Consider the following 576,716-nt stretch of genomic DNA (forward strand, 5'->3'; position numbering starts at 1 on the left):
GGATTTGTCAAAGGGTTACATCACATTTATTTATTTATAGCCATGGGAAAGACAGTGAGTTCTTTCCCATGAAGACATGTGCCACAAATGTTCATGGGAGAATTTTTCAAAATAACCTCCAAATGAAAATAACTTTTAAATATCCAATAACTGATGAATGAATAAACAGAGTGATTACTATTCAGTCATAAAAAGAAACAAAGTACTGATGATACATTCTACAATATGGAAGAACTCTGAAAACATAATCCTAAGTGAAAGAAGCCAGATATAAAAGTCTACATATTGTATGATGACATTTATATGAAATGCTCAGACTAAGCAAATCCATAGAGGCAGAAAGTAGAAGTAATTGTCTACAGCCCAGGAGAGAGGGATGGGGAGAGACTGCTAAAGGATGTGGGGGATCTTTCTGGGGTGATAAAAATATTCTAAAATTAATAGTATGGGCATACAACTGTAAATATACTAAAGCCCACTAAGTTATGCACTTTATTAACTATACAGAGTATGAAATATATCTCAATAAAAATTTTTAAAAGGTTCTATGAAACTGACCAATATGAGGTTTTTATTTATTGATTTTTTTCCTGGTTAAATTAATATTTGAAGAATTTTTTGATTTGTTGGAATATTTGTTGGTAAACTAGATGTATAAATACTTTGCCTATTAATATTTTGGACTAGTGGGTGGGGTCTTTTTCTGATGAGTTTGTTTGAATTTTCTACATAATAAAAATATTAAAGTTTTCCTGGGGTTGTGGCTCAGTGGTAGAGCCCTTGCCTAGCATATGTGGGACACAGGGTTCTATTCTCAGCACCATACATAAATTAATGAATAAATAAAGGTCCATCAACAACTAAAAAAATTTTTTAAAAAAAGTTTTCCTAGCTGGGTGTGATGGAACATCCTATAATCCCAGTAGCTCAGGAGTCTGAGACAGGAGGATTCCAAGTTCAAGGCCAGCAGTTTAGTGAGGCCCTAGGCAATTTAGGAAGACCCTATCTCAAAATAAAAAGTTAGAAGGGCTGATGATGTGACTTGGTGGTTAGGCTTCTCTGGGTTCAATACCTAGTACAAAAAAAAAAAAAGTTTTCCCATTTAAATTTGAGAATAGAATACAGTCTGTTTCTCTTTTTATTTATGTGCATTTATCTTGGATAGGCAAAGCTGTAAAGAATAGCTGGGCTCATTGGACCATTCCTATAACCCCAGAGATTTAGGGGGCTAAGGCAGGAGGGTCACAAGTTTGAAGACAGCTTCAGCAACTTAGAATGAGGGTCCTGTCTCAAAATAAAATAAAAAAAAAAAAGCCCTGGGGTATGGCTCAGTGGTAAAGCTTCCCTGGGTTCAATCCCTAGCACCACAATAAAAGGATTTTGTATGGATAAAAGGATTTTATATGGAAACAATTTTAATTTTATATGGATAAATTAATAAATTTCCCTTTGTAATCTCTTTTATTGTTTTCTGAAGGAAATAATACAAAAATAAAGGAGTCAGATTCACAAGATTGAATTGATAAATAAATAAATAGGAGGGTTGATTTTTTGAAATATTAAAATAATATCTTGATATAATTAAGAATTTTAAGAGCCCTGGCGGAGCGTGGTGCTGCACACCTGTAATCCCAGCCACTGGGGCGGCTGAGACAGGAGAATCTCAAGTTCAGAGACACCCTCAGCAATGGCGAGGCGCTAAGCAACTCAGTGAGACCCTGTCTCTAAATAAAATACAAATAGGGCTGGGGATGTGGCTCCGTGGCTCAGTGCCCCTGAGTTCAATCCCCAGTATCAAAAAAAGAAGAAAAAAAAGCATTATATGATTTCCGGTTCTAGTATAGCAAGTCTGTAATTCCCGAAGAAGCAGAAAAATTTTCTGGGAAAATATAAATTTCCAAAATTGACCCATGAAGAAATAGTGTATCAGTATTGGGATATGGAAACAGATATGAAGAAGAAACTGAACATGTGATTTTAAAAAATTAGGTCAGAGAAAAATCTGAATTCAGAGAATCTTCCAGTCTTTACTGATAGCCTATAAGTGAAGGAGAAATCTCATCTTTCTGAAAAAAGGATTATGCTTTGAAAGAGTTCATGCCCTTTGACCTCAAGGTAAATCCAATTCTAGAATTCATTCTAATAAAGAAACTAGGGATTTATGAATAAGAATATTCAAGATACATATTTACTAATAAAAAGTTGGACACAATATAAATGTTAAGCTATTTGAGAATGGATGATAAATCATGTATATTTACACAATAAAATGTGACAGATACTAATTTGTATTCAAATAATATTTAATGATATAGAAACAGTAAAAAATCTAAATATAAAACTAATTTTAGCTGGGCTCAGTGGCGCATGCCTGTAATCTCAATGGCTCGGGAACCTGAGGCAGGAGGATCAGGAGTTCAAAGCCAGCCTCAGCAAAAAAGGGAGGCGCTAGACAACCAAGTTAGAGCCTGTCTAAATAAAAAACAAAAACAAAAAAGGGCGGAGGCTCAGTGGTTGAGTGCCCCAGGGTTCCATCCTCTGTATCAAAACAACATCAACAACAAAAAATCCAAAGTAACAACAAGCTGATTTTATAAAATAATCCTAACATTAAAAATTGGCTGGGCGCAGTGGTTTACATTTGTAATCCCAGCAGCTCTGGAGGCTGAGGTGGAAAAGCAAATTCAAAGCCAACCTCAGCAAAGGTGAGGCGCAAAGCAACTCAGTGAGACCCTGTTTCTAAATAAAATACAAAATAGGGCTGGGGATGTGCCTCAGTGGTTGAGTGACCCTGAGCTCAATCCCTAGTACCCCCCCCAAAAAAAAATTGGTTAGAAATCATATATTAATAGTGATTGCATCTGAATATTTTAAATTTTCTTCTTGGGTATTTTTCTGATTTTCCAAATTTCCTATATTGAACTTGTATTACTTTTATAATCAGAAAAAAATTAACTAAAAATATCTAAGTTTACATAGCATAAGGAAAAAAGGAAATATACCAAAATAATAAGAAAGGTTATCTTTGGTGGTAGATAATAAGATATTTTTATTTTCTCCTTTAGAGTGTTCACCATTTTCCAAATTTTATAATAAGCTATTATTACTCTTACAATAAACATTTAACAACATTGATCTCCATTGGCTAGGTGACACTTTATATTCGTTTTGCTATTATTTCAAAATGAATGTTTAGTACATAAACTATCACATCATGCATATTATTTTGTAATTTATTTTCTTTTAATGTTATGAACATTTTATGTTGTTAAACATTCACCCAAATATCATTTTAATGACCATATAATATTTCTTATAGTTTTTGTCATATTCAGATGATTTTATTTTTATTTTTCAAATTCATACTCTGCTTCAGTGAACATTCTTGCTCACAAATCATTTTCAGAGAGTCCTCCAATTTTTGAGTTCTCTACAATTCCTGAGTAAGTATAAGCAGTCTTGGGTTTCTCTCCAGAACAATAGGGCATTTATCCTCTCCCCAGGCAGGCTGTCTGGCCAGTGCCCCTCCAACTTGAATATGCATGTCGTCACGTAGACATCGTTTTAAACTGCAGGTTCTGGTTGGGTAGGTCTGAGCTGGGACCTGTGGTCTAGCACTGTTCTGATGGACTTCCCCTGAAATTCATGCTGCAGTTCTACACCACACTTTGAAGAGCAGGTTCATAGCTAGCCTGTCCTCTGCGGATTCAAAACTCAAAAAACCTTTCTCATGTCTGAAAGTCTGTCTCAACATAATTCCAACCCCAACCTTACTGCATTGGTCCTGGGTCCTTCCTGCAGAACCACATGGAACAAGTTTAATTCTGTTAAACTCGACAGTTTATCAGGACTTTTAAGGCAGCTGTTAGGATCCCCTGAATCTCTTTCTTAGCTTCTTCAAACATTCCCACAGGACATGATTTGAAGTCCCTTAGTATTTGGGGGCAGGGTGGGGTGGTACTGAACTCAGGGGCACTTGACCACTGAGCCACATCCCCAGCCTATTTTGTATTTTATTTAGAGACAGGGTCTCACTGAGTTGCTTAGCACTTCGCTTTTGCTGAGGCTGACTTTGAACTCTTGATCCTCTTGTCTCAGCCTCCCAAGCTGCTGGGATTACAGGCGTGTGCCCAGCCCCTTAGCATTTTGATTCCTCTCTCACTATCCCTTGGACAGTTTAGTAGCTAGGACTTTAACTGTTGCTTGCAGTGTGGACTGATGGGCTGTGATTAGAGGGGGACCATGCTGCCTCTCATCCTCAGTGGAATTCTGCTGTAATTCACCCAAAAGCCCATGTTACTAGAATGACTCAGACTGAGCCCATTGTCAACTAAAAGCCTGAAGTCATTTCCACAGCAGCTGTTGTTGACTAACATCTCCCTCAACTTCTACTTGAACAGTTGACTCTTTGGACCTAAGACACCCAAGGGACCCTGTTAAACTCCAGTTTTCTCACAGACTCGAGAGAGGTACTATGACCACAGGGAGGGGGCGGTGTTGATTTAGGAAATCCCTTCACTATTTGGAGGTGTCCCTGATACTTGCAAATTGCACCTTTATCTGTTTCATGTAGGAATCCTGTTATTGACAGACATTTCTTTCTTTTTGTTTTAATTATAATATATTTTTATAGACCTTTATTTTATTTATTTATTTTTATGTGGTGCTGAAGATTGAACCCAGGGCCTCATGTGTGCTAGGCTTGTGCTCTACCATTAAGCCACAATCCCGGCCCTATTGACAGACATTTCTGAAGAAAGAATTCTATAGAATCTAGAGTTGATGATAATGAAGGTTTTATTTTTAGCTTCTTGAAGCGGGCTTTCTCCTGTGTAACCATTCCTCTTCCTCTGTCCATTAATCCCATATGGGGTGAAATAGGAATTAGTAATATGTAACATTACTAATATATGCAATATGACTCTAATATACCCTCTTAGTAGAAAATGGAGAACACATCAAAGTTGAAGAAAACGAGAATCCTGTAGGATGCTATCACCTGGTGGCTGCCACTGTTGACATTTGATATCTATTTTTTCTTTCTTATTTGCATATTTTACTTGCTAAAACTTAATTTTGTTTTCAGTACTTGAAATTGAACCTAGGGGCCCTTTACCTCTGGGCTACATCCCTAGACCTTTTTTGTTTTATATTTTGAGACAGGGTCTCACTAATTTGCCCTGGCTCCCTAGTAGCTGGGATTCAAGGCATGTGTCTCCATGCTTGGCAAAACTCAGTATTTTAACTGTTTTATTACATGAACAGTAAGTGTTCATTATAACTGGGTGTGGTGGCCCGCACCTATAATACCAGCTACTCAAGAAGCTGAGGCAAGAAGATCACAGTTCAAGTCTAGCCTGGGCAACTTAGCAAGATCCTGTCTCAAAACAGAAATTTAAAGGGCCAGGGATATAGCTCAGTAGTAGAAAGCGCTCGCCTAGCATGCATGTGGCTCTGGGTTCATTTCCTAGTACAAAACCAAGATGTTTATTACAGAAAAAGTATAAAATGCAACATATAAAAGAAGAAATAGAAATCCCTATAGTCCCATTATCTAGAAACTATCTCTAGTTACATTTTGATGTTTCCTGTAAGATATTTAAATCTGCATATAGATTATATTTTTTGTTAAGAAATTGATTTATATGACTAATAAAAGCATAAAATAATAGAGATGTATTTATACAGTAGGAAGATATCATAAAGGGTTTTTTACTTGACATGTTAGAAGGATTTTTCCCATGTCAAGAAATATAAATATATATTCTATATATTTAAATATGTGAATATATTCTGTAAATTTAATACATATATTTCTACAATATTATTTTAATGGTTACATATATTCTATAGTATGAGTGTATCATAATCTATTTAACTGATCTCCTATAATTAGATATAAAGATAGCTTAAAATATTTTGCTATTTATTTCAAACAGAATCATTCCACTCAGTCATGAATTATTTTTTGAGCAGGCACTGAGGGTCAAACTCAGGGCCTTGTGAATGTGGGACAAGTACTATACCACCAAGCTACATCTACATCCACAATCACATGTTCTTAACTTCATTGTAAATATGTGCTGCTCAATGAAGCCTAATCCTTAAACTTAACTTCATTACAAATATACATTTCAATATATGGATATAGTTTACCTGCTTGGTATTTTTAGTGGCCCTATGACATTCTATAAAATTGAATATCTTGGAGCTGGGCATGGTGGTGCACTCCAACGACTGGGGGAGGATGGGTGTTGAGGCAGGAGGATAACAAATTTGAGGCCAGCCTCAGCAATTTAGAGAGGCCCTAAGTGACTTAGTGAGCTCCTGTAAAGAAAAGTGGTGGGGATGTGGCTCACTGGTAAAGCATCTCTGGGTTTGATCCCCAGTACCATAAATAAATAAATAAATAGTAGGGCTGGCATGTAGTTCAGTGATAAAGTGCTTACTTCTCATGAGCCAACCCCTGGAATCCATCCTTAGCACCTAAAGAAAAGAAAAAAGGACTATACTGTATATTACTTAGCTATAATGTAATTAAAAATGGTGGATTAGAAATTGCTATTTCCAAAAAGGAAATTTCACTAAATAACCCAGCAGATAGCTTGCTTTTTTTTGTTGTTTAATGTTTTAATGTTTTAATGTTTAATGTTTTTCTTTGTAGATGGACACAATGCCTTTTTTGTTTGTTTATTTATACATGATACTGAGGATGGAACCCAGTGCCTCACACATGCTAGGCAAACGCCCCTCCACTGAGCTACACCCCCAGCCTGATGGTTTGTTTTTATTCTCTGTATTTCTGTATTCTATGTATTTTCTGTATTCATACTCATGCAGATTTCTATAGTCATGTTTCTTCCCAAGAACACACTAGATAATGGAGCCAGCAGAACACCTTATTTCGGGCCACTTGGCTCTTGTGGTGGGCCCACTCACCTGGGTGTACTGGGAGTGACAGGTCTCTGCACCGTTCGGCAGGAGAGGAATTCCCTCTTCTTTCTTGACTGGCTGAATTGCTTTTCATGGCTTCAGTTCTATGGAAAACTATTTTTGAGAGTGTTGAGTGAACTGACTCTGTATGTTTTCCCATTGTGAGGATTTACTCTGGAAGAATATTATTTCACCTGTATTTAGAGAAACTTGCTTGTTTTGGCAAATGCTCTCCTGGTATGAGGATTCACGTGAGCCGAATTTCATGTTCCGAAATGCTGCAGGCCAGGCTCCATGCTGGGTCAGTTCCTACCTCAAGACTGTACATTTATGAATGGGCTCATAACTCACTGCTTTTCTTTAGACATTAACTCTAGAATGTTGTACATGCCTACATACAGTCACAGATTTAAATTCTGAATGATAGCTGTGAATGAGTTCAGATGAATTCAGAACAAAGACCTATGGGTCTTTTCAGATGAATTAGTCCACAACGTTTTAATAATTTTGTGAATAAAAGATTCTAATATGGAGGGGAAACTCCCTTGGGCCCTATAAAGATATCATAAGTCATTTGAAGGGTATTTTTAAAGACAGCTACTTGACAATTAAGAAAGAATTCTATTCATTTCAAGCTTACGAGGTTTGGTGCAATAAATATTTGTTGAATGAATGTGTAGCTTATATTTATTTTGCCAGGTTAGTAGAAACTCTGCGTCTGGATGATTGCCATATAGAGTATGTTTTGAAGCAGGACACAAATAGTCTGGGTGGAATTTTGTCTTTGGGTTTAAATATTTGGTTTTCAGGTGCTCTCCTCATGGGGTCTGGTCTTATCCTAGCCTTGTCTGTTGACCATAGTGCTGTTTTTTTTTTTTTTTTAAACTCTGCCTCCATGTCCTGCTTCTTGTCCTTACTTGTTAACTCTGGCTAAGAGTTTTTGTCTTTGAGAAAACCTAGGTGATGTGGGATATGAAATAAGCCAACCTTCTGAACACCCCCTGAATTCAACTGTGGGAATGGGGCCTTAGAATATCAATCTTTCATGGAAGGAAAAAAGAAAACCTTTTTTTTAAGCTCAGTTCTTGTTCAACTCTTCCTAGATCCTAGCTAGGTCTCAAGAGGCCTTATGGATTTCTTCCCTCCCTTTCAGAACCCTGCCTGGACTCTGTGTGAACAAGCCCAGGTTGGAGGGATGGAGGGAAAGGGACCATGAGGAGCAAAGGCAAGCCACCCCAGCCGAGGCCATCTTAGACCAGGCAGTCCTCAGATGACTTGCCAGCTGATCAAAGAGCCATGAGTGAGTCCAGATGAAATCAGAAGCCCAGCCCAAATTTCTGACCCATATAATTGTGAGCTAAATAAATCGCTGGGGGTTTACTCATTGAATTTTGAGGTTGTTTGTTGTATTGCAAAAGTTTACTTGATGAGACAAATTGTGGAGCTGTCTTGTTCTTCTCTAACAACCTCAGCTTTCCTACCACAGCACTTAACTGTAGTGGTCAAGGTCTTGGACATGTAATCACAGACCTGGACCTGTATCCAGTCTCTTCCCTCATTGGCTTTGTGACCTTGGAAAAGTCCCTTTCCTCTCTCTACTTTTATGTTCTCATCTGTAAAACATGGAAACTAATATTGTCTCACAATATCACTTGTGGTTACTTATCCACTCCTGTTCCCCATACTTCCTTCTTGACAGATCTCTGATTTTACTCAGGTATTAATTCATGGTCAAGACGGGGAGGTCGTTCCTGGTTAATCTCAACTAATCTTGAAAATTCCATTTCTTTTTCTTGATTTTCCTCTGTCTTCTTTGGTTTTAAGTCCATTCTCTTTTCTAATGCTTAGTTTAAGAGTTAGCATTTTTAAAAATTCTGACGAAAGGAAACATGCTGCTGTGGATGCTTCTGGCAAAAATTTCTTTACTCCTGTGAAGAAGACCAAGGAAGAGATGCTGTTTCTTAAGATTTTTTGGTCTGGGTGTAAGTCTTAGAATGGGAGCCGCCATATTGTATTCATAGAGAGAGTTAGTTGGGGTCGAAGCCAAGCCGTGAAGAAGGCAGAGGCATGAGACAGAAAGAACCTGGGACCCTAAAAAAATTATTAAACTACTGAAACTCCAACCATGTAATCTACCCTATCTCAAAACTACTTGTTAGCAAAGGTGATTAATCTTTATTGTTGAAGCCTGAGTCAGGTTATTTAGTCCTAATTAACCTAAGTACCCTAGATGGTCTTCCTTAATGTAATATCTAGCACATAGAAACTCTGTGGATGAAGCTCTTATTATGGTTATATTGGTTTTTTAGTGTGTGGATGTGGTACTGGAGATTGAACCCAGGGCCTTGTACATGCTAGGCAAGTGCTCTACCACTGAGCTACATCTCTAGCCTGATTGCTTTGGATTCTTTCCTTCAACTTCTAAGTGGTTTCTGATTTCACAGCTTTTGGGAAAAATGACTTAGTGACTCCTCTTCATTCTCTCAGATTTAATACTTTCCTTTCTACTTATGCCTTTAGGTCTGGAGCAGGGGTTGACACTATGGCCAGTGAGCCAAAAACTAGCCCCACTGCATGCTTTAGTAAATAACATTGCATTAGAACACAGCCATACCCATTCATGTATGGCTGCTTCTGCATTAAAACTTGAGTAGTAGGGGCTGGGGTTATGGCTCAGCAGTAGAGTGCTCACCTAGTATGTGCAAGGCCCTGGGTTCAATCCTCAGCACCACATAAAAATAAATAAATAAAACAAAGGTATTAAAATAAATAAATAAATAAATAATTTTAAAAACTTAAAAAAAAAAAAAACTTGAGTAGTAGCAATGGATATTCTACGGCCCTCAAAGCCTAAAATATTTTTCATCTGACCCTTTACAAAAGTTTGTCAATCTTGCCTGTTCTGGAGCCAGTGCTTTGCTTCCTCAGTGAAGATTCATGTGGGACCTAGTTAACTGCAACTTCCACCAGATAGATTTTGCTTCACTGAATGATTAGTTAAGATACTTGTGGCAAGTTACTGAAAACCTGACCCAAGGTGGTGGTTAAGGAATGGCTGGATACAGGGCCTCACATAGGATAATCAAGATCAGAATTCTCTCTGTGTCTCTTGGTCTCTCTTCCTCTATGTTGAATCTTAGCTGAAAGAGTGTCTACCATTGTGGGCCACAATAGGGCCCAGAAGTATCTGTCCTTGGTTCATGTTCAGTGGAAAAGAGGTGACATCTTTTTTTGAACATGTTCAGTAAAACTGGAGAATCACTGGGATTCACTATCTCAGTACTGAAAAGTCATGCTATGAAGCAATGGATAGTTTTTCTTATCCTTTGTATAGCACATACAAAACACGTCCTTGTTGGTTATCTGTCCTCCTCCACTAGATTACACACTCTAGGAGCAGTGCTCAGCCACCTGGTATATTCTTAGCATATATTATTTCAAACAAATGAACCCAGAAATATATTTTATTTAACAATTGGGATTAGGGTTATTCCTCAGACATATTTTTTTGTTTTTTTTTCTTTTAAAATTCATACATATTTATATTATAAACATTCCTTTATGTCACTAAGTAAATGAAGTATGAAAACCTGTACAGAAAGCATGCATGACAAATTCAGATGGTTATTTCCTCTAGGGAGAAAGGGAGGGAGGGAGGGAGGAGAATTTTCATGTTTTTTAAATATAAAAACATCTGAAGAAAAAAAAATAAAGTCTTTGGGAACACGATTTTCCATGGTTACATAATGGTTTATCATATGACTATACCAATTATTTTAAAAACCAATCTCCTTTTGTACATTTAAATTGCTTTCAATTTGTTGTTCTTGTAAATAGTATTGAGATGAATAACCTTGCATATGTCTTTATGCATACCTCTGATTATTTCCTTAGAATAGATTCCTAGGAATGGAATTATAGGGTGTAACGTGTGTTTTGATATTTATTTGTAAATTCCTTTTCAGTATGGTTAAAATCAATTCAGTGGGTAAGATTTTAAACCCACAATAACAAGTTATAAAAAAGGAATGACCACTGAAGGTCTAACCAAAAACAATTATAGAGAAATTCTAGTTCCAGTATATACCTATTTTTTATTTTCCTGAAATGGGGTCTTGCCTGGTTGCCCAGGCTGGTCTTGAACATTTGAGTTCAAGCTTTCCTCCCATCTCAGCCTCCCAAGTTAAGTGGCACTACAAATATGTGCCACCCTGCCAAGCAAGTTCTAGTGTCTGTCTTTATGCATCTCTGTAGGTAAGGGACTCTTCTTGCTCCATAAATATCTCCACAGTTACAATATCAGCTTTCCCAGGAAATGGATACATTTAAACATTTCTTCTATCATCATTTGGGAATTAGAAAATGACATCGCTTTAGAGGGATTTTGAAAAATTCATTGAGTCTACTCTGAATGAACAGCAGGGGACTTTGTTTCTGACTCGAACCTTGATGTTTCCTTCCCTATAGAAGAGGATAAATTAATGTGAAGCTCCTGACTTCTCCATCTTTTAAAAATTCATTCAGGACTTTGGAAGGGTAAACCAACTCCCCACTGTGAAGTTTAGAGATTCTCTTAGAATTCAGTTACCTGAGCTGGGCCGGTGGTGCATGCCGGTAATCTCAGCTGCTTAGGAGGCTGAGGCAGGAGGATTGCAAGTTCAAAGCCAGCTTCAGTCTGAAGGGGAGCAGAGAAACTGACCATGATGGGAACATGAAAGATGACAGCCTTGAGTCCTTTGGCACAGGTTGAGCAGAGAAGGAGGAAATGAAGCTGAAGAGGCAAGCAGGGCCCTGGCAGCACCAGGAATGCCATTCAAAGCCATTTGGACTGCATCCTCAAGGGAACGAGCAACCATTGAGGGATTGTAAGCAACAGTTTGACATTGACCCATGGGCTTAGGAGTCACATTGATCTCATTCTGGCCCATATTCTCTGCATTACCCATCAAGACTACATCATACAAATATTTCCACATCTCCTCCCATCCCACCCTTAGAGAATTGCATTGTAGCTACTACAGTTTTGTATTTTGAAGATGATTGGAGATGACTTTTTTTTGAGTCTGCTCATGTTGCTCAGTTGTCCAAAGTAGTTGCAGTGGAGTGATCCCCCCGCTCCCTTTCCCTGGGGGCTGAGGCTGCTACCTCATCCTGAAAAGATGTGTTGCTTCATGATATCAGCTTACAGCAAAACATGCACAGATAACTTTTCAAACATTTTGTTGTAATACTTCCATGCTTAAATCACCAAATTGGCTTTGGAAAATATGCAATCTCTTCAAATTACATTCTCTTTCAACTCAGAATTCATAGTGTAACAGGCTAGTTTGTATACTTAAGACATTTGAAAATGGGTTCACACAAGTGACCTAATGTTACATGATTTTCTGTTTATAAAATAGCACAGTATTGTAAATGCGACAAATAATGAAAATCAGCTGGGAAATGGACTTTGCCACCTGCATTGTATATGACAAGGTATGTATGGAACTTAGAGGTTGGATCAGTTTCCTAGGCTCCCCATGACAAAGTACAAGTTGAGTGGCTTAAAACAACAGAAATTTATCCTCCCACCCTTCTGAGGGCTTGAAGTTCAAAGTCAAGGTGTTCCCTCTGAGACTCTGGGTAGACTCTTTCCTTGCCCCTTCCTAGCTTCTGGTGGGGGCCAGCATCCCTGGTGATCTTTGGCTCCCAGTTGTCTCTCTCCAATCTCTGTCTCTGCCACCACTCGGTACTGTTTCTGTGTACCCCTGTCTTTACATGGCATTTTCCTCTTATAAAAACACCACTCATGTTGAAGTAGGACCCATTCTATGGCTTCATTGTAACTTGATTACATCTGCAAAGACCCTATTTCCAGATAAAGTCATGTTCACAGGTACCCAGGGGTTAGGCCATCAACACATCTTTTGTGGGAGGAGGGCAATTCAACACATAACAGAGGTTGTCTATCTCACTATCTACTGGAAACATGAATTTGTGATATAAGATCTGTCCAATTCTGATACTTAGGCACAGGACATGATGGTCAACTTCAGCCAAAACCAGGTAAGTGTGGGAGGATTGGAAGAGGGTCCTGTGGCATCAGATCTTTCCACTCTTATGAAGGTCAGATGGACTGTTGAGATGACCACTGTAGAAACTGGTTGGAGAACTGGTTGGGTAAAGAAAGGTCTAAAGGGTAATGCACGCAAAATCTGATACTGGGAAAACCACAAAGACCACTGGTGGGGAATCCAGTGTGTAATGAACATTCTGGAGATGTATGGGTGGATGGTCCTCCCCTCTAGATCAGCACCATGCAAAAGACATAGAAAGCAAATCATATTTGTAATTTTGAATTAACTAGTAGACATATTGCAAAAAGTAAAAATAGGTGAATTTAACTTGAATGCTAAAGTTTATTTAACTCAATATTTCTTATGATACATGCCTATAATCCCAATGACTCTGGAGGCTGAAGCAGGAGGATCACAAGTTCAAGGCCCTAAATCAACTTAGTGAGACCTGACTCAAAAAATTAGAAGGCCTGGGGGTGCAGCTCAGTGGTAAAGTGCCTCTGAGTTCAATCCCTGTACCAAAAAAAAAAAAAAAAAAAATCCTAAATATTATTTCAACTTGTTATCAATTTAAAAATATTAATAAGATATTTTTCTTTTTTTCCACACCAAGTCTTTAAATCCAATGTGTACTTTACACTTGCAACAGCACATCTCGCTATTTCAAGTGCATAATAGCATGTGTATTAAATTGACGAGGATTCTAGTAGTGCTGCCTTTTGGTGATAAGGTCTAAACCACAGGCTGGTTGCCGGTGAGATTCCAGTTCTGGGGAAGAACAGGCAAGCCTGAAGAGGGAAGGGGTTCCAAATGGAGATAAAGTGAATGCAAAGAACAGGTCACACTAAAATTTGGAATCCCTTGGAGATGAAGTTTAATAAGTACACCTGGCCAGGAGTGCTGGCAGGGAATTTGTTCATCCCTTTGTATCTCCTTCAGGGTGAGGAAGCTTGTTTTCAGCTTCTCTCAGTCTGCTTTATCAGTCTCTTTGGAGAGAACCATTTCCTCTTTCATTGATCTATTTGAAAGGCCTTAAAAAGACTTCCTCGGTTGCTAACTCTATGCCCTCTAAACTCAGGTCCCACGGCTCAGTTTTCCAGGGGGACCCATCACACATTCCAAGGAGAGAAAAATCTGGTGTCAGGCATGATGGTGCAAGCCTGTAATCCCAGCTACTCAGGAGGCTAAAGCAGAAGGGTAGCAAATTTAAGGTCAGCCTGGGCAGCTGTAGCAAGACCATGTCTCAAAATAGAAAATTAAAAAGGGATGGGGATGTAGCTCAATGGGAGACTATCCCTGAGTTCAATTCCCAGTACTGAAATTAGAGAAAAAGGAAAAAGGATCATCATCATGGTCACCACCATCATCATCTGTTTGACTTCTTGGTTAGTTATCCACCCTTAGCTCCATTGAGGTCAAGCTTGCTTATGGCTACCCAGACTTGTCCCTGGTGGAAGGCAGTTGTTCTCAAAGTGGATTATCTGCACCAGCAGTATTAGAAAGCAAATTCATGGGCCTCGTCCCAACCAAGTAAATGGGAACTTCTGGGGTTGGAACCCAGGTTGTTATTTCAGAGTCATAGGTGAGGGCAGGTTTCCTTAGAAGGGGATGTGTGTAGGGACTGCCAGTTCAGAATGCCAAGATAGAGGGCAAGGAGATATGTAGTGATGGAGCCCAGTTCTGCTGGGAGGTGGGGATCATCGAAGTGGCCCTAGAGAACAGCTCAGAATGTGACTTAATCCTAAACCCTGTCAGAACGGGACTGTTGTCCATGACGGTTTTTATGAACCCAAATTTGAGTTCATAAAAACTGGGACAGGCAGAGGCAGAGGATAAAATGAGTATAAAGGTGGGCAGGAAGGTTAGGTTGATGGCAGTAACTACTGGGGGTGCTGTTTTATCAGTTTCAAGCTCAATTGCAAGAAACTAGACCTAAGGTTAAATTAAGTTAAATCCATGATATTTTAAAAATGAAAAAAAAAATGTTGACTTTTACACAGTGGTATAAACTGCTGAGTGCCCAAGGCTTGCTTTTTCCATAGTGCATACACTGTATTAAATTTGAAATTTACACTATAAAAATAGCTTCACAAGAGTACCACTATTAACATAACCTTACCTCAGACAGACTTTTTATTGCCGGAGACAACTCTTCCATGTAAAAAAACATATTAATGGCTGGAGCAGAAGAAATACCAACTACAGATGGTAAGCATTTTCTTGCAAAGTCATATCAAATTTAACATTGGCTCTAGAAAACAGGAACATGTTTAAAACAAAAGATTTTAAGTAGTTGCATAACTGTGTAGATTTTCACCTATGGTCCAGGAGACCATCATAAAGAGTACCATTTTAAGTGATTAGTAAAATACATTAATGAAAAAGTACAAAGCTGGGCTGGGGATGTGGCTCAAGCGGTAGTGCGCTTGCCTGGCATGCGATCCTTAGCACCAAATACAAACAAAGATGTTGTGTCCGCCGAAAACTAAAAAATAAATATTAAAATTCTCTCTCTCTTTAAAAAAAATAATAAAAAAATAAATATTAAAATTCTCTCTTTAAAAAAAAGTACAAAGCTTTTGCTCAAAAATTATATTTAATCATTGCTATTTTTAGCGTTTTTGTTGGAAGTTTCTACTAAGTGGTATTTATGGAAAAAAATTGATTTTATTGCTATGAAATAGGTGATGTTAGTATACTTGAGACAGATGCCTGAAATAATGATTGATAAAAAGTATACAATTCTACCCCAGAGCAAATTAAGAGCCATAAGGGAGAGTTGGGGTTGTGGCTCAGTGGTAGAGTGCCCTTCTAGCATGCAGGAGGCACTGGGTTCAATCCTCAGCACCATATAAATGTAAAATAAAGATATTGTGTCCACCTAAAACTTAAGAATAAATATTTTTTTAAAAAAGCCATAAGGGAATAAGATGCCTTTGAAAAGATTTTCTGCATTTCCCCACCCATTAAGGGTATGTACAGCCACAATTTATGTTCGAAGTGGATTTCTATTTTAGGGAGAAAGCGAAGGCTGAATTTCATAAGAATTCTAATTCCTCCTTTTCTAAAAAACACATCTAAACGTGTTGCTATGTTGAACTGAGGTAGTACATTGAATGCTGAAATTTAATCTGATGAAGGTTGAGCTTTTCTTAATAGTGTAACTCAGGATACTGCATTGACCCTGAGGAGCAGCATCACCTGAGAACTTGTTAGAAATGTAAATACCAGTGTTCAATTCTAGTCGGACCCCATCATGCCTTCTGCAGTGGGATGCACCAATCTGTGTTTAGCAAGCTCCTCAGGTGATTCTGATGCATGCTGAAGTTTGAGAACCACTGGAGTTAGTAGTCCCTAAACTTGGTTGTGGGTCACAGTCCCCTGTGAAGTTTTATAAGCACTCCTGAAACCAACTTCAAGAAATTCTGATTCAGAAGACCTGGGATGGGCTTAGGAACCTGTATTTTCAACACCAAATAATCTAAGGAGCTACTAAGCTTTTTAACCAAAAGCACTATTAGTTAAATTAAGTCTATGTCAATACAAGTTCTCCATCTCTCCCTTGTTCCCTACTTTTACTCCTTTCCTTCTTTTCCTTCCCCAAATTCTCTTCTACTAGTCTGAGCTTTAATTATTATTTTTTTCCATTACAGTATCTTTCAAGGCCTAGTATAGTGTTGTGGTACATAGAAAGAACTCAAAAAGTATTTAATGAGGGTTGGGGTTTGTAGCTCAGTGGTATAGTGCTTGCCTAGCATGAGTGAGGCCCTGGGTTTGATTCTCAGCACCATATAAAATCAAATAAACAAAGGTTAAATTCTTATTAAAAAAAAAAAAAAGCCTTGGATGAGCTGGCTTGGTGGTACACATACATCTGTAATCCCAGCAGCTCTGGAAGCTGAAGCAGGAGTTCAAAGCCAGCCTCAGCAACTTAGTGAGGCCCTAAGCAACTCAGTGAGTTCCTGTTTCTAAATAAAATACAACAACAACAACAAAAAGGGCTGGGAATGTGGCTCAGTAGTTAAGTGCCCCTGGGTTCAATCCTTGGTACCAAAAAAAAAAAAAAAAGGTGAATGAATGAATCTCATAAAATTTATTGTAGAATGGCCCTATCTTCATGTTCAATGCTATTTTCCTTTTCTGAAATATTTTTCTGCTTGAATGAATATAAGCAATATTATGTAAGATTCTCAACTCCCAGTTAATTTTCTTCTTTGTCCTTCTGAAGTTCCAGGTATCAATTGATAGTTTCCTGCATATTTTCATTATAATGTACACTTTCAAAATATCTCAAAGGAGGGGGGGACATATATATATGTGTTTTTTTCTTTTTTTTATTAGACATCTTTATTTTTTTTGTTGTTCTTTTTGGTTATACATGAATGTTTTTTGATATATTATACATATATGGAGTATAACTTCCTGTTCTTGTGGTTGTATGTGATGTGGAGTTACACTGGTCATGTATTCATTTTAGGAAAGTTATGTCTGATGGATTCTACTCTCACCCTGCATAAAACTCAACTTAAAGTGGATCAAAGACCTAGGCATTAGACCAGAGACTGCACCTACCAGAAGAAAAAGTAGGCCCCAATCTCCATCATGTTGGCTTAGGAACTGAGCTCCTCAACAAGACTTCTAAAGCGCAAGAAGTAAAATCAAGACTCAATAAATGGGATGGTATAAAATTAAAAATCTTCTTCACAACAAAGGGAACAATCAAGAACGTGAAGAGAGCACCTACAGAATGGGAGAAAAATCTTTGCCAACTGTACCTCAGAGCATTAATCTCCAGGACATATAAATATATATAAATTCATATAAATTTATGAATACATATGAATATGTGTGTGTGTGTGTGTGTGTGTTAGTTGGTTAGTTTAAAGGCTTCTGGCCCAAGCATTTCTGTAGTCTGGGCCTGTACTAGTTGAGGCCATTAAATTCATTGAATTAAGAGATGCATTCAAACTGACTTTCCTATTAGTACTATTCCACTTTGTCATTTGTCTTACTTTATTATAAACCTCTGATTACTTATTTTCCATTAAATATTTTTAAAAAATATTTACTTTTTAGTTGTAGTTGGACACAATACCTTTATTTTACTTATTCATTTTTATGTGGTGCTGAGGATCCAACCCAGGGTCCCACAGATGTGAGGCGAGCGGTCTACCGCTGAGCCACAACCCCAGCCCTCCATTAAATATTTAAAGTCTGTCAAATAACATTTAACATGGTAAGAATAACAACAATAATAAAATGAACATCTTTTAAAAAGATTATTCCTGATATATTGAATGATTTTAAAGTATTATTCTTATCTGAATTTTTGTTTTAAACTATAGGTTTAAACTTACAAGCAAGTCTAAACAGAGTTCCTCCTTTGCATATTATGCCTGGATCCATTTCCCTGCACTGTCATTTATACATTTGAATGTACTACTTTAAATTTCACAACAAGCAGTCTTCTCCCAGGCTCCCTATCACCTGAATACTAACTTATATTACGTAATACAAAGCTACAAATTATGTCAGTGTGTGTTTGGAACAAAGTGTGTGCCATAAGGCAAATGTGTATGTATTCATCAGTTTGCTAAGTTCATTGTCACTGTTTAGCCTCTTGCATAGTGAGAGTACCTATTGTTTAAATTGATTCTTGTATCATCAGATCTTCTGTAGTACAAGGAAGCATTTCTAAAGAACTGTGTTCACTGCTTTGCACATACTAGGTACTTAGCATTTATTGAATGAATTTCTAGCACTGTCCCTTGTATTTTTAGTCTGACTTCCGGAACATTATATAATTTGAGGATCCCTTTAGTTGTAGGGGTGTCTCCAGACCGATGAAATGCTCTTGGAGGTAACTTCATCTGGAGAATGAAGTGACTTCCCTGATGAATTAAATGCAACAAATTACATTGATTAGAATTAAAATATATTAGACTTTATTAAACATTTTTCATTTCAGTAGGTATAACTGCCTTAAGCAAAGCTAACAAAGCACACATACACAAATTTCTCACGCTGTAGTTTTCATTGTAGTACTTTGGCACTACATACAACTTTTATTCTGCGTTTAAAATGCATTGTACATAAATTCTTCCATGTTACATGATCGTCCTAATTGCCATTTAAATGACTATAAAAAATCTATGCAGTTGATGTAACTCACCTTTAGGCTCATTTCCCAACCCCTTTTTGTTATTAGCCAAACTTTGCAAAGAACATTTTCTGTATTATTTGTCAAGAATAAATTCCTAGCAGTGCAATTACAGGGTCAAAGGGTAAGTCATATTTATTTTTATTTCATTTTCGACTTTTTCCTCCCAAGAAAACGAAACAAACAGTACTGTACAAAAAGCTTTTCCCAAGTCTCTCCAAGGCTTATCTTATTAACAATCGTTTATGGTATTAGTATCATCTCCCTATCCTTGTGCTGCAGCTGGAAAAAGAGCCTGGGCAGGTGAGTAACCTGATCTCGTCCACCAGGTGAGTCCAGGGTGGAGGCGGCAACTACAATACCAGGAGCAAAGCACTCCAGGGGATTTGCTGTAACACTGAGTATGGAATATAGTCCCTTCGCTCGCCTGAGAGACGATAAATTGGGAGTGGGGGGTGGGGGTGGGCAACGGAGTCGGTTCTAACTTTGCTCGCCTTGGCCTCTTAGAGCACCCTGCACGCAAGTGGGCGTATAATAAATGCGGTCTTTTCTGCGCGGACACAAGCGCTCCCTTAAACGGGCTGCACACAGTACCTCTAGGTGCCGCCAAGCCGTCGCAGCTTTGCGGCTTTGCGGGATCCTGCGCTAAGCCCCGAGACAGACCCAGGACAGCAGCGCACTCGTTCCCCGCGGGCCCGCGCCCCGGGCACCCGGCGCGCGCCCGCGCCCCGCCCAGGCCCCGCCCCGCCCCGCCAGCTCCGCCTCCTGTCTCCTCCCCGCCCCCCGAGCCGACGAGAGGTGGCGGCGGCGGCCCCAGGACCCGGTTCCCTCAGACAAGAGGGCGGGTGGAGGAGGAAGCGGCCGAGCCCCGGGTCCTGCTCCGGCGCGCCGAGCACCGCCTGCCTCAGCCGACTAGCCTCGTCGGCTCTGGGGTTCGCCGAGCCGGGTGGAGGGGAAAGGCCGCTGCGGCCGCGAGGCGGCGGCGGGGGCGCGGGCGGTGGCGGCGCGGCCGCGGCTGCCGCTTTGTTGTGCGGCCGGGGCCGGGGAAGGAGAAGTGGGAGGAGGGGGGAGCTCAGCGTCCCGCTCCCCCAGCGGCTCATGGCGACGACGCTCGGCACATCCGGGACCCTCCGGCCGAGGCGGCCGCGGCGCCGGCTGCTCGGGCCCCAGCCCCGGCCGCTGTGGTGACTCCCCCGCGCCTCGCCGTCGCCCCCGCCCCGCCTGCCGGCCCGGAGCGCCGCCGCCCCCGCCGCCCCCGCCGCCGGGGACATGTCTAACCCCGGAGGCCGGAGGAACGGGCCAGTCAAGCTGCGCCTGACAGGTGAGGGGGGTGGCGGGCGGCCGGGCAGCGGCGGGGTGGACCAGCCGGCGGGGGGTGCCTGTGGCCTTGGGCAGGGCCAGGGTCGCGATCAATGGTGCTTCGGGGGTCGCGGCGTGGGAAGGCCTAGTTCAGGGAGAGTCGTGGGAGGACCACTCGCGCGGGTTTGGAAATTCTTGAAAAAGCCAGGAGGTCTTTTTTGGAGGGGAGGGGTACGCCGGGCCGAATCTCTGGCGGATCTGAGGTCGGGACGTCTGGGCGGAGGAGCTCGCCTCTCTCCCCCACCGCGACCGCGAGCAGCCCCTGGGCTGCTGCCCAGGTGGGGTCGTGAAGGGGATTATTGAATCCGGTTGCTGACTGCGCGCAGTAAACACTCCTTAAAGATGGAGTGCTTAACGGGAGGGTGTGTGTGTGTGTTCCCGGGTTGTTAACTTGGACACCCACTTATGCCCGCGTGCAAAACCTTGACTCTCTGCTGCCGGCCAGTGTGGCCAGTGCCACACACCTTAAACTCACGTCTGAGGAGAGGGAAGGAGACTGAGGTTGACTTTTCCGGTGTGTCTGCCTGATCCCACAACTCGGGCTTATTGTACACTCTGTGTTTTGGAAGTGTTTGATTGTAGGGTAGCATGTTTTGTGTTGTTCCTTGTAGGCCGCAGAATGTGGCTCACAGTCTGACTTTAGATCTGCTGTAGAAACCCTTTTTTGGGGGGCGGGGGGGTAACATTTCTAAGTATGTGCTCATACAAACTTTCAAGCAAACTTTCTCTCATTCTCTCCCCTCTCCCCCTTCCCTTTTCTAAATGGAAAAGAATGTCCAGAGGGGTTTGCTAGATAGAAGACTATTCTTACAAAGTGTTTAGGATTCCATGTGCATGAAATCTTTAACGTTACAAGTATGTTTTGTTTACGTTGCCGTTTTTTGGTATTATATGAACTTGTCAGCTTCATTTTAAGGAAAAAATTTATTTGGTTTTAAAGTGTAATTGAAATCAGTGTAGTTATAGTAGTTTCATTATTTACCATTGATACGTTGTCCCCGTTTATGTTCGGATGTGTGTTGAGTAAATTTTCCTTAGAGGATTTGTGTGGATGTGCCCGAGTGTAAGAATAAACTGTAATTATGTTTGCCCACAGTAGACTTTGAGATTTATATGGACTAATTTTCTAGTCGAATACTCATGGCATATCCCGGTCCACTAGCTGAACTTTCTAGATAAAAACTTGCATTGAGTTTGGTATTTGAGAATTCAGCTTGAATGTATGTTGCCTGAAATTAAAAAAAATTTTACTTTCTTTACAGTTTTGCTTTCTCTAGGGAAAATTGCAAAGAATCATTAACTAAGTGGTTCTTAATAGAAACCCTAGGTTGGGGGATGCTTGTCCTTACCTCCCTTTCAATTTCCTTATTTTGGGGAAGTCAGTGGAAACCTTTATAAGGGATCTTTGTTGCTTTAGTTTATCTGTTGTTCTTATCAGGAGTCAGTTCTGTGCTAGCAGTCCTGGAAGGACTGTGAATCCTAGGTGTGCAAAAACTATTGAAACAGAATGATGTCATTTATTTCCCTCTAGGCTATATACATACAGAGAAAATAAGGGAGAAAACAGGGATTTTGATTTTCTGCAGGTAATATGAGTTTTGAGGCTTTTAGTGTGATTCACTAGATCTTGAAGTATTTTTCTGTGCTTCTTTACTGCATATGATTCATTATAAAAAATTCATAAGCAGAGTTTGTTAGGAAAGATTACACTTAGTTTTGGGGGTAGGGAAAGGAAACATTGAACTAAATAGAATGATTTTGTATATTTAGATTTTCCTGAAGAATTTTAAATACAATTGTAAAACAGCCCACATACTCTTACAGTTTCTTAAAGCCATTGGGAATTTGCCTCTGAATAGTTTTAAAGTTTGACAAATATTAACAACACCCCCTCCCCCACCATGTCTTTTGGTTACATATGATGGAATTTCTCCTGTTTTGCCAGAAAAGTTATCTTATATTTTTTCAGTTTTGTTCATCATTTACAAATTAGATAGTATAGATTTTAACAAATAGATCTCAAGAACTGGATTCAGTTAGCAGCTTTTTAGGACATAAACATTAAAGAGTTAGATGGAAAAGATTGTTTTGACTGACTGGATAAATGACAGGGCTGTGTTTGATGTTCATCCAGGAATTGGTCTGGAGCTGGTGCCCAACTTCTCAGTCCATCTTGAGGAGCCAAATAAAATATTTAACCTAGGCCTCATTTTATTTTATTTTTTTTTAAAGTTGATTCTTTGTTAAGACCTTAAGAAATGTTTGGCATACCTTTAGACGAAGCGTTTAACAGTTCATTTAGATCTGGGTTTCCTAATGGAGGGAAAAAAATTACCAAAAAAAAAAAAAAAAAAAAAACCAACCAAAAACAAAACAAAACCTTCAGAAAACAGCACATCCCACAGTGAATTTTGTTTGCTTTACAGTACATTAGGGTTGTAAGATGTTTTGAAATTATTGTTCTGTGCTTTTAGTTCATATCATACTAATATTTAAATTTGTAGTGTGCTTTTGATTCCAAGGTGCTTTATGAACTGTAGCTACTCAATTATATCCTTAACGTAGAATTGCTCATTTACTGAAAGGTGGTAACAATTCTTTTTTTTTTGAGATGCTAACATATCTTGCAGGAACACACACACACTCTCTGAAGGATAAGTATTTAAGTCACGATATCTCTGTCCACAATAGATAATAAGAGTTTTCCACATATTGTTCCTAAAACCACAGTTAATTAATGAACTTTTTTTTTGGTGCTAAGAAAGCGGGGCTAATCCCAAATTTTTTTTTGGTGCTAAGAAAGCGGGGCTAATCCCAAATTTGAGCTTCCTTAGAACATTGATGGTTAAAATCTGATTTGGTCCATCAAATTACTTTTTTCTTTTTTTTTAAAGGGAGAGAGAGAATTTCAATATTTATTTTTCAGTTTTCGGCGGACACAACATCTTTGTTTGTATGTGGTGCTGAGGATCGAACCCGGGCCGCACGCATGCCAGGCGAGCGAGCTACCGCTTGAGCCACATCCCCAGCCCTCAAATTACTTCTTTATGACACATTAACACTTGATCATTAAAATGGTCTGTGTGGCAATACTATCAATTTTTGACTAGTATTTCTAGTGCAAATTGATTCTACAAAGTGTAATTGGTATACTATGCTTATCTGATACAGGGTTTTCTTACAACAGTAAGAAATAGTTTGTATAGAAAGTACTCTTTATGTTTGCTTATAGTAAAAACAAAAAGGAGAGCATATATATATATTTTTAAATACCATATTGTTTTTAAAAAACAAAGGCTGGAAAAAGCAGTTCAGTGTAATTTCTATTATTTTAAATTCTTAGATATGGAGAAATAGTAGGTTATTTCTCTAGAACATTTATTTGAGACTTTTTGTAAGTTTGATGTTTTTGTATGCTATTTCTCATCTTATTATCTTATAAAAATCTTGGTAGTAAGGTTAACTGGATCTATAAATTAAAGAAAATTAATTTTAAAATCCTACTTTATTCTGGTTAATGTTATTTAATTGTGTATTTTATTGATAACAAACCTTTAAAAATTACAACTTGATTGCACCTTGCAGGTTTCTGTACACCATAATGACTTCTTTTAGGGACATTAGTGATTGATTTGAAAGTCCCCAGTTCATATTATTTTCTTGGTTTCTGAGGAGGAAGCCAGTGTGGCTTTGCTCTTTCCTTTTCTCTTAAGTTCTCTCTTGTTGTCTAACCTCCTTCAGACAGGGAGCAGAACATGCCTAGGTGCTTCACACAGTTTGGGTTTCTTGGTGAGTGAAGTGTGTGTGTGTGTGTGTGTGTGTGTGTGTTTGTTTTAATCATGGCTTCTACTTTTTTCTGTTGGTTGACTATTATCGTCACAACATTTATTTAGCACATAATTCAATTTTCAAGGTAAATGAAAGGTCACACTTAAGGAACACAAATATTTTATTTTAGTCATTTTTGGTGAAAGCCTTTTAAAGATATAGTATTCCTACTTTTTAAAAGTAGGCCATACTTAACAGACTATAATGTTGTCCTTGTGATTCATTATTATGAATATAAATTGTTGTATAATTACAATAGGGCAGAGTGAGAATATCATCATGGTCTGTAGGCAGTACTATTTGACCCTGGCTAAATATGATATGTTGTTTAACTTTGTGTTCTTACTGATTTTTCTCTCTTGACTTTTTTTTTTTTTTTTTTTTTTTTGGTGTTACTTTCATGTTTAGGACCTGGATCCTTGTAATACACTATTGTAATCAGCATTATTACATATTTATGACACAAATGTATTAAGTGCAAGACATTGTCATGTTCACATCTATTATCACTTTTTAATTCTCACAATAGCTCTGTGAAATAAGAGATTAAGTACATGTTAGAACCCAAATTATCTGTCTCTATAGAAAGGCTGTTTCAAATGAATTAAGAGTTGTGTGGAAAAATAAAATAAATACATTACATTCATTTGGAATTACCTTCACCCCTTGCAGTTCTTTCTTACCTTTTAAGGTTCAACTCAAGGATTATCATTATCCCTAGAACTTTTCCTGACCTGTATTGACCCCTATGACTCTTAAGAAATTCTTTCTCCATTATCAAACCTAACTCCTGGTAGGCATTTATTGTAAATATGTACGCTGTAAACTCCATGAAGGCAAGGTCCTTGTGTCAGCATGGATTAGGAGCTTTTTAGTTTTTTATTGAATGAATGCAGAGATACAAGTAGTTCTGTATATAGTTGTACATGTAGTTTGTTATGGCTAATGCACTGGATGTGAGTGATGAGATGAGGCTATTGACAAATTAGCTTACTTAGGATATTACTATAGTTTTCCAAGAAGTTAAAAATAAAACTTATTTTAAGATGGTGGGAACCATTAAAGTATTTGAAGCTTTGGTATATTTTCTAATTAAAAACAGTCTGGGGGGCTGGGACTGTAGCTCAGTGGCAGAGTGCTTGCCTAGCATGTGTGAGGCACTGGGTTTGATCCTAAGCACCACATAAAAATAAGCAAATAAAGGCATTCTGTTAATCTACAACTAAAATAAATAAATAAATAAATAAAAGGTTTATTTAAAAAAAAACAGTCTGGGAATGACGTGGAGGATAGGATTCCAATAGGATCTGTGAAGACTGGCTTTAAGATAATCAGTTAAGGGGGTTTGATAGTGACCATTATTCAGATTTTTTTTTGTTCTAACACTTCCAAATTTTGTTATTACAAATAATTTCTGTAAACATCTTGGTGTAGATAATAATTTTTTAAAAAGTACTATGTTTTAGGATATTTCCAAAGAAAGTGTGTTACTGGGTTTAGGTGTATTGATATTTTTTACGTTCTTGACTAAATTTTCTTTAGGCTGATTTCTAAAAGAGTTGTGCCTATTAGAGCAGTAATGAATGAATAGTGTCTTTAAAAACAAAACAAAAAACTATCCCATCATAATAATTGGCTTTTATTTTAAAAAGTCTTTGTTAGTTTATGTTATTTATATTTTATGTTAGTTTTATTATTTAAACGTTTACTTATGAAGTTGAATATTTTCTTCTGCTTACTAATTATATTTTTCATTGTTGAGTTGTTTGGCCTTGTTCTAGTTTTCTAGTCCCTAAGACTTAGTGTTTTTCTTATTGATCTGCCTGAGACTTTAAAATATATTAATTTGTTGTCATATTTGATAATAACATCTCTATGGTACTCTTTGTCTTTTAATTTTGACTGTTTTTGGACATGCAGAAATTTGTTATTTTAGGAGTCAAATTTGTTCGACTTTTGTGAAGTTTTTTTTTTTGTTATTTTATTTGTTGTAATTGTTATTTTTATACTTAGGAAGGCCCATTTCTTTGAGAAACTTGGTATTTAAATTCATTTTATTTTAGTGTCTTTAAAAAATGGTGTAAGAAGCTAGGAGTGGTGATGCATGCCTAAAATCCCACTGACTCAGGAGGCTGAGGCAGGAGGATCGAAAGTTTAAGGCCAGACTCAGTATTTTAGTGAGACCCTGTTTAAAAATAAAGAATAAAAAAAGGACTGGACATGTAGCTTGGTGGCAAAGCATCCCTTAGTGTTCAATCCCCAGTAACTCCCCCCAAGAGGTTTAAGAAACCATTTACCCTCAAATTGCCATTTTAGCCTGCTCATCAATATTTATTAACCAATTCTTCCTTTCCACAGTGTTTGTGATATTTATTTCAGTTTAATTACTGAGAGTCAAATCTGTCTCTTGATAATGCTGTAGTTTTTTTTTTATTATTATAGCATTATAATTTAATTTAATATTCTCACTGTGGCATAGGAGTGTAGGTCAGTGGTAGAGTGCATGTTTAGCATTCTGAGACCCTGGGTTTAAATTGCCAGCCCTCCAAACCCTCCCACAAAAAAATCCCATTAGGCCAAAATATTTTTTTTTTCACTAATTTGCTCTGTGTGTGTGTGTGTGTGTGTATGCACACACACACGGGATACATGTGTTTTACCAGGAATAGAATCAGGAGCTCTACCACTGTCACATCCCCCTAAGTTGCCCCAGGCTGGCCTTGAATTTGAGCTCCTCCTGCCCCAGCTTCCCGAGTCTGGGATTATAGGTCTGTGGCACTGTGCCTGGCTCACTCATTTGCTCTTTGGTATAAATATGGAACTCTAAAGAGAAATTTTATTTGTATTATTGTGAGAATTGCACTTTGTGAAAATGAGGTATTTAAGTATACTTAGTTTTCTCACCCAGGAGACTGCTTTTTTAAATTTTATTTTATTTTTTTACATTTCTTCAAGATTTGATCCATTTTGATTAGGATAGTTTTATAATTTTCTTCTTGTATATTAACTTAATTTCAGCTAACTTATATTTCTGGTACTTATTGTTATTTTCTAATCTTAGCTATAACTTGTATTTAGGAATGCAGTTACATGTTTTTTTGCTTTATTAGAGCAATTTTCCCAGGTAGACATTGAGCTTATTAATATTTCACTTGATGCTAGTTTTTCTAGTGATCAGTTTTTGGCATTTTATTTTTTAAATAATTTTCAGTTGTGGATGGACACAATACCTTTATTTATTTTTTTATGTGGTGCTGCTGGTTGAACCCAGTGCTTCACACATTCTAGGCAAGTGCTCTGTCACTGAGCTACAGCCCCAGCCAAGTTTTGGGTACATTTTACAATTGACCATAAATATCAAAAAATTTTTTTGCTGGCCACAGTAGTGCATGCCTCGAACTTGCAATCTTCTAGCCTCAGCCCCCTGAGTAGCTGGGATTATAGGTTTGAGCCACATGCCCAGCTGATAATTTTTATTACAGTGCCATGAATGGAGAAATAGTGTATGTGAAAAATATAAGAAATCAGAATAAGCCTAGTTTGGGCCTTACATTTTTCTTTTTAAAATTTTTATTGCGTACCTCAAAATTTTAAATTAGTTTTCATTTCTTACTGATAAATGTGGATTGCCGCAAGCTTGACTTTAATAAAGTTTACCTGTCTGCCAGCCATCAGCCCCTTCAAATCAGTTTTGGAAAAGGTGGGATATAAAGAAAAACATATCTATCATTACACATTATACACATGTATTGAAACATCCCACTATACCCCATAAATATGTACAATTATTATGTGTCAATTAAAAAAGAGTAAATATCTAAAATGTGACCACAGAAAGGGTTGTTCTGTTAAATGTGGGTTGGATTATGAGTACTTACTGCTTTTGCTTATTTTTTTCTACAAGACAAAAGAAAGAAAATTATATTAAAATCTAACTAGACTATTTTGACGACTGCATTCCTGAGAACTGCCACAAAGCAGAAACCCATAATGGAGATTATATTTTTCTTTCTTCCTTCCTTCCTGCCTTTCTTTCTTTCTTCTAATTTGTTGTACATGATAGCAGAATGCATTTCAGTTCGTAGTATACAAATGGAGCACAGTTTTCCATTTCTTTGCTTGTACACAAAGTAGAGTCCACCATTCTTGTCTTTATACATGTACCTAGGATTGTATTTTCTCTGTAAGATATACTTGGTAATTTTATGGAAGGCAGTCAGAATATTGTGGAAAGAGTATAGAATCTGGAGACAGAAAATTTGGGTTCACTTCCTGATTATGCCACTTACAAGTTTTGTGCCCTGAAGCAAATCACGCATTTTCTCTGTGCCTGTGCCTTTAGTTTTAAATGCATGTTTAAAATGACAGTGTTATTTTAAAAGTCTGCAAGAAAAGAAATAGTGTATGTGAAAAATACTGTTTAATCTGTAAAATTTTATATAAATATATTTTGTTATTTTTGACCAAGATTGTGTTAAAATAAATTAGAGCCAATTTTCTATTTTATATGAGCAGATGCAGATAACAGTGACTAATACAGATATTGATTTAAATGATATGCATTGCTGGTGGGACTGCAAATTGGTGCAACCACTCTGGAAAGCAGTAGGAGATTCTTTAGAAATTTTGGAATGGAATCACCATTGACCAAGTTATTCCACTCCCTGGCATATATCCTAAAGACTTAAAATCAGCATAGTGTAGTGATATGGCCATATCCGTGTTTATAGCAGCTCAATTCACAATACCTATGCTATGGAACCAACCTAGGTGCCCTTCAGCAGATGAATGGATAAAGAAACTGGTATATATACACATTGGAATATTACTCAGTCATAAAGAAGAATGAAATTATGGCATTTGCTGGTAAGTGGAGACTATTATGCTGAGTGAAATAAGCTAATCCCCAAAACCCAAAGATCAAATATGTTCTCTCTGGTATGCAGATGCTGACTCACAATTGGAGGGCTATGGAGCCGGAGGTTCATGGATTGGATGGGGGAATGGGGAACATGGCGATGGAAAAGACAGAATGAATTGGACATAACTTTCCCATGTTCATATATGGATACATGACCAGTGTAACTCCACATCATGTACAACCACAAGAATGGGAAGTTATACTCCATGTATGTATAACATGTCAACATACATTCTACTGACATGTGTAACTAAAAAAGAATAAATAAAAAAATTGAAAAAAAAATGATCTGTCTATTAAGATAGGCATAAAATATCTTGTACCTTGGAGAACCAGTGTATCGTAAGGTGTTTAAATTACTGTATTTTGGGCTGGGGATGTGGCTCAAGTGGTAGCGCGCTTGCCTGGCATGCGTGCGGCCCGGGTTCGATCCTCAGCACCACATAAAACAAAGATGTTGTGTCCGCCGAAAACGAAAAATAAATAAATAAATAAATAAATATTAAAAAAAAATTACTGTATTTGTGCTATTGTATGCAACCATTGTGTGAAATATTAAAAAAATGCTGGTGTTACTTAAAAATCATTTATGTATAAACTTTTTGGAATAAGAGTAGGATGCATGAAATACTTGAGAATACACGTTAATGCAGTGGTGATGATTATGTGCTGAAATAGTTATCTTTTTTTTTTTTTTATTAGAGATTTCACCCAGGTGCGCTTTACCCCTGGGATACATTCCGAGTTCTTTTTTTTTTTTTTTTTTTAATTTTGAGACAGTGTTTCACTAAATTGCTGAGGCTGGCCTGGAACTTGTGATCTTCCTGCCTTAGCCTCCTGAGTCCCTGGGATTTCAGGCATGTGTCACCACACCCAGCTAAATACTGTATCTTAAAGTACTCTAGCAGACAAACAATTGTACTTCTCTCTTCCTTCCCTCCCCAAATTTTTGTTAATAAGCAGACCTTTGGAGGATAGTTTTTAGATAATTTAGGATTGGGGATGGAGGCTGTAGATGGGGCCTCTGTTTGGAGCAAGTATTTATGATTTGATTTATTTCCATGTAGTGGGGCTGGCACTTTCAAAAATAGCCTGTAGTTTCACCTCTTGCCAGTAGATGGAGATATTTCTGTGCAGGTACGTAGATGTCAAGCTTGAGGAAGGCTTGTGAAACTGAAACCCAAGGTCTATATCAGTGTATTTGGGTTAAATTTAATTGAAGGATTAGAAACTGAAACATGACCCAAACTTCTAATGAAAATCCATACTTCAGTATAGTTTTCTCACATAAATTCTTTAAATACTACATGCTGTAGAAGGAGAAACAAAAATTATTTCATCCTATCAGGATTACAAACTAATTAATTCTACTTTTATTTTTGTATGATCCTTCATTATTGGGTTTTGAATATAACTTTCTTCTTCCAGTGAGGAATAAAACATGTTGGTTGGATTGGGAATTTTGTAAAGGAAGGATGGAAAAATCCTTAAAATTTAAGATAAGTAATGTGACATTAGATATATTCAAAATACTATCTCTAACATAGTATTTGATACATAATGTATCCTCAGTAAATGTGAATTAAAGAGTGATGAAATTCAAAGAGGCTTTCATTGTTGTTAGGACCTCACTTAAAACAAATAATAAGATTTTTTTTTGTGATATCATTGAATTAACTGACATCTATATCTTAGTAATTTTGATGACATTAAGATATAATGATAGAGGATTGCCAGGAGCAATGATGCATGCCTGTGATTTCAGGGGCTCTGGAGGTTGAGGCAGGAGGATCAAGAGTTCAAAGCCAGTCTCAGCAATGGCTAGGGGCTCAGCAACTCAAGTGAGACCGTCTCTAAATAAAATACAAAATAGGGCTGGGGATGTGGAGCAGTAGTTCAGATTCCCTGAGTTCAATCCCTGGTACCTCGCACCCACAAAAGAAGACTGAGGAGTTCTTTTGTTAATATTTGATTTGATTAACAAAACTCCTTTACTGTGCTCTACAAATTTAGCTTCTTAACAAAATAAAGACCAGACTAATATCCACTAGATATACACCTGTAGAGTATCACCTAAAAAATTTCACTTGCATGAGTAGTCTGTCAATATTAGGAAGATGATTTAGTAATTTGATAATTATTTCAGAGCTCTGTGGGGTTTTTTGTTTTTGTTTGTGATACTGAGGCTTGAATCTAGGACCTAGTGCATGCTAGGCAAATACTGTGCCACTGAGCTACATCCCCTGTACTTTTAAAAATTTTATTTTGAAGCAGGGTCTTTCTAAATTGCCCAGGCTGGCCTTGAACTTGTGATCCTTCGGCTTCAGCCTTCCCAGTGTGCACCATCATTCTTGGCTAAGAACTCTGATTTTAAAGTGTTTGCTTTTTTGGGGCTGGGGTTGTAGCTCAGTGGAAGTGTGCTTGCCTAGCATGTGTGAGGCACTGGGTTCGATCCTCTGCACCATATAAATAAAGGTACACTGACAAGTAAAAAAAATATTTAAAAAATTTTTAATTTTTAATTTTTTGCTTTTTAAATTTCTCATTTCCTTACTATTCAGATCTTGTCTTTGTAGGTATTCTGAACTGGAAAAAGTGAAATGGAGGGCTGGGGATGTGGCTCAAGCGGTAGCGCGCTTGCCTGACATGCATGCGGCTTGGGTTTGATCCTCAGCACCACATACAAAGATGTTGTGTCCCCCGAAAACTAAGAAATAAATATTAAAATTCTCTCTCTCTCTCTCTCTGTCTCTGTCTCCCCCTCTCCCCCTCCCCCTCCCTCCCTCCCTCTCTCCTCTCCCCTCTCTCCCCTCTCTCTCTATTAAAAAAAAAAAAGTGAAATGGACACCTTTAATTTGATGAAAATGGTTTTAAAAACTCTTATGAAGGAATTAATAATAGATTCTCAAGGGAATAGTTGGTACCGATTTTTAAAATTTAGGATAGGTACATCAAAAGTTCTTTGTAATAAAATTTGAATTCTTGTATAATTTAGTTTCTTATTTTCTAGTTGTTTTACACTTTTCTTATTTTTAGCTTATGTAGGAAACTGACATTTTTATTACTTTAAAATGAGGGTTGGTGATGATAGTTTAATTTCCTCTGATTTCTAGTTAGTTGGCTCTTAACTATCCATGAAGAAGACTTGGATTAGGGTGAAATTTGTTCATGTTTTCCTATTCATTCAGTAAACATTTTCTAAGAGTCTTACATGTATCTAACACTGAGGTTTAGGCCTGAGATTGGAAGAAGAGGTTAGGACAGTGATCTTGCTGTCAGAGAACTTGCAGTGAAAACAGACTGATGAGAGGACTTGATGGATGAAATAACTAAATAGTGTTACAGTTAGAAATATGCAGTGGGGTGAAATAAAAGAATGAAAGCTCATGGATATTTTTAGGGAGACTTTGTTTCTAATTTCTAAAAATTGAACAGTCTATCATATTTTCTACCCTCCTTTTTATAAAAGAAAGGTACATTGCTCAGCTATCCCAAATGGGACATTGTCCTGTGGTAAGAGGGCCTTCCAGGCCACCAGAGACAAATCCAAATATTAGTGAAGTAGGTTGAGAAGGCATGGCTCCAATGACTGGGTAACTTTTTTTTTTTTGGGGGGGGGGTGGTACTGGGGAATGCACTTAGGGCCTCATGCTTGCTAGACAAGTACTCTACCACTGATCTGCACCCCCAAACATGGGTAATAGCTTTTCACAAGACATTGGTAATTTCCATTCTTTAATTTTCAACAGAATGGAAGAACTTAAGTTATTAGGGAAATCAAATGCCTTTATTTTCCAGAAAATTTTTAATAATTACAGATTTTTGTTATTTCTTGACATATGTAACTCAATTAAATTTTTTTTTTTTTTTTAACCAAGGATTGGACTCAGGGACACTTGACCACTGAGCCACATCCCTAGCCCTGTTTTGTATTTAGAGACAGGGTCTCACTGAGTTGCTTAGTGCTAAATTACTGAGGCTGGCCTTGAACTTGCAGTCCTCCTACCTCAGCCTTCTGAGATTCTGGGATTGCATGTGCTACCATGCCCAGCTTTATTAGTCTTTTTTAAAAAATAAACTTTAGGGCTGGAGTTGTAGCTCAGTGGTTAGAGTGCTTTCTTGCATGTGTGAGGCACTGGGTTCTATCCTTAGTACCACATAAATATAAAAAATAAAGGTATTATATCCATCTATAACTAAATATTTTAAAAAATAAACTTTAAGTTTTAGAATTAAGATTTACAGAATGATTATGAAGTTACCACGGAAAATTCATATATTTCCCATACTCAGTTTCTCCTCTTATTAATCTTACATTAGTATTGTACATTTGTCACAGTTAATGAACCAGTAAGGGTACACTGTTATTAACTGAAATCCATACATTAGTCAGATTATTTTTTCCCTATTTCTCATTGTTTTTATTCCTAATAGATTGGAACTTCTTGCAGGGCAGAAGTGAGTGTGTGTGTGTGTGTGTGTGTGTGTGTATGTGTGTGTTGCATTTACCTGGTATATGAACACTTACTTCTTCCTCACTTGGTGAGAAAATTATTTAGGGAGGTCACATATGAATTTTCCGAGTCCCATAGCAAGTTCATTTTGAATTGGTACTGGAGTCATATTTTGTCATATCCAGTTTGCTAAGTACAAAGGTGGATTTATTGTGAAAAATAATGGATATTAATTTTTAGGACCCAATCTGAGGGACTGGGAAGTACTCTAGCAATCTGTTTACATGGTCCTTTTTAAAATAATGTTTTCTTGGTGTAGAGTACATGCATAGAAAAAGTACAAAAATTTTAAGCATATGTAGTTTAGCATTTTTCAGAACTGAACACATTTATATAACCAGCATATAGATCAAGAAACAGAATATTGCCAATATATGATTACAGATTTTTGAAGTTTGCAAACTTATTTTAATCAGCTAAGATTGCTGTCTTTTTACTCCAACTTCCCCTCTGTTACACTTATCGTGTTGGGTGGCAGTGGAATGAATGGCTGTGGGCATTTTGGGATCTGACTGTGAGGAAAGTGATTTGGGAATACATTTGGTTGGGTTTTAGCAGGTTATATTTCTGTGGTTCACAGTCTGTCTATGTGTAATCAGGGCATTGCTAGCCATCCCATATAGGAATGGTTTCTAAAAATACTTCCTGTTTTGCTAACCCATTTGGTATTGTGGCATAAACCTCTGCGGAGCTAGAGGTAATACAGTGGTATGAATGTGTCTTATGTCATCTGGCACATGAAGTATGATGAGTACAGGGAAAATAAGGTTTGGTACTAAAAATTAGTTGGTGGAAAATTATTCCAGTTCTTATAGCTTTATTTGAAAAACACTTAAGAGTTTTCCCAAGTTTGACAATCCTAAAGTTTACAAAGCAGTACAGAAAATGACCCTTTGCTTAAAGAAACGTCTAAGCCATCAATTAACAACAAAAATGTGTTCAATTAGCCCAACACGGTATTGCACACTTGTAATCCCAGTGGCTTGGGAGGCTGAGGCAGGAGGATCAAGAGTTCAAAGCCAGCCTCAGCAATTTATTGAAGCACTGAGACCCTGTCTCTAAATAAAATACAAAATAGGGCTGGGGATGTGATCAGTGGTCAAGTGCCTCTGAGTTCAAGTGCCCCTTGTGCCCCACCCCCCCAACAAAAAAATTTTAACTATGCCAGATGAAAGATTGAATTATTTTTCTGTTCTCCCAATAGAAAATGACATAAAACTCATGAAAAATTATGGTACTGATATAAAGATTGACATATAAATCAGTAGAGTAGAACTGAGTACAGAAAGCAATTTGTACATCTGTGGTTGTTATGGTTTGAATTTTAAATGTCCTCCAGAAGCTGATGTGTTGAAGACTGGGTCCTAACTTTGGCAGCAGTGTTGAGAGGTGGGGCTTTTGGGAAGTGGTTGGATCATGAGGGGTATGACCTCATTAATGGATTAATTCAATGATAGGTTCCTAACTTAATGGGTTGGTAGCAGGTAGTGGTAGAAACTCCAGAGTTGGAATCCTAATTGGAGGAAGTAGGATATTTGGGGATGTGCCCTTGAAGGGTATAACTTGTCCCCAGCCTCTTCTGTCTCTCTCAGCCACCATGAGGTAAGGATCTCTGCCATGTGCTATCTGCCATGATGTTCTCCTTTACCACAGGTCTGTAGTGGGACCAGGTGCCATGGACTGAAACTTCTCAAACCATGAGCCAAAAACCTTGTTTATCTCAGGTATTTTGTCACAGTGATAGAAAGCTGGCTAACATGGTAGCTAGTTGATTTTTGATGAGGGTGCCCAGATTCAATGAAGAAAGATGACTTTTATCAATAGTGTTAGAATAACTAGATATTCCCTTATGCAAGAAAAATTGAATTCCTCCCTCATACCATATACAAAATTAACTCAAAATGGATTAAAGATAAAACATAAAAACTAGGGGCTGGGGATGTGGCTTAAGCGGTAGTGCACTCGCCTGGCACTCGTGCGTCCCAGGTTTGATCCTCAGCACCACATACAAACAAAGATGTTGTGTCTGCCAAAAACTAAAAAATAAATATTAAAAATTCTCTCTCTTAAAAAAAAATATAAAAACTAAATCCATAAAACTCTTAGATGGGAATACAAGACATTGGATAGGCAGTGATTTCTAAAAATTGACACTAAAAGCGCAAGCAACCAAAGAACAAAATAGGTAATTGTGTTTCATCAAAATTAAAGATCTTATTCCTCAAAGGACACCATCAAGAAAGTGAAAAAACAATTTACAGAATGGGAGAAAATATTTGCAAATCATATATTTGATAAGTATCTATTATATAGAATATATAAAGAACTTTTACAGCTTAACAATGAAAGGAAAACCGACCCAATTAAAAAATGGCAAAGGATTTGAAATAATAGATGTTTCTCCAAAGAAGATATTTCAGTGACCAATAAATGTGAAAAGATGCTGAAATATTATAAACCTTAGCCAGGCTTGGTGGTTCATGCCGGAAATCCCAGCGGCTCAGGAGGCTAAGGCAAGAGATCCTGAGTTAAAAGTCAGCTTCAGCAACTTAGTGAGGCCCTAAGCAACTCAGTGAGACCCCATCTCTAAATAAAATACAAAAAAAGGGAGGTGGTGCTGGGGGTGTGGCTCAGGGGTTAAGTGCCCCTGTGTTCAATCCCTGGTAGCAAAACCAAAACAACAACAACAACAACAACAAAAACCCAAAAAGTATATATCCCCCCACATACCTCTTAGGGAAATGCAAATCACAATTACAAATCAGATAACTAGTTTATACTCACCAAAGTCTATAATAAAACTAGAGGCCATTATGTTAAGCAAAATAAATCAAACTCTGGTCAAGGAACAACTGTTTTCTCTCATATGCAAAAATCTGTAGAGGAAAAAGAAAGGTGGGGGCAGATCTCATGATAATCAAAGGGAGATCAACAAAGGAAAGGAACCTAGGGGTGGGAGGTGGGGCAGTTCTGGGGAGTGAAACTGGCTAAATTATATTATTATATTTGTGCATATATGAATATGTAGCAATAAATCCCATCATTATGTACAACAAAATGCACTAATAAAAATGTGAAAAAAAGGGGTTGGGGTTATAGCTCAGCCGTAGAGCGCTTGCCTTGCACATGTGAGGCACTGGGTTCAATCCTCAGCACCACATATAAATAAATAAATAAAGATGTTGTGTCCATCTTAAAATCTTTAAAAAATGTGAAAAAAGTCTACAATAAAAAAAAAAAACAGGAAAATAAGTATTCTAACAGATGTGGAGAAATTGGAACCTTATGCATTATTAGTGGGAATGTAAAATGGTTCAACTACTGTAGTAAACAGTTTGGCAATTCCTCAGAAAGTTAAACACAGATTACCATCTGACTCATCAATTCCATTCCTAGGTATACATAGAGAATTGAAGATGCATTCTCATAAAACTTGTGCATTGTAGCTTTATTCATAAAAGCCAAAATAGTTGGGTGGAAACAACCCATATATACAGTAACTGATGAATGGATTAAAAAAAGATGGCATATTTATGCAGTGGAATATTACTTAGCTGTAAACAAGGATATAGTATCAATATGTGCTAAGCATGGATGGACCTGTTTGAAAGACGTCAGACACATGGGGTTCCACTTGGCAAATCCATAGAAACAGAAAGTAGATTTCTGGTTACCAGAGGATGGGGAGGGAGAGTGATTTATAATAGGTAGTATAGTTTCTTCTTGGGATAATAGAAATGTTCTGGAATTAGGTAATGGTGATGATGGTTCAGCATTGTGAATATATTAAAAGCTATTGAATTGTATAGTTTAAAATGGTGGATTTCATGTTTATATAACTTTTATCTCAAAACAAATTTCAAAAAGCCTGTAACAAAAATATTGTTATTTTCTGGTTTTTATAATGTTTGTGATATTTGTCAGCTTATTAAAATTTGTGAGTTATTGTCTTACTCTTAAGTTGAATATCTACTCTCATGCCTAATTCTGTATTATTAATAAAGTAGGGTCCTCATACTGTATAAATTCTAGTCTTCACATGTACCCCAGGATGTATATTAGGATCATATAAAATTGTTGAAGAACTCTTATTTTTAAGCATGGGGGATTAAAACACCATGTTTGTTTGTGCTCTAACCCCAAACCCCATTTAACGAGATAAAGGGATTAGTATGAAGATACAGGAGCAGGCCAGATACTTGGGAGGCTTTGGTGGGAGAATCACTTGAGTCCATAAGTTCAAGACCAGCTTGGTCAACATAGCAAGACCCTTTCTCAATAACAAGAAAAACAAAACTGGGCTGGGTGAGTGGCTCACACCTGTAATCCCAGCAGCTTATGAGGCTGAAGCAGGAGGATCATGAGTTCAAAGCCAGCCTCAGCAACTTAGTTAGACCCTGTCTCAAAATAAAATACAAAAGAGACCTGGGGTTGTGGCTCAGTGGTATAGCACTTGCCTGGCACACGTGAGGCACTGGGTTCAGTCCTCAGCACCACATTAAAAAAGAAAAATAGAAAAAGAACAGGAGACAGTAAATAAGTAATGTCAAAAAATTTCAAGAAATAATTACAGAAGGTTATTTAGCTGAGAAAATGGAATATAAAATATCCGTAAAGTAAGATATAAAGTCAGAATTCCAGCTAGTTCATATCACAAATCTCTAGAAAGACTGAAGAATTGGAGGCAGCAGTGTCTCTGAGGGTGTAGGTGAGCTATGTGACTGAAAGCTAGAAGTGATTTAAAGTCTGTGAAAGGTTCTGTATATACCTCATCCAGCTCAGGCCAGTGACTGTTCTTCTCCCACCCTCAAAAAGCTCAAGACTTATTTTGTGGAGAAAGATAACCAAATGGGTTCCAGACCCTAGAGATACTTGGCACTGTAGAAGTGGGAGGAAAAATGCTCACCTGAAAATGAGGAGACTGGCTACATCTTACATGGTGAAACTCTCAGCCACCTTGCTCTCCAAGCCAAGTGTGTTTTTTAACCTTTATGAACATTTTTTTTCTGTTAAAAAAAAATTGGATAGCCTCAGAAGAAACACTTCTGAAATTTGGAGTTTCCCACAGAAATAGCCAGATCATCTTGCCATACACTCTGTAATGGAAGCCATCAGTTGCCAAGTGGGGAAGGAGAGGTCTTACCACCCAGACATTAGACTTTTCACTTTCACATTAGAAATGGCATCAGCTTCTCAACAGCAATACCAGAGGGAGGAAGATGATGGAGCAATGTCTTCAAATTTCTGAGGGAAGATAATTTCTAGCCCAGAACCTAACCACATGTTTAGTCAAGGGTGAAGGCAGAAATAAAGGCATTTTGGAACATGTCACATTTCAAGAAATTATTGCCAACTGTCCCTTCTTAGGAAGCTGTTGAAGGGGATTGCTCACCAAAAAGAGGGGCCATACTGTGGAAAAGGAATATAAGGATGATTGGATTCTTGTATACAAAGGGAAAGATGGAGGCAAAGGAAAGCTTAGGGATAATAAACCTAAAGAACAAACCAATTGGTCTGGGGATGTAGCTCAAGCGGTAGTGCGCTTGCCTGGCATGCGTGCGGCCCGGGTTCAATCCTCAGCACCACATACAAACAAAGATGTTGTGTCCGCCGAAAACTGAAAAATAAATATTAAAATTCTTAAAAAAAAAAAAAAGAACAAACTAATCCAGGTTAGGAGACTGGAAATCTATGCAAAGTCTTGTGTTTTTTCTTGGGAGGGAGTCTGCGTTAGGATTCTTGTTTACAAATGGCTAAAACCCACTGTGTTGCCAGCAATGAACATTATCCATATTTTAGATAAGAGAAATTCATAGATAAGAGAAACAGTATATTTAAATTTTTTTTGAAGTTGATTTGTTTTCTGATGCTAGGAATAGAACCCAGGTCTTTGTGCATCTAGGCAAGAGCTATACTACTGAGCTATTGCTCCCCTCCACCATTTTTGAATTTGGAAGTCTTTTATTATTAGTGAACCTGATCACTTTTATTTACTGTTGGGAATTTTTCTTTCTTTTTATTGCTAAAATACTCTCTTATGGAACATTGAAACTTTAAGCTGGCTGAGATCCAGGAAATTACCTGAATCTGTGCTTTGTAAGTCTTCAAGAAACTTGTGGATTGGCTCCAGGTGGTTTTTGTGAATCCCTTGGATTATGTGTAAAATTGTTTATGTGGATAGTTTCCCCCCCTCGGGCATGGGGTTCAACTTTTTCATATTACAGAAAAAGAAGCTCAGAGAAGTTAAGAGACTTACTCAAAAGTGGTCTCTTTAATCATGTTTTGATCGCATGCCACTCTTAGATCATGCCATCTTCATTCCTGAATTGGTGTGGTTTTGGTTACATGATCAACTTAAAATTTCTTGAACAATGTGTATTAATAACTAGGATCTAAGAACTAATAAGAGTTTCTTTATTTTGCTCTGGCGATAACTGGGAATTGAAGCCAGGGGTGCTCTTCACAAGCTACATCTCTAGTCCTTTTTATTTTATTTTTTTATTTTTTAATATTTTATTTTTTTGGTTATAGTTGGACACAATACTTTTATTTTAAATATCTATTTTTATGTGGTGCTGAGGATCGAACCCAGGGCCTTGCATGTGCTAGGTGAGCGCTCTACCACTGAGCAACAACCCTAGCCCACCCTTTTTATTTTTTAAGATGGGATATCACTAAGTTGCTGAAGCCAGCCTTGAACTTCAGTCCTCCTGCCTTAGCCTCCTGATTAGCTGAGATTACAGGTGTATGCCACATTTCCCAGCAAGAGTTTCTCTTGAGTAATATACTATGTTAAAAAATCTTTTGAAAAAATCACTAAAAATAGTCCTGAGCATTTTAGAGAATAAGATTTTTATTCTCTGTGAGGAAAAAATTGTGGAAAAAGTTATAGAAAAAATTTTACTTTAAAAATATTTTTTTCATTGTAGATGGACACAATACCTTTATTTTATTTATTTTTATGTGGTGCTGAAGATTGAGCCCAGTGCCTTACACATGCTAGGCAAATGCTCTTACTGAGCATACAACTGCAGCCCCTTGAAAAATTCTTTGTCTTTTTTTTCTTCTTTTTTGGTCAGTTATGGGAATTGAATTCAGGACCTTGTGCACACCAGGCAAGTGTTCTACCGCAGAGCTATACCTTAGCCCTAGAAAAATTCTTTAAGTCTGCATCTCTGCTTATCTCTCTTCCTCCTTCCCGAGTACAAATTTTACATTAATTTTTGGAATTGTCAAAGAATGAGTGCCAGAGACAACTTTAGCATTGTTTAATCTATAAGGATGATTTTTTTTTCCCCTTGAAATGTAAATCTTGTGTCCTAGTTAGTCATATCTATTGACACTTTCAGGATCTCACAGTCTTAGAGTTTGTCCTTGAATACATTTTAGCATTGAAGTCTTAAATAATGTAGTTTGGATATACATTACAAACTCTCAAGCTTTTAGTTAATTTTGGAGATGAAATTTAAGGACTACTAAATACCTTTTTGTAACTTGTCCCTTGAACTGTTACTATGCATAGTGCTATGTTTTGTCTCTTCTATTGTAGAGACTGGAAACCTACTTGGGGTAGGGATTTAGTTTAAGGAATTTGTATCAAGCATATAAGGGAATTCTTCTTTTTTTTTTTTTTTTTTTTTGGTACTGGGGATCTAATCCAGGAGTGCTTTACCACTGATTCTCATCCCCAGGACCCTGCCACCTTTTCTTTTTCTGTTTTTTTTTTTTTGTTGTTGTTGTTTGTTTTTTGTTTTGAGACAGAGTCTCAGTAAGTTGCTGAGGCTGGCCTTGAATTTGTAATCCTCCTGCCTCAGACTCCTGAGTTGCTGGGATTATAGGATGTGCTACTGTGCCCAGCACATAAGGGGAATTCTAAGGTTTTTATTAAATAATTAAAGTTATTAGGATGTAGAGTTGTTTCTTACTACCTGTGGGGGATTGAGTCCAGGACTCTACGCAGATACCATAATCCATGGATGCTCAAGTTCCTCATGGACAATGATGTACTATTTATGTGTAACCCTCACACATCCTCCCATCTATTGTAATCATCTATAGATTACTTGTAATAACTAATACAGTGTGAATGCTGTGTAAATAGTTTATTGTTTAGGGAATAATGGCAAGAAAAATTTATACATGTTCAATACAAATGCAGAGTTTTCTTCCTGAATGTTTTTATTTGTGGTTGGTTGAATCCTTAGAAGCAGAACCTGCTGAGATGGAAGGCTGATTGTATTTTAAAGATTGAAAGTTGTTTTTGTGAAGTTTTTTAAAAACCTGATTACAACATAGTATACATACAGTTTAGAAATTTTGAAAGTCACCATAAAGTGCTAGAAAAATAAATGACTACTGAAAGATAACCTTACATTTTGGAATACATTGAAACACTTTCTTTTTTTTTTTTTTTTTTTTTAATATTTATTTTTTAGTTTTCGGCAGACAAAACATCTTTGTTTGTATGTGGTGCTGAGGATCGAACCCGGGCCGCACGCATGTCAGGCAGAAACACTTTCTTTTTGAATAGGCCCTGGCTCAAAAATATACCTTAATAGGGAATTTTTTAAAAAATATTTTTTAGTTGTCAATGGATCTTTTTAATTAATTAATTAATTAATTTATATGTGGTGCTGAGGATCGGACTCATGCATATCAGATAAGCACTCTACCACTGAGCCACAACTCCAGCCTGGGAAATTTACTTTCTCTAAGTTTATAAGTGATTTATATTGATATGAAGTCAAGGAAAGTTTTGTTTTGTTTTGTTTCCTATTTAAAATTTTTTAAATTTTGAGGGGAAAGATCAGAGTTGCCCTGAGGTAGTGTTATTTGGCTTGAACTATGAAGAACAAGACTTGTGATTTATTCTGATAGTGTGATTGATTTGAAATGGCTTGAAGAAATCAGGTGTTACTCAGTTTTTATGTCTTTGGTACATAATTTTAAGTTTTTAAAGCTAAATATGTGTGACTAATTTAGCTTGTACCAAGGACTGTACAATGAAAAAAAATTAATTTCTCTCCTTTTTTTTTCTTTTAATGGACACAGTACCTTTATTTTATTTTTATGTGGTGCTAAGGATCGAACCCAGTGCCTCACACATGCTAGGCAAGTGCTATACCACTGAGCCACAACCTCAGCCCTCTCTCCTTTCTTAAATGTGGCCCCAGATGTAGTCAGTTACCAGTGCCTTCCCCTACCTTGTAAACTACCAAATACTTAAGTAGACGATGCTTTCTGGTTTTTATCTGCCTATCCATTCATTCCCTCTTCTTCTGGTAACTTTTGTCCTACTTTTCCTTTTGGAAATCTTTCCTGTCCTACTATTAGCACAAATTACCTTCATGGTCTCAGCTTACTTCTTAGAGCCAAGCTGTTCTAATCTCCAGGTGGAGAGAGAAGTGTAATCAACATTAAAAAGTAGAAAGTGCAAGGTTATGTATGGTTATGTATGATAGGCTAAGGAGTCTGGATTTTAATCAGAAGGTAGGATTAGTGTAATGTGTCCAAGCAAGGGGTTTATAATTGCTCCACCTTTCATCCACTGAGCCCTGTTTCCAGGCCCCATCCCTATTATTTGTCTTTGAAATTTCTCTTGACCCATCCCTTTGTTTCCAGTCTTAACTCATTTTACTACTGTAATTCAGTCCTTTTGACTTCAGACTGAGATTGTTGCTGTAATTAACAAACGGGTGTTTTCTCTGGGCTACAGGAGAAAGGACTTATATATAGCATTCTGGACACCCCAGATCATTCTCATCATGTCCTCTCAGAAATTTTTAGTAGTTCCCTGTTGTTGAGAGGATCAGATTCAGGTTCCTTAACCTATCATTCAAACAGGCCATTCCAAAAATTAACCCCATTCTATCTTTTAAGTCTTTTTTTTTCCCTTTATTTAATAGGTCTAGCAAACTTGAAATGTTTCTTTTCACCCTCTCATATAATCCTACCCTTTTTGTTTTTAAATTTTGTGTTTCTTTTTTCTGGGTTGTCCTTTCTCTGCTTCTTCCTCATTCTTTGAGTTCAGTTAAAATTATACCTCCTTTGTGCAGGCTCTTCAAATAATTTAGAAGCTAACTTGAGCTCTTGCCTCTGAAACCTCAGAAAAACCTCTTGTACTTAATAAGATACTTGTCATATAATGCTTTCTGCTGTTTGTCTTAACCGATAGATGATACAACTTTTTTTTTTTGAGAGAGAGAGAGAGAGAATTTTAATATTTATTTTTTAGTTTTCAGTGGACATAACATCTCTGTTTCTTTGTGGTGCTGAGGATCGAACCTGGGCCGCACGCATACCAGGCGAGCGCGCTACCGCTTGAGCCACATCCCCAGCCCCGCTAGATGATACAACTTAATAGTGTTTATTTTCCATACACAGTGCTTTCATATGATTGTGTGCTTGATAAATATTTTTTGTCCTGTTAATTGAACTTTCCTATTTTGAACTACGTTTTGTACTGACTCTAAATGTTTTGGGAATTCAATTTAGTACTGCATGTTTAACATTAATTTATTTGTAGCTATTTTGTTTCTAGTCCGTGGCATTTCAGCTAAACTACAGAATTTTTCAAAAGGCAGGAAATACATCAAATATATAGTTCCAGAATTCCTCCAGAGTGTTTATATTATGTTTTTTTTTAGTATTTATATTTTAGTTGTAGTTGGACACAATACCTTTATTTTTTTATGTGGTGCTGGGGATCAAACCCAGGGCCTTACACATGCTATGCATGCGCTGTGCCGCTGAGCCACAGCACTAGCCCCTGTTTTTTTTTTTCCCTAAGTGATTTAGTGACAAGCCACTTTATTTACTTATTTTATTTTTTAATTTTTTGTGGTGCTGGGGATTGACCCCATGGCCTTATGCATGCGAGGCAAGCACTCTACTAACTGAGCTATATCCCCAGCCCCTACATTATGTTTTTAGTTTTTAAAATAGTGCTGAGGGCTGGGGCTGTGGCTCAGTGATAGAGCACTTGCCTCACATGTCTGAGGTACTGGGTTTGATTCTCAGCACCACATGTAAACTAATAAAATAAGGTCCATCAACAACTTAAAAATTTAAAAATAGTGCTGAGATGTTCCTGTCTAGCATTAAGTATTTTAGCTTTTTTTTTTTGTATACACACTCATACATAATGACATTCCCTTCACCTTGAGATAGGGCTGTTCCAAATACATGGGATCATGTGATCCTACTTCCCCAACCTTTTGAACAGCTGGGACTACAGGTGCATGCTACTGTTAATTGTAGGGACTAGAATTTTACTGCTACCTATAATTCCTATAATTAATTGAAATTGTGAGATCATTCATGTTATGGGAACAAAATAGACCAATGTAGGTAGTGATTCTGGAATTTAAACTTGCAACAAAGCAGATTACTCATTTAATGGTTCTTCTTGTGTTACATGCTAAATATATACTAAATGGTTTTTATAAACAACCATACTTATTGTTATTACTCAGCTAATACATTTCACCTCCAATGGAATGATAGATACTAGGATAGGTTATGGAGGGGTTAGTGAGAAGAAAGTCTCCTTTCTCTGCTTCTGTTTGTATACTTTGTCTTTTCTTTGAAGTTGTATTTCCTCTGTTTCAAGGGACCCTGATCAACTTTCATATCAACTCTTTTTTTTTTTAGAGAGAGAGAGAGAGAATTTTTTTAATATTTATTTTTTAGTATTCGGCGGACACAACATCTTTGTTTGTATGTGGTGCTGAGGATCGAACCCGGGCCGCACGCATGCCAGGCGAGTGTGCTACCACTTGAGCCACATCTCCAGCCCTCATATCAACTCTTAATACCTGGGTATAGAGAAATCAGTTACTATCACTAGGGATTCCATCTTCTATTCTAATAATAAATTATACATCAATTTCGGTAGCTCCCTGTTGTTGCTGGAGATTAAACCCAGGGCCTCTTGTGTGCTAAGCAAGTGCTTTTCCACTGAACTACATCCCTATTCCCCTGTGTGTATTAATTGCCATATTTTGGGAAATTGTATACCTAAGTCATCTCACTTAATCTTCAAAGCAATGTGAAGTAGGTGGGTATGCATATGACATATCACAAGAAAATACTGATCTCAAAAAGAGGTTGAATAATTTGTTCAAGGGCTCACAGTGAGTTAGGTGTTGGGGGAGATGGAATTTGAACCCAACTGTGTTTTACTTCTGTCTCTAAGCTCTGTATTATAGTGTAGTCCTAAATTGTGTAGCTCTTTTTTAAAAGAATATTTATTTTTTTAGTTCTATTTAGACACAGTACCTTTATTTTTATTTATTTATCTCTATGTGGTGCTTAGGATCGAACCCAGGGCCCACTGCTGAGCCACAACCCCAGCCCCTGTTTAGCTCTTTTGACAGAAGTTTGGAGGCCTTTGAACACTTGGTTTTTATTTGTTTTTCCCCCTAAGCAGTTACTGTTTGTCTAATCCCCCCGCCACCCCCTTTTTAAGGGCAGATGAAGTGTTTCTGACCTTTTTTAGAACCAGGTTTTAGGTCAGATAGTCTGTGATTTGAATTAAGAGAGTTTTTTGTTTGTTTTTTCCTTTTCCCCTGTGTCTCTTTTTCACAGCTGCTTGTCAATTGGAGATTCATTTGATTTAATCTGCACATATCTGTGGGAGGGTTGAGGCTAAGAGTATGTTGGGGCATGCATGGTCAGTTATTAACCTTGTGTGGATTTCACCGGACACTTAAGCCAGTCTAACTTCAGACCTCTGAGCTGATGGAGAAATTTGTGATTAATGTTCCAGCAATAGAAACTTCTGGAGATTAAGAGCTTTGCCTTTTTTCCCTTTTATATATAGAGAGGCTTAGAATAATAGGATGGAATGGTTAATTGATGATGAGAGGCAGTGTATGATACTAAAGTGCTGATCCTCTCTAATCTTTAATTTCCTTCTGTAGAGTGAGAATATATTAATCCAGAGAAATTAATGTGCTAACCCATATAAAGTACCTGAGAAATAGAAAACACTCAATGAATGTTAGTTATTATTGTGCAGATACTTCTCATGTCCAGTAAAGAGTGTGTGATCATAAGGGCAGGAGTTGAATTTAGGGTGTTTTAGAGTTTCTCTCTTTTTTGTTTATTTTGTTTCACATTTTTTGTTTTTGGGGAGGGAAGTGATTAAGTACATTTTGTGTTCTGAATGTATATCATAGGAGTCAGGCTGATTTTCAGATATCAGTTAAGACGCATTCCTTATCTGTCCAGGTTTGATAAGGTTAATTCTAGAGCTGTTATCTGGTCCTATCAAGTACGCTTTTCCACTTCTTTTAGAATTTAAATATCCATGTGTCTCTCATCTTTAAAATTCCTGCCTTAGTAGATTTCCTTTAATTTCCACCATTCTTCTTTTTCAGGTTGGACTTCTAGAAAAGAATAGCCTTGCTTTCCTTTCTGTGTTTTCACTTCTCATTTAAGCAGCTACTCAGATTTTGTCCATTACTCTTGTAATACTGTTCTTGGTGAGGATGCCGTTCTTAAGTGATTTAACAGACTTTTCTGATTTACTTGCCTGTATCTCAGTTGCTTTTTTGGGGACACCCAAGACCTAATTGAGTGCTGGTGAAAGTAGGGCCTCTGGGTGCATGTTGTAAGTTCTCCCAACTCATACAGAGAAAGCCCTTAACTGGGACCTTTAAGAAGCCTGTAAAAGCAACTGTTCTCATCATCAGTTAAACTATTGAGAGGCAGACTCTGAGTAGCTCTTATAATTTTCTAACAACAGTTTAAAAAAAAAATTGTGCTAATAAACTTGTTTCAACTCTGAATGAACCATCATTTGTGACCCATTTCCCCTGCCATAGTTGTTCTAGTGGCTTTAAATATAAATTTTTAGGTTTGATAATATTAACAGATAGTTCTCTTGTTTTACTGCTCATATCTAACCTGTTGCACCAGTTTGGGTGTGGTGGTAGGAACTAATTTCTTGTGTTTTGGCCAGTAAGCGCTCTGTATAGACTTACAGAGTAACTGGCTTTTCTTCTTTTGTGGATTTAATTCGAACAGGATCATATATTTTTAGAAACTCCCAAAAGGCTGATAATCTCTCAAATGATTTTCTACTTCATGTAGGCAAGAAGACTTTGGAAGCAGCTTGTAAATAAACAAAACAACTTCTAGAATTTTTGTTAACTGCTTCATCTGCTTTAACTTTATACTTCGTCTCCTTGGGGCACAAGCAGGTGCTTTTTTCTTCCATTCACCCCAGGTGACCAGCCTGTCATTTTATTGTCCTTTTGTAAATCTACTCCATTTACTGAGGTCAGATTTATAACTAGTCTTCATATTGAGAGAGTTTCTGTATGTATGTAATTGAAACATAGGTAGTTTCATGTATCTTAGCATGTGACTTGTTTAATACAGCTCCTTCTGGGTACTTTTTTCATTTGTTTTTTGAGATTCCCAAATTATTCTAAACCTAACTAACACTTAGGGTTGTTGTCTTTGTTAAGTTTTCTCTATATCTTCCTCAGGGTTTAAGATTACTTTCACTTTATTTATTTTTTTATGTGGTGCTGAGGATTGAACCCAATGGCTCACACATGTGACGCAGGCACTGTGTCACTGAGCTATGGCCCCAGCCCCCAAATTCATTTTTTTAATAGACTTCAAGTCAAAACTACTCTCAATGCAACTCTTTCTATAGTTCTGAATAGGCTTTCCTTTGTTGTGGAAAGTTTGTTTACCTTTTTATTACTATGATTGATTCTCCTAGCTTTTGTTTTTCTTAGTTCTGTTTTTTGATTTGCTTTTTGTCTCCTTTTGCTGTATTATTCTTAAAATTTTATTAACATAGTGTTCATTTTAGCCTCTTTTTTTTTAAGTATTGGTTTACCTGGTAGATTTTTCTTTCTACTGCAGTATTATTAAAAAGTCATCTTTGCTGGGCATGGTAATGCATACCTGTAATCCCAGCAGTTTGGGAGGCTGATGCAGGAGGATCTCAGGTTCAAAGCCAGCCTCTGCAAAAGCGAGATATTAAGGAACTCAGTGAGACCCTGTCTCTAAATAAAATACAGAAGAGGCTGGGGATGTGGCTCAGTGGTTGAATGTCCTTGAGTTCAATCTCCAGTATCCCTGCCAATGTTATCTTAAAGATTTTCCCCTGGGACATAAATCTTCATCTCTAAGATAGCTTCTCAGGATATCATTTGGTTCCCCTGGAAATTTTATCTCTTTGGAAACTTAGGGTTTATCCTGGACTGGTTATCCCTTTAATTCCAATGCAGTGATAATTGCTTTAACTTGCCTAAGAGTTCTTGTATAATCTTTACAATTTATAATCAGGTTTTGGCGAGAGGTGAAGTTGCCATAGCAGATGAGGGGAGCTCTGTTCTCTCTAGATTTTACTGATAAGTAAATAGCAAAATGTAGTGAAAAGAGTTAATTCTGTTATATATTTTATATATTTCAAAATTTTATAGTTTATTATTATTTCTTGGTGGTACTCGGGTTTGAACCCAGATGACATCTCCCACTGAGTCACACTCCATCCCTTTTTTAAAGTAATTTTATTTTGAGACAGGGCCTTATTAAGTTGCCCAGGCTGGCCTTGAACTTGCAATCTCCTGCTTTAGCCTCAGGAGTCGCTGGAATCACTGACATATGTCACTATGTTCGGATTCAAAAAATCACACATTTTAAATGTGTGAAATGTGTTGTCAAGTACACCTAAAAATCATTTCAAAATTGTAGTGGAAATAGTATGAATTTTGAAATAAGAAATTTGTATTTTAATCCTTTTTCTACTTGGTAGTTTTGAAGTTCTTAGTCTCAGTTTTCTTATAAGGAAAGTTATATCCAACTCATTCAATTGATGTGCTATTAAAAGTCCAGTTTAGGAGAGATCCAACATGGCGGCGGGCAGAGAGGCAGCGTTTTCAATACCCCCCCAGTGATGGGGTCATAAAGACGCATAGATAACGCTTAGATTCTACCAACGGAGAATTTCCTAGCAAAATTCCACTGAAGAGAGACCGCCTGGGAGCTACTAGGATTTTTTGAAGCGACAGATTGCCCCAGACGAGCGAATCCCTGCCAGGAGACGCAATTCCAGACCCGCCGCCACAGTCCGTGCGCCGCGGCGGGGCTGTCCGCCAGCAGCAAACGTGACTGGGTCCCGCTAGCCTCCGAGATGCAGCTTGGCAGGAAGAAGTCTTTAGCCAAGCCTTCATGAAATAGCGAGCTGGGAGCTGAAGCCAACTGGGGACGGACCAGTCCCACCCCTCCCTTCGGACACTCCAGCAAGGAGCCTGGGGCCCACCATAGCAGAGAGGTGACGTCATCGGAGTACGGCCGACGGAATTCCTTCCCAGCAGAATCCACTTTAGCAGGTGTGTGACTCCCTCCCCATCCAGATACAAGCAGCCAGGAAACTTCATGGACCTCTCAGGGGTCGTGTCAGTAGGGAAGCAGAGGGGATCCCCGACCCCCAACCCCCCATATCACCAGTGGTGACTCCCAAGGTCTTAGCCGCCAGTTTACCACAGCACTGGGGCTTAAATGGGACACGAGGTGGGGCTGCAAGTGTAACTAGATCTCTGGGGAACCGCTTCTGGTGAACAGGACCTGGCTGGCTGGCTGACAGGAGGAAGGGGGGTAAGGGCCGGAGTAGTGAAACAGCTCTGGACTGACAAGTCTGAGAGACTCCCAGCAGACGCCTTACAGGGATTGCTATGGGCAGGTAGAGAGCAGAAGCTCCGCTCGGAGGGCACAGCTCCGCCTACTGGAAGAGAAGAAAATGGATCTCTTCAATATATTTTTTTTTCCTTCTTCTCTCTCTGTTCCTTTCTCCCCTTTTCCTTCTCTCTTTCTTTCCCGTTTCAAGTTTTATTGTTCTTTTCATTCTCCTCTAATCTATCTCTCTCTCCTTCTTTCTTTTTAAGAGCACCTTCATTCCCCTACCCCCCAACTTTACGTCTTCCATTACGTGTAATTGTCTAAATGCAAATAGGTGAATGTCTCGAGGCTGTCTATAGGGCTCCTAAATACCTAGCTACTACCAACACCCTGATCCAATTGCCTGTTAGTATCCACCTTCAGTAGAGCAATCTTCTAAAGTAGCCAAGACATACTAACCCTCGCACCATCATGGCACCTAACCTAAACATTTAGTCCTAAGAACAAACAACAAATCACTATATGCATACAGAACCTGGAAGCCTTTTATGAATTGAATGAATCAGCTTTAAAGTACAATAAAGCCCAACATTTCTAGACATAATCTCCCACCACAAAGGAGAGACAACAGAGATATACAAAGCCAAAACAAATGTATAGGAGAAAGCAGTTACAAAGCAGTCGAACAGAGCTGGAAAGTAATGTGAGCAACATGAAAAAACAAGGGAAAAAAGGACTACAAACAATGCAGGACAACTTAAGTCTACAGGAGGACCTAGAAGCATCAGAAACATGGACAGGGAAAGAAATCAAGGCATACCTAACTCAGATGGAACGGAATATTAGAGAAGACATGAGACAGCAAGTCCAAGCATTGAAAGTATATTTTGAAAACGAACTAAACAAACAAATTCAAACTGCAAAGAATGAGCTTTACCAGGAGATAGAGATTTTTTAAAAAAAAACAAACAGTAATCCTAGAAATGTAAGAAACCATAAACCAGATTAAAAACTCTAACGAGAATATTACAAATAGACTAGATCAAGTAGAAGTCAGAACATCAGATAATGAAGACAAAGTGTATCAACTTGAAAAGAATATAGTCAACACAGAAAAGATGCTTAAATCTCACGAGCAATCTATCCAAGAGATATGGGATCTCATAAAAAAAAACAAATTTGAGAGTCATTGGGATAGAAGAAGGCACAGAGGATCAAACCAAAGGAATGGACAATTTATTAAATGAAATAATCCTAGAAAACTTCCCAGAGATGAAAGATGGAATGGATTGCCAAATCCTGGAAGCCTACAGGACCCCAAACATCCAAAACCGTAATAGACCAACTCCAAGACATATAATTATGAAGATAGCTAACATACAGAACAAGGAGAGAATATTAAAAGCTACGAGAGAAAGGAGGCAGATTACATTCAGGGGTAAACCAATTAGGTTAACGACTGATTTTTCATCACAAACTTTGAAAGCGAGAAGATCCTGGAACAACGTATTTCAAACGCTGAAAAATAATGGATTCCAACCAAGAATACTGTATCCAGCAAAATTAGGCTTCAGATTTGACAATGAAATTAAAATATTTCACGATAAACAAAAGCTAAAAGAATTCGCAGCCAGAAAACCAGCACTGCAAAGCATTTTGCGCAAAATACTACAAGAAGAGGAATTGAAAAATAGTGCCCAAAACTAACAGTGGGAGGTATCTCAGTAAAGGGGGAGAAAAATAACCAAAGAGGAAAAACTAGCCAAACTAAAATAAATAAATAAATAAACATGACTGGAAGGGTACAAACCATATTTCAATTGTAACTTGGCTTAAATTCACCAATCAAGAGACATAGGCTAGTAACCTGGATTAAAAAAACAAATCCAACAATATGCTGCCTTCAGGAGACTCATATGATAGGAAAAGACATACACCGGCTGAAGGTGAAAGGTTGGGAAAAATCATACCACTCACATGGCCCTCGGAAGCAAGCAGGAGTGGCCATACTCACATCGAATAAAATCAACTTCAAACCTAAGTTAATCAAAAGGGATAAAGAAGGACACTATATACTGTTAAAAGGAACCATCCACCATCAAGACATAACAATTATCAATTTGTATGCACCAAACAATGGTGCTGCAACGTTCATAAAACAAACTCTCCTCAAGTTCAAGAGTCAAATAGACCACAACACAATAATTATGGGGGACTTCAACACACCGCTCTCGCCATTGGATAGATCCTCTAGACAAAAGCTGAACAAAGAAACTATAAAACTCAATAACGCAATCAATAACCTAGACTTAACCGACATATATAGAATATATCAACCATCATCAAGTGGATACACGTTCTTCTCAGCAGCACATGGATCCTACTCAAAGATAGACCATATATTATGCCATAGATAGACCATATATTATGCCATAGGGCGACTCTCAGTAAATATAAAGGTATGGAGATAATACCATGCACCATATCTGATCATAATGGAATGAAACTGGAAATCAATGATAAAAGAAGGAAGGAAAAATCCTACATCACATGGAAAATGAACAATATGTTACTGAATGATCAATGGGTTACAGAAGACATAAAGGAGGAGATAAAAAAATTCTTAGAGACAAATGACAATACAGACGCAACATACCGGAATCTATGGGACACAATGAAAGCAGTTTTAAGAGGGAAATTCATTTCTTGGAGTTCTTTCCTCAAAAAAAGAAAAAACCAACAAATAAATGAACTCACACTACACCTCAAAAACCTAGAAAAGGAAGAGCAAAACAACAGCAAATGTAGTAGAAGACAAGAAATAATTAAAATTAGAGCAGAAATCAACGAAATTGAAACAAAAAAAACCATTGAAAAAACTAAAAGTTGGTTCTTTGAAAAAATAAATAAGATTGACAGGCCCTTAGCCATGCTAACGAAGAGAAGAAGTGAGAGAACTCAAATTACTAACATACAGGATGAAAAAGGCAGTATCACAACAGACACTACAGAAATACAGAAGATAATTAGAAAGTATTTTGAAACCCTATATTCCAATAAAATAGAAGATAATGAAGATATCGATAAATTTCTTAAGTCATACGATCTACCCAGATTGAGTCAGGAAGACACACACAATTTAAACAGACCAATAACAAAAGAAGAAATAGAAGAAGCCATCAAAAGACTACCAACCAAAAAAAGCCCTGGACCGGATGGGTATACAGCGGAGTTCTACAAAACCTTCAAAGAAGAATTAATACCAATACTTTTCAAGCTATTTCAAGAAATAGAAAAAGAAGGAGTTCTTCCAAATTCATTCTATGAGGCCAACATCACCCTGATCCCGAAACCAGACAAAGACACTTCAAAGAAAGAAAACTACAGACCAATATCTCTAATGAACTTGGATGCAGAAATTCTCAATAAAATCCTGGCGAATCGAATACAAAAGCATATCAAAAAAATTGTGCATCATGATCAAATAGGATTCATCCCTGGGATGCAAGGCTGGTTCAATATACGGAAATCAATAAATGTAATCCACCACATCAATAGACTTAAAGACAAGAACCATATGATCATCTCAATAGATGCAGAAAAAGCATTTGACAAAGTACAGCATCCCTTCATGTTCAAAACACTAGAAAAACTAGGGATAACAGGAACTTACCTCAACATGGTAAAAGCTATATATGCTAAACCTCAGGCTAGCATCATCCTAAATGGAGAAAAACTGAAGGCATGCCCTCTAAAATCTGGAACAAGACAGGGATGCCCTCTATCACCACTTCTATTCAATTTAGTTCTTGAAATACTAGCCAGAGCAATTAGACAGACAAAAGAAATTAAAGGCATAAAAATAGGAAAAGAAGAACTTAAATTATCGCTATTTGTGGATGACATGATAATATATTTAACAGACCCAAAAGGGTCTACAAAGAAACTGCTAGAGTTAATAAATGAATTCAGCAAAGTGGCAGGATATAAAATCAACACGCATAAATCAAAGGCATTCCTGTATATCAGCAATAAAACTTCTGAAATGGAAATGAGGAAAACCACTCCATTCACAATATCCTCAAAGAAAATAAGATACTTGGGAATCAACCTAACAAAAGAGGTGAAAGATTTATACAATGAAAACTACAGAACCCTAAAGAGAGAGAGAGAAGAAGATCTTAGAAGATGGAAAAATGTACCCTGTTCATGGATAGGCAGAACTAACATCAAAATGGCGATATTACCCAAAGTTCTCTACAGGTTTAATGCGATGCCAATCAAAATCCCAACGGCATTTCTTATAGAAATAGATAAAGCAATTATGAAATTCATATGGAAAAACAAAAGACCCAGAGTAGCAAAAGCAATTCTAAGCAGGAAGTGTGAATCTGGAGGTATAGCGATACCAGAGTTCAAACTGTACTACAAAGCAATAGTAACAAAAACAGCATGGTACTGGTACCAAAACAGACAGGTGGACCAATGGTACAGAATAGAGGACACAGAAACCAATCCACAAAAGTACAACTTTCTTATATTTGATAAAGGGGCTAAAAACATACAATGGAGGAAGGATAGCATCTTCAACAAATGGTGCTGGGAAAATTGGAAATCCATATGCAACAAAATGAAACTGAATCCCTTTCTCTTGCCATGCACAAAAGTTAACTCAAAATGGATCAAGGACCTAGATATCAAATCAGAGACACTGCATCTGATAGAAGAAAAAGTTGGCTATGATCTACATACTGTGGGGTCGGGCTCCAAATTCCTTAATAGGATGCCCGTAGCCCAAGAGTTAATAACAAGAATAAACAAATGGGACTTACTTAAACTAGAAAGTTTTTTCTCAGCAAGAGAAACAATAAGAGAGGTAAATAGAGAGCCTACATCCTGGGAACAATTTTTTACCCCTCACACTTCAGATAGAGCCCTAATATCCAGAATATACAAAGAACTCAAAAAATTAAACAATAAGATAACAAATAACCCAATCAACAAATGGGCCAAGGACCTGAACAGACACTTCACAGAGGAAGACATACAATCAATCAACAAGTACATGAAAAAATGCTCACCATCTCTAGCAGTCAGAGAAATGCAAATCAAAACCACCCTAAGATACCATCTCACTCCAGTAAGATTGGCAGCCATTATGAAGTCAAACAACAACAAGTGTTGAAGAGGATGTGGGGAAAAGGGTACACTTGTACACTGCTGGTGGGACTGCAAATTGGTGAGGCCAATTTGGAAAGCAATATGGAGATTCCTGGGAAAGCTGGGAATGGATCCACCATTTGACCCAGCTATCGCCCTTCTCGGACTATTCCTTGAGGATCTTAAAAGAGCGTACTATAGGGATACTGCCACATCCATGATCATAGCGGCACAATTCACAATAGCAAAGACTGTGGAACCAACCTAGATGCCCTTCAATAGATGAATGGATAAAAAAAATGTGGCATCTATACACAATGGAGTATTACGCAGCACTAAAAAATGACAAAATCATAGAATTTGCAGGGAAATGGATGGCATTAGAACAGATTATGCTAAGCGAAGCTAGCCAATCCTTAAAAAACAAATGCCAAATGTCTTCTTTGATATAAAGAGAGCAACTAAGAACATAACAGGGAGGAAGAGCATGAGGAAAAGATTAACATTAAACAGAGACGAGTGGGGGGAGAGAGAAGGGGAAGCATATGGAAATGGTAGGAGACCCTCAGTGTTACACAAAATTACATATAAGAGGTTGTGAGGGGAAAGGGGGGGGGAAAACAAGGGAGAGAATTAAACAATAGCAGATGAGGTAGAGAGGGAAGATGAGAGGGGAGGGGAGGGGGGATAGTAGGGAATAGGAAAGGCAGCAGAATACAACAATCACTAATATGGCATTATGTAAAAATTGTGAATGTGTAACTGATGTGATTCTCCAATTTGTATTTGGGGTAAAAATGGGAGTTCACAACTCACTTGAATCAAATGTATGAAAGATGATATGTCATGAGCTTTGTAATGTTTTGAACAACCAATAAAAAAAAAAAAAGAAAGTCCAGTTTATGTGAAAGATGGTACCTAGAAGATAGTGAGCATCTTATTTACTCACTAAAGTTTTTGTTTCATCCTTAAGAAACAGACCTCAGACCATTAGAGTAGTGACATTCCAACATGCTGAGAACATAATTCATTTGGGTAAGAGATATTGAGTACTTGATATGTGTCAGGGACTGTGGTAGAGGAGATGTTAAGGCATTATTTATAAGGTAGCTTACAATATGGTATTTCACTATACTTTAGAGATAAACACAATATCCTGAGAAGACTAGGAAAGGAAAATCTAATTTGACTAGGTTAGTAGAGATCTGAGTTAAGATCACTTTCTGAGTAGAGGTTAAACGATGATTGTGCTCAGTTTTTAAGGATTAATAGGATTTATTCAGGTATATAAGCTGAGGAATAATGAAGGAGGCATTTTGCATTGAAGGAAAATGATAAGTGAAAGGTACTTGTGGAGGATATAGTGTGAGATTGTATTGGACATCAGGGACCATATCATAAAGTTCCATGTGTGGTTAGGTGTGTTGGAAAGCCTTGAGGGTATTTACGCAAGCAGGTAAAACAGTCTTGAGTTCTGTGTTAGAAAACTTACTGTAAAGGTACGTGGATGAAGAATAAAGATTAACTTTCAGGTTTTCTTGATGACTGTGTGGATTGATGATGCTGTTAAATTTGAGGGGAAGAAGGAAAGATGAGTTAATATTTAATAATGGGGAGAATCTTAGAAATAGTTATTGAAGGGAAAAAGACTTATTAGAGAACAAAAATTGAGTACCCAATAAAGTAGTTTTACTGCCCAGCAGGGAAACTGATCTGACAGAATAGTTTCTGGGAGAGAAAAATGGAGTAGGTCTTTTAAAACTAAACAACCACAAAATGTCCCTGTTCCCTTTTTGGAAAGCAAAATCTCTGCATGTTTTGATAGGCGGGTGATACATATATATTTGTTGACCAGATAAGCAGTGGCTTGTGTATGTGTCTTAATTGAATGTGCCCATGACAAAATTATAGGGTGTAGCTAGTTGCCAGTGCATAGACTAACCACACATTAAATAAATTAAGCTCAGTACCTCTGTGCTAAGAGAAAACAGTGGTTACTTCTTATTTGAATTAACTCACCAGCATAATACTGTAACAATCTTTTTAAAAAAGGAACAGATGATTCTGTTTTCTGATAGGTTGTATAGAAGCTGTCTTTATCTGTCCTTAACTTGATCTGGGGTTATGGGGCAAGTTCTGTGTTTCTTGGGGTCATTTACTTTTGAAGGCCTTTTAAGACTCAGTAAGAAGATCCTTTAAGGGCATAGAAATCCACTGTTCCAGACTGGTAGCTTGCTTTAACATAAACCCATGTATGGGCCTCTTGAAGCTTGCCTGTTGTAGCCACTGAGAGGGGGACCTGAAATGAGCCTCTTAAGTGCAGTCCTTTCCAGTGAGGAAAGTTAGCTACTTGGGGGCCATAATACTGAGTATATCAGGTTTGGAATGATGGTATAGCCATTAATGTTACTGACAAAATTTAGGCTAGGAAAACTAGGGTACTCTGAAACTTCAGAGATAATATCAACAGTAGGGTGTCTGTTTTAAGAGGATGTTATACAAAGTTTCTGTTTAACTCTTCCAGTGAAATAAATTCTCCAATGATTTAACAGAAAAATAGGGACTCCCCATGTGTGTTAAGCAATGAACCTACTTCAGTGCCTGCATGTGCAGTAGTTACACTATGTCTTGTATGAGGAATGTCTCTGTCATTTTTAAGATTAAATCATATTCAACAACAATATTAAACCAGAGTTGACAAAAGGGGAAATTTTGGTGGGGTGGGGGGAGGGAGGAAAAGAGAGAGAGAGAGAGAGAGCTGACTCTCAGTTTCTTCATCCTTTATTGGGGAAAACAAAAAATTCTGGGGAAAATCCCACCCAATGAAGATTGAGGGGGGCAGCATCTCAAGGTCAGGGGTGACAATTGGGTCTTCGGGGTAGTGGCCAGACAGACCTTTGCACAGACAAGCCCTCAGACCTGGAGAAGGGCGGGGAAAGCACTGACACTGCTGTGCCTAAGCGCCTCTCGCACAGCCAGGGTTATCTCAAATCACGTGGGAGGATGGCCTCCCACAATTCTCCTCTTCACCATGCAAGGAAACAGCAAGAGTTCTTTTTTTGTTGAGTTCCTTGACTTGACTTTTAGTAGTGACTTGTCTGCAATCCAGGAAGAAGGCTCTCTCCAGACGTTTAATCTTACTGGCACCTGATCTTGGATTTTCCATCTTCTAGAACTTATTTCCAGATAAATAAGTGTTTGTTGTTTAAGTTAATAGACTGTACTATTTGTTTTGGCAGCCCAAGCTAAGATAAACTTCTTGCCAAACTTAGACTCCTTTATTTCTTTCTTAAGGTACTTGCAGCCTGAATGAATTTCTTTAGAAATTTTAGAGTAGGAAGAATGACAGTTATATTTATTGAGTATTATGTAGTAGGTGCAAAATGTTTTATGTGTTTCAGTTTGTTTAATCTTTAAAACAACACTGTGAGGTGACACTTAGTGTCCTCATTTTATCCTCATTTTCAGATGAGGGTCTCTGAAGCAAAGTGACATTAAGTAGTTTTCAGGGCATTCTGATCCTCAGTGTTTATGGTGCTTATAGTATAAGTCATACTGTCTCAAAAAAAAAAAAAAAAAAAGAGATAAAGAAAAAGGAGGAAAACTTGGGAGTGGCCCAGAAAGTGATATAGATCTTTCCCTACATATAAACTAAGTATTTAGGCTTCATGGAAAGGGCTAAATACTTGAATCTTAAAATACAATCTTCCTTCCCTTGGTATGTGGCTTCTTTTACTGTTTGGCTTAAGTTAGGTATTCTCTTTCAACTTCTTGGACAACCATCAGTTAGGAGTGGCTCCGTTTGATTTATTGTTTTCTTTTCTCTTTCTTTTTTCTTTTCTGAGACACAGGCTGGCCTCCAAACTTGCTATTGTCCTGCCTTAGCCTTTGGAGTCTGGAATTACAGGCTGGGCTGAGTGGGTCTTTTTGAATGAAGGTGTCCCTTAAAGGAGGTGGTGAATGAGTCTCAATTAGGATAATGTTTGGTCTGCAAACAGCATAGGAGATGCCTAAAACATTGTGAATTTGTAAATGGAAGATGGTACCTTTATGAAAATATTCATTCACAAACTGGAGAAAATAATTCACAGAACTACGGATTTAAGATATATAGCTAAAATACTTTCAGATAGGTTTTCAAAATATAGCTTCTGTAATGCGTTTCTATGTGCAAGGTATCAATAGAGTACATGCTACGTATTTATCTCATGTTGAATGTGCTGTTTGGCTTAAGTTTAACCTGTGAATCAGATCTTTATTATTTTGCCAGTTGAAAGACATGTTAAAATTCTGATATTGTAAGGAAACATCGTTACTATGGCTAGAACAAATAATATCTGCATTTATTATGCCAAAGTAGATTATTATTTTTTTATTGAAAAAGTTCAACTTGCACTTAATTAAAAAAAATCATTTGTATACCCTTGTCTTGTTTTATTCATTTAAAAAAAAAATTGTGCTAAGCATGGTGGTGCATGCCTGTAATCCTTGCTATTTGGGAGGCTGAGTCAGGAGGATGGCAAGTTTGAGGCCAGCCTGGGCAACTTAGTGAGACTCTGTCTTAAAATAAAAAAAATAAAAACAAAACAAAAGAAGGACTGGAGTATAGTTAGAGGACAAGTATTTCTAGGTTCAGCGTCCAGCACCCCCACACTCCACACAATTTTTTTTTTTTGGACTGGAGATTTAACCCAGAGGCAGTTTACCACTGAACTACATTTCCAGCCCTTTTTATTTTTTAGTGTGAGACAGCTAAATTGCTTAGGGCCTAAGTTGCTGAGACTGGCCTTGAACTTGTGATCCTCCTGTCTCAGCCTCCCAAAACACTGGGATTATAGGCATGTGCTTCTGTGCCTGGCATCCCCACCTCGCCTCTCCCAATTAAAAAAAATTAAATTAAAAATAAAAACCAAACTTGTTTGGGAAGGTTTTTTTTTTTTTTTTTTTTTTTTTTTTAAATCCCATATCTCCATGTTTATTGAAATTTAAAAAAATTAAAAAGTTGATATGAGTGGTTTAAAAAGGTCATTTTAAATTTAAATCAGAACCAATTTTGCCTTTGGTGAAATGTTTAAATGGTGATATTACTTGTTTATTTTTGTCAGGTTTAACCTCATTATGAAAGAACTTGTTTTTAATATGTCATTTAACATACCAATTATATTAAATATCTGCCAGGTACTAAGTTAAACTTAGGAGGCCTAGTTTATTCTGCAACATGCATGAAATAAATTGCTAAAATTCCTTGATTAAATGTAGTGGTTACAAAAAATGTAGCTGTAACATGACATTTAGCTAAATAAAGCATGGCTATTGGGATTATAGAGGTAAACTGCTATATGTATTGAAAGAGTAGAATTACTGATTTTTTGGAGAAGGTCCTTCTGTAACCTAGGTTTCGATAAAAGATTTTATGAACCTTTGTCACTAATAATTGCTTTAACCTAAGTAGGATCCTGTAAGAAGGAAGATCAGACTTGGGAGAGTATGCTTCATTCATATGATGATTAAGACTTTGGGTTTTATTAGACAACTTGAGTTGGAATTTCAACTGTGTCACTTATAGTATAATGTTTTAATAAATCTGTGCCTGACTCTCAGTTTCTTCATCCTAAGAAATATAGATACTAACTTCACAAATGATACACACTTGCACATAGTAACTATTTGATAAATATTATCCAGTGTCTTTATATTCCCTGTTAAAATTGTATTTTATTAAATGTACTATTTAAATAGACATTTTCTAAAAGCATATAAGAAAATATTTTTCGTGAAAATTTTTTTTTGGAATTGGAGATTGAACCCAGGGATACTTTACCACTGAGCTACAGCCCCAGTCCTTTTTATTTTTTATTTACTTTTTAAAATTTATTTGTTTATTTTGATTAGGTATATATGACAGCAGAATGCATTTTGATTGATTGTACACAGTTGCAGCACAATTTTTCATTTCTCTGATTGTATACGATATAGCCACTTAACCATATGTGCAGTCATATGGTAATAATGTCCATCACATTCCACCATCTTTCCTTCCCCCATAGCCTACTCCCCTCCACTCCCTCCCCCTTGCCCAATCAGTGTTTCTCTATTTTCCTGAAAGCCCCCATCCCCAGTATCCACTTTTCAGAGAGAACATTTGGTCTTTGGTTTTTGGTGAATGGCTTACTTTGCTTAGCATGATAATCTCTAGCTTCATCTATTTACCTGCAAATGCCATAATTTTATTCTCTTTTAATGTGGAGTAATATTCCATTGTGTATGTGTACCACAGTTTCTTTATCCATTCATCTGTTGAAGGGCATCTAGTTTGCTTCCACAGTTTAGCTATTGTGAATTGAGCTGCTATAAACATTGATGTGGCTGCGTTACTATAGTATGCTGATTTTAAGTCCTTTGTGTGTAGATCAAAGAGTGGGATAGCTGGGACAAATGGTGTTTCCATTCAAGTTTTCTAAGGAATCTCCATATTGCTTTCCAGAATAATTGCACCAATTTGCAGTCCCACTAGCAATGTATGAATGTCCCTTTTCCCCTATGTCCTTACCAACACTTATTGTTGCTTGTATTCTTGATAGCTGCCATTCTGACTGGAGTGAAATAAAATCTTAGAGTAGTTTTGATATTCATTTCTGTAATTACTACAGATGTTGAAAATTTGTTCATGTATTTGTTGATCGATTGTATATCTTCTTCCGAAAAGTGTCTGTTTAGTACCTTAGCCCATTTATTGATTGGGTTATTTGTTTTTTGGTGTTAAGTGTTTTTTTTTTTTTAATATTTTAGTTGTAGTTGGACATAATATCTTTATTTCACTTATTTATTTTTATGTGGTGCTGAGGATCGAACCCAGGGTCTTGCACGTGCCAGGCGAGTGCTCTACCGCTGAGCCACAACCCCAGCCCTGGTGTTAGGTTTTCTGAGTTCGGTATATATCCTGGACATTAGTGCCTTACCTGACGTGCATGTGGCAAAAATTTGCTCCCAAAATGTAGGCTCTCTCTTCACCTCATTGATTGTTTTCTTTTGCTGAGAAGAAGCTTTTTAGTTTGTGAATCCATCCCATTTATTAATTCTTGATTTTATTTCTTATACTTTAGGAGTCTTGTTAAGGAAGTTGGGGCCTAATCTGACGTGATAAAGATTTGGGCCTACTATTTATTTAAAAATTTTTTTTTTTTTAGTTGTAGATGGACATATACCTTTATTTATTTTTATGTGGTGCTGAGGATCGAACCTAGTGCCCACACGTGCTAGGCAAGCGCTTTACCACTGAGCCACAACTCCAGCCCCTTATTTTTTATTTTGAAAGAGAGTCTTGCCAAGTTGTGGAGGGTCTCATTAAGTTATTGAGTCTGGCCTAGAGTAAAATTCTCTTGCCTCAGCCTTCCAAGTTGCTAGGTTTAGCGGTATGTGCCACTGCACTCAGCTACTTGTGAATATTTTTACATAATTTCTAATGGCTGTCTAATAGTATTTCAACATGCCATGATTTACTTAATGGCTTCATTATTGTTAGGCTCATAGGGTTGTATCTGATACTTAGCTCACTGCAACATTTTATAATAATTCTTTTATTTGTGAATCTTGTAAAACATGTAAAAATTATATTGTCTCTAAGTTTTCTGTAGAACTTAAATTTCATTTTTATTTCATGGTGGGGTTGAAGTAGAGGTTGTTTCTTGGAAAAGAAAGATCTAACCTGTTGTATGGATGATGAGAAATGGTGCATCTTAGTATATATTTGTAAATCACTGGGGTAACTTGCTGAAATTCATATTGAAATGTTATTCTGGATTTCAGTTTTATTTTTTCAATGATAATATAAGTTCAAAGAACATCCAGAGAAATATGGAGAAGTTTACTCTATTAAAAAATAGTCTATACAACTTTTGAGTTGCAGAAACAGTGTTATACAATCTCTTTTTGTGGGGCAAAGGAAAATGGGATGTCTGAGCTGCCCCTCTTTCTTTTTTCCTTTCTCTCAGGCAGTCTCATTCCAATCAGCAATGTAATTGGAATGCAGCTCCATTCTGGAGGAGGAAGGGAAATTTTTGGCAAGGAGATGCTGTGCAGTTGAGAGCTTTATTCACATTAAGCATAGACAGTCATTCATTATGAATCTAGCTCAATAAAAAAACAGCATAGAATTTTATTCCTACAGCTGGAATTTACTCTGATCTTATTACCTGGTGTTTTGCATGTAGATATTTCCTCCCCCCCAAAAAAAAGAAAGAAAGAAAGAAATTGTTGACTTAATTTAAATGATAATATTTATTGTTAACTGTACTTCTGCAAATGGTTTTATTGCTGCCTCAAATAAAATACACAAAAGAGATTTTACAAAATTATTAAACATTTCTTGAGGAAAACAAAACAACCAAAGGTACTCATGACAAAATATTTGAATTGTAGCTGACCTGTGAGTTCTAAGGGCAAAGGATCATGTCTTATTTATCTTTGTAGCTAAGGAATCTATTCTAGTACATGGCACAAAGCGAATGTTCAGGAAATATTGAAGGAAAAAAATGTAGGAAGCACTCTACCACTGAGTCATAACCTCAGCCCTCTGTTTTATGTTTCTTTAAGAAGACAAGTAAAAATAAAGTTAAGAAATGTAGGAAGTATCCCCTTCTCATTAAGCATCTCAAGATGATTATTGCTGTATTCATGTGAAATAAACATTATCGGTATACTTTAGCATAGCTTATCTTAATTTATTTGGAGTATCTCCTAATCATTTCAAATCATTTATCTGAAGAATGGGCAAGTGGACTAAATACAACAAGATAGGTTTTGGGGATGTAGACTTAAGAGTGAGAAATACTTTGAAGGAAGATAATAACATGATCAAAGTAGTATTATAAATTTAATCTTCTGTGCATCTACAGATAGTTTGAGACATTGTCCCAAGTGAATTCTGTAGCTGGTGAGGCATTGTGTTCGATCCTCAGCACCACATAAAATGAATAAATGAAATAAAGATATTGTCTCCATCTACAACTAAAAAATATTTTAAAAAATGAAAGAAACATAAAAAAGAAATAAAACCTCCTCCAGACTGCCACTCCTCCTGAGCCTCAGAACTCCCCAACTTATTACTTTTCATTATTAAAAAAAGAGTCTATGTATATTCCTCAGAATAATCTCATACACATTCTTAATTGAAAATTCATTATTGTGAAGTAATCAGGAGTTGTCATATTGAAATTTATGAGCATTTCACTAAACTCCTATAATTGGTACTTACATGGATGAAAGGCCACAGAGCTGTTGGTCTAGTCTCTGAGATAAATTCCCAGGAAACCAGAACAGTTCAGTAAAATCTGGGTGAAAATAATTTATTTATACAAATAAATAAAATTACCAGTTCTCAGATCATGTTTGGTAATCTTCCTTTTAAAAATTACAAATAAGAGTGTTTGCTTCCAGGTCATAAAATAATTATGCAAAACTGGCTGGAGCTGATGAGAATCCAGCATTAAGGATAGCAGTTTGATAATTTTGATAATTTAATATTTTAAACTAAGTCTTGTTTCTTCTAGGACCCTGATGTTATCTTTCCTAGTCTCTTAATTAATAAAATATAATTTCTCTTCATAAACTTTCAAACTTGTTTTAATGTTCATTTTAATTTTTTAGTTGCCCTTAATAGCATCTGATTTGTGATTTTCAAAAGAAAGTATTAAACATGACCTGAAAGTGTGTTTAAAATAGATTTCATAAGTCAAAATCATGATTATATCAGAATTGGTAATTTTTCTGCTATATAGTTTAAAAAATATCCTGTTTAATGAAACTATTTTTGAGTTATTTTGGAGTCAGTTTCATTCATTCTATAGATACTAAGTGCTCATCAGATGCCAGATAAAAAGAGATAAGGGAGACATGATTTGTGCCATATGGAGTTTGCTACCGCCATAGTTATAAAGAAAAATTTAAACTTAAAAAGTTATAATGAAATGTGAAAAGTGCTTGTCATAAGTATGGGGAAAATACAAGTCTGTCAAGGGTTAAGAGAAACATGCTGTAAAAGATTTCCTTCCCTTTTTGAGACTTAAAAGATGAGCAGGTGAAGAAGCCTGGCGGAATGTTTTTGAGACAGTGGAAATGGCATCTCAGGGCTGTGGTCGTGTGAGAAATGGGAGTGCCTCTGAGAAAGTGAAAGTTTAGTATGGCTGGATTTTATAGGTGGGGATTTAATGGGGAGTTTTGATGAAAAAAAAAATGAGGACAAAGAGGTAATAGAAGCCAGAGCTTTTTTTTTTTTCCTTATATTTATTTATTTTTATGTGGTGCTAAGGATCGAGCCCAGGGCCCTGAACGTGTGAGGCCAGCTCCACGAAGCCAGAGCTTTTGAAGGGCATTGAAGCCAATATAATTTTGGGTCAGAAGACCGTTCTTTAAGGATGAGAGGAAGGGAAATGGGTGAGAGCACATTTTTAGAAAGATCACTTTGGGTCAAGTATATATAACTGGTGGGGGTGAGCCTTGAGGCAGGAGACTTAATTAGGAGGCTATGGCAATTTTCTAGACACTAGTTGATAGTGACCTTGAACTAAGGTGCTGTGGTACTCGTTCTAGAGAGAAGTGGACAGATGAGGGATATATCAGAGAGGGAATTGATTAGAATTGGTAATTGCCAAGAGATGGGGAGAGAGAGGAATAATGAAGGTTGCTGTGTCAGTTTCTGACTTGGGCAAAAGAGAGGAAAGCAAGGCTGTTTATTGAATGAAACTGGAGGGAGGAGCAGTTTTGGGGGCAAAGGAGGATGGTGATTTCATTTGTGAACATATTTAGTTTTGTGGACTTGAAGTTCAGGATATAGCTAAGATTTTGGTTTTGAGATTGAGGTATCATTAAAACCATAGAGTAAAGGAGTAAAGACTCAGGAGAATATATGGAAAAGTGACTCTTCAAAATTATATTTCTTTTTTAAAAATATTTATTTATGTATGTATCTTTTTAGTTTTAGGTGAATACATTAGTTTGTTTTTATGTAGTACCGAGGATCAAACCCAGTGCCTCATGCATGCTAGGCGAGCACTCTACCACTGAGCCACCACCCCAGCCCTTCAAAATTATATTTATAGAAGGAGGAAGAGTGTTATCAATTTGTGAATTCTCTTCCAGGAAAGTTAGGAGTTTCTTTTCCTAGAAAAATACACATACTGATAGCAATTTACATGTAATTCCAAAGTTTACCAAAAAATGGGCATCTGTAATCCTCAGGTAATGGAGTAAAAAGAGAGGACCTAGGACAAAACCCTAAAGAACCTCAACTTTTATGGATGGAGTATAAGAAGATCTGGCAAGGAAGACTTAGAATGAGTTTTATGCACTATATGAATGTGCTTTTAAACAGAAGCAAAAAGAGAGAGAGCTTCCAGAAGAGAGTGTAGTCAATAATGGTAAATGCCTCTGAGGGTCCGGCGTGATAAGGAATGGAAATATCCTTTAAATGGATTTAATAATTAGGCCCCTAAGCCTTTGGAGAAAAGCATTTTGAGATGAGGGAATAAGACAAATTAAGTGGGTTGAGGTGTTGGAATGAGGTAAAGAAGTGGAATCAAAGTATAGACAGTTCTTTTGAAGAAGTATCATAAGAAAGGGAACAGGTTGCTAGAGGGAAACTTTTTTTTTTTTTTTTAAAGAGAGAGAGAGAGAGAGAGAGAGAGAGAGAGAGAGAGAATTTTAATATTTATTTCTTAGTTGTTTTTTTTTTGGCGGACACAACATCTTTCTTTGTATGTGGTGCTGAGGATCGAACCCGGGCCGCACCCATGCCAGGCAAGCGCGCCACCACTTGAGCCACATCCCCAGCCCGCTAGAGGGAAACTTGCTTAAGACTTGAGTAAATTTAAATGCTGACAAAGTGGAGACAAGGTAGATGTGCGAGGTGGCACTCGAGGTCCCTGAGAACATGGTAGAGTATATATGAGATCTAGAGACCGGAGAGTGGGCATTGTAAATGAAAGGGGGGGAAAAGTATGAAAAGAGTAAGTTTGTGACAAGAAGTTAGAGAAATTTTCATTTTCTAAAAATTTCTTTAAAATACGAATTGAAATGGTTTCACTTAGTGAATTATGGGATGGGTCATGACTTAAAAAATCATTACCTCATTAATATCAAGGATTATAATTTTGGATTTGAATGTATGTTTATATGATGATAAAAATTTGGGGAGAGATTCTTTTGAATCCAGTTTGTAATTTGGTATTTCTTAGGTACAGCTCTGGTTTCCATGATTTTTTATGTTTTTAAAAACTTTTTAAAAACATGGTCTGAGATTCTGACAAGTAAAAGTAAATCATTGTGCTTACTTGCTATTTCATTTATTTACTGATAACATCTGTTTTCAAAATAATATTTATTTATATTTCTAAAGTGATTGCTTAAATTTAGACTTTTCCCCAAGTTTATTTTGTCAAATGAGTTTTATACTCTAAACTTCCAGTAATTATAATTAATGAAACAGATCACTAAAACTGCAAATAGAAGTGGATACAGATTAGCCCTACTTTACATATATATTGTATAGATTTAATTAAGAATATATGAAAATGGACCTTTTTCTCTAATGAAGTTGATTTAAAGACATGTAAGTTTATGGCTCTATATAACTAGCAATTTTTAATTTGAAATATAATTTATATACTGTAAAATTTATCCTTGTGAAGTGTTCAATTCAATGACTTTAAATATATTCACGTACTTCTATTTAAGTAATACTTTAATGCAAGAAAATTCAGATTTGTGATCTCTAGCTTTAATATACTAATTTTAAATTTTAAAAGATTAGGCCCATCATGTCATTGAACTGATGATTTAGGGGATGGTAATTTATTTCTCCTGCAAAGTTTCTGTGGCATTTTGATAGTAACAAAATGTTATTTTTAAAATGTCTCATTTTTTGTCTTGTGTATGATCCTCTTAAATGTAAAATTAGTTTATCCTTAAAATAGACATGACAACCTGAATTTATATATCTTTCCCTTAGAATTATTTTTCTCATTGCCATTGGATTTTTCTAATAGGTCTTGATGAAGATAGGAATTGGGTCTTGATTAAGAATATCAGATTTATACATTTCTTGCCCTCAGCTGTTACTGATGATCATTGCTAAAGTTGCAACCATTGCTGTTCAGCTGTCTTTTGTTTGTTAGTCTTTAATGAAAGTTTGTGATCATATTTCATACAAGCACTGCAGTAAGGGTTTAATTATCCACTGTTGTTTTCAGTGTTTTAAAATGAAACAGTGCAATCTTACCATTTTATTTTAATTTTTCCCATGTATTTTTTTGTTTCCTTTACAGTACTCTGTGCAAAAAACTTGGTGAAAAAGGATTTTTTCCGTAAGTAAATTAACTTTAAATATAAATCTTGCATATCTTTTGTAAATTTTTTTAGATAATATTTTCAGAATTGCCTAGTTTAGGAATTTCTCTATTCAGAGATATACTCAGTGTTTTTTTTTAGATTAAATTATTTATTTATTCTAATTTGTTATATATGACGGCAGAATGCAGTTCATTTCATATTATGCATATAGAGTCAATTTTTCAAGTCTCTGGTTGTACACAAAGTATTTTCACACCATTTGTGTCTTCACTCAAGTACTTAGGATAATGATGTCTAACTAATTCCATGTCTTTCCTACCCCCATGTCTCCTCCCTTCCCCTCCCTCCCCTTTGCCCTATCTAAAGTTCCTCCATTCTTCCCATGCTCCCCCCCAACCCATTACCATTATAAGTCAGCATCCTCATATCAAATAAAATATTTGGCCTTTGGTTTTTTGGGATTGCTTACTTCTCTTAGTATTATATTCTCCAACTCCATCAATTTACCTGAAAATGCCATGATTTTATTCTCCTTTAATGCTGAGTAATATTCCATTGAGTATATTCACCAGAGTTTCCCTATCCATAGATCTACTGAAGGGTATCTGGGTTGGTTCCACAATTTAGCTATTGTGAATTGTGCTGCTATAAACGCTGATGTGGCAGTATCCCTGTAGTATGCTGTTTTAAGTCCTTTGGATGTAAACTGAGGAGTGGGATAGCTGGATCAAATGGTGGTTCCATTCCCAGTTTTTCAAGGGATCTCCATACTGCTTTCCAGATTGGCTGCACCAATTTGCAGTCCCACCAGCAATGTATGAGTGTGCCTTTTCTCCCCATATCCTCACCAACACTTATTGTTGTTTTATACTCAGTGTTATTTTATGAATGCTTTGGTTCAAAGCCATTAAGCATCACATTTTTCTAGGGGATTTTGTGCTTTTTACCCTTAATCCCTTTCCTTTTATTTACCCTTATAGATATTTATATGAATGTGTGTATATGCAGATGTATGTAATACATGTGAAAGTTGTGCATATTACTAGGTTTTTAGAAAATTTTTAAGAAAATATTTTTTGAATACTTTTTTCTTTTTTCACATTTTGTAGGAAATTTTACCAATAAATTTTAGAATTTAATGGGAGGTTAAAAAAAAGTTATTGAGCCTTCTTAGAATTTACAGAGTTGTAGGAATGAAGTCTGTCACATTTGATTGTAGATTGTAGATGTGCTTATGTGTAGTGAATTGACTATGAGTATGGCAAACAAGTGGTTGTAAAATTTTTTGTGGCTTTATTTAGGGTTAAGTTTTGTGAGAGAGGATTGGGAAGTACCTTTTGTGTGTGAAAAATCTTACCCTTGTAATTTCATGCTTTACAATAGTTATTATTGAGTAAAAATGACACAATTTTTAGTAAAAAGGTCTTACTCAACAGAATTTTATATGTAAAATATTTGAAATTAGAAACAGAAGCAATTCATTAGATTTTAAAATTTAAGGCCTGTCACTCAGGAAAAACACGCTGTGTGTACAGATTTGGTATGGTATAATTTTCAGGTGTTTGAGTGTTTTTTTTTTTTTAAAGGCTCTATGTTTTTTTTTTTGTTTTTTGGTTTTTTTTTGGTACCAGGGATTGAAAACTGGGGTACTTAACCATTGAGTGACGTCCCTGGCCATCTTTTTTATGTTTTTTATTTTGAGACAGGATCTCACTAAATTGCTGAGGCTGACTGAACTTGGGATCCTTCTTCCTCAGCCTCCTGAGCTGCTGGGATTACAGGCATGCACCACTGTGTTTTAAAATTATACTTACTTTATTCCACATGGAATAAAATTCCTAGAGTAGAACCTGAATTAGGGTTTTAAAAATAACAATCTATAAAGTTACATCTTTTCATGTGCCTTTGTGTTTACACGGGAAAGCCATTTAATAGAATAATTTGAAACATAGGAAGAAAATTGCAAGCAGTCTTTAATTCATATACCATGAGCTCTTGATCACACAAGATGTCACAGCAAGGGGAGAGCTCAGTGGCCATAGAACTCCCCGTCTCTCCTTGCTGCCACCAGTTTATAATTTATCATGCTGCAATCAATGACCCACTTCCTCCTTGATACTAATAACCTAATAACCAAGGTGAGCTTTTTTCCTTAACTTTCCTTAAGATTGATCTGAGATAGGATTTATCCTAGTAAAACTGCAGAGCAGCAGATAGGATTAGATAGGCTGGTGATAAGGAGAAAAGGGATGAAGTGAGGGAGCACTCTTACAGCTACTTCTGTACCTTCTAGGACATCTGCTATGGCTTGAAGATAAAACCTTCAATGTTGTCTCTGAACCTTCCTTTTTAGATTCATTTACTTCCCCCATAGTCCCAAGGCATGGCTTCTTCAATAAAATGTCCAGATAGTTTTCCTTGAAAATCTAGAGGAATCTTACTTCAATTCTTTGTAAGCCTCTGAGAATTGAGTGTAATCCTTTATGGGACCTTCCTTAAGTTGTAGTTGAAAGAAAGAAGGCTGTCTTCCTTATTCATTAGTGTAGGCAGTAAAAATGATAATTTTAAAAGTATGAACCTGGGTCTGGGGTTGTAGCATGTGTGAGGCACTAGATTTAATCCTCAGCACCACATAAAAATAAATAAATAAATAAAACAAAGGTATTGTGTCCATTTATAGCTAAAAAAAATAATAATTTAAGAAAAAAGAGTGAGATTTGCTATAGGGATAATAAGATCAGGGAAAACTGTGATTATTTTTAAAACTCAGAATGGGAGATACCTAATGGCCTGGGAAGGGAAACAGGAGAGCTTATCTTAGGCCTTCAGGAGTCAGCCAGGAGAGGAAATATCTTGCAGATTCACACTGACCATGGTTCTAGATCTCTGCTGTGATAGATTCACACCTGTACTTTGGGATATTTTTGACCTCTTTATAAGTTGAGACTTGTCCACATTAATTTCAGAGAAAATTGAGTTTGTAAATTTTTAAATTTGAGTATATGATTGATCAGAATGCAGTTATTATTTTTTTTAAATTTTTCTTAGTTGTAGTTGGACACAATATCTTTATTTATTTTTATGTCGTGCTGAGGATCGAACCCAGTGCCTCACATGTGCGAGGCGGCGCTCTACCATTGAGCTTCAGCCCCAGCCCAGAATGCAGTTATTATTAATAGTAAAACATAGGTAAGTTTTGCTTGTGATTTAGTTTAAATTGTGTTCAATGAGAAAAGTAAATTTTACTATGGAAAATAACTATGGAGTGAGGAAATAGATAAATATTTTTTTACTATGTTGAAAAAAATTCTGCCATGTATTGTCTTTTTTTTTTTTTTTTTTATACTTATTTATTTTTTAGTTTTCGGTGGACACAACATCTTTATTTCATTTGTATGTGGTGCTGAGGATCGAACCCAGCGCCTTGCGCATGTCAATCGAGCGAGCTACCGCTTGAGCCACACCCCCAGCCCCCATGTATTGTCTTTTGTAAAGTAATTTGCACGTGAGATACCAATTGTTCCAAGGCATAATAACTGTTAATTACCTTGCTAGCAAAGTTTTGTTAAGTCATATTTTGAAACTGTTTTCAAGATCATTGTCTCTTAAAAAAAAATACTTCCCCCTTCCCCCAGAATTTCAGCAGGAAAATTTTCAACCATGAGGAAACATGTAAATTCTACTACTGTTAGTTTTATCATGTATCTACCGATATGTCCATTATCTATTTTCTTTAGAGATATTGTCTTTGTGTTTCTCTCTCTCTCTCTCTCTCTCTCTCTCTCTCTCTCTCTCTCCCTCCCCTATCCTCCTGCCTCAGCCTCTCAAGCTGCTGGGATTACAGGCGTGCATCACTGTGCCTGGCTATTTTTTTCTCTCTTTAATGCAACATTCAAAAATATTTTTGTGTAAGATGCTGTATTAAAATATTTTATAGAAGCCAAATCAAAGTCATTCAGAAGCAAGATGTGTTCATTAAATGTTTTCTTTTTGTCTTTATTCTATCAAAAATAAAGTTTTGTTTCTTTTGGAAAGAAATCCAATTTTAAGTTAAAATACTTATTTCAGGGCTGGAGGTGTACTCAGAGGTAGATTGCTTGCCTAGAATGTATGAGGCATTGGATTTGACCCTCAGCACCATATAAAAATAAAAACAAATAGTCTTGCTTCTCTAGAACAACTGCATATATATATTTCATTATTCTTTCCATTCACTGAGTACATTTTTGTAGTAAGGAGGTTCTTGAAATTATGGGGAGAACTGAGAAATTTTTAAAATACAGAAAACACTTAGCCACTTTATATTTACCACTAGAGGTCTCACTAGTGTCAGAAAACTTGATCACTTTTGACCACATTAGAGTAAATTTACTCTCAAATTTTTGTAGAATAACAATCAGGTTGAAACCCAGGTTTTTTTTTTTTTTTTTTTTTGTGTGTGTGTGTCTAGAGCTTATATTTTGGTTTGTTGTGTCATTTAACAAAAGAAAAACAAAGGCACCCAGGACTCAGACTTTTCTATTTCATTAAGGATCTGGATGCCACACCTGGAGGTTTGTGTGGAAATAGTTATTTCTCTTAATTCTTAATTCTCTAACTAATTAAATAACACCCAAAGGAAAAGCCAGAAATGTGATTTTTGTTTGCTTTTGTTTCCATACGTGCATACATTTATATGTTTACTTAGTAGAATCAAGAGAACAAGTTAGAGTGGACTCTTCCCAGAAAATACTTAACTGTTATTGAAGGAAGAGGTAAAAATATTCTTCCATTAAACACTTTTACAAATGGTTAGGTATTACTGAAATAATATGAATATGAATAGGACTAAACTTTAAAAGTAATATAATTAAATAGATTTAATATCCTAACTTAAGTTTCTTTAAAACTTAATGCTTAAAGTTTGGTTTTTCCCTTGTTTATTTGAAGGTAATAGATCATAGAATTGGAGAACTGGATAAAGTGATTTCTTTCTTTTTGGGGGGCAGGGGTGGGGTACTGAGATGAAACCCAGGAGTACTTAACCATTGAGCAACATCCCCAGCCCTTTTTAATATTTTATTTAGAGACAGGATCTTGCTGAGTTGCTAAATGCCTCTCTAAGTTGCTGAAGCTGGCTTTGAACTCACGATCGTCTTGCCTCAGCCTCTTGAGCTTCTGGGATCACAGGTGTGAGCCACTGTGCCCAGCTTTGGATAACTGATTTCTGTCTGTCTATGAATCTTGAAAAATTAGATCTTGACTTAAAAAATTACTGTAGATCTTGAGATGCAAAATTTTTCCAGTTATCAACACCTACTAGCATTTTGTTCTAGTGTTTTTAGCCTTTTTCATGAAGAAGTCTGCTCTCACTATATCTAATATCTAAATTGTCATTTTTGTTTCTTAAATGCTTTTAGTTCCTCCTCTGATTTTCTTCTTTTTGTTGAAAGCACCACTGACTGTTTTTGCGGTGACATCTTTAACACTAGTTTCTTATTAATAGAGTAGGTCTTTTAACTGTCATTTCCTTTCCCTTTTCACGTGATTTCCCTAATTCCAGGCTTCTCATCCTGCTGTAGGATTATATAACAACTTCACAGAAATCTCTGGGCCTATGATCTTTCCTTTCCCTAGTTACCCTGAATACTACTAACAGAAAAATATGACTGTATTTACAGCCATGTTCAAGAATTTGTAGCCTTGCTGATAAGCTAAATTATTCCAAACCTATTTTCTGACTTTTAAGCTTCTCTTACTAGTTCAGTCTTATCTCTCCAAATAATACTTACTTTTAGCACAGATACCTTGTTTAGATTCCTCTAAGCCCTTTAAATATTATTATACCCTCCTTGGCATTCTTTATTTACTATTTAAATAATAAAGCCCCATCACCCTTTTATACTATTTGAAGTTGAACTGTCCTCCTGGTTTCCTGAGCTCTTACTTGTTGTACTTATTGTTTAAACATGTGATAAATGGGAAGTATAGTGGTTGAGAGCAAGTATTCGAAAGCCAGCCTGCATATGTATGGGTTTAGAATCTAAACTTCAGACTCTGAAGTTTAGCCCACTTATTACTGTGGGCTAGTTAATGAATCCTTTGGTGCTTCAGTTTCTTTATCAGTAAAATAGGGATAATAACAGTATCTACCTCATAGGGTTATTATGAGGATTAAGGATATATATATATATATATATAAAGCATTTAGAATATTACCTGATATAGTATTATAAGTATTTGCTATTTTAATCAGTACAGCCAAACACTTGTTTTTGTTATGTTTTATATCTCCATTATGACAGTAAGCTCCTTTATGGAAGATTTTACCCTTCTTGTTTAGTCTGTAATTGCTCATGGTTAATTATCCAGTAAAATTTGTTGGTTAATTTGATTATCTGTAGCCCATGTTCTTGTGTGAAAACCTATATTTAAAGAGCTCTTTAAATGAGCTACCAAGGGAGCCATTTGGAAAGGGTGAGCCATGAACCTTCCTGAGGTCAAAGGGCTGGTAATAGTCCTTGGAAACTTCCACATTATGAGGTAAACTCTATACTTTGGTACTTTAATTGAGAATGTTTTGAGGCAGGAACAAGAAAAAATATACTTTTGGTATTTGATGTGGAAGTGACTTTAAGTGGCTTAAAGTAGGCCACTTTCATTTGTAGCTGTATGTTAAACTTTTGAAAAAGAATGGAATAATCTTTTGTTTTGTAGCAAATGGTAATTTTTATGTAATTAATCCTTTATCTTACATGGTAAAATATTCTTTAAAACACTAATCTTCCTCTTTCTTCACAGGCCTTCCTGATCCATTTGCTAAAGTGGTGGTTGATGGATCTGGGCAATGCCATTCTACAGATACTGTGAAGAATACACTCGATCCAAAGTGGAATCAGCATTATGACCTGTAGGTTTAAATGATAAATTTGAAATAAAATACAGAATTAATATTATTTGATATAGTATATGAAAAGATTCATAGAAAATTGTCTGAGTTAGAAAAGGTATAATTTGGTGTTCACAGGAAAGGTACAAAACCCAGTTCCTGGAAAGGTGCTTTGGCCTATTAATACCTGGTTTTGAAAGATGCAGTACCCCTAAAAAGCCTGTGAAGAATAAAATGGCCAGGCATAGTGGCCTATAATATTAGCTACTAGGGATACTGAGGCAGGAACATTGCAAGTTTGAGGTCAGCCTCAGTAATTTAGTGAGATGTTCAGCAACACAATGAGATCCTGTGTCAGAGTTTAAAAAAATAAATAAAAAGAATGGGGATATAGCTCACTGGTAAAGCATGCCTGGATTCAATCCCCAGTACCAACAAAAAAAAAGGAAAACTGGCTCATAATATAGAACCTCCCCCATTTTCAATGAAATAAAAGTATTAATTCACTCTATGCCAATTAAAAATATAGAACTAGGAATCAGAATTGCTTCTCTGGGTGTCTACTTTCTTTAAATTATATTTTAATCATAGTATATTCACTTTTTTAAAAAGGCACATGGTACTGTACGGTTTTTAGTGGAAAACAGTATTCTTGGTCCCATTCTCATTCTCAAACTAACTGCTTTAATGAGTTTGGATATTTATTCTGATATTTTCTTCTATTTCAAAATATTTTATAGCATCTCCATTATTTTTTTTGTTTCTGGTTTTAGATTTTTTTTTTTTTAAAGAGAGAGACAGAATTTTTTTTTTAATGTTTATTTTTCAGTTTTCGGTGGACACACATCTTTATTTTTTTTATTTTATGTGGTGCTGAGGATCGAACCCAGCGCCCCCCACATGCCAGGCGAGCGCATTACCGCTTGAGCCACATCCCCAGCCCTGGTTTTAGATGTTTTAAGATTTCCTACCTGAGAAGATGATTAAGCTTTTAAAACTAATACCACTCATCCCCACTCCCATAATGATACTCACTTGCCCCTTCCTTTCTCTTAGCTCTGTAGTATAGTTATATGAACCTTTGTAGTTAAATCATTGTTCTGTGATTACATGAATATGATTTTGTAAATATTCAGAGCTGTATCACATGGTGTACAATAATTATTTTTTCTGTCTTGACCACTTTTGTTTCTGAAGTTAATAGTCATCTCTGTCATTTGTCTTGTTTTCTGTCTCATTAATTAATTCCCAAATTCTACTACGGAAGTAAACATCCTCACCATACATTCAATCCTATTAGATATTCCATTGGATTTTTCTTCTTGGAGACATCCTTCCAGGGCCCTCTGTCCTTTTACTCTAATCTGGTTTGGTAGTTCTCTAAGAATTGCCTTGCAGTTGTCCTGGGATTTGCCTTTATTATTATGTCAGGATTAATTGCCTTTGTTTCTTCTAGCTCCAGTGACTTCCTGTGGTTTGCTTACTCCCCTGTTGTGGTGAAGTCTATCTTCCACTGTCATTTTGAGAGTGCAAAAATAGAAAAAATTTTTTGAGATATGATCTAATAATATATTTCGCCTTTTTACCTGATAGTTTGGGTATAGACTGTAAGGTCAGATATAACTTTTTTTTTTTTTTTTTTTTTTTTAAAGAGCCAGAGAGAGAGAGAGAGAGAGAGAGAGAGAGAGAATTTTTTAAAAATTTTTAGTTTTCTGCAGACACAACATCTTTGTTTGTATATGGTGCTGAGGATCGAACCCGGGCCGCACGCATGCCAGGCGAGCGCGCTACCACTTGAGCCACATCCCCAGCCCCAGATATAACTTTTGTTCCAAATTTCAAATACATTACTCCATTATCTTTAAGGTCTAGATTAGCATCAATAGAAATATGTGAGCCACAAGTGGGATTTCATTTGTAATTTTAAATTTTCCAGTAGCCATATTGAAAAACAAAAGCAGAAGAAATTAAGCATAATGTATTTTATTTAATTTCAGTGTCTAAAATATTGACATTTTGACATACACTCAATATAAAATATTGAGCTATTATATCATATATTGTCTTTGAAATCAGAGGTTTATTTTCTTTCTACTTAACATCCCACTTCAGTTTGGTCTAACCACATTTGAAATATTCACTAATCCCATGTGGCTGGAACAGCATGGGTTTTGGATTAGTACAAGTTTAGATTATTGCTAATGGTGTCCTAATTTTGGTCTTTTGTGATTATTGTTTTTTTTTTAACATTTAGTTTTTAGTTAGACACAATATCATCTTTATTTTGTTTATTTATTTTTATGTGGTGCTGAGAATTGAACGAAGGGCCTCGCACATGCTAGGCGAGCGCTCTACTGCTGAGCCACAACCCAGCCCTGATTATTGTTTTTCATATGAAAAATTTCAGGGCATTTTCTCTATTCCTGTGTTGCTAATGCTTATTATTTTTCTTAAAAAATTATAGTAAAAAAAAAAAAATAAATAAAATAAAAAAATAGTAAAAAAAAAAAAAATTATAGTGATCTTAGTGGGTACGAATTGATAACTTCATTGTGGGTTTTAACTAACAATGTTGAACTTTTTTTTTTTTTTTGGTATTGGCAATTGAACCCAGGGATACTTTACCACTGAGCTACATTCTTACATCACCAGCCTTTTTTATTTTTCATTTTGAGACAGGGTCTTGATGAGTTACATAGGGCCTTACTAAGTTGTGGAGGCTAGAGTTGAACTTGGGATCCTCCTGCCTCAGCTTCCTAAATTGCTGGGATTACAGGTGTGTAGCCACTGTGCCCAACTGCAATACTGAGCAACTTTTCATGTACTTCTTAGATTCCTTTCTGTGTGTGTGTGCATGCGTGTGTGTGCTGGGGATTGAACCCAAGGCCTTGCACATATCAGGTAAGCACCTCACCAGTGAGCCACATCCCCAGCCCTAGATTTCATCTTGCTTGTTTCCAAGATACACCTTGAAAGGAAAAAGATCAGGGAAATGCTTAGAATCATTTTGCAAAATCTTTACCTTAAATTGGCTAAGTTTACAAATTCTGATAATTATATTTTAGCCAAAAATCTTTAATGTATACATCATATTTTGGTCTATATGATAATGTCCTGAGGCTTATTTATAAATCATATATTTTTTGAAGAAGTTTTAGTAGAACCTAATAGAAGCCTCTGTTTAACTTTCAGTTATAAAATGATTGACTTTTATGTGCTATATGTTATATTGAATGAAGTTTCCTTAAATTGAGAACAGATACTTCACTAGGTGTAAAAAATTATTATAGTTCTGATTCATTTCTGGCTCAGGATATTTGGACAGAATGTTTGTGACATGTACACTTAAGCAATACAGTATAATTAATAATTTTTAGTAATTCATAGTTTGACTATTTTCCAGAAGGTCTGTAATTACCAAATGTGTATTACAGCTTAATGTAGAGATTTCCAATCTTTTCACATCATAGTGTACATAAAACGTGTGGTGGTATGCATGCAGAAAAACCTAAATAGAATTTCTCAAAAGAAGAAACACAAATGGCCAACAAGTAGGTGAAAAAATGTTCAGCATCTTTAGCAATCAGGATAATGCAAATCAAGACTACACAAAAATTTCATCTTACTCCAATCAGAATGGCAATTATCAAGAACACATATAATAATAAATGCTTGTGAAGATGTGTTGAAAAAGATACACTGATACATTATTGTTGAGACTCAAATTAGTACAGCTACTCTGGAAAACAGTATGGAAATTCCTTAAAAACTAGAAATGGAACCACCATATGACCCAGCTATCCTCCTCCTTTGTATTTGTCCAAAAGAACCATAGTCAGCATACTGCAGTGATACAGCCACTTCAATGTTTATAGCAGCACTATTCACTATAGCCAAATTATGGAATCAGCCCAGATGCCTGTCAATAGATGAATGGATCAATAAAATGTGGTATATATACATAATGGAGTTTTACTCAGCCATAAAGAAGAATGAAATGATGGCATTTGCTGGTAAATGAATAGAAATGGAGAACATCATGCTAAGTGAATTAAGCCTGACTCAGAAAATCAGGGAATGTATTCTCTTATATGTAGAAGCTAGAGCAAAATATGGGAAAGAAGGTTGGCCAGGGGAATTAGATATCATAAATGTATAGGGAAGATCAGTGGAGTAGAAGGTAGAGAATGAGGAGGGAGGAAGAGAAAGGGAAGGAAATATGGAATGAATTTAACAAAATCATGTTACATGCATATATAAAGGTAACAAAGGGCATTTTGCTTTTATGCATATTTAGAAAGTACCAATCAAAATTAAATAAGCAGCTAAAGGAAGACCAGTAGAGTAGAGGAAGGAGAATAGGGGGAGGGAGGAGAGGATCAGCCAGGGTGAGAGAAATGGGGATTGAAATCAAATTCCTTGCATGTATGATTTTTGTCAAAATGAACTCAACTACTATGTATAATGCTTTAATTTTTAAAAACTCCAAAACTTAAAAGAAATTTTTTTTTAAATTTCTGATACCTTTAAAATCCGTATTTCAGCATATGTACAGTTCAGGCCAGCTAGTTGGGAAACTGATTTAACATGCCTTTTTTTTTTTTTTTTTAATGTTTGGTTTGAGGTGATTTATTTGTTTAATGCTTGATCCTGGTTCTGGAATTTTGACATAGCATGCAGTAAATACATACCAAGATATATGTGACAGATGTGTTGGAAAATTGGTGTTTGTGTCTTGATTGATATTTTAGTTCATATCTTTTCATTTGTAAGCATTGGAAGCCAAATTCAAATTGGCTTCATTTTTAGAAAAGAAATGATTGGTTTGTATAATTAAGAACCCTGGGTGGACATTCTTTAGGTATAGCTGGATCCAGGGACTCAAGTATGCCTTCCATGTTCTTATTTAAAAGTTTTAGCCCTCATTTAAGTAGTTCATACTTTTTTATATAGTAAGTAATTTTTTTTAAACTGAATGACACTTTTATGATCAAGGTTGCTGGACCAAAAATTTGACATCTTAGAGTCTTGAAATGAAGTTGGTTTCTACTGATATAATTATGTTATATGTTTTTGCATGGGTTGATTCCATGTTAACAATTGGCTGTGGTGGAGCTTTTATGTAATTGCAGACATATGCATAGACAAGAACAGTAACGCTTTTCCCTGCTCTGCTTGTCTGCAGGCAGTAAAGTGAAATCTACAAGAGTCCTGCTCGCTCAAGGCCTGCATACAGGGAAGAAGCAGGGGAAAAGCGTTACAAACAGCTTTTGTTCTACACCATTTAAAAATATAACAGGTAGGTCAGATTTTTGGTCTGTCAGCCTTGACAATGTCCCTTGAAAGTGAAGTAAGTCTCTGAGATAGTAGGTCATGTGATTGAACTATATTTTAAGAGTAACCAATAGAAGTACTTTTTAGGATTTTTGTTCTTAGAAAGAAATAATTGTTATAAACTCCCTTGTTATAGACACTAGCTGCTAGAGCTTTTATTTTTTATTTTATTTTTTTAAATTAACAAGCATTGTTGCCCATGCTGAGAGTAGCAGGTATGACAAGGATATATTAAAAATTATTTCTATATATTTTAAGATTTTTAAAAATTTAAATTCAGACCTGGAGATTGATTGAAATCAAAACATATTTTGCATGACCTGGCTAGCCATACTTTGAAATATTTTTGTAACTTCGGAATATAAAAAGGACAAAGGAAAAATTTTATACCACTTGTAACTACCAAGTTACCTATGTAGCCATCTTATTTTTTAGGTATATTGGAAAGTCTGATTCAGTTACAATCAGTGTATGGAATCACAAGAAGATCCATAAAAAACAAGGTGCTGGATTTCTTGGTTGTGTTCGTCTTCTTTCCAATGCTATCAACCGCCTCAAAGACACTGGTTGTGAGTAGATACTAGTGATTTTTGAATTAAAAAATATGTTATTATTTTATTATTATGTTATTTTAATTGTTACAATGATTTTAATTATGTTATAGGGGTTCAGAAATCTAACTTCTGTATGTCTGAAACATTGGTGAAATCCTGGTCTGTATTTATTTTGTGAACTTCAGAAGGATGAAAAGAAAGGTGTTAAAAGTACATATGCCTTTTTAATTGTCTTAGCATCTTTTTCTGGTTTTGGTGGATCTGTGAGATGAAATTGAGTTTTTATTTAGGTGATTGGAGTGTTTAAGGTGGCAGTTAAGGGAGAATTTTTAGTGGATAAGATTGTTATATAAAACTGCTGAACAAAATTAAAAGTTAAAGAAAGATAAGACATTATTTTGAGTGCAACGTAGTTGTATTAACTACTTAACTATAAATTAGGTTCAGTTTATCATCAGCCTGGCCTTTAGGAGATATACCAAAATCAAGATGTTAGAAGTTATATCCATAACAGATGGACAGATTGATTTTTAACAAGTGTAATTCATGTAATTGACAAAGCTGAGAGTGGCATGTATGATAAAGATATATTAAAAATTATTTCTATATTTTTTTAATGTCTTCCCATTGGGACATAGATGGAAATATGTTTTTATTTCTTTTTTTTAATATTTATTTTTTGGTGTAGATGTACACAACACAATGCCTTTATTTTTATGTGGTGCTGAGGATCGAACCCAGGTCCCGCCCGTGCTAGGCGAGTGCTCCACCGCTGAGCCACAATCCCAGCCTGTAAATATCTTTTTCAACAGATTTTTTTGTTGTTGTTTCTACAAAATTCTTTTTTATACAATATAAAAAATATTGTTATTATCATGAAATTTTGGCCCAGATGCCTGTACTAATAAACTCATAAAATTTAACTAAGGAACTTAAATTTAAAAAACAGTAAATATAGCATTGAATATATATTAAGAGATGAACTCTTTTAATGGACTGCAATACCACAGCCCAGATTTACAAATGTTCACCTGTTAAGAAAAAGGGAGAAAATAGAGCTAGAAATTCTGAATCACAAGAATTTAAAGGAATCTGAGAAATCCTTAAATTTCTGGGTTAAGAGGGTGATGACCAACAGGAAAGAGAGGTTGGGTTTGGAAAAGGTCTACATGTAAAAACAAACATTTATTTCCCAATCCAGCAGGCAAACTTAAAACTTATAGATCAAATGTCTGGCATTATCCCTTGTTCAGGTTACACAATGTTTATTGAACCTTGGTGATACAAAGATGAAAAAGGCATGGATCTTGTTGACTGAGAAGTAAAAGCAAAAGCCTCTGACAAAGGGTGTATGCCACATTGGAAGAACTGAATAGGAGAAGAGGGAACATGCTCTGCAGACATCCACTGTATAGCCAACCCAGTAGCACCATTTATTTTGCAGAGGGAAAAAACATTTGTGTTTTTGTCTGGATAGCCAGCAGTTGTAGTTCAGTGTACAGAATTTTCTTTGTGCTGCTTGTAAATGTTTTATAGCATTAATTTATTTGAGCTTTTTGATATGTAGTAATAGTATCAACTATTTTTTTTTTTTTAAAACCAGGATTGAACTCTGGGGCACTGACCACTGATCCACACCACTGGCCTTGTTTTCCATTTTATTAGAGACAGGGCCTCACTGAGTTGCTTAGTGCCTTGCTAAATTGCAGAGATTGGTTTTGAACTCCTGATCCTCCTGCCTCCGCCTCGTAAGCTGCTGGGATTACAGGCGTATGCCATGGGCTAGTATCAGCCATTTTTAAGCACCTGATGTAGTGTTCTTCCAGATTGAATTGGAGGATACAAAGACTAAGATATGGTCTCCTCCTTTTACCAATTCATGATTATTTAAGAAGCAAGTTTCAAAATAACTTAGCTATATGTGTTATAATCAAAGTAAGACCAGCATGCTAATGGGTGACATTGTTCCTTAGAGGGCCAGGTCAAAGTTGTATTTGTTTTACAATTGAGGCACTGAAGAGAATAAATTTGTTGCCCCTAAATGATTAGTGGCAGAATAAATCAAACCCAGATCTTAAGTTTTCCTTTGGCTTCTTATTAATATTTATTGTGTGTATGTGTCATTTGGAATGGTTGCATAAAAATAATAATAATGTCAACTAACATTTATTGAACACTTACATGCCAGATACTGTACTGAGATTTGTAATTATCTCACTTAATCCTTAAAAAATCTAAGGTAAGGGGCTGGGGTTATGGTTCAGAGGTAGAGCGCTCGCCTCTCACATGCAAGGCCCTGGGTTCCATCCTCAGCACCACATAAAAATAAATAAATAAATAAAGTTATAAAAAAAATCTAAGGCAAGTTTTATCATATATGAGAAAACCAAGGCTTAGGTTGTTTAAGACCAACAGCTGTTAAGATGTAAGCCACAACTAAAACTGAAGTAGTCTGAAAGCTTTGGAAAGAAAAAACTGCCTATTGACAATGTAATACACCACTGTTGTTGTGATTTTTGAAGTCCTAATTACCAACACTTGTTGAGATATTTATACTAATATATATACAGCTAAGAGTATTTTAAACATTTGTTTTATAATTAAAACATGATTAATTCCTTAAGTGATCTGATTTCTAATGGATTATGTAAATTGTCACTTAATAGATGTTAGAATTTCTAATACCAGCTAATTAAAATTTTTTCTTGTTGTTGTTGATTTGAAATAGATCAGAGGTTGGATCTATGCAAACTTGGGCCAAATGACAATGATACAGTTAGAGGACAGATAGTAGGTAAGTGTACAATTTAAATTTATGTGAATTTTGACCTCATTTAGAATATAATAATTCAAGTGTATAATTCAAAATATAATAAATTCTAATTCAAAATATAATAAATACAGCTTCACTGTATTGGCATTAATTAAAGATTAGTCATGAAAAATGCTACAGTATATACAGAATCCAGGTTAACTTAATTTTTAAAAATCTTAATATAAAAAAATTTGTAGTTTCTAGTGTTGTTATTTTGTTTCTTTAAGCCAGGAATTCTTTCAAAGTACTCAAATATGGTAGAGCACTGAGGTAAACTTGGGAGATGGTTATTAATGTTTTCTGAAAATTCTTGAACTAGTTTTTGAGTAAGAGTAAGAATAGAATATTGAACTTTTTAAATTTAATGCTTTGTTTAATGTTGAATGCTTTACAGTTTTGAAAATGGTGCTAAAAAAAAATAAAATGAACAATAGCAGTGTAACACTAAATGGAAATAAGGATGAAATTCCACCTGAGTCATAAGGCATTCAGTTAGAAATGGGCTAATAGACTGTCTTAAATTGACCTAGAGAAAAAGGCTTCATACAATATTTCTGGAGCCTTTTCTTAAGAATTTGTATACTGAACGCCTGTTGCGGAGCTGCCTCCTTGGCCTCCCTGGAGAAGGCACAAGCACACAAAGCACCAGAAGACAAGACCCAAGCACTGATGTGCAGGAAGCCCTATGTGCAGGAAGTACTGGAGGAGTTTCAGTGGGCATGGGGCTAATCCTTGATGCAATCACACGGAAACCATATGAAATAGAAGGAGGCTACTTAATATGAAGTTGTAAACCTGCAGAGTTTAATAAATTGACTGCAAGTTAAAGAAACAACAACAACAAAAAGAATTGGTGTACTGAGATTTGATGAAGATGCACGGTGTAGTAGGACACTGAGGAAGGCACTTTTGAAGCTTCTTTAATTAAAAGAAGAAAATGCAATTGGAATCTTATACTTCTTGATAGAGCAGAATTTAGACTAAACTGATTTTTATTATGAGTCTGCCAGAAAGGTTTTAGTTCCTGAGTATTTGGAAGACTTCATTTTACAAGGCAATGCATTAGTTTCATAGTTGGGGAACTGCCACAGTAGCCACATAACAAAGCTCTTTTGGGGTTTATCCCAGGGAAGTATTTGCATTACAGAATTATTGACAATGCCTGTCATTCTTAATTGAGAAAGGTGTAAAAAACGTCAAAAATAAATCCTGGGGGCTGGGGTAACGCGCTCACCTGGCATGCGTGGGGCGCTTGGTTCCATCCTCAGCACCACATACAAATAAAGAGATGTTGTGTCCGCCGAAAACTGAAAAAAAAAATTAAAAATTCTCTCTCTCGCTCTCTAAAAAAAAAGGAATCCTGGCATACAGTCCTTTTACATGCAATAGCTTCTACTGTATTTGATTTGATGTTAGGTAATGCTTGCCAACTAATATCTAGGAGTAACAAAATCATTTTACTGGGTATAAATTTACATTTATAAAAATAGGATACTTTGTTTTACATTAGAAATACTGGAGTATACTACATAGAAAACAAATGTTTTAATCCCCCACTCCACCCCCCAGTACTGGGGATTGAACCCAGGAGTCCTCTACCTCTTGGCTACATCCTCATCTTTTTGAGACTGGGTCTCATTAAGTTGCCCTAGCAGATCTTGAATTTGAAATTCTCCTGCTTCAGTCTCCCCAGTAGCTGAGATTATGTGAAAATAAACTACAGATTTTACTAAGGTATTAAAAAAAGCTAAGCCAGATGCCTTCTAAAGATAGATATTTTAGATTGTAATAGTTCTTTCAATGAATCTTAGTAATGTTTCTGTTGTTTACAATAGTAAGTCTTCAGTCCAGAGACCGAATAGGCACAGGAGGACAAGTTGTGGACTGCAGTCGTTTGTTTGATAATGATTTACCAGATGGGTAAGCTAATATCACTAAAATCATTAGAGAAATATATAAGGATTATCTGTAAAATAATAAAAAAGTTGATATTTACTATATGCTTTAGAAGTTTGCTTGATCAATTTCATAATGAAGGTTTTCTTTCTAATTGGAAAATTAGAAGGATCTTGTCATAACAAATTTATAAAATAAGCTATGAGTTTGGTCTGTTAAATTTGATTTTTTTTATAAAAAAAGTTTTGACAAAGAAGAAGGTGAAAATATTTTGCTAAATATAACTCTTCTACACATATTATCTATTAAAAGAAAAACTTTTTTTGCTTGATTAAATTATTCCAAAGAGACCATTCAGGTACTAAATTTGAAACATTGCTCTATTTAGAGGGTTGGAAAAGATAATTTGGGTAATAGTAATTATGACAAAATAGCATTTATTGAACATGTATGGATCAAATACTGTTATAAGCACTTTATAAATATTACATCATTTAATTCTTAAAACATCTTGGAAGGTAGTGTAGAACATACAATTCTGGTGTTTGATCACTTGGGTTCCAGTCCTTACTCTTCTGTTTATTGGCTTTATGACCTTAATTGATTTATTTAACTTCTATAAGCTTCAGTTTATATTTATTTATTTATTAAGAAGGATGATTGATAATAGGTCATACCCTATAAATTGTTGAGAAAATTAAATCATTTACTTAAAGCACTTTAGTATCTTGCATATAGTGTTTAATTTTAGCTACTATTGTTTCTGTTATTACCATTATTGCCACTCTTTCATTTTACATTTAAAAAAACTGAGGCTCGAGAAGTGAAGTAACTTGTCTAAGCTCACATAGTAAGTGGCAGAGCTGGAGCACAAACCTAAGTTTTAATTCCTAAGCTCTTGATCTTTATCACTACTCTTTATCTTTTTTTAAAAAATATTTTTAGTTGTAGATGCACACAACACCTTTATTTTATATATTCATTTTTTATGTTGTGCTGAGGATCGAACCCAGTGCCTCACAGGTGCTAGGCGAGCACTCTGCCACTGAGCCCCAGCCCTAGCTCCAGCCCCAGCCCTATCACTACTCTTTATCCTTGATACTAATTTGTCTTTAATTTTTTTAACTTTCAAAGTATTTTTAGTTAACTTTAAAGAAGTGTAATTTACATACAATCAATTGGATCCATTTGAAGTATATAATTGGTTTTGTTTCAATTCAAATTATTTTTGATGGATTTTTTTTTTTTTTCCTACCTGGGATTAAACTCGAGGACATTCAGCCACTGAGCTACTTTGTTGTTCCCCAGCCCTTTGTTATATTTTATTTAGAGATAGGGTCTTGCTGAGTTGCTTAGTGCCTCACTGAGTTGCTGAGGCTGGCTTTACACTTGCTATACTCCTGCCTCAGCCTCCCCAGCTGCTGGGATTACAGGCGTATTCCATCTCATCCAGCTTTTGACAGAAATGTTTACATCTAAGCTGTGGTATTTGCCCAATTTATTTAAACTATTAAAAATTGCTATAATTAATTCTGTTTATAGACCACTTCAGCTTTTTGATATGTCTGTTAAGTCTTTCCTGGATGTGAGGTAGAATATGATACTTTTGAAGAGGAGGTTTAGATTGAATAATTAATTAATATTGAGAGGTTATAGCAATATGGACTATAAAGTTCATTAGTCTAACTTGCCCATGACTATTGTACTATGGGGGGGGAGGAACCCCTAGCATCTTTTTCATTTTCTGCTAAAAAGTTTAATCTCCCCAAAACTCTGCTAATATTTTGGTGAAAATATTACATATCTGTAGTCCTTTGCCTTTTTCATTATATGATTTGCAATAAAAAGTTGAGGGATAAGTGGCATTCTTGATTTTTTAAAAATTAGTTTGGTAGAGTGCTTGACTCACATGCACAAGTCCCTAGGTTCAATCCCCAGCACCATCAAAAAAAAAAAAAAAATTAGTTTGGATAGACAGATTGCTTTGAAAGCTTTTTAAATATATGCTTTTTGAAATTTGACTTTAAAAAATTGAGAGTGATTTTTCTTTTTAGGCCACCTGGATTCCAATGCTTAGTTTTGTGCTTACTAGCTACATTAATTTATGGTTAAACATATTTTTAATAGTGCCATTTTTCATGAAATTAGTATAATTTGAGTGTTACATCATTGAAAATTCTCACTGTAGCTGATGGAAAGATATTTGTCACATCTCAGTGTAAATATTCTAGAAGCTCAGCATTTCATAAAATATATCATGTAGTTCTAAAGTAAATTGAAAAAAAAATCTATATTCTGTGATTTGATCCTTCCATTTGGTCTGATTTGTGATAGTAGATAACCTTTGTGATCACAGTGAAAATCTTCGGTGTCCTAGTTTCCTATTAAATCTTATTAATGCCTTATCTTTCAATATTTTTATTTAAGCTGGGAAGAAAGGCGAACTGCCTCTGGAAGAATTCAGTATCTTAACCACATAACAAGAACTACACAATGGGAACGCCCAACACGGTAAGAACATATAGGTATTTCTGATAGTTTTTGCTAGTTACTTTCTTGAATTTCCTTTCTTTTTATCTCTCATCTTTACTAGATTGTTTTCATAGATTTTACAGCAGATATTTGCGATCATTTTTAAAAAGTAATCATCGGGGCTGGGGTTGTGGCTCAGTGGTGGCGTGCTTGCCTTGCATGCATGGGGCACTAGGTTCAATCCTCAGTACCACATAAATTGATAAAGTGAAGGTATTCTGTCCATCTACAATTAAAAAAAAAAAAAAAAAGTAATCATCAACAGCTAGGTGCAGTGGTGCACGCCTATAATCCCAGCGGCTTGTGAGGCCGAGGCAGGAGGATCTTGAGTTCAAAGCCAGCCTCAGCGTTGCGGCCCTAAGCAACTCATGGAGACAGTCTATAATATAAAAAAAAAATGAGCTGGGTTCTGGATCTGTGGGTAAGCACCCCTGGGTTCAATCCCTGGTACCCACCCCCAAATAGTAATAATCATCAAGAAAGATTGTTTGACAGGTCATCCTGGTATTGGAGCACCAGGGTCTATGGTATTACTTAATAAACATTAATTGATCCGGGCATGGTGGTCTATGCCTATAATCCCAGCAATTCAGGAGGCTGGGGCAGGAGGATTACAGGTTTGAGGCCAGCCTCAGCAAATAAGCAAGGCTCTAAACAACTTAGTGAGACCCTGACTCAAAAAATAAAAAGGACTAGGGATGTGGCTCAGTGGTAAAGTATCTCTGGGTTCAATTCCCCAGTACCAATATATATCTTTATTAATTGAATCACTTGAATAAATTGAATAATCATTTTATTTCTGGGTATCTGTGGGTTTTTTTTTGAGCTTGTAGTTACATCTGTTATTGAATGGTCATTATAAAATATTTGTACAGTGTCTCTATTCTTTCAGTCACATAAAGAGATCATATTATATCAAGTCCAAGTAAGGTCTGTGATCAAGATAAGAACACTATGGAGGGGCACCTACCTTAGAGTGGGTGATGAGGAGCTGGTTGAAGTTGCAAAGGAAAACTGTGAAGGAGGTGACTCTGAATTAAACCTTGAAGAATGGTAGACATATAGTCCCTTTTTTATGGAGCTTAATTTAGAAAGACATCAGGGTGCAAGCTCATTTTTGAGAACTATAAAGACATGCTTTTAAAGTAACTGAAAATGAATAGAGTGACTTAGTTCTCCTTGCCCACTTTAAAAAATATATTTTTAGTTGTAGGTGGACATAATATCTTTATTTATTTATTTTTATGTGGTGCTAAGGATTGACCCCAGTGCCTCACATGTGCAAGGCAAGCACTCTACCACTGAGCCACAACACTAGCCCGCCTTTTCCTCTTTTTTAAAAAAATTTATTTCTTACATAAATGACAATAGTGGAGTGCATTACATTCATAATTATCCATTCGACTTTTCCTCTTTTAAAAAGCAAAATCAAAGCTTATTTGTCATCTCTGTTCAGTGTTTTGTTTGCTTTTTTTCTTCTACTGGGCAGGACTGGCACCAGGAATAGATTATCGAATGCTTCTCATTAGCTTTACCTCCTTTACTTATTGGGAATTAATTGATTAGCTCATTGGAATCATAAAATTTCTCTATTACATTGTAATTGTCAAGTAAAAGCTTAGTTTATGTTGCCTTTTTTAAAGATGTTACATTTGTAGCATAAACTGTCAAGGATTTTATTGAAATTGAAAAACATATTTATTATAAGTGAGCATAAGTGAATGGGTATGTGTGTGTCAGTGTTTAAATGAAGCCTATTTCCTTCTAATTCATTTAGTTGATAGAATTAATTTCCACATGTATAAACTGTTGGTTCTTATAAATGTTATCGTAAAAATGAATTCTTGAATATTTTGTTTTGGAAGACTTCCAATAAGTCTGAAAGCTCCTCGATAGAGACAAATAGCTTCAATAGGTATTTATTGAGCTACTTGTACTAACACAACAAGCACTAGGTGATAGTAGGGAATAAAATCAGCAGACTACCCACCCCCCTTTTCAATAAATATTCTAGTGGGGGAATATGAACAAAAACAAGATTTGTAAAAAATGAAAAATAGCAGAGATAACTGCTGTGTTGAGGAACTAAGGCAAGGTATGGATGTTCCTCAACTTGATTGGATAATATTTGATAAACCCATTCATTGTAAGTTAAAAATACCTTAAGTCAGAAATTCATTGAATATACTTAACATACCACACGCAACATAGTATATTGTAGACTATCTGTCATTTACTTTTGTGATCATATGCCTGACTGGCAGCTGCAGTTCCCTGCCAATTGTCTAGCATTTTGAGAGTATGCTATGTGTATTACTTGCTAGCCCAGGAAAAGATAAAAATTTGAAGTACTGTTGCTATAAACATTGGTTGCTTTTGCACTGTTGTAAAGTCAAAAAAATAGGTTGGGTTCTGTCTGGATTATCAAATGACTGGTTGACTTCTTTAGTTTAGAAGATTGGAAAGACCTCTTAAGGAGGCATCAAGTGTAAATTATGATTTGAATGATAAAAAAGAACCAAGCCCAGGGATAGTAGGAGTAATGAGTATTTTAGGTGGAATGAAAAGGTACTGTTTTTGAAGACTAAAGGTAAAATGACTTTTGAGAAGTTCAAGGAACAGAAAGAGTATCAGTGTGGCAGAAGCTAAGTTGGGAGGGAGAATGGTGGGAAATCAGGTCTGAGAGGTCGGTTGTATTACGTCAAGTTATGCTTTGTAATCTGGTATTCAAATCTATAAATATCTGGACTTTATATAAAAAGCAATTAAAACCAATATTTAAATATATAATTGACATTCATTTCTCTGGCACCTAAAGCTTTCAGGCTTGCTTTGGCCAGAGTTCTTAAATCATTAAGTTTGTATCAGTCATTCCATTTTCTTATGTGGTAAGTGATTGTTACTGTAGAGAACTCTACTTTTGATATCTAAATTGATAACTTTGTTTCCTTGTTACTTTTCAATAGACCGGCATCTGAATATTCTAGTCCTGGCAGACCTCTTAGCTGCTTTGTTGATGAGAATACTCCAATTAGTGGAACAAATGGTGCAACATGTGGACAGTCTTCAGATCCCAGGCTGGCAGAGAGGAGAGTCAGGTCTCAACGACATAGAAATTATATGAGCAGGACACATTTACACACTCCTCCAGACCTACCAGAAGGCTATGGTATGACTACTAGCAAAGGAAAAATAAAATGTGGCTTACTAATTTTAGTTTCTAAGAACAAAAATTAACTTAAAAATTTATTAACCTGAGCTTAGGGATTCTGCATGAAAATAAAAGCAAATATAAAACCTCCCAACTTTGAAAAGTCTTTGAAGTGTTAGAAGACTACCTAACCAATGTTTGACTAATTACTTTAGCTTTTATGCTCTTTTAAAATTAAATGTGACTGATACCTATCACAAGGTATTGTGAGAAACCTGAATCATAGTGAGACAACTCTGCAAGTAGGCACTGCATAAAGGTATGGTAGCATTATTATTGATAAAGGTCATCTGAAGTTAGACATACAGTGTGGTTTTTGGTTTTGGATAAACATATTTAGGAATAATTTCAAAGGTGTATTTCTTATGGTGTTTATTGTTCTTTGTTATCTATAATTTTTGATTATCCGAGTGACGGGATTATCATAAATGATTTAGTCACTTTTTTGTATAAGATGATTTTACTCTTAGGTAATTTCCTGGAATTATAGAATTTCATGTGGAAGATAATGTGAATCTTCTAATTGAATACAGACTTTCTAAATCACTCCTTGCAAACACTAGCATTTTATGAACTTGACTGGCATCGCTTACTTGCTAAAAAGCTAACTAAATTTTTGCCCTGTTAGCACTGACTGTAGATAAATTATTTTGGGCTGATAGTGACACCTAATGACCAACATTGGGAATTGCCTGATCTAAGTTTTCTTATTTTTAGTTGAGTTATTTAAAAAACTATTCTGCAAATTCATGATTCTAATTTTATTTTAAAACATATTTTACAGGAGGCAGCAACTTGGGAAGTGAGGCAGGAGGATTGCAAGTGCAAAGCCAGCTTCAACAACTTGCAACTTAGTGAGACTCTGTCTCAAAATAAAAAATAAAAAAGGGCTGGGGATTTGGCTTAGTAGTATAAAGTGCCCTGTGTTCAATCCCTGGTACCAAAAAAACAACAACAAATAACATATTTTAGCTCTTTTTTTTTTTTTGCTTTTGGCACTGGGCATTGAAGCCAGGTATTCGTTACCACTGAGTCACATCCATAGCCCTTTTTATTTTTATTTTGAGACAGGGTCTCACTAAGTTACATAAGGCCTCATTAGGTTTCTAAGATTGGCCTTGAACTTGCAATCCTCCACCTCAGCCTCCCAAGTCACTGGGATTATAAGCATACACCATTGTGCAGGGCCATTTTTAGCTCTATAATTTGGAAAAGAAAAAAAAACTGTCCACTAACTGTGCTGTGCCTCAGAGATTACTTTAGAGTATGTGAAACAGACAAACCTCAGTTCACATCCCAGCTTTGCCATGTTACACTGAGCATAGTATTTAGCCTCTGTGAACATATGGGGAATGTAATAGTACCAATAGTGTAGGTTTATTGCATGAATAAATGATATTTTATGTGAAGTATCTGAAAGAGTGGTATAGAAAGTGCTCAATAAAATTTAGCTGTTATTGTCAATGTATAGATCTTAAAATAAAGTATCTTTTGCCATTTATCTTTGAGATTATAAGGCAAGCTATTTGGAATAGGAGTAGTTATACTTTTATAATATCGTGTGATCTAGATTTAAAAAAATTTTGTACAACTAAAACAGAAATAAGGTAGATACCAAGGCTGAAATTATTACAGCTGTCATCTGTAACTGAATTTAAACATTTTTATGTTTAAAATTTTTTAAAGTTTGCAATTTAAGTTTATTGATTTAATTAGAAGCTTATAAATAAATTTCTGCTAATAAATATTAACAATGGTTTTGTTGTCTTGTATACTGAATTTTTAAAAACTTTTAAAAAATATTTATTTTTTTAGTCGTAGTTAGACACAATACATTTATTTTATTTATTTATTTTTTAATGTGGTGCTGAGGATCGAACCCAGGGCCTCGCATTTGCTAGGCAAGCGCTCTACCACTGAGCCACAATCCCAGCCCTTTACCTGTTTGTGATTTTATAATGTGTTCCTTGTAGCTCATCTTTTTTGTGTGTCTGTTTAGCTTAAACATAGTTGAAAGAATACATTTCTGGCCCAGCATGGTGGTGTATGTCTTTAATCTCAGCAACTCAGAGGCTGAGGAAGAGGGTCATAAGTTTGAGGCTAGTCTTAGCAACATAGGCCCTAAGCAACTTAGTGAGACTCTGTCACAAAATAAAACATAAAAAGGGCTGGGGATTGGCTCAGTGGTTAAGTGCTCCTGAGTACAGTCTCTAGTTCCAAAAAAAGAGATCGCTTCTTTACCTTTTGTCTTGTTTACTTATTGGTGTTGTGACAGTCTTATTTTCTATTTTCCATTGCGATTGCACTACATTATAAGTTTAGTTAGGTTTTAGATATCTGGTCTATAACTTTCATATAATTGTTTCTAGGAAACAGAAAAAGTGATTTGTGAAGCTGGTTTTCATAATGAAATAGACTGGTAATTTGGAAATTTTTCCCTATTAGTATGTCATCCCAGAGTATGTAAAAGTATTTGATTTGGACATTCTGAATTTTGTTCTTCTTATTAGTTTTCTTTATTTTACAGAACAGAGGACAACGCAACAAGGTCAGGTATATTTCTTACACACTCAAACTGGTGTGAGCACATGGCATGATCCAAGAGTACCTAGGTAAGAATATATTTTAAGTACTCTTCATACAATGAATATATATCTTACTTTGGGTTTCTTGCAGTTTTTAAAAAAGATATTTAACTTTTAAAAATAGTTTATATATATGTTTGGCTCTGACAGTCATTTGAGTTTGACATTCAGTAGAAAGTCTTACCTGTTTCTCTGAAGTCTCACCAGTTCCCCCCACCAGTGTCCAGTCCCCTTTTCTGATCCCTTTAAAAAAAAGTGAGACAGCTGAGCATTGTGGCATATGCAATCACACCTACACCCTTTTTCTGGTACCAGGGATTGAACTCAGGGGCACTTGGCCACTGAGCCACATCCCCAGCCCTATTTTGTATTTTATTTAGAGACAGGATCTCACTAAGTTGTTTAGCGCTTCACTTTTGCTGAGGCTGGATTTGAACTTTTGATCCTCCTGCCTCAACTTCCCGAGCTGCTGGGATTACAGGCGTGCACCACTGCCCCCAGTTTGCAATCTCATTTTAAATGAGGTAGGAGGATCAAGTTCAAGTCCAGTCTCAACAATTTAACAAGGCCCTGTTTTTGGGGAAAAGGAAACAAAAAGAGGGGGGGTGGGGCTGGGGATGTAGCTCAGTGGTAAAACACCACTGTGTTCAATCCCAAGTATCAAAAAAAAGGCAAGCCAAAATATGGGCTAAAACATTGCGTTTAAAATAGGTAGAGATTAAAGATGGTGGAATGAGATGGACATCATTACCCTAAGTACATGTGTGAAGACATGAATGGTGTGACTCTACTTTGTGTACAACCAGAGACGTGAAAAATTGTGCTCTTTATGTGTACTATGAATTGAAATGCATTCTCCTGTCATGTATAACAAATTAGAATAAATAAATTAATTTTTAAAAAGACGGGAAAAATAGGTAGGAGGTGATAAGTTTTATTTTATTTCTGGTCAGGCTTTTTTTTTAAGTTAAAAAATTTTAATCTTATACAAATTATTCAGTGATCTTCTGTGTGTTCCTTAGTAGTTTCATTTTGATGCAGAAAAGAAAACAAGTGGCTGAGCATGGTGGCACACACTTATAATCCCAATTCTGAAGACTGAGACAGGGTCATGGCAAGTTCAAGGCCAGCCTCTGCAATTTAGTGAGACCTTGTCTTGATATAAAAAATAAAGGGTTGGGGATATAACTCAGTGGTAGAACACTTGCCGAGCATGCACAAGGCCCTGAGTTCGACCTCCAGTACTGCAAATAAACAAACTAAAAAGAGCTGAGGATCTAGTTTAGTTGTAGAGCTCCCCTGGCTTCAATCCCCAGTACCAGAAAAAGAATAAAGAAAACAGCTTAGGTTAATTCCAATTCCATTTTATTTAAAAATTAAAACTTATACATTTGAACTGTAGGCATTGCATTTGTTAACCAAAATATTAGTTGTATTCTGGCTTCAAGAAGATGGAATGACACACAAATCAATTTAATAATTAGTGTAATTTTAAATACATTCTGGTACTAAATATTGAGTTTTTCAAACATTTTTTTTTTCTTTTCCTCCTTTTTTTGAAACTGGGGATTGAACCCAGAGGCACTTTACCACTGAGATAAGTCCCTAGCCCTTTTTATATTTTATTTTGAGACATGGTTCCCCTGAGTTGCCCAGGCTGTCCTTGAATTTGCAATTCTTCTTCCTCAGCTTTCCCAGTAGACCTGGGATTATAGGCATGTTTCACTGCTAGCTTGAGTTATTTTCTTTTATTTTTCTTTCTTTTTAAAAAAATATTTATTTTTTTTTAGTTATAGGTGGACACAATGTCTTTATTTTATATTTATGTGGTGCTGAGGATCAAACCTGGTGCCTCACGCATGCTAGGCGAGTGCTCTACCTCTGAGCCACAATCCCAGCCCAGCTTGAGTTATTTTCTAATGAGCATGTGCAAAGTACCAAGTAGTGCAGCCTGATTTGCCAAAAAGCTTTGAATTCAAAATTAAGTTCTAAATCAACTTTCTGTGGTACATGTGTACCTTTGTAAAGTGAGGATGTTTTGATAGAAAGGTAGCAGAATACAACAGTTACTAATATGGCATTATGTAAAAATGTGGATGTGTAACCGATGTGATTCTGCAGTCTGTATTTGGGGTAAAAATGGGAGTTCATAACCCACTTGAATCTAATATATGAAATATGATAAGTCAAGAGCTTTGTAATGTTTTGAACAACCAATTAGAAAAGAGAGAGAGAGAAAAACAAAAACAACAACAACAAAAAAACCCTCAACATAAAAAAAACCCAGGGAGTGTCAAGAGAACGTTCCTTCCTAAAGCTGACCCAGACTTCTGTCTGTAACTGAATCAAAAAACAGATGTGACTAGCTGATGTTGGGTTGCCCTGATACTTGCTATTTATTTATAAATAAAACTATTATAATGAAAATATTTGATTATATAATTTAATTAGAATCTTTTGAGGGTGGCAGCCAGCAAAATATGCTATCACTAATTACTGTATCAAGTTGCAATTTCTTGGTGGTATAAATGTTAAATTTTAACTAGTAGTAGAGAAAGAATTTTGTATCTTTTAAGTTAAGCTTGGGAAAAAAATTTAAGGTCCTAACTTTTAGAAATCAGAATTTGTTAAATTATGAAAGGAAGTGTTTTGGATTCTGTTTATCAAATTGAATATAAATAATGAGCTTTTCTTTAAAATTATTTAAAGTCATTGGTAAGACGTATATAGAAGAAAAATGATTTTGCGGTATTGAGAAAGATAAACTTGAATTATCATTTAAAGATATCCATACACTTAAATTTGTCTGAGAAGTCCCATTTTATTATGCTTTGCATTTCTGTTTAAAGTAATGATTAAGGCCTAATTATTCATTTTATTGCATATTGGCTATAGTCTTGAAGTTCAGATTCATTTATTGATTGTATCAAGGATTAACCCAGGGGTGTTCTACCAGTGATCCACATCCTTTTTATTTTTTATTTTGAGACAGGGTATCACTAAGTTGCTTAGGGCTTTGCTAAATCATTGAGTCTAGCTTTGAACGTGTGATTCTCCTGCCTCAGCCTCCTGAGTTGTTGAGATTACAGGCATGCACCACTGTGCCTGGCTCAGATTTGTATTTTTATGGCTGCATAACATTCCATTTTTCTGTAATCAGTTCCCAGTTGGACATAAAAAATATTTCCAGTTTTTTACGTTTTTAGTTAGTCCTCTCCCATGTATGAGTGTAGATCAATAAAATTCTAAATAAAATAATATAAATTTAGTTTCTACATTATATTAATAGAATTCTCATTCTTTGATTTCTATCATTGTTTTTTACTTCTAAAAGTTCCATTTAAGAAAATATCACCATTTATTTTTATTTTTTTAAATTTTTTTCTTTTTAGTTGTAAATGGACCTTTATTTTATGTATTTATATATAGTGCTGAGGATCGAACCCAATGCCTCACACATGCTAGGCAGGTGCTCCACCACTAAGCCACAATCCAGCCCCTACATTTATTTTTTAATAATGTTTCATTGATAGTTCATTTTGTAATGGTACCTTTTAATTTTTTAAAAAATTGCATATCATCGCTGTTCTCTTTTTGGTTTCTGACAGTGCTTGGGGATCTGATTCTGGCTTATTATTTCTCCTGACTTTAACAGTGTTGTTCTTTTCTGAAGTGTTTGGTGATTTTAGATTGTGAATTTATTATTTGATCTTGATTAGTTGGGGTTTCGAGACCTGAAGTAGAATTTTAGGTAGTTTTCCTGGAATTACCTCATTATTTTGAGATCTCAGTTTTTGGGGGAAGTTATTAGTTTCCTTTCCCAACCTTGCTGATGGCCTTTCTCTCTCCACACTGGCCACTCAGGTACTAGCTCCACCTTCATTTTCCTCCCTCCCTTCCCTCTTTTTCTCCCTCCCTACCTACCTCTTTTAGTAGGATTCTTGGAGCTTTCCCTTGCTTCTTTTGTGACTAGCTATGTCTACAAATATTATGTTTCCCTTTAAACTTTAGTTGTTTTGTAGTAGGAGGATCTCTCTCTCTCTCTCTCTCTCTCTCTCTCTTTTTGGTATTGGGGATTGAACCCATGGTGCTCAACTACTGATCCACATCCCCAGCCCTTTTTATATTTTATTTAGAGACAGGGTCTCACTAAGTTGCTTAAGGCCTTGCTGATTTGCTGAGGCTGTCTCTGAACTCACCATCCTGCTCCCTCAGCATCCTGAGCCCTGGAGGAGGTCAGGAGAATCCTCTTGGAGCACCTCTAAACAAAAGTCAAAGTCATCATTTCAACAAATCTATGAGGGCCCATATGTGCCCATCATCATGTTTCACCCAGAACAAGCTGTTACTTGAGGAGGGCCGGGGGCGGAAATCTTTGTCTAGTTTAACTTTTAAAACGTGATTTTGAAGAATCTTATCAGCACAATTATGTTCTAGTTTAAATTTACATTAGACATGCTGCTTTTATCTTTTCAAGCCCTCTTCCCCCAAGCCCCTAAAGACCACAAAAGGCAAACAGTTTTAGTGTCTAGATGCTTGAGCTTTCTTGGTCACTTTGAAAGAATGGCAGTTCCTTAGCATTTACGGGTAATTCCAGTAGCCTGAAGTGGTTCACTTGGGCTTGAAATGACCTGAGCATATTACTCATTGTTACATGAGGCTTTAGTGGGGTCATGGAAGACAGTGACTTCATTGTCCCAGTAGATGACAGTAACTTTGGGATCTGCACTCTGAAAGATTTTTGTTCTAACAGTGTAGAGGATAGGATTTTATAGTCCTTATTGCTGGTTTCATTATGAATAACCAAAGGGAAGCAATGCCTAGTGTCAGGTATAGGACATGCCTACTCTGAGCGTATTAACTTCCTAGCACCTTAATGTGTTTAATAACTTGAGGCTCCTTATCTTATTCTTTAAGGTCCTATAAATCCTTGTTTATATGTAATAGTATTTTAAGTGTGTGCAATATAATAACAGTGGCCTTTGGTTCATTAAAATGCATTAACTGGGCTGGGGTTGTGGCTCAGTGGTAGAGTGCTTGTCTAGCATGTGCAAGGCACTGGGTTCGATTCTCAGAACCACATAAAAGCATAAATAAAGATATTGTATCCATATACAGCTTAAAAAAAAAAAGTCTATTAACTGCCTGTAATCCCAGCGGCTTGGGAGGCTAAGGCAGGAGCATTGAGAGTTGAAAGCCAGAGTCAACAAAAGTGAGGTGCTAAGCAACTCAGTGAGACCCTGTCTCTAAATACAAAATAGGGCTGGGGATGTGGCTTGGGAATGCCCCTGAGTTCAATCCCTGGTATCCCCACCCCCTCCCCCCCAAAAGTTTATTAGCTTTTTTTCATTGCAGCAGTAAGTAGTAAGCCTTAGTGTGTTGGTCTTTTGGTGTATCAAACAGGTTCTTTATTCACAAGTTCATAGACTTCAAAAGTCAAAATGAACTAGTTATCCTTTAAAAAAAATGCTGTGATTATTTTCAAGATCATAATTTCTTCTTCTTCTTCTTCTTTTTTTTTGTATTTGGGATTTAACTTAGAGGTGCTTTACCACTGAGCCTTTTTATTTTGAGACAGGGTTTCATTAAGTTGTGTAGGGCCTTGATAAGTTGCTGAGGCTAGCCTTGAACTTGTGATAGGATCATAATTTCAAAAACATTTCCAGTTTTGCTTTGTTGGAGAGCTTAAAATTACTCATGGAATAGACATTATTTACACATATTTTTGATGTAGTAAAGAAAGAAATAGTTGAGGGAAATTTTAGAAAACATTTAATTCCTCTTATCACTGATACTTGTAACACAGTATTTTCTGTCAAACAAATATTGAAGTATAGTTTATGTTGGCAAATGTTGTGATTGCTTTTATATTAATTTAAAATCTGTGTTACATTAAAGTCGAGAAACTAACCTACTAAAAATGTAGGCTTTGTGATAAGTTCTTCTGAGCTGTTTATGGATTGGGTTTTGAACATGCAAGTTTGTTAAACCACTGGGAATTAAAGATTCCAGCTCAACATCTCAAGTTTCTGAAACAATACATTTTCTCAGACTTCATGGAATTGTTGTATGTCATTTACACTTGCTTGGCTCAGCAGGCACAGCAATGAGGTATTTTTTACTTTATATTTGTTTTTGCAGGGATCTTAGCAACATCAATTGTGAAGAGCTTGGTCCTTTGCCTCCTGGATGGGAGATCCGTAATACTGCAACAGGCAGAGTTTATTTCGTTGACCATAACAACAGAACAACACAATTTACAGATCCTCGACTCTCTGCCAACTTGCATTTAGTTTTAAAGTAAGTTTTTTGAAACAATACATATAAAAATACCTGCTGGAACAAGAGGAAATTGATGGATACTTTCTATAATAAATGTGAAAGAATGTCTGCTCTCTTCAATTTATGAGTTATTTTTACTGATCAAATTTTATGTAAGAGTGTGACAGAGTTTACTCAGACATATGAGTATTTTAATTCTACTATGCTTAAGTAGGAACTGATCTTGAAATGTTAGGTAAAGGTATGTATTGAAAGTACTCAAGTGAGGGGCTAGGGATGTGGCTCAAGTGGTAGTGCACTTGCCTAGCATGCGTGAGGCACTGGGTTCGATTCTTAGCACCACATAAAAACAAAATAAAGATATTGTGACCACCTAAAACTTAAAAAAAAAAAAAAAGAAAGTACTCAAGTGAGAGGGTGTTTTTTCCGATAGGCAGTAGCTTGACAGAAGTTGAGGCTGAACAATGTATTTTTGTGTTGCTGTTGCAACACAACTAATGTTAGTGGCTTTTCAATAGCTTTTATTATTTGTGAAGTGTTATTCTTTTACTTTATATATATTAGCAATTTTTTCCCTGACAAATTCCTTGAGGTAGTTACTGCCATTTATATGTATAAGGAAACTGAAATCTAGAGGTTGACTTTCTGTAGGTCGCCAGGCAGTAAGTGGCCATGTCCGGATTCATACCGAACATCCTGGCTTTAGTTGGCTGTTAACTATGTTATTGAGCATTGTTTGTAGGTGTTATTTGTATCTTTGCTTTTCTTTTTTCTTCAGCTATCTAGTTTTTTCCTAACTTTGTTAGTTCCTACATTGCCTTCTGAGGAAGGGGAGGGGTAAATAAAGAGAGAAAAGGAAACTTCATTACTAAGCAAAGCACCAAAGTATCTTTTTCAACAATTTTGATGAAACTGTTGTGTGTGTGTATGAGTGGGGAAAGGGAGAGAGAGAGAGAGAGACCGACACCACGTCTGAGCTACATCCCCAGCCCCGGCAAAAACACTTTGACAATAGTATATCAACAAGGTTCTTGGCCTTAGACTTTGAAGAACAAGGTTCTCTCTGACTCCAGAATAACTTACTCTATCATGTCTAAAAAATATTACATGGTCTGTCTTCCTCATTCCTAACATACATCATAAGTACTCAAAAGTCAAATACTTATGAAGAATGTTAAAATTTTAAAACAAACTGTACATGTTGGCACACTCTTGTAACCACTGCTTGGGAGGCTGAGGCAAAAGTATTGAAAGTTTGAAACCAGCCTAGGCAGCATAGCAAGCCCCTATCTCATAACAAAAGTGTTTTGAAAGGTTGGGGATGTAGTTTTGTGGTAAAGCATTTGCCTAGCAAGTATGAGACCCTGGGTTTTATACCCAGTAACCAGTCCACCCCTCTTCCCACCCCCAAGTAGTTAAAGCTTAAATAACTCAGAATGGAAAATATCTTTGATTCATTAATTTTTTTGGAGCTAGGTTTCATAAAACAAAACATTTAAATGAGAGGTATCTAGCAGTTGTTTACGAGAACAGAATGAAGCATTTAAAATATCTATCTATGGTTCCTCCTTTTAAATGTATATAGTTATCTTAGCAGTCTCATTATGTCAATAGATCTTACTTTATTGTGGATAGAAGATTCTAAAATTTTGGTTACAAATTCACAAGTATTTGGCAGGTTTACAGTTTGTAAGCACTTGAAGAAATACTGAGAAGTATGGGCTTTTTCTGTGCATTAGGATCTGCTGTCTACCCTTTGAATAACACTGCTCTGGGGCACTTGCCTAGTGGTTGAATTACAATATCATAGAGTATTTTTTTCTTCCATTCTAATATAGAAGCACAGTTTTTCTAGAGTCTTTTACCAGCATTTTATGAGTTCCTGTTGCTTGAGAACCTTACTACTATTTGGTATTTGCTTACTAATGCTTTGTAATTATAATTTGCCAGCATTTTCCTAATTTTTAACGAGGTTGAACACCTTCTTATAGGTTTATTGGCTGCTTGGATTTCTTTTCTTTTTTTTTTTGGTAGAGTCCTCTTCACATCTTTTGACCATGGACTATTCAGATCGAACAGTTTTTTGTTGTCCTGTTGATCAGTTGTATGACATTTCATATAAATAGTTTATATCCTTTGCTTACTTTTCTAATATGCCCTTTAAATTTTAAAATTTGAAGTGTAGATGAATTTTTGATGCATTTATAGTTTTTTTCTTTACTAGGCAAGTCTTTAATCTATTGGGACTTTTTCCTTTGTGTGTGGATTTAAGTGGCATATGGTAGTAACTAACTGGGATTTGGGGAGATGATAAGGTATACATGAGATGTTGACATTCTCTATAGAGAACTTTGTTTTGTTTTAGTATTATCATTATTTGTTACCTTCCTGCTTCCCCTACCCCACTGGACCCTGAATTACTTAAGAAGAGTGCCCATATTCTATTCTTTAGTATGTAGCATACCCAAGTTTTTGGTAGATGTGTATTTATTGAAGATTCAGAATTCTGGCTCTTTTGGAGGCCCAGAAAAGCCTCAGGAGGTACTCTATTTTATCTTCTGTCCTCAGAATCACCTCTTTAGGCAGTAGGAATTTGGAGTTTGACTTGATGTTGCCAGTGAACATTTCAGTAGAATAGTTATAGGTATTCTGTCTTTTGAGTAGTTAGTTGTATCAAATAACTGAATAAAATTAGTGTTCTGAAGAAAGGACTAGATGGGATGATAAGAAATGTCGGTTGCCTTTTCTGTTTGAGTAAATTATAGGAGGTAATTTGAAGAACAATTGACTGCTTTTCTGATGATTATTATTTTTACAATTCTGTTTAGAAAGTAGCATTAATATCATCAACATTTGCCTTTGTCTTATCTCCAAGTTTTATGGTCATTCCCAGTAGATAGTTCTTAAGTGAATTTTTTTTCTTTGCACTGGGGTGGAACTGAGAGACAGTTGGTCATTGAGCTACATGCCTAGTTAAATTGCTGAGGCTGGACTTAAACTTCTAATTTTCTGCCTGAGCCTCCTGAATCACTGAGATTCCAGCCGGCACCATTTTGCCTGTCCTGAAAATGTTTTTTTTTTTTTTTTGGGTGTGTGTGTGTGTGTGTTTGTGTGTGTATGGTGTGTGTATCAAAGTATTGCTCCTCCCTTTAATATCTTTGACTTATTATGCTGTGAAAAAGCTTAAACATTTGTGTATCTGTTTTTTTGTTTGTTTCATTTTGTTTTTTAAGAAGGACAGAATTTCAGAACTACAATTGACAGAGTGTCATCTATAAAGTCTCCAACCTGATAAATCTTCTCTGAGGTTTATAGTCATGTTATATTAGAATAAATATATAAAAATTATTCACAGCATTTAAATTTCTATCAGAAGTTAACTTAGAAGTGATAAAGGAGTTAGTTTTTATTCAGATATAAAATGTAAAACAAAATTTTTATGTACAAGTGAATTTATCATGATGAGGTAAAGGAAACAATTTTAACCTAGATTATAGTTTTAAAAAGGATATTCAGCTGGGAGCAGTTGCGCATGTCTATAATACTAGTGGCTTGGGAGGCTGAGGCAGGAGGATCATGAATTCAAATGTCAGCCACAGTGACTTAGCCAGGCCATAAGCAACTCAATGAGACCCTGTTTCTAAATAAAATACAAAAAAGGGCTGGGGATGTGGTTCAGTGGTTAAGTACCCTTGAGTTCAATCCCTAGTACACCCTCCCCCCACATCATAAGGCATCAGTTTTAAAATTTAACTGTTGTTACATTAATCCTTGTATATCTTAGGATATATTGGATAGAAGACTCCTTTTTTACGTTGATGCTTTATTTCTATTTTAAAAGACTTTGGGGATGTGTTTTAAATGTGTGTTAAAGATAAGTACCCTTTCTATGATTGTATTGCTATCAGTTCTCACTTCCTAAATGCTGAAACAGGCACACACACACAAACAAAACCTAATTAAAAATCAAAATCATCTAAAAATATTTATGAAAGTTATATAACAATAAAATATGTACTAGAAATATGTACTAGGCCTAGGTGCAGTGGCACATGCCTGTAATCCCAGCAACTTGGGAGGCTGAGGCAGGAGGAATCACAAGTTCAAAGCTAGCCTCAGCCTTTTAACTAAGCTGTAAGCAATTTAGTGAGACCCTGTCTCAAAATTAAAAAAAAAAAAAAGGCCTAGGGATGTGCCTCAGCGATTAAGTACCACTGGGTTTAATCCCTGGTATTAAAAAAAAAAAAAGTCTGGGTTAAAGGAATTTTGAATCTAAATCTTTGATCTGTCAAATATATTGTTCTCTTACTTCGTAGTCTTATTGTTTTCTGTCTGAAATTTTTTCTTTTTTCCAAAAAATCTTATTGGAGTATTGCTATTGCTATTAGGCTAATTATGAATTGGTGAAAGTAGTTTAACCTTTAGTCTGAATTGTAGGAGAAGCTATGATATATGGATTTTATTGTGATATAACTTTCATAAATATTTTTAGATGATTTTGATTTTTAATTAGGTTTTGTTTGTGTGTGTGTGCCTATTTCAACATTTAGGAAGTGAGAACTGATTGCAGTCAATCATAGAAAGGGTACTTATCTGAGCTAGAAAATAATGTAGTGGAGCAAGTTATGTTTTAGAGAGGACTCTCCTATTCAAACTAAGAAGAACTAATAATTAAATTTTTGAAAGGAAGTGATAAGAAAAGTTACCTCTTAGAAATATGTACTAGGCCTATTATATATAAAATGTTTATGAGAATATTATTTAAGTCCTTTTTTATATAGTACTTTAATCTCTCCTCCTTAACTCTCAAGCCCCTCCTGAAATACTATTGGTGTTATTTTTTTTTTATATTATGAAGATTATGCAGTACCTGTGAGGCCTCAGCACATACTCTGTCAGTGATGGTACAGTGTTGATAAACTATTGCAAAATGTTGTCATTGGGATTCAGTAAATAACTTGGCTAAGGACATATTCTTCTAAGAAATAATTTAAAATCTGTTTTTTTTTTTAATAATTTTCCTGCTTTAAGCAAACTTTATAGATTTTTTTAACCCAGTAACTATATCGTTACAGTTCTGATGATTAACATTCACTCTCCATAGTGTGCTCTGAGCACTGTGTCATCCTTATTGTAACTCTATGTTGTCTCCCTCTCACCAATGAGAAAAATGGAGTCTCAGTTACATAAGTTGTCTAGAGATATATAAAAAGCGTGAGAGCTGGGATTTGAATTCAACCAGTTTGACTGTAGAGAGGTATTTTTTTCTCTTCCTGTTTTTATTTTTTTTTAATAGTTGTAGATGGATACAATACCTTTATTTTATTTATTTATCTTTATGTGGTGCTGAGGATCGAATCCAGGGCCTCACATGTGCTAGGCAAGTGCTCTACCACTGAGCTACAACCCCAGCCCCCCTGTTTTTATTCTTTTAACAGTAATTATTTCCTTTCCTTTGATTGGCATTGCAGGAAGTTATTACTATAAAGGAAGCTTTTCACTTTTTCTTTTTAAAGATCACTATGGGCAAGGACTTTACAATTTGAGTCTTCTTTGCATGTCAGGTTCACTTATTTTAAGAAAATTGTTTGATTTCCTAATTAAGTCACTAGGCATTGTTAGACATCTTGAAGGATAGAGGATTGACACCTGCAGTGTTTCTTTCCTAGCACATACATTAGTCTTTACATAACTGCCTTTTGCATCCTAGTACAGTTGAAGAGACAGACTGCTTTATTGGGTAGTTGTATTTTTCTTTTCCCTGTGTGTATGAGAAATAATAGCTTCTGATGGCTGAATCTGAGATTATTTACTGTTTCAGTTTTAAGCCTTTTCTATTTGCAGGTCTTCAGACAGTCTTTCACACAAGGCTTTGTGAATGAGCTTGCTGTCTCTGGAAGCTGGGCGCGGTGGTGCATGCCTGTAATCCCAGCGGCTCGGGAGGCTGAGGCAGGAGGATCAAGAGTTCAAAGCCAGCCTCAGCAATAGCGAGGCACTAAGCAACTCAGTGAGACCCTGTCTCTAAATACAAAATAAGGCTGGAGATGTGGCTCAGTTGTTGAGTGCCCCTGAGTTCAATCCCCAGTACCAAAAAAAAAAAAAAGACCCCAGTTTAACATATTTAACATGTTATATACCCAAGAAACTATCATCACATGAAACTGAACATATCCATCCTTGAAAAGTTTCCTCATGCCCATTTGTAATTTCTTTTCCTCTCCCTCCCTATGCTGCTTTCACCTTGTATTAGTTTCCCAGGGTTACTGCAACAAAACACCGCAAATTGGGTGAACAAAGAAATTCATTCCCTCACAGTTCTGGAGGGAAGTCCAGACTGGGGGAGTCAGCTGGGTTGGTTCCTTCTGGAAGATCTGAGGGAATCTGTTCCATGCCCCCTTCTAGCTTCTGGTGGTTTCTGGAAACATTGGTGTTCCTTGGCTTGTAGACATTTCACTGATGTTTGCCTTCAGTCATCTTATAGGTTTCTTTTCTTTGTATCTACATCCAAATTTCCCCTCTCTTATAAGGATGCTAGTTGGATTTAGGACCAACCCAATGCTTTGTTATCTTGTCTTAACTTGATTATATCTGCAAAACCCCTATTTCCAAATAAGGTCACAAATAAGGTCTGAAGAGTTGAGACTTCAGCATGTTTTGAGAGGGGACAACCCACAACACTACCTTTTGGATATTAGATAAATCGAATCTTAACAGTATATTTGTTTGATTTCTTTTCTTTTACCCAAAATAATTTTGGGCTTCATCTCTCTTACATATATAGTTCATTTCTTTTTAGTGTTACAATGGAATATTATCTGCATTGTTTCCAGTGTTTGGCTATAAAAGATAAAGGTCTTTATGTACCTGTTTTTGTATGAATATATGCTTTCATTTCTCTTGGGTAGAAAAGTACCTACGAGTAGAAAGGCTAAATCATATGGTAGATTTATGTATAATTTTCAAAGAAAGTGCCTGATCGCTTTTCAAAGTATTGTTCCATTTTACATTCCCACCAGCAATGCATGAGGTGTTGCTCTGTATCCTTACTAACTCTTGGTATGATTATGTTTTAGACATTCTAATTGGTATGTAGTGGTATCTCATTCTGGTTTTAGTGTGCATCTCTGTAATGACAAATGATGTTGAGCATCTTTCAAGTGTTTCTTTGCCATCCATGTATCTCCTTTGGGGAAATCTTTGTCTTCTACTCCCTCATTTGAGCTGTTTAGTTTATTTTTTTTAAGATATTTTTAGTTGTAGACGGACACAATACCTTTATTTTGTTTATTTTACCTCTAAGCTTCAGAAGTTCCCCGTACGGGCCACCACACAGCTTGTAGATTCAAACAGCAACTCTTTATTCCCGAACTCACACCAGCCATCTACAATCACGTTCTGGGGAAATCCACGTTCTCTGCCCAAATCCACCTCCACTGGGCTTCTGTCTCCCAAAAAATACTGTCTGAATCCCGTGAGAACTCAAGGGGAACTCAGGCAGCAGGATACGCCCTATTCCCAGCAGGAATAATCTTAAACCTGGAACGCCCTAAACTGGGAATGCCCTAAACCCGATTATCCTAAACCGGGAACACCCTAATCCGCCCTGGTCCTTGAGCAAGGTCACCTACATGCAATGTCACTGCAACATGGGGTACGCTGGCAAGGAAATTGTCATACCTACTTGGCTAATGGCTCCCAGCAATTTTAGTTTTATGTGGTACTGGGGATCAAACCCAGGGCCTCATACATGCTAGGCAAGTATTCTACCACTGAGCTTACAACCCTAGCCCCCTTGAGCTGTTTAGTTTTTATTATTGAATTTTTGAGAGTTCTTAGATATTTACACGTCATATATATGCTTTCCAAAGATTTTCTTCTCGTCTATGATTCGTCTTTTCATTTTCTTGTTGGTGCATTTTTAAAAGCAGAAATTTTCTTTAAAATTTTTTAGTTTAATTTATTCACTTGTTCTTGTGTTATCTAAGAAATCATAGCCTAACACAGGTTATAAATATATTTTCCTCTGTTTACAAGTTTTAAGGTTTTAGATTTTACACTGAGGTCGATGATCCATTTTGAGTTAGTTTTTGTATCTAGTATGAAATATACCCAAGTTTTCCCCAACCCATCCTGTAGTACTGGGACTTAAACCCAGGGCCTCACATACACCAAACAGTTCTTTACCACTGGGCCATGTCCCTAGTTCCCCAAGTTAATTTTTTAAAAATAGGGTTATATAATTTTTATGGAATACTTTAAAAAATATTTTGTTTTAGTCGTAGTTGGACACAATACCTATATTTTATTTTATGTGGTGCTGAGAATCAAACCCAGCGCCCCCGCACAAGCTAGATAAGCGCTCTACTGCTGAGCCACAACTCCAGCCCGAGGGAATACTTTTTATAACATTGAGTGTGTGTGTGTATGTGTGTGTGTGTGTATGTGTAATAACACCTTTATTATTATGTTTAGAAGAACAGTTAATACTGATATTTTCAAAAATGCTGTTTGTATGGTTATGTTTTAGACATGAAATTTGGCCTGGTGTGAGAATCACTATATGTAAAGTAAATTAGGATGACCTGCTAACAAATTGAGTTATTTTCATGTATTTTATCATCACTACCATTACTCTTTCCTTTAGGTTAAGAGAGATTATTTTCTTATCTATTGCATGTAAAATTAATTTTAAACTCCATCTTTGTCACTCGGTGTCTGCATAAATATCAGTAATAAATTATAACTTTATTTTCTGACAAACTTTTGGAATTAACTACTTCATTATATTATAGAGTTCTTTTTTAAAAATCTCAAGTGCAACTTAGAATATTTTATGTCAGGAGAATAAAAACATATGTAGGTAAAGTGTCTCTTAAAATTATTATTATTATTATTATGTACTTGGAACATTATTTCCATGTTGTGGTATTATATGTGTAGTTAGACGTCACTTCAGCCCAACAGTGAATTTTCTTAGTGTCTCTGAAATTTATTTATATTTATTTTACCACATATACATACAGAGAAATAGTCATTTTTATAAAGTACTTAGACTTGTTTGTAAAGTGCTTATTTCTCTGTGGCAATAACTTAAACATGATCTCCCAAATTGTTGTAGTATAGATTATAACAGATAAAGGAAGAAGAGTTTCTCCCACGCTGCCAATTTAAACTTTTGTTTGGGTCTTCCAGAAAGACAGACTCATAAGACATAAAGACAGACAGATAGCAAGCAGTGGTGGCATCTGCCTGAATTTTAAAATGGATGATGGAAAAATGTAGAGGAAAATGGAAATGGTATTTGAAAAATTTGTTCCCAGCAGCAGTATAAAGCTTTGTGGATAAAACTTCATTATCTAATTCTATCAGTTCATGTGGATGATAAGAAACAAACTTTGGAACTGGTTTATTGTTGCCCGCCTCCCCCCCAAAAAAAATTAGGCTGACCATATGTCCTAATAAGGCTTGGCAAATGATACAGCTAGACTTGATTTACAGTCTGATGGTATTTGATATTTTAAATGTATAATAGCATTCTTTTTAATTTAAAATACTTTCATAATAACATTTCTGTTACTTCCAGTCGGCAGAACCAGTTGAAAGACCAACAGCAACAGCAAGTGGTTTCATTATGCCCTGATGAGACAGAGTGTCTGACAGTGCCAAGGTACAAGCGAGACCTGGTTCAGAAACTGAAAGTCTTGCGGCAAGAACTTTCCCAACAACAGCCTCAGGCTGGCCACTGCCGCATTGAGGTTTCCAGGGAAGAGATTTTTGAGGTAAACTTGGAAATCTTTTTTTCTTTTTTTTTTTTTGACAAGTCTTATTTTAAAACAGAGGAAAATTAAATTTAGTGTTTTATTCTCCCTTTTTGAAGAATACTTTTTTGGGATTCATATCCCTCTCAAATGGAAGCATTCTCATTTATATTTTTTAATTGTGGGAAGTAAAGGCAGTAATATTGGAGATACTCAGTATGTGATATAGGCATTAAATGGAATGAAGAGTGCCACATATTCCCCTTGGTTCAATTTGGTCTCTGCATTGCAAATTCTTATTTATTAGTGAATTCTATTTTTCTTAATTAATTCAATTTTTTTTTTTTTTTTGGAACTGAGAATTGAACCCAGGAACACTTATACACTGAGTCCCATCTTCAGACCCTTTTTGTATTTTATTAGATACAGGTTCTCACTAAGTTGCTGAGGCTGGCTTTGAACTCGTGATCCTCCTGCTTCAGCTTCCTGAGCAGCTGGGATTACAGGCATGCACCACCACACCTGACCTGTTAGTGAATTTTATTTATTTATTTTTAATTTTTTTTGTAGTTGTAGATGGACAGAATGCCTTTATTTTGTTTCTTTATTTTTATGTGGTGCTGAAGATTGAACCGAGTGCCTCATGCATGCTAGGCAAGTGCTCTCCCACTGAGCTACAGCCCCAGCCCATGTTAGTATAGATTATAACAGATAAAGGCCCCAAGTATTATCTATCCCTTGCTTTCTGATTCTTCTGAAAGTGAAGGGACTCTAATTAAAAAATAATTATTTTGTCTGATTACTGTTGGACTACTTCTTTAATTTATTGAAAATCTTTCTGTTATATACTTTTATCCTTGGATTATGGTCCTAATGCCAGCTTCAAAATTCTTGTCATAATACGTGGTAGAGGCCAAAGGTAGGGGTTTTCCATAGAGGATTCTTGTACAAAAGACATTTGGAATCTGTTAACCCTTTTCCTAAATTAGGATGCACTTTTTACTTTCAGAGCAGTTCTGACCTTGTTTGTAGTCTACTATTCATATTTTAAAATGATATAAGGCTGTCTATGTAATGAAGACCACTTTATGATTGCTTATTTTCTTTTGGAACTTTGTTTTTCTTACACTTACTTTACTGGTGCCTGTAATCTAAGATTAGTTCAACCAACTTTTAAAAAAATCTGCTCTTCTACCAAATTCTCTTTTGATTGTGAGTGGAAACATTACTAGTACCTAGTAGGGTTTTCATACAATATTTATCCATTTTGTTTTTCAAAATGCTGTGCGTTTTAAAATATTTGGAATTTATTCATTGATTTAATGGACAAATTTCACTTTATTTAAATTGTGTTTTGTGAGTGAGATGGGAGGGAGAGTTTAATAGGTTAAAAACACCTAATAATAATATATATATATATTTTTTCAGGAGTCATATCGACAGGTCATGAAAATGAGACCAAAAGATCTCTGGAAGAGATTAATGATAAAATTTCGTGGAGAAGAAGGCCTTGATTATGGAGGGGTTGCCAGGTAAAGACTTTCTTGTCAGTTAATGATATGTAGATCTTTATACTTACAAATTTAAGACACTTCCTGTGATATAGCTTTGTCATGGAGATTTATTTTCTAGTATTATATTCCCTAATGTTTGCAAAACAGGGAAAATTCTGTAGATACATTCATGAGGATAGGACAGTGAGACTTTTTCTGAAAATAGCTGCAACCCTTCATGGACTGTTGGTAGGACTAGCTGGCCCTGTGTTTTCATCATTTCTCTTTCTTAGCATTTATTATTTCCTCTGCTTTTCATTGTCAGGAATAATCTTGAGACTTTAATGATGTATTACCTAAATTACTGTTTCCTTTTTCTTCCATTGCCAGTTTTTTTTTACCTTGCTAAATAATTGTGTGTATGGCAGGTCTAATGATGGTCCTTGGAATGTTTCAGTACAGAAGTTATAATGTTTCTGTTGCATTCATAATTACACATTTAATTACCATTTGATTTATTTCTGATGGCATATATATACTATTAGAATTTTTTTCCACATGTGAAAATTCACTTTATGTATATGTAGGAGAAACAATATATCTCTGAATAGAAATGTTGAAAGGACTATCGAAATAATTCTGTTTCCTTATTCTAAAGCCAACTTACATTTAATAGTGCTTCCACTAAGTCCTATAGCTGTTATTTAATATCACTTGTGTTCATTTGTAGACTTATCTTCATTCTGTCACCTATGGCAAATGGTTAATTTCTTTTAATATTTTTAAAAAATGTTCTCTTGCACATCATATTTAGGACTTAGTAGTTCTTGTGGAATTACGATTTACTCATAAATAGAATTCATATGTTTGTAGGAAAACAATATATGCTAATGGTATCTATGTGTATAGAAATAGTAGTCTTTTATAAAAATCCTTTCTTAACCTTATATACTGTCAAGATTTTGGCAAAATAAATGGGATTAGCAGTGAATGGCTTTTTCTGAACTTTATTCTGTAGTAGAACACCCAAATAGTTAAGTTCTTCTCTTATACATATTCTAAAAACTTGGGCAAAAAAACAAAAATTGGGATTTTCTTTGACAAAAACACACAGATTCACATGCAAGGTATATCAGTGAGTATTGTGTTGTTGGGATGCTGCATATGTGGAGACTTCACTTCTTTTTTATCTATGGTAATTTTTCAAGTGTTATATCATGATAGTAATTTGATTTAGACTATCACATTATTGAATTTTGAAATTTTTTCCTTTAATTGGGAATTCTACCCCATTTGCTAAAAATGTATCATTTTAAGCTACTTAATCCATAATGTCAAAACACACCATTTTAAATAATTTTCTGTAACTCAGGAATAAGAATTGGGATTAGAACTGTCTCTCTGAAGTTCTAGACTAGTGATTTTATTTCATTTCTACCAAGATGAGTGACACAATACGTATTCATTTATTCTTTGAAAACTATCAAGGATTTATTAAGTTTGGGACAGTAGTACTATTTATTGTGAAGTTTTTGAAAACGTTGATGTAGTACACTGGAAATGAAGAAGTAGTGTGAATCATAACCAGAGAATGCAGACTGGTCCTTGTATTCACACCTATGCCAAGTGCCTTAGAATTTCTGATTTCTTATATTCTTATCATGGTATGCTTTAGGCTGCATTCAATAAAATATAATGAAATCGATGATGAATTTTTCTTACTAAAACAATATCATCAACAAAACACCCCACTGTCCAAAAGTAAAAGTAAATGAATGTTGTATATCCATATAAACTTGTATAAACCTGCCACAATGGGAGTGAATTAGGATAGTCTACATGACATGGATGCTTTGAAATAAAGCCATGTTTTCCCCTTCATTTTGTATTTATCATGGATTACAAATTTACTTAGCATTTAAAGTAGCAGACTATGGGGCTGTAGCATTTCATGAGTAGCTGAACTGCTAGGTAATGTGTTTATATTCTCTGATGCTAAAATGTATTAAAATTGCCCAAAATTACCTGTGTAACTCTACATCATGTACAACCAGACAAATGAGAAGTTATACTTCATTTATGTATGATGTGTCAAAATCCATTCTACTGTCATGTATAACTAATTAGAACAAATTTTAAAAATGTAAAAAAAAATTAATTTAAAAAAATTGCCCCAAATTGAGTGAGCAGAGACTTAAGTATAACTACAGTTAGTACTTTGTTTTCTTTTTTTCTGGGTACGGGGATTGAACTCAGGAGCACTCAACCACTGAGCCACTTCCCCAGCCCTATTTTGTATTTTATTTAGAGACAGGGTCTCACTGAGTAGCTTAGTGCCTTGCTTTTTCTGGGGCTGGCTTTGAACTCAGGATCCTCCTGCCTTAAGCTGTGTTTACACTCTCTGATGTAATAAAATGTAATAAAATTGCCCAAAATTACCTGTGTAACTCTACATCATATACAACCAGACAAATGAGAAACATTTATGTATGAGGTTTACAGGCGTGTGCCACTACACCTGGCTGTTTTCCTTTCTTAATTAAAGAAAAATATTTGCTAAAATGTTGAATGGTATATCAATAAACATTATCGATTAACAAAAAATTTTTGTCATATCTTGTTTTCTAGGGAATGGTTGTATCTCCTGTCACATGAAATGTTGAATCCATACTATGGCCTCTTCCAGTACTCAAGAGATGACATCTATACATTGCAGATCAACCCTGATTCTGCAGTGAATCCGGTATGATTTATAGTTGTAATGATGTGAATTGGGACCTATAGTGCTTGTTTATCTCTAAATATCAAGTGAAGTTTATTACATTGATTGATTGATTGTGGTACTAGGGATTGAACCCAAGTGTACTCTACCACTGAGCTACCTCCTCATTCCTTTTTATTCTTTTTAATTTTTAACAGCATCTCACTGAATTTCTGAGATTGGCCCAGAATTTAGGATCCTTCTGTCTCAGCCTCATGAGTAGTTGGGATTAAAGGCATAAGTTTCCATGCCTGACTCAATATAGTTTATTATAATAGAAATTACTTGTTCACGTCCTAGTCATGCTCTTTGACTCAGTAATTCTTCTAGAAAATTTTCTCAGGTGAATGATTATGGATATATGCAACAATTTAAGCACAGGGCTGTTTATTCTTTATAATAGCCCTAGTTGAAAACAATAGTTATCCATAAGATTGGTGAAGATGTGGGGAAAAAGGTATACTCAATACATTGCTGGTGGGACTGCAAATTGGTGCAGCCACTATGGAAAGCAGTGTGAAGATTCCTTCAAAAACTTGGAATGGAACCACCATTTGATTGTTTTCCCACTCCTTGGTATATACCCAAAGGACTTAAAATCAGCTACAGTGATGCAGATACATCATTGTTTACAGCAGCTGTATTCACAATAGCTAAGCTATGGAACCAACCTAGGTACCCTTCAGAAGATGAATGGATATAGAAAGTGTGGTGTATATATACACAATGGAATATTACTCAACCATAAAAAAATGACTTTATGACTTTTGCTGGTAAATGGTTGGATCTGAAGACTATCATGCTAAGTGAAATAAGCCAGTTCCCAAAAACCAAATGTTGAATATTTTGTCTGATATAAGGATGCTAACACACAGTGGGGGTGGGGGGAGAATAGAAGTTCATTGGATTAGACAAAGGGGATTGAAGAGAAGGGAGGGTAGATAGGAATAGGAAAGACAATAGAATGGATCGGACATAACTTTCCTATGTCCGTATATGAGTACATGACCAGTGAAACTCCATATCATGTACAGTCACAAGAATGGGATCCTAATTAGAATAAGTTATACTCCATGTATGTATAATGTGTCAAAATACAGTCTACTGTCATGTATATCTAAGAAGAACAAAAAAAGAAAAACAAAACAGTTATCCATAAGAAGGAAGATTGGTTAAATTATGACATAAAGCAGAATAATAGAAATGGTTAAGAACACAGATTCTGGGATTGGAAGACATGGAATCATATCCTACTCTCATCATTTACTTAGTTGTGATATGGGTGAGCTCATTAACTTAAGCCTCAATTTTTTAATTACTAAAAATAATAAGTATGGTTCATGTCTCAGAGAAGAGTGTGAGAGTTAAGTGGGACCTTGTACATTGCGAACTTAGTATAGAGCTACACTTTTTTTTAATATACTTTTTAGTTGTTGATGGACTTTATTTATGGTGCTGAGAATCTAACCCAGTGCCTCACACATGTTAGTGCCTCACACAAGTGCTCTACCACTGAGCCATAACCCCAGCTAGTGCTATACTTTTTAAACCCTATTATACATTATTATGAACTTAGGAAGAGAACCTATCTACAAGCAATTAAGTAAAGCTGCAGTGGGACTATAATTTGGACTGATTTCTAAAAGAGAAATTTTACAAAGTACCTTTACCGTCTGAGAGAGGCATCAACTGTAACACGTTATTTTATAGTGATGTATAAAAGCTTGAATGTGCCCTACAGAAACATTCCTGAGTTTTATTGAGCTTTGATGTGACAATCTGTTCCATTTAAATAGTCACGGAGTACAAATTTGATATTTATCAAAAAATCTTAATGCCTACTTAAATATTTACTTTTTATTTAAAAACTTCTTTGATAGTTTCTAGCTTGAGTATTTATATAAACTTTTTTTCAATTTCAGGAACATTTATCATATTTCCACTTCGTTGGACGAATAATGGGAATGGCTGTGTTTCATGGACATTATATTGATGGTGGTTTTACATTGCCTTTTTATAAACAGTTGCTTGGAAAGTCAATTACTTTGGATGACATGGAGTTAGTTGATCCAGATCTTCATAACAGTTTGGTGTGGATACTGTAGGTGGAATCTTATATCTGTTTATTATAGCTAGAATATGAGCTTTAAAAAAGAATCATTTCAAAACTATTTATTTTAAAACTTAAAAAAATATGTGCTGAAAACATATTAAATGTAGTTACATGAGTAATAGGCCCACATAAGACTTTCCCCCTTTCTGCTGCTTTCCTATACATTTCAAATTCCTTAAAGTTAGCAGGTGTTATTACTTTAAAAGGGAAGAAATTCTAGTACAGATTGAGTATCCTTTATCCAGAATGTTTGGAACTGGCATTGCTTTCAGATTTTGGATTTGTTTTAGATTTTGAAATATTTGTCTATACTTAAGATATTTTTGTGGTGGTGGGGGGAACCTAAGTCTGAATACAAAATTCATTTATGTTTTTGGTATACCTTATCTACATTGCCTACAAGTAATTTTATACTTATTTTTTAGTGTGCCTATGTTTTTACTTTGACCCCTCCCATGAGGTCAGGTGTGGAATTTTACACTTGGGGCATCATGTTGGCACTGAAAATGTTTTGGATTTTGGAACTTATGGGATTTAGGATTTTTAAATTAGGGATACTCAATTTATATATTCTGTACTATTTACGTATACAGTACTATGTGTAATGATTTCCTCAATGTGGTAAAGTTCTGTTCCTGTTTTGCATGTGGTAGAATAGCGAATTTCTGAATCCATTGCTTTTTAATGAAGTGCTGATTGTTGGAATCATAAATAAGAATCATAAATAAGAACTAATTCTATTTAGGTTAATAAATAATTTAGGAAGATATGCTGGTAGTACTTACTTTTATGAAATGTACAGATTACTTTCTCTGGATTACTCAGGTCAGTGAAGGAGGTTCCCAGATTCCCTAAGGCCTTTTATCTGAATGTCAAAATATAACTGAACTTTTCTTACATTGTGGTCCTAGCAAAGTTCAGCTTTGATCGAGGTTATTTCTCATTACTAAGGAAGTGAAATGTTACTTGTATTTATATTAAAGCTTTTTTACTTTTTGCCCAAGAAAAGTATGTGGTAGTATAAAAAGTAGAAGATGAATCTGACCTTATGTTTATCATGTCATAAAACTATCTTAGTTTTATCTGTCTCACCAGTTAATAAACCTATAGGATTGATGTTTTAGGTTTCCCAGTTATGTATCTTTTTCTGTTTCCTGTCCAGTGAAAATGATATTACAGGTGTTTTGGACCATACTTTCTGTGTTGAACATAACGCATATGGTGAAATTATTCAGCATGAACTCAAACCAAATGGCAAGAGTATCCCTGTTAATGAAGAAAATAAAAAAGAATATGTCAGGTAAACATTTATCTGTTCTCAAGATTGAGAATTTTTGTAATGTTCTAGAATGTCAGTATGGACAAACATTAAGTAGTTTTATTCCTATAAAATATGCTTTCATAGAATTTAGTGACTTAGAAACAGTCACTGTTGTTTTTCACAATTCCAGGGGTTAGTAATTTGGGCGAAGAATAATAGGGATGGCACATTGCTGTTCCACAAATAGTCAGCTGGACTAAAGTGCCAAGGTGGCCTCTTCATTCTTACAAGTGAGAACTCAGCTAGGATGGCTCAAATGGCTGTGGGCTGGCAGGAACAACTCTCATCTGAGGGCATTGTCTGGGGCCTCATTGCCACTAGGCTCCTTGGTACTCCCTTTATAGCATCAAAGATCTCTCTCTCTCTTCCAGCAAAACAGTCAGATTTCTTGGGGGTGGCTGGCTTTCCAGAGCACAAAAGCAGAAGCTTCCAGATCTTTTTAAAAACTAGCATGGCACTGTCAACATGACGTCTGCTGTATTGTTTTGGTTGAAGTGAGTCACAGGCCAGCCCAGGTTCATTGGGGAGGAGGGGCTGCACATAGGTGGGAATGCCAGAGACTGGGAGCATCAAAGCAATGTGTAGTATAGCTATTTCAGGGAACTTTGTGTTGTATTCCTAGCACTTTGCCTATTTATAAATGAGTACCTAGTGAGTTTGAGGGAGAAATATAAGAAAATGTTCTTTATGTTTTATAAAATACAAATTGAGGAATTTTGAAATTGGTTTAATACTTACTATGGTAACTAAAGTCTTCTAAATATAAAACTGGATCAGATTTAGGAGTTTGAGCTTCATATGTACACAGAAACATGAATACTATTGCTATTTTGTATATATTATTATCCCCAAATCATTTTTTTTTGGACACAATACCTTTATATGTGGTGCTGAGGATTGAACCCAGGGCCTTGCATGTGCTAGGTGAGCGCGCTACCACTGAGCCACAACCCCAGCCCCTATCCCCAAATCTTATTAGCTAAAATATTCCTTCTTTCAAAATGAGACCTCTCAGTTTCATACACTGTTGGTGGGATTTTGGGAAAGCAGTTTGATACAGCTACCAAAGGAAACTTGCATATGCCCTTTCACTGGAAGTTCTGTTTTTGGGACTCTTCTACAGAAACACACATCTAATTAACAAAATATGAATAAGGATATTCAGTTAAAGAATGCTTATAGAAAAATTAACTACCAAAATGTTTTTAGAGTAAAATGATTATACATTCAGTACAATATTATGTGGATGTTTAAGAAGAGAGATTGTATAAGCTATAAGATTTAAGAAGCAAGTTCTAGAAGAATTACCTAGGGACAAAATTGTTTTGTTGTTTTTTTTAATTATATGGCTGTATAATTATTTGGTTCTATACCAAATATAGTATTTGCTAGAGGGAGGGAGCAGAGGTGGGGGCCTGAAAATAGGGAGGGTAAAGAGGGCAGAAGAATGGACTTTCAGGTTTCACTTGGTCTCCATGGTTAATGTTTGATTTTTCTTTATATTGGTGATTGCTCTGTTACATTTCTGATAAAAACTGTAAGAATGGCTGGGAATTTCTCTCATCCTGCTGCATTGTCAGTCTAGGATCCAGTGTGTCCTCAGTTTTTAGATTTACTGTCTCCAGGGCTTATGTGTTTATCAACACAATAATAAATCCTATGCAACTGTAGGAGTGAGATAAACAAGGACAAGAGTTACATGGTTTTGCTGCCCCTTTAAACCAACAAACAGATCCTCCAGACAATATAATATTAAGTAATTATTTATTAATTAGAGAAATAGTCATCCAAGTTTTGAAAAGGAAATGTTGATAACAAATTTGACAGAAAAGTAGTCCTGATGTGTTAGATTGAGAGGTTTCCTGGGTAGACAGGTAAATGAAAGCAATTTATTTTTAAATGACAAACTCCAGTCAGAGCACAAGTTATACAGTTGATGTATAGTTTAGTGCTTTGGGGGGGGGGGAGGGGGTAAAGTGACATCTTCCAGAGTTTTTACAGCTTCCAGTGAACAATGAATATTTATTCAGAAAGTGCTGTTGGCTTTAGTTTCTTCTCATTTTGGATATGAAGATTCCCTACCTCCTTTTCCCCAATAGTCCTGCCCTAGATATAAACAGAAGACCCAGCAACACATTCTGATAACATTTTCAAATACAGCCAGAAAAAATGGTCATCTTTTGAGTCAGTGGGCTATTTTTTTCTGGTTTGTTGGAATGTGTGGTATAAGAAAGAAATTTTATCAAGTTTGTTTGTGTATGCTTGCTGGAGATTGAACTCAGGGCCACGTGCATGTTAAGAAGCACGTGCTGTACCACAGGTCTATACCCTCAGCCAATAGGAGTTGAACCTCAGACTATCTGAGCTCTAGTAGACTTCTAGTTTACTAGTAGTTTCTCTGATTTGAAGAATTGCTTCATTGATATTGCTTTTATTTGTGGAAGTTTACATTTTATCAAGATTGAACTGCCTCACAGCTTGGGATCCATTTATCCCCATTAGTTTGAGGTTTTTTAAAAAAAAACTTTAGAAAAAATTCTTTTTTTAAAAAATTATTTTCTAACTGTTGATGGATCTTTTTATTTATTTGTATGTGGTGCTGAGAATCGAACCCAGTGTCTCACACGCTAGGCAAGCGCTCTGCCACTGAACCACAACCTCAGCCCTAGAATAAATTCTTGATGCTAGATGTTTATAAAGTACAGTGTTGCTGAAGAAGTGATTCACATTAATTACCAAATCTAAATATATCTGATCATACAAAACCCCTGCCTGATGTTTATAGGCTCTATGTGAACTGGAGATTTTTACGAGGCATTGAGGCTCAGTTCCTGGCTCTGCAGAAAGGGTTTAATGAAGTGATTCCCCAGCACCTGCTGAAGACATTTGATGAGAAAGAGTTAGAGGTCAGTACATCCATGTTATGACATCATCTAGCGTGATAAGATTAGCAGTTATTTTGTTTCTTAGTTTTTAGAGGTAAGTTGTGTTTCTAATGCTTTGAAAGTGTATTTTTTATTTTTTTAATTTTTTTTATTAGTTACACATGACAGTACAATGATCTTGACAGTTCATACATTTGAATCAAATGGGGTATAATTTCTCATTTTTCTGATTGTACAGGTTGTAGAATCACATTGTCAATACAGTCACCTATATACATATAACAATAATAATGTCTGTTTTATTCTGCTGCCCTTCCTATCCCCCCTTCCCCTCCCCTCCCTCCCATCACTTCTCTCTACCCAATCTAATGTGATACACTTCCCCCGCCCACAACATCATACATGTATTCTGTATAACGATGAGGGTCTCCTTCCATCTTCCGTGCAATTCCCCTTCTCCCTTCTTTTCCCTCCCACCTCTCTTCCCTATTTAGTGGTAATCTTCTTCTCATGCTCTTCCTCCCTGCTTTGAAAGTTTTATGGTTCAGTGCTTTGAGAATTCTTATTCACCGGAAGTCTTTTATGCTTGGAATATCTTTGAGTAAGCTTACATTATGAACATTTTTTTCTTTTTCTCCTGTTTTGGTATTGGGAATTGAACCCAGAGGTACTTTACCACTGAGCCACAATCCCTATCACTTATTCTTTTTTTTTTTTTTAATATTTATTTTTCAGTTTTAAGTGGACACAATATCTTTATTTTATATTTATGTGGTGCTAAGGATCGAACTTAGCTTGCTAGGCGAGCACTCTACCCCTCAGCCACAACCCCAGCCTTCCCAGCACTTCTTATTTTTTATTTTGACACAGGGTCTTACAAATTTCCTTAAGGCATTGCTAAATTGCTGAGACTAGCCTTGAATTTGAGATTTTCCTGCCTCAACCTCCTGGGATTATAGGCATGCACCATTATGCCTGGCACAATGTGAACATTCTTAATTTCCTTTTGTCCTTTCTTCTCTTAAACAGACTTCATGTCTTATGTGTATATTCTTCCAATTTTTTTTTCCGTTCCATGATTTAGTGGTTATCGATTTAACTAAATAAAGCCTTGTCAATTATCATATTGAACTTTATTTGGATAAAGGTCTAAGCTCAGTTGGATTTGTACTAAACTTTGCTAGAAAACATTTAGTAGACAGATCATTAGAGGAAATAAATAAAACACTTAGGAAAACTGTACAGTATCTAATCACCTTTAGACCTTTAGAAACATTCATATACCAACAGTAGCTATACTCAACAGTTAAAAGTTTGTTTCTGATTAAAGCTAGTCTTTTTAGCACCTCAGATCTGGTTAAAGATGGTTAACATCTTTTAATAGTCACCTTTAATGATTAACATCTTTAATAGGTTAAAGTTTAACAATCTGGTTAAAGTTATAATAAACATCTTTAACAAACACATCTGAAGTTTCTTCTGAACTACTTTGAAAAATTAATGAGGTTTTATTCTGCCAAAAATTCCAAATTTATTTAGTGATTAGGGATAGCATAAATATTTGAAGTCTACAACTATCTTAAAACATGTATTCATTAATATCAGTGTCCTAACTAAATGTGCTGTTTGCAAATAAATCTAAAAAGGTTCGTTTGTCTTAGTGCTATCTCCATTCCTTCTGCAACTTATTATTCATAGTAATATGGCCAGAAGGAGGTAATCAGGAAGGGGAGAGACACATAGCAGCAGAAGGGGCACTAAAGTTGAGATACAGGACCTTTTCATCTGTTTATGAAACAAATGAGTTTTCTTTAGAGGAATGGAAATTAGAAAGCAAAGAATTTAGAAGGTGTCTTTTGTGTTCTGAATGCATCCATAATCCTTTTAGGGTAACCTTTTCCCAGTGACTTAGATTCAGTAATCTTTTAGAAGCCTATACAAACTTCGTTGGAGATCTTGTTCAGTAGGGGTGGGATTTACTTATAGTTTCAACTACTAATGAAATTGTTTAAACTTTTTAGAGTTACACTGGATTAATAGGATTAATTATAATCTAGGATACACAAGTTACATTGTGTTTTATATTATATACTTTCATAATTCACCATTATAAACATGTTAGATTAATAAGATGAGTTAGTCTTGGACCCTAAAGAGATGTATTAGTAGTGCTCAAATGATTTTGATATAGTTCATCTCTACTAACCCTGCATTAGGATGCTAAGCAGAGTTTTATATCAATGTGTTCATATATTTCATATTTTAATATAATTTTAAGATTATTAAGCAAGTTGTGTCAATCACTTATTCAAGACAACATTTCATGAGTTGCTGTGTACTGTGAGTCACTTTCATGGAATGTGGTGGTGTAGATGTAACTGTCATTTTACAGCAGAGGAAACTGTTGGCTGATGGAATTGAAATGCCCCAAATCACAAAGCTAATAGTGTTGAAACTAATAGAATGTGATGTGGGTCTGTGGAAGGCACAAATAAACTTTATGTGTCTCAATTTCTGTCCTTTTTTAAAAAAATGCAATTCTGTTATAAAACTGTGGAATTTTCACAATTCTTTTGTCTTGTTGAGTCCATCACAGTGGTGATTTTCAGATCCTGGGGAGGGAATCTACAGTGAGTAGATACCTCTGTTTGTTTTTAAAATATAGATCCTGTCACCCAGATGCAAAGAATTAGAACCTCTGAGCATAGGACTTGGTGTATATATTTTGGAATGTTTTATCATGTGCACCTTTGATTAAGAGGCACCAAATGAGAACTAACACCACAAATCTTTAAGTTTTATTTTGAAGAATTTTTGATGTGGCTTTGGTTTCTAGTGGCTCATCTACTTCTGCAATATTTTAACAGCTCATTATTTGTGGACTTGGAAAAATAGATGTCAATGACTGGAAGGTAAACACCCGGTTAAAACACTGTACACCAGACAGCAATGTCGTTAAGTGGTTCTGGAAAGCTGTGGAGTTTTTTGATGAAGAGCGACGAGCACGATTGCTTCAGTTTGTGACAGGATCATCTAGAGTGCCTCTGCAGGGCTTCAAAGCACTACAAGGTAAAAAGAGGGAGAGACTGGCACAGCTTCTCTAAGCTTCTTGTAAGCTTGTGGAGGTGGGGATGGCAATATTTAGTTTGTACAGATATTTTACAAACCATGTGCTTATAAACAGATTCTCTTTTCACTCTGTTTCTTATCTGTAATACATACCATGAAATCTTCTTCTCCTTCCTTCTTTTGTTGCCCTCCTAAGAGCCTTTTCTGCCGGGTTCTCTGTGATTGTAGTGAGTGCTGCATGCTAGACTGGACTATTCATGGTGATGCTCTGTCTTTTGTTTTCTGGTTGCTTGCTTATACTTCTGTTGCACATTCCTGTAGTGGAAGTTGTTCATTTCATGTTCACATTTCAACCTTGCAAAATATTTACCTCCCTGCATGCCTCTCCCCTCTACTCTTTCTTTTAATAGAAACAGGCAGTTTGGGTCATGGAAGACATCTGTTTGGTCAGAGCACTTCAATTATTGCATGGCCTCAGACCATTGATGTATAACAATATTCCAGTTTTTTAAGAAATTTTTTCTGAGGAATAAGCTGTTTAATTTTGGATGAGTTGGTAATATTGCTAATGACTGTGGTACTTCACTGTGCTTTCCTTACCTCTTAAGCTCTTCATTTTAAAAGCTGCTGCTACTGGTGATGAGGGAGGATATACAAAGCAAGACTGGTACATAATGTCAGTGCCATGCACAGTGCATACCTTGAAATTCCACAGGCAAAGTTGTGTCCTTTGAGTTGTGTTCATTTTCCCTGTTTGGAGAACTCAAAATTGTATTCCTTCTCCATATATTTATATGGGGCATCTGTGTTAAAATTGTATATGATAAACTACTAATCTGCTCTTAGCCCATTTTGAGTCATGAAATCTAAATTTGCATTAGGTTGTCATTTTTAAAAAAAAATTGTGCATATGTATTTTATCTTGAATTTACCCAGTTACTTTTTTTCTCTCATTCTTTAGAATATTGATCTATAAAAGAAGTTTGACAAAAGGATTCAATTCAGCACTTTTTCCAAAAATGAAATGCTAGCATATTAAGGTGAACAGCCTTACCCAAACCAACTTTAAAAACCCACATTCTTTTTCTGCTGCCCCCGAGGTAGCATGTGTGGATTTATAGCATTCTCCTATCCCTACATCCTGTGGCTTATGTACCAGTTTTAATCTAAGATTTTAGAGATGGAGACATATACCCATGGTGATTTGACCCATTTTTTTCCTTTGCAGGTGCCGCAGGCCCACGCCTCTTTACCATCCACCAGATCGATGCCTGTACTAACAACCTGCCAAAAGCCCATACCTGGTATATTATTTTTGTAACTTTCCTCCCTGTCCCGTGTAGGTGTGTGTTTGTTCCTAACAGATTTGATTTTTCATTTATTGTTTTTACCAGTAAATTGACACTTAAACGGAATGATAAATAACTCAAATTAAGTAATTTAAAAGAATATTATTCAGAAGTTGGTAATCTTTAAAGTATAGATTACTAATCCCAAATTAGTAATCTATACTTTAAAGAAATACAGCCTTTTAACATTCTGTATGACATAAAGATTGACATGGTTGTATTAGTAGTACACATTTAGTATATAGATCGTTTAAATGAACTCTATAATATCTGATTTACTTATTCACAGCTTCAATCGAATAGACATTCCGCCCTATGAAAGCTATGAAAAGCTCTATGAAAAGCTGCTAACAGCCATTGAAGAAACATGTGGATTTGCTGTGGAATGATGAACTTCAAGGACTTACCCAGACTCTATTTATACCCCTGACTGACAGCCTCCCTTCAGCAGAGTTTAAAGAATGCTGAAATACAGGAAAACGCCCTACCCCCCTTTTAAATTTTAGGACACTGTGAGGGGAAAGGACAATTTTGAAATTCCTTTTCAAGGAAAAAAAAAGTCTTTATGCTTTGCCATGAGGACACATTCAGCTGCTATTAAAATTAATATCTTGAACCTTACAGAATGCTGACTTTTCCTGCATTTCCAGAGTTAGGCAGTATTCTACACTTAAAGACTACTACTATTTTTATAAAAGGTAATCTATTCAGAACGCTTCACAGATTTCATGTTTTTCATACATCAAGACAACTTCAGCAGTCGGTACAAGTCACATTTCATTTTGATTGAATACATGATTTTGAACAGCTCGTGTACTTGCTCTTTGTAAAAATAAATAAATAAAGTTATTTTGAATTATTCTACCTTTGTAAACAATTGGCTAAAAAAATCATTATCTTTGAGAAATTAAGCCATTTACATGTTTAATCATGTTTTTCTATAGAGCATTATATTTTGCATTATGTGGTTCAACCTAGCCTATGTGGGTTGTTTTTATATTTTTCAAGCATGGATTTCCTGGAAATACAGCTGTATAATTTTGGTTATCAAATTCATAATACAACCATTTAGTCTAAACTTAGTAGTTTATTTCTTATCTAAGATATGTTCAAGAGTTCCTGTTTTTAAGAAGACTTTTTTAAAAAAAAAAAAAAAACTGATGTTTTTATCTTGAATCAATATGATCAGGAGTTTTTGGAATTACTTTTCACCTTAAATTGAAATAGTGCATTTTTATAGTTTCTCAGAGCATGTGGAAGGGATAGAATTTTCATTCTTTTGCTGGGTCAGCTTGTCTTTAGTATATATACTACTCTTATAAACCAAAGCCTCTAATAAGAGCACCTAATTTATATTTTAATTACAGTGTAAGTGTCTATCAAGTAAACCATGCTGGAGCTTTGTTTAGCTGCTCATAACTTCAACTAAAATTATCAAGAATGAAAATTTTCTTCTAAATATTATTTAGCAAGCTTTACTCTGTGGTACAAATCACTTTAAAATGGAAGAATTAATTTTGGAAGTAAAGGAATCCCAGTTCCCTAAGTGTTGAAAATTTGCATCTGACTTTCAAGGTGCGTGGCATGTCATTCAATCCAGAAGACAATCAAAACTCCGGGGTGAGAGATTGGAAAAATCTGAAATCACAGGTGGATTTTTAAATTCAGCCAACAAAAAATATATACCTTCTGTTTTTAAAAACATTGATGTGATATTTTGGACAACTTTTGGATTTTGCAGTTTAAATATCAAGTGAAAAGAACATTTATGTTCTGGTTCATGTGATATAGTAGGTTCCAGTCTGTGTTTTTGAAGCCAAAGGGTTCCTCAGAGGTGCCTGATGAGTGATGGTTTAGAAAGGGAGGGAAAGCCTAGCCTATCCTCATCCCTTCCCCCTTCACCCAAAGCAGCTTCTATTTTTTCTTTTATATATTGGAATTCTAAGTAAGCTTTCCTGGGGTGTGTTGGTATGGGGGGCGGGTAGGGAAATGAGTAGGATAAAACAAGTGGAGACTTTGCTGCTTTAAAAACAATTTTCTGAGTATTTTAATGTATTTTATTTGGCCAAATTTGACTGCTACAAAAGCTAGTCATAATAACTGTGCAGCAGTAATGTGCAGCTATGCCAACCTTTCTTCCCACTGTTTTTCCTACTGCATTCTTAGTACTGAAGAAAATCTTGAAATGTACAGAAATGCTATTTGATTATCAGTAATTTTTAGCTTTTGTGAAAGTACATTAGTTACAGGTCCATCTCTCTTTTCTATAAAGCACGAGTGCAGTTTGTAGTTGTGCCTACTCTTATAATATTTCAGTAAAAAGTAAATACACGATGAATACTTTCTAGAATTCATAACTGACAGGGATGCCGTAATAATAAAATTATATTAACAGTTTTCATGTACAGTATAAAGAAGGCAGATCTGGGCGCGTGGTGCTCACTTGTAATTCCAGTTACTTGGGAGGCTGAGGCAGGAAGATCACAAATTTGAGGTCAGCCTCAGCAAATTACTGAGACCCCCATATCAAAAATCAAAAGGGGATAGGGATCTAGCTTAGTAGTAGAGTACCCCTGGGCTCAATCCCCAGTACCACACATATACACAAATAAATAAATATGAATAAGTAAAAATTAAACAGGCAAATGTCATCTCTTTTTGAGTGCCTTTTAACTTTATAATAATGACTTAATAGAACTTAAAGAGAAAGAAATTATCCTACATAATATGTCTATGGTACCACCAACATAATAAATGAAAACATGATTTCGATTTCAATTTCAAAATTACATTAACTGATTACTTCCAAATGGGTGCTAATCAAACAAAAACACGCAGTGTGTCATTGAAACTTGGATTTGCACCTCATGTTTAATGTGAATATTTATTTCCACACATCCCTTTAACTGTTTTTCTTCCCTGTCCTTTCTCTAGCTATTATTTCGGATAATGTTAAGTGTCACCTTTCCATACTTTTGCCAGTTCCATCATGAATTCATTATTTTGAACAGTGATTACTTTGTAGAGCTTATATGTAGTACAGCGATGCATTTTGATTCAGAGGGCTTGTTTCTTGATGTAAAGAGTTTTTAAATAGTGCTGTGTATAGTGTACATTGTTTTGCACATAGTTTGTTGCCCTGAATGGGTTTATTTTTTTTATCAAGTCCTTTTTTCTTTCTTGTATTTACAATCCAGAGCACAAGTTTCTCCTCTTTTAAATACAATGTAATTTGCTTTATTTTACAACACTAAATCTGCTTTAAACTTCGGGTGCATTGGACTGATTGCACTGGCGGGAGTTAGAGATGGTTCCAGCCACCTCTGTGGTCTGGTAGAGCAGGTTCCTCTGCTTCTGTGTTTAAGCTGCAGCGTAGTCAACGGGTGCCATTTGTGGTATTTAACATTCTTACATTAGGATGATGATTGTACCAAATGCTGAGTTGTTTTATTTCTAGATGTAATTAGTTCACTTTATGTAATTTTCTTCCTTCTCTTGAACTGACTTTAAAAACAAAGTTTTATCATTTTCATTGTATTTGTATTTATTACAGAGTGTTTTAGCTTTGATATTCTTTGTATTTTCACTCAGTTACATGAGCTTTATCAATAACATCTACATAAATGGTTTTTTAAAATTAACTATGTATGTGCCCATGCCGAAGTTGAGCAATAAAATGAATGCTGTTTGCACTATCACAGCATCAAAGTTTTTAAAGAATATTGTGTGTAATGAATTGTCTTGAAAAAATCTGATTGGCTCTACAAAAGGTGATAATCATGAGTGATAAAATGAGAAGTTAATGCATGCCTTAGTTGTTCCTTTATCACATTAAGGAGCTTTATCATTACAGATCCTTTATCACATTGGAGAGTTCAGGACCCCTTCTCTTTCTCCAGTAGAGCAGGAAGGTGCATGTTTTCTCCTGCCATGGCAATTTGATGAATTGCCTGTGCCTGCTGAGGGCTGTGAGGTCTGTCTGGATTTAGCAGGGAAAAAGTGATATGGTCCTGAAACCAGTCTGTACCCAGGACTGTTGGGTCTGGAGGGCAGAGCTGTGGTAGGGACCTCAACATTTGCCAGTCCTGCCTTGGTGTTGCAATAAAATCCTCAAAATGAGCTGGGGATGTGGCTCAAGCGGTAGCTAAAATCCTCAAAATGAAAAGGAAAAGTCAGTTCTACTCTCCTTAAACGCCAAGAATTTTAAGGTATGTGATTTACAACTCCGTAAATGCTAGTGAATGAAAATCCAGCTAAAATACATAATGGGAAAAGAAATGCATGTGGTATATTTTTTTCATCTAGAAAACATAGTCTATTTGAGTCTATACAGCACAGGCTACAACAGAATGGACCACCTGGGGGACCTGTAAGTAGCAGCATGTATTAAGAGTTTTAAGAGTGGGAATGCTGTGCTTTTTTTTTTTTTTTTAGTTGTAGATGGACACAATATCTGCTTATTTTTATGTGATGTTGGGGATCAAACCCAGTGCCTCACATGTGCAAGGCAAGCGCTCTACCATTGAGCTACCGCCCCAGCCCCATGCTGTGCTTTTAAATATTCATTTGAAATTTATTATTTTCCTTTGTCTCATTGCCACATTAACTGCTTTTAGCTAAAATTTATAAGGTTTTAGTAAAGATTTTTGATAATTTAATAGTCTACAAATTAGCTGAAAGTTTGATTTAATGTTTGTTGGAAGTTTTTCTGCTGTGTGGTAACCGGAGAAGTTTCTCCCTTTGCTAATTATAATCAAGGTTAACTTTATTTCCCACTACATTTATTTGTACTTTCTATCCCAGATGTCTACAAGGACAAATGTAACTGGACGGGAGCCTAGCACCAGGATAGATGAGGCATTTATACAAAAGGGTTACCTCCCTGTGTTAGCAATCTTGGCAAACAAAAAATAGGTTAAACTTTATATGGGAGGTGTTGTTTGCAGTAGATGCGACTTCTTCATTCAGCAGATATTTACTGCTTTCCTCCTGTATATGAGGCTGTGTGTCATAGCTGTGGGTGGCTATTAGAAAACTCAATTTCCAGACCAATGCTTCAGCCTATGTCTCAGTGAAGGCCAAATTCAAACTGGCTCAAAAGTCAGTTCTCAGTCTGCATCCAGCAAAGGAATCAGTTCAGATGGGAGGAGCACATGATTAAGCCTTTTTTCAGGAAATTTGTTGAGATGTGGCTGAGAAAGCAATTGGTTTTGCTCCAGGAGCAAAAATGTCTCTGTCTGGTAGCTCAACTTTCTATCAGCTGCCATTCCAAGAGGGCAGCACTTGAGACCACAGTATTTGATCCAATCACTTACTTTACCCCAGGACAGTCAGATCTTACCCCTTCTTTGCCTCCTTGGGCATTGCTTCACTCACAAGCTCCTCCCCATGCCTTCCACGGGAACCTCTCTCCTCCCTGCATCCCTGCTGTGGTACCCTCTGCCCGCCACTTGCTTTGATTAGCAAGGCCCCCATATCCATAATTGCCCTGAAGCTTTCTACTCCTGGCCTTCTCTAAAGCCTCCTTGCTATGGAGGACACCATCCCTGCATGGGTTCTCTTGCCCCACATGCCCAAACCAGAGATTGGGTTGGTGTGCTCTTGTCCACTTTGAGTCCATGTGCAAACTGTCTGGCTTTATACCCTTTGCTGCTTCTCACTGCTGTCTTCTCCCACCCAATAGAAGCCATGATGCGGGGCTGGGGATGTGGCTCAAGCGGTAGTACGATCGCCTGGCATGCGTGTGGCCCGGGTTCGATCCTCAGCACCACATACGAACAAAGATGTTGTGTCTGCGGAGAACTAATAAATAAATAAATAAATAAATATTTAAAAAAAAAAAAAAAAAAGAAGCCATGATGCTTCTTTTATCTTCCAGTGTGTTGCAAGAATCCTGCACATACACTATAAAGGCTCAACTAGAAGGTCTACCTCTGACGACCAGCCTATATTCTAGCTTTTATCCAATTTGGGGGAGATGGGGGGAATCCTCTTGAGTGTGTGTGTTTATTGTTAGCGGCTGCTAAGTTTAGCACAAATCTGACTTATGAAGAATATGTACCTTCACTTCCCTTTTCTAGGTTGAAGTCAAATTCAAAAGCAAGCTGGGTGTGATAGTACATGCTTGTAATCCCAGAGACTCTGGAGGCTGAGGCAGGAGGATGCCAGGTTTGAAGCCAGCTCTAAGCAACTTAGTGACTTATTTGAGACCCTGTCTTCAAATAAAATAAAAAGGGCTGGGGATGCTCCTCGGGTGGTAAAGTGCCTCTAGGTTCAATCCTCAATATCCAAAAAGAATTAAAAAAAAAAAAGAAAAACCAGTAAGCTTTAAGAAAACATTTTTATTTAAAAAAATTATGAGTATTGGAATGAATACACAGATAAGGCATTTAAAAAAATTCTTCTGTTTCAGACTGTTTACTGGCTCAGTTCTAGCTCTGTCCTGGTAAAGGCCTCCAGAAACCTCACCTATGAAATCTGGCCTCATGAGAAGGGATTCCGACCATACTGAAGAGAAGCCAGCTGCAGCCGAGCTCTGAAGCGCTCAGCTTCCAGTTCCCGGAAGAAAGCATCATCGTCATTCTGCGTTATCATGTTCTGTAGTTGCTGAATTTCCTTCTCCATCTTAGATCTCAGCTCCCTCTTTACCTTATGTAATGTCTAAAAGAGAATTCATGTCATCCTTTTACTCCAAACATTTATCCAGCCCTTGTCTATTTTGAGTCTTTGCTCTACCTTCCAGTTCATCAAGCTCCTCCAATAAATTTATAATTTAGCAGCAGCTCTTACAGAGACCTGAATGAGTGAATTTAAACTCACAGGACAAATATCTTGGATGGTAAATGGATTATCTTATTAGTATTCTCTCCATTCCCTAAAAGGTACAATACTGTTTTCTAATTTCTAGAAAATTTCTATCCTGTTAATTATTACCTGAGCCTGGAATTTCTCTCGGGCTTTGAGTTCCTGACGTTCCTGTGATATGGCTTCTGCCAGCAATGAAAACTGTTTATAGGGAAGAAAAAGAAATATTAATGTTTTCAGTCCAAATGTAAAAATTCTTACACTAATGTTCACAAGCTTAAAATCTTTTCTTAGAAATGAAAAAAGCAATACAATATACTACAACCAAGCACTAGCTTATTTTATCTTAAATTTGTCTTGGAAATAAGAGTCATTGTAATCTATACAGTCCTGCAAAGTTCTGAGTTAACAAACAGAGGTTTATTGTCTGTATACTAAGCCAATTTTGACACAGGTGGTCAAGATCCAACACATTCTAATAAGCCCACCTGGTCCTTATAGTAGTTCTCCATCGAGTCCAGTTCATTCTGATGCTGTCTCTTTTCTTCGTCTCTTTTTTCTTTGGCATAGTTTCTCAGGTCTTGTAATCTTTGTTTCTGAATTTGTAAACCTTCCTCAAACAGCTTCTTAAATATCTGTCATTTAATGACAAAGATAAATTTAAGCTGAACTTCATGATCGTTTTGCCCAATACCAATAGTATTTTTTTTTTACAGATTCTTAAAAACGGCAGGCTTTATTAGTATATTATTCATGTATCATAAACTAACCTTCTTAAAAATGTATACTTCGGTAGCTTTGAATAATTCAGAATTGTGCCATCGTTACCACTAATTTCAGAACATTTTTGCTCCAAAAAGAAACCCCATGTCTGTTGGCAGTCACTCCCTATATCCCCCTCCTTTTAGCTAGCACCATTAATCTACTTTCTATATATGGATTTGCCTGTTCTGGACACTTCTTTCACTTAGCATGTTTCCAAGTTTTATCTACATTACAGTATATATCAGTACTTCATTCCTTTTTATTGTTAAATATTCTACGTGAATTTATATTTTAATTTTATTTACATTTAATTATTATTTTGTTCATCCATACTAGTTGTTTCCCCCTTTTGACATTGGAAATAATGCTGCTATGAATATGTGTGTACATCCATACCTAAGGATAAAATTACTGGGTAACATTAACTCTTTATGGTCCTCTGGAGGAACTGCTAAGTTGTTTTCCCAAGCAGTACACCACTTTACAACCTCATTATCCCTGCTTGGGAGTTCCAGCTTCTCATCCTTAACTGACTTTTGTCTTTTGTATTCCCATTCTTGTGCATGTCAGTGATATATTGTAGTTTTCATGTGTATTTGATTAATAATGTTCAGCATTTTCTTACTTATCACAGAGATCCTTTACTGCTCGCTTCCAGAAACGAATTCTCAAGCAGCCATGTGTATAAGGCAGGAACTCCAGAGCAAAACATGCTGCACTTCTGTGCAACACTTACATGAGGTGGTTGGCATTTGGGGAGCCATGGAAAAGAAATCTGTTCAGCAGGTTTGATACGCTACTTATTCTTTTTTTTTTTTTCTTTTGGTACTAGGATTGAACCAGGGACATTTCACCACTGAGCTATATCCCCAGCCCTTTTTATTTTTCATTTTGAGACAGGGTCTTGCTAAAGTTGGCTTTGAACTTGTGATCTTCCTGCCTCTGCCTCCTGAGTCACTGGAATTATAGGCATGTGCCACTTGGCTCGGATTTCAGATTTAAACTGAGGCAAGACTTATGACAAAGAAAGTAGTCCTAAAATGTAAGACATAATTTACCTTCTTAACAGGGCTGGGCAGAAAGAACACACTTACCATTTCTTCCCGGGTTCTCATTCTCATCATTTTTGCGCGCAACTGAACTCTATAATCATCATAATATTTTCGGGCACGAATAATTTGCTGACGATTTTCTTTTATTTTTGATTGGGTCAACCTCTGTCTATAAATGCAGTCCTTGAAGTCTTGCTAGGAAAGGAGAAGAGGATGTAAGGATAAGAGGAAGGCATATACAAGCATCACATCTCCCCCACAGTCCCTGTTCAAGTACAAGATCTTCCCCTTTCTGGTTTATAAGATGTCTTTGAACAGAAAGGCAGCCATGCAGGGACAGTGGCCCTGCATCCTGCACAGAGTGTGAAAGACCATCAGTTCCCAGAAACCCTCATCCTTTGCAGCTTCATCACCTTGATCTGAAGAGCAGCACTGGCAAGTCCCGACAGTGCAGAGAGCAGCCAGGACCTGAGCACCTCCCAAATTTGAGGGTTTCATCTCCCCATTCTACTAGAGATCACTAAGTCACAGCCAATGCCTACTTAATAAGAACAAGAAAATGGCACTCTGAACTTTTAAGCTTGAGTTGTCAAGAATATTTAATTAGGACAATATCAAAACAATGAGGATGAAATGAGGTCCTGTATCCAAAGCCTCCAACTCAAATATTCAGATATTGTTTTCACCCATTCAGTGGTAGAGTGCCCCTGGGTTCAATTCCCAGCACTCGGGGGGTGGGAATTGTGTTTAGCATTTCTATAGCATTTGCCCCTAATCAATTTTGGATAAAGCCCTTGTTGCTTCTGCAGGCAAGTGTTAGAAGAATCTGTACTGCTCAGCTATACAGATAGAAACTAAGTTATACTTATTTCCTTTTAAGTTCAAAATTAGAATGCCCAACTTGTTCTTGACATACCAGTCTCTTGTTATGTTCATATTCTTTCTTGACAAGGGAAGTGAGGATTTCATGCCTTCTCAGGGCTTCTTCTATCTTTAAGGGAAATAACAAGGCAAGTTAACAATGATGTTCAAGTACAAAATCTTCCCCTTTCTGGTTTATATTCCTACACTTCAAACTGTTGGTAACTTACTTCATCCTGGAGTTTCTTCTTTGATCGACTGTCCCTGTGTGCCTCTTTATTGAGCTGTTCAACATGTGCAATTTGTTGTTTCCACATTTTGCTTAGTGTTGGGCCAGAAACATAGAGAAATGGAAACTGCTCCAGCATAAGGGGCAAGAGACTGTGTTCATTTACTTTCACTGTAAGGACAAATAAGATGCTCTTAATTTGGGAAACTTGCCAATAAGAACTCTTACCCCATCTTCCTGGTATGCCAAATCTTATCTAATTGATGTGGTGATGATCCTGAAAAAAGCCATTCTAAATGTACTCATCACTTTTGCATTCCTTCTTTGATCCGAGTAAGCCAGCTACCTGTTAGGGATGAAGATAAGCTCAACATTCTTACTGATGATATGCTAGGCCTGAAAGTGCATACTAACTGCTCGGCTGCCTCAGCACCTGTAGGTGGATGCTTCCTATGTGTTAAAAGATTCGTCAGCCCTCCTGGTAGGCATGTGCTTAGAAGAAAAACTGTTTAATGGCATGTAGCTGGAAGGCCAGCCATCTTTGGGGAATAGTTGAAAACAGAGGCTGGACAGGCCATCTGTTTGCCTTCGAGCATCCCTTGCATTCTACCAACTTCCCAGAAACAAAAACAAAAAAAGGCAACCAGAGTGAGGCTCAAGCTAGAGCTGTAAGTGGTAGCCCCAGCTTTCTCTTGGTGCAAATATATAGGCTTCCCTAAGGCAATTCTTTGGAGTTTTTAGCTCTCTTTACAGAAAACCAGCCATATGGCAGTGATAAAGAAGGAACTTTCTGCTGCTAACTGGTGGATGTTAGTTTGCAAAGCTATCCTTGGAATGCAGTGCATACTTTCAAAGTTGGCCAGTTTTTCATAAAGTACAATTCTGTGGTTCTTACTTGGAGCTGCTTTATTTGGCCTGTGGAAGCCACCTCTTGAACTCTGAGTTGTGGATTTTCTGGAGTAAATCTTCCAGGGCTGACTATGTTTGGGAGTTCTTGTATGAATGACTTCTCTGTATATTTTTCCCTTCAAAGCAGATATGGAACAGAATGGAAGTAAGTAAAACTCTTTCATACATCATCTTAAACATTTTATACTGACAAAATAGCTAACCAATCCCTTGACAAATCACCTTTCTTCTAAATCTCTAAAAATCTAACTAATGTTCATTTATTCTAAGGTAAAGACATCTTTTGGCCATTGGTGTCCCTTGGAATTTTTCAAGTTTTCAGTCACCTTGTCCCACACTCTAAATACACCTAGTATTAATGCTGTGATATGCTTGTTTCTTTCAGAACTTTTCCCACATAGATTAAAAAAATTCCCAAGCAACTATGCATTAGGTTTAGTTGTGACCACATTGTACTTCATAACCCATTTTGTTCAGTAACATTTAATAAAAGCATTTCCCCATGCTTTTATTTAGTTTCTATAGTCAAGCTTTTGAAAAGCATTAAACATGCTTTGGGTTTCTCATACTCAATATACCAACTTGGCTTCTGTCTTCTCTTATTCCCCGTTAACTTGATCAGCTTATGCAATTTTTTAACCCCCTGGTGAACTGGAAAGTAGAAACTCATAAAAACTGATACAAGTTTTAGGCAGAAGGGAAAACACTAGCTTTCTCTGGTATCATGTCTTGCTGTATCTTAGCAACCTGACTATAAGTAAGGAAAAAAATCCTACATTATGAAATTATGAAATGAAATCCTGTCTTTTCCTAAATAGCTATTGATTAAGGCCCTGTTGGGTCTTTTTTTTTTTTTTCCTTAAAAAAAAAAAAAAACAAACTCTGTACTTCCCACTGATCTGACCAAATGCATTTATTATAGTGGAGACTTTTACCCACTGTTTCCTCCTCCTCCTCCTCATTTATCCTTTGAGATCCAATACTGTCTTGAATTTTATTTCTTCTTAGCTCCCTTTCAAATGCTTCAGTTAATGCCTAAATGGGGAAAGGTTATATAATATTATAGTTGTTAAAAAACATACATGTGAGTGCTGGGGCTGTAGCTCAGTTGGTAGAGTGCTTGCCTCGAATGCACAAAGCCCTGAGTTCAATCCCCAGCACCACAAAAACAAACAAAACAAAACAAAACAAAAAAACTCACATATATATGTAGGGGAAAAATTCATCTAGGAACCTTTCAAGCCAAAAATATCAAGCTCATTCTCTTCCACCTTTTTATAAACAGTTCCTTTCAGGATCTATACACGTTGTTTTAAAAGATATGTAATTGGGACATAAAATGAAATTTTACATAATGCATTTTTTTCTCACAGGTTTTATAATTATTTTGATACTCCCCTAAATGGAAGTTACATGATGAATTACATACTGATTATAACTACTGTAAGAATTAATTTTAGTTTTCACTATTATAAATACTACAGCTGGGCACTGAGGCAAATGCCTGTATACCCAGCTACTCAGGAGGCTGAGGTAGAAGGAACCCAAGTTCAAGACCAGTCTAGGCAACTTATTGAGCCCCTCTCTCAAAACAAAAAATAAAAAGGGCTGGGAATGTGGTTCAGGGGTAGAGGGCTACTGGGTTCAGTCCCCAGTACCACAAAAAGAAAAGTTATTTAAGCTGGTTGTTGTGGTATATGCCTGTAATTCCAGCTACTCAGGAGGTTGAGACCAGGAGGACTGGGCAACTTAGTGAGACCCTGTCTCAAAATAAAATTAAAAAGGGCTCAGCAGTACAGCATTTCCCTCATTTATGTGAGGTCCTGGGTTTAATCACTAGTACTGCCAAAAAAAGAAAAGGGGGTGGGGAGATTATGAAACCTACTAAAGCAAACAACTAAGTGTCCTACATTTATGCAACATTTCAAAATCCCTTTACCACAGCAGAAAGTCCTCCTCAGCAATCATCATCATACCAGTCTCCTTGTTGGAGGCCAACCATCTCCTCCAATGGATACTCAATGGCCCATCATGTAATTCAAATGATCTATCGTGTGTAATCCACCTCAAATTCCCCTTATATCTTAAGTTCTCTCTGAAAATACCAACTCATACTGATCTCTTCCTTAATCCACTGGAACAATGAGCTAACATTCTTGAGAATTTCATGATTTATGCTCCTTAAGAGGGACATAGACCATATCACATAATTCTCTATCATCCACTCAACTCAAAACATATTAAGTACATTTTAAACCTTTAATCAACAGCATGCTAATTTAATCCATGATAGCAAGGATAAATGGCATTGTCTCCTACCCAACAACAGTCAAGGAATGGAGAAGTACCTTTGCTTGGAAATGGCGGATATCTGTTTCTTTTGGCTTACGCTGCCGCCTTCTCTCTATCTGGAACTGTTTGTGTTTGTTAACTGGAGATGGAGAAAGCGAATGGGATCTGTAAGGTGGCTTTTTGTGCTTGGGAAATCCTGCAACACAGAAAGGCCATTTACCATTAGTTCCTGACAGCCAGAATGTTAAGCTGGAAACCAATTAGTTGGTTCTCACCAAATCCAAAGAGAAGGAGAAGTAAGTGTGCTAAATGTATTATAACTAATTCATATTTGTATACTTAGTCATACCAAGTAAACAAATGAATACAAATGTGAACCGTCTCAAGCATTTACTTATATATTCAATTTTGGATTGAATTCAATATTGGATTCAATATGAATTTATATGCATAAAGTTCCTTGGCTGGCAATGGGGGGAGAATCTAGATAGAGAAAAGATAAATTATCTGGGCCATGTTCTGCATTCTAGATCCTAAGGAGGAGATGAAAATATATACACATAGCTTATAAATACTTACAAAGTAGAATACTTATAAGCAAAAGTTAACATGGTTAAGTACTGTCTAAGCAGTCCAGATTCTTCCCTAATGAATAAATAGTGACATATATGCTCATACCAATGGGATACATCTGCGAATCTGGTCATACCGCAGCTAAAATGAATTAACTGGACCTTTAAGTATCAAAATAGATTTCCAAAACAATGTTAATACACAAAAAAAGCAGACTGAAGAATGATATATATAGTATCTATGTAAATTTTTTTAATTTTTGGGTTTTTTGGGGAGTGATGAGGATCAAACCCAGGGCCTCAGGCATGTTAGGCAAGAGCTCTACACTGAGCTGTATTTCCAGCCCTATGTAAAATTTTAAAAGGACATAAAACAATAGTATGTTTAGATAAGTAATATATAAACAGTCAAAAGTATGAAAATAGTCATAAACCCAGCCTAGTGGCACACCCCTGCAATCCCCAAGCTAAGGCAGGAGGAATGCAAGTTCAAGGCCAGCCTTGGCAACTTAGTGAGACCGTGTCTCAAAATAAAAAAGAAGGTTTGGCATGTAGCTCAATGATACAGTGTCCCTGGGTTCAATCCCTAGTACCCCCCCAAAAAAAAAAGTGCTATTATTTTTTTTATCCTTTTGCATATTTCTGAAATTTTTCAAATGAGAAAGTCATTAAAAACACACAGAACGACCTAAGTAGTTCACATGGACACCACCATTCTAGGTCCCTCTGGGTTTGTACCTGGCCTTAGCTTCTTTGGCTCATATTCCATGATGCTGTCACTATGTTGAGAAAGTGTCTCCTCATTTCCATTCTCCATCTCTTTGTTTATAATATCTTCTTCATAGACAGTCTTTTCTTTAATTTGATCACCCAGAGCACTTTTTAACATCTATTGAGAAAATTATTTTCAACATCTTTCATTGATTTCAACAGAATATAAATTAGTAGAAGTAGACAGCAGACTTTTAAAGTTTCCTCTGATAGTTACTAATAATAAGTTTTCAGATGCTTATGCATCTTTAGCTTTTAAAGGCTGGATATTGATGCTACCAGCTACTCAGTTTCAATAAGCTTAACAGTAAATCAAGTAGGGATTTAATTAATTCAATGTTGTCTCACTGCATTTTGTGGCAATCAGTGATCCATCCAATTTTATATCAGATCCATCTTTAATAACAAAGGGAAACTAAAGATAAATGGTTTAACATTAACTTGTTTATTAAATGATTTAGTTTTCATCAGAAGTCAATATAATTTGGACAAATCTGTGTCATACTTGGTTATATCAAGAAAGGTTAAGAGATCATTATTCATGTCTTACCTGTTTGACTTCTAGAACATTTTCACAGTAACTAAGACTCAACTTATTTTCCAATACCTAAGCTTAGTTTTCAACTTCAACTGGGAGACACTGAAATGCTCACTACCCATAGTAATTATACATTAAAAAACAAAACTTGCCCAATCTAGCTCACAGAGCCGTTGAGAGAGTTTCTCTGACACTGCATGTAGTTCTTGTTCTGTTAACCTCTTTCTTGACCTCTGCGGGGAAGGTGAATCCCATGATGAGACTGCAGCTCTGTTTTCACTTCTGTAACGAAAGTGACCATGTGACATATAAGTAGCCACGTATACTTTATTTGGTTCAAAATAACCATGTATTATATACTTTAATACATATTTCATACTGGTTTCCACAGCTAAATTTGTAGAGTGTACCCTTCACTTTTCACACTTATAAACATGTAAGCCTGGAGTAGTATTACCTTTTTCCTTTGGGAATCTTCCTTGTTCTGGGGCTGGGGACCCGAGTTGGATAGGCTTCCTGTTCACTATCGTCAGGCAACTTGGAAGTTAAGATAACTCTATCATCTGGTTCCTATTAACACAGAACAAAGTTAATTTGAAAAAGCTACAAAGATGACAGGCAAAATCCTTTTGATGGTGGGATGCATTAAACCTGTGGCACCAAAGCTAGATTCTTCAATTTCCTTTATTTTTAAATGCATTTGTCAAAACACCATATTGATACTCAATGTTAAAGGACTGGAGCATGTCTATCATTTCTACTCAGAGAAAAAGTGTGGCTTAGAATGCCATTCTAATATAAAGCCAGGTGAGGCGTTCTCAAACATGACATTTCAGGGATAATGCCTACAACTAGACAATTACAAATGATCAAATCACAAATTTTTATCTCTTCTATTGAAAAATCAATCAACTAAAACTGTCTAAAATTGAAACACTTAAACAAACCTGAAACTTCCCAAAATATAAAGATAGACCCAACACTTTCAATAATATTTTCTTAACCTTAGAGAGAATCTTTTGCTTCTATGTTTGGTGCTACAGATTGAACCCAGGGCCCTTGAGCACACTAAGCATACGTACTCTACCACTGAACCACACACCCATCTCCTAGAGGGAATCTTAGAAAATTTCTTGTGATAAACATTATTTAGTATTTAATGATATCCTCAATTTCACTTCAGAATCCTTTTCTTCTATTAAATTTAGTACAGTTTAGTAAATAGCAATAATTAATCAAATTTTAAAAACTTTTAAAATGAAATTTAAATGTCCAGCTTAGTGAATTATTTCAAAATGAATACTCCCAATTCACTGCCACCCAAGTGAAGAAACAGAATCACCAATAACGGCATTATACCATCTCAGCAAGACTTCCCCAAAGATAACCATTATCCTATGACCCCTTTCTTTCTCTCTCTCTCTTTAATGTATCCACCCTCCTATCTGAACAGACACAGAGAATATTTAAAATGATGGTTACCTAATGCTAATGATGTTTATTTCATCTTTGTACCTTTTCTGCACTGTTTGAACTTTTTAATAATGAGAATTGAATGTATCATTGCTTATAAATTTACCCTGGCACATATTTGCCTGTTCTTTCTAGGAAGATATGGGCAGAATATACATATATATATATTTTTAAAGGGACCGGGTTTCTCCATTCCTTCCCTAAGAAAAAAATAAAGGCCAACAGGCCAAGATAATAACAGGGGTTCATGCTGACAATGGAAATATGGATGAATAGATCCCCCCCCCCCTTTAAAGCAGTAGTTGGGATTGCTCTACCATTGAGAACGTTTCAGGCCTTTTTATTTTGAGATAGAGTCTCACTAAATCACACAGGCTGGCTTCAAACTTGCCAAGCTCAGCTTCCTGAAGAGCTGGGGTTATAGGCATGCACCACTGTGCCCAGTGGCAATTTGCTTTGTCACATTTTCCAATATTTCAAACATTTTTAAGCATTTAATTGGGGATATACAACATGTGTTCTGAAGTCAGAATGCTTGAGTTTAAATCCTGCCTCTAATAATTGTTGTGTAAACTCAGACAAGATATGGACCTCTCTACATCAGTTTCCATAGAAAATATAGTGATTTCTTCAGAAATGTTTGGAAGAATAAATTATCCAACACCTGTAAAGTACCCAAAACTGTGCCTGGGAAAAAACATTCCATATATGTTGTTTCTTATTTCCCTTTTTATACACTTATTTTATCCCAACCTTCCTATAACAAGAACATGCAGGGGTATGTAGAAGCAAATTTTAAGAAGTACAATGCTTTGGTCAGTGCAATATGACTCTAACAAGAGACGTCTAAATAGATAGGCTTCTGGTGTTGGAGATGGAGCTCAGTGGTAGAAGAGCACTTGCCTAGCAAAAGAAAGGCCCTTGGTTTCATACCCAGTACAATAAGTAAATGAATTTTTAAAAATATGGGCTTTCTAACCAAATGCAAGCAAATTTTTCCACTTACAGAAAATGCTGTGTGCTCTCCAGATGAATTCCCAGCAGGGGAGAAGTGACTTGCACGCAGGTATTCTTTTCCTATAGGGCAGGGTGCTCGAGGTTCTGAAGGGTGGTAGGGTGGATGTAAAGGAATAGCTGCTCGGATGGGCTCCCCTAGCTTTCTAGCGCTTGGAACCATACTCACAGAAGGGGTTTCCACTAGTAGGACAAATTAAAGTGGATCTACGATGAAATTCTAAGACATAAATCATTTTACATACACCTACACCTATATAAAATACATTCACATACACTAATCTTTTTAACTTGATTAAAAATAAAAAATACAAAACATAATTAAAGCAGTGATACATCCTTAGCCAACAAGTAGAAATCTAATTAAATCAGAATGAATGTAACCTTAATATTATATAGTATAAAAATGGACCCTGAAAGTTATTTAAAAATAATGAGCTGGGCAAAGTGATACACACATGTAATTCCAGCGACTTGGGAGGTTGAGGCAAGAGGTTCACAAGTTTGAGGCCAGCCTCAGCAACTTAGTGAGACCCTGTCTCAAAAAATAAAGGGTGGGGATATAGCTCAGTGGTAAAGTGCTCCTGGGTTCAATCCCCAAAGAAATAAAAATAATGAAAACTGGAAGCAACCAATGTTTAACGAATGGCTATGTAAACTTATGGTTCATTCACATGTTAGAAAACCAGCTGGCCATTAACAATGATTTTATGTAATACTACCATATAAAAATTCTGTAATAGGAATATTTTTCAAGTACTATATTTTGTTATTCAGTTATAAGTTGAAGACCATCAACTGTATGTATATATACATATACAAATGTATCAGACTGTATTATCCTTAAAAGAAAAACAAAAAAAACCCAAATATTTTGAGAGAAGATGACTTAGATAATAAAACAGTGGAAGAAAAAATATGTGGTGGGGCTGGGGTTGTAGCTCAGAGGTAGAGTGTGCTTGCCTCGCATGCCTGAGGCCCTGGGTTCAATCTTCAGCACCACATTAAAGAAATAAATAAAAATAAAGATACTAAAAATAAAAAAGCACCTTTGCCTTAAAAAAAAAAAAAAGAAAAAAATGTGTGGCCAAAGACCATATTAAGCAGAAATTAGAGCTCAGAATTAAGAAAAAACAATTACAAATAAGATCATGTAAAACCAAAAAGATTCTTATATAGTGCAACTAAGTAAAAAGACCATTAGCAAATGTCCTGGGCAATGACTGTGTCAACCCAGGAATAGACTAAAGAACGAACAACACATTACGACTCACTATCTTCAACAAAGGATGTCCTATCCTTAAACAGAAAACTAGACGAGGGAGGGTTTAACATATCTTCATGTAGTTTTGCAATTGGTGAGGGTGACATTTTTTTAGACTGCTTGTGGACAGGACTTTGAGCACCTAGGAAAGAAAAATAAAGGTAAATTTTTTATCTATCAAAATGTTTGCTAAAAATTATACTAAATGCCAAGAGGAATGTTGAAAGATACCGATTATTTTTAATAACTAACATATTAAAAGGCAGTTCTATAGTCCAGAATCACTTTTACGACTTGAAAACAAGGTTTTACTCAATGTTTCATTACTCTGCTTCAGAAAAATAGGTGCTAGAGTTGTAGAAATGCTGATTGTTATATGGGCATTTCTAGATATAAAGATGTTAAATGAATTAGGGTTTGTGGCTAGTACCATAATCAAAGAGTTACAGTTCAGAAATTAAAATCTAAATTAGATGCCTGTGAATGTGACAGTTGTCTGACATCTTAATTTAATGATAAAAGGAAGCTGCCATAAGCCCTTTCATCAAATCAATCCCAAATACCTTTGCTAGCTTCCTTCTCGACCTTTCCTCCTTTGCCTTAAAAACGTTAAATCAAATTCCACTCTCTACAATTTGAAAACAAGTATAGATTGAGTATCCTTTATCCAAAATGCTTGGCATCAGAAGTGTTTTGGATTTCGGAATATTTGCACATACAGAATAAGATCTTAGGGATGGGCCCCAACTCATTTATGTTTCATGTACACAGCCCAAGGTAATTTTATACACTATTTCTAGTGTTTCCTGAATTTTGACTATGATCTGTTATATGAGGTCATGTGTAGAATTTTCCACTGGTGATATCAAGTCAGTGGCTCACAGAGTTTAAGATTTTGCAGTCTTTCAGAGTTCTGGATTAGAGATGCTTGAATAGTAAATCATCTTTTACTGTTGTACTTAGTTTACATGGCACTTAATATCAGAGGACCCATTTCTAAAATCACCATCCCCTCCACTGTGAATCTATCTGACTTCCTTCAAGTAACGTTCTTGAAATAACTATACTTTACACTTTGCCTGTGATTTCAGACAACTATTCATATTTAGTGCATAATGCTGCTAAAAGTCCTTTACTTTGCCTCTCTCAATGACAACCTCATGTCTTTGGTCTACTGTGATGTTCAGACTTGGGTTTTTGAACATAATTTCTTAGGAGTGCAGCATCCATTCCTTGGAATTAAGAGTATTAGTGCTATAGGGACTTTAATGTTGGTTTAGTCCAATTCTCTTATTTCAAATTTGAAGAAATGGGGCTCAGAAAAGATAAGAACCTTGTCCAAAGTCACACAGCCAGTAGCAGAGTCTGGATGAGAAAGCAGACCACCTGATTCCCAATTCAAAGTACTAATTATGGGGTAGCATTCTTGTCTTTCTATTCAAAAAATACTTATTTGGGATGGGTGTTTTCCTAAGTTTTGAAAAATTATGATGAACAAGAATAATCTTACTGTATATTTTTATGTATCAGCAGTTTTCACATGTAGAATTTAAGTTCCATGAAGGCAGGGATTTGTGCCTGTTTTGTTCCCAACTCTCTCACCACTGCGTGGTATAGGAAAAGCACCAAATAAGTATTTGCTGAATGACTATGATGTGGCCACTTTCCCAGGAATTCACAGTTTACACAACAAGCTATAAGTTACCAAGCAATGTGGGAATGGTGTTATAGAAAGGAAGAGAGAACGCAGAGTTGACAGCCTGAGGCAGGTAGGGGAGGCTGGGCTATGGAGAGTGAGTTTGTCAGGAATAGGAAGAAAGAGCACCCCAGTGGATGAACAATATATGTCAAAGATGAACATGGCATGCAAGGTGGGTAGGATCGTCACAGGGCCTGAAACTGGGAATGAGAGATATTACACAGAGTTCTACTGTGTGTAAGCAGATTACTGGAAATATGGCCTAAAGCCTGGGAGGAAATTTGCTATTGGGAGTATGAACTTATTAGTTGAAATGATGAAAACTGTCCAATTTGGGAAACTATAATTGAAAGGTACTCCAGAATTTTGACAAGACTGTAAAGATACATCCACAATTCTCTTCTCGGGATATCAGGTCCCACAAAGTACATGACAACCTTGCACCCATAGATTTGCCTTGATCTTATGTGCCTCTGTGCTTTTACTTGCCTATGATTTCAGACTACTATTCATATTTAGTGCATAATGGTGCTATTCTGGAATTTCAATGCTGAGGTTCAATTAGGACTCTATTCTTCTAATATTAAAGAGCATACTCTTCGTATTGTTATAACAACATACTGAATAATAACTGATATTAACTACTCACCATTACTTCTTAGAGAAAAGGTGTGTGCTGTGTCTCCGAGTCTAATTATTTCACCAGTGGATTCTGCTTCATCTTCATCCCAAGAGGGTCCCAAAGCCTCAGGTGAGGAGGAGCTCCTAGAAAGAAATTCTCACTCACTCAGGGCCCAGCCTGACCATAGAGGACCCTTCCTGCTTCCAACATCCAGCCTGCAGGTATTCAGATTGCTCATTTGCTAGGTGCAAAAAAATTGAAAAAAACCAGAGCCGGGGAAGTAACTCAGCAGTAAGGTACTTGCTGCATGCCTGCAGCCTGAGATGTACAAAACAAATGATAGTGCATGATCTTCCTCTTAATGCTTATCAATCCTTGCTGCTAGTTTTGTATTGATAGATATATAATGAAAAAAACTGTGTATAAAGTGTCAAGGATGAAATGGACAGAATACATACAGAGAACAGCTAACACTGGTGAATCTAAGGGTGCAGGAATGGAGGGGAGTCTGGTAGGGCATTAATTTTGCACTAAATATCTTTGAATTGTCTCACTTTTGCAATTGTTTTATTTTAAAAAATATAATAATAAATAAAGTCAAGAATTTCACCTTATGATGGGTCTCCTTTGAGACATTTTTCACAATGTACTTTACCTAAAAAAAAGGTATTTGCCAGCCAGGTGTGGTGGTACACACCTAAGATCCCAGTGTCTGGGGAGGTTGAGGCAGGAGAATCGTGAGTTCAAAACCAACCTCAGCAAAAGCAAGATACTAAGCAGCTCAGTGAGATCCTGTCTCTAAATAAAATACAAAACAGGGCTGCGAATGTGGCTCAGTGGTTCAGTGCCCCTAAGTTCAATCCCTGGTACCCCTCCAAAAAAAGGTATTGCCTGTGTTTTTCAAACCATGACATACTCCATTAAAAAATCAAAATTTAGATATTTAAAAGAAAATCACAGGGGCTGAGGCTGTGGTTCAGCAGTAGAACGCTTGCCTAACATGTGCAAGGCCCTGGGTTCAATCCTCAGCACCACAAAAATAAATAAATAAAGGGAAAAAAATATAAAAGAAAATCACAATATTATGTTCAAGTTTTAGTTAGCAAGGAGTACAATCAAATCTGTAACAACAATATATTTTGTCTATGAAAGTAGCATAAATTTTAAAACTGATATTGGTCAATGAAAATGGCTCATGAAGTACCTGCTCTTTCATGCTTCTGGTGGATGTAAATTAGTCATGGCCTCCTTGAAAAACTTGGCAACTTTTATTAATAGCCTTAAAACATTCATACTCTTTTACCCTGAATTTAGCCTAAAGACATGAGAGAAAGGGAGAATAAAAAAAGGCTCCCCTCCCAGGGTCACTCTACCCCTAAACTCTGTCACCAGCCCTTTTTATTTTGAGATAGAGTCTTGCGAAGTTGCCCAGGCTGGCCTCAAATTTACAATCTTCTTGCCTGGCTTGCTTTTTAAGAATTTTGTCGTCACTGTCGTCGTCATCATCATCATCACCACCATCACAAACCTCCACATTATAAGATCAGGGTACTAAATTATGTTATAACTACATGAATGATGATACATAGTCATTATAATCCCAGGTATTCAAGAGCCTGAAGCAGGAAGATAACAAATTCAGGGCTATCCTAGGCAACTTAGCAAGAACCTATCCCAAAATAAGAAAAAGCAAAAGCTAGTGATGTAGCTCAGTGGTAAAACACTTGCTCAGCATGCATGAAGCCCTGGGCTCAAGGGTTCGTGCTAAATAAAGTAAAATAAAATTAAAACTTACTGCAGGGCAGAGGGTGTATGTAGCTTAGTAGTGGTATGCTGGTCTAGCATGCACTATTGTCCTGGGTTCAATACTAAAAACTAGAAAAAAAATATTATAGATAGTTTGACAACTTGGGAAAAGACTGGATGTGTTAAATAAAGATAATGCCTGCATACAGTATGACTTCATCCAAAAAAAAAGTATAAAGGACTAAAATATAACAAAATGTTAACAGCAATATTTAGTTTTACATGACAAATTTCATCTTTTTTCTTGCTGTTAAAGAATTTCTCTAGGGCTGGGGTTGTGGCTCAGTGGTGGAGCACTTGCCTAGCACGTGCAAGGCCCTGGGTTTGATCCTCAGCACCACATAAAAATAAATAAAGATATTGTGTTCAGCTACAACTAAACACACACACACACACACACACACACAAACACACATATATATAAAAGAATTTCTCTGTACTTTGCAAGTTTACTCAAAGGAGGATGGAACAAGGAAAAAATGATGATCCTTTCATGATCAAGGGACAAATGAAAAATGAGTAGGTAATTAAGATGGAGAATTAGTATTACATGTAGCTCATGTTCATAAAACTCCCTCAAAAAGGTATAAAATAGAAGAAGTTAGTAAAAATGTTCACATTAGCTTTTTTGGGTACCATTCTGGTATACTGTGTGCAATTTTAATTCTTAGTAGATGAGAAAGCACAATTTGTTTTGATAAAATTCACAGGCATTGTGGGCTACCTCCCAAAAGAAACTCTTTTCCATGATGATTTGGACTCCTTAGTGCTTTCTAGCTCTTCCAAAGGTTCTCCTTCATGGGATTCTTTAAAATACTGTTCAGTTTCACCTGTTTAAAACAGATTAAAAACAACAATACCAAAAAAAAAAAAAAAAAAAAAAAACCAAGTTAATACCATTTTTTTTTTCTATAAAAGAGGCCAGAAGAGGTAAGTGAGACAACCCCCAACCTATAATGGTAATCTACGCTCCCATGACAGTGAAATTAGAAAGAATCAAATCATTACCTGCAATGAGTTACTCAAGTAACAAAGAAACAAGAAGCTCGTTGCTTTCAAATCAAGGCCTACCATGTATATTATGATATTTTCTTTTTTAAACAATGTGATAGGTTCACTTATCATTCTTTATACTTCTCCATCTGTAAGGGATGTCTGAGGTAATCAATTAAGATGGCAGGAATAATATGATTCTATTAACCTTTTTCAAGTTCCAAGACAACCATGCCTCATGCAAGAGTCAGAACATATCATGGTTTAGATGAAATTTTTCTTAAGACCACTGACCTTTTTCTCCAACCTAAAATACCCAAGGAATACACGCTTTCACCAACAGCATTAATTCACTAGGGCTATGATTTTAGGCGTTATGAGGATAAAATCTGATTCAGATTTACCTCTCTGGATATTCCAATGCGTAATTCTAGACATTTCCTGTTCAAACATCCACCTCATTATTTTCTATTTCTGTATTCACCAAGCAACATTTTAATATCATTTGTCAACACTGATGGTGCATATAGTCTGAGCTAGGCTCTGTGCTAAACGTATCTCCTTACTTAATCTTTACAACAAGCTTCATATGAAAAAACAAGTCTAGAGAGTTTCTCAGACAGTGAGGGTTTGCCTTCAAATCCCTCATTCTTCAATGGTAAATGATAATGCTAGCTCAGGTTTCAGAGAGAAGCTGCCCTGCACTGCTGGCATGACTAATGCTAACAAAGACTTCCTTTCCATTTTGTCAACTGGCATTTAAAAAAAATTTTTTTTTTAGTTGTAGATGGACATAATAGCCTATTTTTTTATTTTTTTATATGGTGCTGAGGATCAAACCCAGAGCCTCGTGCTTGCAAGGAAAGTGCTCTACCACTGAGACAACCCCAGCCCTGTCAATTGTCATTTTGAAGAATCTGATCAGCTCCAGATAATAATGCCAATTAAGTATATTTTGGACCTGCATAAATGAGACTCAAACCTTAGATAACACTGTTCAACTGTCATCCAGGGAGGCGATGTTGAGAGCCGGAGGCGATGTTGAGAGCCACAGCCGAAGGGGCCCCAGCAAACTTCCAGCTGCCAGCTGATGATTGGCTCACAGCGGCCCCAGCAACATCTAGCTGATTGGCTCCTCGGCCCCAGCAACATCTAGCTGATTGGCTCCTCTGCGGTGATGCTCATTGGGCTGTTTCCCTGCCCTTTCAGACCACGGAGCTGCTCATTGGGGGACTTTTTTGGCTCCGCCCACGTGACCCAGCCAATCGGCCTCAAGAGCAGGAGGATTGTGGGAGGTGGGGAGAAGCTTGTGGGGGAGAGAGAGGCTTGTGGAAAGCCGGTGGTGGCAGTTGAGGCTCTGAGGGTTTTTCCTGAGAGGCTGTTTTGTTTGGCGTGTGTGGTTCTAAAAATAAAGTTAGTTTCTTTTGACAAGTGGCTCCTGATTGTGCCCAGCCAGACTGCGGCATTTTAAAAGAGGTAGAAGTATAACCAGGGGCATTATCTGTTTTTAACTGTTTTGGAACACCCACAGTGGCAAAATTTTGTAAGCAATGAGCTATAACATCTTTAGTTTTTTCTCCGGCATGAAGGGAGCCCATCAAAAATCCAGAAGAAGTATCAACTGTAACATGCAAATATTTTAATTTTCCAAATTCTGGCAAGTGTGTGACGTCCATCTGCCAAATATGGTTAGGTATCAATCCTCTAGGATTGACTCCAAGATTAACTTGTGGTAAAAAGGTCACACAATTTTGACATTGTTTTATTATTTGTCTAGCTTGTTCCTTAGTTATTTTAAAACGCTTTTGTAAAGTATTAGCATTGACATGGAACTTTTTATGAAAATTTATAGCTTCTTCTAGTGTAGAGAAAATATGTATGTCATGTGTAGTTTTATCTGCTAAATCATTGCCCAAACTAAGGGCTCCAGGCAATCCTGTATGTGCCCTGATATGTCCTATAAAGAATGGATCTTTTCTGTCCCAGATTAGACTTTGTATAGTGGAAAGCAAAGAGAAAACAGTAGAAGAAGGGGAAATCCTACCAGCATCTTCAAAAGATACTATAGCATTAACTACATACTGACTATCAGAAAATAAATTAAATACAGAATCTTTAAACATCACAAAAGCTTGTAAAACTGCATTAAGCTCTACCTTTTGAGCTGATTGTTTGGGTACTAAAAATGTAAAAGTTTGATCAGGGGTAACTACTGCTGCTGTACCATTATTTGACCCATCAGTGAATATATTTGGAGCATTCATGATAGGTGTTTTTCTTGTCATTTTTGGAAAAATTACAGGATGCAATGACCAAAAAGACAATAAAGGATTAGATGGTAAGTGGTTATCAAATGAAACATTAGATTTGCACATGATTATTGCCCAAGTATTTAACTCATTAGCTAACTCATCAATTTGATTCATAGTATATGGAGTAATAATTTTATTGGGAGAAATTCCAAACACTCCCTTTGCTGCTTTTATTCCTTTGAGTATTAATTGTCCTACAGCCTCAGGATACCTAGTAAGAATAGTGTTAGGAGAATAAGATAAATGTATCCATAATAATGGACCTTCTTGCCAAAATACTCCTGTAGGAATATTTTTTGTTGGTAGTACAATAAATAATAAATAAACTCAGCAACTCCCACCTATCACAGCTCAGCTCACCACATACTACCAACCTTTCTGGGAGGTAGTATCCTTCAGCCTTTCATTACCACTAGACTCACATGAGAGCACTGTCTTCATCCCTCCATCCCCACTGCTCTATCATCGATGAGGCACTATCTTCCCACTGTTGCTGACTTTATAACAGTTCAAATTAATCTTATTTACTTACAGATAGTTTTCTGTCTCTTAATTTTGCTGCTAAAAAGACAAAATGATACAGAGCATCGAAATACCTATTGGTAACCTTGCATTAGGTGAGTTCCACAGGTTAATCACTTTCAATACTTGCCCCCAACTTCCTTCTTTCGTGTCTATTGTATGTATTTAAGGCTGTCTCCCTGACTTAAGTACAAGTTTTTGGTTTTTTTTAAGTCTTTGTTTTTGTTTTGAGAAAAATCAATGACATGCAGCTTTGAATCCTTCCAAAGTACCCAGATTAGCATTTAACACATAACTACACCCAAAAGTTTAGAATTTTAAGAAAAAGAAATTTCCAATGTATACCTTTCAATCTTCCCTTCTGGCTTTTAAATCATTTTAGCAGAAATTGATTAAAGATAGGGAAGTATCTCTAACTAAAAACTTTAAGATTCATTTCAAGTATTAGAATCACAGCACAGGTCTATCCATGATGGCAGAAATTAGAAAAGGTGAGGCAACCCAAATTTTTTATTGTAACTTATATTAGAATTTGTTATTTACTGTGCTGATAATTTTTTGGATAAATTTGTAATATAAGAACGGATAATATATTATTCCATTCATGATCAACAGTATTATTTATTAAAGATGATACAGTCCTTAAGTACTACTGATTAAGTTTAAATAACCATAACACTTTTAGATAAAAATAAGGCAATATTGATATTCATAAAACATGGGCTGGGGATGTGGCTCAAGCGGTAGCGCGCTCGCCTGGCATGCGTGCGGCCCGGGTTCGATCCTCAGCACCACATACAAACAAAGATGTTGTGTCCACCGATATTCATAAAACAAAAACATCACACAATAAATTTTTATAATTTGGGGAACTGGGTTAAAGAGTAAAATAAAAAATATTCAGCCGGGTATGGTGGTGCATGCCTATAATCCCAGCAGCTCAGGAGGTTGAGGAAGGAGGGTCACATGCTCAAAGCCAGACTCAGAGGGGAAAAAAAAAAAAAAAGAGCTGAGGATGTGACGTAGTGCTCCTGGGTTCTATCCTTGGTACCAAAAAGAAAAAAAAAGTATATTCAGGCTGGTAGTCAGGTGCAGTGATGCATGACTGTAATCCCAGCTACTCAGGAGGCTGAGGCAGGAGGATCACAAATTAGAAGCCAGCCTGGCAACTTAGCAAGAATCTGTCTCAAAAAAAGCAAAGAAAAAAGGAAGGAGAAGAAAAAAAAAGCTGGCCATCATGAAATAACAGTGTTGGTAGAAATGCCCCAGTTCTTCCTGCTAATGCCTTAGTAATATCCAAATTTGTAATATAAAATGGTGATTCTGATGTAGGAAATTTTGGAATAAGAAATTTTATGCACTAATAGAACAATAAATAATTCAGGCAGAAATTTAGGTTCCCATTTTAGATTAACTTTAAAGTTATTTATAAGTAACAATCCAAATTAACAAAGGATTTGATGATACAGTTTCCAATCACCTGAAACAGAAACAATTAGAAATATACAATTAAATTTATCAAGCATATTGTATTGGTGATTCTGCTTCCTAAGAAAAATAACCAAAGAGATAAAAGGCAAAAGGGTATGTAATCCTTCTTGGGATTTCTTTTGCTGGGGTTCAAACCCAAGGCCTCATCCACACTAAGTATGCACTCTACCACCGAGCTCTGACCCCAGCCTCTTCATTCTTTTTTTTTTTTTCAATATTTTTTTTTTAGTTTACATGGATACAGTATTTTTATTTATTTATTTTTATGTGGTGCTGAGGATGAATCCAGTGCCCTACACATTCAAGGAAAGCACTCTACCACTGAGCTATAGCCTCAGCCCAGCCCCTCTATTCTTAAACTTACTTTTCTCATGAGATGTTTCACTGATGTGTTCTGTAAGATACTCCAGCAATCCATCAAATATTTCTAGGAGATTCCTGATAGATTCTTTGTCTCCTTTCACAATATTTTCTCCTGAACACAGAACATAAAGCTATTAAAAATGTTAATAAAAACAATTGAGAGCCTCATAATTGGTTTTAGGTTTTTATTTTGGTACTAGGAATTGAGCCCAAGGGCACTTTACCACTGAGCTACATCCCCAGCCCTTAAAATGTTAAAAAAAAAAAAAAAAAAAATTTTTTTTTTTTTTTTTTTAGTTGTAGATGGACATGATACTTTACTTATTTTTATTTGGTGCTGAGGATCAAACCCAGTGTTTCACACATGCAAGGCAAGCGCTATACCATTAAGCTACAATCCCAACCTCTCCCTTCTGATTTTTTTAGGTTCTTGCTAAATTATCCAGGCTGTCCTCAATCTTGCTATCCTTCTGCCTCAGCCTCCCAGCACTGGGATGGAGAACCATACCTGCCTTGAAAGTCTCATAATCTTGAAATGGATATAACATTGTGAAAGAATATATGGATTATAAACTCAGAAGAAATAAAATTATAAATATTAAAAACATTGATTTTGTACTATTTAATTATATCCAAAAAAATAAATAAATAAAAACAATAGGCTTGGATATAATGTTTAATAATTCAATGGCATATTTCTTCTTTTTTTTCAAGAAGCAAAATAACTGGATTTAAGAAAACATTTTCTGCCAGGTACAGTGATGCATGCTTGTAATCCCAGCCATCCAAGAGGCTGAGGCAGGAGGATCACAAGTCCAAAGCCATCCTCAGCAACTTAGCAAGGTCCTAAGCAACTCAACAAGGTCCTGTCTCTAAATAAAATATATAAAAAGGGGTTGGGGATGTGGCTCAGTGGTTAATTGCCCCTGGGTTCAATCCCTGGTACCCCCCCCCCAAAAAAAAAACCAAACTTCTAATAAGAGTCATACCATAACATAAAGCAGCAAAGCAGAACTTTATTAGGCTGGTGGGAAAAAAATGACAGAATAAAATACTTTCAGATTGTGGGATACTATTTATTTGGGTTGGTTTGTTCTAAAGGTAATTGCAGTAGAATAATACCAAAACAAATAAACAAAAAATCAATACTTTTTCATTAGGAATTCATGGTTGTTTTCCCCTGTTTACTTCTATTCATATTGTATAGATCAAACCGTATTTCTGATTAAAACTGCATCCATGAGGTCTGATCCCCAGCACTGCAAAAAAAGAAAAAACACCCAAAATCTCATCCAGGCTCCCTTTCTAAATCTAAATCTAAAAATCCTCTCCCCTTTTTTGGGGTACTGAGGCTTTAAACCGGGAGTGCTTTACCACTGTGCTACATTCCCAGTACTTTTATTTTTTATTTATTTATTTTTGTGGTGCTGGGGATTGAACCCAGTGCATTGTGTTTGAAAGGCAGGCACTCTATCTACTGAGTTATATCCCCAGCCCCTAGTACTTTTTTTTTTTTTTTTTTAATTTTTGAAACAGGGTCTTGCTAATTTGCTGAAGCTGGCCTCAAACTTTAGATTCCCCCTTCCTCTTGACTCAGACTCCTGAGTTACAATCACCATGCTTGGCTAAATCCCTTTTTAATCTCGCCTCATCCTCAACTCTCTAGTCTCATCTCCTACCACATTCATATAATATCCAGAAGTCAATCTTGAAACAATTCCTAGCACAGTACTTGGCCCCTAATAGATTATTAACAAATGCTAAGTTGAAATATTGAATAAAAATGGATTGGCAAAGCGTGGATACTTGACATGTTTAATGTCACTTAAAATGGACTCCAGTCAACATCAGGTATGGATGGAATTTGGCCGTTGTGATGCTCTGGTGATCCCTTTGGGATATCATGCCTAGCATTCTCAAGAATTCAAACCAGAATGGGAGAGGCAGAGTAGAAGTTTGACATCTGAGAAAAGCTGGCCACTCTTAACTTATGATACAAAACAAAACTATACCAGAGTTGGAATACTATATTCTGTTTGAAATAATGAGTGTGAAATCCTGTTTTTAAGCCCTGTGTTTTTCTGGCTTAAAATACATATGCATACCCATGGGCATACTCAAGACTTCTCAGTTTCCAGGATGGGGAGCATACTCTGCCAACCCAGCAATTAAGACTGTTGGCCAGAATGCATTGCTTTGTGGTGGAAGAGAAACTACTTTGCACACAACACAAGGAGTCAAAAGCTGCTCTGCAATCTACTGGAGGAGGTAAGCAGTTTGCAATAACTCATGGGTGAGTGCAGTTTGTGAGAGGCAACTTCACAATAAAAAGTTCTATAAACATATGTATGTTTACAATCTTGCTATAGTATATTTCCAAATTACAAATATCAGAAAATGTCCAACATATTCAGGTGATTTAGTAATTTCAAACTGCAAAGGAACAGGGAAATTCTGGGATCATTTCTTAAAATAATTTATCTCCAAATTGATTTATCCCATTTACTCCCCTAGAATTGAACTTAAATACTAATGACTGTATCTCTGCAAAAATTTGTTCTTGTCAATATTAAGTTGAGAAATGTCAATTTCCTACCCTTATTACCATTTATCTTCTTTAACCAATGTTAAAAAGTACATCAATAGTATACGCCTTCTTTTTGGACTGAAATATAGCTTCAAGTCCCTAAGATTCTCTCTGTTCCTTAGCTTGAAATAATTTACTGGAATAATTCTTATTCACTACTTTTAACAAACATAAGGATTTATAAATATATTTGGTATGCTTATTTTTGGAACACAGCAAAGTATCCTTCATTTTATTTTAGAAAAAGTCTTTAAAAAGCAGCTTATATTTTTAAAAGCTTTTGAATATATAATATGGTTCGAAATTCAAAAAATATGAGATATATTGTGAAAATCTGGGTTCCCTTTCTTGTAACCCTGAAGTTCCCCTTGTTGGAAGCAATCATTATTAAAGTTTTTTAAATCTTTTTTTCAAGAGTCTTTCTGACTGCAATCAACAGGATATATCTGCGTATATATTTTCCCCACCTGTTTTAACAAACTGTAGCATACTCTATACAATATAACTACACTGTGTTTTTCTCACAACATACACTGGAGATTGCTTCTCTAAAATGGAATACTTTGTATGCAAAGATCATTATCAATCATCTTTTAAACCTATTGCGCAGTTCACTCTCCAGAGCTATTATTATTTATCTAAACAGTCCCTATTAATTGGCATTTAAGTGTTTCTAACTTTTAGCTACTAAAAACATGCAGCATGGGTATGCTTTAATATAACAAAACAAAAAATATACATGAAATACATTTCAAATCCAGATCCATCACAAACTCAGTGTTCAATTCTCCTGAAAAGATTTAATGTATGATTGCCCTAAGTATATCAGTTGTCTTGGTTCAGTCTTAGTTTGTCGGTTCTATAAGGTCCCTCATTTGGTTAATTAAACAATATCTAAGGTTCTACCTAATGTTATTTTACTAAGATGCATAATTATCTAATTAAATATACTAACCTGTTATGTGAGACAAGCTAACTTGCAGATAATCCAAGGCCAATGAATCAATCACTGCTTGTACATTGTGGGCATCATCCTCTTGACTCTTGGGAATAGCTATGAGGTCTGTGGAGCAAAAGTCACATTATTTTGCATCTATGAGGATCCAAGTTTTTATCTATTTGTCTTTGACTAGGCTTTTGAGTAAACCCAAATGCAACAAAACTAAGCTGTGCATTAGCTGGACAGATGGTAGTACAGATAAAATCATAAAGCCTGAATTCTACAAAGTAGTATCTTTTTAGTTGAATATTTATTTTTCAATATTATTTAATTGTTTGATACTATACCCAACATATAAACATGTTCTACATAAGTACCATGTAAAAGAATATGCAGATGAACAGGGAAACTCTGGGATCATTTCTTAAAATGAAGTATCTCCAAATTCAAAGGGATGTGAATAGTTGATAAGGAAGGCAAACATAAGCAGAGACTTGACAAAGAAATGAAAGCAGTAAAGGAATCTATGGATAAGAATTCTGAGCTATTTAACCAAGGTCACAGCAAAATGTGCAAATCACAACTTAAAATATAAATTTACTATCTTCTTAGCGAATTAGGGTCAAAATAAACATCAATTCTTATTTGTAATACTGGTTAAGTAGCAGAATCCAACAAATTTCCAAGTTCTGCTCAATTTTTAAAACTTTGAAGATTTATTTACAGAATCAGTGTGACTTTTACAAGGCATTAATATGATTAGTTTAAATGGGGCTGGCCTTCGAACTGATTTGATCAAGGCTATTATTATGAGAGGGTCCCCTAAAATATTCATTAGCATAAAAATACTACATTTGGATAGAAATAAGATGCAGACAGAGAAAATAAAATTTTATAAATATCAAGGGATTTAACTAAAAGAACTAGAAACTTCTGGCCCAAAATACAGACACAATTAGTACCATTTTTTCAGTGAACTTACCCGGTACTTTTTCTCCCAAAATGGATTGATAAAGAGCAATAAAAACATTAGAATCACAATCTTCAAGTGTGTGTATCCTCAGATGTATGTGACATTTAAAAAGAAGGTTATTGGCAATGGTTACCCACTCTGTTGGGGAAAAAGGAGAAAATAAATCTTTACTAGCACTAGGAAAAGTCAAGCACAAAATATCAACAATCTCCACAAAACAGATATTAAACTCTACAAAATAAGAAATTTGTTAAAAAATTTCAAAGACCCTCCTAGTTAAGATTTTTGAAAAGATGTATTGGGATGATTTCCAGAGTTTATAATTTCAGTTTTTATTGTTGCAACCCCAAATCTTCACTTATTTACTATTAGTTTTTATTTTATAAAAGCCTTAAATAGGTGTTTTTACTTAAAAGGTATAAGTAAACGGATTATCATGTTATTTTAAAAAGTTTGCAAATGACAATCTCAAGTTACTAGAAACTAGTTGATGGAGGATGTTTAAAATTCCCAATAGTATTAGTTATGTTTTTACCCAATTATCTTGTGCAAGTCAAGGTCTCTCCGGTGCCCAAAAGGGTGGTGATTAATTTAGGCTGTTAAGAACTGGAATAATGATAATACTAATGCATCTGTTAGGTTTTATTACATTTGATATACATTAAAGAAAATACATGAAATACATTTTTAAAAAATCCCTAAATTCAGAACTAGCATCTTAAAAATACTGTTGAAGTTCTTTGTGGGCTATACCACATCCGGCCCTCCCCCAGTGTTGGGATTATCAAGGTTAAAGATTTCTCGACTAAAGATAATGTAGAAAGCTTGAAACATTTGTTCACTGAAATTATTGGTGATTAAAGGGAAAGTACTTTAGCATTAGATGCATCTCCGGTAAGTAATGGACGCACGTTTTGGAAGCAAATAAGTCTGTGTATCTTGCATACACCAATTTCCCTCCTCATGCCCATTTCTCACAGCTGACCAAACCATGACAACCATTTGGTACTGGAGAAAAGGACGAAGCGTCCTAGACAACCAAATCAATTCGCTTTTCAAAAGCGATGCCAAACAAACCCTTAACTCCAGAGGGCACCAAAACAACAACAAAAAATCCCGCTATTTTGCTTTGGCAAAGGCATCGACATATCTTAAAAAATATCACGTCTTTCAAGAACAATATAAATGTAGGTTCGGCCTCAGCGCCCACAATGCAAGAGCGGAGAACACACTGACAGTGGCTGGACATTCCAGAGAAATACAAGTCCGAGAAGATCTTTCTGACTGCTGTATAGCAGCCAGGATGCGGATGTCCTACCAGCTTCACCACAAGACCCCTCTTTCACAGCGCACGTCGCTGTCCGACTGCCTTGAAGCACAGAAGTAGTAAGGCTGAGACCCTTATCCGGAGAACCCGCGACTGCGACCTTGTGCCATACGGTCACGAGCTTCAGGGGCAGCCCAGACCCAGTACTGGACCGCCAGAAAGTTGGACAGCTTAAGTCCACACACCAGGGATCCAGGCCGAGACTCACCAGCCTCTGAGCCAGACATGTCGCGGAGACGGGTCGCCGCCGGACTCCAAGGCGGGCTCGCGGGTGACGGCGTCCGGTTAGGGCCACACTGCGCAGACCCGGAGCGAACAGAAGGGGGAACGGACCACATTGCGGGGAAGGAGGGGTGAAGAAGGGAGGGACGTTAAAACGGCTCCTCGCCGCTGATTGGTCATTACAGGAACACTTCCTTTCGCAGCACGCGACTAGGCAGCAGTTTGCGGGCTCTAAGAAACCATTCCCCGCGGGCAAGATCCCGCGAAAGTGTTCTCAGGGAGCCGGGCTGGGCAGGCCAGGTCATCCAGCAGCCCTGGCCCGTCTCCCGGGGGCAATAGAACTGCACTTCCGGTGAGCTCAGTTAGTTTGTGTTCCTCCGCCAACCGAGGAAGTAGTGCGGTCCGCTCACCCCATGGGGCAGTCACGTGACAATATCAGGCTCCGCCTTCTCACCTCAATTTGGTTATGGGCGTGGGGGCTCTTGCGGAGACGTAAACATCACCAAGTGGGGCGAGTGGGTTGGATTGTGCTGGCCTTTTTATAGCCTGGCTAGGCTTAAAAAAGGGCAGACTAGCTCGCTTGAGGTGTGGAAAGGCAAGAAAAAGGTGAAGTTAAGAGACTGCAAGATGAGGCAACCCAATGATAGATGGGCTCAGACGTGAAAGGGGCGAAAACCGGGCAACTGTGAGGGAGCGACCGCGGGGGGAGGGGTGAGAACATGGCGGATTCCGGAACGCCGGCGGGAGTTGCGGCCTTTGCGCGGGGGGCGGGGTGATTAGGTCATAGAGCGGCTCCCAGCATTCTTTGCGGTGGAGGAGGCGGTCCAGACTATAAAACCGGCTGCCGGGACTCGGCCGGCACCTCATTCATTTCCACCGGTCTCTGGTCGTTTAGCTCCAGTTGTTGTCATCGCGGTTCCTCCGCCGCTGCCGCCCCCTCAAGGCTTCGTCGTAGCCGAAGCCACTAACAGCGACTCGTCGCTCCCGATTCTCTTCATTTCGTTCCCCGCCAACCGCAACCATTGACGCCATGTCGGGTTATTCGAGTGACCGAGACCGCGGCCGGGATCGAGGGTGAGTGTGGGAACTAACCTGTCAGGCCGGGTGGGTGGGGGATGGGAGGGCGGGTGAGGGGGGCGGCGCGCGGAGGACTCGGCCTTTTCGGCCCATCTAGGGCCTCAATGGAAGGCTTGTGCCATTTTGATATTCAGGTAAAAGCCGTTGGAAGAGATTTGCCAGTTAATTGTCCTCAAGATGGCTTTTTGCTGGGGGGTGGGCAGGGAGCCCCCGGAGCCTCGGATTTAGCAACTGTGGGGGGAATCTGGACATTCGTTCTGCGTGGGGAGGAAAGCGCGACGCTTCGAGGCCACGGCGCCGCCGATAGGTGCAGCCTTTCGGGAGGGGTTTTGGGGGCGCCGGGTAATGTGTGGGCGTTGGGGGGCCGCTTGCGAGGCCATCGGTGCGCGGGAGGGTGTCCGGCGCTGGGGAATCGGCCTCGTGTCCGAGCGGCGAACACAAAATGCCGGCCTTGGACATGGCGGCGGCGCCTTTGTTACCCCGCCCGGCGGAGGAGCTCAAAATGGCAGCGTCGAGAAAATGTGGCGCAGAGAGAAATGCGAGACAAAGGGGGAAGCGCCGCCCCAGCGGGAACGCCGCCCGGCCGGCTCCGCCCGGGCCGGGACTCCTCCCCCGGTAGTCGCCGGCTCCTCCTTCTCTTTTTCCTCGCGTTATATAATTTTGCTACCTTGGTCGGGAGCTCTTCCGCGGGGTTCCCCCACTTCAGTTCTCCTGCGTGATTGTACCCGAGAACACCCTCCTCGTTTGGCTGCTTTCACTACTAGGGCTGTCCCGTTATCTATCAACACCAAAGCTGCTTTGCTTGAAAACAGCCGCAAAAACAACATCGTTGTTAAGCTGCTTCCTTCTTGTCTTTCTCCTACGTAATTCTTAAACTCGCGGGAAAGACTAATAGTAGATGCAAGCTGTTTACGCTTGTAATCTGAACTTATGCCTTTTGGGCAGCCAGTTTCCCACCTATGAATCCTAGGCTGTTTGGCCCCAATAGTGTGTACTGGGACCAGGGGAAGTGAGACATGCGACGCCAATTGTGGCTGTCAAGAGAATGACTGTTTCTAAGGATAAGTGATGGGCCTATCCTTAAGGAAGGACTCAGGTTGTATATCTGCATAAGGATACATTAGCCAATGTCAAGGGATAATAAGTGAATGTGTATTCGAATCTGTGGATTTTGGAAATGTAAATAACTTTTTTCCCTAATTTCAGGTTTGGTGCACCTCGATTTGGAGGGAGTAGGGCAGGGCCCCTATCTGGAAAGAAGTTTGGAAATCCTGGGGAGAAACTAGTTAAAAAGAAGTGGAACCTTGATGAGTTGCCCAAATTTGAGAAGAATTTTTATCAGGAACACCCTGATTTGGCTAGACGCACAGCAGTGAGTAATTTCTTATGGTTTCTAGTAAGTCAGAATTTGATAGGTATCTTGAAAATAGCTCCAGTTTTGGGAGAGTTAATTCTTTGACTTGGGGAAGAGGTATGACTTGCAAACAGGTGGCTTTGAATTTTCCATGTAAGATAGGTGGGGTGTAATAGGACAGGTGGTTTAATATTTCTGTATGTGAATGTAGTTAAAGTTCACTTGGGTCCGTTATAAGATTTTTTTGTTGGTGGTGATCTAGTTAGAGTCTAACTAATCTGCCCTAATTTGTTTTGTAGCAAGAAGTAGAGACATACAGAAGAAGCAAGGAAATTACAGTTAGAGGTCACAACTGTCCAAAGCCAGTACTGAATTTCTATGAAGCAAACTTCCCTGGTAAGTGCTAGTTCTCAGTTTCCATCCCCTTTCATGTTCCATCCTTTTTCTTGGTATTAAAATTTTTTACTGAAATTATTTTATTGATGACAGCAAACGTCATGGACGTGATTGCAAGGCAAAACTTCACGGAACCCACTGCAATTCAAGCTCAGGGATGGCCAGTTGCTCTAAGTGGATTGGATATGGTTGGAGTAGCACAGACTGGATCTGGAAAGACATTGTCTGTAAGTTACAGTTTAGTCACATTGTAACTTTTGGGTTAACTGGATGGTAAATACCAAGGAAGATGGAGGTAAAGGAAAAATAGCATTCTGATGTGTTCTTTCATGGTCCTTCTTTTCCAATAGTATTTGTTGCCTGCCATCGTCCACATCAATCATCAGCCATTCCTAGAGAGAGGTGATGGGCCTATTGTGAGTATATTTTTTAGATATTTGGCCAGCAGGATATTGTGGAGATGGGTAGGCTGTGTAGCAAACAATTTCCTAATTTGTTGTGCTTTTATATGTAGAGGTGTTAGTATTTTCGTCCAATTTAGCTTGAGCTACCTTAAGTATTATAAAGCATAAATAATCTGCCAGTACAAATTTAGCATTTTAAAGCAAGTATACACCTGGTTCAATTCCTAGTACCCCTCTCCCACCCAGAGAAAAAACTTCACAGACAGACCTAGTATCGAAGCCTGCTTAAAAACTTATTTCTTTTCCTTAGTGTTTGGTGCTGGCACCAACTCGGGAACTGGCCCAGCAGGTGCAGCAAGTAGCTGCTGAATACTGCAGAGCTTGTCGATTGAAGTCTACTTGCATCTATGGTGGTGCTCCCAAGGGACCACAGATCCGTGATTTGGAGAGAGGTATGCAATTTAAAAGGTTTTCCTCATCCTTAGCAGTGACATAAGTTCTAGGTATTAGTTGTATTTATCCATTTATTGAAGGTGTGGAAATCTGTATTGCAACACCTGGAAGACTGATTGACTTTTTAGAATGTGGGAAAACCAATCTGAGAAGAACAACCTACCTTGTCCTTGATGAAGCAGATAGGATGCTTGATATGGGCTTTGAACCCCAAATAAGGAAGATTGTGGATCAGATAAGAGTAAGCACCCTTGTATATGTTGCCTTTCAGACTCAATTCTGAGTGTTTTAGAGTACAATTTCATCTCCTCTCCCCCATTTTTCAGCCTGATAGGCAAACCCTAATGTGGAGTGCGACTTGGCCTAAAGAAGTAAGGCAACTTGCTGAAGATTTCCTGAAAGACTATATTCATATAAACATTGGTGCACTAGAACTAAGTGCAAACCATAACATTCTTCAGATTGTGGATGTATGTCACGACGTAGAAAAGGATGAAAAGTTAGTATTTTATTTTTGATTCTTATAAAAATCTTACGCAGTGAACGAATCATCGTGTCATGGGTCCTCTTAAAAATGACTTTAAGGGGCTGGGTTGTAGTTCAGAGGTACATGCATGAGACATTGGTCTAGGTTTGTCCCCAGCACCACATAAAAATAAGAAAAAGATACTGTGTCCACTTATAACTAAAAAAAAAAAAATTGGTTTTTGTAAAAAGTGACTTTAACTTGATAATATGAATGTATTTATTTAAAATTATTCTGCCAATCCTATCACCATTGATCTGCTTTTAAAATGCATGATTTTTCGTTTATCTCCAGACTTATTCGCCTGATGGAAGAGATCATGAGTGAGAAGGAGAATAAAACCATTGTTTTTGTTGAAACCAAAAGAAGATGTGATGAGCTTACTAGAAAAATGAGGAGAGATGGGTAAGTGGGCTTCCTCAGTTGAAATAATTTTAGGAAAATGCAAGTGATGAATCTTGGGTTTCATTTATGGGGATCATATGATAAGAAAAATTGTCTTATTTCTGGTGAAATGAAAGAGGTCTGCTACCTGAAATGCTAGAATCTGCCTCAGGTTTTAAATGTTAGTCTGCTAATGTAGCTTTTTAATCTAGGTGGCCTGCCATGGGTATCCATGGTGACAAGAGTCAACAGGAACGTGACTGGGTTCTAAATGGTAAGTATTTAAAAATATAGAAAATTTCTTATTAATTTGGATTTTTTTGCTCAGATTAATGGTTTTATATATATATATATATGCCTTCCTTTGTAGAATTCAAACACGGAAAAGCTCCTATTCTGATTGCTACAGATGTGGCCTCCAGAGGGCTAGGTTAGTACAAACTCGCATTCATGGCTTGGTTTCCCAGAAGATCTCCATGTAGTTTTTTTAAAGAAAGTTTATTGCTTTCTTTAACCTCTGCATTTTTTCCAAGTTTTTTTCACATAAAGGTGCAGTCTTTGTGGCAAGGCCTAGGCATGACAATCGGAGGACTCGAGGGGGATGGAGGACTAGTGATCGGCTGGCTGCTTCCAGTCGATTAGAGAGGTGAAAAGCTGAAAGTGTGCCAGTAATCTTCAAAGGGCAGAACATACCATCTCTGCCCCATAAACTGTTCTCTCCGGGGGAAAAAAATGGAAGTTATCCTCACAGTTCACTGCCGTGGTATTTCTTCTGTCCCATGCTTTGCATGATTGCCATGGTACAGCATTGTTTCCAAATGTTTACTGTGATCTGTGGGTCTTTGAGTTTCAGTGAGTTTGCTGAAATGTCGAAGAAATATTTCCAAACTTCAATGTTCAATGAAATTTTTGTTCAAGTTTGAAATGGAGAGAGCAGCTTTAAAAGGTACTAAGCCTTTTACAAATTGGTGAGTACTGGCACATGAGACCTAGAGCAGGAGCAACTTCTCACACTTAGTCAGTGGGAAAAGAAAGCAGTGCTTTGAAAGTTCCTCCCTCACCTACACAGTAGTCGTCATGTCGAGACCTGCCAGAGAGAGACACATTCTCAAGTGAATCCTGGCTTCTTGGAAGCGCTTGCCTAGACGAGACACAGTGCATAAAAACAACTTTTGGGGGACAGGTATGTTTTTCTTGCAGCTGCGGTTGTAAGGTCTTGGCAAGACAAGCAGTGTGGCCCGAATTTTGAACTTCTGATGAGTGTGTAATGCAAAGGACCTTGTACGTTTTTGTTCAAAGGTCCTCAAAATGAGCACATGAAGAGGTTGCTGTGAAACTATAAGTGGCCCTACTGCGCAGAAGCATTCAGATGTCACTTGATGATCTGTAAGGGGACTTGGCCGATTTGGGAATGTGCTAGGGAGAATACATATTGCTTTCGACAGGTGCTATCACTGGGTGGGCAATGACCTGTACAGATGCCATGTGCTTTTTTTTTTTTTTTTCTTTTTTTTTTTTTTCAACCTCAATGGTATTCCTACAGAGAATGGATAACCATTTTAACTGTATTTTTTGCAGCCCGTACCTTCTTGGGAATACAATTGTCTAACTTTTTATTTTTGGTCTGGCTGTTGTGGTGTGCAAAACTCCGTACATTGCTATTTTGCCACACTGCAACACCTTACAGATGTGGAAGATGTGAAATTTGTCATCAATTATGACTACCCTAACTCCTCAGAGGATTATATTCATCGAATTGGAAGAACTGCTCGCAGTACCAAAACAGGCACAGCATACACTTTCTTTACACCTAATAACATAAAGCAAGTGAGCGACCTTATCTCTGTGCTTCGTGAAGCTAATCAAGCAATTAATCCCAAGTTGCTTCAGTTGGTCGAAGACAGAGGTTCAGGTAAGGCTACTTCAATAAGATATATGGGTAGTTTTGGGATCACATTGCTATCTACAAATCCACTTAAATGGAACCTGGAGGGTGAGTAAAATTTTGAAATTTCTGTTGTGAAACTGTAAAACCCACTTCAAACCTAGCATGAATAGAGCTACCCAATTCTTTCTGTGTTCGCAATAATTTGTGCCATAGACCTAATTGATCAATTTGCAATTATTTTCTTAACAGGTCGTTCCAGGGGTAGAGGAGGCATGAAGGATGACCGTCGGGACAGATACTCTGCGGGCAAAAGGGGTGGATTTAATACCTTTAGAGACAGGGAAAATTATGACAGAGGTTACTCTAGTCTGCTTAAGAGAGATTTTGGGGCAAAAACTCAGAATGGTGTTTACAGTGCTGCAAATTATACCAATGGGAGCTTTGGAAGTAATTTTGTGTCTGCTGGTATACAGACCAGTTTTAGGACTGGTAATCCAACAGGGACTTACCAGAATGGTTATGATAGCACTCAGCAATATGGAAGTAATGTTCCAAATATGCACAATGGTATGAACCAACAGGCATATGCATATCCTGCTACTGCAGCTGCACCTATGATTGGCTATCCAATGCCAACAGGATATTCTCAATAAGACTTTAGAAGTATATGTAAATGTCTGTTTTTCATAATTGCTCTTTATATTGTGTGTTATCAGACAATAGTTATTTAAGAAACATGGGAAATGCAGAAATGACTGCAGTGCAGCAGTAATTATGGTGCACTTTTTCGCTATTTAAGTTGGATATTTCTCTACATTCCTGAAACAATTTTTAGGTTTTTTTTGTACTAGAAAATGCAGGCAGTGTTTTCACAAAAGTAACTGTACAGTGATTTGAAATACAATAAATGAAGGCGATGCATGGCCTTCCAATAAAAGATATTTGAAGACTGAATTAAGTGGAAATTGTACTTTATTTTACACATTGTCATGTAAAACTTGGCTTAGATGGTATGGGTTTTTGGTTTTGCTTTTTAAAAAAAAAAAAAAACTAAAGTGACTGATTTTTCCATTGGGAAATGGGAATCAAGAGGCCCCTTTAAAATGGGATGATTAAGGTAAATTTACGATTTTTTGACTAAATTGTATAAAAGCTTTGTCAGTAAGCTTCCAACATCAGGGAGTCATTTTTAATAGCCTGTTTTCCTTATTTGTTAGGATGAAAAAACAGTAGTAAGATAATAGAATCACCTGTATGGAATTGGAACAAACATGTATGACTGTTCTTTTGCAAAGTCTATAAAGAGCTTCAAATAACTTGCTTTTTCAAGAAGATTGTATCAGCAGCTGGGTATATAGCTCAGCTCAGTTGGTAGAGTGCTTTCCTCACATGCAAAAGGCCCTGGGTTCAATCCCCAGTACAATGAAAAAAGAAAAAAATTCATGCTCTTGACTGTATTGTGAACAACAAACATTTAAGCCTGAGAGCTGAGTCTTTACTGATTGAATATGCATAATGTCCTTAGTGCAGATTACTTGTAGATTCTAGTCTTTAAAGACTTTTCAGGTCTCTTGGTCATACTGAGAGTCATGAATGTCCTCATAATTCAGGGAGTTCTAGAGGTCTTCAAACTGTAAGGTCTATTCATACTCTTAACGGGGAAAACCTCATCAAAATGTTTAATCTGAGGCAACATAACCAAAAGCACAGTGAATTATACAGGTCAGGTCTTCATGTTAGATTCTACATGAGTTTATTGCTTTAAAAGAAAAAAAATCCAGGGGATAGTATTAGAGTTAACTTTGGTTCACCCACCTTTCTAATTTTACCAATGACTACTTCCCTATAAGGTCTGTTATATGTTTACCTTAGGATGTGGAAAGTCTAAAGGAGTCTTCATTTAAATTCTGAGGATTAAGTTGAGGCTTTGATGTTTAATGCCTTACCTCTAAAATGTAAAATGAGAATATGCTTAGGGTGGGGGCTGGGATAGGGAGTGGTATTTCTGGAACTAATAAACATTGAAAACTGAATTCAGCCTCTAGTACCCTGCCTGAATAGTTTTCAGTGGCATGGGTTAGTCTTGTGATTTTTAACTTAGAAAAAGCTTTTGGGATAGGTTGGAGCACTTATTACATATTTATTGTTTAATGTCTTTAACATGAGCCTTTTTAATTTGTAAACATATGGAAGTGATTGTGGGACTGTGGAAAAAAAACATTTACCTATTTACCTTTGAAATTTTAAGACAGTCCACTTTTTAGCATGTGTGTTGTGTCCAGCCTGTGGTTGTCTTTAATAAATGTGATTTTTTTTTCCTCCCCATTCTCTTCCTTTATTTATTTGCGAAGAAGCCTCTTCCCTAGTGAATTAGTGTAGAACAACATTTATTACTGTAATTGTTGACCTTCTCTCTCCCCCATCTGTTTGTTAACACCCACTTTGTAAGGAATTATTTCTTGAGCCTGTCCTACAACTTTTCCATGATCAACGTCCCCACCCCACTTTTTGGGATTGAAGTCGGGAGCATTTGACCATTAAATTACATCCTCATCCCTTTGGAGACAAGGACTGGCCAGCTGGCCTCAAAAACACATCCTGCCTTTTGAGTTGCTGGCGTTATAATTATGTGCCACCCGGGCCAGCAACGACAAAATATAACTAATTGAATTGCTAAACAGCCCCTTCCTTGGAACCTAGTGAAATGTAGCTTGTTACTCTCTACTGGGCCTATTAATCTTAAAACTTTCCAGAACCACCTAAGGGAAGCTATTAGGAAATGAACTTTGGAATCAGCTACTTTTTATCTCTGGCTGTATTTTCCCACTAAGCAATTAAAGTCTCTTCCTGTTAAAAAAGTGATTGTAAAGTCATCACATGTCTGCTAGATAGGTGGTTGAGGGTTCTGATCTTGGGAGTCTAAACCCAGGCAAACATCCCCTTTTGAAAAAGGCTGCTTGTACGTTAGGGGTTCTGTATCAGGGGAGGGCTTTTTTAAAACACAGCTGGAGGGATGGGGGTCATAGCTCAGTGGCAGAGCGCTTGCCTAGCATGTGTGAGGCACTAGGTTCCTATCTTGGCACCCAAGTCCATTGATTTTACTAAAGTATTAAAAAAAAAAAAATGGCTGGAGCTCAGTTCAAGACCACTCCAGGAGCTTTCTACCGGCAGCATTTGCCCTGAAAGCCTGGGTCTAAACCATCATAATGGTTAATTTTTTTTTTTTTTTTTTTTTTAATTTGGTGGGGAGGGAGTACTGGGGATTGAACTCAGGAGCATTCGACCACTGAGCTGTGGCTTTTAATCTGTCTCCTTTTGATCACCGGTGCTGACCTTACATCACGGGTCTCACTACGTTGCTTAGCGCCTCGCTTTTGCTGAGGCTGGCTTTGAACTCGCGAGCCTCTGGGAGTACAGGCGTGCACCACTGAGTCTGGCTAAAACCTTTTTAAAAATGGAAGCCAAATTTTATTTTTGTAGACACCTAAGATTAAGTAGTTTATTTAAATGGTGGTTTGGAGAACACAAATTTTGGTCGTATTTCCGGATTTCAAAGTATGGAAGTTAAAGTTGACTCAAGTGACTGCAGGACGCTGGTGAAAATTAGAAATGAGATACGGGTGAAAAAGGACCAATGACCAGCAATTGCCGGCAGGGGAGCCGGGGCGGGGGGCCGGCGCTACTAAACTGCTGTGAGTAGGTAGACAGTAAAGAGCCCGTGAGCAACACCGGGCGGGGCAAGCCGGAAGTGGCTGTCAATTCAGTGATTCACTTCCGGAGGCGGGTCCTTCCAGCGCATGCTCGTTTCCATCGCCTGCGGCGTCGTCCTCGAGAATTGCTACAGTTTGTGGCAGTTTGTTGGGCTCTTCACAGTGATGGGGTGTCGTGCTCTTTAACTCTTGAAGGAGATGCGCTCTAATGTAGCCATCAGGGCCTGCCGAAAAGTCTGCAGGTGTCTGTTGTCTGGGTTTGGGGGTCGAATAGAAGGGAGACAAGCCGAGCGTTTGGCGGAAAGGAGTGGCTCCCTCGGAGGGCACCCGAACGCCCACGCGGAGCTCGCCCGGGGCTGCGAGGAGACGGAAGCCCCCGAGTCTGCAGAGAGTGAGGCGCTGGTGGAGGTTTGTCAGAGAAGGCATTTTCTTAGCGGAACTAAGCAGCAGCTTAGCCGAGATTCTCTTCTGAGCGGGTGCCACCCGGGTTTTGGACCTTTAGGCATAGAGCTGCGGAAGAACCTGGCCGCAGAATGGTGGTCCTCGGTGGTGGTGTTCAGGGAGCAGGTCTTCGCGGTGGACGCCGTCCACCACGAACCAGGCCCTTCACTGCCGGGAGACGGCGCCTTCAGGTTAGTTTCGGCAGAAACTCTACGAGAAATCTTGCAAGACAAAGAACTGAGTAAGGAACAGCTAGTAGCATTTCTTGAGAACTTATTAAAAACTTCTGGGAAACTCCGGGAGAATCTTCTTCACGGTATGGTTCTTCACGATTTCATGCTTCAAAAACAGGTTTGGGGTAGAAAGGCAATCTCACTAAGTTTGGGGATTGCATCTGGTCCTTTTTTTCCCCCCATGCAAAGGAAGTCATCTGGGACTCGCCTCACTGAAGTGGTCCGTGGAGCAAATTGGTCCATGGAATTATTACTGTTTCTTAAAGAATTTGAATGGAAGAAGCTAGTAATGCTCTCAGTTTCACCGAGCAACCCCATAGACTTTTACAGCTCAATTGAATAGCCTAGAATTAAGAGCTGAGTTCAATCAAGTGTTTGAACCATTTGCTCATTGTTAACAAAAATGTTTACAAATATTTCCACAGTTATCTAATTGACTAATCAAAAGGTTTTTCTTTTCCCGCTTGAGCAAAAGGAAAAATTCATCCTTTCTCCCCAAATTAATCTTACTGAAAACTGATCTGCAGACTGGTTTGACCCTTTAGGTAATGTTTGAGTTTGCCAACTCTTAAGACTAATCAAGCTGTATAAGTATTTGTTGAGTGAATACACAGTAATTTGTGGGGCATTGTTGGCCTTTAAAGTCAAACACAACATAATGCCAAAATTCTGAAAGAAAAAAGGACCTCAGGTTCTTTACAGGACATACTTGCTGCCATAGGGTCTCATTTTTGTGAAATTTTGTCCTTGCCATCTTAGTACTATAGAGTAACTTAAAATATCGTAAACATCCATAGTTATGCCCATATTGTATCCTTTTAAAGATTTTCTTAATGAAATAAAGCAAATAAAAACAAACTGGTCAGATGCTGAGGTTGTGACTCAGTGGTAGAGTGCTCACCTAGTATGCATGAGGCACTGGGTTCGATCCTCAGCACCACATAAATATAAAGATATTGTGTCAACCTAAAACTAGAAAATAAATATTTTTAAAAATTGGTCATCAGTATGATGGTTTATATTCATAACACTTTATTTCATGATGGCTTTACTTTGGGATGTTGAATCACTATCTGCTCATTTACCATGACCAGGAAACAGATCATCTTCTTTCCTGTCTGTTAAATGGAAGCATGGTCTTTCCAGGTGCAGAATTAGAAAATGAAACATCCATTCATTTGAGCATCTATTTAGTTAGGAAACTTACTTGATTTAACTGCCAGTTCCTTAGTTGTCTAGTGTTTTTAGCTTAAACTTTCCCAGTTTGCCTTTTTTTTTCTGTTCCAAGTGCCTTTGTGCCCTTCCATCCCATATCTGAACTGTTGTGATACCCTCTACTTATAAGTTTTAAAAGTTTCTTAGCCATTCTGTCTCCAAATACTGCCCTGCGCTATTTTTATGCCTATATGTGGCTAATTATGTTAGACCTTTTCCCCATCTTGTCATCAATTTTCTTCAACACATTAACCATGTTTTAATGTTCATGTCTAATAACTCTAATGTATCTATTTTTATTATCTGTTTCTCTCTGAGCTTTTGGTCATTTGGACTCTGATATTCTAGGTAATTCATACATAAAAAGTTGTAGAGATAAATTGAAGTTACAGGTGGTGGTTTCTTACTGGAAGGATATACTTTTGCTCTGGCAAATACAGAGAGGGAGTGGGGTGCATAGCTTCTTTTTTTCTTTCTTTTTTTCTGATACCAGAGATTAAACCCAGGGGGACTTAACCATTGAACCACATCCCCAACCCTTTTTATTTTGAGACAAGTTGCTGAGGGCCTCATTAAGTTGCTGAGACTGGCTTTGAACTTGTGATATTCCTGCTTCAGTCTCCCAAACCTTGTGATGCATATGTTCTTAACAACATCAGGGACTCAGCTGATGAGGGATGTGGCTTCAGATCTTCACCTCTAGTGTGTAGTCCTGTTGGTGTCCCCAGTGAAAATTGGGTATTTACCAGGCCTGTTGGGTCACCAACAACAAGTTTTGTATTTCCCAGTAACAGCATTCAGCAGGATGCTCTGCTACTTGGGGAATTTGAAGAGAATCACTAAATATTGAGTTTACCTCTCTGTTCTTCCCTACTTTCCAGATCTTGGACCCTCATATTCCTTTCTGCCTTGGTAATGTCCTGTCTTTACACAGATTTTAACAAAATTTTGACCAGTATCTCTCATTACAACTTAGTTTCCCCAAATCAGGTAACGTGCAGTGCTGTAATTTACTGAGATGTAATCTGAGTGCACAAAGAACTTTTTTTACAATTCTAAGTAGAAATGTTATAATTCTAACTCTGAAATTATTTAATGTATATTAGAGGATAAAACAAATAGGTAAATGTTATTGGTACCAAGATTTTCACTGTAAGAGAAAAGGCAAAAATAAAAGGGAAGGCAAGGATAAACTGTAATGTTAATTGTGAACTGGGAATATCAGCATGAACTCATGTAAAACTACATATTTCTCAACTGTCTTTATTGAAAGAGCATAGAAGCAATGATATTCCATAGCAATGAGCACACTTAGCTCTAAGATCTTAATTTCTAAAATGAACCAATGCTTGGAGAAGTGGCTGATTCCAGGTCTTGGGCAGGAAAAGTACTAGGTGAGTTTGGAACACTTAATGGGACTAGAAAGCAAAGGGACACAGAAGCTAGCTTGATTTTGCACAAATTGAGCATTTAAAAAACATTGATCACGATGGATCATAACGCACTACGTAAAATAAATCTTACAGCCCATAGTGTTAATTAAAAAAATAATAATGAAGCCAAGGGTAGAGAAGAAGGGGTAGAAAAAGCATTTGTTTTAAAATATCAGGTGGGATATTATTGGAAAGCAGGATATTATTGGGGAGTAGATACTTACTACCTTAACTAAATAATCAAATTTGGTTGTGTAAGTATTGGAATAATGTGTGCTTTCCTGCTAAAAATAGTTAGCTCAAATTCAGTCTTAAGAAAACAGTAGATAGGGACTGGGACTCAGTGGTAAAGGGCTTGCCTAGCACATGTGAGGTGCTGGGTTTGAACCTCAGAGCCACATAAAAATAACTAAAGATATGTGTAAAAAAAGAAAACAATAGACAAATTACAAATGTGAGATAATGAATGACAGTCTGGATTAGAAAGCAAATGACAAAAATGTCATTGAAAGCAAAGTTGAGTTGGGAAGTCTTCTCAAGTCTTCTCAGTGGAAAGATTGAAGAAACCTATGGGGCTGGGGATGTGGCTCAAGCGGTAGTGCGCTCGCCTGGAGTGCGTGCGGCCCGGGTTCGATCCTCAGCACCACATACAAACAAAGATGTTGTGTCTGCCGAAAACTAAAAAAAAATAAATATTAGAAAATTCTCAAAAAAAAAAAAATAAAATAAAATAAAATGCAGTACATGGACCTTAATTAGAAAGAAAAGAGCAAAAAATGATAATTTGGGTGACAGAATAAAATATCAACCATGTGGGCTGAGGTTGTGGCTCAGCAGTAGAGCGCCTAGCACATGCGAGGCCCTGGGTTCGATCCTCGGCACCACATATAAATAAATAATATAAAAGTATTGTGTCCAACTACAACTAAAATAAATATTAAAAAAAATATCAACCATGTGCTGAATGATACTGTGGTTAATTTTTAGGTGTAATAAAGGTAAGCCGAGAGTAGTTTTTGTTTTATAGGAGTTGCATGTTGAAGTGTTTGGGTGAGAATAAGAAAAAGAAAACTTGGGAAAATGTTGATTATTGATGATTTTAGGTGAAGGGTATGCAGGTGTTCATTATATACAAGTGTCTACTATTCTTTCAATTTTCTTACAGATTTGAAAATCTTCAAACTAACAGTTTGGGGGGAACTACCAAAAATTAAGTGGTAATTTAAGATTTCTCTTCATTAGCTCCATGCTACTTACACTGCTGTGTTAACATTACACTATTAGTTTGTCTACAGATAAAAATGATTTGAGGGATGGGGATATAGCTCAGTTGGTAGAGTGCTTGTCTTGCATGCACAAGGCCCTGGGTTCAATCACCAGCACCAAAAAAAAAAAAAAAAAAATTTGGATTTCTAGAGTAGATTTATACATGACTGGTGTGTTTTTTGACAGGTGCCTTGGAGCAGTATGCTAATTGCCTGGATCTGGTAAACAAGAGGCTACCGTATGGCCTCGCTCAGATTGGAGTTTGTTTTCATCCTGTTTCTGACATAAAGCAGATTCCTAGTGGTGTTAAAAGGTATAAAATATGGCAAATAACCTAGCCTTGTATTTAAAAATGGTCAAGAACCAGATATTTCCACTTTTGGATAAATTATAAAATTTTCTGATGAGCTAACTCTGATATTTTTGATGTCTAAAGAATTGGTGAGAGGACTGAAGCTTCACTAGTATGGTTTACTTCTGCAAGGACTTCAAGCCAGTGGCTTGATTTCTGGTTGCGTCATCGACTCCTGTGGTGGAGAAAGGTACTACAATTATAACTTTATAGTTAAGTAAATCATCTTAATGTGTCAAAAGTAATGCTTCTGTGTCACAAATGAACTTAGATTTGATGTAGCTACATTATATTTGTAAGAGATAGCTATAATAAATCAACAAATAAAAATAAAAATTTTTTGTAATGACTTTCATTGTTCAGATTATAGACTTTCTTTGGTAAAGACACTTTTTGAGCTCAGATACTGTTGTTGATAAGAAGGTAGAGTTAAAGCCAGGCATGGTGGTTTACTCTAGTAGTCCCAGTTACTCAGAAGACTGAGGCAGAAGCGTTGCAAGTTCAAGTTCAGACGGGGCACCTTAGCAGGCACTGACTCAAAAAGAGCTTGTGGGGAGTGGGGGGTAGCTCAGTGGCAAAGCACTTTCCTAGTATGCTTGATGCCCTGGGTTCAATCCCCAGTACTGAGAGAACCATACAAGGTAGAATTCAAACCCCTCACCTGCCATTCTTCTCTGGGGAGAGTTCGACCCTTTCCTCTTTCACAGCGTCAGCATTTGCTTCCTACCTCTGTAAATGTTCCATGTTAGTCAAAATGGTTTTTATAATTTAAAATCATGTTTTTTTATATAATGAAAAGTTGAAGGGTTTTGTATTGCTGTTGTCTTACCTTTTCCCAACTTTTAAAAATCCCAAACCTAAACTAAACGGAAAAATCATAAATAACCAAGCACTTTACAGAAGGATAAGAATGGTAACCACACTTTTTTCTTTATCCAGTTTAGTTCATGTTTAAATTCCCTCTTATTCATTGGCTACAAAAAGTAGCATCAATAGTTTTTCTCACCTGTTCTTTCAGACTAAAAACGAGTATGTTTAGCAGTATACTCACGCATACTTAATTAAGTTTCAGAAGTTTTACTTGGGACTTGACTGGTTTCAGTCAGTTGCTGGATAGAGTCTTAGGCAACTTTAATTCTTAGGACTAATTAGGGGATTAGTGGTAAAAAGTTAATGAGACAAACTTTCTTTTCCAGTTTGCCATGAGTCCATCTAATTTCAGCAGCAGTGATTGTCAGGATGAAGAGGGACGTAAAGGAAACAAACTTTACTACAATTTTCCCTGGGGAAAGGAGCCAATAGAAACTCTGTGGAATCTAGGGGATCAAGAACTCCTACGCAAGTATCCTGGAAATGTGTCTAAATTACACGTACGTTTTTCCTTGAGCTCCTGTGTGCTTTTTTTACCCAGATTCTCTGTGATAATTTCTGAACCATTTGAGAATGATTACAGACCTGGTGTCCCATCACCCTTTAATATTTCAGTGTGTATTTTTCAGGTGACCCCTCTATAACCACAATGCAGCCATCAAAGTCAAGAAATTAGCAGCAATCCATTGTTACTATCCATTCCACAGAACCCTTCAGATTCAACTGGTAGGCCTGGTGAGGACCTTTATAGATCCAGGATCTAATCTGGATCATGTGTGTTCTATAGTCTGCTTCAGATGAACAGTTTCTTTTGTCTTTCTTGATCTTTCATGACCTTGGCACTTTTGAGGTGTGCAGGCTAGTTGCTTTGTTCTTTCCCCATTTATTCGTTTTCTTGTATTGGTATGGATTCACAGATTTCTATTTTTATGATAGGGTCCAATCTATTACTGTCAGTATTGATTTTCATTCCCAAATTGTCCTAGACATTTCCGGTGTCCTTTACTTTTCGCCCCTGTGCTGGGGATTGAATCCTTATGCATGGGAAGCAAGCTCTCTATCACTGAGCCACATCCCCAGCCTTCCAGTGTCCTTTTGACATGTTCCATCATCCTCTCTATTAGCACCTTCTCACCTTTTTATAACAAATTGTCATAAAAATATGAAGTTCATTTTATATTTTCTTTATTTAGCTATGAAGTCAGCCATTTCCTATTAAAGGACTAATGTATTTAAAAACAGATTTTGCTATGAGGTATATTCCATATAACCAGAAATCAGTGCTTGGGGCCCTATCCTGGGTACAAGTAGGAAATGTGGATGATTGCATATGTGTGTATTTACACACTTAACCTCTGTTTGTATCTCTTAAAATCTAGGAGTTCATACTAGTTCTTCAGATTCCACCCCAATGCCATGGAGTTTATTCTAGTTTTCCGTCTGTGCTAATTTGTAATTCTCTTCTTTGACAGCAACCTGGCTCCAAGTATTTTCAGTGTATTTACTTATTTTTCATTTGGCCTATGTAACCAAACTCCCTACCATATTTAGACAAAGCTCAGCTCCAGATGCACCATCCTTCCACCCCCATACCCTGGATGGATGTGAAGGAAGAAGGAAGAGAGGCTAGTTGGAAAAGTGGATACTGAGTATGCTTTCTCGCCTAGTGTTCTCACCAGAGCACAGGGAAGGAGGAAAGTGTGGCCCTGTTCACTCAGTCTCCTCTCTCCTCTACCAGTCACGCTGGCCACAAGTTTGGCCCTTGACCTTCTGGGCTGGATGTACCAAGCAACTTTAAAAGCTCAGCCCTGGCAAGGGGGAGAAACAGTGCTTCCTTTACTTCATAAAGTAAAACAGAATTTTCTAAAATTTAAGCAGATGACATAATCCCTTAAGAGAAGGGACCCTGCCTTCTAAAACTTCACTCCTTTGGCGAGGAGGAGCTGTGTTGTATCGCTCGAGTGTGGATTTTCTGACTTGCACGGGTGGGAGTTTTATGTGCCATTGGGGCTAATATAGTCTGACAGGGAAAAAAGGTGCCTGCAACTTGAAAGGGCTTGGATGATGAAAACGAACGGGTTGAGTAGCCCTCTCTGCAATGCCTGAGACTAGAAATGTTCTGAATTTGGATTTTTTTAGTTTTTGGAATATTTGCCGTATATATAAAATAAGATACCTTGGTGAAATTAATTTCAAGTTCACATTCACCTCATTCACGGACACTGCAGATAATTTTAGGTAATATTTTCATGTGCCTGGGTTTTGACTTTGAGCCATCACATGAGGCCAGGTGTGGAATTTTCTACTTGTGGTGCCATGTCAGTACTCAAAAAATTTTGAGTTTTTGATTTTCAGTTTAGGAATGCTCAACCTATAATTCATGTATAACAAATAGAAAGCTGATTAATTTTGAAATTTGAATAAGATACCTAACAAATAATTAGCTTATTCACGAACATTTTCCATAATTCTACTAAGGTCATACTTCATTTTGGGGTATTTCAACTCTCAAATGAAACTTACTTCACTAATTATTACAAAGACCAAATCAAACTTGTGAATAGTGATTTAAGGATGATCTTATATCATGGCTGTTAGTCACATGATAGTCTTTATTTTGGTCTGGGGATTGAACCCAGGGGTGCTTAACCACTGAGCTACAATCCCTTGTCTTTTTAATTTTTTATATTGAGAAGACTTCTCAAAGTTGCTTTATGGCCTCACTGAGTTGCTGAGGCTGGCCCCAAATTTTCAATCCTCCTGCCTCAGACTCCCAAATTGCTGGGATTATTGGTGTGTGCCACTGTACCCAGCTCATGATATTCTTTTAAAAAATAATAATAATAATTTTTTTTTAGTTGTTGATTGGCCTTTATTTATTTACTTATATGTGGTGCTGAGAATCGAACCCAGTGCCTCACACATGCTAGACAAGCACTCCATCAACTGAGCCACAACCCTTGCCCCTCATGATATTCTTTATTGGAGTAATTTTCACAAATGAAACATTTTCTACTGCACAATTTTTGCTCTTCCATGGAATTATTCTTCTATTTCTGTAGTTCACACAATTATTCATCATTAGGTGAACATATTGTAAATTATTAAGTAGAATTTCTGCCATTTGGTGTTTAGCTTTGAGAGCTGGGAATGTAGCTCAGTGGTAGAGCACTTGCCTAGTGTGCGTGAGACTCTGGGTTCAGTCCCCAGCACTGCAAAAAGCAGAACAGTAAAGCAATTCAGTGAAGGCTGAACAGTTAAGACAGAAATTCAGGGCTGGGGATGTGGCTCAAGCGGTAGCGCGCTCGCCTGGCATGCGTGCGGCCCGGGTTCGATCCTCAGCACCACATACAAAGATGTTGTGCCTGCTGATAACTAAAAAATAAATATTAAAAAAAAAAAAAAAGACAGAAATTCATTGTAGAAGATACGAGAAACCAAATGCTAGATATTCTAGCTAAGACCAATTACCATTAGATAGCTTGACATCCATGGATATTCAGTTTTAAAATATTAGAAAACAAAACATTCTTAATACTTAATAACAAGCAGGCTTTCTCTTGCAGTGCCTCAGAATTATCTTACTCAATATCAGTTCTATAAATGTGTGAAAGACTTCAACTCTTAATGGAGTTAGATTAGATATCAGAAAGCTCAATGCCCTTTGAGGGCAAGTTTTTAATCTTTTGAAGTATCATATGTAATTCAAATGTCTGTATGTATGTGTATTAATGAAGACTGTTTGATCATGGATAATTAAAAGAAGTTGAAGGTTGTTGTTTTTTAAGCATTCAAAAAAAAAAAAAATCACAGCCAGGTGCAGTGGTATGTACCTATAAACCCAGCTACTCAGGAGGCTGAGATAAGGAGAATGGCAAGTTCAAGGCCTGCTTGGGCAACAAGACTGTCTCAAAATAAAATATATAAAGGGTTTGGGATGTACATTAGTGGTAAAGCACTTACCTAACATGTATGTGAGGACCTAGGATCAATACCCAGCACTGCAGGAAAAAAATAATAATAACAATGATAATAGGAAGAAAAGAAAAAAGAACTGTTTTAAAACTTGAAAGTTTTTTAAATTGAATTTTTTTCATATTTGAGATGATTCTTCAATTTAAAAGAGAGAAATAAGTTTATCAATACTTGATGTATATAATGTATTTATTGTATTTTATATTCATAATTACAGCTCTAACCCAAAAGTCAAGTTCTTAAGAGATGTTTATTAGAGTGTTCCCTTTCTAGCTACCATTCACCTAGGAAGCACTGAGAAAAGGTGGCACTTGCTCCACTCCAGCTTAGTCCATCCATTCTGGGTGCAGAGCCCAGCACTGTTGTGTTGTAGATTCACAGCTGACTGTGAGTGGCTGCCTGGGATCCACTGGTGAAATCTGAACTCCCTGTGCAGAATGTGTCCCCATTATATTTGTGCCCAGTGCCTAGCATAGGCCTGGTCCAGACGGGATGCTTTGGGAATTGAATTCTTAAGTTTGTATTCTGATCATATAATTCTGAAATATATAATTTTAATAAAGAGTTCTGTTAATGTGACAACTTCAGTCTTTTCTGTGAAGGGCCGAGATGGACGGAAAAATGTGGTACCTTGTGTCCTGTCTGTAAGTGGGGATCTGGACCGAGGCGTGCTAGCCTACCTCTATGATTCTCTCCAGCTCACCGAGAACTCCTTTGCAAGGAAGAAAATCCTTCATAGAAAGGTGCTTTTGATATTTCAGAGATGGACTTGGGAAACTAAACTTAGGGAACTTTTTCCTTTTTTTATGTTAATTGTGCCCTTTTTCTCCCTCTTGCTTGTGACTTTTAATTGCCTTAGGTCCTGAAGCTCCACCCTTGCTTAGTCCCTGTAAAGGTGGCCTTGGATGTGGGAAGAGGCCCTACGGTGGAGCTAAGACAAGTGAGTTCACCTGCAAGCTGTGATTTTAATTATGACTCTTACTCCAAGTGAACTTGGTAGCTTGCCACTTGAAATTTTATTTTTATTTGCTTACTTTTGAAATGTTTTAATTAAATATTGAACTGTGGATAAATACTGTGGTTAATTACAGACGGATGAACTATGGTATAAAGGAGGCTGAATACAATTCAGTGGATTTTGCTGTTGAAGTCATGCCCACTCAGTTTCATATTTTAATGATTTTATATAGTTTTAGGGCTTGTGATGTAGCTCAGTGGTTGAGAGCTTGTCTGCAACGCCCTGGATTCAATCCCCAGCATCACCAAAAAAAAAACCCACAAACAATTTTAGCAATTAAAATATGTATACAGATGTCTAATGGATTATTTCTTTCCATTTTAACTTAATGCTTGTTGATATAAGCAGAGGTTCTAGATCAGTGATTTTGGTTTTTCTTACCTGTCTTGGTCTAATGATTAAATATTATTGAGAAAAACCAGTGGCTTGGTTTTCATTTTTTTCCGGAGATTCCTTTTTTCATTTTTTTTTGGAGATTCCTTTTTTAGCTGTCATCATTTCTGTCCAGGACTGAGACCCACCCGGCCTCTCTGGTGAGGTCTGTAAAGTGGCAGTAGTGAGCCAGCAAAGAGGACTGTGGCTTGTGCTGCACACCCTTGCAGCTTGCAAGTTCCTAGGGTTTGAGAAACTGCTCTCAGGGACACCATTTGGTCATATCTGGAGGCATTTTTGATAGTCACAGGAGGGGAAGTGGGGTATGGCCAAAGCCCCTGTGTCTGAAGTGCCCAGGGGACAAAGCCAATGCTGGCCATTATAAATTTTCCTTTGTTTTGCTTTGCTTTCCTGCTCATAGAGAAGAAGTAAGGTCCACTGTGTCATTTAATAGTCATTACTTTTCCATTTGCAGTCAGACTTTGTCCATTCTCTCGGGACATTTCTGTGATTGGCTTCTGGAATTCCATGCTACAAGTTTTTCTCACATTTTATCCTCCTGGCTCTTCTCTCTCTTTGATAATGGTAGCATAATCCTAGGGCTCAATTTTCACCTCTCACATGAGTTGAGAGTTAACATTGCTCTTTGGACCTGTTTTTTATCTGACAGAACCAGTTTTAGTTTAATTGGGTTTGTTTTGAATGATAATGGTGATTAAAAATCATTTGATATAAAAATATCTCTCAGAAGATATTTTATCTTCTGACTCCAGACTTTTTATATCCCCCTACCCACACCCCACAAGGCTTATCCAAAGGTGGAAAGTTCTCTAGAGGTAAGATGAACGCTTCTCGCATCCTCAAATCAACTCTAAATATATCTATAAAAATTTTTTAAAAATTAATATGGGATATTAATGCCTCATTATTTATTTATTTTTGCAGTACTATGGATTGAACTCAAGGCCTTGTATATGATGGGCAAGTGCTCTACTCCTGAGCCACACACACCCCTACTCTTTTTATTTCATTTTATTTTGAGTCAGTGTCTTGCTGAATTGTCTAGATTGTCCTCAGCTTGTCCAAGTAGCTGGATTACAGGTGTGCACCACTTCACCTGGACTTAGAGATTGAAGAAGGTGATTTGTGGTTTCACAAAAATAGGACACTGTTTTTCCTTCTTTCTATTTGAGGTCTTTATATTTTTCTTCAGGTTTGTCAAGGGCTATATAATGAATTACTAGAAAGTGGAATTTCTGTGTGGCCTGGATACTTGGAAACCTTGCCATCTTCATTGGAACAGCTTTATTCAAAGTAAGAGTGAGTTATTTTCCTTGCATAAGAAATGTGTTTTTTTCAGTTATTACATGTGTCTTTAGTTAATGACAATTGAAATAAAACTCGAAATGTATATGTAATTTAAAATTATTCCTTATTGTCCCTTTTATAGAGCCATGTGCCCTTTAATAAACCTATTAAGTCCCACATTCTCAATTCTGCAAATATTTCAACAAAATTGACACAGGTGTACTAAATTGGTTGGAAATCATAATCTAGAATTTACATATGTATATGTAAATTATATATTTTTTAATAATTTAAGTTGGGCACAATACCTTTATTTCATGAATTTATTTTTATGTGGTGCTGAGGATCAAACCTATTGTAAATTATATATGTAAATTATATATTTTTTAATAATTTTTTTAAGTTGGGCACAGTACCTTTATTTCATGAATTTATTTTTATGTGGTGCTGAGGATCAAACCTATTGCCTTACACATATGAGACAAGCACTCTACCACTGAGCTACAACTCCAGCTCCTGGAAATTATATTTTTTAAACACTATATTCATTCATCTATTACTTTTCTCAAAAGACTATGTAGACCTCTAAAAAATAATAGTTATTTAAAAGTTGCCATATGTGGTGGTATATCTGTTACTCAATTCAAGTTTCACCTCTGGGATGAGGGGACAAAATGGGTTAATTGCTATAGCAGGGAACAAAAGGTACATTTGAGCACATGCTGTGTACAGTTCTAAAGCTTCATGTCATGAAGTATGTGTACCTCAGTTTATCCATTAGAGACGACATTACATACATAAGGTGCATTTGTTGAATCAGAACTCAAGGAATATGATGCCTTTCCTTGGCTCATTCTGAGATTAAGGGGAAGAGAATTCTACCCAAGCAGAGAGAACTAGTCTTCTCAGGGATTGGCACCTCTGCTCACCAGATTGCTCAAGACTGAAACTGGTTACTGGTTGATCACCCTTAACCTGAAAATTCAGAATCTGAAATGCTCTGAAACCTGAAACTTTTTGAGTGCTGACGGTTCACAAGTGGAAATTTCCACACCTGACCTCATGTGACAGGTTGCGGTCAAAACCCAGGTGCACCAAAGATGTCAGCCTGCCTCCTAAATAGATGTCAAATTCACATCTCTGTCTTTATAGTTAAGGTCATCCAAGTTAAGGTCACCAGTATCTTTTGTGTAGTATTGGATTCATCTCCTAATTGATCTCCCTTTATCTAGTCTTGCTAGTTCTGCTATTTTATTAATAAAAATGATTCATTCTTCTTTCTTTTTGGGTGTATTTTTATTTACTTATTTATTTTTTACTGTTTGTGTTGAATATATGTCTTTTGGATAAAGTGATCTGAAAGTTTGTATTCTGAACTCCTTAAAACTTACCTTCTGGATAATGTCTGCAAAAAATAGCTTTCTATTTTTAGAAACAGCAACTAATGGTTTTATCATATATCAAATGAAGAGATTGAACTTTCCAGTCCTCACAGGTTCTAAAACCTTACCTTTGAGTCATGCGGATGTAACAAGTATTGTTATTATTTATGCGGCTTTTGTCCCCCACATATTTTTATCCATATATTTATTATTAAATACCACTGTGCCTTATGCATTTTGATACTGAACAAGACAAAGTTCCCTGGTCTTGGTTTTTGTGAAGCTAGTATCTAAAACAGATAACAAATAACTAAATAGATAAAATAGTTTTAATGGAATCCTACAAAGGAAGTAAGCATTTAATGAGATAGTGTGGCTTGCTGAGCAGAAAGGCCAGTGTAGATATATTCAGTGATTGCTGAACTACAAACTCTATTAGCATGCTATAAGTTATAAAAAATGCGTGTAGTTGGTATAATTTGCTGTACACCTGATCTTTACTATAACATTGTTTATTATACTAGACTTTAAAATCATTGTTCTTGAATTACAGCCAAGTTCCAAAGGCTGTGGGAGTTATGAGGTTCATCCATATCACACCAAATGTGTGTTGAGGTGCCAATGTTTATGTCTCTGGTTTTAGTTTCTCAAGAATTCCTTAATTACAATCCATTACAAACTCTAGGAATTTTGCTTTGAATATGATTCGGAAACAAAAAAAGTTGGGTTTGTCTGCTTCAGCTATCAGGCCCTGACCTTGAGTTGGAAGTGGCAGGGCTGTGGTTGAAGCTGGCACTGTGGGTTTGTGTATTTGAGTTCATGTGTTTTGTTGAACTTCTCTTTTCTTAGGTATGATGAAATGAGTATCCTTTTCACAGTTTTGATTACTGAAACTACTTTGGAGAATGGATTAATACATCTGAGAAATAGAGATACCACAATGAAGGAAATGATGCATATATCCAAATTAAAAGACTTTTTAATCAAGTATATGTCATCAGCTAAGAATGTATAGGTTTTCACATTTGTATAATAAATACTCTCCTAATTTGGTTGTTTTATGTTCATTTGGATTGTTTTTAGTTCCTTTGCACTCAGAAGTAGACATTTTTTGGTGTTTTCTTTGATTCATTTGTTGTTATACTTTTGATATATTTTATCGTATCAAGAATATGTTAAGCTACAAGAAACGAAAATCCTACTATACTGGTTTAAGCAATTTGAGGTTTGTTTTTCTCATATAACAAAAAATGGTGGGGACAGACCATCTAAAGCTAGTGTAACTGTATAGTTAGGGACCTAGGCACTGGGTTGACCACCATCTGTAGTATGTTGACTTGTTGCCTCCTGATCACAGGTGACTGCTGCATTTCCAGCCTTCTTGTCCACCTTCTAATTAGGAAAGTCAAGGAGACAAGAGCTAGCCAGTGAAGATTCTTCCCATTTTAGTTATGAAAATAAGAGCTTTCCTAGTCACTGCAATCAGAAGATCTCTCCATCTCATTGATCAGAATTGGGCCATGTGGCAGTTGGTCCAGGATCAGTCACCATCTAAGGAAATGAGAATGCACTGATTTAGTAAAATGTAGCTTATCCCTTGGAGTACAGTATTATCTTACTGTCTGACCATGGGTTTTTTTATCAGGAAAAAAAGAGGGTTTTGTAGTCCCAAGGATTGAACACAGAGGCACTTTACCACTAAGCTATATCCCCAGCCCTTTTTATTTTATTTTGAGACAAGGTCTTGCTAAGTTGCTGAGGCTGGCCTAACACTTCCAATCCTCCTGCCTCAGCCTCTTAAGTAGCTGTCTCAACATAAAAAATTCAAGAAGGGCAGGGGCTATGACTCAGTGGTAAAGCACCCTGGGTTCAATCCCTAGTACACGGGAGGGGCGTAATTTACATAAAAATAAATTTACCTATTTCAAGTGATAAGTTTTGACAAGTAACTGCCAACACAATGATAACAGGACATTTTCATCACCCCAAAACATCCCCTCATGCCATTTTAGTATGCCTTAGTAGGAAACCTTATTAGGTTGAGAGCTACATAGCTGGACTGTTTCTTTTTGACAGAACTTCCCCCAACCCAGATGCTTTTAATAAATTTTCATGATCATAAATATTTTATTTATTCTTATGTGGTGCTGAGGATCGAACCCAGGGCATCACACGTGCTAGGTAAGTGCTCTACCGCTGAGCCATATCCCCAGCCCTCATATTTTCACCAAGTAAAAATTTACAGACTTTAAATTTTTTCTCTCATTGATGTTGTTAAGCCACATTGCTCTCTATTGAAACATGTTAGAAACCTATGAGGCTGGGTGCAGTGGTGTGTGTCTGAAATCCCAGCTACTCATTGGCTGAGGCAGGTGGATCACAAGTTTGAGACTAGCCTGGGCAACTTACCAAGATCTTGTCCCCCAAAATAAAAAGGACTGGGGATGCAGCTCTGTAGTAGAGCACCCCTGAGTTCAACCTCCAGTCCTGGGGGTGGGGGACAGAAAAACAGTCCTGAAACTCATTGTTTACTTAGCTATAAGAATGTTCTTGGAGACAGTGGCCTGCTATGTTTATAGTATGTCCTCATGTGAAGAAGCATAGAAATTTTCCTGATTTAAATATCAGGGATTGTGTGTTTCTCCTGAATCACTGACCTATTACATCTTTACATTGGCCTTTTATCCATAGGTTGAATCCCATCCATGGGTTCAATCAACCGTGGGTTAAAAGTACTCGGTGGGGGGGGGGGACACAAAATCTTGCATCTGTTTAAACATACTCCCCCGCTCTGTTATTATTCCCTAAATAACTGTTTGATGGAATTTACTTGTCTCGGGTGTACATACTCTGGAGCTGACTTAAAGCACAGGGGAGGATGTGCACAGGTTCTGTGCACAACTGTGGATCTTGGTATCCAAGGGGAATTCTGGAACTAATCCCCATAGATACTGAGGGACGACTGCATTTTTGTTCATTCACAAAGACTATAGGTGTCGAGGACCTCCCAGCAGGAGCAGGTGAGACAATGAACAGGTAGGGACTCCAGGAAGGCCTTCTAGACGTGTGATAGAAGTGGAGAGGTGACGTGCTGGGTAACAGCTGGGCAGGGAGCTCTACAAAGGTGGTCAGAAAATTGAGAAGGAATGATGCCAAGGAGCAGCCTTATGATGTGTTCTGGACAGAGGGACTGAGGCACCCAGATAGAGGAAAGGCCTGAAATAACCCCAGAGCAGAGAGCCAGCCAGGAAGGCAGGAGTGAGCAAAGGGGAGACAGGTGGGAGATGAGACCCCAGAGGGCACATCCCTTCCACGAGGGCCACAGTGAGGAGGTTGGAAACCACTGGGACAGGAGGGGACAGTTCGAGTAGAGAGTGGGCATATTGTTCATTTGAAAAGATCTCTATGGGGCCTGGGATTGTGGCTCAGTGGTAGATCATTCACCTGGCATGCGCAGTGCCCTGGATTGGATCCTCAGCACCACATAAAAATAAATGAATGGAATAAAGGTATTGTGTCCAACTACAACTGAAAAAATAAATATTAAAAAAAAGAAAAGATCACTGTGGAAAAGAGAATGCAGAGGAGCAGAAAGGAGACTGTGAAAGGACTCTGACCTTAGCCCCATAATGGTGGCAGGACAAGGGGTGGGGGTGCAGCAATATCTTCCTAAACCCCGCAGGAGGATCCCTGCCCAGACTTTGCACTCCAGATGGTCATTTCTCAGGGAAAGGTCATGCTCTGGCGCACTCTTCCCACGGGACATCTGATGGGCCACAGAGACAGGCACAGATGTCCCATGATCCTCAGGTGTCTAATTTCTCTAGCCTAAGTTATGTGCCACTGGAGAGCTCAGTCACTGTCTCTGGCAGTGCATACTGGGAAAGGGTCAAGGGTTAGGAATGAGTCCATTCTCCTCCAGGGCAGCTGAGGAGAGAAGGGAATTAGCTCCAGGCTTCCTGAACCCATTGCTGATCATGCCCAGGCAGGTCTCCCTTGACAGCCTGAGGGAGAGGCAGCACAAGAGCAAGCCAAGGAGGCTGTAATCCTCCACCCTGGGAGCGGGAGCAGGACCAGCGGTGGGGGCCCAGAGCACACGCCTGCCAACGACTCCTCAGCCCAGCGAGAGATCTATAGATTATTGGCTGTTATCATATCTTAAATATGCCCCTAAAGACAAGTTCCCCAGCTGAAGGGGTTTGGGAGATAATGAAAACATTAGGAGGTGGGGCCCAGTTGGAGGGAGGCTGTCCTGGGAATGTGCCCTTGAAGGGTTGGTCACCAGTCCCTGTCTCTCCCTCTGCTTCCCCACTGCCTGGAGGTGAGGGGCTCTGCTCTGTTCCGTGCTGCCCCCCTCCAAGATGTTCTGCCTCATCAGAAGCCCAAAGCCACAGGGCCCCCACCCAGCAACTGCAGACTGAAACCTCCGAGACCTTGAGCTAAAATAAATCTTTCCTCCTTTAAGTTGTTTTTCTCAGGTGTTTTGCCACAGAGACAGAGCCCTGACTAACACACTGGTCTTTTTCTTAATGATTAGTAAAAGCTCATTATGCATTATGGAACTTTGCACTTTATCTGAGACCTGAGTTCACAATGTTTCCCTTTCATTATTTTTGTGACTTAATTGAGGTTTTTACTTTAAATATAATTTTTAACTGGTTTATCTAATCAAATGTCCTTCATGTCTTCTGGATAGTAAGTCAAGCCTAGGAAAGTCGTCTCCATTTTAAGATTATTTTCATTTAAAAAAAATTTGTTTGGTACTATGGGTTGAACCCAGAGGTAATTTTCCATTGACCTATACGTCCCCAGTCCTTTTCATTTTTATTTTAAGACAGGTTCTCACAAAGTTGGTTAGGGCCTCTATATATTGATAAGGTTGGCCTTGAACTTGTTATCTTCCTGTCTCAGGTTTGTTTGTGTGTTTTGTTTTGTTTTGAGAGAGAGAGAGAGAATTTTAATATTTATTTTTCACTTCTTGGCGGACACAACATCTTTGTATGTGGTGCTGAGGATCGGACCCGGGCCGCATGCACTCCAGGCGAGCGCGCTACCGCTTGAGCCACATCCCCAGCCCTGTTTGTGTGTTTATTTATTTATTGAGATGAGGTCTTGATATTTTGCCCAGGCTGGTCTTGAATTTTGGGGCTCACATAACTCTCCCATCTCAGCTCCCTGAGTAGCTGGGACTACAGACACAGGCCATTGGACTGGCTAAGTGGCACTCTGGAACCACATTACTGGGTAGGGGGTGTGGCTCCATGGTAGGGTGCTTGCCTGGCATGCATGAAGCCCTGGGTTCCCTCCCCAGCACCACAAAAATGAAAACAAACCGCATCATAACCCTCGTCAAATAGGAGTTCAGAAGCCTAGGAAATTACAGGTGCCTTGCCCCTGGAGCAGGGCACGTGGTGATCCTCCACTCACAAGAGCAGGAGGTGGGGCAGGGGCAGAGAAGCCAGGCGCTGTCCTGGCAAAGCTCTGCCCTCCACTCTGGCCCCCAGTTCCTCCGCAGGAGGCAGCTGAGGCCCAGGCAGCAAGGGTAGTGTAAGAAAATCTACAAAGGATTACAATTAAAAAGAGAATTTAGCAAGAAGGCTGGATCCAAAGTCAACCTTCCAAAATACTGTTTCTATATATCAAAAACTGAAATAATAATCCTATTTCCCATTGTGTCAAAGTAACAAGTGCTTAGGAATACATCTAAAAAAAGATGTATTGAATCATCCTGGGTTCAATCATCCCTGATACCGATATATTTAAAAATATAAATAAAATAAAAACAAATAAATAATAAAAATCAGAAAAAAATCAAAACAGCCCTGGAGGGGGCTGGGGATGTGGCTCTAGTGGTAGTGCACTGCTGCACTGCCCTGGCATGCGAGCGGCCCCGGTTCGATCCTCAGCATCACATACAAACAAAGATGTTGTGTCCGCCAAAAACATAAATAAATAAATTAATAATAATAATAATAATAATAATAATAATAAACCAGCCCTGGAGAAAGAGAGGTTAGATCCTGAAACAGGCACTTAGTAAAAGAAGAACTCCCGGTAACATAAACATGGGAGAAGGTGCTCATCCTTATCAGTTACCAGTAGAAGCATCTAAAATCACTATGAAATTCCACTATATACTCTTAAGAAAATGGCCAGATTTAAAATGAGCAGCAGCGACCGTGTTGGTTCAGACGCAGGAAATGGGGACTTCCGGACTCCGTGGGTGTGCAAAGGTGGCAGTTCCACCGGAAAACGATGTGGCTTTCTCTGCTTGGGCTGAAGATAAGCACACCCAGGAACGGGGCTCTCTCCAGCCATTCCTGGGTCTTGTGTCCGCTGCATGCACATGGGAGCCAGGAGAGGGCGCAAGCACCAGAATGTGCACAGCAGCATTGCTTCTAACAGCCTCATCAGCTGTAGAATAAATAAATCACAGTATATTCTAACAATGGAATATAATGTAGCAATGGAAAGCAATGAATTCCAGCTACATTCAGCAATGAGAGTGAATTTCATAAACACAATATTGAGCAAAAAGGGCACTGTGGTGCACACCTGTAATCCCAGCAGTTGGGGAGGCTGAGGAAGGAGGATCAGGAGCTCAAAGCTAGCCTCAGCAAAGGTGAGGCACTAAGCAACTCAGTGAGACCCTGTCTCTAAATAAAATACAAAATAGGGCTGGGGATGTGGCTAACAATGGGGGGCTCATCAGCACTTCCCTGATAGAACTCATTAGACTGTACGCATACTTGTATGCATTTTCAGATAATGTGTGCTCTATTTCACAATGAAAAATTTTAAAGAAGGTATCCATTTGCAGAAGAACCAACATGAAATTTCTAGACCTGAAAGCCATAGCTACTGAATGAAAAACTCAGCAAATCCTTTTCCTCTTCCCTTCCTGGATTCAATCCAGAGGATGTCAGTGCTGGCCAAGCATCAGGTGGCAGTAAGGTAGAGTGGAACCACAATGACCAGGAGCTGGTGTTGGGGCCCTCCTGGGGAGAGGCGGGAGACCACACAGGGCGTGGTGACGCGCTCAGAGTGCTGGGCATCTACACAGTGGAGTGTCAGCCCACATGTGGAGTTGGAGCCTGTGAAGGGCACAGAGTTCTGCAAGTGGGAAGGGAAGGGGCAGGTGTCAGAGCCCAGATGGAGTGACAAGGGTATTCTCATGAAGGGGCAGCCAGGAGGGGTGACTGTGTTAAGGGTCCCTGGTGTCAGATTCTTAGTGGGGTGTAGAGGGTGTTGGTGTGACAGAGCCTGAGCAGGGTGAGGAGAATGTCTGGGGTTGAGCATGTGATTCTGGCTCAGATATTGGAACCTGAGAAAGTGGAGGGACTTCTGCAGCAGGACACATTGGTGTAGGGGTGTGGGGTGTCAATCCAAGTGTCATGCAGGGGGTGTCTGCATGGGAGACTTATTACACACAGGGGATCTGACGAAAGTCAATGTATCTATTCAAAGAGCCTATCCACAAAAATTAATTATTACAAAAATACTATAATTAATGTAATGTGATGTGTTCATCTGAGAAATCCAGTGGACATCCCTGAAGGCAAGTGATCAAAGGAATCACCAGTTATGGGAGAAATTGACATCATGCGCTGCCTGAGAGGACACACTGAAAGAACCAGGCATCTTCTGTGACATTTCTGACAAAAATGCATCCTGAGTCTCCATCACAGTCACATCAGGTAAACTCACAGTGAGGGACATTAAAACATAATTGATTCCAGTGGCTTTGGAGGCCGAGGCAGGAGGGTTGCAAGTTCAAAGCCAGCCTCAGCAACTTAATGAAGCCCTAAGCAACTTAGCAAGATCCTGTCTCTAAATAAAAAATAAAAAAGGGCTGGGGATGTGGCTCAATGGGTAAAAGCTCATAGGTTCAATCCCTGGTACCAAAAACAAAAAATGATAATTGGCCTGTTGCCTTCAAAAGCCCAGGAGAGGCGGAGGGGCTGTTCCACACTGAAGGACATGGTATGTCTTGGTGGATGAATCATGTGCTGGGAGGTTGGTGCCTTCCTACCTGTGGGGACAGAAACTCCTGCCCTCCTGACCGTCCTGGACCTTGCCCTTGGCACCTAGCCATCCAGGGGTTCATCCTTTCTCATATCCTTTATAATAAAGCAGCAGGGGAATTAAACTTGTTCCAAGTTTTATAATCCATTTTAGCAAATTACCCAGCCGAAGGAGTGGCAGGAACTCCCAATTTATAGCCATTTGGTCAGAAGCACATGAGGTCCAGACTTTCAACTGGCTTCTGAAGCCAGGGCAATCTTGTGGGCCTGAGCCCTGTGACCTGGAGGCTGAACTTAACTCCCAGTGGTTAGTGTCAGAAATGCATTGAGTCATCAAACACCAGTGGTTGTTGGAGAGTTGGAAAACTGGTTACTGACAAGGGAAAAAAAACCCACACATTTGGTGTCAGAAGAGCTGTGAATGCAGAACATTTTCATCAGAACCGTAGATATGGTTATTTCAAGATGATGTTCTTTTATTCTTTGGTCAGAACTCTCTAGAAGCCAGCATCCTGCCAACTAAAGAGGGCCTGCCACCTGTAGGAATGTGTCCTCGTGCCTGGCTGCAGGCCTTCACCCTGGCTGTAGGCCTGCGGGTCACCCAGGATCATGACTCCCGCCACCTGCCTGAACCTACTCCATCCACCTCCGTGGCTGTAGGAATCTATTTCCCTGACTTAGTTCTGTGTGCTTGGCTGCTTTCTCTCCCTCCTGCATTCTCCTCCCACTGGCTTTGCCCTTGACTGACCTTCAGTGACTATGTGTGGTCCCCAGGTCCCTGTGCCCTTCCTCCCTTTCTCTCTCTCATTCATTCATATTCTCATATTCTCTCTCTCTCTCTCTCTCCCCCCCCCACCCACCCACCCCAGGATTGAGGATGGGACCTAGGGCCTCGTTTCAGGCAAGTGCTCTACCACTGAGCTACATCCTGGCCTTTCCTGCTTCCTTTCTGACCTTGACTGTCCCTCTGGTGACCAAGTTCCACAAAAACCACTCTAAACATCCAAGTGTACATCTTTTTTTTTTTTTAAGTTGTCAATGGAACTTTTTTTATTATTCATTTCTATGTGGAATCGAACCCAGTGACTCACACATGCTAGGCAAGCGCTCCACCACTGAGCGGCACCCCCAAGTGTACATCTTAGAAAGTAAAAGACTTTCTGGTGGTTAGAAACGTAGGTTAGCTGTCACTCGGACCTGAGTTCCTTTCCTGCCTTCAGGCTTTACTGAGTGACCTTGTGCCTTAGTTTCTTTTTGTATGAAAGGAGGGAAATAAAAGTACCTGCCTCAAGGAGCTGATACAGGGACTACAAGAGGAGATGCACCGAAGCACTTAGTGCCTGCTCAGTTGGTATCAAATATTATCATTGTCATTATTAAGGTATAAAGGCAATTCTGAGAGGCATATGGGCTACCTCTTGCTCTGAGTCACACCCTCTGGGCCTCACCTCTGATTCCAGCTGCCTCTAGGGCTTCCCCCACTCTGTACCCAAGCTTCTTACTTCAATACACAACACACATCATTTTTTTCTGTCCTGAGGCTTGGCTGCGCCATGGGGTAAGACACCAAAGGAAGCCTGCGTGGGACACCCACATGCAGAGCCTAGAACTGGAGGAGGCGCCTCCCCTCCTGGGGCTGTCTTCAAACAGCAGGGGTTGGAAGCCAATTAATCAATGCCTCTCACCACTGATGCTCAAGTGGACCATTCTGAGAGTCTCTTTCATGCTTCCAGAAGGTTCCAGTGGGATCCAGCCTTGGTGCCCCCTGCAGTGCCCGACTCAACAACATACTCTTCTGTTGGCTTTCCCTGCAGTCCCAGAGGCCCATTCCCTGGGTCCACCTCCCAGATAAGCTATGTGCCCAGAAGGCCTTATCTTGGGCTCTGCGTTCAGTATAGTTCAGGAAAAGAGGAGTCGGATGGGCCTAGGAAGCAACTTCAGTGGATAGATACCACAAGGGCTCCATGGAGGTGGTGAGTAGGGTGGGGAGGACCGTTAGCGCGCCATGCTTCACAATTCCTAAGACCTTCCCCCGCGGTGGAGAGGGAGGTGCAGTGGAAAGTGGAGCACCAGGTTGTGCAATAGCTCCTGCACTTGAAAGGTTTAGAGCAATGGTAATTAAATGGCACTAGTTGCTTCTTCTACCTGCATTAGAAGCCTTGCAAGGAGCAAATGAGAGGCCATTGATTCAGGGCAAACCAGGAAACCTAGAGGGCTTCCTTCCCTCTAAAGATGGCCTCATCTCCCAAAGCCAAGGGGCAGGCCCTGCCCACAGGCAAGCCGAGGATTTGATCAAAGGTAGTGAAACCAGGGAGACCGCATGGGCACATCCAGCAGTTTTCTTGCCTCAGGCATGGACAGGGAAGGAGGGGGCCTTGGTGTTAGGACTTTGAAATTCCTAATTCCCTTGAGCCCTCTGAGGACAGCACCCTCCCTCTGCCATCAGAAGTCCTGATGTGAGGCAGATATGTCTCATCTTTATTCACTATTATGCTAAAATGCACATAATATAGAATTTATCCTCCTAACCAATTTTAGGTCCATATTAAATGCAGTTGTATTGTCAGGCACCAACATACCATCCACCTCCAGAACTCTTCCATCTTCCCAAACTGAAGGTCTGTGCCCATGAGACAGTCACTCCTCAATCCCTTTCCCCGCAGCCCCCGGCCATCTCCACTCCTTGCTTCACAGAATTCTCTAAGATCCATCCTGTCTCCCGCATAGGTCAGACTCGGGTCTCAGCAGAGCCTGGGTGGGGAAGGACAGTCTCTGCCATGGGAAGCAATTGCTTATCTCCCCAAGGGCTGCAGGGTGTCCCAGGAGCTGGGGGTCACCGGGAGTGTGGCTGAGAGTGCCTAGCTGGGGGAACAAAATATAAGACTAGATCAAGGAACTGGAGTTCATGCCATGCCACGGACACCTGGAGCTGATCCAAACCTGTCATAGCGATGGCTTCTTGAAGCTTGGACTCAGTAGGACCCCAGAGCCAAGCAGTCCAACATGGCAGCCACAGTGAGTTAGAAGCAACACTGCATTCTGGGTGAAACAGGGCTCGTGGCACGTGTTAAAATAATAAAATTTTGGATAAATGGTGGATTAAATAAAATATATAATTCTAATCAATTTCGCCTGTTTTGCTGGGCATGGTGGCTTGCAGCTGTAATCCCAGCCATTTAGGAGGCTGAGGCAGGAGGATTGCATATTTGAAGCCAGCTTCAGCAACTTAGCAAGACCCACGGCCACTTAGGGAGACTCAGTCTTAAAAAACAAATAAGGCCTGGGGATGCAGTTCAGTGATAGAGCACCCCCGGGTTCAATCCCCAGTACCAAAATAATGATAATAACATTATTATTATAATTATTAATTATTAGGATTGGTTAGGTTAATAATTATTATAATAATATTGTTATTATTTTATCTGTTTCTTTTCATTTTTTACCGAGGCTACTAGACAAATGCAAAAGTGCCTAAGTGGGTCACATTTTATTCCTATTGGTCAGTGCCGGGCGATGAGCAAGATACTGAGGGAGTCGGAGGCGCAGAGGAGGAGACACATGGAACCGGCTCATTAGGGAGACGGAACACACACCAGCGGACCAGCCCGCCAGGTGGGCTTGCGGGACATTCCTTTATCAAAGCAATCCAAATACCCTGGCACTCGGGAAAGCCTAAGTGGTCTCTGCCCTCTGTCAGCCAGAATTGGGGGCAGAAGATGCTACCATGGGGATGGTACCCACAGGGATGGCAGGATTCTGGACCAGCAGAGGGTAGGTGGTGGCACCGGGTGTGGGAGACCAGGCTACTGTGATGACCTCGGTGGGTGGTAAGGCCAAAGTGCTTGTGACCCTCGATGAGACCTAGGCCGAGAAACCCAGGTGTTTCTAGAAATGAGCGCCATAGGCAGCCAGTAACAGTATTATTTATACAACAACAACTAAAGATCCAAAGCAACTGAATGCGGGGAGACTGGTGTCGGCACTGAAATAGAAAATTATGAGTTCCTGCCCGGCTTCCAGATTTGAACCACTTCTCAGACTCGCCAGGGAATGAGCTACGAGGTTGCCTAGAGAAAAGACTCTGTTAAGCAGCAAGTGTAAATGATAAATATTCTCTCAATCCCTCCCCAAAGCTTCCTAGGTCCCCCCGCCCCTTTTTTTGGTGGTGGTGGTGCGGTTAGGGGTGCCAGGAATTGAACCCAGGGACACTTAACCACTGAGCCACATCCCCAGCCCTTTTTATATTTTTTCCTTAGAGACAGGGTCTCACTAAATTGCTGAGGCTGGCCTTGAACTTGCGATCCTCCTGCCTCAGCCTCCTGAGTCACTGGGATTACAGGCCTGCACCACCATGCTCAGCTCCTATAGCTTTTTAGCAGAGAGATTATACACTGTCGAAAGGAGTCCATCAGTCCACCCAGGGGACTTCAGGAACTGTCAGATACACGGTCTCAGCTGAGACTTGATACCAGGGAACCCAGAATGCTCGCTTCAGTGGGGATGCGTGGAAGCCGTTGATAAACGAAGCACTGCTCCAAGATTTCTCACATTGGGTCCAATTTTGTCGGCAGCATTGGCCACACTGGGTGTGCCGTTCCCATCCACGGAGATGCCCGTGAGTTGGGAGGCTGCAGGTGTTGAGCAGAACCCAGCTGCCCTGCTCCTCAGGCATTGGATCTGGCAGATCTCGTGTCTGTAAGTCAGGTGGAGACACCAGCAGAGTCTCCTGGGTGCTACAGCAAGGCCGTGACCTCCACCCCGAAGAACAACTCACCATTCAAAATGCAGCTCCTGGCCTGCCACCGGGTCTTCAAAGAGACCAAGTGCCTGAGCCCAGGACAGGTGACTGTGACCAGAGATGTCCATCAGGACAGGGGACTATCAGGTGGGCAACTAATGGTTGGTCCATCACATGATGGAAGTGGGACATTCAGCACAGGGCAGAAAACAAGGCACAAGAGCAGGAGGCACAGACTCCTCTGTCACCTGCCTCTGTGACTCTAAGGCCTCAGCTAGCTCTCACCGATGACCTGCCAAAGGAAGCTCAGCTCTGGCTTAACGTGGTCAGCTTGATATTCTGGTGAGAATCAGAAATGGACCATGCTGGCCGCAGTCACACCGTCCTGCAGGCAGAGGGAAGGAAGGTTCTTCCAGCAGGCACAGCGCCCAGCAGTGCGTGGGCCGGGTGTAGGGAGAAGCGTCTGCGGTGAGAACCTACTGAGACTCCCGGACGGCAGCAGATGCTTGGAAGGCTGATCCCGGGATGGCCGGAGGAGCGGGATCAGAAGGTCAGAGACCAGGGGGTGTGGGGTAGACAGTGGGGGGGGGGGCGGCTCGTGGGAGTGAGCTGTTAGGGTCTGTAAACAAGTCAGGATGGCGCCTGGCATTTTGCAGAGGGAGTGGTTTGTGAAGTCACGCCAGCGAGCCATTAAGTGTGGAGATTCCTTATTGGTTGACTGCTGTATCTAGTTTATGTTAATTAAGATAAGCTGTGTGGAATGTATATATACCCCTCCTGTCCTACAATAAATGGCTCCCACTCCTGCTGTATCAATGTGCACAAGTTGTTCATCACCCCCAGGTTATTTTGCTGCAGCCGGACTGCGGCAGTGAGCAGAAAGCCTGGATCATTGTGTCCCTTGTCCGTGCCCAGCAGAGAACGCACGTGGAGGAAGATGTAGTTAACAGCCCAGCGGATAGAACCCCTTGTTGGGTGACTCCAAGTGGCCCCTGGTGAGGCTTCCATGGCAGGGAGGAGTATGTCCAGGGTTTCCCTGGGGAGGGGGCATCTTTTGATGCTTCCAACAACAGAAAATGGCAAAGGCAGCACCATGGCCCCAGGAGGGCCCGGCAGCCAGGCGCTCAGGCCCTATAGGGTTGGAGATCGGGCCGCCCCAGCCATCTAGATCATCTGCAGTGAGGGGGAGGGAAACTGGATGAGGGGAGGGAGGGGAGGAGCATCACCGCGGACCCAGGGCCTGCTGCCATCCGTCTTCCACCCATCTTCCTGTGGGAGGTCCCTGGGAGGTGGTGACTGGCGCCCACTGGCAGACAGTGCAGACTCAACTCCGTGGCGGGCACAGGGAGAGCTGAGTGGTGGGGGACTGGCGCAGAGGAATGTTGGCCTGCTCTCGTGCACCACCTGGTGCCCTCTTGCCAGCCGGTGCCGTGGGCAAGGTCTGCGTGGGTTTGGGTTCCCTGCATAGTCACAGAATCGCAGCCAAGAAGAACAGGCGTCTTGTCATCTGCCAGGCTCTGACACTGGCCGTGGACCAGCTCTCTCGGCACAGGCCTTCTTGGCTGACCCTCAACTGATGGCAAGGGCTACTGAGGATGAAGCCCCTCTCCCTGTCCATCCTCCAACACAAGTTTCTAGGAGGCAGTCTGGACTTCCAGACCTTGGACGGTCTTAAAGGACCCGACCAGTGTCCCCTGTGGCCCCCGAGCCCATGATTCCTGGGTTGACTTTTCCTCCTTCCCCATCTCACTCCTGGTCACTCATCCCTCCTCCCTGGGGACTCCCCGCTCCCTGCTCCTTGTCTCTGGCTCTGCTTTAGAGGGAGCTCAAGTTAAGGCGGATGAGGAAGCCAGTGGTGGCCAAGTCACCAAGTTTATGACGTTGAAGGCTTAAAGGTTTCTAAGAGTGACCGCGGCTAGTCTGTCTCTGAGTGAGCATCACCGCCCTTGGAGTGGCTGGGACTGAGGTTCTATTAGATACCTGATCATGCTCGGGCCCTTCACATCCACTCCCCTAGTTCATTTCACCACAATGTGGGTATTATTCCCACCCACTTCCTTATAAATGAGGACACCAAAGCCCAGAGAGGTTAGGTGACTTATCCAGCGTCACACAGCTCATGACTCAGCCTAGGTTCAGATTGGGTCTGACTCCGGAGCTGCATATACTGAGTCTCTGTAATGTACTGATTTCCATAAATAAAAATATCGACAGAGGAAGTGGGGAACGAAGCTTGTGAATGCCGCTTCATGGCAGCAAAATCTTTAAACTGACTCCTGGCCACCCTGAAGCGCCGTTCCTGCTGCCGTTTGCTAGGATCGAGCTCCTACTTCAACCGCTTGCCAGGCCGTGGTGACTCTGCTTCACTCTTCTGAGTTTCCTCGCTTGTCAAAGCACGTTACTAATGCCATTGCTGTGGGCGTTGACGTCACCGAGGCCGTGGCCTCTACTCGGAGGTTCATTGCTAGGAATAATCAGGACTGAGGTTCAGGCCACCCCGGAACAAGAACAGAGCACCGACACTTTGGTCAAGTTGTTCTGTTTGTCTGGGACCCTAGAAATATCAGTTAACTTTTATTTTCCTTGACTTCAAACTCCCAGAAGAAGACACTCTAGCTAGAAATCATTTTGTCCTCCATGATGTTTTGGTAGCAGCCCAAGAACATGTCTGTGTCCTAACTCCTGGAACTTGTGAACAGGACTTTATTTGGGAAAAGAGTCTTTGTAGATGTAATTAAATTAAGGATCTTTTTTTTTTTTTGCACGGGTGTGTGTGTGGGGGGGATGGGGAGGTGGGGTGTACCAGGGATTGAACCCAGGGGCGCTTAACCACTGAACTGCATCCCAGTCTATTTTTTTTTTTAATTTTGAGACAGAGTCTCACTATGTTGCTAAGGCTGGCTTTGAACTTGCAATCCTCCTGTCTCAGCCTCCCCAGGTGCCGTGTGGGCGCCACTGTGCCGGTTACATTAAGGATCTTGAAATGAGATCATCCTGGATTATCTAGTGACCTCTGTCTTCTTTCTTCTTCTTCTTCTTTTCTTTTCCTTCCTCTTTCCTGCCCCAGTTGATCCACTTTCAAGATCACCTTTCTGGATTTTGCTTTGTGTTTTTGCTTTAGAACCCTCAGTGGACACAGGGACAGGGAAACGTGAATGATGGTCATCGTCATGCCTCCAGGACACACTGTGAAGAACATCGCAGCCTAAGACTTGTTCTTCTAAAAACAATGGGAAAAATAAAAATAAAAATGACGAGGAAATTGGGAGGATGGTCCGTGCCTACAAAGCAGAGCTCTCCGGCCGTTACCAGGGAGTCCACCTGATCACTGCTGACGAGGACACTGGGTTCACCCAAGCAGCTCAAAGGAATAGCGCTTAGCCATGAAAACCAGAGATTCATTTTAGGTGACCAGGTTGGACCTTTCAAAATGCCAAATGAGTCTGCTTTTCCTTCACTTAAGTCAGCTTTCCTAGACAGTGTCTTACACTGTTTGTAATCGGTTTCTTTGAATTTCAGAAGGCGAGTTCAGAATAGGCAGAATCAGTTACATAATCATGACAGGCTTCTGAAATATAAAAGGAAAAAAAAAATGGTGATTCAATAAATGTAAGCTATGTGAACAGAGGGACTTGAAAAGGAAATCCTATTTCTAGGAGGTAGACAGCCTGTTAGAACAAAGCATTAAGTGGTTTTTCCTGGACTGTGTCAAATTATCTATCTATCTATTTAGTACTGGGGATCGAACCCAGGGTTACTTTACCACTGAGCCACATCCCCAGGACTTTTTTATTCTTTGAGACAGGGTCTTGCTAAGTTGCTGAAGGTCTTGTTAAATTACTGAGGCTAACCCCAAACTTGTGATCCTCTTGCCTCAACCTCCGGAGTCTCTGGAACTACAAACCTTTGTCACTGTGGTTGGCCAAACAACAACTTTCCTTCTCCTTCTCCTTCTGATTGAACTCAGGGACACTCAAAGACAGGGTCTCACTGAGTTGCTTAGCACCTCGCTTTTGCGAAGGTTGGCTTTGAACTTGTGATCCTCCTGCCTCAGCTTCCCGAGCCACTGGGAATACAGGCGTGTGCTACTGGGCCCGGCTAAAACACTTATTCTTGACAATATTGTATAGTGACCCTGAATCCTCCTCTGGGGACTTGTTACAGGACATCTCCCACCCCACGTTTTTTCTTTCCCACTGCTCCATCTCCTGATGAGATTTGTCCGGAGCAGTTTTCTTGGGTACTATTGGCTTCCGGAGCTGTGCCTGTGGCCATAGGGACCCTGATCTGTCAACAGCAGCTCTTGTCACTGCCCCACCTCCGTGGCTCACCTGGCTTCCCTGGCGCCACCTCCCCGAACTCTGGGGTGGCATAGTGGATCTCCTGGGTGTGTTTTGTCCCTGGGAAAAAGACAAGGCTCAGGAGTTACTGGGCCAGTTCTTTGAATCTCTGGCCACACGGGGGCAGTGGCGTCCAGACCATGGACGTCGCGGAAAGCACTTGCCGTCGGGACTGTGGGAACACCCCGCCTGACGCCAGTGTGGGCAGATTCCTGGTTCGCAAAATGGGAAAGACCTACGGGGAGTCGGGGAGGTGGTTAGCAACGTCCAGTGCCCGGGGGGTGGAGGACGGAGCCCCTGGCCTTGGGTCTTCCTCACCGCGAAGCGCAGCCTGCCCCCCACACTGAGGGGTGGATTCACAGCTTGCAGAAGAGGGGTTCCTGAAAGTCCCTGAGGGAGCAGGATTTAAGTGTTCTCTCCACAAAAATGATCGCATGTGAAGCAGTGCTCGTGCTTATCAGCTGCATTTAGCCATGTCGGGGTGCAGCTCGGTGGTGGAGCCAGCGTGTGACCCGGGGTTCCCTCTCCAGTCCTGCAAATACCCCAAAACCAAGTAATGTAGGTGTCTTTCAAAATGACACGTGGTGCATGATAAAATTTTGTGATTTTTATTTGTCAGTTAAAATAAATAAATAAAAAGTTATGTTTCTTAAAAAATAGAACCAACTTGAATCTAATGTATGAAATATGATATGTCAATAGCTTTATAATGTTTTGAACAACCAATAAAAAAAATAAATTAAAAAAAAAAATAGAAAAGGTAGCTAGGCATAGTGGCCTGTAATCCCAGCTGCTCCGGAGGCTGAGGCAGGAAGATTGAAAGTTTGAGGGCAGCCTCATCAGCTTAGTGAGACCCTAAGCAACTTATCCATAATCTCAAAAAATAAAAAGGGCTGGGATGTAACTCAAGGAAGGGTAAAGCACTCCCGGGTTTGATCCTCAGTGCCGATAAATAAATAAATAGATAAATAAATAATCATGGAGGACTTTGGAACACAGTGTGGATCATTCTGAACTTATTAAAAAAAAAATCAAGATATCTTAAATTGGAAAAAAAAACAAAAACAAATCCACGGCATAGAATGTCACATGCCACCGTTGCCTGTTATGTCTCATGACTAAACAGAGTCACTCCAGATGAACTGGGCTGGCATGAAATAATCACATAGAGACAGAGAAATACCTTTTTTTTGGGGGGGGGTGTCCTGTGATGGCTCCTCTGACCTTAGGGGTTCATGGAAAGAGGGAGGAGCACGTGCTGAACCCTTTTATTGTGAAGAAGCCATTCAAATGAGGCAAGGGTAGGATTACAGGCGAGTGTAGCTCAACTCCTCTGGGTGCCGTCTACTCCTAGGGCCACTCCAGGGCCACGCCTTATTATCCTTGGGAGCTAAGTGATCTTTCAGATCCCTGTGGTGCATCAGGACTTCAAGGTGCATGCATTTGGAGTGGCTCCCCACAATTGCCATTTGTCCAGATGCCAGCAGAGCCAGAGGATCTCTGTGGCCCTGGGGTGAGACAGGACGTCGGGCGGGAGGGAGATGCTGTGTTCTGTTCCTTTGGCTCCATATTTACCCCATGTGTCTCAAAGGCCTTTAAAATCAAAAAGAACCCCAAACTAACCGACCAAACCTACCAAAGCACTCAACAAAGTCCTCTCACCTGCTAGAGTTTCACAGATGTTGACATACAATTCACCTTCCATGGATATGTCTCCAGGGTCCTTGGGCACGTTCTCTCTCGTAGCTTTTTCTACATAAATGGGTACAGAATCATTCAATTGAACCAATTTGGTCACATTTTCCCTTCTCCTTGTCTCCTCTGCCGAGGAGCAGATTTTTTTCCAAACTTCCAAAAGAAAGAACAGCTACTCTAGTGGCCTAAACTGGTGTCTAATGAAGGGAAATCCTACATTTTTTTTTTTAGCAAAATATTAAGATCTTTATTTCTAGGCTATATGGCCACCCCATAGACTGCATCTTTGGAATGGGGGGATGGGGGGGTTGTAAAGCTGTCAAACTTAATCTAGATACAGCTAGTGCAATATTTTCCTCAACCCCACAAGGCTCTGTTCCCTTTAAAGACTATTTATAAATCAGCTTGGATCACTCACAGAAGAAAAAACACTGTCACCATCAATATTTAGCAGCATATTCAAAATTCATTTTGTTGTCTTGAATAAAAAGCTTAACTATTCTATTAGTCCAGTAATTCCATATGGTCTTATTTCCTCTATACACAAAATACAATCTTCCAACATTTCTATAGATTAATTTTTGAGGATTCCAAAAGATTCAGTGGGGGAGGTTCTAATTTTTTTTTTCACAATAAAATGAGCAGAACAAGCCCATGAGAATCAGACCAGCATTTAAATAAGACCCTCTGCATGGCTCAGTTCATGATGCATGAAGAGATTCAATGTAACCCCTAGCTCTCAGTTCATAAAAAAATAAATTTGAGAGGGATAAATGCAGCAACTATCTGTGTTATTTAATAGCCTCTATTTAATATCCTAAGATGAGAGAAAACAGATGTAAGAAAACAAATCCTTTCATTCCAGGATGTCTGCAAAGGAGGGACACTGTGGAGCATGGATGAAAGGCGTTACTCTTAGCAGGAAAAAAAAAATGAATTGTGAACACAGTCACTCAAGATAAGCAACCACTGAGAGCAATAAGCTTCAATTCCACTGTTACGAGGGGGCACAAAGCAGAGAACTGTGGCAAAGCCAAGACTAGAGTCCTCTGCATTCTCGTGTTTACTGGTTCTGTGTTTCAATACAGCCTTGGAAGGGTGGGGAGAACCAGAGACCACCGTCATCACAAGCAAAAAGAGGCTATTAAAGCAACAACTTGGCTGTCCAAACCCAACTAGAGTGTAGGTTAGACACCTGAAATCCAGCCTGCACTGGCTTGCTTGTGAAGGGCTTGACAGGTCCAGAATTGCCTTCTTTTGAAAGACAGAGGAGGGCCTCTTCATGAGCCCTTTCTATTTACTAGTTTTCCTATCAGTTCACCATTTACACAGAAAAGATGCTGTAAGCTATCTCAGCTGACTTCTAATTTGGACATGGCATCAATGCTATACACACGATTGAATGTACGACCACATCTTCTTGGTTCTTTCATGGGTCAGGCTCAGTAGGCTTCTTTGGACTGAATAGGTGTGATCTTGTTGGAGAACAGTGTGTAAACGTAAGGCCAGATTTTGTTTGTCTCCGTCCCAGAAAATTGGAGGAGCACTCCTCGACTCTTGTATAGTTCGATGACTGGTTTGGCTGCATCTTTATACCGTCTTAGCCTGGCAGCAACTGCTTCAGGCTTATCATCCTCCTGCTGGACCAGTGGCTCACCAGTGATGTCATCAATTCCATGCACATGAGGTGGGTTGAAGTCCAAATTATAGACTCTTCCACTAGGAGGGTGAATCCAACGTCGACTGAGACGATCTTTAAGTGTTTCAAATGGAATGTTCAAACTGATCACTAGATCCAGGTCACAGATTTTGTCGAGGGCTTCATCCTGTACTATTGTCCTTGGAAAACCATCCAGTAGCCAGTGTTGGCCGCTCCTGAGCTCCAGCTCTGACACCATTAGGCGTGTGATCACGTGATCTGGAACCAAAAGACCTTTCTCCAGGTACTGCCTTGCCATTTCGCCAACTTCCGTGTTGGCTTTGAGGTTCTCCCACAAGAAGTGGCCACTGGAGAGATGCTGGAGGCCAAAGTTCTGGGCGATCCTCTGGCACACGGTGCCCTTGCCAGAGCCAGGCGGCCCTAGGATGACCGCACGCAGGAGCTTGGAAGCCATGGCCTTCGCGAGGAGGCGAGCGGCCCAACAGGCAGCCCCGGGAACTTTGTTTCTTGGCCCCTGCCTCAGGCACCCTCTGCTCACTCGGGGACTCTCCTGCCGGAAATCCTACATTTGTCCAAAGCACCTGCTCCTCCAAGCTAGGGCCCTCGGTGAGGTAATCCTCCTATCCTGGTCCTGAGAGGAACATTCTTTGACCAGAATATTACATTAGAGGCTGGGCACAGTGGTGCACGCCTGTGATCCCAGTGACTCCAGAGGCTGAGGCAGGAGAATTGCAAGTTCAAATCCAGCATCAGCAACTAAGCGAGGCCCTAAGCAACTCAGCAATACCCTATCTCAAAATAAAATATAAAAAAGGCCAGTGATGTGCCTCTGTGGTTAAGAGCCCCTAGGTTTAATCCCTGGTATCAAAAGAGAGAAAAGGCTGGTCACATGTTTTTCCTTCCTGAAGGGAACAGTCATAAGAAGTTTTGGCACCTCTTCAAGAGATAGTCAATGATCGTGGCAAGTTCTATGACAGTGATAGAGGAGGCTAGCACCCAGGACCAGCTCCATGCTAGGCAGGGCCCTGTGCAAGACGGACAGGAGGGTCTCCTGTTCGAAATACTAGTATTCCTACAGTAGCCAGGGGGCGGAAGCCACCCAGGCCACCAAGGAGGAACGACTGGATGGAGAAAATGTGGGGCGTGCATACAAGGAAGTATTTTTCTGCCCTAACAAGGGAGGAAATGCTGCTACACGCTGCCACATGCGCGAACCTTGAGGACGTGACATGATGTGAAATCAGCCAGATGCCAAAGGACAGCTACTGCGTGAGGCCACTCAGGAGGCACCTAGAGTAGCACCTTTACAGAAACAGAAAATGGGCTAAGACGGCCAGGGCCCAGGCGAGGACAGGATGGGGCATGAATGTGGGGACAGCTGCACAGCAATGTGACCGTGTTCCACGTCACGGAACTGTATGGTTAAAGTGGGGGCTGGGGAGGCAGCTGGGTGGTAGAGCCCTGGCCCGGCAGGTGCATGGCCCTGGGTTCCAGTCCAGCAGCCAAAATGGACCAACAACAAGAATGTACAAGAGTTAAACTGGCGAATATCAGGTTATATATATTCTTTAGAAAGGAAGTTATTCGGAATTGTGAGTTGGTGGCAGCAGAGTTTTAGGGACTTTTCTGGGGGAGGCCATGTGACCACACAAGCTGCAGGTCCGGTGGCCAGCTCTGTCTGCAACCTACAGCTGGGGGGGCCTTCCTGGGCCGGTGGGCACGACCCCCAAGTGGGGGCCATTTGGGAATTCTCGCTCGTTCACCCTCCCCTTCCTCTTCTTTCCACTCCACTGTTTGGGAATTATTGTTGTGTGGGGAGCTTTTTGGTTTTGAGGTGCAGGGGTGGAATCCAGGGCCTCAGGCCTGCTAGACAAGGGTTGACCCCTGAGCCATCCCCAGCCTGTCTGCATTCCAGTCTGACCCCCTTGCCCTCCCCCTTACTCTCTGCCCTGCTGTCTATATCCCAAATCCAGGCGAAACAACAGTCAAGAACTTACTTGCTTTGTATTTTCGTTGTAGCCAAAAAACCAGAACCAGGATTATTGCCAGGAGCACCAACAGTAACCCCGGAAGCAGCAGAGGCAGCACTGGGCAGATAGGACAGCGGTCTCCCTCTGGAAGAAGACAGCAATCCCTGGTCAGTGCATGGCCGTCTTCCCCAGTGACACTGACCTGGCAGGAAGGGCCATCACCCAAGGCAACCGGCCTACTGTGCAGCTGATCCCTGAGGCACAGTAGGCACCTGTGACCCACCGGTTAACTCATTTGTCCTTTTATGTCAGAGAGCAATTCCGTCAGAGCTTGTGTGGACCCTACCAGAGGGACCTTGCATTTGGAAGTAGGTGGCCAAAATGAGAAGTGGGTGGGTACAGAGGCAGCTGCAGTGTCTGGAAGCAAATCCAGAGCCGGTTGAAAGAACTCAGGAAAAGAAAGTACAATTACGCAAGCCATTGAAAAAGATGCAGTGTGGTGTTGTTATATATTGGTTTGTTTCTGCTGGATCAATCTGAAGGTTAGCACTGGGGAAGTCACCAGGTCTAGAAGGATGAAAGGACATGTTAAAGACTAAGCAGATTGAGTTCACTGTCTTAGCCCACTTTTGAGTTGCTATAACAAAATGCCTGACACCAGGTAATGTACTAAGAAGAGAGGTTTATCTGGCTCTTGATTTTGATGGAAAGTCCAAACAGTGTGGTGTCTGGCAAGGTCCCCTCCTGGCTGCATCGCAACAAGAGTCAGTGGTTTACCAAGCCAGAAGTTGGCGTGTGTCTCTGCTTTGAAGAACTAGGGTCTGAGCCTGCCTTTTACAGAATTTTCAATCTGCTTATCGTTGATAGTGAGTATAGTTTTGTCAATGGTTCAGCTCTCAGTGTAAGGTAGAGAGTGACTTGTGTTCTCCATCCAAAAATATTCTATCTGTATTTTCACTTATAGAATTCAGCTGCACAGTTATCTTCTACTTCCTCTGCAAAGCAGAAGTAACCTTGCTAAATAGATTCGAGGGAAACTCTCAACAGGAAATACAGAGGTCTGGTGTGCTCTGACAAATCATGCTCTATCTTGTGGGAGAATCAAACTGTTAAAAGAGCTGGGACGAGGGCTATAGCTCAGTGGTAGAGGGCATGCCCAGCACGTGTGAGGCACTGGGTTCCATCCTCAGCACCACATAAAATTAAATAAACAGATCAAATAAAGGTATTGTGTCCATCTACAACGTGTGTGTGTGTGTGTGTGTGTGTGTGTGTGTGTGTGGCACTGGGGATATAGCTCAGTGGCAAAGCACCCTGGGTTCAATCCCTTGTACCATGTTTTAAAAAAAACCCTATTCTTCCATTTTCTCCCATAGCAGAGGACAGTCCCCTCTTCATCAAACTACACACCTGGAAGTGGCTCTGCTTCTTTCCTAACCTGCACCATCTGCGACTCTCATCGGTCAACAGGTCCTCCTGTAAAATATTTCTTGAATCCATCCACATCTGCTCATCTCCACCACCGCTTCTTTCCTAGATGACTTCAGGAGCTCCCCAACCAATCCTCAGCTTGCACCCTGCCCGGTACCCGCTTTGAACAAATTAGCTGCACAGATGGCAGATGGTGTCCTGATGCTTGCCCGCCTGTCCATGCACACGGAAGACTAAGCTCTCTCCATGCTCCAGGCCCCTCCTAACTTGGTCCCCTCTCTCTCTAGCCTCATCGTGGGTCACACCCCGCCTCAGCTGACCAGCGGCTCTACCAGCCTCCCCGAGTTGAAGCTCTGAACACGCTGGAGCCCAACATCAGCCCCTTTGAGATACCTTCCCTAGACCCTCTACCTAGGTAGGTCCCTCCTCCTCGTCTGCCTTCCTTTCCTTTGTGATTTATTTGTTTGAGTAGTTGTGTTTGTCTCTCCTACTAGACCAGAAGCTCCGGCAGGCCAGGAACCAGATGGGCTAGGCAATCAGTGATGGAGGAATTTGTGTTTATGCCTCAGACCTTCACCTTTTACTGAGTTGGGGACACAACCATGTCTTAGGTATCACTGAAATCCCAGGAGCACAACTGCGTGTTCAGAGTAGGCACTTAATAAGTATCTATTGATAAGACTTAATTAAAGATGGCATTTATTGATTGATTGATTGATTGACAATGGGAATTGAACCCAGGGCTCTCTATCATTGACCTACATCCCTAACCCTTTTAATTTTTTATTTTGAGGCAGGGTCTTACTAGGTTGTTCAGGGCCTCACTAAGTTGCTAAGGCTGGCCTTGAACTTGGGATCCTCCTGCCTCAACCTCCTGAGTTGTTGAGATTACAGAACCACCATGCCTGGAATAGTTTTAGAATTTACCAATTTACAGGACAGTGTAACAAATTGAAGAAAAGTTGTGTACAGAGAACATACGTATTCATGGGTTTACTGCCTTTACCTTATGCACTGTGTGTTTATTGGGATTTTCTCCCTGTTATGCATATTCCTTTTAAAAATATGATTTCTACTCTATTTTGCCCTGATTCCAAGACTTCTTAATTGAGTCTTCAGAAAGAAGGAGGTTTTATCCATAGCTGGTAATCATAAAATAAAGCCTCTGAGATCTATGATGTTTGCCTGAAGATCTAAGACTATTATCTGAAATAGTTCAAGGTCTCTGAAGGAGAAAGTGAAGTAGGATTATTAAGAATAAAGACCTGTTGGGCGAGGTGTCGCACGCCTGTAATCCCAGCTGCTTAGGAGGCTGAGACAGGAGGATTGCAAGTTAAAAGTCAGCCTCAGCAAAAGCAAAGCACTAAGCAACTCAGTGAGACCCTGTCTCTAAATAAAATACAAAATAGGGCTGGGGGTGTGGCTCAGTGGTCTAGTGCCCCTCGTTTTTTTGTTGTTGTTGTTTTTTTGGCACCCCCCCCCACAAAAAAATAATAAAGACCTCAGCAACAAACAAGCCTCTTGAATGTTGGCCAGGGGCATAAGAGCCCTTGGTGGAACAAAAGTGAATCCCACGATTGCAGAACCTCCAAGTGGCAGGTGACTTACTTACCACTGACCGTGAAGTTGAATGGGTTACTGTAGGTCGAACAGTTGAAGAGCACGGCTTTGCATTTGTAGGAGCCCAAATCATCGGCTGTGGAGATGGTCACGTTAAAAGTCACGGCTTCCCCTTTTCCTGTCCGGTTGCCCAGCAATTTCTTATTCAAAAACAATAAATATTTGATCTCCAGTGACTCATTCTTGTGGGAGCAAAGCAGAGATACATTTTGACCCAATACGACCACATTCGTATTTGAGTTCAAATTTGGAGAAGAAAATCCTGGAAAACAAAAATCACACGAAGAAAATGTGCTTATTAAAATCCCTTGATACAAACTCAGTGGGCCTCTGGCCATGTTTTATGAGTTGAGTGATGGGGACATTCGGTCCCAGGCCAGCTCTCCTGAGGCGGGTATTCTTGGCCTGCAGAGGCAGACTGCTTGCATGAAGCAACTCAGTGTGTCCCGGCCTTCTCACAGTGACCGGCAGGTGGACGTGAGCAGCTGAACTCTTTTGTGGTAGCCCCCTCTTCCCCCGGAGGATCTGAAAAGAGGTTCCATTAGGATTGTCTCTGCTGACCCGGAAGTCATGTCTGATGGCTTGTTTGGTCTATTAGTTATTTTCATCTTGGAAAATTTCAAACATAATAATACTAAAGACGGCATCACAAACCCTCGTGTACCCACCATCCAGCTTCAACAGTAAACAAATGACCCTCCCCATTGTCTGTCCCCACCTGGCCTATGATTATTGGGGTTTGAGTATGGTTTGGCCCCTTCCAAGCTCAGGTTGGGATTTAACCCCCAGTGGGAAGTAAGAGAGGGGAAACAATCAAACTGTGGTGTGTGGAGGTGGGTCCTTCGGAAGGTGGTTAGGATTGGATAAGGCAGCAGGGTGGAGCCCCAATTCAGGTGGCTCTGTAAGAAGAGGAAGAGGAAGAGCTCTGGCTTAGCAGGTAGAGGCCCTGGGCTCAATCCCAGTGCGAGAAAGGAAGGAAGGGAAGAAGGAAGGGAGGGAGGGAGAGGGAGAGAGGGAAGGGGAGGGAGGGAGGGGGAGGGAGTGTGTGTCCTAATGAGCTGCCTTGGGACTCCTTGGGACTCCTGGGACTCTGCCCACTAGGAAGCCACCCTCAGAAGCAGCCCCTGACCTAGGAACAAAACCATGAGCCAAATAAAGTTGTTGTTGTTCTTCTTTTTTTCTGAATGACTTAGTTTGTAGTATTATGCTATCATCAACAGAAAATGGACTATTTTTAAAGCAAATCTCTGACTACATGTTGTTTTTTTCCATAAATTTCTGTATTAAGAAAGAGACATGGGCTGAGGCTGTAGCTCAGTGGCAGAGCGTTTGCCTAGCATGTGTGAGGCTCTAGGTTTCAATTATTTACAGTTATTAATCTTACTGTTACTTTTTTCATAAATTTTCAAAAAAAAATTTTTTTTGACAATTCCAGTATGTTTGATAACTTGTTGTTTGTCCTTAAAAATGTTGAGGGAAGGGGCTGGGGTTGTGGCTCAACGGTAGAGTGCTTGCCTAGCACATGTGAGGCCCTGGGTTCTATCCTCAACACCACATAGAAATAAGTAAAATGAAAGTATTGTGTCTACCTACAACTAAAAAATAATAAATAAATAAATAAATAATGTTGAGAGAAAAAAGAACCCCCATCAGAAATCAAATGAACAAAACAAAACAAAAACAACTATGAAAGAGTGAAGAGAAATACAAGGAAATATTTTAGGCCAGATTAGGAGCCACAAAAAAATAAATTAAAATAATTAGGAGCCATAAAGAAAAGATTGAATTCTTAACTACCCCCAAACTTTAAACTCCTCTATGACAAAATTAAAAGTCAAGTGACAGTCTAGAACACAATGCTTTAAAAGTGAATAAAACCAAAGGATTTTTAAATATACAGAAATCAACTTCAAATCAACAAGAAAAAGGGCAACAATCAAATTAGCAGGCAAATAATATAAACAGGTAATTTCCAGAAGACGAAATGCAGATGACCACTAAATACTACAGGGACCAAAAACCGGCTTGGGTGGAAGACAGATTTATGCCATCAGCTCCCTCCCGCTCTTTGATCTGGATAATTAACATTTTCTCAGTCTTTTATTAGCTGACTTCAAAATAACACCTTCCCTTTCCAACCTGGATGGCGGTCCCCACATTTCCTTCATATGGGAATGCTGGAGTGTTAATGGCCAATGAACATGAAACAGATGTGCAGTTTTATAAGAGATGAGACAACTGTGAATTAGAATACTGGGATATCACTTTGCTCTCATTAGGTTGGCATAAATTTTATAAACTGTTATATCCACTGCTGGGCCCAGTAGGATGAGCTCACACTTACCCACACTGTTGGTGACCCCCGCAGCTTCAGCCTAGTAGGAGGGCAATTGAGAATCTGCAACAATTTAACTCATGTTTCCTTTGACCTGGCAATTTCAATTGTTAGGATGTTATCCAACAGAGATGCTCCCATTGGCCCACAAAAGGTGTTCTGTTCAGGGATGTCTGTTACAGTATTGTTTATATTATGAGAAAAAGTGGAATAATCAATAAAAATGAACTGTTGCTGCATCATATTATAAAATACCATGTAATGGGGGTGCAGTGGTGCACACCTGTAATTACCCAGCTACTTGGGAGGCTGAGACAGGAGGATCACAAGTCTGAGGCCAGCCACAATAATTTAGCAAGATCCTGTCTCAAGATTAAAAAATAAAAAGGACTGGGGATGTAGCTCAGTGGGAGAACACCCCTGGGTGTTCAATCCCTAGTACTGCAAAAAAATAAATTAATTAAATACCATGCAACTGTTGAACAAATGAGATAAATCTATATCTTCTACTTAGGAGGATATCTATGATAATGGTTACATTTTTACAAAAGAAAAGTTATAAAAGAGTTTATTTAGGGCTGGGGTAGAGCTAAGTGCTAGAATGCTTGCCTCGTATACACAAGGCCTTGGGTTCAATCCCCAGCCCTGGAAGAAAAAAAAAAAATTCCAGTGATCCTGAAGAGAAAAACATGATTGATAGCGGTCAATTCTAGAAATAGAGAGTAGAAAGGGATTGGAGGAAATGTGACTGCACTTTCATTCTATACAGGAATAAAGAAGGTATATGGAATTGGGTTAGCGCATATCAATGGCCTTTCATTGCTGGGAGCTGTTTGGAGGAGTAAGGGCTGTGGCATCCAACCCTCGGGAAGACTCCCCCAGCAGGGCTTTTAGTACTCCACCTCACAGTTGAGAAACATGAAGTAAAGGGTTTTCGTCATTTGCCCAGGCTGCCAGGTGGTCAATGGCAGAACCAGGGTGAGGATCAAGTGGTCTAATGCTGCCTTTTTTTGGTACCGGGGATTGAACCCAGGGGTGCTTAACCACTGAGCCACATTTGCTGAGGCGGACCTGAACTTGGGATCCTCTTGCCTCCACCTCCCAAGTAGCTGGGATTACAGGCATGCGCTACCCCACCCAGCCTGCCCTCTGATACACGTTTCTAGTGTTGCTTGAACTATTTTGCAATGATTATGCGTTGGGTTTTCTAGTTGAAGAACAACAACAATGAAAGAAAGTGAGAAACATTCATTGTAAAAGCAATCTCAAAACTTTGTCACAAGAGACTCAGAAAAAACTTTCCAACCCTCTCCCTAAAATCACTATTTAAATAGTTTATTTAACTGAAAAGTCTTTGTTCTTGGTTATTTATCTAAAAGTAAACAAACAAAAAACTTATAAGTGAGCAGTCATGTTTAACGCTGATCATCTCACCCTTTCCAGTAAAATAACTTCAGTAAGAAGAAAAGGAAACTTACCATTTTTTTTCATGGTATTACAGTTCAGTACAGCTTTTTGAACTGAAAGAGAGAAAAGGAACATGAGAAAGCTCATTTTTCACACGATGCTTCAGTGTGACGATTCAAGTCTCAGGACGGTATGTGGCCTTACATGTAACAGAAGAAAAAATGCCCCAAAAGAAGAACGTGTTCAAATGTCTGCACATTCTCTTCAGTGGAACCAGAGAGGACAGGGGAGCCGAGATCATGGTAGTGGCACCATCAACAGAGAAGAGAACTTCCTCCTTTTCTTGACCACATTAGGGAAATCAGAGGATCTTGACAAGCTTTGCACAATCTAACGGGTTGGGCCCGCCTCCGACTGGCTGGGGACTTGGGTTTGGGATAAAGAAAAGAAAAAATCTGGCTGTTAGATTGTTATATATGTAAACCCACCCGATCATCTCTGCTCCCCAAATGACCTGAATAACTGTGTGCTCTTCTGTAATTACAAATTATCCTGCTTTTAAAAATGGCATTTCTTTTTATATTGCTAGTTTGTGGCTACATGGTTTTATAGTACTTTATAAAAGTTTCCATGGGGGTGGGGACAGGGATGGAACCCAGGCCTTCTTAACCACTGAGTCACATCCCCAGCCCTTTCTTATTTATTTATTTTTTATGTTGAGACAGGATGTTGCTAAGTTGCTTTAGGGCCTCACTAAATTGCTGACTTTGAACTTGCAATCCTCCTGCCTCAGCTTCCTGAGCTGCTGGGATTACAGGTGTGCACCATCATGCCCATAAGTTTGAATGGGCGTACTATTAGCAGATGCATGTGCAAAATTCTGCTTTCTCTTATCTTTGTGTTAGCAGTCTTTACCCGAATCCTTCACCTTCCAGCTACCCCTGCTGGCTAGTTGAAAAAACAAAACAAAACAAACAGAATAACAATAGATTCATTTGGGGTCCCCACATTTTTATGTACATCTGTGGAAAGGTTTCTCTCTTAGATACAATACTAATTGGACACAATACCTTTATTTTTTTATGTATTTATTTTTATGTGGTACTGAGGGTTGAACCCAGGGCCTCGCACATACTAGGCAAGTGCTCTACCTCTGAGCCACAACCCCAGCTCTACAATACTAATTGGAGACAAGACTCAGGCAATGAAAAGACATTGAAAACTTCTATTATTTTCAAGAATGATAATTGCTATTTTCCAACTCACCTTGTAAGAATAGATGCAGGACAAACCTCTGTTTCAGGACAAAATAAATATGTCAGAAGATCTAAACTGCAGAGGTTTAAAATGACAGTGTTGGATCAAATAAACTCTTCCCTATTTAATTGCTTAGAGAATCAAAAATCCAGTCATTAGACAGTGAATCTCAAAGAGTAGAGAATGAATCTGAAGAAGAGGTGGTTCCATCAGGGAAACGTGACTGTGATAATAGAAAATTAAGTACCGCTTGTTCATAAGTAACCATTTGTATAAGAGCAAGATTTATAAAATATTACAGATTGATATTTTCAGGAGGAAAATGATCAGTGAAATGAAATAAAGTGCAAGAGACCATAAACATGTTTGTACGTACGAATCCATGCGTGTCTGTAAGGAGGCCTTTGTGTGAGACTGGCTCCAATATGACAGCTTCTTCTTTTTCTTTTTCCTGCTGTTCACCAGTTTAGAGTGGGAAGATGCTCTCATCTTAAACGTCCATTTGTGCAACATTGATTTACAGCTACAAAAAAGTTATTTGATTTTACTTTAGGAATAATGCGAGGAGTCATCCAATTACGGGTCTAACAGAGCATATGCATTTGTTTGATGCCTGAGTTACATTATTAAAGTTGCTTCTTACCATCCATATAAATCTTCACTCAAAAAAAAGCAAGCTAAAACCTTTTCCTAAATGAAGTATATCTAGAGAAATACAAGGCCTGAAATTGAGCAACAATATCCCAGTTACTATCACTTGTTTTGTAAAACAGAAAAGAAAATCTTGAATGTAATTACAGATTTCACATCTATAATCCCAGTGGTTTGGGAGGCTGAGGCAGGAGGATGACAAGCTCAAGGCCAGTCTGGGCAACTAAGTGAGACCCTGTCTCAAAAGAGAAAGCAAAAAGGGATGGGGCTGCAGCTCAGAGCACCCCTGAGTTTAATCCCCAGCACTGCAAATAAATAAATAAATAATAAATAAAATGTCATGCTAGTTTATAACTACTGGTCATACTTTTCAACATATATGATGAAGATTTGTAGACTATTTTATGATGTGGGGAGAGAATAACAATATGGTCAATGAAACAGAAAACCCAGTGAAACACTTGTGAGTAGTACATAATTTAAATGCATAGAGAAAAACTGGAGGAATGATTTCTTAAAATGTCAATAATGGCCCTCTCTTGCTGTTAGAGTTATGGGGGAGATTGTCTTATTTTAGCTTTTTAGGAATTTTTTTTTTCTGAATTAATTTCTTATTATATAGAAAGGGAAGGAAAGGGAATAATTCCTGACCTTGACACTTCCCCTGTCCTCGGCTGAAGGGGAAGAGTCTCTGCTAAGCCTGGTAGTACCCACCACTCCACAAGGGCAGGAGGTCAGAGGCATTTCCCCAGACGCCAGGGCTCCAAACCACAGAGCTACTGAGAGGGGAAAGTGAGTTTTACATGGAAGGTCAAGATAACAGTCCTTGCTGTGAGGACCCAGCTGGGTCCTCTGTCAACTCAGCCTCTTGCAAACAATAGCCTCAACTTTCTTAAGAGAAAAATACATGTTTTGAGTCTGGTAAATCACAAAAATGGAAACAGCACACTAAACAAAGAAAATACCCAGTAGGTATGAGCGTAATTCATTTCCACATATTGTTCTTGCTCTCAGGAATGTCTTCAGCCCTCCCTGCTCTCTGCAGTTTCCACAAAATTCCTTGCCGTGGACACCAAGCGTCCTTGGGGACAGTTTATCATTAGCTGCAGTTAGTAGTGGCAGCTGTTTATGGCCTCGTGCCCTTGGGTGGACTGATTTTCCCACACCATGTCCTCCGGTCCTCTGGAGCATTATCATCCCCGTTTTCCATGTGGGAAGTCTCAGCTAGTAATTAGCACGGCTGGGATTCAAACCCTGGTCTCTCTGAGCCAACGTCCGGGCTCCCAAGCCCTCTCCACAGCCTCTGTCTGCCCAGCGCTCACATCAGACCCTCTTGACTTCAGGACTCAGAGGCTCTCAGTTCATCCCAGAGGGGCTGTGGTTCACTTCTACTAGATCCATGAAGCACACACAGAAGTAAAGCCAGAGAGTCTTCTCTCACCAGTCTGAAAAGAGTGTGTGTGACAAGGGACTTCCCGGGGGAGAGAGCGGAGGGCCACTTGAGGTGCTGGTTCTTCTTGCACATTCCCATGACAGGTGCCTGTCTGTGGGGATGCCAGGTATCTGCCCAGGAACAGGCTCTTCTAGGCCAGTGTCCCTCTCCAGTGTCCACATACATCAGGGTGCTCCTGGCCTGGGCTTCCAGGTCCCCGCCCATGGCTGTTAGTCATTTCAAGGCCCACGCCCCGTCACTTCCAGGGGATCTGAGCAAAGCCAGGGCAGAGTGGAGTCGTCCCACATCCTCCTGGTGTGACCAGGGTGTGGGAGGAAAATATCTCTAACCCTCAGTTTACAGAAAGCCTTAATTCCAAGTTTCATGCTCTTCTTAAAAAGGTGACACTCAGTGATTTATGCTGCTTGTAATACAGGCTGAGCATCCTTCATCCCAAATGCTTGGGACCAGAAGTTCAGACTTTGGAATATTGAGAGATCTTGGGGATTTATACACACACACAGTCTCAAGGTAATTTTATATGATATTATAAATAGTTTTTTAAAAAAATTATTTCTTCTAATTAGTTGTACATAACAGCAGAATGCATTTCGAATCCTAGTACATAAGCAGAGCACAATTTTTCATTTCTCTGGTTGTACTCGAAGTAGAGTCACACCATTTGTGTCTTCATACATTGTACTTAGGGTAATGATATTCATCTCATTCCACCATCTTTCCTACCCCTATGCCCCCTTCCTTCCCCTCCCTCCCTTTTGCCCTATTTAAAGTTCCTCCATTCCTCCCATGCCCACCCCCCCTTATGAATCGGCATCCACTTATCAGAGGAAATATCCAGCCTTTGGTTTTTTGGGATTGGCTAACTTCACTTAGCATACTTAGAATACTCCAACTCCATCCATTTACCTACAAATGCCATGATTTTATTCTCTTTTAATACTGAGTAATATTCCATTATGTATATATACCACAGTTTCTTTATCTATTCATCTATTGAAGGGCATCTAGTTGGTTCCAGTTTAGCTATTGTGAATTGTGCTGCTATAAACATTGATGTGGCTGCATCCCTGTGGTTTGCTGTTTTTAAGTCCTTTGGGTATAAACCGAGGAGTGGGATAGCTGGGTCAAATGGTGGTTCCATTCCAAGTTTTCTAAGGAATATCCATACTGCTTTCCAGAGTGGTTGCACCAATTTGCAGGCCCACTCACAATGTAAGAGTGTCCCCACATCCTCGCCAACACTTATAGTTGCTTTTATTCTTGATAAATACCATTATGACTGGAGTGAGATAAAATATTAAGTTTTGATTTGCATTTCTCTAATTACCGGAGATGTTGAACATTTTTTTCATGTATTTGTTAATTGATTGTATATCTTCTTCTGAGAAGTGTCTGTTCAGTTCCTTAGCCCATTTATTGTTTGGGTTATTTATTTTTTTGGTGTTAAGTTTTTTGAGTTCTTTATGTATCCTGGAGATTAGTGCTCTATCTTGTGGGAGGCCAACCTTACACTGGTGACTGAGTTACACTCCCCAGCTGGGTGCTGAGGCGCTCAGTCACAGAAATGGGTGTGTCTTCCTACAGCCCCGTGGGTGAAGCTATGCTCATCTGTTCCTTTGTAATATAACCCCTTGCCCTGTTTAGGATAGAATCTTCCATGGAAGTGCCTTGTGTGTGTCCCCTCCTCTTACTGTGCCCTTGGGTGTGGCCTGCCTACCCAGGTGTCAATCAACCTGCTGACAGTGGACATCATGAAGATAGACTCAGCCTCCTGAAACCTGACCCCTTGCCTCATTTGAATAGCTTCTCCTCAATAAAAGGGGTCAGCGCATGCTCTCTCTCTCTCTTTCTGTGGACCCTTAAGGTCAGAGGAGCCGTCACAGCGACCCCAAAGAAAAAGGTATTTGTGTCTCTTGTGTGGTTATTTCATGCAGCCCAGTTAGCACAGTTTAACTAGAGTGACCCCTGAGCCTTTTAGTCGCGAGAACAGAAACCCGGCACTATTTGACATGAATGTGGCAAAAATTTGCTCCCAAAATGTAGGCTCTCTCTGCATATAAATAATTTTTTGCATGAAACAAAGTTTGTGTATGCTGAACCTTCAGAAAGTAGAGTGTCATTCTCCACCATTCCTGGCTCTGAATTTTCTTTTCTTTCTTTCTTCTTTTTTTTTTTTTTTTTTTTTTTGGTGCTGGGGATTGAACCCGGGGCCTTGTGTGTTCAAGGCAAGCACTCTACCAACTGAGATATAGCCCCAGCCCCCTGGCTCTGAATTTATACACTTCCAATAAGCAATCATTTTCTTATAATTATTCACACATAAGTACTTGGCAGTAAAAAAACCCAAATCACATGCCATTAATATAGTCATGAAATGAATCATTGCCCAGGGTCACTCAGCAGTGTAGGGGCATCCCCAGGAGGCCCGAATCAGCTGTCAAACAACAACAGTAGCTTTCATTCCCCACCAACTAGGCTGTGTTTTGATTAAAAGTTTACTGTACACCACATTTAATTTTCTAGGTAAGAGAAATGATCTGAAACAGGTGAGGGACCAGGAAGAGGGTCCTCTAGGGGTGAGAGTACATTCTGCTGGATGACTTTAAAAAATCTTTCCTCCAGCTCATCTGCCTCATTAACAGTGGTTTTTGTCTTAGAAGTCAACTTCTGATTTTATTAAAGGTCATTCTAAGCAGGGCGTGGTTGGGCACGCCTGTAATCCCAGGCTCAGGAGGCTGAGGCAGGAGGATCACAAGTTCAAAGCCAGCCTCCGCAATGGTGAAGCACTAAGCAACTCAGGGTGACCCTGTCTCTAAATAAAATACAAAATAGGGCTGGGGATGGGGCTCAGTGGTCCGGTGCACTTGAGTTAAATGCCTGGTAACCCCCCCCCCCCCGCAAAAAAAGGACATGCTATCTTGTTCTGTTATCGTTTATGCTTATCTGGTCTTTCAAAAACCCATCACACATTTTCTACCCATAGGCTTTTTTTTTTTTTTATCATTATTATCATGACACTTTGGTGGATATCATGACCATTTTGTCTACTTCACTATTGGCCCGTGAATGAACAACGAGAGTCTCACTGCCAGTGTTAAAAACTTCAGCTTACTGAAGGATGCTGAAAAGTGTCTTTTATATACATAAGAAAGTCAGGCATATTATTCCTCACTCAGCATACAGAAGACTTCAGGCTCCATACCTGGTTCAGTACCATCACTGAACACAGAGGGCGCCAGAGGCAGTGTCAGTGGTCACAGGTGTGTCTTTCGTCACTGTGTTCCAAGCTTTGGCAACAGCAGCCATGGGTCCCTCATGCTAAACTCCTTCCAAAACCCATCCACACCCTCACCTCTGATCACTGCTGCTAGCATGCTGTTCAAGAACATATTTTTGTATTTACCCTCCATGGATCTAAAGATACACTGGCCATGTGGCTGAATTGATGAGGTTTCATTTTGGAGAAAATACATGGCATTAAGATTATTTTTGAAGAGAATTTCAGCCACAGCATGAGCAGAATGGTTGTCAAGGAATAACAAAATTTTATAGTCATCAGCCAATTCAGCTTCCCTGCAGTCAACACCAGCCACTGGTACAAAATGTTTAGGAAACCCATCAGAACAGATCCCTGGCCATCCAAGCCTTCTGTTAGCATTAATGGACTGGTAAGAATTGCACTCCTTGCCGGGCATGGTGATGCATATGTAATCCCAGCAGCTCAGGAGACTGAGGCAGGAGGATCGCTAGTTCAAAGCCAGCCTCAGCAACTTAGTGAGGACCTAAGCAATTCAGTGAGACCCTGTCCCTAATTAAAATATAAAAATGGGCTGGAGAAGTGGTTCAGTGGTTAAACTCCCCTGGGTTCAATCCCCAGTATCAAAAACATACAAACAAACAAACAAAAAAAACTCCACGCTCTCTCTTAAAACAGTGAATTTAGCCCCATCCTAGCACAATCATTCTGTCCTTGGCATCCTAAAGTTCTGTAGGGGCTGCCTTGTCAGCTGTAGTCAGTATCTTCCTGGGCAACAACATTAGAACATTGGCATTTCACCAGCATTATAAACTGGTTCTGGCATGAGATTTTCATTAGCCATGACATCGGCAAAATCAACAGAGAATTTTTCCATTGCTTTGTGATCAGCACTTGCTCTGTCATCACAAGCCATCAAATACATGGTGCCATGACTTTTCTTGGAGATCTGCAACCTGCCTGTAGAATACTTACAGTTCCTTTCAATTGTCGTTCATCATGATACTGTTAAGTGTCCTGGGGCCACTCTTCAAAAACACAGTCAGGATCTTCATTTTGAATCTTATGCAGCATTTTCTTGTTTTCCATTAACTTCTGTTCATGGCACTCAGCCTGGAATGTCAAGTATGTCCTTCTGTTCCTTCAGGCCCTGGATGGCGGTCAGCGCACATCACACCCTTCTGTGAGACATTCCTCACTCACCACCGTCCAGTTTTTCCAACAGTGTGGCTTCCTGGGCTACAGATGGGTGTAAATCTTTTCCTCTTTTCTTATCGCTGCTACCCATATGGGCCTCTGCAGGCATTTTTGATGTTTGCAACAATATCTTTTCCCTGAAGAGCAGAGAATAACCAAAACCACGTTTAGTAATGCACAAAGGTCTTGGCCCATGTGGGGGACCATGAGGAACCTGCTGTTGAGGCTGCTGACCTGTGGATGTGTGGATGGTGTGCTTGTGTGGAGGAAGCTGGGGGTTATGGTTCAGATGTGCTGACCCCTGAAGCTCACATGGGAGACATGCCAGAAGGTTTGGAGGAGAAATGATTAACTGAAGTGGTAGAGTGTGGCTAGAGGTGGTGAGAATCGGGGCGTGGCTTTGGTGTATCTACTTGTATCTGGAGAGTGGAGTCTCTCTATGTTTCCTGATGTGAGCTGCTTCCCTTGGCCACACTCTCCTACCACGATGTTTAGCCTCACCTTGAGCTGGCCTATGGACTAAGACCTCTGAAACCAGGAGCCCTCAAATAAACCTTTCCTCCTCTACAATGGTTCTAGTCAGATCCTTTAGTCACAGCAGTGAAAAAGCTGACTAAAACAGAAATCGGTGCCAGGAGTGGGGTCATCGCCTTGACTAACCTGACCACGTGGTTCAGAAGGTTTTTGAGCTTTTTGGAGTTGGTCGGAAGAAGTTTGAGATGTTTAGCAGTGCAAGTTGGAAATGCTTTAGGATATTATAAGCAGAGCTTAATGGCTGATTGTGGTGGGAGCTCAGAAAACCAGAATGGCAATAGGACTGTGGTCAGTGAAGACAGGGCTCAAGAGGGGTCAAAAAAGGGGGACTCTATTGGAATTTAGAGTAGAGGTCATTCATGTTATGTTCTGAGAAGTTGTCTTCATTTGCCCGTGTCCAGAGACTTTCTGTGAGGCTGATTTTAGAAGCGAAGGACTTCTTAATCCGGTGGAAGAAATGTCTAGGCAGCATAACATTCAGGCAGTGGCATGAATATTGCTGGCGGCTTTTAGCCAAATTTATTGTGATAATCAGGAGCAGAAAGCAGAGCAGAAAGATCTAGGGAAAGAACTTGAAAGGCCCAACTAGGGCTAAGCAAGTTGCAGTTGTTAAAGACATTACCACCACTAAAGAAATGCTGAAGGGGCTGGGGCTGGAACTCAGTGGTAGAATGCTGGTCTAGCATGGGAGAGGCCCTGGGTTCAATCCTCAGCATCACATTAAAAAAAAGGTAAATAAATAAAATAAAGTCACAAGAAATATTTTTTAAAATGCTAAACACTTTGCCTAGACACAATAAGAAAGATGCCCTGAGGGCATCTCAATTTTAGGAGCTGGCAAGACCACACCTATCTCAAGCTCCAGGGAGTAAAGGTGAAAATTCTCTTGAGAAGAGACCAGGGGGGCAACCTTTTTGCACAGGGTGCCTAGGAAGTTTGTTCAGCATCCTCAGCCACCCAGACACTCAGAGACTGCTGCAGCAAGAGTCCCTGGAGGCTGGGCCACTGCTCAAGATGGAAGCCAACCTTGGCATCAACCACGGGGTGCTGGTTCTGCAGGGGTGCAGGATGCTGGAGCCAGGGGGCCATGGAAGCTTCCACCAAGATTTCAAAGGAAGGCCTGGGAGGCCAAGCAGAGTGCAGCAGGATTGGAGTCCCTGCGGGCATCTCCTGAGAAGTAAAGGTATGGAGCGGTGAGGAAGCTGAAGCTGCAGTGGAGAGCCCCAAGATCAAGAAATGCCAGGAACATGGGACATCATCCTAGGACAGCTGCAGGAATCCAGCAGAGACAAGCCAACAGAAAGGCCACTTGGGCTGCAACAAACATGGCCACAAGGGCAGAGCTACACGTGCCCTTTGGAGAGAATGTTACGATGCCATGTGCCCTTGAGGCTGGCCTTGGAGCTACAGGACTTGTTTGTCCAGCTGGACTTTGGTCTTGCTTTGGTGTTATGCCTTCTTTCTATGCCCCTATTTTTGTAAATTAAAATCAGTTCTTGTATATGTTGGATACTTGTAAATTGCCCTTACTCTTACAACAGCTCACAATAGAGATTGCTTTGAGCCTCAGAGAAGACTTTGGACTTGAACTTTGAGCAATCTCGAAACTATTGATTATGGGGACTCTTGGGAATGGACTAAATGTATTCTGCATTGTTAGATGGTTGTGAGCTTTTGGGGGCCAGGGGCAGAATGTTATGGTTTAGATGTGGTGTTCCCTCAAAAGCTCATATGTGAAACAATGCAAGAAGGTTTGGAGGAGAAATGATTGGATTATGGCCTTAGCCTAATCAGTGAGTTAATCCCAAAGTGATAGGGTGTGGCTGGAGGGGGTGGAAATTGGGGTGTGGCTTTGGTGTATCTACTTATATCTGGAGAGTGAAGTCTTTCTGTTTCCTGATGTGAGCTGCTTCCCTCAGCCACACTCTCCCACCGTGATGTTCAGCCTCACCTTGAGCCAGAAATGGAGCCAGCCTTCTATGGATTAAGACCTCTGAAACCGTGAGCCCTCAAATAAACTCTTCCTCCTCTACAATCGGAGGTTTGATGCTTTCCCAGGAGCTTGTCCTCTTTCCTTGCTTGGGCTGAGGGCCGGGCTGGGTCCCTGGGAAGCTTGAGTAGGTCAGGGCCTTTTCCGTGTGGAACCCTCAGTGACAGGCAGGGAGCTTCCTGACCACAGATGACACACAATGGCAACCGATGAAACCAGGGAAAAGACTACTCACAGCTGTTAGCAAATGTTACTAGGAACATGTTACATTCCCTGGAAAAGGAACGTCATTTGTCATCAGTGATACAATAAATTTGAGATGAAATCTCAAATTGAAAAAGGAAACTTTCACCCAAGAACTTGGTCCATCCTTTGGGGCCCCAAATCATGCCAAATCCATGCTGTCGTGATCCACAGTAATTGCTAGGTTGGTAAGATTGATGGCAATAAATGCAATAAAGTTGGTGTATCCCCTTCTGTTGAGCTAAGAGCTTTATGCTGATAATCTCATTTAATACTTATAAAAGTACTTAACCAGTAGAATAATTCAAATATACAAATCAGCACACAGATCAAAAACTTAAAAATAGATTCTACCCCACCCTCACTTCCTCTCTAAACTAACCTGTTATGAAACTACTCATCAGAGGAGAGCAGTTTCCATGTCAATGGTTGATTCAATCATTTGTATAGTTTCCAAGGATTTATTGAGGTTTAGAAATGGTCGGTTTGGTCTTCCTGAACTGGTCAGCACTCACTGTCTGGGACAATTTGGCACAGGAAACAGCCTTGAACTTTTCCAGTGAGGTCCTTGAAATGGGCTAACAGGAGGATGTTGAGAGCCACAGTTTAGTCAGAATGATGCCTGGCATTTTTGCCAGAGGGAATGGTTGAAAGGTGACCCTGCTCCGGGATTAGGGCGGATCCTGCTGGGAATAGGACGGATCCTGCTGCCTCGGGGCCCCCTACTTTGGAGTTCCCATTGAGTTCTCGCGGGGTTCTGAGAGAATTGGCGCGCGGAGCCGGTGGAGGCAGTGTGTTCCCGGGAAGTGTGTGTAGAGTGCCGGTGAGAGTTCGGGAATAAACAGTTGCTGTTTAAACCTACAAGGCTTTGTGGCGGCTCGGTTATTTTGTGCCCAGCCGGACTGCGGCAGGAGGATTCAGAAAATGGAGGACTTCTCTTCACGCCAACCAGGCCGTTCGCGGTCTTCAGTTCTGCACCTCTGATGGACATTAACAATGACCAACTTCAAAAAGTTCCAGCTGGCTGCAGTGGCGTGGGCCTGCAGTTCCAGCCACCTAAGGTGTGAGGATCCTGCGAATCCAGGAGTTCCGGGCCAGTGTGGGCAACTCAGTGAGCCCTTGTCTCCAAATAAAATACAAAATAAGGCTGGGGATGTGGCTCAGTGGTTGAGACCCTCTGAGTTCAATCCCCAGTAAGCCTTCCCCCCTACCACCACCAAAAAAAAAAAAAAAAAAAAAACCTAGGAATAGACTGGTGGAGGCAGAGCCAGGACACCCACACCGTGCCCAGCCACTCCGGGGGTGGACTAATAGAAACCACCTTGATCGAGCTTGTCCCTCAAAAGCTCACATGTTGAAGGTTGGTCCCCACCCTGGTGCTATTGGAAGGTGGTGGGAACTTTAAGGACCAAATGGGAGGTCCTTAAATCACTGGAGTTTTGTCCTCGAAGGACACCGTGGGGCCCCGATTTCTTCCTCTTCCCCTCTCTCACCCCCACAGACAGGTGAGTGGTTTGGTTCCATCATACACTCCTTCCATGATGCGCCACCACAAAACATCTTGTCAGCTGAACATGGGCTGAAACCTCTAGAACTAAGCCAAAATGACCAACCCTTTTGTCTTTATAGGCTGATTATCTCAGGTATTTGTCATAGTGATGGAAAACTGACCAACACACTATTCTTCCTCCCCTCCCTGTGGCCACAGAGGGGAACCAGGGCCCATTCTCAGTGGAAATTTTTCTTTAGCACACTGAAAACATTCACAGGGTATTTGTGTTTATATTTACATATTAATTTGTGTATGCATGGAGTATTGTGTCTGCAGAAAGGAATGGGAAAATTGTATTTTTTACACTGTTAAATATACTATTTCGGGGCTTAGGTTGTGGCTCAGTGTTTGGTGTGCTTGCCTAGCATGGGTGAGGCACTGGGTTCAATCCTCAGTACCACATATAAATAAATAAATAAATAAATAAGGGTCCATCAACGACTAAAAAAAATTTTTTTTTTTAAATTTTTAAAAAAATATACTATGTCGGGTTGGGGCTGTGGCTCAGTGGTGGAGCACTTACCGGGCACTTGTGAGGCACTGGGTTTGATCCTCAGCACCACTTCAAAATAAATAAATAAAGGTAAAACACATTATATATATATTTGCATATATATACTATATATGAATTACATATTTTATACACTTTTACCACCAATGGCATATCTCTATTAGAAATAACAACTTGGAAGTTAAATAGTCATGGGTGTCTAAAGCAGATGTTTAGGAGAAGCCACTGCTGATTGAGTTGATTTTTTTCCACCTTCTAATCTTCCACTAGGTGGCACCATTGTCAAGTTCCTGTAGTTTCACATGGGCTGGGGAAGGAACCACAGTCTACTTTCTGCCCTGTTTTGTTTTTTTGTTTTTTTTTTTAATTGTTTTTCTTTCTTTTGAGTCACTTGAAAAATGAAAAAAAAAAAAAAAAAGTTAGCGCCGTCTTCAGAAATTACTCTCTCAGGCTAATACGAGCAAATGAAACGGGGTGCTTTTAAAAGGAATTTAATCTTTTTTCTTTTATGTGTTTATTTTATTTATTTATATGTGGTGCTGAGGATCGAACCCAGGGCCTCACAGGTGCTAGGTGAGTGCACTACTACTGAGCCCCAGCCCCAGCCCAGGAATTTAATCTTTAGGCGAAAAATACCATCAAAACATGTTTGTAAAGAGTGGTGCTTGGGGGGCTGAGGATGTGGCTCAAGCAGTATGCACGGGGCGCTGGGTTCGATCCTGAGCACCACATAAAAATAAAATAAAGATGTTGTGTCCACTGAAAACTGAAAAATAAATATTAAAAAATTCTCTCTCTTAAAAAAAAAGAAGAAGAAGAAGAGTGGTGCTTGGGAACAAGTTACTGTCTTTCACTGTCATAAAAATCCACCCTGTGCCGGGCTCGGTGGTGCACGCCTGTAATCCCAGGGATTTGAGAGGCTGAGGCAGGAGGCTCTCAGGTTAAGGCCAACCTGGGCAACTTTGCAAAATAAAAAATTAAAAGGGCCGGGATGTGGTTCAATGGTAGGACAACCCTGGATTCAATCCCCAGAACAAAAACAAAACAAATCACCCCTGATAACCTGATTATCTAAAGTGAAAAATGCCCTCACCTCTTTGGGAATTGGGCCTTAATTCTGAGCAGGTGAGTTTCCCACCTTTTTACCATCAACATCCTCTCCATTATTTTTACTTCATTTGGGAAGATTTTTTTTCCCAAATGGCATTGACCAAGTAGTTACTGATTCCTCTGTTTTGTATTTAAAGGCTGGGGGTGTCGCTCGTGGTAGGGTGTGTGCTTAGCGCATGTGACACTCGGTTCCATCCCCAGAACCAAAGCAATAACAGTTTAAAAAGTTGATGAATTAAAGTTCCCAGTAGACCAGGGACAAACCTGGCTGGACTAATTTACCTTCATCCAAAAACTGGAGGAACTGGAACCTAGCAGAGGCCCTAGGGTTTGGACCCCACGTCTACCCCTGACCAGCCGCGGCACCGTGGGAGTTAGGGTAGCTGTGCCAAGCTCCCAGAACCCAGCCAGGGAACATGTGGACCACTTACTGTCATTGCCACTTTATTCTGTGTGTGCCACTGGCCCACAGGGACCCATGAGGAATCTCCCTCATTGGCCTTCCTGCCTGTCACTGCCCTGAGAACTCCCAGGTGGCTTCAGGAGTCTGGGCTTACTTTGGGCTGATAATAATCAGGATTCTTAGGTTTATAAAAGATCACTGCAACATCCACCATGTGGAGCAGTTTTATGTATTTTTTTTTAAGCATAAGTATATCCCTTGCAATATCTGGGACATACTTACACTAAAAATATGATTCCCTGTTTATCTGAACGTCAAATAAACTGAATGTCCTGTGCTTTTATTTACTAGGCCCGGGAACCCCCTCTTTTGTAAACGTATACAGATGTGCAGACAATACCACAGTCCGGTCATAGAACACTTCTGTCACCCAGGCAAGTCCCCCCTCACCCTCTGGCAACCAATCCCCGTCCCTCCTGAGTCCCTGGCAGTGCCTGGTTTGCCTTGCCTCCTGTCCCTATAGATTGGAGAAGGCTGTATTTTTAAGTGGAGGGAGCTGGCTGTTACATAACTTAGTTAAAGCCTAAGTATCTGCATGAAGAGTTTGGTTTCATTTTTTCAAGTGAAACCACAGAACAGACTGGCTTTCCAACGTGGCTTGTGTATTGCCATCAGAGCAGCCTCCGGTCACAGGTACGTGGATTATTTGAATCTTCTGGTGCTTGCAGAGCACACGGGTCACCCAGTTGTGGTGAGGGTGAGAGTCTTTTGGCTTAGCACTGCAAGTGGGGACCCTTTCCGGGCCCAGCCGGGGCAGGGCAGAATGGGAGGGGACATCCCACCAACAGAGGGGACATTCAAGCACATCGTATACTTTGCCCACAGAATGCTTTTCCTTGGTGGCCTGGGGCTAGTCTTGAGGTGAGTGAACTGAGGGAGATCCTACAGGTCAAGGGGCCTAGCACTGTGCCTGGTGGCTGGAAAACAGAATCACACCTTTGCTCAACGTCCACCAAAGGCCGAAGACTCAGGATCTAGGGATACTCGTGAAAGATGGTACCTGCTTTAAGAAAGTTAATTCTTGGGGCTGGGGATGTGGCTCAAGCGGTGGTGCCCTCGCCTGGCATGCGCGGGGTGCTGGGTTCGATCCTCAGCACCACATAAAAATAAAATAAAGATGTTGTGTCCACTGAGAACTAAAAAAAAAGAAAAGAAAGAAAGAAAGTTAATTCTTAGCTGGGTGCACGCTGGTAATCCTGGTGGCTTGGGAGTTTGAGGTAGGAGGATCACAAGTTCAAAGCCAGCCTTAGCAGCTTAGCAGGGTCCTGTCAAAATAAAAAATAAAAATGATAAAAAACAGGCTGGGAATGTGGCTCAGTGGTAAAGCACCCCTGGTACCAAAAAGGAATATATATATATTTAATTCTTTAAGGATTAACATTTATTGAGCACTGACTATGTGCCAGTGTTTTCTAAGCACTTTGTGAATATTGACATCTGATCCTCATAAACACACGACAAAGCACCTGTCATTCTCTGCACCTTGCCTATGAGGAAACTGAGGTTCAGGAAGGGTAAAGTCTCCCCAGGTCATACAGCTACTCTGGACCTATGAGAGCCTTTTCTCTTACTGCTACTCTGTGTTGCCACAAGTTCTGTGGGAGCCCCAAAGGCAAGGCATCTGAGCCCCTGGGGGATAAAGAGTTGCTGACCAGAGTATCAGGGAACAGCATTTCAAGCAGAGGGAACGGCATAGGCAAAGATCAGAGGTCTGAGAACTGGGACAAATGACATTTCAGGAAAAACTTTGAATATTTTCTGCAGAAAACAGTCCGATTTTGGCAAGGGAAAGAGTCGCTGAGAGGAGCTTTGAGGACCTCCAGGAGTGACATAGAGCTCCTCTGTTAACTTGGTGAGTTGTCTCTGGCACAAATCTCCCTCGTGAGCCTGGTTTCTTCTGCTGTCAAAGAGATGATATGAGGAGCCGTGTGGGTGATATGCACCCAGCACTTTAGGGGCTGTGCGTGACCACCCAGGTGCTGACGGGGTAGCACAGGCTGCTTTGGGCACCTGTAACCCAGATTAAGTGTGCTTTTAAGAGGGCCGGGGACCCCCATGTTCTCTCTGGCAGCCCCGCCCCCTCCCTTGGCCTGCCTCTGGAGCCCGCAGTGGCCCAGCATCCAACCAGCCCCAATGCGGCACCTTGAGAATGGGTCTTCGGGGAGCCAGGGGAGGGCAGAAATCCAGCGGCTGCTGTCCCGCTAGGCTCCCTTCCTGGGGACTTGTCACTATGGAAACGAGCCTCTTCCTCTGGGCCGGCTGGCGGGGGCCGTGTTGATGCCATGGCTGAGCAGGCCACAAGTTCCTTCCTCTTTCCTGCTGCAGAAATGTCACAGTAACTACGTGGCCCAAGAGCTGCAGCTCACACCTGAAGAGCCCGGGCTTGGGACAAACAATGGCTGTGGATTCCCCAGGGTCCGGGGGACTTCTGGGTCAGCCGAGAGGCAGAGGAACGCAGGCCGAGAACAATGGGGCCTGGGCCTGGGGCCCCATTTTCCCCTTCCTCCCAGGCCTTCCTAGTCAGGGGTTTAAAAATGGATCAACAGGCGGTGGCAGGTAGCATTGTGTTTGGTGGCAGAAAACTGAAATGCAGAGTCCCTTTGTGTGGGCAAAGGCTCCCGGGAGGGCGAGGTCCCTCCACGGCCGGCCACTTGCTGGTGAGGCCCAAGCGGAGGGTGTTCTTGGAGTTCTGGCCTCTGCTCTTGGTGCAGGGCCGAGGGTGTAGGGATGTGGACACAGGAGGGGTCGCAGGGAAGGCCACACCTGTGTCCTGCCAGTCACTTCTGCACGTAGGGGAGATTCAGGTGTGGTCAGCTGGAGGCCTGCTCAGAGCTGTCCCTGCCGGGGCTGGTCCAACTCACAGGTCACCCCTGAGTGGCAGAGTCAGAGAGCCCCTGGACCTGGCGTTCCACATGCCTGTGAGGACACAGGCAAGAGAGTCCCGGAGACGATGACAGAGTCTCCCTGGCCAGGACGTCCCAAGGCAGTGCCAGGCCTGGTGGTCCCCTTGCCGGGCACACCAGAGAGCCATGGCCAGCCAGGGCCTGGAGGCCCTTCTCTGTAAGATGACCCAGGGCTCCCTCTCTAGGCTGTATGGCCTGGGGGGGGGTGGGTTCCAGTGAAACTGGCCTTGTTGCGACCTGAGGGAAACATTTCACCCAGGAGCCGAGACAGTTCAGTTCCTTTCTAGAACATTCTGCCTTGAGCACCCAGGACCCTTCCTGGGCACGACGCAGCCCTGCTTGCTTTGTAGCTAGAGCTTCCTTGATTTGGAGCATGCCTGCTCCTTCCCCTCCTGGAGGAGACTCCTCATGTCTTACACATTCTAAGGAGCAAAGTGAAAAGTGGAGTTTTCTTTTTGAGTGGTCTGAGTCCCAAATACCAAGAAAATGCTGACCGTGGGGGAAAGCAGATGGTGACAGAATGAGGGATCCGGGACAGCCCAGTTCGCTTGTCCTCCTGATGCAGGAGGATGTGGCTGTGTGTGCTCCGGGGCCTGCAGAAGCCGGGGCTTTTGTACAATGCTCTGCCGTCTGAAGGGTCTCACTGTCATGAACCCTCAGGAGAACTGCAGAGATGATGGCTGTGGGGTCCCCTAAGGCACCGATCCCTGAGGACACCCCCTGGAGGGACCATCCCAACAGCACTGGCTTTCCTTGGGACCGGAAACTAGCCCCTTTGAAGTTCTGTTTTGTTTTCTAACTCAGGATTGAACCCAGGAGCACTTTACCACAGAACCACATCCCCAGCCGTTTTTATTTTATTTTTGTCGTTTTGGTACTGGGATCTAACTCAGGTGTGCTTTACCACCGAGCTACATCCCCAGCGCTTTTTTAACTTTCTAATTTTAAGACAGGGTCTCACTAAGTTGCTGAGGGTCTTGTTAAGTGGCTGAGGCTGGCTTCAAATTTGAGATCCTCCTGTCTCAGCCTCCCGAGTCACTGGGATTACAGGTGTACACCCCCGCACCTGGCCCCCTTGTTTTCAAATACATATTCTTTTGTTGAGATAATCGCAGCTTCGCATGCATTTGTGGAAAATAATACAGAGAGCTGTACACTTTGTCCAGTTTCCCCCGGTGGTAACATTTTGTTTAACTGCAATATAATATCCCAGCCAGGGTATTCAGTTGGAGTGACCCATAGACCTCACTGAAGGGCTCCACGGCTAGGCATGCGCAGGTGAGCGGGTGTGGAGTTCCGTGAGGCCTCAGCATCTGTGTCAATTCCCGTATCCAACCCCGAAGTGGAGACACTGAATGTTCCAACCCCACCTGATGCCTCCTCTTGCCCCAGTGGAGTGACACCCCCACTTCTTTCCCAACCTCCACCCTTAACCTCTGGAACCACTGCAGGCTGAATATCCCTTCTCCAAAATGCTTGGGAACAGAAGTGTTTTGAATTTTTTTCTTTCAGATATTGGAATATGGTACAGATATAAATGAGGTATTCTAGAGACAGGACCCAAGTCTAACAAGATTCATTTGCTTCATATGTACCTAACTGGAAGGCAATTTTTTTAAATACAACATTTCAAATGATTTTGTGCATGAAACAAAGTTTCACAGAGGGGAATTTTCCACTTGTGGTATCACGTTGGCACTCAAAATATTTCCAATTTTGGAGCATTTTAGATTTTGTATTTTTAGATGATGGATGCTCAACCTGTCATTTGTCTTCTATTTAAATTATTTAAAAAATATTTTATAGTTAGAATTGTACTTTGGGGGATATATATATATATATATATATATATATATATATATTTTTTTTTTTTTTTTTCCACTCAGAATAATTCCCTGGAGATTCATCTAAATTCTTTTTTTCGTTTCTTTTCTGTACTGGGAATTAACCCAGTGAGACTTTACCGTGGAGCCACATCTCCAGCCCTTTATTTTTGTTATTTTGAGACAGGATCTTGCTAGATTTCTCTAAGTTGCTGGGGCTGGCCTTGAACTTGCAATCCTCCTCCCTCAACCTCCCAACTTGCATAGTTTACAGGCCAGCTTCATCCAAGCTCTTGTGTTTATCCACAGTGTGTTCTTTTTCATTACTGAGTAATATTTCACAAAAATGCCATGCATCTAGTCATTCACTGAAGAGCATCTACCTAGATTCCAGTTTTTCAGGAAATCTGGAATTGCAAATGTATCTGCTGTGAACATTCATGTGCAGGTTCTTTATATGGGCATGTTTTTATTTCTCTGGGCATCGGGTCCATTTTTAAACGGTCTAATTAAAGCAGGCTCTTGACATCTGGGAGTGGTACATCTGCAGACCCAGATGGGTTCCAACGGTGCCAATATTACGAATGTTTACACAGGCTCCAGGCTTGGTCCTAAATCATATGAATCTCATTTCTGTCTAGAAGCACTACTTCCTGTGCACATTCTCATAACCCCAACTTGGCTGCCTCTTTAATGTGTATTGATTTATTTTAATTCTGTTAAGCCAGGTAACGCAGCTGTAAAGAAACAGGAAGCAGAAGACAATTGTATAGAGCAGACTGAAGGATGGCATCCTAGAATACCCTCGGGAATAAATATTTCCTATTTTGTGTTTTTGACTTTTTAGACTCTGAGTTCCTCTGTCTTTGTTTTAGGCTGACGACTTTCCTCTGTGGGGCATTTCAAGACGTTCTGAAATGTTTCTCTCCTGAGAGCATTGTATGGGGAATTAAGGGCTCAGGGCAGCCAAGAGTCTGACTGACTGACTCCACCACTTCCACTAGCTGGGGGAGCTGGACAAGTGTACTAACCTCTCTGAGAGTCTGATTTCTCTGACTTAAGAAAAATGATAATGGTAGTATCTGACTCTTAGGATCAAACAAGACCACCGATTAGAAGTGTCTTAAATACTCAGTAAATACTAGCTATTATTAATGAAATCAAAGGTCCATAGGAGAATCCTGTATAAGTTGTGTGTGTGTGTGTGTGTGTGTGTGTGTCTGTCTGTCTGGTGTTCTGGGGATTTAATCCAAGGACATTTGATTACTGAGCCTTTTTTTTTTTTTTTGGCAACAGAGATTGAACTCAGGGGCACTCAACCACTGAGCCACATCCCCAGCCCTATTTTGTATTTTATTTAGGGACAGGGTCTCACTGAGTTGCTTAGTGCCTCGTCATTGCTGAGGCTGGCTTTGAACTCGGGATCCTCCTGCCTCAGCCTCCCGAGCAGCTGGGATTACAGCCGTGTGCCTCCGTGACCAGCACTACTGAGCCCTTTTTATTTTTTATTTGAGGTAGGGTCTTGCTGAGTTGCCTAGGCTGGCCTCAAACTTGTGATCCTCCTGTCTCAGCCTCCTGAGACACTGGGATTACAAGCATGTGCCACCGTGCCTGGAAAAAAATGATAATTTTTAAGAGTAAAATCATAACTCTCATACAAATGTAAAATGAAATTATGTCAAATATATTATTGAACTTAATGATGGAGAAAGTGAGAGGGTTTAATTGGTTCAAGGGAGAGTTGAAGAGCATATCTATATGATTAGATAGAAAGGTTGATTTTTTAGTCAATTGATTGATAAATGAGCATCTGCGACCAGGGATGTTGAAATGGATTTGTTTAACGCAGACTTAGGGCTGGGGACACGGCTCGGTGGTAGAGCACTGGCCTAGCGGGAGCGAGGCCCTGGGTTCCATCACCAGCCCAACCGCGACAAAAACTGAGGACAACCCAGCAAAATCAGCACCTCAGAGAATGGAGGGCGGGGCAGGGGGAAGGGGCTCCCTGAGCGTGGGTCTTCCCGGTCTGTCCCCTGGGTTTCTTTGGCTTTGCTGGGCACCCCAGGCACCGACGGGGTCAGCGCGGGCCACTGCTGAGGAGCCCAAGGAAGCCAGGCCCTGCTGCTCTCTCGGGGGCATCCCTGGACTCTGTCATTCTGTCACCCCAGAGGGTACTGCCAGCTGGGGACCGAGGCTGCCTTTTCTGTCCCTCCGTGGTTAGTCCAGCTGATCCGCTTAGGTTCCCCCAGGAGGATGTGGACATTGTTTAGTGTTGTCTGGAAGGTCACTTGGAACCCTGGTACCTCCTTTATGGCCTGACCTGTGATCCTGGCCTCGGACCCCCTCTGAAATGGCCACCACAGGGGACAGCAGTCTCCCTTCCTGTCCCTTTGTCTGTCTCCCCAGCAGTCACAGGGACACCGCTGGGTCCAGGGCTCTGGCTTCACAGGCTTTGGTTTCCTTAGTCGTTTCATCAATAAGAAGGGATTTGGTAGACATTCCCTCCCCACCCTCTAGTGAAAGGAGTGGCCGCTGGGACTTCTGGGGACCTCAGGAACTGGCCCCAAACCTGCGTCTTGGTAGCAGTGACAGGTGCGCAGTGAGGATCCGGAGGAGCCCTCTCTCAGCTGCCTTTAGAAACCTGGTCAGCATCTGGCTGGATAGACCTCCCTGTGCTTCCTACCCAGAGGGAAGAAACAAGTTCTCCTTCCTCCCGGTGCATTGCAGGCATTTGAAGGTGATGATCAGGTGCCCCTCAATCTTCCTTTTCCGTCTTAACCTCTGACCTCCGTGGAAGGCTCCTCTCACAGTGTGGTGTGAAGGTCCCCTCCTCGACATTTCCCCTACGCTTCTGCGTGCTGTTGGGTCTCACGGTCCCCCTAACTAAGGAAATGATAACAAAACACAGCAGGACGGTCTTGTCCCCTCTTGGGAACACTTCCACAAATGCCACCAACCGTGATGGTGGCCACCTCCCTTCCTAGGTCACCGGTGTTCCCATGCCTTCTGCTGTTGAGCAACATCATGTGGTCAGTTTCTGAGGAACTAAGCCGGGACCTTCGTTTTCGATTACATGTCATCGTTGGGCCCATTTCTCCCTCTCCTGGTGCTAGTTTTTGACGACTGACATTGTCATTTGGTCCCTTGTGTGTTTGTCCTGAGGCTGTGTCAGCCAGCCATGGAGTCCCGTGCTCTCATCTGAGCCAGCGACCAACATGTCCCCAGGAGAGGAAAGAGGACAGAGCCTTGTGGCACTCTGCTTGAGACCTTGATCGAAATGCTTTTGATGGAACTGCGCTCGGAGGGCCGGGTATGGTGTAGCGGGAGAGGCTCCCGTGCATGGGGCCCTGGGTCCCTTTCTCAGCACTGCAAAAACAGAGAGAAAACAAAAAAATCACTCCGCAAATGTAATCTCCCCACTCTTCTGTTACCATTCTCCACGGGGACCCAGGACAGTGCTGGGCAGATGTCTTGTTGAGATCCAGAGACTCTGTCCTGGCTGAGAACCACACCGGTGGGGACTGTTTTACATATTTTAATGTCCCTTCTCCCTTAAATTCCCAGAGCACATGTGTAGAAGTCGGTAAAACACAGAGGGTGACATAAACGTCAGCCACCAGTCCATGTCCCATCTCAGATTCTGTGTTTTTTGCTCTTTATCCTCAATCCCTTTTTTTTTTTAAAAAAAAAAAATATTTTTAGTTGCAGAGGCACACAATACCTTTTGTTTATTTATCTTTATATGGTGTCCTGCACGTGCTAGGTGAGCGCTCTGCCACAGAGCTACAACCCCAGCACCCCATTTTTTTAAACAAGTAGGAGACGGACAGATTCTGCAGCCCAGCCGATCCAGGCTTTAGAAACCATTGGAGAAAGGGCCACACCCTTTCCCTGAGCTGCCAGGCAAGGTTCTGACCCTCTCAAGAGGTGGGGGTCCATAGGCACTGATGGGGACATGTAAGGGAAGGGAACCCTCTTCCCACTACAAAGTTCCCCAGAAAGGGGGACTAGCCTCTATTATAAATGCCTTTAAATCACAGACTTTGGGGCCGCTGGGGTGTGGCTCAGTGGTAGAGCACTGGACTCCAACGTGTGAGGCCCTGGGTTTGATCCTCAGCACCACACGGGAAGTAAATAAACAAAAATAAAGGTAATGCGTCCGTGTATAACTAAAAAAAAATATTTAAAAAATTATAGACTTTGGACTTCAAAGTAACCCCTGCACCCAGGCAGCTGCTGGCTCCCACCTGCTGGGGAGGGAAGCTGTCCAGACCTCTGCCTGCCCCTGGATTAAAGGGGTTCAAATCTGGGAGCCTGAAGAGATTTGTGGCTTGACTGCCGACTTCACCGTGGATAAATGGCTTGGGGGCCGTAATCAGCATTTGTCAGATGGCTTTTGAGTACATTTAGCATTGGCTCAACAGCCAACTTAAACTGCTGGATCAAAACGGGATGATAAGCTGGAAACTGCCTGTTCTTTAAGCCAAAGTCACTGTTTGTATCTGAAGTCAGTTTTGCTGATCTCTAGATAAACCCTGACCATTTTTTTCCCCCCTGTAAGAATTGTTTCTGGTGGGGTAAATTTCTTTAGGAACTTGTAATAAACCAATTAGGGCTTCCTCTTGTTTTATTTAGCAAAATTCAATTTATCCTGGATAGAAAGGAGAGGGAAGGTAGAATGAGGACGAACAATAAAAAAAAATTCCAGTGATGATAATTATTATCACTACTGCTGTAGAAGCAGCAAGGATAACCATCATCTAATGGACATAAAGTCCCCACCAGGATTTTTGGATTTTTTTGGTGGGGGAGGGTTACCAGGGATTGAACTCAGGGGCACTGGACCACTGAGCCACATTCCAGCCCTATTTTTTTTTTTTTTTTTGTATTTAAATTCAGGGTCTTATTGAGTCGCTTAGCACCTTGCTGTTGCTGAGGCTGGCTTCGAACTCATGATCCCTCTGTTCAGCCTCCCAAGCTCCTGGGATTTCAGACCTGCAATACCCTGAATTGTTGGATTTTTATCAAGACGTATAACGCATCCCATGAGGAGTCCCAGAGTCTTCCTGGAGAAGTTCAGGGTCAATGCTAGCAGAATAAGGAGATTTGTAGCAGTTGCCATTTGTAGCGATAGGCTTCTGGTGAAGGTCTGGGCGAGTCCCTGGTAGGGTGCCCCAGGCCTCTCTCGCATTCTTCTCCTATTGAGTATTTTTATTAACGACTTGGACGAGGACTCTGGCAACTTTCGGATTCAATCCGTGGATGACGCGAAGCTGGGAGGTTAGAATCAATCATCAAGAAGGTCAGCAAAGGCACTGCCTTGTCTCCGCCGCAGAGAGAGGAGGGAAGTGGAAGGGCATCCTGAGAAGGCCACCTCTCACATGGAGCTTTTGCTTTCTTTACCTTCCAGGAGGAGTGGGACCTGGCACTGTGTCGCCGAGGGACCTGCTGGCCGGTCAGCCCACCAAGCAGCGCCCTGGAGGGCAGGCCCAGGTATTCGCCTCTTACCCCAGGGGCCCAGCATGGCACCGGAGAGACCCACCTTCCTCCCTCCCTGGGGGACACTGACCTGATTGACCTGGGAGAGCAGTTCAGCTCCCTCTGATCTGTGCCCTTTCCTCTTGGTCACCTGACTTGAAAGAAAAAAAAAATCTGGAATCAGACTGTTCAGCCCCTTCCCCAACAAGAGCCCAGGATCCTGCACGAGGTGGTCCTGAGAGGGTTGTCAGATAAATAAAGAATGCTCAGTTACATTTGAGTTCTAGATAAACAAAAGATCTTTTTTTTTCTTTTTAGAATGTCCCATGCAAGTTGTGGGATATGCTTATACTTAAATAAATAATAATTACTTGATGTTTATCTGAAAAATCAAGTGCTACTGCGCATCAGGTATTCTCATTTGCCAAATCCAGCAGTCCAAGCACATCCAAGATAGGTCAGAGTGACGGTCAGAGGCCTCCCAAGGAGCCCTGGCCTGGCCTGGCTTGCCACTAGCCTGTATCACCTCTCTCCTAAGAGCGGGGACAGGCAGGGGCCAGCTGTGTGCCCTGCTGGCTGCTGCTGCTGCCTATTCAGGCCCCTGGAGGGATTCAGCACCCCAAACCTCCAAACCCTCACTTCTGCCTTCTCTTTTGGGGGCTCCTCAGGTCCTGGTCATCTCCGCTGGCCTCAGGCTTGCCCTCCCTTCAGGGCTGAATCCTGCTACACAAGGTTAGTGGCTAACACTGGCTTTTTCTCTGTCCCAAGGAGCCCTAGCTCAGTGCCGAGGCCAGCCGTCGCAGCCTGTCTGACAGTGTGGCCTTGCAGGGCGGCTGTTGTGTAAATGGTTCATGGTGACCTTTTATGTCCGGGCTGTGCTTTTAGCTTATTCACCCATTTAAGAAGGATTTCTCAAGAGCCTGCTCTATCCTGGGTGTTATGCAGATGACAGGGGCACAGCCCTGAGCCCGGCAGGCCCATCCCAGTCCCAGGCACTGAGAGTCACACAAAAATAGAGAGCTAAGAAGGGTACAGTAGAAGGTCAGGTCTGGTCAAGAGTCTCCTCTGAGCTGGGCCTGGAGGGAAGGAGTTAAAACATGGGGTTTAGGAAGAGCTTTCCAAGCAGAGGGGACGGCATGACCTTGACTGCAGAGGGGCTGGGTCAGGGAGCTGGCACTTTCCAGGCTGAGGGGAGGCCAGTTACAGGGGCAGTCTTTCCAGTTGCCTTCCCATCTGTTCCTTTGTCCAAAGTCACAGGGTGGGACCAAATATAATTTGTGAATCTAGCGTAAGGCTTCTGAGCACAGGGCCTGTGTGACTGTGTGGGTCCCCTGCCTGAGAAGCTGGCCCTGGTCTCCTGATTTATGTGTGTGTGTCAGGTCAGGAACTGGGTCTGCATCTTCTGCCCAGGGAAGCTGCTGTATGAGGTCAGCTCCTCAGAGCAAGCCAGACAGACCTAGGCAGGCGGACGTGCCTATGAGCACCTGGTTGATACTTGACCTTCTGGCTGTCTTTTATTCTGTGTGCTTACATGATGGTAGGGGCTGGGGAGTTTTGGGGGGGTCCCTTTTATGGTTGGGCACTAATCCCACCCATGGCTAGTTACTCCCACATGACCTACTCACTCCCAAAGGACCCACCTCCGAATACCATCACTTTGGTGATTAGATTTCAACGTCTGAGTTTTGGGGAGGTGTAAACATCCAGTCTGTACTGTGTGGAAGAAAGGTGTTGGCAGATGTACGAAGTTAAAGATCTTGACATAGGGAGGTTATCCTGGATCAGCTGGAAGGGCCTTAGTTGCAATCGCAGGGATCCTTATAAAGAAAGAGGCAAAGGGAGATTTGACAGCCAGCCGGAGAAGACGAGGCAAAGACAAACAGAGATTCAAAGATGCTGACCTTGAAGATGGGAGCGATGAAGCCACAAGCCAAGGAACGCCGGCAGCCACCAGAAACCAGGAAAGGCAGGGAACGGGTTATCTCCTAGCACCTCCGGAGGGAGTGCGGCCCCATGGGCACCTTGATTTCGGTCTATTCATCCTCATTTTGGATCCAGAACTATGAGAGAATAAGTTGCAGTTCTTTTATGGAAAGTGGCTACGGGGCCACAGGAAGCTGAGGGAAGCCTCCCTCCTGAGACTGTTTAAATAGCAGCTGTACTGAGATCTATTTCGTTAGACCACACCATTCACCTAAAGTGTAAAAGGCAACGGTTTTTAGTATCTTTACAGGGTGGTGAAACCAGCACCGTAATCAGTTTTAGAACCTTTCCCATTACCCCCACAAGATACCAATGTTTAGCCGTCATGCCAAAAGCCCCAGCCTAAGGCATCCACAAATCTACTTTTGCTTCTTCTGGATGTTTCATGTAAATGGAATCGGAAAAGATGTAGCTTTTTTTTTTTTCATGATAAACTTTTTTCACTTAGCATAGTGCTTTCAAGGTCACCCACATTCGTAGCATGTGTTGGCACCTCACTTTCTATTGTCGGATGATATCTCGTTGTATAGACATACACATCTTGTTACCCATTGATCAGTTGATGGATATCTGGCTTGTTTCTGTTTGGCTACTGTGAATGATGCTGCTGTAGACATCGGTGTCCAAGTTTCTATGTGGACATTTGCCGCAGTCTGGCTGGGCACAAATAACCGAGCCGCCACAAAGCCTTGTAGGTTCAAACTGCAACTCTTTATTCCCCAACTCTCACCGGCACTGCACCGGCTGGCACGCCCAATCTCCCCAACCCCTCCCAAGAAGTGCTCGGGAACTCCAAAGTAGAGGGCGCCCGAGGCAGATTCCCAGAGCAGGGTCCATATACAACTCAATCAATCCAGCATCACAGCAATTATATACAGCTTAACTCAAATCATCATCTCAATGGTTCACCTTTCAACCATTCCCTCTGGCAATATGCCAGGCGTCCTTCTGACTGGGCTGTGGCTCTCAACAGACATTGATTGCCTAAGAGTGGAATTGCTGTAGGGTCATATGGTAACTCTATTTTTAACCTTTTGAGGAACTGCCAGACCACTTTCCAAAGTGGCTTTGGAAATGACTTTCATAATCCCACCAGCCGTGTACGGCATCTGTTTCTCCACATCCTCGCCAACGCTTGTTTTTTGTTTATGGCGCGAGGTATCCAACCCAGGACCTGTGTGTGCTAGGAGGCGCTCTACGTTCCCAGTTCACCATCTGCTTTTCTTCTAGAGCCATCCTCCTGCCTGTGAACCGGTATTTGACTGTGGTTTTGATCTGCATTTCCCCAGTGACGAATAATGTGGAGTCAGCTACTCACATGCTTGTTAAGCATTTGTGTATTTTCTTTGGAAAAATGCCTATTCTAATCCTTTGCCCATTTTTAAAAATAGTTATCCTTTTGTTATTGAATTGTAAGATTCTTTTTCTATATTCTGGATCCTGGGCCCTTATCAAATATAAGACTTCAAAATATTTTCCCCCATTCTCTCACTTCCCTGATGGTGACCTTTGCGACACAATATTTAAAAAAAAACTTTTAATGAACTCCAGTGTGTCCTTTTTTTATCAAATTGTTGCTTGTAATTTTGAGAACAGACTGCACAAATGCCTGTTTTTGCTTCAGTGCCTGGAACATGGTGAAGCTTTTCTTTTCCTAGGTCAACACCTGGGCCACTCAGGTTAGAAGAGAACAGGTCTTTGGCCCCTGGGGCTGTTGGGTGGCAGATCAGCCTTGAGGGCCAGCTTCTCCATTAGGCCAGGAGGCATATTTGCGCATTTCTAGGCCCATAAAACTTTAAGGGGCCCATGGGAAACACACACACACACACACTTTGTTTTTGTTTGTGTGTGTGTGGTGCTGAGGATCCAACCCATCACTTACATGGGCCAGGCGAGTGCTGTACCACGGAGCCACAGACTCAGCCCTGTTCACTTTATGGAGGAGCCGGCCTACAAAGACCCAAATGCCTGTGGCCATGAGTCACAGTACAGTCCTGTTCCCTGTTCCTGGAGAGCCCTCCAGCAGGGAAGGACAGTGTGAACCCCTCTAGTATGTCCAGCCTGCCTCCTTTCTGCTTAACCTCCCTTTATGAGGGGCCAGACTGGGGCTCTGAATGCTGGACTCAAAGAAAACATTGTGTCCTCCCCCTTGAGGGCACTAAAATGCTAGAGTTACATGAGAAGGTTTTTTTTTTTTTTTTTGGATAGGGTCTCACCACCCTGCCCAGGCTGGTCTCAGGCTCAGAGCTCGGGCGATCCTCCTGCCTCGGTCTCCAGAGTATCTGGGACCACGTACAGGTGTGCCTCACCATCCCGGCCTAGGAGCAGCCCTTCAGATGGGGCAGGCTGGGGCCCAAACCAGACCACCAACTATTATTATTACCCTTGTTTTCATTTTTATCGTCATCATATTCCTATTGTTGTGAAAATAAAAGGAAAAATCATGATGAAAACAATATTGAAAGAGCTTTTCCAATGGAGTCAGGAGGCTGTTAGATGCAGGTTGCTCACCCCCTTCTAACTGCTGCCGAGGAAAGTGAATTGGGTGGCTCCCGGCTCCGAGCATCTAGGACAGATGATGACACCGTCCCACAGTCTGAACACCTGCCTCGGGGGTCAGCAGATTCTAGTTATGGACATGTCCTACTAGGCATAGACGTCCTCCTCTTTGCCTTCTCTTGGGCCCCAGCCCCGTCTTCCAGCACCCGTGCTCTCTCACCGTCCCTGCTGGGGAATCTGCAGTGCTCCGTGCTGCCTGCCCATCGAGGCTCCCACTCCTCTGCCTTCTGTGGGACACTGAAAGCAATGTGACCTTTTACTTTTGTGGTTTCCAATTTAAGGTTAAATGCGCGTCCAGATGCTCGCCCTTGTTGGGACTTTCCTAAGGAACCCAGCAGTGGGCAGGCGGGGGTGTTATTCCTACTTGATAGTCAAGGAGCGTGAGCCCCAAGACACTTCGGCTGTCAAACCACAGAGACTGGAACCTCAGGCTTCTGACTGGCATGCTCATTGGTTGGGGTGTGTCCCAAACCCCGTGGACAGGGGATGGGTCCTGCTCTTCATCTCTCAGAAGTTAATCAGATCCGCGGCCATGGGCTGAGGGAAGCCTGTGTGTCTTATTTCTAATCACCACCATCTTGAAATAGATGGAGGCTTGCCTCACCTGGACCAGCAGTTCATCTGTTACCTGTCAGCCCACCTTCCCTCTCTCGCCTCACCCCACCCCCAGCTGCTCAGAAAAGGAGGGATCAAGCCGGTACGACGTCTTATGCCTGTGATCCCTGCGATTCAGGATTCTGAGGCAGGAGGATGGCAAGTTCGAGACCAGCCTGGGTTTAGTGAGATTCTGCCTCAAAAGCAAATAAAAAGGGGTGGGGAAAACTGGGATAGCATGTGAGAGGCCAGGGTTCAATTCCCAGAACCGTAAACAATAAATAATTTAAAAACTAGAAAACTATATCTAAAAATGTGATACTAAGGGAAAAAAAAACTCACTTAATTAAAAATTGGACAAAAGATTTTAACTTAATGAAAAATTTAAATGATAGTGCAGTTTCATCTAAAAAACAAGAGTGCAGAAAGGTTAACAATGAAAAGTCCCTGGGTGCCCAGTTTCTACCACCCTGACACACATTTAATGTTTACGCTTACTTCTAGGTATGGTGGTGCCTACCTATAATCCCAACAAATTAGGAGGCTGAGGCAGGAGGATTGCAAGTTTGAGGACAGCCTCAGGCACCTAGTAACACACTGTCTCAAAAAAAAAAAAAAGAGTTGGGGATGTGTTTCAGTGGCAAAGCGCCCTTGGGTTCCATCCTCAGTAACTATCCTCCCCCACACAAAAAAGAGTTTACACCTCTGCCTGGAAAATGTCCTGATCTATAGTAAATGCAAGTCAAACAAAAGTTTATACCCTTTTTAAATTAAAAATTTTTTTTTCTCTTTTTAGTTACACATGACAGTAGAATGTATTTTGGTGTATCATATATACATGGAGTATAACTTCCTAGTTTTGTGGCTGTACGTAACGTGGAGTTACACTGGTCATGTATTCCTATATGAATATAAGCAGTTTATACCCTTAAACAGGTAACCCCTGGGCAGACATGCTGTCTCTTTTTGTCTTTTTAACATTTCAGGGCTGGGGATGTGGCTCAAGCGGTAGCGCACTCGCCTGGCATGTGTGCAGCCCGGGTTCGATCCTCAGCACCACATACAAAAAAAAAAAAACAAAAGATGCTGTGTCTGCTGAAAACTTAAAAATAAATATCAAAAAAATTCTCTCTCTCACTCTCTCTTTAAAAAAAAAACAAAACATTTCAGATACTTTTTCCTATCTTGTGGAAACTACTCAAATCCTTTGCCCATTTCTTTATTGTTCTACTGATCTTTTTAATTCCTGAGAGTTCTTTACCCTTTAGGGAGGTCAGTTCTTTGTCTATGATGTGAGTTGCAAATATTTTTTTTTTCTAGTTTTGTATAATTTATCAATTTTTAAATTTTATGGTTTCTGGATTTTAACTTATACTGAAACCAGCCTCCAACAACCCAAGCTAATTAGGAGTTCTTTCATGTTTTCTTCTAAAACTTTTATGGCTTCATTTGTACATTCAGATAATTATCTATTTAGAAATCGTTCTTGTGCATGTTTTGAGTTGCGGCACATAGATTTTATGCTTCTTTATCCACCTGCTTCTTCTTCCTTCCTTCCTTCCTTCCTTCCTTTCTTTGCTGGGGATTGAGTCAGGGGTACTCTACTACTGAACTACATCCCCAGTCCTTTTTATTTTATTTTGAGGCAGGGTCTTGCTAAGTTGCTGAGGCTGGCCTCAGACTTACAATCCTCTGGCCTCAGCCTCCAGAGTGGATGGAATTACAGACATGTGATACAATGCCTGCTTCTACTTTTTTTTTTTTAATATTAACATTTGTTTTCAAATTAAAGCCTTATTTTTCTCATAATATTTTGGAAGTATTATAATCATGCAGGAAACAAGTATTATGTTTTAGAAGCTTACTTGGGAACTTAGAGGACATACTGGAATATGGACATTTATTGCTATGGCTTGACATGTTACTCTGAGATACAGAATTTTTACAATATCGAAAGATCTCCACTTGAAGTCAGTATTTATTACTCATGGTGTTTTCCCATCTTCGTCCCAAATCGACATTCCAATAAGTGGGTGGGGACAGTTTCTAGTAGGCTGCCAAAGAAGATAGCTTTTAGTGGGAAACGGAGACAGAAAACCACAGCAACAAAACATAAACAGTACCATGGAGAAATCCCTTTAGAAATAGGTGGGTTAAGTGAGTCCTGCTCTTCAATAGCTCCTGCCAACACTTCCACTGAGTTTCAAGACGGCGGAATGGAGGAGGCCTGTCTGCTCTGTGGTGTAAAACCAAGAAAGCAGACAGGCAGCTCCTTGGCAGGTGGGGGAAGGAAAAACGGGGGAGGAACTTTACTGGGAATGAATTCTGGACATTCAAAGCAGATCAGGGATTCAGGAGGGTGGATAGAATACAATAAGAACAGATCCCCAGCACCAGCACCAGTGCCGCTGCCATCAGGGGTGCCTGCCAGAGGGTCCCTCCCACGGGCAAGGTGGAGGGGTAAAGGGATTAAAGGAATCCACATACTAGGAGGTCTGAGGTGTGTCTGGGTGCATGTAGATCAGAGATCAAAGACGTTGCATGACTAAATGGAAAGTCATGCCACACGATATCCTTGTGCAGGGAGGAGGGTACATCTCTCCTGGCTGCTGGAGCGCAGAGAAGGAACCGTGTTGCAGCTGGGGTGAGGTGGCCAGCAGCTGGGGAACCGAAAACTGGAAAACCTCAGCTTGGCCCAATATTCAGGCCTGGCAAACCCACACTGCATGACATGGAGTGTGCCTAAGTGACCAGGGGAAAATCAAACATGGAGAGGGGTTTACACCAGGGAATTCAGGTCATGGGAACCCACCCATCCACCCCCCCAGACCTGCTGGGAGAGACAAGTCTGGCCCAGATTTCAAAAGAGTGGAGACAGGTACACCGTCAAAGTGCACACCTGAAATCCCAGCAGCTCTGGAGGCCGAGACAGGAGGATTGTGAGTTCAAAGCCAGCCTTGGCAACAGCAAGGTGCTAAGCAACTCAGTGAGAAGCTGTCTGTAAATAAAAATACAAATTAAGGCTGGGACATGGCTCAGTGCCCCTGAATTCAATCCCCAGTAGCCCCGCAAAAAACTATAGAGTGGGGGTGGGAGAGGCTGAGTTTGGAGACTGTACCTGAGAGACCAAAAAAACACAGGGTCCGTGGGTGACAGAGTAGACTAAGTATTGGCTCCTCTAGTGCCTGAGTGGAACCCAGGGGAGATTGTGGACTGGCAACTCCTGGGCCCTAGAGGGTGCTGATTTAAAATGTCCAGGCCAGTTGCCATTCAAGAAAGAATCTGGAGCCTACATAAGCCTAAACCCCACCCCCAGGAGCTCTGCCTCTGGGATTTCCTCTCATGCTCCTAACCCCACCTAACACTGCTGAGAAGGATCTTTTGAACTCCAACAGAAACAATTCTTTAATTGTTTAAATTAAACATGGAGGATTTTTTTTTTTAATTTAAAAATTTTTTAATTTTTTTTTTTTTTGTCCAATTGTGACTTGAATGCTTCGTGGACACTTATACATACTCCTATTTGTTTCTTTTTTTTTTTTTTCCAGCATTATTTGAAATCAGTTATTTTTCATGGATTATTATTTTGAGGACTAGGATATTTAATTAGTATATTTTGGTTTTGTTTTGTATTCTTTTATTTCAATATTTATTTTTTTAAATTTTTATTTCATATATATTTTCTCTCATCTGTTTCCCTCAACTCTCTTTTCTACTGCTAACAGCCAATCTGGATTGTTCTCTCTTTCACTCTTCCTTTAATTTTTTTACTTCTATTTTCTCTTTCTCTTTTCCATAATCATCACATCCTACATTGTTTCTGTTCTCTCCCTGTCCACCATTTGAAATTATAGACCCTTTTGCAAACCTAATGTGGGCAATAATTGACCACATCATTTATGTTTATTTATTTATTTTTATTTTTTAATATTTATTTTATTTTTAGTTCTCGGCGGACACAACATCTTTGTTTGTATGTGGTGCTGAGGATCGAACCCGGGCCGCACACATGCCAGGCGAGCGCGCTACTGCTTGAGCCACATCCCCAGCCCCCATTTATGTTTATTGTGACAATTAACATTGTAGATGTCACAGCAGGAGCTATTTGGTTTAATGCTGTATACTATTGGATGTTGTTATTATTTGTCTCCCTCTAAACAGTGAGGTACTCAAAGCCTTCAGGGACACTGTAAGTACACAGGGAAATCTACTGCCTCAGATCCATAGTGTTAAATGGGTAGACACATAAACAACATGAAAAAGCAAGGGAACAAATCACCCCCAAACAAAAATACTTTAATTACAAAATTCTTCAATACCATATTGGAAGAAATGTCAGAGGAGACATTTAGAATGTTCATAGTTAAACTGATCTTTGAGATAAAGGATGATGTAAGAAGTTAAATCAGAAAATATAGGAAGTGAGATCACTTCAGTAAAGAGACAGAGACTCTGAAAATCCTTGAAATGAAGGAATCAATAAACTAAATTAAAAATTCAATGAAAAGCATCACCAGCAGACGAGACCACTTGGAAGACAGAGTTTCAGGCAACAAAGACAAAACATCTAATGTTGAAAATAAAGTTGGCCATGGAGAAAAGATGTTAACAGATCATGAACAGAACATCTAAGAAGGGCTGGGATTGTGGCTCAGCAGTAGAGCACTCGCCTAGCACGGAAGCGACCAGGGTTCAATCCTCAGCACCACATAAAAATAAAGGGATTGTGTTATGTCCATCTACACCTAAAAAATAAATATTTTTTTTTAAAAAAGAACATCTAAGAAATATGGGATAACATGAAAAGACCAAATATAAGATTTATCAGGCTAGATGAAGACTCGGAAATATAAACAAAAGGAATGTACAATCAAATGAAATAATATCTGAAAATTTCCCAAACTTTAATAATGAAATGGAAAGTCACATACAGGAGGCTTACAGACCCCCAAATATACAAAATTACAACAGACTCACACCAAGCCACATTATTATGAAAACGCCAAACATGGAATAAGGATAGAATTTTTAAAGGCTGCCAGAGAAAAATGACAGGTCATATTTAGAGGGAAAACAACCTGGATCTCAGCCAATTTCTCAACCCAGACCCTCAAAGTTAGGAGGTCTTGGAATAATATATGCCAAGCTCTGAAAGGAAATGGATGCCAACCAAGAATATGCTATTCAGCAAAATTAAGCTTCAGAACTGATGATAAAATAAGAACCTTCCATGATTAAAAAAAAAAGTTAAAAGAATTCAGAACTAGAAAGACTGCAATACAAAACATACTCAATAAAATATTTCATGAAGAAGAAATGGCAAATAAAATTGAAAACAGGCAAAGGGAGGAACTAAACTAGAAAAGTCAATCAAAGAAGAAACTAATACAAATGAAAAACCATAAATAAATAGAAATGACAGGGAATAAAAATAATTTCTCAATAATAGCATTAAAAATGGCCTAAACTTATCAATCAAAAGACACAGACTGGCAGATTGGATTGAAAAACAAAACCCAACAATATGAGGTTTCCAAGAGACTCACCTCATAGGCAGAGACATCCACAGACTAAAGGTAAAAGGGAAAAATGTATCACTCGCATGGATCATGTTAAACCAGCAGGGGTTTCTATGCTCATATCAGATAAAGGGGGCTTCAGGCCAACGTTAATCAAAAGGGACAAAGAAGGACTTGGTCATACTGCTTAAGGGAAGTGTACATCAACAAGACATAACAATCATAAATATTTATGCCCCAAACAATGGAGCATCTATGTACATCATTCAAACCCTTCTCAATTTCAAGACTCAAATAGATATCAACACAATAACACTGAGTGACTTTAACATGCCTCTCTCATCACTGGCTAGATCCTCCAAACAAAACTAAAGAAGCTATAAAACTAAAAAATACATTTAATAGTTTAGGCTTAACAGACATATATAGAACTTTTCATCCATCAGTGACTGAATATACTCTCTTCTCAGCAGCATATGGATCCTTTTATAAAATAGACTATGTCTTAGGCTACAAAGCAACACTTAGCAAATACAAAAAAATAGAGATAATACCTTGCATTCTATCAGGTCATAATGGACTAAAATTAGAAATCAAAGAAAAATAAAAAATAGAAAGTACTCTAACATCTAGAGCCTAAAAAAGATGCTACTGAATGATCAATGGATAGCAGAATAAATCAGGGATGAAATAAATAATCATAGATAAAGGAGAATAGCAACAAAACATATCAAAATCTCTGGGACACTATGAAGGTGGTTCTAAGAGGAAAGTTCGTTACATTGAGCTCATTTATTAAAAGAAGAGGAAGTCAATGAATAAATAACCTAACATTACAACTGAAAGCCCTAGATAAAGAAAAACAAATCAACACCAAAAGCAGTAGAAGATAGGAATTAAAATCATTGAAATTGAAACAAACAAAAACAAATTCAAAAAATCAATAAAACAAAATTTTGGTCCTTAGGAAAAAAATGAAATTGATAAACTCTTAGCCAAGCCAACTAAGAGAAAGAGGGAAAAAATTCAAATTATGAAAATTTGTGATGATAAAAGAAATATCACCATAGACACTATTGAAATACAGATGATAATCAGAAACTATTTTAAAAATTTTACTCCAATAAGTCAGAAAGTATTGAAGACATTGACAAATTTCTAGAGACTTATGACCTACCCAAATTGAGTCAGGAGGACATAGAAAATTTAAACAGATCAATTTCAAGCAATAAAATTGAAGACACCATCAAAAGCCTACCAACCAAGAAAAACCCAGGACCAGATGGATTCTCAGCTGAGTTTTACCATATCTTCAAAGAATAACTAACACCAATCCTCCTCAAATTATTCCATGAAATAGAAAAGGAGAGAACCCTTCCAAACTCATTCTACAAAGGTAGTGTCAATCTGATATCAAAGCCAGACAAAGACACATCAAGGAAAGAAAACTTCAGACCAATATCCCTGATGAACATAGATGCAAAAATTCTTAATAAGATAATGGCAAATTGCATACATAAATATATTTAAAAGATAGTATACCATGACCAAGTGGGGTTCATCCCAGGGATGCAAGGTTCAACATATGGAAATCAATAAACATAATCCACCGCATCAATAGACTTAAAGATAAGAATTACATGATTATCTCAATAGATGCAGAAAAAGCATTTGACAAAATACAGCATCCATTCATATTCAAAATACTAAAAAAAAGGGATAGTAGGAACATAATTCACCATTGTACAAGTTATATACATTAAACCTGAGTCCTACATCATTCTAAATTGAGAAAAACTAAAAGCATTTCCTCTAAAAACTGGAACAAGACAAAGTGCCCTCTTTTACTACTTCTATTCAACATAGTCCTTGAAACTCCAGCCAGAGCAATTAGGCAAAAGAAATAAATGAAAGGGATATGAATAGGAAAAGAAAAGCTCAAACTATCCCTATTTTCCAAAGACATGATTCTATATTTAGAAGACAAAAAAAAAAGAAAAAGAAAAGAAAAGAAAACTTCACCAGAAAATTTCTAGAACTCATAAATGAATTCAGCAAATAGCAGGATATAAAATTAACATACAGCCAGGCATGATGGTGCAGGCTTGTGATCCCAGCAGCTTGGGAGCCTGAGGCAGGAGGATTGTGAGTTTAAAGTCAGCCTAAGGCACTAAGCAACTCAGTGAGACCCTCTCTCTAAATAAAATACAAAAAAGGGCTGAGATGTGGCTTAGTGGTTGAGTGCCCCTGAGTTCAATCCTTGGTACCGCCCCCCACCCCAAATTAATATCCATAAATCAATTGCATTCCTATACAACAGTGATGAGTCACTGAAAAAGAAATTAGGAAAACTGTCCCATTCACAGTAGCCTCAAAACAACAACCACCAGAACAACAACAACTTGGGAATCAATCAATCTAACAAAAGAAGTGAAAGACCTCTACAATGAAAACTATAGCACACTAAAGAAAGAAACTAAAGAAGACCATAAAAGATGAAAAGATCTCCCATACTCTTGAATAGGCAGAATTAATATTGTCAAAATGGCCATAATACCAAAAGTGCTATTCAGATTTAATGCAATTCCTATTAAATTTCAATGATGTTCTTCATATAAATAGAAAAAGCTGTCATGAAATTCATTTGGAACAATAAGAGGCCCAGAATAGCCAAGCAATCCTTAGCAAGAAAAGCAAAGCAAGAGGCATCACAATACAAGAACTTAAACTATACTACAGAGCTATACTACAGAGTAACCAAACAGCATGGTCTTGGCCAAAACAGACATTAAGACCAATGGAACAGAACAGAAGACACAGAGACAAACCCACATAAACACAGGTATCCATCCTAGAAAAAGGCACCATAAACATACACTGGAGGAAAGATAACCTCTTCACAAATGGTGCTGGGAAAATTAGAAGTCCACATGTAGCAGAATAAAATTAAACCCCTATCTCTCACCTGGCACAAAACTATACTAAAAGTGGACCAAGTACCTAGACATTAGACCAGAGACCCTGCACCTATTAGAAGAAAATGTAGGCCCACCTTTCCATCAGGTCCTCAACCAAACTCCTAAAGCTCAAGAAGTAAAATCAAGAATCAGTAAATGGGGTGGTATCAAACTAAAAAGCTTCTTCATGGCAAAGGAAGCAAGAGTGTGAAGAGAGAGCCTATAGAATGGGAGAAAATCTTTGTCACTTGCAACTCAGAGGATTAATCTCCAGGATACACAAGGAACTCAAAAACCTTGCCCCCCCACCCCTACAAACAACCTAATCAATAAATGGGCAAAGGAACTGAACAGGCACTTCACAGAAGAAGAAATACAAATTGTCAACAAATATATGAAAAAATGTTCAACTTCTCTAGCAATTAGAGGAATGCAAATTGAAACTATACCGAGATATTATCTCACTCCAGTCAGAATGGCAATTATCAAGAATACAAGTAATGATAAATGGGTGAGGGTGTAAGGAAAAAGGCACATTCATACATTGCTGGTGGGACTGCAAATTGGTGCAACCACTCTGGAAAGCAATATGGAGATTACTTTGAAAATCATTTCGGTCTCAGGAAACCTTTCAGTATTTTCTTCGGTTTTTAACATTATATATTCTTTGGGATAGCTTTTAATGGACTGAAATTAATATTCTTTCTTTATTTGACTGTATTGATTTTTAACATATTATCAGTCTCTACCATTACAGTATGTGTCCTGATAGCACTAACTTTGTAATATATTTAACCACTGAATTCTTGTATGTACCAGATTGCCTGGCTTAGACTACATGCTCAAGAATCTTAAAATGAGTAAATTAATTTATAAAAGCAAAAAGAAAAAAAAACCGGAAATGGAACCACCATTTGATCCAGTTATCCCACTCCTTGGTTTATACCCAAAGGACTTACAATCAGCATACTGTAGTGATGATACTGTAGCCACATACTACAGCCACATCTATGTTACAGTGGCTCAATTCATAATAGCTAAGCTATGGAACCAACTTAAGTGTCCTTCAACAGATGAATAGATTAAGAAAATGTGGAATCTGGAGACTATTATGCTAAGTGAAATAAGCTGATCCCCAAAAACCAAGGGCCGAATGCTCTCTCTGAAATGGGGATGTTAACACACATGGGGGTGGAGGGTGGCGAGAAGAATAGAAGTTCAGTGGATTAGACAAAGGGGAATGAAGGGAAGGGAGGGGAGTGGGAATAAGAAAGATAGTAGAATGAATTGAACATGACTTTCTTATGTTCATATGTGAATACACAACCAGTGTAATTCCACATCATGTATAACCACAAGAATGGGAAGTTATACTCCATGTATATATGATATGTCAAAATGCACTCTAATGGGCTAAGGATATAATATAGTTCAGCTGCTTGCCTCGCATGCACAAGGCCCTGGGTTCAATCCCCAGAACCTAATAATAATAATAATAATAATAATAATAATACACTCTACTTCCATGTATATCTAAAAAGAAGAAATTAAAAAAAAAAAAAAACTTCCATTGAAGACAGCACAGTGGTGCACACCTATAATCCCAGTTACTTGGGAGGCTGAGGCAGATGATCACAAATTCAATCCAGCAATTTAGCAAGGCCTGTTACGCTAGATTCATGGGACCCTAGTAGACCTCCAGGAGCCGAATTCGATGCAATCACACAAGTCTTTATTGCAAGCTTGAGCCTGGACTCACAACCGTTCCCAATGCAGCAGTCCCAGGGAGTGAGTCCTGGTCCTTTGTTCAGTAAAGTTTTATAGGTTTTGAGCGGATACTCTATGCATCACAGCATCACACAGCAAATCATTCCATACCGCAGGAAAATCAAACAACAACTCTTAACATTGATTAGCACATTCACTGGCGGGAACAAGTTGGGTAGGGGTGATTGGTTAGTACAAGAGGGGGGATTCATTTGAACTGATTGGTTTAGGCCACGAGGGGTGTACGTGCTAAACTACATGGTTTCCCAACATGTTATCAACCACCATAAACTACTTGGGGGTCATCTGGCATTCCAGGTATTTTCCATGTCTCATGCTGATTGGTGGTTGCTAGGGGGTTGCTATGGGTCCTCACCTAGCCTCACTGAGTCAGGGACACCTGGCGCAGCAGACCTCTCCTGTTATTTACAGACAAACAACTCAGCAGGGTGGGTATGTGCTTAGGAGTGCTCTGTGGGTTTTTCCAAGGACAAGGGTCACGCCCCTTCCTTAGGACAGGCCTTGAGGTAGAAGCTGCTGTTATTTATTTATTTTTTAAAATGGAGTCACATTAGTTTCTCAGGCCCTATCTCAAAATAAAAATTTAAAGAGAGACTGGGAATGCAGCTCAGTGGTAGACCACTTGCCTAGCACGTTTGAGGCCCTGGTTCAATCCCAAGTACCAAAACACTGACCACAAAAAGCAAAACCGTCATTGAACCATCAGAGAGGGGAATCGTTTTCTAGCTGGAAGCCTTCACTGTCTGGTTCCTGCTCTGAGGCAGAGAAGTCCGGCTCCTGTCGTCCCCAGTTAAGACGTGTCTTCCTTGACCACGTGGAAGTCCTAGAGGGCAATGTTCCAGAAAGATCATGGCACCCTCAAGGAGAGAGAATCCAGTTCTGACTACACAGTAACTTCACCTAGACAGTCGTCCATCTGACTAACTTCCTGGATCATCCACTGGGTACCAGGCATCGTCCCTGCCATTGAGGAGCCAGCGGTCCATTTTGGGGAGGAGGGCTATCACCGACAGCTGCAGACAGGGTCAGACACAGGGAAGACGTGGGAGGTGAGAGGGCACCGCAGAGAGGCAGCATGGTCCGGGCCAGTCAGGCTATTTCTGAGGAGTTTGGTGCCCGAAATGAGTTAGGGAGGATGTGTGGCAGTTAGCCACCAGGGAGGGGGAGGGCCCCTAGGCAGGGCGAGGACACTGGCAAAAGAAGAGACCCACAATGCATTGTGGGAATTGTGCATTTTATCAACCAAAACGTAGAGCAAAGAAGGAGTTCAGGCCAGAGAGGTAAGCAAGGGATGGATTAGGAAGGACCATCCACTGACCTTTAGTCTGGGCATGGCATAATCCCAGTGACTAGGGAGGCCAAGGCAGGAGGAGCACAGATTGAAGCCAGCCTAGGCAACTTAGTGAGACCCTGTCTCAAAGTAAAATAAAAAGGGCTAGGAGTGTCACTCAGTGATAGAGGACCCCTGGCTTTAATCCCAGTAGTGAAAAAAAAAATTTTTTTTTTTTTTAAAGATTCTGATTTTTTTCTGGAGGCCAGAAACAGGTGAAATGGAAGAAACTAGTTAAAATCTTGGGAAATTCCCTGTGGCCCAGTACAGTATGTGTGTTTGGGGATGCTGGCTGGAGGGGCCTCTAGGAGTTGTGGGCACCTCATGGGATGCCCGTGTCCTCCACACCAAAGCCCACTGTGAGGGCTTCCTAGTTCCCTAAATTCCAAGCCCAGCTGCCCTGATCCCTGCTCTCTCTGACAAACACTGACTTTTTTTTTTTTTTTTAAAGTTAGCCCAGGAAAGACAAGAGACCTGATTAATGCTGTGTGAAAAGAGCCCCTTTGGGGGAGTCACAGGAAAAGCAGAGACCTTGCTGGGTGTCCACCGAGACAAGGGTAGAGCTGGATCGAGGGAAGAATCCCTTACCCTGCCACCAGAAGGGGGGACCCCAAACCCTGGGGAGACGGGGAGGGTCAAGAACCTGGAGGCAAATATCACTGGTGCCTTTTTTTTCTCCCCCTAAACAAAGCGGCTGCACTCTGTGGTCCCTCAGGAAGGCCAGTCATTTCCTGAGGAGATATCAGGCCAGCCCAGGCCTCATTGTTCTGGGTTTCCAGCAATGGCCGCCATTACCTGACCAGGAGAACAGCCAGTCTCTCTGCAGCGGCCAGAGAAGTTACCAGAGTGGTTTCTGCTCTTCACAGGACCGGCTTTTCATCGGTGGCAAAGGGGGAAGTGTTTTCTGCCCCAGAGGCATGGCCCAGAGGCAGCACTAACTGTGCATTCACCTTCCCGGCTCTCAGGATGCAGCTGGGGTGGACCCGAGGGGGCAAGATGTGGCTGGGAGTCCTGCTGATGCTCCTGCTCTGTGAGTTTCTCTCTCTCTCTCCCCACTTTGCTTAAACTCCATGAGAATTGAAGCTCCTGAAACCAACAGATTTCTTCTGTCTCTTCCAGGTTGGAGTCTTGATGGTACAGAGAACTGTAAGTCACAGATTCATTCGATTTAGCTTTGCTCTCACACTCGCGTCCCCTTGCTTGGCTTGGATAACAGTTGAGACAAACACACCACTGGGGAACTAAAGCTGATTCCATTTGGTCCTTTTTAGAAGTGCTTAGAACAAAGCACTTGCTCTACGTCTAGATCTAATCAGGGTGGTTTAGAAGCAGCCTTTTACTGTGTTTCTAGACTCTGCCGGGGGCTGCTTTTTGTCGGGACTGGGAGGTGATTGAGTAGTGAGCAAATCCATAATTTGCTGGATGTCATTCCACCATAAATTGCTTATTTCCCTATCCTGCCCCCATCCCTGATTATTTTTAGTTTTCAATCTTTTTTTTTTTTCTCAATTGTTTTCACTCACAAATGGTATACAATTGATCTGTCAGGCGCATGAAGACAGAACATAGTTTAGATTGGTATTATAATTCTCTTTCTCCTAAGTGATTCAAAAAAAAGACACCGGGTCTTGTTTTCCATCCGCCCGCTGAGGCTATGATTTTATCTGCCACATTTTGTGCTTCTACCCAGGGAAGCGTATGCCGCCCGTCTTTGCTCTGTCTGGTTTGTTATCCACTTTACGGCTGATTTTGAACTTTCCTCTTGGATGGATGGGTTTTGTTCTGCTTGGCCTTGAAGGAGGGGGATGAGCTGGGTGTGGGGACCCTGAATGGAGAGACTGTCCACAAAACAGAATCCACTAGTCAGAAATCACTTCAGCTGCAAAGAACAGGAGTGGCTGGGGCCTGGCAAGTCACACAGCTGCTTGGAGATGAAGAAGGGGTGGGGGTCCCAGGATGAGGGCGCTGGTGTGGCCACTCGATGTCCATGTTCTTCCTTGGGCATCGGCCCCCATGGTAGCCCACAAAGGCAAGATAACCCTCATCTTCAAATCATCCCCCTTGGGTGATGGTGTCATTGAGCTTCAGAAATGACCGACTTGTCCAGGCAAGAGCCAGTGGACAGACAGTTCTGGGACCCCTCACTCTCTAAACCCAGCTATCTGTCCAGAGCCACAGGCCTGACCCATGTCTCTAAGATCAGTTTTATTTTGCCTCTTGGAGCTTTTCCCCCCACTCTGTGAAATGGGGATGGTGACAGCCTATGACATTGAGTGGCATGAGGTTGGGATGGGGCAGTAGAGATGACCCCTTTTGCACACAGAGATGGATACATGATGATGCTGACCAAGAGGCGCAAGCCTGCCTCGTCGCCGGGCCTCCTGTCTCACCTGCTGTCTTCTGTCCACTCTAGCCACAGAGGCCTGCTCTTGTCCAGACCACACCCCAAGGGCATGCAGACGCCCCAGGGCTTGGGCTCCTGCCTCTCTCTCCATCCATACATCCTGTTTCCAGCACTACCACTCTCTGGTCCCCTTCCCCACCTCCCCCACCTCCATGGAGGTCAACCCCCTCCTCCCTGAGGTCCTAGGGGATGTTTATGCCTTCAGGGAAGACTTTGGAGCAGAGGCTCTCCCACCCTTCCTCGGGTGCCTGGTTTGTTTTGCACTGGAGGGAACAAGGCCCGGTGTCCACAGAGCCCTGGCAGGTCACCACGTGGGTTAGAGCATCGTGGCTGTGACCAGCCTCCACTTCTTGGGCCACCTGAGACCCACAGTATGTGCCAGCGTGTTCTGTGGGTCCCACTCTGCAGCCCTGGTCCTTCCCTCCCCCCATCTCAGCCCTCCTGTGCCCCTCCTGCCCCTCCCCAACCACAGCCCACCTCCCTTTGCCTCAGGAGGTGACCTGCTCATCTTCACTTAGCAAAACCGTCTGGAGGGAACTCCCTGGACTTCCCGCCTGGCCCTGGCTGCAGGCTTATCTGCCTCCCCACCCATCCTCCACCTTCCCTCCTGGCTTCAGGGGACACATCCAACCCTCTGGTCACCAGAGCCAGCCATTCACCTGGGCCCCAGGCTCTTCCCTGCCTGGAGGTCCGTCCACACCCATTCTTGGCCTCCTCCCACCCCTGCTCTGTCCTTGATTCTTGGTCCTTGTGTCTTTGTCCTTGATTCTTCTCACAGTCTACAAACCCAGCTGGGAACTCTTGTCTTGTTTTAAGGAAAAAGAAAACTCAAACACAAACAGCTCTGCCCCTCCATTCATCGTGGGTTCCCCTGCCCTCTCAGTGTCACTTTGAGGCTGGTTTGGAAGCACTGTCTCTGCCTCCTCACCTCCCCGGAGCCTCCACACGCTCAGCCATGTGGCCTGGGGCCCACTCCTCCCCGCCTGCAATCTCCTTGCTAAGGGTCTTCGAGGACCACCAGATGCCAAATGCAATGCACACCTCCAGCCTTTCCCGAACTGGGACTCTCTGCTGGTCGACCATGTCCCAAAGCCTCCTTTTCTGACCTTCTAGATCCTCTGCCCTGGTTTTCCTCCTCCCTCTAACCAGTTCTCCTCCTTCTCCCCAGGTGCGATTTTGATCTTTCCCTGAGTCTGAGCCCGCCCCCTGGCCTCTGCAGGCTCCACATCTTGTCCTTTTGGGAAGCCCAATCCTCCCTTCTTCCATAAGCCCCCCTGATCTTCTTCTAGCCCTGACCTGTTCCCTGAGCCTCAGACTTAACCTGGGGCCAGCAACTGTCGTCTCGTCCTCCTCTCCCGCTCCTCCAGGGCCCTCAGACCCAGCTGTACCTGGGGGACTTGGTCTTCCTTCCTTACCATTTTTCGATGTTCTCTATTTTAATTGGTGTCACCCATATCCTCTTGGGAACCTTATCTTCTACTTTTTCAACTTCCATATCCAATCAAATCTTTTAAAAATTGTGGTAAAATAGGAATAATATAAAATGTATTATTAGTAACATCGATTACTTTCACGGTGTTGGCAACCGTCAGCATTATTTCGTTCTAGAACCCGGTCATCAGCCAGCCTGCAAAACAAATCCTTTGAGTCCCCTTGAGAGTCCCATGTCGGCCCCAGCTCTGGCCTCGTCCGCGTTCACCTGAACCATCGGGCGCTGCGCCAGCCTCTGGTCTTGGCTCACAGTGCTCTTTCCAAAGCTCTGCTCTCAGCTGGCACGCCCCAGCTGAAGACCCCCAGGCCAGAGCCCAGCTTGTCCACGTGGAAGAACAGGCTTTTTAATCTGGCACCGCTGCCCTGGCCCCTCCAGCCCCACACGCTGCTTCCTGGAACTGCAGTGCCCAGAATGCACTGATTCTCACGCCCCGGTGCCCCTGTGCACACACACTGTTCTCCTGGAGCTCCCACGGCCTGCCCATGGCCTGCCAGGCCCACTCCAGGGGCATTTCTTTAGACTGTCCTTGGCCTCTCAGTGTCACCGACAGTGCTGAGCTAGTGGGGTCTCCACCCATCTGCCAGCCCTGGGTGGCACAATTGATTTCTTATTCACCCTGGACGCCTAATTCCTGGCACAGGTGCTTGATCCATTCTCATGGATGGGAACTTGAACTGCACTTGGAGATGCTTAAGATTGAGTTGGGAAGATGGGCCGGCTTGCTCTCTGCTGAGCCCAGAAGATCGTGGGGGAGGCGAGGCTTTGTGGCACTCTGTAATTTTCCTGACAACAGCGGGGGGGCCCCTCTTTCTCCTGCCCCGCTTCTTTCTGAGTCATTTCCAGGTTGAGGGCCAGGTGGCTCCTGAGTCACGCTGCTCTATCTTTCCAGGGAGCATCAGCATCCGCTGACTGGTGGCCTTGAGGTCAAGGGAAGTAGGCACCATTGTTTTGGTGTTTGGGGACTTGGCACTGTGGTTCCTGGGTGCCTTATCTGTGCTTTTGATAACTCTGCAAACTTGGATTCTTTTCCATCAACCTCCCTCTCTCCAGGTTGAAAAGATCTGACCTCTTTAGACTGCTCTGTGATCCCATCCTGCACCACAGCAGTTCTGAACCTTTTGGGGTTCACTGAGAAGAGGACCCCCTCTTCATTCTCATACCATTGGGGATGGGTCATGGACCCCCTAACACACACACTATGTCGGTTTGGCTGTGCTTGGAGAGTTTATTTACAAAGAAGATAGCGTTTCCTGTATTATTGAAATAAGAATTTGAGATTGTTCAAGATTGACTGGGTGGCTTCTTGGTTATCTATTGCTGCTAAACAAATTACTCCATGGGGCTGCTCGCGGCACGGCAGCTGGCCTGGCCCAGAGAGGCTGGACCAGGAGAGAGAAATTGTGACAGAAGCTGCATTGTCTTTGTAGCCTGACCTCAGAAGTGACGTCCCAGCATATCTGGAGCATTATGTTGCTCACATAGACCAGTTCTCCTAGAATGTGATGGGTGACCACCAAGGGGCCACAAGCAGAGGTGAGGGTCATCAGCAAATGATGTTTGTGTTAAATTTAAAATTTTTAATGTTTATTTATTTTTTTCATCCCTGGGGGTTGAACCCCTGTAGCTCTACCACTGAGCTACATTTCCAGCTTTTTCATTTTGAGACAGAGTCTCAGTAATTTGCACAACCTGGCCTCCCACTTACAATCCTCCTGTCTCAGCCTCCCTGGTGGAGACGGGACTCATCTTGATGAATTTAAAAAATACTTTTTCTGCTGGGCGTGGTGGTACATGCCTGTAATCCCAGTGGCTCAGGAGGCTGAGGCAGGAGGATCGTGAGTTCAAAGCCAGCCTCAGCAACTTAGCGAGTCCCTAAGCAACTCAGCGAGACCCTGTCTCTAAATAAAATATAAAAAAGGGCTGGGAATGAGGCTCAGTGGTTAAGCATCTCTGGGTTCAATGTCTGGTACCAAAAAAAAAAAAAAAGAGCTTTTTCTTTTCCACGCTGCCCACCCCCTGCCCCATCTCCCTTGTCTGTTCTGACTGGCCACAGCACTCTGGTTCTCCTACCAGGAGAATGAACGTGGAGTTCATTTATTTAAACAGACAGGCTTCAGAGAGTTACTTAGAAAAGCAAGCTGGCGAGAGTATCCAGTGCTTGTGGATACTGACCCCACTAAGAAAGCCGCTGCTCTGAGCTTCTGCCTGTTAAGTGGTAGGGTTTGTGTTCAGAGGAAATGAATTAGGTCTGGCCAGCAGGAAGACGGGGTGGGGTGGGGGTGGGGTGGGGGTGGGGTGTGCTGAGCCTGGAGGGTCCGGAGCAGAAGAGTTGCCACCCTTCTCCTGGTAGGGGACAGTGCTGAAATATTTGCTATGAATGATGCTCAGAAGGAAGGAAGGGAATATCAACCAGGGCCAGGAATTGAAAGCACAGCCCCTCCAGTGCCCTCAGCCATCTTGGCTCAGATGGTCAAGATGAAAAACACCAGAGGGCCAGGGGGCAGCTCATGGAAAAGCACTTGCCTAGCACAGGTGAGGCCCTGGGTTCCATCCCCAGCACCACAAAGACAGAGAAGAAAGTAGCCGGGAAGGCAGGCATCACATTCTCATTTTTACAGGACAAGCAGTGGCCCAGAGAGGTCAAATAACTCCAAAGACCACCCAGCAAAGGGCTGTGGGCTCGGGGCCAGAACTCAGGCATGCCCAGTGCCGTATCCTAGCCTGGGGCCTGACCGGCCCGGGGTGGGCAGCTCATTCAGAAAAGGAACAGTTAAGTAGCCATGACCCAGGTGAAGTCACCCCACAGTGGCCTGAGCAAAGCTGGGAGTATGGAGAGCCACTATCAGTTATCCCCCAAATTAAAAATAAAAACATAAAAGTGGTTTTTATGTGGAACGATTCTCTAGAAACATGGACAGGAGAGATAGCTGTAAAGCTCCTAAGATGGTTTTTATTTTTTATTTTCTTTGGTACCAGGGATTGAACCCAGAGGTGCTTAACCACTAAGCCACATCCCCAGCCCTTTGTATTTTTAATTTTGAGATAAGGCCCCACTAAGTTGTTTAGGGGCTTGCTAAATTGCTGAGGCTGGCTTTGAACTTGTGATCCTCTTGCCTCAGCCTCCCAGGTCTCTGGGATTTCAGGCATGTACCACCATCCCTGGCAGTTTTTATTTCTGTGACTGATAGAACCCAGCTAACATTTCTCAAACACTTCACAAGTGCCAGGAAATGTGCTTCTAGTACTTAAACTCAGATTCTTACTTAACACTTTTCTTACACCCATTGTGTGAATAAGCAAACTGAGGCTCAGAGAAGTTTAGTAACTTGCCAAAGGTCAAACAACTTGTTAATAGCAGAAGGAGGATTTGGTCCAGGTAGTCTGGCTTGATGCACTTGACTTCTGCTATTTTTCCCCCTGGGAAAATCACTAAATTAGACAACTTGGCTTAAAATGAAGGAGGAGGTGCTGAGAGGTAAGGGAAGGAGATCTACTTGGGTGGGGACTGTATTAGTTGGGGGAAAATAAATATGCTCTAAAGAAAACTTCAGTGTTGAGAGCTTGCCCAGCAAAGAAGTTGCAGAGAAAGGGATTTCTGAAGATTTGCTGTAGGAAATAACTTGAATTTAAATGTTTACCTCATTTCATCTCGTGGACCACTCTAATGCCGTTTTTGGTTAAATCTGTTTTCAGGGGAAAAAAAGGGTTAGTTATAGACTCTTGTACTCATTGAAAAATCTGAAACATGTTATAGACAAATTAAATTTCAAATTGCTTAAAGAAGACTTTACTTTGTTAAAAGAGAGGGAAAGCGGGGTTTGGTGGTATTTCTGGCCAGCTTAGCCAAAAGTGATTTGGAACCACCATGTAACTTAGGTTCAGCAAGATGGGATCGAGGGGGAAATCAGAATGAGAGGAAAGTACAGGTGGCCACACCAAAATGCATCACAAAGATTGCCAGAAGCAGAGGTAATTTTGCCTTTGAACCTTTTAGCAGCCAAAGCAAAAAAAGGAGAACACAATCCATTAGGGAATTCCCGGAATCCACAAGCTGGAAAGGAGCCCCTTGCTCAGCAGCAGCACAGCTTTGCCTGGAGTTGATAGAACCCCTGCGGTAGTGCAGGTGACATTCCGGGGACATTCCAGACTCTCAGGTTCCATTAAACTTTTGCGTGTATGTAATGCTGGAAATTGAACCCAGGTCCTCAAATATGCTAGGCAAGTGCTCTACGCCTGAGCCATGCCCCAGGCCTCCATAATGCAATCTCTTCTTCTCTTGCTATTATTATTATTATTATTATTATTATTATTATTATCATCATCATCATCATCATCATCATCATCATCATTATTATTTTAGTACTAGGGATCAGAGGTGCTTTACCACTGAGCTATGACCCCAGACCTTTTTATTTTTTATTTTGAGACAGGATCTAATTTGCTGAGTCTGGCCTCAGCCATCCTTCTGCCTCAGCCCCCTGAGTTGCTGGGATGGCAGACACTGCACCCAGCTCCCTAAGGCAATTTCTTTTTTTTTTTTTTTTTTTTTAAAGAGAGAGTGAGAGAGATAGAGGTAGAGAGAGAGAGAATTTTTTAATATTTATTTTTTAGTATTTGGCGGACACAACATCTTTGTTTGTATGTGGTGCTGAGGATCGAACCCGGGCCGCACGCATGCCAGGCGAGCGCGCTACCGCTTGAGCCACATCCCAGCCCCCCTAAGGCAATTTCTTAACAGCATCTGTATTAGTCTGCTCAGGCTGCCATAAAAAACATCACAGTCAGCTGGGTGCTATGTGCACCTGTAGTCCCAGCTTTTGGGAGGCTGACATGGGAGGCTCACTTGAGCCCAGGAGTTTGAGATCAGATTAGGCAAACAGCAAGGGTCTATCTTAAAAAATTAAAGACTAGGTGGCTTAAACAATCGAAATTTATTTTCTCTCAGTTCTGGAGGCTAGAAGTCCAAGATCAACATATTGACAGGTTTGGTCTTCTGAGGCCTCTCCTTGACCTGGGGATGGCCACCTTCTCCCTCTGTCTTCACATGGTCGTGTGTGTGTGTGTGTGTGTGTGTGTGTGTGTGTGTAATGCATGTGCATATGCCTCAGATCTCTCTGTGTCCAGATATCCTCCTACAAGGACATAGATTTGATTGTATTAGGGCCCCACCTCAGCACTCTCATTTTAATATAATCTTTTCTTTATAGGTCTGATATCCATATGGTCATATTCTGTACTAATGGTAATTAGGGCTTCAACATATGAATTTGAAGAGTCAATATTTTACAGTCCTCATTAAACCCAGATCCGTGTTTTTGGAACAGAAAACCACAGGGAAGAGATAGCTGAGCGAGGTACTTTGAGATATAGAGAGGAATCTATCCAGAACCCCAGATGGGTTGCAGAAGGACCAAGAGGATCCTCAAAAAACAGACCTGCCCTCATCTGCTCTGAAGCGTGGACAAACATCCTGACCAATGAGCATAGACCAGAACCTTCTAGCCTGGAAAATGAGCAGACCAGAGGCTTATTATGAACCATAACCAGAGTATGTGGTTTTTAAGCAATCCATCTTCCCATCAGCCCCTCACTGTAAATTAGTCTTCTGATGTGACCTCTAGTTAGCTGAATTCTATCGATAGTCTCTGGTGGCTGGATAGAGAGCAATTCAGCACCGGAGAACCTCAGCCAGAAATGACACGTTTGGCAAGTGGATCTGCAGAGCCTGGTTTCTGGCAGGTAGTGGTTAGATGGTTGAGTGCAGCTTGTGCTCTGGGTGCCTGACCTGTGCTCTTTGCTTCTGAGTGGCTGACATGGGGGTATAAGTGGTTGCTTCACAAGTGGTTTTCAATCTTCAAGATCTGGTGACACCTTTAAGCGACTGCATAGGAAACACCAGCTGGCTGAAGCATGGGGGTCTTATTACTTTAACCTAAAGAGATCTGTTTTGGGAAATAACAAACTTTTTTTTTTGAAAACACCTGGTTTTTCTCCATATACTTTTTTTTTTCTTTTTTGTTTGTTGGTGCTGGTTTTTGCAGATGCTAAACACATATGAACTGTACCCCCAGCTTCAATACACTTTAAATGTTTCTAAATTGTTAAGAACTTCATTTTTAACTTGTAATAAAAGTTCACCACTTGACTCTTTCCAGAGTCAACAAATTGCAAGCACTTGTTCATGAAGTTCTTAAATTTTAAAATGTTTTAAAAAGAAAGAAAATGGCCAGGCATTTTCTAGTGGTATATCCCTGTCATCCCAGGGATAGACTCAGGAGACTGAAGCAGAAGGATTGCAAGTTCAAGGCCAGCCTGGAAATTTAACAAAGTCCCCTCTCGAGATAAAAAAAATAATAATAATAAAAAGTGCTTGGGATGTATGTAGTTTAGTGGTTAAGTTTTCCTAGATTCAATCCCTAGTACCTGCCGCCCCCCCCCCCCAAAAAAAGCAAACAAATAAATAAATAAGAAATGATGCCTGGGACTGCATTAATTGGATTAGGCCTGGGTGGGGGAGGAGAGTTCCTGAGTGTGATTGTGGCTTCAGATTAGAGGTAGCAGCCAATTATTTATTTATTTAATTTTATTATTTTGGGTACAGGGGAATGAACTCGGGAGCTCTCGGCCACTGAGCCACATCCCCAGCTCTATTTTGTATTTTATTTAGAGACAGGGTCTCACTGAGTTGCCTAGCACCTCACTTTTGCTAAGGCTGGCTTTGAACTTGGAATCCTCCTGCCTCAGCCTCCTAAGACACTGGATTATGGGTGTGCGCCATAATGCCCGGCAGCTGCCATTTATTAAGCACATGTATGTGCCAGGCACTGAGCTGGGTGCTCTCCGGTAAATCTGTTATAACAACCTCATGGGGTATTATTATTTTAGAGATAAGGAACTGAGCTCAGAGAGGTTAGCTGCCCAAGGTCATACAGTAAATGTCGAGCCAGGGCTTGGACATCTGTTCCTCCTGGGACCACCAAGTGGCAGTTTACAAGCTGCATGCATCTTTGCTCTCTGTCACTCTCTGCCACCTTCTCTTGGTAGGAATAGGAGCAACTTAGTATCAACAGCATCCTATTTGGCCCACTACCCAAAGTCATTATTGCTTGGTCCCATAGGCATTTGGGATCCCAGGACACTATACCGCATGGGATGTGATGATGCCACATCTGATGGGGTGAAGGTCCCCAGGACAGGGTGGTTCTGAGCTAACAGGCTTCTCTGCCCCCCACACCCCGCCTGTATTTGCATTTAGCTTTCACCATCAACACCATCCAAATGGAGAGCCTGCCCGACTGGACCGTGAAAAACGGGCAGAATCTGACCCTGAAGTGCGTTGTGGACATCAGCAGCACCTTGAAGGTCAAGCCCCAGCACCTGATGCTGTTCTACAAGGACGACGTGTTGCTTCATAACGTCTCCTCTGTGGAGAACACGGAGAGCTTCTTCATCCCCACAGCCCGGGTCTACGACTCGGGGACGTACAAATGCACTGTGGTCCTGAACAAAAAGGAGAAAACCACGCAGGAGTACCAGGTCTCGGTGAAAGGTGAGTCCGAGAGTTTGAAGGTAGGCAGTAAATGAGTGTCACCCACGCAGCGGCCTGAAGAGCAATTGTGAATGGATAGTACCACTGGCTGACCTGTCCGTCCGCCACCTTTTCTCTCATCTGCCGGCATTTTCTTAACCTGAAAATGTAGGCATGAGGCCTGGCTCTGCTTTCTTTTATTTTCTTTTTTTGTGACCATTCTAACATTGAGTCGCACCCCCCATCCTTATTTATTTTCTTATTTTGAGAATCCCTCTCCCAGAAATTCCTTTCCTTCATCTCGTCTCAAAAAACATGACTTTTCCATACAAAATTGACCATCCCCCTCCCAGGGGCCCAGTCCTGATATCTCTTATGATCTCTCCATAGTTAGGGGATTTGTTGATAGAAAGACCATAGGTTTGGGCTGGGGGTATAGCTCAGTTGGTAGAGTGCTTGCCTCCCATGCACAAGGCCCTGGGTTCAATCCCCAGCACCACACACACACACACACACACACACACACACATAAAAAGGCCACAGGTTTGTGTTAAGACACTGGATTCTACAGTCTTTCTGCCTGGGTTTCTGTCTGGGCAGGTCCTTTAACCACTCTAAAGGTCAAAGTCCTCATTATTAAAATGAAGATGATGCCCAGCTCACGGAGTTACTGAGAACATTAGAAGGATCATGTACCTGGGCACAGTGGTGCACACCTGTGATCCTAAGTACTCGGGAGACTGAGGCAGGAGGATCACAAGTAAAGGCCAGACTGAGCTATTTAGAAAGACCCTGTCTCAAAATAAAATATTAAGGCCTGGGGACATAGCTCAGGAGTAGAGTGCTTGCTGGGTTCCACCCTGGTACTGTGGAAAAATAAAGTCTGACAGAGGTGGAGTGCTGAGCATGATTTCCAGCCCATGTTCTATTGCAACACAGTCACGTCCTGTATAAATGTTTCCGTCAATGATGGACTGCACAGGTGACAGTGGTCCCAGAGGTAATGCCACCTAGTTTTGCCACAGCCATCTGAGTTTGGGTAGATATACGCTGCATCTATGTGATGAAATCACTTAACAGTGCATTTATCGGAATACAGCCCTGGGCTGAGCAACACGTGACTTTCTCAAACATATCTCTGCTTCACTGTGAAATTGTGAGAGTATTTGGCCAATTTTTATATCCCAAAGGATCCGGCTCATTGTATGTACTCAGTAAATATTTATCAAGTAAATTCAAGGCAACTCTCACCTGTGGTTGGTGTTCAATAAATTATAACAACAACCAGAGTAATACTAATATACACTGGCTGTCTTTTTTTCTCTTTATACTGTATCAGTTGGGAATTGGATTGTACCACCTTCCCAAGGGGACTATGAGCCATTGAAAACAGCAACCACATCCAGGGCATGTTTGTTTTTCAAGGTACCTGGCACTGTGCCAGATATATACATGCTAACTACCTGGGAGGTAGCACTGGGTATCTGGGGCAGGGGGAGAACCCTCAGATGGGTCGGCCACTGTGACATACAAAATTGACCACCCCCGACCCAGGGTCCCAGTCCTGATATCTCTTATGATCTCCTGAGGGAGGCTTGTGACATGAGGTTAAACTGGTGCTAACTGGACTTTCTCTTTCTCTAAAGGAGTGCCCGATCCCAGAGTGACACTGGATAAGAAGGAGGCCATAGAAGGTGGGCTTGTGACAGTCAATTGTTCTGTCCCAGAAGAAAAGGCCCCAATACGTTTCATCATTGAAAAACTGGATCTACATACAACAATTGTCAAGCAAAAAAAAGAGAAGAATTCTCAGAATCAGAATTTTGTGACATTGGAATTCCCGGTTGAGGAGCAGGACCTGATTTTAGTATTCCGCTGTCAAGCTAAGATCTTATCTGGGATGGACTTTGAGGTCTCACAGTCTGTCAGGAGTGAACTGGTCACCGTGAGGGGTCAGAGTCCTGCTCTCCTTATTCTTTGCAGTTTGTGGTTGGGTGTAGAGAGAGAGAGAGAGAGAGCCCAGAACTGGGAAGGGGCTGGTCCTTCTGTCTGGGCTGCTGTTCTCAGGAATGAACCTGATCTCAATCACTTAGTATTTTTCAAGCTTTTTGACCGTGACACAGTTCATATGTATGAAATTATATGTGTCTATTTCCTAAACAAAAGTTTCATAGATAATATTTATCTTTAAGATATATGATGAACTTTGATGTTTTCTATTCTATTTCCATTTTTTAAAATACTGGCCATGTCTCCCTACACTGATGCAATGTGTACCTGCCACTGCTTTGAGCCTTTGAGAGTCAGACAGCAGGAAGGGCATTGGGAAGAAGCTGGCACCTTATGCATGCTAGACATGTCCTCTACCACTGGGCTACATCTCCAGCCAATATGTATTTTTTAGTGAGGTTGAGTTATGTTCTTTATGTTCATGAGTCTAGCATATTTCCCCCATAAACGGCTTCTCCATACACTTTCCCCATTTTATTGTTTATTAATGATTTATTTTAGCCCTTTATAAATTAAAGGAATTAGGCCAAGTGTGATGGCACATACCTATGATACCAGCACCTTAGGAGGCTGAGCCAGGAGGATCACAAGTCCAAGGCCAGCTTGGACAACTTAGTGAGATCCTGTGTCTAAATAAAAAACAGAAAAGACTGGGGATATAGCTCAATGCCCAGTATCACAAAATAAATAAATCATAAATGAAAAAAAAATTAGCTGTTTGTCAGAGAAACTCTGCAAATAACCTCCCCCAGAGAGCCATAAAGCTGAATGTTCTACAAGACGCCTACCCTTTTTAAGTTTTTGCTTGGAAAAGGAGGCTATTTTTTTTTTATCATGGTTTTATTACAAATTTAAGTGGCCATAGTGAAAAAAAAACTGATGAATGTTATATCACTCCAAATTTGCTGTTAGCATTTTATCTTACAGAGTTAGATAAATGAAGTATATAATGTAGTATATGCTGTGAGTTTGTTTTTGGGGTACGCCTGGGAACCAGTGCTGAGGACAGCCCTACTTCCTTGAAGATACCACATCCTGGTATCTGAGATTTTATTAATACAGTGTTTTTCACTGTGTGAGTTATGAAGTCAATTTGGTAAACCATAGCCAGTGTTTTAACAAATCAAATAGAATAGCCAGCCTCAGTAAAAGCAAGGTGCTAAGCAACTCAGTGAGACCCTGTCTCTGAATAAAATACAAAAATAGGGCTGAGGAGGTGGCTCAGTGGTTGAGTGCCCCTGAGTTCAATCCTCAATAGCCCCCCCACAAAAAAGAAAGTCAGAGCATCATAGCTAACGGTGCACACAAGTGAGAGGGAAAGGGGCATCAGCAACCCAGACGAAGGAACTGAGAGGAAAGGTTGATTTTTTTGTTTGTTTGTTTGTTTTTTAAGTTGTAGTTGGACAATAACTTTATTTTATTTACTTGTTTTTATGTGGTACTGAGAATCGAACCTGCCTTGCACGTGCTAGGCGAGCGCTCTACAGCTGAGCCCCAGCCCCAGCCCCAAGGTTGAGTTTTTAAAATCAGTTGAGGGGGCTGGGATTGTGGCTCAGCAGTAGAGCACTTGCCTTTGCTCCCTGTGAGACCCTGGGTTCGATCCTCAGCACTACATAAAATAAATAAATAAACAAAATTAAGATATCGTGTCCATGTATAATTTAAAAAATCAGTTGAGAAGCAGTGGGAAAAACAGGAGCAGCAGAAAGCAGAAGAGTAGAAAGTGCTGGATTGAACCCCAGTCTGACCGGCTTGTCCACTATTCTTGTAGAGTCCTTCTCTATCCCCAAATTCCACATCAGCCCCCCTGGAATGATCACGGAAGGAGAACAGCTCTACATTAAGTGCACGATTCAAGTGACACACCTGGCCCATGAAATGCCGGAAATCATCATCCAGAAGGACAAGGTGATCGTGGCCACCAACACCAACAGAAAGAACCCTGAGGCGGTCTACTCAGAAATGGCCATGGTGGAGCACAATGGCAACTACACCTGCAAAGTGGAGTCCAGCCGAATTTCCAAGGTCAGCAGCATCGTGGTCAACATAACAGGTAGGGCTGCTGCTGCAGGAGAGTGTTTGCAAATGGCGGGCTCAGGAAGCAAGTGTGCTGCCATCCAGTATGGCCAGTAAGAATGGAGACTCTTCCTGCCCCTTCTCCTCTGAATGAATGTGCTCAACTGGCCTTTGGTGCTGGTGGGGAAACGCCAACGCACAGAGAGTCGGCAGTCTGCTGTGTTGGTTGAGTACTCAGGTTCTCACGACAGACCCCAACCCTGCCACTCACTACTTCTATGACCTTGGGTGAGTTATTGACTTTACCTCACTCTGAGAGATGGAGATGATAGTGCTCACCTTATAGGACTATTATAGTGATTAAATAAGTATGCTCTTTTTTTTTAGAGAGAGAGAGAGAGAAAGAGAGAGAGAATTTTTAAATATTTATTTTTTAGTTTTCGGTGGACACAACATCTTTTTTATTTTTATGTGGTGCCGAGGATCGAACCCAGCGCCCTGTGCATGCCAATACTATCGCTTGAGCCACATCCCCAGCCCAACTATGCTCTTAAGTGTTAGCACAATGCATTGTACAGAATAAGCACTCAAAGAATATTTACTATGTATCTATGATCATACTGCATTTATCTTTCTTCTGTGCCAAGCACTATGTTACATCCCCGGTAGTTCCTACAATAGGTCAGGAAAAAAATAATAGTAATAATTTCCCATTGTGGAACACTGTGATAGGTTTATACATGTTTTTATTTAGTGCTTGAAACAATTCTACATGATAGTTATTTTGATACCACTTTATGGATATGAAAACCGAGACTGGGAGATTAGTAACTCACCTAAGGATTAGAAGGGTCACCAGGTGGCAGAATAAGAGTCACCCCCAGACTGTTTGATTTCCAAACCTGTGTGCTTGAAAGTTCCCTCTGATTCCTATCCCCTCACCTGGCTTCATTTTTCTCTAAAATACTTATTACTAAAAATATAGACATATATACTCTGTTTCTCTTGTTTATTGGATTTATTCAGCCATTAGAATGTAAGCTGCTGAAAGCAGAACCAATTATCCATTTTATTTAATATTTTTATCTTTAATTTTTTTTTTTTTTTTTTTTTTGGTGGTGCTGGGGTTGAAGCCAAGGCCTCATGCATACTAGTCAAGCATCCTTCCACTGAGCTACATCCCTAGCCAATGCTATCTCCTTAACACCTGGAACAGCACCTGGCCATAGTAGGAATTCGATACAATTGTTATTTAACAGTGTTTCCAGAAACAGAGAGGATAGGCTCTTCTTGGTCCCTCAGCAGCAGTGTCCATTCATGCTTGTGTCTGTTCCTTCACTCTTTCATTAAGCCCTTCACTGAGTATCCAGGCACAGCCACAGTCCCCAGTGTCATAAGTCGGAGGCCACCAGCTACTCATCTGGGTGAGTGGCATATAGGTTACAGCAGCAGTCTGGAATTCTAGAGTATGCTGGAAATTTAGTGAATTATTGGGAATGACAGATAATTTGATGGCTCATGACATTTTTCACTGATGAGATTTATATTATCTCATTCGAGAAAAGTATTGAGTCAACATTTATCGAGCTCCTTCTGTATTCTGGGCAAGTTTTTGGGAATAGAAGCTGCCCGAGACCAGGTTGTGCCTTTGAGGACCACATGTACACAGACAGACCAGTCTGTGACAGTTTGTTATAGTCTTAATGGACTCACACATGCTGCCTAGGACACTTTCCCTGGATAACTTTCTCCCAGAGACCATTCCCTGATTTCCCAAGGTGAAGTTCAGTGTCCCTTCTACAGGCTCTGCTGTCAACACCTTGTCAGAACTACCCACTAGATGTAAATGCTTTCAAGTCAATAATTGTTCTTTGTGCACTGCTGTCTCCCCAGTGCCTAGCAAGGTGCCTGTCCCAGAGATTGCCTGCAATAAGTTCTTGTGGAGTGAACTGTGTGAATAAACAAAGAATTCGGTAAATCCATGCATCAATAATTGCCACATTACAAATTGCAACCCATCTCTTATCTATGTCTGTGAAATCAATGGATCAGCAGGTGAGGAGAGCCTGTCCTGGAGACCCAGGCCCAGAATAAGTCTAATCCTTTAAAGGTGTGCTCATCAGGTAAATGAGAAGCAAAGACCTTCTGCAGGAAGATGGAGTTGGTTCTGCCAGGGCCACACTGCCCCTTCCAGGCAGGAACCCAGACACACCGTCTCCTTCCTCCTGGCTGTTTTTCAGAACTGTTTTCCAAGCCGAAGCTGGAATCTTCCTCCATCCGTCTAGACCAAGGTGAGATGTTGAGCTTGTCATGCTCCATCCCAGGAGCACCTCTAGCCAACTTCACCATCCAGAGGGAAGGCGTGATTGTGTCGCAGGACCAGAACTTCACCAAGATCGCCTTTGAGTGGGACAGTGGCAGGTACACCTGCACCGCAGGCATCGGCAAAGTGGTCAAGAAAAGCAACACAGTCCAGATCACCGTGTGTGGTGAGTGGGTCCTCGCCAGCCCCGAGAGTGGGAGGAAGGGAGCGGATCTCCCGCTGCAGGGCTCTCAGGTCTGAAGGCAGATCAGGCTTAGGGAGGGCAAGAATTGGAGGAAAAGAGGCGGGAAATCGAGGGTCCACACAGAGCAGGAGGGTGTTCCTGCCCAGAGTCCATGTGAGAGGCAATATAAGGAAATTGTCGTTTGTCCGCCAGGATCAAGTTCAAGACTTTATTGCGCCTTCACGCTGATGGTGTGGCCTCAGAATTGACAAGATTCTGGCTGCTGGTGCTGGCGGTCACTTGAAAGGCCAGGGAGGAAACACTGCTGAGTCAGCACTAAATACTAAGATCTAAGTTCCAGAATTTATCCTTATCCCAGCTAATCAGAAGGGGCAGGACTTCCAATGGGCGGACAATAGAGCCAGGCTTTGGGAACTTAAATGTGTATCCGAGATCCAGTTAAAACACAGTAGGTCAGGAGGGGGCCAAATGCTACCCATCCAGCTAGTGCATTGGTGATGCTGATGCTGCTGACCCCTGGACCATGATGTGAATACGAAACCCCCATCAAGCTGTTACTCAATCACCGTGCTACAGTTTCATTGGTGGCTGTGGCTTATCCAGCTGAGATTTTAGTCCCAATTGAACCAGCCTGTTTCCAGTTCTCTAAATCCAACTCAAAGGAAAGAATGCAAGAGATGAATATGGGTCATTATATTTTACTTTTTTTTTTTTTAATCATTGCTGCTCTTGGGAGGAGGTCACCGGTGATTTCACCTCATAAGGTTTATCAATAAGCTAACTTCAAAAATTGACCTAGAAGAATTCTTATCTCTTGAGGCAGTTAATTTACATATCAGGAATGGCTGAGGCACTGAAAAGAGTTTGTTTCAAAATGTTTTCTGTTTGGGTGCTTTCCATACTTTTCTGTATCTTTGCTTAACACACAGAAAAATACTGTATATGTGTGCATGTAAGAAGTTTTAAAATATAAACATGCACTTATAAGGCTATAATGATTTCCTTGAATTTGTATCATTCTTTAGTTTGACTAGGGCCCTTCTTTTTCCCTCTCCCTTATTAACACACACACACACACACACACACACACACACATACACACACTCTCTGCATGACAGTCTTGTTTTCTAGAAGTCCCTTAAAAATCAGTAAGCAGGCAGGCATTTGAAATTACCATGGTGACAGAGAAAAACCCAGAGTTTGAAGAAGCAGCGTCTTGGGTTGGATTCATTGCTTCAGTCCCATTTGTACAATTTCCCTCTGTTGTTCTAGAAAAGCTCTCCAAGCCCAGGATTTTTCATGATGCCAACTCTGAGATCATAAAAGGACAGACCATAAGAATCAGCTGCCATTCGATCAATGGAACGTCACCTATTTCTTATCGCCTTTTGAAAGCCACTCGTGATTTAGGAATACAGACGAAGCTCTCCAAGGATCCTGCAGTATTCGAAGACAAACCAACCCAGGATGTAGATTACCAGTGTGCCACACATAACTGCCATTCCCTCCCTGAAATGTTCAGTGAGGTTCTGAGGGTCAAGGTGATAGGTAAGTTGCTGTATTATAAAAAGAAATCATGTCGGGTTGGGGTCTTTGGTCACCTTTGGAGGGTTTGGAGTTGCCCAGGGATTGTGGGGACAAGAAGAGAAATGGGTGATATTTGTGTGAAATCCATAAACCCAATATACATTAAAGCAAACCCCAGTCATGGGTCAGGAAAATATGATGCAGCCAGTGTAATCTCTTTTCAGACCTTTCAAGTGAATGGCTAGAATAGCATATGCAGGACTTGAGGAAGCCTGAAGTTGTGTGTTTGGGTTTCCTTAACTCTTGCTCTTTTTCAGTTGAACTGAGAACTATCCCTGAGAATCATAGGCCAGAGCTCTTCTCTGTAGTGGACCCTGGTGGAGCAATTCTGTCATGTGTAGAACCTGTAGCAATCAGAGCTACAGGTGTGATCTCCTGGGAATTGCTAATATGTACCTGGGATTCTCATACTCAAGAGAAATGGGTATGGGTATTTTTCCTTAAATCTCTATCTTGTGCCTCATAGAAGACTTAGGAGCACCATTGCTTGCACTTTTTAGATATTCTGCATCCAGTTGTAAGAAGTTTAATAAGGCATCGTCTTCTCTGTCCTTTATCCCCTTTTGTTTAATGGCTGCGTGATATCATTAACATGGCTTATTAACTGCATATTATGCATGCATTAACCTTGCAAAAAAGAGCCAGAAGAGGGAAGAAGGACATGGTAAGAATGGGTTCTTGTGAAGATTAACCTAGTGGCTGTATCATTGAGAAGAAGTGGAGTTTTCAGGTCTCAGGATACATGAAAAGGCAAATGCTGAACCCCATGTGAATTCATTGGTTAATTGGGGTCAATATTAGTGGCTAACATTTACTGAGCTCTGACCATACATCTAACCCTGTGTGAAGTATTGTAGTGAATTATTCTAATTAAGACCCACAATCACCAGAGAGTAGTAGGAGTGGTATTCTTGTTTTACGACGCAGCAACTAAGGCTCAGAGCAAAGAGCTGATGGGAGGTGGTGCTGCCATCTTGGTTTCCTACCCCTGAAAGCTGAAATTGATTCATGGGTGCTTTTTGCGCTTACCTGGGGGTGTCTTTGGAGTCTTAACTGGGAGTTTCCCAACCACTTTATGACCTGCTTCATCCTTTGCTTTTGTTTTTTTAAGTTGTGATAAAATATGCACAATGTGAATTTACTCTCTTAGCCATTTTTTAGCGTGGAGTTTGGTGGCATGAAGCACATTCCCATTGTTGGCTAGCTATCACCACTGTCCATCTCCAGTCTTTTCATCTTTTTTTTTTTTTAATATTTTTTTTTAAGAGAGAGAGTGGGGGGGAGAGAGAGAGAGAGAGAGAATTCTTTTAATATTTATTTTTTTTAGTTCTCAGTGGACACATCATCTTTGTTTTTTGTATGTGGTGCTGAGGATCGAACCCGGGCCGCACGCATGCGAGGCGAGCGCGCTACCGCTGAGCCACATCCCCAGCCCCAGTCTTTTCATCTTGCAACACACACACACACACACACACACACACACACCCAATAGAACATACAAGTTAGCTTGATAGTTGAGCTGACTAGTCAATAATGCGCAAATTGGTGAGTGAATGGAGGTGTCCCCTAGTATCTTACGTTTAATCAATTAGTGAGGACAGGAGGTGTCCATTACTGCCCTTCTAGGCTAATCAGGGACAGGACCATGAAAAAAGGTGGGATGAGAGGAGCAACTTAAATGAAAAGCACAAGCCGAGTCCAAGTCACAGCCTGGGAGGGAGGCTGGCCATGGGCTGTGGTCACTTTAGGTTCCTTCTCTGTCCCCCTTATTTACTCAGTCCTAACCCTTTTCCTGCTTTCCAGCCCCGGTGAATGAAGTCAGGCTTTCTATCCTGGCAAGTCAGGAGGTGGAGTCTGGGGAGGAGATTGTGCTTCTATGCGCAGTGGCTGAAGGGACCGGTCCGATCACATATAAGTTTTACAAAGAAATGGAGGACAAACCCTTCTATCAAATAGTCACAAATGAAACCAATGCATATTGGCGCAAGACAAAGGTTAGCAAGGAGCAAGAGGGACAGTACTACTGCACGGCTTCCAACAGAGCCAGCCCACAGCGAAACAGCCCCCAAAGCAACACCGTGGCAGTCAGAGGTGAGTCGGGATCTCAACAGGCGGGTATGCGTGGGCTCGAAGGGGCAAGGACACAAATCATACCCCTTGTAAGAGGGAGTGGGTGGGAGGTCAGCTCAGGTGACTGAGGGTCAAGAGAACAACGTCCTCAAGCTCTGTGTCTATAAGTGACAGAAACCCATTCAAATTAACTTGGGTAAAAAAGAGGAGTTGGGTGTTATAAGAAATCAGGAGTATTTCATGAAGTCCCAATTCCAAATTCTTGGCAAAAAGACTCTAAATAACTCACTTTGGGTCAAATATTTGCCCACGGGATCCCTGTGGCCAAGGGGATGGGGTCATGCAGAATGGACATGGCTAGGGAGTCCACCTATAGGGGTGAGGGTGGTTTCCTAAAGCAGGAGGAGAGCTGATGAGACACCCCAAAATGGGGTCTACCCCAGCACACTCAGTTTGATCCCTCCTTGAAGATCATAGCTGGCTTTGGATTATAGCAGAAGCAGCAAGTTCCCCACCAACTATGAGTTCAGCATCCCCCAGAGGTAGATGCTAAGGAAAGATACCAGTTATAAGGATTGTAAGAATCAGTCTCCATTTGATGATTTAACCTGATATCATTTCCTGCTGACCCAGGAAGAACCGATGTATTTCTTTCTTTCTTTCTTTCTTTTTCCCCTCCATTTCCAGTCTTTCTTGCCCCATGGAAGAAAGGACTCATTGCAGTTGTCGTCATTGGAGTGATCATCGCCACCTTGATAGTTGGGGCCAAATGCTATTTTCTGAGGAAAGCCAAGGGTGAGCACATTTCCTCCTTCCATTATGACAGGTTGTCCTGGCTGAGAAAGCAGCTCCGATGTATAGTGCCCTAGAGGGAGCTGGGGAGGTGCACCTGGTTTTTCTCCTTGGGGTGTTACCTTGACAACCAAAGATCTAGCCTTGGTGGGTGTGGGGCTTCTGCCGCCCCTGGATGTAGCTAGGCAAAATGAAAGGGGCTGCTTTCCTCCTTGGGCAGGCCAACGAGGGAACGAGGGAACGTGGAGGGAAGCTGCATCTTCATGTGGTCAGAGAAGCTGTTTCTGTGGGGTTTGGCCACTTCCAGTTCTCTAACTGGTAGAGTGTCAAGGACACACATGCACTGAAAGCAACTGCCAGTTGCGCAATGATTTCTACCCTGTGCTTAGGGGCCAAGCATGGGTGGGGAGCCAGGAACACCTGTTGGCACTCAGGACTCAGGTTAGCTAGCCCAGACTCAAGGAAAAAGGCACAGAATCAATGATTTCTGCAAAGAACTTTTTTCATAGGGTAAGGTTGGGTTTTTTGGGGGAGACTCTGGTGCTGGTGCCTGGGATGAGCAGGGGCCGCTGGGATGAGCAGGGGCCGTGTGTTTTTTCTCAGGCAGGAAAACTATAATTCCCTGGGAAGAGACAGGCTCCCAAACAAACCATTCCCAAGTCTGCCGCTGGCCTTGGTCTTCGGCCAGCTTGGAATTAAAAAGACAGGGATTGATTTAGCCTTTACTTTTTGAGATTGTCTTGAACCAAAGAAACAGCTGCCCAGTTATCTGATTGATCTGCCCCCCTGTACCATTGCCTCCATCTCCATCACATCTCACAAGCAAAAATCACATCTGGCTCAGAGAGTCACAATGTGGTTTATCTGGGAAGTGATGTGAAATCTCTTTGACCAGGAGAACAACTCCTTCTTTCTCTTCTCTATTTCTCTGAAAAATGTGAATATTCTTAACTTTATTTTCTCTCTCTTTTTTAAATGGGTATGCAAGTCAAATGTCACTGAATTGACTATTACTGTCTGCTGTGGATACAGGCACCTTACCCTGACTTTGGTTTTTCTCTTTCCTTTTTTAAAGCCAAGCAGATGCCCGTGGAGATGTCCAGGTCAGTGTCCTTGTAAGAGGGCGCAGCTGTTTTTGTGGACATGGGTGGACTTTTCTGTAGGGAGAATCTGGTCATAAGGAAGTTTTCAATGGTTCTTGGCAAAATCAGAAAAAGGAAGAGTTTGTGTGTGTGTGTGTGTGTGTGTGTGTCTTTGTAGAAGACTGCCATCTGTCCTTCCATGGGAGAGAATGGTCTTATTCTGAGATCATGTCCTTCTTAGACTATTATTTGTGAAATCCTCTTTTCCATACCTAATTATAATGGTAATAGAGGAGCATTTAAATTTTTATTTACTTGGCAAAATAGAATTGGCCTTTAAAAAATATTATTTTACCTTTATCATTCTTGAAAACCAAAATCCAAGGCTATAGAAATTATTGCTGTGTTATGGAGAGAAACCAGCACAGGAGTGCATTCATGAAACTAAGGGCACCAGATAAAGAACTCTTTGGCCCTGTCTCTTAGTTTAACAGTAAAAAATTCAGTCAATCATTTTAGAGCTGAAGAACTTGTTAGTTTTCCAAATGGAAGAGTGAAGCTTTATTTCCTTTGGAAAGCTCCTTCTACTTTCTCATGATCTTCCTTTATCGATTTTGTTAATTTGGGGTTAGAGAGGGGGGAAAATATATGTGTGTGTGTGTGTGTATATGAATGATATATTTATTTATATATAATATATTATGTTTAGACTGTATTTCATTATATTTAAAAATAATTCTATGTTTTGTTATTTTTTTTCCTCCTTTTCAACTTTCATTTTAAGGCCAGCAGTACCACTTCTGAACTCCAACAATGAGAAGGTGTTGGACCCCAATATCGAAGCCAACAGCCATTATGGTAAAGTCCTGGTTTCCTTCAGTTGCCAAGAGTTTTACCAACTAAAGTGGGTGGGGTTAGAGTTAGAAGGGAAACCCTGGCTTCCAGCAGGGGTACTTATCTAATCAGGCATTAGACGGTGAGCTAATAAGCAAAACAAAAACTTTAAAGGAAAGAAGACAGAACATTTTATTCTATTTTCACCACCTTCTAAACTTCCTGTTGAATGAAACCTGGAGAAAAAGCTAATGCCTTGTAGCCTTCAGATACTTCGAATACTACCCATGAGAAACAGCCTGCATGTATAAGGCAGGGACCAGAGAGAAGATTAGAGCCTGGATAAAACCTCTTCTCAGGTGGAATTGCCACAAGCACAAGATACTTGTTTTGAGTTTTATCCCAAGCTTACAGGTGTACGCAACAGTGTGGGTGGACAATCCCAGCAGTTCTTAATCCTGTTACATCTGTGAAAAAGTTGCCCAAGCAATTTAGCAACCCCCATTGGGCTATAATTATGTCCCACAAAAGTCCTGTCCCAAATCATTTTTGGAACAATTCTCTTTCTTTATCAGCAGTTTTGGAAATAGAATGCCTATGTTCTTTTCCAATTCTGTAACAATGTCTCACAAAATAAGGTATTTCTTTCAATTCTGTAACAATGTCTCACAAAATAAGGTATTTCTTTTCTTTCTTTCTTTTTTGTAGTTGTAGATGGACAGAATGCCTTTATTTTATTTGTTTATTTTTATGTGATGCTGAGGATTGAACCCAGTGCCTCATGCATGCTAGGCAAGTGCTCCACCACTGAGCCACAGCCCCAGCCCAAAATAAGGTGTTTCTAAGATATATATTTTACAGGGAGATAATTTACTCGAGAGATATGTTTTAAGAATTGAGCAGGGGCCCAGGTATGGTGGTGCATGCCTGTACATCCTAGCGAATCGAGAGGTTGAAGGGAGGATAGCAAGTTCAAGACCAACCTGAGCAATTTAACGAGGCCCTAGGCAACTTAGCAAGACCCTGTCTCAATATAAAATAAAATAAAAAGAATTGAGTAGGGGGCTGGTGGTGTAGCTCAGTGAGAGATGCTCACTTAGCATGGGCGGGGCTCTGGGTTCCATCCTCGGCACTACAGAAAAAAAGGAAAGCAAAAGAAGTCAGGTGTGGAGGCACAGGCCTGAAATCCCAGTGACTCAGGAGGCTGAGGCCAGCCTGGGCAACTTAGTGAGACCCTATCTCAAAATAAAATTTGAACAACAGTGGTGGGGGAAGATGTAGTCAGTGGTAGAGTGCTTGCCTAGCGTGCACAAGGCCCTGGGTTCAATCCCTAGTACTGGAAAAAAGAAAAAAGAACCAGAGAAACTGTTTTCAAAAAATGTACTGAATATTTTGAACAAAGTAATCTACTGTTATAGAGAAAATAATACCTTTTTGGTATAAGGGGGGCTCTGTTGGTATATTGTATCATTGCCACTAAATACAGCAGTGCTTTATGTTGATATAGTTATATTAAAATATAGGATTTTCTTCTAACTTTTCAAAATGTAGGAAATACTCCATTTCTTACATTCTCTTGTCTCTGTTCTCTTGTTCTTATTCTCTTGTCTCTGCATGGATTTTATGATTTTAATAATCATAATATCAATTAGTTCAAATACATGATAGAAAATCATGTGTTCTTCAAGAATAGTATTTATAACATTTGTAAGAATTATCTTTTTAAAATATTTTTTTTAGTTGTTGATGAACCTTTTATTTATTTACATGTGGTGCTGCGAATTGAACCCAGTGCCTCATGCATGCTAGGCAAGCGCTCCACCACTGAGCTGTACCCCTATCCCCAAAGGTTTTTGTTTGTTTATTTGTTTTTTAATCTATACCCACTAAGGTGATATCAATCCAATCTCCAACCAGAGAGGGTTACTTAACCAGTCTCCTTCATGTTTGTCATTACTGACTGGTTCCCTTCAAGAAAGAGAATAGTCTAGAAATCAAGCTATTTGCTCACATTGAACAATTCTGAATTCCCAACAAAAGTGCCCCTCCCCCACCCGTGCCTCTCACCCTTTGATGGTAGGGGTTCCACTGGTGTTAGGAGAAGACCACCTAGCAGGTCTTGGGGCCCACAGGGAAACCAAGGAGGAGACCCAGAGACATGACTCTTAGTCACTTACACCACTAAAGAAGTCATGCTTGACTATGTTAGTGGAATTGAATTTTTTTTAAATTATAGAAAATGAGAATTTCCATTATCACTCATCCTAACTAATGGTTATTTTTTAATTAGGTTATGGCGATGATGTTGGAAACCATGCAATGAAACCACTAAATGAAAATAAAGGTAATTATCTAAGAGTTTTATTAGAAACTTTCACATAAAAAAAAAAAAAAAAAACCCATAGGTAGCTGGGCACCATGGTGCATACCTGTAATCCCAGTGGCTCGGGAAGCTGAGGCAGGAGGATCGAGAGTTCAAAGCCAGCCTCAGCAAAAGCAAGGTGCCAAGCAACTCAATGAGACCCTGTCCCTCAATAAAAATACAAAATAGGGCTGGGGATGTGGCTCAGTGGTTGAATGCCCCTGAGTCAGTAACTCCTCCCTAAGGGGAAAAAAAAAAAAAAAGACCCACAGGAAAAGAAAACTAAAACTTGAAGGTGACTAGATAACCTCCCAGACCTCGTGATGACTCTGTGACTAACTGGTGTGTAAGATGGAGATGATTAAGTGCTTCCTTTAAAGATGCTACCTAATATCCTTAGTGATAACCAACTTAAGGGTGAGTGGGTCATATCTAAAAAGCAATGTCCATATTCAGAGGGAACTATCAAATAAGGAAGCAGGATGTCCTTCCTCTTGGGTAGTTGACTTGGATATTCTTTTTTTTTTTTATGCTGGGGATTGAACCCACGGGTGGCTTTTACCACTGAGTTACATCCCCAGCTATTTGTTTGTTTGTTTGTCTATTTATTTATTTGTTTGTTTATTTAATTTTATTTTAAGACAGGGTCTTAGTGAGTTGCTGAGGCAACTTTGTCCTTGAACTTGTGATCCTCCTGCCTCAGCCTCCCAAGTTTCTGGGATTACAGTTGTCTACAATGCCTGGACAACTTGGAGATTTTTCAAGATGATCAACAATAGATAGTGTGCTTCTGCCTAAAACTCAGTGGAGTCAGACTAAATCATCTTTCATCAAGTTCCTTTCCCTCTAGGCTGCAATCATGGGAGTTAAAACTCCTAAAGATATAAAAGAATTCTGTAAAGCCCTGTTTTTGTAAAGTATCCTTGACTACAGCATCATTGTGTAGTTGCTGGTGAGAATTCCTGATTCTTTAAGCCTTAAAAAAAACATAATAAGGGCTGGGGATGTGGCTCAAGCGGTAGCGTGCTCGCCTGGCATGCGTGCGGCCCGGGTTCGATCCTCAGCACCACATACAAAGAAAGATGTTGTGTCCGCCGAAAACTAAAATAAATAAATAAATATTAAAAAAAAAAAAAAACATAATAAAAATATTCTGAGTTGAAAACACACCAATTTCCCAGATTTCTGGCAGCACCCGGAGAGGTTTCATTACCTTGTCTGCCTCAGACACTCAAAGCATCTTGGGGCTGCTGAGCCTGCTCCCGAGGTCCTTTCCTGCATGCTGGGGATGGCATAGAAAGCATCGCAGCATGGAAGGGTCAGGTGTTTGGAGGGAGCCTGAATGGGAGTTCATTGTCATGGCTGATCTTGAGCTATTTTCTGTATCCTCTGACCTGTTATAAGTCCACTCACCTGGACCTCTGCCGCAGGATCCATCCACATCCAAGTGAACAGGGAGTCCCAGGCCAGTGGCGGGCTCCTCCTGCCTTCCTAGTCTGAGGTTTCTTGTCCACTTAGAATGGAGCTCCACCTGCATCTAGCCGCTCCCCTCCACATTCAGAAGACTTTAATAATTGGGATAAAAATCTCTAAGGTAGCCCGATACCCCCAAGGGAGATGCTGTCCAAACAGGGTGCTGTGGTTCCTTTGAACAGATTCTCTGAGCTCAGACGTGGAGTACACAGAGGTGGAAGTGTCCCCAGTGGAGCCCCATCAAGGTAAGCCCCACCCCCCAGTGAGCCAAGCCCATGCTTTGCTCTTGATTTGGATATAGGCACCACATTGGGGGTGCTGTGCCTATTGAGAAGCGTCTCTCTGAAGGGAGGTGGTCAGCAGATCTACAGGATGTGCCTAAGGCAGGAGCTGTAAAATTTCAATAACTGTTAGTTATGAAGCTATGAATAATGGTAACACATGTTGAGGGTTCACTATGCATGTGCCAGGAGATGACTGAGGGCCGAGCAAGTTGTTCCTCTGGAAGGGACCTTGAGAGCAGCCTCACTTTGAGGTGTTCAGTTCCTCCCAGAAGTGACCCCTTGCCCACAAGCAGTATGTTCCTAAAAAGTGGCCTATGCAGACTGAACATGTGTCAATCATTGCACGTGTTAAGGTATGGGATTTGCTCTTTAGAGGGTCGCTTTTGAAAGCACAGAATCCCATCCCGTGGGAATGGTGGCATTGGATTTATGCCTCAGCTTAAATAAAAGTAATGTGCCAATGAAGTGAAAATGTGCATGGTATTCTGTCTTGGGCAGGCCACCTGGAAGTCCCCATCTCTGGTTCAGTGCTGGGAGACTGACGGAAAGTGGGCCAGTCCACAGCAAATGCCAGAACATCAATCTTAGTTTCTTTTGGCACCAATCAAAAACCATGCTTCTCCTAGTCCTCCCCCTCCTCAGCTCCCTCAAGGTTCTTGCATGCTCAAGGAAACAGCCATCAAGAACCTTCCGGCCCTGCTGGGGTGCTCCTTAGGACCCTTGCCATCCGTCTCCCTTCCTGCTCAGGCTACAGCCAGGCTGTTCTCGGCCAGGCGAGCCTGGGCAGTTTTCCAGGCTGGGTCTGCCTGTCATTAACCAGAGCCATGTGGTCTTGGCCACGTCCTGAAGCCATCTCTTGCTCTGGGAGGAGTTCTGGAGTCCTTCCTAACTTTCTTGTTTAGCATGGTTTGGGCACCATGCCAATGGGTGTGTGCACAGAACATTTCTGAGAAAGCTGTCCCATGCAGTCCCTGCGCTACGTGCTGTACTCTGGGCCCCTTTCCCATGGTGTTCCATCAGACTAGTCCTTGGAGCTGTGGATTGCTCAGTCTGCACCAATGACAAGTATCCCACTTCCAAGTCCCAAATGGACCCAAGAGGAGGGAGGGACACTGCAGCCTTGATTTCCTCCTCTTTTTTGTTTTCTTGTAAAGTGATTCACTTATTGAGCAGAGATGAGACCCACGAGGGCCCAGCTCTGTGCAAGAAGCAAAGGCACAGCCAGCCTCCTCCTCAGGGAGGGTCTCCTCAGGGGCAGCCAGGAAAACAGGGAAGCAAAGCAACAGATCCTATCAGACAGTCCTAAGTGCTGGAAAAGAGCAAAACCGGGTGCAGAGAAGGCGTAAAAGGGGACACTCTTTGAGGGCTGACATTTAAGCTGGGTCCTGAAAGAGGCAAAGAAGGTGATCCTCCAAAGAAGGAGGGTTGGGGGACCCAGGAAATAGGCAGGGCAGTGTGTGGTAATGCAGAGCTTGGCTCCTTTAAGATCTGTAAGGAGGCCTGTGTGTCTGCAGAGAGGGACAGATAGACAGGACAGATGAGGTGAATGAGGCTGGGGAGGATGGAGTTGGGGCTGGATGCATGCAGGACCTCTGGGGTTTTCTTTCCATCTTATTCTAAAAGGATTAAGGAGCCTTTGGAAGCTTTAGGCAGGGAAGTGTCAGGTTCCACTGTCCTTCTGGAAGATCCTCATGGCCAACATAGAAAGTGGGGCAGGCGTGGAGCCTAGGGTGGGACCAAAATGTTGGCAATGAATGGACTCTAGATATATTTTGGAGATAGATCATAGCATGTGATGACAATTTAGTGACCAGGACAGGAGAGACTAGAATCACTGCATGTTCCTGGATGGAGCAGTTGCAGGCACGGTTGTGATGGCCGAGGTTGGGAGGAACAAGCTCCTAGCCACATCTGATTCAGCTGGTGGAGTTTGACATGCCCAAGAGATACCCAGGAGGAGAGAGCACAGGGTCTGGTGCTCAGGAGGGACCCCACTTGGGCTGGGAAGGGTGGGACTGTGGAAGACGCCCCAACACCCTGAGCTTGGTGCGCCAGCTCCATTGCTCTGCATCCTGGGCTTGGCCCCGTGAGTGACAGCTTACTTCCTCTTAAGAGGATGTCAGACTCGGAAGGAAAGGGAATGGATAACAAGAGGGCAGCGCTGCTCAAAGATTTTGAACATAAGTGGAAAAACACTGCTCTCCTCTTGGTTCGTGACCTTCCACACTCCACTGAGTGCTCCAGTCGGCAGTGAAGCCAGAGGACAGGGGAGAGGGAGTTACAGTGATGCTCCCCTGCCACCCGGGGCACCAGGCTTCAGATCCTCCCATGGAGGGCCAGGCCCTGCCTCTGCTTCACAGCTTACTGGGCCAAGGTGCGTGGGTCTATGAGGGCCCCAGGGTGCCTGGGAGGCTTTGGGTGTAAGGAAGCTGAAAGGAAAAAGAAAGCCATGTTCTGCCCTTGGAAAATGTCCTTTTGCCATTCCTTGGGGAACGGCTATGGAAATTTCCATGATAGGGTGAGGCAGGTGATTGCCTTGGGTGTTCCCTGCCAAGCGGTGCGGCTACAGGTTGCAGCCAAACCAACTTGTTGCCTTTCCAAACTTGCACAAACGTGCCACATGCATAGTGTGGGCCCTGTGTAGAGCTGGCGTGAGGGTCACTTGGGTGGCAATGGGGAGATTCCAGAGGACTCAAATTGAGTTCTCTTGTCCCAGCCTCTCCTTGAGGCTAAGGTGTAGTGGGGATGCCAGGCCTGAGCCTCCAGGGTCAGCCCCTGCCTTCCCATAGGTGGGAGTGGGCATTACTAGGCGAGGGCTTTGTGGGTTCAAGGCAAATGGTGAGTGAACTTGACCTGGTCTTGGCCAATTCAGTCCCCCTTTCTTCAGGCCTCCCCTCCTCCAACTATAGAGGAGGGGATGGGGACCTTGTCCAGCTCTAATCCTTGCTGGCCGCTGACCAAGTGGTCACAGGGGGTGGAGGAGGGGCGGGAAGGAACTCGTTAAATCCTGGTTTGCTGCCTGTTTGCTCTGGGGCCGACTGCTGGGAAAACCCCATGACGTTGAGCCTTCTCTGCCTCCGTTAACATAGAAAAACAGAAGCCAAAATAAAGCCCTCTCCGGAAACATTGCTGACAGCAGAGACAAACACCCTGCTAACCTGGTTTAGTCATTAGCAGGCAGCTGCTGCCACGGGGCTGCAAGAGGAGGGGAGTCAGCGATCAGCTGCACCCCACCCTTTGCTGAGCTGGGCAGAACCAGGTAGGCAGGCGGCAGTAGAGGCCGGGGTGCAGCTCTGCCTAGAAATAGAAATGGCCCTGCTGCCCTGAGCTATGAGGTGACGGGGAGGGAGTCAAGTACAGTAACTCAGGTCCACAAAGTGTGTCCCCAGGATGATCAGAGAAGTCTCCTGGCCATGTCTTTGTGCCCCAGGACAGTGGAGTTCTCAGGGTGTCCAAGCTCCCCGGCTTGGCCACCAACTCTACCCCTCGCTGTGCCCTTCTCCCCTAACTCCACTGTGGATCTGGGTCAGAGGTGAGCTGGCAGTGACCCCCATGCACAGCACCCTGTGGCATTTATCACAGCGTTAGGCTATGAGCACCCTGTGCCCACCTGCCTGCTCCACATCCTGGAACTTCTGAAAGCTGAGATCAGATCTGACCCGCTTTCCTCCCTCCACAGTGCAGGGCACACAGAGCGCCTAGGGTTATGTTGAATGGGTGACTTCCCCGGGCCTGACATTGAACAGAGGGTCCCTTGGGGATGTGGAGAATTGGCTAACAGATTTGGGGCTCCTAGAACTTCCCTCTATATCACCAAACTAGAGTGGAGTGTTGTGTGGGCATCTCTGCTGTGCCTCCTGAGTTCTCCTGAAGCAGGCATCCTGCAGTGAGAAGCCTGGTACCTCTGCCACTCCACCGAGCTCCAACCTCTGCCTGAGGGGAATCACTCTGAAGTCTTCAACAAGGCTTTTGTCACCCCATATGCCTCAACTTTGACTGTGGGGACTGGGCCATCTCCAGACTTTCCCCTGGCATACAGTCCTTCGCTCAGGAACCATAAGTACTCAGTGTCCAGTGAAAGAGATTTCAGTCCTAACCCATCCCCAAAGAAGCCCAGATTCCTCTGGCAGCATGTTCTCTAGCTGATAGTTGGGAAAACCTGAGAGACAGGGCTGATTATGCCAATACCTGCCTGAAGCTCAGGGGTTCTGAGGTAGAGACATCTGCAGGATATTGGCTGGCACTTGCACTGTCATATCAAACTATGACAGGTGCCCCCAGGTGACTGTGCGAGGCCTGGGAATGGAAAGTACTCAGGACCTCAGCCACTGGCCTGGAGGAGCTCAGGGCCTACCAGAGGAGTCAATGGGAACAGAGTCAATGTGCTATAGGTAAATGTCCCCAAAGTGTAGTGGGAGCACAGGGGCCCAGGTAGCTGACTAGGATATGAGCAAAGGGATGTGTGAGGGTGTGTGAGGTGCATACAGGAATACAGGGGCAAAGCTGGGCCAGAGTCTTGGAGGAAGGGACAGAGAGGAAGGACAGTGTCAGCTTGGATGTGAGTGGGGTAAGGACGGGAGAAGGCTGTCCCTGGAGCATGGGGCGTAGGTATCGCAATGCAGTTATAGACCCTGGTGTGCCCTTAGGAGAGAAATTTCCCCACGACACTGTGATGGCAAGAAGCATCTTACTCTGCCTGGGGGCCTCCTTTCTACAATGAGACTTCCTGGGTTTTTGAGCAAAGAGGAGCTAGGGAAGTGGCCAGTTCCATCCTGTTTCCTCAGGGTTCCTGGGTGTGCCTGGGTGTGGATATGGTGTGTGAGTGTATACACATGGTGTGCATGCCTGTATGTACACAGTTTGTGTGTGCCTGCTTAAGGGTGCAACAATGTGTGTCTATGAGTGCGTGTGGACATGGGGTGCGTGTACGTGTTTCTCTGTACCTGTCTGGTTTGCTCCACACCCAGGTTGGTCATCTTGTCCTCTATTCTGAAAGGATCTAACCCAGAGGATCTCAGCCCCAGTTGCACATTAGAATCCCCTGGGGACTCCTACTAACACCAGTGCCAGGGCCCACCCCAGGCCCGTCAGCGAGACTGCGGGGGCCCAGGTGCTGGCACTGAAAGCAGCCACCTAGTCACCTAGAACTGTAGGCGGTCTTTGGTCCCAGCTAATTCTCATAGTCACCAAAAATGCCAGTCTCCACCCCAGAACTCAGGACCTGGTTCTGCTCTGGGCTCTGTGGGGATGGGGCAGAGCAGCTGGCACAGAGTTGCGGCTTCAGGGAAAGGGGGATGGGCTGCTGAGCTGGGGCGCAGGCTTGTGTGGATCCCCTCCCATTGGCCCCTCAGGCTCAAGGTTCCTCTGCACAGGTGGCCCTGCCCCACAATGGCCTGTTGACCTCCTACTTCAGCCCAAGAGTGACCCTGGTTAGGCTGGGACCTTCAGGAATGACAAAGTCTCAATGCTTGGCTGTGGGCACTGCTGGGGTGGGGGATGGTATAGCCGTGGGCTGGCCTGGGACCCAGAGGCAGCTACTGACTTGTGCCTGGTCCCTTTTTCAGCTCTGGGAACGAAGGGGACAGAGACGGTGTACAGTGAGATCCGGAAAGCCAACCCCAGTGAGTGAGGGGCCCCTGGTTTCTCCTCGGTGTGTGGGTGGGGGCTGGAGTCACAGATGGGGCCTTGGGAGTGGGGAGGGGAAAGAGGAAGCAAAGAAGGTACAAAGGGCGTCACCTCTTGCACCAGGGTTTCTTTCTCCCCTCCACCCACTGCTGCTTTTGCTGTGTCTGTTGTCAGCAAGCGCTTTCTGACCCTAGAGAGGCCACGCTGCACAGCCTACATACCCTGGTGAGGCCAGTGAGCCTCCCTTGCTCCCTCATGGGACTGGGGGCCAGGGCTACCCAAGGCCTTAGGCAGAATCAAGAGCTGTGCTTTGAAGATGCTCTAGTGGCGGCTCCGGGGCTGGGGTGGGCTTATGGATCTGCTTCCACTTCCTTTCCTTTGTGCCCAGCCTTCAGTCAGCCCCCTCACTACCCGCTTCTCTCTGAAGAACACAGTTGAAATCGGGGAAGCTGGGGAAGCACCCCAAAATTGTGTTTTTATTGAATTATTGTATTCAATTCTGGTGAAATGGAATCCACAAAGAGTACTTTAAATTCTGAAAGGAAGTCAGCAGCCCAAAGACACAAACAGGCCTGGGGATGTAACTCGATGGTAGAGCATTTGCCCAGCCTGTACAGGCCCTGGATTCAGTCCCCAGCACTGGGCGGGGGGGGGGGGGGACCATAGAGGTACAAAAGGTATAAACATCTACCTCTGAATCTCTTGCTTTGTACAGTAGACATTTATGTAAGTGAATTCTTTGAAATGGAGTCCTTAACAGCTGAAGAACACCTGTAAAAAGTGCTACTCAGAGTGGTTCATGAACCAGCAGCAGCAGCAGCAGCAATCTCGGTCAGACCCACATCCACTGAATCAGATTCTCTGGAATCTGAACTCAAGCTCTCAGGGGTTTCTGATGCTGCCCACATTTGAGAAGCTCTCTCTCTCTCTCTCTCTCTCCCCCTCTCCCCCTTTCTCTCTCTTTTCCTTCCTTCCTTCCTTCCTTCCTTTACTAGGACTGAACCCAGGGGTTCTTAACCACTGAGCCATAGCCCCAGCCCCTTTTATATTTTATTTAAAGACAGAGTCTCACTAAGTTGCTGAGGCTGGCTTTGAACTTGTGATCCTCCTTCCTCAATCTCCCAAGCTGCTGGGATTATAGGCATGGGCCACAGCACCTGGCAAGAAACACTGTCTTTAAAGGAACTATTCAATGACCTGATGAGCCTACTTTTTATCTCAGAGTGATTACTCTTTAATGCATCTTTGTTTAAAATAAAAAGTATATTCATGAATAGAGCAGGAACTTAGCCACTTGTGGGACTTAACACTTTTTGAAAACCTTTGCTGGGGAATTTTTGGTTCAAGTGCCTATTTAAACATATTTAGAGCTAGCAAAATATAAATTCAGAAATAAAAGCTGTACCATTGAGTTACATCCCCAGCCCTGTTGATGCCTTTGGGTTGTTTTCTATTTTTGTTCAGTGGAACAGAAAAGTCAGAGGTAGGGTTCAAGGTTGAACCCATTGGTCAATTGTGTAAAATGCCTCATCAGTTTCCTAATGTCTTTGGGGATTGCTCACTTTCTTGGGTCAATGCTGAAGTATTCAATTTCAGTTGCTTCAGTTATTTCAAAAGCTCATATTTGAGCACTTACTCCATGTACTAAGTGGCCTATTCCATCATATCTTTCCACCCTCACAACAAATCCCATTTTGCAGATGAGGATATTGAAGCATAGAGAGGTTAAGATATTTATTCAAGGTCACACAACAAGCAAGTCTCTAAGAACCAGCCCTTCCAGGAGTCAAAAGGAGTGGTTAGAACTTGGGGTCTATATAGCATCTTAACAAAGAACAATAAATGTATAAAGCAGTGACAAAACAAAGGATGAGGGGCTTGAGGCTTCCAAGGGGAGCAAATGGAAAGGTAAATATCTGGGGGAAATTAATGGAGTAAGATTTGCTGGTGTAGGTTCATCTTGGCACCAACTCTCCATCTTCATGGCCCTGAAATGTCCCTGGGAGGAAATCCCCCAGTCTCAGAAGTTACTACTTTTAATCAAATAAGGAAGCCCTGAGGAGACTCCTTTTGATGTCGATGTCGATGTTCATTTACCTCTAGCTCAAAATAAGCCAAAGGGGCCTATTTTGAAGTGTCCTCTTCTGATCTCCTAAGGCAGCCAGCTGTTCCAGCAGGTCCTCGTGGGGTCCCATGGCTGGTTCTAGATTACTCAGTCCTGGGCTGTTGCACACTGACTTCTCAGGCTGGAAACACGGGCATTGTAAGAACCAGCTCTTGTAGGGACTCCAGGTGGGGAGGAGACAGGGAGCCCCTGTCCTGGTGCTGTCACTTACCAGGTGTGTGACTTCCATCAAGAAGTCTCAGCCCCCAGAGACTCAGATTCTTCCACTTCTGAACAGCGGTGGTATTGAGTGAGAAAACAGGGTGAAATGGGATCTGGGGCTGTGGCATTCATTATTCCAAGCAGTCAGTGTGTGACCCCCTCGTATGGTGAGCATCATTCAATTTTACTTTAAAATTGCCAAAGTTGCTGGAGGAACTCAGCAACAGAGTGCAGGCCCTACAGAATGCAGTACCTTGCCCAGAACAGGACTAGTCTCTCGACTTCCAGGCCTGGGGAGAAGCAGGGCAGTGAGGGCTGGGTCCTCTGCAGCCTGTTCTCTAACCTGGCAGTCTGTAACCTGCCCAGGGGCTGAGGGTAGAGAGAGCCCTGAGTCTTACTTGGGCTGTAGTCCTTGGGGCCTGCAGCTGCCTAACCTGTGCCCCCAACCTCTCCCAGAAGGCTCGGGTCCAAGGGGTTTCCTGTCTTTGAGTATTCCCCTTTGGCCATTGCTCAAGGAGAAAAGACCACAGGCCACATCTGATTCCTTTTCGTTCCTCTTCCTCTTATTGATTTGCTAAAGGACAGGTTTGAGGATGTCTTTCCTCAGTTCTCCAGGACTCCCTTAGTGAAACTATCTACTCTGTAATCCCCTTTTCTCTACTCCCCACCCCCAAACAGGGTCCCTGTCTGCCTCGGGGAAGCCAGATGATCATCCAGGGGGCCAGATCCTTCAGTCGCTGATATTCCACCCACGTTGGGCTCCTCCCACACTCATCCTTAACATTCCTTTACTTACGCTTCCCCCAGAAGCTTATGAAGAACAACCCGTTCTCGTGGCCCCTCCAAATCTTTATCATTCTCCAAATTCTTCAGCAGCTCCTTGCTCCTGGTACGACTCCATCTCTGCCTCTCTCTTCTGTTTCATTTTAATTTTCTCTCTGTACCCCAATTCCCTTCAGGTTTGGAGCATTCCTTTCGCCTTTTGTAGTGATAGGCAACATTTATTGAGCACCCCTGTGCGTGAGACCTCGGAACCCTCATTTCCTCCTCAAGCCTAGAGTTGATGGGGCCTGATTATCGTTCCTGCTCTACAGATGGGGGAGGTGGGCCTAACAGTTAAGTAATGTGTCCTTGTCCCACCACCAGTGACACAGCAGGGATTGAACCCAGTGGAGCCTGGCCCGTGGTGGTACTCTTCCAATTCTTCCCATTTCTTCTCTGTGTTGCCAAACCAACTGGATACATGCTTCTCACTGGCCATCTTCCTTGTTTTGGTTTCCAGTACCAGCTTCATTAGAGAATCCAACTCTGTCTACTTTAGAAATTAAGAATAATAACCTTGTGTGGCCTGGGTGACCCTGGGCAGGTCATGGACCCTCTCAAGGGCTCAGTCGCCTTCTCTGGGAAAAGAGGCAGAAGGGTTATGCTCTGGATCCACGGTTCTCAAGATTTGTTGAAGCACAGCTTGTTTGGCAACCCACCTCGGCCCCTGCTGCTGAATTTCTGACTTAGTGGGTTGGAGAATTTGCATTTCTCACACAGTTTTTGCCCGTGACTGGTGCTGTTGGTTTGGAGAACTTAGTTTGAGAATCATTCTGCAAGCTAGTCTGTGGGAGACCCTCTGCTCCTCCATCCTGATTGTGCCACACAGGTGCTGCTTCTTGTTGGAGGCCAAGGGTCTTTCTTGCTCTCCAGGAACCCTGGCACAATCACTCAGGGTTGACTGGCAGGAAAAACCCAGAAACAATTTGTGTGTGTGGCAGGGGCTGACTCCCAAAACACAGAGCCCGGGGTGGGTGGCCGGGCAGATGGATCAATGGGCCTGGTGGGTGCAGAGCAGGGCCTGAGGTCACATTCCTTCCTCTCCTCTGCACCATCTTCTAAGTGGCAGTACTTCAGCCCTGGCTATTTTGGGAAATGGCTCATAGGGCGTGGTTCTTACTCTTATGCCCCCTTGTCCCCTGAGTGATACAAAGGAAAACTGCTCCCCTAGATAAGCAAAAGGGCATGGGCAGCCTGCCTCCAAGGAGCCCCAGGGCAGGGCCTGGAGAGACTTTGGGGACAACCAAGGAGGCAGGAATCCTCATGGGGTGCTCACAGCCTGTGGGAAACACCTGGTCTTTGCAATCTTGGCTTCAGCTCTAAGCTTAGCTTTCTTTCTTTCTGAAAATGTTCTAAAATATGCACAACACCTGCTATTTTCAAATGTGCAGTTCAGTGGCACGAAGTTCAGTCACATTGTTGGGCAGCCATCACTTTTTCTAACCCTCTTCATGTCTCTCAGATGAACCTCAATGCCCAAGAACCAATGATCCTGGCTCCTGCCAATGCCCATTCTGCCCTCCGTCTCTGTGAATTTGGCCAAACGCAATGTTTATACCTGTTGAATGAAGTAGTGGTCAAACCAATGATCTTAAATTCCTTCCAATCATTCAGGGAGTCTCAAGGTCCTGGCTTCTGGAAGTAGGGGTCATTCGTCTTTGCCTTGGTCACCCCCAACCCATCCCCCTGAACATGTTGAAGCTGCCTGGGGGATCATCCCTTCTAAGAGTTTGTCCGTGGGTCCCTTGCAGCTGATTCTAATCCTTAATGCACAATTTGACTATAAGACCCCATAGATAGTTTCTCCTAAGCCCGAGTTTCCCCTCAGATCTGAATTAAGTTCTGTTTCTCAGGAGCCAAACCCACTGTGCTCCTGCTGCATTCGTGTTGGCCACCCTAGGGGGGTCATTTCCTGTTGTGGCTGTTCTCAGAAAAGCTACCCTTGGCACACTGGGTGGCAGGGGACGTGGTGAGGACCAGGGGTATCTGCTCCCTTAAAAACATCATGGATGTCTGAGTTTCTGGCACAGAGTGAGCCGTGGACGGCTGAGCAAGCTGCTCCTCAGATGAGGAGGGGACCCCGTCTGACTCAACAGATAGGGCTGGGGCCTACAGCAAGGTACAGCCACAACAGGAAATGGTCATCAGGAAAGAACCAAAGAAAAGGAGGCCTCTGGGCCAAGTCCCCCGTGGAGGGAGAGAAGAACACTTGAGAGTCAGTCCCCACCCATCCTGCAAGGCCCCAGGCCAGCCAGGTCAGGAGGCACTGCCAACCTGCCCCCCAGATTGTTTCCTCCTTCAGCATGCAAGATGATTAAAAAAAAAAAAAAAGGTACCTGTGAAAAATATGGATGCTGCAGGGCATGGGGCGACACCTGGAATCTCAGCTACTCAGGGGGCTGAGGCAAGAGGATCTAAAGTTTTGAGGCAACCCTGTCTCAGAATAAAAAATAAAAAGGTCTGGGGATGTAGCTCCTTAGTAGACTACCTAGCTCCAAAACAACAACAACAACAAAATGCTACCATCAAATTCTATTTTTATGTTGGTTCTATTACCAAAAACTACAAGTGGACATGGACTTGGTGTTTCATCGTATTATTAGCATATTTGAATTTTTAGTGTTCCACACTCAAATTGTTTTAGGAAGCACGGCCTTGATGCGCTTTCTCCCTTGTGTCTGGTTGGGACTGTGGCAGAGCCAGTGCATGGGCTGGTTTGGGTCCTCCCAGTCAGAATTGGGCTGGGAAGTGCTGCCTGCAACCTGGCTCAATGTGCAGAGGTGACACTAGGCTCAACCCTTGGCTATTGTGCCATCTTCTAGCCTAGGTAGGACAGAAGAGGGGCCCCTTAGGAACTTCTGGCCCTGTCCCTTCTAGAAGGGAGGGTACAACTTGAGTGTGAGATGACGGGGCTGGGGGGAACTTGCAGAAACAGGCTATTTTTAAATTAGAGAAACAGATGGGCTGTTGTTCCTGCCGTGACAGATGGGTCCCTGAGATAGCCCAAGATCTAGAAGGAACTGGGTTTAAACTTGGAGCCCTTCCCCAGGCAGCTGAAGAGGTTCCCAAAGTGACTCTGCCCTCAAGTCTGTCCGCAGTGGGCTTTCTGGAAAATCCATCCCTATACGTAAGCCACTGACCATTCAGGATTAGTGAGGGCAACGGCCAGCATCTTCCTGCTCAGGAGGGTGCAAGCCACCCTAAACCTTAAAGTCTCAAATAATTAGTGAAGAGCAAAACACAAATAGTCAGAAATATATTTACAAAAGCAAAGCCCCCGAGAGATCTCGTCCACATGGGAGCTGGAACTAGACAAAGGAAAGATGGCTCGGGTGGTTTATTTAAGGGGGACGTCAAAGGCAGGGATAAGGTTTCAAGGGCAGTCTGGCTTCATGGGGTCTTGCAGTCAGCAGGTTGATTGACATCTTGGCAGGTCACACCCATCTCAGGTGCTGTGTGGGATCTCTGGCAGAACTTGAGGGGGAAGTTCACCTGCATCAGGTGGTCTGTCCCTGTGGGGGTGCCACGGGACGTTCCCAATGACAGACTTATCCCCTCATTAGGCTACGATGAGCAACATAGTCCACACACAGCCCATGGACGGCTCATGACACAGTCCCTGGTACGAGTGAGGGCCTCGTCCTACTCAAAGCGGCAAATAATCCCTTGTCTCTGAGAGTGAAAGCCACCTCTAGCCAATGCAGGCAGTGACCCCTCTCCCTCCTTGCAGAGCTTTCTGTCATCTTTGGCTTCTCTCACCCCCGCTCTCCTCTTCCTGACATTTGGTTGGGGCTGTTTGCACGATGGTGGCCTGGCATGGCCAACCAGCCACAGCATGCCTTCCTGGAAGAAGACAATGGACCTCCTAGGAACTGAGACGTGACTCTCCAGGGAAAGTGGAAGGGCCTGCCCTGCCCTCCAGATAGTTTGGCTATATATATGCCAAGAGCCTTGGCCACATATATACTCCTGCTCAGTTGATCCCACTCTTGGGAATAGGCAGACAAATAGCCTGAAATACGGAAATATCTTTACTCCCAAAGAAGATGCTGACAGTATAACTTCAAACAGCAAAAACCTGGGAAGAACCTAACTTTTTAAAATAAGGAAATCATCAAGTAAACAGTAGCACGTCCACTTAACGATTGTGACGTAGCTACTCTAACAATCATGTTTACGAAGTTACCAGAAAATATGTAGAAAGCACATTACATAAAAAAAAGATAGGATATAAAATTTCATATAATTGTAACTGCACGCCCCCCCAAAAAATGCCTACTAATAGCAAAAAATGACAGGGAAAAAGTGTCAGTGGGATTCAGAGAATGAGATCTGAGATCATTTTTATTTTCTACTTTCTCCTTTCTCGTTTACAATATTTCCCTAAAAAAAAAAGAGTGTTACTAAATTAAAAAAAAAACTATTTAAAATGTTAAAAAAAGAGGTGTCTTGTGATTTATATATCTTATATAAGTTATAACTTATACATCTTATATAACTTGTATACCTTAGGGAGCTTGAAGGTCTCAGGGTAAAGGAGCTGTAAACCGGAGCACAGAGTCAGAATATGGCCTGGTGTCCCCTTCTGTATCATTGTCCCCTCCCTCTTTCCCCAACCTGTTCCAGCCCCTGAGATCTGGCGGGAAGCCCCAGTGTCTCTTTGAATTACTTACTGACCTGTTACCCTTTGTTTTGTAGATTTCATGGAAAACAGATATTCTGTAAGTACACATTTCATATACCTCATTTTAAAAAGTTCTCTGTGGAGTGGTGAAATCTCTCCTGACCCTCCCGGGCCTGCTTTCCCCTAATCCCCCTCCCACCCCATAATGTTTTAGACTAGGAACCCTGGGCTCCTCTGATTAGCTGGGCCAATTTGGATTTTGAATATTTTCTTCCACTGTTTCCATCATTACATCTCAACCCACATATGAAAAGGGACCCTGGAAATCCTCTAATAAGTCTGGGAATCTAGGGTACCTATTGCTTTTTGTTTTCCCCCTTCCTTTTTGGCACTGGGAATTGAACCCAAGGTCTCTCTATTACTGTGCTATATCCTCAGCCCTTTTTACTTTTTATTTTGAGACAGAGGCTCACTGAATTGCCCAGGCCAGCCTCAAACTTGCAATCCTCCTGCCTCAGCCTCCCGAGGAGCTAGGATTTTAGGTTTATGCCACCCTAGTCAGCTATTTTTTTTTTTTTAAAGAAAGACACAGAGACCCAGTTCAAACTGTATCGAGGCCTGTCTCCTACTATCTTCCCACTCTCAACCTTTCTGCAAGCTACCCAGCAAAACAAGAGTTAACCAGGCAGCTATTCTCTTAAGAAATGAGGAATTTGCCTCATAAACTGCTTCTTTCAGCCTGGGAAGAACTTCCAGCAAGGTTTCTGCTAGCCCTTCCAGAGGCCCCCCGGCTTCCTTTGTTTTGCCCAAGTCTGAATTCTTGTAAAACAGAGCGTATTATGCCTTTGACAGACAGGAAGCCACTGACATTCTTGTTGTGGAAGAAAGCTATCAATTTAAGGAAGAGAGGAATGAAATGGAAGTTTTTCTCTAGCCTCCACCCAGCCAGACTCCTGAAATCAGAGACTGTGGCCCCAGAGAAGCAGGGAGCCTTGTTTATAGATGATGAAAACCTGAGGTGTGCATTGGTGGATCACTTGCCCAGCATCCCCCAGGGCCAGGTCTCCAGGCTCCCAGCCAGTGCTGCCCGCAACCCAAGACTCCCTGTTGAAGTAAAGCCACTGTCCTAGTGATCAAGGCCTCAAGAGAGTGGGATCTTTGCTCCCTGGCCAGTGTGGGATCCTGATAAAACTGTGTTCTCTGTGAGATAGACAGAGCTATGTCCACCCAGGGCAGGGCTGCTGCCCATGAGGATAGACACCCTGCAGGATCAACATATTTACTTTGCTTCCATCCAAAGGGTCTCTCTGGACAAAGATTCCAAGCTCCAGTTCAGACAGAACTTTCCCTTTCCCAGTGGGCCCCCAGAATTCTGCCCCCGGGAGGCTCCCCAGAGCTCACCCAGGCTGGTCCTGTCCCTGCATTTGGCGGGAATGGAATTTTGAATCTTTAAGCGAGTGGATTTTGTTTATAAAAAGCAGGTATAGTTTCCCTAATAATCAGCCCGAGCGAGCAGGTCCAGAGAAAATTAATTGAATCGCCTCACGGGGAAATGGGAGGGGAGTTCCTTCCTGAAATCAAACCTGGCGATCATTCCGCTCTTGTTTAATGGCCGTTGCTTCTGAAAACATATTGGAGGAAATATCTTAACAATGAGACAGCCACTTAGCCAGCGACTAATTTGGTATTGTTTGACTTGCTTCAATGGCACATTCTGACTTCATTTTTCCTCTGCCATTTTTGCCTTGTTTATAAATTGTGTTTGTGGCCAATGCAGACAGATAACATGCAAGAGAACACCCTGTGCCTAAGTGAAGGGGGAGAATCTGGACCTGCAAGAGTCTTGGGATCTTGACGAGAACCTGTTTTCTTATGGGGTAAAAAGAAAAAAAAAAGAAAGGCATTTGTCAGTAATAGCTCGCTTTTCTCCTTCCCGGGGCCTGCAGGAAGCTGAGCTGCAAGGAAACTTGCCCAGTAGCGGGGCTCAGGAGACTGGAGAGTGGGTTCTCCAGCTCTTCAACCCTCTTTGGGATGACCCTGTCCTCCCCAAACTTGAGTTTCCCCATCCACAAAGTGGAGAGGATCAGCAGCATCCTGACAGCAACAATAATAATGACCACTTACGAATTTTTTTTTTCTTTTTGAGGGACATGGCGGGTCCTGGGGATTAAACCCAGAACCTCACGCATGCTAACCAAGCACTCTACTCCTAAGCCACATCCCCAGCCCCTTTTGTGTCTTATATTGAGACAGAGTCTCACTAAGCTGCTGAGGCTAGCCTCAAATTTTTGATCCTCTTGCCTCAGCCTCCAGAGTAGCTGGGATTACAGGTGTGCCCCACCAAGTCCAGCTCTAGGATTTTCTTAGAGTCTAAATGAGAAACCATGCAAATCCCCATAGAAACTCATTGGTTATCCACTTTAAAGCCCTTTCCACCCAACACTTTGGCTATAGTGAATGTGCTTGGGGGATTTACTTTACTTGGCCCTGAAATGCCCCGCCACACTTAGGGAATGTAGCAGTTGCTTATCCGAGGCCTAGGGTTCAGCCGAAACCAAGCTTTGACTTAGGAACTGGAGATTCACATTCAAACTTAACTTCCCCCTGACAAGCTGCAGAGCCATGTCTTAATCCCTCCAGACCTCTGTTTCCTCGCCTATAAACTGGGGACATGAAAACTCCTTGCCTAGTTGTTGCAAGGATTAAATGAGCACCTAGCACAGTGTTAGTATATGGGAAATGTTCAGAGGACTTTCTAGAAGTAGAAATTAGAGATTCCCAGGGGAGGTTAAAAGCAAAATGCCCCTTGAGGAGGTCCATATCATGTTCTGACCGGAAGCAGAGTGATTCTGCGGCTGTACTTGGGAGGCTGACAGCCTCTGATTCAAGCACAGCAAATCCAGTCCTTGGGTGTGGGCATGTTAACCTTTACTTCAAAATCCTGAGGCCCTGCCAACTGTGGCCCAGCCCTTTCCGTCTCTGGCCTTGGTCCTACAGCAGTGCCCTGGGCACTATCTGTCCCCAGAGAGGGAGAGTGGAGGTGTTTGGGGAGGGACTTGATCTAGGGCTGCAGAAAGACTGAATAGCAGCACCCTACTCCCTCCTCCAGGCAGAGTGGAGGACATGGTAGGGCAGCTGCCAGCACTGGTGAGCCTCCAGCCCCCTGGGGCCCACACAGCGTTTCTGGCCCACCTGCCTGAGATTCTCCTAGCACAGGAGGAGCCAGGCTTGGCCTTCTAGTTGCAGCCCCTCAGTGCTGCATCCTGTTCCAGAAGGTGTAGATCTAGCAAGGCCAGAACACAACGGAGACCCTACCCCATCTCACCCTCAGAAAGTAGGTTGGCCTGGCCATGGAGTTCCCAAGCCTGGGCAATCCCTACATCTTCTCTTGTTCCTGCTTCCTGAATTCCACCTGTAGCAGGGTGTCCAGTGCCCATGAAGGTTCCAGAAGAGTGGACTCAGATGGTTCCTGCTTTCTCTGAAGGCCGGGGCCCCTCTGCTCCAGCATCTCCCAGCATGCTCTGCTCCAGCATCTCCCAGCATGCTCTGCTCCAGCATCTCCCAGCATGCTCTGCTCCTTTGTCCTGAAAACCTCTTTCCATGTCTGTGATTCCTCCATTTCCCAGATCAGGGCCCTCTTCTTGCCTCTGACCTCCCGCAGTTTGTTCAGCCCTCTCTACCTTCTATTTCATGGTAGTGTTGTTTATCAGTAATTCATGGAACACAAAGTTCCTGAGGGTAGGTTCTTGCATCTTCAGCTTAGGAAAAAGTGCTGGGTCAGAGAGGGGCCCAGGCTGGTGGTAGGCGGGAAAGTGACACAAGTACCTTTGAGTCAGTTAAAGAACACTAGAAGAAGACATGAGGAGTTAAAAAAAAAGAAAGAAAGAAAACAAAACTTTTTACTATGGTAAAATATAAATAACCTGAAATTTATCATTTTAATATTTAAAAACATATAATTCAGCCAGACATGGTGTCACCCACCTGTAATCCCAGGGACTTGGGAGGCTGAGGCAGGAGGATTGCAGATTCAAGGTCAGTCTGAGCAATTTAGCAAGACTGTCTCAAAACAAAATTGAAAATTGGGGTTGGGAATGCAGTTCAGTGATAGAGCACACCTGGGTTCAATCCCCAGTACTGGAAAAATAAATGTGTGGCTCAGTGGCAGAGCACTTGCCTAGCACATGCATGAGGCACTGATTTGACCCCCAGTATTGCAATATATATATATATATATATATATATATATATATATAATCAGTTATATCAGTTGCATTCACATTGCTGTGCCACCAACACCTTCTCCATGCCCGGAACTTCTCATCATCCCCCAACTGACACTCTGTACCCATTAAACAGTAACTCCTCATTGCTTCTGCCCTCGCCCCCGGCAACCGCTATGCCACCTTCTGTCTTTGTAAATTTGATCATTGTTGTACATCGTACAAGGGTATCATTTGACATTTACCCTTTTCTTCCTGGCTTATTTCATTAGCTTAATTCTTGAAAGGCTCATCAGAGTATATCAGAATCTCTTTCCTTTTTAAAGTCAGGATGGAATCTGTGGCAGGGCGGTACTGGGGTTTGAACCCAGGAGCAATCTACCACCGAGTTACTTCCCAGGGCAACCTTCAATCCTGAGGGGTGTGACCATAGCTTGTGTTGTTTCTTGTCACTACAGAGAACGGAAGGCTCCCTTGATGGGACTTAGGACCATGAAGACAAGGGCTCATCCCCGAGAGGACATCCATGTCCCCAAGAGGAGCAGATGCATCCTGTGTTCCAAGAGTTCTGCGCATTTATTTATGACCTGCCCTGCTCCCACCGAACATAGCAATTCCTCCGGCCAAACCACCAGTTCTTGTGTCCACCCTGCTATGTTAACGTTGGGCATGAAGAAGTCAGGAGGGGCTGTTTAATTGCCCAGGTGACCCTCCTTCCAAGTTGGAGCATCCATGCAATTTGGAAGAGCAGAAGGAGTTCAGGGTAAACAGGCCATTGGGATATTCCGAAACTTGAATACTTTTGTCTTGTGCAGAGATTTAAAAAAAACCTTTCCCATGTACCCTCCTACACTGAATCTGGTTTTGTTTTACAGTCAGTTACTTCTAGTGAATGGCCTGGTCCGGGGGCAGCTTGTTTTAGGGTAGTTTGTTTTCTTCTTTTCTTTCTTTTCCTGTGGTCCTTCAAAAGCCTGTAGCTCTGGGTAGCCCTTGTTCTTTGGAAGTGCACAGTGCTGGCCATACAGCTTCTGACTGTCCCCTCTATGACGTCACCCGCCACAGTGGGAGAACACCGTGGCTTGGGAGCACCTCCTTTGAACCACCAACCTGAAGCCCAGTTCACACAGGCACCGCTCACAGCAGAACCCGGAGGTGGGGCAGGCACAGATGTTCTGGGCGGTTTTCTGTATCCTCTCTTTTCTTCTCCCTGCTGAGGGCCAAAGGATGAGATGATGGTAGCCTACAGCAGATAGTATTTTTTAATAGGAAAATGAAATGTGTATTTTTCTTACTAATTTTTTTTTATTTATTCCTTGCTTTAAAAAAAATGGTCTTCTGAGGTCTCAAAATGGTTCCAAGGGGGGTCTTGGGAGCATGGACGCAGGGCTGCTGCCGTTGGCACTGTGGAGTACGCACACCTAACCAAGATGGCCTTCCCCGTTTGCCTCAGTGACATAGCTGCAGGGACCCTGCGGGATGTTGTATTAAATAAATTTGATCTTTACTCTTCACAGATCTGTGAAATGTCATCTTCTGAGAGGCCACACGCAAATAGAACACCTATAGCACGCCAGGCCCTCTGGGGCCTCTGCAGTCACAGAGAGAACCACACTGGGCTCATCTCGGGCTGTGCCTTGCACAGACCAAGGGCCTACGTGGCTCCGATGAAGGTCAGGGCCAGAGGCAGTTTGAGTCCCAGACTTGAAAGTCATTAAAACCCATCAGCAGGTGGCTTAGCGTTCACTTCCCAGCGGAAGACTCCAGGGCCATCCTTAGCACACAGGGTTGTCAGATTCAGCACACAAAAAAATTTAAATGAATAAATAGATCTAAGGTATCCAGTTCAAAGTGAATTTCATATAAGCAACAAATAAGATTTTTGGTGTAAGTCTATCCCATGTAACATTTGGGATATACTTATATCCCCCAAATAATTCATTTATGTAAATTTCAAATGTAGTACATCATCATGTATTTTATTTGGCCACCCTCTTAGCAAGGCACACTCCTCCCTAGCTCCCCAGTCCTCAGGACCCATCCTCTCTAGTGATCTCATGCCTCACACCTTGCCAGGTCCAGTCCTCCATCAGAGAATCACCCCACTGGGCAGAGAGGTAGAGGGAGATCTGTGTGTGCATCTGGGCTCTACCAGATTCCAACTACTGAAACTTGAAAGAGCCTCTTAAACTCTGAGCTTCCATTTCCTCTACTCTCAAATGAAGAGATTAGACTAATGACTATTTATAGTTGAAGGTTTTTGTTAGAGGGGGCGGAGTGCCAGGGATTGAATCTAGGAGAGTTTAACCACTAAGCCACATTCCAGTCCTTTTTATGTTTTATTTTGAGACAGGGTCTCTCTAAATTACTGAGGCTGGCTTTGAACTAGTGATCCTCCTGCCTCAGCCTCCCAAGCCGCTGGGGATTATAGGCGTGGGCCACCACACCCAGCCACATTTGAGGGTTTGAAATGCCTTTGAAAATATGATGAGGGCTGGGACTGTAACTGAGTGGCAGAGCGCTTACCTAGCATGTGTGAGGCACTGGGTTCAATCCTCAGCACCACATAAAAATAAATAAAATAAAGGCATTCTGTCCATCTACAACTACAAAATTTTTTTAAAAATACAGAGATAAAAAAAAGAAAGAAAGAAAATATGGTGAAAGCTAGAGATTCCTATTCTCAGCACATGCACAAACCATCACAAAAAACATACATTCTCGAGGTTTGGGGGCATGGACTTGGTTGAAACCAAAGTATGAGATGATGATTGCATGACCTTGAATGACCTCCAAATCTGATGTGTCCATGACTTGGTGAGAGCCAAGAGTCACTGTATCCACTTTTCAGTCCCTTGTTGCCACCAGAGAAAGGTCACGGGTGGGGATGGCAGATACCCTGTTGATGGAGCATTTGGCCGAGTGCAGTGGCTCACACCTGTAATCCTAGTGGCTTGGGAGTCGGAGGCAGGAGGACCGCAAGTTCAAGGCCACCCTCAGCAATTTATTGAGGCGCTAAGCAACTCAGTGAGACCCTGTCTCTAATAAAATAGAAAATAGGGCTAGAGATGTCAGTGGTCGAATGCCCTGAGTTCAATCCCTGGTACCCGCCCCCCAAAAAAAACATGCATGAGTTTAAATTATTTCCCTCCTCTACCTACTTCTGAGGACAGAACCACAGCAGCAGGGATCTTCCTGAGTTGATTTAATGGCTAAAAAAATTGATCTCACTCCAGGACCCTGACTTCAGCCTCCCTAACCAGCTGACAGAACCAAGCAGCCAAGTCTGAGCAGGGGTGCCAGGAGCCTCATTAGTTACAGCTCTGTGTAGTACAATTTTTCCCTCTTCTGAGGACCTACAAGAAGTCCTTCACCCATTTCCCCTATCATTTACTGGTTGCCCTGTCAACGTTCATCAATGGACTAACTGAACTCACACCCTGATCTAGACTCCAGATGGGCAGTGTGACCCCCAAGGTCAATGGTCATTCATTAGAGCAAAAGTTCTTAACCATGATGGTTTTATTCCCACTGGTCATCACTGAACAGTGTCCAGGGACATGTTTGGTTGTCATGACTGGGTGAATGTGCTACTGGCGCATGGTGGGTGGAAACCAAGGATGGAGGCTACTGACATCCACCATGGGAGGACAGCCACCATAACAACCCGTCACCAAGTCCAAGATACCAATGGCGGCAAGGTTGGGCAACCCTGAACAGGGGCTTCCCATTATTCATCTGTGTGCCCGACGAATTTGTACCTGTCACACTCTGTGCTCTGCACACCAAGCTGAGTGTTGAGTAGGAGGATCGCAAGAATCATGTGGCCCCCGTCCTCCTGGAACATGCCGTCCAGAGACACAGATGAGCAGAGCCCATGACAACACAATGTGACAAGCACAAATGGGGCCACATGGAAGAGCAGAGGGCAGTCAGGAAAAGTTCAAGAGGAAGTTGGGTCCAATGAAAGACCTGAACAGAGGTAGAGGGCACCAGGTGGGAAAGGTAGGGTGAGGAGCACAGCAGACAAGGGAGAAGGTTCTAGAAGGACCAGAGGCAAGCGAGAACGTGGTGCTTTCGAGGAATAGCAGGAAAAACCGTCAGTCCCCGGGTCTTCTAGCTATGATTCAATGAGTCCTCTTCAGGCTACCAAAGTCCCCTGGGAATTTCTGCCTGCCTCCATCTCAGAGGACAGAAGGGAAAAGGGCCTGAAAATGCTCAGCAAGAGCTTGGCTACCCATCCCCAGCCCAGTTGTTTCTAGACTCTCCCCCTCGGTCATTAGCAGGTAGGAAAGAAAACCCCAGCTGCAGAGGCCAGAATCAGCCATGTTCACAGATGAAAGGGGAACTGGAGGGACATGTCTCAGGCCCCAGTGGGCTGCGTGAGGACAGTCTCCAAGCTGAGAGCCTCAACCTGGGGTCCAGTGGGTGGAGGACAAAGTGGGGCCTGGTCCCTGGAAATGCCCTGAGAGTAGGGTCAAAGAGTGGCGAGGGTGTGTGGTTTTCTGGAAGAAAATCCATGGCTTTTATCCGTTTCTCAGAGGGAGACATGATCCAAAAAAGGGTTAAGAACTTCTGAATAATTAAAACCTCATGTAGACACCGTGTGATCTGATGTCAGCTAAAAACTCCAAAATAATGGTTCACACATTTCCTATCAAAGGGTCTTCTTTGGGACTTGGGGTGTCAGTTACTGGTAAAGGGCTTGCCTAGCGTGCGTTAGGCCCTGGGTTCCACCCCCAACACTGAAAAAAAAAAAAAAGGGTGGCAGATCTACTTCAAAGACAGTCTTTCATCCAATGACCCCAGCAGCACTTGGCTTGCCTTTACAAAGTTGCTCTGAGGAGGTGGGCGTGGTGGTGCACACCTTGTAATCCCAGTGAATCGGGAGGCTGAGGCAGGAGGATTGTAAATTCAAAGCCAGCCTCAGCAACTTGGCAAGACCCTGTCTCAGAATAAAAACAGTAAGAAGATCTGGGGATGTGGCTCAGTGGTAGAGAACCCCTGGGTTCGATCTCCAGTACCAAAACAAAACAACAACAACAACAACAACAAAAACCTAAGGTGCTCAGCGTAGGAAAACAAGTGGTGACCTCAATGTCCTTCAAAGAGGCAGCCCCCCCCCTCTCAAAAGTAATAAGCTCTTAGCCTGATCCAAAATACCAAAGGAACAGGCAGTAGATTTATTGAAAAGCTTCCTAGTCTAAAGGATTTCTAAAGCCTGAATTGTCCCTTCATATGGATTTCAAAACTCAGTTTTCAAAATAAACTCGGACAATAGAAGAGAAATATTATTGCCTTGTTTAGATAAGATGAAAGATGCTGCACGGCAAATAAAATTCTTGACGAAAAAGGTAAGTTGGATCAGGAGGTTGGCCACCTGTCCACTCGGCAACCTTGGACACTTCAGGTATCCTAGATTCCTCTCCCACCAAAGGAGGTGTGTTTTCCCCCAAGGGCTGCCAGGACAAATTCCCTCAAGTTAGGTGGCGTAAAACAGCAGAACTCTACTGTCCCATTTTTCTGGACATTGGAAGTCTAAATCGAGGTGTGGTGATCTATGCGCCCCACATGGGCTCTTGGCCTCTCTTCTAATCCCCGCTCTGTCATCAAGAGACCTCCTCCCCTGTCTCCGGGTGTCTGTTTTCACATGGCCTTCTTACAAGAACACAGGTCGTGGAACCGAGGGCCACCCCAAGTATGACCCCATGGTAATAACTACATTCCAAAGACCCTATTTCCAAAGGAGCTCTCATCCCCAGCCGCCATGTAGACATGAATTTGCAGGGAGAGGCTCCATCCAACCCAGCCCAGGGAGGAGGAGTGGCCGGGACCAGCCCACATCCTGCAGCTCTGACTTTCTGTTTCTAGGGGGCTCATGTGAGCGGGAAAGTGTGAAGACAGTAGTTGACCCTCATTCAATAATCTCAGCTTCGTCTCCGGAGCCTTCCCCATCTGCTGTTCCCCAGTGCGCTTTGGTGTCGTGTGGCTTTGTCTCTGAAATATTATGGTGTTTCTTCCTTTCTCTCATCTTCTTCAAAGTCCTTCTCACTTTCGGCTCTTATTCTCTCTCTGCTCTCTCCTTTTCCTTCCACTCTCTCCTCCATTTCATCATTTCCCTTTTTCTCCTGCCGTGAACTGGCCGGAACAGAACTGAAGGTTAAGCATTGCTAATGTTTAATGATGAGTCTGATGTTCCTAGTTATTTCTTTGGTTTGTTCCTAGTTTACCCCAATGCATGCCATATTTTGGATTCTTCTCCCCTCTCTTTAGGAAAGGAATAAACAAAAACCCTCCCAAGGCCCTGCCACTTGTTTTCTACATAGAGTTGACCCTTGGTGGATCATTTTTCCGAGGATTCATTGGATTCATTAGGAAAAAGTCCCCAGTTGCTCCCTTACTTCCTTCTGATCCGGGATTGCTAGTTTTCCTGGAACCTCTTGGCACGGGAGGATCTGGTTTAGTGCCAAAAACTGTTCCATTAGTTCCTGGTACATCAACCCTCCCTCCTCAGGGCTTGAGTTGTTGGGGCCAGAATTTGCAGAAAGTGTAGGGACTTCAGAATCAGGGGCTGGGTCCTGGGAAAAGGGGAAAGAGTGGATTTCAGTGTCTTCCAAAGTGAGCACAGACCCTAAGGCAGGACATTGATTAAAAATGTGTGTCCCTGCATTGAGACAAGCTCAGTTTGCAGGTGGCTTACAGAAGAATAAATTGGTGCTGGGTGCCATGGCACACACCCATAATCCCAGCTATTCAGAAGGCAGGAGTATCGAAAGTTCAAGGTTAGCCTTAGCAATGTACCAAGACCCTGTATCAAAATTTAAAAAAAAAAATGAAAAGGGTTTAAGGTTTAGCCCAGTGGTAAAGCACCCCTGGGTTCAATCGTCAGTATCATAAAATAATAAACAAAAATTTTTAAAAAACACTGAGCCATATACACAGCCCTTTAATTTTTTTTATTTTGAGACAAGGCCTTGCCAAGTTGCTAAGGCTGACTTTGAACTTGTGATCCTCCTGTCTCAGCCTCCCAAGTTGCTGGGATTATAGGTATGCGCCACCTCTCCTGGGTGAGAATTTCAGATTCTTTTGCAATCCTGGAGAGGAAGGCATTTTCCAATGGAGGCCAGAGTCAATTTTCCCAATGTCCTGGAAGGATGAAGGCTCAGAGACAGATTATATTTCCTTTATGACAGTGAAATCACGTGATGTCTGTTGTGCATTTGAGGTAGGTAGGGCATGGCTTCTAATTCAAACTTTGAATCGTGCTCTCGAGGGCTGGTAGGTATCAGTGGGCAGCGGAGCTGGTAAGCAAGTCTAACCAACACTCAGAGGACTCATCTTATGGAATATTTTTGTAAGAAATTCTTCTTAAAGAGTTTATAGTCTCCATGAAAGCCCGGATCCTGTACTAGGTGTAGAGGATGCAGCAGAACACCTGGAATATATGGTCTCTGGAACTGACAATGCTTTGGTCAAAGAAGTCACATTTTGCAGTCACATTTGTCCAGGGGAAAGTTGCTAGAATGTCAAATGTTTATAGGGTCAACTCCAACCAGTGTTAAAGGTCTACTCACAAAGTGGATCCCCAGATCCAAGGGACTTTGTACTCATTGCCAAAAGTCCTGAAATGCACGAGAATGCATTCTTATCAACCTACAAGTGCTAAGTGGCCAATTAAGCTCCTGTGAGGGTCTTTGCAAAATCTTTATGTTAGAGTCCTCACACTTGAACAGGATGGGGTCCATAGTCAGGAGAGTAGAAAAGAACATCTGTAGTGGAAGCTCCATAAATATTTGTGGAATGAATGAAAACTCTGTTCATGAACTGCTGTGACTCCACGTCTCTCAAAGATTTGAGAAATTTGTGGATTTGAGATTTGTGGAAACTATCTTCTAGATTCTCTAGTTCTCAATTTTATGTTTCGATTTGATCATCACAATATAATTCACCTGAACTACAAAGCAAATATAAATTAACATTATACTTTTTTTTTTTTTTACAGTATAGGGATTGAACCCAGAGGAACCCTACCACTGAACTACATCCCCAGTCCTTTTTAAATTTTAAGACAGGTGTCACTAAGTTTCTGAGGTTGGCCTCAAACTTTCCATCCTTCTGCCTCAGCCTCCTGAATCGCTGGAATTATACATGTGCACCACCATACCTGGTTCTCCTCTTAGTTTTTGCAGATAAAAGGATTATATTCTTAAATCATGACTTTGGGTTCTTTTGGAAATTCTCATACAATCTGGGACCCAATAGATATTTACACAGGGTCCAATAGATATTTACACAGAAAATAGATTTTCTACCACCAAATTCCTCCAGTACATGGGTCCTTGCTGAGACCGCAGGTTTTCTTAGGTCAGACAACAAACACTATGTAGTCCCACGTGCTTCCTGTTTGACTTCAGCTGCCAGAGAATGCAGAGCCAAGTTCTACAGCCCATTAGCGTAATTAACAACTGCCAAGGGCCTGTTACATCAACTCCCTCTTCCTTAAGATAACATCGCTTCCATCCAGATTCCCCACTACTCCATCCCTATACCAATCTTCTCTTGTCACAATGCTTTGGGGGAAAGGCCTGACATCAATTATAAAAATTAAAACTAGAGCTTAGAAATTCACTAGTAGGAAAAAGTCCAACTTTTCAGTTATATTCATTGGGATGACTAGGGATGATATCACTAGGGTCTGTGAGACCTTGGGCGAGTCTTCTTCTAATCCAAAGACCTGAAGCTCATTTCTTCATCCATGAAGTGAGGGGATTTGCTCCCTCATCTTGAAGGTCCTTTGAAGTTTCATTGATTCCGCAAATGTTTCCTGTACACCTACTACGCGCCAGCCACGTCTCTGGGTGCTTGGGATAGAGCAGGGAAGAAAACAAAGGCCCCTCCCCTGGGGGAACTTGGATTCCTGCAGGGGGAGACAGGAATACCCCATGTGAGAAGGTGGTGAGCGCAACAAGGCAAAGAACCAGCAGGCTGGGGGAGGACAGCAGGCAGGGTTAGGGACACGTGGCAGTGCTCCACAGGGCAGCCTGGGAACGCATCCTCAAGAAGGTGGCATCTAAGCAGACTCCGGGGAGCTGAGGGGTTTAGCCAAACCACAGGATATCTGAGGGAAGACCTTTCAACAGCTAAAGGGCCCCGTGGAGCAGAAGCAAGGAGCCGAAGGGCAGAAAGGAGGGTAAGAACAATAGATGAGACCAGCTTTGTTACTGACTGTGACATAAAAATAAAAGCTGCCTAATTGTAAATCGATAGATTTCTTCAAATGCAATCATTTGGCAGGGTTAGAAATGCAGAAATTCGGGACCCACAACACAGCTACCAAAGCAGAATCTTGATGAACAAGATCCACAGGGGATTGTCATGAGAAGCCCTGCCGGAAAGGACACCACGTGGCTTTAGGAACACGTGGGCACTTCCAAGGTCATATGCTTCACCATCAGTCTCAAATTGCCCTTTCTCAAGGGCTTTTCAGGACCACGGCCTGCTGGGAGCGCCACCTGGTGGCGGCATAGATACACTTTTTATTTTCGGGACAAAGGTCTCACGTTGAATTTGAGTGTTGTGTTTAATTATACTTTTGCCACAATTGACTTGGACTTTTCAAAGATTTCCACGTTAGAAAATAACAAAATTGGCTGAGGAATTGCTCTGTGTTAAAAGAGACCCAAGAACTTAGACACAAATGCAACACACGATCCTGGATTGGATCCCAGATCTGAAGAGAGGGGGGGAAAAAGCTATTATAGGACATTATTGGTCCAAACGGAAAAAATGAATATGGAATGCATATTAGATCACACATAGTATTCATGTTAAATTTATCCGATGTGATAATATACTGTGGGTATGCAGAATATCCTTATTTTTTAAGCAATACATGAAGTATTAGAAATTCTGCATTGGCCGGGCACATTGGCGATCGCCTGTAATCCCAGTGGCTAGGGAGGCTGAGGCAGGAGGATCATGAGTTCAAAGCCAGCCTCAGCAAGGGCAAGGTGCTAAGCAACTCAGTGAGACCCTGTTTCTAAATAAAATACAAAATAGAGCTGGGGATGTGACTCAGTGGTCAAGTGCCCCTGAGTTCAGTCCCTGGTACCAAAAACAAAACAAAAAATTTAAATTACTTTTTAAAAATACACTATATATACACAGAGAGAGAGAGAGAGAGAGAGAAAGCAAATGGGTAAATGTTAACAACTAATGTATCTAGATAAAAGTATATAAGTGGTCTTGTGCTATTTCTCAAAACTTTTTTAAAAGCTTGAAATTTCTCAACATAAAAAAAGGAAGAGGGGCTCCGGTTGTGGCTCAGTGGCAGAGGGCTCGCCTAACATGTGTGAGGCACGGGGTTCAATTCTTAGCAGCACATCAAAATAAATAAAATGAAGGTCCATTGACAACTAAAAAATATTTTTTAAAAATGAAGAACTGCCATCTTTCGATATACTTTAAGTCACAAAGAATTGCTTCAGAAAGAGACTGGGGTTCTGTGAGTCGGGCTGTACAGCTCTGTTGACCTTGAACTCCCCCTCAATGGTTCTCTTGTTTCTCTGGCTTATTTCTTTGAGAGACTGAAGGTCAAGCCCATGGAGAGATAGAAAGTGAAGAGATGATGGTGTCCTTCCTCTCTGGGGTGCAAAGGAGTGGAGGTAGGAAACTGGACCCCTATTTTTTAAAGGAATAATTGTCATTATCAAGATTTAATATCTATAAGGGAATGAAGCACATTGCAGTTACATTTCTTTTTTCTTTCAGTACTGGAGATTGGTCCCAGGAGTGTCTACCACTGAGCTACATCTCTACCCCTTATTTTGAGACAGGGCCTTGCTAAGTTGCTGAGGCTAGCCTCAAACTTGGGATCCTCTTGCCTCAGCCTCCTGTGTTGCTGGGATTACAGGTGTGAGCCACCATGCCTGGCTCTCTTTTTCTTATCTTCTTAGTAAGAACAGGTAGATCTGGGGGCTGGGCAGGGCGATGCTGGGTTCACGGGCATTACTGAGCACACTGCGGAAGGAGGGGCAGCTGGTAGGCCAAAGGGGAAGATTTGGGTAGAAGAGCGAAGGCTGCTCCGTTAGAGGTCAGTGCGTCAGGCAGAATTGCCGCTGTACAATTGTGGATTGTCCTCCTCGCTCTGGGGGTCAGGGCAGCAGTGGGGATGGTCCTTGCGGGCTTGGGACCCTATGTGCTGGCAACTCCCAGAAGAGTCCCTCAGCACCTTCCCACCTTGTTGGCACCTCCAGCTCCTCGTGCTGGCCACGCCCAGAATGAGAAAATAAGGAGCTTCAGGAACAAGATGAAGATACACACTCAGCCCTGTTGTCACCTGGATTCCCCAGGGCTGGGCCCTGCCCTAGTCCATTCGGTTTAGGAGGCCCCTTTACTTTCTCTCTGTGCTTCTGATGCCAGCCAATCCGTTTCCTCTCTTTTCTCCCTGTTAACCCAGCATTGCCCTGCCCAGCCTCCGACTCCACCTATCTCTGCTGAGCTAATAACCAAATCAGAAAATGACAACAACTTATGTGGGTATCCTGCTTATCTGGTGCCACTGCCCACCCCAGAGTAAGGAAGGACCCTTATTTATTTAACCAGTTGCCCATTAATAGACGTTTTTAAACATTGCAAACAGGGGAAGTCCTCGCACCTGGTTTCATGCGCAGGGGTGGGTCTTCTCCAGGACAGAGCTCTAGACTGGGAACTGCGGGCCAGAGGAGGGTCACACTGGACTGAATATTGTCCTCCTTTGGACTTGATCATGGCACCTCTCCCTCCTTCTGGAAACTTCTTGGCTCCTGGAGACCCTCCTCTCTGGGAGGACAGGGAAGAGAGGACAGCCTTTGCCATTCTGAGCAGGAATGAGCTGGCGGGAGGGGGCTCCTCCCTCTGGGGAAGGTGGGTCCCAGTGCAGGGCTGGGGATGGAACCCATGTGCCACCTACCACCTACCTACATCCCCAGCCCGTGGGGGTCCAAATGGAGAAGTTCTGCACATTTGCTCACCACCATGGGATGGAGGAGGACAGCTAAGGACATTCTGGGTGGGGGCAGCCAGCTCCTGCCCACACCTGGATGTCGTCCCTGGTGAGATGTCCTTGGCTGAGGGGAGCTACCCCTGAGCGTAGCATTTGGGAGGCAGAGAGCAGCCCAGCCCAAGCCTGGGAAGCGGTGCTGTGCTGGATGCTCCCGGCGTTGGCACGATCCCAGTCCCGCGTCCCAGTCCTCAGTCTCTGCGAAAAGAAAATAATGAGCCTGTGTGTTCCTCAGATTGATTAAACAGTAATCACGCATCAAAAGCTCGCTAAATGCCTCTCTTGAAAAACCACCCAGCTAGGCAATTTTCCTCTCACAGCTAATAGCCACTATTCTTGTTTTCTTTTTTTGTCCAAAGTGGCCATAATTGTGGGGGGCTGAGGAGACAGGCACTCTCTGGAGCTGCTGGCGGAGAGGGAGGCAGCACCACCCTTCTGAAGAGCAGCTGGCAACCTGTCCCAGGAGCCTCAGAAACCCTCCTGCCCTGGGGACTCCGGCCCTAGGACTCTACCCCGAGGCCACGAAGAGACAGATTCACGTACAGAGGTGCTACAGCCACGTTGTGCATGGTGCAAAAATATTAGAAATCACCTAAGCAGTGACCCTTAACGAGGGGTGGGTTTTAGAATCAACTGGCAGTTTGTGAAAGACAGGTGTGTCCCTGTGTACACACACACACACTCTCACACACTCACACACTCACACACTTGGGCAGTGGCTGGGTGGTCCAGCTGCAGTTTGAGCATCTCTACTTTCAACCAGCTCATTCGGGTAATTTTTGTTTTCTTTCTTTCTTCTTTGGTACCAGGGATTGAACCCAGGGCCACTTAACCACTGAGCCACATCCTCAGCCCTATTTTGTATTTTATTTTGAGACAGGGTCTTGCTGAGTTGCTTAGCACCTCGATTTTGCTGAGGCTGGCTTTGAACTCTAGATCCTCCTGCCTCAGCCTCCCAAGCCGACAGGATCACAGGCATGCACCACTGCGCCCGGCGTCAATTCTTATGTTATCCTCCAACGGAAAATCGTTTACCTGATCCCTCTAGGGTAATGGGTATTTCTTCTTACATATATATATATATATATATATATAGTCTCATCTCAGAAAAATACACCAAGAAAACCGACAAGAAGACAAGAGAAAGTTCAGGGGCGAGGACGCCTGACACTGAAGATTCCAAAACAGAGCCTGCGCAGTCTGCCCTTCCAGGAGGAGCGTGCAAACAAATATCCCTCACACCAGCAAGGCAGTGTTCCAAAAGGCAAGTGCTGGGTGTGGAGTGGGTGCAGCCGAGGGAGCAGTGAGCTCTGGCTGGGAGGTTTGCTTCCTAGAGGTGCAGAGGGCTGAGGGAGGGAGCCCGCCAGGCAGAGGAAACAGCTCGTGGAGGTTTGAACATGCTTTGGTGTCCCAGGAAACGGGAGCGTGAGGTGTGGCTGGAGCAGGAGGGGCACCAGAGGAGGTGAATCTGGAGTGGCAGGCAGGGCCTCCCATACCCACTGGGCTGAGGACCTGCACGCCAGGCCCATGGTTCCCAGACTGTGTGCCAAGGAACAACAGTGCTCAGTGCACAGAGGTTCCGTGGGGGGGTGGGGGGAGGGGGGATACCTTTGGAAAACTCTGGGTGGAAGTTTTTTGTTTTGTTTTGTTTTGTTTTTTTAAATAGCAGGACATCCATACCGAGATGCCAGAGGTTCTCTGAGAGGGAGGAGCACAAGGAGCATGTCCCAAACTTATTTGCCCACAGACCATCCCCCAACACAAACACATTTTTGTGTAGTTTTAAAGAAAACATATTGGTTTCTTTTCGCTCTCACATTATATTTTTATTTGTTCTTTTTAGTTAAACATGACAGTGGAAAGTAATTTGACATATCGTCCACACGTGGAGTATAACTTCCTGCTCTTGTGGTTGTACAGGATGCGGAACCCCGTGCAGTCACATATGAACACAGGAAAGTTACACCCAATTCATTCTACTGTCTTTCCTGCTCCCATCCTGTCTCCCTTCCCTGTCTCCCCCTTGTCCAATCTGGTGAACCTCCACCCCTGCACCCCTCCTGCCCCCACCTATTGTGAGTCAGCATCTGCATATCAGAGAGAACATTAGCCTTTTGTTTTTGGAATTGGCTTATTTCACTTAGCACCATAGTCTCCAATTCCATCCATCTACCAGCAAAAATTATAAAGCCATTCTTCTTTGTGGCTGAAAAATAGTCCAGTGTGTGTGTGTGTGTGTGTGTGTGTGTGTGTCACATTTTCTTTATCTATACATCTGTTGAAGGGCACCTAAGTTGGTTCCATAGCTTAGCTATTGTGAATGGAGCTGCCATGAACATTGATGTGGCCATGTCACTGTAGTGTGCTGATTTCTAGTCCTCTGTGTATATGTCAAGGAGTGGGATACCTGGATCAAATAGTGGTTCTATCCAAGTTAAGAAAACTTATTGTTGGGCTGGGTTTGATCCTCAGCACCATATAAAAATAAATAAAGGTATTGTGTCCAAATACAACTAAAAATAAATATTAAAAAAAAAGAAAACTTATTGTTAATGTCTTATCCTGTGATGTCTCAGGGCAGGGTTTGAGAAACTCAACTCTTGGGCCGTGGGGAGCCCATGGAGGAGACCTACAAAAAGAGAAGAAGAACACAATCTTACAAGTCCCACAGCCCTGGGTTCAAATCCGTCCTGCGGTTTACTAGCTTGGTGACCTTGACCAACATTAAGCAAGTTGTTTCACCAGTAAAGTGGGACTAGTGAAAGTTGCCTGGTAGGCTTTTGGAGCCTCCATGGAAGAAGAGAAGCAATCCTGTGGCTACCCAGTAGTTTCCGAGTGATTGGCAGTCACCACTAGGATCTTCTCATCACCATGATCAGAAAACTCTCTTGGCAGCTGCCTTGAGGGTGCTCAGCCAAGGTCAGTGGGGGAAGCCGTTCTCACACGTGATTCAGCTACCTCCCTGACTGGGTGTGAGGCGCTCAGACCAGCTGTGTCAGAGCTTTTCCCCACCCTTTCCAGGTGCGAGGGCTTGCCCATGTGGGGGTGTGACTGACCATTGACCTGGAAACCAATCACTGACCCTGACCTTGGAATGCTGTCCCCCTCGACCTTCATTGGATGGAATTTTCCCCTGAATTTTTTGTTCCCCAATAAAAGCCCACTCTCTGGTGTGCTTCTCTCTCTCTCGCTGGTCTCTTGTGTAAACCTCACTACCACCAGGTGGCTAGAGGCAGGAGCCGGGAGAAGCCGTCTCTTAGCTGGGCAAGAAAAAAGGTAAATTGAGTTTTATGTGTCTTTAATTTGATCTCTAACTTCTATGTTTGGAACCTCTAGTATGAAGCTAGCGAGCTGGTCATGGGGCAGAGGTCAGCCCTGCAGGCAGGGAGACTGATGATCATGCCCTGGGAGGCTGAGGCCAAGTGCACCGGTAGTGGGGGGAGGTGTCATGAGTCCAAGGGGGACATTCACAGCAGGAGAAGAGTGAAATCTGTGGGTCTGGGTGAGAGGCACCCATGGGCAGGGGGCAGTGGGCTGGGGCTGGGGTGTTGTTAACCAGGGTAGAAGGTACAGGCAGAGCAGTGTCTCAGGGAGCAAAATCAATCGATTGTTAGATAGAATCCCCATTTTTAACCCAGATCCTCTGATATGACTTAAGACCGACTGTAACAGCAACCCCTTGATTTGTTTATTTTTTTAGGATTGTAGACACAATGATTACTTCCAGCTTCAAATAGCATTTCATGTTGTTTTTTGTCGTCAGACTCGGAGGGTTTTTATTATGTCTTTTCTCCAGCCTGTAATAACAACAGAAAGAAGGATAAATTTTAGGGGAGAAAATTAGTCACTCGGCTCTTGCCTGAACATTTCTGTGCATGCATGAGTCAAGTGCTGTCACAGAAGAAATATTCTGTAGCTGCACAGCCGTGAGGCGGGGCTGGGCCTGACAGTGTTGCCTTTTGAATGGATGCTGCTGGTATTTAGATGTTTTCCAACTGAAGGACATGGGCTCATCCCCTTAGCAAACATGTTCTCCAGGAAGAATCCTCCACTTGTTACAAAGAACAAACGGTAACAGAACTGTGCCAAGCATTTTGCTGAAGGTAAACCTGATCCTCATAACATCTGAGGGAAAATAGGTAAAGGCATCACCATTTTGTAGATGGGGATACTGATGCTCAGAGAGCTTAAGTCACTTGCCTGAGGTCATACAGCTAAGTGTGGCAAATCTGAGATGGCAGGTCAAGTCTTTCTGGTCCCACAGTACAAATCCCATTATTCTATATCCACCATCTCTGGAGAAGGAAGTATGTAAAATGCTTAGCACGGTGCCTGGCACACAGTAGGCAATGTGATCGAATTTGGCAGCTCCTACCATGATTCCTAATCCTGGCCAGTGGTAGAATCTGAGAGCTACTGTAAGGTCCCTCAACCACAAAGTTAATAATAGGACATTTTTCTGTCAACTGTTCTTATGGGCATTTCTTTTAAACTTAATTGAACTTAGAACAGGAAGGAAAACCTCCTTGTTACCCCAGTTCAGGAGATTTCCAGGTAAGGGAGCGAAGGCTGGCCTCCACCTGGAAGCACCCAGTGAGAAAGACAAAAGGGGACTCAGCCTCCATCCACTGAGTCCCAATCAAGGCCCCAACAGCCTCCCTGGCTGGGCTGCCCTCCCACTCCCACAGAGCCTGCCATGGGCTAAGGTGGAGGCTGGAAAACCTCCTTTATCCAAATCTACCCTTCATTGCCTGCCCTGGGATAATGGAGCTGGACCTTGTAAGCATTTCTTCTTTGCAGCCGGCACAAGGCTAAACTTTGCTGGTAGAGGGCAATGGAGGAACGCTGTCCGCAAAGTGGGCTTCTCTTCCTTGTAGTGGTGTGCTCTGTTGGTTTCTGGCTCTTATTGCATGGCTGCCAGAGGACTGTGGGAGACATCAGTGGTCCTCCTTATCCCCATTCGATCTTAACAGTATCCCCACTGACGTTCCCACGAGGTTTCAGCAGCTTCCTCCATGGGCAGTAGATCTCGAAGGCCCAGTGGGGGTTGTTTTTCTAACTTCAACTAGTCTGCACCCTGGTGGGGGATTCTTGCTTGCTAATCCTAACCACCAGCCTGTAAACTCTCCATGCAATTAGCTGGGGCAATTGTAGGGTTTGCATCTATTATTTCTACCTTCTCAAGGATCACTGTCCTGATGTCCAGTATCTTAAAAATAATTGTTTCCCATATTTTGCCCAATTTTTTTTCCCATCGTTTCTGGCTAGATCCTGTTATTCTATCTTGGTTGGACATGGAAGTCAAATCTAATTTTTAAATATTTATTTATTCATCCAGGCGCAGTGGCACACGTCTGTAACCCTAGCTGTTCTGGAGGCTGAGGCAGAAAGATTGCAAGCGCAAGGCAAACCTGGGCGACTTCGCAAGACTGTCTGAAAATAAAAATAAAACAATCCCCAGTAATAAATATATAACTTGTACCACAGGATGCAGCAATGAACAAAACAAAGACCTCTGCCCTCCCAGAGTTCCCATTCTTATGGTAACTGATTAAAAAAATTGCTAATGGTGCGTGAGTCCCCAATGCGGGTCCTGGTGGCTGTAGGTGGCCAGGCTGAGAAGCCACACTAGCCTATCCTGGCCCTAGTTGCTACTGATCTGTCTTCTTGCCTTCCTTCCTTTCACACCCACCACAATTCTTGAGGTGCCTCCTATTTCCCACCCACCCCACCAAGATAATTCACAGGATTCTTCAAACTGCCTTGTCTGTACAACGCCTGTGGAAAACTCTCCAATGGTCTCCAAAGCCTGTGAAGTGTAATTTATGTTTTTAATTATATGCTTCTGCCATTGCGGGAGGAGTTTTCTTCCTTCCCTTCTCCATAGCATCACACGGGGCTCTTTAGTAAATGGACTGAGATCCAACCTTGCTCCTTGCAAGGTCACAGATAAGCAACCCTAACCAGCACCTTGCATCCATCAGCTAAAAGCCAAGGTCTTATTTATAGGCCTGTGGTGTGTTGCCCAGCTCATCTCTTATTTCTCTGTTTTAAGTTGAGAAGACAGCCAGTCTCACATCTGTTTCCTTGCTCAGCGGCACAGACAAGGAAATGACCTTAAATATATATGTATGAATTTCTATGTATAAATAGCTTGATTAAGGCCAGAGTTGTGGCTCAGCAGTAGAGCGCTTGCCCAGTACGAGTGAGGCACTGAGTTTGATCCCCAGCACCACATTAAATAAACAAATAGATAAATAAATAAATAAATAAATAAATAAACAAACAAACAAAATAAAGGTATTGTGTTCATCTACAACTAAGAAAAAAATTTTTTAAAAAAGATGTAACTCTCCCTTTTAAAGTGACAATTTAGAAGTTTTTATGAAATATTCGAGGGTCTTGCAATCACCACCAAAATAAATTTGGGAACATTCTCATCACCCCCAAAAGAAATCCCAGACCCAGTAACAGGCACCTCTCCACCTTTCACCTTTCCTAGCCCTAGGAAATGACTAATGGACCGTGGGCCTGAATAGATCTGCCTCTTCTGGACTGGTCATGAAGCTGCAGTCAGATGTGTGGTCCTTTGTGACTGACTTCTTTCATTTACGATCACAGTTTTGAGGTTCACCCTTTTGTTGCCAAACAATAGTCCACTGGACTGACAAGTCACATTGTATTTATCCATTTGTCACCGAAGGAACATTGGGATTATTCTCTACTAAAAAAACCACTCATGTACATATTTTCACATAATAGACCTAAATATTTAGCCCCCAATTCTACCAGCTGGGAGACCCAACCCATTTCTGGGAGATTAAGAAAGGCTTTCCAATGGGGGTGAGCTTTGCTCTTGCCAAACAGATTCCTAAACATACAGATCAGGGCTTATGGTTAACATCTCGCCTGCTGTTTTTTCTAAGTTTTTTTCTGAAGGACTTTAAGCTTCAGACATGGGGTGGTACACCCCAAAACACTTGAGTGTACATTTTAAAAGCAAGGATACTTCCCTAGAGGTGATACTACTGTCACACCTGATGTAAGTTATTATATGTCTTTAATGTCCTTCAGTTTACATTCAAATTTCCCCAGTGGTTTCAAAGATGTTATTTACAGTTGCTTTGTTTTAGGGTGGGGGTGACTTTTAGCTTTCAACAAGAAGGGAGAGTGAGGAGGTTTTATGTGCCCAGAGGGATGTCTGAAGGGTGACAGTTAGGCCCTGTGGAAAATCCAGGAGCTCAGAGTTTGAGGATGTGAAAGCCCTGTGGGGTCAAAGAGACCCTGTGGTCCCTCTCGGTTCCTGGGTGCAGAGCTGACCTGCCCAGAGAACACAGCTCTGAGGAAATAGCCTATTGGGTCTTGCTGCGATCCCCAGAAGCTAACTGGACAGGAAGGCCTTAGAACCTTCTCCCCACCGAGGAGTGGTCAGTCCATCCATCTTCTGCTCCAGAAATTTCTCCCTTATGATTGATTCTGTCTTGCTCACCTTGAACTCACTATGGGGATGGGCTATGCCTTGGACTCTTAGGACAGTACTCTTTCTACTACCTCTCAGGATGAGGATGGTGTCCTTCCTCAAGACTGCTAGGATGCAGGGTGGAACCTGACAGGGTAACAGCTGTGGACAGAGCTCTCACTTCCCCAGAGCCCCGGAGCTCAGCCCTCTCGGCTCCAAGATGGGCTGAATGCTGCACGTCTGTCTGCTCCAGGTGCTGGGTAGAACACCAGAGAAGGAAACAGCTGAGGTGTTCTTTCTTTTTTTTTTTTTTTTAACAATTCTATTTTTTTTAAGAGAGAGAGAGAGAGAGAATTTTAATATTTAATTTTTAGTTTTCGGCGGACACAACATCTTTGTTTGTATGTGGTGCTTGAGGATCGAACCCGGGCCGCACGCATGCCAGGCGAGCGCGCTACCGCTTGAGCCACATCCCCAGCCCTGAGGTGTTCTTTCTGACTCCTGTCCTTTGAGAACACCTGGTGATCTGATGTGGGCTACAGATGACCTTTTCAAAGTCAAATCCTGCTTCCCAGTAAGTGGCCTTTCATCTGTGTTTCTGAGATGTTACTCTTCTCTCTTTGATGAAGCTTCAAACAGAAGCCGCTCCTCCACCTGACCTTGACCTGACCTTGAGTCCACTTAACAAAGTAGGAACTCACTGGATGTGCCAGAGGATTATTTAAAATGAGAGAGCAGAGATGGAGTAGTTGGACCCAGGGAGCAGCTGGCCTCTATGCTTTTACCCTCAGCAAACACTGGGAAGCCCAGGTGTCTCTATCCCCCACAAGCCTCAGTGCTCCTTGGTGCAGGGTGAGGAGAGGGCTTCCATATAAACTTCTGTATTAGTCAGCTTTTCATTGCTGTAACCAAAATACCCAATAAGAACAACTTATAAGAAGAAAGGTTGATTTTTGACTCATGGTTTCAGAAGTTTGAGTTCCTGGTCAGCCTGTTCCATTTCTCTGGACCTGTGGTCAGGCAGAACATCATGGCAGAAGGTTGTGGTAGAAAAAAATCTGCTCAATTCATGGCAGCAAGAAAGCCAAGAGAGAGAGAAGTTGAGAGAAGATGAATCCTTCCAGGGTGCACCCTCAGTGACCTATTTCCTCCAAGTATGTCCCAGTAGTTTTTCATTCAGACACCAATGGATTGATCCACTGATGAGACTGAAGCTCTCACAATCCAATCCCTTCCTCAAAGCCCCACCTGCGAACATGTGAGACTTCATTCCATATCCAACCACAACTTCTTTATCAGATTACTTCATTTCTCAAGACTTCAAGAGTTGGAAGAATAACCCAAGAGACTAGTTTTAGTCATTCATTCATTTACTTGTTTAATCATTCAATTCACATTTAGGAGCACATAACTGCGAGGTGCAATTCTTGGGGCTGAGGGTTCAGTAGTGAAAAAGACAAAGTTCCCACCCTCATAGAGCTGCAGTCTAATGAATTTATTTGCACTTAATTGGTTTCAACCAAAAAAACAAAATATTCAGACGATGATTTGTATCAACAGACCCATCATGGATAGAGCCAGCAATGCTAGGGCCAGTGACCAATTTGGTACCTGGGCCACCAGAATCATTTGAGTATCACAGCAGCCCTCACTGCAGGAACCCCCCTCTATGTCATCACATATGGGTCCCAAAGCCTTCAGACCTTGTCACTACCATTGGCCTTGCCTGTTCCTGAATCTCCCTTGAGCATTTGCTACTCATTCTTTCCCAGAGACTATCATTTCTGAATATGGTACAGCTTAGCCATGACATTGGTATTCCTCCTGGATTCACTCTGGAGGGACACTAGGGGGAAGGTTTGAACCATGTTTTGTTGTTGTTGTTTGTTTGCTTTGGTACTGGGGAGTGAATCCAGGGGCGCTTAACCACTGAACCACATACCCAGCCTTTTTTTGTATTTTTTCTTTAAAGACAGGGTCTCACTGAGTTGCTTAGCACTTTTGCTGGGGCTAGCTTTGAACTCATGATCCTCCTGCCTCAGCCTCCAGAGCCACTGGAATTACAGGCATTTGCCACCAGGCCCAGCTAAAACCATGTATTTTAATTGTAACCCATAAGTTGTTTTTTAAGATTTAAGGATTGTCTTAGTCTCTTCCTGCTGTTATAACAATATAACTTAGATTGGATGGCTTATAAATAGTTGAAATTTATTTCTGGGAAGTCTAGGAAGTCCAAAATCAAGATGCTAGCTGACTTGGTGTCTGATGAGGGCTCATCCTCTGGAGAGGAAAAATGCTATGCCCTCACATGACTCAGCAGTAAAAGAGACACACGAGTTCCCTCAATCCCTTTTTTTTTTTATTATTATTAGTTTTATTCTCTTTTGTTATGTGTGACAGCAGAATGCATTACAATTCATATTATGCACATAGAGAACAATTTTTCATGTCTCTGGTTGTACACAAAATAGAATCATACCATTTGTGTCTTCACACATGTACTTAGGGTAATGATGTCCATTCATTCCACCATCTTTCCTACCCCCGTGCCTCCTCCCTTCCCCTCCTTCCCCTTTGCTCTATCTAGAGTTCATCTAATCCTCCCGTGCTCCCTACCCCCAACCCCATTATGAATCAGCATCCTTTTATCAGAGAAAACATTCAGTATTTGGTTTTTTGGGATTGGCTAACTTCACTTAGCATTATATTCTCCAACTCCATCTGTTTACCTGCAAATGCCATAATTTTATTCTCTTTTAATACTTAATAGTATTCCGTTGTGTATATATACCACATTCTCTTTATCCATTCATCAACGGAAGGGCATCTAGGTTAGCTCCACAGTTTAGCTATTGTGAATTGTGCTGCTATGAACATTGATATGGCATGTCCCTGTAGTACGCTCTTTTTAAATCCAAGGAGTATAGACCAAGGAGTGGGATACTTGGGTCACATGCTGGTTCCATTCCCAGTTTTCCAAGGAATCTCCATGCTGCTTTCCATATTGGCTGCACCAATTTGCAGTACCACCAGCAATGTGTGAGTGTGCCTTTTCTCCCACATCCTCCCCAACACTTATTGTTGTTTGTATTCTTAATAGCTGCCATTCTGACTGGAGTGAGATGAAATCTTAGAGTAGTTTTGATTTGCATTTCTTTATGCTAGAGATGTTGAGCATTTTTTCATATATTTGTTGGTTGATTGTATATCATCTTCTGAGAAGTGTCTCTTTAGTTCCTTGGCCCATTTATTGATTGTGCTATTTGTTTTTTTTGTTTTGTTTTGTTTTGTTTTTTTGGTGTTGAGAGTTTTGAGTTCTTTATATATCCTAGAGATTAGTGCTCTATCTGATGTGTGTGTGGTAAAAATCAAGCACCTAGGAATTAAACCAGAGACACTGCACCTATTAGAAGAAAAAGTGGGCCCAAATCTCCATCATGTTGGATTAGGCCCCAACTTCCTTAATAAGACACTTATAGCACGAGAATAAAATCAAGAATAAATGGGATGAATTCAAACTAAAAAGCTTCTCAGCAAAAGAAACAATCATTGAAGTGAATAGAGAGCCTACATCTTGGGAACAAATTTTTACCTCAATCCCTTTTATAAGGACACACTTCCTACTTATGAGGTGGAGCCTCCTAAAGGTCGACCTCTTTATACTTCTGCATTGAGGATTAAGTTTCAAGATGAATTTTGGAGGGGCACAAACATCTCAAATCATAACCTGGTTGTACCCTTTAAAAATTATTTACCATGTCACTCGTGGTAGAGTGCTTGCTAGCGTACCCAAAGTCCTGGGTTCTATCCACACCCCCAGAAAAAAATAAAAAACAAAAAATAAATTATTTAAAGGCACCTGTATGAATTTAATAATAGTTAAAATAATCACTACGAATCATAGTCCCTCTACGTTGGACACAGCTTTAAGGGCTTTGAGTTTCACAAATATTAAATAATTATGATTAAATGTAATTATAAATGTAAATTGATAATTATACTAAATAGTCCTCACAGTAACCCTGTGAGGTCGATACTAATATTATCTTCATTCTACAGAGGAAGAAAGTGAGGCTTCTCGGGGTCAAGGGGCAGGGCCAGGAGGAAATCCACTGGCTGCCTCCAGAGCCCTGCTTCGATGACACATATGTCACTCTTAAATGTATTTGAAACAATGCCACACTCAGGAGGAAGTTTTCCAGACTCATCAGGAAGGGGACAGAGACTGGCAATTCTGGAAAGGATGTCACCTAGGGACTCCCAGGCCCCCAAATCCAGCAGGCTTTTGTCATTCTCAGATTCCTTGGTCAGGCCCATGCCACCTGCGGCAGAATTTCTGGGTCCAAGAGGGGAAGCTCATCATGTCTGCGGTCCCTAAAGGGTTCTGTGCATGTCACTCAGGCCCAGCCCCTGGTAGCCTCGGGTTACGCCTGCCACTTCCTAGTAGAAGCCTCAGCCTGGCAAAGCTGAGTGACTTTAACAGGACCCTGTTTAGGCTCCTTACAGGACAAGTGTGACTTGGGAAGGATTCCCATGTGGGTGCAGTTACCCAGGGGGACCCAGGTGTGGGCTCCTCTCGGACTCCGCCCTGTCCCAGGTGACTTTCCAGTGGACAGGCATCGGGGTTTCTCTGCACTGGGGGTAAACACTGGAGCAGGTCCTGTCTGAGGGTTGAACAGAACGAGACAAGTTTCCAGAAGGACTCACACCAAACAGAGAACAGCTCTGAGGAGGGTGGGCTCCAGGCATGGAGAACGTGTCATGGACTAGTCATTCATGTTGTTACCAAACCCAGGTCTGGAAGCTCAACCCAGGGAGAAACCAATGGGGGGGAGAGGTGGGAGTCCATGCTCCCATATCAACCTCCCAACTCCAGGAAGTTGAAGGATCACAGATGGAGATAGGAATTACGAAGGAGAGAGACAGGTTAATAAAGGGGAGGAATGTTCACATCTTTTCTGGGAATGGGCAGAGATCTTCCAGGAACTGGGGTGCCACCTCTTTTCCTTCCTCTCATGGTCTGGTGTTTCCAGTCATGGCGGCTGGTAGGTGTCTTTAGCCTAGAAGTGGGAGGGGAGAGGCAAGCCTAGGTCAGGTTAACCTGGGATTATAGTTCTATATAATACATTTTCAAACAATCCACATGCCCACACGCAGAGCTGAGTAGCATGTGAGTCAAAGGTTAGGGCAGCAAAGGAGACAGACCGTCTGAAGGCAGAGATGTTGAGCTTTTTCCTCTTGTTCCAATCACCCATGGGGCATCTGCTGGCCCAAGTGAAGAGGGAGACTAATGATGTATTGCCCAGCTGTGTGACCTCCGAAATGAGTGATCTTTACATCAACTCAGAGCAAATGAAGCTGGAGAGTGTGTTTAGGCTTTTCCTCAGTATCAATATGACATATTGGAGCCACATTCCTCACCTGACCACAATTACATGAGGCCCTTGGGATACCCGCTGATGCCATAGACTGAGATGGATTTGGGGTTTGAAGCCCCAGGGCTGGTGGTCCTATGTGACATTAATACTACTTGCAGAGTTATTTCATCATCAGTTTAATTCTTCACTGGTTGGTTTGGTTTTTTTGTTCAAGAACAGTTGCTCAGTTTGACCACACGGTAGCGCTAATGGGCTTGGTAGCAAATACCAAGGAGGGCGTGGTCGGCATTCTAGGCTTAAAAAAAGAAAAATCTCAAAATTGCCCCTTTCCTAAATGATCCAACCTCAGATTTTTTTTCCCCCAGATTTTCTGCAATAAGCTCTCACACCTTTTATGATAGCAGAGTGAGGGGAAAGGGAGATGATAGGAAATCACCACTCAATGATAAACATTTTATTTTCCTTACTGGTTGTTGTATGGTATGTATAATTATCATTTGAAAACTTGACATTACAATAATTTTCAGCATTACTATGCATTCTTCATAAACAGGTCTACATTACAATGAGTACAGATTGAGGGCTTACTGGGAACCAGGCAAGCTGGTTGTTGGTTTGTGTATATTTTTCCTTATCCTCAAATGACAGTGCTTCTACCATGAGGTGGATATGATTATTACCACTGTTTCATTGGTCATTACCATGACTTAACTCTCTGACTAGTGTGTCCATTTAATTTGGTGCCAGGTTTCGTTATTATCTACATAGCAAGAGCCCAACAGGCCCAGAGAAAGGCCTTCGCCATCTCTAGGTGGACATCGTTCCTCAACAGTGTTTATTGAGGGCCTGTGATGGCCTGGTCTAGGGGAAGGAGGGAGCCTGGTCCTGCCCTCCAGGAGGCTGTAGTCCAGGGGGAGAGATCAATAGAGCCACCAAGCAGATACACAGTGGGCAAGAGAGGACCAGGGGGACCTAGGAGACTCGCAATTTATAAGCCAGGGCCAAAGAAAGTGGTTGCTAGGGTAACGAGCTTGATTTTTGTCTTTGGAGAAAGGAGAACATAAATCCCAGATTCTGGCGGAGGTGAGAGGGTCTGAGAAGCAGGAGGTGGGTAGTGATGAAAAGGTGGGGATTCTGTGTGGCGGGATCTCCAGAAAGGGAGGAAAGGCCGAGGGGCTTCAAGTTGTTCCCTGGGGCAGTCTTTGTCAGCACAGAGATTAACAGAATTATAAGCAGATACATGAATTCTGTAGCTGAGTTCTTGAAATGAGATCCAAACCCAGCTAGGCCTTGGGCGGTCCCATCCTTCAGGGCAATGGTGAGCAGGTCATTTCCATGAGTCTCCTCCCTGCTCTTCACCCAAAGGCGAGCTCCCTGCCGGTGAGCACCAAATCCTCTTATCAGGAATCTTATTTCTTTGGCATCTAACTTTTCTCAGTTGCTCAAACACCATTAGAGCAGTAATCGTGGTCACTGAGAGGAGAAAAACACCAGAAATCCTCTAACTCCCTGTTTTCAATTTTTTTTTTCCTTTTCCATCTCTGTTCCTGTGTACAAGATGAAGAAAACAGGTTCGTGGGCACATTGGTGACTATGGTGGACATCCTATGGCCTGTCCTGCTCATGTTCCCACTCATACTTCCTGGGACCAGAGGATCAGGTTGGATCTGCAGCATATGAAACAGACCACCAGAAATATATGACCTGGGACTCTGTCCACCACCACCTAGAGAGAATCCCAGAGACCAGGCCAAGATGACGAGGCTTGGATGAGTTGAGACTTGGCCAATAGATGAGTCGAAAGACAAAATTACAGCAAATTTAAAGATTTAACAGGCTTTTACTTGCATTTCATGGATAGATTGAGAGTTGCCTGGGCAATAGCTGAATAGTAGATTTTGTAAGGTGAGAACAAGGAAATAGAACAATGGGGAAAAAAAAGATTGGTTAACATCAGGTTATTTCAGGTTACTTTTTCTGTAACTTCCTTATTAGGCTGGCTCTGGTGGACCAGAATGTCCAGTTTGCAAGAAAAACTGGTCTCTCTTGGCATCTACCAGCTTCCCTAAATTCTCAGTTTCATCATGTGGCATTTAGCTGAGTGACTCCATTTTGGTCGGGTCTGGTCTGTTGGGGCCTAGTGCAGGAGCTCAGACCAATACAGTCACCTTCCATAAGGCTCTTATTGAACAAGTGTTTTAAAAGGATTGAGAAAGGATCAAGGAAGACAGACTGAGAGGTGTGGCACTGTAGAGAGCACCGTGATCTGACAGAGCATCAGGTTCAGGGCGTTGATGTTGGCTGAAGCCACTTTGGAACAGGTTGGAGAGGACAGGAAGAAGGCTCTTTCGAGCTTTTGCTGTCGAGGACAGTAGAATGGGGCAGCAGGAGGAGGGGGTAATTTCTCAGGGGAAGAGAGTTGAGTATATGTTAATGGGAATGAGCCAGTGAACAGGAACAAGCTGTGTGTGCAGGATAAAGAGGGCGGTGGCTGCAGTAGGTGGCTCTCAGGGAGTCAGAGGGGCCAGGCCTTCCCTAGTATCAAGGATAGAAAAGAGAGAGGTTGTGTCCAGAGGCCACAGGTATATGGACTTGTGCTGAGGACGTGTGTGCGTGCAAGCACAAGTGTATGTGGGGGGCGGGGGGTTCTGGACCCCACTTCCAGGAAAAAGGGAGGCAAGAGCATCAGGTGGGAGGGAAGATGCTGGGTTCTGCATAAAGAGCACCCACCATTTTTCTCAGAGAGTGGGGACATGAACTTACTTAGCAAGTATAAGCTTGCTGGGCAGGTGCAGTGTCCATTTAAAGTTTGGAATTATCAATTTAAAGAGGAATCATTGAGTAAACACAGGTCATGTGAGAGATGATGGTGACCATGGAGACAGAAGGAAACAGGTTTGGAGGTGCCCAGTATGGGACTCACTTACCGGTTGGATGTGACCTAGAAGGGGCAACTCACCTTGATGTGAGCAAATGTGTAGAGGTGCCATTGACAAGATGGGGAGGCAGGGGCCGAGCTCTGCTTGAGACATGTTAGCTGGAGGTGACTATTGGCCTTCGAGAGATGAGACCAAGCAGGCCCTTGGATCAGTCTGGGGCATAGGGTGGAGGCTGGGATTTTTCTCCTTTGTTTTATAGTATGAAAACTACACCATGAGCTAGACTGGGATCTATGACAGTTACCATCATAATTGGCACAAAAGCAGAGGAAGGACTTTGGCATTTCCTGCTAGACTCAAGCTCCTGGTGGCAGAGCCCGGGTTTGCAACCTGCTGTTTCTCCAGCACCTGGCAGGGCTTGTAGGGCCCATCATGTGCTTAATCAGAATTTCTTGCCTGGATTGACGAATGACATCTAGTTCCTCCCAACCTCCAGAAATTGAGTGATTTCTTAAGTCTGGGACAGGTACCTTCATAGCCTAGAGAGGGAGGCTTTACCAATTATAATAATGATGATGGTTTGGGGATGACTTACAATCAGGAAGGACCAATTGCTCTCAATAATGATTTAAGTGGGTCACATGAGGATTGCTCAGTGTGACTTAGGAGGCAAAATAGGTGTAGGAGGGTGGGGTGAGGGGTTGGAAATAGAAGGGAGGCAATTCCAGTTCCACCAGTAAGCTGGGGTTTGCTTTGTGACCTTAGGCTAGCTACTTGACGTCTCCTTTCCTTTTTATTTATTTCTTTTTTGATGGGAATGATAGAGATCTCCCCTACCTCTAGTGACTATGAGGCCTGCTAATGAAAGTAACTGTGTAGCCTCTGTGGCAAATAAAGGGACCTAATAAACCAGAGGCTGAGCATTCCTTCACGAAGCAGAGACCTCCTCTCTGTGTCAGGAAACAGCCCAGGTCCTGGACTCTGGGAAAGAGGTCAGTCATTTTCCAACCAGTATTCAGCTACAGGATTGGCCAGAGGAGGGCCAAATGGCAAATGTAGCTTGCAATTGATCTGTCCCGGGGACCCAATTTCCTCTAATGAATGGAGCAGGGACCACTTGTAAGGTGGAGGTCCTCTGCTGCTCTCTTCCTGACGAGCTACACAGACCCATGATAGAAATCACCAGGACCGTTTCACGAGGAGGCAGGTGCCTGGGGTATTTGAGCATGGAAGGAAGAACCAGCTGGGGTGGGGGGCAGGGGGTGGTGGTGGTGGTCAGAGATGCCACAGACCCTGAAGTCTTCCTGCAAGGATAAAGTGAGAGCCCTGGCAGGCCAGGTGGGCACACACAGCCCAGCAGGGAAAGGGAGAAACACAGAACGGAAGGCATGAGTTGGCCCAACCTCTGCACTTTTATAGAAGAGGAAGCTGAGCCCCATCAAGCGCCATTCATTTACTCCCCAGATATTTCTCAAGAGGTAATTACATGCCAGGGGCTCGCCCAATGTTAGGGTTAAAACATTGCTGCATAAAACATCACCCCCAACTCACAGGCTCCACACAACAGCCATTAGAGTATCTCCCGCATTTCTGAGTTGAAGGAGTTGGGCTGTGTGTTCCTCACCCTGGCATGCTAGCCACCACTGCAAGTGTCTAGGGCACGGCTCAGCTGGGCCTCCACAGTGGCTTGCCCACCGGGGTGGGTATTTGAGCTGTTGGCTGGGAGGCGAGCTGGGGATTCCACCTGGGGTGCCTCGGGTCTTTTCCTTGTGACTTCTCTATGTGGCTTGAGATTTTTTTTTCCTGTTCCAGAACTACTTTATTATTTCAGTAACATTCAAAAACCACAAGAGAAAACAAGTTTAAATGAGTAGGGTGAGGATATACAGAATGAAAGTTTTCTTGAAAAGTTTTCATAAAAGAAGTCAGAAGTAGGTATTTAATAATTTTAATAATTTAGAATAATGTAAGTGAAAAAGTCCCCAAAGAACACCTTTACTCTAGTTCACTATTCCTTGTTCAATTTAAACCAAAAGAGAAGTGTTAATATAATGTACTTTCCATAGACAAGAAAACATCTTAAATATTTGTTAACTCAATAAAGCTCTGCAATATATTAAGTATGGATTAATATTCATGGTATAATTGTGAATTAAGCCTAGCATTGAAGGAGATTAATTATGCAGAATAGTACATAGTTTTTTGTGGGGGGGGTACAGGGGATTGAACTAAGAGGCACTTGGCCACTGAGTCACATCCCCAGCCCTATTTTGTATTATATTCTGAGACGGGGTCTCACTGAGTTACTTAGTGCCTCACAGTTGCTGAGGCTGGCTTCGAACTAGTGATCCTCCTGTCTCAGCCTCCAGAGTCACTAGGATTACAGGTATGTGCTGCCACACTTGGCAGGATGGCTTGAGCTTTTAACAGCATGGTGGCTAGGCTGTAAGAGCCAGGAAGCAAAAGCTTCAGTCCTCTTGAGGCTTGGGCTTGGAAGTCCCAGAATATCATTTCTACTTCATTTTATTGGTCAAAGCCAATCATAGGGTGTATTCATTAAGTATGTTGCATAACAAATAATCCCAAGAGTTAGTGGTTTAAGTTGACAATAATCATTTACCTCTCCCATTTCTGTGCATGGGGGAGTACAGAACAGGTTTTCTGACCATTTCTGGTGTGGGGACTCTCAGAAGATGCAGTTAAAATGTCAGCCAGAGCTGCACCCATCTGAAGGCTTGACTTACAGGACCACAGAACCCATTTCCAAGATGGCTCACTCATACAGTTGGCTAATTGGTGCAGGCTATAGGCAGGAGGCCTCAGCTCTTCTGCACATAAACCTCTCCACAGTTTGCTGGAGTGTCTTCACAACATGGCGGCTGCTTTTCCCGGATGGAGTGATGTGAGACAAAGAAGCCTGAATGCCCTGTATGAGCTAGCCTGAAACATCATACACTGTCTCCTCTGCCATTCTCTGTTTGTCACACAAACCAACCTTGGTCCGTGGTGAGAGGAGACTATGAAACAGGGCAGGAATGACCAATAAGTGAGGATCAATGGGAGACCATTTTGGAGACTGGCTATCACACAAGCCCAGTCCAAGATTCCAGAGAATGGAAAAATAAGTTGTACCTGTGGATGGAGAGAATGACCGTCTCTAATCCACTGAGCCAGACTGTATGGATTTAACAGAGGATCAGTCACGGAGCTTATTGTCTAGAGGACCACAGAGAAAACTAGTGGCCGAGAATGGATGTTTCTCTCCTCTTCATTATAGGTAAACCTGAGACTCAGGAAAGGTGAGACATACAGCAAGTGGCAGAGATGGAATTAATGATCAGCTCTTCTGACTCCAAGTCAAACCCTTCTTTGCCTCATGCGATATGACTGTTCATATGCAATAATGTTAAGTTTTATAGAGAGAATACAAGATTGTATATGGTTCAAAAAAACAGTTATGTAAAAGAACAAAGGGAAACATCATGTTTTGATAATTGTTAGAAGGCTGGAAGAAAATGGGTGTTTTCTTCCTTCTGTGTTTCTATATTTTTTATCTTTTAATATTCTAAAATGAGCTTCTATTGCATTCATAACAGAAAAACCCAAACCATTTCCTGCTGTGGTGGATCGCAGAGGCACAGCAGGAGAGGCGGTTGCTGGGGGGTTGGAGGTGGGGGTGGAGTCCTCCACCTGCCCCCCCCTTCCTCCTCTGCCTTGGCACAGTGGGATATTTATGGTGTCTCCAGCGCATGCTTCTTGAGTTCACCTGTGAAAACCAAGCTGCCCTCTCAGGTGAGGTGTTGAGGAAGAGCCTCCTGGGAAGGAGGTGTGGGTCTCTGATCTGCCAGGGGTGAGTTGTTTTCCCAGTGCTGTTTGCCCTCCTTCTCCTCCTCCTCTTTGGACTAGGGATGGAATCCAGGGGTTCTTTACCAAGGAGCCATCTTCAGTCCTTTCTTTATTTTAAAACAGGGTCTCTGCTAAGTTGCTGAGGCTGTCTTTGAACTTGGGATCCTCTTGCCTCAGGCTCCCAAACCACTGGGATTGCAGGCATGCACCACCACACCCCACTCCTTCTTCTTTTTTAAACATAAAAATTATAATTAGTTGTGCATATTAACTGTACCCAATAGTGGGTTTCATTGTGACAATTTCACAGATGCATGTAACAGACTTTGGTTGTGTCCACCCTCCCCATCCGCTCCACCCTGTCCTGTTCCCCTTTCCTAGTAGTCTCCCTTCTGCTTTCACATCATACTTCTTTCTCTTTCTAGATTCTACAGATGAGAGAAAATATGTGATACTTGCCTTTTAAACTTTTGCTTATTTAACTTAACATGACAAACTCCAGGTCTATCCTTTTTCCTCCAAATGACATGACTTTGTTCTTCTTTATGGTTGAATAATACTCCACTGTGTCTATATACTGCACTTGATTTTTCCTCCACTGTGTCTATATACTGCACTTGCTTTTTCCATTCATCCACTGATGGGCTTTTTGATGGTTAGACCTATAATGCTGTTTTCTGGTCCAAGATCAGGGTGACTCTCTCAAATATAAGTTTGTATACCAGAACAATGAGAGAGATTATTTCCAGGGTGAAATCCTGGAAACCCCAAGATCTACAGTCACTATAAGACAAGAGCCTTTTGGTTGTTTCAAATATTAGAAGTGTTTTTTGGTTTCTTCCATGGGACATCTTTCACTTCTATTTTTTTGAGACTTAAGCACATCACCCCATTGAGTTCTTACATGCATCACATTCTGTGCTTAGTAATTTTCTCTAGAGTAAAAAACAATAGCAACCATTAAATTGGGCACCAATTATGTAAAGATATTGTGTGTTTTACATACATTAAATTTTTTTTTTTTGGCCATACTGGGGATTGAACTCAGGGTGCTTTACCACTGAGCTACATCCCCAACCATTTATTATTTTTTTTTATTTTGAGTCACGGTCTTGCTAAATTGCTGAGGCTGGCCTTGAATTTACCATCCTCTTGCCTCAGCCTCCTGAGTCACTGGGATTATAGGAATGTGTCATCACTCCCTGCAAACAATTAATCTTTATAATAATATATAATGTGAACACCTTCAATTTGTAGATGAGGAAGTTGGGGGTCAGGGAGATTAAATAACTTCTCCAAGGTCACATGACTAGAAATGATAGAAGCAGGCCTACAACCCAGGTCAAGATGGGCCCACAGCTACTAGCTTAATGCTTCCTTAAAAAGAATATCATAACCAGACCAGGTGGTACACACCAGTAATACTAGCAATTTGGGAGGCTGAAGCAGGAGGACCACAAGTTTGAGGCCAGCCTCAGCAATTTAACAAGACCCTCGGAAGCTTAATGAGATCCTGTCTCAAAATAAAACATAAAAAAAGAAAAGAGATTATGGCTCAGTGGTAAAGAGCCCCTGTTTGTCTCAATCCCTTTATAGGTAACCCTGGCCAAAACAGATTTAAATATTTTCTGGGCTTAAGCTCTCACCTGAATGATCATCCTTGTCTTCTGAATGGAACAGATGCCGAGTATCTGCGTGGAAATGGCAAAGGTTAATTGAGTCCATCATTTCCATTCACGATTCTGTTTAACAACCTGGTAGGGAGCAAATATTTCCCACTTCTGGCTACTCTATATCATGAGGTATCAATCACCATTTCAAGGTTTAAACAACCAAACAATGCCCCAGTCTGTGTTTAGGTGTGTGTGTATGTGACTTCAAGTGGCCAATGGAGCCTTCCACCTCTGTAACTTAAGCTGTGATGTGTGCAGATGGGGTTTAGCCACTGCAGGGTGGAAGCCAGTACCTGTGGGTTGTGATGCTGACCCCTCCATCCCTGGAGTTAGAACTGTGCTCCAGGGTGATTCAGGGCAAACTCAAGATCGGATTTCCCATGCTGGAGTAGAGGCAGGAGGATGGTGGTTATGAGCAGAAGGCCTTGTGGTTGGAGGGCAGCAAGGCTAGTGGGTATAAATGGTCAGCTTTCCGTTACTGTAACACATACCTGAGACGAATCAACCTTCAGAGAAAAGGTTCCTTTTGGTTCACCATTTTGGATGATCGACCCTGTTGCTTTGGGCCTGCGGTGAGGAAATACATCTTAGAACACATGGTGGAGCAAACTGCCCACCTGATCGTATTGATAGTATGGCATTGAGGTTCCCCAGGGGTTAAAAGGGCCTATTCTTGCCCCACAGCTGCTGGGCTTACCTCTGAGGGAGACTAATGACCTATCAACTTGTCAGCCTTTCTCTGATAGAGGTGGTGTGACAAGTCCACCTGGCCCTGCTACAGATGGCTTCATCTCTATCCCTACTGTTCTCCACACACCACCCCGTACTTCTTGAAAGAGAGAGGGAGAAGGAGGAGCTGGGGTCCCATACACCAAGTGACCAGAAGACCACCCCCCAGGCCCCATCCCTTAAAATTTCTGCCTACACCCAACAGCACCAATGTGGGGACTAAGCCTTTGTCACGTGGGCCTCTGGGGGACATTTAAGATCCATATAAGAGCCAGGTGCAATGGCACATGCCTGCCATCTCAGCAACTCAGTCTGAGGTAGGGGGATGGCAAATTTGAGGCCAGCCTGGGCAAACTGGCAAGATCCTCAGCAATTTAGTGAGACCCTATCTCCAAATTAAAACAAACAAACAAACAAAACAAAACAAATAAAAAGGGCTGGGGTGTAGCTCAGTGGTAGAACACCCCTGAGTTCAGTCTTCAGTATAGCAAAAAGATACTAAAGGCAGACCAAAACCACCATGGGGTAGCCATGCTGAGGTGCTAGAGGAAGGGTGGGGCATTGAAGACTGACGGTGGATTCCTTCTCCCTACTGAGCGTTGGGAAGGACCCTGAGAGGCAGGCACACAGTCAGGAGGGAAAGGGAGGACAGGTCAGTTTTTCTCCCTAGAAATTCTACTCTGACCCTGCTCCACATCAATTAGAAGCCATTGTTCCCCAATGGACCTTGGAACGACAGAACTTTGAGACAGTTATATTTAATAACCGTGGATCTCAGGCTGGAACTGTGGCTCAGCAGTAGAGTGCTCACGTAGCACGGGCGGGACCCGGGTTCGATCCTCAGCACCACATAAAAATAAAGGTATTGTGTTTTGTCCATCTACACCTAAAAAATAAATAAATAAATATTAAAAAAAAAAAAAACAAACCTCGGATCTCACATGCTAACCAGCAAAGTGAATAATCCATTGCTCATGGCTCCTTTATGGCAGGAATTACTCACATGAGCATCAATCTGAGGGTATATAAAGCTTCTGAAAACTTTCTTTTTGGGTAACTTTAGAAACTACTTCTGTGGCACACAGGACCTTGTCACCCTCAGAATTATTGCCCTGTGGCCACCTGGTCTTCTCTGAATGAGCACAAAGTCTGGTTTTGCCATCTTCCCTCCTGTCCACCCTCTCCTTGGGCTTCCCACAGCCCTGGTTCTGCCTCAAATGCACCAGCCCTTGGGGCTGCCCGGAATTCTCCCTCTCCATTGGCAGCTCCCTCTTTTATTCCTCTCAGTGGCCTTTCCAGTCCTCACTGCTTCCCACAAAGCCCCCTGGTTATCGCTTCCCCACCCACTCCCAAGAGATGGCTTTCCTTCCTACTTATGAGCTAAAACCCAGACGCCACCAGGCAGGAGTTTCCCTCTGCTTCCTGTCTTCCGCCTATGAATGACTGTGCACCCCACCAACCCGGCATCCAGCTTGTCTCCAGGAAGAGAAGACCCTCTTCCTGCTCGGGTAACTCCTACCCCCTGGATGTCTTTCGATCCTGTCCCATTCATTCTTTTCTTTTCTTATTTTTTAAAAATATATTTTTTTAGTTATACATGGACACAATATCTTTATTTTGTTTATTTATTTTTATGTGGTGCTGAGGCTTGAACCCAGGGCCTCGCACGTGCGAGGCAAGCACTCTACCACTGAGCCACAACCCCAGCCCCTGTCCCATTCATTCTTTGTCCCCGCTTTAGTACTTCTGCTCAGCCTGGCTCTAGAGAGCCTCTGTCTTTCCAGCCCCAACTGCATTGATATTGCCGATGACCCCAAGTAACCTTCTCTGTTGCAGTTTGGTTTTCCTGGCGCTGGGGATCAAACCCAGGGCCTCACCCATGCTCAACTGCACACTTATCCACTGAGCTACACCCCAAGCCCTAACTTTCTGATTTCCAAATCCCAAGAAATTCTAGACTTTTCAGACCCTTTCTGACTTGACACCTCTGAGCCACGTGTTAGTGTTGGCTCCTCTGTCCTCCAATCGCTTCTCCCTTTGCTTTGGTGACAACATTCTTATTTGGGTTTTTATCACTTTTCTGGTTCCTCTTAAAAACTTCCATCTGGCTACCCTAGAAATGGTATTGAGGTTCCCCAGGGGTCATAAGGGCCAATTCTTGCCCCACAGCTCCTGGGCTTACCTCTAAGGGAGATGTAATGATCTACCAACGTGTCAGCCTTTCTCTGATAGAGGTGGTGTGACAAGTCCACCTGGCTCTGCTGAAGATGGCTTCATCTCCATCCCTACTGTTCTCCACACACCACCCCGTATTTCCTGAGTGCTTGGTGATCACTGATTAATATAGTACAGCCTGTGGCACTGGATTCCTAACCTTTGTTAAATGTATAAGTGGATCGATTATTTTTTTTTATACTTCTTAACTGTTTCTCCCTCCAAAAGTACAATGCAGTGTCAAAAATGGAATTAAAGATTACAGAGTACCTTTGGTTTTGTTTTGAGATTCAGGAAACAATAAGGATTACCTTGAAATGTCATAACTGAAAATAATTCAAGTATGCCAAAACCCACGAAGGTTTAACGGATAGCTGAAGCCTGGATTGAGAGAGTCTGGGGTGAGGCTGGGAGAAGACAGAGTCATAATTTGGGCTTGGATTTCTGTGATTTAAGATCCTAGAGCTGGGGATGTAGCTTAGTGGTAGAGTGCTTGCCTACCATGTACACAGCCCTGAGTTTAATCCCAAGCACCAAAAATAAAGAAGATCCTATTGTAGAAAATATTAGTTCACTTTGTACATGCTATGCATATAGAACAGCTGTTTGGGGGACAAAGTAAAGATCTTGCTTGATATTTAGCACCCTCACTCCTGACCTTTGTCAGAGGCCACTGCAATGAGTCACAGACACCAAGCTCTAAAATCATTCTTTTCATTTGTGTGTTCAAAGTATCTGCACATATGCTTCTTGACTCATGATGGAGTTATAATAACCCCACCATAAACTGAAAACGTGTAAGTCAAAAATGCACTTAATACACCTAGTCTACTGACCATTGTGGCTTAGCTCTCTACTGGCACAGCTCTGTACTGTAGAGTATTGGTCAATTCCTGTCAAGGTCATATGGCTCATGGGAGCTGGGCTCACTGCCAATGCCCAGCATCAAGAGAGTATCCTACCACATATTTCTTCCCTAAGAAAAGATAAAAATTCAAAGTGTGGCCTCTACTTAATGTCGATTATGTTCATGCCATCGTAAAGTAAAAAAAAAATCATTGGGTGCAATGGCGCATGCCTGTAATCCCAGTGGCTTGGGAGGATGAGGCAGGAGGATTGAAAGTTCAAAGCCAGTCTCAGCAACTTAGAGAGGCCCTAAGCTACTTAGCCAAACCCTGCCTCAGAGAATAAAAAGGGCTAGAGATATGGCTCAGTGTTTAAGTGTCCCTGGGTTCAATCCCTGGAACCATATAAACAAATAAAAATGATACATAAAACCATCATAAGTTGAGGACCATCTGTAGAGTCACACATGTTCTTCATTTAATTTGATTTTCATGCCAGCCTAAGGAGACAGAATTTATCGTTCCCATTTGATAGATAAGCGATCTGAGACTCAACAAGATTTAATTATATAACTTGGTCAAATCAAGGTCAAGCTAATGGTAAGTTAAAAGCAATGGAACTTCAACTCTAAGGCTGTCCTATATTATATTTCCTTTGGATACAGATTAGTGATATTTGCTTCTTTTGCTTTTTGAAGTTATTCATCCTGTTTCTGGCAGCAAGAAGGCATTTTGGCAGGCACTGTTAGGAAGAACCTCGTCCTTAGGGCCATGAATACTGGTTCTTCCTTTAACTGGCCCTGCTATTTGGACATATCACCAATTCTCTGTGAGTTTCAGTTTCTGCATCTATAAAATGAAGAAAATAGCAATCATATCTACCCCATAGGGTTAATGTAAGGTTTCAGTGAATTAATATATATATAGGAATTGGCACAGTATCTAAAGCAGAGTAATCTCTTAATGAATAGGATGTTTTAATATTTTGTTATCATATGTTCATTTATTTTCTTAAAGCACCTGAATTCCTCACTTTTCAAAAGGAAGAGCTCCTTCTTAGTGTTCATGCTGAATCTTTCTACCCTTTGTTTGAGGTCATGTTGATGACATGTTGATTAATCTAAAATCTATATAAAGCTGGATATGGGCAAGGGGGGAGGTGGGTACTCTAAGGGGCATACTGCTAGCTTCCAAGGGCCCTTGAAAGAGTGTAGATCTAGGCACCACCTTCTGAGTTGGGGGTTTGGAGATGTGGCCCAAAAGAGTTTCAAGCTGTAGCTCCATAAATAACTGCCATTGGTGCACATTTCTAGGTATCCATGATCAGAGTCCTCTCCTATCATGAAATTCCTTTCTTTTGGGAAGGCCTAGGCATGTAAGTGGTGATCCTAGTGGGTGATGCCTGCAACCTGGAGATTCAATTCTGACAAGGTCAGTCAACCTGATGCACAGGCATCCCTATCACATGCAGAGCAAAAAAGGGTTGTTGTATGGAGGCCACTCCAAGAACTAGTAATCTGTGTGGGAAGGGGTTGACCTCAAGTCCAGGACAGTGATTTCTGGGTACCCAGGTGTCTACTCTGGGACAGGGAAAGGAATGTGGCCTGGTGGGTGGTCAGGGCTTGATGACTTCGCAATGAGGCATTAAAGGGATAGGGCATCCTACCAAGGTTATGACAGGCCTAGAAATGAGAATGAGCAAGGGTGTGTTTGCCTTAACAATATTTACACATTGTCTCAAGAACAAGGATGACTTCCTTGAGTTCTAGGCCTTGACCTTGCCCTTCCCTCTCCCAGGATTTCAAGTTTTCAGCTTTTGCTTCCAGATAGAATGCTTTTCTAAATTTGGTTCTTGGCAAGACCCATTCAGGGAACGGAACCATTCTGAGTTTCTCAGAAGGTGACCTCTAGCTGTATCAGCAAGTCCCCCCAACCATACTTATTTTGAGGATAAAAAGGAGTTTGGATTTATTTTGGGCAGTTGAATTTGGATTTCATATATTTTTGAAATATACATGTGAGCGTGGTCTTTGGAGCAACCAGAGACTCTGAGGGGAGGTGTTGAAAAATAAATGCATATTTCCCCCAGGCTGACCAGATACAGTGGATTAAAGACTCTTGGGTGGGACTTAGGGAATCTGCATGTTAAATTCCTCTCAGATGCTGATACTAATGTTTGGGATCTACTGACAATATGATGAAATGTGGATAAGAGAACTCTCCAAATATGTCAATGTGGTGTGCCAGTTCAGCTTGCTACCTCAGGATCACAAATGAGACAGGTAAAATGGGCTGGATCAGCACCCCAAGAAGCCCATTCTTGTTTGTTTGTTTTTTTTGGTGGGGGTGGGGGGATGTCCTGGGAACCCAAGGAGTGTTTTACCACTGAACTACATCCCCAGTCCTTTTTACTTTCTATTTTGAGACAGGGTTTCAGTAAGGATTTGCTAAATTGCTGAGGCAGATATTAAACTTGCAATCCTCCTGCTTCAGCCTCCCAAATCGCTGAGATTACTGAGTATGTGACATAGGGGAAGCTCATTCCAAGTGAGAATTCACCTCTAGAAGTTACTTTTCCTCTCCTGGACTCAGACATTGCCTCTCTAAAAATGAATATATTAGATGAGTTCTAAGCTCTTATACCTAGTCACAAGTCATGCATGGTGGTGCACATCAGTAATCCCAGCAACTCTGGAGACGAGGAAGAAGGATCACAAGTTCAAGGCCGGCCTTTTATCTTAGTGAGACCCTGTCTCAAAATTAAAAAAAAAAAAAAAAAGATGGGGATGTAGTTCAGTGGTAAAGCGCCCATGGGTTCAATCACAGTTCAAAAACAAACACCAAAGTAACAAAAAACTAACAACAGATTCCGTTTGGAACTGGATGTTGCAGAAGTGTGGGGGAGACTGGTAATTTGTCTTTTAAAGCCAATTTCTGAATTTGGACGGGGACAGATGTGTCTGACGAACTAGACATCATTGATTCTCGGAGCCTCAGTTTCCCTCTGTCAGGGGCATTTGTTGCTAGGATGCAGGAAGAGGAAATTAAGAAGTGCAAAAACCTAGGGAAAGCGCCAGGAGAGGGAGGCTCACCTGGGATTCTTTCATGTAACATCCCACACCCTGCTGCCTCCAGCCGCCGCCCCTTCCTCCGGTCCACAGGGCAGCGGCCCCTTTAACAGCCCAGACGAATCACCCGCCTATTTCCACGGCCGTTCCTCGGAGCGCGGTAGGGGTTGGATTGGTCGGGCCTAGAGCGCGGCTTGCTCCGCCCCGCCGCCCTCTGGTTGGCGGCAGTGGCGGCGGGCGCGGGGCGGGTCCGCCGGCGGGGCGGGGCGGCCGGTGCCCGGGGGCGGGCGGGCTGCAGGACCGCGGCTGGAGAGCAGGAGCAGGAGCCGGAGCCCGAGCCGCGGTGGCCGCGGAGCACGGGCGCCGGCGCAGTACCATGAGGCAGCCAGCGGATCCGGGGTGAGCGCTCCCGGGCCCGGGTGGGGCGGCGGAGGGAGCGCCTCAGGAGAAGGCCTGGGCTGGGGCCGGCCTGACCCCACAGGTCCGCGGTACCGGCCGGGTCCGGCGGCCGTTGGCGCGGCGGGGCTCAGGGTCTGCGGTCCCGCCCCGCTGTCTTGGCCCGGGTATGGACCAGGACGCCGGCCCACTACGCCCCCCCAGGCGAACCTTCCTCCTTCGGGGCCGTGCCAGGCAGTTTGGGCTGGACCCGGGCCGGAGGTGCCGACCGGCGGTCCCCAGGCTGTCGTCCCGGGGCGCGGGCTCGAACCCGGCAGGGAGGCAGCGTCCATACTCTCACTAAAGGAGAAGAGCTTGCACTTTTATGAATGGGGCCCCAGGTTCTTGCCGCCCCCCTCGCCCACGTCACGAAATGCTTAGAAGTCGAGGGGACGCAGTTACTTTTACACGAATCTGTCAGAGGTTGTCTGCGCCTCGTTTGTTTTTCCTCCTACTCCGGGAAAACGCCGGTGGTCGTTGCTGTGGGTGGCCGTGGGGTGGTTTGTTTGCCATAGAAGGGGGCGGCGGCGCGCCAAAACCCCGGGGATCGGAAGGTTAACAAGTGACATTGGGTTGAGGCCTAACGCCAGCTGCCCCGCCAGGAGCGCTGGGTTGACGGTGGCGGCCGTAGCTGCTGGCTGCTAGCTGCTGAGCCCAAAGTCGAAACGCTGGGACCGGGAGCAGAAAGGGAACAGCCCGCTGGATTGCAGCACACGCCGCCCAGGGCGCTCACCCTCGCTGGAGTTGGTGCAAGGGAGTTTTTCCCCCATTGAAAACGGTTTTTGGAAAACTTAGCCTCTCACCGAGTTGATGGTTACTTAACCATAGGTTGTTATGGTTACAGGCCATCAAATATAAGAGCAAAGTCTGTTTCCACGCTCTGTTTCTCCAAAGCTACGGAGTACTTTGTCACTACGTTGCATTGAACGCTGCACAGGGAGGACACACCTTTTTTAAAGTTGAAGGAAAAGCGTGGGCTCCACGAGGGCACCAGTTATATTCTGTTTGCGTTTGGAGTCCCAGCGTATTGACACTGTCAGTGCCCTGCACATGAGTTGGAAGGAATGCGCCCTTTACATGTTTTCGATGATTCTCACCTAAGGATTTAGAGCAGTCATTTTGGGATCCAGTATAAGCTGAAGAGAAACAGCGAATGACTTGTATGGATAACATCAAGGAAAAATGGAGGGGCAACTAATTTGTGAGTTTTGGAACTTGATGACACAAGGAAGCTTATCCCATATTGGTAAGGTGAAACTGCCGTTTCATAAGCTCTCACCCAACCCTTGAAACGATTTCACTTCTCTTTCAGATTTTTCCAGAAATTGGTAGTTGGTCTAAATTTATGGAAAACAAGGAAGCCTCTCAAGATGATGAAGCTAGAGTCAGGTTTTTGCTGGTGACTTTTTTTGTTAGTGAGCCCCTCTGGGAGTGACAGTGAAGGCATGGAGAGGGAACCTGGAGGACTCTGGGGACTGCCTTGCTTGCACATTTATCCCCAGGAAAAAGGTGCAGTGCCTGAGAGGAAGGAGATTAACAAACTGATTCAGATCAGAATATGGTAGTGATCAAGTCCACTGACAAGTAATCCATTGACTGGACAGACATGGAGGAAGGAACAGTTGAGGAGCCAGGTGTGGAAGGTTTGAAGAACAAGTAGAATGTCACTGTTTATGTGATTAGCGATATAGCATATGCCAAGCATATTGTTTATTATTAGAGATTACGAGTGCTTCTGGAGAAGAAGCAGGAGAGATTAGTTTTTTAGATAGAATAAATGTGTAGGATGTTTCAGATTTAAAAAAAAGTTGCCTAGAGTTAAGAAAGAAATATCCAACTAATTTTTATTGGGAGTCTGTGGTGTACAAAAAACTGCTAGGCATTATGAATATGAAGGAAGAAAAAATGGGGAAGAGTTTGTTTTTACATGCCATATGATTGGTCTTCTTTCCAAAATCAGAAGCTGTTTTCTGAGGATTTTCTGAAGCCCTTAAGTATAGTAAAGAAGAAATGCACAGAATATTATTTAATGTAAAAACAAAACAAAGTAATGAAGCAATTCTTCTCACTAATTCTTCTTAAAGATTACTCTGGTATCAAACTGAGTCTCCAGAGACCAGTTTTGTGTGTCACATTGGTATAAAACAGTATTCATCCTCATGTCTGTTGACTGATGTTTTAATGGTAAGTGCCTGTTTGTTTTAGTTTTTGTTTTTAATCCCTTTTGCCTGTCATTTCATTTACTCAGAAATTGGAAAGTCCTTTAAAAAAAACACTGGCCCTTTTTTCCAGGTACTTCCAGTTAATTTCTTTGCCTGAATTTCTCTTGGGGTCTTCTGTCTTCTGTCCATCCTTATTATCTCCTGAGTATCCCCCCTTGGCAGCTCTTGTGGTTACAGAGAATGTTTTGTCTTTGATTCTGTCCCAAAGCAGAGGTGACTAGCATTAAAAAGAAGGCATTGTTGAGTTTTAGCTCTGCCAGTTACAATGTCCTGACATTTGTGTGTGTCTTCTCCATCCTGCAGTAGCCTCTTGGGGTGGCCACGTTGGCCTCTCTTTACAGAAGAGGAAACTAAAGCTCAGAGTGATTCAATAACTTGCCAGGGTGACAAGCAGGAATTTCTATCTAGGACTTTCTGATTCTCAAGGTGCTTTTCCATTGACCATGTTTCTTTTCCTGAGAGAGGAATAGAGTTTATGAGGAGTAATCTAGCGTAGAGTCTGCTTGAGTAGACACATGAGAGGTCAGGTTCAGAGACGTTCAGAGAATTGCCAGTTAATGGGTTTCTTTTCTTTTCTTTTTTTTTTTTTTTAAGATATGTATATATCACACATGCTAGGCAAGTACTCTACCACTGAGCCACAACCCTAGCCCCAGTTAATAGGTTTCTGTGCTGTGGTGGAGACAAGTTAGCAGCTCTGCCATGTGCAGTTTTGAGTATTACATGCCCTTGGGAAAATAGGGGTTTACTACTGTGAAAAGGTGACTAAACTTCTAGGTTCTGAATCCCAATGGTTCTACTTACCCTTTTGTGACTTTGAGTAAGTTATTTTCTCTGTATCTCAGTTTATTTATCATTAAAGTGGGACAATATTCACATTTTTACAATGATAATACAGTGCAATTTGTACCATTTTAACATTAAAAAAAAAAAAAACCCAAAACATATCATCTGTGGGACCTTAGAGTTGTAATTGGCAGTGTCTTCATTTTTCGGAGCATAAAATAATGGTGTGTCTTACAGTCAGTGGTTTTTAGATTAGATGGAGTAGGTAGTACATTATTTATAGGTAGTTGTGAGGCTTGAATGAGGTCACTCATGTCCTTGGCATACATGATACCCAGTAACAGTTGATGTTGTCAAGATACAGAATGAATGGTTAACTGATAGGTGGATCTTGGGTGAAGCTACAGAGAGTCCCATAAGCTTTGCCACTCAGAGCCCAGGCAGTACCCCATGATCTGGGGCTACAGGAATGGTTTCCAATTTGCTTGGAGCTCTGTCCTTTGGCTGACTTGTCCCTGTGAGAAGCATTAACTTCAGAAGCTAACGAGCCATGGACCACAACTCCCTTTGTTCTGCCTATTCATTAAGGTTTTTGTCAACTTTAAATCCCAAGTTAAAAATAAAATAAAAACTGGTATAAAAAGATGGGCAACCTAAGCTAATATGAGTATTCTTATGTGTGAGTTTTAAAGCTGCTCAAGGTTATATACAAGATTCTATGTTGCTCCTTCTCAAACTCCTTTATAGTGCTTAATTACAACGCAGGAAATGTCCATGAGACACTTAATGAGAAGGGTGCTAGGAGGTCTGACAATACAGAAGCCCCTGCCTGGCATGGCTGAGGTAAACAGTGCACTGGATATGGGGCTGAGAGGCTTGGTGATAGTCTTGGTGACTTCATCTGTTATCCCAGGTTCCTGGCCACATCACTTTACCACTCGGGGCCCTAGAGGAGCTCTCTTCTCAAATGAGGACCCCTTCTTAGTTACCTGCCTCTAACACAATCTCATGGAATATATGAGTATGAATTGCAGGCTCTGAGATATGAAATTAATGAAAGGAAATTTAGAATTTTCGAAGTCTCATTTGGATGTGTTGATAGTGCTTTGCAAAGCAGGAAACACCAAGCAGGTAAGAGCAGTGTGTTAGCTGGCATTTAGGGAGAATTACTGTGTGCCCTGTGCTGTTCTTTTAAACTTCACAAAACCCTATAGATACTGTTATGAATTCTAAGATGAGAAACAGATTTAGAGAGGTTAAATAACATGGCTAAGATCACATTCAAGTTCAAGAGCTTATAGCTGGGATTAGAACCCAGGCTTCTATTGCTCCCATTTGACTTCTCTGGTTGCTTCAGGTGGGTCTTGCCTCATTTTGGAGTCCTCTCAAGCCATGTACCCGGGGAGCTTTCCCAGGTTAAAAATAAGATTCTCCTGCTTTGAAATCACAGATTCCTGTTATTATGTACTAACAACTGTTTAAATTCTAAGTTCTCCCTCAGGATTTCTGTGAATTGGGGGTACTTTGTTAAACCTAAAGAATAATTCATGTGGGAGTTGCAGGGGACTTAAGTCCTTGAAAAGAGAGGTTTTTCTTTGTTGAACAAAAGCCATTGCACTGTCACTGTGAGCATAAATGGGACTATTGAGGGAAGAATCTGACCTTTTTGTATGGAAGCTCACACAATGGGAAACCTGGGTGGGCTTTGAAATGGCTAGGTAACCTTTGCCTGTTGGATTTGCCTGGAATATTGGCTCAAGGTTTTCCCCTAAGAAGATTATGGGAACTGAGACATTGAGGACCTCCCCAGCTTATTCTAACAGCTGAGAATGGCACAGGGCAAGAGGCACTGTCTTCAGTCATAGCTTATTTAGGACTTGAGATCAAAACCCACCCTTTGGATTGTACCTGAAAACACCTTTCAGAGTCACAGTTTGCATTTTGTAAGTTTCCTTTCTCTTGTTATTTAAAGCTGACATAAGTTGGCTTGTTCTCATATCCAATTTTCAGTCCCTTCCTAAACCTAATGCTGTCTTTTAGGCAGTATTCCTAAAGATGGAATTTATCTTTTGGGGCTAAGAGAGAATTTAAAATTTTTTTCTACTGAAAGAACTGACTGAACAATGGTTGTCAGTCACCAAGCATTTGAGTGTCTCCTGGGGCCAAGCACTTGTGCTTGGCTTTGGAAATCTGACAGGCAGCAAAACAGATGTGGCCCCTGACTGCACTTGGCACCTTATCTAGTCTAGACAATAAACAAGTCAACAGAGCCTTATATGCACTGTACATATGATATTGTAGTGAGTGTAAAATCTTCCTCTGAAGAAAAACAACAGGGCACTGAGAAAAGGTAAAGGGAAGGAGCCCACAGCTTGGAATGCTGGGAAGAGTATTGCAAGAGAGGAAGCAATGGGGCTGGGGCTATATGTAACTCAGTGGTAAGTGTTTGCCTAGCATAAAGTGAAGGCATTGTGTCCATATACAATGAGAGAGAGAGAGAGAGAGAGAGAGAGAAAACACGAACGAACAACATGTGAGTGGTGTGACTGCACCAGAGAGGAGAAGATGGGAAAGGGCAGTGCACTGGGGGTCAGGCAGGGGCCCAGGAGCTGGTCACTATTGGAGGGTCCTTGGAAAGTTTCTTAACCTCTTGTGCTTCAATTTGCTACTTCCAAGTGGCTGTGAAAGAACCCTAAGAGCAGTACCTGGTGTGACAGACAGGGCTATGAGTAAGGATTTGCTGACTCTCAGGACTGTGGGGAACTTGACCTAGAATGGGTGGGCTTCTCATCATTCAAAGTTTGGAGTAACCACAGGGCTGAAGGGAGGAGAAGGAGGACTGCCCAATCTCCTGGAAGGCCTCCAGGCAGCCTGGTGTTGGGCTTTCTGCAGTGCACCTGCTCGTGGGAGAACTTGCCCCACCTGTAGGAGCCTCTACAGCGGGTGCAGTGTTCAGTATGGATTTGGGTGGACTGGAAGCCATTGTGCCTCTGCTTCTGCCTATAGTTGTCTGCTTTAGTGTTGGGAGGTAGATTTTAGCCTCTTTTTTTTTTCCCCCCTGTTAAGAGGAATCAGAGGCTAATGGCCTTATTACCAGGTCATTAGATGTGACAGCTCTGAGTTGCTGTGTGTGATACCTGCTTGAGCTCCATCTCTGACAAGATTTGATGTGGTATTTTCACATTCAGAGGGACAGCTCCCCTGGGATTTTATAGGGAGATTATAAAGCAGGTCAGAGTCTTTGGTTCTTTGGTCTGGCTTGGATAGTCAGTAGAATAGTATTTAAATTTATAATTATCTTGCAAAGTATTTATTAAGCCTGGTAAAATTTGTATATAGTTACATTAGTTTTAAGACTTCTATTCTAGAAAATAATATACAAAAGTAGAAATAATATAATGGATTCCATGCATCTGTCACTTGGTTTTAATAATTATCAACATTCTCCTAGTACTGAAGACAGCTTCACACTGAAGCATTTTGGTGGATTTTCTGTCACAGTATAAAAGTGTCTTTGGATTGAAAAAATCATATGATAGAAATGATCATGGAGGAAAAAAAAGTCCTGCATCCTGTATAATTATAAGGCTGTGTTAGGTCATTGATATTTAGAATCTGAAATGAGCATTTCTTGGAAGCTTCTTATAGACTTGCTTGTGAAAAGTAGGCATAAAAAATTAAGAGCACTCTCAAGATGATCAGTTGGTGTATTTATTAAACATGGAGTATTAACCATTGTGGACAGTGTATAAGGTACATTTACAAAAATAATTCTGTGTCTGTAGTGGCTCATAAAATTATGGCCCCCTTCTTGCCAAAGCGCAGGTTATTTCAAATAGATTTTACACAAAGCTCAAACTATGAAACAGATTGTTTTAGTTATATATATTGAAGCACAATTTATAATGTTCACTTATAAAAGCAAATAAGACACAAGTAAATGTTGAAAGTCTCTATATTTTAAATTTTTGTTTGTTTTCATTTTTTAAAGGGGAAATTCAAACTAAACATGCAAAGAATCCAGTAGCAGTGCTCCTGTGGGTCTTTGCCCGACAGACCTTTCTATGATGTTGATGTTCTAGATTGGTGCTCTCCAACGTGGTAGCCACTTTCCGAGTGTCACTGTTGAACATTTGAAAGATAGCAGTGCCACTAAGAAACCAAACCTTTAATTTTATCTAATTTTAATTTAAATAGCTCCATACTGGCAGTGCAGCCCCAGGGTTTAAAATCACCAGTCTCAATGATAGGATAGAATCCAGCACAAACTAATTTGGACAACAAATGAAAGAGTACAAATCATATGTAGTTCCCAAGCTCAGAACATCTTAGAGAAAAGAAGTTTGATTTTGTGAGAGAAGGAAAAACTGCCTATTAGGGAGCTGCAGGTCTCAGTGACTCAGGTTAAATTTGATGCTGTGGTGTCTTGGGGACAGGATCTCATGAGAAGAGGAGTAAGTCTCTGAGAGTAAGTTCTGTGCTGCTTGTTCATTGCTCAATGTCTTAAGAGGTAGAAAGGAGTGGGTTAAGTGGCTCACCTGAAGGTTTCAGGAGGCAGGACAACCGCCAGCCTTGGAAGTTGTGTCCACTGCCACTGTAGGGCAGCACCCAGGACCTTGGAGGTGACAGCTGCAGAGGGCACAGGCTTTTTGATCACTTATTTATCCCCATTGCATAGTACATGCTTGATAAATGGGTGTTTAGAATGGATGATAGTTATAGTAAGTAAGAAGAAGGGCTTTAGATTTATCTAGAAATTCTGGATAACAGGTGCCACGGGAAGTGTCCTAGTGAGCTGCAAACTTTGCACAGACGTTCTTTCTGCTAGAGGTCATTGACATTTCTCCTCACTGCAGACAGGCACAAGCTAGACTTCCTTCCTGCACCCACCTCGCTCTTACCCATTTCTTTGCCAAATGCTGCAGATCTTGATCTTGTAAACATCTCTGGAATGGTTCTCTTCTCTCCGGCTTCATTGCCACCACTCTAGTTCAGACAACCATCTTTTTTGTTTGGCAGACTGCAGCAGCCCCTCACTAACCTGCCTACATCTCCTTCTGCTCCTTTGTAATCTACTCCCTGTGTTCAGGCAGAGTGGTCTGTGAAGTATTCCTATCCTCGCTCAAACCCTGTGAAGGCTTCTTGTTGCTCCTGGGAAAGATCCGCATTCTGAACATATTTCTGAACATGTGATCCAGCTCTCCTGCATTTTTTAGCCTGGACTGTCTCTCCCTTGTCTTATTACAGTCCAGGCTCACTGGCCACCTTTGTCCCCATCCCCAGCTGGGAGGGAGCTAGACCTTTCAGGAATTGAACCCTGTGCTTGAAATGGCTCCATCTCCTGATTTCCCTCCTTTTCTCTTCTTGCCATTTGCAGCAAACTGATAAACTGTCTGTTATGCATATCCTTTGGTAGATCTCTGCTCTTTCCCCTTCCTCCAGGAGGGCTGGCCCGTGTTCATTTTGTTCATCGTTACGTACCTACGACCTAGCAGTGTCTGCCCATTGCCTGTGCTTGCAGAATATTTGTTGGAGAATGAATGTGTGTGTGCAGGTGTGCTAGAAAACAAGGAAAAACTTGAGTATTTTTTTTTAAACTTGGGTTTACTGTAGAAGTTGAGTAATTTTTAGAGTAGAATAACCCAGGAGGGGAAGTGGGAGGTGGGAAGGGTCCACAGAGATCCATTGTAGAGCTATCCAGTGTTTGGGGAGGAAAGTACCTTACAAAAACAGGCCTGAGGAAACATTTTATACACCTTTATCCTAGACTTAGAAGGCATTTGCCTGCCATGGTGAAAGGATGGAATTTGAGGGTGGCCCTCTTACCTCGATGACCTTTCTACACCCAGCCTTAGGAGGCATCTCTCTCAAGCATGGGCTCTAATTTGAGATCTCAAGGTCAAGATCGTAGTCCTCTGTGTACAGCCCATGGTCAGGGTCCAGATGTAGTCACCTTCCTAGCAGTGGATTCTGTACTGCTCATATTTGTACTTCTCTCCTGCCTCTTACCCACCCCCCTTGTTCCTAGCAGCAAACCCGAGTGCTTCACCTGGGGGTGTTTGGCAAGCATTTGATTGTAGTCCCTGGTGTACTAAAATTTATACTAGGTAGACTCTAAAAAGGGGTTCCCCGGGGCTGGAGTTGTGACTCAGTGGTAGAGCACTTGCCTAGCACAGGTGAGGCACTGAGTTCAATCCTCAGCACCATATAAAAATAAATAAAATAAAGGAATTGTGTCCATCTACAACTAAAAAATAAAAGTAAAAGGGGCAGTAGTAGCAGGGAATTCTTGTTGTACCTGGGGGACAAGAGGCCTTCTGCTATTGGGACACATTCCCTGTTGGAGAGAAGGAGCAGCCATGTTTAGCCCTGGCACTACAGCTAGGGAGACTTGCTGTTTTGCTCAAGCCCCACGGCCATGTGGTAGGGAGATAGGAGAAACGATCTTCTCTTGAACTTTGAAGTTATGCATAGGAGATTGAAGGACTGTAGGCAAAGATAGTGGATAAATTTCTCCAACAGCTTTTGTGATTATGACTCTGAAAGAGAAAATTAGGTTGAGATGTCACTACCTGGTTTCCCAAATAGTGTCCTTTTCAAAGGAAGGGACTAGTTGCCGAGACCAGAACCTCTGACCATGGTGAGGTGTTTTCTGGGAGTCTTGCAAGTCTGGTTATGAGGACTTCAGGCTGTATATTAAGGAGACAGAAGTGAAAAGTGTACAGGAAAATGGCAGATCCCCAGATAACAAGGAGACATGTGTGACTTAGCAGCTATCTTGGTACCAAAGGGGTGATCAGGAGAGAAATCTCTAGTGGCAACTGGCACTGAAGCCAGTTAAGAACACTCCTGAGTGGGGGGTTCTGGTATCTACGAACTCATGCCTGAGGGTAAGCAGCTCAGTCCACCTTGTGCTGGGGACCCTGCAGGGTAGCCAGGGAGGTATGGTGAGGGTAGGCGATAGTTAGCAGTGCAGGTAGAGCCAAGAATTATGGATACCATGGCCCCAAGAGAAAACCTTCTGAGGAGTCACTCTCCGTACCCTCATCATGGAAACTGATGGAAAACATTGCAGTTATGATGGAAAGGGAGGTAAGGGGATGCCCTTGTAGGACTCAACCTGACAGACCAAGGCAAGTGTTCTTTTCCATAGATGGATTTTAAACAGGCCCTCTGAGAGGCGAAGTCTCATGCAGATGTTTGTATTTTAGGTGAATTCTGTTACAAGGTGAATTCTATTACAGGTAACCATGTGATGACTTCTAACTCTATGTTGCTGCTAATTTGGCCTCTGAGAGGTAGAGGGTGTGTGTGTGTGTGTGTGTGTTTGTTTGTTTGGGACTTGATGCCAAATAGGGAAAAGCTGTTTGACAAAGTAGCAAGGTTAAAGCCATCCAGAGGGCCAGGGAGTCTGTGACTGCAGCCCAGAAGTAAGCACAAAGGAGCGCCTCACACAGACTGGCTCTGCTACTGAGGACATTGGGCTGAACATTTCCTACCCTGTGCTGTTGTTTCCTTTAATTAAAATGATGGAACTCCTCCTCCTTATCTAAACTGGAACAGGAGCCATCTTGATGTCCTCAGATACTTTTTAGGGATGACCTCTTGAATATTATTAGTTTACAATGACTATAGATAGTTTTTCTTTGGTGCTGGGCATGGGAAGGGGGGAAAAAAGTACATCTTGAGCTTCTGACTAGGTGATAGAGTTGTTGGCAGGGCCTCACACATGCTAACCGTGTGCTCTATCACTGAGCTACACCTGACCCCACTGATGACTAAAGGTTGTGGATCTCCTTGGCTTCCCATCTTCCTCTCGCCCCTACAGATTTCAGAGCAGAAACTCCAGTACTTGCTTTAGGAAGCCTGAAGCGAGCTGTCTTCAGGGAAAGTTGAGCTGCTGTTCTGGCTAAGTTCAGAGGTGAGATTGAAATGGAAAATAAATCAGAGAAGTAGAAACCCCGTGGGAAACAAGTTGCTTTTGTTTTAATTTCCCAGGGCAAGCTAAAGCCTGTGGGGATAGGATGAGTGGTATTCGATCCTGAAGGCTGGGGTTCATAGTAAAGCAGGAACATTAATTTTTTTTTTTTTTTTAAGGCTAAAACTCTGAACAGAAATGACTATTGATCATGCTCTGAGCCAGAGACTAAACTCATTTAGTTGACTTAGCTTTTGTCTAAAGGCTTGACTATGATTGAGAGGCATGTTCACGGGAGGCTTAATAGCCCGAATGCATTTTATTTCAGATCTGATTTGTAGTTCCAAAATCTTAGGGAAGGAGGAAAAAAAGCACATCTTGAGCTTCTGAATTAGGTGATAGAATTGTTTTGGTAGCAAGCATAAAAGTCCAGGGCCTAGAATGTTCTGGGGTAGGTGGTCAAGAGGCCCTTCTAAAGGGTTGTATGAATTTATAATGCCAGAGTATTAGTCTCAAAAAATAAAATTGAAAACATATTTAATGTGTATTTCTTTGACCACAGTTTTGGAGGAGCCTTCCAGAAACTGCAGCTTTGACTGTTTATAAAGTCTGACTCTGCTGTGGCCTGATAAGAAGGTTAGCTGCCTTGTGGTATCTCTAGAATTGACCCATTAGCTTCAGTTCCCTCTCCCAGGACTCCCATCCTGCTTCTCCTAGGCTCCCTCCCCAGGGCTGCAGTGGGGTGCTCTGCCTTGCACCCCGTATTGCTGAGTGAGCACACAGCTGGCCGCCCTGTTGATGGGTCAATGTTGAGTGAGACGGTGCTTTACAGAAAACCAAGGGAAAAGAGTGTATTTTTTGGCCATGTTTTTCTTTCTTAGGATACCTTTTATACAAATGCTTAAGTTGGTGTTTCAAAATGAGAAGTTTTAGTCTCATCATCTTAAACAATAAGCAGTAAGTCAGGAGCAGGTACTTGAGTTCAACACCTTAGTTTTTCCTCCTGCCTGTCAGTGTAGGGTACAAGTCAGCATCACAGGCATGTGTGACACAAGTGCTGAGGGAGGGAAGGGCCCTGCCAGACAGGTGGGAAGTCCAGAACTGGCTTCAGAGCCCTCATCTAGCCACTGGAGTGGTTTCAAGCCAAATTCTTTGAAGCTTGATAAAGAACTTGTGAGGTAGATTTTTTCCTCATAGTTAATATGGGTGGTTATACAGAAATCCCTTGAATTCAGCAGGTGACACTGCTCAGAAGAGTGTCTGTGCTTGGGGACTGTGACTGGGCAAGTTCAGATGCTTGCCACAGGAGTCTGCCTTCTGTGAATCCTTAAAACAAGGTCCTTATACACCTTGCTGTCCTTTTTAGGGAAGGCTTTGAAGAATATTAGAGCAAGTATTTAAATTCCTTGAATAGAATTAAACACAAATTTTAAATTATAAAATGGTTAATTAAATTCTTTTGGGGGGGTACCAGGGATTGAACTCAGGGGCATTCTATTACTGAGCCACATCCCCAGCTATATTTTATTTTTTATTTAGAGACGAGGTCTCACTGAGTTACTGAGCACCTCACCATTGCTGAGGCTGGCTTTTAACTCATAATCCTCCTGTCTCAGCTTCCCGAGCCACTGGGATTACAGTCATAAGCCACCACACCCAGTTTTTCCCTCTCTTTTTTAACTTAAGCACCTAAGTATGTTTTGGAATTTTAATTTGTTTTTCAATTTTTTTGGTTCTTTCTTGAATATCTACAAAGTAACCAACTATTTTCCCCCTGTGGTCTAGGTTCCAGGAGTGAAGTTACTGGTGAAGATTTGAGAGGCCCTAGAAGATATCATCTTCTTGGGGTAGAACTTTTGTTCTCCCTGTCTCTTGTCCTTTCCAAACTCCCCAGGACCAGGCACTGGCCATACAGAGGGATGCAATCAAAACACTACCTTACTCTATAAACATCTGGAGTTTTCATACTTGGGGAGGGAGAAAGGAAGTCTGTCTCTTGGAAAATTGAATCATGTGGATATTTTGTGCGCGCACACACATAAGCATTTGTGTGTAAGTTCTTTGATGTTTGTCAGGTTTTCAAATAGCCCTTAACCAAGACGTGTTAAGGAAGCGCTCTCTTGCACACCTCTTGTTTGAGCAGCTCTGTAACCTGCTTTTGAGAATGGAGGGGTCACTTCCAGGAGGCCATGAATCTGGAGCACAGATAAGGCCAGTGAGCATACTGCACGTTCCTCATGGTGTGGTTTCCCCAGGGCTCTTGAGGCTGTCTTTGCACTCCGAGACTCTCTTCCCTCCCTGCAAGCCTGCTCCCTCTCAAATCCTTAAAACCTCTTTAGAGGGAGCACTGGATGAGCTTGTTCTCCTAGCCAGGCACTCTGGGGCCCAGGATATTTTCTCCCTCCTGGTTTCTTGCCTCTTACTTCTCACAGGGCCCTTCTTCATTTTTGTTGGATTTAATCCTTCTCTCTCTCCTTCCCCCTTCCTTCTTCATTCTAAATGCCTTTGGTTAGCTTTTCTGTTAAGTCTGATAATTCTTGATTATAGCCAGAAAGTTCCCTCCCATAACTACTTAAAGAACTTGGAGGCTGGCCCTGCGACTGGTGGGTAGATCCTGTCCCTTCCTAGAATGCCTTGGGGCCTCAGCTTTCCCCTCCAGCCCCAAGTCCAGCCATTTGCTGTGGCAGCCTATGGCCAGTCTTGAGCACACAGCTGCCATTGCTGGTCACTGACTCCTTCCTTTCCTCATTAACCTGGTGTATGTCCTATGATGAGGAGCTCTGCTCATGAGAGTATGGTTCGAGTTTATGTTCCTTTTTCCAATTTTGCCACAGACAGTAAAGATAGAAGTTGTTGGTTTCAGAAAGACACCCCCTCCCCCCTCCCCCCTGCCCCCCGCAGCTTAATAAATAAGACAAGGCTGGTAGTTAATGGCATTGCAAAACATTTTTTTTTTTTTTTAATGCCCGGGATCCAACCCAGGGCCTTATGCTTGCTAGGCAAATGCTCTACCACTGAACTGTGCCCCTTGCCACAGAAATTTAAATTATAGTCAAAGGTGTTCACCTTCTGCCTTTGGCCATTTAAGCTTCTTTCCTTCCCTGCCTTCTCCTCCAGGGATCCAGGGAGTCAGGGATCTGGCTTCCTAAGGGTTTTGGAGGAGGGGCTCTTTATCTTATTGCTTCTGAGGATTTCCTAGGCTGTTGCCAGCACTAACCTTTACACAAAGGTGGGCATGTGATCCTGGACACTGTGCTGAAGAAACTGGATCTCTTCACTCATGGAGCCATTCCATGAGCTGGTAATGCAAGCTGTTGGTAATCACAGAAAACCTACCGTAAAAATTCATTTAAAATTAATGAAGTGTCAGCACTGTGGACTTTAAATACAGAAGGAGTCAGGGCTTGGCCCTCAATTACTGGAGTGGAGATGATTTCTTGCTGTAGTTTTTAAGCCTTCGGCTGGCCTTCCTTTGCTTCCTATTGTGCCTGTGGCTGCCTTTCCTCTCTTGTCCAGTTGGTTCACATTCCTATGACAGAGACCCATTTTAATAAGAAGCTACCAAAATGTGCAGCATATTACAAAGTCAGATGTTCAGGATTGTCTATTCCGTGAACACAGAAGAGTGAAAGCACCAGTGTTTTTGTGGTACTGAGGATTGAACCTAGGGCACTCTACCAAACTGAGCCAAATCCTAGCTCTTTTTATTTTATTTTGAAATGCGGCCTCACCATGATGCCCAGGTTGTGGTCTCCAATTTACAGTCCTCCTGCCTCAGCCTCCTGAATTGCTGGAGATTACAGTGTGCACCATTGTACCCAGCCAGTGGCTTTTAGTTTGTTTTGTCTTGTTTTATTTATTTATTTTATTTTTTGGAGACAGGTTTTCTCAGGCTGGCTTCAAATACCTGGGCTCCAGCAACCCTCCTGCCTCAGCCTCCAAAGTAGCTGGGACTCCAGATGTGTGCCACAAAATCTGGCTGGTTCAGTGTATTGAAAAGAAAACAATAAAGCATGGGGAAAAAAATTGGTAATGAAAACCAACTAGATAATTAATAATATGTCTGCTTTTCTTGATTTTGATTTTTTTAAAAGGGGAATTGTTCATACTTCATTTGTATGTATATCTGCATTTGAAGATGTCTAGATCTCTGTTCACATATGCCATTATAAATGGTTGAGGTATTTTGAGGCTAAAATCTTTAGTGCTTTGGTGACATGTACTTTATAGGTGTACCATTCCTTGATTTAATAGGAAGGATCTCTGCTCTGTATGCACTTTTATGTGACTTGAAAAGGAACTAACTATTCCATTTAGGTAGATTTCAATTAGGATAATGGGTTTGAGACAGCTCACAATGGTACATTTTCTAGACTCTTAAGATAGAATTGTCAAATTATAGCAAGTAGAGTTAGAAATTATTTTGCAATTTTCTCAGCAGATTGTAATTTCTCCTTCTGTACATCTAGTCATTCTGGAAATAATAGTGTAAAGGTACCTTTTTCTAAAACAGTATTTTCCAAATAGAAGGGTACCTTTTGGTTTAGAAGTAGTGGAGGAAGAAGATTGTCACCCAGGAGAATAAGCAGAAAGTACTCATTTTTCAGCCTCTCATTTATTGTACTTTGGTCACATTTTTGAAGAGAGGCCCAGAATTGCCACAAGTGTGAAAAAAAAATTGGTATCTGGGTAGACTTGGAATGAAAGTGAGATTTTCAGAGTAAGCAGGTCACTTTCTTACGTGACTTTTAGAAATGAAGGCGTGGTCATAGCAGGCCAGCAGCCAGGGTTAGTGACAGTGAAGAGTTCCTGTAGTATGTGTATTTCAATTTTCTTTTTTTATTGTTTCATTTTTTAGTACCAGGAATTAAACCTAGAGGTGCTTAACCATTTAGCCACATCGCCAACCCTTTTTTTATTTTTATTTTTTAATTTTGAGACAAGGTTTCACTAAGTTGCTTTGGGTCTTGTTAATTTGCTGAGGCTGGCTTTGAACTTGTGATCTTCTTGCCTCAGCTTCCCAAATCGCCGGTATTATAGGTATTTACCACTGTGCCTGGCTAGATATTTAAATGTTCATGTTTGAAAAATCATGGAGAACAAGGATTTGTTAAAACAAATAAAAAGTAAAAATTTTAAAATGGGAATGTTCATGTATATACTTACAGGATGTTAAATTTTTAAAAAATATCTAGGACCTAATTTGTTAATGGGCCCAGGGAATAGTGACTGAAGGGTTATATTTTATTTTATTTTATTTTTAAAGAGAGAGAGAGAGAGAGAGAGAGAATTTTTTAATATTTATTTTTTAGTTTTCGGCAGACACAACATCTTTGTTTGGTGCTGAGGATCGAACCTGGGCCGCACACATGCCAGGCGAGCGCACTACCACTTGAGCCACATCCCCAGCCCGAAGGGTTATATTTTAAAGCAGAAACACTTAGTTGAAGAAAAAAACTTGCCTAGGAGGAAAGATTCTGTGGTGATGTGTCCTGCATTTTGAGTGATATACTAAAACCTTGATATTGCACATTAATTTTGATCTTTCTTGGGAAGCTGGATAAAATAATGTATCTTTCAGAAGAAAAACTTGCTATGAAATGTCAAAGTCTGCAGTGGAAAATGTCACCATCCATGAATGCAAAACAAATTCAAAATTCAAAATCGTAAGTGAAGACTTATGGGCTTGTTATCTTGATTTCAGGGGCTAAGGCCATGAGATCCAGCAGACCATGTTGGGCACTCACAAAAGGATTGTGGGAACTGCTACTTTGTAAGAGTTTTTCCTGGTAAATGGACTTTGATTCCAAACCGTTCCCAACTTGATAGAACCCTTGTTCATCAGAGGCAGATCTGAAACACCTTAGTTTCTTGAAATAATCCAAAGGATAAAGTTCTGCCACCCTTTAAAAGAATGGTGTTTTAGCTTCTTTTGGGACACTGAACCTGTGAGAGTTGATGAGACTATTAGAAAGGGAGTTTGCTGCTCTTGCAGACACATTTTCATTGGAGGACTAGAGCATTTCCTTGGGAATGTAACTTGTGGCTTCTTGGACAGTCAAATTGAGCAGGGCTGGAATCTGTCATCCAGGCCTCATTTTGAGAGAGCTTTTGACTGACAGGAGTGTTTCCCAAAGATGCAGCTCCCCACCCACCTGGGGATCCGGGGCTATTTCCTGTAAGGGTCTTTTTGAAGGTGTTTTTGTTTAAGGGCAGTTTTAGTATGTGTATTTGGAAAAGCAGTACTAACTCTGCTTTTATTTCTCTGGTTATTCATATGCTCTTCCCCCTGTAGAGTAGAAGGACTGATTACTGCTTTTAACCTTGCGGTGTTTAAAGTCTGAAATTAATTTGTTAGATAAGTTGCTTTTTATGTTATTTATGAAGGGGGCATTGCATGCTTGCTTGTTATGCATAACATGATTTCCAGAATCTCCTATTTGAAAATAAAATACATGGTTTTAAGAAAGTGACTTGTGAGAACTGCATGTATTAGATTTGCATCCTGTTTTCTGGTCCTTTGCCGCAAATTCCTTGGGCCTTGCAGGCTGGGAGGATTGATTCTGGTGCATAGGCAGGTGCTAGAGCCACAGGTCTGGAGTCCAGACTCTTTGGGGTGGTAGCAGCTCTTTGAGCCCCTGGTAGGTGGTAGCCTGCGAAGGAGGCTTTATTTATGTGTAAGCAGTTAGGACGACAAGGTGATGTTCCCCTCTTTTCTAGAAGGATCCTTTTCTTTGATACAGCAGCTGGATTGGAATTTCAGTTTCCTAAAAGAAATGCATTTTCCCAGGACAAACAACATTAGACACTGGTTCTGTGCCTTGTCTGCAGTCCCCTGTTAGGTAGTCTTGTGCACCTGGATACTACTAAGTAGATCTGGGGTTTAAGTTACACCTCACTGGGGCTGGGGATGTGGCTCAAACGGTAACACGCTCGCCTGGCATGCGTGGCGCGCTGGGTTTGATCCTCAGCACCACATAAAAATAAAATGAAGATGTTGTGTCCACTGAAAACTGAAAAATAAATATTTAAAAAATCTTCTCTCTCTCTTTAAAAAAGGTAAATTCTTAAATGTTAAAAAAAAAGTTACACCTCGCTTTCTCATGGCAACTGTGTCATGATATGTTACATTCCAGAACTTATTATACCTGATGTCTACTTTCTAAAATATATTCAGCTGAATATATTCAGCTTTCTAAAATATATTCATTTATCTTCTGAACTATTTGAAATTTTCTAAGGACATAAACAGTTTACTTAGGTAGTATATGCAGTGTCTGCTCAATCATTGAGCCAGTTAATATTAAAATGCCTCCTATGTATCAGCACTGGGACATAGCAGTGAACAAACCCATTTCTGCCACATGAAGGACATATTCTTGAGAGTGACAGGTAAGTGAGTAGGTGTATGAGCTAATATCAGGTAGAACCATTGTTCTGAGGAATAAAGCAAGGAAGGAAATGGGGAGGCTGCTCTTTAGGGCAAGGTGTTCAGGAAGGTCTTTCTGAGGGGATGACACTTGAGCTGAAGCCTGCTGTGCTTTGCTTTGTGGTGCTGGGGATCAAACCCAGGGCCTCAAGCATGCTAGACAAGTGTTATACCACTGAACCACATCCTTAGTCCTGCTGTTATTTTCTCAAAATTTACAACAAATTTTGGAAGTGACCATCTTTGGGGTCATAGCATTCCATGAGGTTTCTTTGCATAGATTTTGATGGATTTATTTAAAGAACCTTTTAGGAGTCAGGACTTTGGTGTCACTCTCCAGCCATATCTGTTTTTTTTTTTTTCTCTCTTATTGTCAGTATTCCTGTGGCAAGAACAGGAGAGACGAATTGCTGGCCTCTTGCAGTGCTTTGGAGTGGGGCAGAGCATCTTCCTGTTCTCTGGCTGGCTTCTGAGCTGGGCCGCTGGGGCTTTCTGCCCAGTGTTATGTGTCAAGCTTTTTGGCACCAGCCGATCCCTTAGCAGTCACTCCACGAAGACTAACCATCTAGATGCCTCCTCCAGAATGGTCACTACATTCAGGGGCCAGCTAACTTGAGCTTGGCCCTGAACCCCAGAAACACGGCCTGGGGTGCAAGGTGAGGAATTGCAGCCGTTGCCCTGAGACTACTCTCCTTCTGAATGTCATTTTAAAGCATTATATCCCCAAATTATTACCAGTCTCTTCGGAAGCAGTGAATTCTGCCAGTGGTGCTTACTGTTCAAAGCATTTTTTCACACATGTGACCCATTAATTAGCCCCACAGTTAATCCCATTATCCCATAGTCCCAGGGAACATTAATAACAAGTATTTGTGTAGGGCTGGAATTAGCAGATCTGTGGGCATCTTCCTGTAATCCTGTAATAACACCTATTGTATTTGTCACCTCTCTTGCTCCTTTGCAGACCAGGAAACTGACATTAAGCATGTTCAAGGAACGAAGGGAATGAGGCCTCCAAGGAGGAGCCTGTGCTGAGGAGTTTCATAGAACCCTTTTTGTGCCCACACAGATGCTCTGTGGTACTTTATTTTTCCCATTTTGCAGATAAAAAACTGAAGCTCAGAAAGATTAGGTAGCTTGCCTGAGGTCACACAGCTGGTGATGGGATTGGCACAGGATATGTCTGAATTGGAAGTGCATACTTTTTCCATGGTACCAGGACCTGTCTGACTTGCCTGAGGCCACATTGCCCTTGCTCCCTTCTTCCCTTTGAGACTCCCACCTCTGCCTTCTTGCCACCTCAATCACCCTGCCCCATGTCTGAGCTAGGGCAGGTTGAGAAGCCCTATTATTACAGGTACCTGGAGGCATAGTAGGCTTTGAAACATCTACAAAGAGCTAAACATGGGTGTGCATGTGTAGGCTCACACACATACACCACACACATACTCTTCCATATGTATGTATAAAAGACCAAAGGTGTACTCTATATCACTCCAGCGTATCAGGCATTTGCTTATATTTTAACACCTTGTCATCAGTGTGCCACTAGTTGGTGCCCCTGCCATTTATCATGATTTCATTCACTTGGTCCCCCATTTCTGTGTAGTGTTTGCGCTTGCCATCTGTAAGGATGGTAGAATATTTTCTGTTTCCACACGCATAAAACATGGTGGAGGTTACCATATGTCTAACTAGGTGAAACTCTTTAGAAGCTGAAGCAGAGAGAATTGAATTGGGAAAAACAGCTTTTCAACAATTAGGATTATTTTTAGGCTAAGGACAAATAATTGCAGGTAACAACAATAACAAAACAAAAAAAAACTTTTCAAAATAAGCATCATAATATCTGCCCTCCAAGGTAGAGGACTGGCACCCAGACAGCCAGCTGCTTTCCTTTCATGGTCATGGGCATTGGTGAAAGGTGTCCTGTGCCTTTTTGATTCCCATGTCTGTCCTTACTAGTAATGAGGCCTCAGGTAAGTTACTCAGTTTCTCTGCTTTACTTTCCTTATTTGAGAAATAGTGTAATTCCTATCACAGAGATCAAATGGGAGGGTGTCTTGAAGTGTCTGGGACACAAATCTTCAGTGAAAGTTCCCTTTCCAATCCTTACCTCAAAATTGAGTGAATTAGTGCATACTCCTGAGCTGTTTGGGTGATGCAGGGACTGTCCTTGCTCATTTTAGGGAGCAGTTATGTTTTTTCCTCCACTTTGAAGTTTCTTGTTTGCTGCCTAGTTTGAATCAGGATTCCAGAATTGGAAGATTTTTTTTTTAACATCAAATTTAAATTTCTCTTGAAAGATGTATTTCAAAAGTTGAACTTGGGCAGAATTTCTGAAATGGTTTTATTATATATGTTGCTTGCACAGTATTATTTGGAGCTCATGACTTCAAGAAAAACTTTATCATTCAACAGGTTTGCCTTTCTACTGGTTTTGGATAATTTGTAAAGATCCATTAGTCTCCTGTCCAGGGGACATGTAGTTCCCAGAGCTTTGAACACCTTTCTGATGCATAGTAGGAGATCACCAAAAATCTCATACTCTGAGATGTCCCAAACAGAACCTACTACATCCCTTTAAACCTGATCCTTCTCTAATTCCCAATCTTGGTGATGGTACCTCTCTCTTCCAGTCTTGTAATCCTGATGCCTAGGGCTTGTCCTCAATGCTCTCATCTTTTTGTCCCATCCAGCCCATAAGTTCCATGCATATGTCTCCAGACTTTTTCTCAAATCCTTTCTTTTGTCACACAATTGGAGTCCAGGCTACCATGGTCTCACCAAATTTGTTTTAAGAGCCTAACTGACCTTCCCTGGCCCCTTCTTGCCTCTTTTCAGTGTTTTCCACACGCAGCCGGAGTGAGCTTTTCAAAGTATGCCCCTCCACACCTCTCACCAGATCACATGCAGTCACCCTTCAGTCATTCTGCATTGCTCTTGGGACAAAGTCTACATCCTCATTGTGGCCTTCCAGGACTGGCATGACTGGCCCTGTCCCTCTCCATTCACAGGTCCTTGCTGATGCTGTTCCCTCTTGTGGAATGCACACACTGCCACCATTGGTGAGCCAATCCAGACTCCTTGAGATTTCAGCCCATTTTCCACCAGAAGGGAGGTGGGGGGCAGGGGTGTCCTTCTGTGACAGATACACAAACTAATTGAAATTAATTGGTTTCTTGGAGCCCTTCTTGTTCCTTTCTGACTCTGACATTGATTATTTGATCCTCTCCCTCCACTGGCAAGTTCCCTGAGGGCAGGTAGGATACTGCTTTGTGAAGCAGGATACAAATGACAAGTACTGAATGTTAAAGCCTTGCTTCCCCTCTCAGAGTTTCAGTGTCATGTGTCCAACTGGAAAGGTTTGGCTGACATTAAAGTGTTTGTACAGACAGACCTGTAGCAGTGAATAAATTGTGAGACGAAGAGAGCCTTAGATCTATAATCAATTCCAAATGCTTGTTTTATGTACATAATAAATTGAGGGGAAAAGAAGAGTTTGTTTATAACTAGTTGTTATTTTTTGAAATTAAATTCTGTATGGTGGGAGGGCCTGGAGCCATTTAGATTAACATTTCATGGAGTACTTTACATAGGGAAAAAATCTTGGCAGAAGCTAACTTAGAGAACCAAAGCAAGAGGGAAGATGAGTCATGAATAGTCACTGATCATGGTGATCTGGAGGAATATTTGCTACAAGTAGAACCTGGTGGGGAGGCTCATCTGATGTAGCCTCTCACAGTGTCCCAGTAAAGCTCCAGGCTAATTATTACCAACTCCCCCAAGGATGGAAATATGTTCCCATAACACAAAAAAAGGATGTGTGGGAGATTTATGATGTTATATATACAGTGAATTAGAGAGGCAGGATAGAGTAGGTAGTAGGGAGGGCAGTTTCTTTTTGCTAAAAACTCTGAATTACTGTTCTCTAAGAAGTCTTCATGCTATGGTACATACCCTCAGTAGGCTCCTAATTATCCCAGACAGGTTCTAGGGGTTGTGACAATATAGTCTATAGTGTTTCATAGCCTGTTTTGAGAATCACTGCATCTTTTGGTATTAGCATCTTTGAGTGCTTTCCTGAGTTTTCTTTAGACTCAAGTTCTCACAGAATTTTGATCCTCCCGCTGGATACATAGAGTAGTCTTTATCTAAAGTGATGTGCCCAGTAACTGTTGAGTGGATGGAACTCTTTCTTGGAGCACAGAACACATAGAAAGTTTCTGATGGCTCCAGATGGATTTGTCAGTGGAAGTAGCTGAATGAGGTAGTGTGGCACAGCGGTGAAGAGCACAGCCTTGGAGCCTGAGTCCTAGCCCTGCCCCGTTAAGCCACTTTGCATCTTTCCTCATCTATAAAATGTGGAGATGGTAATACCCATCTCACAGAGTGTGGGGTGTCAATGAGAGAGTGTTGGTAAAGCACTTGGGCTGGCCTCTTGATTCAGAATTGGATAATCTTCACAGATCAGAACTATGTTGTACTTGGACGTGGGAAGTGGCCTGTGGCCTCCTCTCCCACACTGATTCCAGCTGCCTGGGTTGACAAGGTCACATGATGATCAGGACATACTGGTGTCCTTCACAGAAATTAAAATGGTAAGCATGAAGTTTTTTGAAAAACAAATACAAAAACCCTGTACTTTCTCAAGAAAAAAGCCATCTTACATCTTTATTTAAATAGAATAACTGACAAATTGATAGGGTCTTTTGAGAACAAGAACTATTTTTTTGGTGGTACACTTTACTCCATCAGAGAGATCCGAGAAAAGAGGGCAGTGTGGCTAGTTGTCTATCACCTTCCTGTTCTGTCATTGCCATTGCATCTGAAGCGGTGTAGGTTAGACGACTGTAGGAACCAGGAGTAGCTGGTGCTGTGCCTCCTACTGTACCTACATGCCACAGTTTGTAAAGTGCTGTCCCATTTATTCTTCCTCCCAAGGGCCTGAATGGGGAGGGGTTTTGCCATCGTGACTGTCACCTGACAGATCAGAAAATCCAGACCCAGTGAGGTGTTCCTGGGCCTGGCTTTTTCTAATTAGCCTCCGATGTTGGCTGTACCAGGGAGGATGATCTGGGTATGGAGTTGTCTGAGTGATATTTAGTGGGCCCTAGTTGTGTGCGGTTGGCCAGGAAGCTCCCTGCCTATTTGGTGTTTTGCTTTGGCAGACAGCGCTCACTGAGGACCCACATAAACTGTAAGAAAATAGCCCAATGACACTCAGCACTAATCTGGAAAGGGCAGGACACTGCTGTTAGTCGGTTATTGGACCTGTGAACAGAAAACATCAAGATCACAATTATACAGGGTTCATTTCTTTGAAATGTTGTCTAGAGCCCCAATCCAGCCATCGGGTTTATAGCACCTCCAGAATAGATCCGACAGTTTGGTTCCATGCTGGGTACTCATATTTCTGGTTATGAAATGCTTGTGCTTATTTTCTCTGATCTGCCAAGAAGCAGCTTTTTCTTGTTCTTTTATGCATCAAGGTTTCTTTTTCATTCCACTTGCATTCCTTCCTTACTCCTTATTTCTGCCTTCCTCCCTGCAGTTGGCCTTTGAGACAGCAGTGAAACAGACCTTCTGGACTGCCCCGGCTCCCCGTCATCTCTGGGGCATGGTTTAGGGGCTAGGAATTGGCCCCAGGAGATGAGGCCATAACTCAAAGGGCAAACTGTACAGACAGGTACAGCCAAGATGCGGAGCAGGACATGGTCTGTGCCCTGTGTTCTTGGTGGCAGCTGCCCACCTCTGATTCCTCATTTAAAATGATTGACCTTGAGGGAGATAGGCCTTCCAAGGCAATAGCCTGTTAAAAAGTAATTACCTCTGAAGTGGTGCCTTCGAGTGTGAGTGTAGACTAGATTGACCAAGAATTGTTGGTACTGAACCTCCTACTGAATTCCTGGATTCCATCACTTACTTCTTCCTGTGTATGCATGTGTGCGTTTTAAGTAAGTATAGTGCATCCTGATAATACATGTTGTTTTCAACTAGTAAGTCTCAATTCCAGAGTGGTCACTGGGACATGCATGATTTTGTGTAAGTGTGGTGGTATACACATGGTTTTGATTACTGGAGATTTTTTTTTTCAAATCATGTGACTTCTAGACCCATTCCTCAATTATAATAAGCCCTGGGATAGGGAGAGATGGCTGGATCACCTTTGTACTAAAATGGTTCCTAGGATTTTCTGATACACTTTTTCTTTGCCCAATCCCCAAATGCATCTGACCTTTGGGAACCAGATACAGTGACACATTCCTGTGTAATCCCAGTGACTCAGGAGGCTGAGACAGGAGGATCCAAGTTCAAAGCCAGCCTCAGCAATTTAGCGAAGTCCCAAACAACTTAGAGAAACCCTGTCTCAAAATAAAAAGGATTGGGCATGTGGTTAAGCACCACTGGGTTCAATCCCCAATTAAAAAAAAAAAAAAAAAGAAAGAAAGTAATGACTAAGAATGATCAATCAAGCTGGATGAATTGGCACATGCTTAGTGGGTTAGAAGGATTGCAAATTCAAAGCCAGCCGTAGCGACTTAGCATGGTCCTAGGTAATTTAGCAAGACCCTGTCTCAAAATAAAAATACTGGGTCTGGGGTTGTGGTTTAGAGGTTAAGTGCCCTGGTTCAGTCCCCAGTACCTGCAGACTGCTAAGTGGAGCTGTGGTTTCTTGTGGTTTCAACCTGGCATCTGCAAAGGAACCCGAGGGAGTCGGAGTAATTTTCAGTGGTTCAGAAGGCTTATTAGAAATTATACATTTACCCAAGATTAAGGACACAGAAGTTACCCAAACCATCAACTTTCCTTGCTTCTGTTTGGAATTGCAACTCTGGAATTGCAACTATGGTTTCATGCTGATTCCAAGTTATGATTGGTTGTGGATGACATGATCAGAATTTCTGAAACAGGATTGGTTTAACTCTAGACATTGTTACTGGAGCTGGCATCAGGTCTCACTCCACCCACTGAATGTGCTCACTACCTTTAGAATGAAGTTGACCTTGAATGTGAGTGCCCTTGACTATCAAAATTAAGTAACTGGTTGTTTCTTGCTTGCTTAGCTGTGCTTATCACACCTGTGGCACTGATTTGATTTCATAATGTTATGAACTCTTTATAAATATATGGATTGTTGATTAAAATTTGGACCATTATTGAAAAAATAATAGTGGATTAATTAATTTCCATTAAACATTTTTAGAGTCTTACAAAACATGTGGCCAACAAGGGGAGAGGACAGAAAAAGAATTTGGTCTAACTACAGATCTCACCCAGTGCCCTCATTTACAAAGTGATCCTTTTAACCAGCTTTGCACAAAAACAAAGATAACAGTTACATAGAGAAACACCAACTATCTCTGTTGGGTCTACAAAGGCTACAAAGCCTCCCTGGGGTCCTATTGATTGTGAGATTTGTGTTCTATATAAGCACATCTTCCCAAGTTCTGCTTTTTCATTATGTATTGTAACATACAGACCTTTCCATATTTCTACATTGTCCTTTTGTTTATCATTCTTAATGGTCACAGCTGCCTGAACTAAACCTAAAGTCAGACAGGACAGCCCGGTTCTGGTGATTAGGGAAGACTGTAGACAATCTGTCTGTTTGATCCTTGATTACATGCTGTGTGTCCACAGGCCAAGCCGGCATGATAAAAATGATGTGCTTGGGCCTGCTTTGGATGCCAATAATAATAATCGCTTACATTTGTTAAGTGTTGTTTCTTAATTCTCCTGGTAGCCCCTGTGAAGTCGGCATTGTTATCTCCATTTTTATATAGGAGGAAAAAGGCTTTGGGCAAGAAATTGTCTAGGGTCACATGCTAATAAATGAGCTGGGAGCTGAAGTGGGTCCATTTAATTTCAGAGTTAAAGTTTTTTTTGTTCCTCCCAGGACTGGTGATCAAACCAGGGCCTTGCATGTTCTGGGTAAGCATTCTACTACTGAACTACATCTCCAGCAGCCCCTCCTTTTTTAAATTTTTACTTTTTATTTTGAGCCAGGGTCCTGCTAGGTTGCTGAGGCTGGCCTCTAGCTTGTGATCCTCCTGTCTCAGCCTCCTGAGTAGCTTGGGTAGTTACAGGCATGTGTTACTACACCCAGCTATAATCTGGATTCTTTTTTTTTTTTTTAATTATGACATATTTATACAAGGGAATGTTTTACAGTAATGATAAAGGATGAACTAGTGATATATGCAACAATAATGATAATTTCACAGAAATGATGTTGAACTTAAAAGTTGCCACAAAAGAGTAATTTGGGCCAAGAGCCATGGTGCATGCTATGTGATTCAGGAGGCTGAGACATGTTTGAGGCCAGCCTGGGCAATTTAGCAAGACTCTGTCTCAAACAATAAAAAGGACTGGGGATGTGGCTCTCTGGTATAGCACCCCTGGGGTTACACATCCAGTAATGGGTGGGGGGAGTACATTTTATATTCTTTCATTTTATAAAGAAAGGCAACACTAAGCTATGATGACAGAAATTTCTTTTGGTTCATTTTTTTTTTTTATGGTTCTAGGGATTGAATCCAGGGCTCTTCATACCTGCTAAGCAGATGCTGTACCACTGAGCTACACACCCAGCCCTAGGATTTTCTTTGTAAAAAGCTCCCTGAGTTAGTCAGCTTTTTATCACTGTGGAAAAAATAACTGACAAGAATAATTTATAGGCATAAAAGCTCATTTTGGGCTCATGGTTTCAGAAGTTCAGTCCATGGTCAGCTGACTCTATTGCACTGGACCCAAGTTGAGGCAGAACATCATAATGGAAGGGGGCAGCAGAGGAAGGCTGCTTAGCTTATGGCAGATGAGAAGAACCTGAATTCTTACCTAGGTTTTCTGTGCAGTAGTGTTCTCATGCAACTCACTTCACTTCAGATATCTAAGCACCTTTTAACTTAATCTTCACAACCAACACGTCTGTTAGTATGTCTTACAGAAGCTTAATACTAAAATAAGGTAGAGTAAATGCTGCAGGGAGCAGAACCCCAGAGTACATCCCTTCACGTGGGGTTTGTTGATCTTATCAGGGGCAGAGAATGGCTGGCTTGTGTTTGCTCTTTCCTTCCCTTCCATCTTCCAGCCCGCCTCCAAGTTTCTCATACTTAACTACACAACAGTGACTCCACAGGGTCACCAGGAGCAGCGATATAGTACCTTGTGGAAGATGTAAGAGATTCTCAGGGATGTTTGGCTATAGGTAGCTTGCTTTTTCTTCTGACCTTGCCACCTAACCCCCACTGCAGAGTGACCACCTGGTTCCATACATGCTAACTGGAAGCAATATGTGTGCTCTGGTCTCTAGACAAATGTGATGTTCTCCCATGTTCTCTGATGCCTGATCATCACTCCTGATGATGGTGATGCTAGAAGTCATTGCCAGTTCCTTGTGGCCAGGTTTAGATCTTCAGCTCTTCCCAGGACAATTCTTGTGCTCAGGGGCTTTGTGACCACACTGTTGCATGGTGTGGGCTCCTGTGTCTGGGACAGCAGGGCCAGTTCTTCTGTACTTTTCCAGGATCTGTTGAGTGAGCAGATTTCACATATGACTAAAAGCAGACTCATGTCCTTGGGCTTGGTTGGAAATAGAAGTCAGACTCCAAGGAGAAGGGTCTGGCTTACCTGCGGGGTCTTTGGCTTCCTACCTAGCATTCTTTTTATGGCATCATCCTAACTAAAGACATATAGAGGATACAGAAGAGTGCACCAGAGAGGACCATTGGATCAGGGACCTTTGTGACTGGAAGAGCAGCAGTCCCCTGATAGATGAGAGTGAATTAGTGGGAGGTGAGGTTGGGATGGACAGATGGATGTATTGAGTTTATAATCAGGCCTGAATGGAGCTGGTCGGTCTGTGTGTGGTGGGGAGTGGAGAGGAATGGACGGAACAATTCCTAAGAGGATGGCAACAGTGATAGGTGTATATAGTTGGTATGGGAGATAGATGGCATCTTTCCAGTGAGCTGGGGTCAAGGTCTTACGTTTATATAGAGAAAGGAGGGAGGTAAAGTTGGAGGCCTGTATGACAGACACAGCCCAGAATCACACTAGGAAATCAATGAGATAATTGAGGAATTTCCTGGAAACAACAGGGTGGCTTGAACTACACGACCAGGGACCAGGACTGGACTGGCCTGCATACTGGCTGGGGTGAGACCTTGCCACACCTTCCCAGCTGAGTGGAGATCCCTGGCCCTGGGGGTGACTTAGGCCCAGAATGGGGGCTACTGATGTCTTTGTGGGCAGTAGACAGTACTGCTAATTAGTGATACGGAGAGCTGACTTGGTCTGAAAGTAGCTCTTGAAAAGGAGGCCAGCCTTATCTTACCTTGCTGTCCTCTTCATTTTTTAAAAAAGCCAGGCAGAAGAGGAGGAGGTTTGTTTTGTGAGAGGGCATTAGTAGGGCTTAGCAGGGTATTGCAGAAGAAGCCAGGGTGGTGGGACCAGGAGGAGGGGTAGTTCAAATCCATGAGAGGATGAAATTGGGTGTTTGTGCTTGAAGTGATACTAGTGCAGAGAAGGAATGACTGAGGTGTTGGGGTACAGAGCCTGATGGGAATTCTGCCCATCGTCACAGCCAGAGTAGGGGCAACCAAGGCAGAGTCACCTGGTGTGGGAGGGGTGCAAGATGCTTGAGGAGGCCAGGTTGATGCCTGCTCTTGTCGCCCCTGCAGGTACAGGTACCGATTATCTGCATCTCTTTCCTAGTAGGCTTAGCAACTCTCTACCTGTGACCAGAGGATGGAAGGGATGTTTCTGTAGCTGGACCAAACAAGACAAGCTGGGAAGGTCTAGAAGTATTTGTTAATGTGAGATGAGCTGTTTGAATATTATTTGAAAAATATTTTGACATGATATTAGTGAAGCGGGTATGCCCCTTGCCATCATTTCAGGGGCTTTGTCCTCCTTGGAGCTCCTGCCTCTGCTGACCATGGCCTCACTGGTATGTGACTGACTCTACCATTAACTGAATCGTTGTCAATATGTCACACGGGTGGAGCTTTTGCCTTGTCATTTCATCACTAGGCTGCCCTCATCTCAAGCCCTTTCCTGGCACAATCCAGGACAGCGGTGGAGTTAGATGACAATGCCTCTGTTGGGGCCTGCAAGCACTTCTTCTCAGAGGAACTGCAGGGAGGCCACTGGCCAGGACAGGGCTGTGTCTCCGCCAGGAATGCAGTAGCTGCTGACCTTGCAGGCCTCCAGCGTGGCCTTGTGTTTCTTGCCACCTTCCTTTCTCGTGCTTCATCCTTCATTTGGGATGTGCTGTCCGCCTGCCTCTGCCGGCCAGCTTGTCAAGTCCCCCAGGTCGAAGCCTCTACTACATCTTCTCCCACCTCCGCCCCATTGCTCTCTTTTTCTTGCCCACTACTTTCTCTACACACACACCCACTTCAAACCCAATTTTTAAAAAATTATCTTCTTGGGCCTCAGATTCCTATCTATAAATAGAATTCTGATGTAAGATTATACTTAGCAGATATTACTGCCCTATATCAAAGTTAAATCTGCTGATTCTTGTATAAAAGCTGGTGTTTCTGACTCAAAAAGAAGCTGCTTCTTTGCCTTTAAGTTCTCAGAGTTTTCTCAATTTATGAAGAATTAATCTGAAATACTTACCTCATTTAGAGAAGTTGAATGAACAGTAGATAATAATGGAATTCAGATACATAAACTAGGCTTTCTAGTTTACTAATGTGTTTTAGGAGGAAAAAAAATCCAAACACTTAACTGTTAGTTGTAACTAGAAAATATAGAGAAATAATCATCCATACCAGTTTTTCCAAAGTGAAAATTTTGACCCATGCACAGAAAACAGAGCAATATGTGTTTTACATTTATTTTGAATGTTTTTAAAAAACATCAGCTTTTATGCTAATGGGATGGCAGAGGTTTCCTCAGGAAGCTCTAAAACCCAGAAGCTATAGAGAAAGAAAGAGTTAGGGTTTCAGTACCTCAAAATATAAAACTGCATATTAAAACACAAACATAAAATTAAAAGACTGGTCAGAGATGGGGGAAAATGTTTGAAACAAAATAGAGTAGGTAGAATGTTCCTGATACAAAAGGTGGGTAATGAAAGCCCTTGGATGGGAAATATAAATAGGGGCCAGTAACAGAAGAAGCAGATGGGTGGAGTTGCCAACTGAGCGACTATAAAGCATGGAGTGTGATACCTTTTCCCCAGCCTCTGGGTGGATAGACAAAAAATGATGTTCAGTCTTGAGGACTCAAGGTGGACATTCTGTATGGTGTTGTTAAGCTGAGTCAATTGGCAAGATCAGTTCAAAATTTTAAGTGTGTGTCCCCTTTGACCCAGCAGTTCTGCCTCTCTCCTGCTTCTAGGAAGTTCTGCTGCCCACGGACTCACTCATAAGCACAGGACCAGAAGTACTCATAAGCCTGTCTGGGAAACATTGTTTCTAATGGTGGAAATTAGGAAAGAACCCAAAGTTCTATGATAAAGCAATGTTAAGTAGTCTATGTAGTAAAGTCTGTTTCTGTAGTATGTAGAGAAAGTGTATACACATGTGTATCCATCATTCTGTCTGTCTAGCCATAAGAAGTCCAAGAAGCAGTAAGTGAAAATGAAGAACAAAGCGGTGTGTGTGTGTGTGTGTGTGTGTGTGTGCTCTCATTCAAAAGTAGAAGCAGGGACAATGTAATGTATGCCCATTTTTAAATGCAAACAAAATATCTCAAAGGATATTTTCTAAATAGTAGATTTTGTGGAGAGGAGGAGAATTTTACTTTTCTCCTACTTCTATTTTTGAATTTTTTCAAATGAGCAAATTACTATTAATAGAAGCATTTTCTGAGGAAATCATCAGGGGCAGGGTAAGGTTGTGTATAGCCTCATGCCCAGGGTTGTAGTAGCATTATTCATAATAAAAATATTCAAAGTATCCTTGATGAAATGGCCATGTTATGGAATATTCCTGCTATATAACTATTAAAATAACATGAAAGAATTTTTATGGACTTGAGGAAATGCTTATACAAGAACAGCTAACATTTAGGGAATACTTGCTCTTAGTATCAGGTGCCAGCACTTTGAACAAGAATATTTAGCAGAAGACTTGAATGTAGGAGTTTCAAATTAAGAATTATATAGAGCACAGTTCTGCTCATATTGATGCTTTTGAACTCCTCTTTCCTCAGGGACGTGGAACTTTTTTTCTTAGCAATTAGAAGGCCCAGCAGTGGAGGAAGCGGGGGTGGGGGGTGGTCCTGTTAGTTTATAAGTAATATAAGCCATATGTGGTGATCAGGACCTTACTGGGTGGGAGGCCTTGACTGTGGATCTCCAAACCTAATAACTAATGGGAAAGGAGTTGTGTGTTTTTAACAAGTAAGATCTGAGTGCCTTGGAGGATTGCTTGTTCTAAAAGTAGCATCTTGTCTTTTCCTTTTCCTTTTCTTTAAATGAAATTTAGATTAGAACTAGTTCATTATCTATAATGTCAATATTGATTTTGTTTGGAAAGTGGAACATTAACAGATTAGAATGGCTGCTGGCAATTCTTAGCTGCTTCATTGACTTTAAATGAATCAAGGGATAGCTATAAAGATGTACTTGAGATTTTTAGGTTAAAATCAGACTTTCCTACCACGGTTGGTTTTGACCAAATTCAGTTTCCTATGCAGCATTGAGGCGGAAAAATATTGTCTTTCAGCTTCCTTTCTCCCCTTTTTATAAAAGCAACTCCTATTAAAAAATGTACAGGTAAGAGGTGTAAAGACATCCTCTGCAGTAGTTTCCTTTTTCTCTTTGCCAAGAGAAGTTTTCAGATTAAAACTACTGACTGGCATAGCCCAAGCTAGCAGATGGCACTTAGATATCAAATGTCCAAATGCAAACTTGCTCAGAGGTAGCACATGTCTAACAGGCTGAATTTTATAAAACAAACAATTTTAATAGTGACCTTGAAGGATTAAGGATGCTCATGAGACATGAGATGTATTCCAAACTCTGCTTGCCTCTTAAGATACATTGGGGTCCTCTCTATATCTGGAAGATAATTCCATTTCCAATCAATATTGCTTTCTTCCCTTCCTGCCTTGATCCTAGCATTTGAATTAGAAAGAAATAGTAATTATAATGGCCACACTATTGTTTGTCTAGCCTAGTATGAGGAGCCCGAGAATGTGTGTTGGTGATAATAGAGTGGCCTGGAAGGAACCATCTTTTCTTTTTTTTTTTTTAAGCTTTTTTTTAGTTATACATGGACACAATATATTTTGTTTACTTATTTTTATGTTGTGCTGAGGATTGAACCCAGTGCCTCACATGTGCGAGACAAGCACTCTGCCACGGAGCCACAACTCAACCATATTTTTATGGCCCTGGTTGTAGGACTCCAGGATTGTATTATTTAACATATAGCTGGAGGTAGGAAGAGCAGTTATTATTCAAAAATTAGACCAAAAATAAAAAGACAAAACAAGTGGGCTGGGGATGTGGCTCAAGCGGTAGCGCACTCGCCTGGCGTGCGTGCGGCCCGGGTTCGATCCTCAGCACCACATACAAACAAAGATGTTGTGTCCGCTGAAAACTAAAAAAAATAAATATTAAAAAAAAAAAAAAGACAAAACAAAAGCCAGATTCAGAGAGCTTATTATCTCTGAGCTAATAAATGCCAACATGTATGTAGTCTTGAAATAAATTGTTGACTGCTTTTCCTGGCTTAATTAATGATGATAACCTTTTATAGCCAGACATAGTAACACATTGCATGTATTTGGGAGACCGAAGCTGGAGGATTGTAAAGTTCAAAGCCAGTCTGGGCTACTAAGAGAGACCCTGTCTCAAAAACAAAAAAGGGCTGTGATTATAGCTTAGAGGTAGAGCATGTGTGAGGTGTAAGCCCTGTGTGGTGGTGGCCAGAACCCTACTGGGTAGGAGGCCTTGACTGTGGGTCTCCAAACCTAATAACTAATGGGAAAAGAGTTGTGAGTTTCTAATAAGTAAGGTGTAAGTGCCTTGGAGGATTGCCTTGCAAAAAGTAGAGTCTTCTTTTTCTTTCAGTGAAACTAAGGTTAAAATTAGTTCATTATCCACAATGCACAATGTCAATATTTGTCTAGCCTGTATGAGGCCCTGGGTTCAATTTCTAGTAGTACCACCAAAAAAAAAAAAAAGTTACTTTTTTTGGGTACTGTTACTAGGGTAGTTTTTTTTTTTTGTTGTTGTTGTTGTTGTTGTTTTTTAAACAGTATTGGAAATTGAGCCCAGGATGCCTTTACCACTGAGCTGCACCCACAGTCCTTTTTATTTATTTTGAGACAGGGCCTCGATCAGTTGCTAAGGCCAGCCTAGAACTTGCCTTTCTCCTGCCTCAGCCTCTTGGGTCTCTGGGATTATATGCATGTGCCACCACATGCAGCTGATGCTAATCATTTGAGAACAGCAAAATCCCTTTTTGGGCGACTAGAAATTAAGTCAATTTCATGGGTTTTCCAAGTAGGCAAAAGCCATTGATTTGTTTCTTATTTGTTGACTGGAAAGAATAGAATCCTATATAAATTCTAAAGCAACAGATCATTATTTTGCTTTCTCAGTGTTAGAGAAAGGAACTTCTTTACAAATATAGTACCTTTTAGTGGAGAATGATGGTGAAGACTTTAGGAAAGGCCATCAACAGAATAGTTGGAGGCATTCTGCTTTCTAGAAACAAACTGGCTAAGGCTAAGGTTCAGAGTACATTTGTCTCTAAATATTTTTTTTCTTCTCATTGTTTTCACCTAAAGAATGGGAGCATAAATACATTTGTATCTGTTATCTTAGAGTTTAACCACACTAAAGTATAAACACTGAAGAACTGCCAGGGTTGGTAGGTATGTATGTATGTATGTATGTATGTATGTATGTATTTATTTGTACTGGGGTTTGAACTGAGGGGTACATTACTCCTGGAGCACATCCTTAGCCCTTTCTTTTTTGATGTATAAGATAAGGTCTCCCTTAGTTTCCAAGGCTGGCCTTGAGCTTGTGATTCCCCTGCCTAGCCTCTCAGAGTTGGTAGGATTACAGGTATGCACCGCTGCGCCTGGCTATTTTAAGTTTTTTTTTTTTTTTCTTTAATGGAATTGTTTTAGTTGGCATAATAAGTACTCAAAGTATTAAATTATTTCATTATAAAGTTTTAAAAGGTGAGATTTAAAAAACATTTTAATTATACACATTACAATTTATATACATATATAGAGAGAGACACATACACACATACACATATATAAGTTGTACATGATACCTTTATTTTATTTATTTATTTGTTTTTTAATGTGGTGCAAGGATCAAACCCAGCACTTCGAATGTGCTAGGTGAGCACTCTACCAACTGAGCCACAACCCCAGCTCCCCCCCACATTACAATTCAAAACACACATTTTACCATTGTGACCATTTGTAAGTATACAATTTAGTAGTGTTAAGTATATTCACATTGTTGTGCAATCAATCTTCAGAATTTCTTCATTTTACAAAACTGAAGCTCTGTATCCATTAAATAACAACTCCTCATTTCCTTTTCTCCCAGCCTCTGGTAATAATTACCATTTTGCTTTCTATTTCTGTGAGTTTGACTACTTTAGATGCCTCATCTAAGTGGAATCATACAGTATTTATCTTTTTGTTACTAGGTTATTTCACTTCACATAATGTCCCCAAAGTTCATCCATGTTGGAGCATGTGACAAGATTTCCTTCCTTTTTAAGGTTGAATAATATTTCATTGTGTGCGTTTAACCACCTTTTGTTCATGCATTCATCTGTCCCTGGACACTGGGGCTGCTTCTACCTCTTGGCTATTGTGAATGATGCTGCTCTGAAAAGCATCTGGGTGTCCAGAAAAATCTCTTTAAGACTCTGCCTTCAATTCCTTGAGGTATATACCCAGAAATAGGACTGCAGGATCATAAGGCAGTTCTATTTTAACTTTTTGAATAACTTCATACCAGGTTTTCCATAGTAGTTATACCATTTTGTGGTCTCACCAGCAGTGCACAAGTTCTAATTTATTTTTACATCCTTGCCAGCACTACTATTCTTATTTATTTATTTTTAATTATTTTGTTTTTTATTTTATTTTTAGTTATCAGCGGACACAACATCTTTATTTGTATGTGGTGGTGAGGATCGAACCCGAGCCGCTCGCATGCCAGGCGAGCACGCTACCACTTGAGCCACATCCCCAGCCCCTACTATTCTTTTTTAATTACAGTCATCCTCATGGGTGTGAGGTGGTAATTTCATTGTGGTTTTAATTTGCATTTCCCTAATTAGTGATGCTGAGCACCTTTCCATGTATTCATTGGCTATTTGCATATCTTCCTCAGAGAAATGTCTATTAAAATCCTTTGCCCATTTAAAAATCAGGTTATTTGTTGCTGTTGTTGAGTTGGAAGAGCTCTTTATATATTCTGGATATCAATCCCTTATTAGATATGTAATTTTTGAGTGTTCTCTTCCATCTTGTAGGATGCCTTTTTACACTGTTGTGTCCTTTGATATAAATGCTTTAAATTTTGATGTAGACCATTTTATAAAAATCTCTTTTTACTTTTGCTTTCTGTTTGGTGGTATAGCCAAACAGTCATTGCCAAATCCAATATCATGAAGCTTTTTTTAAAAAAAATCTTTATTTTTTGTAGTTGTAGTTGGACACAATAACTTTATTTTATTTATTTATTTTTATGTGGTGCTGAGGATTGAACCCAGGGTCTTGCACATGTGAGGCGAGCGCTCTACCACTGAGCCACAACCCCAGCCCCTCATGAAGCTTTTTTAAGTTTTGTAGTCTCAAGTCTTATGTTCAGGTCTTTGATCCGTTTTGAGTTATTTCTCTTACATAATCCAACTTCGTTCTTTTACTTGAGGAGTGAACTTTGATCCTGGAAAAATGTTTTCTCTGCTTATTTTCTGTCTCCTTTGGACCTTTTCCTTTAACCTCTAACTTACCCATATTTCCTTTAGAGTAGTGCAAGGCTTTCCTTCCTATTACAAAGGGAACGAGGCCCAAGATCCTTATTAAAGGAGAAAGCCAACAGTATTTTCAAATAGTTGGGACAGTGGCTGTTAAAGTCCACAACACTAAATCTCTTCTTTAATAATGTATTGGGACCTGGGGTTGTGGCTCAGTGGTGGAACGCTTGCCTGCATATGTGAGGCACTAGATTCAATCCTCAGCACCACATATAAATAAATAAAGGTATAAAAAAAATCTTAAAAAGAATAATGTATTCTGATTACCTAATGGAGAAAGATCAACACCTAATTGAGACTACCTTGCATACCTCCCTGTTTACTGTTCCTATTGCGCCTGGAACAAATTACCACCAATTTAGTGGCTTCAAAACAGCACAGATCCATTATCTTACAACCCTAACCCTGGCAATTAGAAGTCCTGAAATGAAGATGTTGGCAGGCCTCCATTTATTCCACTGGGGTGGGGGATCTGCCTGTTTCTTGCCTTGTTCAACTTCTAGAGGCCACCTACATTTCTTGACTCCTTCCCCCTCCTTACATGACTCCAACCCCTGCTTCTATTTCATCTTCTTCTCTGAGTTTTCTGTCTCCCCTTCTCATTATTATTATTATTATTATTATTTGTGTGTGTGTGTGGTGCTGGGGATTGAACCCAGGGCCTTGTGCATGTGAGGCAAGCACTTTATTAACTGAACTATGACCCCAGCCTCCTCTTCCCTTTTTAAAGGAACCTTGTGATTATATTGGATTCACCCTTTTGCAATGGAAAGTAATATATTCACAAGTTTGCGGGATTAAGATGCAAATGCCTCTATGTCCTTTGGGTATAGACCAAGGAGTGGGATAGTTGGGTCAAATGGTGGTTCCATCCAGGTTTTCTAAGGAATCTCCGTACTGCTTTCCAGATTGGCTGCACCAATTTGCAGTCCCAGAGGTAATGTATGAGTGAGCCTTTTCCCCTACATCCTCACCAACAGTTATTGTTGCTTGTATTCTTGATAACTGCCATTTTGACTGGAGTGAGATATAATCTTAGAGTAGTTTGATTTGCATTTCTCTAATTACTAGAGATGTTGTGTTGAGCTTTATAAGTTCTTTGTATATCCTGAAGATTAGTGCTCTATCTGATGTGAGCGTGGTAAAAATTTGCTCCCAATATGTAGGCTCTCTTTATTACTTATGCTTTACTAGTCTTGTTAAGAAAGTCGGGGCCTAATTCGACATGATGAAGATTTGGGCCTACTTTTTCTTCTGTTAGGCATAATGTATCTGGTCTAATTCCTAGATCTTTGATCCACTTTGAGTTGAGTTTTGTGCATGGTGAGAAATAGGGGTTTAGTTTCATTTTGCTGCAAATTGCACCATTTGACTCAGCTATCCCACTCCTTGGTCTATATCCAAAGGACTCAAAAACAGCATACTACAGGGACACAGCCACAACAATGTTTATAGCAGCACAATTCACAATAGCCAAACTGTGGAACCAGCCTAGATGCCCTTCAGTAGATGAATGGATAAATAAACTATGGTATATATACACAATAGAATATTACTCAGCAATAAAAGAAAATAAAATTTTGGCATTTGCAGGTAAATGGATGGAGTTAGAGAATATCCTGCTAAGTGAAGTAAGCCAATCCCAAAATACCAGAGGCAGAATGTTTTTTCTGATAAGTGGATGCTAACCCACAATGAGGGTAGGGGGCATGGAATGAGTGGAGGAACTTTGGATGGGGCAAAGGGGAGGAGGGGAAGGGGCATGGGGACAGGAAAGATGGTAGAATGAGATGGACATCATTACCCTGGGTACATGTATGACTGCACAAATGGTGTGACTTTACTTCATGTACAACCACAGAAGTGAAAAATTTTGCCCCATTTGTGTACACTGAATCAAAGAGCTTTCTGCTGATATGAATAACTGATTAGAACTAATAACATTAAAATTTTTTAAAAAGATGCAGATGTCATTGAGAGGCATGGGGGAGGGGGCGGGGATACTTACATAAATAAGTATCTACCTGCCTGTCTTGCAGAAGATACATATACCTCATTGCTTAGAGACTCAGACAGTCTAGATTCTTCTTCATGTTCTCCCCTCCCCTCCAGTCTTCATCTGGACTGTTGTTCCTCTTTTTGTCTTCCTTCTCATCTGTCCCTTTTTTTTTTAAGTATTTATTTTTTTAGGTGGACACAATATCTTTATTTCATTTTTATGTGGTGCTGAGAATCAAACCCAGTGCCTCACGCATGCTAGGTGAGCGCGCTACCACTTGAGCCACATCCCCAGCCCTGTCCCTTTCTTTCTAATCCTATGTCCAGCCCTCTAGTTTAGGCATTTCTCACCTCATTCTGGTCTGCCAAAATAGCCTTCAAGTGGGTCTGCTTACCTGTAATTTTCCCAGTAGATATTTTGAGCTTACCTTGAAGCATACTTAATATTTGGTCTCTGTCAATAATTCTGTTATCTGAAGTCTTTTTTCCCCCCACCATCTTTATTTCTGCTGGTCCTCAGGTACCTTGTTTCCTTGTCATCCTGTTACATTCCTTGCATTTGAGCCAGTATTTGTAGGAATAACCTGAGGGCTTAGGCATGACTATGTTTCTAGGGAAATGACTTGTATTCCCTTCTGCCAGGCCCTGGGGATAGTCCTGGTCCAAGACCATCTCAAAGGAGGTTCATTCCCAGGGATGAATGTGGGCAGGGGAGACCCAGTCTACATGAGGATTGATTTGTGTGGGGTTCACCAATTATCAAGTGGATGTAGCCCTTTGGGGTCTCTGCTCTGTTCAGGAGTCTCCAGTTAGTGCTCCACCTTATCCAGCCCTGGACTTCCATCTCTGCTCAGGTGGCCTTTAAAGTAAAAGTGCCGTTTTGCCAGCATTGACCAGCTAATGCTTTGAAGGCAAAATATTACTATTTTCCTTAGTTTCTACCTGGTCATTCCTTGCTCAGTTGCCAAAGCTTCAGAACTTTTTAGAGGATTTAAAAAACATGTGTTGTATTCAGGACAATGATGGGCCTGATAATGGAGCCTGTCTCGCAGCCATCAAATGCCTGGCCTGGTTTTCTATGTTGCCTCTGCCACCCCCATCCCTTCTGCGCCTAGACATGATTAATCTTTAGCAACCACTGTGATCACATCAGACTTATGCTTACACACATCTCTGGCAGGAAATCGTCTCTAGGGAAGCATAGTGACTACATGTGCTATAGATTGTTCCCTCCCCAGATGCAGAGGTCAGTGTTAAACTCCAAGGTGTCTTCTGGTAACTTTGGAAAAAGACATGTTGGGAAGGAAATTGCCTCCAGTTCCTGAGGGGTTGAAAAGGTTATCTCTTTTTTTCTTTTTTTGAGTCTGGACATAATTGAGTTTGGTAGCAAAGGACAAAAGGCTCATCATTTTTTATGGTGCTAGATTGTCAGATGGATAATGAGGCCCTTCATTTCTCTGCAGCTGGTCACATGCTGCTGGTTGAAAACCGAGCCCTTAGCTCATGGGGGGAGCCATCCATGACTGCTATCAGAGGGCACGTACCATGACCAGGAAGAGCAGGAAAAAGGAGCATGCACAACATGCTTGATGAAGCAGCTTGCTGTGTGGACAGGGCATCCAGGAAGCCCATGTGCCCTTGAATAAACCACATTATCTTCCAGGGCATTGGTCATAGGCTCTTTCCACTTGGTCTTGTTGTCCTGTGGACTGACTGTCAGGAGGGCTGGGAACCAGCTGTTGGGAGGATTGAGAGGAGGAGACCATCTGAGGGTTGTCTGGAGACCATGCCATGGACTCAAGTTCCAGTACCCTCAGTGATCCAGCAATTTTGATCCTAGAAGCAGCCTCATTTTGCAGATAAGTAAACAGAGGCTCGGAGGTTTTCATGTATTTGAAGAGTGATACTCTGGCCTCATGTGGCTGGTTTTAGTAAAAAAGAAGGAAGTGTAGTCAGCTTTGGTCAGTGTGAACCTCTGAAGCTGCTGCTAAAGGCCTGGAGAAAGATAGTAGGAACCATGGTGAACCAGACTGCCTGTCCCCATCAGGCCCTGTTGGTGGACACAGACCTTGAGACTGGTTAGAGATCTGGCAGGCCAGGGCATCCCTGATTATGTGGGACGGGTTTAGGCAAATAGGCCCCTGGTGGCCTTTGCACACAAAATAACAGCCTTTGTGCCGCCTTTCCCCTGGGGCCTTGCCTGCCTGCTGAGACCACAGCCTCCTGGACACACAGCTGTTTTCACCCTGTAACCTTGGGCTGGACTGACTTGGGCCTTGATTCCCAGGTCACCCACCCTCAAATTGCAAATGGGCCTCTTCGTTCTTGCAGTGCTTCCCAGTGGACCAGCTCACACTCTTCAGCCTCACAGTGCTTTGCGCTTGACAGAGTTGGCTTCGCTTGGCAGCCATTGCCCACATTGAAGCAGCCTCTGAACAACAGAGCCTTCCACATTGTCCTTTATGTTATTAAAGCAATTTACTGGGAATTATCAAGTGCCAAACTTTCTTTTTGAATTACCTCCATAATTTTCTTTTAAAATTACCCTTGTAAAACTAGGTGACAGTTAAAGGAAAACTGTGTTGCTCCTGGTATTGTTGTCCTTTGCAAGCCTTCAAACCTGTTGGCATACATTTAACGGAAGGATTGTCCTGGACCCGAGGCTGTTTTCCTAGCTGCTGCCAGTTCCCTCATTTAAATTGCTTCATCTTGTTGATGGTGATTGTTCTGTTTTCCTGAGTTCAACAAGCAGAGGGGAGCCAGAGGGTCTGGAGTGAACATGTGCAAAACTTGGCTGGAAAGTTTTTAGAAAAAAGATTTCTGTCAAGTATTTGATACTAAAAGTGTATAATTTCAGACGTGTCCACATTGTGACTGTGCCCTGGCACTGTGTTCTTGTCCTTGCCAGAGAATTTCCACACTCTAATGATCCAGGGTCATTGTTTCCACCTCTGCACCCACCAAGGCTTCTGTTTTCTCTTGATAGTGGTATCAAGTGCCAGAACTTTGAACAGGAATATGTGGCAGAAGACTTAAATGTGGAAGCTCTTCAAATTAAAGGAACAAACAAGCAATAAAATGTTGATAATCTGTGGCAGATAACTTATCTGTGTACTGTGCTGGGTTTTATACAGTGAGATCTTGGTTTGTTCAAGCCCCCATAGATTCAGCTGAGAAAGGAACAAGTACCAGAAGCCCTGTTGCCTGGTCCCAAGACAGATGCTCTTTCTGCTCACCCATGATGCCTCTCTCATACCCATGATCTCCTCCTGACCCCCAACATCCACTCCCTGTCCTGGAGACAGACAACACATGCTGGTGGCTGACCACACGGTGCCTATGTTCATCTTCATGCCCTTGTCCCTTCTTTTCTCCTAATTCTGCCACCACCCATCTATCAGTTTAGAAGACTGAGGGAGTGTCTTACCTCCCCTGCACACTGCCTTGCTTTCCTCAGAACTCCTGAAGTCTGCCTTAGGTTGTAGCTCTTTTGATGGTGTCTCTGTCCATAATGTGGCATTAATTTCCATCTTGAGAGGCCTGATAAAATGTGTAGTGCTTAGTAAATGGGCCATGTGTTAAGTTAGCTTTCTGTTGCTATGACAAAATACCGGAGAAAATCAAATTAGAGGAGAAAAGATTTATTTTTGGCCCCTGGTTTCAGAGGCTTCAGTCCATGGCCCCTAGGTCTTCTGTCTCTGAGCCTGTGGCGAGGCAGAACATTATGATGGGGAGTACGTGGTAGAGTAAAGCTGTCATCTCATGGCAGCCAAGAAGTTGCTTTTATAGCAAAGCCCCTCCCACCAAATCCATTAAGCTATGAATCCATAAGTGGATTAATTTATTTATGAAGTCAGATCCCTCGTGATCCAGTCATTTCCTCAAAGCCCCACAACTGAATACTGCTGTGCTGGGGACTAAGCCTTCAACACAGGAGCCTTTGTGAGATATTTAAGATCCAACCTGTAGCAGGTTGAAAGTGAATAAGGAGAGGTAAAATGTACCAGATGTCGGGAGGTGGTTTAGTGTCTTGTATTTTGATGCCCAACTCTCCAGGTGTCTGTTTCTTTCCAGTTAACTGCTTAGCACCAAAAGGGCAGAGAGCCTGGTGAAGGTGTGTCTCACTGCACTCCTTGGTAAAGTTCTTGTTTGGTGATAGGCTATAGAATCAATACTTAATTTTTCTGCCATTTGAATAATAGATTCAGTTTAAAATAGATGTTTGCTTTATTCTGAAGCCTCATGTCTTCATGGCCTCCTAAATACCTTGGTCTTATGGTGCCTATCATTTGGAAGATAAAGAAGCCAATCATGGTGTGATTAGTTTACAGATTTCCACACCTGGAAACTTTGCCACTTACTTGTAATGGCAAGATGGCACAGTGTTGGCAGCCACAAGCCAAATAATTGTTAGAATCACAGTGAAAATTGAAGGGGAAGCAATACCCACCCTGGGCTAGCTGTTTACAACCAGACAACCACTGGTGAAATTTTTGTTCCAAGGTCATTAAAATCCCCAGGATGCTGCATTTGCTTCTGGATACTGGTAACATCTATTGTTCCAGTATCTCAAGCCTCATAGTAGAGAATTGCTGATAGAAAGGAGCCAGTAAAAAGGAGGAAGCAGTTATTCAGATGTTGTGAAGTAAGACAGATTGTGTGGCATTTATAATACTAGCGTGGTTTGCTTATAAAAGAGAATGCCTAACTAAAATTAATCTAGTGAAAATTAAGCCATTAACCTGCTGAAATGAAAAGCAGTGGATGTCTGCCAAATAAAAGAATGATCACCATTTAAACTGAGCTTCATCTGGGCTCGCCATCCACAAATGGCAGTGTCTCCTTAGAGAGAACGCTCCCTGATTTCTGTTTTTCTCACTGTTTTCACAGAGCCTGAGCCCTAGTGAAGCTGGCAATGACAAGTCTGAATGGTCGCCATGCCGAGAAAACCATTGACATGCCAAAACCATCAGCCCCCAAAGTGCACGTGCAGAGGTCCGTGTCCCGAGACACCATCGCCATTCACTTCTCGGCATCCGGGGAGGAGGAGGAGGAAGAGGAGGAGGAGTTCCGGGAGTATCTCAAAGAGGGACTGGATGACCAAAGCATTGTAACGGGGCTTGAAGCCAAGGAGGACCTCTACCTTGAACCCCAAGGTTATCATGACCCCGTGGGCCCTGCCACCTCACCTATCCTGGCAGATGGACCGTCTGGGTTCCAGGCCCCTGCCATTTTGCCCATCTCTGAGAACACTGTAAAGCTGTTGGAGTGCCCTGCTCCGGCAGTGCAAGTATTAAGTACAGTGCCATTGGCTCTGTCCCCAGGGTCATCTTCGTCAGGGCCCTTAGCTAGCTCTCCCAGTGTGTCGTCCCTTTCTGAGCAGAAAACCAGTTCTTCCTCCCCGTTGTCCTCTCCTTCCAAGTCTCCTGTCCTCTCATCCAGTGCCTCATCCTCCACCCTTTCCAGCGCAAAACCCTTCATGAGCCTAGTAAAGTCCCTGTCGACTGAGGTGGAGCCAAAAGAATCCTCACACCCCCCAAGGCACAGGCACTTGATGAAGACATTAGTCAAGTCTCTGTCCACGGACACTTCCAGGCAGGAGTCGGAATCTGTGTCCTATAAGCCCCCCGACTCCAAATTGAACTTACACCTGTTCAAGCAGTTCACGCAGCCGCGAAACACAGGTGGAGACTCCAAAACTGCACCTTCTTCCCCGCTGACTTCTCCTTCTGATACTCGCTCCTTTTTTAAAGTGCCCGAAATGGAGGCGAAAATTGAAGACACTAAACGACGCCTTTCAGAAGTCATATATGAGCCTTTTCAGCTCCTTAGTAAAATTATAGGGGAAGAAAGTGGCAGCCATAGGCCCAAAGCCTTATCTTCAAGTGCTTCAGAACTCTCCAATCTGTCCAGCTTGAACGGGCACTTGGAAAGCAATAACAACTACAGCATCAAGGAGGAGGAATGTGACTCTGAGGGGGACTGTTACAGCAGTGACTCCAATGTCCCCAGGAGCGACCTTCCAAAGACCACTGAAGAGCCTGCAAAAGAGGCAGAACTGCGAGTTTCCCAGACGAGCAGTCTGAAGGATTTGGGCCTGAAGACCAGCTCACTGGTTCTTGAGAAGTGTTCTTTGTCTGCCTTAGTGAGCAAAGAAGATGAGGAGTTCTGTGAACTGTACACCGAGGACTTTGACCTGGAAACAGAGGGGGAGGGGAGAGCCGATAAGCCCCCAGATGTCGCTCTGCAGCCAGTGGTGCTTGCAGACGGTGGGGTGGCTCCAGACAGTGAGGACGAGGTGGACTTGGCCACGCAGCACCCAGAATTGCCCATGAAGACACTGGGCTTCTTTATAATGTGTGTCTATGCGTACCTCATCCTCCCCCTCCCCTACTACATGAGCGGCCTCTTTCTGGGAATTGGCCTTGGATTCATGACTGCAATTTGCATGATCTGGTTTTTTACACCACCAAGTGCTCATAAATGTCACAAGTCACATAAACATCTGCAACACTGGCACACAAGATCACTGGACATCAAAGAACCTGAAATACTGAAGGTAAGCCTCTCCCGGGCCGCCAGCAGGTACACACGTGCTTTCATAGTCTTACGCTATAGCCAACCGCGCTGTTTTGGCTAATTGTTAAAGATTTTCACCCAAACAGTGTTTCAGGACACTCTTCAGACAGCCAGGACACTCATCTGGTAAATCTCACTCTGGCTCAGTTTTGCTGATGTACCAGGTAGTTTTTCAAAGATCTCCATGGCTCTAGAAAGTAGTCTCTAAACTTGCCAGGGATTTGCTACTTGTGGAGGATTTTGTTATAGCTGGGTCTTTTAGGGTTAAATATTCTTGAGACTCTGGACTCCTAGAACTGCAAGAAAAGGCAGAGAGGGAGAAAAGACAAATTAATATCCACAGGTGGTCTTTGCTGGCTGTCCTCTCTCCTGTACACAGCAGGGCATGGGCTAGAGAAAGAGATGTCACTTCTCCCCATGCATGTCAGGTGTAAGGCTCTGGGCCTTCTGTAGGTGCCTGAGACGATCCATCAGGGTACAAGATGAGTCTATCAGAACTTATATTTATATATTTGATTATTGAATTTTTTCTGCTTATTTTATGTGTTTCATTAACATACACAGTACAAAAGCAGTTGTAGCTTATATAGTTTATAAGACATGTGATGATGGGCTGGGGTTGTGGCTCAGTGGTAGAGTGCTTGCCTAGCACATGTGAGGCACTGGATTCGATCCTCGGCACTGCATAAAAACAAATAAATTAATTAAATAAAGGTATTATGTCTATCTGCAACTGAAAAAAAATATTTAAAAAAAGACATACATGTCTCTCCATATATACATTTATATGTATGTTTTTACAAATAGGATATAGAATAAAAAATGTTTAGAGTCCACTGATGTATAAAGTTGTCTAATTGTTTTGTTTGCAGTTTTACACATGAGGAGACAGTCTCTGAGAGGTGGTTATTTGTCCAAGGTTTCTTGCTATTTAATTAAGTAACAGGGGTAGGATTTGGAGCCTGGTGTGCCCTCTTGCTTTCCCCATGACACCTCTGCAGAAAGTTTGTGCCTGGACCTGCCCCAAGAAGCCCTGGCATTATAGAAGAACAAAAAGAACTCAGTTTTGGACCTTATTGATTATAGCCTTTAGTTTTTCAAGTTCCAAGCTTGTTTGATTTCCCTATTAAACTAATAGGATTTTTCCTCCACTGTATGTAAATAAGAATGCTCTAAAAGTGGCAGCACAATCTCTCTCCATTGCAAAAAAAAAAAACCCACAAGGGGAAGAACTCTTTCAGGTCCAAAATGCTATTATTTTATTTTTAAACTTCATAATCTTTTTTCCTTGCTCAAAGGAAATACATGGACATTGTTTTAAAAATACACAGAGAATTTCTTTAAAAAACATTTTTTTATCACACCCGTGAGAGAATTATTATTAATTATTTGATATGTAGTCTTAGTCGCCATCTTTTTAAAGTTCCTCATGTGTGTGGGTCTTTGATTTAATGGGATGGTGTATTAGGCAGCTGACCTTTTTTCTTTCTTCCTCATGGCAATATGTTATGAGACTGTTTCTTTTTTAAGAGAACTGGTGTTGAGGCAAGGATGTGACACCCTTAAGCTTAGTATTAATATATGAAGTGAAAGCAGAGCAAAGTGACTCATTATGTACCATGGCTCAGCTTTTTGGATAGGATGGTGCTGTGACTACCTGATTTACATGCCCACTAAGTAAGTTAGTGCCAACTTTTGCCAAGAAAAATGGTGCTTCTACTAATTCCACTGCCTAGACTGGTGTTTAGTTTAAACTGGGTTGAGCACTTACCTGTCTTGGGAAGATTTTAATCTTAATCCAGTCTTTAGATTTGATCCAATCACTGTTGTATGTCAGGGGTTTACCAACAACCACAGGATGCCATTGGAGTGGGATTTTCATGCTGTAATAATAGTTCAGGTGCTTTAATCTGATCATTGGAACAGTAAAGGCAACAACACTATGAGCTGAACATCTTCAGTGGGCTAGGCTTAGGTCATTCATTACCTTACTCAATCCTCATCACAATGCTATTCAGTTAGGGTATGTGCTCATGAAGAAATGGAGGCCCATTTAAGTTATTTATTCATGGTCACACAGTTAGTGGTTGGTGGAAACATGCAGGACTAACCTTTTCTTTTAAGGAAGGTATCTTAGTCCATATTCTGTTGTTAATCACATACTACCACAGACTGGGTAAGTTGAAAAGAGGTCTATTTTGGGTCACGGATCTGCCCTAGGGTTGAAGGGTCACATCTGATGATGATGTTCTTACTGGCAGAGTCCCAAGGCAGCACAGGGCATCACCTGGCAGGAGAGAGAGAGAGAGAGAGAGAGAGAGAGAGAGTGAGTGTGTGTGTGTGTGTGTGTGTATATGTGTATTCTCTGGTCTCTCTCCCTTTTCTTTTAAAACCATGAGTGTTCATTTGTAGGACCTCCACTACATAACCTTATCTAATCCTAATTATCTCTTAAAGGCCCCATCTCAAAATACAATGATCAGATTAGGTTTCCACCCTCTTAATATCTAATGTCTCACAATGAGGATTAAACTCCAACATGAGTTTTAGAAGGGTCAAACTATAGCAGAAGGTATTTTGCTGTGTCCAGGATAAACCCATTTGAATCTTCCTTTTACAGAACTAGTACTTTAATGTTTTCATAGAATGACACCTGTAATCCAAGCAAATTGTCTTAGGCTGTCTTGTGATTGATTTTGGATGGCTCTGATTGTTGGGAATTCTTTTTCATTCTTAGCCTTACTTATTTAAAATGGGTTCATTGCTAATAAGGCAAAGTAAAGTTTAGCCTGAATTTTTTTATTTGATGTGCAGGGCAGTTTTTAGAAACCTAGATAAACCCATTCTCTACTTAGAAGAGGGTACTACTTTAGGTTAGAAGGGAATGTTGTATGTTGCAAGCTGAGTATTTCAAATGCAGATGATCTTTGGGCTAATTAATTTTATTGAGTGGAAGATCATACTATTGGGAATCATTTTAAAAATATGTCACTTTAGCCAGGTTTGGTGGTGCAGGCCTATAATCCCAGTAGCTTGGGAGTCTGAGGCAGAAGGATCACAAGTTCAAAGCTAGCCTCAGCAAAAGCAAAGCACTAAGCAACTCAGGGAGACCCTGACTCTAAATTAAAAAAAAAAAAAAAATAGAGCTAGGGATGTGGCTGAATGGTAGAGTGCCCCTGAGTTCAATCCCAGGTGCCCAAAAAACAACAACAAAAAAAAACATTTAGTAGTGTTAATATTAAATTTAGGACCCAAATGTTCTGATTAGAAAAGGAAAGTATATTGGAATCTAACTTTAACCATCTATTTTCTTCTCTTGTATTTTCTCCCTGGGCCTGTATGAATTAGGATAATACTAGTTATTGTAAAACACTACAAGTTTATTTCATGCCTTCATTATAGATGTTTCAGGTAGGTTGGTAGCCTCCTGAGTGTGTTGAGTCAGGGGCCTAGGCCATGTGCATCTGCTCATCACCAAGTCCTCAGCACCTGCTGTGTGTTGGGCATGTGATAAGTCATTGTTGGGTGAGTGGGTGGGTCCACAGATGATGAAAATCTAGTCGGTGACTTGGTATTGACCATATCATCTCCTGATGAAATTGCTTTTTAAAAGGAATCCCTTATGTCTGCTAAAATAACAACAACATACTAGTTTTGGTTGACAGGAATGATTATTTTTTGCTGGGAGGGCATGGTTACTGGAGATTGAAACCAGGGGTTCTTTATCTCTGAGCTATGTTGTTGTTTAGAAACCATTAGCAATTAAATCAGCTGTCTCCTGCAGTCTGTGCTCTCTCCTGCAATGCTGCCCGCCTGGATTTTGAGAGTTCTGGGAATTGAACCCAGGCTGCCACATGCCAGGCAAGCAGTCCACCACTGAGCCCCACCCCCAGCCCTGCCCTCCTGCATTTTAAAGAGAGTAGAATGGTGGGTGCTGGGGGAGGATTAGAGAAATGGGCATGGTGGTGAACTCTGGGTTTTCACTCTGCCCCTAGGTTTGTGGCTGTGAAGTGATGAGGAAATAGGCCTCAGTTTCTTTGTAATACAGGTCTGTTGCTGTGATTGGTTGTGGTTTATCCCTGCCAAAACTCATGTTGACATTTAATTCCCTGTGTAATAGTGTTGAGAAGTGGTGGTCCTTTAAGAGAAGGTGCCACCCTTGTGGAAGGAGTAATATTGTTCTGTAAAAGATTAGTTATCCTGAGAGTGGATCATTACAAAGCCAGCTAGGCACCTGCCCTTTTTCTCTCTCACACACATTTTGCTCTTGCTCATGCCCCGGCCTCCCCCTTTCCTTACCCCCTACATGGAACAGCACGTGGCCCTACCAGAAGCCGAGCAGAGGCTGCAGCATGCTCTTGGACCTCTAGAGTGCTGATCTGTCAATTTCTTTCCTTTAAAAATTACCCAGACTTGAATATTTTGTTATAGCAACAGAAAGCAGACTGAAGACATCTTTGAACCTGTTTTTGGAATGAGTCAAAAGAGCTACTTTTCGATTTTTTTTTTTTTTTTTTGTAATGCTGGGGACTGAACCCATGGCCTCATACACACTAAGCAAGCATTGGTTTGAAATATTTTTGTGCATTGGATCCTATTGAGTTTTGTAGAGAAAATGATAATGCAGTTCTGGAGGGCAGGAATGAAAACCTTCAAATAAGCAAAACAAACCCTCCCTGATACTAGAGGCTCTAAAACTTGCTGTTGACTAAACTCCCTAATACAGAGGCGCAGACCCTTACAGTGATCCTGCATGCTTCATGCCCTCAGTAGACTCCATCTGTGAGCCATGAGCCTGTGGAGCAGGGACCAGGTTGCTCAAAGTCTATTTTGGGAGACCACATGTTTTTAAACCTCTGTTCTCATTGAGAGGTCCAGGAGGGGCTTGCAGCCTGAACAGAACTAAGAGCCTAGATCCTTTATTGGTCCCCAAAACAATGCAAGGAGCAGTTTTTCTTCTCTGTGACTTAACATGAGGACAAGGAGGGGAAAAGTAAAGTTTTTCTTTACCTTATCAGGACAGTTTTCATATCTGGTTTACACTGCTGATTTGTATTTAAACATGGTGCTGTAGCAGTGATGGATATGTGCGACAACACGCCAAAAAAAGATTAATTTGCAGCTAAGAAGTGGCTATTCTCAAAGGCTGGTGACTTCTGAGCCCACACTGTACTCTACCATCTCCCAAGCCAAGCACAGCTGATCAGAAGATACTGCTCTGGAACGTATGCAAGAAGGGCCTCCATGTGGCTAAAGAGCTGTCAGTATCCAAGAAGAACCTCAGGACCATCTCCAACGCCTAAGTGGCTGAGGCGCCTGGAATTTGCCATCCTTCTGCCTCAGCCTCCTGAGCTGTTGGTATTACAGGTGTGCCCACTGTGCCCAGTGCCCACTCGTTCTCCCCACCTCCTTCCACTGTTAGGATTTATTTATTTACATTTTTTTATTTGTCCTTTTAGATATGCATGACAGTAGAGTATATTTTAACATACATACATGGAGTATAACTTATTCTGATTAGGATTCCATTCTTGTGATGGTTATACATGATGTGGAGTTACACTGGTCATGTATTCATATATGAACATATGAAGGTTAAGTCTGATTCATTCTACTGTCTTTCCTATTCTCATCCTTCCTACCTTCCCTTCATTCCCCATGTCTAATCTTGAACTTCTTTTCTTCCCTTACCCCCCTTATTGTTTGTTGATATTTGTATATCAGAACATTCAACCTTTGGTTTCTTGGGATTGGCTTATTTCACTTTGCATGATATTCTCCAGATCCATCTATTTACCAGCAGATGCCATAAAGTCATTCTTTTTTATGGTGGAGTAATATTCCATTGTGTGTATATACCACATTTTCTTTATCATTCGTCTGTTGAAGAGTACCTAGGTTGGTTCCATAGCATAGCCATTGTGAATTGAGCTGCTGTAAACATTGATGTGGCTGCATCACTGTTGTAGCCTCATTTTATGTCCATTGGGTGTATGCCAAGAGTGGGATAACTGGGTCAAATGGTGGTTCCATTCCAGGTTTTCTGAGGAATCTCCACACTGCCTTCCAGAGTGGTTGCACCAATTTGCAGGCCCAACCAGCACCGTATGAGTGAACTTTTTTTCCCACATCCTCATTAACATTTATCATTACTTGCTTCACAGTAAAGGAAACAATCAAAAGTGTGAAGAGAGAGCCTATAGAATGGGAGAAAATCTTTGCTACCTGCACCTCAGATAGAGTATTAATCTCCAGAATATATAAAAAAAACTCACAAAACATAACACCAAAAAAAAAAAAAAAAAACACCCATTCAATAAATGGGCAGAGGAACTGAACAGCCAATTCACAGAAGAAATATAATCAGTCAACAGATATATGAAAAAGGTTCAATATCTTTATTAAAGAAATGCACATTAAAACTATACTGAGATTCCATCTCACTATAGTTAGAATGACAATTATCAAGAATACACGTAATGATAAATGTCCACCTGTTTGTTCTTAATGTGTGGGGAGGTCATGGTCAATGTGAAGAAGCACAGGAGAGCTGAGTGTGGTGGTACATACCTGGAATCCCAGCAGTTCAAGAGGCTGAGGCAGGAGGATCACAGGTTCTAGGCCAGCCTCACCAACTTAATGAGGCCCTAAGCAAGTTAGTGAGACCCTGTCTCAAAAAAAAATAAAAAGGGTTGGGGATGTGACTCAGTAGTAAGCAACCGCAGGTTCAATCCCCAGTCTCCCGCCCCCACTTAATGTATGGTTTTTATAAATATAGCTATGTCCCCCTCTCCTCCCCCCCAAAAAAAAAACAGCCTGGGAGAAAGGTTGCCTTGGGCATCCAGCTCAAGTGAGGAGTGATTGCCTGGAAGCAAGGCAGCCACTGGAGCCTTAGGAGAAGCTAATGGGACTTAGAACCTGGCATGCTGGGTCAGGTAGCAAAATGCAGGGCCACCATAGTGACAGCCCTGGCATGATAAATCTCTGGAGTTCTTTTTTGGGTGACTGACTATATGTCCTGAGCTGGAGACCCTTGGAAAGAATGGGTTGGGCCTGGGAGAATGAGGCATTTAGAGTCAGCATATTGTACTCGGGATGTTTGCCACACATTCTTAATTGGATTGGATGGTTCGTCTTCAAAAATGTACTTGTCACTTGGCCAGGAGTATATTTCATTCAGTGCCTCTGTACACCAACCTTTCTATGTTTGTAACAAAACACTTCCTGAAGATTTCGTAAGGTTCTTGGATTTATGTTTGAGGTGTGACTCAGATGCAGTTTTGAATTATATTCATGAGCAGGTTCTTTATCTTAGACTTATAAATCAACAGCAGAATATAGCAATAGGCTATCAGTTTCCAGAATGATAATCTGTTTCTGTTTTTAAAATATGGCCTAGAACATTCACTAGAATTATTTTCACACCATTGCAGAGACTAGTAGAAGTGAATTTTAGAGAGCCATTTTATTTTCTTTAGATCAGTTAGATATTTATTACAAGAAGCACAGATTTTTCACAGTAATTAGGTTCAATGGATATAGGCTTTGGTTTTGATATATAGAAGAGTAATTTTGTAGGGAGGACATTTGAGAAGAAATTCTAGCTTGTAAATTTAATCTCAATTTTATGAAGTTTTTCTTCTTCTTTTTTTAATAAACTAGAGTGAACAAATTGTTAGGAGAAAATAGCCTCATTATGTACAGCCAAGATAGACTTGGTTGCTTTCTGTTGGTATCTTATAACCCTCAGTGTAAGTAAAAGAAATATAAAATTACTTCTTTCTTTTGTATACTTAAATGAAAACGTTCTGCCTTCATAATGAGTCACGTGAGTTTTTTTTAATACCTTTATTTTATTTATTTATTTGTATGTGGTGCTGAGGATCAAACCCAGTGCCTCACACATACTAGGCAAGCGCTCTTCACTGCGCTATAACCCCAGCCCTCACTTGAGTTTTTAATGTATGGCTTTTATAAACATAGCTATTTCCTAGTGTACCTTTTTGCTAGAAAATTTATCAGGGAAGATGGCTTCAGTGCAGGTGGCCCTCACTTACAAGCAAGTAGGTATCTCATGGTGGTCCCCTCTTCCCCCATTTTTCCAATTTCCATCCAACTCATAAACTTATGATGTGGCTGAATTGTTATTCTGGTTCATCTATGCATGAGAACAGTTTATAGCATCTCAAAAACGTATCCTGAATTCTGAGTTGGTATTCCAGGACCATCTCTGGTTTTGTTCCATGTGTCATCAATGGAGTGAGGAAAGAGATTGTGGGTCTAAGATTTTTCAAATCATAGTTTTTTGGAAGAAAAAGATATTAACTATGGAAAAAATGCTAGATGTCTTTTCACCCCCAAGTTTATGTTTAATATATAAAGAAGGAACAAAATACCTTAAAGACTATTCTTATTGAATAGTAATTAATCTTTAGAAAGAGGCTTGCCATTGACCTGGCACTGTGGTACATGACTGTAATCCCAGTTATTTGGAGGCTGAAGCAGGGGGATTGTAAGTTCAAGGCCAGTCTGGGCACCTTGGTTTGAGACCTTGTCTCTAAAAAAGGGCTGAGGATGTAAACTCAGTGGCAGAGTTCCTCTGGGTTTAATTCCCAGTACTGCCAATAAAAGAAAAAGGTTTTTCTAAAACGAGTATGTAAACAAGATGGCCCCAGGTGTGTGTTTTTGTGTTGGTGCCCACACCACTATTATTACTCATTGTTTTATTCTGATGCTTCTTTCTTTCAGTGGTGTCCAAATGAGTTCCAACAAGACTCTATCAGTAAGAAAATATTAAAAGTTTATTTTATTTTTGTTTTTTCTGGCTAAGAAATGAAATAAGCCTTGTGATATTTAACATACAGATGATTATATATTGACCTTTGTCCAAAAGCCTTGGAAATTATTAATAAGACTATTTGAAATAATGAATTTACATCTGTTATCATTAACAGTGAGCCTCACCCTTAGCATATATATTGTACCTTAAGATGTCAGTTAAAAGCTGGGTGTGGTAGCACACACCTGTAATCTCAGCAGCTTAGAAGACTAAGGCAGGAAGATTGTAAGTTAAAGTGAGCCTCAGCAACTTAGTGAGACCCTAAGTAACTCAGTGAGACCTTGTCTCAAAATAAAATACAAAAAAAAAAAAAAAAAAAAAAGCGCTGGGGATGTGGCTCAGTGATTAAGCACCCTATGTTCAATCCCCAGTTTAAAAAAAAAAAAGTCAGTTAAAGATAGTTTGAAAGTATCATAATGGAAAAACTAAAAATTAGCAAAATTTCTAATTACTTCATCTTTTACTCTATTTTCATTTTATAAAAGTTGTACTAAGGGCTGCAGTTGTGGCTCAGTGGTATAGTGCTTGCGTAACATGTGTGAGGCAGTAGGTTAGATCCTCAGTACCACATAAAAATGAATGAATAAATAAAATAAAGGTATAAAAATGTAATAACATTAAATTTTTTAAAGCTGTATTAAAACATGATTTTAAGTAAAGGTACATATTGTTGGTACATATTAACAAATTTATTTGATGAGATGTGTGATCTGGAAAGATTGGAGACTACTATTTTATTTTCTTACTGATCTATTCTAATTTCAAAACTTACTACTATGATTATCATGTATTAACATAAATAAGACTTTGGTTATTGCAGTGGTTCATCTGAGATTACTTTCTTTGGCCACATAATTAACTGCTTTTTATTTCCTACTTTGTTGCAGTCTGTTAATGCATTAGAATTAAAAACTCACCTGACTTTGAGAGGTGCCCCCTGGAGGATAGGGAGAGCTGGGATAAAGGCCCTTTTCCCAGAGCCTGTGGCTTTAGCCCTGACACTTATGATTTTAGTGACATATTTGTGAAGGTGACCTTGAAATAGGCAGTTGGAAGATGTGAATGGCATCGAAGCTGGCACTTTCTTCCCTTAATTATTTTTTGCTTTTAATATTGTCTGTTATATTTTTGAGTAGCAGATAGCCATCATTCCTTGTATGAATTCTATATATCTAAAGGTTGCTTGTCTTTCATAGATAAAGTTAAATTTGTATCTAAGATTCTATAATGATTATTAGGTTGTTTCTTACCTAATCTCAAACTCAATAGTCTGTGATGTTATGTTTTATTGCTGTTGTTGTTTGTTTGTCGGAACAAGGTAAAGCCCAGAGGCACTTTACCACTGAACCACATCCCTAGCCCTCTTTATTTTTTATTTTGAGACAAAGTCTCCCTAAGTTGCTTGAGACCTCATTAAGTTTCTGAGGCTGGCCTTGAACTGAATCTGCCTCAGCCTCTCGAATCACTGGGATCACAGACATGCACCACCACACTTGGCTCTGATGCTGTTTTTAACTGATAATTCTAGTGTTCAAGCATTAATAGGAAGTAAGCCTGGTAAAGAGGAACTCCTGCTTTTGTTTTAGTTTGGGGAACAAAAGAATAATCACCTTTTCATGTGCTTCAGAGGTGGTTCTTAGTAGCAGTGGTCTCAATCTAGGATTTGCTTCTTCCCTGGTAGACTCAAAGAAGGAATGAACCAGGATCTGGGTGATGGGCAAGTGCATAGGCCAGTGCAGCCATAGTGAAAACACACTGTGTAGTGGTGTCAGCTCAGGCTCCCTGTGCACTGGAGGCAGAGGAATTCCCTTCGCTTCCTTAGGCCAGAGGGCTGGCACTTTTCTCAGCTCAGCATTAATCTGCATAAGAGAGCATTGGCCTTGAACTCCTCTTTGGCACCATAAACTCAAAGTGAGCACAATAGTAGTTCTTCCAGACTTTATTATTTTGCAAAAGGTTAATTGTAGCTTTTAATCTCTCCAAGTATTAAAAGGGCCCGTTATAGATTGTGGTTTGTACTTGGCCAAACTTGGCATCTAAATCCAGTAGGGAATTGAAGAGAAACCCCTGACCTTTTACAAACACCATCACAGGACCAGTCTGTGGGCCAGACTGCTGCAGCCTGCTGACTGGGTCATTGTCCCCAGTGGCAGGCACTGTCTCCATTTTAATAATCTCAGCTTCAGAAAGAAATGAGTCTCATCTGGGAAGTTTTAGTGTGGGTTGAGGGCATTTCATTTTTGTTTTTGTTTTTTCCAGTTGAGCTCTTGAAACAGAATGGGGTCCTAGTTGTCTACCACATCTGTCCATTCCAGTGCTTCATACCAAAATAAAGTCGCAGAAACACCTCACTTGGTGAGAATTTTAGAACAGGTGAGCAGTGGACAGTGGGCACTGTGTGGGGAGCAGAGTAAAGGCCATGGGGTTGCCGTCTGCCCTCAAGACTGGATTTGACTGCTGAAGTCTAGAAATTCCACGTGCAGCTTAATCCAGGGAGTTATTCAAGTCCCAGGAAAAAACTTGGCTGGTTGATGGTATGAAAAGATGATTAGGTTTGCACTAGGAAATCGCTTTCTGCAAGGGCAGCCTGGGTCAGATGACTAGGGGGGCACCTTAGGGACAGAATCCAGGAGGGCTGGAGGAGAGTCATACTGGCCAGCCTCTTGTCCTGAGACTCCAAAGACTAATCTGCACTCTGACTACCTGTCTGGTGTGTGTCAGGTTAAGTAGCCCCTGTGATTCTCTCAGGGTTTCCTGTCAACATTTGTAATGTTCTGAGAAAAGCCTTGGGTAGGAGGCTGCAACCCCTCTCTTCTCCAGATAAGAAAGAACTGATTTAAATTCTTTTCTGAAAAGCTTCAACCCTTACTCAAGATTCTTTCTTGCTCTATACAACTTTGTGCAGTTTTACCTTGGTTTTTCTCTTTGAGAACAGTGATAAGTCTTCTCCTTCCAAGTTACTGCCTGGCATGTTCCTTTGTGTGTCTCCAGTTACGCAGCCTGCTCTCCAAATACAGGCTGCAGGGGCACGCCAGCCTGCCCTGCTTACCTGTGATTGCCAGGGATTTCATGTACTCCTCACACCCACCGTCTGAATTTCGCTTCATTCATGTGGTCAATCAGTAAACGTTTGTTACTACACGGGTTGATAAACTGATCCCTGTTCTGTGGAGTTTGTAACTCAGTTCACTAAACCAGGCAGTTAACAGGTACAGTGACAGGAGCAGAGTAACAGAGAAGGTAGCTTTCTGGGAGTAGTACTGCCTTTTCCTTGACCTGAGGGGTGCCTGGGCACTAGCATACTGTGAGCTGGGGTAGGGGTCGGTGTTATACATGGATCCCAGGTAGGAGCCCACGACTCAGAGTTAGGGAGACTTGGTTCAAGTCCCAGATGTGCCACTCTCTAGACCTTGGGAGTCACATCCCTTCCCCTCTTACCCTTTTCTCACTTGTGAAGTTGTAGGGAATTAGCAGAAGAAATAATGCACCTGAGATACCTGGAGATACAGTGTGTGCTTCAATGCTAGCTACTATAAAGTGCTAAATATTAGCACTTTAAAAAGCATAGACTTAAAATTTGTTCATATTTGGTATTTAAATTATTCCTCAAAAAGTACTGTCAATATGCAGAAAAATGATTGTGGCTTAGGCATAGAATAAGGTAGGGATGAGGGAGGCATACAGTAAGCCATGCTGGACCCTTTTACAGGGGGAGAAACTGGGGGTCCAAGGGCTAAGCATCACCCAACCTATTGGCAAGTGGTGAAAGCAGGACTGGGACCCAAGATGCTTTGCAGTTCTGCTAAGGTGTATGGTTGGTGTCAGTACCTGTGTTTTGACCAACAGTCTTTTATGTCATCAAATAGGAGCAGGATAGGGTCTCACTTAAACTAACACATGATTATTCACAACTGAATGTGCAACTGAAATCTTGATTCATGGGTGGCTGTGTGTGTATGTGTGTGTGTGTGAATGATTGAGTTTAGCCTTGAGTAGATCTTTAGCAAAAAGAAAGAAACATGGTAGTTCAGGTTCTGGAAGGAGAAAATCTCAAGTTGAAAGGGAAGGAGAAACCACAGCAGCTGGGGAATCTGAGAAGATAGGTAGGAAGAGAAGGGCCAGCCAAGCTCCTCCTAGAAGAAGGAAGCACCTGGGGACTCTCCCAAGGGCAGGATTCTCCTAGGCCTGCCTCTGGCTTCTCATCTCTGTCACCCTGGTGCTCCAGGTAGGGTTTTGTGATTCAGACTATGCAGGTAGGGGGCCCAAACACTGTTCTCTCCTTCATATTCCTCTGAGTCAGGTTATTCTAGAATTTCTGGAATTGGGTGAGGGGTAGAAGGTGACCTGTGTCTGTCAGAGTTGTCAGCAAAGAAAGGTAACTGCTTACTTATCTCAGAGTGCCCTGGAGAGGACACACGCTGGCAGGGCCAGCTCTCCAGGCTTGGGGGTGGAGCACCCAACCTTCTGGCCAAAAACCAGATCCCCAAAGCACTGTGGGAAAAGGTTGCCCTTGTTAAACCAGATACTTGGATTTTTTTTTTTTTTTTTTAACTAGGATTTTCTTAAGGACAGTAATTGACCCAAAACTTGTTATGGCAGAATAATGGCTCATCGCCTGAGTGTGTCTGTCCTGTAAAAAGATGAGCTGGTGCTGCTTATGTCCCAATGCATGTGTCTGTGTGTCTTGCTTTCTAAATCTGAAAATCTAAGGAATAAACTGAAAACTTGACCTCAGTTTGTCCGTAAATTGAGTATTTTTTTAATATTTATTTTTTAGTTGTAGTTGGACACAATACCTTTATTTTTATTTATTTATTTATTTATGTGGTGTTGAGGATCAAACCCAGGGCCTCACATGTGCTAGGCGAATGCTCTACTGCTGAGCCACAACCCCAGCCCCAAATTGAGTATTTTTTAATGTTACTATAGAATTTTAATGTTAGAACTCTAAGAGTTTAAAAGCTTAAGTTTTTTTTTAAACCTAGATTTTTAAAAAATTCTTATTCCTATGTTTTTAATATGGCAGGTAGTTTTGTTTGTTTGTTTTTAAAGGGTTTTGAATCTCTACAACAGACGTTTCATCTGGAAATGAGATGACATTCTGTAATTTAATTATTCAAAACACCTGGTAAAACAGCATGAAACTGCCATTACTGAGTTTGAGGCCTCTTGTGATAAAGACTATGTGTATTGGAAGCATTAGAAAGAAGTTGGAGGAGGGGACTGGGGCTTTAGCTCAGTTGGTGGGGTTCTTGCCTCGCATGCCCAAAGCCCTGGGTTCAATCCCCAGTACCGCCAAAAAAAAAAAAAAAAAAAAGTTGGAGGATTTTGCCGGTTCTGCTGTGCCAGTTGTCTAAGGGCCCTCTACTATCTCATACAGAAACCTCCCACCACATGTGGCCATAGTGCCCTTTAAGAGTAGTTAGCTGGAACCAGATGTGCTGGAAGTATAAAGTGCACACTGGGTTTTGAAGGCTTAGAGTAAAACAAAGAATGTAAAATATCATCCATTTTTTTATATTGATTACATGGTGAAATAATATTTTGGATGTATTGGGTTGAATCGAACACATGGCTAAAATGAATTTGACCTGCTTATTTTTTCATTTTTAAAGACTATCAGGCAATTTAAAATAACACATTTTCATGCCTCACATTAATGGCTCACATTATATTCTCATTGGCCAGTACCTTCCTGGGTAATTCTGCATTTTCTGACTTAGCCAGGAAAGACAAAATGAAAACAATTGAAGAGAAACCACCTTTTATTCCTAATTTGCTCTTATTCATAAATCAGATAATTAACCAGTCCAATCTCAGGAATTTCAAAAGGCAGAATCTTCCACAGCTTACATTACTCTGAATCGGTCTTTATCTGAGAATCACATCACAATATAATGACTGTTTTTTTTTTCCCCCTCCTTCTTCTTCTTCAACCCCTCCAGTCTGATGGATGGTAACTATAATTTTAGGGATTTTGTCCAAAATGCCAGTACTTTGTTCATTCCATTGCCTCTTTTCCTTATCTTTGTTCATTCCATTGGCTCTTTTCCTTATCTTTGTAATATTATGTTACTGAAAATTAATGAAAAATATTTTATCTGGCAATATTGTTGCAGTAATGCTTGTCCTATATCAAATTATGATGCTTTTAATTCAAAATAGACATTAAATAAATGCTGAGCACCTCAGCAAAGGTGTTCTGGTGGAACATAAAGCTATTGTACGCACTTCGTACCTCAGGTTGCCTCTACTATAACCAGGCCATGCACACTCAACACACAGTGACTCAAGAATAATCCAGAAGGGACTCTGGTCAAATGGCTAGCAAGCTGCTGTTTAGTCCAGTCGTCATTCCCTGACCCTGAGAGGTTCTCAGGCATCCGCTCCTCCTTCCCTTGCTGCATGGATTCTTTTAGGATTCAGTTGCTCTGCAAATGGATAGTCTGGCCTTGGGTATAGGGACCTGAGGCAGCCCAGAAAAATCAGATCTGCTTCAAAGCTCTTGATTAAGTTGGCTTTATAACTTTAGCCCTAGGAAACCTTTATGTAAGACAGTATTTTCTGTGTAAAGAGGTGTTTAGTCAAAATAGTTGTGTTTAAGAGGATGAATACATTTGGAGAAAACTCCACCCAAGAGCAGAATGATATTTTTTTCAAGTGCGCACAGACCTGTCACCAAAATAGACCATCTCTGGGACATAAAGTAAACCTTAACAAAATTTAAACATTGATATTATATAGAGGATGTTCTCTGACCCTATGGTAATTAGGCTAGAAATCAATAACAGAAAGATAACTGGATATTTCTCATATTGGAAATTAAACAACTTAAATGAAATTTCAGCTTAAGCATTGCTTAGAAGGAGATTAATAACATTAAAAGTTTATATTAGAAAAGAAGAAGCATTTAACAAAAGCACGAATTCATGATTTAAAACCTTTCTACAGCTGGGTACGGTGGCACACAGCCTCAGCAATGGTGAGGTGCTAAGCAACTCAGTGAGACCCTGTCTCTAAATACAATAAAAAATAGGGTTGGGGATGTGGCTCAGTGGTTGAGTGCCTCTGAGTTCAATCCCTGGTACAAAAACAAACAAACAAAACAAAAAAACACCTTTCTACAAAGAAAACCTGAGGCCAAGATGGCTTCATTGGCATAATCTAACAAACCCTTAAGGAAGAAGTAATATTAATTCTATACAAACTCTTCTGGAAAATAGAGAAGAGGGAACACTTCCTAGTTCATTTAATGAGGCTTACTACTGTGGATCCCAAAAGAGGGTCTTCCCCACAGACTCTACAGACATTGAAAGGGTCAGAGGGAAGTACTACAAACAACACAAACTATCTTAGAGTTTACTCCAGAAGGAATATGTAGCCTGAATAGCCCATTAGGAATTCAAGAAATTGGTTTAAAATCCTTCTACAAAGAAAACTCTAGGCCGGATGACTTCATTGGCAAATTCTACCAAATCTTTAAGGAAGAAATAATAATTCTTCACACGATCTTCCAGAAAATACCAAAAGATATTACATGAAAATAATAGATCACTTACCTTCATGATCTTAAAGGACAAATGAACAAAATATCAACAAGTCAAATCCAGCAGTGTATCCAGCAACACCAGGGCTGGGTGTTGCTCAGTAGTAGAGCACTTGCACAGCATGGGCAAGGCCCCGCTTAAAGCCTCAGCACTGTTTACAAAAGAAGAAGAAGAAGAAGAATCATAATGTTATACTGGTAACCTGACTTCTCAGAATAAAAAGCCTTAATTTTGTACTGTTCCTGGTTTCTATCATGTCAAAATTCCTACCCCAGTCAGGTAAAAGCTACCTGAAGTCACTGAGCATGAAGTCGGGAAGTGTCTAGGGTCAGCTCTCATGAACTTCTTCACATCGTGACCAATGCATGACTAGTCCTGAAAATGTAAGACTGAGACAGCATTTAAAAGTCAGTGGAGGGCTGTGGTTGTGACTCGGTGGCAGAGCACTTGCCTAGCACATGTGAGACACTGGGTTCCATCCTCAGCACCACAAAAATAAACAAACAAAAAAGAGCTGGGGATGTACCTTGGAGGTAACACACCCTGTGGTTCAGTCCCCAGGACCAAAAAAAGGTCCAGCTGGGTGAGAGGGTCGGATTACTAATCCCAAAGGAGGTCTGGCAGAGAAACTTGTTCAATTACATGAACAAAACTTTTTAGTTTCCAGATTTGCTTGTCAACTTCAAAAAAATAAAAAGAAAACCTTTTATTTAGATAATGGGCATTGCTATTCTTCCCCCAGATCAATTTTTTGGATTATCAAAACCATACCCAATTACTCCTCAGCACCAATTAGCCTTCCAGCTAGCAGTATCTTAGCAATGTCTAGTCTAAATTGACACCTGCATCATAAGTCAAGCTTGGTTTCAGTGAGCTGAGTTCCACAGTGTTCATAATGTTCACACAGAACCCAATGAGTGTTTGCTCTGCTTTACTAATGCAAGTTTTTCTCCACCAGGGATGGATGAATGAGATTTGCAACTATGATCCAGAAACTTACCATGCAACTCTGACACATTCTGTCTTTGTTCGACTTGAGGGTGGAACCTTAAGACTTTCAAAGCCCAATAAAAACATATCTAGGAGGGCGAGCTACAATGAAACAAAGCCAGAGGTCACCTACATCAGCCAGAAAATCTTCGACCTCTCAGACAGCAAGGTAAGCCCAAGTGATTTGGGAAGTAGAGTGAATGAAAAGCATCTGGAATCATGATTGCTTTACTGTATTTTTCCCCTAGAAAGGTTTTATTTTTGTTTTTTGTTGTATAAGGACTAGTCTACTTTATGACAGTACCTCTCAGATTTTAATCCATATATAAATCACCTGGGCATCTTTGAAAATATAGATTCTGATTCAGCAACTTTGGGCAGGGCCTGAGAGTCTGCAGTTTTATGAGCTCCCAGGTGATACTCATGCTGCAGGTCCATGGACCACACCTTGAGAAGCAAGGACATCCTGCACTCAGAATTCTGACTTGAAAAGCTAATTTTTAGCTGAGCATCATGGTGCATATCTGTAATCCCAGCTGTTCAAGAGGCTGAGGCAGGAGGTTTGGGAGTTCAAGGCCAGCCTAGGCAATTTAGGAAGACCCTGTCTCAAAACAAATGCCAAAGGCTCAGGATGTAGCTTAGTAGTAGAGTACTTGCTGGCTGGCATGCGAGAACCTGGGTTTGATCCCCAGAGCTTTAAAAAATAATAATAATAATTCAGTCAAGTAAAAACCTCTGTGTGGTAGTACAAGGGTACTAGCAGTGAATGAAAGTTCTGTAGAATGTGCACATTGTGCATTGTGGATGGGCAAAATAACTATATTTTGATAAAATATATTCTGCTGTGAGAAATGTAAATTGTTACTCCAGAAGCCATATTTTCTATTCTTATAACTCATCTGAATGATCTTTAAGTTTCCCCAAAGTGACAAAAGTACTGAATGTGGTTTTTATATGTTTATTCTTGAATTGATACACAACATTGACTTGAGCTTTTCATATAGATTGATTTATTCTTTTTTCCCACCTTAGATTTCACACATGGTTATTAAAGTTGATTGATATCCAGACTTGGTTGATGATAACCAGCTTAACATTATTTACTTCTGCTGCCTGAAAATTGTAGATATTTGTGCCTCTTGGGGAGTAACAAGTTATTTCTAAAAATTTATTCCAGTTTCTATAGTCATGTTGTAGACAGGTAGTTAAAAGTATTTCACATTCATTTTAGTCAAAAATTCTACAAGTCTTGCATTTTTTGCTGTGTATGATATTAATGCATAGTGTAGCCACTCTTTAGTATATAAATCATCATTTCCCTTTCTCTCTAGATTTATCTTGTACCTAAAAGTTTGGCTCGCAAACGAATCTGGAATAAAAAGTACCCCATTTGTATTGAGCTTGGTCGGCAAGATGACTTTATGTCTAAGACTCACACAGATAAGGAAACTTCCGAAGAGAAACCACCAGCTGAGAGAGAAGACCCTAAGGGAAGTGAGGACATTAAGAAGCCACCCCACCCTCAAGAGGGAACAAAATCTGGCCAGCGAGATCAGATACTATATCTGTTTGGAAGAACTGGCCGAGAAAAAGAGGAGTGGTTTAGGAGATTTATTCTGGCATCTAAGCTGAAGTCCGACCTCAAGAAGCCATCCAGTGTCTCTGGAAATAAACAAGGTAATGCATTTGTGCTAAGTGCACTTGCAATTTTAAAGGGCCTATAGGGAGGTTGGGAAAGATTACCCAGGCAGGAAGGAACAAGCCTAGCCTGAATTGATTACTCTTTGCCACCTAAAATGTGTCCTCAAGACTCATGTGCCTTTTAAACTGATCACTACAACCCTTTGTGCCTAGTTGTTTCACCAGCAATAGGTGTCTTTGCAGATGTATGTGGTTAGCCTTTGGTAGGTATCGGGGATTTTATTTCTTATGTACATATTGTTATGTTCTGAGAGAATCAGCAATAGGAAACACTAGTTATAATAAAGCAGATGAGGGGCTGGGGTTGTGGCTCAGTGGTAGAGCGCTAACCTAGCATGTGTGAGGCCCTGGGTTCCATCCTCAGCACCACATAAAAATAATAAAGGTATTGTGTCCAACTACAACTAAAAAATAAATATTAGAAAAAGAAAGCAAGCAGGTGACGAGTGGGGGTATAGCTTAGTAGAAGAGCATGCACTTTGCATGCATAAAGCCCTGGTTTTCATTCCCCAGCACACAACACACAAAACAAAACAAAAAACCAGGTAAGACTAGCTGGTTCTCTTAAACTCCTAATCCTCAACCTGTGCTCCAAGCCTATGGTCACCATAGAAACGCAGAATCTGTGGCACCTGCTGGTCATTCAAACAGGTAACTACAAACTACCTCTCTGTTAAGCTCTGGCTGGGCCAGGTACTGCAGGAGACAAAACCAGCCAACAGCAGCGTGTTCGTCTGTCCTTGCTCATTAGATAGACTAAACTGGTTTGTATGAGTCTGATGTTTTCAAAGTACTCTGCTAACATTAACATGGTACAATCAGTAATTGTGGAATATTAGAAAGAATAAAACCAGAGCTTTCTTAGTTGGAGTAGGGCTAGGTTGGAGCCACTCGAGACTTTCCCTGACAAGGATTTGTGTTGATCAGGGAATATGCGGCTCATGTGGGTCTCAAACATGGCTTCACGTTGCTTTGCTTTCTGGGAGCCTACCTTGGCCCTTACCCAACACATTTGCTTTAACACTAGCTTCTACCTAGACCCAGAGGAGCTAAGATCCCAAAAGTCCCTTGGAAATACCTTTAGCAAGGTGAATAGGGAGATAACTGGATATACTCGTTTTCTAGGTTTGCTGGGACAAAATACCACAAACTGGGTGGCTTAGAACTATAAAATTTATTTTTTCACAGTACTAGAAGCTAAAAGTTCAAAATCGAGGTGTTACCAGTGCTGTGCCATCTCTGAGACTACACAGAATCCTTCCTTGCTTCTTTCTTGCATTTGGTGGTAGCTGTTCATCCCTGGCTTGCAGCTGCATCCTTATAAACCCCTCTTCTGTCATCACATAGTGTTTCTTTCCTCCTCAATAAGGACACCAGTCATATTGGATAAAAAGTCCATCTCCCTCTAGTATAACTTCATTATAACAAATTCTGTCTGCAATGACCCTATTTCCAAATAAGGTCATGTTCTGAGGCAGAGGTTAGGACACACCAACATATCTTTTGGGGGACGCAGTTGAACCCATAACACTGAATAAAAGAAGACCGAAGTGGGTGAGAGTCCTCAGCACCAGCCCTGCTCAGTTCTCCTGATGGGTCTGACTAAGTAGCCACCAGCCCATGTTGCTTTTAAGCCCTTGAAATGTGGCCAGTCCAAACTGAGATGTGAGTGTAAGATGTACATTGGATCTCAAAGTTTTAGTCCAAAGCATAATGTGAAATGCTTCATTAAAATATTTTTATACTAGTGACTTGTTGAAACGAAAGAATTTTAGATGTATTTACTCAAATAAAATATATTCAAATTGATTTTCTTTGCTTATTTTTACCTTTTTAATGTGGTACCAGAAAGTTTAAAATTGTATATGTGGTTCACATTTGTGGCTCACATCATGTTTCTGATGGGAATGTCAGGGTCCACTGGCCTAAGCACTGAATCTGAGAATCAGGTAGCTCCCAGGGATGTGTGAGACCCCCCCCAGAAATACTGCCCTAGGTGCTCAGGGGTCACCCAGAGCAGCCTCCAAAGCAGCATGTTATTTATAGTTTTAGCTAAAGCGTTTGATTGTTTCCAATAAATTTGTATTTTTGGAAATTCTGCTATTCCCAGACTTCCACTCAGCACAACAAACCTAATGGCAAGAGTCAGAGATGTGGGAAAGCCCTTGGTGCTCTCATTTACACTAAAATCAAGCAAGGCCACATTCTCACACCACTAAAAATACATATACTAGTCTGGGTGGCCTTTAAAAGCTATGAATTAGGATATTTATGATAAATTTAAGTCACCAAGGTGTGATGAGGCTGGGGCAAAGGTAAATTGGTAAGGCCTGTGCTGTTCTTCAAAGCTGCCTCTGAATCAGTGACTACACATAGATGACTTGTCAGCTGTGATGGTGTGGCTGGTGATGATCGTCCAAGGCAAGGAGCCTCTGTCTATACCAAGATGACAGAAGTAGTTCTGCTGCCTGACCCAACCCTGTCTTCTTCCTCAGGGCTGCTGTACTAAAGTCATAGGTTTCTCTAGCAACGTGGTCTTGGATCTTGATACAGATACAGACACAGGAGGCCCAGGGCAGGGCTGAGATCCACATGCCTCAGGGCAGGAAATGGCTCCTGGAGTAGCAAGAGTTAGGGTCACCTGGCACAATCCCATGTTATCAGGGACCATCATCCATCAGATCCTCCAAGCAGTGAGGACTCCTATGGCTCAGTGGTTAAGTTCCCCTGGGTACAATCCATAGTACCAAAAAAAATAATAATAATAATAATGTTGCTGAGCACGGTGGTGCACGACTATAATACCAGATACTGGAAAGGCTGAGGCAGGAGGATCGCAAATTTGAGACCAGCCTGAGAACTTAGCAAGACCATGCCTCAAAATAAAAGAAGTGTTGAGGATGTAGCTCAGTGGTAGAGACCCCTGAGTTCAAAACCCAGTACTGCAAACACAAAAGTTAATTGTTAAGATGATGAGAGGATAATAAAGGATTATTAAAAATTTAACTCAAAGTAAAAATCTCAGTACTGAAAATTATCTAGCTAAACTGTAAATTAAGAAATGCCTGGCGTAACTCTGTGTGTGGCTCTGGGGAGCTGCAGTTCACATGGCTGGAACCTCTCAAAAATAAAATGATTTGATTTGATTTTTAACCATTCTTCGTTTCCTCTCATAGTAAATCTGAATAAAATTGTTCCCATCAGGCATTTCCATGCTTAAAGCCCCTCTACTGCAGCAGGATATGTTTGAATCCAGGTTGCTCTCGAGGCCATTGGTGGTCATTCTCAGCTTCTCCACCCTCAGCTCCTGTCCCTTTGTCCATGTCCACCTTGTGGGATTCTCCTGAACCTCTCACCAGTCTCCAGACTGTGCCTGTCCTTACTTCTTTAATATACTCTTCCTTGTCTCTAAAATGCCTTTCCCCCAGCCCAAGCCAGGAAAAGTGGCAACTGCTCCCTGAAGAGACAGCCCAGATGTCACTGCTGTGATATCAGTGTTGGGATTGCACCTCTACAGAACATGTGTTAGAAAAGGCTATGATTTATCTCACACATGAGTTCAAGGGCAGGGATTATGCCTTGGTCTTCTCTTTAGCATTGAATCTTCTCAGAAAGTACTTTATAAATAATTCCTTGAAAGAAAGATGGCATCTTTGGAAATGCCCTGAGCTGTGGATGAACAATTAATTAAATTTCTGCCCACTCTCCTTTGCCCCTGATAGCAACTTCAGGTCCACCCGGACTAGGGCTGTGTCAGTGTTATATTTGACCTTTTCCTGAAAGATCACCAGGCACAAGGGAAAGGAACCCACTAGATATACTTCATCGCTTGGGATTATCTTGAGAATAATATAAACAATTTTCTATCATTAGAGCAGAAGACATTTTTCAGGATGGGAAGTCACCTAGTAAACATATTTTAAGCAGTGACTTGATAGCATTTGGCTGCTTTCTACTGAACCCAGGGGAATTTGTGCTCGTAGGTTTGGTTTACTTGGTCGTTCCTTCTTCATTTATGTTAACAGCTGTCACTTCTTCACTCTAGGGCTTTTGCCCTCCCACAGCAGACATAGCAGTCCCTCAGGACACCTGACCCACAGCCGCAGTAGCAGCAAAGGCAGCGTGGAGGAGATCATGTCACAGCCAAAGCAGAAGGAGCTGGTGGGCAGTGTGCGGCAGAAGATGCTTCTAGACTACAGTGTGTATATGGGCAGATGTGTGCCGCAGGAGAGCCGAAGCCCCCACAGGAGCCCTGTGCAGAGTGCAGAAAGCAGCCCCACAGCTGGGAAAAAGGTAAAGCTCACAGGCCGGGGCCCCCTGCTCTTTTCCCTAAACTCATTTCTTCATGCATGAGGGATTGAGCACCTGTTTTGTGCTAGGCCCCAAGTACATGGTGATGAGCGGGACAGAGAAGGGCCTGCCCTCAGGGAGCTTGTGCTCTACTCCAGGAGACAGCTAGAAATGAGCCTCAGGCAGTGGTAAGAATTGAAGTCAGTTAAAGGGGACGGAAAATAGACTGAACTCAGTGAGGGCCCCTGAGGAAGTAACCTTTGGGCAGAGACCTGAGGGACATGAGGCAATAAGGTAACAGCAAAACATGTGGGAGACACATTCCAGAGGGGCACCAGCAAGTGCAAAGGCCCCGCATCAGGAATATGTTGGGAATACTCAAGGAACAGACAGCAGTGAGGCCAAGGTAGCTGAATAGTAAGCAAGGGTAAGAAAGGGAGGCTGGAGGGCCAGCCAGGCCTTTTCAGATCTGTTATGAGGGAAGTGGGAAGCCATAGAATGTTTGGGCAAGGAGTGACATTGATCTGATTAATTCTAAAAAGAAAAGTGGCTTTCATGGAGGACTGTCTGTAGGAGAGGAGTGGGTGGAACTGGTGCAGTGGAGGGTGGGCTGAGATGCAGGTGGTAAAAACAGGTGGTGAGGAGTGGCAGGCTGGGGATAAGTGTTGAGGGAGGAGCTGGCTAGATTTGCTGATGAGTGAAAGAGGAAGGGAGGAGGCAGAGATGACTCCTAGCTTTTGGGCCTGAGCAACTGGGTGATCAGTAGGGAAGGTCACAGAGGTGATAATAGAGGTCTAATTCCTCAGTAACCATGGTAGTCTCAAATTCTCAGCTGGGCATGGTGATGCACACCTGTCACCCCAGCAACTCTGGAGCCTGAGGCAGGAGGATCACAAATTCTAGGCCAACTCTGGAAAGCAAGGGCCATGTCCATCATGCTCTATTAGTGAAGGAGAGGGGCATGGGTTCCTCCTGTCTCAAAAATAAAAACAACTGGAAACCAAATTCTTAGACTCCGATGTTCAGTGCTTTTAAAGATTTACTATGAGTGTGATTTCCAAATTATAACAAGCTGGACATTGACTTACTATCATTTAAGGTAAGATTAATACCTTAGGCCACCGCGTGCCAGACTCCGGTAGGTACTTGAGTAAGATTACCCTGCTCCCATGAGCACACTAGATGGTGTTCTCTTCATTGTATAGATGGAGAAATGAAGCTCAGAGAAGTTAGGGGCTTAGACTTGCAGCTGCTAAATGATGGAGCATGCATAACCTGTCCTGGGACCCAAGGCCCTCAACTTGCTGTGACTGTTGCATTGGTGGGTCGCTCTAAAGCCCAGCTGGACTTGAGGCCTTTTGCCTCCACTGTGTCCCCATGCTCGGGGGCACAGTCCCCACCTGTGGAATATGCAGCCTCTTTCTTCTGTTCAGTCACTCAAATTTCTGTCCTTAACCAAAGAGCAGGTAGTGATCACTCTTGTGCCGTTAGCAGGCCTTATGTTTGGAGGAGGTCACCATCTGACCCATGTGAACTTGTCAAGGCAAAAAGACCATGGGCCTTTGCTGCCCTCCATCCCCTGCCTCTCCCTAAGTTTTCAGCTATAGTGAAAGCAAACCTCCCTCTAGGCTACAGTGAGGTGATCTAACTCTTCTAGAAGTGTCCTGTTTGCCACTGACAGGTTCTCCCTGGGTTCTCCAGATTCCCTTTCTCCCTGGGCCACCAGCTATGTGCACTCACTTCAGACCCAGGAAAATCAGGAGAAGAACTGTACACTGACATGAGACGATTATTGAATAAAATGCTTGCTTTCCTCAAATTAAAAAGCAAAACAAACTCTGTTTTAGAGCATTGTTTCCTCAGGGTACGCTGTATGTACATGTTGTACCACATGGTCCCCGCCCAGCCCTCTGCCTAGTGTTGCTGGGAGTAGGGTGTGGTCTCTAGTCCAAACCTCCTTCTAGCCTCCTGGCACTCAGCCCTTGAAATATACAGTATTTTTCACCCTCTTCTAAGTCAGATGGAAATCATTTAAATCCATATTGTACTTCCTGAACCCCCTTAAGCCAAGCAGGCAGGGGTGGTTTCATCTTTTCTTGATAATTTTAAGAGTTAGTACAACAAACGGAAACTTTAAACTGTCATCATGCAGGGGCTACTGAGGTCAGAAAGCTCTTGACCCCTCAACCTGAGCCACCCAGACTGCAAGCTCTGCAGTATTTTCTTCCATTTCAGTTGGCTGGTATTGCCGTATGGTCTCTCCTAGTTGTTTTTTCCTTGAGCCCTTGTCCCCATCTTCCACCTTCAACCTAGTTAATTTTAGGGGGGGTGAGAGGGTACTGGGGATTGAACCCAGCAGTGCTCTACCACTGAAAAGCAACATCCCCAGCACCCCCCACCCCTGCTTTTTTAAACAATGTCTCAACTGAGTTGCCCAGGCTGGCCTTGAACTTGGGATCCTCCTGAGTCTCTGGAATTATAAGCATGTACCACCACTGTGCCCAGCTCACCCTAGTTAATTTAATGATTGATGGCTGCTATGGGCTAAGAAACCAGAGTCAGAATGGTTCAGGCAAGGATCACTGTCTCTGGGGAAGGTTGTGTGAGATTTAGTGCAAGGCCCTCACATCTACTTGGCTTGCCAGAAGCATGTGGGGACTGTGTCCTTGCTCTCAGGGGTCTGGTAGTGAAGATGCTCTTGATTCAGGTAAAGGTGTTAGTTTAGCTATTTATTGCTATGTAACAAAAAGCCCCAAAAGTGGTGGCTCCAAGCTGTAATATTTATTTTCCTCAAAAATTTGTGATTGGGACATGGCTTAGCATGAGAGAGCTCTGTCTGCTTCATGCAGGGTCACCTAGAGAAGCTGGACTAGGGGCTGGATCACTTCTGGATGGCTCACTCCCATGGAGGGCACATAGATGCTAATACCTGATTAAACCCAGCTGGGGCTGAAAGTTGGGGACCTCATTTCCTGTCCATGTGGCCTGGCTTCCTTTAGCACAGTGACTGGGTTCCCAAGGCAAACATGCTTCGAGAAAGAATTAGAATCTAAAGTGCCTTTTATGACCTGTCTTGGAAAGCAAGGGCCATGTCCATCATGCTCTGTTAGTGAAGGAGAGGGGCATGGGTTCCTCCTGTTCCCAATGGAGAAACAAAACCTGGAAGAGCATTGAGAATAGGAAATATTAGTGCATCATTTTTGGCAAATAAGACCACAGTACTAATTTTTTTTTTAGTTGTAGGTGGACACAATACCTTTATTTTATTTTATTTATTTATATGTGGTGCTGAGGATCAAACCCAGGGCCTCACAGATGCTAGGTGAATACTCTACTGCTGAGCCACAACCCTAACCCCACAATACTACTTTTTTAAAAATATATATATTTCTAGTTGTAGCTCTTCACAATACCTTTATTAATTTATTTATTTTTATGTGGTGCTGAGGATCGAACCTAGTGCCTTCACATGCTAGGCACACTCTCGGAACCACTGAGTCACAACCTCAGCCCCCCACAGTTCTATTTGTATAATCTTTCATGCTTTTATTTACAAGTCAGTTGGACATGATGATTTTTTTTTTTTCCTTACAGTGCCAGGGATCAAATCCAAGCCCTGTACACATGGGCAGATGCTCTACCACTGAGCCACATCCCCAGCCCTGAGGATGTATTAATGTTGTGATTTGAGCAGATGATGGCCTTTCCCCCATCCTTATTGATTTTTATATTTTTTTTTGTTCATGATTCAAAAAAAAAACACAGATCTGTACAAAGACATATTCAGAAAAGATTCTTTCCCTGTCCTGTGTTTTCTGTCCCTCCATGTTACTCCCACTCACCCCCTGGAGTGAACTGGTCTCCTTAGTCTCTGGTTGTCCTTTCTGAAGTTCTTGTTTCTTCTTCTGTCTTACTCAAAGGGTAGCACATGACATGGAATTTTTTTCATAAGTTTTCACTTTTGAAAACATTCTGGAAATCATTCTGCCAGTTCATAAATTTTCCCCTCCCTCTTTAGAAACAGCTACAAAGGACTTCTTATCTTGTGTGGGTGTATTCATCCTCTCTCCAATATGGGCTCAGAGGTTATTTCTAATATTTTGCAATTACAAACAGTGCTTCACTGAATAACATGGTGAACTCATGTTTTTGCTGCTGTGGGTGTTTTCAGTGTGAATTCTCAGAAGTGGAACTGCTAGGTCAGAAGGCGAATGCATACCATAGTTTGGCTAGATGTTGCCGAGTTCCCCTTCATAGGATTGCTCTGATGTTCGCTCCCACCAGTGCCCAGCTTCTCCAGTCTGGTCAAATGTGAGCCTTCTGGATGCCATTAGTGCTCATTCCTCCTGCCAAAGACAGGTTATTTCTTAGGGTTTGTTTTTGCTTCTGATATCATGAGTCCAAGCCAAGGGACTCAAAGAGTCACAGTCACAAAGGAAACTGAAACTTCCCCAAGTTGCACCATCACATCTTCAGTGTTGGCCACCACCAATGTTTGCTCAAGGTAACACAAGGCTTGGGACACAACTCTGGCCTTTGCCCCCACTCTCCTCGCCCTACTCTCCTGTTGCCTCTTATGGGTCACAGTCAAAGAATGTCTTTCCCTGAGGGCTCAGGGGTTACATGGCCATGTTCACATATTTGACCCCCTTTCTGTCATATTGCACAGTGCTAAACAAGTCAGACCACTGGCCAGGAGATGAATGGGGTATTATTAGTTCACTGATACTCAGGATCCAAACCAATGTTAAAAACACCCAGAGATAATTAGGGACTATAGAACTAGATTTATGTTAATCAGTACTATCACTTTATTGGCAGTTATTCTTACCCATAACAATTTAAAAAAATAAATTCAGGGGATTTTTCAGATTGAAGCAACATTAGAGTTATTAAGCTCAAAATTTGAATTATATAGTATCACTATTTGGTGAGGGAGAGGATTTTAATAATAAATCAGGAAACAAAGAAACTCTGTTTAAAAATGTGTAAAGGTCGGATAGTGGGGTAGGTTTTTCCACTAGTGTATATGACAGGAAGTGACACTCCATTGGCCAGCTGCACTTGCTCAGGGGCGCAAGGCCAGGGAACTGTTGGTTCCCTGTGCCGTGGAGTGGCTGCCTGGGAGAGAGGACTGTGGAGGGGCAAGAAATGCCCTCCTCCAGGTGGGGAAACACAAGTGTAGATCACCAAAGTCACTTCCGTTCTCTTTCAGTGGAAGGTTTTAGGAAATGTTAGAGGTAGTATAGGCTGTCCCAGCATAGAGTCCTGTTCTCATCGTTCTGCTTTGCACTCATTAGCCAGTGTCAATGAGCTGGATTAGAAGCTATTACCACCTACTTGGCATTATCAGTTTAAAATCCTATGAGCAAATAGGACTCAAATTGAAGCTAGGAAACCTATCATGGACAAAGCAATTTTTCAAGGCTTCTCTTTTTCCTCTGTCAGAGTAGCCTTTTCAGATCTTCAAAAGTGAAAATGGGAAATGGTTAGTTGATAATAAGTAAAAAATATGAAGTCAACCAGGAGTGATGGTGCATGCTTGTAATCCCAACAGCTTAGGAGGCTGAGGCAGGAGGATCACAAATTCAAGTCAGCCTCAGCAACTTAGTGAGGCCCTGTCTCAAAAAATAAAAAAAGGACTGGGGATATTGCTTAGTGGTTAAACATTCCTAGGTTCAATTTTCTGTACTAAAAGAAAGAAATAAAATTTATAAAGGAGATAGGAATGCCAAGACAAATCAACAGGGGAAAGAATGGCCTTTCTTTGTGTGTGTCTCTCTCTCTCTCTCTCTCTCTCTCTCTCTCTCTCTCTCTCTCTCTCTCTCTCTCTCTCTTTTTGGTGCTGGGGATTGAACCTGGTGTATTTTACTACTGAGTCACATTTCCAGCCCTTTGATTTTTTTTTTTTTTTTTTTTTTTTTTTGAGACAGGGTTTTCCTAAGTTGCTTAGGGCCTTACTAAGTTGCTGAAGCTGGCCTCAGACTTGTACTTGTGATCCTTCTGCATCAGCTTCCCAAGTTGTTCACCTCACACTCCCTCAAAAATTGACTCACAATGGACCATAGACCTCAACGTAAGAGATAAAACTACACAACTCTAGTAAAGAAGTAAATCTGCTGGGCACAGTGGAGCATGCACACTTCAGTCCCAGCAACTCAGGAGACTGAGGCAGGAGAATCACAAGTTCAAAGTCAGCCTGGCAATTTAGTAAAACCCTGTCTCAGAATAAAATTAAAATGGTTGGGCATGTAGCTCAGGGACTGAATATCCCTGGCTCAATCCCTAGTAGTTTGGGGGCCGGGAGGGAGAATAAGTCTTTGTGACTCTAATTTAGGTACCTTCTTAGCTAAGACACCAAAAACAGGAACAACCAAAGAAAAAAATAGGTATATTGGACTTCATCAAAATGTTTGAGAATTGCTTTCCTGATGAAATATACACCAAATATACACAGGGGCTTTACAACTAATAATAAAGAGGTAAATAACGCAACTAAGATACAGGCAAAGGATCTGAATAGACATTTCTTCAAAAGATTTAGGAATAACTGATAAGCACACAAGACAGTACTCAACACGGTCAGTCATCATAACCATGGTAGATGCCACTGGACACCCACTAGGATGGGCATAATCAGAAAGACAGATAATAAGTGTCAGAGAGGATGTGGAGAAATTTTGGAGCCACTTATGCTGCTGGAGGGACTGTAAAATGGATGACAACTGTGCACAATAGTTTGGTAGTTTCCAAAAAAGTTAAATATGGAGTTATCAATTCCAGAATGGAATTGCTGCATCATATGGTAATTGTGTGTGCAAATTTTTAAGGAATTCCCATACTATTTTCTACAGAAGCTGTTGAATTATTTGCTTTAAATGGATGAATTGTATAGTCTGTGAATTATATCTCAATATAACTGTGGAAAAAAAAAAAAACATTACCATATAGCCAGACCCAATTTTGTTTTGAAAAAGAGTTTTGTATTCTTAAAAGTATTTATACACATTAAAAAAGACTGAAAGAAAATATAGTAAAGATGTTTTAAATAATTATATCTGGGCAGTAAGATTGCAAGTATATTCCCTAATGAATGTGCATTCTTTTTATATCAAGAAAGAAAGCAAATGAATCAGGAGAAGGGTCCTCTCCTGGACCAAGCTGCCACTCGTGACACCCCATGACAGCTTTGAGGCTGCGGCTATGCATGGCCAAACTAGGAGCAGAGGCACTAAGTAAAAAAGCCAGGCTGACCTCAGCCATTTGTAATAGGAAGCATTACAGCAGAGCTGCTCAGTCTTGATAGCTTTGCTTTAGCTCTGGACCAGTGAACTCCACCCCCTGCCACTTTTTTTTCCCCCCAGCCATCTTTGGGAATCTACCACTTCTAAATGTATGTATACTGTTGAAATGGAAATAGTGAAATGAATATTCTCCTCACATCTCTCCCTGCAGCCAAACGGCAATATTAGGAAATGTATGCGCATTTGTTCTCTAAGCTCTTAAATTTTTATGACAGCATTGGGAATGAGTTCTCCTAGCAGCCTGTTGAGTCCAGATTTTGTTCATAAAGCTTCTTTGATGCATTGTCGGTGTTGTGTTGCTCTCAGGTTTTCCTTTGTTCCTGGTGTGACTATGGAGAGAAGCCTGCATTAGAAATAGGAGCTGTTGAAAAGGAAAATAAACCCACTTGTCAGTTATTTCAGAAATTTTACCACGTCATGTGCCATTGGTTTGGACATACATTGTGAAATAGCCTTTGTTTTTTTACTACTTTATGTAAAATCTGTTTCCTGTGAAAATGAGGATTGTAAAGAAAAGCTGATGAAGGGTAGACTGTGTCTCTTTTAAGGGAAAAGGCAATCCATTCTCTTAGGTAACCTATAAATCTAGATAAGAGGTACAGGGCCTGATGCAGGGAGTAGCTTGGTTCAACCTGAATGGCTTGAATGGGCATTGTCCTCAGATGAGTGCTCTTCTCAGAAGTCTGTGTAGATGATCTGATGGGACTTGAAGATGGCAACCTCAGAAAAGCTGCACCTAATACCCACGGACTGAAGTGGTGATGTTTAGACAGAAAGAAAATATTCAAACAACACGTACAGTTTGTGGCATGACTAAGTGGTCACTGGTGCAAACTTCTGCCCTTCTGTCCAGGACCTGGTGGTAGCAAACATCTTGGTTAATGTCCAAAGACATGACAGTACTAGAAAATTACTGATAGAATTTTTCAGACATTAAAGAGTGAGGTAGATTCATTTCTTAAATTGAAGGACCAACATATTCATTATAAATCAGGGTTTAAAGTGAGATTTAATAATATTCATGAAGGACCTTGAAAAACACCTGAATTTGAAGGACTCTTAGAACATGTCACATTCAGTAACAAGTGATTGAATATGTGAGCAACTCCCCCCACCCAAAGAGAGAGATGACACAGGAGTGACAAGAGTCATGGACAGATGAGTGCCGAGCTGTCTCTGTGGCCTACGCTCAGGCTCTGTGTCTGGCCCACCTGGGTCAGCCCCTCAGAACTCTGGGCTTCAGAAGTACATGCCACAGACCCTGATGGTTCTCACAGGCATTCAGACCTGCTGGTATTGGATCCATGGGCATCATAGCCTGAGCACACAGCTGTGACAGGGTCACAACTACCTCTTCCTGCAAAGGTCGGGCCATGCAGATGCATGAGTCGGAGGTGGGAAGGGAGTGGGTGTGCAGGGTGTGTGGCAGGACGGGTGCACTTATGTGAGCCACAGAAGGAGGGGAAAAGCAAACGATTCACAGATTTCTACTTTTCTAGATCTTTTGATCTTTACTTTTCAAAGCTCATGTCTCTAAGACTGTAGTCTAATTAGTGACCTCAGCCCAAGGAAAAGGGGGCCACTAACTTCTGCTACTCCACACCCGACTCCAGCACCCCCACAACATAATACTCCTCTCCTCCCTTGAATAGATGCAAGGTTCCCATCTTCTGGGGTGAATGTGAACAAGGCAGCCTGAGGAGTCTGTCATAGGGCTGGTGTGTGGTCAGTGGACAGCAGCAATAACGGCAGTGTGGAAGCCGCCAGCTACTGAATTCTGAACTCATCACCTGCTGGCAACCACTTAAACCTCACTGTACCCTCCATGGGTGCTTATGCTTCCTCCTCCTCCCGGCTTCTCCCTCGTCCTCATCCTCCTCTCTTCTTTTTTTGCTTTGTTTTAGTTTGGGTTTTGGTGCTGGGGACTGAATCCAGGGCCTCACCCATGCTGGCCAAATACTCTACCACTGAGCTCTAACCCCAGTCCTTCTCCTCCTTTTTCCCCATTCCTGATCCTTACCAGGCCAGAGTCCATAGTGACTAGCCTAGGAAACTAGAGACACAGTTCTGCTCACACTAGCCACAGAAAATATTTCAGACAGATTTTAGAGTGGGGAAAGGATGAGGGGGTTTCACTGGGCTGAGGTTGGAGAAAACAGCTGTCCTGAGAGCAGCTCTCTCTCATCCAGCCCATGGTCCTTCACCCCACCTCTTCATCACATGGAAAGAGGCCCACTCGGCTTAGTGTCTCAGAAGGACCTCCCCCAAATATTTTGACCTTGCAAGAATTAGGCCAAACCTAAGAGTCGGGCCACAGGGGAACTGAGGACTGCCTGGATGAGGACCAGCTAGGGACAATTACACATCCAAGCCTGGGCTGGAAAAAAATAACATTTGATCAGATATGTCCTTGATACTGTGGGAGGCAGGGCAATGCAGCTAAGCTATTTATGTGGAATATTAGCTGGTTCACAGGAAGACTGGTGGAGAAAGGAAACGGTTTCCACTGTGATGGCAGCTTTCATTTCTCCCTTTTCTATTCACCAATTAATGTGAGGCTTGTCATTTATAGGCAAGAAATATGTCTCATGCAGTCCTCTGATTCTGAGGGAGGGAACTTCAGAATTTATTTATTTATGAAAATAAGCACCTGTCTTACTCTCCAGTTGCCTTCCAGCTAATTTTGGTCCCTTTACTTTTGCCAGTTGCCAGAGACTCCACCCTCTGAGGAGGAAGAACAGGAAGCCTGGGTGAATGCTTTGCTTGGAAGAATATTTTGGGACTTCTTGGGAGAGAAATACTGGTCGGATCTGGTGTCTAAGAAAATTCAGATGAAACTCAGCAAAATAAAGGTATTGCTTTTTACACAAGAGACTTCTCTTTTCCCACTTCTTAATTTCTGGACATTTTGTACTCTGTATCCTGAATGAAAAATAATTTAGTTTTAAGCATTTAACACATCAGCTAATAAGTTGTTCTCAAACAACACATCTGACCCAGATCACAGACTGACCTTGATCTTAGTGTATCTGGGGACTGAGTGAACTATCCTGTTTACTTTATTTCTTGTGTTGTCACATAATTATCCACTCTAGGTGGTAGTCCAGAATTTACTGGGGAAAATGTGAGCTCCTGAAACTGATTTGTCTTGAGTAATTCTGTTATGTTTGAGTAAGAAACAAATTTAAATTGTTTGTCCAGAGCCCAGTCTGAACCTCGCAGTGGTCCAGTACTCTCAGAGGAAATCCCAAACTATTGAAGACCCCTTTCTGAGCCACACTGCTTCCCACAGCTGGGAAAGTTAGGAGCTTCACTCAGAATCTGTCTGCAATGGACCTTACTTTTTGGCCAGATGGTACTTTATTTTGGGCTTTCTCTGCTGAAGAAGCATTCCTGGTGCTCAGCCAGCTCTCTTGTGAGTGAGTTTAAACTGCAAAAGTATTCCTCATGACAGTCATTAAAGGATACATGTGCCAACCGAGGCCTTCTGGAGGTTCTTTAAAAGTATATCTTTGACCTGATGAAGACCCAACCAGGAAGAGAGTAACATTGGTCTCCAAGTCTTCACAGCCTGTAGCTTGTATTAGTGGCTCTATTTTTTTTTTTCTTTTAGATCATAGATATCTTTGAGAAGCAGAAACCTATGGAGAAATGTACACTGGCACAGAATTTTGCCCACAGTTTCAGAGAGTTTAAGAACTTCAGGTTAAGAAGCTGTGGGCTAAGGTAGATTCGAAGGAAAATGTGGGCATGGGGAGCTTCTGTTTGGTATCAGGCATTCCCCCAGGTGAAGAGCAGAGCCTTGTCTGTCTTGGTTGAGTTCTGCTAAGTTCTGTTGCCATCTATAAGCCAGCATATTCCTTTTTCTGACCCCAGTAAAGAAAAGGAGCAAATTTCCAGACAGAATTTGGGGCAGGGCTTTGGGAGTGTTCTTCAACAAGTATCTGCCAGTGTGTTCTTGAGGCAGGTTGAGGGTTGACTCTACTTTTGCTAGCCAGTCCCACCCAAGCAGCTATGACCCTCTGCGTTGGATTATGAGACACCAACAGCCAACTTAGAGCCCACTCAGCCTCTTTAACACCTTAGAAATGACAGAGGCTAGAATCCCATGTCAAGGCACACGGTCAGAGCTGCCCCTGTGATTTTTCTGTCTGGGGTTCTTCTCTGAGGGCTCTGATTCCTAGCAATGTGAAAAAGCAAGCAGGGTTTGTTTGAGCTCCAGTCAGAAGCTGCTCTCCTTATGCATAGTCCAGACCGATTGAGAGGCTTGTTCCACTGTTCTCCCCAGAGCCTGAAGTTTATGGTGCCACTGTCCCCATGGTAGACTCACACCAGAGTAAGTTAGGGAAAGTTTTCTATTTTCATTTTCTCTTTTTGCTGGTCAGATAGGCTTTTGCAGTTCACAACCAACTTCCTTTTTACTTTTAGAGGTCAGACGTACTAAAAGGTTAGAATAGAGAAGGGTGATCTAGATCTAGCAGTGTGAGAATTCAGAGTGGGGGTCTGTATCCCCTCCATTGATAGCCACACCCTCATCCCCTACCTGAGCTGCTGCATAGTGAAGTGCCCTGATCACCAGAGGAGACCCAGGCATAGGAATGATCAGAAAGGCAGAAGAAAGGTACCAAATTCTGCACCTGACATCACCATTTGCCAGAAGAACTCATTACTGCCAACTAGCCCATACCTCTGGAGGGTGCTAACTCTTAAACCTAGTAGTGAGTGGGTTCTGCTTAAACATCTAGTCAAGAACCAGAAGGGGAACAGAAGAGTGCCTAGAGGAGCCTGAGTTCTCTGTGACATAGACCTCCCACCTCCTGGTTTCCCTTGACGACTTGACATTTGGAGAACTCTGCTGGCCTTATCCTGGAATCTTAGATTGTCACCCTTACACATGACAATAAGTCATGCGGTAACAGAGCAGCCTTGTATGTGTATCTGGTGCCCCAGGATGGGTTTCAAATAAGCTGGGTTTCTGCCCCAGTAGCAAATGCACTCTGGGCCTTGGTTGCTGCTTGAATACAGCCTTGGGGCCCTCAGGGGCTCTGCCTGTGTGAGTGAATGCTCTGTCATTGCACACAGTTTCTGACTTATCACCTACCGACCTGAGCATTGCCCATACATCTGACTGCTCTATCCCAGTGAGTTTATTCCATAGGGTCAGGAGCATGCCTGTGGGTTCCTGTCTCACCACGGGGCCCATTGGGTGAGAAGAAAGGTTTCTGGGTGAACAGCACAGACCGACTGATCTTCTCTTGCCTTGTCCTGCAACATAGGAAGGAGGCTGTTCTAGGGTAGAAAGCTGGATAGAGGAGGGGTGTGAGGAAGGGTGGTTAGAGATATTCTAGATTCTTGAGGTTGGGTAAACAAGTGAATAAGTAGGAAGAAAGGCTCTGCTGATGGCAGTCCCCATTGTGCTTACTGATAGGTAAAGCTTCATCCACCCCTTGCCACCTCCTCAGCCCTCAGTGCCTTGAGGCCCCTCCTTTGTCTCAGGGCTTGTCCCAGGTCCTTCCTTTGTCTTTTCAGGGACTGTAGGGTACAGGATGGTATAGTGGAGGGAGGTGTGGCACAGAAAAAGGAAGATAGTTACATTCCTAGTGTGGCTCATTGTCAGACTTATGTTCCCATAGAAACACTGATGGAGGTGGCCTGTTCCTCAGCTAGCCCCAGGAAGTCTGTCTAACCTGGCAGGCTTCTAAAGTGCTGGGACTTGGAATGACAATAACAAAAATCACTGTGTAAGTGTGTGAGATTTTGATTATTTCCTTGGCCACGTACATTTTTGCGGGTTGATAGGGGTCAGCCCCACTTGCAGCACCTATTCTTTGGAGAAAGGTTTCCAAATGCAGTAACCACAAATGCAAAAATGCACGCATGAATGCTGCCTCTACTCACATTTTGCTCATTGAAGACATCAGAATCTCTGTAACCTAACCCCTCCACCCCCGGGAAAGATCAGAGGTGCAGTTCTCCTCATGAATCCTGCAAGTTTATGCTTTTCTGCATAGAATCAGCTGAAGAGGCCCAGCCAAGTTAGGTATTAAGTCTCTGCCTGACTAGATGCTACCTCATTTCGTGGGAAACATTGTTTATTTTTAAATTTTTAAAATCTTGATTTTTATTTTAAATTTTCAAAATTATTCCAGTGTTCAACTGGTAAAATGCTCATAACTCAAAAAATTCTGGGAGGAAATGAAAAGGAATCAGACTTTCCAGATTTAAAATTGTGTTACAGTTGGGTGCAGTAGTGCACACCTGCAATCCTAGAGTCTCAGGGGGCTAAGGCAGGAAGATCACAAGTTTGAGGCCAGGCTTGGCAATTCAATGAGATCCTATCCCAGAATTAAATAAAAGGGCTGGGATGTGACTCAGTGGTAAAGTGCCCCTGGATTTAATCCCCAGTACCAAAATAAAAAGAAAAAAAATTAATGTATTATAAAGCTAAAATAATAAGTTTGATAGTGGCAGAAAAAAGAAAGTCCAATACAGAATTCCAGGGTGTTGGGAATCTAGTATTTAAAGGTGGTAGTACAGGTTAGTAAGGAAGGTATTGATTGTTCAGTAAATAGGTTGAGATTGCTGACCAGTCATTTAGGGAAAAAATTAAATTGGATCCCTAATTTATACCTTACACAAAAAGAATGGATAACATGAAATTCTAAAAAATACATACATAGCCAGGCATGGTGGCACACGCCTATAATCCCAGCTACTCAGGAGGCTGAGACAGGAGGATCATAAGTTCGAAGCCAGCCTGGGCAACTAAGTGAGATCCTGTTCAAAATTTAAAAAATAGGGCTGGGCATATAGCTCAGTTGGTAGAGTGCTTGCCTTGCATGCACTAGGCCCTGGGTTTGATCCCCAGCAACACACACACACACACACACACACACACACACAATAATAGTAATAATAAAAACAATAAGAAGGACTGGGATGTAGCACAGTAGTAGTGGTGCTGGTAGTAGTACTAATAGTAGTAGCAGTAGTAGTAGTTCAATTCCCTGTACCACAAAACAAAAACCATATACAAAAATCCAGATGGAGAAAATACAAATGAATTAGCTGTATAATCTTGAGATCATGTTGGAATTTCTGAGTATGATACCAGTGCTATTATGATATTTCTTCTAGAATAAATTCCTGCTAATAGATTAGGAGGTGTGTTTTAGTCGGGGCCCAGCAGGAACCAGATGGCATGCTCAGATGAGTGACTGGAGGGGTCATGGAGTCACTGCTCCTTCTGGTCTCTTGGATGTTATAGGGCCTCCTCCAGCCCAAAGATGCCCTCATGCAGTTGTTGAGGCCTGAGCTTCTGTGTGGATTTAGCTCCTGCCAGGGTGTTAGACAGTGGGCTTGGTTTCAGACCCACTCATCTTTCTTGGTCTTCCTGGGCCAGCACAAGTGGGGAGCTGCGACCCTTCCTGAAGGGCAAGGCAGGGAACAGAAATCAATTATCAGAAATTGGGCAGGGTAGCTTGTGGAAAGGGCTTCCTCTGTCACAGGAGCTGTGACCTTCAGTGGAGGGAGAGGACAAGTGCTTGACTACGCTCTTCCCTATCCAGTGGTGTATCCCATGACCAGGTACAGTCAGAAGCCAAGGGGCAAGATGACCAGGGATGCAGTTTGCACAGACCAGCCTCTCAGCCTAGGGGGTGGGTATGGCTGTAAGGGACAAACAGAAAATATCCAGCACAAGGCCAAGGAGATGTGATTTCTTACAAGGGTTTTAATGGTGAGTTTTCCTATCAGAAATGTAGTGATTTCCTACTGGACACTAAGCACTAGTCAGCTAAGAGAGCTCCACATCCCAGGCTTCACCAACTCTGGGCCTTCTAATCTCGCCAGTGTGGCTGGCTCTGACTCCACAGGCAGGTCTCTGGTCAAATGTTACTTCTCAGAGAAGCCTTCCCTGATTCTGTAGCCAAGAGAGCCACCCTTGACCGAGAGCACCACACTTCCTGTGTCCTATTACCTGCTTTACAAGATTATATTATTTGTCTACCAATTTATCTGTCTCTACCTCCCCAGGTTTGTACTTCCCCAGTGTAAACCTCCCTAGAGCAAGGAACTGGCCTCCTTGTTCATGGTTCTGTCTGTGGTATATTGTGTGTGCACAATTATATTTGGTTAAGTAAGTGATGTGTCTCCCAAACCTGGACGACCATACCCTCCAAGAGTGTGTTGAACTCTGACTTACTTTAAGCATTTCCTAACTCATTTATTGTTTATTTCTTTTCTCTAGCTCCCCTACTTTATGAATGAGCTAACTCTGACAGAACTTGACATGGGGATGGCTGTGCCAAAAATCCTTCAGGCCTTCAAGCCTTATGTTGATCATCAAGGTAACTCTTGACTATTTAGATGGGAATTGATCATTTATATTAGCATCCAGATGTTTCCATTGCTGCAGATTCAATCCCAAGACTTTGTATTTGGAGGGAGCTGGAATCTTTTGAACCATCCTATTTCATATTGAATGTCTTTTGTTCTTAACAGTCACTGTCTTATACAAATGGGGAATATATCCAGGCTCCCTAAACAAGTCCTGCCAGTTTCTTGGATTGTTACAACCTTCAGCTCAAAGATGCCCTCCTGTCAGTTGATAGGGCCTGGGCTCCTGTGCGGGCTGTAGCCCTTGCTGTGTGAGGCAGTGGGCTGACTCAGACCCACTCTTCTCTTAGAGGCTTGTGGGCATCTGCCCCAGCCCTGGCTCCCTGCCAGAAGCTGCCTTTGTTCACATCACTTCCTTCCCACCCCAGCTCCTAGGTTGTAAATTTTTTGACCTTTGTGTTTTATCTCTTTATGTTCCTTATACTCCTAGTAGGTACTGAGTAAGTGCAAGACAGCAACATAAATTCAAATATAATAATGTGAGAGGAAGGCTCACTGCTGGGCAAAAAGCCCATGGAATTGATCTTTAAGTGATATTGGGGATTAAAGCCATGTGTACTCTACCACTGAGCTATACCCCAACCCTTTTTATTTTTATTTTGGGATAAGGTCTTACTAAGTTACCCAGGCTGGCCTCGAACTTATAATCCTGATGCCTCAAACTCTCACATCAGATTGATTTTTTTTTTAATTTTTTTCATTGTAGTTGGACACAATGCCCTTATTTTATTTATTTATTTTTATGTAGTGCTGAGGATCGAACCCAGGGCCTTGCACGTGCTAGGCAAGCACTGTACTGCTGAGCCACAGCCCCATCCCCAGAACTGATTTTTTAAATGTGCTACTGATACGGCATTTATGCTACTTTTGTAGATGGAGGGAAAAGTTTGATTTGAATACAGAGAATTTAAATAGATTTATGAGGATAATGGTTTATATGTCGAGCCTGGCATGGTAGTACACATCTGTAATCCCAGCTACTGAAGACTCTGAGGCAGGAGTATTCCAAGTTTAAGCCCAATCTGGACAACTTCATGAGACCTTGTCTCAAGGGGGAAAAAGAATGGGTAGGGATGTAGTTTAGTGGTAGAGCATCCCTGTATTCAATCCCCAATACTATAACAACAACAAAGATATTTGTGTCATGTGGTTTTAAAAGGATCTGGAAACTTGAAGTGGAACCGTCATTTGACCCAGTTATCCCTCTCCTCAGTATATACCCAAAGGACTTAAAATCATCCTACAGCAGTAAAGCAGTGACACCAATGTTTATAGCAGCTCAGTTCACAATAGCTAAACTATGGAACCAACCTAGATGCATTTAAACAGATGAATGGATAAAGAAAATGTGTTATATATACATAATGAAATAATACTCAGTCATCAAAAAAGAATGACTCTGACTTTTGCCAGTAAATGGATGGATTTGGAGACTATCATGCTAAGTGAAATAAGGCAATCCCAAAAACCCAAAGGCCAGATGTTTTCTCTGATATTCAGAAGGTAACACACAATAGGGGGGTAGGGGATAGAAGTTAAGTGGATTAGATAAAGAAGAATGAAGGGAATGGACGGGGGGATGGAAATAGGAAGGGCAGTAGAATGATTGGACATAACTTTCCTATGTTCTATATGAATATACCACAATGAAATTCCACATCATATTCAGCCATGAGTATGGGATCCTAATTAGATATACTCCATGTATGAATAATATGTTAAAATACATTCCACTGTCTCATATATATATATATATATATATATATATATATATATATATATATAAAGATCAAATTTTTTTTGAAAGATAAAAAATAAGTAAGAGGATTTAGGGAAATTTTAGTATGCAGGAGTTAAGTAAGAAAGAGGAGTTAGCCAGATAGGCATCAGCATGCAGGGGAAAGTCTTATGGGTTTCTTTACTGTAGCATCCCTTGCCAGTGAGCCTCTTTCCACTTAAAGCATCGTTACATTATTCTTAAAATGGCTCAGAAACAAGTTTAGGAAAAAAAATAATTACAGCTTTTCAAGAGAGAGATATTTATTTTGAAGTAAATGTTTTGTAGAATTTTTAAACTATAGAAGCTGTTTTTGTCTCTGTATGGCTGTGTCAGATGGTTCTTGTATTGTATATAAGGAAATCATTTTTCTGCTGTTGTGTACATTTGATGTAAATATGAAGAGATCTTTCTGTCACTATAGGTAGCAGCCCTGCATATCTCTCTAGCAATATTTCAACTGAAAGGGAGCCCATATTTCCATGTTTTTAGCATCACATTGATTGCAGAGAAAGATCAAAGCGTTTGCAAACCCAGAAGTCCATCTGTATGTTGAGATTGCCTGTAACCCCTCAGTATGTCTATACCTTGATGAATCTTTGTGCTCCTGGGTTTGGTCATTTCTGGTCAGCTAAAAGTGAAATTTGAGGAGATTTGGATTCTTTGCAGATGATTTGGCTATAGTTTTTTTAATCCCATGCACAATTTTAAAATTGCTTTTGATGTGTTGGTTACATAGCTGGAATCTTCACCTCTTCAGTGTGTAGGAGCTACCTTCCTTTCCTCTGACTCAGGTGCCCTTTGCTCTTTGCCTCTTTAGGAACTGACTGGTAACAAACTGGGAAATGATTAGCTTACACAAACCTCCTGAGAGTCATGCTTTAAAAAAGTAAATAATACATGTGCTCTATTTTCTGATGCCTTAGCAATCTCTTATCTCAGCCCTGTCCTTTGCTGAATTAATAGAAATTTCCAAGGAGAGGGGTGCAGGACCACAGGGGGCTTTGCAGCATCTAAGAAGTATCCCTGTGGCTTTGAACTCTGCATCCTCATGGGGCAGCTGTGGTCAGCCTTTGAGGATAATTCCAGTGAGTCTTGAGCTTCTTTCCTGTTCCTCAGGAGCAAGAGCCAGGGTAAGACATTTTACTGTGCAGATCAAGGCATTGCTGGTTTTTAATCCATGAGAGGTTTATTTAACTCCTTTCAGGGCCAGTTTTAGAGATCTGCCTCCTTGTATAACAAGAGAGAAAAATGTGACCAGAGAAAGGAACAAAAAAGTCATAAAGCTCATAGGGTTAAGTTTGATCAAATTAGGTTTTTCCACATCTGCAAAGGATGCATGTATGATGGTAAAAGATTAATGAGCATGAAAGAAATACAGCCACACCCAACTTAACGATGGGGATACATTCAAGAACATTAGTTGATTTCCAGGTTGTGCGGACACCATAGAGTGCTTATACAAGCTAAGAAACTGTGACATCACTAGGTGACAATCTTATGGGATTCATCAGTGACCAGAGGTCATTAAGTGGCTCGTCACTGTGTCGTGTGTTGGATTCCATTGCTCTAGGTGGGAACCTTTCCTTTTAGGGATTAAAATCTGGGATGATTTGCTAGAACTGACCCTGAAAAACAGAGCTCAACCTTCCAGGGAAATGTAATCCAGGCAAAGGAGGCTTCCGTAGCTCCAAGGAGAGGCATCTCCAGTAGAATCTGCTCCTGCCCTTTTGAAAAATATTTTCCTAACTTGTGCTTGCTTGTTGGCAGCACGTGGCTTGGAAGGGATATTTAGGCCAGAGCCAGGAGGAGGCACTTCTTAGGCAACACACAGTGTGGCTCCCAGTGCCAACTCGGGTGAGACTGCTTGGTTCACAGCTCCATTTCTTAGGCAGGTTTCTGAACCTCTTCACTTCCTCAGTGCTCAAATGGGAACCCTCACAGCACCCAGCTCACAGTTTATCTTGAGAGTTATGTGAGTTAACTCGTGAAAGGCACTTCCATGAAAGGTCCATTGACAACTAAAAAATATTTTTTTGACCAAGTTTAAGGGATTGCTAAGTTTTCTGAGGTCTGTTAGAACAGAATATCATGTACATTCTAAGAGCTTAGAAACTCCAGCATCTGGTAGTGATAATATATGATTCGATATTCCATTTTAAGGAGTTTTGTTCTTTAAATGTTAAATATTGACTTTCAGCGAGGGAACCGGAGGAACGGTGGAACAGTGAACATGAGGCCCAGCTAAGGGGAGCGAGGCTGCAGGTTCGTTTACCATCTTCCCAGTAGCAGGTGTCCCGTTAAGCCTGTCCCTGAGAGAACAGTCAAGGCCTTCAGTAGCAGTAAGACAGGGAGCTGTCATTCACTGTCAGTTGTGTAAGACTACCACATTTACATGGCCATGGTAGGAGAGTTACTGAGGCCATGGGATTTGTTCACTAGAAACCCCCAGAGAGAGCAGAAGAATGTCTGTTCCGCTTGTGGCTCTTCTTGTCTCTGGGGATATGCAACCAGGCATGCTTATTGTCTCTTGGGAACCGTGATCTGAGCTGCACCAGGTGGCCAACCCCATCTTTATTCTTTTTTTTTTTAATATTTATTTTTTAGTTGTAGTTGGACACAATATCTTTATTTTATTTTTATGTGGTGCTGAGGATCGAACCCAGGTCCTTGCACGTGCTAGGTGAGCACTCTACCGCTGAGCCACAATCCCAGCTCCCCCATCTTTATTCTTGATCAAGTATGTATTTCCTAAGGGCAGGGTCCACCCCTGTATTTTTAGCTTTAAAGTCCTGCAGTAAGAACTTTGTAAGCACTTTGGGTGGAATGAGCTATTGTTTCTGCTGCAGTCCCTCTGAGCAGTGGTCCTGGTGGTGGTGACTGCTCCTACCCCCATGAAGCTAGAGAGTGGAACAACTTGGCAGATCCTCACAGGAAGATTGACTAAAGCTTGTCATTCACTGTCAGTTGTGTGTCATATGTTGCCAAACAAAGTGCCAACTTTATAGGGGCTCACTGATAATCGGGACTCACCATCTCCTGAGGGCCTCTCATGAGCACCCTTTAGCCCCCTTTCCTGAGTATCTTTTAGGGCCAACTCTAACTTCTGCTTAAAGCATCAAAATTTGTCCTGCTCTTCAACTTTGGCTTTTGTCCTGAGCACTCCCCAGAGCAGGTGATTAGAGAAAGCAGCATTTTAAATGGAACACCTCACTGCAGAGTCTTAACATCTGTCAAGAGCACAAATGAGAAAGACCTGTAACTGCATTCATCCAGAGTAGCTGCATCAAGTTAAGATTGTCTCTTGGAGCAGTGTATGTCCCCGTCTTCACACTGTGGCTACATTTATACATCCCCCAGGGGAGACAGCCTTCCTGGTAACCTCATTTCTTCTTTCAGTCTTGCAAGGCTCGGGCTTCCTGGCTAGTTTGTCTGGACTCAGAGTTGCGAAAGTCTTAAGTGCTTCCCGGTCCTCCAGGCACTTGTAGCCTGCTCAGTCATTGTCATTTGCCCTCTAATGCTAAAATAGTTTCCTTATCCTCATTTCATTGCAGGCACATCATATTAATTTGTTGAAATATTTATTTGCTGTTCACATCTACTTTTAAATATTCTCAATTCATTCTTTTTTTTTTTTAATTTTTTATTGTTGGTTGTTCAAAACATTACAAATTTCTTGACATATCATATTCCACACTTTGATTCAAGTGGGTTATGAACTCCCACCTTCACCCCATACACAGATTGCAGAATCACATCAGTTACACATCCATTGATTTACATATTGCCATACTAGTGTCTGTTGTGCTCCGCTACCTTTCCTCAATTCATTCTTATCTATTTTCACTGGGTGCCAGGATTGAAGGCCTCCTGAGACATATCCAGCACTATAAAACCCAAATCCTTCTCTTTCACAGGATTGGTCAGATGTCCAGGCCATGTCCTGCAATGTCAGATCTCTGGTTGCCCAGTGCAGCCTCTTTCCTGGGAGCAGCAGTAGGCGAGGCCAGAGCAAGCAGTAAGAGTGGGCTGGCCATAGTAGAGAAAGGGAAGCCAGGAGGTGCCAGGAGCTGCTGTCCACAGCCCTCCCCTGAAGAGGCAATGTGGTCTCCCTCTGTGGTTGAGGAAACTGATGCATAGAGGTCATGAAACCCAAGCCCTAGTCCATGTGGCTGGGCTCCATGGTGTTCCCTGGGCCTTATCTGCTTCAGCTCTTGGCAGTGGGGCTGGATCACACCCCAGGGGACCCAGCTCATATTCCAGTGCCTGGGGCCTGAGCCAGCAATTTATTGAGCCTGTGTCCATATCCCTCATGTTAAGCACAGACAAACAAAAGCCTTCCATTTTGGAAAATTTTTTTTTAAATTAAAAATTTTTTAAAACTCTGGTCACTTTAATGTGACAACTTTCAAAGGCAATTCATGCTGTTAGTATTTATCAGAAGCCTGAATAGGATTTCTAAAAGTGGTTATGTTTGAATATAACAGGTAGTTTGAATCTGTTAATTCTCAAGTTTAAAAGAGACAGAGATATTATACAATAATGAATATCTTCATTTTTGATATTCTTTTTCTATTGAGTTTAGATTAACACTAGCCTTTTTGCCCTACTCCCCTTTCTATTGGAAGTGACTAATGAGTGAGTATCTTTATTGAAGCAGATGTGCCCTTTATTTCCAGTAACAGTATTTTGAAGAGCAATCTAGTTAATGTTCTTTAGCTGCTTAATGTAAGCAAGAGGGCAGTTTTGTGAGTGTTGCTATAGTCACAGTTGATCTGCATGTCACTTAATTAAACCAGGTCATTCATGGAAAATAATCACCTTCAATTATGACAAAGAGAATTTGTTGAACACAAAATGGAAATTATTCTGCCTTTAGTGAGGAATTACACCATTAGTGCTTCTTGGGTTAAGTAGTGCTTTTGTCTGAGGGGTGGCCATGTAGGGGAGGGGTCATTTACTGTAATTGCTTGAAAATGCTGCTGTGTGTGAACAGTGGTTTTAGATTAATTTCCTGCTTCCTTTTAGATGTTGTCATTTGTCTGGGAATCTGTAAATGTTTATTAACATTTAAACACCCACTTGAAAGATTATATTTTGATTGGAAGTTCATGAAGTATCACAGAGCAACTGATTCTGAAAAATCAGAGTGTGCCCTACCTTACCTGCCTTACCTGCCTACATTTCAGACACTAGTCAATGGCCATTCCAGGGGAATCCACAAGCTAAAAGCCTCTTAGATTTGGGTTTATGGTGATAGCATCTTTAAATAGATCTTTAAACTCAGAAACAAAGTGGTTACCCAACTTTACCTGGATAATTGTGAGAATTGAAAGGTAATCCTTATGTTTCCATTATGAGGCAATTTCCAGAAAGAAAGAGGTTCAAAAAGTTTTTGTCACAAACTATAGTTAATTGTGCTCCGTTTTTGTGTACAATGAGTCAAAATGTATAACTAATTAGAACAAATTAAAAAGAAAGATGGGGAGGGCTGGGGTTGTGGCTCAGTGGTAGGTTGCTTGTCCAGCACATGCGAGGCCCTGGGTTTGACCCTCAGCACCACATAAAAAAAACAAAATAGGGGCTGGGGATATAGCTCAGTTGGTAGAGTGCTTGCCTCACATGCACAAGGCCCTGGGTTCAATCCCCGTACCACCAAATAAATAAATAAATAAAGGGGGGCTGGGGATGTGGCTCAAGCAGTAGCGCGCTCGCCTGGCATGCATGTGGCCCGGGTTTGATCCTTAGCACCACATACAAACAAAGATGTTGTGTCCGCCGAAAACTAAAAAATAAAATATTAAAAGTTCTCTCTCTCTCTCTCTCTCTCAAAAAAAATAAATAAATAAAAAATAAAATAAAAAAGGTATTGTATCCAACTACTTCTAAAAGAAAATAAATAAATATTAAAAAAAAGAAAGATGGGGGGGAAAGTTTTTGTTCCCATACTTTGTACCCAATTAAATCTGACCCGTTTTTCTGCACTCTAACCCTAGGAACTTTAGGAAAGACAGTGTTCTCTTCTGGGTCTCTTGGAGACAGCCTGGCTCATGGGGAAGTCTCTGCCCCTCCCTTCTGCCTTATAACCAGCAGCCCATCAGCAACCCATCTGACTCTGCCTGCATCAAGCCATTTCCTCCTGTGAGGAGAAGCCAGAGGATGGGGTCCTTCCAGTGCTGATGTGTGCGCTGAGTTCACTTGACCATCGTGATGGGGGCAGTGCTGGCTGCTTGCCAAGCACGCAGACCATTTCCTTCTTTTCTCCCACGCATTGATCGTAGAGTGGTCTCATAGCCCTCTTCTTGCTAGTGTGATGCTGACTTGGATACTTGAAAATATGTTTTTATACTGTCATTTAAAGTCATGTTTTTGAGGGGACGGAATAAAACCTCCTGTTTTTTCACTATTTCTCCAGGACTCTGGATCGACTTGGAAATGTCCTACAATGGGTCCTTTCTGATGACTCTTGAGACCAAAATGAATTTGACCAAACTAGGTAAAGAGCCTCTTGTTGAAGCCCTGAAGGTTGGAGAAATTGGCAAAGAAGGGTAAGGGGCTATATATGAACTTACTAACCCAACCCTGGGGGACCAGCCTCTCCCTGCAGCCTCTGTGAAGCAGGTCTGAGGTGTGGGAGCCTCTGGATGGCAAGCACACTTCAGTGTAAGTGGGCCACAGAGCAATTTGGGGACAATTTACAAGCTTTTCCCAGGGACTATGAGTTCTCATCCCCTGCTCAGCCATGACAGTGTCTTCTGCCTCAACACTGTGAGGGTCACAGTCACGGGGCTGGGTAATAAGTCTTGATTACCCCAGAAAGCACCACTGACAAGCAGGGTAGACTCGTTAGAGTGACAAAGCACTCTGCAAATCAAATCATCGCTTCAAAAGCTCTTTCAGTTCTCGGCCATAGACAGCGCTGTGTGGAGTAGGCTAAGGCCCCTTGGGGAGATATTGCTTTAATCACCAAGTCAGAATTATTTATAGAGATGGTTGATTTTTTTTTTTTTTTTAGTCGAGAGGGTACTCTGCAAATGTTCTGAGAAACATTTTCCTAAAATAGTACAATATGAATTTGCTTAGTAAATTCTTCTCTTTGTAAATAGTGTATCTGTGTCCAGAGGTGTCTGATTTAGAAATATTCCAAAATTGTGAGATACTTAAGGGAACCTAATATTTTTAAATTTTTGCTTTAATGCGTACAGGAAATAAGCTAGAACTTTTATCATTCCCACACACCTTGAAAGTGGCTGCTCTGATTACATGTTTAAGTGATATCATTGTTTTTATCAAATTAAAAATGTATTTCTTGTTCTGTAGTTCCTTTACATGGACTAAACAGTACAATGACAGGGAAATAACGTAAGGGGCCACCTTCACAGGAGCTAAATGCAAGACCCAGGCTCTAGGATTTCTGCTTAGCTACAGTACTGACCTACTGCTCTCATTCATGCTTCATGTGATAATGGCAGACTGGGGGAGCTGGGTTATACCTGCAAGATTATTCTTTTGCTTTGATTATCCTGATTTATGCAAGTTACTTATTAAAATATTCCTATTTTAATAATTGGAGAATTTCACCTGCTGTGTGCAATCTAACTTATATCTACTATTTTCCTTTCATTTTCTGCTATTTGTTAAAATGTATTTGGATTCGGCAATCTGTGGATTTGTATTTTCTGGTGAGTGGTACTTATCAACTCTCCCTGTGGCATTCATACCCTGTAAGTGCTGAGTCTTGTTTGGTCCCATGTGAAGGCATGAAGAGGCCTGTCTTTTCATTGTGTTCCTAGACATGAAGGCATAGTCCAGGTCCTATAAGGACTGGGGTTGGGAATAGAGGCAAAGCTTTGCTAACAGGTAAAATCTCACAGACTTCCCCAGTTAGAATTACTGGGGTCCTGAGCTAGCCCTCACCACTTCTTGTCCATTGCCCCAAGCCTGTCCCCATGTACAGCTGAGCACCATCCGTCCAGCCTCGTGACAGCAGAGTTGCAGAAGCAGTCTTGAAAATGAGGTCTCCAGGGCTGGGGTGTAGCTCATTGGTAGAGCATTTGCCTATCAAGCATGAGGCCCTGGGTTCCATCCCCAGCACCACCCCCCAAAAATGGAGGAGGGGAAGAAAAGAGGTCTACTAAATGGTAGCAGTGACACAAGTTTCAGTCAGAAGGATTTATGCAGGGAGCCCTTTCTGAAAACAGCTCTGTGCCGGCACAGAGGTTCAAATTCTCCACTGGAAAGGGATTCTTGGGCATCAGGTTGCCAATAAGGCCAGGTCCCTGGTCCTGGTCACTTAGGCATTCCACATTCACTGCCATTTATGTAGCTCACAAACTGTGACTGATCAGAGGGTGCACATATTCCTAAGCAAGCCATGGTCTCCAGACTGAGTGAGAAAACCCTCGGCTTTAGGAATGTGGTGGTATCAAATTTAATTTTTAATATACTTCTAAAGTATATTTTTTCCTAGAAGAGTTTGTTATAAAATGTTTTGCTTCTTCCTGTGAGGATGTTAAATTATATATCGATATGTAATTGCCTGCCATTTATTCTTAAAAGCAAAACTGGGTGTGGTGGCACACATATTGCAAGTTTGAGGCGAGCTTCAGCAACTTAGTGAGACTGTCTCAAAGCAAAAAATAAAAAGAACTGGGAATGTACCTCAGAGGTAAAGTGCCCTAGGCTTAAGCCCCAATATTCTCTTCCCCTCAAAAAAAGCAAAGTATATAATCTAAAAGCACTTCATCTGGGAAGGAAAAGACCTAGGAAAATGGATCCTTAATCATTTTTTTGCAAAAAGAACCCCTTGGTGATCCTGAGCACTCTGGAGTCTTCTTTCAGAAGATGCCTCCACAGGCATCATTTGACTCAAAGTTTCTGGGAGCCTCTAAAAACCCATCTGTGGTTAAGAACCTAATCCCAGAAGTGATTCTAGAATCCACTTCTTCACTTCTTCAGTCGTGAGCAGTTGGGATCACGTTGAGGCAAAGTGGCAGAGGAGAGACAGAAGGCAGCACACGTAGTAGCTTTTATGAGGCATGTGATCTTTGCTACTGACACTCTCCTTAATATTAAATCTCCAAAGAGCAGACTGTGAGATGGGCCAGTAGTGGCCCTCTTCCCCAGGCCTCCCTTCAGCCTGTGATCACCTGTCCAGGGCCACACTCAACACAGGGGTTTGTTTCCAGTGTCTGGCTCTGGCAGGGCCTAAGCTTTATCTTGCTTTTTTCAGTGCCCATTCAAGTGTGCAAATGATTATACTTTGGGGAGTCTCTGAGGAGATGCTACTCCACCTGGAAGAAGTCTCTTCCTGGCAGGAAGTCTGTTGTTACCTGTGACATCTGAGGGCAAGATGGAGAAATCGAAATCTGTGTTGTTTTGTTCCAGTGAAGTCCCTTCCCTTTGAAATGTGTGCCCACTGTGTATTCATAGACATTTTTCTTCTAGGTTTTGCCTTTCCTAGATAGCTTTTTTGTCATACATTATAGTTAACATCAGTAAGTATTGGAAATGGAATTCAAGAGCTGGGAGTATATAGTTCACTGATAGAGCATTTGCCTACACACCAAGGCCCTGGGTTTGCTCCCCAATCCTGCAAAAAACAAATGAACAAATAAAAAAAGGAATTCAGGTAGTGAGCTGAGCAGACTAAACCTTAGGAAAGGACCTGAAGAGGACCCATATGGATCAAAGGAAAGCATTCTGCATGTAAGGTATTGGCCTGTTCCTTCCTCACTACTGCAGCTTGGGCCTGTGTGCAGGTTCTCACCGGGCGACCCCCTCTGACCTCCATATTGGGTCACTGGTCTGTTTCACCATCCCTCGACCCCCAGACCCCTGACCTTCTGGGAGCCAAGAACTCGCAGTTTCCACTGTGACTTGGTCTTGTTGATGAGTGTGTACTCATGTGTGTCTGCAGCAGAGGCATGGGACTGAATTCCTTTAAGTTAAAGAACATTTTTTTATAAATGTGGTCTCTTATAGGGCTGCAGAATCTAATTACGGTCTCTTCACTTAGAGCATTTTTAAGCTGCATTTTAGAATTGCCTCAGGAATCTGACATTCTTTTAACCATCCTGAGGGATAGCAAGTCATCTTGCTTTGTAGATGGTATAGACATAACTAGTCTTTGTCAGAGGTCATGGTGATTATGAAACCAAGAAAAAAATTTTTTTTTCATTCAAGGCAAAGCATTGGTGATAAAAAAGATCACTTTTTTTTGTGCCTGACCCCAAACACATTCCAAAAAGATGTGCAGCAGAGGCCACATGACTGGAACAAGCCTGTTCAGGTGGCTCTCTGAGAGGGCAGCACACTCATATGGAATTCTCATGTGTGTTTAAAGCTGTTAGGCCCATCACCTTCAAACACATCTTCTATGAGGATGTGCAGTGTGTCTTTCTCTGAAGTTCTTGCTGGCATCATGAGGTCAAGATCATAAAATGCATGTTTAGTTATAAACAAATATCAACCAAACATTGAGCCACACATGTGGCTCAGTACTTATTGGAAGTATTGGTGTTGCATAATACAGCTCCTAGTGCAGACCTTAAAGGTACCACTTGGTCAAAATCAGAATTTCACATCTTCTGATCTGCTTTAACTGATATAGCATTATCTAAATTCCTCACTTCAGACCAACAAAATTTGTCCTGTTCTCTGTACTACAGAGGATTAGTTAGGGAACCTGAGAGCTCACTGCAGGCTTAGCCTTTGGCATCTTCTGCCCAGGGTCTGGAGCTGCCAAATGACACACACAGATGGGAACACAAGGGAGTGGCTCAGCAGATCTCCCTCTGATCTTAGGTCCTGCAGGCAGCCCTTTGTGCTGTGTGGATGGGGAGCAGACCCTGTCCTGTCGAAACAGAGCAAGGCCTGAGAGCCAAAGAGCACAGCCACTTGTCTTCTGATGGAGAGGTAGGGTGGCTGTGTGTGGATTGGCAGTTTACATCTCTGACTGTCCTCATCTCAAGACACAGGGGTTAGGCTCTCTTGTGAATCATGTTTTGTGCTGTACATTGGATTTGAAAGATCTCCGTGAGGGCTGCTAACCACAGAATTCTCTGAAATGGCTCTGTGAACAACCAGTGCCCAGAAACCCTTCCTGAACTAGCCAGGCTTGTGATGGAAGGAGGGAGAGAGAGGCAATCAGGTGCTGCTGGGGGATGGGATGAGGGGCGTTTGTTCTGCAGACAGAGCTCCCCTTTACTGTGGAAGTCCAGCTTGCTGGCTCTAGGGCTGGCTCTAACATTTCAGAGCTGGGGTTGAGCAAGATCCTCATGTCCTTCCAGAGAGGACATTCTTGGGATCCTCTTACAGCTGGGCTCCTGTTTCAGATGTGGCGACTTCAGTCCTGCCCTCCTGTACATGATGCGGGGGTACTGCTGGCCCTTCATGGCCACAACAGCATGTGCACTCTGCCCATGTCCTCAATGGTCAGGAGATGACTGCCCTGGTGGGCTTCTGGTGGCCCAAGAACGGTGTCAGAGGAAAACCAAAGAGCTGCAGCTGCAGGAAGACAGGGCCTATCTCTACTGTAAAATTACCCTATCTCGATAATTTTGTCCTTATCAACAATTTAAGGCCCAACCTCTGCTTAGTGAACATTTGGTTGCCTAATTCTGTTCAGAAGAACTCTCTCCCTCATCCATTTTATCCTGATTTAGTCCCTGAGCCTCAGAGACAAGTCCCTGTCAGTACTGTTTGTGGCAAAGCCACAATCCAGGAAGGGAGAGCTGCCTTGGTGGAGCTGAAGGTCAGCTAGGAAGCCCCCAGTGTCCCTCAGCAGGGAGCCTTGGTCTCTCACCTCTGCTGCTGATCCAGTAGGCCGATGCCTCTGGAAACTGGAGTTTCCAACCCAGAGAAATTAATGAGGATTGTTGTTCTCTGGTGAGGCTTTCTGTTATTTTAGTAAAAGGAATGATCTTTAAACTTGTACTTCTCCATGAAAGTCCCTGGGTTCTCATGTCACTTGCTTCCTCAAGTCCCTTGAGACTTACACCTTGTGGTTGTTGACTTTTTCTGTGACCCTCAAGAGATGGGGCAGGTGGTGTGGGGGGGTAAGATAGATATGTAGTTTCACTAGGAAGGAGTCTTGGGTCAAAACTAATTTGGGAGGTAATGAAAACAGGAAGCACTACAGTTATTGACTCAGCCAGAGGCAAGGGACTTGCCCGCATGTCCTCATCATCAGTGAGAGGTGGTTCTGTTACCAGCATTAGCTGTCACCTCACTCCTGCAACCATCCATACTTTCCATTTACCCTCCCACTTGGCTCCTGCTGCATTACTGACAAAATCACCACCTGTCCTGACGCATGCTCAAAAGCAAATTCTTCTGGGCCCAAGTCCTCTTCAATCCTGTTAGGGGACTTGGTGCTGGAGTCTCCTGGGGAAGCAGGTCAATCCTTGCACTCTTGGATTGGGCCTCTTTCTTGGTTGGTTGGAGACAATGACAGTGTGTAATAGAGGTGCCATCTTGATCCCCTGTGGTTGAGCCTCTGTGTGTGTGTGTGTGTGTGTGTGTGTGTCTGGGCATGCGCGGACATGCATACAAGTGCTCTGAGAGCAGTGGGCCAGCTGCACTGCTGACTGTCCCCTGTTCAGTTGCAGGCCCAGGGCTTACTGTCTAGCCGACAGTGATGAGGAATCCTCTAGTGCTGGCTCCTCTGATGAAGATGATGCATCAGATCCCAGTGGGGGAGACAAACAGCTCCTCCCAGGGGCTGAGGGGTAAGTGGATAAGGGCTTCTGGAGACTCCAGGGGTCAGGGTGGCAAGTTGAGAGTAAACCTTTTTTTCCCCTCTTTCCTCCGTAATCTTTTCCTCCTTAACAGTGAGTTGAGTGATTTTTTGCATTAATAGCCAGTGTCAGTGGCTTGTTTAAATTCCAAGTCACAGAGAGAAAAGACTTGTATAGCTTTTCTTTCTTAAGAGGGTACTGACACCATGGCTCTCTCTTGCTGTGGGTACTCCCACAGCAAGAGAAGGTGAACTGCATGCTCACTGTGCAGAGCCCTCCCTGGATCTTCAGAGGGGCCTACCCTGCACACCACCTCCCCCTGGTGCCCAGTGGAGAGAAGAGAACCTCCCTCTCCTGAAGCTGGACCCACTTGCTGCCCTGGAGCTACTAGTCCCTACAAAGCTGAAACCATTCAGATGATATCTTGGGTGTATTTTTTAAATATGAATGACTTAGCTGATCTTCTAGATTATGAACTTCATTTAGGGGCTCTCTTTGCTCTCTTTGTTACTTGGATAGCAGAATTATCAGAGTGCTTAAACAGCCTGTCTATAAGGATCTTTGAATTATTAAAAGGGAGCTGAAGAAACTTAAGATTACTGAGAAGTCAGATGATTCAGAAACTTTTGTATAAAAATATTGATTTAGCTGAGTGGGTGGCACACACTTGTAATCCCAAGCTACTTGGAATGCTGAAGCAGCAGGATGGCAAGTTCAAGATCTGCCTGAACAACTTAAAGAGACCCTGTCTCAAAATAAAGTTTGAAAAAGGGCTGATATAGCTCAGTGGTACAGTGCTTTGCTTGTATGAATGAGGCCTTGGGTTCAATTCAATACCCAATACTGAAGGAAAAAAAAGGAAAAAGAAAATATCTACTTATTTACTTTTAAAATCCTAGAAAAGATGGGTAGAGAACCTTTGAGAAGCTGTTGCTAAAAAGTTTGTGTGCATTATTTTAAATGTACTAATTGATCTTCTTAAGAATGATTGTTTGGGGCTGGGGGTGCAGTTCAGTGACAGAGGGCTTGGCCAGCTGCACAGGCCCTAGATTTGATGCCCAGCACTGCAAAAAAGGAAAGAAAGAAAAAGACTTTTCCCTTTACACATAGTATTCCTGATGCTCTGGAGCTGTGGAGGATTTTTAAAACAAATATCCCCTCTTTTCAGGGCGTTTTAGGTAGATATGGCCTGACACAGAAGCTTATTTTCTTGATCTTCTAGCTTGTCAGTTTGATGTAGCATTTTCCTTTAAGAAGTTCCAAGCCCCTTGAAAAGTGCTTGCACCTTAGAGTTTATATGACACCTCCCAAAGACAGGCAGTGAGTCACTGTTTTGTATCCCTATTGGTGCAGCCTGGTTTGCCGTTTGCTGTTTGGAGATGGTGGGATTTCACTTAAGAAGACATGAACTTGTATTCAGCAACTTGAACAGCAATAAGGGTTGGGGGGGGGGTGGCTTTTCCAAATTGAGGACTTTGTCCAACTCTCTCCATTGTCAAGTCAGGTGCTCTTAATTCTCATCTGAGGGAGATTTGACTCCCATCATGGGGTCATTTGCCAATATTATAGAGATTTTTGATTGTCATGAGTGGGGAGTCTGCTGTTGCCATTGAAATAGGTGAGGCCAGGGACAACTAAAAATTCAACAGTACACAGGACGGACCCCCCCTCAACCCAGAATTACCTAGTCCAGAAAATCAGGAGTGCCATGGTTGAGAAACTGCTGTCAAGTAAGGTGAACACAGAGCCATGAGGTTTTGTTTGTGAAAGAGCAAAGCCTATACTAACATCCTGTTTTGTTCCTTGTCTGAAGATACGTTGGAGGTCATCGAACGAGTAAGATTATGAGGTTTGTTGATAAAATCACCAAGTCAAAATATTTCCAAAAAGCAACAGAGACAGAGTTCATTAAAAAGAAGATTGAAGAAGTCTCCAATACCCCCTTGCTGCTAACTGTTGAAGTACAAGAATGTCGAGGAACCCTGGCGGTCAACATTCCACCACCCCCAACAGACCGAATATGGTACGGGGAGGGTCCTCAAAGACAGCAAGTGATTCCTTTTGTTGCATGACCATAAACATCCCACCCAGCCTGCTTAACTTTGGGATTAGGGCAAGTACCATGGACAGGAGCTTTTTCCCACTATTTTCATGGAACCCCAGTATTCATTGTAAATTTGATCGAGCTTTCTTCTGTGAATGGTTAATTCACATTTAAGGATCCATCTTCACATGTCAGAAAAAGTTAAGGTGAATGCTTGAATTTTATGGGATGAGCTGTTTTTATTCTCAATCCTCCTCCACCCTAAAGATTACTCCTCTACCAGTGATAACAGCTGCCCTTTGTAGCAAACTGGTATTCTCTGTCCTGTATTCTCTGACCGTACCACTTGATTAATTCTCACAGCTTCTTGGTGGGGTAGGAGCCCATTTTCCCCACTCAGCAGGTGGGAATTACACATCCAAGTAAAGTCCAGGTGGTTAGAGAGAATCCTGAGTTAGATCTTGACATCCAGGAGGCTGGAGCACACGTACTTGGTGCTTGTGGTAGGAGGTCTATCCAAGAAGTTGGTTCTCATCTCCACCTGCAGGTTAGAATTACATGGGGACTTGTTAAAAATACAGATATGCCTGGCCCATAGGTCAGGCTTTGGGGGAGTTGCAGTGATTAACCCAAGGTTGAGAATCATTGAAATAAATTTTTCATAAGTCCAGCATCTCTTTGTGAATCTCAGTTTTAAAATTGGCAATCTGTGCTGAGGTTGTGACTCAGAGGTAGAGCGCTCACCTAGCACATGTGAGGTACTAGGTTCGAGCCTCAGCACCACATAAAAATAAATAAAATAAAAGTTTTTTAAAAATTTGGCAATCTAAATCCTATACAGTAGGTATAGTATATACAGTAATTGCAGAAGGAACTGCATTGTATCATAAACTACACTCTTACTATACTATAACTGTGATCCATCCCAGAGGGAAACCAGCATGCTGTGCATATCCACTGTATCCAGGAGGCTCTGTAGAAATAATCAGAGGAGGAATGATAACGCTGGTGTTTCCCAGGATAACTTAACACCTTTTTATTTTCTAAAACTCATATGGTTAGATAGAGAGAGATTGAAAAATGAGTATGATGAAAAGACAAAAAATAAAAGACCATAATCTTATCATTTAGAAATATTTCTTTTTAAACATTGAGTTGGTAAAATATTTCTTCTCCTTACTGCCAGCCTTTTAGATTTAGCAATTATAAATGGCACTGCTCAGTAAGGGACAAAATAAAGGCCTCTCGGCTAGTGCTGCCCATCACTGCTCCAGTGCTGAACTCTCTGCTGTGGAACTGCAGAGATAACTAAAGATAGGGAGAGCACTTAGAAATGTTTGTAGCAATTTGACATTGTATTTCTAAGACACTGGTTCATGACAGATTAACATCCTTAGGTAGTATGATAGCACACAGTGTCTTGTCTACTTTGCTAACAGTTCCGAGTGCCAGTCTGCTTCCCAGGAGGCCATAAAATATACAATGTGGAGTGTGGGGAGAAGAAGCAGGTTATAAAATGTCCTCTGTCTACGCATGCTTAGGAAGATGTGGGGAAAACTGACCCCACTCCTCTCAATGGTCCTTTCTTGGAGTTGACATTCAAAGAAAGGCTATGTCTTTCAAGTTCCAGTTTATACCCTTATGTTTTGGCTTTTGTAATATACATTATCTTATTTTATGAAAATTTAACAAATTACTATTTGGGGGGAAAACAAAAACCACAAAAGAATTTCCAGATCATGGACTTATGCTTCCTGGCTTTCCCATTGCATCAAAACTGATCTAAATCCATCATAGCCCTGTCCAGAGGACACAGGCAACTCACAATTCACTCTTGCTGTGCTGAATTGGCTTTAGAAGGGATTCTCAGAATAAGAGAGCACTTCAAGTAGTAATAAAGTCCCATGTGAATGAGGAGTGCTTGCCATCAGTGCTTGTCTACTTCTTTTCTCTGCTTCTAAATGTGGTTATTACTTGTTTTCTTCAAAAAGGTATGGTTTCCGGAAGCCGCCCTATGTGGAGCTGAAAGCTCGGCCAAAACTTGGAGAGAGAGAAGTGACTTTAGTTCATGTGACAGACTGGATAGAGAAGAAACTAGAGCAAGAGTTTCAGGTAAACCCACAGTGTTATCTGTGTTTCACTCCAAGTATGAAAGCTCTGGGTAGAACAGAGGTCCTGAACTCACTTCTGGGTCAGGTATCCTCTTTTGAGAATCCAGTGAAAACCATGGACCTATTGGACATGTCAACACGTGTCTATAATCCCAACAGCTCCAAAGGCTGAGGCAGGAGGATCACAATTCAAGGCCAGAGTCAGCAATTTAGCAAGGCCCTAAGCAACTTTGCTCCAAAAAAAAAAAAAAAAAAAAAAAGGACTGGAGATAGGCTCAGTGGTTAAGTGCCCCTGAGTTCAATCCCTGGGACCAAAAAAGAGAAAATAAAATAAAACAAACTACTTAGTTTGGACCTTCATCCCAGAGACAACACATATGATTAAACATGGGCATAAAACAGTGCTTCATTTATAAGATAATTTTATGTGTGAATTTTTGCAGTGCACTGAATCCTCAGTAATACTCAATCCTCAATAATACTTTAAAGCACAGTTGTCCTTCAGGACTTTGTGGATTAGCAAAGGAGTTGTTTACTTTGTGATGAATTTCACCTTTTGAAAAAGACTACTTTCTTTTCATGATAGTATATTTTGTTACCATTTTTCCAAAAATTATTTATTACTTAAAAGCAATTAATAACCATTTTCAAAAGTACAGTCTCAAGAGCTGGGGCTATAGCTCAGTGGTAGAGCTCTTGCCTAGCACATGTGAGGCATTGGTTTCCTTCTTTAGCACCACATAAAAATAAACAAACAAAATAAAGGTATTGTGTCCATCTACTAAAAAAAAAAAAAGTACAGTTTCAAAAGCCCTGAGGCATATTCACAGAACATTACTAAGTAGTCTTCAGAGGGATGTGGGTCAGAGAGCCAAATGATGACATCTTGTACCAGTAAACCAGTTGGGACTCTCTGGACTTTGTCCCTCCCATGTAAAGTTTGGAATTGACCAGTTGGCAACACCTGGCTGCCTTCAGGGAAGTCGCTCCCTGCCCTGCTGTGGTATTCATACCTTGCTCAATTTGTTCAGTTCAACAGACATTTGTGGAAACCCTTCCATGTCCTAGGGACCAAGTACCCTGGGAGTCCAAGAGGAATCAGGCCCCTCTCCAGATATCTTCTACATCCTTGGAGTTTGCTCAGCCAGAGTGCATTCTCCACGCCTGTTTTCTGTATTCTGCCATCAGACATAATGCAGTGTAGCTGAGGCCTTGGAATGAGCCATTCTCACCACATTTTGATCAGATGTTTTGTTTTGTGGTGTAGTGAGTGGATCAACCCAGGGCTTCGTGCCTGCTAAGCAAGTGCTCTACCACTGAGCTGTACCTCCAGCTCCTTAATAAGTTATTTGAAGCATAGTTGTCTTTCAATTTTTTGTGAACTAGCAAACAACTTGTTTACTTTGTAATGAATTTTACATTCTGAAGAAGACCTACATCCTTTTCATGATGGGATATTTTAAGATTTTTTCAAAATCATATTGTTATTTAAAGTTAGAGGGCTGGGGCTGGGGCTCAGTGGCAGAGCGCTTGCCTAGTATGTGTGAGGCACCACATAAAAATAAATAAATAAAGGCATCGTGTTCATCTATAACTAAAAAAAAAAATTTTAAGCTAGAGATTAAATATAACTGATAACCCATTTCTGAAAAAGCTTACTGTTATCACCAAGTGGGAAAGTTCTTTGAACCTAGTTTGGAAAAAGACTCTCATGCTGTTAATATTTTCCTTTCTCTTGTATCCCTAGGTCCTACATGGGAATTTGGGTGGGTGGGTCATCCCTTTTAGTGTAGGGGTTATTGGACTCCAAGGAGCAAGAGGAGGGAAAAGAGGGCAGAGATTGGATGCTGGTGCACTCAACACAAGTTGAGAAATGGAAGGATAGCTGTTTTTCTCTACCATAGCACCTCACTTGGTTTTTTGTGTATGCTTTTGTAAGAGTAATTATGGAAGATTGAGTGCATTGACAAAATTCATATATAAAATTATTTTATAAACAAGCAAAGCACCATTATAATCAACCAGATTATCCTTTGGGCATTAACTGTAGTAGGATTTCTTTTATAGATATCTTTGTGTGGTTTGGGTTTGAAAAAAAAAAAAGTTAACTTACATTTTGTTGATAACATTTAAAATAAATAAAATACATTCACTTGGAGTATGTGTTCTGGACATAATTTGGAAATATTGTCAGCAGTTAATCCAGTTCTCCTAAATTAATGTTGTTGAATGCTTGTTATTTTATCCAGTGTTTCTGCTTCAGAACTGACATACTGGTTCTTCATGCACTGGTGTAATTCCTTGGCTTTTTCTAAAGCACGGTGGAGGAATTGGTTTGAAATGTGTGGGTAAACTTTTCTCACATATACATATATTTTTAACTTGTCTAAAGCCTAAAATTATCAGAACAAAAGAGGGGGACAGCCTAACAAAGCATTATTCCACATGGCTGTTCTTTAATATCTCCCTACAGAAAGTTTTTGTCATGCCAAACATGGATGATGTTTATATTCCTATAATGCATTCAGCCATGGACCCTCGCTCTACTTCCTGCCTCCTGAAAGACCCGCCTGTGGAGGCTGCTGACCAGCTGTGATGGGTGAAGATGAGATGTTCCCAGTATTATGAGACCTAGCTCCAGGTGTGGGGTTCGTGGCTGCCATCTGTGCTGTGGTCCTGGCCTTTACTTGTGCCACAGCTGTTGTCTCTTCAAGGACTGCTTATGCCCTCTGCCTGCTGGTGCCCATTCCACTGTGAGGTGTCATTCCCCGCATCCGGTGACAGGTGTCTGGATTGCCTGCTGCAAAGCTTTGATTTGGCAAAGGAGAGCGGAAGAAACATCATGATGGGTCCAGAAGTTAAGTGACTCACATCGTGGCTTTTTTAAAAAGTCTACCAGTTTTTGTGGCAGCAAACAAGCACATTCAGAGCAAAGCTGTTCAACTGGAAGGCTTCCCCTTGCCTCCTCAACTCCTCCAAAGCTTTTCCTCAGGCAGCTGATGCACAATGGAACTTTTTCACTCGACACTGTACACAATTGCAGCCCTCCACATTCCCAGAATGTCAACATGGTATTGTGTGGAGTGGAATTTTGTGAGCCATTTCATTGTTGGTAAAGAGACAGGCATAGTAACTTTTTTTTCATGATTATTGTGCATTTTGGAAGCAAGTAGCCATAGAATACATACACTAACACTTTCAGCTGGGGTGGAGACAGTGAGATTTATGTGAACATTATTAACGGCAAAGCCATGAGATCAAACCATCCCAAGCCTTTACCAGTGAGGTACAATCACCTTCTAATCCTGATTGTTTTCCTAAGACATGAGCTTATGTGACAAAGTCGAACAGTGCACATAATGACTGTATCTCCTAGTATAGATGGGGTGGGGCCAGAAAGCCAGAGCCATGGTCTTTCCATCTGGCATTTCCTGTGTGCTCCAGAAAGCTTCATTTAGGAATCTGAATGCTTTGTTAATTTAATTGGTCTGGGAGTTTTGTGGGCAGTTCCTTTCTCATGGCCAAACAGAGAACTGCTGTATAATTATTTTAAGAGTCAAGACCAAACATTTGCTCAACATCAAACACTACATCTCAAAACAGACATGTGACTTTTCTTTAATGTTGCCAACCTAATTTTGTGCATCTGTGTCATAATGTTTAGTTTACAAGTTTGGGGGCTAATTGTATAATTTGTTTTGAGAAGTAAACTTAATTCAATTTATTGTTTAAAGCTGCATCCAATGTCAATTACCTTGGATAACTTTTAAAACTTACATCTGTGGACAAAGCTAATAGTGGTTTTGTAAACAGCACCTTGCCTGAACATGACTTTAAAGAAATTAATATATTGAAAAAATGTATTTGAACCCTTGATTATTGCACCATTAAAACATTTGACTTAAATTATTTGACCATTCCACCCAGTGTACTGTTCTAATTTCTCATTGTGTAGGCTGATTTACCTGTAAGAGTCCGCATGTCTTTTTCACTGGTCTATAACTTTTGTGCAATAACTAAAGGCAAAGGACTAGATGCACTACTGTGTAGAGATTACAGGACTGTACCCTATTGCACTTAAAAATAGTATGTGGGGATTTTCAATAGCTTGCATTGTTTCACAAAATAAACATCTCATGTCAATACTAGATAAGCATCTAAGTTATTTCTACTAAATCCTGTTTAGATAAGGACAGAATACAGAATGCTGGGTACTTGGGCCGCTGCCTGGCAATAGTAGCCTTCATTTACTGGATGGTCACTGTACTAGTCCTTTTAAGTGTCAGAATAATTGAGGAAGCCTTCGTTGTACAAAATGATTTTGAGCTTCCTCCGGAAGAAACATAACAGTGGGTTTTTTAAAGATGGAACTATCTGACTACTTTTTGAAAGGTTAGGAGACTTCTTTTGGTTAATAACTCAGGTAAACTGGAACGGTTTTAGGAAAAACTGGTCCAGACCTGCTTCCCTAAAGCATCAGTACAATTATGTGGCATCTTTGCCACCTTGTGTGGCTCAATCAATACAATGACCCCCAAAACTTAATCGGAGTCCTCATTCTTCCTCACTTCACATTTTGAGAACCCAATCTCTTTTGCCCTTTAACACTAGGCCAAGTGCAAGATCTCAACTGGAGAACTGTGAGGTTGCGTGGTCTTTTAGGTACAATGCATTTCAGTCACCCCGAGTTGCTCAGGTTTCTTGGGATAATTAGCTTCCCCAAAATTTTAGGCCCACTGTAGTCAAGCCACTTGCCAGCTTTTTTATATCACAGCTACACCTTAGCCAGAAACTAAAACTCAGATCCAGGCCGAAGCCAGTTCCCATCAAATCCTATTGCTCAAGATCAGTCTCCCCTCTTGCCATTCCACAGCATGCAACTAAACCCGCACATCTCACTAATCCCATACTTAGGGCTTGGGACTTAGTGGAGCAACAAATGTATGCAATTTGGGAAAATAACGGGTACACTCACACAAAATACGCAGTGGGGCCTATGGCTATCTCCGTCATCCCCCAGGACACTGCAGCTGAATCCTCCCTCTAAACTGCCCACCTCCAGCAGCATCGATGCTGATCCTGGGCATGGCCATGTAGCTCGCGGTTAAAAGGGCCGCCAGCGAGAGGCAGGCGGCCCCAGTTATGCGCGAGCACGTCCTCTGGCGCTGCAGCCTGACCCCCGGCGCCACGCGCAGGCGCAGCAGGGGCTCAAAGGCAACGCGTCGCCAATGAGGGAGACACACACACCAGCTCTGGGTCAAATCATTTTATTGAGAAGGTTGGAAATTAGGGAGTGCGGAAGCGCTGAAATTATCGATTAAATCCGACGTCCTCCGCAAGGCCAGACCTGCAAAAGCAACAGCAGTGGGTCAGAGGGAGTGAACCCGCCCGCCCTTCCTCACCCACCGCCGCGACAGCCGGCTCAGACTACAGTTCGCATCACCAGCGTCAGCAGTCTAACACGTGCTTTATTTGGAATGTCATCACGGCTGGCTGAAAGCCTCCCACCCACGTCCCGGGCCTGCTCCGCCACACAACAGAACAGAGGGCACCTCACCTTGCCGCCGCCGAAAGGCTGAGAAGTGCCTGTGGCTTTTACTTAAAGGAGCACAACGGAAGTGGTGGGGTGGGCTTTACCGCTATTAACCAATAGAAAAACCACACCTCTGACCATGTGCATGTAAAGTTGTCTGATGATTGGCTGTGTTCGCTAGGTCCTCCAGAGTATAGAGTGGTCACACACCAACCATAGAGCTAGGCGTCTAAGCGAGAAGTGTGAGGGTTGTACAGTCCTGGAATTCTTCGAATTTTTTTCCATATCAGGATCGCCGGTTGCAATTAGCGATTCCTTTACAGCGTGCAAAAGAAACCTTTACAGACAGGAGACTAAATTGTATGAGACCTTCTTTTCGAGGTCAGTCTAGACAATTTGGCAAGACCCTGTCTCAAAATTAAAAGGAAAAATCTTAGAAATGATTTTTCCTTTTAATTAGGAAAATTTACCGGGGTTTTTTTAATACATATTTTAATACATATTTTTAGTTGTTGATGGACCTTTTTTTTTATTCATTTATTTATATGCAGTGCTGACAACCGAACCCAGTGCCTCACACATGCCTGCCAAGCATTCTGCCACTGACCACAACCCCAGCATAATTTACTTTTTTTTTTTTTTGTACTAATAAAAGCAGTCCAACCTATGAGTCTGTTGAATGGGGGTTCTTATTTCATTATTTTCTATGTAATCTTTAAATTTAAAAAATTCCTCATTGATCCAGAGCAGTAGTTGTTTTTACAAGTGTTAAGCACCCTCGAGACGATTATTTATTTTCCTTATGGTCTAAACTTTTGTCATTGCAATAGTTATTACCTTGTAGTACAGTTTCTACTTGGGGATATATAGATCTTCCACAGATTCTCGAAATAAAGATGTTTTCACTGTCTTGTGCAAAAATGAGATGAAGTATTGATTCAGTGATAGCTGTGTAGTAATTACATTGTCAAAATCTTTGTGTACTATGTACTTGATTGGAAGTGTGTGTGCTGTCATTTACTTACACTGATGTGTTAAGATTAAGCTTTAAATACCAAAAGCTGTTGAGGATGCCAAGTATCCAATACTTAGGTTTGGAAGCGCAAAATGGCCATTTTTGAAAAGAAGTTGAACAGTTTTTAGAGAGAGAGAGAATTTTTTTTTTTTAATGTTTATGTTTTAGTTTTCGGCGGACACAACATCTTTGTTTGTATGTGGTGCTTAGGATCAAACCTGGGCCAAACGCATGCCAGGTGAGCGCGTTACCGCTTGAGCCACATCCCCAGCCCTGAACAGTTTTTTGTAAAGTCAGACATACACTTACCATGTGACCCAGTGGTCCCTGGGTGTTTACCCAAGAGAAATGACAGCACGTTCACACAAAATCTCTGAACATAAATGTTCACAGTAACATTATTCATAATCCCCCCAAACAGGGAGGATTAAAATGCCCTTGAAGGGGTACATAGATAGGCAGATTATGGTACACCCATACAACTGAAAGTTACTTGGCAATAAAAAGCAATGAACTATACATAGATGCCCAAGCTTGGGAGTGTTCTCAGAGTGATTATGCCAAGTAAAGGGAGCCAAACTCAAAAGACCATAGGATTCCATTTATGTGACATTTTGGAAAAGACTACAGGGATTGGGGATAGATCAAGGTTTTCTGGGATTGGTAATGTGTGGAGCATTTGACCAAAGGGATAGCAGGAGGCATTTCTTTTTGGTACTGAGAATTGAACCCAGAGGCATTTTACCACTGAGGCACATCTTCAGTCCATTTTATTACTTTGTTTTGAGAGAATGTCTCACTAAGTTGCTGAGACTGGCCTTGAAACTTGTGATCCTCCTGTCTCAGCCTTCTGAGTCACTAGGATTCCAGGCAGGTGTGAATGCACCTGGTTTGGAGACGTTTCATTGTGTGTGTGTGTGTGTTTAGTTAGTAGGAGGCATTTCTGAGGATGAGAGAACTGACTGTCCAGCATCTTCATTGTGGTGGTGTTTACATGACTTTATGCCTTTGTCAAAATTCACAGAACTTCATTGTACTGTCATGTGTAACTAATTAAAACAAAAAAATTTCACAGAACTATTTACTAAAATTTTACGGTATGGAATTTTAAAACAAAATTTAAAAATTATGTTCCCGTCATTTTTTTTCCATTATTTTAATGAAACAAAATTGGCTGTGTTCGCTAGGTCCTCCAGAGTATAAAGTGGTCACACACCACCCATAGAGCTGGGCAGCTAAGCAAGAAGTATGAGGGTGATACAGTCCACGAATTCTTCCAATTTTTTTCCGTATCATGATCACTGGTTGCAATTAGCGATGCCTTTACAGCATACAAAAGAGACCTTTACAAACAGGAGACTAAACTGTATGAGACCTTCTCTTCCAGACCTTCTGGAATTATAATAATTAAAATAATATTATTTACTTTATATATATACTTTATATATATACTTTTTATATAGTTTGTGGCTAGGCTATTTAGCTCATAAAGGTCATGGCTGATAATATTTCTGTCAAGGATTACATATATCTGATATAAAATGACTATCTACTTGTATCTTTTGTTTATCTGATATAACTTCATCCATCCCCCCTTTTTTTTTTTTAGTTGTCGCTGGACCTTTATTTTATTTATTTACTTATTTATATGTAGTGCTGAGAATCGAACCCAGTGCCTCACATGTGGTAGGGCAAGCGCTATACCATTGAGCTACAACCACAGTCCCATCCTTTATTTTTAACCTTTCTATACTTTGTTTTCAATGTGTCCTTTTATATGAAACACATGGTCAAATCACAGGGTTCAGTCCAATATATGTTTAAAATTACATTTAAATTTTTATTGTGAAATATATCTACATAGAAAAAAGTGCATATAAAGTGTATATATGGTTTAAAGAATATTTATAAACATTCTCTACCTACCATATAGTTAAGAAAAATGACATCATTGATAACTTTGAAATACACTTTTTTGGAGGGACCTTTCTGAATCTATCTCCCTCTATCACTCAAAGAAAATCACTATTCTGAACTTTGCATTTGTCTTGTTTTTGTTTTTCTTTTATAAACCAGTCTTGGGAGGGACCCACCATCACTTCCCACATTCTATTTGTCCAAAGAACCAACCCTGATATGAATACCAGGGGGAGTGGGGGAGCCCCTCTTGGAAGGTGGCTACTGTTTTAGTCAACTTTTGCATCACTGTGACCAAAATACCTGACTAAGCTTAGGAAAGGAAAAGTGGCTCTCCGTTTCAGAGGTCTAAATCTATAGATGGCTGACTCCACTGCTCTGGGCCCAAGGTGAGGCAGGACAACGTGGAGGAAATCCCCAGAGGAGGAAAGCTGCTCAGCTCTTCGGAGTCAAGAATCAGAAAGAGAAAGGGAGAGGGTTAAAGGGGCCCCAAGGAAGATTCACCCTTCCAGGGCACACCCCCAGTGACTCACTTTGTCCAGCCACACCCCACTGGCCTACAGTTACCACCCAATCAGTCCATTCAAACTAGATTAGATTACAGTTGTCACAGTGCACTTATTTTACCTCTGAATATAACAGGACCTTTGGGGAGGACACCTCATATCCAAACCAAAATAGCTACCATATTGAGGCTAATTGCCTAGGACATGGTCTATTTTGCACTTGAAGAGAGTGTATATTCTTTTGTTGTGGGTATGAAGTTCTATGAGTGTCAAGCAGACGAAGGTAGTTGGTGGTGTTATTCACATCTCCAGTAGCTGTGCTTCTCAGTGGAGCAGTTTTGCCACCTAGGGACATTTGGAGACACTTCAGTTTTTCACAACTGGGAAGGGTGCCACTGACACCTATTGGGGAGTGTTGTGGGTTGAATTGTGTCCTCTAAAAAGAAATGTTGAAGCCCTAACCCTCATCACCTGTGAACGTGATCTTATTTAAAATCAGTCTTTACAGATGGGTTCATTAGAATGGTCCCTAGTCCAATATGACTGATGTCCTTATAAGAATAGGAAAATTTAGCTGGGTACAGTGGTGCTACACTTGCAATCCCAGCGGCTGGAGAGGCTGAGGCAGGAGGATCCTGAGTTCAAAGCCAGCCTAGTGTTGGCATCATTGCAGCATACTCCTTACTCCCACCCCCACTGTATGAATATGGTTCTTATTCCCAAGAAATAGAAAGTAGCCTGAGATAAAACCTGCCGGCCTGGAGCCGGTGTCTCCCTGTTCTCTTATTGAGAGACAGGAGACCACTCACCTGCCCCTGAGATGGGGACATACTGGTTTCCTTGTTCTTTCCTTGAGAAGATAACCCCTTATCTTAGAGATAGGAAACTGCCTGTCTCTGCTCCCAAGAAACAAACTTGCCTTCCACAAGATCAGGGGATGCTGGCTGTGTCAGTCAAGACCAAGCCCGCCCTAGTGCGCAGTCGTGATTCTAGCCTATAAAGGTGACGTTCGAGGGTTCAAGAGTTGCTGCTGCTGTCCCTCCTCACTGCTTCTGTCCCTCTCTCTGCCCAGAGCAGCCTTCTCAGGCTCCTGACAATGAACCTGCTTCGTATCCCAGGTGTGTGCGATCAGTCCTTATCCCAGGTGTGTGTGTGTGTTATTACTCCTTATCCCAGGTGCGTGTGAGGTCAGTCTTTATCCCAAGTGTATGCGATCAGTTCTTATCTCAGGCGTGTGTGATCAGTCCTGTGCCACTTTTCTTTCACTTAGCAACTTAGTGAGGCCCTAAGCGACTCAGCAAGGCCCTGTCTCTAAATAAAAAAAATTTTTTTAAAGGAGTCTGGGGATGTGGCTCATTGGTTAAGTGTCCCTGGGTTCAATCCCTGGTACCAAAAAAAAAAAAAAAAGGAAAATTTGGTCATGGAGATGCACAAGAGGACAGCCATTTCAGAACAGAGGTGGAGACTGGAGTGACCCTGCCACAAGCTGAGGAACACCTAGGACTAGCTACCAGAAAATGGGAGAGGCAAAGGATTCTCCCTTAAAGGTCTTGGGGGGAGCACGGCCCTGCCACAGCTTTTATTTCAGACTTTTGGCCTCCAGAGCCGTGAATTGATAAGTTTTTGTTGTTTCAAGCATTCAAGTTGCAGCACTTTGTTAGGGCAGTCCTAGGAAATGAACAGAGACCAGGGCTGCTGCTGAACGCCACACAGTGCACAGGATAGCCCCCCAGCCCCAGCACAGAATTATCTGGTCAGTTAAAAATAAAAAGATCCGGTCAAAAAGGTCAGTGGTGTGGAGGTTGAAAAATCATGTCTTATAAGTTTAGTTTCTCCCTACAAATTGATAAGAGTATTGAAAACTAATATAAATTGTGGGTTTGTTTTTTTCTCATCAGTTGCGTTAGTTTTTGCTTCATGTATTTTCAAGCTCTGTTTTTAGCATTTACACATTTAGGATGATGAGGTTTTGTTCATAAATAGATACATAAATAGATACTCTTAGCATTGTGAAATGTCTTTTATCTTTGGTAATATTCCTTGTATTAATGTCAGTTTGTCTGATATAAATATAACCATTCCAGCTTTCTCATAAGTTTTGTAAGGTGATTTGCAATCAAGGTAACCTTTCAAATGCTCAGAGACTATCCCCATGGTTGTTAAATGCTATATTTAATTTTTTTACTAAAAGTGACAGAAAACCCATCTCAAGTTGGTTTAAGCCAGAAAAGTAACTTAGTTCACACAAATTAAAAACTCAAAGGAGGGCTGGGGCTGGGGCTCAGCGGTAGAGCGCTCACCTAGTATGTGCGAGGCACTGAGTTCGATCGTCAGCACCACATAAAAATAAATAAAGGCATGTGTCCAACTACAACAACAAAAATAAATAAATAAACAAACAAATAAATAAAACCCCCCAAACTCAGAAGAGCCAGTCTCTCGGCAAGACATGGCCCAGTGGCCCCACTCTGCCCTCTGTGCCGTGGGCTTCGTGGGCTTTGTTCTCAAGGCAGGCCCAGCAGAGTGGGGCACCAGGCTGGGCTTCCTGCTCCCTCACACCCACACCTACTGGAGATTTGCTCACCCCTGAGCCAATCACTGTGGGACAGAATAGAGAATGCTAATCGGTTGACCTATTCTGGACCCTTCCAGGAGCTGGAAGTGGTGTTAGTCATATGCAAACAATGGAGGTGTCCAAACCAACTGCCATCAGGGAATCTTAGGGAGGGGAATAAAGGAAATGGGTGCTAAGAAAATACCCTGGGTATCCACCACATTGCTTCTTTTTAAAGGTACAGTCAAAGCAGAACAAAGCAGCAGTCTTTGACTCAAAGGCAGAAAGATACTTTGCTTTCTCCCCACAACCCCCCATCCTACCTCACTCCATGAACAGTTCCTGCACACACATTCCTGATGAACAGAAATTAAAAAAAAAAAAGCGGGGGGGGGGGGCGTATTGGGATTGAACCCAGCGGCTCTCTACCACTGAGCTACATCCCAGCACTTTTTTTTTTTTTTTTTTAATTTTGAGACAGGGTCTCACTAAATTGCTGAGGCTGGCCTTGAATTTGCAATCCTCCTGCCTCAGCCTCCCAAGTCACTGGGATTACAGATTGTGCCACCACATTTAGTTTATGAGCAATAATTTAAATGAGTTGAAGGTTATAGAGTTTGCTTATTCTCAGACATGGTAAGTCCAAGGTGGGGAGTTACATGAAGCTAATATGATGGGGGCCGTTCCCACAGGGTCACAGTAAAGGCCCTGGGTTTTCTAAGTGCAAAGAAAGGGACTGATGAAGTTTTAAGCAGGAAAGTGACATAGTCTGATCAAGTTCAAGCTCCTTCATGTGACCTGCCACATTCCAAAGTCACCTCACCATGGAGAACTTCGTTACAGAACACCTACCTTGGATCAGGCATTTTACATATTTCACTTCAGATTTTCAGAACAATTAGGGAACCAAGTCTCAGAGAGATTAAGCAATGTGTTTACATTTGCACAATTAATAAATGGTCAAGCAGAACTTGGGTTTGAACTCACAGCAGTTTGATTTTAAAGCTAGGCTCTTGATCCCTAATACCATGCAGCCTTCCTGAAGCCTGCCTTTGATTTAAGTCAAAACTATTCCACATTATTTGAGAAGTTTGATGACCTCTAACATTCACACACACTTCACCCTTGAGGGAGGGTAACTTAATTCCTCTTAACCACTCAAGGAACCAAACGAGGGACCAGGAGGAGAGGCAGTAGGGTCTCCTAACCTGAAATAGTAAATTACACCAAAAATCATATGGAAAGATCCAAAGTCTGGCTCTTTAAGAGGAGAATCAAGAAGAACATTGAGCTTAAGAGGGACCCAAAGCAAGTGTGGAGTGCGGGTCCTGGGCTGTCAGAGCAGCACAAGCAAAAGAGGGTGAAAGATGGGAGAAGACAGAGAATGTGTCTGGAGCAGCTGTCCCACCAGCATGGGAGCCTGCATGTGCAGCTTGGGCTGGGTGGGTATGGGTGGGGAAAGTGTCGTGTGGAAGTTTGAAGGCCCAACAGTGGAAGAGATGAGACCATCCGGTGCGACTGCCCTCTACCTCCCTCTTCTCTGTCTCAACATAACTGTCTATCCATCCTTCCCTCCTGCCTCAGACAAACACACAGCATCTCATCACTTGGTCTTTCAATGCACATTTTAAAAGTCCCTCTTCTGAGCTTGATCCTGTTCTGAGCCCTGAAGTCAGGAATATGAATAAAACAGTCCCATCTTCAAGTAGCCCACAATATAGCTGAGGGGAGGGAAACCCTAGAAGTTATGGACTTGGTATCTCTCTTTCATTCCCCCTTTAACCACAGAGCCTTCTGAGGTATGGGTGTGCATCCGAAAAAGGAAAGGAGAAAAATAGGACCCTTTGTGGAGGGTTGATCATGGATAAGGTATAGTTATATAAACGATTTAGTCCTCTTGAGAATCCTGAACCAGGATTTTAATTGGAGCCTACGGGTTGTTAAGTGATGAACACCCAGCTCAAACTAACTAGTGGGGGTAAGGGAGGATTTAGTTGACCAGGAAAGGCAGCCAGGCAGGCTGTTCTCAATTCAGCCTAGAACCAGAAGCCCAGAATTATCCAGGGCTCTCTGATGGCATCTGTGCTTTTATTTCCTTGTCAACTTCTTTCTTTCTTCTGAATTTCTTTCTTCCACAAGACAGAAAAAGCTCCTGGGCCTCATACTTCCATGCTTTGTCACCAGAAAAGAAATGAGTGTTTTCATGGCTCTGGTTGGAGTCAGATTGGGCATAAGTCTACCCATACACCAAATGAAGGTGGCCCTATGGTCACTGTTTTGGTTATCAGTAGGTCACCAAACATAACAAATCATAACATGCACGAACCACCCATAACTCAATGGTTCAAGACAAGCCATTTTACTATGTCTCACAATTCTATGTTCCACCAAGAGCTTCTTTTCTGCTGCATGTGGTGGTGGCTAAGGAAATCTGGAGGCTTAATTGGGCTGGAGCATTCAAGATGGCTTGCCCAATAGCTGGCAGCTAGGAGCTCAGCTAGAGCTGTTTGCAGCAGCTCCATTCTCTTCCTGGGGGGCTGGGCTTCTCCCATCAAGGAAGCTAGGCTCTAAGAGGGAGCACCTCAATAGCGAGTAGGCTAAGAGGAAGGAAATGGAAATGCTAGGCCTCTTAAGACCTGAGCTGGGAAGTCCCAGAATGTCACTTATGGTCAAAGTCAGTCATAAGGCAGTCCAGATTCAAGAGAAGGAGAAATAAGTGCTTCCTTATGATGAGAACAGCATGTGCGTATAGGAGGGGAAGAATTGTTTTCAGAGCTGATATGATTGCCCAGCCTGGGGAGGTGTTCATACCATCCAACATATCTTCCTCTCTTGCAAGGCTGGCCTCCATTCCTGTTCACTTGCTCTCCTCTGTGTCCCCTGTAGTGAGAACAGCACCTTGAACATGATAGGAGCCCAGTAAACATTTGATGAACTGTTGAATTCTTCCTTCCTCATCTTCTTGTTTGAATCACTGCACTAGTTGAATGCTTTCCATTCTGCCTTGCAAGGTCTTTTCCTTTATTAAAAAAAAAAAAAATATATATATATATATATATATATATATATATTATATATATAATTTTTTAGTTATAGATGGACACAATATCTTTATTTTGTTTATTTATTTTTATGTGGTACTGAGGATCTAATCCAGGGCCTCACATGGGCCAGGCAAGTGCTCTGCCACTGAGCCATGACCCTAGCCCGTCAAGGCTTTTTTCTAGCATTCAACGTGTCTCTTTCCTTTTTTTGCTCTAGATTAAGATGAAAATAACTCGCATCAACAGTTTCATTTGGTCTCTCAAGTGCTTGTTCCCCTGACCCATCTCACTCTGATGCCTACTAATCAAAACCCAGCCTGACTTGGAGTCACCTTCGCCTCCCCTGCCCCTCTGTGGAGAAGCCCAGCATGAGCTCGCTGATGAGTCTGAGCCCTGTGCTTTCCTTCCCCCAGGCCTTTGTGCAGATCCTCCTTGTCCCTTCAGAAGGTCTTTTCCCCTGTCTGGCAAAAGGTGCGTCCCGTCCTCCATGAAGAAGACATCCCTTCTTCCACGAAGCCTCCTTGCTCTATCCATCGCCCCTTCCTCCTCCTACCAGGCAGAGCTCTAGACCACAGAGTTCTGTTTCTCTGAGTTTATTCCCATCTTTCTGCATTTCACAGTCACCCTTGTACCTTGGTCATTTCTGTGCATTGTGTCCCATCACCTTTACCAACTTGCAGATTCCCTGATATTCTCTTATGACATCAACTCTTTGTACTGAGAAGTCCTAAAAGATATTAGTTGAAAGAATGAATGAATAAACAAAAGAATGAGCGAATGAATGGTAATCATCCATGTAGGGGGCAAAGATGACTTCGTCTGCAAAAAGAAGTTGACTAATAAATTAGGGCAAAAGTCCCACTCTGCTTTAATTTTTTTTTTTTTATACTGGGGATTGAACCCAGCAGAGCTTAAAAGACTGAGCCAAAAGGTGGGGGGGAACTGACCACATCCCCAACCCCATTTACTTATTCATTTTGAGGTGCTGAGGATTGAACCCAGGGCTTTGTGCATGCAAGGCAGGCACTCTACCGACTGAGCTATATCCCCAGCACCCTGAGTCCCGTTTTAAAAAAAGTTTTATCTAGAGACAGGGTCTTGCTAAGTTGCTCAGGCCCTCCCTAAGTTGCTGAGGCTGGCTTTGAACTTGCAATCCTCCTGCCTCAGCCTCCTGAGCTGCTGGGATGACAGATGTGTGCCATCACCCCTGGCACTGCTTTAAAATCTATCTATAAAATATGGTGGATGAATTCTCTTAGAAAGAAAGAAGGAGATCATGGAAGGCCTACTTATTACAACTCGAAAACCACTCAGTCTGGAAGGAAGAAAAAGAGCAGGGAGACAGAAGGAAAGACAGGAAATAATATCCAAGAGGCAAAAGTTCAAGAAGAAAGAACTGTTAACATACCTGAATTGAAGAGAGGCCCAGGGATAAAAGGATGAAGCATGGCCCCTGGGATTTATAAGAGGAAGAATGTTTATGAGCTATTTGACGGAAGTTTCCAGAGAGTTCTGTGGAAATAGGTCAGACCCCAGGGGATTAGGAGGGACCTGCAGTGAGGAAGTGGAGGTATTTTGAGAGGATGGCCATTTTCATAGTGGTGCTATGTTGTCCCTCTGACATTATTAATATAAACTCGTGACACTTTGAACACTTTGTCACATAGCATTTAGACCTGGCATAAATGGGGGTGAAATACAACTGCTCAGAAGCTAGTGAACAAATAACTTGTCAGGTTAAACCTGAATTAGTCCCTAGAGGAAGCAGGGGGAAAGTTCACTATTCCCAGGCAGATGGCTGCTATATATTTTTACATTCTTTTGCACAACTCCAAGATGAGATCATGAGATTTTACCTGTTATTTAAGGCAATGTCCCTCACCACCACATATTCAAGCTTTTGGTTGTTATTAGTACGCCAGCTCTTCCTATCCATGTGTTCCATACCTGTGGATGCAACCAAGTTTGGATAGAAATATTTGGAAAAGAACTGCAGCTATACCAAACATGGACAGATTTTTTTCTTGTCATTAATCCCCAGACAATGCATTGATATAGCATTATATTATGTTACTATTATTAGCAATCTAGAGATTATTGAAAATATATAGGAGGATGGGGGTAAGATATATGCAAATGCTATGCCATTTCATATGAAGAACTTAAGCATCTTGGAATTTTTGTATTTGCAGGGGTAGGGATGTCCTGAAACCAATCTCTCACAAATATGGGGGGATGACTGTATTCCACAAAAATGCCAGCCTGGACTACTAAGTACACTTAATGGTCCCATAATCATACCTTGTTATAATGCTGTTGACGGGGGCAAAAATAACAGCCAGTTAATGGTGGAACATGTTATAGCATCTAGGGTTAACTCAGGAACTCCAAAGTTAAATAGATCTCTGGTTTCTAATCCATGTTGTGCCTCTTGCTAGCTGTATGTTATCCACCAACCTGTCAACCTTTCTCAATTTTAGTGTTATCATCTGTAAGAGGAGGCTAATGACATGTACCTCATAGAAGAGTTGCACAAGATGATCCCGTAAAGCAGATATTTGCACATTTCCAGTCAACCACAATGGTCAATAGTCACCTTGATAATAAGAAATAATCACTTTTGCAATATAAGAAAGTGTGTATCATAGTGGGTATGGACCTATGGTAGAGAGGAATTCTGACAAAGAGTATCACAATATTTTCAAAGCCAGTCATCCTTGAACAGGAAAAGCCAAAATTCTATTTACCTAAGACGAAACTGCTCCCAGAGGCAATAGATTTTAGCTTTTCCCTTAAACATTAGAACAGAGCTGGGTGTGGTTGTGCATGCCTATAATGCCAGTGGCTCAGGAGGCTGAGGCAGGAGGATGACAAGTTCAAAGCCAGCCTCAGCAACTCTTCGAGGCCCTAAGCAATTCAGCAAGACCCTGTTTCTGGATAAAATATTAGTGGCTCAGTAGTTAAGTACCCCTGGGTTTAATCCCTGGTACAAAAACAAAAAACTAGAACAGAAAGGAGATAAAAATTTATCTTGCTACTAGAGACTGACTCCTGCTTCATTGTTTTATTTATCCCATTATTCCTGTGAATCCAAGTCTGTTTGGAAACAGCAGCAACAGGGAGTTCGCTAAAAAACAAACTCTCTGCTTATGAAGATGCTATTCCCTGGAGACTAACTCAAGCTTTGAAATATAATCTCCATTTCCAGCTTTAGGAACTTTTTCTTCTAAGTCCCCTTCTTCAAAAGTAGCTATTGTAAAAAAAAGTAGCTATTGTCTCACTAAAGAGCTATTGCAAGTCAACCTGACAAATCAGTAGTAAAAAGAAAATTTTAAACACAAATGAAATAGGCACAAACTTTCAAGTAGAGGTCATAATTTCTTCCACTAGAGGGCAACATTTGCTAAAAATAAACATTAGCTATAGTCTCTCAGTCCCCTGAGGAGACTGGAAAACGAAACAAGTTTCTGGGCTATGTTCCCTGGAAATTCTGAATCAGTAAAGAAAATGCATTGAAAATCCGCTTTTTTTAAAATAAAGAACATATATTTATTTGTCTTTTAGTTCTAGAGACTTGGATATTTAATAGCGTAGTGCTGACATCTGGGGACAACTTTTTGCTGCATCATACATAGTGTGGCAGAGGGCATCATGTGGCAAGATAGAAGAAACATGTCAGCCCAGGTCTCTTTTCTGGGGTCCCCACTCTGATGAATTTCTGTAATCCACCTCCAAATACCATCAACAAAAGAAATTGGGGATTAAGTTACCAACACATAAAATTTATAAGACCCATTTGAATTTTAGGTGTCCCCCATGAGCTCCTGTGTTAATGCAGGAATGTTACATTGAACAATTTTCATATATTGATCCATCCTGTATTCTATGCATAAATCCCACTAAGTGGGATTAGACATAAAGTGACTGAATTGTGAGAGCTGTAACCTAATTATCCATCCTAGTTTGAATGGACTGACTGGGTGGTAACCATTTTTTAAAATTAATTAATTAATTAATTAATTTTTTTTATTGGTTGTTCAAAACATTACAAAGCTCATGATATATCATCTTTCATACATTTGACTCAATTGGGTTATGAACTCCCATTTTTACCCCAAATACAAATTGCAGAATCACATCGGTTACACACTCACATTTTTACATAATGGCATATTAGTGACTGTTGTATTCTGCTACTTTTCCTATCCCCTACTATCCACCCTCCCCTCCCCTCCCATCTTCGCTCTCTACCTCATCTGCTGTTGTTCAATTGTCTCCCTTGTTCCCCCCCCTTTCCCCTCACAACCTCTTATATGTAATTTTGTGTAACATTGAGGGTCTCCTACCATTTCCATATGCTTTCCCTTCTCTCTCCCTTTCTCTCCCCCCACTCGTCTTTGTTTAATGTTAATCTTTTCCTCATGCTCTTCCTCCCTGTTCTGTTCTTAGTTGCTCTCTTTATATCAAAGAAGACATTTGGCATTTGTTTTTTAAGGATTGGCTAGCTTCGCTTAGCATAATCTGCTCTAATGCCATCCATTTCCCTGCAAATTCTATGATTTTGTCATTTTTAGTGCTGCGTAATACTCCATTGTGTATAGATGCCACATTTTTTTATCCATTCATCTATTGAAGGGCATCTAGGTTGGTTCCACAGTCTAGCTATTGTGAATTGTGCCGCTGTGATCATGGATGTGGCAGTATCCCTATAGTGAGCTCTTTTAAGATCCTCAGGGAATAGTCCGAGAAGGGCGATAGCTGGGTCAAATGGTGGATCCATTCCCAGCTTTCCCAGGAATCTCCATACTGCTTTCCAAATTGGCCTCACCAATTTGCAGTCCCACCAGCAGTGTACAAGTGTACCCTTTCCCCCACATCCTCGCCAACACTTGTTGTTGTTTGACTTCATAATGGCTGCCAATCTTACTGGAGTGAGATGGTATCTTAGGGTGGTTTTGATTTGCATTTCTCTGACTGCTAGAGATGGTGAGCATTTTTTCATGTACTTGTTGATTGATTGTATGTCCTCCTCTGTGAAGTGTCTGTTCAGGTCCTTGGTCCATTTGTTGATTGGGTTATTTGTTATCTTATTGTTTAATTTTTTGAGTTCTTTGTATATTCTGGATATTAGGGCTCTATCTGAAGTGTGAGGGGTAAAAATTTGTTCCCAGGATGTAGGCTCTCTATTTACCTCTCTTATTGTTTCTCTTGCTGAGAAAAAACTTTTTAGTTTAAGTAAGTCCCATTTGTTTATTCTTGTTATTAACTCTTGGGCTATGGGCATCCTATTAAGGAATTTGGAGCCCGACCCCACAGTATGCAGATCGTAGCCAACTTTTTCTTCTATCAGACGCAGTGTCTCTGATTTGATATCTAGCTCCTTGATCCATTTTGAGTTAACTTTTGTGCATGGCGAGAGAAAGGGATTCAGTTTCATTTTGTTGCATATGGATTTCCAATTTTCCCAGCACCATTTGTTGAAGATGCTATCCTTCCCTCCATTGCATGTTTTTGGCCCCTTTATCAAATATAAGAAAGTTGTAATTTTGTGGATTGGTTTCTGTGTCCTCTATTCTGTACCATTGGTCCACCTGCCTGTTTTGGTACCAGTACCACGCTGTTTTTATTACTATTGCTTTGTAGTACAGTTTGAACTCTGGTACGGCTATACCTCCAGATTCACACTTCCTGCTTAGAATTGCTTTTGCTATTCTGGGTCTTTTGTTTTTCCATATGAATTTCATGATTGCTTTATCTATTTCTACAAGAAATGCTGTTGGGATTTTGATTGGCATCGCATTAAACCTGTAGAGAACTTTGGGTAATATCGCCATTTTGATGATGTTAGTTCTGCCTATCCATGAACAGGGTACATTTTTCCATCTTCTAAGATCTTCTTCTATCTCTCTCTTTAGGGTTCTGTAGTTTTCATTATATAAATCTTTCACCTCTTTTGTTAGGTTGATTCCCAAGTATCTTATTTTCTTTGAGGATATTGTGAATGGAGTGGTTTTCCTCATTTCCATTTCAGAAGTTTTGTTGCTGATATACAGGAATGCCTTTGATTTATGTGTGTTGATTTTATATCCTGCCACTTTGCTAAATTCATTTATTAACTCTAGCAGTTTCTTTGTAGACCCTTTTGGGTCTGTTAAATATATTATCATGTCATCCGTAAATAGCGATGATTTAAGTTCTTCTTTTCCTATTTTTATGCCTTTAATTTCTTTTGTCTGTCTAATTGCTCTGGCTAGTATTTCAAGAACTAAATTGAATAGAAGTGGTGATAGAGGGCATCCCTGTCTTGTTCCAGATTTTAGAGGGAATGCCTTCAGTTTTTCTCCATTTAGGATGATGCTAGCCTGAGGTTTAGCATATATAGCTTTATAGGTCCTTGGCCCATTTTTTTTTTTTTAAAGCTCTTCAACTTTGGGAACCACTGCTTTAAAGAGAAGTGAAAATAAGATCTTGCTATCTCCCTTTCTCCTGCCTCCCAGCATTGAGATCCTGCTATAATCCTTGCTGAAGCTAATGCTTACCTTGTGACAAAAGAGGGTTTATTTTATACTAAGACCATGACCTTGGCCTTAATTAGTTTATATTATTTAAATCCTGAAAGCTTATTTAGTGTCCATATTCAGTGTTTTTGGAGTGAGGTCTGAACTCACTCCAAAGGTGAGGCATTCTGCCACTGAGCTACATACCCAGCTCTTTTAATTTTTTTTTTTTTTTTTGTACTGGGGATTGCACTCAGGGGCACTTGACCACTGGGACACATCTCTGCCCTATTTTGTATTTTATTTAGAGAAAGGGGTCCCACTCAGTTGCTTAGTGCCTTTGCTAAGGTTGGCTTTGAATTTGCAATCTTCCTGTCTTAGCCTCTGGAGTTGCTGGGATTATAGGTGTGTGCCACCATGCCCAGTCCCTTTTTAAAATTTTGAGACAGGGTCTTGCTAAGTTGCTGAGACTAGCCTCAAACTTGGAATTCTCCTCCCTCAACTTCCCAAGTAGCTGGGATTACTGATGTTTGCCACCACGTCCAGCTCCGTTTTTGGGTCTTTTATAGGGGAAGGTACACTTCACAGGCATCTACAAAATATTTTTATTTCTGTTTTTATCAGTCATGCCTGCTTTTGTCTTGTCATAAGTAAAAAGCTGTCAAAAACAGTATTTGACTGAAAAGCAAGATTATGGGCAACACCACCATAAATAAAACCAGTGCTTATCAGTCTAAACTGTCAATCAACGGAAGAAGTTCATGAAGCATGTGGCCTGGGTAAGCCTAAAAACCATCTTGTGGTGCATAAGCAATTCTGAGAACATGTAACAGTGCAATTAAGGCCTGGGAATTTGATCCAACTAAATACAGGACAAATACTCCTACCTGGCCCAGGTTTCTTGGATGATTTTTGTTTGTTTCCAGGATCTTTAAAACTGATTTATGAGTCAGATTGAGGTCAGCATACCCCTTTGTGTTTCATCTGCAGCATTTACAGGGTCACAGTGACATTTTGAATTGTCAAAGGTCTGTCAGGGTTTCAGCACAGCAAGTTCTCCTCCCAGACTTACTCTACTGTTTGAGAAAATACACCGAAGAAGGGATGTGAAAGCCAAGCTTTTCAGTTAAGCTTCTTCTTCTTCTTCTTCTTTTTTTTTTTTTTAAACTCAAGCACATGTCTAATAGATCTTGTTGTCACTTTGCGATCTGTCCAGGTAGTCATGAAAGAATTCCTCCATTTAAAGACTGTAGACTCCTCCCTGGCTACCTGGCTATGGGAATGCTGAGGCTGTTTTGCCAACTTCTCTCTGCCCATCTCAAACCTCTCTGTTTGCATATAGACATGTCAGTGACACTTCTCAAAATGTCTCTCCTGCTTTCACAGTTGCCAAATTTGTCTCTTAAACTGATGTGTCGCTTTCTCCAGCCGGGATAGGATTAGTCTATTAGCTATGATTCAAGTTAGGGGTTGGGAATGGGGAAACTTTACAGGATTTGGGCTTCCTGTGAGCATTTCTGTCTGTTATAGTTGGGTAGGTTGACCCACGATGCACACAGATCAGCCACTTGGCCATGCCTCTGCGACTCCTTTGCAATTTTCTTCTAACATTGCTTACTTCCCCGCTCCCTCTAAATCTGAAATATCTTAAGTCTGTCATCTGAGCAAGTTAGGAAAAATAAAAAAAATTAGTACCTCTTCCTGCTTTCCTAAGATTTGTACTTCAAATCTTATTACAAGTAATATGTCCTTCTCAGTGGAAGGCAGCTTGGGACCTAGTGACCAAGCAGCTGCTGGGCGCTTTAATTCTGATTAATAGCCCACAACCCTCAACTAGACTGGCAGGAGTCCTCAACCCACACACTCCGGGCAATGAGCTGTGACACAAATCATCTCAAGTTTCATGAGGTCAAGCTTCACAAGGTTACGTATACAAACGTCCCATTAACCAACACACAAGACTCAAGTATCCCAAATAGTTTTCTTCCTATAATTTTTAGTGAATGACTTGGCCATGGTTCATTCCAAAGGGAACTGATGGCTGCTGGACTCAATTTGAGGGGAATTCCTGAGGGTAAAGAAAGGGAAGAAAGAAAGAAAGCCCCAATAAATGGGCCTTTTTCGGCTGGATGGGGCACAGCAGGAGGGCCTCTGCAGTGAACTGTGCGACTGTAGGTAGGGCAGAAGCGGTGCTTGCTGGAATCCCCCGCCAGCAATTCTTCCACAACAGCGGGAAGACCAAGGGTAGGCTTCTGGGTACACTGGACGGCCGGTGTCCCGGGCTTTCCCCTGATTAGATCTGACGCCGCGGGTCCCGAGGCAGGGTTAGCGGGGTCGCCTGGAGGACTGGGCACTGTCCTTCAGACAAGCTTCTCGCCTCAATAGCCGGCCCTCCTAACGCCGGACGCCAAGAGTCGGTCCTTCTCATCAGCAGCGGTGGCCCAAAGGACCAGAGCCCTCCAGAATCTCGCTCCGCCCTCAGCCCCGCCTTTCGGTTTAGCCACGCCCAGACCCCGCCCCAGCCTACATTCGACCCGCCCCTCCGGGCAGCGGGCCCGCCCCTGGTTAGGCCCCGCCCAGGCCCCGCCCCTCGAGCTCGCCCCGACCGGAAGAAGTGGCGGCACCCGGCGCTTATAGGGCCCGGAATGGGGGTGCCGCCGCCGCCTAGTCAGCTCTGCGTCCGCTGTGGCTCGGCCGCTGCCGCGCTGTCGTCGCGGCGCCCCCGCCCAGTCCTCCGTCCGCACCGCCCCTGGAGCCGGCCGGCCGGGCCCGGAGCCAGGGCCCAGTCCCCGACATGCCGGCCTGGCGGCTGTTGGTGCTGCTGCTGCTGGCGCTGCTGTTGCCCGGCTCCAGGGTAAGTGACCAGGGATGGCGGGATGGGGACAGCCCGCGGCGAACCGGGCTGTGACCGGGGGAGGGTCGCGCGGTCTCTGGGGCTGGAATCCGAGCCGGGGTACGGCGGTGGCCTGAGGCCGTGCGCCCAGCAGAGTCGTGGACCGGGCGTGGGAGGCGGCACCGGGCCGCGAGCGCCTTCCCGGCCGGAGTCGTGGCCGGCAGTGGCCACGCTGAGGAGTCCGCCACCCGAGGGGCCTCAGGGGCCAGCGCGGCTGTCAGTGGCAGCGGCTCGCGGGGCCGGGTGGGCTGGTGTGAACTTCTTGCAGTCTCCCGCAGGGGGCTGCCCACCTGCCGGACCCTCCCCACAGGTGGGCGACGGCTCTGCCTGGCGATAGCCGCGGAAGGACGGAAAGGGCCCTGTAATCGAGGGGAAGGGGATGACTTGAGTTTCGAATCCTTGTTTGAACTTTTTAAAAATGCGACTTTGGGAAGCGAATGCAGCAAGCGAATGGGGAAGCATTTTTACCCAAGGGCTGGATTCTGCTTACCTGCCCTTCAGGTTTCTTAGTGTTCGGAGGTAGGAGGCTTCCTTTTGTGCGCCAAGGCTTCATTAAGCAATTTAAGCTGTGGGAATTGGACTCTTTTACGATCCCCCCATGGGCCAGAGGTGAAGCCACTTCAAAAGTTTGTATACCAAAAACTGTCTCCTCACGTGAGAGCACTGTGGGTTCATCAGAAAGGTCCTCTCATTTTTTTTTTTTCTGGAGAAGAATGACAGGGCCCAAGTTTATGTTTATTTAATTATTTACGACCTTCACTTAGGCTGTGGACATGGGCACCGTGACCGAGGAGGACATTTTGTGGGTAGAGTTGGTTTTATATCTTCTGGTTGGAAGAAGTGAGTGCCTTTTAGAAAACGTATTGTTCAGGATGTGGGTATGGCACATTTGTACAGGTTCTGTTTAATGACCTCTTTGAAGGTACCGTGTTCCTTTTAATATGGCATATCATGTACCAGGTGTCCAGATGGAGAATTGACTTGTGTCGCCCTGAGGGCCAGCCAGGGTGAACTCTTTGAACTCTCATGCATTTTAGGTAAATAATTGTCTGTGCTCTTGGAGTAACAAGAATTTGGAAACTGCCCAAGTAATAAATAAGGTCACCTTTTTCAAATTCAGGTTTCTTTAAAAGGAAAATTGGTAAACACTTTCTTCTTGATAAAACTTTGATAAGTTAAGGGTTTTTTTTAATAATTAGAAAAACCCACTTTCACAACTCAGAGCTAGGGTCAGGGTTTGAACTTGAACACTGCACCTTGAGTTGGCAGATTATTGTTCACAAATAGAGTACAAACAGTGATCAAACATGTAACGTGGAAATCGATCATCTCATATTGCCAGGACCCAGGTGTATGTAGTTTCTTTTCCCACATCTTTGCATTTGCTATTTTTTTCTAGATTGTAGTGTTTTAGTTATGGAGTGATTTAAGATTAAGGTGCCACTAATAACTATTTAGCTTTAGTCAGGGCTACAGTTTCAGTTCATGTAAATATTTCCAAATTGTATTTAGAAATCCAAACTTCTCAGGGTTCATGGTAAAATATTTCAGGCCCTTATCAAAAGGTTATGTTTCACTGTTACTGCTTGGTGAAAAAGGTCAGGATGTCACTCCCAGAATTTTATTGCAGTAAAAATTTTGACCCCTCAAATGTAGTATTAAAATTCTAAGTGAAATTTCTAGGAGGTTGTACTTAAACTAGGTAGTAGTCATGTTGTACAGAACACAGTGGCTCTAAAAACAAACCTGAGTTTTAACTGGTCACTTGCTTGCTGTGCCCTCAGGTAAGTTATTTTACTTTTTAGGAATTCAGTTTCTTGATTTATGAAATAATCATAGCTAATGTGTGAAAGAAGGCGCCTTGTACCTAGTAGATAATAAATGTCCATTCTCTTTCTTTCCCTATCACATATATATATACATACACTGGGGATCGAAAGCAGGAGTGGTTTACCACTGAGCTATATCCCCAGCCCTTTTTATCTTTTATTTTGAGATAGGGCCTCACTTAATTGCTGAGGCTGCCCTCGAACTTCCAATTCTCTTGTCTCAGCCTCCCAAGTCATTGGGATTACAAGTGTGCACCATCATGCCCTATTGAAGTCATCACTTTTTGATGTTATGCTATAGCTCTGCAGGAAAGATTTTTAAAATATTTCTTTTTGATTGATGAAGTAACTAATATATTGGAAGCAATACTGCCTGTGATTTTTCTTTCAGTGTATGTCTAATTGAGCCAGCATTAATTAATTATTGGTTGAGACTCAAGGTTATCAGATCCCAAATTGCAACAATGTTGGTATTATTAAGCACTTGAGACTGTCTTTTTTAACCCCCTTTCTTCCTAGATCCTTATCTCGTACCTGGTGTTGGTAGTGTCACATCATCACTGTCATAGTTCTCATTTTATGGTGTTTAGGTGCCATTTTTCTTAATTACTAAAAAGATTGGTAACATGTGAAGCCAAATATTTTCTAGTTAAAATATATCAAATTTATTTAGCTTTTAGGTTTTGAGATGGGGTAAAAGAAGTCAGAGAACTAAGGACCTGTACACAGAAGCACAGGATGAGTCTTAACTAGAAATGTCCTTGCTTATCATTTATTCTGATAGCTATCGTCTGCATGAATTATCCTAATAGGCAGGACTGAGCTATTTATACTGTGGCCATGAGTAGAATGTTCCATTAGTTTAATTAGTTTATGTTATTAGGACTGTGGATCATGAAATTAAACTGTAGTTGTGTACACTCATTTGCTCAGCCTCTCATCTTTCTGCCAGAGTATAGCTTTTCAGAGCACAAGAGAAATTGTGTCTGAGAGTTACTCTTAAGAAAGTTTGATGATAAACCATATTCCTGAATATAAATCCAGTGAGCTACATAAAGATTTCTTCACGTTGCCTGGATAGAATAGTAGCGCCTAGGGGCTGGGGATGTGGCTCAAGCGGTAGCGTGCTTGCCTGGCATGCGTGCGGCCCGGGTTCGATCCTCAGCACCACATACAAACAAAGATGTTGTGCCTGCCGAAAACTTAAAAATAAATTAAAAAAAAAAAAAAAAAAAAAAAGAAAAGTAGCGCCTATGTGGGCTAGGGAGTGTGGTTATTTGCTTGCCTTGGGTTTTTTATTCCATTTTTTCAGGATGAAGAATCATTGGATAATTTATGTTATTTTCATTGGAATCCTCTTTGGTTTTAAGATCCAAAGTAATCTGTATATCCAATATTTTGATTGTTTTATAATGATCAAACATTCTCCTTAAAGAAATGATATAGAGGAGAAAAGCCTAATGTACCTTTTTAATGGATTCATTTTTGTTGTTATTGTTGTTGTTATTCTAATTAGTTATACATGACAGCAGAATGCACTTTGATTCATTGTACACAAATGGAGTACAACTTTTCATTTCTCTGGTTGTACACAACGTAAAGTCATACCATTCGTGCAGTCATACATGTACCTAGGGTAATGATGACCTTCTCATATGGATTCAGTTTTTATTATTTTCAAATAACTTAGGGGCCTGTAACCTAGCAATATGATTAGAGTATGATGCTGGCTTAAAAAAAATAGGGATGATGAATCATAGTCTGTGAATAATAAACATGCTGGTTGGATATATTTCCCAGAAGCTGGGAATTGTTTCCTATCTTTATCTTTTCCATATTCTATGTTTGGCATTAGACTTCCCTACCTCAGAGTAACCCAGCACTGAGATATTCAAATGAGTACACAGACCAGATATAGACTGGGAAAAGTAGAACTTCAATAATAATCAGGGCTGGGGATGTGGCGAAGTGATAGAGTGCTTGCCCAGCATGAGCAAGGCCCTGAGTTCTAGCACCACACGCACAATTATAATAATAATCATGAGGTCATTGGTTACATTTCCTTTTTAAAACTTTTAAGTTAGTTTTAGGCTCTGTATCATTATTATCTGTGATCTTTGTTCACATACAAATAAAAGTATGTGTTTTCTCTCGCTCTCTCTCTTTTTTTTTTTTTTTTGTTGTTTCAGAATGTTTCCTATAACATTCTGGAATTAGGTCATACATTTGTAGCTTTGGTAGCACCTTTGTAAATCATCATCAGTGTAAAAGCATTTGAGCTTCTGTGCCCAGCCACAGGTTGGCGAATGGGATCCTAACTGATTGGGATTGATGTGGTAATAAACCATGATGCTTTGCCTAGCATTTGCCCTGCTGGGGTCATAAGGATTGTTAACAGTTTTCCACTATTATAAAGAAAGTTGTACTTCCTTTTTATTTTCAAAAAATTTTGTATGTTTGGTGTTTTCTTTATGATAACATGGGAAGATTTTTAAAAAATCTTTCAAAGTAATCATATTCATTGTAGAAAAGTCAGAAAGGATGGATAAGCCTACATTAAACAAAACAAAAACCCTCCTAGAGTTCTATTACCCAAACATGGCCTCTGTTAATATTTTCAACAACTTTATGGAGACATTGTTCAACTGTCATCACAATTCACTCATTTAAAATGTTTCAATCAGTGGCTTTTTGAATACATTCACAGAATTGTACAGCCATCACCACAATCTGTTTTAGAACATTGTCATCATCCCAGAAATTCTGCCCAGTAGCTCCCAATCCTCTTTCCCCCTCAGATCTCCTATTCTCTGGTAAGCACTAAACTACTTCTTTCTGTCTCTCTATATTAACCTGTTGTGGACATTTCATATGAATGGAATCATACAATATGTGGTCTTGTATAATGACTTTCATCTAGCATCAGGTTCTTAAGGCTCATCCATGTTGTAGCATGTGCCAGTACTTAATTCCTTTTTTTTTTTTAAGTTTACTGTTTTTATCATTTTTTTTAACCTCTGTTTTATTTATTTATTTTTAAGTGGTCCTGAGGATCAAACCCAGTGCCTCACACATGCTCTACCACTGAGCTACAACCCTAGCCCCACTTACTTCCTTTTTATTGCTGAATAATATTTCATTATAGGAATATGCCACATTTTGTTAAGTCCATTATCAGTTGGTGGACATTTGGGTTATTTCTACTTTTTAGCTGTTATAGATAATGCTTCTATACACTTTTATGTACAAGTTTGTTGTTGTTTTGTTTATCCTGGGGATTAAACTCAGTGGTGCTTTACCACTGAGCTAAGGCTTAGGGCCTCATTAAATTGCTGAGGCTGGCCTTGAATTTGGGATCCTCCTGCCTCAGCCTCCCAAGTCACTGGGATTACAAGTGTGTGTCATTGCACCTAGTTATGTACAAGTTTTTGAATTCACATACATTTTTACTTTCCTTGGAGTGAAATTACTGGGTCAATACCTAGGATGGGATTGCTGGGTCATATGGTAAATTCATGTTTAATCTTTTAAGGAACTTTCAGACTCTTTTCAAAAAGCAGCTGTGGTGGGGTTGGGGCTGTGGCTCAGTGGTAGAACACTTGCCTGGCATGTGTAAGGCACTGGGTTCAATCCTCAGCACCACATAAAAATAAATAAATAAAATAAAGGTATAGTGTCCATCTACAACTAAAAATATTTAGGAAAAAAAAAGCAGCTGTGCTGTTTTACAGAGTTTCAATGTTTGGTATCCTCGCTTATTATTGTCTTTTTTTAATTGTAACTATCCTAGTGAGTATAAAATGGTACTCCTTATGTTTTTTTCCTTTAATATCAGTACTGTGAATTGAACCCAAGAGCATTGTACCACTGAGCTACATTCCCAGCCCTTTTTATTTTTTATCATATGATACTATCTTGCTAAGTTACCCAATGGCCTCAAACTTGAAATCCTTCTACCCCAGCCTCTGGAGTAGCTAGTATAAAAGGCCTGTGCCACTGTGCCCAGCTCATTATGGTTTTGCTTTGCATTTACCTGATGGCTAATTTACTAACATCTTAATATATTTGCTTCTAGACAGTTTTTTTTTTCCTGTGCACATGTCTATATAGATAATTTTGTCTTCCCCAAACTGAAACAGATCTTTCTTTGTCAGTAATTTTAACTCTGCAACATCATTCTTACTGACTGCATAGAACTTCTCTGAATGGATGTATCATAATGTGACTTCAACCATTTAGATATTGAGACTTTTTAATTTTCAGAATTATAAACAATGTGATGGACCTCTTCCTTGTTGCTAAACTCTTGAATGCATATTAACTACTTAATTATTTGCTTGAAATAAATCCCTTGAGCTGAAATTTGTTGTTTGTGTGTACTGTTTTACAGCCTTCTGGAAACTCTTAAGGAATGTTGGATGTTTTAAAAAGCAAAAAAAAAAAAAACAAAAAAAAAAAAACCTAACCTTAAATTGATTTTATGTAGCTACTTCATTATTATTTTTTGTGGTACTAAGGATTAAATCTACTTGCACTTTACCTCTAAGCCATATCTCTAGCCCTTTTTATTTATTAATTAATTTTAATTTTGAGACAGTAATCTCTGGGACTACAGGCACGTGCCACTATATCCAGTATGATAGCCATTTTAAAAGTATGCTCTTAGCTGAGCATGGTGGTGCACACCTGTAATCCCAGCAGTTCTTGAGGCTGAGGCAGAAGGATCAAAGCCAGCCTCAGCAATTTAGCAAGGTCCTAAGCAATCAGTGAGACCCTGTCTCTAAATAAAATACAAAAAAGGGCTGGGAATGTGGCTCAATAATTAATCCCCCCGGGGTTTCAATCTCCAGTACTAATAAGCTTTTTTTTTTTTTTTCCTTTTAGCACTGTGGATGTTAAGTTGGATGAAAATGGAATTTTTAGATTTTGTTTATAGATTTTATATATGTGTATGAATGGTACTGAATATGGAACACAGGGCCTCTTGCATGCTGTACAAGCTGTCTACCACTGAGCTACATCAGCTGCCCTTTCTCGTTCTCTTTCCACATTGCAGTTTTTATTTTTTTATTTTTTTTGTTTTTTGTTTTTATTTTTTTTTATTTTAAATTTTTTATTGTTGGCTGTTCAAAACATTACATAGTTCTTGATATATCATATTTCACAATTTGATTCAAGTGGGTTATGAGCTCTCATTTTTACCCCATATACAGATTGCAGAATCACATCAGTTACACATCCATTGATTTACATATTGCCATACTAGTGTCTGTTGTATTCTGCTGCCTTTCCTATCCTCTACTATCCCCCCTCCCCTCCCCTCCCCTCCCCTCCCCTCTTCTCTCTCTGCTCCCTCTACTGACATTCGTTTGTCCCCCTTATATTATTTTTCCCCCTTCCCCTCAGAGTTATACAAAAGTACATACAAGAGGAAGTGAGGGGAAGGGGAAAAATAACACATTGCAGTTTTTAAAATTTAATTTTTTAAAGATGTATCATGCTTTTTTTTTAATTGTAGATGGACACAATATCTTTATTTTTTTTAAATTTATTTTTATGTGGTGCTGAGGTTCCAACCCAGTGCCTCACATGTGCTAGGCAAGTGCTCTACCACTGAGCTACAACCCTAGCCCTTTAATTTTATTTTGAGACAGGGTTTCACTAAGTTACCCAGATTGGCCTTGAACTTGTGATCTTTCTGCCTTAACTTCCCAAGTAGCTGGGATTACATTCATGAGCCACTGTGCCTGCCTAGATTTTGTTTATATTTTAAAGGTATCTATAACCATAGCAATCTCTGGATGACATCCTATATAACTAAGAGATTTTGAGAATTTCTTTTTTTTCATCCTGGTGTGTTAAATAGCTTGTTTACAGCATCCTTTGGTATGCAGTGGTTTCATAATCTGAAACCAATCACTTTCTAGCAGATGTGGCCCCCATAAGCACCCTGAAATACTTTGGGGGTAATTCTGTTACTTTGGTTTTGAGGGCAGCCTATCTCCTACAGATAAGATTGTTTGTATGCAGGGTTATGAAGCCATTGAAAGTTTTGCCTCAAGACTGTTTACAAATCAAGAGTTGATGCATTGATTGTTCCTTTGGAGGCTGCTGTTCTTAAAACTGTGGCTTGTCCATACAACCGTTTTTTTCCCTAGGAAGATAAAAAGTACCACTTGATGAAAGTCATCCCTTTTGTTGTTTCTTGTTTGTTTGTTTTGCTTTTCCCGCAAACATACCTGAATTATTCATCCAAAACAATGTGTCACTTTCAAAATAATCACCCCTTTGGGGTCAGCTTACATGTTATACAAATTATCTTTTTAAGACTTTGCGTTGTATCATTTGATAACTTATCTAACCCACTTATTAATCCAACTTTAAAGGAACCTTTAAAAATCATATTTACTCTTAAGCCCATTATCCTTACACAACTTAAAATATTTCCCAATTCCTTCCAGTGTTTGTTTAATACAATTTTTACATGAGACATACTGGAACTTTTTTTTATTATTATTTAGTTTGACCACACAGTGCATTGAGGAGACTTGAATTTGATTTTTATTTGTTTGTTAAAATGAAATCCATCCTCAACTGAGCAGGAGTTTATACCACTTAGGGGATTCAAATATAAATATAATATATATAAATATCTTTTAATTGTAAATGGACACAATACTTTTATTTTATTTTTATGTGGTGCTAAGGATCAAACCCAGTGCCCCACATTTGTGAGGTGAGTACCCTACTACTGAGCTACAACCCCAGCCACTCAAAAGTATATTCTTTGAAGGGAGATTCTAAAAAATTCCAGAAATAGTAGCTTATGTGTATAAACCTACAGTCTCCTGGGTGCACTGGAATCAGAATATATTAGACTGCTAGATGGGATCTTAGATATCTGGTTTATTGAGTCTCAAGGTGCACACAAGGCCTATGGCATATATCCCTCGGTGACAGGGATATGCTGTTTTCTTTAGCACGTGGATTTTAAGTTGAGTGTAAATGGAATTTTTAGATTTTTAAAATATCTTTTGTATGGGGCTGGGGTTGTAGCTCAGTGGTAGAGTGCTTGCCTAGCACACGTGAGGCCCTGAGTTCAATCCTCAGCACCACATAAAACTGAAATAAAGATATTGTGTCCACCTACAACTAAAAAATAAATACTTTAAAAAATATCTTCTGTATATGTGCATGTGTGCATGCATAGTAGAGCCTTGGAGAGTGGAGTTTAGGGAACATACTACCTCCTCTTAGCCATGACCCTTCCCTCCCAAGTTGAAACCCTAGCTATCTAGAGCAAACATAGGAGGAAGCCAAGGCCACAGAGGGCTGTGACCTGTCCAAGGTCATATACATGAGTGGCAGAACAAACTTTGAAACTAATTCTCCTGCCCCTCACCAGAGAGCAGCCCCTGCAGAACTTAGGTTCTGGTGCATTCGTTAGGACAAATCAGTCTAGCTCCCCCAGTTGCAGCCTGAGGAGCAGGCACAGGGGGTTGCCCTGAGGCTTGGGGGCTAGAGAAGTACATCCAGTAGGCTGACTTGTACTACTTGTAGATTTGTGGAAAGGGCTTAGATAGAGCTATTCCTTCTACTGCTTATTACAGTGGTGCAAAGATGCAGCTTTGAAACAGAAATGCTGCCTTTACCTGAGAAGCTCCTTGAGGGAGGTGGACCATTTTTAGTGTTCTGGAGCCAGCTCTGGAGATGGAGAGTAAGAGGCCACTAAGCCCAATTCACAGCTTAAACTTTTTTTTTCCATTTGGGGGGGTTTAATAATATCCAAGCAGGTGTGCTTTTCAGTAACATCTCATCCGGTATTACGATTGAAATAGCAAAACTGAAAGTTCATGTCTTAGAAGCCTTTAACCAAAGTTGCTCACAGTCTTCACCCTGAAATCCTGAAAAGATCAAATTTGTAATCATCAGGCTGGTTCTGGACATTTTCCTTTGCAGAAGCCCCCACCTTCTAAGCAGTTCTGATACCAGAAGTAGACCTGTGATGATGAGAGAATCACAATGACCACAGCCACGTGATCACTGGGCCACAGTGGATGGACTCAACTTAGCTTCCACAGGTCTCCCAATGAGAGAGTATTGAGGCAGGGAGGAGGGGACCAGAAATGTGCCCTGGAGGGGTGTGTATGTGTGTGTCTGACTTAACTTGCTGGTCTGAGCTAGAGAGAGGAGGGACCTGCCTTGCTTATCTTTTTATCCCCTGTGGTATTTAGGCTGGTTGTTGGCTAGCCCTCTGTAGTGGGAACTCAGCAAATATTGAATTGCTCTTTGGGACTCATTATGACCAACAAAATAAGGAATTGTTTTATCATCAAATGAGTGAGTTTTGGATTTTTCAGGGCAGAATAGGGGTAGATGCTGCTTTAGTTGTTTATAGTCATATTTGTTTTTTCACAGAATTAGGGATTGTACTCAGGGACACTGTAACCACTTGAGCTATACCCTTCTCTGCCCCCCAGCCCCCGCGCCCTTTTTTTGAGACTTGTTAAGTTGCCCAGGCCTCAAACTCGCAGTTCTCCTGCCTTAGCCTCCCTGGGTTGCTGGGATTATAGGTGTGTGTCACCCCTCCTGGCTGTATTCTGTATTTTTAATGGGGTCTCATAAGTAGTATATGTTTCTACAGAATTTGGGAGGCTTCCAGGATTCTTGCTTGGGTGGACACAACCCGTGATAGCTTCTTGATGAGTTCTTCATATCAGTAATGAGATTAATTTTTTCATTTCCAGACCCCATGAGATAAATGGTTTGTTATTATTCCATGTCTGTTTCATTTTTCACTTGGCAAGATGTTTCACTGTTAAAAAATGAACCTTGATCCAGGGTCATCCTCTTATGTATTAAACATGGTTTCCTTAGTTAATAGACTAATTTATAATTCTAATTCAAAACCATCTCATTCTCCAGTGGATTATTTTCCCCCCTTCTATTTCAAATGAGGGAATAATTGTTGGTGTAGGCCTTGGGAATGTTTGTCATGGAAACCAATTTTTTTCATTCATTTTTGAACAGCTGTCAGCTCCCCAGAACCTGACATTGTTATTGATCTCCGGTTGAGTCAGAGGAGTAAATCAGATATCTTTTCTCTTAAAGCCAATGACCCGTGACTCCTGGGGCCTGTAGGTGTGACAGAGACATCTACACAGAAGGCCATAGCTGCACTTAGGCGTGTTAGTCAAGGCAATGCTTCCCAGCCCTGACTCAAATTAGTCACCTGGGAAGCTTTTAAAAATCCTATGCCCAGACCATCCTAGGTGAAGGAAATCTGAATCAAAGGGAGTGGAGCCTGGCATAGTTTTACACCCTAGGTGACTCAAAGGTGCAACCACGTTGAAGCCTTCAGGTAATTCCTGTACTTTACCTGGACAGAGCAATACCATGCTGTTTTTGTTACTATAGCTTTGAAGTATCGTTTAAGGTCTAGTATTGTGATGCCTCCTGTTTTACTCTTCTTGTTTCTATGTGTGCTTAGTAATATCAGAGTGCTGAACAGAGCAGAGGCAGTGTTGGCTCATTTTATATAAAGGGTAGGATTGTAAGATTTTGCTAGTTGGTGGTGAACAAGAAATAGAGAATCTAGTATTATGTTTTTTCTTCCATACTGTATTGCTCAACTTCTAAAGAGCAGGTAGTGCTTTTTAGAAGCATTTTTTCCTTGGATATTTTTGAGTATAAACTGTTAAAATCGCTTTTGACAGCTTTAGTTGATAGCTGGCCTTATATTAAAATATACTTAGTTATTGAATACAAGAAGTTTAAAGGTTTATTAAAAGTTACCCAGCACTGAAGCTGATTTATTGTTTCTGCCTTTTCCATATATGAAGAGACCTGAGAATCAAAACAATACTGCTCTCCAGGTTCTGTCACAGTACCCTGTCAGGTAAAATCACCCTTGTGGTTTTAAAAGAGCTTCTGTAGCAAGAATGAAATAGCTAAGCGAGTAGACAAAAGAAATTTATGGAAGGAGTGAGTGAGACAGTTAAAGCACAAGAAGGAAGCATGTGAACAAAAAGGAACTTTCCTAGAAATCAATATACCAAAGACATAGGTGCATTCCCATGTTTACTACAGCACGGTTCACAATAGCAAAGATGTGGAATCAAACCTAGTGTCCAACAACACACATATTGATCAAGAAAATGTGGTATATATACACAATGGAATTTATTTAACTATGAAGAAGAATGAAATTCTGTCACTTGCAATAACATGGATGGTATTGGAGGGCATTTATGCTAAATGAAATAAGCCAGGCACAGAAAGACAGATATCTCATGTTCTCATTCATGTGTGAAAGCTAAAAAAAATTGATCTGTTAGAGAGTAAAATTGTTGTTACCAGAGCCTGGGCAAGGAAGAGATGAGGGGAATATATAGAGAGGTACATGATTAGGTACAAAAATATAATTAGATCAGAGAAAAGAGCTTTTGTAGCATATGGTAGGGTGACTACAGTTAACAGCAATATGTCCTAGATTTCAAAATAGCTAAAAAAAGATTTTGAATGTTCTTAACACAAAGAAATGATACTTGAGATGATGGATGTGCTAATTACCTTTATCTGATTGTTATACTATATATATAATTAAAATAACACATTGTATGTACATAAATGCATATAATTATTATGCTTCTAAAAAAATTTTAAAAAGGAACTTTGCTTCCACAGTTTAGCTATTGTGAATTGAGCTGCTATAAACATTGATGTGGCTGTTACTATATATGCTGATTTTAAGTCCTTTGGGTATAGACTGAGGAGTGGGATAGCTAGGTCAAATGGTGGTTCCATTTCAAGTTTTCTAAGAAATTTCCATACTGCTTTCCAGATTGGTTGCACCAATTTGCAGTCCCACTAGCAATGTATGAGTGTGCCTTTTCCCCTCATCCTCACCAACGTTTATTGTTGTCTGTATTCTTGATAACTGCCATTCTGACTGAAGTGAGATGAAATCTTAGTTTTGATTTGCATTGTTCTAATTACTAGAGATGTTGAATATTTAAAAAAATTTTTTAAAAAAATATTTATTTATTTATTTTTAGTTTTCATCAGACACAACATCTTTGTTTGTATGTGGTGCTGAGGATCCAACCCGGGCCGCACACATGCCAGGCGAGTGCGCTACCGCTTGAGCCACATCCCCAGCCCCGAATATTTTGTATATATTTGTTGATTGAATGTATATCTTCTTCTGTTAAGCTCCTTATTATTGATTGGGTTGTTTGTTTTTTCAGTGTTAAGTTTTTTTGAGTTCTTTGAATATCCTGGAGATTAGTGCTCTATCTGATGTGTGTGTAGCAAAAATTTACTACCAAAATGTAGGCTCTCTGTTCACCTCATTGATTGTTTCTTTTGCTGAGAAGAAGCTTTTTAGTTGGAATCTATCCCATTTATTAATTCTTGATTTTATTTCTTGCACTTTAGGAGTCTTGTTAAGGAAGTTGGACCCTAATCCAACACAATAAATATTTGGGCCTACTTTTTCCTCTGCTAGTCGCAGGGTCCCTGGATTAATTCCTAGGTTCTTGATCCACTTTGAGTTGAGTTTTGTCCATGGTGAGAGATAGGGGTTTATTTTCATCTTGCCTCACATGGATTTCCAATTCTACCAGCACCATTTGTTGAAGAGGCTGTCTTTCTCCAATGTATGTTTTTGGTGCCTTTGTCTAATATGAGACAACTGTATTTATGGGGGTTTGTCTTTGTGTTTTCTATTTTGTACCATTGGTCTAAAAGTCTATTTTGGTGTCAATACCATGCTGTTTTTGTTACTATAGCTTTGAAGTATCGATTAAGGTCTGGTATTGTGATGCCTCCTGTTTTACTCTTCTTGTCAAGGATTGCTTTGGCTATTTTGGGTCTCTTATTTTTCCAAATGAATTTCTTGATTGGTTTTTCTATTTCTATAAAGAATGATGTTGGGATTTTAATTGGAATTGCATTTAATCTGTATAGTGCTTTGGGTAGTATGGCCATTTTGATAATATTAATTTTGCCTATCTGAGAGCATAGGAGATCTTCAATAGATGAATGGATAAAGAAACTGTGGTATATATACACAATGGAATATTACTCAGCATTAAAAGAGAATAAAATCATGGCATTTGCAGGTAAATGGATAGAGTTGGAGAATACCATGCTAAGTGAAATAAGCCAATCCCAAAAAACCAAAGGCTGAATGTTCTCTCTGATAAGTAAATGCTGATCTAAAATGGGGAGTGGGGAGGATATGGGAAAAATGGAGGAACTTTGATTGGGCAAAGGAGGGAGTGTGGGGAGGGTGCATGGGGAAAGATGGTAGAATGAGATGAACATCATTACCCTAGGTACATGTAAGACTTCACATAGGGTGTGACCCTACATCACGTACAACCAGAGAAATGGAAAGTTGTGCTGCATTTGTGTACAATGAATCAAAATGAATTTTGCTGACATATATACCTAATTTAAGTAAATAAATAAACAAACAAATTGAAAAAAAAAAAGGAACTTTGCTACCAGGATGTGCATGGATGGTAAGTGGTAGGAAGCTAAGTTGGTGCCAGGCCTTCTCCTTTTCAGGGGAGAGCTAGAAGGTGGATGCACCACCTGGATGACAGCTGCTCCAAACAGTTTCTGTCCTGGGACAGAGCTGACAGGGCTGACTGCGAAAGTGGAAAATGACCAATTGGTTGTTTTAAGTAATTGGACTAATCTTGATTGCTACCCAAAGAATCCTATTTTTGGATTAACAATAAGAGGAAACTCATTCCTAAGTATCACGTTGACTTGGTAAATCAAATCTAAAGCAGTGTTAGTAGAATTGAAGGTCACTCTTAAAACATGCTTGGAACCGGCTAGATGTCTATATAGACTCCCACGTGGGATGATTTCTGGTTGAACTTTATGGAAAAGAAGTCCCAGCTGGCAGATCTAGTTCTTCACCCCTTCAGTAGGCAGGTTGGCATGGTTGACTGTTTTAGCAGTTTTAAAATGTAATTTATGGCAGTCACTGGTTTCCATACACATTTTGACCCACACAGTGACAATGTATTCTCCCAGTGATGGGGAGTGGGAGGTGAGGGTTCTCTATTAGCTAGCTATGAGACTTTGGGCAATGAACCACCCCTGCCCCATGTGTAAAGCAAGGCAATGGAACCAGAAAAATCTCTTTGGTGGGCCCATTTCCAAATGTCTTCTTAAATTAGAGACACCAGTTACATTAAAATGAACAGTCGCAAGCCACCTTCTTTTTGGCCCAATGTCACATTCTCACCTAGGGAAATGGAAGATGGGAGGGCTGCTTTGTTTTGACCTCTTTGTTTTGACCCAAGCTCCTGAATGTGGTGAACTTCATCTCTTTATTCCATCTGTTTGTCCATTTGTTTATTCACTGATTTTTTTGTTGTTGTTGTTGTTGTCCCTGGTTGGGCACAAACTCACCAATATTTGAAAGTATGTTGTTCAGTCAGCTTTGCATTACTGTGTGTGTGTGTATGTGTGTGGTGCTGAGGATTGAACCCAATGCCTTGTGCATGTGAGGCAAGCACTCTAACAACGAGTTATATCCCTAGCCCTGGCTTTGCATTACTTTGATCAAAAGACCCAACAAAAACAAATAGACAGCTGGTGTGGCACATGCCTGTAGTCCCAGCTAAGGCTGAGGCAGGAGGATGGTAAGTTCAAAGCCAGCCTAGCAAAACTTAGCAAGGCTCTAAGCAATTTAGTGAGACCTTGTCTCAAAATAAAAAATAAAAAGGTGGGGGGGGCTGAGGCTGTGGCTCAGTGGTAGAGCGCTCGCCTAGCATGTGTGAGGCACTGGGTTCGATCCTCAGCACCACATATAAATAAAATAAAGGTTTCATACATATAAAAAATAATTAAAAAAATAAAAAGGGCTAGGGATGTGTCTCAGTAATTAAGCACCTCTAGGGTCAATTCCTGGTACCAAAGGCGGGGGGGGGGGGCAGGAAGGGAGGGAGGGAGGGAGGGAGGAAGGAAGGAATAAAAGAGGAAAAACTTTTTTGGCTCACAGTTTCAGAGGTTCAGTTGATGGCTCTGGGCCCAAGATGAGACAGAATCATGGAGGAAAGGCGTGGTGGAGGAAAGCAGCTCAGGACATGACAGCCAGGAAGTAGAGAGAGTACTCCACTCACCAAGGACAAAAAATAAACCCCAAAGGCACACCCCCAGTGATCTAACCTCTTCCAGTCACACCCTACTTGCCTACAGTTACCACCAGTTAATCTGTGTCAGTGGTTTAATCCATCCACACATAAGTTAGACCTCTGAAAAGTCTTGCATTTTCTCACACATGAGCTTTTGGGAGACACCTCATATCTAAACCATAACACACATATTATGTGCCAAGCACTGATACACATTAATGAACTAAAACACTGTCACCCCAGCCCTCACGACACTTATATCTACGTGGTGGAGACAGGCAAGGAATAATAACATGTAAATATATAAATTATAAAGAATGTGAGAAATTTTTGTGGGAGGGATGGGGGGGGCACAAAAAACATAGAACAAGAGAGATGGGGCGTGGCAAGTCGCCACAATTGTGTAGTTTCATCAGATACAGCCCACCTGTCCTGTAAGGCTTCCAGAAATGTGGGCCTTTCCTGACCACTGTGCAGTTACAGATAAAGAGTCCTGCACTGCAGGGAGCATCGTGCCACTTAGTGTTGGGGTTAACGTACAGGTCTGCACTCTGGTTTGTTCTCCTCTAATCTTCTAGAGGACTGGTGTCAACAACTCACAAGTTGAACATCCTTGAACAAATTTGAGACATTGAGTGTGACTGTTGTCGAATTTTATAACTTGACAAGAAAACATTTAAAATTATGTCAGGGAAACCTCGGAACATCCCTCAACTCAGGGAACAGAGCCAACAACTCTTTGATTTTTATGATGGCTCTTCTCCCAAATACATGTGTGTGTGTGTGTGTATGTATTTTACATCAAACAAAATTAAATTTTTCCATTACAGAAGTATTTGTATCATTTCCAGATCAATTGAAATACTGTAAGAATATTGTAGGTCAGATTTGAGGTATCTCTGATCTAAAACATACTACTTGCTCTGAACAAGCCAGTGATTTTTATCCTGTCATTCTGGTAGGGTTCATTTTCTACTTGCCCTGGTCTGGTTTTGCAAAGAAGAAAATGGTTTCCTTTACACATAGATATTGAGAAGAAGTCTATCTATAGTTTTGGTACTCAACTGACTGGGAACCAGACCACAGTTGCTTCTGAAACAAACCCTAAGTCATCTTGATCTGATGGTTTATACTTAGAAATCTCTGGGGTTTTCTGTGCCTAGTAAAGTTCAGTCACTTATCTGATCTGTGGCTTGGAGAGGAATAGGGGTCTCCCTTTCAGTGTAGGTGATGGTGATATTAGCGTCTATAGCATGTATGTGTAGCTGAAAGTCAATCTTCTGGTCCCATATAATATTAGCTGATTTCTGTGGTATTTATTTAACCCACCCTGAACCTTAAAGTGAATCAGATTATTACTAGTATCTTGTGTTGCAACATTTTGAGATAAGTGGAGACATCATGATGTTGCAAGATCAGGATTGGGAATAACTTGTGTTCAGAAGCATCAACAACAAGACTTTTAAACTGTCTCAGTGGATTTGGGGTACGTTTTGATTGGTTTGGGCTGGAAGAATCTACAGCAAATCCTGAAGAGAGATGAAGCCAAGGTAAGTCAGGATGATTGTGCTTCAGAACTAAAAAGTTTCATCCAACTCTGTCTTCTTCACTCATAGAACCTGAAATTGATCCCTGGATAAGTCTAATGACTAGCCCAGAGCCCAAACCAGAACACACACATGTGTGCCCCACGTCACCTTCTTTCAGCTTCATCCCCCCGAACCCCCTATAAAAATCTATTAAGTATGTGCCAAGTTCATGGGGATAATTCAAGGAACTTTGGTTTTTTGAACCTGGAATTTCAAGGAGATAATCAACAGGTTTAGAGTCATGTAGACACAGGGTAGGCTGAAGAGTGAGATGGCTTGGCCAAGCAGGGTAGTGTGGCTCAGAAGCTTAGGGATTGCCCCAGGCAGGGCTTGGGGATGCTGCCAACTCAGCTGTCAGGAAACATGAAGGACCTAAAGTCTTTTTCCTTGCCTTCCACAGTTCCTCTGCTGGGTGGTCCAGCTCCTTGAAGGCAGGGGTTGTGTTGGCATTGGTGCTCCAGTGCCTCCTACATACCAGGACCCTTCTTTTATATATATATATATGTAGGATAATAGAGAGAGTCTGAGGGTGGGGTGGAAATAAGTGAACTAGCAAGAGTTAGAAACTAAAGGAGTCAGCCAGCAGGAAGACAGGCGAAGCAGGGAGTGCCTGGGCAATACTGTTAAGTTCTTCAAGTCCTTACTACCTGCTTGAGTAATGTGAGACCATGATTCAGGGACTTAACCTCATCCTATGAGGTTAGCATCCCCATGATTTCTACCTACTCAAATAACCCTGACATGACAGGAAAGAGCTGGGCATGATGGTGCACGCCTGTAATTCCATCAACTTGGGAGGCTGAGACAGGAGGATCACAAGTTCAAAGCCAGCCTCAGCAACTCAGCAAGGCCCTAAGCAACTTGGTGAGACCCTGTCTCAAAAAAATTAAAAGGGCTGGGGAATGTGGCTCAGTGATTAAGCACCCCTAGGTTCAATCCCCAGTACAAAACCAAAAAGAAGAGAGGAGAGGTTTAACACGTTGGCCTTCAGGGGGTACTTTCTGATCTTACATCAGATGATTGGCCAGACTTTCAGATAAGAAAACTACAAAAATATAAAAATAAATAAATAAATAAATAAATTGTATCAGGGTTGTCATGAAGGCTGCATTTAAACATTTCCATGAAGTTTTGGTGTGTTACCCTCATATTCAGCTATAAGCCGGTTAAGCAATATTAGTCTAAAGTAAATATTAAATTACAAGTAGGGAAGACAGCTGGGGTGCACACAAATTGTGTGAGGTTGATGTCTCCAGGCTTCACCTTAGTGGAGCTGGGGTTTTCCCTCCAGAGCCACACACCTTCCTGCCCTTTCTGTGGGCCACATAGGCAACAAATCAGACACATAAAGGAAATTCAGGTTTTGGTGGCCCACCCTGTGTTAGTGCACCCCTGGGCTTTTGCCTACTCCCCAGCCCCACCTTACCTGTTACCCCTTCTGGTTTTTTTCTCCAGCCACTCTGGTTCTTTATATCCTGAAAAACAAGAAATTATCTTTAATCTCAGGGCCTTTGCACAAGTCATGCCCTCTGCTTAGGGAATTCTTCCTTTCCTTTCCCCTTTCCTGTAGATCGTTTAAGAAAAAAAAATATTTTTTAGTTGTAGTTGGATACAATACCTTTATTTTATTTATTTATTTTTATGTGGTGCTGAGGATCTAACCCAGGGCCTTGCACTTGCTAGGCAAGTGCTCTACCGCTGAGCCCCAGCCCCAGCCCTGCTGTAGGTCTTAATTCACATGTTACTCCTTCAAGGAAACCTTTGACACTGTAATCCCACCAGCACCACCACACACATCACAAAACCAGATCATCCTCTGTTATGTTCTCATGGTTCCCTGTGGGTCGCTTTCCAAGCACTTAAAGCAGTTGGTTATTTGCATGATTATTTGACTTCTGTGGCCCCTTGTTAGATAGACAATACTCTCTATGAGGGCAGGGATCAGATCTTCTTTGCTGTGATTAGATTGTAGTGTCTCACACAGTAATAATTATAATTAATAACGATAATAACTCACTAATGTGGCACTCACTGTATTTCCAGGCACTGTTCTAAGAACATATTATTTCACTTAAATATCCCAACAACCCTTATAAGTAGATTTTATTACAATTCCCATTTTATGAATGAGAAAACTAAGGCACAAATGAGTCAGTGACTGCCCAAGGTAATCTGGCTCCAGAATCTGTCTTCTAAAAACCATGTCATATTGCCCAGGCACTATATTGAACTGAACAAATACTTGTCCAGTTGTTTAGTGTCATCGGAAAATGATGTGCCACATAAGGTTTCAAATGATTAACATACAATTCCAGAAATTAAAATGCAGTGATATTTCGTGAAAATCTTTTCAGCAGTTACATTCTTCCTTCTTAAACACCACAAGGCAAACTCTTCCAACCTTTCCTTGATCGTTCTCTCTTGTCTCTGTCAGCACTGTCTGTATACTGTTGCCCGTGAGGGTAAGGGATGAGGAGCAACTGAGATTTGAGACAGAGTGGATGATCAGGTTTTTGAGTTTTGTTTATTTTCTAATGATATCTTTGGCTACTACCAATTCTTTTATTAAGTGATCTTCCTTACTATTTATATAACTTTTACCTTTGAAATTCTTAATGTTTATTTTGCTTCCCTAGCATTTAGAGAATGTTGCTATTCTTTAGTTTCAAAAGAAAAAATGAATTTGGAAGCTTAGCCACCTTATCCCATGGTCCACATGCCCATGTAATCTACTTTCTGGACTCAGAGAAGTTGGCAGTAAGTTTGGATGACCTCCAGAGTAGGCAGAACCTGACCAGGATGGTGACATTAAGGATAGAGATTCCTGGGAAATTTGAGCCTATTGATAAGAGATTATGTCCTATAAAACATGTCCCCTCCCTATCCCTGATCTGGGAGCCATTTTCCCTTTTTCAGAAAGAAATTTTGTACTTTGATGTATATAGAAAATCCTCTTCCTTAAGCCCAAAGGTTTGCTATCTCCTTGTTGGTAATTCTCTCCTGCTTCTGTTTCCTGCCAACCACTTGATAAGCTGGAGAGAGAAGCAGTGTTCCCTCCTGGCCAGTTCCTATTGCTTTGTGCCTGTTTCTCCATTTGCAAGCCACAGCTCTATGGGTTTGGTTGTACCAACACAAGTCTTCCAAGCAGTTTCTTATGCTTTCCTATCTCTGTCCAAATATATGAGACTTGTACAAAGACTACCTCTTCAATGAGCCTAGAAAAAGAAATATATGTGCTGAAATTATAGAAATGTGATGACTTAAGATTTTTTTTTCACATGGAAAAGTCACTAAGTATCCTTTTTTTTAATGAGTGTCCTATTCCTTCTAGTAGTCATAGCTTACATTGTGAGGCCCATCAGTTTATGGTCATTAAGATGGTCCTTGCTATTCAAAGGGGTTCCCCTGTGCTAATCAGTGGTGTGCATTTCCTTGGCACTGATGTTAACAGAATCATGTTAACTCGTGACAGTGACTGCATCATCATCTTTATGACAGAGCATCTTTTAAGATCATTAGAACTGGGCCATTTAGGAGATCTATTTACAACATGGTGATTGTAGTTAAAAAAATTTGTTACGTACTTGAAAATTGCTGAAAGTAGATTTAAATGTTCTCACCACATACACACACAAAGATAAATATGTGAGGTAATTTGTTCATTTGTTTGATTTAGCCACTTCATGGTATATACATACAACATCGTGTTGGGTTGAGGAGGTAGCTTAATGGTAGAGCATTTGCCTAGCATGTATGAGCCCCTGAGTTTAATCCGCGTACTGCCAAAAAGAAATAGGGGGACGGAGGGAAAAGCCTGCATCACTGGGTGTGGTGGCATACATCTGTAATCCTGGTTACTTGGAGTCTGAGACAGGAGGATCACAAGTTTTAGACAGCCTCAGCAATTTAGGAAGATCCTGTCTCAAAATAAGACTTAAAAAGAAAGGGTTGGGGATGTATTCAGAGGTAGAAGGCCCCTGGTTTAATCCCCAATATTGTAAAACAAGAAAACATCATGTTGTATACGATAAGCATATATAATTTTTATATCAAAAAATAAAATTCTAAAAATTTAAAGAAGTGGGCTTAGATGGATATGTATTGTAGGAATTTTTAGTTAAAAAATTTTTGTAGTTGTAGATGGAGAGCAGCTTTTATTTTATTTATTTTTATGTGATGCTGAGGATTGAACCCAGTGCCTCACTGCTAGATGAGTGCTCTACCACTGAGCTACAGCCCCAGCCCAGGAATTTTTTTTATGGTGGTTAAGGCTGTGACTTTTTGTGGTGTTATTCCTACCCACTTAGTGGGATCTCAATTTTCATCTGGATAATTTTTTAAAGACCACACCCTGTATAATTTGCAGTGTTGTTCGGTATATTGGATGTCTTTAGAGAATCTATAAATTATGTTTTGGTCTCATGTAAAAGATCCAACCCTCATATCAGAGCAGAGTGCTGATCTTCATCTACTCTAGCAGGATTCAAAGGGGAGCTTCAGGCTTGAAATAATTTACACTTATAACTCTCAGAGAACCATGATTTAAAGTAGTGAAATTACAGTGTGGTGCACTGGGCAAAAGATCAGATGGGGAGGCAGAGACCTTGAGCCAGCTCTGTGCCTATGTTAACTGTCTGTGTTGCCTTGGGCAAGTCACTTCGCCTCTCTGGGCCTTGATTTCCCCTCTTGTGAAATGAGAGGTTTGGTAAGGCCATCTCTTCAGCCCTTTTCATCTTGGAAATTACATATTCCAGAAGTGGTAAACAGCCCTGCTGTTTGATCTGCGTTGTGTGGAGCCATATGGACTTATATATGTCCATCCAGATAATTGGAAAAAGGGAGTATGGTGGACTTGGTAGAGAAGTGGGTAATCCTATGTATATTTCAAACCATGGGGGTTTTGGCTGGGGAAGTCAGTCTGGCCAAGTATCTCTACTAAAGATGTATTTGCTGATATTTAACTTGTAAAGTTTGGCAACATCTGGCAAGTGTAGGTGGCAATTATAACATAAATACAGTTGTTTGTATGTAATTTTTATTTAACTAGAGTACTTACCCACTTTCTACTTTACCCCTTCCCTTTCTACTCCCTTCAAAGAAATCTCTAGCCAAAATATAAAAAGTAAAATTGACAGTTTCAGATCAATTGCTATTATCAGGACTAAGAATTCGGGTATCTTTTTTTTTTTTTTTTTTGAGAGGCGGGTACCAGGGATTGAACTCAGGGGCACTCAACCACTGAGCCACATCCCCAACCCTATTTTGTATTTTATTTAGAGACAGAGTCTCACTGAGTTGCTTAGTGCCCTGATTTTGCTGAGGCTGGCTTTGAAATCACAATCCTCCTGCCTCAGCCTCTCAAGCCGCTGGGATTACAGGTGTGCGCCACCGCCCGTGCCTTGAGAATTTTAGTATCTAATTGAGACTTTCCCTTGGGTTTCCATATGAGGACAATGATTTCTTCTTCTGCTTTGTAGGTATGATATTATCTACTTCATGTACATTTTAAAGATATATTAACTTACTAATTAATGAGGATCACTATAACATTAAAAAAATTTTTTTTAGTTGTAGATGGATACAATACTTTTACTTTATTTGTTTATTTTTTGGGGGGATCGAACCCAGTGCCTCACACATGCTAGGCAAGCGCTCTACCGCTGAGCTACAACCCTTGCCCCCCACTGTAACATTTCCACACCTGCATATGTTATGCATTGATCACATCACATAAGGATTTCTCAAAAACAGTTTAACTACACATGAGGAGTCATACTAAAATGGATCAAGTTTGGCTTTTTGGAAGTCAGTGATGGCCTTATGAATTTACAGCCTGAGTCAGCCCTTTATTAATTAAGTTTGTTAGGATGCTTCTCCAACAAGGTAAGTGAGCCTAGTAGGTTTCTCAATTGTTACTAGATCTAAGTTGTAGTTATTTCTCTTTAGTGAAGATAACAAAAAATAGTGGCAGTACCTGCATTCTAAGCTCAGCTGATAAATGATTATGTCACTTTGGGTTTTAGTTTTCTTATCTATAAATGCAGGATTTGGTCCAGCTCCCCAAGGATCCTTGGGGACCTTAAAGATTTGATACTACAGGAAGAACAGGGCTTTCCTTGACCATGGTATAATAAAGGATTTCCTGGAGCACCTTTCTTGCCCAGGTGTCTGTCTTCCTCCCATGGTGGCAGAGGGACCATGAAGACAAATAAAACTTCAATCCCCTGAACTTAGACATTTAGCCTATGGCCCCAAAACCGGTTTTGGGGGAAATACATTAACCTGTTGTGAAATTATCATACCTTTATGCTCAGGAATAAAGTGGACTTGTGAAGTACCTTTTATCAGTTCCATTAAAGAGGAGGAGTAGCTTGAGCCGAAGAATTCTAACTGTCTTGGGTAGTGGTTAATTACACCACACCCCAGAATTACCACAAATACTAATTTAACTCTCCCTGCTGCTTAGTTTAGAAACCACACAGTACTGTTCGTTTAGGCCTTGCCCTTTACTGCATCCCAGATAGACACTTGACTCCCATCCAAAACAAATGTCATGGTTACCTTTATTGACATAGTATCAGGAAATATAACAGCCGACAGACTGGTTAGAAGGAACTGTATGGTTGATGGATTATTACTGACCTGAACATAGGTAAACAAAGTATAACAGAATTTGGAATGATTTAGGAGTGGTCTGGAATCCTTAAAACGATAATTAAAGTAAAAGAGTCTCTTACCATCACCTATGTTTTATTTTTGTTCTGAGTCTTTATTCCATTTCAGTAGATAGGAGACTGAAAGCTGTGAGATTTCCATATCACTGTGCACAGGTGGCTTTATAGAAGTCTCCATATGTAGAGATGAGTATTTTGTTTTTCAATCAGATGTATAAATGAGATGGGGTTTGGGGACCAGGGCTTGATTAGAATAAAGAAAATTTTTTATCTGTCTAATCAGGCCTTTACTTAAAATACTTTAAAAACCAGGGTCTGTAGCACATGCCTATAGTTCCAGCACTTGGGAGGCTGAGGCAGGAGAGTCACTTGCACCCTAGAATTAAAGACCAGTCTAGGTTGGGGATGTGGCTCAAGCGGTAGCACGCTCGCCTGGCATGCGTGCAGCCTGGGTTCGATCCTCAGCACCACATACAAAGATGTTGTGTCCACCAAAAACTAAAAAAAAAAAATAAATAAATCTTAAAAAAAAAAAATAAGGGCTGGGGATGGCTCAAGTGGTAGCGCGTTCGCCTGGCATGCATGTGGCCTGGGTTGGATCCTCAGCACCACATACAAACAAAGATGTTGTGTCCGCTGAAAACTAAAAAATAAATATTAAAAATTCTCTCTCTCTCTCTCTCTCTCTCTCTCTCTCTCTCCCTCCCTCCCTCTCTCACTCTAAAAAAATAAATAAATAAATAAAGTCCAGTCTAGGGCAACATAGTCACCAAGTGGAAAAAAAAAAAAAAGATACCTTCAAAGGTAGGCCTTTGTTGAATTCTTAATAGTTTTTTGGCCCTCATCAGACCCAGTCTCCTGCCATGGGATCAAATGGCATTAGAATGACAGTACTCTGCTGGGTACTTTTGTAGAGCAACCAGAATCAGCAATAGTCTGGCTTTGCGATTATAGTCTGAAGTAGACAATGTTGTTACAAATAGAATGGTAGACATAGATATTCCTTTTTTAAAATATCACATAATGCCTGCCAAGAGTCTTTGTTATAAAACACTATTTTGAAGTACTTCCTACTGGATTGACATTACTGCCCAAGTTTTTGTGTGTGTTTGTGTGTGTGTGTGTGTGTGTGTGTGTGTGTATAATTTTTTTTTTGAAGAGGATTGCAAGACTGCAATCCTGTTATTGCACACTAGAAAGCATCTTTCTGATATTTCTTAAAATCAGCTGATCCATCCTGTGGCCTTAACCAGTTAGAGCTAGTTGAATAATTTAGTCTACTTGCCGCTACCTGTTACCAGCCTCTGCTTTGTTCTCCATCAGAACCATCCACCCTTGCTGTGTCTACAGATGGGCACTTGCAGTCTTGTCTTGTCTCCGTTTTTAGGTCCTTTGGCCATAAGCATGACTCCCTTTGGAGAATACCTTTCCCAACTTCAAGCATTATTGATAGTTAATAATTATAAGCTCTGATTCTTTAGCACATTCTAATTTTACTTGAAATTTATTATTTTGCATTTGGCAACACACAGCTTTAATTGTTCTCAAGATTTCATGTGCCTTAACTTGTAGCAAAACAAAAATACCTTGGAAGTCTTTCTTTTGTAATGCTTCCCTCACTTGCCTATTTCAAGTCTAATCTGTAATGCTGTGATGTATATCGACTGGCCACCCCAAGTGAATCAATCCTTAAGTCAGTTTGCCTTGGCTTTACCTCAGAGACCAGCCATCCAGTAGATGTGAGTCCTGGCAAGGAGCCTCTTCACTGCAGAAGGCAGCCTGGTTGTTGATGGCAGGTGTGGGTTCCGGGAATCTAGGTACACATGGTATTGTATAATATCCCATTGGAGACACATGCCACATTATACAACTATTGGTATTTTTAATTTGAAGGAATGTTTTCTTAACTTTAAATAAAATGGAAGTTAGGATTATGCAATATAACAGGAATATTAGTTAACAACAACAGCACAAACAACACACCAGGGAAAATCAGACTCTGAACAAATCCTAGCAGTTGATATGATACTCCTAAAAGAAAAAAAATAATTGTTATTAACCAGGTTATTATATTCTAACTTTATAAATACTATAGTCTATAGTGATGGAAGTGAGAAGGGGAGAAGATTCATAGAAAAAAAAATTTGTTTTAACTCTACTCACCCCACTAAACCAGCACCATGATAGAGCCATATGAATTTAGCTCTTAGAGATGGACATTTAGACTTCATCAATTGGCATTGCTGCCTAAGAACAATCGCAGGGCTTCTGTGTATATGTGTGTATATCTTTTTTTGAAGGTGTTTTGGAAGTGGAACAGAGATTACAGTCCTGTTATTAAGCTCCAGTTTTGTAAATGGGACAGAGATTACAATTCTCATGGAGTATAAATCGCTTTGTAAAACTACGGGTATGAGGCATGTGTGTGCATGAAACTGCCTCTTCCCACTGATTTAGAGATGGTTGTATTAACCTTATTTCTGACCTTTGTTATTAGGTGGTCACCTAACCTAGAAACTAGTTTTTAAAATGTGTCTGCACTTTCTGAATTTTATTTCTTTAGAAAGTGCAGCATTTCTGAAACCCGGATGAGAAACCTTCAGCAGTCCTGTGTTCTGAATCTCAGAGGAGCTTCCTCAATGCCTCCTGCTGTGCTCATTGGGGGGGGGGTGAGGGAAAGTGGCAACTTTAGTAATAGGCATGACCTTCAAAGCCAAGCCAATGGGTCTTTGCTGGCTGTTCTTCAGCCACTGGTGAACTACTTTCTTGCCTGAATGGTCCCAGATATTGGCTTAGAAATTGGTAGGTTTTTGTTAGAGGCTATTCCATTTGTTTTCGTGCTGTTTAAACAGTTACCTGTCCCTTGGGTCCATAATTCTCTTCACTGAAAATTTTTTCTAAACAAAATTATTCCAGAGGGTATTTTATTTTTTAGATTTTATTTGTTTGTTTTGGACCTGGGGGATTGAATTCAGGGGCACTGTACCACTAAGTCACATTCTCAGCTCTTTTTATTTTTTATTTTGAGACAGGGTCTCATTAAGTTGCTGAGGCTAGCTTTGAATTTACAATCCTCCTTCACCAGCTTTCTGGGATTACAGGCATGCACCACTCACGGTACCTGGCTCAGGGATCATTTTATAAAATAGTTTTTCCTTATTGAATCATAAAATAATTAATGCAGAAGGAACTAAAAGTGAGCTGAGTTCAGAATATGGAGAAAAATTAAATTGTTGGTGACTTACCTTTCACTTATCTCTGCATTGGAAGTAGAGAGTTACTTTTGTATCTCTGTGGTACCAAGGAGGTGGTGCCTCATTGAAGCTGCTGGACTTTTGGGGAAAATTGTTTTATAATCAGAACATTGGGCTTTGCTTTTGTTTATGTGGAGGCGAGGGGCCTTGTTGAAATCCTTGCTAAGCAGAGCTGCAGAAAGTACCCTTCTGTCACTCAATCCCTTTAAGTGAAATCTGCTAGTTTTACCAGGAGCTCTTTCCCAAGAATCATCTGCCTCCAGTAGCAGAGCTTCTCAGTCCTCAGGCTCAGCCTTTCCAGAATGATCTCCAGTCACCTTGTATGAGAAGGACTATGTAAACAGAGCCTGATATCTATACCAATTAGCTAATGGATGTTTAGTTTTAAGGTAGACTAGACTACATACTATTGAGTACTTCCTAAAAGTCACTGTCAAAGCTAGGTATATATATTCTACTACTTTTAAACACGAGTCATATTCCAGATAGTCAGTGTGAAACAGATCTGTAGAATTGGCCTTTTCTTTCTATTTTCAGGCTCTCTGGAAACTAGCATGTATAGCCGTAGGGCCTGTTGCTATTTCATCTGTTCTAGAGAAAAGAGCACTGAAGACTGAACCGGCTGGGCAAAGGTAATGGACAAGTTTATTATCGTGAAGCAGTGTTTTTCAATGTTCAGGTATAAGTAGTTCTAAGTTGTGTTCAGAATCACAAAAGGCATCTAGAAGCATATTTAATTCTTTAGTTATAGCAATTATATTTGAAAGCAGGCATTTTCATGCTTCAAAAAATGCTATGGGGGAAAGAGCCAGAAAATGTGTAATTTTTACTTGCCTTTGGAGCGTGGCTCCCAGGCATCCTGCTTTGAAATGTTGAAAACTTTAGACGAGAAGAACCTTCCAGTTATGAGATTACTGTGGATATTGTCAGTAACTATCAGAGCTCTCAGTTGCTAAATTCAACTTTTCTCTAACCCTTGTGTTTTCGAGACTTTTAGAAGACTACATTAGTTGTGTGATTAGTATTATATTTCGATTCACCAGCCAACCATAAACAGTTTTTCTTCCTGTAGTTTCTAATATGCTCAGACAAGGCAGATGGCTTTTGTCTCCACTCATAGCGAAGTAACATTGATATGTTTTAGTGAATATTGACCCTTTTAAATATTAATTATGTGAAAAGATGTATTTGGGAACATTTAGTTTATTATTGTTACACTGTAAGTTTTAATAGTAACATCAAACTCTTGCTCTTAGATGTATATGATCTGATTAGGAGACCTCAGTGTTTCCAAGTTTTGGTCCCTTCCTGGTTGGTATTGATGATCGAGGGTGGTCAAGTTGCCTAATGTCCTGAGATAGAAAGCACTTTGTCTAGAACTCAGGTGCTTGCTGAAGCTTCTTCAAATTGTAGCTTTTCTGACACCTCCTAATTTGTATATCTCCTTTTTGCTTCATAAAAGATTCAATGTAAAAGGTATCATATTATTGAAAAGTCAGAGAAGAAAAAGTACTATTGCTGTAATTTTGCAATATTTTCTTCATCTTTTTTTAATGTTTGTATTTTTAAAAATAGGATTGTCTGAGGCATGGACTACTTCAGTTGCAGGTGACAGAAGCCTGATTCCAACAAGCTTAAGCAAAGAGGGAAATTTACTCTTAGGACTGGGGTGTCTCTGAATCCCAGGGAAGAGTCAGGCATTCTGTCTCAATCTGTGAGCCATGTTTCTCCTTAGCCTTCCTTTTGTTTCTCTTCCTATCATCCAGCTTTTACCACATGGCAGAGAACGTGTTCATAGAACTCTCCCAAGTTTTCTTTCTACTTCAGCCACCCAGAGATTCCAACTCAGTTCTTAGATTCCAAGACTTGTTATACAAATGGTTATTCCTGTGGTCACTATTTGACCAGTAGGTGGAAGGGTCCACATCTTGGCCCCCAGGTGTGCATACATCTACCTTGTCATTTATTCAGCCTTGGAACTGCTCCTGCTAAACTGATCTGTACATCCAACAGCAAGCTGCAAACACACTCTCTTCTCTGGGAGATAGCGCTATCTCATTTAGCAACAGCCTGGTGCTCTGGACCATGCAGCTTCCTCATGTGAGGTCCAGATGTGGCTTATTACCTTCTGGGCTAAAGTGATTTTAACCATTCCTAACACAGTGTCCTTTGGATCCTCAGATAGGGCAGACATTACCTTTGAGATTCCTGTTTTCCCATCCATTTCAGATCTGAGACTAGTTTCCTGGTTCCACAGGTAGAATTAAAAGCAGACTCCTCTTCCTGAGGCTCTAGACCTTGCACAGAGAATGGACCCAGCAGGCAGCAGTAAAGTTTGCTGTTGTTCCTCCTACTCCAGGGAGTGGGCGTGGCCTGGGATTAAGCAAAGGGCTGAACTTTTCCCCCCTCCAGGCACTCCCAAGAGATAGATGGAAAGAGCAAGGTTCTGGCAGCAGTTCTAACACCCCATCCCCCCCTTCACTAGTGGGTCTCCCCCATGGAAAAGGAATTCAAAGACTGGAGTGTTTGACCCCCCAATTCAGCCTACTCTGGAGAGTGCCATCCGGGCCTAAATTTTTAAAGGATTAACTAGGCTTCATCCTGGTTCTTAATGAGAGAGACAAGGCATTCTGGAATCAGGCTCTCATGCACAAGCAACCCACCAGAACTTTTGTGTTTAATGCTAAAAGTCAGCCATAGTCCAATATTTTAAAAATAGCATTTATGACAAAATTCAAATGGTTTCAGTATAAACAAATTGGTTTGTCCTGTTTTTGATTCAAGACCCCCTCACAGGAACCAGCTAATTTGTAGAATAGTATAGTCACAAAGGAAGGGAAAATCTTATTACAAGGGTTGCATTGCTAAGTGGGTCCCTAGGAAATCTTGCTAGCATGCACGCATGACTGCACCTGTGGATACCATGGGTGAGGGTCCAGTTCCTAGCAAAGCCAGGCAGACAAAAATCTGTCCAGTATAATTATGACCACTGTGTACATCACACTTTGGATTCTAAAATTTTTACTGGATAACATGTATAAGAATTTTTCTGTATTGTAGATTTTTCAAAGTTTTGTGTTAATGCTTATGTAACATTTTATTCAGTTTATGTATCCTTATTTATTTTAGCCTTTTAGATACTAGAAATTTTGTTCTTTCTGGGGTTTTTGTTGTTGTTGTTGTATGTAAATAGGATGTAATGAATATCATGTGCCCAGAGCTTTTGCATATCTGAAATTATTTCTTTATTTCTAGAAATATTACAAGATCCAGAAGTATGAGTACTTTTGTATTTCCTAGAAAGATTATTTACTAATTTGTAATTTTTATTATGACCAGCAGTGGATCAGAAAGATAATTTCATAGACTTTAGATATTTTCTTTAAAAGTATTTTGAATTTTTAAAATAACATTTAGCAGAAAAAGGTACATTCTAATTTAATTGTATTTTGCTTGTGAGGAACAGTTTGAAGTTTGAGGTCACGCTTTTATTCATAAGTGTATGCGTATGTGTTGTGTGTGTGTGTGTGTGTTGTGTGTGTGTGTTTATTTTTATTCTTTTTTTTTATTCATGGAGTATTATGAAATGCCCAGGTTTTAGAGAGTAAAATAGGCAACTGGTCCCGGGAGGGAAGTCAGAAAGCTGAGCATACTGTCCCTCTCCCTGTCAGTGGGCGCTGCCGGCAGATTGTTTCAGAATTTTTGTCCTTGTCATGTTAGGTCATAAACCGTTTTCTCTGCAGGTAGGATTGACAGTGAGATAGGATAGGTGACCTGGTCCCAGTCCTGATTCAGCTCTTGTCTAGACATGTGCTCTTGATGGGAACGCAGGCCCTTCCAACCTTAGTTTTTCCATCTGTGAGATGGAGGATTTCATAAGGGATAACTCGGGGCGGGGGTCTGTGATTGTACATGCCCAAGGCAAAGAATCATATTGACATGGAGAATCTTCTACATCCCATTGCAGATTTTTGGAAGTACCAGCACAGTGACACTGCCTGAAACCTTATTGTTTGTGTCAACGCTGGATGGAAGCTTGCATGCTGTCAGCAAGAGGACAGGCTCCATCAAGTGGACTTTAAAAGAAGGTAATTTCGATTTGGTCCTTGGGCACCTTGGACGTTTGCTTAGCTGCTTCCAAGTAAACATATTCCAAAGAAAGAGAGAAAACAGTTATATGTTATTTAATAAAATAAGAAAGGAGAATGGAATAAAGGGAGGGAAATGAATTCTGCTCAAACCATGTGTCTGTAGCCTGAATTGATTATCCACTAAGTGAATCAGTTGAAGAAGCGGGTCTTATCTTTTTTGCTTCTTTGCTTCTGTCCAGACTTTAAATAGCTCTAGGTTTTTCTATTAATAGCTCTAGTAGTTAGTCTTTATGCTGCATTAGATATGTTAGGTCCTGATGATTAGAATCTTGTTATCATAATTACACAAAGATGTCTTCTCAGCTCCTCAAATTACTCATTTGTTTTTATAGTCTGAAATAACTGAGGGCTATAAGATTTGACATTCATCCAAGCTAACCACTTTATTGGGTTGTTGTGGTGAGGGGAGCAAAAGACTGGGCTTGTTTTTGTTTAACCTCTCATGCGTCTATCTTATGATCTTATCTTCCTGATGCTAGTTAGCAGAGTGGAGCCCTACTGCTGGGAAATTAATTGTATTTGATTTCAAAGGTAATCTTCCCAGATAAAGCCATGCAAATCTCAGGCTTTGGGACTTTCAGTGTTATTTCTGCTAGTCTGGTAGTAATTCTCATTTGGCTATAGTTTGTCTCACCAGCGTGTTTTTTTGTGGCACTACTTTATGGCTCGTTATTTTCATGAGCACAGCCAGTAGTGTTCCTTTGTTGAGGAAAGCTTTTGAAATAGTAGTCTAGATGAAAAATTATTTGGCATGTGTCAAAAGGTCACATCATTTTGTCAATTCAGTAGCAAACCTTGTGCCCATCCTGGGTACCACAGGCATCCTGCCTCACCTGATTGGGCCCTGATTGTATCAGCAAGAACTTTAAGCCCCCAAAAGAACTAGCTGTCTCAGGAATGAGTGACCACAAGAAGACTGTAATGCTGACTTTTCATTTCAGGTTCCAAGAATTTCATCTGTACTATCTGTTCTTCATGGTTAAGACTTGTAATGCATTAAAAGGAAAGCAGAAATCTTTAAATTTCAGAATTTCCTATTTTGTACACAGGTGAAAATCAGTTAGTCACAAAGGACTAGGAGAAACACGTTGGCTCTTGAATGTTAGGACCCTACCTTGGTTTCCAGTGTTTCCAGGCAGGGCACCTTTCCCCAAGCCGCTGCCTTCTGCTCTGCTTTTCTCTGCATATGCAGTTTTAAGTTGATCCTCTCCAAGTCTTTAAGTAGCTTCAGCTGTATCCAGCAAAATTGTCTGTTACTTAGTCATACATACAAGTCAATTTGTTCTCTCCTGTAACTTAGAGCTGAAAGAATTCACCTCTCTTTTACTCCATTTAACATGTATTTAAAGAACCTAAACTGGGAAAGATGCTGTATGGACATGAAGATGAAAAACAGAAACCTTGCCCTCAAGGTACCCAGTGGTCTGATGGGGAGAAAAGTCAAATATAGAGAGCTTCCACACAGAGCCAAGTTCTCTATGTGTGCAGGAGAGGTACTGGTAATGTGCTGGGAGCCTGCACCATCTGCCGCAGGAGAGGCAGTGTGAATCTGTGGTGTTGGAGGTGAGCCATGGGGCTAAGTTGAGTTTCAGTTGGGAGAGAGGCCTGGGAAAGAGCACAGGAGGCTGCAGGTTTGGATGCAAGGACGGGCCCCATGCAGCAGGACTTTAGGGACACATTAGAGTGGAGGGGAGGGGAGTTATGTGGTATATAAAGCCTTACTGACTCAATAGGAAGCTGGGAACCATTAATGTGCTTAAGCAGGTGACTCAGCTGATGCTCTGCTTTCAAATGAATCCAGCAACAGTGTGTGGAGGGTGACTAGAGATAGGAAGGTGACCTGAAAAGGGGTAGAGGGAAGAGAAGGGATGGGAAAGGTGAGAGGTAGAATTCAGCAACTGATGGTGAGGGAGCAGGAGAGGAGTTAAAAGACACTTAGGAAATCCTGTTGGTCTAACAGTTTCAGGTAGTATTCATTATGTTCTCGGTCTCATTGCTTTGATAAGAATAGGCTGGCCTTTTAAAGTTAAGTTCAACCCTTTTTTACCAGGAGCCTCAATTTTTATTTCTCTACAAAGATTAAAGGTGCTAATGCATTGATAATTTGAGTTGGCAATTTAATTTTAATTTTGGGGTTATAACTAAAGTTTTAAGACTAGCATTTCTAAATCATTAATATATACATGGATTATGAAGGGATCCAGATGCTGCTGTAGTTCCTAAGGATGATTCTGTAAGGAAACAAAACAAGCAAAAAAAGAAGAAAAAAACCATAATAATAACAAAAGTTTTCATTCTAGTGGAGAAACAGGAAACAGGAAACAGGAAAGAAATTCATGGTGAAAAGAACTGTGGAGAAAAAAAAACAGAGCAGAGAAGCAGAATGGGTAGTGCCACATTGGGACCAGGTGAGAGGACAGCAATTTTAAACAGGGAAGACCCCACTGAGGAGGTATCTTTTAAGCAAGACCTCAAGGAGACAAGGGCATGTTTTTGGGGAAAGGCATAGCAGGTAGGAGCAGGAGTGTCCTTGGCTGAGAAGCACTGAAGTCGGAATGGCTGGAGTGGAGTAGGAGGTGAGCCATGCTGAGAGGTTATGGGGGCCGATCAGGGAAAGAGTGGCCCCATTCTCCCTTGAAACAAAATTTATAGACAGTGACCTACATACACACATTTCACAAAGAAATGTGTTACTCACTGGTAATCTAAAACTAAGATATTAGAAAAGTAATTTTTAATCACATATGCAGAATTCAGCACATAATGCTGAGCCTACACTGCTGTCCGCCTGTTAGAGAATGCTGTGTCTGTCGGTGCAGATGGATCTAATGCAGCAAGGCTGTCACCACACCTGTGGAGACTGGCTTTCCCAGGTGGTAAACTTCTTGGAAATGTTCCATACAAGGAAGTGTAGTCTTACCTGACATATAGTAGTTACCATTTGAGAAAATTTAGTGTATGGAATCATGCCAAAATTACTTTTGTGCTTATGTGTAAAGCAGATTGCAGGCTTGAATAATTAGTAAAGGTTTTTGGCCCCGTGTGAGTGTCTGGGAAAACATGAGAGCAGTGTGCAGATGCAGCTTAATCTTGGATCATGCAGGACTATGTAGCCTCCGTGGTCCCCACACTTAGGACCTATGTCATCCCCAGTCCCTGTGGCCATCAAGAAATGCCCTTACAGATTTCCTAAGCATTCCCTATTGGACTATGCCCTTTCCATGGAAACCAACACCATAGGGCCTGTTGGCCAGTGTAAGGACATCTTTTTTTCAGCCATTGGAGGAATATGAGCAGAGGAGTGATATTCCTGGGTGTTACAGACTGAGTGTTTATATGTTTGTGTCCCCACACAATTCACATATTGAATCTTTTTTTTTTTTTTTGGTACCAGGGATTGAACCCAAGAGTGCTTAACTACTGAGCCACATCCCCAGCCCTTTTAAAAAATATTTTATTTAGAGACAGGATCTCACTGAGTTGTTGAAGCTGGCTTCAATCCTCCTACCTCAGCCTCCTGAGCCGCTATCGCCTATTGAATCTTTGTTCCCCAGTTTAATCGTATTTGGAGGTAGACTTTGGGAGATAATTATAAGACCCCATGATAGAATTAGTGTCCTTATGAGAAGAGGAGGAGAGATCAGAGCTTGCTTGTGCTGCCACATGAGAAGACAGCTGTCTGCAAGCCAAGAAGAGAGCCCTCACCAGAGCCCAATCATGCTGGCACCCTATCTTAGTCTTCCCAACCTCCAGAACTGGGAAGAATAAATTTTGTTTAAGTTCCTCAGTCTCTGGTATTGTGTTAGGCAGCCTAGGCAGGCTGAAACTAAAGGCCTCACTTTATAAAGGATCAGCAGGAGCCATGTTAAGACTGAAGAGAGGGCCAGGAGAAGACCAAGCAGGAGTCTATTGCACCAACTGGGCAAGGGAGGCTGCTGCCGGAGGCCTGAGTCTTGGCAATGGGAACTCTTGATGCAGGTATCTTTAACTCATCAACCTGGGGTTCTTCAGAATACGAATCTGTGACTCCATTTAGTGGTTTCCTAACTGTTTACTTTTTTTAGGAGCCCACAAACTTTGAGTTTGTTGAACCCACCTTCTGCCCCTTACCACAGTGGTTTTGGCAGGTGCTTTTGTTCCTCAACCAGACATGCGTTGCTGTTCCCAGAAGTAGAGGTTTCTTGTTCTGTAGTGGCAAATTATACCTAGTAGGAAAATGAATCTTATTTGATCTCTGGAACTAACGTGAACTATTTCTCCAGTGAACAGGGTTGAGTATGTTTCATTTCTGCAGTTTTAGATCAAATGCAAACTGAGAATGGTTCTGTCACGTTTTGTTTTAGATTAGATTTTACAGAGCTTGCTTTGACCTGGTGGAGTTGAAAGGCTCTAGTATTTCCAGGATTAGTTTAGGGTGTCTTATAGTCACCATAAAATACTAGTCGCTACTGGTTTTTGATACTCAAATCTCCATTAAACTGGTTATTTTTTAGTAACCCTACTTTTTTTTCTTCTAATGATAGGCACAAAGGACTGGGTCTGATTTAGAACCATTCTTTGCTAATCATAAAAATATGCTAAATGTGCATTGTGGCTCCTTTCCCAACCAGACTCCTGAGGTGTCCCTAGGGAGGTTAATACTGGAGATTTCTCAGGAGAGAAGGGTGAGAACAAAATTAATTATTTGAAATTTGAAGACAGTCTTATTCCCATGTGTCTCCCTTTCTAAACATGTACCTCTTGTTTTGGATTTTCCCTGTGCTGACAGTCACAGCCTACCAGTCTAAAAAATACTGGCACTCTACTACTTTCCTCTCCGTGTCCAGGTGGTCACCACATCCTGTGACTGAGCAGGCAGCTTCAGAATCTGACTCCTCTCAGTTCTAGATGAAGTTGGCAGCTTCCTGACTGCCATCACCGTGCCCCACATCCCTCCGCCTATCTTAGTCCTGCTGCCCCCTGCACACCCTGAACAAAGACCATTTGGACCATGCCACACCTGCCTCTGAAATACTCTAGGTGATGTCTATAGGGGGCTGCTGCCAGTGTGGTCTGCCCACCTGTGCATGAGAAGAGACAAGGCCTTCACAGTCCTCTTACCCACTTCTCCATGGCTCCGTGGCTGCCTACCCTCCTGGCACATAGCTCCTTTACCAGGACTCAGAGACCTCAGGTCTTCACTTATTAGCATTAGAAAGACTCCCTTCCCTGGCTGCTCACCTGGCTTCCCAAGGCACGTTGTTGCAGCCTGTCATGGCACTTCTGACTTGTGCTATCTGCCTGTCTTCCCACAGGATTTCTACATCCTTGATGGGGCCTCCAGGCAGCCGGGGTACTGAGTAAAAAGCCAAATTCATTTGGCTTTCAGGACCCTTCTGACTGATACCTCTGGGAGTCCTGAGAAGCAGACAGGATTTGCCTTGCCTCTTGGAACGCGTCATCTGTCATTTGTACCATCATGGTGGCAATTTCCTGCTCCAGTGTCTTATCTTGAGTTTCCTACCACATTTCATGGCTTTGTGCCATTGTTTTCCTCGCCTACCCGCTAGCCAGTGTGCACAGTACTCTGGAAGAGTAGGAGATTTGTCTTCAGCAGGGTGGTGGAAACATGAGAAGAGGAAATTGTGAAAAGTGATGACGTTTCATTAGTACTTCTAACCTGTTTTCTTTTAAGGAATTTTCTAGGCTTAGGATATGCATTATCTACCTTTCCACCTCACTGCTCAAGCACAAGAAAGGTGTTTATCTCTTTCCCATTGTTGTGGAGGATTGAAATTAAGTCTTATAAGTGGGAATGTGACAGAGGCCTATTTTTGCTTTTGAAAAAAAAATATATTTTTTATACTAAGGATTGAACTCAGGGACACTCAACCACTGAGCCACATTCCCAGCCCTATTTTGTGTTTTATTTAGAGACAGGGGCTCACTGAGTTGCTTAGTGCCTCACTGTTGCTGAAGCTGGCTTTGAACTTGCGATCCTCCTGCCTCAGCCTCCCGAGCCAAACTTTTGAGTATTTTGAAAAGGTGTTGCGTTCTCTCTTTTTTCTCTTGAGTTTTACTATTTAACATGGAAGATTTTTTTTAATGGTTGAATAATTTCAATTTTTAAAAAATTTGTTCTAATTAGTTATACCTGACAGAATGCATTTTGACATATTGTACACAAATGGAGCCCAACTTCTCATTCCTCTGGGGGCTGTACGTGGTATAGAGTCACTCCAATAGTGTAATCACACATGTATATAGGGTAAGGGTAATAATGTCTGTCTTATTCTACCATCCTTCCCATCCCCATAGCCCCATTCCTCCCCTCACTTTCCTCTACACAAAGCAAACTTCATTCATTCTTCCCTGACCCCTACCCCCCGTACCTCACTATGGATCAGCATCCACTTATCAGAGAAAACATTTGGCTTCTGGTTTTTTGGGATTGGCTTATTTCATTTAGCATGAGATTCTCAAGTTCCATCCATTTACCTGCAAATGAACATGGAAGATTTTTAACTTCTGAGCATAGAGGTATTATATAATGCACCCCATGTACCCATCCCTCAACTCCAGCAAGTGCCAACTCGTGTTCAGCTTTGATCATCTGCACTCCCACTGGCTTCCCTTCCTCGTGCTTGGGATGTGCCTCTAAGTGCCACTTTTCATATTTCAGAGGGGTTCTCTTAGTAGCAATCCCATATGTAGTAGCTAAGATTTCGGCTCTAATAGGTATCCTTGGCAGTGTTGGTTGGCATATGTTGGAATACAGTTGTGATTATGGAAGTATACGGATAAAGTTCCTGTTGACTGACTTAGTTACCTTTCCCTTTATGTACCTTTGAATGTCTGTGTGGTTTGATGGTACCCCATTGCTTGAGAATGAATTCTATGAGTTTATGTGCGACACCCTGAGAGGCACCACTTGGGTGCGTGGGCTTTAGATCTTCAATTCCTTCCAGACTGATTATAACCTTTCATGTGTGTTTTTCCACCTGAATGACTTCTATCAAGTTGAAGATGAGTAAGAACCTGGTAGAATTTGGTTGCTGTTGGTATGGCTAGTTTTCCTGATTACTTGGTATTTCTGTGTGGTCACCTTTGTCAAACACAACATTGTGTGATCTGCAGGGATGATTCCTGAAGGAAACTTGTTATGTGCTTTCCCAGTTCTGATGAGATTTACAATTTGAGGAGCTTTTGATTAGACATCTATTTTAAAGTGCTTTCCTCATAAAAGCTGGACTTAGAAGAATGTTTGAGACTTTCTCACTTAAACTTGGGATCTAACAATCTTAATGGAAGTTTAGGGCTTAGATTAGCCAAGCACCTTTCCTTCAGAGGGAAGGAATAAACTGCCACTAGGGAGAAATGTTCCCTAATTGGGTCACTTGATACATGGAACATATTTGGGAGTGTTAAGTTTTGAGTTAAGAGAAGGTGATTGACTTTGTTTCTGCCAATATTGTTTAATAAGAAAACAGTATTAGAGCGTTAAGCACATTCTTGAGGGAATGGCAGTTTATCACATTCAGACTGTACCTCTCTAGTTTCCCTGTTTCCTTCCACTAGGATTAAAATCTGTCACCTTTTCTCATTCCTTTCTTGTACTCATTCCTGCCTGGTCAGGACTGTTTGGCTGGTGGCTTAGGCCCGCCATACCTGGGCTGCCCTGCTGCCTTCCTTCCAGCTGTGTGACTCCCTCTTTCCCCTTTCCTTCATCTCTTCCCTGATGGCCACCACCTGTCGAATCTGCATTTGGAAGATGGTATCACATTGTCTTTTTCTCCAAAGCCTCCAGTTGGGTCCTGCTGCCCACATACACCATTGCAAAGTCTTTAAGACATATTGGTATTGTGCTTCAGCAAGAACACGTCACACTGACCAGGCCTCATTCCCACACAGGGTAACAGTTCCTCACTCGTGTTGTCTTGTCATCCCCATGCTGAGGACCTGCCATTTTTATGAAGCTTTTCTACCTGCACCTAGGAGGGTCTGTGGCACATACCACAAGTTTTACGGTTCTTTGTACACCACTTCATGTATAATCACTTTATAAGTCAACTGCACACTTCTTTTCATTACCCTGAGCAGTACATAACAGAGAACCAAGCTGATAATAGATACCTGACATTTGTTTTTGAGATGTGTCTGGTAAATCTCAATAGATAATTACTAGTATTGGGGTTGTTGACCTTCTTCTGAGAGAGAAAGAGAGAGGGAAGGCAAATTTGTTATAACTTTGTCTGTGGGTCCTTTTGAAATCTCTCTTGAAAGCTCCAACTCAGTAGTACATTTCAAACTATTACTAGAGGTACACTTCTTAGAAGGAGCCAGTTTGGAGAATTTCTGACTGTGCTGTGACATCTTGGTTACAGTGGAGAAGTCTTCAGAGGAAGCTGCTTTTAAATGCCTGCATGTGGGCCCAGATCGGGGGTCAGAAGGAAGGCCAGGGGCATTTGGGCAGTACAACCAGTGCTTGTCTAGATGCTGCTCGAGAAGCGGTGTGTTCCAGAAATATTGGTGCTCATCTGGGGAAAAGAAGAGAACGATCTTGCAAAGTTCCTTGAGCTGTAGTCAGTGAGCAGCCTGTTCTCATGGCTTCTGTAATCAAAGAGCTCTTATTTCTTCCTACATGGAAGAAATCTGCCTGAATCATTCAGAAGGCCATTCATCCTGAACTCTGGTTAGAAATAGTTCCTTAGATCTTGATTGACTTCGTCAAAGACATTTTCTATTTAGCTGACTTGTCACTGTACATTCCCCCTATGCCTGCACCAATTCTGGCGAGGCTATGTCAGAGACACCCACTGTAGTGCTGACAGGGTCTTTGTGTGGAGTGTAACTCCCTTCTCACTGTGCACCTCCGGAAACTGGGGGACAGGCTTCCCCAGATCCCTGCAGGTAGGAGCTGAAAGGATATGCCTTTCTTTCCGGGAATCTGTTTGTTGAAATACCATCCTTTGTTAGCTTCTATCATTTTTTATAAACTTTTCATTTAGAAAAGAGAATAGCATCATGAAAACCTTTGGCACCGAGTGCCCCGCTGTAGTACTGTTCATCACATGGCAGTCTCCTTTACTCTCCTCCATTATTTTGAAGCAAATGCCAAAAACAGCTGCCCAGACTGTTCGTAGATTTTATAATGTAGGCTTGTATGTGGAAATGTGTTTCCCTTAGGAAAAATTTGAATGACTGTATGCCACATGTGATGTCGACGATCTTAACTTACTGATTTCCTTCCATTCTGCAGACTGCATTTGCAATAGCCACTTTGTGAGAGCAGGGCAAAGACTGGGGCAGCTCCTACCCAAGAGCTCCTTCTCTGATTATTCACTAAACTGTACAGTGAGCTTTCTGTACTTTTCTGTGTATATTTCACGTTAAACAAAACAGATGGGCCCTGCCCCCAGATTGATTAAAATTCAATCTAGCCCTCAGATATTTAGGAACCAGGGAAGCCACAGGCAATGAAGTACCTGGCCCTTGAGAAAAGTGCATTATGAATACACTGCAAGTGCAGTGGAGGGTGCATTTCTGATTTCCTGAAGAAAGGGGCGTTCGAATAGATTTAAATAGGTGGAGATGGAGCAGGTAAGAGTGAGTGTAGCCACCAACGTGAAAGCACAGAGTGAGTTTGGGGAAGAGGCGTCACTGGGAGATAATTGTGCAGAAGAATTGGGCCCACGTTTTGGGGGACCTTGAATGCTAAGGATTCCAGTTACTAAACCATGTGCTGAGAGGCCCTAGGGTGCCACTGTACTTATTTTAATGTTTTGAGAGAAACACCATGATACTTGACAAGTGTCAAATTTTATGCTCGAGGGAATTTGTAGTTTTAACATTAGATTGTGCTGTATTCCTTTCAGTGATGTTTTGTATCTTTGCAAAAGTGAGTTTTTGGTACTTGCCAAATTTTGGCATGTGCCAAAATTCAAATACCACATGGAAATGCATGTGGAATGTTAACAAGGGGTGCAGTGTCCAGTCCCTTACAAAATTTGGAAGTTGTGCCGTCCAGGTACCAATAGGTATGCACATCCCATTGGTAAGTAATTGTGGTTAAGAATGAAATAAAGCTTTTTCTTTCCATTTTTGTGGTCCCCCCACCCCCCGAAAGACTTTTCAGTTGCTAGACCCTAAGTACTTACTAAGTTGTTTGGACCTAACTATTGAGTAAATGAAACTGTTGGGTGTTTCTTTTGGCCTGTGGCACTGGGAAAAAATTACAGAGACACGAAAGGTACTGTGAACGAGAAAGTTTGGGGAACCTCTGACTTGAGCCACCGAGAGAGAAGGCATTCAGTAGGCAGAGAGGAGTCATTATAGGCTTCTGTGGAAGGGAGAGGCATGCACAGATTTGCCTTGTCAAACCCTCTTAACAGCAGATGGAGTGTGGATCTGAAAGGCAGACTCGCAGACACAGAGAGATGTGAATGGTACAACCACTTTGGACGACTGTTTGGCAATTGCTTATCAAGTCAAATGCAAACAATATGACTCAGCCATTCTACTTCTTAGATATTTTCCCAGGAGAAATGAAAACAGGCTCAAATAAAGATTTGCACACAAATGTTAATAGTGGTTTGATTCACAATAGCAAAACCAACAACAACAAAGCAACTAAGACAACCCAAATAGATATACAAATTGTGGCATATTCTTAGGGTGAAATACTATTCAGCAATAAAAAAGAGTGATATATACAACAGGGATGAATTCCAGTAATGTTATACAGGGAGAAGGAAGCCAGCTACAATATCAACTGTATGGTCTCCATGTGGATAGAACAAACAAAAAGAATCTATCAGTGGTTGTCTGGGGTAAGGATTGAAGTATTGAAATCAAAAGGGTATGAGAAAATGTTTGGGGTGTTGGAAACCTTCTGTATCTTGACAGTGATGACAGTTACAGGAGTGGATATGCTTTCAAGAATATTCAACCCGTGTACTTAAAATGGATGCATTTAGGAAAGAAAGGGAATCATGTACAGAGGAGAGGGGGAATTAGAGGTTTTATAGGCAGAAGGGGCAGTGAGGTAGCCAGCAGAAAGGAGGAGCTGGAGATTACAGACAGAGGACTGCCTGGGGCCCCAGATGGAAGTGTGAGTATCTGGGCTTGAGGGTTAAAGCCTTGTCCCTTTACCAAAGACTGGAAGGGAAGGGTGGAGCGGGCAAACTGAGAAGGTAAAGGGTTGGCAGTCTCAGTAAGCTCATGCAGTCCCCCTGTGGCACCGAAGGCAGATTCATCTGTGGTAAGAAAGGGCCTTGAGGTGAATGGTTGATTCCTTAACTCAATAAGGTAATCAAGAGCAGAAGCCATTCTGTGGGGAGGCAGGGTTTGAAATAGTAGCTAGGAGGGATGGGAACCAAGGTCAACCAGAAATTAGATAGATAGAGCTAATGGCCTGAGACCCAACTGGCCATATGTGTATGAGGTATCCCCACATATGATTGCAGTATTTTCTTCAACAGTGCTCAGAACCTGGATGGAGGAAAGAGGCTTGCTAGGTAGGGCCTGGGTCGAGGGTTGATTGTATGTCTGCTGGATGATTAGAAGTGATCAAAGATGGATATGCAGGCTAAACAGGAAGGAGAAAGGAAAGTAACAGTTGCTCCATTCAGCAGTGCATTAAACATCTTCTGTGTGCCAGGCACTGTTTTAGATGCTAAGAACAGCAGACAACAGAAGATAAACCAGCTCTCTAGGAGCTTGCGGTGATAGAGTTGGACATTAAACAAGTTGGCAACAAAATGTAAAGATCTTCAGAGGTGCTGAGTGTCATGGAGAAATATTAAGCAGAGAAGAGGGATGGGATATCCCAGGGGAATAAGCAGTGGTCGTGGAAGACCTCTGTGAGATAATGACATTTGGTCAAAGGCCTAGGCAGATAGGAACAGCCAATGCAAAGGCCCTGAAACAGGGGCATGCTGGGCAGAATTCAAGGAATGCAAGGAGGCCCACATGGCCGGAGGCAATAGGAGGATGGTAAAAGGTGAGAGGAGGATTGCATGGGATTTATGGGCGACTTTGTGACTTGACTGAGCGAGATCAGGAGCTAACAAAGGATTTTGAATAACCAGAAGCATAATCTGATTTGTTTTTAAAAGGGTCACTCTTTTCTGTGTCAAGGCACTGACTGAAAATCTTAACAAATATTTAATCCTCATCTAATCCACAGAGATGCCACATGAAGTTGGTGTCATCTGTTTTTTCCCCCTTTACGATGAGGAAATTGAGGTTAAGAGAGATTAAGCTTTGCCAAAGTCACTCAGATGGTCAGTAGCAGAGCTATGATTTAAGCCTACATTTGTCTGATTCCTGAGACCTCATAGATGAGGAGAAAAGGGAGGACTTGGAACACAAGGTGTTCTGTGATGTTAAAGGGACACTGGAAGTAGGAAGCAGGATGACAGTCCTTGTAGAAATAGACTACAGGGTTTGGCAATCAGTGGCATGTGTTGGGGAGAAATAGGTGTCAGCAGTGTATTTGAGTCTTGGCTATCCTCTAAGTGAATGGTTGATCCCTTAACTCAATAAGGTAATCAAGAGCAGTAGCCATTCTGTGGGGAGTGACCTGGATGGTGGAGGTTGAGGTGCTGGTAGGAAATAGTGAAATGTCTAGTTAATTGATCTAGAGGGAAGAACTCATGGTGGGAACCTAGAATCCACCTCTTAAGGTTAAGATTAGAGAAGTAGATATGCTTCCTGAGAGAGAAAAGAGAGGCAGGGGTGAGAACATGGAAATGCCCTTCCAGAATTAAAGCAGGAAATAGGAACAAAACTTCTTATGGAGATAGAAGTGTTTAGGAATTTGGACAAAGGAATGATATAAACATCTATTTTGTCATTTCAGCCTCAAATTAGCAAGGATGGTTAGTTTAGCACAACCCAGTAGCAGCCAGAACGCTGGTTTCTGTGTGTGGAAAGGCTGGGGCATTTCAGGCCCCAGCGGACACTAGGGAAGCAACGTCGGGTCCAGCGGCTGCTCCTTCCAGGGCAGCAGTGAGCGGGCTGCTTTCCTGAGTTGATCCAGAGACCAAACGTTGATTGCAACAGTTTTCCCTGTAACCTCATTTTTAACTTGAATAACACTCATTTTTACACTTGTGAAGGAAACCCCTCCCCCCTTCTTTTTCCTGAAAGTAAAACAACTTGTTGAGGTTGGCGTTTACCCTTATCAGGCTCCATACAGATAGAGTGGCTTATTTTGCAGTGGTGTTTGTGTACAGCCTTACAGTTTGCTCAGTGTGTCTTTTCCCATGGTTGAAATCTTAAAGCAAGAATCTTGCCTGATACCAGTTCTCATTAACAGGTCAAAACCACCATATTTTCCTGTCGATGTTTCATTGTACACTTTCAGATAATGCATTTTGTTTTTATTTTGCTGGCTTCCCAAAGTGTCTTTAACCATTTTTAGATGGAAAAATTCTGAGCATATGTACAGAGAATAGTAAAATGCCTCCCCAAAGTTCTCATGTTCCATCTTTAACAGTTATCACCAGTCTGCCACTTTTTATCTGTCCCCACATACATTTATTTTTTATAATATTTTCAAGCAAATCTTGGATCCAAATGATTCTTTAAGAAGAAAATTATCTATAGAAGATTCTTTCTTTGAAGCCACACCTCAGCTTGCTGGCCCCTGTCAGAGCGGCCTTAGTTGTTGGGTTTTTACTGGGTCCACACATTTACAGAGCTTATTATCTAGGTACCCATTTTCACTGAGCAGATGGGGAATGCTAAGGTGACCCTAAGCTCCTCCTTCTGGACTTTATCTCCTCCTGGACTAGAAACAAGCATGGTTCTGACATCCCAATGTGGGAATCCTTCCTTGTTTCCACTGGTGTCCTGTATCTTACAGTATGGGGCACATCTTAGGGCCTGAGGCCTCAGGATCAAGTGACCCATGGGGAAGCTAGAGAAAACCAGGAAAATCTGCATCTAAAGAAAAGTTGATAAGACTAAGCAAACATTGTACACAAAGATCAACTTATAAGCAAGTATTCCAGTCATGTCACTCTCCGTGTTTTGTTTCTGGTGAATTGCTAGATGTTAACAGTGTCCTTTTTATCTTTGTTTATCTGTGATAGCATTAAATGACTGAAATGAACATAAAAGATGCCTTTTTTAACTGCCAGCTTTCTTTGGAATATGACAGACAGTCTTGCTTTTCCTGGCTTGCAAAACTTCAGGGCCACATTGAAGTACCTGGGTCCTAATTGCACCTTGACTATTTTGTTTCAGTCGGTGAGTGTCGTGCACCTTTATTTCCTGTCTCTTGCATCAGTCTGTTTGTGAGAGTGTACCGAGAGGTGATTAATGGGAAAGATAAACATATGCTTACTGACTGAAAGTTCATCCTGTTTCCTAAAGTGTTTTTGGTTTAGTGAATTGTTTGTTTGCTGCCCACAGACCACATCTGGTGAGTGTACTTCTGTTGTAGTGAGCACCGTATGTCTTTGTGTAGGAGCTGGGCTTTTAAAGCAAAGTCAACATGTGATGAAGCTTGATAAAGCTTCCGTCATCGAGAATCCCAATTGGCAAGGGGGATTAGACAGCTGTCTGAGACCATAAAGCAGAGCCTCCTGGGTCTGGGAGTCTACATACAAAATCCTATTAGAATGTTCTCTGAAGTTGTGTACAGCACAGCTGTAGCCATAGGGTTTTGAATGTTGGCAATAACTCCTCCAGCCTCTTGCCTGAGGATTTCAAATGTGTTCAAGCTCATGCCCTCTCACCTCTACCACCATCCATTCCAGACAGTCAGGAGCCACCTCTTGATGTGTGCCAGGAGAATCTAGGGAGACATTTCCATTTTTAACTGTTGTAAATATGAAATTGATTTAGAGGAAAAACAAAACCCTTTTCCCAACTTAAAAAGTAATGCTTGCTTTTGTAGAAAATTTGAGAAATATAGAAAAGGTTGGTTATACTCCTACAGAGATAACTTTCAATTAGCGTTTTGGTCTTTCCATCTAGTTTTTCTTTGTGCCTTGAAAATTTTCCCCATACTTGCATTAATACTCTACATGCAGTGTCATAACTGAATAAAGATTCGTACATGTTTAAAACTTTTATTAGCCCCTTTAAAACCTTAATTTCCCACTAAGTGGACATTCCATAACTTAAACATATTATTGAATAGTTAGACATTTGTAATACTATTGTGAGCACCTTTGTAAAAAAAAGCATTTTCTATATTTTATATTTTTAAAATTGAATTTTAAGGAAATGAAGCTAAAGGACCAAAAGGAATCAATGCTTGAAAGATCCAGGATTGCCTCAGGCTGCTTCAAAGTGTGTGTACGTCTACCATCAGTCAGCATCAGTTCTTTACCCACAGTTTGGCATTTCATAATGGGAATTTCTAGTGCTATTCCAGGTTTCTTTTCTTTTTAACATATATTTTTTAAATTTGTTCTAATTAGTTATATAATTCCAGGTTTCTGACAAGGTAATGATTTGGATTTTAGAAGTTCTCAATGTGCCAGATAGTGATGTTGTCACTCCTGTCTACTGAGGATAATGACTAGTTCTTTCTTCTATATCTACCCCACGAGTGACACTCAGGTTTCTTATCAGCAGTTCCATTCTGGGCTCAGTTCTCAATCCAGTCTCAGGGACCATCCTAAGAGCTTATGTTGGTGTCTTTGTGTGTAGGATTTCTAAAGTGCCCTCGCAGATGTTATCTCATGTATATCAACCTCTATTATCAGTACAACTTGTCACTTGGTCCTGGGAAATCTCTGGAATTCTTGACATTTTCCAGTCTGATGATGCCTTTGTTGTTCTTTTGCACAGACCCAGTCCTGCAGGTCCCAACGCACGTTGAAGAGTAAGTTTTCTGATTTGCTCTATATTTCCCTTTAATTCATTATCTTATTCATTCAATCAACATTTACCAGGCTAATTGCTGGGAGCACATACAGGCACAAGTTTAAGGTATAAGAAGAATTAATGAGGTATATAGAATGCTACAGATGATATGATGGGGAGAGGGTGCTGTGATCCTTGGGGAGAAGAGGACAATGTGTTAAAAGAGTTTATCTGAGATGAACCTTAAGTTGAGTTTTGAGTTTAAACTTCCAAAGTCTGTATCTCTTGCTGGGTGTGGTGATACACTCCTATAATCCCAGCTACTCAGGAGGCTAAGGCAAGAGGACTGTAAGTTTGAGGCCAGCCTGGATAACTTTGCCAGACCCCATCTCAAAACAAAAAATAAAAAGGGCTGGGGAGTGTAGCTCAGTGATAGAGTACCACTGGGGTCAACCTCAATACTGCAAGAAAAAAGAAATGTTTGGATCTCTCCCTCTTCAAAGTCAGAGGAGAGAACTGACCTTCTAGAGTATATGTATTACAGGGAAATCCAGATATCCCCTGTACAGATGATGGCGTGTCCTAAGTTGCACAGGGACTCAGCCAGGGGTTTCTGGGTGACTCTCATAGTTCAGTCTTTAGCAGATTAACTGTACGGAGGACCACCTCCCATTGGTTTAGTGGGAAGCTGCTGACAGAGACCCCAGTCCTCTCCCGGGCGAGTTCTCTGACGTCAGGTTTTCTGAGTCTGCTTTTATTGCCTCCATTTGAAAAATAAACATTTGTTCAAAACTAAAGTTAGATTTGTTCTACTTGTTTATATACCATGACATACTATTAAATATTAATTGTTGATGTTCTGTGCTCAGTTGAGGAGGCGATTGGAAAGTAGGCATGCTGGGTCCTTTTCACTTACCCTACCCTCATCCAGAGTGCTTTGACCAAATGACAACTTATCTTCTATAGTTTCTAATGATCCTTCCTTTGTAGGTTGTTTTCTCCACTTATACCATAGGGTGTTTTATTTATTTGTGGCTGACATGAGAGAAAATAGGTGGAGTTGTCTTCTACTCACTCACATCACACCCACTCCTGCTGCATGGTGACTTTGCATGGCTTTGGTATTCAATTGTGTCCCCTGGGCTATACTTCATCACTAATACTTTTTATTTCATCTCTAGGCCTGCTTTCCTCCCAGATCCCAATGATGGCAGCCTGTATACACTTGGGGGCAAGAATAATGAAGGCCTAACGGTGAGGATATTTAGCTTCTTTGTGTACCCTGGAGGGTTCTTAACTGTGTCTGCATGCCAAGGCCTGGGAGTTTGAAACAGACTTCTGAGGATTTGATTCAGGCAGTCTGGAGTGGGGCTTCGGCACCAGTGTCTTTTCACAGCTTCCTAAGTGAGTTTTTAATGAGCGTCCAGAGTTCAGAAACAGACCCAGACCAGCAGATGCTGGTGGCCCAGCCAACACACTGGAAGGATAGAGGGGTCTCTGCAGTGACAAGATTGGCTCCAATCAGAGACTTTCAACTTGGGAGGAGGGGGTGTAGTTTGAAACACTGTCTCCACCGCCGTCCCAGCCTTCAGGGGGGCCTGTAGTATTCACCCTGTCTCCATTTGAGAATCTAGATCTGTGTTTGTCACCCTTTGCTTCATATCATAATAACCTGGGGAAACTCTGAAAAATGTCTGAGCCTAGGTCTCAGTCCGGGAAAGTCCCAATTGCATTGATCTGAGACATAAGGATTAAAACAAAACAAAACAAAACTTCCCAGTAATAGAAACAGACCCACATACATGGTTACCTGATTTATACAAAGGTGGTACCACATTATGGTGGGGAAGGATGCTCTTTTCAGTGAATGGTATAAGTCAACTGGGATAGCCATAAAGAAAAAAAAAATAGCTTGACTCCTACCCCACACTGTCCACATGAAAATCAGTTCCAGACAGATTTAAGACCTAAATGCAAAATAAATAAATAATAAAGCTTTAAGGAAAGAGTAGTGAAACGTCATCATGACCTTAGAGTAGACAGAATAGAATATAAAAAAAATTAACCATAAATCTAGGCAAAATTGATTAAATTAAGAACTTTTTACCCTGAAGAAAGGAAACAACAAAGTATTTATGTTCTATTTAACTGTTGAAGGATTCAAATTCAGAATATTTAAGGAGCTCCTGTGGACTGTTAGAAAAAGACAGATGACCCAACAGAAATGGAAAAGAGGACATTTAAATGATGAATAAATATATGAAAAGGTGTTCAATTTTATTAGTCATTAGGGAAATTCAAATTAAAATCACAGGGCTGTGCTGTTACTCAGTATGCATACAGCTGCTCACCAGCATGATTAAATGGGAACATTTAAAAAAAAAAGGGAAACGCGTGGTGGGATGTAGAGCAATCAGAACTGCATCCTGTGCTGGTGGAGATAAAAGGTGGCACAACTGGTTTGGGAAACTGTTTGGCAGCATAGAGTCCATACAACCTGGTAACCATCACCCAATATAAACTCAACAGAAGTACATGAATGTATACCACATCAGACACCACTCAAATGTAGAGCAACAGTATTAATAATAAACAAAAAGTGGAAACTAGCCAAATAACATCAACGGTAGAAAGGGGTAAATAACGGGAAGCTGGGGGTGGTAGCACGTATCTTTAATCCCAGGGATTTAGGAGACTGAGGCGGAAAGATTGTAAGTTTGAGGCCAGCCTCAACAACTTAGCAAGACCCTGTCTCAAAACAAAAAAAGAAAATGGGGTGTGCCACTGGATTTGATCCCCACTACCACAGGGAGAGGATAAAAAAGAGTTGAAGGCAATGTTTGCAGAATTGTTACAACAAGGATCCGAGTTAGTCAAAAGTACAAAATAAATGTTTAATAAATAAGTACAGAGACAGTCATGCAATGAACTCTGTGACAGTGAGAATTAACAGTGTGTGACCTTACACAACATGGATCTATCTCACAAATGCAATGTGGAGCCAAAACATCACCAAAAAAGCTACATTCCAAATGATTCATTTATATAAAGTTCAAAAGCAGGAAAACCTACTCTGTGCTGTTTTGAAGTGAGGATAATAGTTGCCCCAAGAGTTAATGGCTAAAAAAGGGGCACAAGAGGGATCTTCAGGAGTGCTAGAAATGTTTTCTTCATCAGGTGCTAATGCCATGAGAATATTCACTGAGGTGTGATTAATAATTACTGAGGTGTGTGATTGTGTTTTTCTGTTTGTGTATCATGTGATTCATAGAAAGTTTGAGAGATTCTAAGTTTATGAGATTCTAATACGTAGCCAATGATGAGAACCATTGGTCTAAACTGTAAGTGGATTATGGGTACTAATTTGGGTATTTTAAAATTAGTTTTTGAGCCAGGCATTGTGGTGCACACCTGTAATTCCAGTGACTAAGAGGTTGAGGGAGGGATATTGCAAATTTGAAGGCACCCTCGCAACTTAGTGAGACCTATCTCAAAATGTAAAAAATAAAATAAAATAAAAATATCTTGGCACATCCTCAGCCCTATTTTGTATTTTATTTAGAGACAGGGTCTCACTGAGTTGCTTAGTGCCTCACTGTTGCTGAGGTTGATCCTCCTGTCTCAGCCTCCTGAGCCACTGGGATTACAGGTGTGTGCCGCCAAGCCCCACAACCTGGCAGCATTTCTTAAGCACCTTGTTTGTCAGAAAATGTTGAGCCTCTCAGCAGCCCGTAGATGTTTTCCCCATTTTGGAAACTGAGCCCAGAGAAGTTAGGGAATAAGTCTGAAGCTTTTAGGACTGGAGTTGGGATGTAAAGAAGTCTAATTGAAGAGGATGCTCTTAACACCACCGTGCCTTCCTGTGTATTGTGGCTTAGTAATTCCAGAGATCATAGGTTTCCCAGCCTGGGCCTCAAAGCAGGAGGGCTGTGGCAGTGCTCAGTTCAGGGCCCAGGACTCCAAACCAGAGGACTGGCAATCACTTTCTGATTATCAGAAACATCTGGCAAAAACCCAGGCATTACTGCCTCCGATTGGCATTTTGCCTTTTCTAAGGCTTAGTTTGAATGTTGAAATGGCAGGAAAATCCAAATTATTGATTCAGTTTACAGTTCTGTTTATCAATGCTACGGAGAAATCTTCTCTTGGAGAAAAAGTGGCAGCATTGTAGCCTGGAGTTTCTGTAACAGCAGTATCTGTAGAATAGTTTCAGAAACACAAGAGTATTCCAAAAATAAAGTGTACTGAAACGAGCATAGACCAAAAGGACTTGTCAGATGTCAGCTGTAGATGCAGAAGAGTCAGTTTTATGATGAAACATGTTGAAACATTTGGATTTCTTTTGGTTTCTTTTCCTGGCACCTACCATAACTTCCTTTTTCAACCAGAAAGCTCAATTTTTTTGTTTTTCAGTAGAGAATGATTTACTGAAGGAAATACCAAACTTCTTTTTCTGCCTCCAGCTCTTGTGTTGCCCATGTAATGGTGCCTTTATTCCCTCCAAGCTTGAAGCTTGGTTGCAAGGTTGTTTCTCTTTAGCATTAAAATCATGACCTCCTCCCACCTCTAAAAGGCATCATCATCCTTCTACCTAGTCTAGCCAACTCTGGGTCACTTTTCCAAGATGGGAGAATCCTTTCCACTACCCTTAGAGCTACCAAGATAGTGTAATTCTCCATATTTGTGTTCTTTTCTCAGAAAAGGCTTATGTCACTCCTGGTAAGTGCCCTGGACAGAAAGCCTGGCCTCCTGTGTCAAGTAAAGGAATTAGTATTTACAGAGTTCAGAGGTCAAGGCCTTTCAGTAGTGGATGGAAACACGGGGTACCCCCCTCTTCTTGGGTTCCTATTAGGAAAACTCCCATCTGCTAAGTGTTCTTTTCTTTAGCAGAACTGGGTAACAGAAACAGACTGCCCAGTAAATTTGTAATAATTGCATAAGACTTGGTTAACTTATTTTTTCCTTTTTAAGTTTTCTTTACTTTTTTTTTTTTTTTTTTAAAAGAAACTTCCCTTTACCATCCCAGAGTTGGTACAGGCATCCCCATGCCGAAGTTCAGATGGAATCCTCTACATGGGTAAGAGTTCCTGTTCTCAACACTGAAACTTGGATCACTTTTGACAGAGAGTCCTGGAATCTGGGCAAATGGCAGTTGAGAGAGAGGGCTGCTGTCGTCACCCCCTTGCCAATCCTTCTGGGAAAGGTCTTTCTTGCCTTGGTCATACTGCAAGTGCTGTTCATGCCAGGATCGGCTGACCAGTTAAGAAAGGGTTCTTTTCACCCAGGAGAAAAATTGACACCGTAAATATGGTTACTCATTTAACAAGCTTTTAGTTGCTGGTCTGGCCTACTCCTGTGATTTCAAAATTACAACATCCCAGCTGCAACTGTGTGAAATTTAAAGTGAATACAATTGTCTGAGTCAACGAAGGAAAGCTAGGCCCTGCCTATTAATTATAGGGCTTTCTTCGTATTTCCTGCTATCAGAATATTTGGTAGAAACAGCACTTAACAGCTTGCCTAGATAAGCTGCCTTTATACCTCTGGGGTCACAGCTTTTAAAGCATCAGCTCACCTGCTTTTCTGTACCATTTTGCTGCCAAAATGTCAATAAAAATGCATTTGTAACACAAAGGAGAGCTGTATTTATCTTGAAATCATAGTAGTAATAATAGCCTGTGTTTATATAGCAGCTTTCTTTTTGAGGAACTGAAAGTGCTTATTGCCTGTTCCTGCCTCGGGAGCTTTATATGTTTTTCTGGGTCTCAAATGCAGGCCAGCTTTTAAGTTTTTGCTGGGCACACTGGGGCTCTTGCTTCCTTCCTTCAAAATAAGGAATCCCCAGCGTATGGATTCAGAAGAAATGACCAACAGGCTTTTTTCTCTGGGCCATGCCAGGCCCATCCAACTATCTTCTGACCATCTGTGTCACCGTTTCCCATCTGGTCTTCCAGCCTTTCCCAGCAATGTGTCATTTGTGGTCTACTTAGGACATTGTGTTTCCATTATCTTTGTGTGATGCCATATTAAATGAGTTTATTAAGTATATTTAAGAACATGGTAGTTCCCCAGTCTGTCCATTAAGGTAGTAGCTGGGTTATGCAAACTGCAGTTGTCCTTGATATATGCCATGCCAGATAGAAAGGATTCATGGTCACAGCTGATTGGTGACATTCTCATTCTACCTTCAGTCTTTTTCATATTAACATCTTACTGAGAATAGAGAGTTCACAATGTGTGGACAAGTTGCATACATGTGGGATCAGCATGTATGCCACATGTTAGAACTGAGTGTAGCTCTAGCAAATTCAATGCCCTGTAACCTTCCTAGGATCTCATTGTTCTGCTTCCAAAAGCACTTGGACGTAGAATACTTTTAAGGTCATAGCTTCTGGGAATATGTTGACCTTCAAACCAGAGACTCATGCACTTCCTCACCATTCCTAGGATGCCCTGGTTGAATAGCACAGATACGAATGCCTTGGGTTTCCCTCATACTGGTGTTTGGCTGTGCTGTTCACCTGTTCATATCGTTTAATCAGCTGACCAAGGCGAGGGGTATGACCTGTGGCCTGGGAATAACTTACTGACCCTGGGGGAGGCTGAGGTAACTTTGCCCTTTAGCATCAGGTTACAGCTAGCACTACTGACCAGTCACAGGTACTAGCTAATTATAGTTAGAAACAGTAACTATAGATCCTCTTCACATGTGGCTTAATTAGTAGGGATGTTAAGAAATATGAATTATGGTTATCAAGGAGATGAACACCTGAGTACATTTCTTTAGTATTTGGCTCCTTGTCTGCGGGAAAAGGATTGCTCTTTACAGGCCAGAGTTTTCATTAAAGGCTATTAATCAAGCAATAAAATCTAACTTGAAAGTTAGGAGAACTTTTTTTACTATAACTTAGTTATGGGGGTTTGGAGAAATTTTTATGCCGATGATCAGACTGTTAAGTGATTGTAAGACCCAGTGGCCTAAGAAGTTATCTCCACATTACCATTTACTCTATCACCTTCAAAATAGCATAGAAATGTCTTCAACATTATAAGAATTTCAGTCCTGTTTCTCAGGATAAAGTAGAATATCTAGAACAACTACTTAAGCAGTGATTTTCTTTTCTGTATAGAATAAGTGTAAATGACAGAGTATCCTGTGACCTTTAGGTAAAAAGCAGGACATTTGGTATGTCATCGACCTCTTGACTGGTGAGAAGCAGCAGACTTTGTCATCAGCCTTTGCAGATAGTCTCTGCCCATCAACCTCTCTTCTGTATCTTGGACGGACAGGTAAGAAATGAACCACCATTTTGTACAATCGACCTGTTTCTAGAAAGAATCTGATAAAGCTCCCCTACCTGCCTCTGCTCTGACCTGGTTCTCCAGAAGGTGGCCAGGGCTGCCTTCTTCGAACAACCTTAGCATCTCTTTCTAAGACCCTGCAGTGGCCTCCATTGCCTAAAGGATGCAGTCTAAGCTGCACCATGACCCACATAGCCCCTCTGTTCAGCTGTCACTTCTCAGCCCTCACTGCTGCATTTCCCTCATTAGAACATTTTCCAATTGGGGTGAACTACCTGCAGTTCTCAGAATAGCAGTGCTATTCTTTACGACTCAGAATGGGGTATCCCTTCTGCCAGGCATGCCTGGTGTTGCCTATATGGTAGATGTCCTTTCTTCCTCCACAGCTGCTCAAGAGTCCCCTTCTCTGTGAAGTCTTTTCCCCTGCCTCAAAGCTCCCACCCTGCCCAGGGACACTCCACTCAGCTCTCTCATTCTGGGGACACATGTAGCAATTGACAGGCCTGTCATAGCAGCCATCACACCCCTGTCATTGTCCCTTTACATTCATGAATAGCACCCACTTTACCACACCATTTTCTGTTTTCTCTTTTTTCAGTCACCTTCTTAATGCTTGTTATTATATATATATATATATATATTTTTTTTAAAATATTTATTTATTTAAGTTCTCGGCAGACACAACATCTTTGTATGTGGTGCTGAGGATCGAACCCGGGCCGCACGCATGCCAGGCGAGCGTGCTACCGCTTGAGCCACATCCCCAGCCCGTTATTATATATTTATAAGTTTTATGTGCTTGTCTTTTGCCCCTCTCACTAGAATATCAGTTCTCCTAGGGTAAGACTTTATTTTGGCTCTATCTCCACACTAGACATACTCCCTGATGCACAGTAGGTGCTCAGATATTTAAACAAGTGAAGGGTGAGCAACGTCTTACTCATTTTCATATGTACAATACCTCACATGCATCAGGATCACCATGAAAATTATTGAACAAAAGTTAAAACTAAAAGAAGACTCAAGAAAACATCTAGAAGCAAAAAATATTATACCAAAAACCTACAATCTTATAAGATGTACAATTATTATATGTCAATAATATTTTTTTAAAAAATAGGTAAAGCAGGTCATTAAATGAAAATATTTAAAAACCTGGAATGAATTCATGTTCAGTTGAGCTCTAAACTTAGGTCTAAACATTCAGGCAACCTAAGCTTTGAAGAGAGAGACAGAACCTTCCTCAGATGCTTCAGAAAACAGTGTATTTCTACAAATCAATGAAACCGATCTTGGTCCCTGTAGCAGCTGGCTGGCCTTACCTGTCTTAGGAGGGAGGTCATAGGCTGCTGCCTTGTAACCCTCCCCCTGTAAAAATCAGGTGTTCTAATTTTCTACTGTTGTGACTGCTTGGGATTTGTTGGCTTACCTTTTCCATCAGGTAAAACCTTACAGTGGTCTCAGCTTTACCCAGGTATAAAAATCATGGAGTTCCAGGTAGAACTGGGACATTTAAGGGAGTTGGGCTATGCTCTGGCATTAGGTACACATGCATTACTGTGTAAAGCTATTGTTTCCATTTTATTCCTGACTTTCTGGGTAGAGGATTCAGGAAGGGATGGGTGAAGACAGTCATCTCTATTCTACATCTGGCTCACTTGTGTCTGGGACCTTGGTCCACCTCCATGTGACTTTTCTCCACAAAATAGCCTGGACTTCTTAACATGACAGCTTGATTCCCACTTGATAAACATGGATGTTGGAATGCCTTATAAGGTCTGAGCTCAGAAGTCCTAGAACCTTACTTCCACTGCATTCTGTTGGTGAAAGGAAGTCACAAAGCCAGTCCAGAGCCAAAGGTGGAGAAATAGAAAGAGTGACTTGCATACTCTTGGGAAGAATTGTTGGTGGTGATCTTCAGATATTGCCCTGTAGTCCTCCCTCAGGCTACAGTAGTTTACAGCCCTTCTGCTTACAGAATCTACTCACCCTTCCCAAGATCCCCAAAGTCTAGTCACAGCATTATTCTGAAGATTCAACATCATGGGGTCTGTGTCAAAGTAGGAGCCTCCTCTCATTAGGTGAAGGAAAGAGAAAAGTTCTCTTACTCTCCCACCTGCCCCTTCCCCCAACCCAACATACAATGGTGAGATAGGATAGCTGTTGTAATAATTCCCCTTCAAAAATGGAAGGAAACCTAGGCACATAGCAGATACTGGTCCTTAGTAATTCTGAAATCCAGCCAGGTATATGTTTTCAAGTTCCCCTACTCTGGGGGACAGGGAATTTTCCTTGATTAGGGCCTAGTTCTGCCCTCCAGGATTGGTTTTAATAATATATTGTTCTCAGTTGCTCTTGGTTCTGTCTTTCAAGAAATCCTTCTTTTCCATAAAAATGGCTATTTTTAAACTTTCTCAATCTGTTCTTTGTTCATTGAAAGTAGGGAGTCCAGAGGCTTTCTTTCATTTTAACTATCTCTGATCATTATAGTCCATGGTGATATTACTCCTTTAAAAACTTTGTGGGTTTCTCATGTGTCAAGTTATAGTCTATACCATTGGATAACAGTTGTGCCTTTGAATCCCTACTTTGGAATGTGAGAGTGCTACGGCACCACAACACTCTTAGGGTTCTTATACCCCTTCTTACCTTACAGAGGGTCTGAGAGATACTACTTTAAATCTTCCTGAAGTTTCAAGGAAGGGTCTCAGTAGACTCACTCTGAGTTAGATTTTGACCCTGACCTGAGGCCCTATTTTTTATAGCTAGTGAGTGCTTTGGATTTAATCTTTGCCTTGAGGTCATTTTTTTTCTTTTCTTTTGTTTTTATTTTTTATGAGAACCCAGTTCCTCACATATGCTGGGCAAGCGCTCTAACACTGAACCACAACCCCGGGCCATTGAGGTTATTTTTTTACATTGGGCATCTTTTCTAGCTGGAGAGCCAGTCCTGGACCCTCTCTTTTCTCTATGTTCTCGCTTAAAAGCTGAATGATTTCTTTAGCTCATTGTCTTGCAGTATAGCATACATGGCTAAGAAAAATATTTCAGCATTTTCTGCCTTTTACCTAGAAATCTCAGATCCCTGAGTGCATTCCAAGTTACTATAAACAGTAGTCTCACTAATTGTGTCACATTGATGGAAACTCATAAGCTGGGTCCTCCCTTTTCAGGTTCCAGAAATGGTTTCTTCACTTTTTCAAGTCTCCACTAACAGTCCTCTTATTAGCCTCCAGCCTTCACCTTTCCCAAGTCAAAGTTACATGTTTTAGGGTTTTTTGGTGGCATCATTCCCCTTCTAGGTAATGATTTCTAATGTCATATAAATATTGCTACATAATAAATCACCCCAAAAACTGGGTGGATAAACACAACTGTTACCTTTCTTATGATTCTGTGAGCTGGTAGTTACAGGGCACAGCAAGGGTGACTTGTCTCTGCTACACATGCTGCTGGTTCACTCGTGTGTCTGGGACTATAGTTCTCCCGCACATTGCTTTTCTTGTTCCACATGGATAACCTGGTCTTTTTAACATGTAATTTAGGGAGGATTTGTTTGTTGTAACTAGATAAGGTCAACACTTTAAGTAGGTGCTAGATCCCTTTGTGATGGTGGACTGGTCTGTGTTCTTTAGAATATACCATCACCATGTATGATACCAAAACCCGCGAGCTCCGCTGGAATGCCACCTACTTTGACTATGCAGCCTCACTGCCCGAGGACGACATGGACTACAGTAAGTGCTCCTCGTGGGCTGCATGAGGTTGGCAGGCACATTCCATCTATGGGAAATGACCTCTCCAGAAAGAGGATTTCCTTTAAGATACCCTTTATCACTGGGTTTTGGGCTTGCTATTGGCGTGTAGTAAAAATGTCCCAGTCAATATGGCAGGGCCTGGGTGAGAAGTCTGAGGGGAACCAAAGTAGAATGGTAGTGAGTTTAGATGAAGAGGAAGGAGGGCATGCCTTGTTGAGTCCCTGTGTGTCACAGAAGAAATTTACAAGCCCATGGACACTATAATTAAAAATCAGCACATAAGCCAGGCACAGTGACACATGCCTGTAATCCCAGCTATTCTTAACGTTGAGGCAGGAGGATGGCAAGTTTGAGGCCAGCCTCAGCAATTTAGTGAGACCCTGTCTCAAAATAAAAAATAAAAGGGCTGGATTGTAGCTCAGTGGTAAAGCACCCCCCAGGTTCAGTATCCAGTACAGGGGACTGGGGGCTCAGCATGTATCATTAACAGCCTCATCAAGAAGGCTACTCTAACTGTGGCTCATCCCCCAGTTATTTCTCTAAATGTACACTCCTCCAACTCAAACGATAACTGAAAACCAATTTGATCATCTTAACCTTAGTATCCGAAAATATGACTCTGCCTAGAATATTTTCATCTCTCTCTCTGAATGCTCCTTTGTGAGTGAGATGCTCATAAGTCTGATTTGCAGCTTGATCTATGGATTTCAAACAATGCTATAAAATTTCAGATTAATAGGCAGCTCTATTGTCTCCTCTCTCCTTAGTATTTACTCACTTATTAAATAGAATGGCAGAGAACATGACTGAAGAAATTGTCTTTGGGGGAATGGTCCTATCTTAGGTTTATACTGCAGGCAGCCCTCAGTGTCTTGATATCAGGGAACCTGAACAAGTTCATGGAAACCATAAATTGTTCTGAGAATATTTCAGAAGTCTTGTTTTCTCTGAGTGACCGCAGTTTGCCAAGAGAGTAGAGGATGTGGTTGTGGGATAGAGTGAGACTGAGTGTACTTTTGTTGTTTGATCTTTACAGAGATGTCCCACTTTGTGTCCAATGGTGATGGACTGGTGGTGACTGTGGACAGCGAATCTGGGGACGTCCTGTGGATTCAAAACTATGCCTCTCCAGTGGTGGCCTTCTACGTCTGGCAGCGGGAGGGTCTGAGGAAGGTGATGCACATCAATGTCGCTGTGGAGACCCTACGCTACCTGACCTTCATGTCTGGGGAGGTGGGTCGCATCACCAAGTGGAAGTACCCGTTCCCCAAAGAGACGGAGGCCAAGAGCAAACTGACGTGAGTCAGGGAACTCAGGGCGGAGGGTGGCAGCTGTGATACTGGCATTTAGTGTACCCTACATTGGAGGAGGCTAGGGGGCAAGACAGATGTCTCCAAGGCCCTGAGGAACATCATGAGCCAAGACTGTCTCAATCAGAAACTCCAGAATATAAATACCAGGGGTTACCCCTGGATGCATCAGAGCTCTTGAATGTTAAGTCAAAATTTGGGGTGAGAAATGGAAGGAAACTGCTGAAATAACTACAGTGCAATTTGGCAATGTCTCTTGTGGAAATAGAAGAAATCTAAATTATTTATTTATTTGTTTTTGGTACCAGGGTTTGAATCCCAGAGATGCTTGACCACTGAGCCACATCCCCAGCCCTTTTTATTTTTTATTTTGAGTAAAAATAAAAGTTGCTAAGGCTGGCATAAATCCTCCTACCTAAGCCTCCTGAGTCACTAGTATTATAGACATGCACCACTGTGCATGGCTAGAAATTTATTTTTTTTATCTTCATGTATTTTCTAAATTTTTATTGTAAGCTATGTTCATTTTAAAAAGCAGAAGAAAAAAAAAGACTCAGTAGGTTGTGTTTTCCATCCCAACCTGCTAATAACCTGTCACTAAGTCACTTAATTATGGCTAGCCTCAGTTTCCCACTTCACAGAGTTGTGGGAAATATCAAAGAAGATAATGTACATGAAAGTGTTGTCAAAATTGTAAGATACTGCTCCTATGGAAGGTGTTTGTTGAAAGAGGCTTGGTGATTTAGTAGATAACTGGCCCCACAAAGGCTGTAGACAGTAGTAGCCAGAGCATCTAGAGGTGCAGCTCCCACTTTTGTACATTGATACCACCATCAGCCATGGCCCCATCCCCTCCACACTGCCCCAGACAAGGACAGACTGCCTAGCTAGGGGACTGGAAGTTCTTACAAATCCCTCTGCTCTGGGCATCTGGAGGAGAGCATTTGACTGTTCCTCCAGGCCTCTGCTGAGCCTCTAGAATCCTTAAAAAGCCCCGAGACAGCATGGTGGTAACACTGGGGGTAGTGGTATGGAAATGCGCTGATCAGGATCATTCAAGAGTCTTATGCAGTGGGTGCTAAGCTGACTGGTCATCAGATACGGTCCTTTACACTGAGCAATGTGTAGCCCAGCCGTGGCATTTTGCAGATGAGGAAACTGAGGCTCGCCCTTTGGCAGCTTGTCTGTATTTTGGAAGGCAGCACGTGAAGCTGGAACCTGAAGTCCTGCTGTCCGATTCCTTGACGGCACCCCTGCCTCACACCCAACTCTCTCCTCCATGCCCAGGACTAATGAGGCTGTTCCTGTGGGCAGTATTCAGGGTTGACTCTGCTTTCCCAAAAACCCTCTTTTGTGGGATCTGTACATGAAATGACTGGAACACATGTGTCTTTTCTCCCAGGCCCACCCTGTATGTTGGGAAGTACTCCACCAGCCTCTATGCCTCTCCCTCCATGGTGCATGAGGGGGTCGCTGTTGTGGTGAGTCTTCTGTGGGGCTCGCAGATGCAGCCTTTTGTTCCTTTTCCACAAAGAACAACTTTGAATTACATAGGACATCCTGCTAGTTATGAACATGAGACACAGAGCTGAAAGTTTCAAGAGCAGCTTCTGCACATCCCATATTCTATTTTGAAAGCAAGATATGCAACAGAAGCAGCCTTCTAAAGCCGGAAGCATGGTTATTCCATGTTGCTCTTGTGTTCAAATCTAAGCTCCCGGTCCAGGCCCTCTTCAAGCCAGGACCACCAAGTACTTGCAGCACCCTGTTAGTGTAGCCAAATGCAGCTTCTCTCCGGTGCCCAGAGTTCCCTGTTCATCTTTCATCTGAGCATTTATTGGGACTGACATCACACTTCAAATGCCCTTCCTTCTTCCTTTTCCCTAATTCAAATCCCTTACATTCTTTGTGACCTCCCCAAGCCTCTGTGGACCTCACTAGCCTGCTGTGAGCAGTCTTATCTTTGAATGTCTGAGGATTATGATCCCAGTGGCTCACCCTGACCCTTCCAGTATCTGGGCTCTTTGGTTGTATACCTTGTCTTCCCAGCGATGTGGTCACTGCTTGTGTTAGCAGGACAGTGCTGGAGCCACCTGGGCACCTAGATGGAATTGATTCCATGAGTTGCATCTGTTGTGACTAGTAGACAGCCACTCATTCTCCTTCACTTAGATCTTCTCATCATTGCTTCTTGAGCCCTGTAACACACTGGCTGGTCCTCAGAACCCAGGTTAAGAACTGAAAGGGTGTCAGTCCTGTCCTGAGAAAGCAGCTTCCCTTGCCTGGTCCTAAGGCCCCTGTGTCTTGCTCTGAGTGTCCTACACTAGAGCCCCACACTAGACAAGGCTCATCTGGAGGCATGGCAGATCTATCAAGGCTCAGGATAATGGTCGGGGAGGTATGCTGCGGGACCTGGGGAACCTGCTCTCCTTCAAGGGCTCCTGGGCTCACCATGCTGTGTCTCCACAGCCCCGTGGCAGCACTCTTCCTTTGCTGGAAGGCCCCCAGACTGATGGTGTCACCATTGGGGACAAAGGGGAATGTGTGATCACACCCAGCACAGACCTCAAGTTTGACCCCGGACTCAAAGGGAAGAACAAGCTCAACTACTTGAGGAATTACTGGCTCCTGATAGGTAAGCGCTGGTCTCCAGAGGCAGCCTTAGCTGATGGCACACTGCCTCCTGGTGGGCAAAAGCTGGCCTTGCTGGTTTCTAATGCTCCTGGCTGAAGGCACTGTGCTCTGTCACTTCAAGGTGGTCTTTAGACCTTGGAACATATTTTACTCTCAGGGAGATTAAACAGGATAGCCAGGTTATCAAAGAGGTGAGAGCTCTCAGAAATTGTTTATATAGTGTTCCAAAATTCAGGTTCATAGTAACATAAACTTTGTGTAATTACCTGACATAAAAATGTCTATTTCTGGGGCTGGGGATATAGCTCAGTTGGTAGAGGGCTTGCCTTGCATGTACAAAGCCCTGGGTTCAGTCCCCAACACCAAAAAAAAAAAAAAAAAAAAAGTCTAATTTCTCACAGTGACCTTGTATAAGGAATCCTCTTATTTCTGTTTTATAACTAAGAAAACTGAGACTATTTCTATGGGAAGTTGGCTTGGAGTTCATGTGAGTGTGGGAGCCAGGTGAGAAGAGGTTAAGACCAGGAGAATTGAAAGCCATGCAAGGTCAAAGGCTGCCCCAAGCCCCACTCTTTTCCTTTATTTTTCCGTTGTTGCCAGTCATCACTAATGGTCCTGAGGTTGAACTGGAGGCCCTGCCAGAGGTTATAGGGTTAGAGGTGGAGTTGACAGGTGAGAGGCTTTGTGTTCCCAGAAAATATCCTAAGTAATTAGAGCAAGATGGAGTTTTCTTGAATCCCGTCTGCTCTTCTTATTTTTCCTTCTCTCTCTCTCCCTCTCCCTGTTCTCACACACACATACACACACACAAAGACACACTCCAAATGGCGCTGTCTCCCAGGCGAAGGTAGGGATGAATCCCAGTGGGGCAGGCCAGAAGGCTGGTAGGGATGCCAGAATGCCATGCAAGTTAACAAGGCTTCTTCTCCCTATCCTCTTCCTCTTGGCACCTGCAGAAAGAGGTGAGAGCTAGAGCTCTGGCACAGGGATGAGGACAGCTGGGAGACCCGATACCTAGGAAGCATCATGACCTACCAGGCAGTGGGTCTAGACGGAGCTGTGTGCCTAGGAGCTGTGGTGGGGAACCTGGTGTGCCTGAGCCCTGAGGTGCCCTTTACAGGTTTCCCAGCTCTGTTTTGTCTTCCTCCTGATTCCTTGTATCCGTTTTTTTTTTTTTTCCTTATTGTTTTTAACAAATAATAGGCAAAGGAGACAACTAAAGATTTCTACTCTTTTCTTACAGAGGTAATTTGGGATGTATGCCTAAGTGGACCCATGGTAGGAAAAAAAATAGCTAATTGAGCAGAGGCCATTAAACTTACAAGGCTTTTCAGTTTTCTGTACCAGTTAAGGGGTACGTGAACTGCCTGCCAGTGATGAAGAAGTGACACTGAGGAGAATACAAAAAAACATGAGGGAAGGTCTTTATGGCTAAGTTGTAAAATTAGATCCCTTTAAAATGGTTTGTCCAAGAATGAAAAGTAGGACTTAACAAATTATAAAGAAGTAGTTAAATAAGGATCTCACAATTCTGAGGTACCCTCTGAGGAACTCCACAGGTAGTCATTTTTAAATAAGGCAGAGAGAGTACAGACAATCTTCTTTCAGAGTAGGGCCATGTGGTTGTACCCCTTTACATCTCCTTCAGTTTGGTTTTTGTGAAAGAAATTAAAGACACCCTAAGTTCACGCTCATTTTAAAAACAGAATAGCCTCATGAGCTTGAGAGGCATAGTCTATGGTTGCCCTAAACAGTGGTCCTGACCTGTGGTGCTCCCAGCATCACCCAAAGCTTTGTCAATGAGGCATGGACCAGCCCTAGAGGGCCTGGTGCCGGAGGTCCAGGGCAGGGACTGGCCATGTGCTTGTTGGAGTCTGGACCTAATTGATGCTGATAGATAAATAAATCACAAAGGCCAGGTACTATTAAGAACTGTAGGAGAGGTGGGGAGTTTGGGCTTAGGACTTCCATAGCACCCTCTTGGTAGGCGTCCTGTAGACAGGTGGGAGCACTAAGTGTGAGCGTTGGGGAAAGGGGCGGATAGGATGCTGCAGCAGAGTGGTGTGTGGCACCTCATTTCTCTTAGCTGTAGTTCTCTTGTCAGTGGCCTCAGTTACCTGCAGTTATTCACATTCAGATTCCTGAGCATACCAGGGGTCTGAAGTGGGTAGTCACAAGGTGGGAGACCCTGCCCCTGAGCACCGGCGTGTCTCAGGGATCCTTGGTAATTGTTCAAAAGTGGGTTTCCTTTCAAGATGATGTTAGACTGTAGGTGGAGAACTGACCTAAAGAGATGGAGGCTGGATGAAGGACTGCAGGGGGATTTTCCAGGTCAAGAAACACCCAGCCTAGACTAGATCCTGCTAGTTTTCTTCTCCCATTTGTGTCACAGCTTCTGATGGGTTTGGGAGAATAATGGAGAGGTTGTAAGGTGAGAGAAACCTGAATCAGTGAGGTGTGATCCAAGTGAGAAAACAGAATAGAGCCTGACAGCCGGCAGCCGTGATGAGGAGGCAGCCTGGCCATTTTAGGCCACACTGGAGACATTTAATTTGAGATAAGTAGATTATCAAACCACTTGATATCCCAGGTCCCTATTTTAGTCACCTCTCTTTTCTTATGGTAATTTGAATCCAGCAGATGCTCAATAAATGTGTATTGAATGATAGATAGTCATGAACTAGTTGTGAGGAGAATGGTACGTGGGCATTCAGAGAGCTGCGACACCCCACATCCATCTGGCAGATGTGCTCTCTTGCTGTCTTATGAGTGACAGAAGCTGGGGCTGGGGCTGGCAGTGCACTGAGAAGCTGTGCTGCTCAGAAGAGAGCTGGGTAGTGATGGTGCTGGGTAGAGCGTGGAAGAAGAGCTCCTTGGACTACACTAACACTTCACCTGTGACCTGGGCACGGAACCCACACAGGCCTCACTTTGGGACACTTCACAAACATCTCAGACCCTCTCATCTTTATTCTCACTGTGAGACCCACAGTACTATATTCTACCAAGTAATGACATTTCTGTTTTGACGAAATTTTTTTGGTTGCTGCCTCTCATTTTCTCTCACTTTGTAGATGTGAGGGTTTGCCTTGTGGAACACCTCAGCAGGTGGTGACTGTTGCCTGAGTTTAGTGTTGAATGCCACCACTGCTTGGGAAACTGTTCTCAATCAAGGTTTGTTTCCTCTCGCAGGACACCATGAAACCCCGCTGTCTGCATCTACCAAGATGCTGGAGAGGTTTCCCAACAATCTACCCAAACATCGGGAAAATGTGATTCCTGCTGATTCTGAGAAAAAGAGTTTTGAGGACGTAAGTGAGGAGTGGCCAGCTGCTGGCTCTCCTGCCAGGCGTTGGGGGATAAGGCAGTAGACTTTGCCCTGCCTCAGAGCTCACAGTCTATCTGGAGGGGAGAGGACCGCACCAGAATCCATAGCAAAGGAGATAAACTGTTCAAGGCTGTAGGGGAGGAGTAGGAAGTAATTCATGAAGGAAAGTACAAGAAAGGCCCAGGAGGGAGCAGGCCTGGAAGAATGGGGTGGGCTTGGCGTGATGGGTGGGAGCAGGAAGGTCCTGGAAGGAAGGGAAGAGCAGAGGTGAGAGCCTGGGTAGGAATGAGGCTGGGATGCCCAGAGTTGGGCCGTGGGGAGACAGGCCCCACTGGATCCAAGGCTGCCAGGGAAAGAGCTGAAGGAAATGAGCCAGGGGCAAAAGGGAACCACTTCCCAAGTCTCAGACAAGCCTGTTGGAGGGGTTAGGGCTTGGAGAAGAGGGGAGACCTGAAGTTTTATGAAGCCAAGGTCAGACTACTGACAGTTGCCTGGTTTGGTTGCTTGAAGTGGCAGAGGCTTGGTCTGGCAGGGCCCCAGAGCACCTGGAGAGTGGTACCTCGGGCACAGGGAGGTTATTCAGGTAGCAGCTGCCCTGAAGTGCTGATGTGGGCTGTGGAGACAGGGTGTGCTAGTCAGGGTCTCAGCTGAGAGAGATGGCCCACACAAACTAGGGTAATTTGAGAATTACCCTAGTTTATTAGTGGCAGGGCTGTTCAGACAGGTGTGGACAGTACCGGGGGTCTCATGAAGGGGAGAGAGTGGAAGGGAACCCAGACCAGGAGCTGAGAGCTGTGATGGAGGGATGCTCAACCCAGCAGAACTCCTCGTTCTCCCCCCTCTGTCTTATCTGCTGGTGCTCCCTGTTGGCTTCACCCAGTCAGAAACCAGAGGTGTGGGAGACCATGGCTCTGGCCCCTGCAGGTCAGCCTTCTGAGGACACAGCAGGTGCTCTGTGGAGGAGACCCCACACCGCCAGCTGAAGTCCTTATTGAGTCATTTGGACCTCACAGCTGCTGCCCTACAATGGGAGCCCAGTGATGGAGAAGGTGCCTGGGCTAGGGGAGGGTCAGGAATGAGAGCAGCTGCTGATGTGGAGCCCAAGGCCACAACAGATTCACTTGAGAGACTTAGGTTTTATCAAGAGGCAAAGGGTGATCATGGTCTCTTAAGAGTTCAGGGCACAGTGTCTTTATCCATCACCTCTGGAGGCAGCCAGGTTGGAGAAATACACTGATTCTTAAAGCAGTGATTTGAATAGCATTGCCCTAAGAGCTTATTAAAGTCGTGCATATTCATTATTGAACACTTAGAAATAAAACTGTAAAGAAGAAAATAAGACAATACCCTTAACGTAACACCCAGAGGTAACCACAGTCCAGACTTATATATTTAACCATCTGATCTTTAGCCACAGTTCTTTTAAAATCCATCAAAATACTCTCGCTCAGGCAGTAATGAGGCTGACTCCTTAAACAAACATTCTCAAGCAGATATAGCCAAATGAGTATGGTTGCTGGTCACACGCTCTGCAAACATTCCTCAGCCGCCTGCTACATACCATGCTGCCACACTTCCCATGCACAGTGGGAGATACTGGGTGGAGGTGTGAGCAGAGCGGAAGTGCCTGGGAGGGCCCAGGGAGCAGCAGGGGAGAGAATGGTGTGGGAGGCTCACAGCCATTGGGTAGGGAATCCCACTGGGATGGGAGGCTGTGTGCTCATCTAGTTGGGCAAACAGAAGAGGAAGTACCTGGAGTACTGGGTGTTATGAGAGGCGACCAGCACATTTCTCAGGGATTCTGAGGAGCTTGGAGCTTTATCTGATTTGAACTTTCTAAATAAAATTTTCTTTAACAAAGACTTCTGGTGCTTCTTAAAAGCTTTGGGAAAATAGTAGAATTCTTGAATAAGTTATTTTAGTTCTGGAGTTACAACAAAAGTTTATAAGCAGTGTAAGAAAGCAACTTCATCTCAGCACTGAAGGGAGGAAGGGAGGGAGGGAAGGAGGGTCAAAGAAACAGGCAGCTTCATTACTTTATAGGCACATGGAGGGGGAGGCTTTCCTTTTCAGTGTGAAATTGTATCATCATATTGACTGCCAGCTTTTCACCAGATGTTGTTACAGATGATTTCAGTTTTTCCAGATATCAAATCTAGGGTCAGAGGAGGAAGTTTTTGCCTTCATTGAACATTTTCAAAAGAATATCAGGTCAGATGTGATGGGACACACCTGTAATCCCAGCAACTTGAAGGCTGAGGCAGGAGGATCACAAGTTTGAGTTCAGTCTGAGCAATGTAGTAGACCCTGTGTTAAAATAAAAATTTAAAAAGAGGCTGGGGCTGTAGTTCAGTAGTAGGGTGCTTGTCTAGAATGCATAGGGCTCTGGGTTCCATCCCCAGTACCACACACACAGAGAAAGAAATAATGTCAGAGTCTAAAGGCACTTGCAAAAGTATTTTGCTTTGAAATATGTTTTTGAGCAATGGTAACATCACTGTAGAAACATGTGGTCTTTCAGAGCCATTGCCTTGGAAGAAGCAACAGTTATCTGATGATGTGACTTTGATGAGCTCAGAAAAAAAAATCCAGCACATTAGAGAAGGGTCCTATTATAACTAGGGATTCTCTTGATCTTTTACCTCACCTATATCTGGCCAGAAATTCTGCAATGACATAGTGATTCTCTCCTACACAAGGTTATCAACCTGGTGGATCAGACAGAAAATGCACCAACCACTGTGTCTCAGGATGTGGAAGAGAAGTTGGCTCATGCCCCTGCCAAGCCTGAGGCTCCTGTGGACTCCATGCTCAAGGACATGGCTACCATCATCCTAAGCACCTTCCTGCTGGTTGGCTGGGTAGCCTTCATCATCACCTACCCCCTGGTAAAGCTCAGCCTTCCCCCCAACCCCCACCCCACTGCCCAGTCCATTCCTGCAGTTCTCCACCTATCATCTTTATCAGACAAAAATGGCCAATGCATTTCTTTTCACATTTCAAAGTCAATATTTTAACCAGATGTGGTGGTATACATCTGTAATCCCAGCTATTCATCATCAGTTCAAGACCCAACCTAGGCAACTTAGTGAGACCCTGACTCAAAATAAAAAGGGGACTGGGGGTGTAGCTCAGTGGCAGAGCACTGCTGGGTTCAACCCCCAGTATCACAAAAGAAAAAAAGAAAGAAAAGAAAGAAAGTCAATATTTGCTTATCTTAAAAAATTTTTTGTAGTTAGAGATGCTAGTGTTCTAGATAAGGACAATTTTGTACCTAAATCTTAATGTTTTTAAAAAACAGATTGTAAGAGCTGATTTATAAACCTGCCCTCAGATCATTTTGAGTAGTTAATTATGCCTTCTTTTTTAAGAACAGGGATAATAAACAAAACCCTTTCTTTCCTTGAAAATTGCCTGTTAGGTCAGTGAGAGCAAAAAAGGTGGCGTGGTGATTCCTTTGACTTCTCAGTTGGAAATAATTGAGCAAAAATTCTGCCACTGAGTGGGCAGCGGGTGGGATGAGACCTTGATCCCTCCAGCAAGTCCATGGAGCATCAAGTGTTGCCTCCCCAGAGCAGCAGTACTCAGGCAGCTCTCGGGGGCCCGGGACAGCAAACCCTGCACACACTTTGCTTTCTGTGGACAGTCTATTCACCTGATAGTTTTTGAGGTCAATAGGCTCTGGGAACCTAAGCCTTCTCCCAGGGTGCTTAGCTAGTAAATGGTGTTTCCAGGACTTCAACCCCAGGTTAAGAGAAAGGGAGCTAGAAAACTCACCTGTGGGTTGTGGCTGCACCCCGGCTCCTGTAGTCATCCTCCTGTGCCGAGTAAGAGTGATCACAGATTACTGCCTCTTCTAATGATGCTAGAGTGGACCTCTCAGGGTGCTGGAGAGGAGTGAGGGTTCAGGGAGGCAGCATGATAGATGAAGCCCCATGCTGCCTTGCCACAGCCATGTGGCTGGGGCGGGTGGCAGTGAGGTTCCAAGCCCCAGCTTCCTAGCTGCCTTCTGTGGGCCACCCAGGCGCTGACCTCCATCAAGCACACAGCTGTGGGGAACTGGCCTCGCCCCACGCACCATATTGCCTCCCACCTCAGAACATCCTCCCCATTCAGTGTCACCTTTGCAACAACTCCCAGACTTCCATAAAACTCCTGAATTCTAGGATTAAGTAGAAGCCCCTTCCTCTGGGCCAATCCTTCACCCAGGGTAGAACTTCCTCTCTCGCTTCTGCCTGGCAGCCATTCAACCTCCACTGGCCCCTCCAAGGTTGGGGCATGGCCATACTGGGAAGGGTCGCACTGGCAGAACGACCTCCAGTCATTGGACAGATTGTGCCTCTCTGTGGCTTCTCTCTGGTCCCATGCCTAGGGTCACATAAAGTACACCTGGTCCCCTGCCTTGAGGAGCCACTTCTTCCCTGTGGAATACCACAACACCTACCTGGATGTGTTTGTTTGCAGAGCATGCATCAGCAGCAGCAGCTCCAGAACCAGCAGTTCCAAAAGGAACTGGAGAAAATCCAGCTCTTGCAGCAACAGCAGCTGCCCTTCCATCCTCCTGGAGAATTGACCCAGGACGTCGAGCTCCTGGACACATCAGGCCCCTACTCAGAGAGCTCAGGCACCAGCAGCCCCAGCCCTTCCCCCAGGGCTTCCAACCACTCTCTGCACTCTGGCAGCTCTGTCTCCAAGGCTGGTGCCGGCCCCTTCCTGGAGCAGGACGAAGAAGGTAAAGCCAGTTGCCATTTTGGTGCTGCTTTATCTTTCTGTTGAATTCTACCTGAGACTGTAGAGCACACCTCATCCTTCTGCAGAGTCTGCTTACCTTATCTCCATGACATGATATAGGGCCATTTCTAGAAGGTTCACAATAATGCAAAGAAACAATACAGGGGAGGAGACAGTAGCCCTGGGCATAAATGGGCAGTGAGCCCTGCTGGCCCTTGTGTGGAGACTCTTAAATCCCAACTCTTAATTAGAGGTCAGGAAGCTGGCAGTCATTTTAGCTTTGAAATTCTTTAGGTGGAACTGTTTAAAACAATCTCTTCTTTTTCTCCTTTTATGCCAGATGAGGAAACCAGCATGGTGATAGTTGGGAAAATTTCTTTCTGTCCCAAGGATGTCCTGGGCCATGGAGCTGAGGGCACAATTGTGTACCGGTGAGTAGAGTGGCCGGTCCTGTGCCCTTCCTACCAAGTGTGTGAGTGCCTGTCAATTGCAGGCTGAGAGTCAGGCTCCAAGGGCACCACAGGATCAAAGTGGTGACCATGGCAGGTGAGACCCACATCCATGAAGCTTGTGTACTAAAAGAGAAGTGATGTCCATGGGGCTGCTAGTGGTCAGACTGTGAGTCTGATAAGGTGACCTCTATGTCACAGGAGGACACTGTGGGTCCATAAGTCTCATCTGGTGTCCATAGCCTGCTTGCACCAGTCAAACACAACTGCTGCTCCTTGTCCTACAGGGGCATGTTTGACAACCGTGATGTGGCCGTGAAGAGGATCCTCCCCGAGTGTTTTAGCTTTGCAGACCGTGAGGTCCAGTTGCTGCGAGAATCAGATGAGCACCCGAATGTCATCCGTTATTTCTGCACGGAGAGGGACCGACAGTTCCAATATATTGCCATTGAGTTGTGTGCAGCCACCCTGCAGGAGGTGGGTATGACTGGCCTTTAGGTGCAAAGGGCCACTGACAGCTTTGCCATGGCCCCTGTGGACAGCCTCCCTTCCCCTGTCAACTGGGATGTTGTTTTAGGGATTGCCAATTTGTTATTGTGTTTTATGAACCTGATTGAAATTGCAGTATAGGAGACTATCATGCTAAGTGAAATAAGTTAGTCCCAAAAAACCAAAGACTAGATGTTCTCTCTAATACGCAGATGCTAACTCACATTAAGGGGGAAGGTTGGGGGAAGAATAGAGGTTCTTTGGATTAGACACAGGGAAATTAAAGGAAGGAAGAGGGAGGGAATAGGAAATACAGTAGAATGAATCAGACATAACTTTCAAGTGTTCTTATATGAATACACAACCATATACTCCCCATTGTGTACAACAAAACTGGGAAGTTCCACTCCACACATGTACGGTATGTTAAAATGCATTCTACGGTCATGTATAACTAAAGAGAACAAATAAAAAAATTACAGTACAATGAAATGTACTCCTTTTAAATGTATAGTTTAATGCATTTTGACAAATGTATATATATCCGTTTAACCACAAACACCAAATGTAGAATATTTTTGTCACTCCAGTTGTATGTGTTTATTTGTTTGTTCATTTATTGGTACTGGGGATTGAACTCAGGGATGCTTTACCTCTAAGCTACATCCCTCACACTCTTTTTTTTTAATATTTATTTTTTTAATTGTACACAATACCTTTATTTTATTTATTCATTTTTATGTGGTGCTGAGGATCGAACCCAGGACCTCGCACGTGCTAGGCGACTGCTCTACTGCTGAGCCACAGTCCCAGCCCCGTCCCTCACACTCTTTATTTTTTGTTTTGAGATAGGATCTTGCTAAGTTGCTTAGAGCCTCACTGAATTGGGGAGGCTTCCCTCAAACTTGGATCCTCTTGCCAGTTTTAACTTGAGAGGCTAAGGCAAGAGGATCCATGTTTAAGGTGCACCACACCCAGCTCACCCCAGTTTTAATGGGGTGGTCTTCTGAACATGCCTGGACAGTCTTGGTTTGCAGTTGGCATGTGTCTCCCCTTTTGCCTTCAAGGAACCTGTTCAGTTATTATTCCTATCTCTGGACATGGCTGGTGTGTGCTTGGAGGTTGCTTGTTGATGAGTGAAGACTGTATAGTTATCCAGCAGACTTATTTCACTCTGTTCCCAGGCTTACCTTAAAACATTTCAGTATCATTTGGATTCCTCTGCAGGCTTACCTATATGAGGCAGTGAACTTGAATGTCTTGCCTTCTTCTTCTTTTTTTTTTTTTTAATAACTTTTTTCTTTAAGACATAAATCTTTATTTTTATTTATTTATTTTTATGCGGCGCTGAGGATCTAACCCAGGGCCTCATGCATGCGAGGCAAGCACTCCACCCCTGAGCCACAACCCCAGCCCCCGCCTTCTTATCTTTCTTATTGTAAATTAGTACATTGGAGCTTTATTTATTTGTTTAAGTCAGTCTGTAACTAGGAGATCTGTTGGGAAATATGGATTTCAATAGAGAATGTTGGTAATAATGGAATCAGGAATGAGCTCAGGATCTAAGAAGTCCTGAGGGCTGCACTATGACCTTGCCATTGTGTCTTTTACAGTATGTAGAGCAGAAGGACTTTGCCCACCTTGGCCTAGAGCCCATCACCTTGCTGCAGCAGACCACCTCAGGCCTGGCACACCTCCACTCCCTCAACATTGGTAAGAGGCTCCCCAGGGGCCAGGTGGGGGTGTCTGCCTGGTTAGCTGTTTACTACATCACAGTTGTACAAGGGTGAAGAGGGAGCCTAGGTGGTTCCTTGACAAGTTGGATTAGAATATAAGAGGGAACCTTACGTAGTTTAAAACCTTTGGAGAGGATAGTGGGTATATTGGGGTTTGACAGGAACCCATTTCCCCCTTATGGGAGGCTGGGGTTGCTCATGGTAAGCACTGGATGAATCTGGAATTCTCTCTTAGTTCACAGAGATCTGAAGCCCCACAACATTCTCCTCTCCATGCCCAATGCACACGGCAGGATCAAGGCCATGATCTCTGACTTTGGCCTCTGTAAGAAGCTGGCGGTGGGCAGGCACAGCTTCAGTCGCCGTTCCGGGGTGCCTGGCACCGAAGGCTGGATTGCCCCAGAGATGCTGAGTGAAGACTGCAAGGAGAACCCTGTGAGTGATGGACATGGCCTCTGAAGACCACAGACCCAGTCATTGTGCCTCCATAGTCAGAACCGTCAAATTCAAGTTTTGGGGGCTGAGGCACATGTTCCTGGACAAGGTCATTGCTTTAACAGAAAGCTCCTATGCAAACATTTCCATATTATCTCATACTCAGATACATGAGGAGGCAAATATGGGCAGTTGTCTATTTTTTTATCCTATTTTTTTTTAATATTTATTTTTTAGTTGTAGTTGAACACAGTATCTTTATTCTATTTATTTATTTATATGTGGTGCTGAGGATCAAACCCATAGCCTTGCACGCACTAGGCAAGTGCTCTACCGCTGAGCCCCAGCCCCAGCCCACTGGCCTATTCTTCTAATCACTTTTAAATCACATTTTTTATTTGGGGGAACTGGGGAATCAGGGCGTATGTGGGATAAGCAAACCTCCAGTTTTCATTATTTTTTATATTTGTTTTTGTTTTCCCCACTTTTTAATTTGAAGAGTTTTAGACATGCAGAAAATTTGAATGTTATTGTGACCTATGTTTTTCTACCTGTCGATGATTTGCTATATTTGCTTTGTCTTTCTCTTGCTGAATTATTGGCATATAAGTAGCAGCATTCCAAGCCTGTATACCTCTATATACAGCAACAGTGTCTCTTAGGAACAAGTACCTTCTACTTGGTCACCACCATGTCATTATCACACCTGAACATTCAATAGTTCACATTTCCAGTTAGTCCCCAAAGTCTTCTCTAGGGCTGGATTCTGTTTACCAGGACCCCATCGATTCTTCTGCATCGCATTTGATTTTATCTTCCTAAATTCCAGCGGTCTCCCACCTATTTTATTTCTTGTTGATGACATTTAGAGAGGATAGGAATACCTTGTTCGGGGTTTGTTTGCCTATTTCTTTATGACAGTGTTTAATATTTCTCTCTATTCTTTATATTTCCTGTGAACTAGATGTTAGGTCTGGAGGCCTGATTAGATTCCAGTGAAATGTTTTGGGCAAAAACAAATCACAAATCACTACATCAGGAAGTATATGATAGCAAATTGTACCCTTGTTATTGTACCCCTATTAGTAATGCCCACTTGAGTCACCTGTGTCTGCTGATCTCTCTTCTGTAAAGGTTCATTTCTCCTTTTGTTGTTAGCAAGTCATGTGCAGGGTGACCCTCTGGCACAGTGGGTGTTGAAGTCCTTCACCCGGTGGCTTTCATCTATTGACCATGCTTCCTGAAGCACTCATTGCAAAGAAATTCTTCATTTATTATCTGGTATTTAGCTCCAATTTTAACTCCTTTTCTATTTCTTTCTTAATTACTGTGGACTCAAGATTCAAGTAATAGTCAATGGTAGTCATTCTTTTTTTTTTTTTTTTTTTGTCCTTACTCCTTTTGATACTTAAAATGTCCCAAATTTGGCCAACAAGATCCCGTTAAGCTGGCTTTGGCATCCATTTGCTAAGAGTGGGCTCATATTTGGACATCTTTCTTTGTAGCACAAGTCATCAAAGGCTCGTCTTGTCCCTTCCCTGATCCAGAACTGGGTGGGATGAGCCATCTCAAACAGAACAAACAGGGTAGAATCCCTCTTATCCAGTTCCCTGGGGACAGCAGCCTGTCAATTATCACAAGTCAGAAACAATGATGAATTATTAAGAAAATACACACATATCTTAAATACATTTTTTTTCCCCAGTACTGGTGATTGAACCCAGGGGCACTGTACCACTGAGCTATGTCCCTGGCCCTTTTTTCTTTCATTTTGAGACATTTTCTTTTTAAGTAGTGGAATCTGGTCTCTAAGTTGTAATCCTCTGGCCTCAGCCACCCAAGTTGCTGGTTATAGGTGTGTACCACCACACCCAGCTTTTAAACACATTTTCACTTAAAGCAAGTTATGTAGTTCTTTAAATAATAGGAAATTTCTGCCATAGGTCAAGGTTTTGTTTTATTTTTTTCAAATTTGGGTCTGACTGATTGAAGTTGTTCATTTCTCTCGAATACTCATATGCCACTTATGATGAGGCTCAGACATTTTAAACATGTCCTAAGGGGCTTGAGAGCCGAATCCTTTGTGTCCCAGTCCAGTACTGTTGGTTCAGAGCAGTTTGGTAGCCACTCCCTTTTATTGAGTCTTCCCAAAGATTCAGCGGACCTCTCACTTTGTGGAACTCATATTTTATCAGCTTAGGGAATATTTAAATGACAAGTACAAATGGCAGTAGTACATTTGGGGATGAACTGAACTGGGACCCAGGAAGTCTGGAAAGGCACATGGCTGGAGTCCCTACTGCTGGACTCCACCTCTTATATTTTCCACAGAACAATTTGGGAGAAAAGCCAGGCACTCTTCATGACCTTCCATGCTGGAGAAAACAGGCCCTTAACAATGTAGCAGTTCGTTCAGCCTCTCCACAGGCCAAAACAGAATGAAACCTCCCTGCCCTCAGTGTGGCCTTTGCTGGGGATGAGAGGCATCATGAGCTGCAGAAGGCATGGGGGGTGGCACGGCACCGTGGGAAGGTGCAGGGGCAGGAAAAAGATCCAACAATGGTGGCTGTGTTCCAGGTGTAAAATTAGAAGACCTGTCCTGGCGGGTCACTGTCTAGGAGGGACCCTGAGCTTGTCCTCAAACCTTTCTGTCTATGTCCTCATCTGGGAATGCTCACCCTACAAGGCTGTGGTGAGGCTGAACGAATGTGCTACGTTGTTAAGGGCCTGTTTTCTCCAGCATGGAAGGCAGTGAAGAGTCCCTGGATTTTCTCGCAAGCTGTTCTGTGGAAAACATAAGAGGTGGAGCCCAGCAGTGTGGACTCCAGCCATGTTCAGGGACCCCCTTATGGTCGACCTTAAGGAGCATGAGCTACAAATCACACACTGAGTCTCTTTAAAGAGAGGCTCACCTGGACACTGAGCGGTTTCATAGGATAAGTGAGAGGTGATATTAGAAAATGTCAAAAACGACCTCACTGGAAACCTGTCAGGTGGTTTCTTTCTGGTGCCAATTTTGAACCCCAAACAGATTCCTTTACTAACAAAGGCTAGATACCTATTATGTGCTGGCACCTTCTAGGCACCAGGGCATAGCAGGAAGTGAACACGGAGGTCCCCACCGATGAGGACTCTGCTGTTGGGTAAAGAACATCTAATTGCTAGGGGAGCCACCTTCGGGCAAACACTATTGTTTTTTAAGTCGCCGTTTTCCATATTAATGCATTTAGTGGTCTTCACAACACCCCTTGAGAACAAACCATCACTGTCCTCATCTTACACATGAGGAAGCTGAGGCACAGTGATCAAGGCTGAGAGGCAGAGCCTGCATTCCAGGCAGTTGGCTCCCAAGTCCACTTCTTCCACTGTGACCATGACACCAAGACTGCTCTGGGCAATTAAGATCTATCGGCTGATTCTCCCAAGACACCTTCCAGGGGGCTAAAGTGGCAGCAGTACTCTTCCTCCCTAGCTGTGAGTGAGGCAAGAACTCTGTCTGAGACCTCTCATGCCCTGTGTTTCTTTTCAGACCTATACAGTGGACATCTTCTCTGCAGGCTGCGTCTTTTATTACGTCATCTCTGAGGGCAGCCACCCCTTTGGCAAATCCCTGCAGCGGCAGGCCAACATCCTCCTGGGTGCCTACAGCCTTGAGTGCTTCCACCCAGAGAAGCATGGTGAGTGGGTGGGGACTGGTCTGGCGTTGCCTCTACACTCCTGCTGCTCCCCCTGGGCTTCAAGGTGTACCAGGGCTGGGGGAGGGATGGCTAGAGTTATCCTTGGATCACCAAGGAGTTCTGAGGTTCCTGCAGAACCTGTGCCCTGGGCAAGGCCCCTCTGGAGACCTGTTTTTTTCCAGCTTGTGATATAAGGCTTGAATAATCTAAGGTTTCTTCCTGTACTGGCATTTGAGAGGACAAATTGTCTGTGGTTCATAAATGACTGTGCTGGGATGGGTAGGCTCTGTCCTCACTCTCCTGGCTCAGGCACAACAAGTCTTTCTTCCTGACTTTGGAGTATACTGGGTTCTAATGGCCCATGATAGCCTAATGCTGTCTCTTGAAAAAAACTAAAACTAAATTATTGTTTTGCTTAGGGGTTAATTTTTCTTATTCATTATAAGAAAAGATTATCATAAAGGCCAATATTTCCATTATATAGTATTTGATGACTGCTCTTAACTTTTTGGTATATAGTACCAATCACTTATCTAGAAATATGTGCACACTTTTATAAAATGGGCTTAAGTTACTACTTCCCAACAGGCTCATTTTTCAACTTCACCTTGAATGTCTCTCCATGTCAATCCACATCTAGCCACACCATCATTTTAATAGCTCATCATCCAGTACCTGGAGACACAGAGTGTCTCCCAAGTCCCCAGTATTAGGTATTTTCAATCACTCCTCTCACAAAACACACAGAGGACTCCCCTTTATTAGCTGAAGTTTGGTGTGAGTTTTTAATTATCTTATTGGAGTTAATTCCTTTAAGTGGAATCCTGCATTCAAAGGTATGCAGATTTTAAAGGTTTTTGGTATTTCGTTGTGACTTTGGGTGTAATAATGGGTCGCCTATTTTCCTCCTTTGCAGAAGACGTCATTGCACGTGAGCTGATAGAGAAAATGATCGCCATGGATCCCCAGCAGCGGCCCTCAGCGAAGCATGTTCTGAAACACCCTTTCTTCTGGAGCCTGGAAAAGCAGCTGCAGTTCTTTCAGGTACATGTGTCTGTTTCTCCACCCCAAGCTTTCATTCATGTCTTCCTGATTTTGAAAATGGAGAAAAGGACAAAGACTAAAACAAAAGACCCAGAATCGTATAACCAAAATAGAACCATGGCAGCAGGTTAATGTATTTATTTCATACTGGTAAAAGTTTAATTGGGGTTACACCATACATATAGTTAGGAATTATTATTATTATTATTATTATTATTATTATTCTACTGTACTTAGTGTTTTAAGTATTTTTCATGTTGGAGTTCTAAAATTTTAATGACTATTTTATCATATGGATGTGCCGTAATTTTTAAACTCTATATTATGGAATTTGCTAATACACAAAAAAAAGTAGATCAAGTACTACAAAGAACTTTCCTTTACCAATTCCCCAGCTTCAACAAGTACTAACTTTCACCCTCTTCCCACTCCTGATTATTTTGGAGCAAATCTCAGGCATTATATAAATTCATTCAAGTGTCATAAATTTGAACATTTCCCTATATTGGATTTTTATTCTGTCATCTTTTACCCAATCTCTGCTTAGCTCTCATTTTGCTTAGGACAGATTCTGTGACATTAAATTATAGAATCAATGACTGTGAATGCTTTTGGTGGTTGGATAGTCTTTGTGACTGTGTGACATCTCCAGATGGCTTTGTGGAGGTTGTGCTTCCATTCTCATGTGGTGTGCCCTGAGCATAACTCACCCAGATGCCTCCCACCGACACAGCATGGCTCTGAAGAGCAGCCTCATTGGATAGAGCGGCTCCTCCTGGGTCTTGGCAGAGCTGAGCTTTGCAAGCACCATAATTCAGAAGTGACCATCACACTATCTTAGAGTCCCACTGGGGCCTTGGCTATAGTGAAGCCCCCAGAACATAAGCTTCTTGTGGTCAGGAGTGATTGCTTCATTCTCTGCTCTGTCCCCAACTCCTAGGGAGGACACTGCCTGGCCCACAGCAGGTGCTAGTAACCATTTGTTTGGATTGGGAGGGGCAGGCCCAGTGCCATCTTCCAGGGCAGCAGTGTGTAGCATTAGGGTTGATCACTGTTCCAAATTCTCAAGTCTAGGCCACTTCGATGGCAAAATATAGAATAAGGCTAAAACTTGGGGGCTGGGGTTGTAGCTCAGGGATAGAGCATTTGCTTAGCATATGGGACAATGGGTTTGATCTTCAGTACCACATAAAAATGAATTAATTAAATAAAGGTATTGTGTCCATTTACTAGTAAAAAAACATTTTTTTTTTTTTATTTTGCACAAAGGGACCTCCGCGTCACCATGGCTTAGGATTAGCATCTCTAAGTCATGTCTTGCAAACACAGTTGGCTTCTATCCATGTCAGCTCAGAAACACATCCCAACTGTGCCCCGTATGGCAATCTAACATTTCCAAGGCTTTTCTCTAGGATTACAGATCAGGTGTTCAGCCATTCTGGCTTCATCTTTGTCAAGAAAAAACTACAGCTTATCTAAGGCTGCTCGGTGTTAACATATCTGGCTCATAGCTCCTCGTTCCCTCCAGTAGTGACCTGCTTACAGGTGGGGATGCGAGAGGCTGGTACTCAGGGTGCCTCCTGACCCTCTTTCTCCTTACCAGAACCAAACACAGCACAGGGCTTGAATCTAAAGAGGCCTCCTGATCCCATGTTCTCACCACCAAGTTTTTCCCTCAAAAAGAAGGCTTGGTTTCTTGTCTTTTCCAATGTTCAAATAAGGAGTGACAACACTCCTAGTTAGGATTTGAGCATGTTTCAATGGATAGATAAAGCATGGTTTGCAAATGGATTACAGAGGTTTTTTTTTTTGTTTTTTTTTTTCGTTTTTTGTTTTGGCAAATATAGATTACACATGGCTCTGTGTAAACATGGTTGTGTGTGTTTGAGAGAGAGAGAGATTCCAGAGGTGTGTTCATGGTCAGTTGTGGAGATGATCTCTGTGGGCCTGTCCTAGTGAGAAACACACATAGTTGCTCAGCAGGGAAGAGTCGGCGAACCAGTGAGGCAGGGTGCAGGGTACTTTCTGGGAGCAGCCTGGGCCCAAAGAGGAATGACAGGCTCTTTAAGACCTACATAGCAGTGGCCATTCTGTGGGCCAGCGTGTGCATCCTGTAGCGCTCACCATCTCTAACACTGACCAGCATCTGTTGCCTTGTTTCCTTGGCAGGACGTGAGTGACCGAATAGAAAAGGAGTCCCTGGATGGCCCGATAGTGCGACAGTTAGAAAGAGGCGGGAGAGCCGTGGTGAAGATGGACTGGCGGGAGAACATCACTGTCCCCCTCCAGACAGGTGATCATTTCTAAGAAGTTAGCAGGGACATGGCAGCTGCAGGTTGTCCAAGCTCCAGATCCCACCCTCGGGTTTGAGACTCTGTGGGGTTTGGGTGTGGTCATACTGATGTGTTTGATGTTTGATCTTAGAGTGACAGGTTAATGATAGTGACTGGGGGTCATTTCTGATCTGGTTGCAACCTTGAGGTGACTTCATGCTAATGCAACCCTCAGATATGAGGTGGGGCATCTCCTCCTATGACTATAAATAAAGTGATGTCACATTTCAGTCCAGTTGCTTAATCCCCAGGACTCTAAGAATTGTTTTCTTTTAAAAATTTGTTAATTTCTTAGCCATTTCATTCCTTAATGTTTTTCTAGATCTGCGTAAATTCAGAACCTACAAAGGTGGCTCCGTCAGAGATCTCCTTCGAGCCATGAGAAATAAGGTGAAGGGCTTGTGGGTGCTGGGAGGGGAGGTGGCCACACAAGGCACCTACCTCTTTTGATCTGTCCCTACAAGTCCTTTCCTCATGCTGGTTTCCGGCTCTCAGAGGCTGGACTTGACAAGTTAGAGGCTATTTCTTCCCTCATACGGGTCTTTTTTCTCCAGGGACGTTGAGGTACAGGGTTAAGCTCTGGGGAGCAGCCTCTCTGAGCTGTGTCCTTCATGGTCTCTCTGCTGACTCCCATACCCTCTGACTGACAGCCACCATACAAACACTATAACAGAGACACTCTGGGCACCTTCTCACACAGGGTCTGGTCTCCAGGGATTCAGGGAGGGGGTCTTTCTTGTCTTTAGGGGGCCTAGGGGTGGTTTTGGCCTGTGCTGTCACCAGGTAGCCTTCAAACAGGGCCCAACCCCAGGCACAGAAGTCTCCATGCCTTGTGGGATAGACACTTCAATTCTAGGTGACTTTATTCCACTTGCAGCTGCCAGGACCTTCTCTTGGTCCTGACCCTCATGGGAAGCCTGTGTACCTACTGCCCCTGCCGCTCCAGTGTGAGGCTCTACCTGTTGTCCCCAGGCTGGACCTCATTTGCTTTTTTTTTTTACTAATACTTTTTAGTTATAGATGGACACAATACCTCTATTTTATTTGTTTATTTTATTTTTATGTGGTGCTAAGGCTTGAACCCAGTGCCTCACACGTGCTAGGCAAATACTCTGCCACAGAGCCGCGACCCCAGCCCCCTCGCTTGCTTCGAGGCCTCTTTCTAAAGGAGGGGAGGGAGGCAGGACGATTGGGATGGACTGTGGGATGTGCCTTTCCTGTATAGAGAAGCAGCCAGCACTGTGTCTTCTAGCTGCTAACCCTCTGTGTCTGCCTCCCTCTGCAGAAACACCACTACCGGGAGCTCCCAGTGGAGGTGCGGGAGACTCTGGGCTCCCTTCCCGACGACTTTGTGCGCTACTTCACCTCCCGCTTCCCCCACCTCCTCTCACACACCTACCGGGCCATGGAGCTGTGCAGCCACGAGAGACTCTTCCAGCCCTACTACTTCCACGAGCCCCTGGAGCCCCAGCCCCCAGTGACTCCAGATGCCCTCTGACCAGGGCAGTCCCTCCATTCTGGTGACCCAGCTGTGACTGCAGACCTGGTCTCTGCAGTCCAGAGCTTGATGCCTCCCAGCTTAGCAGGGAGACCAGGCTTCCCAAACCAAGTGCCTTGAGCTGCCCACTCTGCAGCCAGCAGACGATAATGCTGACCCCAAGAAGTGGGAGAGGTGGTCCTCATGACCTATAGGAAACTAGGAGGATGCTGGCCCTGAAAGCTTTGTAGCCCAAGGATGTCTGCAAAGGAGGCTGTGAAAGGAGCACCGCTGACCCTCTGCTGGTTGGACTCACTTCAGCTTGTCTCTTTTTATAATTCCTACTTGATGTCAGCTGAGGGCCTTTCAGGAGGGGAGCAGAGGAATTCTGTGTGGCCTGCAGGCTGAGACCAGCTAGGCTGGGATGCAGGAAGTGCAGCCTCTGCTAGAGTGGGCTAGAGAGGTGAGGAGTGCTGAGGAGGAGGACGTTTGGAGATGTTCTCCTGGGGAAAAGGAACCTCATCACAGATGCAGCCAGAGGCTCCTTGGCTACTGGTAGCAGTGTTTCCCCAGGCAGCAAAGCCATGAGCATGGGGCGTAAAGTTAGGGCCATGCACGTGGGCAGCTGAGGTGTATCTAGTCTCTGGAAATGAAGAGGACACTCTGTTCTGGAGGCTGCAGTTGGCAGCGTACCAGGGCCTGAATGGAGGCCCTGAGGTGGATTGTGTCCTGGGCCATTTGGGGCCAGAGGGGAAGAGTTCCCTAGCCATCAAGGAGGGCAGCTAACACCAGACAGGGACAGGCCCTCAGGAGCAGAGGGGAGCCACTGAATGGGAGCCTCCTGGCTATGCATAGAAGACCCTGAGCCAGGTAGCCTTAGGGTCAGCAGATCAGGATGCACGTGGTGAGTGAGAGCCTGTAGCTGGGAGCCAAGCCCAGGGTCATGTGGGCTTTGTGGGCCAGCTTTCGTATTTCTCTTGGCAAATCTTAATCTATTTTGATCATACTGTAGAATGTTATATTAGCATAAGTAAGCGAAACTTAACTTGAGACTTGCTCATGAGGAAGAAATGCAAGATATCTTCTATTTTGTGTGGTACCAAAAATCATCATCCTCTTGAGAGTGTTCCCATGTAGACCATTTTCTCCAATGCTGAAGAGCAAAACATTCTAGTAACACTGTAAATGTACTAATGTCAAAGTAATGTTCCCTAAATTATGTCAGTACCTTTTTTCCCCTAAAATCAATCAATATTCATTTCTAACTTTAGTTTCAGTTAAAACTTCTGTCTTTTCCCTCCCGAGAGCTTAGAGGTTACGGTGCAGTCAGGGTCCGCGGCGGGGAGAATGTTCTGTGGGAACTTCCTGCAGCTCCTGGTCTGCTGAGTGTCCAGCCACTCCACGTCAGAGCAGCACTGTCAGCTTTACGCAGCCACAGGGTGCTGCTTCCCATGAGAGGTTTTCTGCTTCTGTTCACATTAGGTCGCTTACCCAAAGTTTATTCTGCCTTTCTATTCAGTTTCCTTGCTTTCTTAATGACTAAAGTGGCCTTTTTCTTAATGTAACCCTACATCTTTAACCTCATGGAGAACCCGCATATGACCTTAGAGCCTGGGCACTCTGGTTGGCTCCCTGGTGTCTCCTGTCACATAGTCAGGAACACAGCCGGCTCTGTCCCCTGTACCTGATCTGCCTTCACAGTGCTCTCTGTAGACTTGTACAGGTCACTTTGCTAGTGAGTCCAAGAGGTGACAGCCCGAAAAAGCATCAGGAGTGGAGCAGGTGCCACACATGATCTAACAGGACTCCCTGCTGCTGGGGCTGCCGCTCGCCTCCTTCTCCTGGCTGGTTTTCCCTTCGGGAAGTACCCAGACAGCTTCTTGTGGCCTGCTGTGGCATCATCTCCCTGTTTTAGCCCAACTTACTGAGAGACAGCTTTTTCAGATGCCTTTTCCACTCAACAGATAGATGATCTGCTAACCACCCAAATTCCTCAAACCCTTTACCCAGCACATTTTATTTTAGCACTTACTGTGTTGCACTGGGCAGGACACAGGTGCCAGAGAAAGAGATGAGCCAGATAGGCACAGCCCGCCTTCCCAGAGCTGCTTGTGAGAGTCACCCACAAAGACATCAGTGCTACGAAGAAACCCCAGCAGTGGGGAAGGATGTGCGTTTGGGGTTTGCACCTCTGCCTTAAAATTGCCCCCATCTCAGAGTCCATGGGCTCTGGCCAGGTCACCATCCCTCTGTTCTCTCTTCTCATCTCTAGGGACTCAGGCACTTGTTTTGAAAACACCTGGGCATCATCTGGTGAATCCAATTTGAGTCTAGAATTCCAGTTTCCCATTTTGCTCAGCAAGGAGGAGGTTGTCTGAGGCAGAACGGCTCCGCAGCACTGTACATCTTTAGTCCAAGTCATGAGGCCTCTGTGATTCCCAGAAGGCTGCTCAGCTTTTTAGAAGTCTGCTGTCTTCACCTTTAAGACAGAATTGAGTTGCATCTGTTAGGAATCAGAGGTCCCTGTATTTCGTTTAAATCTGTCTTGGACTGTGTGTGAAGCCTCTCTTGCCCATGAGCCACGTTTCTCTTGCTGCTTCTTAAGTCTTTTGTCTCCGTTTTTGAAGAGCACCACGTATCCATCATTAGGCACCAAAGCATTGGCACTCAGAGGAACGCCGTTATCACTCAGCAGGGCATCTGGTGGCTGAAGGTGAAATCCACGTGAAAGTGCCCTGCTCTCACTGCAGCGGCTGTCACAGGCTCTTCATGGAGACAGCACTGGACAGTTACAGACCCATATTGGGTTGGAGGTCTGCAGGGCAGGGGGTCCAGGGAAGTGCTTTCTTTCCACCAACCCTGGAGGATTGGTTCTTGTCAGGGTTGACCTGAGCCTGTGGAGGGGCGTTGTGTGAATGTGATTCATTATGGATGGCAGGTCTTTCTTGCCCCAGTAAAAGAGTAACTGGCTGTTGAGGTGAACTCCACGCAGAAGCAGCCCCTCGGGTTGCTGGGCCCTCCCCTCCTGGCTGCTTCTTTTCAGCAGCTGGGCTTTGGCCAGGTGTGGTTTTGCCCACTGTTCATCCTCCACCCGTTCATTAGATCCTTGTCTGTCTGCTCCTTGTTCATTTCCTTCAGTCAATCATTGGTTAGAAGGTGCTAGAAGAGCCAGCACAGTAGCCCTTCTCTTTGATTTCTGAAACCACTCTTCTCTTGCTCATCCCTCCACATCCGGGAGCAGTGGTGTCAGTTGGGTGTTCCTGGCAGAAGGTCCTGGGCCTCTGTGCAGGAAGCCCACATCACCCCAGTTCCCCCAGTCGGGCCATTATCTTGTCAGCCAAAGTATCTGTCTCTTCTTATTCTTTGTTTTCTTTATAAAATAGTGATTTCCTGTGAGTAACTCTGGTTCCAGTTTTATGTGTAGACATCTAAGTCCTTTCTGTATTCATTGGAAAGCCACAAAAGACACCTCTGTGGCTGGGGAGACGGCTCAGTGGTAGCACGCTTGCCTTGCATGCAAAATGGCCCTGAGTGTCATCCCCAGCCCACAAAAATAAACAAAGGACGCATCTGCCATGAGCCTCCCCCTGGAGCAGCCTTAACCAACACTGCCAGCCAAAGTTCCCACCTGGGCCTCTCCTGCTCTCCATGTTGGTGGGTACAGTATTCCTTCCCAGTGTCCCTAAAGCTGTGACGGGGGAGTCCCCACTCACCTAAGCATTACTGGTCAACTATGCGGCATTCTCACATGCAGACGTTGTGTAGTGTTCTTTTTGCAATGACCTATTTATTGAACCTATTTATATTTATTTAATTTTTACTCTGAAGTATATCCAGTCACGGTTGCACTTGCTTAGAGCACATCATCTGTTTGGACAGTGCCCCTGACCAATTCAAAACTGGAAAAGGAAGAGTCCTACTTATCCTTCCATGGACGGATGCCTTACAGTAGTCTTGTCTTTTAAGGGTGAATAATTTGGTCGGGGTAAGTTGTTAATTTTTAGATGATTTTTTTTTAAATCTGTGCCACCATGTCTTCTCTGTGGATGGTTTAATGTTTGGTTGGTATGTGTTAATTGTGTGGTACAATCCTTTTTGTGGAATCTTAAAAATTTTTTTAGCTTTATATTTTATAAAATGCCAGATTGTACAACTTTTAAGTGTATTTTTAAAGCTTGATGATCTGAGGGTCATTATCTGAGTTAACGGCCTATTTTCGTACCTCTTGTACAGTTTTATAATCTGCTGATTGATGATGGCATCTTACGTCAAGCCAACCACAAATAAAGGTAGTTTTAGATTTGGGAGTTGGTGTATTTTCTTAGGGACTTGAGCCCAGCTCACAGGCAGGGGCTCCTCCTGCTGTCTTCTGAGGGGCAGGCTCCATGAGGCCTGAGCAGCTGGCCCAACAGCAGGACCCAGGGCCTGGAGCACCCTTTGGGGGCAGTTTGTGGGAAAAGCTTACCTGAAATGTTGCTGAAGTCCCCAAAAGTAGTATTTGGGCTGCATTTTTAGGAATGTGGCCAGTGAGAAGTCGGCTCCAAAGCGGAGTCCATAGTTTGTACTGCCAGCAGGATTCTGGATCAGGAAACCTAGGCGGGAGAAGACCTATCCAGGTTACTTGGCCAGCCAAGCCCTTGGGGAGTCTTGGTGGGCTCACGGCACCAACACCCGAGATGTCCCCGCACTCACACCCAGAATCCTCCAGCGTGCTCTCCTCCCACAGCCCCATCCTGTCTGGAGAAGTCAGGTGAGGCTCCCTGTGTTCCCCTACCAGGACAGGGGCCACTCACAAAGGGACAGTGAGGCAGGGCCTGCATGGACGCTGGCCCCCTCCTCATATCATGCTGGAGGGACCCTGGGTGTCACATCTCATGACTAAAACACTCAGGGTCACTCCAGGTGAACTGGGCTCCCCGAAATAACCACACAGAGACCTCTGACCTTAGGGGTCCATGGAAAGAGAGGAGCACGTGCTGAACCCTTTTATTGGGAAAAAGCCATTCAAATGAGGTATGGGGTCAGGTTTCAGGGGGTTGAGTCTGGCTTCTTGGTGTCTGCTGTCAGCAGATTGACTGACATCTGGGGAGGCCATGCCCATCTCATGAGCTGTGTGGGAATCATGGCAGAGCAAGGCCCACCCAGACAGAGGGGCAACGTCGGTTCAGTCCACTTTGTGCACTCAGTGCTCATCGTTGACAGACACAGCCCATGGCTGGCTGGCCACATCTCCACATTGTCACCACTCAAGGCTAAGGGGTGCTCGGTTCTATGTGGCAGCTCCCGACATCTGGGAACAGCACTGAGACCGCAGACACACCTTCTCTCTGAAGCACTGGGTCTTAGACAGCCACATCCCAGGAGAAAGAGAGCTGCCCTTGGTTTCCCCTCGGGGCTGCTAAGCAGAGCTGAGACCCAGCCTGGAAATGGCCCGGCCCAGGAGGCAGGCAACTGGTAGCTCCCTTTGGCTGCCTCTGAGAACAGAGAGATGCAGGGGAGGCTAGAGTCTAAAAGACTCTTCTTTTCTGCCCCATGCTGTCACAGACAGGGTTGACTGGCCAAAGACAGCCTTGAGGTGAGGTCAAATGCTTTGTACAAGTCAGTTCCAGGCTTATAAGAAGTTGCTCATTTTCTGTACGTTGGCTAGATTTCATTTAATACATATAGCCAGACATACAAGGATCATACATGTCTATCTCCTGTCAGCCCATGTAGCCACTTGTACTGTCTTTTTATATGTGGCCCATCTGGGTCATTCTTGCCCATATGCACTATAGCTTCAAGAGATTGTCGCCAACCTGCCTGCCTTTCACTGTGGACCAGGCCCTGCTGGGGCATCCTGTGCCAACAAGGCCTCACTTGTTGGCCTTATTCTCTGTCCCTGAGCCCAGTATTTCCCTCATGATTGAAAACACTTAACAGCTTTCACTTAGTGAGTGACTGGCCAGATCAGATCCTTTGCCAAGGCCCAAACCCAGATCATGAGCCCATCTCTGGGACAGCTGCTGAGGGCAGAGTAACAGGGCTGGTGAGGACTTGGCAGCCACTGGGAGGCCACGCTGAAGGACCGTGGGGGTAGAGCAGGCAGGACAGCAGGACAGAGGGCTGGGCCTCTGAGAGAGTCTAGCAAACAATGACTCTGCCTTGTCCCTTCCCTTCCCTCTTGTCCCTTTGCCCTCTCTAATCCACTCAGGAAGCTGAGGCAGGAGGATCACAAATCCAGAACCAGCCTCAGCAACCTGGTGAGGCCCTAAGCAGCTTAGCAAGACCCTGTCTCAAAATATAAAACGGACTGGGGATGTGGCTCAGTGGTTGAGCACCCCTAGGTTCAATCTCCAGTACCAAAAAAAAAAAAAAAAAAAAAAAAGAGAGAGAGAAAGAAAGAAGAAGAAAACCTGGTAAGCAAACAAAAGCACAAAATTAGAATACAGGAAAAGTTCAAACAACAGAAGTAAATGGCATACATTCATCCATTAAAATGCATAAATTGGCCAGACGTGGTGACGCACACCTGTAATCCAGCTATTCCAGAGGGCAAAACAGGAGGATCATAATGTTCAGGGTCAAGCTGGTCAAGCAGCTTAGTGAGATCCTGTCTCAAAAATTTAAAAAAAAAAAAATTTAAAAAATAGAAAGGGCTGGGGATATAGCTCAGTGGTAGAGCACTGGTCTAGCATGAGGCCCTGCGTCCTATCTACCCCTAGTTTGTGGGAGAAAGTGCAGAAATTCCCAGGCTGGGTTTGCTTAATTTTATTTGTTTCTAATTTTATTTTTTTTTAAATTTCCATATGAGCATCATTTACATATGAGTCAAAATCCAAAACTATAAAAAGATAAATGCTTCCTTTTCCCCTTCCTGGTCCTTGTATGTCCAATTCTACCCCCCAGTAGAGACTCTCCCTTTGGATTCTTTGGTAACTTTATAGAAATGTTTAAGGCAAAAAAAAAAATTATACTTTCCCCTGCCAATGCCAGGCTGCCCCCAAACTGCCAGGTGTCCATCACAGGCTCTAATGGTTATATTTGCAGAAAGAATATGAAATTAGAACTGTTTAAAAAGCAAAAATACCTGGAGAGAGGGAGGGAAAGACTAAGGAGCATCTTGGCTTGATTGCCTTCCATGCAACACAGGAAAGGGCAGCTGGTGGCCACTGGGACACCCACACTTTCCAGAAAGCTGGCATCTCCTCCTCTAGAGACCCTCCATCAGCTCTTTGGCTATTGGATGTTTACGGATAAAGTTATACATCTACATAGATGATCTGCCTTAAAACTCAGGATCCCAGCTCTTTGCAAACCTATTTGTAATTGTGAAGGAATGTGATCTGTCACAGCCACACTCCCCGGGGAAATGTAGGTGTCATGCCTTTTGGACAGGGTGGCGGGGCACTTGCTCACTGTGGCCACAAGATGGCGCCTGTGGGCTGCCCCATTCCTTCAGGGCGCCAAGTGTTCAGCCTGGTTGGGACAGCCCATTGCCTCCCCACTCTAGAGTGAGGCTTGAATGATGTTGGGGTCCAGACTAAAGAAGAATCTAGGGGCTTGGTTTCATAAACTCAATTTCTTCATTAGCTGGTAGTTTTCTCAATTGATACATATTCACAATGTTTTCTCATTTAAGGATTAACACTACAGAATATGGACTATGGAAATGATCTTGGAGTCTGGCATTCTGTAGATCCATGCAGTAGTTCATACATGTACTGAGGTGTCCTTGAGCACAGCCAACAGGGACAGAGATAGATACATGTCCAGGCACAGCTGTAACAATAGACATAAACTTCATTGAGTATTTACTGTGTACCGAACTCTAAGACAATGTTTTACAAATTATCCTTGTAATTCCACTCTGCCTGGCTGACCCTGCAGCCTGTTATTTAGCCCCTCAGCCACTGAGCCTCAGCCCACCATGAAACACTAACCTTCCTGGCCCTGTTCAGCATTTGCTCCATACCTATTTCCACTTGTGATTGTGATTAAGGGGACATTATTGAAACCGAGAACACTTTCTCATTCTGTGAGCAGCATGCTCTCCAGATGAACTGATGGGGAATGTTAGCATCACCTGGAAACTTGTTAGAAATGCATGTCCTCAGGCCTCACCCCAGAGCCACTGAATCAGAAACTCAAGATGGCCCAATAGTCTGGGGTTTAGCAAACCCTCCAGAAAATGCTCATCTTTGAGACCCTTTGCTGCAAACTGTCTCATAAAACTAAGGCGTTTGCTTGAGTTCAATAAGCATTTACTTAGCATGATCTTGGCAACATGCAATGTACCAGAAATTCAGCAGAGAAGGAAAGGAAATTAATAGACATGGTATGCAATCTGCCCAGAAGCTACAAAATTGGAGAAGGAGGCGTATAGAGGAGGGTTGGCCAAATGATGCTTGAGGAAGAGTAGAAAGAGGCCTTAACCCTGGCTGACCACCAGAACACCAGAACCTTGTGTGCAGCTTCCAGAGTGGGCACACAGGTTACAACCTGTGGACTCATCCCCTGTAGTACAAGAAAGGGAGCCCTGCCTGATGAGAGGCAGTCCAGCTTCTGCACCCACGTGGAGTACCATAATGTTTGAATCCAAAAGGAGAAATCCCACCCCTACTCTGAAGAAGAACCTCCTTAGACTCCCTTCCTCTCTCTTGAGGCTGGATGACCATGAGTGACTTTGCAGTTCCCTTATGAAGGGCCCTCTTCTCTCTGCCCACAGCAGACCTCTGGTGACCCCATGCATGTGACCATGCCTCAGTGCCTTTCTGCTTTTCCACCCTGTGTGCTAGTTCTCAATGCTGTGCACATTTGAATTCCCTGGAGAGCTTTTAAAAATACACACACACACTCACACACTTCCACGTACATATACCCTCACAATAGGCAATGATCATAATTTGCAATAGTTGAGACATGGAGAAAAAAACTTACCAGAAATTCAAACTTAACTGGGTCCCCTGGATTTTAGGAAAGTTCGAAATAGTGTTGGTGACAGGGTCTAGACCCTAGGGACAGGGGACAGCTCTGTAAGAACCATTTCCTGAGCCCCCTTCTTCATGGTGCTCTTCTCCGGAGGCAGGCTTCAGTCCCTGCCATAGTTTGGATCTTGAATATCAAGCAAAGGCTTGGTCTCCAGTCCATGGTGCTATTGGGGGTGGTGAGACCTTGAAGAGGTGGGGCCTAGTGGGAGGTCTTTAGGTCATTGGAAAGTACCCTTAAAGGTGATAGTGACACTCCCTCCAGGACCTTCTTTCTTTCACACCCAGCCACAGCCAAGAGATAAGTGGTTTTGCTCTGCCTCGTCCTCCTGCCACAATGAGCAGCTACCACAGTCCCAAAGTGAAAGGGCCGACCAGGCATGGACTGAACCCTCCAGTGCTGTGAGCCAAAGCAAACGTTCTCTCTGTATAAGTTGAGTATCTCCGGCATTCATTACAGGACGGGAAATCGACACAGTCCTCGAGGACATACTCAGCCAGCCCAGAGCTCTCACTGACCTCCGTCCTGCCCCAACCCCTGGTATCCTGGTGTGATTAGCAATCGTAGGTCCTGGTGCCAGCAAGGAAATGTCGTTGGCACAAATGGTACCTGAGAAAGCATGGAAGGGGGTCTTAGAACTGGCTACACACAAGGGGGGGCCTTCGCCTCAGGCACCGTATCCAGTCCCCTCCACCACGACCTTGTCTACCCTTGTCTACCCTGCTGGCCTGTGCCCAAATGCAGAGGGCGGCCACCTCTGACAAGCCAGAGAAAGTCTGGTTTATGCAGGAACAGCTCATGCCGCACAGCTGCCGGCCGTGAACTGCTTACGCTTTCGACAACTATTCTGAATGACTCCCTGGAGTTTGGGCCAAGAGTATGTGGAGGTACTCTCAAGCATCAGAGCCCTCTTGTCATGAAGACCCATCACCAAACTAAGCCGCCAGGGCTCAGGCTGGCCCAGGCGGCGTGCAACGCTATTAGAACAATCTTTGCCTGCGTCTGCTTGCACCAGCTTCTTCTCTGGCCACAACTCGCGCTCTCTTACCCTGGACTTGGTTGCATGAGGCAGAAACCAGCTAAATGTAGGGGCTGGGGCTGGGGCGCAGTGGCAGAGCGCTTGCCTAGCCTGTGTGAGGCGCTCGGTTTGATTCTCAGCACCGCATATAAATAAATAAATAAAATACAGGTCCATTGACAACTAAAAAAATAAAAATAAAGAAACCAGCTAAAACTGGTTTCTCATGTAGAAAGAGGAGGGCTGACTCCGCAGGCCTGCAGGAATAGGCCTCAGGAGTATACCCTCGCCCCTTCTCTGTGTCCTTGCCTCCTCCTCACCTCCTACACCCCTAGGTCCCCTGTAACTGAGGGAGCGGGGCCCCAGGCACCATCTCAGCACCAAATTCTGCAACCAGGAAGGAAAGACTTTTTTTTTCTTCTTTTAATCCCAAGAGAAGATCCAAGGTAGAGTGCCACGTTACCCATCTTGGCCCAATCATGAGACCAGGAAGGCAGGGTAAAGTAGGAAGAGGAAAGCTTCCCTGAAAATCTGACCAAAGTATAGGAAGGAGAGATTCCATCCAAACAGAGACAAGTCCAGACAAAACTTCTGGAGAAATGATCACAATTGGGACACTGCTATGATTTGGATAAATGTCCCCCAAAGGGCATATATAAAGGCTTGGTCCCCAGGGTGGCGGAGGAGCCAGGGACCTTCAGGAGGGGGGGGCTGGTTGGAGGTCCTTAGGTCTTTGGGAATAAAGTCATTCTGTCCATCTACAACTAAAATATTTTTTAAGAAAGTATTGCTAGGCAAGGTGGCAGGTCAAAAGAGATCTGAGAAAGTAAACTTTTCTTAGTCACTAATAGAAGGTTTTTGTGGAGTGGTAGGACACAGGCAGGGTCACAAGTCACAGCTGCTCTGTGACGTCAGCTAGAGGAACGCAGGGGAGCACAGGGGGCTCATCCTGGAATTGCCTCCCACGCAGAAGGCCCCAGTGTGTGTGTGCAGAATCCACATGTCAGAAGAGACGGTCTCCTTCCTTCCCAGAGGGTAACAAGAGGATGGCCCCCCAACAAGTTAGACATAGAGTGACCACGATCCAGCAATTCCATGTGGGTTCAGACCAAGCAAATTGAAAGCAGGGTCTTGAACAGGTGCATCTGCCCACCCTGTTCACAGAGCATGATTACAATCCACAGGATGTGGAAGTAACCCAGCTGTCCAAGGACAGGAACAGATAAACAAAATGTGGCACGTGCACATATAATCAAATCATTAGTCCTCAGCCTTAAAAAAAAAAAAGAAGAAGGAAATCCTGACACGTGCCACCACATGGATGAGCTTGAGGACATGGCGTTGAGTCACAGGATGGCAGCGCTCTGGGGCTCTGAGGGTGGTCAGACCCAGAGGCAGCAGGTCCAGCGCAGTCACCACTGCCAGCTGGATGGTGGCGCAGGCTGAAGAGCAAGGTGAATGTATCGCAGGCTACAAACTGAACGTTGAAAGTGGTTAAAATGATAAATTTTGTTCTATATATTTTACCACATGGAAAAAAGAAAAAAAAAACCACAAACCTGTAGTGACTCTAAGGTCCGGCAGGTTTGTTTGTGGTGGAGGCCTGCCCGGCACAGGAAGCACGTGACCCCACGGGAGCAGAAAGAAAACCACGTGAACCAGACGCAGCAGAGTGGCAGGGCAGTGACACGGCTCCTCACGGCGCTTTCCTGGCCCACGCAGGTAAGTCACAGCCTCACATTGGTCCTCTGACTAACTAGGACAGCGTGGGAAGAGTTTGGGACACGGTCAAGGGCTCAATTCCAGTCTCTTCCCCTGTCTGGGCCAGTAAGCACAGCCGGTGGGGACCCCAGAGTCCCCGGGGCTGGAGGTCTGCAGGGAAGTCCCTGTCCTGCCTGGCCTCTGTCGGCCGGCCCACCTCCGTGGTTGTTTCTTGTTCTCTGCTTTCCTCCTCCCCTTCCTCTTCTGCCCTGGCATCTGGGTGACCGATTTAGAAATGCAGACTGCCTTGCAACCCACAGGTTGCACACTGATTTCCACTAACTTACAATCCCACCAACAGTGCAGAGTGTGAAAGTGTTCCTTTTGCCCACCTCCTCTCCAGCATATATTTCTATTTGTATCCTTTGAGGAGAGGGGGTGGCACCTGGGACGAACCCACTGAGCCACATCCCCAGCCCTGTATTTTATTTAGAGACAGGGTCTCACTGAGTTGCTTAGCGCCTCACTTTTTTTTTTCCAAGTGGCCATGTTTATTTATTTATTTATTTATTTTATTATTGGTTGTTCAAAACATTACAGAGCTCTTGACATATCATATTTCATACATTAGATTCAAGTGGGTTATGAACTCCCATTTTTACCCCAAATACAGATTGCAGAATCACATCGGTTACACATCCACATTTTTACATAATGCCATATTAGTGACTGTTGTATTCTGCTACCTTTCCTATCCTCTACTATCCCCCCTCCCCTCCCCTCCCATCTTCTCTCTCTATCCCATCCACTGTAATTCATTTCTCTCCTTGTTTATTTTCCCATTCCCCTCACCACCTCTTATATGTAATTTTGTATAACAATAAGGGTCTCCTTCCATTTCCATGCAATTTCCCTTTTCTCTCCCTTTCCCTCCCACCTCATGTCTCTGTTTAATGTTAATCTTATCCTCCTGCTCTTCCTCCCTGCTCTGTTCTTAGTTGCTCTCATTATATCAAAGAAGACTTTGGCATTTGTTTTTTAGGGATTGGCTAGCTTCACTTAGCATAATCTGCTCTAGTGCCATCCATTTCCCTGCAAATTCCATGATTTTGTCATTTTTTAGTGCTGCGTAATACTCCATGGTGTATAAATGCCACATTTTTTTTATCCATTCATCTATTGAAGGGCATCTGGGTTGGTTCCACAGTCTAGCAATTGTGAATTGTGCTGCTATGAACATCGATGTGGCAGTATCTCTGTAGTACGCTCTTTTAAGGTCTTCAGGGAATAGTCCGAGAAGGGCAATAGCTGGGTCAAATGGTGGTTCCATTCCCAGCTTTCCCAGGAATCTCCATACTGCTTTCCAAATTGGCCGCACCAATTTGCAGTCCCACCAGCAATGTACAAGTGTACCCTTTTGCCCACATCCTCGCCAGCACTTGTTGTTGTTTGACTTCATAATGGCTGCCAATCTTACTGGAGTGAGATGGTATCTTAGGGTGGTTTTGATTTGCATTTCTCTGACTGCTAGAGATGGTGAGCATTTTTTCATGTACTTGTTGATTGATTGTATGTCCTCCTCTGAGAAGTGTCTGTTCAGGTCCTTGGCCCATTTGTTGATTGGATTATTTGTTAACTTATTGTCTAATTTTTTGAGCTCTTTGTATACTCTGGATATTAGGGCTCTATCTGAAGTGTGAGGAGTAAAAATTTGTTCCCAGGATGTAGGCTCCCTATTTACCTCTCTTATTGTTTCTCTTGCTGAGAAAAAACTTTTTAGTTTAAGTAAGTCCCATTTGTTGATTCTTGTTATTAACTCTTGTGCTATGGGTGTCCTATTAAGGAATTTGGAGCCCGACCCCACAATATGTAGATCGGAGCCCACTTTTTCTTCTATCAGACGCAGAGTCTCTGATTTGATATCAAGCTCCTTGATCCATTTTGAGTTAACTTTTGTGCATGGCGAGAGGAGGGGATTCAGTTTCATTTTGTTGCATATGGATTTCCAGTTTTCCCAACACCATTTGTTGAAGATGCTATCCTTCCTCCATTGCATGCTTTTAGCCCCTTTATCAAATATAAGATAGTTGTAACTTTGTGGATTAGTCTCTGTGTCCTCTATTCTGTACCATTGGTCCACCCGCCTGTTTTGGTACCAGTACCATGCTGTTTTTGTTACTATTGCTCTGTAGTATAGTTTGAAATCCGGTATCGCTATACCGCCTGATTCACACTTCCTGCTTAGAATTGCTTTTGCTATTCTGGGTCTTTTATTTTTCCATATGAATTTCATGATTGCTTTATCTATTTCTACAAGAAATGCCGTTGGGATTTTGATTGGCATTGCATTAAACCTATAGAGAACTTTTGGTAATATCGCCATTTTGATGATGTTAGTTCTGCCTATCCATGAACAGGGTATATTTTTCCATCTTCTAAGATCTTCTTCTACTTCTCTCTTTAGGGTTCTGTAGTTTTCATTGTATAAATCTTTCACCTCTTTTGTTAGGTTGATTCCCAAGTATTTTATTTTTTTTGAGGATATTGTGAATGGAGTGTTTTTCCTCATTTCCGTTTCAGAAGTTTTGTCGCTGATATACAGAAATGACTTTGAATTATGCATGTTGATTTTATATCCTGCCACTTTGCTGAATTCATTTATTAGTTCTAGTAGTTTTTTTGTAGACCCTTTTGGGTCTTCTAGGTATAGAATCATGTCATCCGCAAATAGTGATAATTTAAATTCTTCTTTTCCTATTTTTATGCCTTTAATTTCTTTCATCTGTCTAATTGCTCTGGCCAGTGTTTCGAGAACTATATTGAATAGAAGTGGTGAGAGAGGGCATCGCTGTCTTGTTCCAGATTTTAGAGGGCATGCCTTCAATTTTTCTCCATTCAGAATGATGCTAGCCTGAGGCTTAGCATAGATAGCTTTTACAATGTTGAGGTAAGTTCCTGTTATCCCTAGTTTTTCTATTGTTTTGAACATAAAGGGATGCTGTACTTTGTCGAATGCTTTTTCTGAGTCTATGGAGATGATCATATGGTTCTTAACTTTAAATCTATTGATGTGATGAATAACATTTATTGATTTCCGTATATTGAACCATCCTTGCATCCCAGGGATGAATCCTACTTGATCATAGTGCACAATTTTTTTGATGTGTTTTTGTATCCGATTCGCCAGAATTTTATTGAGGATTTTTGCATCTAGGTTCATTAGAAATATTGGTCTATAGTTTTCTTTCTTTGAGGTGTCTTTGTCTGGTTTCGGAATCAGGGTGATGTTGGCCTCATAGAATGAATTTGGAAGAGCTCCCTCTTTTTCTATTTCCTGAAATAACTTGAAAAGTATTGGTATTAATTCTTCTTTAAAGGTTTTGTATAACTCCGCTGTATACCCATCTGGTCCTGGGCTTTTCTTGGTTGGTAGTCTTTTGATTGCTTCTTCTATTTAATCCATTGATATTGGTCTGTTCAAATTGTGTGTATCCTCCTGACTCAGTCTGGGCAAATCATATGACTTAAGAAATTTATCGATGTCTTCACTATCTTCTATTTTATTGGAATATAGGTTTTCAAAATAATTTCTAATTGTCTTCTGTATTTCTGTAGCATCTGTTGTGATATTGCCTTTTTCATCCCGTATGTTAGTAATTTGAGTTCTCTCTCTTCTTCTCTTCGTTAGCATGGCTAAGGGTCTGTCGATATTATTTATTTTTTCGAAGAACCAACTTTTAGTTTTGTTAATTTTTTCAATAGTTTCTTTTGTTTCAATTTCGTTGATTTCCGCTCTGATTTTAATTATTTCTTGCCTTCTGCTACATTTGCTGTTGTTTTGCTCTTCCTTTTCTAGGGTTTTGAGATGAAGTGTGAGCTCATTTATTTGTTGGTTTTTTCTTTTTTTGAGGAATGACCTCCAGGCGATGAATTTCCCTCTTAAAACTGCTTTCATTGTGTCCCATAGATTCTGATATGTTGTGTCTGTATTTTCATTTATCTCTAAGAATTTTTTTATTTCCTCCTTTATGTCTTCTGTAACCCATTGATTATTCAGTAACATATTGTTCATTTTCCATGTGATGTAGGATTTTTCCTTCCTTCTTTTATCATTGATTTCCAGTTTCATTTCATTATGATCAGATAAAATGCATGGTATTATCTCCACCCCTTTATATTTACTGAGGGTTGCCCTATGGCATAATATATGGTCTATTTTTGAGAAGGATCCATGTGCTGCTGAGAAAAAAGTATATCCACTTGATGATGGTTGATATATTATATATATGTCAGTTAAGTCTAGGTTATTGATTGTGATATTGAGTTCTATAGTTTCTTTATTCAACTTTTGTTTGGAGGATCTGTCCAATGGTGAGAGAGGTGCGTTGAAGTCACCCATAATTATTGTGTTGTGGTCTATTTGATTCTTGAACTTGAGGAGAATTTGTTTTATGAACATCGCAGCACCATTGTTTGGTGCATAAATATTGATAATTGTTATGTCTTGTTGGTGAATGGTTCCTTTTAACAGTATATAATGTCCTTCCTTATCCCTTTTGATTAACTTAGTCTTGAAGTCGATTTTATTTGATATGAGGATGGCCACCCCTGCTTGCTTACGAGGACCGTGTGCGTGGTATATTTTTTCCCAACCTTTCACCTTCAGCCTGTGTATGTCTTTTCCAATCAGATGAGTCTCCTGGAGGCAGCATATTGTTGGATTTGTTTTTTTAGTCCATGTTACCAGCCTATGTCGCTTTATTGGAGAGTTTAAGCCATTAACATTTAGAGTTACTATTGATATATGGTTTGTACTTAAAGCCATGTTTGATTATTTATCTTTTTTTTTAATTTAGTTTGTTTCTCCATGGTTAGCTTTCCCCCCGCCCTCTGTCTTTATAGAGGCACTTCCCACTGATGGTTTTGGTTATTGTTTTTCATTTCTTCCTTGTGTAGTGTTTTGCTCAAGATGCTTTGCAATGCTGGTTTTCTGGCTGCAAATTCTTTTAACTTTTGTTTATCATGAAAGATTTTTATTTCGTTGTCATACCTGAAGCTTAATTTTGCTGGATACAGAATTCTTGGTTGGCATCCTTTGTCTTTCAGTGTTTGAAATACGTTGTTCCAGGATCTTCTCGCTTTCAGCATCTGTGATGAAAAATCCGTTGTTAACCTTATTGGTTTACCCCTGAATGTAATCTGCCTCCTTTCTCTTGTAGCTTTTAATATTTTCTCTTTGTTCTGTATATTGGATATCTTCATAACAATGTATCTTGGCGTTGGTCTACTGTGATTTTGTGTGCTCGGTGTCCTGTATGCATCTACAATTTGTATATCCGTTTCCTTTTTTATTTCTGGAAAGTTTTCTGTAATTATTTCATTCAGCAGGCTACTCATTCCCTTGGTTTGAATCTCTATACCTTCCTCTATCCCGATGACTCTTAAGTTTGGTTTTTTTATGTTATCCCGTATCTCTTGGATGTTTTTCTCGTGATTTTTTACCAGCCTTTCTGAGCTGGCTAGACTCTTTTCAAGATGATATATTTTGTCTTCATTATCTGACGTTCTGGCTTCTACTTGCTCCACTCTGTTAGTGATACTCTCATTTGAGTTTTTAATTTGGTTTATAGTTTCCTTCATTTCTAGAATTATTGTTTGATTTTTTTTATAATCTCTATCTCCTGATAAAGATGCTTAACTTCTTCTTCTATCTGTTTATGTAATTCAATTTCAATGTGTTCTTTCACTGTTTGAATTTGCTGTCTCATATCCTCTTTAAGGTTCCATTCCATCTGTCTAAGGTGTTCCTTGAGTTCTTTATATGACCATTTTTCTGCTGACTCTAGGTCCTCCTGAATATTTAGGCTGTCCTGCATTGTTTGTACTCCTTTTCTTCCTTGCTTTTTCATGCTGCTCATGTTACTTCTTGTTCTGTTTGACTGCTGAGTTACTGTTTACTCCTATAAATTTATTTGATGCTTGGGAGGAAAGGTATTAGAAGGGAAGGGAAGAAGACACTAAAGAGAATGAGAGTAAGCAGGTAGAATTCAAGGAAGGGGGAATAAGGAAATTGAAAAGAAATGAAAAGACAAAAGAAAAAAATAGAAAAGAATAATAAAAAAATAAAAATTTAAATTTAAAAAAATTTTTAAAAAATTAAAAAAAAGAAATTTTAAAAACAACAACAAAAAAATGAAAATGAAAAAAAAAAAAACCCAAATTTAAAAAAAAATTAATAAATGCAGTCTTAGAGTTTGATTAACTTCTCTTCCAGGAGGTGGAGCTGTGCCCGCTGGGCCAAGCTTCTCCTCTCCATACGCGGGAACCAATCACTGTGCAGCAGCTCCCCCTCCCAGACTGGGCGGGTCTCCAATCCTGAGCGCCTAGGGCCTTCTCTTGTGTCTAGTCACTTCCCCACTTTTCCTCAAGCCAGGCCCTGCTCACCGGTGACGCTCACCACAATACTGGCTACACACCAGGTCTGCTGCTCCCGGGAGCCCTGTTTTCATGAACGACTGGGCTCACTCTCTCTGTTTGCCATTCCCCCAGACCCTAAGTTTGTGGAGCTTGGGGCTGAGAACGCTCAGCGAAATTTGCTTGCCCTCCAGTAGCCACGCCCCCGGTAGCTGGTGCAAGAGACCTCAGTTGTCAGCACTGGTGGGAGCGGTAGCCAGGAGTTCCGTGCCGCAGGTCCCGCGCCCCTCCTGATTCCCTGGGTCTGGCTATGGCACTCACAGGAGAGCTGGGAGGGGCCCTTAAGGTTTCCTCGCTGTGTGGAGAGGGAAGGCTAGGGGATTACACACCTGTTGCCGCTGGTTTCAATGAAGTTATCTCCTCCACCACATTCTGGTGACATCAGTTGTCTGCCATGGTGGTATCCCATGCAAATGGCGACAGTTCGTTTCCCTTTGCTGGGTGACCAATGCAACGGGTGGGTCCTGACTGGCTCTCCCAAACCCCGTTTCAATCCTGTGGCCACTGCCTATGAAGGCTCGGTTGGCATTTACCTCCGTAGGTGCAGAAGGGCCGACCAGTTGTTTCAGCGGGATTGTTTAGTGCTGAGTCACAGCAGTTTGTCTCCGAGAAGCAGGCGAATGGGGGCTTGAATTCAGCTGATCCGGGCTCGGTGTGTGTTCTGAGAGGCCCAGACTGTTTGCCCCAGATCCACGTCAACTCAGCATTGCCTAGTGATCCTGAGCAAACAGCATTTAGATGGTTTACGACTCCCTATGCCCACACAGCTGAAGAGGTCAGAGACTTGATCTCTCCGCGCCCACCACCATGTTCTAGCGCCTCACTTTTGCTGAGGCTGGCTTTGAACCCATGATCCTCCTGCCTTGGCCTCCCGAGCTGCTGGGATTACAGAGTGCACCACCGCACCAGGCTCTATTTGTATTCTTGATGGTTGCCATTCTAGCTAGAGTGAGATGAAATATTAGTGTACTTTTAATTTGTACTTCCCTAATTGCTAAAGATGTTGAACATTTTTCCGTGTATTCATTGGACATTTGTATTTACTTTGAGAAATGTCTGTTTAGTTCATTTTAATTTTCACATTTATAGATTGGGTTATTTGGGGTTTGTTTTTTATTTTGTTGGTAAATTTTTGAAAAAAAAGTTTTTTCTTTCTACTGGGGATTTAATCCAGGGATACTTACCCATTGGGCTACTTAATCCCCAGCTCTTTTTTATTTTTTTATTTTGAGACAGGGTCTCACTAAGTTGCTTAGGGCCTCACAAATTTGCTAAGCCTGATCTTGAACTTGCAATCCTCTGGCCTCAGCCTCGCAAGCCCCTGGGATTACAGGCATTGAACACCCTGCCCAGATTTTTTTTTTCTTTATAGTTTCCGGATGTTAGTCCTCTGTCGGTTTTTTTATTCTTCCACATAAACTTTATTATATGCTTTCAATTTCCATGAACAAGCCTATTGGGATTAACTGGAATTGCAGTTAGGGGTGAATTGACATCTTTATACTATTGAATCTCCTACCTATGAACATGGATTATCTCTTCATTTGTTGTCTATAATGTCCTTCAATAAAGTTTTATAATTTTCTTACTACAGGTCTTATGGGTCTAGGATGTTAGATTTATTCCTGTTCCTTGTTTGGCTATTATAAATGACATATTTTTAAAGTTACATTTTTGTATGTTACAGATATACATAAAAGCAACTATTTCTGGATATTGATCATATAGCTAGCTAAAATCACACACCTCGGGCTGGGGATGTGGCTCAAGCGGTAGCGCGCTGGCCTGGCATGCGCGGGGCACTGGGTTCGATCCTCAGCACCACATACAAATAAAATAAAGATGTTGTGTCCACCGAAAACTGAAAAATAAATATTAAAAAATTCTCTCTCTCTCTCTCTCTCTCTCTCTCTCTCTCAAAAATAAAAAAATAAAATCACACACCTTGCTAAATCATTTGCCTGATGATTTTTGTGGACTTTTCTATCTAGGCATCATAATATGCTAATACTGATGGTTTTGCTCTTTTCTAATTCTTACACCTTGAACTAAAATATATAAGTTTTAAGTATATTCTCCTTTTAATATTCTAAGAGCTTTTATCAAGAAAAGGTGTTGAGCTGGGCACGGTGGCCCACACCTGTAATCCCAGAAGCTCAGGAGGTGGAGACAAGAGGATCACGAGTTCAAAGCCAGCCTCAGCAAAAGTGAGGCACTAAGCAACTCAGTGAGACCCTGTCTCTAAATAAAATACAAACTAGGGCTGGGATGTGGCTCATTGCTGAGTGCCCCCTGAGTTCAATCCCTGGTACCAAAAAAAAAAAAAAAAGTTGAATGTCTTCAGCATATTTGTGTGTGTGTGTTTGTGTGTGTTGTTTTTTGGTTTGGGATCTGTTAAGATGGTCATATAAGCCATGCTCGGTGGCACACACCTGTAATCCCAGTAGCTCAGGAGCCTGAGGCAGGAGGATCACAAGTTCAAAGCCAGCCTCAGCAACTTAGCAAGATCCTATGGAACTTAGTGAAACCCTGTCTCAAAAATAAATAAATAAATAAATAAAAATGGGCTGGGGATGTGGCTCAATGGTTAAGCACCCTGGGTTCAATTCCTGGTACTCCCAGAATAAATAAATAAATATAAATAAATATACATATATATATGACCAAATATGTTTTCCCTCTTAAATCTGTTAACGGAAGGTTTTAGAGTGGACTCCTTCAAAAGCAAATCCTGGAACAAGGCCTCGGGCTCAGGCAGGTTACTTGGGAGATGACTCCAGGAAGCAGAGTGGAGGATCTGGGAGGAGGTGGCAGGAAGGGAGGAGCCATTGAAAGGAGCCAGACTGTGTTGCAAAAGGGTCAGTTCTGCTGGACCTCTGACCCTCCCAGTATTGGACGCCACCAGGAAGGAAGCGCAGCTTGTCTCCAGGGGCTGCTGTCCCCTGGTTGGGTATTGCATCCTAGGGACCTCATCTCTCCATTTATCTGGGGAACAGGCAGATAAATAACTCTTACAGCACGGCATGGCCTGGAGGCACAAAGCGAAAAGAAGCCAGGTGTAAGGGTGTAAGTTTGAGGGAGGGGACAGGGGCAGCAGAAGGCTCAGATCAGAGGCGATGTGGCTCAGGGTACCAGGCCGAGTTTCCAACATAACCGCTCTGGCTCCTGGGCTCTCCTTCCACTGCTGGGCACCCAGCTTGGCTCTGACATCACAGGCACCCAGGGCCTTGAATGTGCCAAGCAAGCACTTTGCCAAGTTGCCCAGGCTGGCCTTAGACTTGCTATCCTCCTGTCTCAGCCTCCCAAACACCTGGGATTACAGGCCTGTGCCACTGTGCCCAGCTTCCGGCAGTTTCTTTGGGAGAAGATTTTAAATCACTGATTCAGTATCTTTAAGGGTTACAGAACCATTCAGGTTTTTTATTTCTTCCTAAATTACGTCTGGCAAGTCATATATTTTTTTTTCCTAAGATTTGGTCTACTTGGTTCCATTTTTCATGGCATACATACCTTGTAAGTCTTCTTTTTTACTTTTAATTGTGGTAAAGTACACATAACATGAAACATACCACTTATCCATTTTAAAATGCACAATTCAGTAGTGCTACATATGTTCACATTGTTTTGCAACCAATCTCCGGAATCAATCTTACAAAATTCTAATGGCCCATTAAACAACTCTCATTTCTCTTCTCTCCAGCCCCTGCCGTCCACCCCTCTACTTTGTGTTTGTGTGAATTTGTATCGTCTTCTTTTTCATCTTGTGCTTGAAAGGAAAGTGACCACAACACTCGGAGTGACCAAGAGATCTTTTTGCAGCAGTGCAACAGAGGAGAAAAGAGAGAAAGAGAAAGAGAGAGAGAGAGAGGAGAGCATGCGCGCAAGGGAGACAGATCAAGAGAGAGAGAGACAGAGCAAGAGAACAAGAGAGAGAGGGGCCCAGCAGGAGGGAGTTTTTATAGCCCAAATCTAACGGGGCCTCTGGGTCTGCAAGCTGCCTTATTGGCACAAGGGGGGGTTGAGTGTTCAGCCTTGAGTGGGGGTTGAATGTTCAGCTTTGACGCAAACACTGATAAAGGACAGAGGGCGGTTTGAGTGCGTGGGCCATCCTGCAGCTAACATTTGTTCAGCCTGTTCTGCACCTAACAGTGCTTATGTTCCCATTCTGGTTCCCAGCAGTGTTTATTGGTTTCTTCTTCTCCTCCTCCTCCTCCTCCTCTTCTTCCTCCTTCTCCTCCTTCTTGTTTGTTTAGAAATATGTTGTTCCAGAGACTTGCCCGGAAATTTCCTTTGGCCTTCTGTCTTTCTTCTCCTTCCTGAGGGTCTCTGGGAAACCAACCCCTGACGGTCCTCCTGCTCTAGTTCATCAGACAAGACAGCTGGCTCTCGCTCACGGTGACTTCACTCCCTCCTACGTGTGTAACCCTGGACAAGTCCCTTAATTGTTCTGTGCCTCAGTTTCCCATCTGTAAGACAAGGACAGTAACAGTGCTCTACCTTACAAAGTTAGGGGACTCATGAGTTAATACTGTGGAGTGCTATGACAGTGACCAACTTGTAGCAGCCATGTGCTAGGTAACGACATCACCACTGCATACCGAGGTGGCAGTACAGTGGTAGCCAGGGAGTCTCCACTGAACGCACCTCCGGCCCTACCCTGCTGGTCAAGCCCCTGGGCGCCCCCTGCGACTGCCCCATGGGTAGGAGGAGAGTTCCCTGATCTCAGAACTCTGCCAACCCTGAGTGGAACTGACCCCTCCTGGCTGGGATTCCGGCCTCCTACTTTTGCCTCTTTCCCCCAGCATCATTCCAAAGCCCAGGATCCCTTTCCAGAGACTTCCCTGGATTCAGACTGAGAAAGGCAACACTGAATGACTGCAGAGCAGTCACTAACTTTGGCCTAAGTGGTGAGGGAAGTGCTGATGGCCCCGTGCCCTCTCAGTCCAGGAGCAGAGCTGGGCCTGACTCCCTAAAACTCTGGGGCCTGCATTCTCTCTCTCTCTCTCTCTCTCTCTCTCTCTCTCTATCTATCTATCTTTTTGTGTGTGTGTGTGTGCCAGGGATTGAACTCAGGGGCACTCGGCCACTGAGCCACATCCCCAGCCCTTTTTTGTATTTTTGAGACAGGGTCTCCCTTCACCCCCTCCTAGGTGTGTAAACCTGGACAAGTCCCTTAATTGTTCTGTGCCCCATCTGTAAGACAAGGACAGTAACAGTGCTCTACCTTACAAAGTTAGGGGATTGATGAGTTTCTACTGTGGAGTGCTATGACATCGCAGGTGCAGCCATGTGCTAGCGCCTCACTTTTGCTGAGGCTGGCTTTGAACTCATGATCCTCCTGTCTCAGCCTCCTGAGCTGCTGGGATTACAGACATGTGCCACTGTGGCCGGCTGGGGCCTGCATTTCTAAAGGCCCCAACTGGAGTTCCCTGAGAAATCAGGGGACCTACAGCCTGGTCCCAGGGGATCTGGGACAGAACTGGGAGAGCAAAGGTAGGATATGTGGAGAGCAAGATCCACCTGGGAAGGTCCTGGTCCATCAGAGTCCAGCCCTCACCTGCGCCCTGCTTCTGGACCCCTGAAGGGAGCAGGAGCTTCCCTAGAGATAGGCTGCAGCCCCTCAGCCCCAGCCCCCCAGACCAAGACCCTGCCTGGAGTGGGCAGGGAACGTCAGCAGGCTGGGCCCAGAAAGGGAGGCTGAGGCCACACAGATCCCTTCTCTCCTGGGCCTGGGCCTCTGGGGACTGTTGTGGGCTGTGATTCCCAAGGTTCTGGGCCTCACATGGGCCCTTAATCAGCTGAGTCAGGACAGGTTTAAGGTGGAAGCTGAGTGGGAGGGTTAGGGTTAGGGTTAGTCAAATACCCAGCATACACGTGCTGGGTATTTGCAGGAACCTCAAATTCCTGCCTGGTTTTCCTTAAAAAGCCCAGGTCTCTCTCGCCTTTGCTGTGGTGACTGGGTGCCCTGATTGGATATTTTCTTCCCAGAGGAGACTTCAACAAAGTGTCTTGTGGGATTTGGGGTTCCCCAGATCTGCGCCTTGGAGGCCTCATTCAGCTGTGTGCACACAGTCCACAGGGATCCCGTGTGCACACGCGTGAACACACACACACAGGTGTTGCCTTCCCTCGCCCCACTCTTGCAGGGGGCTTTGGAAGAAGAGGTTCCTCCCCTGCTTATCAGCTGTTTCCCAACTTCCTCTGCCTGCGGACCCTGGAGGCCCGGAGGCCCGGGAGTTGGCCTGTGCACGTGGCTTCCGGAGCTCCGATAATGAGAGGAAGTGCGGTCATCAGCTCACAGAAGGCTAGGGATCTGGGGCTGCAGCTCCATTCACTGCTCCCTGGCTGAACCGTCCATCTCCCTCCAGACAGCCCTCGGCTGTTCCCTGGGAACCCGTGGACCCAGCGGGAGATGTCTTCTTTAAGTCGCTGGGGCCTACACGCGGCCCTTCTCGCCCTGCTCTGCTGCTCAGGTGAGCGGGTCTGACACCTGGCTGCCCGGGGTGGGGTGTTGCCCCGCTCTCCGGATTCAGGCAGGGAAGGGGGAGGTCCTGGTCCTGTAGTTTTTGAGGCTTTGAACGTGGGGTTCATTCCACCATGGGCACAGGATACTGTGGCAGCCTGTCCTTGGGTCCCTGTGGCCCTGGGCAGTGGGTAGGGTCCTGGACTTTCGGACACCAGGTGGAACAGACCTCACAGCTTTGGGGTGTATGGTATGGCAGGTCGTGGAGGCTGAATGATGGGGGTGGGTGGGGGGCTCAGGAGGTGAAGGGATGCTGGGGGGCCTAGGGGACCGTAGGGGGCAGCAGAGGACATCACCTCCTGGCCATGACGGTCAAAGTGAAAATGAAACTTCTTTCAGTGGGTGGAGGGGACTAGGAAGGGAGGTGGCTGCCATATGCTGAGCACCCCGGCCCTGGATGGTCAGCCAGGTGCTTTCAAGCTAGGGGATACTAGCCTATTTGATGGAGGAAGAGACCGAGGCTCAGGGAGAGGAAGCCCCCAGGCAACCGGTGGCGAATTCCGACTCACACCCAGTGCAACCCACCTCCAACGCCCCTCTCTTGCCATTTCGTCATATGCCACGCGCTGCAGGCTGAGCGGGGCGTGCAAGGGAGATGGGAACATGGGACACAGGCTGGCCCAGCTAGTCTGGATCCAAATGCTCTCAGTCTACTTTTGTCACTGCTGAGTCCCCAGAGCCTAGCATGGTGCCTGGTATGTCGCAGATGGTGTTTTTGTTTTGTTTTTAATGTTTTTTAGTTGTCGATGGACCTTTATTTTTTTATTTATATGCGGTGCTGAGAATCCAGTGCCTCCCACAAGCTAGACAAGCACTCTGCCACTGAGCCCCAGCCCCAGCCCCTAGCACGTGTTTGAAAAGAGTTTACCAGGAAAGGAAGGAGGGAGGGGCTCGCCCCAGGCCATGGCTCAGAGAGCACAGCTTAGAGCTCACCTCCATTCTCAGAGAGGCTGTCAGGGAGGAGGGGGCTTTCAGGTGGACCCTGAAGGAGATGGAAGAGGATCTTGAGGAAGGCCAATCTGCAGCTGAGGAGCAGAGGGGGTGGGAGGAAGGAACACCCAGAGGCTGGGAGGCCTCCGGGATCTAGCCAAGAAGCCATAGGCCTGAGGGCACTGGGAGAGGAGGAGAGGGGCCATCCATGGCCCTTATCCTTGGACTCCCGGTGGCAGGTGCTCTGCTGGCAGGGCAGCAGGGACATTCACCACACGATGCTTCTGTTCCTCCAGAGTCTGGTGAGGCAGCGTTCGAGGTACACATATGGCCAGAGAGGCTGGTGGTAGAAAATGGAGGGTCCAGGACAGTCAACTGCAGCACCAGCTGTGCCAACCCTGATACGGGAGGCCTGGAGACCACCCTGGAAAAGACTCTGCTGGAGGATCAGCCTCGGTGGAAGTCCTTTTGGATCTCAAACGTCTCCTGGGACGCGGTCCTCTTTTGCTACTTCACCTGTGCTGGGGAGCAGCAGTCAAAGAGTCTCAACGTCAGCATGTACCGTGAGTGGCTGTGCGCAGGCCCTGCTGTCCCCAGGGTGCTGCCCCCGGGGCCTTCCACCCCAGCCCCCACCTCCCTGGGTTCCTGGGGTGACAAGGATCAGGACAGGACAATGGGCTCAGATATGCCCACACCCTGGGTAGGACTCCTTGAGCCCCTGCTATCCTTGCAGCAGGCCCCCAGGTCCTGAGCCTTGCTCTAAGGAGGACAGCCAACCAGGACTTAGGCAGATCCCACAGTCATTTCTCAATGTGGTGTTCCTCAGCCCCGCCCCCGCTCAGCCGCCAGTGCAGCCTGCCTCCATGACATCGGTGGAGGACCATCAGGAGACCTGGGCACGCTCTCACCTCATAAGGAGAAGGTCGAGTGCCACTCGGTGTCCTTATCTTACCCTGAGAGCCCATGGCAAATGGGTTACCATCACCCACAGACATCTGCCCAGGAGCCATGGAAACCCTCCAGATAGGCCAGGACTCTCAACATTTGGCTCTGGGGGTATCGCTGAGGTCCTCCCCATCACCAGCATCAGAGGATCCAGATGAACAGAGAAA

The 576,716-nt window shown here is 41.8% G+C and overlaps 10 protein-coding genes, 2 long non-coding RNA genes and 3 other non-coding genes across 28 annotated transcripts in view; 8 read left to right on the forward strand and 7 right to left on the reverse strand.

Annotated features, from left to right (window-relative positions):
- Positions 1-20,361: 20,361 nt before the first annotated feature.
- On the forward strand, positions 20,362-129,443 carry Smurf2 (SMAD specific E3 ubiquitin protein ligase 2). Of its 3 annotated transcripts, none has more exons than XM_046427736.2 (19): positions 20,362-20,473; positions 68,898-68,936; positions 75,703-75,811; positions 81,560-81,693; positions 84,407-84,472; positions 86,329-86,413; positions 88,817-88,900; positions 91,888-92,090; positions 94,660-94,744; positions 100,859-101,017; positions 110,583-110,778; positions 112,186-112,289; positions 114,879-114,993; positions 116,934-117,112; positions 118,287-118,424; positions 121,231-121,351; positions 124,198-124,399; positions 125,628-125,703; positions 126,038-129,443. In XM_046427736.2, the coding sequence occupies exons 1-19, from the start codon at positions 20,422-20,424 to the stop codon at positions 126,135-126,137; spliced, it is 2,247 nt and encodes a 748-aa protein (XP_046283692.1). In that variant the 5' UTR covers positions 20,362-20,421; the 3' UTR covers positions 126,138-129,443. The 3 variants fall into 3 exon arrangements, with proteins under 3 accessions (XP_046283692.1, XP_058429698.1, XP_058429697.1); XM_058573714.1 differs by lacking the exon at positions 20,362-20,473 and adding an exon at positions 29,435-29,468; XM_058573715.1 differs by lacking the exon at positions 68,898-68,936 and having other exon boundaries at positions 20,407-20,473.
- A 2,626-nt stretch (positions 129,444-132,069) lies between these two features.
- On the reverse strand, positions 132,070-160,506 carry Cep95 (centrosomal protein 95). 3 transcript variants are annotated; one of them, XM_046427737.2, is made up of 20 exons: positions 160,136-160,506; positions 158,610-158,738; positions 157,643-157,750; positions 154,102-154,212; positions 149,144-149,249; positions 146,641-146,756; positions 144,303-144,434; positions 143,021-143,211; positions 140,999-141,111; positions 140,694-140,823; positions 139,971-140,121; positions 138,717-138,856; positions 137,308-137,403; positions 136,355-136,484; positions 135,461-135,630; positions 135,286-135,360; positions 134,412-134,564; positions 133,041-133,187; positions 132,682-132,753; positions 132,070-132,408 (listed from the first exon to the last, which is right to left on the reverse strand). In XM_046427737.2, exons 1-20 carry the CDS (start codon positions 160,263-160,265, stop codon positions 132,232-132,234), a joined length of 2,577 nt encoding a protein of 858 aa, XP_046283693.1. In that variant the 5' UTR covers positions 160,266-160,506; the 3' UTR covers positions 132,070-132,231. The 3 variants fall into 3 exon arrangements, with proteins under 3 accessions (XP_046283693.1, XP_046283694.1, XP_046283695.1); XM_046427738.2 differs by lacking the exon at positions 137,308-137,403; XM_046427739.2 differs by lacking the exons at positions 149,144-149,249; positions 154,102-154,212; positions 157,643-157,750; positions 158,610-158,738; positions 160,136-160,506 and adding an exon at positions 148,409-149,116.
- Positions 160,507-160,637: 131 nt separating this feature from the next.
- Ddx5 (DEAD-box helicase 5) lies at positions 160,638-167,585 on the forward strand. The gene is made up of 14 exons (XM_046427740.2): positions 160,638-160,755; positions 161,045-161,223; positions 162,433-162,598; positions 162,880-162,976; positions 163,070-163,203; positions 163,327-163,392; positions 163,691-163,832; positions 163,914-164,074; positions 164,160-164,332; positions 164,654-164,764; positions 164,956-165,017; positions 165,114-165,173; positions 166,431-166,655; positions 166,881-167,585. The coding sequence occupies exons 2-14, from the start codon at positions 161,180-161,182 to the stop codon at positions 167,282-167,284; spliced, it is 1,845 nt and encodes a 614-aa protein (XP_046283696.1). The 5' UTR covers positions 160,638-160,755; positions 161,045-161,179; the 3' UTR covers positions 167,285-167,585.
- A 2,770-nt stretch (positions 167,586-170,355) lies between these two features.
- Positions 170,356-185,273, forward strand: Polg2 (DNA polymerase gamma 2, accessory subunit). Its single transcript, XM_046427741.2, has 8 exons — positions 170,356-171,098; positions 175,116-175,242; positions 175,366-175,471; positions 176,478-176,651; positions 180,729-180,869; positions 180,986-181,066; positions 182,730-182,830; positions 185,056-185,273. The coding sequence occupies exons 1-8, from the start codon at positions 170,540-170,542 to the stop codon at positions 185,219-185,221; spliced, it is 1,455 nt and encodes a 484-aa protein (XP_046283697.1). The 5' UTR covers positions 170,356-170,539; the 3' UTR covers positions 185,222-185,273.
- A 14,256-nt stretch (positions 185,274-199,529) lies between these two features.
- Positions 199,530-213,787, reverse strand: Milr1 (mast cell immunoglobulin like receptor 1). The gene is made up of 7 exons (XM_046427776.2): positions 213,631-213,787; positions 213,498-213,539; positions 209,677-209,946; positions 206,661-206,777; positions 202,971-203,060; positions 201,300-201,368; positions 199,530-200,536 (listed from the first exon to the last, which is right to left on the reverse strand). Exons 1-7 carry the CDS (start codon positions 213,725-213,727, stop codon positions 200,484-200,486), a joined length of 738 nt encoding a protein of 245 aa, XP_046283732.1. The 5' UTR covers positions 213,728-213,787; the 3' UTR covers positions 199,530-200,483.
- LOC124081549 (adenylate kinase 4, mitochondrial-like) lies at positions 203,778-206,558 on the reverse strand. Its single transcript, XM_046427777.2, has one exon. The coding sequence runs from the start codon at positions 205,115-205,117 to the stop codon at positions 204,446-204,448; it is 672 nt and encodes a 223-aa protein (XP_046283733.1). The 5' UTR covers positions 205,118-206,558; the 3' UTR covers positions 203,778-204,445.
- A 14,376-nt stretch (positions 213,788-228,163) lies between the features above and the next one.
- Positions 228,164-302,151, forward strand: Pecam1 (platelet and endothelial cell adhesion molecule 1). Of its 2 annotated transcripts, XM_046427706.1 has the most exons (19): positions 228,164-228,276; positions 237,780-237,862; positions 238,516-238,579; positions 255,444-255,607; positions 255,697-255,723; positions 265,729-266,022; positions 267,648-267,953; positions 269,783-270,064; positions 272,268-272,516; positions 273,807-274,082; positions 275,925-276,212; positions 276,879-276,986; positions 278,059-278,086; positions 278,850-278,923; positions 281,190-281,243; positions 282,917-282,979; positions 288,583-288,639; positions 296,490-296,512; positions 301,097-302,151. In XM_046427706.1, the coding sequence occupies exons 1-19, from the start codon at positions 228,179-228,181 to the stop codon at positions 301,124-301,126; spliced, it is 2,568 nt and encodes an 855-aa protein (XP_046283662.1). In that variant the 5' UTR covers positions 228,164-228,178; the 3' UTR covers positions 301,127-302,151. The 2 variants fall into 2 exon arrangements, with proteins under 2 accessions (XP_046283662.1, XP_046283663.1); XM_046427707.1 differs by lacking the exon at positions 296,490-296,512.
- Positions 266,431-266,504, forward strand: Trnag-ccc (transfer RNA glycine (anticodon CCC)). Its single transcript has one exon. It is a non-coding gene; the product is annotated as a tRNA-Gly (tRNA).
- Positions 302,152-330,323: 28,172 nt separating the features above from the next.
- On the reverse strand, positions 330,324-340,900 carry LOC124081514 (uncharacterized). 2 transcript variants are annotated; one of them, XR_009225254.1, is made up of 5 exons: positions 340,791-340,900; positions 335,406-335,525; positions 334,402-334,477; positions 333,884-333,928; positions 330,324-332,467 (listed from the first exon to the last, which is right to left on the reverse strand). It is a non-coding gene; the product is annotated as an uncharacterized LOC124081514 (long non-coding RNA). The 2 variants fall into 2 exon arrangements; XR_006848064.2 differs by having other exon boundaries at positions 335,366-335,525.
- A 136-nt stretch (positions 340,901-341,036) lies between these two features.
- Tex2 (testis expressed 2) lies at positions 341,037-447,788 on the forward strand. 4 transcript variants are annotated; one of them, XM_046427711.2, is made up of 12 exons: positions 341,037-341,165; positions 384,438-386,106; positions 403,471-403,671; positions 404,834-405,179; positions 409,249-409,496; positions 419,503-419,649; positions 425,046-425,145; positions 433,387-433,519; positions 439,577-439,702; positions 441,525-441,734; positions 443,747-443,867; positions 446,340-447,788. In XM_046427711.2, exons 2-12 carry the CDS (start codon positions 384,463-384,465, stop codon positions 446,460-446,462), a joined length of 3,399 nt encoding a protein of 1,132 aa, XP_046283667.1. In that variant the 5' UTR covers positions 341,037-341,165; positions 384,438-384,462; the 3' UTR covers positions 446,463-447,788. The 4 variants fall into 4 exon arrangements, with proteins under 4 accessions (XP_046283667.1, XP_058429708.1, XP_058429707.1 ...); XM_058573725.1 differs by lacking the exon at positions 341,037-341,165 and adding an exon at positions 341,388-342,447 and having other exon boundaries at positions 446,395-447,788; XM_058573724.1 differs by lacking the exon at positions 341,037-341,165 and adding an exon at positions 341,390-342,447 and having other exon boundaries at positions 439,583-439,702.
- On the reverse strand, positions 441,731-449,498 carry LOC124081550 (uncharacterized). Its single transcript, XR_006848074.2, has 3 exons — positions 449,424-449,498; positions 448,842-449,213; positions 441,731-442,296 (listed from the first exon to the last, which is right to left on the reverse strand). It is a non-coding gene; the product is annotated as an uncharacterized LOC124081550 (long non-coding RNA).
- Positions 448,956-449,087, reverse strand: LOC124081556 (small nucleolar RNA SNORA76). Its single transcript, XR_006848078.1, has one exon. It is a non-coding gene; the product is annotated as a small nucleolar RNA SNORA76 (small nucleolar RNA).
- Positions 449,287-449,356, reverse strand: LOC124081554 (small nucleolar RNA SNORD104). Its single transcript, XR_006848076.1, has one exon. It is a non-coding gene; the product is annotated as a small nucleolar RNA SNORD104 (small nucleolar RNA).
- Positions 449,499-467,607: 18,109 nt separating the features above from the next.
- Positions 467,608-554,298, forward strand: Ern1 (endoplasmic reticulum to nucleus signaling 1). Of its 2 annotated transcripts, XM_046427734.2 has the most exons (22): positions 467,610-467,786; positions 499,301-499,421; positions 515,274-515,307; positions 516,470-516,542; positions 520,293-520,365; positions 522,456-522,578; positions 526,226-526,327; positions 527,385-527,646; positions 529,061-529,139; positions 530,128-530,293; positions 533,485-533,603; positions 536,320-536,508; positions 538,085-538,352; positions 538,692-538,782; positions 539,088-539,277; positions 540,903-541,002; positions 541,261-541,460; positions 544,990-545,137; positions 546,054-546,181; positions 548,351-548,474; positions 548,837-548,904; positions 549,800-554,298. In XM_046427734.2, exons 1-22 carry the CDS (start codon positions 467,727-467,729, stop codon positions 550,010-550,012), a joined length of 2,931 nt encoding a protein of 976 aa, XP_046283690.1. In that variant the 5' UTR covers positions 467,610-467,726; the 3' UTR covers positions 550,013-554,298. The 2 variants fall into 2 exon arrangements, with proteins under 2 accessions (XP_046283691.1, XP_046283690.1); XM_046427735.2 differs by lacking the exon at positions 526,226-526,327 and having other exon boundaries at positions 467,608-467,786.
- Positions 554,299-561,563: 7,265 nt separating this feature from the next.
- The window catches only part of Icam2 (intercellular adhesion molecule 2), a 17,012-nt gene continuing 1,859 nt past the window's right edge, over positions 561,564-576,716 (forward strand). Inside the window, exons 1-3 of one of the 4 annotated variants that reach the window (XM_046427765.2) lie at positions 561,564-561,698; positions 574,520-574,624; positions 575,901-576,167. In XM_046427765.2, the coding sequence (XP_046283721.1) occupies positions 574,564-574,624; positions 575,901-576,167 (328 nt within the window). In that variant the 5' untranslated portion in view covers positions 561,564-561,698; positions 574,520-574,563. Of the gene's footprint in view, positions 561,699-574,419; positions 574,625-575,063; positions 575,370-575,900; positions 576,168-576,215 lie in introns of those variants that run through there. The other 3 variants (XM_046427767.2, XM_046427766.2, XM_046427768.2) reach the window with 3 other exon arrangements.

This window comes from Marmota monax, unplaced genomic scaffold (assembly GCF_021218885.2).
Source record: "Marmota monax isolate L192 unplaced genomic scaffold, Marmota_monax_Labrador192_F-V1.1 WCK01_AAM20220418_F8-fsc00285, whole genome shotgun sequence".
NCBI lineage: Eukaryota > Metazoa > Chordata > Mammalia > Rodentia > Sciuridae > Marmota > Marmota monax.

Bases quoted from the DNA above. Each gene is read 5' to 3' on its own strand.
- Smurf2 (XM_046427736.2), top strand. From the start codon at position 20,422: ATGTCTAACCCCGGAGGCCGGAGGAACGGGCCAGTCAAGCTGCGCCTG. The intron at 20,474-68,897 runs GTGAGGGGGGTG...TTTCCTTTACAG, and splicing joins AGTCAAGCTGCGCCTGACAG to TACTCTGTGCAAAAAACTTG. The intron at 125,704-126,037 runs GTATATTATTTT...ACTTATTCACAG, and splicing joins CTGCCAAAAGCCCATACCTG to CTTCAATCGAATAGACATTC.
- Cep95 (XM_046427737.2), bottom strand. From the start codon at position 160,265: ATGTGGTCCGTTCCCCCTTCTGTTCGCTCCGGGTCTGCGCAGTGTGGC. The intron at 158,739-160,135 runs GTGAGTCTCGGC...TTTCCCCAACAG, and splicing joins CATGTCTGGCTCAGAGGCTG to AGTGGGTAACCATTGCCAAT. The intron at 154,213-157,642 runs GTTAGTATATTT...TTCTGTGTTCAG, and splicing joins TAGCTTGTCTCACATAACAG to GAGAAAATATTGTGAAAGGA.
- Ddx5 (XM_046427740.2), top strand. From the start codon at position 161,180: ATGTCGGGTTATTCGAGTGACCGAGACCGCGGCCGGGATCGAGG. The intron at 163,393-163,690 runs GTGAGTATATTT...TCTTTTCCTTAG, and splicing joins AGAGAGGTGATGGGCCTATT to TGTTTGGTGCTGGCACCAAC. The intron at 164,333-164,653 runs GTTAGTATTTTA...GTTTATCTCCAG, and splicing joins GACGTAGAAAAGGATGAAAA to ACTTATTCGCCTGATGGAAG.
- Polg2 (XM_046427741.2), top strand. From the start codon at position 170,540: ATGCGCTCTAATGTAGCCATCAGGGCCTGCCGAAAAGTCTGCAGGTGT. The intron at 175,472-176,477 runs GTACTACAATTA...TTTCTTTTCCAG, and splicing joins GACTCCTGTGGTGGAGAAAG to TTTGCCATGAGTCCATCTAA. The intron at 176,652-180,728 runs GTACGTTTTTCC...TTTTCTGTGAAG, and splicing joins GAAATGTGTCTAAATTACAC to GGCCGAGATGGACGGAAAAA.
- LOC124081549 (XM_046427777.2), bottom strand. From the start codon at position 205,117: ATGGCTTCCAAGCTCCTGCGTGCGGTCATCCTAGGGCCGCCTGGCTCT.
- Milr1 (XM_046427776.2), bottom strand. From the start codon at position 213,727: ATGATCTCGGCTCCCCTGTCCTCTCTGGTTCCACTGAAGAGAATGTGC. The intron at 213,540-213,630 runs GTAAGGCCACAT...TCTCTCTTTCAG, and splicing joins CATTTTTTCTTCTGTTACAT to TTCAAAAAGCTGTACTGAAC. The intron at 200,537-201,299 runs GTGAGCCACGGA...TTTATATTTCAG, and splicing joins GGTGGCGCCAGGGAAGCCAG to AAGCCTGTCATGATTATGTA.
- Pecam1 (XM_046427706.1), top strand. From the start codon at position 228,179: ATGAAGAGTTTGGTTTCATTTTTTCAAGTGAAACCACAGAACAGACTG. The intron at 282,980-288,582 runs GTAAGCCCCACC...TCCCTTTTTCAG, and splicing joins CCCAGTGGAGCCCCATCAAG to CTCTGGGAACGAAGGGGACA. The intron at 288,640-296,489 runs GTGAGTGAGGGG...TTTGTTTTGTAG, and splicing joins GATCCGGAAAGCCAACCCCA to ATTTCATGGAAAACAGATAT.
- Tex2 (XM_046427711.2), top strand. From the start codon at position 384,463: ATGACAAGTCTGAATGGTCGCCATGCCGAGAAAACCATTGACATGCCA. The intron at 386,107-403,470 runs GTAAGCCTCTCC...TTTCTCCACCAG, and splicing joins AAGAACCTGAAATACTGAAG to GGATGGATGAATGAGATTTG. The intron at 419,650-425,045 runs GTATTGCTTTTT...TCTTTTCTCTAG, and splicing joins TGAAACTCAGCAAAATAAAG to CTCCCCTACTTTATGAATGA.
- Ern1 (XM_046427734.2), top strand. From the start codon at position 467,727: ATGCCGGCCTGGCGGCTGTTGGTGCTGCTGCTGCTGGCGCTGCTGTTG. The intron at 520,366-522,455 runs GTAAGAGTTCCT...TGTGACCTTTAG, and splicing joins AGATGGAATCCTCTACATGG to GTAAAAAGCAGGACATTTGG. The intron at 545,138-546,053 runs GTGAGTGGGTGG...CCTCCTTTGCAG, and splicing joins CTTCCACCCAGAGAAGCATG to AAGACGTCATTGCACGTGAG.